We start from the raw sequence: 546271 nt of genomic DNA, 5'->3' as shown, positions 1-546271 counted from the left end.
CCTCCATATTTGATCACGTGGTGACAGCCATTGCTTGCCTCAGCTGCCTCCGTATTTACAATGAATGTGCATGACGCACTGGTGAGACTCAGTAAACCTCGGTTTCAGCCGATATCGTAGAGCGTGATTGGAAGGACGACACGAAGCTTTGGTCACGGTTTAAACAGACATGTAAGAAGTTCCGGTGTTTAATATGGCTTGTCCTAACGGGGCGAGATGCGCATACGATGCTTGTACCATAAGCCGAGCTAGAAATGTATTCCAAACTGTGCAAACTTTCCGCTTGTGAATGAAATCAGGACCGGTGTGTTTTGCTCTTCGTTTTTTATTTGGCTGACACGTTGAAGCAGTGGCTTGCCATGTTTCTGATGAAGCTCCGCCGTGCCGTCACCGTCTGATTGCTGATATATTTTGGGCCTAATCGCTCACGGGTCTGCTCAGTTCCGGTATATTTCTTCTCGCTGCGCAAGGCTTGCAACGTAGATGTTCTGTACTTCGTAATAGTTTGTAGCAAAGACGTGTTATCACTGGTCCCTCGCTCACTCTGTGGACCGTCACGAAACGCTCAGCTTCGAACATTCATGTCTTGTCGGTGTGGTCGCTCTCACCTGTGCTTCGGCCCATTGATTCTTCAGTGCGCCCATTCGCTTATTTTTCGTGCGTTAGCGACATACTTGGCGTAGATTTGAGTTTGGGTAGATACGTGTAAATAAGGTGCGAGAAACTATTCAAGGAAGTGGCGCCATTCCCTTTGTCACTGCGTATCGAGCCGTATCGAGCGGAATATAACCAACCCTTATATATAGCTTTCATTGATTACGAGAAAGCGTTTGATTCTGTCGAAACCTCAGCAGTCATGGAGGCATTACGGAATCAGGGTGTAGACGATCCGTATGTAAAAATACTGAAGGATATCTATAGCGGCTCCACAGCCACCGTAGTCCTCCATAAAGCAAGCAATAAAATCCCAATAAGGAAAGGCGTCAGGCAGGGAGATACGATATCTCCAATGCTATTCACAGCGTGTTTACAGGAGGTATTCAGAGACCTGGAATGGGAAGAATTGGGGATAAAAGTTAATGGAGAATACCTTAGTAACTTGCGATTCGCTGATGATATTGCCTTGCTTAGTAACTCAGGGGACCAATTGCAATGCATGCTCACTGACCTGGAGAGGCAAAGCAGAAGAGTGGGTCTAAAAATTAATCTGCAGAAAACTAAAGTAATGTTTAACAGTCTCGGAAGACAGCAGCAATTTACAATAGGCAGCGAGGCACTGGAAATCGTAAGGGAATACATCTACTTAGGGCAGGTAGTGACGGCGGATCCGGATCATGAGACGGAAATAATCAGAAGAATAAGAATGGGCTGGGGTGCGTTTGGCAGGCATTCTCAGATCATGAACAGCAGGTTGCCATTATCCCTCAAGAGAAAAGTATATAATAGCTGTGTCTTACCAGTACTCACCTACGGGGCAGAAACCTGGAGGCTTACGAAAAGGGTTCTACTCAAATTGAGGACGACGCAACGAGCTATGGAAAGAAGAATGATAGGTGTAACGTTAAGGGATAAGAAAAGAGCAGATTCGGTGAGGGAACAAACGCGAGTTAATGACATCTTAGTTGAAATCAAGAAAAAGAAATGGGCATGGGCAGGACATGTAATGAGGAGGGAAGATAACCGATGGTCATTAAGGGTTACGGAATGGATTCCAAGGGAAGGGAGGCGTAGCAGAGGGCGGCAGAAAGTTAGGTGGGCGGATGAGATTAAGAAGTTTGCAGGGACGACATGGCCACAATTAGTACATGACCGGGGTTGTTGGAGAAGTATGGGAGAGGCCTTTGCCCTGCAGTGGGCGTAACCAGGCTGATGATGATCGAGCCGTACTCTCTCTTGGCGACGTTTCGGAGTCAAGTGATTTCTTTCGAGATTAGCGATAGAACACTGTCGGAGGAGTGAACGTCTTTTGCGAATGCAATTATATGGACACTACAGGCGGATTTTTGCCTTCGGCGTCACCATGAGGTTCCGTATAAAGTTCAAGGGCGATAAAATTGCCGACGCGTGCCGTATGATGTACATGGCAGTGAAAGCATGCGAGGGGGAGCGGGCGATCGCGGCTGTATCTTCCGTACGGAACGGAGGAAAGCAGCGAGGAAGCGCGCCACTTTTCGTCGCGCGCAAGGCTTCGGGGGGAGGGGAGGGAGGAGGGGGCCGTGTTTTACTCCGGGCGGCCCGGGCAGCTGCGCGCGCCCAGGCGGGCTGCTGTATCTTGAAAGCCATCTGCGACGGTCCGCGCAGCGCTGCATTTTCGCGCCTTAGTTCGCGTTGATGCGAGCGGCACAGCACGTAGGTAAGTTTGCTCGCTACTGCTGCCGCGTTTCCTCACTGCAACGTTTTGACAGCAGCTTTCTGAGGACATCGCGTAATATATTTGTTCATGTTTTCTTGCATGCTCATGACAACGTGCTTGTTATTCCAGTTGGTATGCCTATGTTTACAAGTTTATACAGCCGATCAAACTGATATCTTTAATTCCTATAGCTGTCCACTAATTTACTAACGCAATCGATGCTTCGCCTTTCGCGTGAAATTGCGACTTTTTTTATCCTCTGGAAAAACCGTGCATCGCGCAGGGCCGGCAACACAGGCCCGTGACAACGGTCAGTGGAATCAGTCACACTGATTGATGCCATTCCTTAGCGTCCCAGTCGCTTTTTTTCGCGGCCAACTACTGCGTACATATTTCCTATACTGTTTCACATGTTTCAGCATGAATGCAGCACACTGCTCAGGCTAAAAAGAGCACAGGGAACTCTTGTTTCAGCGCAAAAAGAGGACGATGAAGTGTTAGTGCCCACTATATGCTTTCTGAACGTCACCCTATTGGAAATGACAAACAAAACTTCAGCGCACTGAAAGTTACCCCAAGAGATATTGTGAACAAGCATTAGGAAGAACTCGGAAAATGTCTTTTGTAAATTGTTTAGAAAGTAAGAAGACTATGTAACGCAGTCTTGACTGGTAGACCGAGTGATCTGGTACTTTTCTCGCCACTTGCCCGGATGTTCTCCTTGGAGTTGCCGGAAAACGGCTCTGGCTTTTGGCTTCAGGTCACTTGTAGGTCGCAGACAACGGTAGCTCTAATCATTTCATACGTTAATCTATGTCCTGGTTGCAATCTCATGAAAGTGGCCAGCGGTTATTTCTAGCTCGACGGCCGTGACAAACATCAGTACCAGGAGTTGCCCGAACTTGTTGAAGTTGGAAACACTTCCATCATGGTAATCCCGCATCGCTCTTGGAACAGCACACGAGGAGTAATGTCTGAACAAGACTTCCTAGATTTGACCGAAACTGAGTTCCTTGAGGGCTGGATGGAAAAACACATTACCAATGTCCAACGAATTAAAATCCGGCAAGACGACAAGCAAATCCCTACTAAAGATCTCATCAAGAGTTCCTGCACAAAAATGCTCTCTCGGATACGCCAATACAGGCTGTGCAAAAATCGATTTTGACTCTTCCTACCAAAATCACGTCGCTGCTTCAAGTGCCAACGTTCCGGCTACGGTTCTCAGAAGTGCTGAGGCCCCCTCGACTCTGGAAAATGCGCTTGATAATACCTCAGTATGTTACGTTTATCACAAAACGCAATCGTCCTGTCGGAAATTAACTTTCCTATGCCCTTTAGAAACACAGGGAAGCACACATTTGGTTTGTAGTTCGACATTTTCTTGTTATCGCCACCGTTCAAGATCACACTCAATATTGCTAACCGCATTGCATTAGGAGATTTGCCTTGTGAAAAGCGGATATTATAGATGTGCTCAAAGATAGGAGCTATAGTATTTATAACGTATTTCACTGGTCCAATTTCTATATAATCGCAATCTCGGCATCTGCGTTTACGGAACATTAGAAAGGTGTCTTCGATTTCATTGGCACTAGTTGGTTTCAGGAATACGCTACGAAAGTTAGTATCTATCAGATAATGTAGGATACGTGAATCATGAGGATTATGAGCTGAAGTCGGGAAAAATGAATGTAAAAGGTTACCTATAAATGTTCCCGAGCCTAATACACCCCCCACAATTATGGTTTTGGTTTGTGTTTGTCCTGCCGAGTACCATGTTAAGTCTCTTCCAGAGAATGTTCCACGTTTTCAAGCTTCGGTGCGGATAGGATTGTTAAAGTAATGCTTGTTGGATTGTCTAAGAGCTGCGGTCACTTTGATTTTAAATCCCTTGAACGTCAGGAAATCATCCGGTTCTCGTGTTTGCAAGAAATGCCTGTGATGTATATCTTTCCATTTGATTATTTTCAACTTGTTTTTACTAATACAGGGTTCCCTTGATTTTTTAGCAATGAGCCTTATTGTTTTTTTAAGTATTAAGTATAACAAGAGTCGACAAGCATTAGAATAGCGGAATAGGCATCATAAGGATCCCATTGTTCGTAATCCCCGTTCTATCGGCAGCAATTTCATCTGGAACTAAAACGATGATGGCTTTATATTTTGTATTATTGCAGACTGCCGGTCTTTGAAATGTTTGTTTTCAACACTTGATTCAGTAAAAAGGAAAATTGGTAAGTGGTCACTTATCTGTACACCGACAGTTCCTGAGACAGAATAGTGAGTGTCTAGATTAATGATAAAATGTCTTACAATGTAGCAGAGCAATTTGTATGCGCATCGATGCAGCAAATATAACAGCCATTTGACTCCAGCTGTGTTACGAACTGGCACTACGTTACTGATTCTTGTAATATGGTAATGTTCATGTCGTCACTATGTGTATGTATTTTCATTTGCCCTGCTCAAGAACACATCTAGGAATTCCGAAAAGCTCGATGCTCAGCCAGTTGGCGGATGGTGAAAAACGATGAAAACGTTATCGTTAGAGTCTACGGTTAAGATTTCGATATCAGTGTTACTTCGAGTGTATGGTATATATACGTCACCATGAAATGAGTTTATCATAAACAGCAATACACCACTAAATTTCTTTTCAGAGTGGCTCAAATAATCGATGCAATAGCCGGAAAGACTAAGTATGTCACATTTGTCCTGATACCAGCTTTCAGTAAACATGATGACGTTATATAAAAAAAACCAAAGCAAGAAAATAATGCATGCCGTTCATCCTGCTGGTTTCTGGCGAACTGTGTGTTCACGTGTAGCAATGATAAGAGTTTGCCCTTAGCGAATTAAAGATCTGTCAAAGCGTACAGTCCCAGAGCAATGTCACACACATCTATGTTTGTTTATAGGGGTCACAGCTAGAATACAGAATGTTGATTATTCTATTTTATGCGGCGGTCAGATCTATAACGCAACAGAGGGTGCTAAGGATCTCTGAGTCCGGACAGGCCGCCAATGGACCCTGTCAACCCCTAACAGCTGAACTCTGTCGATTGAGGCTAGCTTAGCAGGACTTTCTGGAACTATCAGACGCTGTTTGGGATATTATCGGCCTTAGTTAGATTAGAAGAACTGGTGAGGCTTATAAATTGCTAAATAACGGCCATGTCCTCTGCTATAGAGGTCTCCCTAATAAGAAGAATACGGGGTAGGATTCCTAATTCATGAGAACATAGCGGACAACATTGACGAATTCTACAGGATTATTGAGACGGTAGCAGCAGTCGTGATAAAATTTAACAAGAGGTATAGATTAAAAATAGTCCAAGCCTACCCTCCAACATCCAGTCACGACGATGGGAAAGTAGATCATTTTTATGAAGATGTTGAGTTAGCGATGAGAAAAGTGCAAACTCAGTATACAGTAGTAACAGGTGACTTCAGTGCAAAAGTGGGGAAAAAGCAGGCGGGTGAACAAGCAATTGGCAACTACGGCGTCGATTCTAGAAACGCTAGAGAAGACATGCTGGTAGAATTCGCAAGAAAGGAATAAGCTGAGAATAATGAACACCTTTTTCAGGAAACGTTGCAACAGAAAGTGGACCCGGAAAAGCTCTAATGGTGAAACAAGAAATCAAATTGATTTCATACTTTCTGCCGATCCCAGCACAGTGCAGGTTGTAGAAGTCAGAGGTAGGTTGAAGTGCAGTGATCATAGGTTAGTGAGGGTTAGAATTCACTTCAATTTGAACAGAGAAAGATTAAAATTGGTCAAGAAGAAACAGGTCAACTTAGAGGCAGTAAGGGTAAAACCAGGCAAATTTTGGCTGGTACTTGCAAACAAATATGCAGCCTTAGAACAGAGAGGTGATGATCATGACACAGATAATGAATGAAACCGTAACGAGGCTGACTTCAGAGGCAGCAATTGAAGTGGGAGGCAAAGCACCAAGGCAACCAATAGGCAAGACTTTAGTCAACCAATGGAACAGGCTGGCTTCAGGAAGGGATAATGTACAATGGATTGCATCCATGTCATTATTCAGGTTACCGAGAAATCCACAGAGTACAATAAGCCATGGTATATGGCTTTCATAGATTACAAAAAAGCACTTGATTCAGCAGAGGTACCAGCAGTCATAGAGGCATTGCGTAATCATGGAGTACAGACCGCTTACGTAACTACCCTGGAAAATATCTACAGGGATTCCACAGCCACCTTAATTCCAAACAAGAGAAGTAGGAAGATACCTACAAAGAAAAAAGCAGACAAGGCGACACAATCTCTCTAATGATATTCACTGCGTGCTTGGAAGAAGCATTCAAGCGATATATCACAACGGGGAAGGTTATGGAGTAAGGATCGACGGCGAATACCTCAGCAACCTTCGGTCTGTCGATTACATTATTTTATTCAGCAACACTGCAGACGAGTCACAACAAATGATTGAGGATGTTAACAGGGAGAGTGTAAGAGTGGGGTCGAAGATTAATATAGAAATCACAAAGATAATGATGAACAACGGGCCAATGGAACAAGAGTTCATGATCACAAGTCAGCCTGTAGAGTCTGTGGAGGAGTAGGGATACCTAGGTCAACTATTCACAGAGAACCATGACCATGAGAAGAAAATTCACAGAGGAATAAGAATGGGTTAAGTCGCATACGGCATACATCGTGAGCTCTTGACTGGAAGCTTACCGTTATCATTGTAAAGGAAGGTATACAATCAGAGCATTTCACCTGTTCTGGCATATGGGGCAGAGACTTGGAGACTGACAAAGAAGCTCGAGAACAAGTTAAGGATGGCGCAAATAGCGATGGAACGAAGAATGCTAGGCATAACTTTAAGAGACAGAAGGAGAGTGGTTTGGATCAGAGAGCAAACGGGTGCAGATGATATTATCATCTTCATCATCATCAGCCTGGTTGCGCCCACTGCAGGGCAATGGCCTCTCTTTAACGCAATAAGTTTGTTTGTGGCCTAGGTTGTCTGCACGCTCACTTCGCGGCTTTAACATCCAAAAATCACCAAGTCACTGGCTCCAACCATATCTCCGCCGTCGTGAAGATTTTTATGCAGCTGCAGAATAAATGGGTTATGAACGACGCTTTGATGTAGGGCTGAGGTCAAAAGAGACATGCACCTGCTGGCGAAAGCCGACCGTAAATTGACTGTTCATTCCAAGTTATCTTTAAAAAAGCACGTTGGAAATTTTTTATCATGGATACTAATAGTGTCACGATAAGCTCATAACATTCGTGAGTAATCTATTTTTGTATATTGTTGAGCGGCTCTTTATTCCAGCTGCTTATAACCTGACCGTTGGAAGTCCACAGGTGCATTTGTAAGCTAGAAAGGTAAAGCTCGAAGTGCACTCGTAAAGTGTAAGCTAGAAAGGTAAAACGAGGTTGTCCTCGTTTCCGCCTATGCAGCCTGGTTACAGTGCAATATATTATTTCAAACCATAATGAGTTCCGAGCAACTTTCGAGCTTGATAGTTCACCCCAACTATTTACCGATGTCAGACATTTTTCTCGTGTTTTAAATCGTGTTGGACTGCTACATCCATTACGCTAAGCCATTTCTGCGGCGAGATTCTGTGGACGCTTGGATTCGACAAGAAAATCACGTGGCCCGCGTAGTGGCAGCGGGAGATCAAGTTTCTGTTAACCTCGCGATATGTGAAGCCACGACCATAGGTGGGAACATGCACAAGCATGCGGCTGCATCAAAGCAATGAACGTGAGTAAACATGTAAACAGAGATACAACCTACTCGCCGGACATGGGGAGAGGTTACGCTGAATATTTCGAGTCACCATGAATATTAATAAGAATATGTCGAATGCGTGTTGGGTAGGGCAGCACCGAGGTAATAAACCTGAAATTGTAATTCTAAGAATTCACAAAAAGAGCACGAGATGAACCCCAGAAAACTAGTTGAAACTGACGATAACAAAAATGTTTGCAAGCCTAATGATTGTTGGAAAGCAGTGGGGAGGTTATGATCATGAAGCTGAAATAATCAGAATACGAATGGTCTCGGGCGTATTCGGCAGGCATTCATAGATCATGAATAGCAGGTTGTCATTATCACTCAAGCGGAAAGGTATGACAGCAGTGTCTTACCAAGACTCACGTACGGTGCAGAAACCTGGAGGCTTACGAAAAGGGTTCTACTTAAATTAAGGACGACGCAACGAGCTATGGAAGGAAGAATATTGGGTGTAACGTTAAGCAATAAGAAAAGAGTAGATTGGGTGAGGGAAAAAATGCGAGTTAATGACATCTTAGTTGAAATCAAGAAAAACAAATGGGCATGAGCCGGACATGTAATGAGGAGGGAAGATAACCGATGGTCCTTAAGGGTTACGCACTGGATTCCAAGGGAAGGGAAGCGTAGGCGGGGGCGCAAGAAAGTTAGGTGGGCAGATGAGATTAGTAAGTTTGCAGGGACAACATGGCCACAAATAGTACATGACCAGGGTAGCTGGAGAAGTATGGGAGAGGCCTTTGCCCTGCAGAGGGCGCAACCAGGCTGATGATGATGATCGCCATCTGAACAAGATCACCAAAAAGGAGGTGTATTCATTGCCTCGTATCGATGATGCACTTGACTGTCTACATGGGGCGAAATATTTTCCATCGATTTACCTCCGCTTGGGCTACTGGCAGATCGCTGTTGATGAGAAGGATCACGAGAAGACAGCCTTTATTACGCCTGATCGACTTTTGCAATTCAAAGTGATGCCCTGCAGGTTTTGCAATGCCCCAGAGAAGTTCTAAAAAATGAGGGACGTCCTTCTCCGAGGCCTGAAGGGGATCATCTGTCTGTGTTATCTCGTGTTGCTATAACATTTGAAACCCCTAATAAGCGTCTCACGATTGTCGTTGATATGTTTCGCGCTGTGAAACTGCAGCTCAACTCCTCGAATTGTCACTTCACTTGTCGTAAATTAACCGTTCTCGGGCAGATTGTAAAAGCCAATGGAATTCAACTTGAACCGGCCAACGTTCGAGCCGTGCAAGACTTTCCTGTGCCATGCTCAGTTGAGGACGCTCGCAGTTTCATATGATTATGCTCGCACTTTTTGTTCAAAATTTTGCTCACATTACTCGCCCTCTCACCGAGCTCTTAAACAACGACGTCGCTTTCGCATTGGGACAGCGGCAGGCCAAAGCCTTCACAGCACTCATCCGACTCTTGACGAGCTCCCGAAGTTTCCCTTCAGCAGCTACTGAAATCCATGCAGATTCTAGTGTTCACGGCATTGGCGCTGTTCTTGCCCAGATTCAGCGCGGTCAAGAGTGCCTTATCGCAGTGCCTTATCGCTTACGCAAGCCGTCTTCTGTCCACTGCCCAGCGCAACTATTCTGTCACGGAGCGCGAGTGCCTAGGACTGGTTCGGGTGATAGCCAAGTTTCGCCCATATCTATTTGGTCATCATTTCCACGTAATTACCGACCACCACGCGCTCTGCTGGCTGTCTTCTTGGAAAGACCCTACCGGGCATCTCGGGCATTAGGCATTGAGCCTGCAAGAGTACACTTTCTCTGTAGTGTACAAATCTGGCCGTGCACACCAGGACTCCAACTGCTTGTCTCGCCACCCTGTTGACCCACCGGAAGCCACGTAACTCGAATACGACACCAGTGTTATCTCCATCTCAGGCTTACGCAACATTGGCGATGAACAGCGCCGTGATCCCGTTCTGCAAATCATCATGGATCGGTTAAGCTCACCAACTCCTGATACTTCCCTGCGTCTCTTCTTTATTTCCGAGGGAATGCTGTACAAACGCAGCTTGCACCCTGATTGTGCTGGCCTACTCCTGGCCGTACCTGGGCGCCTTGAACGCACCATTCTTCAAAAAAATTGGAGGACGCTTAAGCTTCGCCTTTAAGAGTGTAACGCGACACCGTTCCCGTCGACCCGCCAAGGGGTGTAAGACAATGGGCTACGGCGCAGCGACTAGGCGCCCCGCATCGGACGCGGTGAGCGTCGAGCAACGCAGCGTTCGGGGCGGCAACGAAATGTGCGTCTGAGCAAGCGACGCACGCCTGAGCCTTAGAAACAGCTGGTTTCTAAGGCAACACCGCATTCACTAGAGGCGCTTTTGTACCGCTTTGAAGCATCGAACTCGTGGCTGAGTGGTAGGGTACTCTTCCGGGAGCCGAGGCGAACGGACATGCTATCATGTGCTCCGAAGGAGCGGTATCAGCGGCCCATCTTGGCCGCGGAAACAGGAATGTTGATGAAGACAGCCAGGATTACCAAGTGATGCTGCCCCAACTGCCGAAAGGTCGGATTGTTTTTAATACTGTTTTTTTGCATGGCGATATCCGTGCTCGGCCATACAGAGTTGAGGACTACCGTGATGACCTGGCCAGCTTGAAAGTGCTCCCCGAGGTTGTCGCCTTGGGAGCTTTCCAAATGAACCACATGTGGGCCGTAACAATGAAGAGCTCGGACGCCGTCAACAAACTGCTAACAGCTGCAGCAATTACTGTCAAGGGCCTGCGATGCCTGGTGGTTGATCCCAACAACCAAGACCTACGTCTTAAAATGCACTGGGTCCTCCATAACGTCAGCGATGAAAATGTACCCGAGGCCTTAGCGCCGTACGGCGAAGTTACGGAAGTTTCACGAGAGCGCTGGCGCGCACAGGGCGTGACAGACAAGAGCTCCACTGCGCGTCTGGTGAACCTCAAGTTGAAGCCTGGTGTTAAAAGTGATGTTATCCCGCACCAGGTGCGTGTCGCCGGAGCGCCTGCTTTATTAGTGGTGCCTGGAAGGCCACCGCGTTGTTTGCGCTGCCAGGGAAAAGGTCACGTTAGCAGAGAGTGCCGGGTGCCACGATGCTCGTGCTGCAAACGTTTCGGTCATGACGAAAGTCAGTGTGCGCCTACATACGCGAACGTCACAGGGCTCATAAGGAGTACTGACTCTTCTGAGTTCGTCATGGACGAGGCAGAAGCTGAGGAAACGGCGGCAGTAGAAAACGCGAAGTTGGAACCACAACCAACGCCCCCGGCCACGGTCCCCGCCTCCTTGCAGCGAGCCGTTACTTCGGTGCCTAGCGAATAGCAGACACTGCAAGAAAGGCAGCCTGACCGGTCAAAGGACGCGCTGCACCGGTCGAAAGAAGCCAAGAAAGGCTCAGCAACAACGACGGATCCCAACGCGCCGAGCGCACTGGAGACCGACGTGACTACATCGTCGAATAAGCGGGCGCACATCGAGACGGTGAAAGTCGACGACCCGGGTGGTGGCCTGAATGCCGAGGAGCCGCCTGCGAAAGCGGCTCCGGTACGACGCTCACCATTCAGGCCGAAGCCCATTGTTCCCCCAGATAAACGCGAGGCGGACGCGGCGCCGAAGTACGCACTGGGGTCTGCACTTCACGGGTGCCTGTACAACATGTCGCGCAAGATTTTGAAGTGCACGGACGGCAAAGGATTGTCGCGCCGGCAACCGTCCGTCGACGAAGGTTCAGATGTGCCAGACATGACACTGCAAGGAATGGCCGTCTGCAATGATACGAATGCTGTGCGGTCATGTACATACAGAGGTGAGCGCTGTGCGACCCATTTGCTCCTCACATAATATGCACGGTGAATCTGAAAAGCCAGTGCGAGTAGCCACACTGAATGTCAGGGACTTAGCGGCCCGGAGAAGGCAGCACCAAGTGAGCCACCTGTTTTTGGAAAATGACTTAGACCTAGTCACAGTGCAAGACACTAAAATGGAGAGTGAGGATCAGACGGCTCGCATGGTGGAAACCTTTCGAACGCGCTACAATGTTTGTATTTGTCATGCTGTGGGCACATCTGGTGGTTGCGCGATATTCTTTCGTAATAGCATAGGCATCTCTGATGTGAGCATTGTTATCTCGGAAGCAGGACGCTTGCTTATTATAGACTTTTTATTTTCTGGTCAGCCCTGGCGAGTGATCTGTGTTTATGCACCGAATAGCGCGACTGAGCGCGTGGCCTTCTTCGAAAGAATCGAGTGTTATCTGCAGTGTTCGAAACGTATTGTTATGCTTGGTGATTTCAATTGTCTGCCGATGGCAGAGGACAGAGCTAAAGTTGTACTTTGCCGCGACAAAAGTGCAAAGGTACTAGATGAACTAATCCAAGAGAATGATTTGGAGGACCTGGGCTGGCTGCTTTCAAGTGGAAATCGACCCGTGTTCACGCACTTCCAGCGTGGCAGCAGTGCGCGGCTCGATAGAGTGTACGCCACGGTTGACTTTGTGAGCATGTGCACTAAGTATGAAGTAAAGCATGTCTCTTTTAGTGATCACAGACTTGTAATGGTGACAGTTGGGGGCAAGAAAAAGAAAACGCAATTCAATTGGCAGTTATGGAAGTTTAATGTTAAATTACTGGGTGACGAGATATTTAACGAAAAAGTAAAGCAAAAAATGGAAAGCATGGCCGGCATTGCAGCAAAGTCGCGTGCGGCTGAATGGGATCAATTCAAGAACGAAGTCAAATTGATAGCTATCGAAAGGGGAACACTCCTCCGTCATAAAGAAAGGAAAAAAACCGAGGAATTGCAATGCCAGCTTGATTTTATGATCAGCATGGAAGCCTCAAATCCCGGGATATACGGTAAAGACATCCGTGAAGTTAAGGGTGAGCCCGAGGCTATGGACGTCGAAAAGTATCGATCAGCTGTAATAAGGGCGCGAGCTGAGAAGATCTGGTTGGGGTAAACTCCTAATAAGCGCGCATTGTGTGACGAAAGGAGATACGCAACACAAAATGAAATCAGAGAAATTACGTATCAGAACACTATTACCAGCGACATTGAAGAAATTGGACGTGCATTTGTCGAGCACTATGAGAACTTAATAGGTGTAAAAAGAAGTGGGAGCATTCCGTTGACACAGGATACTCTTGATTTAATGCCACGGTTAGATGGTGATACTCGAGCCCTTTGGGAGAAACCCATTAGCGTAGACGAAATAAAACAGGCGATAACTGAACTAACGCTGGGGAAGACACCTGGGCCAGTCGGCCTCGGTGCCGAATTCTACAAAGCTTATGCCGATGAACTGGCGCCCATTTTACACGCAGTCATCACGGAGGCGTACGAAACGCGAGAAATGCCGCTCTCTTTCCGTGCTGCTCACGTGGTGCTGATTCCTAAAACCGATAACCATGCTACGCTGCTATCTGTGGGCGCGTACCGTCCGATAACGCTCACGAACACCGACTACAAAGTTTATACGAAAGTGCTGGCAAAACGACTGCAGAGCGTCATCAAATTTCTAGTCGGACCAGACCAGACATGTGGCATAAAAGGTCGCTCTATCTCTACAAATGTGCATGTAGCCCGTAGTATTCTTGAGTGCTGTGACATTTTTGGCGGACGGGTCGCTATGTTGCAGCTGGACTTAGCAAAGGCATTTGACCGTGTGTCGCATGAAGCTCTTTTTTGTATCCTTGAACGCGTTAACATAGGCACAGTTATACTCGATGGTCTAAGAATGGTATACAATGACTGCATAGTAAACATCGTGCTGAATGAGACACTAACTGAGAACATTAAACTCAGATCATCAGTGAGGCAAGGTTGTCCATTGTCACCGCTGCTCTTTGCAATTTATTTACAGCCTTTCTATTTATCTCTAATAAGTAACGAAAAAATCAATAGTTATAAGCTTGAATCGTCCCATGTTAAAGTGCTTGCATATGCTGATGACGTCGTAATCTTTTGTACAGGTCGCCAAAGTTTACTAGAGGCGATAAGCGATGCTAAAAGATATTGCAGGTAAACCGGATGCGAGATCAATTGGGATAAGAGCATCGGATTTTGGCACGGAAGCTGGTACAACACACCATCTGTCTTTGCAAATTTACAATGAACCGTGTCTCCTTCGAAATATTTGGGGGTGCCGCTTGAGCACTACGAGAGTGCCGCGCAGTACTGGGAGGATGAGACGTCGCGCGTAAAAGAGAAAACCGGAGGATGGAAAGGTCGTGATTTGTCAATGTTTGCAAAGGCAACTGTTTGTAATTTGTTTTTAATTGCCAAAGTGTGGTATGTCCTCCAGTTTTTGTCGATGACCCGTGTGAATGTACAGAAAATACACAGAGTATTTGCTGTTTTTATCTGGGGCTCCACTTGGGAAAGGGTCAGCCGTACCAACTTGTTTCGTCCTGTTCGAGATGGTGGTCTTGAATTGTCGCATTTTTTCTTACGACAGATTGTTTCTCGTTTTGTCTTCTTACGAGACCAAAGTGATTCATTCTTGCGTGCGATAATCCAGATCCGTTTGAAAAGCGTTTTGCCTGAATTTATTGTGTCTAGTGCACAGCCTGTAAACTATCGGCTTAAAGGCTACTTGCGAGAGGTAGTCGACTCCCTTCGAATACTAAAAGCTCGGTTTTCCCTTCAGTACCTGATCACAGTAACAAGAAAGAAACTTCACAAGGACTTAGTTGCAGTTATGATGCCAGTGCCATTGTACCGAATGCAATACTATGAAGGCCCAGGACAAGATGTTTTAAAAAGAGTTAAAAGGATGCCAGTGAGAGCAAGCGTAAAGTCGTTCTTCTTTAAATTGCATACATCTACCCTTCCGGTCAAAACATGGATAGCCGACAAAGGAATATTTGTACCATGGACGACAAACTGTGCGCTATGTAACAAGCCGGAGACCATTGAGCACGCCTTCATTGAGTGCTGGGATGCAATTTTTCATTGGGACGTCTTGCAAAGAACTCTTAAAAAGGAACTGCCGATAACAGCACAGGGTATACGTTTCCTGCCGGTAGACAGCCATCAGGGCTTTCCGTACGACATGATAATGCTCCTGGGCCTCCATAGTCTTTGGAAGACACGGATGGCGGTAACGCAAGCCGATTTGAATGCGCGCTCAGCACGAGAAAATTTTGTTGAAAGCATTATTTTCATACCTGAGATATATCGTGTACAGGCAGATCCGCCTGACTGGTTCGGTATTCTTGATGAATCAGTGAATTTCAAGAAATTTTAGCTTGTCACGCTGGTCCAAGTAGGCCAACGTGTTTTTATATATGTATGTCATTTTGTGAATAAAGAAAAAAAACTCGTGGCTGAGTGGTAGCGTCTCCGTCTCACACTCCGGAGGCCCTGGTTCGATTCCCACCCAGCCCATCTTGCAAGTTGTTTTTTATTCATGAAGTGCCTGCTGGGATTTATCGCTCACGGCCAACGCCGCCGACGCCGACGACACCGGCTTTTCTGCGACACGAGCTCCTTAACGCTGTCGTGTTAAAACTCCACGACGCGCCCACCGCTGGGCGTCTCGGTGTTACTCGCACCTTTGACCGAGTCCGGCGCTGTTTCATCTGGCCGGCCTCTACCGCTCTTTGCGCCGGTATGTGACCTGTGCCAATGCCGGGAGCCACTTCCACTCAGCCTTTCTTTCGCTTGCGACTCGAGCTACTTGGCCCTCTCCCTTTCTCAACTAAGGACAATAAATGGATTGCGGTTGCAACCGTCTAAGCCACGCGCGTCTCCATTACGGGAGCGCTGCCCACAAGTTGTGTCAGTGGCGCCGAGGATTTCCTCCTAGACAACGTCATCCTGCCCCACGTTGCTCCACGTCAGCTCCACACGGATCGCGGACGTTTCTTCTTGTCAAAAGTCATTGATGGTATCCCCCGCTTCTATTCTACTGATCATCAAATAACCACTGTTTGCCATCCACAGGCTAACCGTCTCATAGAGCGACTGAGCAGAACGCTTACCGACATGATAGCTATGTACATTTCTCCAGAGCACCACGACTGGGACGTTGCTCTGCCATATGTCACCTTTGCTTACAATTCGTCTCAGCGTGACACTGCAGGTTACTCACCGTTTTATCTACTGTTTCGCCATGATCCCGCTTTGGCCCTGGACACTGTACTTCCAAAGTGACAGTCACACACTACTCATGCCGGCGATCCGAGTTCTATGCCAACACAGGTCCGCCTAATTGCCCGCGCTCTTCTCACTGATTCCCAGGCTTCCCAGAAGTCCGAATAGGGACGTGCGGTACTTACCTGGCTCCCTCGTGCTCATGCGATCACCATCTCGTCGTGTGGGCCTATCGGAAAAACTTCTGTCGCGATATTGGAGTCCCTAACGAATCCTGCGACAGCTTTCGGATGGGACTTACGAGATTGCTCCAGAAGAGCTAGGCCTGTCGTCCCTACATCCAAGAACTGCTGTTGTTCATGTCTACCGTTAAAAGCCCTACGTGCGTGCCTTTCCCGGGCCATAATCACTTGCGCTCGTTCGGCGCTCCGACACCGGCAGCATAGTGTGGCGATGCAGAACAGGACATGCAGATAAGAGATGATGGCGAAGAAGTGCTGTTGTTGCTGCGGCGCTTCGGCGGCCATGTTCTAGTGTCAGCTGATGCCTTTAACCTTAGCCTTGCATAAACAACGTTTGTGCTTGCCTCCGCCTTGTAATAATATGTTTGGTTTGCTTGTTACTTAGGCAATTAGTTCGGTTAGCTTTGTTATTTACCCTATTTACTTAGTTGAGTGTTCTGACAAGTATTTTTATGCAATTAGCGCATTGATTCAGTCCTCCATAATGATTAAAAACATCACTATTCGACACAGGACATAGAACAGAGGATGGCAGCCACACGGCGCCGTGTGTGGTTCATCCTCTTTTCTGTTGTCCTGTGTCGAATAGCACTGTTTTTATGCGAAGCATATTACGAGAGCTCAACCCAGCTCCTCAGGCGCGGCGGTGTCGCCTTCAATACCACGTGACACCGTGACGTCACGACAGAGGAGAAACGGGGCTCCAACTCGCGCCGTCGCTCGCGGCATCGCCCCCCGCATCGGACGCGGTGAGCGTCGAGCAACGCAGCGTTCGGCGCGACAACGAAATGTGCGCCTGAGGAAGCGCCGCACGCCTGAGCCGACGCCGACGACACCGGCTTTTCTGCGACACGAGCTCCTTAACGCTATCACGTTAAAATAAAGGCTAGTATGCTTCGCATCCTGGGCTTAACCTTTACTAAGCCACAGCCATTTTTTTAAAGATTATAGAAAACCGCCAAATCGCTCAATCTGCCGTTCTTTAATTCAGTTAGTTTTGTTACTCTCGCACAAACGCAATACGTGAAGGTACATCGATTGATACTGAAGTTCGCCGGAAACTTTCTCTCTGGAAGATGGGATAGCCTGCTTTCATTCCCCATGTGCACGGGCGCATACATCCATGTTTCCGGCTCGCGTAGGCTCGAGGCAATGACCACGAGCATGAGCTCACGGCACCTGCTCTGCACGCTCTTTCTTTTTCCAACTGTCTGATTTCTTGAAGGATGCGCGCGTGTTTCATGAGCTGGTTTTGCAGGGTGGTTAGCATTGCAGTAAGTGTCGTCCAAAAAATGACGACCATTCCAATCCGTGAAGATGGAATGGCAGCGAAACCTGACGACAGTCAAAGCTCTCAAACGAAAAGCTTCGCTGTCATTCCATCTTCACAGAGTGGAATGGTCGTCATTTTTTTGGACGACGTTTACTGCAATTTTTTTCGTTGCGTGCCTGGCGTCGTTGCTCGTTCGGAGGCGCCCGGGCTCGCGATTGTCGTTTCGTTCAGCACCGCAGGAAAGTTATTCGTCGGTGGTCGCTCGCGCCGGCGCTGTTTACATTCTCGTTGCTGGTCCCTCCGGCGCTCCTAATACGCATGTTGTTCTTCGGGTGTACGAACCATACATGGCCGCTCCATCGATAACGCAGCTGGTTCTAGCGCCGCTCCCACTGTACAAGAGCTCCACTGTAAAAAAAAAAAAGGTGTCACTGTGGCACAGATCCGGTATGCGAAAAGCCATCGTGATGCTTGGCAATATGAGCAAGCGATACGGGTGACTGCCTACACCAGCTTGATTGCGCGATGCCAACTTTCGTTTTTTGGAGGACGCTGTGTTTCTTGCAGCGTCTGGGCTTCAACGCCCGCGACGCCGACAGCAACTAGGGCAACACGAGTCTGCCCGTGTGACTACGGCGGACTGCGTTTGGCGCTGACCGGGGCTAAAGCGAGTAACCTCCGTTAAATGTTGAACCGTGCTTACGACCGCCCGTGTAAGAAGAGTAACAGGCTACCAATATAAATAGCATCGTTCTTCATCTTCATTATCATCGCGTACTATAGCGTTAAAAAAGACCCCTTGCCGGGTGCTACATGAGAATTTTGGTGGCATTTACCACCATCCTATAACAGAATTTGACATTCGAAAAAATTAAATTACGCAGTTTTACGTGCCAAAACCACTTTCTGATTATGAGGCACGCCGTAGTGGAGGACTCCAGAAATTTCGACCACCTGGGGATCTTTAACGTGCACCTAAATGTAAGTACACGAGTGTTTTCGCATTTCGCCTCCATCGATATGCGGCCGCCATGGCCGGGATTCGATCCCGCGAAATGGTGAATTTGACATTCGAATCTTCGATAATTCCTTGAGTACAAACACCAAATGTATCGTACAATTACTCGAGATTTGGCGACACAAACGACCGCTGCGTGGCAGGAATAAGAGCCTGCCGTTCCCGGTTAACTCAGTTAACAGGACAGAGCTCAGGCTGTTGCTTGAGCGCTGTTCCTAAAGGCCAATCCACACGATGGACCAAATTGCTCTTTTGGACCGCGGTCCGCGCATCACGTGACAGGATGTCACCAGTTCGTGCGTACCGCCGTTGGCCCGTGCAAGACCGCGGCCCTCGCGGTCCAACAAATCGCCGAGGCTTTTCCCGCTTCAGTTTTGGCGGCGGCGGACCGCATGCAAACCGCAGCGATTTTGGCGTAGGCAACAGAGTGTCTTCAGCCAAATTCAATCTAGTTTTCCGCTTAGCAAAAGCCAGTCAAGCCAGCCGTTTCATGTCCGCCGTTGCGCATACACGTGTGTTCAGCAGATATATTTTTTAAACACCCTGTCCTCTTGGAGTGACGAGAAGGTTTTGTATTTTGTATCCCTCGTTGAGCAGTTCCCGGCTGTGTGGAACTCGAGCCGCAATGATAACAATGATAACACTCTGGCCAAGAGTGAAGCTGGTTGGTCTGCTCTGCCGTCTGCTATGGCGGCCCGCCGTGTGGATGCGCTCTGAGCCGGACCGGACTGCGGCGGGCCGTGGCGTCGCATCACGTGACTGATAAGGCCCGCAGATTGGTGCATCGTGTGGATCGGCCTTAACCAGGTGCAATTTCTGCTGCAGAAGGGAGCTCAGTCAAACAATTTGTGGTTAGCTACTAGAACACTATATTTTAGACTGCTAGAAGCATCTAGAGAGGAAATTGAGAGTCTCACGGTGGTGCCTGCGCACAATGTTTTCAGCTTTAATGTAGCGCGTAGTGTTGGGCATGTAGTTACAGTTTCGACGAACTGTACCATTTGTGGTTACACAGAATGTGGACACAACTTTGAGTGAATCGAATGGTTCGTACACACCAAGTTCTATCGTTCGCGTTTTGCTGATTACAGAAACCACAGTTCTTTTTTTACGTACTGAGAATTGTCATAGTAAGCTGATGCGCAATTCTTCATTCACCTCTGGCGTACGCACTTGTTTTTTCGTGCGCGATAACAAGCTATATATCGTTAATTTAAGCGCTACGAGCTTTACAAATAAATATATGAAACAGAAACTTATTTGGCATCTTTAGAACATAAATTTGAAGTTCGTGCTTTTACTGGGACATGATTGTCAATCGCATATGATAATATTCATTTTGCTGGTTTTGGATGTGGAGGTTTTATCGTAAACACCGTGGGGGAGGTAATTCTCTGTATTTCAAGAATGGTCTGTCTTACGAGCTACTGCCTTAATTCTTGTGTAGTACTGACATCTGTGAATGTGTTGCTGTAATATGTTGTAAATATCTAATTGGATCAGCAAACTGTTGTCCTTCAGGTCATGTTGATGAATTGATTCAATAGATTAGCAAAATATTGGAATATGCATCTGATCTGAGTCTGCCTGTTGGCTTGATTGGCGACATGAACATTAAGTTATTATTACCTTCTGCTCAAACGCAATAATTTATTGATCTCTTACATTCATATAATTGCACTAATACAATCTTTTCGCCAACCAGAGTAAGGGCACATTCTGAATCATTAGTTCATGCATGCGTATCGGACCAAGATCCAAATGATGTTTTTTTTTTCGGGAATTCTATCAGCTGATTTAGGCGATCATCTACTAGTATTTTCCTTCCCAGAATATGAAAACAAAAAAAGGCGTTTTCGATGTCAGCCTTATTTCTGTCGCTAATTGAACGCAGAGATAGGAGGGCTTTTCGCTCACTGATAGAGAAGACAGAATGGTCTAAAGTGTATAGTGAAAAAGGTCCCAATATTTCGTATGATACGTTTATTGAGATAATAAAATCATGTTGTGAAGCAGCTTTCCCATTAGAACAAATGGGGACGTACAAGAAAGCTAGGATGCTGTGGGTAACTCGAAACATGTATAAAACTATGCAGAAACGTGACATATTATTTGATTCATTTTTTTCCCTACAGGGATCTTGCTATATTAAGTGAATACAGGAAAACAAGAAACAAGTTGCCTTCAGTCCTCAAGAAAGTTAGAAACAGGTATTATGAACATATTTTTTTCTACGGTATCAAATGACCCCAAATATGAAACGCAGTTCACAGGCTTAAAGCAAACTAGCAAAACACAAACCCGAAACTTCTAACGTTCGATGGTACTGCATACAGTGGAATGCTTTCACCAACACTTTCAATATAATTTTTTTACTTGCTGGTGGGGCATCCCGCTCTAGTGATCCATTATTGGAAATTCGAAAAATATGTAAACTGCGAGAACTCCAATTCCATTTTCGTATCACCCTGCACTGAAATGGAAGTATTTTCCGTTCTTAAGAGGAAGCTTTAGCTCCGGCCTAACTCCGACGCGGCCTATTCAAATACATGTAAAAACGCAAAAACGTTTTTCTGAGATAACCCCTGGACCGATTTTAATGAAATTTGTTGCATTTGAGAGGAAACGTTAAATTCTAGTGACTGTTGGAAGTGGAATTTTGATTTAGGGCTTGAATTTTGTTAAAAGGATTTTCAAAAATTGAGACGTTTGAAAAAAATAGAAGCACGAAGTTTACAAACTAATAGCTCTGCATCAAGAACAGATATCGCGATTCTGTAAACGGCATCCATTAGACCATTCAAAGCGGACAAATTTGTTATGTAAGTTTACATCTTACGTGAATGTGTTACGTTGTTTACGAGGGTTCTGCAAAAGTTGTAATTACACATTTCCCCATTTTTTGAGGTTCCTGTGTAACATATCAGTTTTGTCCGCTTTAGATATGCTATCAGGTACAATTCACAGAATTGCGATATCATTTTTTGTTGCCGAGTTACGGAGTTGTAAACTTGATAGTTTCGTTTTCTGAAAATTTGCGATTTTTGCCAAATTTTTATAAAAAATTGACGACCTAAATCGAAAATTCGAAACCAACAGTCACTAGATTTTAAGTTTTTTCTTTTAAATGCAGCAAACCCCGTCAAATTTGGTGCAGTGGTTGCCTAGAAAAACGAATTCTCCTTTCACATGTATTTAGATAGGAGCACCCGAGCTAAAGCTTCCTCTTAAGGCCTTGAAAAAGCATACTGCAACAGGGACACATGACATAAAGGCAGAACCAATCATAGATATTGCTGATATTGCCGCGGCTTCATTATGCCATATCTGTAACAGCGCTTTAGGGAATGACTTTTCCGATTTTATGAAAATCGACAAAGTGATTGTATTGAATAAAGGAGGCTGTATCGCTGACCTAAATAAAAACAGGCCTTTACCTATACTTCATAATTTCTCGAAAATGCTAGAACTACTCCCCCCCCCCCCCCCCCACTTAATGTGCTAACTAACGAAATTCCTAGATGAAAAGCGCGCCCTTGAAGACCAAGTGCTTGGCTTGCGTGAACGTAGACCTAGTGAAATGGTACTTCTTAAGATACAACGAAAAATCATCAGTAATATTGAGAATGAATTATATACGGTCCGTCTTTCAACTCTTTCGACAGAAAAGAAGAAGGTCTTTCGAAAGAAAAACTTTCGACTCCATTGAACATACCATCCTATTTAATAAGCTGTTACACTACGGAATTGGGGGAATGACCCTAAAATTGATTCAAAATTACTTCACTGCCAGACTACAAGACACGTGTTATAATGGGTTTTGTTCACAAAAGAAAAATAGCACTCGGCGTCCCTCAAGGGTCAATTTTAGGTCCGCCTCATGTAACGAAGACTAGTTCTGGTATTTGTAGGTCAATGAGCCTATCGTTTAGGATTGCGTACATTCTTCCTATTTGATTGTAACGCTGTCTGCATTATGCGGTAAATGAGTGCCATCGTAGCTATTGCCTGTTGGTAGGGGTGACTACACGCCAATCTAATTTGTATCGACTGATATGTCTCCAAAAAGAAGCATTTCATTGTATTGAAAAGCTTGGACCTCGCGATCACTCAGCATTTTTATTAAAACATGGCTTTTTAAAAATTATTATACGATATGAGTTTAAACTCCCGATATAGGTACGACGTGAACTCGAGAACGATACACTGGTTTTTTTAAATCAAACATACATCTCAAGTAACACCGAATACAATTCCAGGCATGGCCATGTTAGAGTTCCATTTAGCAAGGCCCACTATGGTACAAAACGACTAGAGTACTTTGTCCCATCCTTCATAAATGCACATCCTAACACCTTCACTATTGTGCAAAACTTCAACATCACTGAACTGCTTTAAAAAATGCTACGAAAATATATTTTCTTTGTTTTTCCGATTGAGACTGTTCCAATTAGTTTCTGGTGTGCTTCACGTATAACTATTTTTGTTAAGTCAGTTTCATAGTGTGTTTGTACATTTTTATCAATTTTTCTCATACAAATATCAAAGAAAAGCGCTGCTGGACCTAAACTGTTCCTACACTGAAAGTTGCAGAACGATACATGTTTTCAACGGGTGTATGTTTATAATGTATGCTATGCATGTGTAACCGACGCTATTGATATATATGTTTTCTATATTCTATGCTACGCTAGCCCACCGTTGTGAAATTTTTCGATGTATTGCGCACGCCCTTAGGCGGCGCTTAGGGACCGGACAGCGCGTGCCCGTATGAGCATAAAATAAAGACGGCGCCTGGCCGTTGCACGTGTTGGAACGGCTCGCAAAGGTTGAGGACTTGGCGTGTTGGTATAGCATATTAGAGGCTTGATTGCGCAACATTTGGACGACACATACCGAAAAGAAACACACACCACAGAGCGCTACTTGCAACTATCGTTTTATTCCCTTGTCAATGGAATAAATACTGGAAGATACTCGGGGGGGTCACAACAAAAACAAAAAGATTTTTACAAACATTGCCATCCGCCAATGCCAAGCCAGCTTTGTCATGTGATCATTTTTGACATCGCAAAAAAGGTACCAAGATACAAAATTCCAGAATTCCTGAAATAAACCAAGAGGAACCAAGATACAAAAAAGGAAACAAGATGGAAAATTACAGAATTCCAGAAAAATCGTGCCATCACAGCGTTGCTGACAGCTTTCGGCAGCGAACGCGCAAGCTCAAGGGGGCAGGTTATCTGTTCCACGTATTAGTATCTGTGGCACAATATTTGCTCAAGGAAATCGGAACCAGGGCACCATCATCTGGGAAGGAGCCTTGGGGCCCAAGCACACGAGAAAAAATAGTGGTGATGCCGTACAATCATTCGATTCAGCACCGAGTTAAGTTGTTTACCGAGTTGTTTTCCGACCCGGAAAAATTGCTGAGCATGTGTGCAAAGATAAACCCAGGTGCCACAGAGAAACGAGACTGTGAAACACAACAAAGGAAAATGTTCGTCGACTGCACTAAGGGAGTGGTATATTCTATTCCACTTCAGTGCGGCAGAAACTATATCAGACATACTGGACGATGTTTGAATGAAAGATTAAAGGCGCATGACTATAACGTTTCAAAAACAGTCGCCGGACATTTTGGGATACATTCCTAATGCAAAATAGAAGTGAGGCGTGCAGACAGGACACAAGAGTAGAGAAGTGGACAACACGAACGCCGACTATCAACTGAAGGGAGCACTGAGGCGAAAAAAATGAAAGAAGACACAAAACTCATCTGCGCATGCTCAGGAATGGTAACACCACGTGTCAATCGGGTACACGTGCTGGTCTACGTGAGAGATAACTGTTAAGGCACTTAATCTCTTCCTTATGTAAGGTAATCGAAGGCTGACTCACGCACGCACTTCCACCATTATAGATATGCCATGCCTCTACCATAAGACGCGTATCTTCATTCTTATGCCTGTACAGTATCGCGCATTCATCTAACTCTGGCTTGCAGTTACAATCTCGGCAATGTAACGAAAGATTAGAAGGCGATCCACCGGTTAACGACCTTTTATGCTCCATTAGCCTCTGAATGATACACCGTCCCGTTTGCCCTACGTAGAACTGGCCACAGCTAAGGGGAATTTGATAAACCACACCCATACGACATTCGGTAAAACTGTTGTTCTTATTGTGCTTCACTGGACAAATATCTGTTCGTTTTTTGCCTTTAACCCGCTCCTTTTTATTCTGTACGGCAGCGCATATCTTACCTAGCTTATTGGGAGCAGTGAAAGCAACATTAACATCATATCTACTAGCAACTTTTTTAAGCCTGTACGACACTGAATGAATATACGGAATAGCCACTACTCTTTTTTTGCGATTACTGCTCTCTGTAATTACGTCCGTCCCTCTCGAAACCGACTTCTTTAGGCGCTCACCTACAGTGGCCACCGCTACACTAGGATAACCTGCTTCTAATAGGCGCCGGACCTGCGCATTAAAACTGGCGCTCATTTTGTGCAAGCAAGATCTTGTGAGGGAAGACTTAAGGCACGACATGGCGATTCCGTTTTTTACTAATTTAGAATGCTTGGATTGAAAGTTTAGCAACGGCTTCGAAGATCTTGGGGAGTACTGCCAACAAACATGATTTTGTTCGAAGATCAAGGAAATGTCAAGAAACTGAATTACGCGTCGCTGAGGTAATTTCTTGGTAAACTTTAATCCTCCCCCATAAAGTTTAAATTGCTCACTTACCGAGGTAGCAGCAGAGTCTAATTCTTCCCTATTGCAGAAAATCAGGCAATCATCAACGTAACGAAATATCTTGATAACGCTATCACCTAAGGCTTTCTGTAAGCAGTTGTCAACCTTACTCAGGTAAATGTTGCTAAGAATAGGGGCAACCTTTGAGCCAATGCAAATGCCTGATTTCTGCAGAAAAACGCCATCTCTCCACCCAATCAGCGTCGACTTCAAGTACATTGAAAGAATTTCTAGAAAAGCTCCCGTGGAAACACCGCATCTGTCAATAAAAGCCGACTCTTGCACTTGTTCTTTAATGCACTCATTTACGGAATTTAGCAACCCGTCATGCGGCAAGGAATAATACAGGTCTTCGATGTCCATATGAAAAGCTGTACAATCACCCGGATTCTCCTCTCTTAAATAGTTGACTAGCGCCTGAGAATTACGTAGGCAAAAGGGATCGGAAAAAATTAATGAAGCCATGCAGTTCTGTAGGTAACTAGCGACACACACCTGCCACGTCCCTTTCTCTGACACTATAGCACGAAAAGGAATTTCTTGTTTATGGGTCATGGCCGAGAAAAACAGTTCTAAGGTGAGGGATTTAGCTTTCTTGACAGTACAAACAAGCCTATCAAGATTATGTCTTGACAAGAGGTCAACCGCACGTTGCTTAACTACCGAAGGCTTGAGTTTGACTGGTTGCAAATTCTTTTCTATGGCTGAAATCGCTTTTTCTGAAAACACGTCATCTGGCATAATTACGAAATAACCTTCCTTGTCAGATATTACAGGTCTAAGTTTATGCTCCACAAGGTAATCAACTAACGGTCGGACCGGGTCAGGCGTCTTAAAATGGGAATTAGATTGTTTAAGGCTAGCAATGCAATCCGAAATACAGCGTGAGCGTTCTTCTTCCGGAACGAACCTGGTTATGCAGCGCGGTAAGTTTAAAACTTCAACGGGTTTTATGTTAGGCTTAAAACAGTGCTTAGGGCCTAAAGCAAGGGTTCTTCTATGGTTATCACTTACTATGGCGTCTCCAAGAACCAGTAGATTATTTGACGGTGAATTATTAGAAAGGTGTTTCCTCTTACTTTGTTGAAGCTCCGGAAGTTTCATCCTCCATAGGAAGTCCGCATGTTGCATGGCTAACTTATTCCAATCGTTGTAAGGGCGGTTCCAAAGGTGACCGTCTCCCAGGGCCGCGCAACGGACCCTTAGACACTCCTGGTAGAACCTAACTTGGCGCCATGATTCAGCGGTAAGAATAGCTCCAATCCTCCTGGCATGCCCAGTTGATGGTTGAAGAAAGCCGCACATCATTTGAACTTCCAATGGGACGACACGATTACGACTAAACCACGACATGCTTCTAGCGCGGAACATACATATCGCAATTAAGGAAGGTAACGAAGCAGGATTGTGCAGATAAGTAGGGGAACAAGGAAAAGGGCTCAGAGTACTAGAAATGAAGCTTAGAACTACAGAAAGCTGAGCTAGTTCCTTGTTCCCCTACTTATCTGCACAATCGTGCTTCGTTAGCTTCCTTAATTGCGATATGTATGTTCCGCGCTAGAAGCATGTCGTGGTTTAGTCGTAATCGTGTCGTCCCATTGGAAGTTCAAATGATGTGCGGCTTTCTTCAACCATCAACTGGGCATGCCAGGAGGATTGGAGCTATTCTTACCGCTGAATCATGGCGCCAAGTTAGGTTCTACCAGGAGTGTCTAAGGGTCCGTTGCGCGGCCCTGGGAGACGGTCACCTTTGGAACCGCCCTTACAACGATTGGAATAAGTTAGCCATGCAACATGCGGACTTCCTATGGAGGATGAAACTTCCGGAGCTTCAACAAAGTAAGAGGAAACACCTTTCTAATAATTCACCGTCAAATAATCTACTGGTTCTTGGAGACGCCATAGTAAGTGATAACCATAGAAGAACCCTTGCTTTAGGCCCTAAGCACTGTTTTAAGCCTAACATAAAACCCGTTGAAGTTTTAAACTTACCGCGCTGCATAACCAGGTTCGTTCCGGAAGAAGAACGCTCACGCTGTATTTCGGATTGCATTGCTAGCCTTAAACAATCTAATTCCCATTTTAAGACGCCTGACCCGGTCCGACCGTTAGTTGATTACCTTGTGGAGCATAAACTTAGACCTGTAATATCTGACAAGGAAGGTTATTTCGTAATTATGCCAGATGACGTGTTTTCAGAAAAAGCGATTTCAGCCATAGAAAAGAATTTGCAACCAGTCAAACTCAAGCCTTCGGTAGTTAAGCAACGTGCGGTTGACCTCTTGTCAAGACATAATCTTGATAGGCTTGTTTGTACTGTCAAGAAAGCTAAATCCCTCACCTTAGAACTGTTTTTCTCGGCCAAGACCCATAAACAAGAAATTCCTTTTCGTGCTATAGTGTCAGAGAAAGGGACGTGGCAGGTCTGTGTCGCTAGTTACCTACAGAACTGCATGGCTTCACTAATTTTTTCCGATCCCTTTTGCCTACGTAATTCTCAGGCGCTAGTTCACTATTTAAGAGAGGAGAATCCGGGTGATTGTACAGCTTTTAGTATGGACATCGAAGACCTGTATTATTCCTTGCCGCATGACGGGTTCTTAAATTCAGTAAATGAGTGCATTAAAGAACAAGTGCAAGAGTCGGCTTTTATTGACAGATGTGGTGTTTCCACGGGAGCTTTTCTAGAAATTCTTTCAATGTACTTGAAGTCAACGCTGATTGGGTGGAGAGATGGCGTTTTTCTGCAGAAATCAGGCATTTGCATTGGCTCAAAGGTTGCCCCTATTCTTAGCAACATTTACCTGAGTAAGGTTGACAACTGCTTACAGAAAGCCTTAGGTGATAGCGTTATCAAGATATTTCGTTACGTTGATGATTACCTGATTTTCTGCAATAGGGAAGAATTAGACTCTGCTGCTACCTCGGTAAGTGAGCAATTTAAACTTTATGGGGGAGGATTAAAGTTTACCAAGAAATTACCTCAGCGACGCGTAATTCAGTTCCTTGACATTTCCTTGATCTTCGAACAAAATCATGTTTGTTGGCAGTACTCCCCAAGATCTTCGAAGCCGTTGCTAAACTTTCAATCCAAGCATTCTAAATTAGTAAAAAACGGAATCGCCATGTCGTGCCTTAAGTCTTCCCTCACAAGATCTTGCTTGCACAAAATGAGCGCCAGTTTTAATGCGCAGGTCCGGCGCCTATTAGAAGCAGGTTATCCTAGTGTAGCGGTGGCTACTGTAGGTGAGCGCCTAAAGAAGTCGGTTTCGAGAGGGACGGACGTAATTACAGAGAGCAGTAATCGCAAAAAAAGAGTAGTGGCTATTCCGTATATTCATTCAGTGTCGCACAGGCTTAAAAAAGTTGCTAGTAGATATGATGTTAATGTTGCTTTCACTGCTCCCAATAAGCTAGGTAAGATATGCGCTGCCGTACAGAATAAAAAGGAGCGGGTTAAAGGCAAAAAACGAACAGATATTTGTCCAGTGAAGCACAATAAGAACAACAGTTTTACTGAATGTCGTATGGGTGTGGTTTATCAAATTCCCCTTAGCTGTGGCCAGTTCTACGTAGGGCAAACGGGACGGTGTATCAATCAGAGGCTAATGGAGCATAAAAGGTCGTTAACCGGTGGATCGCCTTCTAATCTTTCGTTACATTGCCGAGATTGTAACTGCAAGCCAGAGTTAGATGAATGCGCGATACTGTACAGGCATAAGAATGAAGATACGCGTCTTATGGTAGAGGCATGGCATATCTATAATGGTGGAAGTGCGTGCGTGAGTCAGCCTTCGGTTACCTTACATAAGGAAGAGATTACGTGCCTTAACAGTTATCTCTCACGTAGACCAACACGTGTACCCGATTGACACGTGGTGTTACCATTCCTGAGCATGCGCAGATGAGTTTTGTCTCTTCTTTCATTTTTTTCGCCTCAGTGCTCCCTTCAGTTGATAGTCGGAGTTCGTGTTGTCCACTTCTCTACTCTTGTGTCCTGTCTGCACGCCTCACTTCTATTTTGCATTATGAATCCTTACCAACTAGCTCAGCTTTCTGTCGTTCTTTGGGATACATTGTAGAGATTGCGGATGTCGGCCATTATTTAGGAAACGCAAAATTGTGAGCAAAGATGGCTGCCAAATGACGCGAGAAATAATCGAAGTCTCTGAGATCGCACGTTTGGGAAGTATGTGCGTGAGCATGCCATCAGCCCCCTTAGTGCAAAGGAAATAGATTTCCTTACGCGCTAATCTGGAATTTTGTATCTTGGTTCTTTTTTTCCGATGTCTAAAATGATTACATGACAAAGCTGGCTTGGCATTGGTGGATGGCCATGTCTGTAAAAATCTTTTTGTTTTTGTTGTTGCCCTCTTCCCCCCCCGAGTATCTTCCAGTATTTATTCCTTTGACAAGGGAATAAAACGATAGTTGCATGTAGCAATCTGTGGTGTGTGTTTCTCTTCTGTGTGTGTCGTCCAAATGTTGCGCAATCAAGCTTCTAACACGGCTCGCAGTTCTACTCGCTCCTGAGGCATAAGCCCGCAAGTGGTGGCCTAAGACGAACACAATGACTCATCCATCTGAACACTCTACGGAACAGGACTCACGTCCACAGGACGTATCGACGCTGCATCTTCGCCTCCCGCCCTTCTGTCCCCAGAACCCGCAAGTTTGGTTTCGCGAGATCGAGGCGCAATTCTGTCTCTACCATGTCGCTTCTAAAACGACGCCCTACTGCCACATGGTCTCAGTACTTCCTCCTGATGTTGTCAGCGAGATCTCGAACAACATCTCCACCCCGGTTGGCGCTACACCATATCAGCACCTGAAGACCAAGGTGCTGGAGAGATTCATGCCGTCGGAACGCATCCGCCTCCAGAAGCTCCTCACCGATGAGGACATTGGCGACACCCAAGTGCTGCGCCGGACGCGACAGCTTCTCGGCGACAGCCAAGTCCTCACCCTCTCAGCGTTGCTTAGAGAGCTGTTCCTCCAACGACTTTCCCAGCCCATCCGCCTCGTCCACGCGGCGGCTGGTGACGTCACCCTCGACCGCCTGGCGGAGCTCATTGATGAGGTTTACGAGTCGACCTCCCCGTACGTAACTGCTGGCTCTTGGTCACTGCAGTCGAGGTTCATCCGATCATCGGCTCGGCCTTCCATCAGCGTGTGGCATCATCGCCTCACAGATGGTCTGATTCGTATCTCCATCTCTGGAGTCCTATCCAACCTTCTTCCCATAGGCATCCGCACGCTGATACCTTCCTGTCCGTTCGAAAAAATCTTGGCGCATTTTCCGGAGATAGCAAAGACATGCTCCTCACTCAGCCGCCTAAACACACGGTGACAAAGCACATCGTTGCCCGTGGTCTGCAAGCAGCTGCTAGACCACGCCACTTGTTTGGAGTGCGTCGAGCTTTTGCCATGCAAGAGTATGACCACATGCTGCAGCTCGGCATCAAACGCCTAGGGCGGTAATTCGAGAGTTTATTTATGTCAGCGCCTTTATATATTGGAATCACTCGGGCCAATTTTAATTTGTCCAGAAAAACACCTGTTGACAACGTAAGGTTTATAATGTGTGACGAGACATCGCATATAACGGTGCATACATACTTCAGGGGAATTACTTTTATATCGTCATATCCAGCGGATACATCATTCTTTAAAGAAAATATTAATGTAGCTACTTCTTGAGCGGTTGTTGGTGCTAGTGCAATAGAATTCAGTTATGGAGTGGTGAGGCCAATAAATCTATAAACCGGAGTATGCGTAAAAAGATTTGGTGAACCGACATTAATGCAGTATTCAATTAGGGCGTTTGATAGTTCACGGCCAGTTAATTTACCATTAGCTGTAATCATTTCACTAAGTTGTGTGCACTTTGTTTTATTCTTCAAGTTGTTAACCTCTTGCCAAACTTTACGACTATCATTTTGGATACGAGAAAAGTGGCTTATGTAATAATTAGATTTAGCATATTTTAAGTCTTTGTTAAGTGTATTTTTAAATTGTCTCAATTGAGAAGGCAGAGCTAGATCTCTGCTATGAAGAAACTCATTATACATTTTATTTGTCTTTCTTATCCTTGGGTAAAGTGATTCGTTCATCCAAGGCTTCTTAAACTTCTTAACATTAATTTTTCTCCCTATTTGTGGGAAAGCTACGTTATATTGGGTTAAGAAAATACCAATAAACTCAGAATATGCTGTATTAACTTCAGATATCTCGTATATAGATACCCAGTTAATATCTTCGATTAGTTTACGAAACTCTTTCAGAGCAAAATCATTAATATCTCTGTTCATATGCGTAACAGCATTTGTTACCCGGTTCAATCTGAGAGGTATAAAACAAAACATGGGCAAATGTTCACTAATATCTAAAGATAATAGACCAGATTCATTGTGTGGAGGCTGATCATTTGAGATGCAGATATCTAATAAAGTAGACGTGTTGCAAGTTATTCTAGTAGGCAAAGCGATATAGTTTATACATGCGCAACAAGAAATGAGGCTCTGCAATATTCTCTTGTATGAGAATCATCTGATAATCGCTCAACGTTTAAATCGCCCATTAAAATGAAAGGTAGTTTAGTAGAGTCGAGAAAAATGAAAAGGCTTTCCAAGAACTTAAAAAATTTTTATTTGTTACCCTGAGAGGGACTATACATAGCAACAACGATTATATTCTGTAACGATATAGCTAAGCACTCAACGTTGGGCTTTGTGACTGTAACATCGCTAACCACAGAGTGCGAATGACTTTTTTTAACATCTACAGCAAGGCCATCACCTCTTCCATGGGGCCTTGATAAACCATTGTAACTATAGTCATCGAAACAATCGCTTATCCTGATTTTGCACCAAATATGTCCTGGCAAAATCGCAATATGGCTTCCAAAAACATAACACTACAGAACTCGACCTACTGGATCAAAAAGAATATATCCTAGAACAGTTTGAACAAAAAATAATGTGGTCGGAATTTTTGTGGATTTCACACGAGCATTTGACTACACTCACCTCGGCATATTATTTGAAAAATAAAACCATTGCGGCATTCGTGGGCTCTCACTCGTGTTACTTTAAAGCTACCTAATTTGTTTCTATAAATGATTTAGTATCAGATAAGAAGATAATTTCAGGTGCACCACAGGGGAGCATCCTTGGTTCTTTGATAGTTCATTTCATATAATAATGACATAGTCCATATCTTTCCAGAAATAATTTTATGATCTATGCAGATGACACGAGTATCTTTCTCACCTCAGTATCAGATGTTATTCGTTCTGGTAAAGCTAATGACGTCTTACAGAAGTTAGACAACTGGATAAGTAACAACAAGTTAAAAAAAATGCAACTAAAACAAAAGCCGTAGTTTTTCATTCGAAAGGTCAACAAGTGACTTTCCAGAATGACCTTGTATTTAGAGGCTCAGATATAGAAATAGTGAAGTCAGTGAAAGTATTTGGGGTAGATTTCTCCAGTTCTTTGCAATGGGATGACCATATCAATAATATTCAAAGAACATTAAGCCGGATAACTGAAAGATGAAGCCGTATCAGGTACATTATCCCCAACTCGGTGAGGTTACTTATATACAATTGGCTGTTTAGTTCTTAACTACTGCCATTTGGTTTGGGGAACAACTACAGAAACAAACTTAAGGAAATTATTGAGAATACAGAAGAAAATACTGAGGCTGATAGACAATGCTATAGTTCTAGCACCTAGCGACCCATTATTTAAAAAAGATAGGATAATCAATGTGAATGACCTATGCCAATACAGACAACTACGAGAGTACTGTCTTAGCTGCAAACGCTCAAACCTTTTCTTAAGGAGATGGCGAATGCGTAAATGAAAGGTCCTATGAAACAAGAAATAGAGAAATGTGGAAGGTAATCAGTAGTTTCATACTGATTATTGCTTTCAGATGCTTCGATGTACTCTTCCACGAATTCTACATCATTACACTAGCAAAGGTACAGATGTAGAAGAAGAAGTTTATTTACTGCATAAGTACACTGATGTATACAAAGCAGCGGGGTTGGCAGGATAAAAGCTGCATAACGGCAGCTTGACTAGTCCAACCTCCCCGTCTGTGTATGTGTCTCATTGAGGTGTAGCATAATTAGCGGCTCTTTTGGATGTATAAACTATGTAGCAATTTATTTAAGGGCAGAAGATGGCAGCAGTTTTCTTTGTTGTATAAACTATGTTTTTAGTTTTCCTTTATGGCTTGGTCTTTGCGTAAAACAACGTGTCACATCAAAAAAGTGCTGTGATATTAGTGATGTCCTTCAGCTGCTCCCATTGTTCACAAACGGGGCGGAGGATCCCTGAAGCTGTAGTTTGAACGACTTTACCCTCCGCCTCCTGTTACACTGTACTTCGATGAAGCAAATAAATCAATAAATCAACGGTAGGCCCAGCATTATGACGACTAACATTCGCGCTTAGATTACAGTTATAACAAAGCACGTCAGAGCGGAGCCTGAGCGCGCTGGCAAAGGCGGTCGAGGTGAGCGGCGTCATCTTGTATATCAGTGAATGCCCCGAATATTGTGAGTTCGTGCGAGAGAATGCGGCTTATGTGAGTTCAATATAGGCATATTTCCATATACTTATAACCGTGCTGTCTCTTCGCGGCACTAAGTAACGCCCGGTGATGTCAGGTGTGCACCACACTTATGCTGCAATTTCTTTAAAAAACATAGAACATTTCTGCTAAGTAGATCGGTACAAGCGAATCTTTCTTAACATCAAAGTAACTCACTCATTTCTATTACAGTAGATCATATTGAGACGTGTACTTGCTTATCACCTTTTCCGGGGACTACCTTTCACCCGCTAAAGGTTCATTCATACTAGGCCAACGCGACACCGATTTCGGTCTGCCGACTGTCGTCGACAGCGTTTCTGCCTTCGTGTCGGCGCCTCCGTCACATTGTACCGACGCTGACGAGATGCCGACCATCGGTGGAGGGCTCGGCGTCGGTACAGAGTGACAGAGGCGCTCACACGAAGGAAAAAACGCTGTCGCCGACAGTTGCCAGACCGATATCGGTGTCGTGTTGGCGTAGTGTGAATGAACCTGAACAGGTTAAATTTATCGTTCAGCGCAAGACGTGCATGCATGGTTTTCAGGTTACTCGAACGCTATCGTTGTTTCTGTCTGTTTGTGTTCTCGCGAAACCTTGTGTGATCAGAGCTGAATTTTTGCAAGCTGTACGCAGGAACCTTCGACGAGTCATATACGAGAGCCGACGCGCTTGACCCACATATCACATTTTCGACGATTGCCGACTGCGCTCGCCGCTGTCGTTGTGCGTTAGTTTCGCAATTCACCGTTCCTCGCTCTCACCGCAACGTGACATTATACAGTGTAACTCATTCTTACAAGAGAGCACACCTTTCTCGCTCAGCAATGCGACGATACGGATGACAGGGCAAAGCAGTTGGAAATCCGCAAATCTGAAAGCTTATTGACTGCGTGCACGAGAAGCGTTTGAGTTTTTTTTTTTTGCTGGTGAGTTTTCCCGAACAGAAGTCAGAGAATTTAGTCAGGGCAAGCTTCCAGGAGTGTTTCGTCGATTTTTAAAAATTTTTTGCTGTTGTTGCAAATTGTAGTGCTCATGTTGAGTAATTGTTGAAATACTTCGTCAGCACGGGCGCCCACAACGACGGCAGGGTCAAAACTATCGCTGTGAAAAACAAGTTGGAGCTTCATGAAACAGCTGCATATTGGATCGCAGTGCGCACATTCTCTTCTGCCTTCCGTTAAAAAAAGGAAATATCTCGCATATCCGCACACTAAAAATGTAGCCCAACATGTGCCTAAAAAGCTTTAGTTTGTATTTAGTACATTTTTTTGTTTGAAACTTGAAGTTTCAGCTCAATGAGGCCATATGGATGTTTATGATGCAAGGAGTCGCATGTTCAAGCGGCCTAGGAGCGGAAATATTCCGCGGTGAATGTTGCTCTCGGATGCACCCCTGCTGCTTTTAAATGCGAAAGTAGTTTTTTTATCAGGCAAGTACCTTTCCCAATTTGGCACGTGAAGCCTGGGATAATAATGTGTGCACGCCGAGTATATACACCATGATAATGTTTCTGAATGCTCATCAAAGGTAGAGTCATCGTTGAATGCGCACGCCGTGGATCACTTTCTCACCTTCGTCTACCCAGATCAGTAACTCGCCGGACTGAGCTAGAGCGCTGCATCGTTGTGATATTGTGAATGGTTAGCGATCGTCCAAGTGCAGGGAAACAACCCATTACCAAACTTTTAATACTTGAGCAGCAATTGCGAGCGGTCGTAGTTGGAGACTTGCTTTTTGGACTCAACGGTCGTTTAACGGTGAGATGCAAAGATATAGTTATATAAAAAACTAGACGCATATGAGAGTGGAAATGTTCTTACCCGAGGGGAAACATCAAACAGCAGGTGGTATTGCAGCCAACGCAATACAGCCTGAAGTCACTGCAACAGCTGCTGATCTTATGATGAAGGGGGGTGATAGAAAATGGAATAGTTGGTTCTATAAGCTCGTCAAATCTACAGATTACACTGTAGATAGAAAATTAATGTGAGATAGAAAATTCGGTGAGTTGCTGACCGTGCCTATTGTGACAGAACAACGCGCTTCTCACGCGATGTTTTTTGTCTTCATCTTCCGTTCGGGATTAACTACATGCACTCTCAACAATGCCCCGGACCTAGGAATCTGTATTCAACTGCGAAGCTTTCTCTGGATCTGCTACAATTCAGGGGGATGACAATTTCCTCTTGAACAGTCTCAGCAGAGTACTTATAGATTGCGATGTGAAAATTTCTTGTGCCCATTGCAGCGCTAACTGAAAAGCGTTTTCGGGCCCTCTGGGGGGCGTTCGATCGTGAAAGTGGAGTTAAAATCACATCAAGAACCAGTAAATTACATCTACAAACACGTTATCCAAAGAAGCCCCTAAATTCATAGTTTTTTTACAGGCTGCGTGCCCAGATACACATCAGGCCAAATCGTAGAAAGCGCCCAAAGCATGACGCCGGCCAAGAGTTTGGACGCTGCTGACTGTGCCGTTTTTGGCGTGCTAACGGCTCTGGGATACCTGGTCGGCCTCTACTTTTCGTTTGCTCGCCGTCGACGGCAGGTGAGTGCCAGAAATTTGCGTGTTTCGCTGGCTCGGACAGAACACTTTCTGTAGATTCTGGCTTAGTTATGTTTTATTAGTATATCGCCGCCCCTCCGAGAAAACCAGTTCAATGTGCCGTAACAAGCAAGGGAAGCTTACTTTTCCAAATGTGTTTATGACTAAAGTTCGGTAACATTGGACGATGTCATCAATGCGGCGTGATGCAGACAACTGGAATACAAACTAGAAGCTTGCAGTCGCTCAGGAATCCAGTACATGCATCAGGCAGTTTATCTTGCCGAAACAGCGCTGTGGTGATAAGGTATACCGTAGTGGAGGATTCCAGATTACTTTTGACAACATGGGTTTAACCTACAGGAATTAAAGTACAGTGGAAATATTGCATTTAGTGAGACGGAAATTGAAGCTGCGATTTGGTGCTCAGCAGTAGAGTGCCATAAGCACTATGTTGCCACGGTGGGTGTAAGCCAAGATTATATCGGTGCAAAGAAGTTACGCAGTAGGTATAAGCAACACTGGACCGATGTATGGATAGTGACGTTCATGAGACGAGCACAAGCAAAAAAAACGTGTCGTACCTTTTTTTTTGTAGAGAAGTGGTCATGCAGATTTTACGTTGTGGCCTAGGTGTGATTTGTCACCGATTGAGCAGGGCAGAGTGCAGCCACATTTGTAATACCAAATTCCATGTGAAATTATAGGGAAGTTTGTATCAAGATGCGAGTCAAGAATATGTATTGGTGGCATAGGCATTGACTGTCTATGTCAAAGTTGCAAAAATGAAAAGAGCTGCAGAGACCAAAGGACCACAGAAAGGGTAAAACGCTGGTCTCTCCACTTGCGGATACACGAGCTAATGGTTCTGGGCGAACGTGTATTTTATTTATTATTTGTACATACTGCAGTCTACACAGACCAAGCTCTGTGCTTTACAGTTAGACAGATGGATTTCATTACCTAAATCACCTGGAGAAAAAGGAAGCGAGAAAGGGCGCAACGTACTAGAAAGTCCAGCATTTAGGGCAGAGAGTTGGGCTACTTGTAATTTAGATGAATTGCAGAACGTTCCACCATTTTCTGTCGACCTGTCTCTTCAGCTCCTTTCAATATTATTACGCGCTGGAACATTTCTTTTTGTAAATTCCAATCAGCGCAACTCTCTCCCTTAAATGCTGCACATCCTGGTACAGTGGGCCCTTCGTGGCATTTTTTTATTCCAGTCTACTTAGTTAGCCAAGTTGCCTTGCCTAACTGCAGGCGCGTCTGCATACCTCCTTCCTGAACCATCAGATCGTGCCTCCGGAAAGGGAGAGACCAGTGTTCTATCTTCTCTCTCGCACTTTTGTGTGTGCACTCTTTTTTTTTTCATTTTTCTTACGCTGTGGGACAGGTTAGGACGCTTTCGCAAAATCAGCTACAAAACGCTTTAGGAAAGCGCTCAGACAGCGCTTTAGGAAAATCAGCACCAGATGATTAAACCGGTCAACAAATTGAACATCTTAAGAACGCCTTAATAACACGTGTACATGCTCGAAGAAATTTGATTTCACGTATAGACGAAGTAATGTCTCCAATTAACCAAACACTTACGACCGAGGTACGCAAGTAAATACATGGCAGAAGTACGTCACAGTAAAAGAGGACCTCTCGGATGTTGTGTTCTGTTAGCAGCTGTACCAACTGTGAGATATCTTCTATAACTTTTTTTCATTTCTTTAAAGGCGTATTGTTGGGGCAGGCAGGTTATCACTATAGTATACTCTCATTCAAGGCAGTGAACATAACAGAAAGTTCTGATTACCATTAGGCCTCACGATTCCTCTCCGCATCTGAAGGGTGCTCTGTTGAACCATCTAATAGGGGGCAATCATTCGATGGGAGTTATAGAAAATGATTGTAGCGCAACCAGGTGTATTATCCGTGCCTTGTGAAATCCACGCATCTTACAATTTGTTCACGAAGTAGTAGCACGTCTTGAACGATACCTATGGTCTGAACATGTATCCGTGTTCGCCTCATGTGCTGTAACGCGTCGCCACCCTCCGCATCTTTTTACAGCGAAGCTGTTTACGCGGACACTGCCGTCGTTGTCGGACTTCGCTATAAAGGGGCCACGTGGCCTAGTGGGAGAGAAAAAGAAGAGCTGAACAGGGGGAAAGCGGTTGGAGTGACCCTTCTCTCTGTGAGGATTCTCTCTTATACGAGAATCTCATACAGTTGTCACACGGTGCATTTTCAGCCATCGAGCCAGATCGCCATCGAATTTATCGGCCATTGATTCCACCCTGCCGCAAAAAAAAAAAAACGTTATGCTGGCACTTTGCTGCCAACGAACAGTGCCCAGCGATTGAAACGCAATACTAGGAGCTCTTGCAGTCACGTCAATTGTCAAACCAATCCAACCAATCGTCAAAACGATTGCAGCACCCGCATTTCTCGTGGTGGGCCTTGCGCTCAATATACGGCGCTCTGGATTAGTGGTTCCGCGCATTCCATCCTAGCTACAACTATGGGAAGACCCCGAGTAGCGCATACTCCTGCAGAGGAAGGACCTGTCTACATCGAGCGTCGGCGAGAGTTGGCGGTGAAACACTGGGAGGACCGAAAAAAAGCACTTCTAAAGAAATGAGGTGAAACAAAGGTGAGGCAAAATATCTACCATATAGACTGCTTGCGAACTTTGACTTGCTTGGTGTAACACTCGGTGTAATTAACACAACTTCTCTGTTCGACCAGCTTCACGGGCTGGAAGGGGTGGTGACTTTTTTTTATTATGGCAAGAGCAAGGCAACGCAACTCGCACCAGATGTCAGTAGGAGACGAAGCACTCTAAAGCATTCTTGCTGATGCAGTTCACGCCAGCTGACCATGGCAGCAACAGCGCTGCGATGGAGACGTTCCTCGGTGGGCGCAGCCTCCCCGAAGCCGCCCTGACGGTCTCAGTTCTGGCCTCCGTGGTCAGCGGAGTGGCGGTGGTTGGCTTCATCGGACACTTCTACGCCTACGGATTCCACAGCTTCTTGCCACTGTCCGCCACTCCGCTGGCGGTGCTCGTGACGTCGACGGCACTGGTGCCTCTGTTGTACAACATGCGCGCTGCTTCTGTCTTCCAGGTAGTTTGTGGTTACGAATGTATTGTCTTCCTTGAAAAAAAAAAGATGTGGCACTTGAAGTTTCCATATCTAGTTGTTTAGTCGACATGGATAACACTTGTTGCGGGAAGAGATGCATAGCAAGTCAAATGGTATTACGTTAACAATTTAGGACAAAAATTACTTGATATACTTTATAAACCTTGCACACTGAGAAGGTTTGTTTATGGCAAAAAGTCGGCCTCTGCTGTTTGTTCAATGCCTAGGCGTAAGCTGTTCTTAAAGCGAAGCTTTCTTTGCCTCTTTCAACTTTTCCATTGCTGCTGCTGCTGTTTTGGCTGTATTGCACGACGCGCCATGGGGTGTTTCTGAGTTGATGCCAACCACGGCAGCCGCATTTAAACCGGAGCGACTTGAAACAACGCTCGTGCACTTAAGTTTAGGTGCACATCGAAACACCACGGTGTCGATGTTATTTCGGCGCTCGCCACTACGGCGTGCCTCATAACCATATTGTTGTTTAGGCATCCACAGCACCATACTTCAAATAAAGTTTAACGCTTCGACCACCACGCGATGCGTCATGCGAGGCAATGAGAATGCTAAGACCTTCTCGGAGGTTACAACAATTGCGCGCAACAACGCCTCAAGCAAACACGTCTCGCTGTGTGTTCTGTGTACTGCGCAGCCAAACAGTAGTGGTGCAAGCGAGGTAAGCTTTAACATCAACTCACCACTCCCACATTGGACTGATTGTAGAAGAAATTAAACTGTCGCCGTCGACGTTACCACAATATATCGTCAATCAAAGCAAACAGCGAAGAAATGTTCACTTACATCAAATTGCAAAGTGCGTGGGTTCCGCCTAATTTCATGCGAGTGGTTTTTTAGCTTGAAGGACAAATACATTTCCGTTATTCAGTCACTAGCATTCAATCAGCCTCCGTGATGACGCAAAGCGCTTAGATATAGATTTTTTTCCACATAAAATCAAGAAAATGCCGCTACTCATGCACATCACACACGTGGTACGCTGCAGGCGCTGTCTAGTGGCATGCAGTCGTTACGATCCAATTGTTCGTTGTGCGGAGATTGCGGAATCGCAAACGAGGTGCCAAAGTCCATTTCCGGCCGCCGCGGCAGAATTTCGACGTGGTCGGAATACGAAAACGCTCGTGCGATCGGACTCATTGCAGTCAGATTCAGGTGTAACGAATGTCAGGTGCCTTCCATGGACTCGGAATGCGCCGCCTGCTACTACAGGTGGTTTGCTTTGCTGCGCGGACGGCTAACTTATTTTAAATAATGAGCCACAAAGAAAAATTTGATATCTGGACAGTACAGCGCGTTTTGTTTTGTTAGCTCACAATGCGTAGTTATTCTCTAGTAAAGTGTAGGAACTTATTCAATACACAGTCCGTGTTGGCGTTCCTTTTCTCTTTCATGAACGTCAGTATCTGCGCCTACGTTTCGACAACAAAGTTGGAATCACTGCTTGCGTCGTCTACTTCATCCTCAGTGTAAGTAGAAGCTCAGAGATTTCGGTGACCAACTGTGAATGTCCGAATTTATTGTTGCTTTGAAGTAGTGAATTACTAATAACCACCATAATCAAGATTTATTGTCAACTCGAAAGTTAGGTGTGGTCGATTAATGTGATTGCTCGTTATGCTAGTTACCGTTTACAGCGCCGCAGCATGGGTACTGCCATCTTTGAACACGTGACCACGTCGCCAATTAGCGCCTTCTGACTTCCCTTTTCGCATGGCGAGCGATGTACGGAGTGAAAATCGCCGTTTTCGAATTCTGCTTGAGTTATTCGCCGGAGATGCGGCGCTTTCAGCCTAAAGCGCAAACCGAACATTACTGCTGATTATAATTTGCACGCGGCCCTATATTACCCTGGTGGCCGTGTGAGGAATGCCCCAAGTTAGCGCGTTTGCGTCCTTTGATGAACGCATAGCCGATTGCGGATACCTTTTACCGCTAAGCTGTATATGGCTGCCCGATTCGTCCGCCCGTCTGTCCCTCGTCTGTACGGCAAAACTTCATCCGGTGGAACCCAATGTGCATGCGCGAAAGAGAGAGGCGCGCGATTGGCTGCGTCAGTAGTGACGTCGTTGCTCTCAGTCGCAGCCGGGCGCGTGCGCAGCAGTTTCTCTCCGGCTCCGAAGTGTGTATGCCACGCGTCATACATGCTCCTGAGGAGCAGGCAGCTTACGATCAGCGATGCCGTGAGTAGAACCGGGAACGAGCTCGTCTACGCAGTGCCGATGCTTCAGCCCGGGCACAAAAACAGGCTCGTGCAGCCGAGCAGAAGCAGCAACTGCGTACGCAGGATCCGGCAGCCGTCGTTGAATGAACCGTCGGGATTGACCCAGTGATAAACACCGGAACCGCGCATTTGTTTCGCTGGTTAACCAACTGTACGGATTGCTTAGGCGGTGATTTTTTCTTATAGTTTCCCGTGGCAGACGATAACCGCTACTGCCCCAGGACTGTGTAATCTGTCGTCACGGTGCCTATGTATAAGCAGTTACAAAGTAATTTTTTTCAAATATTTTTCCAATGCCATTATGGTTGTCTTTCTCTTGCATTAACTGCCTGTGGCAACCATCTGTAGTTTTCAACATGCAAGACTCCCCCCCCCTCCCCCCAGATGAATGATCCGTGAGAATTGTAAGAATCATATATATCTGCTTTAGTTACGCTAATAATATATTAGCTTATCGATCACCGAAGCAGTCACTCAGGTAAAAGTAGTAAAGCAGTAACTAAAGTTTTATGCCCGATGTGCTTTCGCGTTTTGAGCTTCACTAGAACTGCAATCTATTTCGTTATGCGTTACGTTGCCCAGGAGAAAAGGTGTTGTGAAGAATACCTTTACATTTCTTTTACCTGCGTCAACAAAGGAAAAAGAAACGTTTACGCGGGAGACATTCTCGGTTTATCATCATGAGTGCATGCGTAATGCACTGCAATTACGCGTGCGTACGCGCCTTAATTGTCTCCTGCAGGTAACAAAATACGAATTGCCGAACAAGAGACCTTTGTTGAAAAACACATACGTGCGCCGTCCTCAAAAGTGTACGAATGGACAGTCATATGTACCTTGCTCACTTGCGCTCGCAGCTGTTCATATTGCATTGATGTGTGAGCTAAACATCCCGTTTTGAACGCCTAATAGCCTAGTCTGTAAAATAGTTACCGATTCATGGCAGTCACTAATTTATTTGCTAAAGCTCACGGTGACTGCGCAGTTAACTAATTTGCTTACGCGGGAGCCCGCTCTGCAAGACCGCAGATTTTGCTCTTCAGGGCGATGTGGCAACGTAGAAAATTAAGAGTGAGTTTCAAATTCAAACACAAATACAATAAGACTTTATTAGAAAACGCATGCAGAACTGACAGGGACCAATGAAGCGATTGCTGGAATAGGTGTTTCTACACCTCGCACGCGGGCTGATTCGTATGTTAAAGAATTAAATTCCTTGCCAGGATACATAACCTCAATATAGTGGTAAGGTTCCTTTCTTTTTAAGTGCAGTCATGACTTTTCTTTTATGCCCTTTTGCTGAGAATCCGAAACGGCCCTCTGCTTCACATATACGTACTCCGTTGCAGCAAACCGCGGGAGCAGTGGGAATCTACAGTGCTGCTGTTGGAGTTTCCACAAGTATGTAGCAAGCAAGTTCACTTCCTCCTTACTTAAAGAAGAACGTCGCAAAGGAGTGTTGGAGAAAGGCGTCATTTTATCTCTTCAGGGCAAAATAGACTTAACGTTCCACCTTACTCTTTCGATATCTTTTCGTGTGTAGCGTTTCGTGCAAAATCGTTATTTGCAATCAAGAAAGTATGTTTCACACACCACAAATGACGTACGGATACTAAATAAGTTCCTAGCTTTATTTTTTGACAAAAGGTAAATGACGATTTAGCGGTAAATGAGGGATAAGGGCATGAAAATCACGGAGCCCGCACCTCTTTCAGGTGGTATATATATATATATATATATATATATATATATATACACACGCTGTTCTAAGCTCTACCACTACCAAGTGACAAGTGACCGACTTCCCACAGTTCACACACATACAATTTTTTTTCTGCTTTAACACTCCTAGTGCTAACGAATTAAAACACCAAAGTGAGCGTTGTCGTACAGTTTCATAATCATTGCACGTAAGTTGGCTCGCTTACGTTGCCCCTGAAATGACGTATGCTGCTAAACTTATTTTTGTATGCAAGGCGGCACCTATAAGCCTACGCAATTTTCTATGGTTGGTTCGCTATTCAATATAAACAAATTCACATCAGTAAACATTACATTGCAATATGTACAGCTCACACGGTATACCATAATGATAATATCACGAAACATAAATTTTATTTTGCAGTACAGAGCGTCACTAGCTCCACGTGTAATTTATTTGCACCATCTTAGCGTCGAAACGAAAGGCTTATATTACAGGCCCTCTGCGATGCAGCGTTAAACAGATCGCGTATCGCCATCTACGGCGCCGGGGGATATACAATCAATCCTTTCGAACCAAGCTCGCACTCAGCGGAAAGCATAACAGTACGTTTTGACTACGTTGAATCGCGAACAGAAACATCTGAGGTCGCGTTGTTTTAGCGTTGATGATTCGAAAAACAGTTACCACAGGCCAGGGCAGCGTCTAAATTCCGTAGAAGTCCCTGGAAAAGCCTCCAAGGGAGTGCCTGACTTGAGCGGCTTGACTTGCGTGACGATAAACTATCGTGCTGTTACGATGTTTCTTTTGCATGGACTAAATTGATTAAAATGAATGAGTCGGAGCTTGCTACTTTTCTATAGACATTTTAGGGGGCGGTACTATTGACACGAAAAACATCCGGCCGTAGCAGTGGCGCAGCCAGAAATTTCGCTTGGGCGGGCTCATGACAGCTCGGCCTCCTCCTTACAGAATTTGTCGAGGGATCAAATACATGAATAACGCACTGCCATTACTAAAGATGCTGCAAATGAATTCTTGACAGCTACGCACTGTGAAGACGACGAAAATCTGTATTTTCTCATAAAAGAATAATATGAATAATAAAGAATATCCCAAAAATTATGCCTGAAATAACTGATATGATTGGTTCCATGCTTTATGTGTATTTGATGTGTAAAGAAAATATCACAGGAACTTTACAACCATATCAGTTCGAAACCAACTAAGCAGTGCATGCCGCTGATATGAAAAATGTACTGGCCGTGGTTAACTTAGTGGTTTAGTGTTGCACTGCTAAGCACGAAGTTGCGGGGTCGGATCCCGGCTACGGCGGCCGCATTTCGATGGGGGTGAATTACGAACACACCCGTGTACTTAGATTTATGTGCATGTTAAAGAACCCCAGATGGTCCAAATTTCCGGAGACTCCTACTACGGCGTGCCTCATAATCAGAAAGTGGTTTTCGCACGTTAAAGGAAAAAAATAAAAATATAAAGGCCATGGAATGAACAAGTTGACGACGCATATTTTAATGAAACGTTCTCATTGACGCGCCTACTTTACATTTTTATACATATACAACGGCCAGGGAAAATCTCAATGACGTTGTCCTTTGTTCCAATGTATTTTGCAGAAGCAGCTGTCACTGGTCGTCTATTGTGAGCAATCGCACTGAAATTATATTTGCAAGGGAGAGGCCATATAGAAAGCAGTTCTGCAAAATATACGAGGGCGAGTCAAATGAAAGTGGGCCAATGCGAATATATGACAAACGACGTGCTTTATTTAAAAGCAGTCTCCAGAGCATTTAGACATTTGTTCCACTGACTAACGAGTAGCGCGACTCCCGTCTTATAATGTTTCTTTGGTTGCTTCTTCGAAGAATCGGTAACTGACTATTTCCCGTCATCCTCCGACAGGAATCTGGTTCCCTTGAGCTGGTTATTTAATTGCCGCAAAATGTGGAAGTCGCAAGGCGACAGGTCTTGGCTGTATGGCGAATGTTGCAGCGTTTCCCTCTCGAACTTTGCCAGTTTAGTGGTAACCACATTAGCGACTCGGAGACAGGGATATTGTCGTGGAGCAAATGACCCCATTCCTCAATTTTCCATGTCGTTTCTTCTTGATCGTGACTCGTAGCCGATCCGTCGTTTGACAATATTGGAAACGATTGATAGCCTCTCCAGTTTTAGCAAATTCGATCTGTAATGGCCCCTGACGATGTAAAAAAAAGTCTACAACACCATTCCAGCAGAAATGACGGTCTTTGCTTACTTTGGGGGTGGTGGATCGAATGTTTCCACTGTAAGCATTGCCGTCGTGTTTCAGGCTCATAATAGTGGCACCGTGATTCTTCCCGGTGACAAGTGCAGACAAGAAGTTTTCACCCTCATTATTTATTTATTTATTTATTTATTTAATTATTCATTCATTCATTCGTTTATTTATTTATTTATTTATTTATTTATTTATTTATTTATTTATTTATTTATTTATTTATTTATTATACCTCAAAGGCCCAATTTAACAAAGCTGATTCGAGAGCAGCCTTGAAGTGATGAGCGTCGGAGTGGTGCGTGACGTCGGCAGACAGACCGTTCCAGTCCCTTGCAGTTTTCACCAAAAAATGTTCGTAGTTGGGAACCTCCAAACTCTGTCTGCGCCGGGGGAGGATACATGGCTTTTCTGCAGTTAATGCGGCTGAACTGACGATGAGCTGGTAATATAGCTGAAATCTGGAGTGGTGAATGATAGAATTTGTGGAAAAGACACAGTCTAGAAATATGACGTCCTGATTCTAGATTAGCAAGACCGGCAGGGGTTTTCAGTTCAGACATGCTTGCATGATAAAAAATATTCAGAGTAAATAAACTGGGCTGCACGGTTTTGAAATGATTCCTATGTATTAGATAGGTTATGTTGATGAGGATCCCAGACATATCATGCATATTCTAACTTAAGGCGGACTTATGTAACATAAGCTAATAATTTTATTGATAGGGGAGCAAGTCTTAGGTTCCAGCGGAGAAAACGGAGGGTTCGATTTGTGGCATTGGCTAAGTTAATTACATGATATGACCAAGTTAGGGCAGTTGAAAAGGTTATGCCTAGGTATTTATATGAGTCAAAGAATGAGATTTCGGAGCCGTATATGGTGTATTTCCCTGATTGGTGATGCTGTCTGCGATCGAAAGAAACTAGTGAGGTTTTCTAGTATTTAAAGACATAAACCATTCCTTACACCATAATTCAATGCGTTTTCAATCCAATTCAATCAATGTATGAATTGTTAGCTATGCCTCGATACACTACACAATCGTCTGCGAACAATCGAATATTAGAAGAGATCTCAGTAGGAAGGTCATTAATCTAAATTGGAAAGAGTAGTGGTCCGAGAACTGTGCCTTGTGGTACGCCCGAAAGTGCAGAAGAACGTTTAGATGACTTCGTGTTAGCAAAGACAAACGGCTCCCTATTAGTGAGAAAGCTAGGTATCCAGTCTAGTAAAAATGGATTAATCACGAGACGGGAAAGTTTTAGGATTAGCCGTTGGTGTGGAACTTTGTCAAATGCCTTTTCTAAGTCTAAGAAAATCGCATTTATACAGGTACGTTGAAGTCGAGGTTAGAACTTAGATCATGTATAAATAAAGCTATTGGGGTGTCACATGAATAACCTTTACGGAAGCCATGTTGAGCAGCATGAATTAGGTTATTTCATGATAAAAAGTTTACGATCTGATAGTAAATAACATGCTGCATTAGTTTGCAACAAACACTGGTGAGTGAAATGGAACGATAACTAGAGCATAACGATGGAGGACCTTTATTGGGGGCTGAAACAATCTTGCCTACTCTCCAGTTTTCCGGAACCGCTCTTGATGACAAATACTGCTGAAAAATAGCACATAAATTGTGCTCGCACTTCTTTTCGTGTTTTTCAGCATTTTAGCATTTATTTCATCGACACCAGACGATGATGTAAGTTTTGATGAATCAATTGGTTTCTTAATGCCGTAAGGACAAAAGGTAATGACTAAATGACGACTAAATGATCCAAAAGAGGGAAGCGAGGTAATATGTTAACAAGTTCAATTGAGAAGACGGAAGAAAAAGTACGGTTCAGATGAGTCAAGGCGGCGCCAAACCTCTTCGTCTTCTGGCAGTGATTTCTATAATTTTGGCATCCATTGTGCACACAAGAGCCGATAACGAAGGTGTTCATGAATTATGGTGTGAACTAAACTACACACGCTCTGCCAATTCATCGATGCTTATCCTCCGTTCTAATCTAATATGCTCATCAACATTCGGAATTGTCTTGGGGGTGATTCTACGGTAACTTTGGCCCAGTCTTGGATCGTCTTCGCAACTTTAACGTCCCTCTTTGAACCGTTTGCTCCACAGTGGCCAATGAAATGCAATGTTCAACGTACATGACAGCGGTACGGCGAATAATTTCTTTTTGGGGAAACACCTTCAGCTGTCAAAAACCTCACGCCACCACGCTGTTCAACTTTTGGAGTGTCACTCCAATGTCACTCCATCATGTTCAACCCAGTCTATGAGCGCATTAAAGAACCTTTACGCTCACAGCTGCGTGTCACTTTTGTAAATAAGAGATACCTGTGTGCTACGCGCATGCCTCGCACGCAATGAACCGAACCATTATTGCGCGATATGGGTAGGCTCACTTTCATTTTACGCGCCCTCGTACATTACAAATGCGAAGATACACTGGAATATACAAATGCAACTATACTGCTTTATAAAGGGCAAAAGAGTGTCACTGGAAACAAAGCTAGTTCACTGCTCGTATACACGAAACCTCGCAACAATATATTTAAATATACTGTACTGAAGGCACTTGGCAGTGGGCATGGTGCTAGTGGATGAGAAGAAGACGACGTGAAGTGCTTGCTTCCCCGTTACGATATAGCGCCGATCTGTTTAAGCCTAGCGCCACAACCTATAACTAGGGACCTTTCTGCTAGGCGAACACCCCCGTTGCATTTGGTGGAGCTGCTGGGTTTACCTTCGACATCCTGGAACTCCACAGCCGAACGCTACCGCCAGCTGTTGCAATGGATGAACCGGGACCATCCCAGGCTGCTGCTCCCGTGCCCCCCGCCATCGTCTGTTCTGGCGTCATCCGGCAGCGCGATCCGGCTATATTTAGCGGCACAGACGACCACGACGTGGAAGACTGGCTCGCCGAATATGACCGTGTAAGCGCCTATAATAGGTGGGACGACCGCGCCAAGCTGACAAACGTCATCTTTTATTTGACTGACGTGGCCAACCTACGGTTCCGCAATCATGAAGCCGATCTTACCACCTGGTCGGCTTTCACGGCAACTTTGGCAGAGGTCTTCGGCCGTCCCGCCGTTCGCCGGCTTCGCGCTGAGCAGCGCTTGCGTGGTCGAGCTCAACGCCAGGAGGAGACCTTCACTAGTTATATTGAAGACGTGCTCTCGCTATGCAAGCGCGTCAACTCGTCTATGGACGAAGCTGACAAGATCAAGCACGTCATGAAAGGCATCGATGACCAAGCCTTCCAGATGCTTGTCGCGAAGAGTCCGCGGACGATTTCCGAGGTCGTACAGCTCTGTCAGCAGTACGACGAGCTGCGCAAGCAGCGTGCATCAACTCGCGCTGCTCAGCAGGACACCACGGATCTATCTCCGTTGGATTTCGGCCACGATGCTACCGACATCTCTGCTTTAATGCCGGAGATAAAGCAGTTCATCCGTCAGGAAGTGGCACGCCAACTTTCTCTGGCGAACAGCACACCCGAGCCGTCGACAACCTTGGCTCCCTCGCTTCGCCACGTCATTCAGACCCAAGTTGCCGCGGCGCTGCCATCTGCCCCTCCTCCGCAGCCTGCAGCTGGACCACTCACTTACGCTGACGTTGTCGCCCGGCCTTACGCCCCTCCGGCTCCTGATGCCTACCGGGCCACTGCCACCTTCCATGTGCCGCCGCCACCTTCACGCCCGATGGTCGTCCCTAACTCGGCCGCTGGAGCCCCTGTCGTCAACCCGTGGCGAACACCTGATAACCGGCCAATATGTTATTCATGCCATTTTCCGGGCCACGTAGCACGATTCTGCCGCCGTCGCAGCCCCCGTTTACCTGACAGTGGGGGTGCCTCAAGCTACAGGCCTGCTCGACTTCCGCGTCAGGACCACTCTAACCTTCCTCCGGACACCTCTTACAGTCGCCTCCCCTTCGATTCACGCCGGTCGCCTTCCCCACGTCGCCGATCCATTTCCCCGATGGTTCGCCGACCCAGCCCATCCCGAGAGGAAAACTAGCAGTCGCAGTTCCAGAGGCAAGAACTGCGTTTCCGTCGAACATTTTAAGGCCTCATTCTGCGCCGGCGAACGAAATTGAACTGTCCGTAGACGGCGTCACCGTACACGCACTTATCGACACCGGAGCCGCCGTTTCTATTATTAGTGAGAAGCTCTGCCGCAATTTGAACAAAGTGACCATTCCCCTTACCTCTCTTTCTCTGCGTACGGCAACCTCGCATCGCGTTCAGCCTTCAGCGTCGTGCACAGCCCGGGTTGTCATTCAAAGCGTTCTGCATGTTATCGAATTTGTCGTCCTGCCTCGTTCCTCGCACGACGTTATTCTTGGTTGGAATTTCCTATCTCTGAATCAAGCTCTTATCGACTGCGCTCGTTGCGAACTTACGTTATCAGTGCCGTGTTTTGACCCTGACGACTATTATTCTCCTAAAGCTGTTGCCGCCTCTGACATCGATATTGCACCTTTCTCCGCCGCTCTGGTTCCTGTCTTATGTAGCTCTGCTGCGAACTCATCTGTCCTGTTTACGCCGTCGACCACTTGCGCGCGCCGCCGGAACTTTCTGCTTCCGTTTGCTGTCGTCACTTTTTGCGAAGGTTCTGCTGCCCTTTACGTGTGCAATCCGTCCGCCTGCCCATCATCCCTACTCCGCGGCGAGTGCCTGGGTACAGCTGAAGCTTTCGATAGCATTCTCCCGGCCACCATGTTTGGCGATACGGCATCACTTCCGATTTGTGCCGTAACTCCTGCCGCCGCGACCGATGCCCCTGTAGACGTCTTCGCTCGTTCCGTCGACGCAGAACTCACACCTGCGCAGCACACCGAAATCATCAAGCTCCTCCAGCGTTTTCGTGCCTCATTTGACATTGGCCAACCATCCTTGGGCCGGGCGTCCGCAGTCGTTCACCGTATCGACACCGGCCAACAAACACCATTGCGCCAGCGTCCGTATCGTGTGTCGGCCGCTGAACGCCGTGTCATCGACGAGCACGTTGACGACATGCTGGAGCGTGGCATCATCCAGCCCTCTAACAGTCCCTGGGCATCTCCGGTTGTCCTTGTTAAAAAGAAAGACGGCTCCATTCGGTTCTGCGTCGACTATCGCCGCCTTAACCGAATAACGCGCAAAGATGTATATCCTCTGCCGCGCATCGACGATGCCTTGGACAGTCTGCAGGGAGCGGAATTCTTTTCCTCGCTGGATCTGCGCTCCGGGTATTGGCAAGTGCCCATGGCAGAGGCCGATCGCCAAAAGACAGCCTTTGTAACTCCTGATGGGCTATATGAATTCACCGTCATGCCGTTCGGCCTCTGCAACGCGCCTGCCACTTTCGAGCGAATGATGGATAGCATTCTTCGAGGGCTGAAGTGGAAAACGTGCCTCTGTTATTTGGATGACATTGTGGTTTTTTCCACCGACTTTGCGACGCACCTCAGCCGCCTCGAGCAAGTCCTTGCGTGCCTCTCCACTGCAGGACTGCAACTAAATTTGAAGAAATGCCACTTCGGCGCTCGCACGCTTACTATTCTCGGTCATGTAGTTTCCAAAGACGGTATCCTCCCGGACCCCACGAAACTTAGCGCCGTAACTGAGTTCCCCAAACCAACCACCATGAAAGAGCTTCGCAGTTTCATCGGCTTGTGCTCATATTTCCGGCGCTTCATCCGTAACTTTGCCTCTATCATCGCCCCCTTGACGCAGCTTCTCACCGGCAGTTCTGACCTATCAGCCTGGTCCCCGGCATGCGACGACGCATTCCAAGAACTGCGACGCGTTCTCACCTCTCCTCCGGTACTGCGACACTTCGACCCATCTGCACCAACTGAGATCCATACGGACGCTAGCGGTGTCGGGCTCGGCGCTGTTCTTGCGCAACGCAAGGATGGCTTCGAAGAGTACGTCGTCGCGTATGCCAGCCGCACCCTTACCAAAGCCGAGGCGAACTACTCGGTTACTGAAAAGGAATGTCTGGCCATCGTTTGGGCAATCGGAAAATTTCGTCCTTATGTGTACGGGCGTCCATTTGACATCGTGACCGACCATCATGCCCTATGCTGGTTATCTTCCTTAAAAGATCCAACTGGTCGGCTCGCCCGCTGGGCATTGCGCCTACAAGAGTACGACATCCGCGTTGTTTATCGCTCCGGCCGAAAACATTCAGACGCAGACGCTCTATCCCGGTCACCCCTGCCCTCCGGTCCTGTCCACTCGTCTATTTCCACACATGGAGCCTTCGCCCTCAACATTACCGACATGCCATCAGAGCAGCGCAAGGACCCATGGATCTCTTCGCTTCTTGACTTCCTGTCTAGCCAGTCGCCAGCGCCAATTTCTCGGACGCTCCGTCGTCAAGCAGCGCACTTCATCATTCGGGATAACCTGCTGTACCGCCGCAACTACAATTCGAGCGGTCGCAAGTGGTTGCTTGTTATACCCCGACACCTGCGCCCTGACATCTGCGCCACGTTCCACGACGATCCCCAACGCGGCCACGCTGGTGTCTTAAAGACATACTCTCGCATCCAGCTTCGGTACTACTGGCGCGGTATGTACCGCTTCGTTCGCCAGTACGTCCGGTCCTGCCTCATATGCCAACGACGCAAGACGCCACCTCAACATGCCACCGGCCCCTTGCAACCTTTACAATGCCCCGCGCGCGCGTTCGACCGCGTCGGCATTGACCTATACGGTCCGCTTCCCAACACTCCAAGCGGCAACCGCTGGGTTATTGTCGCTATCGACCACCTCACGCGGTACGCCGAAACTTCAGCCCTAGCATCTGCCACAGCAAAAGACGTCGCCAGTTTTCTCCTTCGAAACCTGATTTTACGCCATGGAGCACCTAGAGAATTACTGAGCGACCGCGGTCGCGTTTTTCTCTCCGACGTCGTTGCAGCATTGCTAAAGGAGTGTCGCATCATTCACCGCACCACCACGGCATATCATCCTCAAACTAATGGGATGACAGAGCGTTTCAACTGCACCCTTGGCGACATGTTGGCCATGTATGCTTCATCTGACCACTCGAATTGGGATCGCATTCTGCCTTTCGTCACCTACGCTTACAACACCGCCAAGCAAAGCACCACTGGGTTCTCCCCTTTCTTTCTCCTTTACGGACACGAACCTTCGTGCACTATGGACACGATTCTGCCTTACCGACCAGATGCTTCGGAGTGCACGACTGTTTCTAGAGCGGCTGCTTACGCCGAAGAATGTCGCCAGCTCGCTCGTTCGTTGACATCCCAGGACCAGTGGCGCCAAAAGCATCGCCATGATTCATCTACTGCGGCTACGTGCTTTGCTCCTGGCTCGCTGGTATGGTTGTGGGTACCCTCTACTCCTCCAGGCCTTTCCTCTAAGCTGCTCTCCAAGTACCACGGTCCTTATAGGGTACTGAAAAAAACATCCGCGGTCAACTACCTCATCGAGCCAACGGAAGCGCCTTCCGACCAGCGTCGTCGCGGCCAGGAAATTGTGCACGTCTCCCGGCTCAAGCAGTGCCATGACCCCCCTGTGTTTTCCTGCCCTTAGGTCGCCAGGATGGCTACTCTTTCGGTGGGGAGTGATTGTACTGAAGGCACTTGGCAGTGGGCATGGTGCTAGTGGATGAGAAGAAGACGACGTGAAGTGCTTGCTTCCCCGTTACGATATAGCGCCGATCTGTTTAAGCCTAGCGCCACAACCTATAACTAGGGACCTTTCTGCTAGGCGAACACCCCCGTTGCAATACGTATAAATCTCCAATAAATCTACGTGTCTCAGAAAAAGTCACTGTGTATGATGCGTCAAACAAGGCAAATAAGCATGTTACGCAATCAAAGATTCACAGATTACAGAATCCTGAACCCCTCCCCCTCTATCCACTCCCCCTAATCTATCGCGCGCGACGGAAGGCGGCGCGCTTTCTCCTCACTTTTTCCCTTGCGCACACAGGACAGCCACCATCGTCGATTCACCCATGCGACCCGCCTCCACCCAGCGGTTTCACTCACACATACAGGAGCAGCGTGTGGTCCCGATTTTATCGCCCTTGGACTCTATACGGAACATGAGGGCGACGGCAGCAAAGCGCCTGCATGGAGTGTTCATATAAATGCTACCGCAATAATATAATAAGAGTATCCGGTAACTGAAGCGTCCCGTGGACCATTACTTTCCGCGAAAAAAGTAACAAAATCGAACTTTCGCCATGCTACAATTCGCTGCGCGACGCAACACTGTCTATATTTTTTTTTTGGGGGGGGGGGCACCGATATAATAAAAGAACTCAAAGGAAAGCATGTTGGCCACAGTTGGATGCCTACCTTGGGCACTTAATTTAGCTACCGGAGGAATATCGAAGAAAATGTGAGCCGCTTGGTCCACAGACACAGATAACCATACGCGTACTGCTCGGTACCCTACAGCGGCGAGACAAGACTTTCCTAAGAAGTTGCACTCGCGAACAAATTGCAATCCGTCGTGACCCCACAGTGATGGCAGCGAGCGACCGTTGTTTCTTTCTCTTGCCTGCGAGCTAGAAAACGTCCAATATTCTGCCAGGCGAAAATCCTCTTGGCCAGAGAAAAACCAACGCGCACCAAGTGCGCCGCACGATGGTCGGGGTAACACGAGAAAAACACAAGCTGGCTCTGGTAGACCACGGGTAGGGAGAACAAGAAAATTGAAAGGTCCAATGTGTCCTAACGGATAAAATTCAAAGCACGAAAATAAATCAGAACCTTTGCTGACTTCAGTGTCATGACATGGATGCTTTGGCGCAGGGGAAAAAAATGTTGATATTCTTTTCTTTGAGATGACGGAAATGGACCACCACAAGGCTTCGCTTCATCGGACCTCGCTGCGTGCTTTGTGAACTTGTCTGATATTGTGCTTATTTGGCTTGTCTCGTTGTGTGGTGCCATGTACGACTTTAGAAAATTCAGTGCACCTTTGGCGCCAAGTGTTCACAAGAACATTAAACCCACAAAATTCTGGAATTCAAAATCTAAAGCATCGAAATGTCAATGCACCTTTGGCGTCTAAAGTTTATGACTTCATGCCCGTCACGTTTCGGAATTGAAATACATGTGCTCCGTAGATTTCGCGGCCTCCGTGAAATGCCGCGACGAGCTCGCTCGCCATCAAAACGCTCTTGAAACTTGGCGCTCTGATGAGGCTCCTTGCGTTATGTGACTCCCGGTGTATGGGCGCCGCCACGATATCCAACTCGAGTTCGCAAAGTTCGTGCCGAAATGTCTGTTCGGGCGCAAAAAAAAAGGCAAAAATCAGACGGCGGGGGTTTGGTCAGTACGGCGCTTGAGGCACACAAAGGTCTCAGGAAGGATTGGCAAGCACCGCCAAAGCCACGGCGTGTGAACGCGCGTTGTCTTGGTAGATAGCAATTCGTTTCTGCATTTCTTTCGCCTAGAAGGCATTCCACAGGTGATGAGTCGGTAGTCGGGACTGCATCGTGTTCTACAGTGACGATGCCTCGCTTCTCAAGAAAATCCACCAGGCTCTCTGAATCCCTGAATCTCTGAAGACTAGCCATCGCCTTGCTTGGTGACGGAAGATACCAGTCTTTTTGGCACTGGAAAGGAAGAATAGTTCTAGTAATACACCTATAAGTTATTATCAAGACGGAAATGGTGCATTAATATTTCATGAATGGTCTCGTACCTTCGGAATAAGTTGCCACCATCTCTCTGAACGAATGGGTGCTGTCTCTGGACCTTCTGCACTTCATGCGCTTTTTGGCTCATGTGTTAGCTCTGTGCGGGCCCGTCTTGCAGACACCTTATGCCTATCAAACTGTATGGTAAGAATGTGCTGTGCTCTGGTTTTCGACATTTCCGTCAGCTCCGTGATTCTCCAGGTGTCGAGTTGGCGATTCACGATCACATTCCGCACATGTGTCATGTTTTGTTGCGCGGGGACTTCAACTGGCCTGAGTGCAACTTAGGTCGTCTTTTATGTTCGCTTGTTTTGAACAAGCGAAACCAATTTACTGCGCTATGGGAGGTGGTGTCCTCTTCTAAGTTTTCCCCGATAACTTGATGGATTAAGGCGTGAATAAGGCATTTTGGTACGAAAATGAAACCTCTTTTGTAATATCCCCTAAACAGGGGCCGTTAAGGTAACAAAGTGATGTGAAGTGATGTGATATGACTGCATGTACTTCCAACCATTTTTCCGCTTGGCTGCACGCATCGACATCTATCCGTAAGGGCCTCAATCAACGTGCGCAGTGCGCATACGCGCGCATTTTTTTTTTTGTGGCGTAACATCGGAAAGGCCCGCCCATTATAGAAAAAGTTGTGAAATCTTTGCACTAAGGTTATAGGTATTACGTTGAGTGCTTATCTGACAACCTCTATTATAACAATAAAAAATACCGTAAGTCAAGCATTCGAGCATGCAAAAACTGGACGGTTATTAATGACGTTTCAGGTTACAGTATGGACAGCTAGCTGCAGCTTTTTTTTTTTGGCATGCACAGTGTTAAGGCAGGGTGTCTGGCTGGTTTTCCGTCGATTTGGAAAAAGTATGCGAAATGTGCTATCAAAGGGTTAACCTAGCAGCCAGAGGTTGACTTGATTTCTCAGCTGCAAGGGCGCACAAAAAATAATGAATGAGAGAAAGCCCTAACAGAAAACCTTTAAGAGGAGATGCTCCTCGAAAAAAAAAACATTCCTTTAATATTTGTACTATCCACCTACTTATAGGGCATTTCAAGCAAATTTCAAATATGTCATTAGTTTCTGTGTACCTCCTATAGTTCTTGAGTTAAGTCCTGCACAATGGCAAATTTGTGAGTTCGCGGGCACTTTATTCTCTAATAATATTGCGCAAAACGCTTTGTGCTGTAGCTTATTTACCTCTTTTTAGACAGCGAAATGCCAATATCTATTCAAACAGCTTGTACAGTTACTGGAACTATAAAAATAAAATTAGGGCACTTCAACTAATTGTTTTTCACAATCACATGAAAATAAGCTTGTACACTTACAAGTCATATACTAACGTAATTCGGCATACATACTCTTGAAGATATATACAGTGCTAATATCTACGTGAAATTACAATATCTCCAACAAGTAAGTTGCGAAAGTACATGGTTATGTTTCAGAGAATTAAGAAAAAGGTTAGTTGAAATGTTCACATTTTTTTGCATAGTTTCAGTAATTGTACGTACTGTTTGGCTAGATATCGGCACTTTGGGATCTATAGGAAACTCAACAAGCTATAGCACGATGCTTTTTGAGAAGACTTATTACATAAAAAAGTGCGAATAAAGATGACTATATTTTGCCATTGTGCATCGCTTAACTCTAAAACTATAACAGCTACACAAAACGTAGTGCTATATTTGAAATCTGCATAGAAAACACTATGCCTTGCTGAATTTTTAAACCTCTAATACAAGTAATAAAAAATAGTTGTTTCCAGGATCGTCTTCCCTTAATATCGTTCAGAAATTCCATGACGCAAAGAACTCGGTGACGCAATTTGCAACCAAGAATCTCATATCAGTGCAACGATAATACAAGAAATTAATTGCAGTACTCGTACTTCCATGTTGGAGAAGCAGAAAGAATTCCTCGTAATGTTTTAAGTTTTTCCAAGATGAACTTTAGCGGATGTGGTTGCGCATATCTGCCTTATAGTTATTTTTTTTTTCACGTTTGGCGAGTCGTCTGTGAGCGAGGGGGCAATTCACGTCAATGACTAGATGAGAAAAGTGTGAGGCACAATTTTCTTGTTAGGCACGTCATTATTTTTGTCAGACTATTTTGGAAGCCTAAGTACCCTGCCAGTCGCGCTAAACTTATGTACATCGTAATGCCCCCCCCCCCCCCCCCCCCCGTGCTGGTTGAATGAAACAGCTCTTTTAGGTCACATAGCCCATACCTTCATTATATCTTGTGTATGCCGCATATGCAACGCATGCATTATAAGACTAAAGGTGCCTTTCTTTGTAGAGTGTAATTATATTTTTCGGAGTGTATTGGAATGACACGCGGTAGCTTTTCTGATCTGGACCTTTTATATTTGTTCACACCTAATACTTCCTTTACACTTTCAGTGCTTTCGCTGCCACTGCTGTACTGCAATATTGCCATCGGTCTGGCTGGAACTATTTATACAGCTCTGGTAACGACATTTTCATTGATCGTTGTAGCCAGCACGCATGATATTTGCTATACCACTTGAATTTATTTAGTTTGAGCAGATATTTTTTGAATTGTTTGCGCCGTCGTTTCCCCGCCCTTCCAGAAGCACTTATGGAAGAGGCGGACGTCACTTGCAAAGCAAGTTGCAATATTGATAGATTTATACAGCACATTCACTAAATATTTTTTTTCAGTTATTCACTATAGGGTACATGTTATATTGCCACATTGAAGTAGTGCAGTAGTGAAGTTTTCTTTGCTGAAAAGAAGTAATAAAATGGTCAGATATCAAAGAAGTTTCGCAAAGGCTTCTATCAACGACTTCAGGGTGGTCTTAGTTGTACCGTTGTTGTTTTTTTACAGTAAAGCTGTTAAGGGCTACTTTTGCCCGGTTTCGTGTCCGCGAGTAGAAAAAATCGCGAAGATAGTGCAATGTCGGGCCGAGCCGCGGCAGAGGTGACGCAGGCGTGAAACGCTCCCCACACGTGGGCCGATCACAAAGATGGCGCAATGCCGGGACGAGCCGCGGCGGAGGGGACGCAAGCGTGAAACGCTCCCCACACGTGGGCCGATCCCAAAGATGGCGCAATGCCGGGACGACCCGCGGTGGAGGTGACGTAAGCGTTAAACGCTCCCCACACGTGGGCCGATCCCAAAGATGGCGCAATGCCGGGACGACCCGCGGCGGAGGTGACGTAAGCGTTAAACGCTCCCCACACGTGGGCCGATCCCAAAGATGGCGCAATATCGGGACGACCCGCGGCGGAGGAGACGCAGGCGTTAAACGCTCCTCACACGTGGGCCGGTCCCAAAGATGGCGCAATACCGGGACGACCCGCGGTGGAGGCGACGCAAGCGTTAAACGCTCCCCACACGTGGGCCGATCCCAAAGATGGCGCCATAGCGGGACGACCCGCGGCGGAGGGGACGCAGGCGTTAAACGCTCCCCACACGTGGGCCCATCCCAAAGATGGCGCAATACCGGGACGACCCGCGGTGGAGGTGACGTAAGCGTTAAACGCTCCCCACACGTGGGCCGATCCCAAAGATGGCGCAATACCGGGACGACTCGTAAAGTCCCTTGATAATTTGAAAGTACCGCCACTCTTTGGACTCTGCCGCCGCCGCGCGACCTCCTCGCCTCCTCCTCACCCCTTACATGTCCCCCCGCGGCAACCAGTTTTGCCCCCGTTTTTCTGCACGACGATTGGTCTCCCTGCCGTTGCCCTTGGAAACGCGCGGATCTTGAGTTTTGCTTGTGTTTTTTCTTTTTCGTTCGCGCCATTTTCCTCCTGAGCACGGCTGGCTCGGTGCTTTAGCTCGGCGTAGCGAACGTTGTGCGCAGTGTTTCTGGTCTATGTGCTAGCGCTATGCCGGGCTGTTGCGCATATAACTGCAGCAAGAATCCTGAAGATAGTTGTGCCGTTTTTATGATACCACAACGAAAGCGTAACGGCTTGCGTAGGAAGCAGTGGCTGCATGACATTGGCCGAAGCAACTTTGTTCTGACAAAGAACAGCGTTGTTTGCGAGCTGAGGAGTCTTTCTTATAGCTCGTAGCAAAGCATCCCGTAATGCTGCATTTTTTTATCATTCTTCCGGCCTCCTCACCAGCGTTTTTGTTGCGGTTGTCCTCAGTATGCTTAATATTCTGAGGTGGCTCCATCACTTCGCACGTCGCTAACTGTTGTTATTCAGTCGGAAGCGCAGTATTATTTATTCTGCTTTGCGCCCTGAAAAAATTAGTGGCAAGCATCCCCGTAGTATTGTAGGTGATGAGCGTTCACTAGTCAAAACTGAGCTTTTCTTTAAGTTTTAAGGCGAAAGCCTTTAGATCTTTATGTTTCAAGGTCGCATTATAAACTGGAAGTATCACGTGACCCAAGGAAGGCCAGAGGGGACCCACAGCATGTCCACCCCTGTATGAGAGAATGATTACCCAAGTTAATTAATGAATCATTAGTGGTTGAGATAAGGTGGATTAGGGAGTATTAAGGTTGATTAGAGTGTAATAAAGAAGATTAAGGTGCATTAGAGTGCATTACGAATGATTAAGATGCATGAATAAAGATTTAGGTGCGTGGAGGAGAATTAAGGCGGATTATGGTGGATTAAGGTGAAGTGTTGATGAAAGGGTATTAAGACCGATTGGGGTGGATTAGGGAGCATGAACAACAATCCAATCACTAATCAATCATTACTTTGGTAATCATTAATCATCTCTTATACGCGGCTGCACATGCTTTGGTTCGCTTCCCGCCTTCCTTCGGTCACGTGATATTTTCTGTAGCTCATAACACGACCTTGAAACAGAGGTCTAAGGCTTTCGCTTAGTAAGCCACACACAAAGGGATGTGTCACAAGCAATACTAGACCAGACGCACGAAGTAAAGCATCTGATCATGTGGCAGAAAAATTGTCTGGAGTATAGAACTCGCCTCAAAGGTCCCTTTAAATCAGTATACCCCGTTAATACGGCTTTAAGAAAAAACCAACCTCCTCATAAACGTCGCCTCCAGCATTATCGATGCTGTTATTAGCATTTCTCAAAATTTTCAACCCCACTGGGGCGCGCAACTGGCCCAATATAGCACGCCTCCATAGAATCCTGCCACCCGTCCGCGGGAGCCCAGGAGGAATAGCGTGCCGTGCGCAGCCGGCGGGCGAGGAGAATTGAGGAGGAAAGCGCCGTGAGAAGGAGAGCGTCGCTACTTTCAAATTATCAAGGGGCTTTAACGACCCGCAGCGGAGGGGACGCAGGCGTTAAAGGCTCCCCACACGTCGGCTGATCACAAATATGGCGCAATGCCCGGACGACCCGCGGCGGAGGGGACGCAGGCGTTAAACGCTCCCCACACGTCGGCCGATCCGAAAGATGGCGCCATACCGGCACGACCCGCGGCGGAGGGGACGCAGGCGTTAATAATAATAATAATAATAATAATAATAATAATAATAATAATAATAATAATAATAATAATAATAATGCCTTTATTTTCCATCTCAAGGATGTGGGAGGGGGAGAGAAAAAGCTACATATCCAGCTTGACGGGCTCTCGCCTCCCCGATACAATACATGATGTTTAGAAAAAAAAGGCATACAGTACAAGCATATCAGTACAGACAAAAAGGAATATTACAAATGACAATTTTTACAAAAATGTACAATTCCAAAAAACAAAGTGATGTGCATAATATGTCCTACATTTCAGACAGAAAGTGCCGCCCTTTCACTTATAAGTGAAACAAAATGACGCAAATCTTTTGACCGGGTGCGTTGGAGATTTAAATTGTAATGTTGGCACAGGTTTAAGAGATGTGGAAGAGTGTTTCTGAGCATATGTTGTCCGTAACCTGTTCTGAATGAATGTATGTGCCAAATATCGGTGCTTCTGGTTGCGTAGGCGAAATTTCTTTTCTGCAGTGATGCCAGTTGTGCAATGAACGAGACGTTATTTTTGACCTCGGTAATGTATTTAGTTATTAGGCGGTATGCGTACAGATCATGAATCGGCATTATGTTGTCTTTCATAAAGAGCGGTTTAGATGGGTGGTCATATGCTACATTGTATATTATTCTGAGAATTCTTTTCTGCTGAATGTGTAATTTTCGTAGATTCGCCAAGGATGTTCCCCCCCAGACCAAATGACAATAATTTAGATGCGAACAGAACAATGAATTGTGAAGGAGCAATTTTACTTTTATAGGGAGGATGTTCTTATGAGTGTAAATCGATCCGATGACACGTGACAGTTTAGATGCTACGTAGTTTGTGTGGTCAACCCACGTCATTTTCTCATTGAAAAGTACACCTAGTACTTTAAAGGAATTTACTATCTCTATTTTAAAATTATTAAGAGTGATATCATCGTTAATAGGAACATCCTTGTCTTTTGGACGGTAAATAATGGCCTTTGTTTTGGAAGTGTTAATTTTTAGAGCGTTATATTTTGTCCACTTCTCAAGCTGCCTAAGTGCTGTATTTGCTTTCATGATCACGTTCGAGGCAGACGAGGCTGAAAAGAATAAGCTGGTGTCATCAGCATATATGACCATTTTCATTTCTCTGTCTATCTGTGTTATGTCATTCACGTATATATTAAAAAGAAACGGGCCCATAATGCTGCCTTGCGGTACGCCGGAAGAGATAGTTTTAACATTGGATCGCTGACCGTTTATTTCAACATACTGTTGTCGACTTCCGAGATAGCTGCTCAAAAGCATCAATGACGTTCCTCTAAAGCCATATACTTGAAGCTTTTTAAAAAGTAACTTGTGGTTCAGGTGGTCAAAAGCCTTCGAAAAATCTACATATACTCCTGATGCTAAATTCCTGTCATCAAGTGATTTTAGAATGTATTCTTTTTGTTCTAATAGAGCGAGTTCGGTGGACCGGTGTTTCCGAAAACCAAATTGTGAAGGTGTCAGTATATTATGCTTACTACAAAAGTTCTTCATCCGGGTCAAAATTACTTTCTCAAGCCCTTTCGAGAAAACGGGTAGTAATGACAAAGGCCTATAGTTTGCAAAGTCATTCTTGTCACCTTTCTTATAAACAACTGTTACCCTTGCAATCTGCATTTGCTGAGGAAAGACACCATTTGCCAGACAAAGGTTAAATATATGGGTGAGACTCGGTGCTATTACATCCATAACATATTTCACAGGTTTCACCTTAATACCGTCTTTGTCACAACTCCCGGAATTATTTAATGAAAAAAATACGGTCTTTACTTCGGACTGAGTGACAGGACTTAGGAAACATGTCTGATTCATGGTACAATTTATGTAGTCCAGAGCCATCACATCATAATCATTTCTCTGGAGATCAATAAAAAAATCATTAAACGCATCAGCCAACTTCCTGCCTGACAATTCTTCATTTTCCCGACTAATTTTTATAACTTGGTTTGATAGAGAGGGAGGATTAAGCGCACTTTTTAACTTTTTCCACGTCACGTCAGTCCTAGAGGTTGAGTTAAAAAAGAAATTGCAATAATACTCGTCTCTAGCGGTTGTGATATCTTTCGTTAGTTTATTACGAAGGCATTTGTATGTTTTAAAGAGATAAGAATCGCGAGTTTTCAGGAACTTCTTATACATCCTATCCTTCGCTTGAATTCTAGTAAGTAGATTTGGCGTTATCCAGGGTTTACGTATTTTTTTTGACTGCGTAAGGTACTTGTAAGGAAATTATGCATTATATAATTTCACAAGGCTACTCAAGAATAAGTTATATGCATGATCTGCCTCTGTTTCGCACAGCACATTGCTCCAATCAAAATTATTGGCTCTTTGTCTGAAAAGTTCTAAGTTTTTAGGTGTTATTTCTTGGAACTGAATACGCTGTGTGCTCTTTGGGCGTGCGTGGTTGTTTTCAAGGTACATGTATATGGCATTGTGATCGCTAACATCACTGCATATTACTCCGGCTTTGCAAGAAGGTGTGTAGTGATTTTTTATAAATACCCGCCGTGGTTGCTCAGTGGCTATGGTGTTGGGCTGCTGAGCACGAGGTCGCGGGATCGAATCCCGGCCACGGCGGCCGCATTTCGATGGGGGCGAAATGCGAAAACACCCGTGTGCTTAGATTTAGGTGCACGTTAAAGAACCCCAGGTGGTCGAAATTTCCGGAGTCCTCCACTACGGCGTGCCTCATAATCAGGAAGTGGTTTTGGCACGTAAAACCCCATAATTTAATTTTAATTAATTTGTTATAAATAGGTGAAGTAGTGTTACAGATGTAGCGGTAATTCGGGTGGGGGAACTGATAACATTTGAGCATCCAAAGGACAGAATGAGCTGCTCCATTTCTCTTTTAGCGGGAGTATCAGTAAGCATGTTGATATTGAAATCTCCGCCCATTATAATAGTGTACTTATTATCACCGACAAAAGCCAGTAAAGACTCTAGAAAAATAAACCAGTTGCGTGCGTCTCCGCTCGGGGGCCTGTAAACAACAGCAATAATATTTCTGTCTATTTTTAATGACAGGATTTCATAGTCTGTGTGAATGCATGAGTAGGCCGGCAAGATTTCACATGAAAACTGTTTTTTAACAAGCACTGCTACACCGCGCCTACGGCCGGTAGTTCTGTTGAGATAAAAATTACTGTATTCCTTCAAGCGAAAGGCGTTTGAATCGTCAACGTACCACGTTGCCGTTAACATTACAAAGTCAAAATGCGACTGAATTTCAGAGAACAACGTTTCGAGTTGAGCGACCTTGTTTCTGGCAGACTGTACATTCAAGTGGAAAAACTTAAAAAAATTATAGTGTAGATTGCAAGATTGTTTGGCAAGATCGGAAGGTAAGACATAATCGGACTCAGCCATGGTAAACTGTGGGACCAAGGTTAGAACAAGAGATCAAACGAACTAAACGAGCTTATCTAGGTCCTCCTCGTGGCGGACGTTGATAGCGTTGTCACCGTCTTTCTGGCGAACATATATGTTTCCATTTCGATGCCACGCATATTTGAAGCCATGCGTTCGTGCCCAGTTTTTCACGTTTGCAAGAAGTGACCTGTTTCTTTTCGTCAGATTTTCAAGGATGTGAAATCGCTCATTCAACGCATTTAGTTCCTTTCTTCGTTTCATAAACGCCTCCTTTGTCGACTGCCTTCCAAAACGGACGATAATTCTTGGCACCTTATCTTTAGCGGCTGGCAGCCTGTGAATAGCGACAACATCATGATCAGTCAACTCCGGGATTTTAATCTTCCTTGATGCTTCATTTACCTTTGACAACAGGTTTCCTTTTCAGTTACCGGAATGCCGTGAAACTCGAGATTCATTTTCCTGCTTTGCCATTCTAGCTGGTCAACCTCTTTCATGATCTGGGAGGTATCAAAGATTTTTTCTTGCCTTTCAATTGTTTCAACACGTTTCTTCAGTTCGCCTATTTCGTTATCCTGGCGACGCATGTGGATCAGGCTTTCGTCATACTGACTTGACATCAGCTGAAATGATTTTTCGCTCCCCACGTGGGCCCATCCCAAAGATGGTGCAATACCGGGAGGACCCGCGGCGGAGGTGACGCAGGCGTTAAACGCTCCCCAAACGTCGGCTGATTACAAAGATGGCGCAATACCGGGCCGACCAGCGGCGCAGGGTACGCAGGCGTCAAACGCTCCCCATACGTGCGCCGATCCCAAAGATGGCGCAATGGCTGGACGACCCGCGGCGGAGGTAACGCAGGCATTGAACGTATGGGAAATACGTTGGCCGATCCCAAAGATGGCGCAATGCCGGGACGACCCGCGGCAGAAGTGACGCAGGCGTTAAACGCTCCCCATACGTGGGCCGATCCCGAAGAATGGGCGTGTTTTTTAGCCGGTCAATGCAAAAACAACCTAAATAAACGTGAGGGAAACCCGAATTACCAAGGCATCGCAGGTTTAAGCCAATTAAAAGAAAATTGATAGGGGTAGCAAACCTCAAGGGGAATTTAATAAAATGCCAATTACAAAAAAGAAAGAGAATCCGAGTCATAGCCGATATGGAGAATTATATGTGTCAAGTGGAACTTCTTAGTTATGAACTCGTGACTGAAGGTCTGAATTGGGACGGCATGTTGCGTCTGAGTATTCCGTCCAGTTGTTCATTAGTGCAGAAAGAAGAAAAGACAAAGAGGAAAAAAGAGAGAAAAGGAAAATAGAAATTCCAGTGCTTAGGCAATTTTCGGAACAAATAGGTTCCAGGCAGGTCCGTCAGGGTGGCAGGTCAAGTGTAATAGGTACATGGACGGGCATCACTTCACCCTCCGGTGATAAGGCTGGGAAACTGCAACTAAGCAGTTCATGATAAATTGCCAGTATTGATGGCAGACAAAATATTAGCATGAGAGCGAAGTGTTGGGGTAAAATTGAGCTGGCACATAGGGGTGGTGACAAGATAGTAAAGATAAACAAAGATGACAAATATGAGTAATGAGTTCAGACATTCCGTCCATAGTGTCCCCGAACACGAGCTCCACCTTAGTCGGCATAATCAAGGACACTATAGAGTGAAACCTGTAAAGAGGGAAAATGGGGAAAATGAAGAGGAAAAAAAATTGAAGAGAAAAGAAAATATTGGAGAGGGGAGAAAGAAAAAAAAAAGAACTTGAGGACTAGAAAACTCGTGCTTGAAATGTTGACCTAGGAGCTTGCAGGGAAAGTGAACGAAAGCATGCGACGATGAAGTCTAATTAGCAGGGCTCTTTTCCGCTTATGATTAAGTATTGCTTTTTATTGAGCAGGCGTTAGTGTAGTCTGACAATTTTCCTTGAATAAAACAGCAAGATTATCAGTTAGATGACATTCATTAAAATAATATTGCAGGTTCAAGCATGTTGTGCCGCACGCACAGTCACCATGTGGTGAAAGATAGGAACGAAAATAATAGACAGGCAATCGGCCGTGAGCTGTGATGAGGTGAGCGATGAGGAAAGAAGAGAGGTATACTATTAATGTTCAGAATCCACCACAAGAGCTCTGTATCACTGTTATACCGTGTCCAAGCCACATTCCGCTAAGTGCAGGATGTGGCACGCATTTTTGTCTTTATTGATGTTGGAGTGGCGAGAATAAACCGGGATATACCGTGTGACGCAGCGGATTTGGCAATGTGGTCAGCCAATTCATTGCCATCAACTCCCAGATACAATACCGCGCCGACCCGCAACGGAGGTGAAGCAGGCCTTAAGCACTCCCTATACGTGGACAGATGCCGAGGATAGGGCAATACCGGGCCGACCCACGGCGGAGATGAAGCAGGCGTTAAGTACTCGCCATACGTGGGCCAACCCCGAAGATAGTGAAATGCCGAGCCGACCCGTGGCGGAGGTGAAGTTCGCCATTAATGAGACCACATACACAGCTCCGCTAGTCATCCTTCTTCACAGAGTAGAATGGGACTGATTTTTTGTTTTCGTCACAGATTTTGAAGGCGGATATCTCGAGAATGGTCCGAATAGTTTGAACATTTCTCAGAAGCAACCTGTCGTGGTTGCTCCGTGGCTATGGTGTTGGGCCGCTGAGCACGAGGTCGCGGGATGGAATCCCGGCCACGGCGGCCGAATTTCGATGGGAGCGAAATGCGAAAACACCCGTGTACTTAGATTTAGATGCACGTTACGGAACACCAGGGGGTCTAAATTTCCGGAATCCTCCACTACGGCATGCCTCATAACCAGAAAGTGGTTTTGGCACGTAAAACCCTTTATTATTAAATTTTATTTCTCAGAAGCAGACATGATTTCGCTGCTGCTTGGCTTGAATTTCGCAATAGGAACATATGTCGTGAACTGAATAAGTGAAACGTTAATTGGTCTATTCTCACTCGAATAGCTTTCTTTCACTCTTTCGGCCGTTTTCGTTTTTGGTTGGTGGTACGACGTTGGCCGGCATGGAGGAGGGAAAGAAAGGAAAGGTGCCGATGAAAAGCGCAGGTGCTCTTCGGTAAGTAGTTGTGAAGAGTTGGGAGACCATCGTGCGGTAGCTCTCACGTAACCGGGTTTCGTATTTACAATTGCTAGTAGGCACAGCGGGGCGTGGCACTTGCGGATACGCCGGATGTACGCACGCATGCGTGAGTAAGAGCGGGTGCGAGAAAGGAAATAAGGGTACTTTTGCTCATGGAATATATATCTCTGGCTAGGCGCTACGGAAGAGTTTCTTAGGGCGTGGTGTATACATTTGTCTCTAGGCGTGCCGGCAGAAGTCGCTGGGCGCGGTAATACTGAACTTGGCTTCGAAATTTGGCGGCTCGACGTAATTATATTTATTCAATCGTGTTTTTTACTAATTGACACGTGTCACCATTTCGCATCATGGGCGGCGCCTCCAGGACAACAAAGCGCCAACGGGGACACCAAAGCTTGAACCCCTACTGGGCCGTGGGTTGACGCTCGCCGAGGTCTGCGCGTGCCAGGGTTGCATAAGATCGGCTGTCCGCAATAACGGACAGTCAATTGTATATGCGAACCCCCCGTGGCACGCGTCGACCTCCGCGGCCCCAACCTACGGCCCGCCCTGCTTTCAGATTTGATCCCTCCGCTATCCCTTGTGTGTCCTGGAGATCTTGCGCCGCCTCCTTTACTATAACCTCAGCTGCTCTCCTGAGGCCTCTATTTTCTAGTTATATGTGCCCTCCTGGAGCACTGCTTGTAAAAAATGCTATCGTCGGGACGAAAAAAGGGACGCCGACTTATACAACACCAGTAAGAACCTTGCCCCTCCAGACACAGCGATAAAAAAAATTAGGCGTCCGTGCCCACTCCCTCACCGCGCGGGCAGCCAGCGGCGGAGCGTAAACAAACTCGACCGCACTCAGTAATACCGGTATGTCCAGGGAATAAACGCATACAACGCGCGCTAGACAGAGTAAAACATCTTTCTTAATAATACTTGAACGGAGAGAGGAGTGTGGGAGGAACCCTCAGTCGAAGGTCCCTAAGATGATTACGGCGAGATTTTGAGTCCGTTGTATCATAGCTCAGAGGGCCTAGGGAGGCCCGTCGCGGAGGGCAACGTCCCACAGCACTTTGTTGCCTAGGGGGTAAATGAGCTTTGGCAAGGGAGGAAAGAGGTTTATAGTGCACTCAATTGTGACGTGGAAGTTTGTGGGCGAACTGCCACAGCCAGGGCGAAGATCTGCATAACGGTGTGGGTAGAATTTATTGACAAAGACAAGATTTGGAAAAGTTACGGTTTGTAACTGGCGTAATGCCACTGCTTCCTCTCGCGAGAAGGACGGCGGTGCTGCGCTAATAAACTCCTCCGTAGTGCCTAGTAAGAGTCACATATTCAAGGAGCAAAGACTCCGAGATTTTCTTTCTCGCACCCGCTCCTACTCGCGCCTGCGCAGAGATGTCGAGCGCGTCGAGAAACGCCACGCCCCGCTATACCTACTAGCAATTGTAAAGCCTCAACCGGCTGGCGGGTAGGAGTCCCTTACAAAAATTTTTAATGTGTTTTTTTTAGAAAGTCTTTTGAACTTTCTCTATAGAACTTTATTGTGTTTATTTTGATTGCCTATAGAATTTTCCTATAGAGTTTCAAAAGTTATTTGGCCACCGCATTCTTATAGGAACTCTTAAAGACATTTCTATAGAACATTTCTATCGAGTTGCTTTAGAGATGCTAAAGACAAATTTCTATAGAATATTTCTATCGAGTTCCTTTAGAGATGCTAAAGACAAATTTCTATAGAACATTTCTATCGAGTTGCTTTAGAGATGCTAAAGACAAATTTCTATAGAATATTTCTATCGAGTTGCTTTAGAGATGCTAAAGACAAATTTCTATAGAATATTTCTATCGAGTTCCTTTAGATGTGCTAAAGACAAATTTCTATAGAATATTTCTATCGAGTTTCTTTAGAGATGCTAAAGGCAAATTTCTATAGAATATTTCTATCGAGTTCCTTTAGATGTGCTAAAGACAAATTTCTATAGAATATTTCTATCGAGTTTCTTTAGAGATGCTAAAGGCAAATTTCTATAGAATATTTCTATCGAGTTGCTTTCGAGTCCCTACAAGCAAATGCCTATAAAAGCTAGGCCGATGTGTGTAAAGTACTTGCAATTTACCAAAGTTCTACTGTAGGCAATAAGGACTACAGTAAATGCAGTGGCAAAATAATTGGTGCTACAACCACAAAGTATTCAGTTTGAAATGTTTATTGCACTTCAGACTAGATACATGCTTCATATATGTGACATACACACTTCAGACTAGAACTTGCAACACACAAACTGTAGCTGCCAACATGCTTCTCAGGTCAAGCTGGTGGTGCAAACACACGAAACATGAGGTAAAAGAATCAGTGGCAGACTTGATTACAGTTGACACCTCGCAATAACAGGCTTGACTAGGACAAGAAACCATACCATTAAAACTGCAAAAGGAGTGCCTGTTCCAGCAGTGCACATTAAATGTTTGGATACTAAAGCCTGAAAATAGACTGATATGGATGTGCACTGCAATGTTGTGTCAGCCTGACGAAACGACACAGCATTTTAGTCTGAGCAAAAATAACACTGGCAGTCGCTGCAAAAATGTGGCAAATAATGGCTTTCACAGATAAGTACACCATATACCGAAACCACACAGCATTTTAGTCTACGTTTATGTGTAAAATTAGCACTGGTAGGCCCTGCAAAAATGTGGCAAACAGGGGTTATCATAGAGCAGTACAGCATATATCGTAAAAAGTTTAAAAGCTTGTATTTCGTTGTAAGGGAAACAATTTTGAGATCAGAGCCAATATTCTAATTAGGGTGAGAAATACAAACCAGACCGACACACGCAATGACTAAAAAAGAGATCTAGCTCAGGAGCTCCTATGTAATGCACATGAACAGTAAAATCGTTTTTCTCGGCAACTATGCAACCAAATTTGATGAGGTTTGATACATTTAAAAATGTTTAAATTATAGTTTTTACATTAACACCATCAATTTTTATTAAAATTTGCTGAAAATAGCAAAACTTGAAGGAAAAGGACTTAGTTTGCAACTGTAAATAAAAAAAAGAGCTAGCACAAGTTCGTTAATTCTGTAAATTTTCCTACTCAAATACATCCAAGATACAGAAATACTTTTGAGACAACCACAGCACCAATTTGAATTAAGTTTGCGGCATTTGAGAATTCTACCTGTTGCAGGAAGGACTATTTGGCAGGTTTAAGAAAAATAACACCACGAAGCTTACTAATGCCCGTTTCTGTGCCAGAAAGAGATATCATAGTTCTGCAGACTCCATCGGCTATGTCTGAAGTCAACAAACTGTATATATGAATTTACAGCTAGCATGAAATTGTTGCAACGTTTGAGAGTTTCGCGCATCTACTCATAAATTAGTGATTGTATATTAGAGCAGCATATGGTATCTCTAATTTGACAGATTAAATTATGGTATTAGGTCCAACAGAAATGTGATCTCATTTTTTGTTATATAAGATTTGTTAACCTTACTGCTCTGTTTCTTCAAAATTTACAGTTTCCATGAATTCGTGCTACGTGAATTATGCTTTTTCAAATAACGTTTACTTTGATGCAACAATATTTCTTTATTTTACCTGACTCCTTGCTAAAAAAATTGCACAGTATTCATGAGATATGAATAAATAAATATTAAGTGAATAAGTAAACAAATAAATATTGCGGTTTGTCTTATCATTCCACCACCAGCATGAACTGTAGGGAGCTTTGGCTACTGCCCACATGGTTGCAAGTTCATTCTTACATGACCACCTGCTATTTCACTTCCCAGGAATGGAGCGAGGAAAGGCTATTTCTTGGCCTCATTTGGTCCGTCTAGTAACGGCGACGGTGGAGCCTGGAAAATAAAATTGAAATTAATTTTCAAAAGGTGTAATGAACATTCAGTCATAATGTATTAGCAGGCACAAACATGCCACAAATATCTATATAGTTGTAGCATTATGCTAAGTTTCATTTCAGTATTTCAGAAAAAAATTATAACAGAAAGGTGGCAGAACGCCCCACCTCCCCACCACTCTGCCAAACAGTGGCAGTTCTTTTGAGAATCACTTTTGAGAATATTTTTACTTTCCCAAGATTCGGTGACATCAGCACTGGGCCAATGTGCCTGGCAGTAGAATATCATTGCTGATGACAAAAAGCATCTCCGAACGACAACAGCCTAGTCACACATTAATCTCATCTTGCAATGACAACACATTCCCATTTATAACATAAGCAAGCAGGAACACTCATGAGCTAAGAGTCCTATACAGATGTCACACTATGCATAGAAAATTTTTTTTTGAAAAGGGAATGACCTACTGGCTTCTATTGCTGAGCGGTAGACAAAATTAATATTCCATCCTCTATTAGCCATAGTTGGTATGTACTATGCTTAATATGCGAATAATAAATTTCTCACATGGAGCTTGGGCATCTAAGTATGCATTGTATGGGGAACAATAATGTTTTAAGTTGTTTTCGCAAACTATGATGGATAACTGCCAATTTGTGGTATTTCGAACACAGTCGCGGTGTCACTGTCAGATACAATGGACACACTATATTCGTGCTTTTTGAGTTATTGAAACAATTAGTTTCTAATCTAGTACGGGTATGTACACTGATATGTATCCTAAACGCAATGATAAGACTGCCCAATTGCAATTGAAATGTTAATTCAGTTTTAATTAAAAAGGGTCCTTCTTGCAACCTGGCATGTGAAAAACAGAAAACAAAAATTATACTAATCAAGTAACTTTGAAAACTGATTGCATGACTGCTCTATAGGTCAAGCAGAAAATTTAACAAGAAATAACGTGCCTAAAACTAGTTGCAACAAACAAATTTGTTACTATGAAGGTTGCGGACAATTTAGTAAACAGATTGTGACCCAGTCTTTTTATGCGGCATTCCTCAGCGATGTTGTTGGTCAATTGGTTGCCGCAGCTGAACAAAACAGATGAACAGTCTAAATCTGGCGCGCAGCCCCAGTCCCATCGGTGCATGGTCAAGTGGGACGAACATACTGATCCGGGGAGTGAATTATGGTGCTGTCTTAGGTACGTGTTGAGGCACCGGCCAATCTGTTGCATGTACATTTGACCAAATATACACATGATCACAAGAATAGACTACACTACCCCTGACAGACAAGACAAATTTAGTGGTATCTAAGCAAGCCTTTCTTGTCAGGGTGCCATATGCACAGCAGTGTGCAAGAGAATTGAGAAAGGCAAGCAGGCAAGGGAGGCTTGCTCGGTGAAAGATACCACCAAATTTGTCGTGTGTCACAGGCAGTGAGTGCACTGTATCCCTTTCACATGTGGTCAAGCGTACATACGGCAAACTGGCCGGTATCTTCTCATGTGTATAAGAGATCCAGTATGGTCATCCAACTTGGCCGTACATTTCCACAACGGGGCTTCATGTTGGATTACAATCGTTCATCTGTTTTCATCCACCGTAAAAACTGACAAGTGAAATCGATGAGGCATACCACATATATAGTAAGAGATGTGGGTGAGCCCCCATATTTAATGCAACAAACAAAAAAGGCATCCTGTGTAGGTCAACAAGGTATCCATATCAGTCTGTGCCTATGTACTACAGAAGTAAATGCAGCTTAGTAAATACTGACCTTCATATTAATTTTCAAGAAATTAAAGCTCACCAAATGTGTATTTTGCAGTGGCTGTTACTATGGGAACAGAGAAGTAACTGTAAAGATATCAATGATAAACAAAGATGTGCACACTACGTGCTTAGACCTGTGACATATTTAGTCCACTACCCTTCGAATTCCTACATGCACAGAAAACTGCAAGAGATTCTAGCACAAACAGAAAAAAATATATGCAAATAGGGGTACAGCATAGGAAATAGTTTTCAAAGAATAAAACCCCAATAAAAAGTCATAAATACACTATGTACAAAGCAAAAAATATATGTAACTTGCAGGTAAGCAACTTACGCAAAAGAAATACTAAACATCAGGAATGGTTGGGTATAGTTTTATACAGAACACAATCATGTGGGCATAATGGCTATGCACACTAATAGGTAGCAAGTTCAATAAGGTTGCATAAATATTTAGTCTCTTTAGTATGCTGCATTAAGTAATGTGTCGACAAACTTCACCATGAATGACACCAAGCCCCCTTTTTGGAACACGTACATTTCATACACACCTGTCATGACGATCCAGATCACACACCATGCTGCTGCAGCCATATATCCACAGGGTCGGCATTTCTTGGGGCTCCTCGATCTTGTAGTTAATGTTGTGGGTCACGGCCTCGCCACTACAAAATCAATTCTATGTTAGCTTAAAGCAGTGGCACAATAAAGCTGTGATATCGTGAAAACATGCAATCAGCACCTAAAAGAGTCACGAAAACAATGTCTGCACTAATGTGGAAAGAGAGCAAATGCTCGAAATCATCGAATGTCATGACAATGCGGACCTCTACATCAAATAAAGTTTTGGACGCACCGCAGCAGCAGATTACAATCTAAACTTAAAGGTTTTTTTTCCATTACTTAGTATAGGCAACGTTCCCCTGTCACGCTTAGTTAAGTCAGTTATGTCAACACATCTTGCCTTGGAAATAAAGCTGTACTAGTAGCAAGCTGTGACTGGCTTACATTTTTTTCTTAGAACTGTTCGTTAGCCAAAAACCTCGTAAGCAGAGATTGTGCACAACGTCGAAGCATTTGTAAGTGAGGAAACGTCATTGAAGAAAGAATCGATGAAGAGGTAGACGGGTCGTTACTATGCAACTTTAGCAGACAGGCGGGAGCTCACGCACAACTGCACAAGGCGAACACGATTTCCGAAACTTTTCTCAGGGGAAGCAAACGCTTATCAGGATTATCAATTCCGCACTGTGGCAATAGAGTTGCGTACACAATTCTTACAACCAGCGCGTAGCAAGTATCAGCACAGGGTTCACTGTTGTCGTGGGTGTTCCACTTACTACGTTCGCAAGGCACTCTATACACACACGGGAAGCACACACAACACGGATGAACGCACGTGTAGTTGGCGAGCACGATTGCTTACCGTTTCAACAGTACGACGTGGTCGAAAGGCACTCTCCAAGTTTCCAGTGATGCGTCTGCGATGTTACTTGCAGCAAACAAGCCACTGGGTAGTGGACGAGCTGAGGCGCGCTAATAATACGCATTACTTCTCTGCGCCGTCCACCAAACTTTCCACGAACACAAGCGGAGACAAAGGGAACGCACTCCATGGCATGAAAATCGTTGGTCCACATTTAGCTGGCGCGCCACGCATACGGCGTGCTTACAGCGAGACTCAAGCCATCTTCTGGCACTTTCGTGCTCGCGAACTACGTCTCATTTCATTACAGCAAACCTAATAACACACGGTCAAACAAACACATCGACGCAGCTCGCACGACAACCGTTGAAGACGGAGCAATAACAACACGCCGTAGCTTCGTATTCTACCTGTCGCGTTGAATACGAAAATACCGGCGCCGCCAGCGCCGTCTGTATAATAGTGCGGCTGCTGTGGCCTCCGTGATTCCTACAATAATACCCACTACAGCAGATTTTGTGCCGTTTTGAGCCGGCCTTTGAGCCGAACTACATACATATGTTGCTAGACAAGAAGAAATATTGACATGCTCATATTGTGTGCTATAGTTTAGGGCAGAAATAAATTACATGCAGTATTCTTGCTTTTGAATCGCTTATGCCACATGTAGTCAGCAAAAAGCATGGCCTTCAAGATCTCGACAATTTACCCTGTGTAAGCTATCGCTGCGGTGTGATTTTAACGATTTCAACCTCGGTCACTGGCCTTAAAACCCTAACTGACTTTATGCGCAGCCGTTACCTGCAGTGCCTGTGCCCTCACTTCGTTTCTCATTGAAGTAACTTCCTGCTGTCGTTTAAATGTAGCCCAGAAATTGTCGACACAACCTCGGAGGTACACGTGTGCAGTGTGTGATGTTTCCGTGCGCTTGTGTCCGTCGCACAGCAACGTATATACGATGATGTTTAATTTTACCCGTGAGGTACAGGTTACGCTTATGTGTTCCCTATCTTGCTTTCGTGGCGATGCGCTTATCATGCGCGGATCGCGCTCATGTGGTCTGTGACTGTTCAAGATTCCTTGAAAAAAAAAAAATCGTTTCTGCAGCGTGCATTTGAGTGGTATGTGCCAGAAATTTGCGGCGGCGTTCGATCTGTTTCCGCCCCAAGTGCTGCAGTCACTGCATGCCAGCAAATAGATATGACGCGATTGCTAAGGCGCAGTTTTGCTTAGTGTTTCTTGGTATACATCTTTGTGATTTACCTGCATATGCGATATAAACCACAATGCGCGCTTCCGTTATATTTCTTTGGTTTTCCTAATTTCGATTAGTGTGATGTTTGCCTTGGTCAATGAGTGTCTTTTTAACGATGCTCTTACTTGATAGTAAAAAACCTCTGAAATGCCGATTGCAAGAACCATCGTCTTCCAGTGCCTTCCAGTGTGAAACCAGCGCGTTTTTCTTTTTTCTTTTTCTTTCTTTTTTTTTAAGCACTGAATCGCACTGGGTACGCTGGCGCTCGCTGGGACTCACTCGAGACCAGTGAGAACGCTGGATAAGAGCTGGGTCACACTGGAAGAGACGCTCGCATTGGAAACGGCGCTGGTTGTGTTTGTGCCGCGCTGGCTCCAGCACGCAAGGACGAGCGCTGCTGAATATTAAATGCTTTATACAATTTCATGGCTTGATACTAGTCTCTTGTCCTAAATAACGCTATATCTTGGGGTCATAGAACTATTTCGTGTCGCAGCATGGAATAAAGGTGCGTGAGCTGCCTTGTTTATTCCTGCACATGTGACACTGAAAATCACTTTCGTTTTTTGCATTTTGCCTTGTGACAGGGCGGACAGCTAAATTCTTTAACGAAACCACGCATAGACGGAGGACGCCGCTTTTTTAGTAGTTCGCACGTAACGTATGACTGGGAGTTATCGCCATTGTCGCAGTGTTGTGGAGTGGACATGAAATCCAGAAGTCGTTCAGACGCGCTCGAACGGACCCCGAGTTCGATGTATACCGCTGCTTGATATTATCGCACCGATAACAAGGCTGAGGCGATTCGTGCGCTTCCACTTTCCCTATTGTACTAAAAAGAGTTCTAAGGCTCAAATACACACATTTTAGCTTTCGCCAGCTACCCGCGCCGAGATCAGTCCCCATCGAAGCTTAGGCATAGCGTATCCGCCGAGTCCGCCTGCACGCTATCGGCGCATCTAACCTCAAGAATCAAGAAGTCTAAAAAGGATAAATTACTTTATATTTCAGATTTCGCATCGGTGCTTTTAAATAAACAATTTTTTCATGTCTACAGTGCCAGCACAAGAAGTGAGGAGCGCCGATGTGACGCATCATAAACGCAGGTATATGTGCTGTCGCCGAAGGCTCCCAGCACTAGCCTGCGTTTCTCTGACGAATATATATGGCTAGACCGACGTGTAGACTGAAAGTCATCACTGAACTAAGAAAACATTGCATACCCCTCGCGTGAAGAACAAGAAACGGCTATCGAAATCGGCAGTAACAGCCCATTCATGCAGCGTCCCGCGTCGGTGGTTCATTTAGGACTTTTTTTCGAAGCTAAAATACCAATCGCAGTCGATGTTATGGCACTTCCGAGCACACTATTGAATATGGAGAGCAAATTTTTCTTTGAGGCACAGGCGTGAGTTTTAGTTGCTGGCCGATAGCGCATCTACCACGTCTGTGCAAGACTTCTCTCTGTGAAACTAAAACTGCTTCTCGATTTTGATAAGCTAAATTATCCGCCCATGACCCTATGCTGACGCGGCGTAGCTGTAATGAGCCGGGCTGGGGATCTGCAGGTACGACGATCGAATCCTGGTCAGAGCACTTCTGTTTTTACATGTTCATTTTTTCGATTTATATTGTACTAAAACGCTATCTGTTGCTTTCTGTATTAAAAAAAATACATACGGTGTCCAGGCACCACGTATTTAACGCGCTAGAGCTGTTTTTCGCACCAGTAACCAGCGCCTCCCAGTACGCCGCGCTTGCCCAGCGCCCCATGCATCCAGCGCGCGGCACTGGACCCATAATCCGGCGATGCACTGGATACTGGGTACTGTTTATAGAGTGAAAATATAGAGCCGTTCTTAGACAGGCCGCACTTTAGCTTGTTTAATTTCCTATAAACTAAACGTTCCTTTACAGAACTCAGTACGTATGCCATATGATGGCACACTTTTAGAACGGGAATGGAGAGCCAGTCTAGAGACAGGCCGCATTAGAAGTTCTGAAAACGTTCTATAAATTTTTCTATAGAATTTGGTACCTAAGATGTCAACACGACCTCTACAGAACTTTTATGGAGGATGTAGAGCCATTCTATAGACAGGCCGCATTAGAAGTTCTGAAAAGGTTCTATTAACATTTTTCTGTAGGATTTGGCACATAAGATGTTAATACGACCTCTATAGAACGTTTCCGAAAACGTTCTATAAATTTTTTTCTATAGAATTTGGTACATAAAATGTCAATACGACCTCTATAGAACATTTATGGAGGGTGAATGGAGAGTCAGTCTATAGACAAGTCGCATTAGAAGTGTTAAAAACTTTCTATAGACATTATTTTATAGAATATTGTACATATGATGACAATCAACCCTCTATAGACTGCTTATAGAGCGTGAATGGAGAGTCAGTCTATAGACAAGCCGCATTAGAAGTGTTAAAAACTTTCTATAGACATTATTTTATAGAATTTAGTACATATGATATCAATACAATCTCTATAGAACATTTATAGAGAACGAATGGAGAGCCATTCTATAGACAGGTCGCGTTAGAAGTTTTAAAGACATTCTATAAAAATTACTTTATAGAATTCAGTACATAGGACGTCAATACATCCTCTATAGAACATCTATTGTGTGTGAAATGACTTGTTTCTATAGAAAGGTTTCTATAGACTTCTTATAGAGATTCTATGCAGACGACTCTATAGATCGCGAGTTCCTATAGAGTCCCTTTTGACTCCATAGGAACTCATTAGGAGTTCTAAAGGAACTCTAAATCCATTTTCATAAGGGGTGGGAGGAGGGGGATGCGCACTGTTGCCATGAGAAGGCAAGGGAAAGTGTACGTGCTCTCGGACAAGCGAGTCGGGGTGGGGACGGGGAGCTCAGGTTGTTTCTAGCTCGTTCGTCGCACGTCTCGCTGGCTGCCCGGCAGTAGCCAGCCGATTGTGAACGACGCGGTGGACGAAAATCATAGCGAACTCTCGACCACGATAAGTACACAGCAGGCGCAAGCTAGCGTTGAGTCCAACGAGAGCGACGTTGGTGGCAACATATCAAGGAGTGCAAGTGGATGCGCTAGCTATCTACGGCTACCACGAAGGAAATCCAGGAAGGCGCAGCGGCAAAGGACGTATGGTCTCTCACAACCACGGGGTATTGATGGGCGGCAAGGCAGTGTGTGTGTGTGGGGGGGGGGGGCGGTACTGCCCTTCGCTCGTTCCTTCGTCGGGGGCTATTCGTTTACATTGACAATGAATCATCGTCGATGGCTTCGGCATAGTTTTTGTCTTCTGCTACTTGAACTCCAAAGAATATGCGCTGCTTCGCATCGAATAGCTATGTGGCACTCAGAGTTAGGCGCTGCCGAGTCTGCACTAGTGGCGCGTCAGGTTGCGATCAGAATATGCGTGACGCTCTGCAGGTGGTGCTGGTTGTTGGGGAGCAGTAAAACTACCATACAAGCTCACGAGGCGTCTACGCAACGCGCACTGTCTCTGGGAGTGGCACACTTTGCTGTTACACTAGCTCGCCAGGGTCAGCGATAGCGATCACAGCATGACAGTGACAGTAGGACTAAGACGCAGGGACGAAGAAGGAATCACTTCAATGAAACAATGGAAGCACTATGACGATAATGGGATGATGATAATAGACTTCCATGCTAGAACGACTGTAACGGCAACTGAATGCAGGCACAGAGAGCGCAGTTTATATTTTACTAGTTCAAATAAGCTCAAGGCAATGACGTTAACGAAATGGTGTTATGATCCTATTGTTTTCCCACTGAAGGGCGGATTTCGTAGCGTTGTATGGGCAGACTGTGTTCAAGCAGCGGTGATGGCTACGACTCCTGTAATCATTATTGCAAAAGTCATCTATGACTCAGACAGTGCCAGCCCACCTCTGAGGCCTATGACTGACTTCAACGCTGCACAACACATATTCAGGTGAGTTTTCCATCGATCGTTCTTCTCACAGCGATTTGTACGCATCTGATCATGAGAAAACCTCTCTAGATTTGTGCACCTTGAAATAGGCCTAAAGCGTTTTCATGGCAAAGAGAAATTTTTTGATCCTGCCGAACATTGCAGCAGCTCCCCCTCCCAGGGGCGCGCGCAAAGCCGATGCACGACTTTTGCACCGGCGACGTAGAATGCCCAGCCGCTTAAAATTATCGCTGTCCAATTAATCCTAAAGAAACGCGTTCAGTGATTCATTCTTAGCGTGTAGGGACTTCTGTGTAAGCGGACAAAGTTTTAAAGCTCAAGCACGAAGCCGTGTATTTGGAATGAAAATTTGCGAAGCTTAATTATGGTTAGACAATTTCAGATGCAAGAAATATTATTTTTCAGTAACCGACGGGGCCGGCAAATCTTGCGTCCAATACGCATGTGTACATTTGATCTTTCATCTCGGAACGTCTCATATAGATTGCAAATCGTTCTCGTTTTATCCTCTCTGCAAGAATGGGAAAGAGACATTGTTAGCGCGAACGAGGCACTTTTTTCCAGGTCCCCTCCATGGAAATTGAACAGAACAGACTGCAGTGTTTGCAACTCTGGTTATTTCGATTTTTCTATTAGTTCAATATTGACCGAATGGCCCGGCCGGTGTTCAATAAATCTGGTGGGCCAATACTTTCGTTATTTCAATACTAAAATTGGAACGACCGACAATTCGAACCTGAACGGTAGGCACGCGCGTGACCGACCCCCATAGTTACGCCTTTATTGGTTTAGTGGACGCGTCTGTCTGAGCGAAGCTTAGATGACAGTGAATGCGTTGGACCCACATCATCTCACCTCGAAAACAGCTATTTTACGACTGCACTTGGAAGATTTTCTAAGAATAATGGTAGCTCACAATGTCTCACTATGGTATTTACCAGATTCGAATGCGCGCCTTTTAGAGCGCATCTCTTAAGGGCTAAATATGCACCGACGTAGCGTGAACGCACGCACACGTTACATCACGTTGGCGAGAACAACAGCTTCTATAGTTCGACCGACGGTTCGAGGCACCGGCGCAGCCAATGTAACCGGACGAGGCCAACGCGCTCCAAAACGCCCGGCGTCGCGCGACGCTCGCCCGCGCGCCGGGAACGTCGGAATACAGTCGCGTATTTAGGAGCTCGTTACTGCCGCGAGCATCGGCGGCGTAACCTAAAGCCCCCACATCCACGCGCCACCGCCGACCAGGTTAAGTACCGCCAACCTACCCTCCTCCTCCACGCACCTCTCCCACTCACCCCCTCAGCTTCCGGCGTCAAGCGGAACTTACGTAGCTTCAGCTTCCTGTTCCGAGTGGAAGTGACGCTATGTTTTTAGCGTTGTTTACTTTCGCGTCTACGGAGAGGCTTTAATTGCACCAGTTGCGGTTGAAACTGTTAATGTGATTCCATCCAAGAACCACCGCCTATTGTAATCGGCGATCTGGTCGTGTTCGCTGCTTCGCGTCAACCTGCGACGGGTTGTGCCTCGAGAGACAACGTACAGTGGAATGCAGTGCCTGGGTGCTTGGAGACCACTCCCGTTTTTCGTGCATTTGGAAAACAGCGACCGCAAACTACTACTTCAGCGGAATACAGCAGCTTGTCCCCTTTGAATTCTTCTTGTTTTGAAGCATACATCCCCTTCAGCCAGCACGTATGGAGGGACTTTAGTGAAGGAGTTCGCGACGCCAATTTGTACGGCTGACGCATAGAGTTTATGCTGTTGATTCTGAGGTTGAACTTGTCTCGTACGGCAGATCGAAGGTAACGAACGTCCCAAGTGCGTGCACTGTGTGAAGAACTGCAATGACGTGAAGCTATGAAATATAACAAGTTCAAATTTGCGTCGAAGGCATTCAGTGACATGGTGAAAGCAAGTGTGCTTTTCTTGTGCGATATGCGCGGAGGTGTGCAGTGAATTGGTGCGTGCGCGCGTGTTGTAACGCGTGCAAAGGTGTACGGCGAATTGTGTTAGTGTTGTGACGCGAGCAGATCTGTACGGCGAATTATGTTCATCTGTTGTGCCCCAGCCCATGGCTCTCCGCACTTTGTCAGAGAAAGGGGACGACAGGCAAAGCGCGCGGGCGCAGCGTACGCAAACAAGCACGTAGATGCACACGAATGACGCTTGGTGGAATGGCTAGAGCGAGCTACTCAAATTAGCACCGGTTCCTAAGCACCGGCGTTTCACCATCGTCTGCAATCACAGTGGAAATTCTCGCAGCGCAACTCCGGGAAGCGTAAACGCCGGAACCGGAAATCTTAAAACCGGACATGCCGGAACCGGAAACGCCGGAAGCGGAAATGCCGGAACCGGATTTGGTGTGAGGGGAAAAGGCGGTTGGCGGTAGTTAAGAGAGCGGCGGTGGCGCGCGGATGGAGGGGCTTTAGCGTAACCGAGAGAAGGAATACAGCGAAACATGAAAGAGTGAACGCGGAGCGGGAGATGAAAGATGCGAGCTGCGCACGACGAAGACCAATAAGAACGGCCCCTTCACTGACGGGCGCCCGGAAAACTGGTGTCGTACGGACCCTCCCGAGCGATGCGCATGCGCATCTGGTTGTAGCCCTACCGCCCGTTTCGCACTATGTCTGCTCGCATAAGCTGTCGCTCGCGCTTGTTTGGTTTGCTTTGTTTGGTCTCGTTCGCGCCTGTTTTGGTTGGCATTGTTTGCTATTGTTTTGTTATCTGATTGTACGTGCGACGCGAATCGTGTAGCACTTTCAGGAAGCCACATAACGTGAGCAATTACACTGGAACCTTCGATGAGTCATATATAAAAGCCGACGCGCTTGACCCGCAACTGAAATTTTCGACGATTGCCGATTCTGCTGCATGTCTCTGTCAAAATATTTGTCTCAATATACCGTAAAATCAAAATTAGTATAGGGCTACGCTCAACGTTTGCATTAGGAAGGAGTGTGATCGCCGGTGAATTTTTTTTTGGCGCGTTAGTTGGGCCGAAAATTGCCAGCGCGCTGCAGCCGGATACGAAACCGAAACCGGTTTACGGTGTTCAAATGTATTGCGGCTAACCTGGTCGCGATTAAATCCGCGACCTCGAGCAATGCCACAGCCATCAAGCTAGCGAGGCAGCAATAGAAATGTAGATTTGACGTGCGACTTGTCCCGTAGTGTCGAATATATCCTACGGTGTTTTAATGCGGCTTTGTGTCTGCACGCCCTGCGTTAGTGGTCCGCTTGACAAATTGGCATGGTGTTTATTTTTTCAGAAACAGCAGAAGCGTACCCTTCAGTTTGCCCGCAACCACTGTTTTTCCTTGCCTTCTCACGTAAACTTTACCCTTCCTACCCTTTCCCCCTGTATGGGAACTGCGGGAGTGGCAAGTCTGTTATTCTGTCGTTTCGTTAGTGCATCGGTTTTATCCATTTTCAGCCTCGTTTTTACACTTCTGTCTGCGCCCAATGGATATACACACTATAGTCGAAAGTTCGCACTTACTCTAAGTAAAGGTAAGCAGTTAAGGGTTTTCAATGCTTTCGATGGCGGTAAGGGGTAATTAAAGGTGTCGAGAGGCTAATCGGGCGACACCAGAGAGGAGAGCGCATTGTGCACATGCAACGCGATGTAAAGGTCCAAACGAGTTTCTCGCGTCCACTTTCTACCACGCTCCTGCCATGTATACTACGCACGCTCTGAACCAGCTGCGACGCGGCGTGCCAGAGAGCAGCAGCTGCGCAAAAGTTGAAGGATGAGGCAAAGAAAGCTTCGCTTTAAAACGCCAAAACATAAAGCCGATTGATTTCGCAGTATTTGACAGAATCTAACATGCCCCCCCAATGACACGCACGCCCACTTTCTATGTTTACAAAGTTTAAAACTAACGTTTAAAACTCACGTATTTATTTCATTTCGCCAACGCACCGCACCTGGATTTTCAAGGTCAAGAATGGTGAGCGGGTCATCAGAGTGACATAGCACACTGTAAAGGGAGCAAGCTCATAGTTTCCCAGGAGGGAAACCCGATTATATGCACTCTTCATAAAGTTCCCACCCTTTGGGGCTTATCTTGTCCCACAACCATATTTGTTATCTACCTCGCCCGCAGTTCATCTCCATAATGGTGCGCCCCCGGTACTTCCGGGTCACCAACGGCATGCGCGTCATTAGGGTGACATAGCACACTAGAAAGGGAGCAAGCACATAGTTTCCCAGGAAGAAAACCCAATTATATGCGCACTTGATAAAGTTCCCACCCTTTGGGGCTTATCTTGTTCCACAACCATATTTGGCATCTACCTCGCCCGCAGTTCATTTCCTTAATGGCGCGCGCCCGGTACTACCAGGTCACCAACGGCATGCGCGTCATCAGGGGCACATAGCACACTAGAAATGGAGCAAGCACATAGTTTCCCAGGAAGAAAACCCAATTATATGCGCACTTTATAAAGTTCGCACCCTTTGGGGCTTATTTTGTCCAACAACCATATTTAGCATCTACCTCGCCCGCAGTTCGTTTCCTTAATGGTGCGCGCCCGGTACTTCCAGGTCACCAACGGCATGCGCGTCATCAGGGTGACATAGCACACTAGAAAGGGAGCAAGCACATAGTTTCCCAGGAAGGAAACCCAATTATATGCACTCTTCATAAAGTTCGCACCCTTTGGGGCTTATCTTGTCCAAGAACCATAATTGGCATGTACCTCGCCCGCAGTTCGTTTCCTTAATGGCGCGCGCCCGGTACTACCAGGTCACCAACGGCATGCGCGTCATCAGGGGCACATAGCACACTAGAAATGGAGCAAGCACATAGTTTCCCAGGAAGAAAACCCAATTATATGCGCACTTTATAAAGTTCGCACCCTTTGGGGCTTATCTTGTCCAACAACCATATTTGGCATCTACCTCGCCCGCAGTTCATTTCCTTAATGGCGCGCGCCCGGTACTACCAGGTCACCAACGGCATGCGCGTCATCAGGGGCACATAGCACACTAGAAATGGAGCAAGCACATAGTTTCCCAGGAAGAAAACCCAATTATATGCGCACTTTATAAAGTTCGCACCCTTTGGGGCTTATTTTGTCCAACAACCATATTTAGCATCTACCTCGCCCGCAGTTCGTTTCCTTAATGGTGCGCGCCCGGTACTTCCAGGTCACCAACGGCATGCGCGTCATCAGGGTGACATAGCACACTAGAAAGGGAGCAAGCACATAGTTTCCCAGGAAGGAAACCCAATTATATGCACTCTTCATAAAGTTCGCACCCTTTGGGGCTTATCTTGTCCAAGAACCATAATTGGCATGTACCTCGCCCGCAGTTCGTTTCCTTAATGGCGCGCGCCCGGTACTACCAGGTCACCAACGGCATGCGCGTCATCAGGGGGACATAGCACACTAGAAATGGAGCAAGCACATAGTTTCCCAGGAAGAAAACCCAATTATATGCGCACTTTATAAAGTTCGCACCCTTTGGGGCTTATCTTGTCCAACAACCATATTTGGCATCTACCTCGCCCGCAGTTCGTTTCCTTAATGGTGCGCGCCCGGTACTTCCAGGTCACCAACGGCATGCGCGTCATCAGGGTGACATAGCACACTAGAAAGGGAGCAAGCAAATAGTTTCCCAGGAAGAAAACCCAATTATATGCGCACTTTATAAAGTTCGCGCCCTTTGGGGTTTATCTTGTCCAACAACCATGTTTGGCATCTACCTCGCCCGCAGTTCGTTTCCTTAATGGTGCGCGCCCGGTACTTCCAGGTCACCAACGGCATGCGCGTCATCAGGGTGACACAGCACACTAGAAAGGGAGCAAGCACATAGTTTCCCAGGAAGAAAACCCAATTATATGCGCACTTTATAAAGTTCGCACCCTTTGGGGTTTATCTTGTCCAACAACCATGTTTGGCATCTACCTCGCCCGCAGTTCGTTTCCTTAATGGTGCGCGCCCGGTACTTCCAGGTCACCAACGGCATGCGCGTCATCAGGGTGACACAGCACACTAGAAAGGGAGCAAGCACATAGTTTCCCAGGAAGAAAACCCAATTATATGCGCACTTTATAAAGTTCGCACCCTTTGGGGCTTATCTTGTCCAACAACCATATTTGGCATCTACCTCGCCCGCAGTTCGTTTCCTTAATGGTGCGCGCCCGGTACTTCCAGGTCACCAACGGCATGCGCGTCATCAGGGTGACATAGCACACTAGAAAGGGAGCAAGCACATAGTTTCCCAGGAAGGAAACCCAATTATATGCACTCTTCATAAAGTTCACACCGTTTGGGGCTTACCTTGTCCTGCAACCATATTTGGCATCTACCTCACCTCCATTTCATTTCCTTAACGGTGCGCGCCCTTTACCTCCAGATCACCAAAGGCATGCGCATCATCAGCTTGACGTAGAATTCTCCACAGGAAAGTAATGAGTGCAGAGCTTTCAGTAAAAGAAAAGCAGGCAAGGTAGATGGCGATTATTTTTACAGAGCAAGATAAGCCCCAAAGAAGGCAATCTTCGTTTAGAGTGTAGTGTTAGGACCAGAGATACCCCTAAGCGTGTGAACGTTTGTTGGAGGACATATAACCGGGGGAGACGCATCCTATGTTGTTCGCTTATTTTTTTCTTTGTACTTGCCGGATGAACGTAGCTCAATATTAGCAGTAAGCTCTGTTATTCTTCTCGCGCCTGTCATCCATAAACATAACAATAGGCACACGCAAAATATAGGAAATGTGCTGCTTTCTAATCCGCAGAACAAACTTTGACCCGACAACCGATGAGAACTTTTGGAGTGGTTTGGCAGCAACGCTGCCTTTCAGCTTCGTGCGCCTTGGGTTCGACCAGATGTCAGTGCAACGGTTCATGGCAGCGAGGACCCTGCGACAAGCCAAAAGGTAGGCTTCTTTAGCGTGCTTTCGTAGGCAAGCCAAAGGCGCGTTCATTTTCTTGTCGTTCCAATGGAGGCTTGCACCAGCGACATTACCAGAGAAGATAAAGTGGGCAGTTGTCATCCAACGGAGTTTGTGCACTGAACTTCGAAGGAAAGCCATGCTCTGCAGTGCTCTCGTCACTGCAAAATGAAAGCTACGTAGCAGCTAGCTACGCTTCCTTAGTATCTTCGTACTACGCGAAGGTGCATGAGAATTTCTCCTTTTTTAAACTTCATACGATTCGTGAATATCTACAAATTGCAGTACTGTAAACACTGCGCTCTTAATGCGATTAGCATTCTTGGTCTACTAATCCCCATCTGGTGTGCTGCTAGCTGACCACTATCGCATGACTCCCTTGAACTTGCACTGACAAAAAAGGTTGAAGGCGAAACAACTTGCAAGATCGATTTCTGCGGACGGACACACACTACAAGATAACAATACCGAGCTTTAAACAGTGCAGTGTACTTGAGAAGTGGGCCGAACGGCGCTCTCCTGCTGAGGCCCCGCGTGTGGAAAAATGTTTCGAGGGCGCTGCGAGCGAACTGGATTGGGGCGGTGACACGCTTCGCGGCATATTCAGCGTGATCTCGCTGCGGGCGCTGAGACCCATTAAAAGCGTACGCTCTTAAACTATATGGTTTTTGCGTGCCGAAACCACTTTCTGATTATCAGGCACGCAGTAGTGGAGGGCTCCGGCAATTTCGATCATCTGAGGTTCTTTATGGTGCTCCTAAATCAAAGTACACGGGTGTTTTTCGCATTTCGTCCCCATCGAAATGCGGCCGCCGTGGCCTGGTTTCGATACCGCCACCCCGTGCTCAGCGGCCCAACACCATAGCCACTGAGCAACCACGGCGGGTACGCGTACGCTCTTTTAATGGTGCTTTACTGCAAACCTATATTGCCACCTTGTCGCTACACACTTGAGGCATGGGTAATCGAACGTCTTGTCTTCAAAGCTGCTGTCATTGTCAAGAGCGTCATCTGCTAGTGGGCGTACGTTCGTTCTGCGGACCTTGGTGGACGCCCAGTTCTTGCAGAAAGTCTGTGCAGTGAATTTTTTTATGGCTTTAATTGCTTTGGTCCGCCCGCGACTCTTGTCGGCCGGTACCCATTGTATTAATCTTTACTGGCCACGAACTTGTGAGTTCGCCGTGGCGGTGCTCCTAGGAGGCACATGACGTTCCAACACGCGCCTCGCCGCGGATATTTCTCCTTCTCTCGCTCCCTAGTCAATACAGCGCATGCGCCGCTAGTAGCACCTAATCACAGGTGTTCCGCCGCTGCGCAGCGCCGCGCCTTTCCTCCGCCGCCGTTTGGTATGACGTCACACCTCGCTCCTCGTCGTTGCGCTCGCCTCCGTTCGCTTCGCCGGCTGTGTCGCATGCCTGATAACATGTCGGAGGATTCAAAAGGACAGCTCGCGTGCGCCACAACCACAGTTGAGGGGGCAGTATGGACGGCGACAATTCTGATAAGCAGGAGGAGGCTGGAATCGACATCGGAACCAGATGAAGAGGAAACCAATCGCCCAAGAAACAGACGAACAGCGCACCGAACGACTGTCTAAACGCCGCAACATAGCTAGACAACCAGACCAACCTGGACTTTCAATCAAGATTAACCAAGGCTAACCATGGTATGGCTCAACTTTCGCTACGTATATCCTGGCATGGCCGACCTAGGCTACTGCCAATTTTTTTAGCCACGTGAACTCCTATCTTTAACACTGCTTTCGAAAAGTAACACGTAATCTTTGCCACAGAAGCCGCTGCCTATAACACGAAGCTACGAAAGAAAATTTTATTGATATCTTTTCATTTTACGTGCTCTTCTTGTTGGTGGACTATCGATCAGGGACAACGATCAAATAAAATAATATAGTGCAATAGACCAGGTTTATTCACTGCGTGGCGTGAAGAGATGCAGATGGCCAATGCACTTCTAGGTTAGTCTACGGGTACATAGACATATCTATCAAAGACTATACATGTAAGATAACGAAATATCAAATATCCGAAATGCTATGATTGAAAAAGTGAGAACTCCCGACCGAAAGAAGCGTGTTTCTTTTAAAAGCTGTACCAGCCCCAAGTGAACCAATTGAGTTTCCGAGAAAAGGAATTAAGGCAATTATTCGACGTTAATCTGAACCACACTGTTAGGGAAAAGTATTGAATATATAGTCAGACTGAATCGGGGAGACCGGGAGGTCTTTACCAATTTAAGCTGCGTGGCTTCTCTGGCGATCTCCTTCATCGTGTCAGCAGGGGAAATGAAGTAGAAACGTGCATAGGCTAATCGAATGGTGTTTGCTATTCACATCCTTTTCGGTTTCAGAATTCAATATTAAAAATTATCGAATTGCCGTCTCCGTTCGAATGTAACGTATAAGAGCATTTTTCGTGTCTAGAAGGTGAGGGGTCGATGCAAGTAAGGAGTCTTATTCCGAATGATTGTGTTGCTTCAGAGACGTGGCTGTTGCGCAGAGGCGCGCTAGTTCCTGAGAATTAACGCACGGGTGCCCATTCGGTTCTGCTGAGCGATTTCCTAGCTGTCATTCAGTAAAAACGCTCCGTTTTCGGACAGTCTGTAAATCTGCTAACTTGATTCAGGGAAGGAAAACATTTTTTTCGACAGTCTCACTGTGTCTGCAACCCATTAAAACTGGGTGCCCAATGTGGTGCCGCACTTCTTCAATGAACACCGCAGACTTACAGATACCTTTACGTGCATGTGAGGCCTGTCGTTCTTTGAATTGCTTCATTATTGTCCTTATGATAGTGCACCGGATAACTCAAAGCAGCCGTTTATAACGCAGAAGCTGCTTAGTTGAACGGACGTACAGTTGGGGACGGCATTACATTAGGTATGAAATATAAGTTAAGCGTAGCATGTTTTTCTCATAAATCAGACTCGAGAATAACTTCTTTCGTTCACACCCCTGAAGAGACGAAGGACGCAGCTAGCTCCTTTCTTGGGTGTTTTATTTTAAAAAATTCTGACGGTTTACGTCTGGTGATATGATCATGAAGCACCCGGCCTGTTCAGTTCTCATCACCTGGGGTATTTTAACGTGCACCTAAACAGAAGTACACGAGTATTTTTCCGTTTATTTTCCGTCGAATTCCCCGACGTGGGGAGCTACAACGTAAAGCTATTCCAAACTTTTCTATTCCAAATCTGCAATCATCCCTCCGAGAATGGTCAAAAACTTTTTCTACCACCCGCACTTTGCCTGTCTTTCACGCGATCTCACGAAAACCGTGATAGTTCCCTATCTGATATGATGTGCACACAATAACTATGCATGATTTGACCAAACAAAAAGGCTATTTCGGATTCGACGCCTTTTCGCCATTATAGCCCTCGGCTATTGGTCAAAATTTTCGGGCTGCACCCACTTTACCTGCCTGTCACGCGACGTCACCAAACCGCAAAAACTCACCGCCTCAAAGTGATGTGTATGCGTAAAAGATGCATTAATATGCCGAACAAAACTGAATTTTCTTCTGAATAGCCACAGGCTGACCCGTCCTGAAAGGAATAAAAAATGGCTGCCGCCGATCGCTCAGGCACTGGTTACTCGCACCTGTGAGAGAGGATGGGTTTATTTGCGTGTAATAAAACTTTTTGCGTTGCCGTGTAACGTTTTCGAGCAATTTCGGCACCTTTACAACCTCGTTCTTCCAACTCTGCTGATGATCCGTTTCACCGTCATTCTTAAGCTGCCGTTGCGTGCGGCCGTGATTTTGGACCAGCCACCGCAAGCGAAGTCAGGGAAAGTTGACCGATCGCAGGCGCCGGCGCCACCCCCTTCATCCGATTATCGATTTTCAGTGCACTGGCTCGGCCCCATCGAATCCCTCTCCACTTGAGTGTGTTACTCGCCTTTTGTCAGCCAATTAAATAGCACAAGCCGCACAGTGTAGGAAACGTTATACGTTTATCAAGCAAACAAAAGTGACCTCCTACGAACGAGCAGGGCGTTTGATTGGTCTGTTCAGACAACCCTGCGGGTCACCGCCAGACGCTTACGTCGGCGGTTACGCAAATTTGACGTCAGGAGATTAGAATAAAGGCATCTTTGAATATTTTTACGTTATGGGGCCCCTTATTTCGTATGACTGTGTGCTAATTTGCTATTGCGATCGATGTTTCGCCTTTCTGGCGAAACTGCAATTTCTTTTTCTTGATCATTGCAGGATAGTCATCACCGGTGCAGTTTTCGTGATCACCTTTTTTCTCACGTCAGCATTCGGAGCCTTGGCCATAATCTACTGGTACAGAGATTGTGATTTAGCCCTATCCGGTGCCATCAACAGCTACGACCAGGTAACGTACATGTATTATCTTGTATAGCAGCATTCCTGGTCTCGCAATCAGCGCCGGTAATTAGAAGCGTTCTTTCCAGAATAGGGTTGTAGTGCCGAAAAAAAAAACAACACATAGCAAGCGAGACCAGACAGACGGAATACGCGCCTGTCCCGTCTCGCTTGCTATGTGTTGTCTTATTTTGGCGCTACAACCCTCTTCTGGAAACATGCACCAACTAGCCCCCCAACGAGTATTACTCAGAAGCGCTCTTCTTGAAAAACGCTCGCAATTTCACGCGAATACGCAGCCTAGTATACTAGGCTTGATGAATATTTATTGCGAAGACGGTGTGGATGTGGCATACAAGTACAACAAACATTTATAGGTAGACTTTGCATAGTATCCTTATTATATTCTCAGGATCATATTATAGTCATCAGGTCGGTGCGAGTTCTATTCGAACTGCATGTTCAAACTACTTCTTTATTTTTTATTAGCGAATATCAGAGAGGATCCCACAAACATCGAAGAACAAAGACGACATCTTGTGTCCCTTGGCGACCCCAGGCTGAATTGCCCGAAAGGAATAGCTCGGTGAATCCGGGCGCACATTAAATAGAAAGCACAATAGAAAAGCTGTTGACAGCAGACCTTAATAATTTATTAGCTCTCTCATGGAGCAGGTGCGTATGATCGGAACGCTTAGCCCCCCTTCTGACGTAGATTACTGTATTGGGAACATGGTGCTGCAAGCTCGGTCAAGTTGATCACAGCTTGCACTCGGCTGGCGAAGCAGCCACGACTGATTTATTTCACTATCTCTAATGAGCACTGCAGTGTAATCCTCAGCTTGACATTATGTCGAGATCGACATCCCTCTATGGTAAATGAGCTTACTGAATGTCAGAATTGACCATGAATATCTAATAAAAGAAGCGCTCTAGGAAAAACAAGGTGATGTGTTCTCGAAATACGATTGTCATTCACTGATCATGTTTGTGTTACCTATTCGGATTCAGACAGAGGCAAGTTACTTGTGCCTTGAAATACATTATCTGCAATGTTCTGCTTTCAAAAGCGTTACTGATGGCACTACAAGCGATATTTTTGGTACACATTCTCCAAAAAATGTTTTTTTACATGTCTCAGGTTGTTCCATACTTCTTAAGAGAGCGGCTCTCTAACGTCACGATGGTGCGGGGCTTATTCTTGGCTGGTCTGCTAAGTGCTTCCACAAGGTGAGACTTATGATCTTCGCGATCGTAACCTCGAACTGTTGTTCATAACTAAAGGCGTCCGAATAAACGGAGAAATGTTGTTCTACGAACCGATGTATGTTGCACAGCAAGTTTTACTTTTTTTACCACTGTTTTTCCTAATCACGTGGGCTGCGCGATAGGTGACAACGTTTATGTACTAAGCATATGACCGACCGCGCGAAACAAATAATCGGTGTATACATAGGTATTTGGGGAGAAACAGGTGAACCTTCGCATTGGCATGCATTTTAAACAGCGATAGTGGAAGCCAGTACGATCTACCACCTAGTAATTCAATATACGTCTGGATACGTATACTTTAATAATATACAACTATGTCTGCAAAGGGCACTATAGATAATGTTCAAAAACACACACGTAAAACAATACTAAGCAGAATGCGTGCACAAAACAACTAGTGCAAAAATTTGTAAATGAGTCTTCAAAACAATTTCATCTTAAAACTGTTTGTGCGCAAACAAACAGGCACGACGAATAGGGGCAACACAAGGACGAGGGCTCGTCCTTGTGTTGCCCCTATTCTACGTCCCTGTTTGTTTGCGCACACAAAGTTTTAAGATGAATCTGTTCCAACTAGGCCGACTCACAGTTATGCTTCAAAACAATATTCTGCAGGTAGCCGATTCATCTTCCGTGTCCATAGATATTGTAATTTATTTGTTATCTTTGTATAATTTGTGGCCGTCAAAGGAGAGTGTATGTGGAAGGCAATGTTTTCTTTGGTTCTCCTGTGCAACACTAGTGTTTGTTTAGAAATGTTTCAACACTTCCCTGACTTCTTCAGCTTTTAACATTATCACTTTAAAAAGAAAGTTAGGAGTCTCGGTTGCGCAAAGTAGTGCCAGTACACTACGCATTGCCGTAAACTCTGCATTCTTGCTTCTTTGTCACCGCTGAACCGCACTCACCTGTAGCTTGGCTGATGTACACTACGTGCAAAACTCGGAGCTTATGAGGTGGCCGACCTACAAACAATTAAACGGCTACTATATTCCATGGAGTACAACGCAACACAATACAATAGGTTTATTAACACCAGAAAGGTGCTGGGTGCGCCGGTAAAAAGCAAGTAAGAAGGCTGGACGACGGCGACGCATCCAACGAGGCTTGGCGGTGGTACACGACGACATACAAAGAAAAACAGCATGAAAGCATCTTCAGAGAAAAAAACTTTGAGATTACAAATACAAGTAAAGTCAAGTTTATTTACAACATGCACAAAGTTCAGTGTTACAGTGATAACAAAGAAAAGACATTGTTTAGCTATACGTGCATTGATTGAGGTTCGCTGTTTAGTAAATGCGAAGGATTGTAGCACGACACTTGACAACCATAATTTGTACGGGTCTTACGTACAAACCATTTCAAGCTTCCTAGCGTTGAGCACTTAGGCTATTTGCATTGTGATGCGGACAGGCATAACACAGAACAGAACATAACGCTTTATTCATACCATCTGAAGAGTAGTTTCGTGCGACTGGCGAAAGGGTACCGGTATACCAAGTGCCTTTAAGCATGGCTCAGTGTGTTCTGGTCGTGGAGCATTCACAATATTTCGAACTTTCTTTTGAATGATATGCAGAAGGTTGATGGTGGTAAAAGATTTGGTACCCCAAATTAGAAAGGAATAATTACCAAAAGAAGAAAACAGTGCATTTTACAACATTTGCTTATTACGTTTCGGCATGAAACAATTCAGTCGACACAATACACCGACAACCCTGTAAAGTTTGTTCACCACCACTTGGAAGTGATCATTCCATAATATATGTTCATTAAAGATGACACCTATGCTTTTGACTGCTGAAACTCACTCGTCACTGGTAGGCATGAGCCGTATACAAAGATAGATGTCCGTGTAAGTGCCTGTATACACGTAATCATATAGGTAATATACGAAAAATTCGCCGACGGCCGGATTCGGGCCGAGTACTCCTAGTACGGAATCGGAATACTGTAACCATTACGCCACAGGCGCATTCGTTCCGACGCGTAATAGAACACCTTTAAGAATTTCCCACATGTGACGCGCCACCCTGCGGTTCTCGCATTAAGTAAGTGTCGACGATAGCTGAGTCTGCAAAATTACATTAGCTGTAACAGAAAATGATGAACACTAGTAATCGAACACTTGCAAAAGGCCACTGAAATCGAGCGCTCTGCAGCCAGAATGAAACTAGTGAGGTGATGCTAAACCGAAAGTTGTGCCTCTCCACTCCGCTCGTAGAGCCAACACGCTGGTCATATGGGTCACATGGAATTGCAGTGTGGAATATTTCGGGACACATGTAATGACTGAGGTGAAATGTCGGCTATTCAGTGCCAAACGCTGAACTGGTTCAAAACAGCTTCGTAAAGCCCATAACTCCTTCGACTTTCACATTCCACAGCACGGTGTCGTCAATCGTCAACTCTCACGCAGCCACGTTCTACATCGACATCGTTTCGCCGTACGTCGACATGAGCGAGAAAACAGCCGTGAACGTGATGCGCCTTCTAGGTGAGAAAAATAAGTCTTGACGTGTATCGTCTACACACTCGCAGGGTTTTGTTAATATTCACGAGCCATAACCCAGCCAGCGCCAACATTTAGTAGTATGACAAAAGTAAGTACTGATTCCACCTAGCAACGTTTAGGTCTTTTGCCACAAATGTTGCACATAGATATTGTGCAATAGCTTTATGAAATTGTACTATAGTGGGTAGACTGTACTTAAGAGCATGAGTGAAAGCGCTTTTTTGTAGTACATTTGTGTTTTCAGCAATGTATATTACTTAGTTGTGGGTTCGATTCTATTCTATTCGAAGTTTAGAACACGAATCGAATATTACGCACTAACTATTCGTATACGAAATGGAACTATTCGGTAATTTTTAATAATTTAAACAAAGCATATAATTACGAACAACTACCTAATAAGATCTGTTTGCGGCTCTCCCATCTGCAAAATAAAAAAAAGAAAAAGGAAATGAGCACAAATTATTCGAACTGAGACAACGGCAAACTATTTCGAAGCAGTAGAGAAGCAAATGAGAGTATACAAGCTTTGTTTTCGCTTTCTCGACTGAAACCTGCATGAAAGCCGGTGTCTGTTCGATGTAGTCTCTCATGTAGTGTTGAAATTGCGGGATTTTACGTGTCGAAACCACCCTATGATTGTGAAGCACGCATTAGTTGGGAACTGCGGCTTAATTGTGACCACGTAGGATTTCTTAAAGTGCGCCTGAATCTACGGTCACGAGCATTTTTGCATTTCGCCCTCATAGAAGATGCGGTTGCCGCAGCCGACCTCGAATTCGTTTCCTCGAGCTTAGCAGCCACTGCGCTACCACGTCGAGTTGTCGTTTCCTGTTTTTAGCAGTGTACTCGTGTAGGAGCTTCGTGTTTTACGTTACAAGCATTAATGTTCTCCTTCCAGTGTGACTTTTTACAGATCTCTAGGGCTCTTTTACACGCCAACTTTTTGACACCGAGCGTCCACAGTATAATACAGTAAGATGTGTTCGTGTTTTTCTGAGCACGCCTCACATCCTACTTGTTAATTTAGTTAGTTAGCGAATGTTTGTGTACTTACATGACCGCTAAAACTACACTCGTTATTTCCGTTACATGACCGCTAAAACTACACTCGTTAAGGTGGGTGTCTGGGCTAGTCCCCATTTTTTTTCGTGATGTTGACTGTCCATATTATGCTTTGCCTTTAGGGCGTAACCGTGCATCTTTTTTTTCAGCAGCCACTTATGTAGCGCCCTTGGAAAGGTAGTCGTACAGCAACCTAACCCAACCTTCGCAACAATGCTGTATAAATGCTAAGAGGCTATTCGCGCATCTTTTCTTTTTTATATATTTAGTGGTCTTGTGCCTGAGTCATCATTTGTTTATGAAGACTGTTTTCTTGCACTAGTCACTACAGGCGTAATAACTAATAAAATACGAAAATATTATTCCTGCTTTACCTACAAGAATCAGAGCAATTCATGTGGCTGGAAAAATGTTTGAAGTAAGTGCATACGAGGCCGCCCCCCACACCACGTGCAAAGGGGTAATCAGACACATCGACCTCAACGACAGTCCGTCGGACCTGGAACGTAACATCGTCAACGAGAGAAACCCACTGGCCTTGGCGGTCAAGGGAATTAAGAACACAGGCACAATCATCATTGCTTTCGACGGACTCAAGGTTCCGAACTTCGTACGCTATGGCCCAGTCCTTGTGAAATGCTTTCTTTATCGCAAACAAGTTGATATTTGCTACGCGTGCGGCAAACTCGGCCATCGTGCCGACGTTTGTCCGACTCCCGAAGAGTCCACCTGCAGAGGATGTGGGGAAGTCAACCCGGACGATCAACACCAGTGCACGCCAAAGTGTGGGTTGTGCGGGGGCCCACACCCTACGGCGGACAAAACGTGCAAGGAGAGATTCCAGATCCCGTACGTCGTCAGAAGGAGACGATGGGAGAGTGCGACGATGGAAGCTTCGACCAATGGGGCTTCGTCAACACCACATAGCAGCGAAAGCAAGAAACACTTCGAGCAACCTCCACCGCAAGAGCCTAGGGGGCGCTCCCGATCCAGGGGACGCTCTCGCTCCAGAGAGAGCCCCCAGAGTCGCTCTCGATCCAGAGGCCGCTCTTGTTCCAGAACCAGGACCAGATCACGCTCCAGGGGTCGCTCCGGATCCCGGCGCCGAGTCAGCCAAGTCCGGTTCAAGTCCTGCTCGAGGTCCTGTTCCAGGGATCGCCGACCCGAGTGCTACCCGACCTGGGCCGACCGAGTTCGAGGAACGCCGGAAAAGGTAACGCGGGGCTCACCGCCAGAGCATGATAGAGGTAACAACAGACTAGCACAACTTGAGCGCGAAAACGAGATGATGAAGAACACAATAGCTCGACTGATGACAGAAATTGCTGAGATTAAGAGGGGCGGTCAACCCGTCATGGCTGACAAGCAGCCAGCCACTCCCCAGCTAATGGAAATCCCCATGGTTGAGAAGAGCGATACGGATAAGCAACCGGCCGCTCCCCAGCCAATGGAAGTCCCCATGGTTGAGAAGATCGATACAGAGAGACCCGCTAAAAAGAGGGCAATCGCTAACGAGCAAGAAAGAGCACCAGGCAGGGCCAAATCGGAGATTCGCGAGTTGCTCTCCGCTCTCAGTGACAGCATTAAGCAGATAAATGAAAAGTTCTCGCTCTTCCAAAGCAACATGGCTTCCATGGAGGAGCGCACTAATCAGCGGATCAGCAAAATTGAATCCTTCTTAGAAAACGTTGTAGCACCTGTGCTGGCACCTACAGCTCCTACACCCCCAACAACAGCATCGACTAGTAACAGCTCGGGGGCGATCGGCTCTCCGATGGTTAGCACAGCAACTCAAGAGCAACACGATGGCCACTCAAACTAGCTCATTCAAGATGTGGCAATGGAATTGCAGGGGTTACCTTCCCAAGAGGGCTCCCCTGCAACAATATATTCGCTCGCATGCAGAGAAGCCAAATGTTATCATTTTACAAGAAACATTAACATCTAACGTCACGCTGTCTGGCTACAGGCCCGTAGCAAAGCACGAAGGACGCGGGATCGCCGTACTGGTTAGCAACAAGCTGACCCACATCACTCACGACCTTAAGATGACCGCAACTAAAGTTGAATACATGATGATAGAGATCATCCCTAGCCCAACGAACCGCCAAAGTATATTCATCCTGAATGTCTACAGTAGTCCCAAAGCTCAACGACAGCGCTTCAAAGCCCTAATCACCAAGGCCACGCAACTAGCGGGCGACTGCCCTTTGATCATAGCTGGTGACTTCAACGCGCCGTACCACACCTGGGGCTACCCATATAACACTAAAAAGGGGGAGGACCTCTGGCGTGAGGCTCTAAACCTTAACTTGATGCTAGTCACGGACCCAGCGTTCCCCACCAGATGCGGAACATCGTCGAGCCGTGACACGACACCGGATCTCACCTTTGTCAGGAGCATTGCAGCGGTCAAGTGGACAAACCTCGGGGTAGACTTTGGTAGCGACCATTATATCTTGGCCACGCACCTCCAAGTCGACCAGAAGAGACAGCGCATGTTCCAGTACACAGACTGGGACAAATTTCGCAAAATAAGGGAAGAGCGAATGGAGAGTGAGGACAAGCCTAGCCTCGAACAATGGGTTGCACAGGTTAGACACGACATCAAAGCTACCACCAAAGAGGTTTGTACCGACCTCCCGGTGGAAAAGATGGACAGCCGTCTCGCTCACCTATTGGAGGCCAAGCAATCCTTCCTCGCCAGGTGGAAAGGACAACGGCTCAACCGCAGGCTCAGAAAAAGGATATCGGAAATCAACCGAACTATAGAGGAACACTGCAGGACCCTCTGTAAACAGCAATGGGATGAGGTGTGCAACTCGATCGACGGGCAGATGCGCAACGGTGGCACCTGCAACCTCCTAAAGCATCTCCTCGACGAGACGAACACTAGAACCAACCAACGCAACACACTGGCGCGCACCCTACACACAGCCAAGCGAGAATATTCGAGCAAGGAAATTTTATCGAAACTCGTACAGAAGTACCTATCAGTCGCATCGAGCCCTACACCACCTTCCCCTGACTACGAAGGCTCCGAGAACCCTGAGCTCGACGCAGAATTCGGGATTGAGGAGATCAGGCAGGCGCTCCACGCCCTCAACGGCAGATCGGCTCCGGGTCCGGACAAAATCACAAACAAAGCTCTACGGAATCTGGACGAGAAGTCCATCGAATACCTAACGGACATCATTAACCAAGCGTGGAGCAATGGTAAAGTCCCGGGAATGTGGAAATCTGCCAACACCATTCTCATCCCAAAGCCAGGCAAGCCGCCCAGCCTCGATAACCTCCGCCCAATTTCGCTCACATCGTGCGTGGGGAAAGTTGCTGAGCACGCAATCCTAAACAGGCTTTCACGCTACCTGGAGGACCACGACATTTACCCACACAACATGATCGGCTTCAGGGTCGGACTCTCGACGCAGGACGCGATGAAGCTCATCAAACATCACATTATTGACTGTAATACGCGGGACACGAGAGCCATACTAGGTCTAGATCTCGAAAAGGCATTTGATAACATTCTTCACTCGTGCGTTTTAAACACAATCTCGAGCCTAAACCTGGGGAAGCACTTTCATTCCTACACGAGATCTTTCCTGTCAGACAGAGAAGCCACCCTTAAGATCGGGGACCTGACTTCAGACATGATTAAGCTGGGGTCTAAAGGGACGCCACAAGGGTCAGTCATATCCCCAACCCTCTTTAACCTAGTCATGATCCGTCTATCCCGGACACTCTCTGCTACACTCTTAGCACGGTACCTTTTATGGTAACCTGTAATCACGAGTAACTTATAAAATAAAGGTTACATGGAAAATATGTTGATGTTTTAATTAAATGTTGTTACGTATAGCTATTTCTATAGGTTACAAGAGTCAAAATTGACGGATTTAGAGTTTAATTCAGCGCAAGGCGCCTTGTAACCTTTAGATTTTAACCTCTAAAGAACACTGCAGCGCATCGGTGAGGAGACCTACACCATGGATTGGACGTTTACTGATAAATGTATTCTAATGTGTTCGTGTTCTACATAAGTGATCTGGTTATTACGAACGTAGGACATCGGCAGTTCGGGCTGCATTCGGTCCTAATTTCTGTCAGCGAAGCAGTTACATTTTCCACGATATAAAAATAAAAAATAAATCTTGCACGATCGCACTTGCAAGTTCATCTGCGCGCTGTTCTTTGACGACCCTCCATACTTGGCGCACAGCTTTATTTAAAATGTCAGCAACGAAGACTGTGTCATCGAATGATGTGGCGTGCGCTGCCTGCCGAAACCGAGCGGTCGAACGTGACGGAAGCCCCCTTCTCTCAAACGCATTCTAGCCACCATGAGACAGGCATGGAACATCGGTATTTCAACACGAGAAACAAAAGTGGGCGAGTTTCTTTAGAAAAATGAATATTTTTAACAAATTTCATGTACGAGGCGGGAAAGAGCAGTAGAAGAAAAGCACACGAACGCGATGGGTCTTTCAGCAAAAGGTTGTTGAAAACATTGGACGGTTCTATCACATATATCAATATAATTCAACTTGTCTACTAAAATCTCCCTGTGCAGAACATTTCAGTTGTCTGCATAGATTTTCTGCCTTTAACCGGGTTCGTTTCATGCCCTGCACTGCTTTGATGCTGTCAACCAAAAATTTCCCATGCTTAAACCATAAGCGCTCAAGTTGAGTTTAATAGTTAGCATGCAAGAAGCGCGTGCCTAAGAAAACCATGCCGACACACGGTACCAGCTCGGCAGCGTGCGTACATAAGTATAAACGCTCGGCGAGTCAGCTGGGGATGCGGTACGCGCTAGGCAACCGGCGCGGAAATAGACAACCTACATGTTGGCGAACTATTCTGCATTGCACGTAGGATGCTTTCTAATAAAACTTGTAGCAACTGATTCCACTGCCAGCTTTCTTTGGGCGTTTTAAGCTGTTCCGAATATTGGCACTACCACGACATCAAATTCAAGTTACAGCAGACACGAAACGCGCCAAACGTTTAGTGAAACCAACAGGATGCCGCTAAACTCACATAAAAGCGAGCGCCGTCCGCTCCGTTGTCCTTTTAGGAGACATAGACAGATGAAAAGAGCGTTAAATGTGTGAAGCCGCCAACTGAGAAATGAAATCTTTATCACTGTCCAAACACGAAATGCTTCCACCATCACACCAATAACATCACTGGTACCTTTGACATTTCTTTCTGTAATTCATTGCTTGTTATCATTTTTTTTTTTCATTTTTCCTTTGCCTCTAAGCGCCTCTTTCTAACATGGCGGAAGCGAGCAGGCATCAACCACACTGGCGCGCGGACATCCACCGTGCTATCATCTCTCCTCATCGGTCCCATCGAGATAACTCGAGTTGCACGCTGGGAAGTTTTTAAGCGGGAGCGGGAGGCTCGGAGCCGGCGGGAGTGGTTAGCGCGCTGTCGTCCTGTCGTTGTTGCAGTTGTGCTGATGTCACCAGACGGCCATTATGTTTGACTTGTTTGGATACCATCCGATCACCATTGTCTGCTGCCACCACCTGTAGCCTACAGTAGTTATTACCGGTTCTACTGGGAACTTGCGCCATCCGCTGCACCGTCATGCCTTTGTGCAGCAGAGACCTTTTCGGTGTGTTGCGCGGTCGCTGCAACGAGCCAGGTTGTGACTGCAAGCGATACACCATTCTGCGCCTGTCGGAAAGTGACAACCGGGTGAGGTGCGACTATTGTGACCACGTCCCAAATGCGCACGGAAAAATATGTGACCTCGGTAAGCAGAACTTTTGCTTTTAATTATTTTTAGGTGGATAGTACGTGAATTAAATATAGTTCGCAATTCAACATTTGACACAGTACATGCTCTCGCTCCGCGTATGTGTTTCTGAAAGAAGTGATTGTTGATATATTTGCTTCTTTATGCTCTTCGATTAACTTTGAGCTAAATTTCATGTTGTCATGTTGTGCAAATATTGGATTAGATTTCTCAAATATTGAGCTTTTCGGCGGGATGAGTCGTGTCAGTGAAACTAAATGACCTCAACAATACGTTTCTTGTACTGGCACCATGCTTTAGGCTGATGTAGTTGACAGAAATCGTTCAGTCTTGTACAACTCGCCGCGCGCACCCTCCTTTAGCCATGCTGTGGTGGTGCCTGACTGCCCGCGCCCTGGCCTGGAGGTAATCTCCGGTGTGTGCAGAGGTCGGGCAAGCCGAGGTGGCTCGTGGTTGCATTTCCGCTTTCTTTCGGTGCGCGTAGTGCTGGAGGTCGCGTAATCTCAAAAGTGCGGAGACGCGTTGAAGGGAGCAACAAAACAAACGTTCGCTCCCTTCTGCGTTCTTCGAGCCAACTTTATAGCGATTGTTCGCGGCCGTCGAGTGAGATATGTTCATTTATGCCTGTGTTCGCATGACACCATGGTTATTAGTAAGTTAATGTTTACTGTTACGGCAGGTAAAACTACGAACCTTAGTTTGAATAGTGGTCTAATGCTTTGCTATCGCTATTAGTGCTTCGCTTCCTGGGTGAAAATGCGTGGTTTTTCTATTTTCTTTTACTCAAACGGGCCAATAATTTAACATGGGAATCGGTGGTTAGCATTGAGTGACTGCGAAGAATACACAATTCTATTTTTACCGCAACGTCAGCCCTTCTCTTACATCTTGCTTTCAAATTTCGCACAATGTTACATGATTATATGCAGCGTTGTTCCGGAGAATACATGTTGTATAGCTTTCGCACGAATTTTGCTTATGCACGCGTCTTTTTTTTTTTTTTTGCCAAGAGCTCTGCGATGCGCTCTGCATTACTTTGTGAACACTAATGGTGTTCTTTCGTTGCGTTTATAATTCCAGAAACGAACAATCCAGCCGAGGCAAAGGCGCAATACAATGTGCCAGGCACCGTGTTCGAGGCCTCAGTGTCAGAAGAAACCATGCAAGCTTGCACATCTAGTCTCTCCTCAGTGCAATATGGTTAGTATTTATGTGGTATGTTAGCCAAAGCTTTTTTGATTGCTTAGTGTATCAAATATATAAAGCGAAGCTTTCTTTGCCACTTCTCTCGACTTTTCCACTGCTGCTGCTGTCGCTGACCTGCACGCCGCGTCGGGGAGTGGTTGAATACGTAATGTATATAATGTACGCAATGTACGACAAATTACATTGGACGCGTACATAGTAGGGACGCGGGAGCGGCGTCTGTGAGCCCTTTCCAGCAAGAACTGCGCGGGTAACGCCGCAATGCCCTCTGGAGCTCTTTAGTCGTTGTCACAATGCCCTCTGGAACTCCTCCGCCATCGACACAATGTCCTCGGGAGGGCTGTAATTACGCGTTAGCCTGCGCTATAAGCATTGTAGAAGCTGCAGCGCTTTTGCACCCACGTGCAAATTTCCAGAGGGGAGATAGTCGATGGAAAGGGAATACAGAGAATGCGTAAAGTCAACGCCCTGACCAAACGGATGAATAATAGCTGCTATTCGCTCGTGGCGCCTTGCATACATAGTATGATCGCGGGAGAAGGGAAAGACGCCACAAGGAAGCACGCTTCATTTGGGGGCGCTTAAATAAAAGAAACGTCTCTACTAGACATGGCAACAGTTGCGGAGAAACTGTAAAAATGTTAGTTTAAGAATGAAACGGCACGTTTCTGCTATTTCTGAAAAATAAATGACCTGCAATTTGTACGTGATGACAACTGATGCAGGCGTGCAGATGCAAAGCTGCACTCAGTACCGAAGCGTCAAGACAACACGCAAGCGGCTGTCGAGCAAATAAACATTTCAGCCACGATGCCATGAGCCGGTGTGAGGAATGGCAGTGCTAAATTCCTTGCAGCATACGAACAATGGCGCACAACAATGCCTCGAGCAAACACGCCTCGCTGTTTGATGTACTACGTAGGCAAACGCAAGTGGTGCACGTAAGGTAACATTTAACATCGCATCTCGACTGTCGTAGGCCGTCAACATCACCCACTAATATTGCCACTGAACGCAAACAGCACAGAAAGCTTTGCTTACATCGATTCCCACAGTGCGTAGGATCTATAAATTTTCTTTTTCTTTTTGCTTTAGAGAAGACTGTCCAAGTTGGTGCCTCCATAGAAGATGAATCGGCCTGCGTGCCTGTGCAAGAATCACAGCCTGGCTCCTCTAAAGGTAAATGGATAGCGCATACAGGAAAGGATTGGTTTCATTAGGTGCTTTGTTATCACTTGTTTGTTTTAGACTCCGCACCGTGGCCCCATGTGGAAGAGCCGCCCCCAATTGACAGGCCAGTGGTTGCCATGGGCACAGAAATCCGCAATACTGAATGCGGCCAAGGTATGTAATGTGAAAGATAATTTACTAGTTCATAAGGAAAACAGCTAAAATGTAACGATGCTAGATATTACATTCATTTGTAAGCTTTTCACATATTGTACAGAAAGGTCTCTGCATTCACCTTGTGATTACTTAATTGTACTCACATCTGTGTTACTGTTCGGAACTTATATTGTAGCATTATCAGTTGTACTGGTCAGTAGTGCGAGTCGAGCGGAGCATCACTATACGATTTAATGCTGTCGCCTTAGATTTTCTTCGCCTGAAATAACACTAAGGATGGAGGGATGTTCATATTTTATATGCGCTTAAATTGAGCTATGGTAGTCTTTTGGTGCGATTTTTTATTCACTCCTTCCGTTTAACTAGACTGCACGATAATTAGCACATGAAGGCACAGAATGTAGAAAAGGAACAAATTGATGAAATTAGATGAAATTGCTACATTATATTTCACAATTTATTTTAAATGTGTTTTACTGCATTTGAAAGTTAATAAAGGTGAGGTAAGCAAAAACCGTGAAAGACATCCTGCCGGATGGAACGTACACACAGCCAACTCATGAAGTGTGCGATGCTGCACCAATTTACCTGGTGAAATCTCGTTAATGCGTGTCTTGTGGGTATGTGGCATAATTGCGCGCTAAACGGTAGTACGGACTAAACGCCGTGTAAAATATGCCTCTCTTTACGTGCGTCACTGTTACCAACAAAGAAATAAATGGGATGCCACGACAAATGTTACCTAAATTCCATCCTACAGGGTTTTTCGTTTGCTCCTTTGTCTAGCGCCGAAAAATTCCTGCGCTTTCTCGTACGACCGTGCGTTATCGCAAAGGTGACACCAATGAGAATTAAGCAACTTTGGCAGGGAACGCAGATGTAAACATGAAGGTGGAGTAAATGACTCTTACCGATTTGCGCAATGCCTGTGTGCGCGTTTGATGATCAATTTGTTATTAGGGAAAACCGGCGCCGATTCATTTACGAGCGGTTCTTGATGCCGCCTCCTGCCGATCGTGCCGTGCATTTTTTTGTGCGGCGCCTCGACCATTACGCGCACACCGTCACTGTGCCGGGAACGTTGCTGTACCGTACACGTGCGTGTTTGCCGGCAAACCTGCACCCACGTATCGTGGGAGCATAAGTCCAAAGTAGTTACTTTGTGTCCGCGCCGCTCCTGGCCGTGCACGGAGAAGGCGCGTATCTTCTTGAGCCAGCGGTGGCGAAGGCTTCCTTGTTTCAACTGCGGCGCAGTTAAAAGGGTTTTGCTAAGAGATGCGGCAGAGAACGGTGGCGCGTTTGAGCTATGGCCTATCAAAAGCATGCAGTACACTTACAACAGCGCTAGGCACTACACCGCGCGCGTTGCCGAGCAGATAGTTGAAGATGCTTTACGCGATAGTGTCGGAGGCGATAACCCATACAGGCGCACTCGTCGGTGGTTATGTTTATTCTAGGCTGAGGCCTCCACCATGTTTCGGTGCATTTTCTTTATATTTATCTATATAGGAATCGTATGACTCGCGCTTATGTCAGAATCGTTGGTCAACCGGTCTGTACATTTTTCTAAAAGGCGTGACGTCTTTTGCGGCACATCATGGCGTCAGCCACACCGCAAAATGAGGCGGCGCCTTTATGCGCGAAAAAAGTACTCTTGGTAGGCTCTAATCGGGAAACATAGGACCAGCTACTACGGCTTAAGCGGTCAGCCGATTTTGGCTCTATGAAGACTGGATCGAGAATACGTCGCAACTTCATTTTGACCGTTAGTGCGCTTTAAGCAGATACGGATTAGCGAGGTTTTATTTATGTCGGCAGCTGTCCTTCAGTATACATTTTTGGATATTTCAATACATGTACTGTATAAAGCCCTGAAAATTAGCACAAATAATTTATGCTGTTGGTGGCACTAACTCTGAGGCCTATGCTTTGTACTCATGCACAAACATAAACAATAAAGCGGTATGGGGAAGGCGGAAGCAAGGGAAGAGCCACAAGATTACGAAAATGATAGAGCATCGCTGATGTCATGAGCAAGTTGTGTGCATGTCTCCCACTGGTGGCACATTCTCCCGCTTGTATTGCTCTCCTGTGAATTTTACTCATACAGAGGAAAAAATGGTTGCCTCCAATCCTTTATTTCACATCACTGCCTGTCACTTTCGTTTAGTTGTTTCTATAAAGAATCATAGTTCCTCTGAATAATTTCATTCAGTGTACTGTGGCAATAATTTACCAATCGGTAGAATTTATCCCTGTAGGCTTGTGCAGTAGCATGAGTTTGTTTATTCACATGCTCTCTAGGGCAAACATTGAAGGGCAGTAGTACTGCCGATGAAATGTGCTTCACAATTTTCCCTTTGTCTAAAATAATCTACTGTGAAAATAAGGGGGTACTTATTACATGAGTGTAGCTGTTACTTGAGCCCGCAGAATGGGAGGTGTATCCATGACTACAGTTTGTATCTCGCATATTTTCAGATTTTTCACAAGCACTGCCCGTCGTCAGTTCAGAAGGAAAGAAAAGCAAGGTTCCCCCAGGACTCACTGCATCTAAGGTCAGGAAACACACTTGTGTAGTATGCAGATTTACTACCAGACACTTCTATGCCTTTCTGTTGCATGTGAGACATGTACATAAAAACAAGGTCCCATTGGTCTGTACCAGATGCAAAAGGCGGCTTCCCAATATGGCGCTTTACAAGTCTCATGTTGAGAGCACTTGCCCTTTAATTAAGAGCAATAAGGGTGCAGAAATTGCCAACAGTAGTGAAGCTGACTCTTGTAATCCACAGCCAGTGACTGACAGTGATATGGGAGGCACTTCTGTCTCTACACTACATTGCGATATGTATGAAGGTATGGAGACCTCTGAAGTTCCAGCAAGTACGTCCATTCTTTCGAAACTTTCGTGTTTGGCAAGACAGCTTGAAGCGCAACATCGCTGTACAAAAGCAGCAGTAAACGTGGTTGTTGCTGGGGTTGGTGACATTTTGGCTACAGCTGGGACTCCCATTGATGTGTCTGTCGTACACAGTGACAGGGCAAGAAAAGCATTATATGCTTTTCAAGGCATATATGTTCCAGCTGAGGAGATTAGACTGCCTTCTAGCCAAAAGGCTTACTTTGTACCGCTGAAGTCTATGCTGGAGAATTTGTTGCAGCATCCAGGTTTCCTCCAATTTTTCAAGTCCTCCCTCAGCACTTCGACCAGTGATCTGCTAAGAGATTTTACTGATGGGACGCGTTTTCAGACACACCAACTTGCAAGGTCACATCAGGAAAACACTATTGTTATGACTTTGTACTGTGACGACATTGAATTAGCCAATCCTATTGGAATGAAAAGGAGCCTGAGAGGAAAGCTTACCGTTTTTTATATCTCCTTTGTGAATGTGCCACTATCATTGAGGTCACAAGTCAGCAACATATTCTTGCTTGCAGTAGGAAATTCAAGTGACCTGAAGTCACTAAACACAAAGGCTGTGGTGCTACAGGATTTCATTTCTACACTAAAGGCACTGGAAACTGGGTGCAGTTTGAAAACTGCTCATGGCCAGGAGCTCTTCTTTGGTTTTTTGCTGGCATATATTGGTGATTCTTTGGCTTGTCACAATATTGCAGGTTTTAAAGAAAGCTTCAGTAAAAACGTGCGATTTGCCTGCCGTACGTGCATGCTTCCTACTCTGGACTTTCATAAATTTCATCATGAAATACAGTGCCCTCTCCGAACAGAATCGCAGTACAGGGGACACTTGTTGGAACTGCAAGAGGCAACTTTGAAAAAAGTGCGCATTGAATTGTCAGCAAAATATGGCATAAAGACTAGGTCTGTCCTGGCAGACATCCCTCATTTTTCACTGCTATCAGACCTCCTGTATGATCCCATGCACATCTTGTTGGAAGGAGTTGTTCCCCTAGAATTGTCATTGTTTAGCAAATTTATTGTGAAAGGGGCAGCATGGATGAGCTTAAGTCAGTTGAACAAAGCCTTGTCTGAATTCAACTTTCGCAGACTTGTAAGCAAGAGTGATTATCCAAGATTCTTTGAAGCTGACTTTAGCTTTCCATCCTCAGCAAGCTCGAGTTTGGTCCTTTTGCTGCACTTTCTTTTAATAGTTAAGGACTTTTTGCCAGAAGGTTATACGCAGGAGTCGCATTGTGAGTGCTTTGTACTGCTTTGTGTTATTACGCAGTTGCTTGTTTCACCAGTCATGTCCCCAGATACACTCGGTGAACTCGACTACCTAGTAGCTCGCCACAATGAGCTGTTTGTAAGTCTGTATGGCCCTGATGCATTCAGACCTAAGCATCATATGCTTGTTCATATTATCACACAAATTAAGGGCTTTGGTCCTTCCCACCATCACTGGACCATGAGATTTGAAGGCAAAAATGCACTCCCGAAGTCCAAAAAATTTTTTAATTTTAAGAATATTCCCAAGTCTGTAGCTGAGTTTTTCCAAATGAAAATGTCCAGTGATCTGTGGATGGGCCCAGGGCTGCCAAACTTGGATTATAGACACAGCAATACTGTATCTGAAATTGGTGTACCTGTGTGCTTGACATCTGCTTTTGTGCAATGTGGGCTTGAGCCCCATGATGTTGGCCGAACTGCAATGTCTGTATCGTCTGCCTGTGTCTCAAATGTGAAGATCTCTCTGTCAGATGTAGTAGTGTTTGCAGAAAATGATGAATCAATGTTCGGTCAGGTAGACACTATTGTACATTGGAGAGACATGGTCTTCCTAACTCTGCACTTGCTTGCCAAGGTTAGGTATTCGAAAGAAGTGAATGCATTCATTCTGATGAAAACCCCCCATACATCAGTAATTCGGCCTGAATCCCTATTTTATCCTTGGCCACTGTTCACCTACACAAAAGATGACCTTCTGTATGGTATCTCAAAATGTGTTTGTGAATCACCCTTTCCATAATGTCCACTGTTTAAAGATAACATAAGCTTAAATAATTTTGTTTAAATTCTTGTTGTATGCTTTGCTGCCCACCTTTTTTCTCTTTTCATGAAATGTTTTAATTTCTAGATTAGGAATGCAATATAATTTTATATTAGAAGACGTGCCTCTTTGTAACTTGTTCTAATATTTTTCATAATAAATGCTTGCTTCTCAGGAATTATATGGTTGGCTTCTTGACAACTTGCCACAGTTTTCCGAGGCCGTACAGCCAATACTGCTCGGAAAACTTGTTCCAGAAAAGGTCCACAAAAAGCTCTGTTGCATGCTGCGCACAGAAATTACTATTTTCTTGGAGTAAGTGAACATTCTCTTAACCTTTATGCTAAACATTCAGATCGTTCTTTATATGCACCTTAGAGGCCACTTGGACGTATGACTTAGAAAAGCAGTAGCATTTTAATGCCTGATAGTATACACTAAGAACAGTTTACACTCTTTGGAGTGCCCCTTCTGCCACACAACAATAATCGTCATCTGCCTTGATGCGTTTCCTTTTTTAACGCTGCGAGCCCGGTACTTTCCAGTAACGAACGGCATGCGCGTTATCAGCATGATAGCATTCCCGACAGGAAAGTAGCGGGCGCGGTATTTTCAGGAAAGGAAACGCATCAAGGCAGATGACGATTATCGTTGTGCGGCAGAAGGGGCACTCCAAAGGGTGTAAACTTTTCTTGGAGTGTAGACATACAGTAGAACCTTGTTGATACGATCTTGTTATGTGCGATTTTCCGGAAGCAACGTTTAGCACATCGCGAAACTGCGAGTGTATGATACGTTTTCCGGCCGCTAGATCTCATGCAATCAAGAAAATGTGGAAGGAGCATGAACGACAACAGTAGCCGCCCGCCGCGGCACCTGCAATTGAACACTCGCCCGCCCGTCTCACGTCAAACCGCCGGCGCGCACTCAGTTTCTTATTCCGAGATCAAATCACCTCCCGGGTCGTTGCATGCCGCATTCACAGCTATTGCCGCAAATCCTATTGCGATATGATCTTCACCTATCTGTTTACAGCGTGTGGTGTCGTTGAAGCGTACTTCACGCTTTTATTAGACGGTAACCCAAACGCGCCGCCGTTTCCTGCTGCAAACTGCGATCGTATCACACGGTTTCCGGCCGCTAGATGTCACGTAAAGAAGATAATGCGTTAGGTGAGCGCGATAGAGAACAGTAGTAGCTTCCCGCCGCATCAGCTTCCCCGCAACATTCACCCGCCCCGTCTCACGTGAATCCCCGGCGCGCACTCAGTTTCTTATTCCGAGATCAGCAAATCTCTCGAGTCGTCGAACGCCGCATTGACAACTATCGCCGCCAATCCTATTGCGATAAGCGTCTTCACTTATCCGTTTTACTGCGCCTATGGCGTAGTGACGGACTCGCACTGCACGGTTTTGGTAGGCGATATTCACCTAAATGTGCCGGCGCTTCCCGCTACAGGCGGCGCGATGTGAGCATACCGTTTCGTTCCGGCGGCGTCCGGCGTCGCCCACCAGCTCGATTTCGTTTCAGTTTCCTGTCACCGTCTTAAAACATTTCGCAGTACGAAAACAACAAAACGCCCCACCATCTCGACGCGTCGGCGTCACGTGATTCGTACCGCAGCGAACCTAACGTCAACACGATGCTTGTAAATTTAGGAAGCGAATGTTTGCACGTTTATACGGCCGACAAAACTACTATCCTTACTTCATATTGCCGTGTATAGTGTATTGCAGTATATAGTATATATACTGTATATACTAGTATATATAGTGATATTGCAATCGATGCTTCGCTTTCTTGCGAAACCGATTTTTGTTTCATTACTTATAATCGGACGTTTGCCTGGTAGCACGTTTTTCTCGCGTTTTTTCCTCAAAACGAATATGAACGATGTTTTACTTTATAAGAAAAGGCAAAAGCAATTGCAAATTATTTATGAACGTTCACATTTCTCCCATTCTTGATGTAATGGCACCCGGTGACCTACTCCAAAGTGAGATAAAACAGTATAACATCACATTTCAGAGTCATTTAAATGTAAAATAAGTGCATGTTGTGATATATGCATCATAACAGGTGCATTGGTTCTTTTACAACACTGTTGACGGAGGATCTGTATAAGCATGCCTTTGCTCTTCTAGTGAATAGGATCTAATCACCAGTGGGAACAAAGCGCAGCGCCGCTGGCAATACAAGGCGCTAGGAGATGCGCTTGCGGCAAAATATCCGCTACTTCTATGGGATGGGCCAAAGCCTGGTAGCTGCCAATCTAACAGAACCGGCCATGTCTACGTAAGTGAAATGCTTTACAATGTACCTCACGGAACATCAACAGCAGCTAACCTTCTATTGCAGGATTGACGAATCCCTGAAAAATTTTTCAACCATAAGGGCTTTGCAATAGTTAACAATGCTAGAAGAAGAAATGTGTCTGGTGCCTGCGTTTTGTTAAGTGGGCTTTGTCAAGGTGGCAACTGCTTCTCTTGGCATAATTTTATGGCTCCATCTCATTCATGCACATGGAGAGCACAAGGTGTTAATGGAATAATGAAGGAATAAGAAATGCTCGAAAGAGTGGATGTTAGAGGTAACTAGAAAAGTGGTGTGGTTGTGCTGCCAATGTTTTCAAGGAAAGTTACGAGATTAGAAACTTATCTTCTTCATGCAGGAATGTGACATCGCTTGCTTGCAGTATAAGGTACTTTGCTGTTTTTCTTACCTGTACATTGAAGAACTGGCAACGCAACCCCTTGTGTTCTCTCCCAAACTATTAACACATCGATCCTATAACATTTCTGCCCACCTCGCAATATGCCATGCGTCTGCTTTTTCTCTTTATTTTCTGTAGATATGGGAGCTATAAAAAAGTTGCAAAAAAGTGGTTGCCACTCTCGTGAAGATCAGTGCACTTGCCAAAATGTTGACTCGAGCGACATCTCCTGTTTTTCCACAGTTGATCACATAAAGTCCCAATTTTTGCATGAACCTCGGCTTTATTAGAACATTGAAAATGTTTCACTATATGGTACTTCATCATGATGCAGTATTAAAGCTGTGAAGGACGAAAAACTTTTCATTAGTTCTGTAAACCATATAAATACTACACTCAGGTTCAAACATGGCAATAAATATTTTGAAGCCGGGCCAGTTGTGAATATTCACTGTATGAAAATGTCACTAGTGTGTCACTAGTGTATTTCCTGCAGTTCTGTTTGTAGAATAAAAGCTTAACAACATTATAGTGATTGTTCACAAAGCTCCATGCATGTGCTAATTAATGCAAAATGGTACTGTGATTTTAACATTTTTCCAGCACTCATTCCTTGTGTTCTTAAATAACGTCAGCATAAAATCTAAAATGTCTCATTTACTACTTCTTATGCTGCAGCATGCATGGTACAAGCAGGCAAATATTGTGAATTATTACCAACTTGCCCAACTTTCTGTATATTGCAGTTTTTACCGCAGTAATCTATGTACCCTTCATGATTATCAAGGAGTTCGTGCATTGTCAGTGAATAAATTTTATGCAGGTGTTCTACTGTTGTCTCTGCATTCCATACCAGCAGGCTGCTGGAGTGGTATGCCGTCCCTTTCACTGATCACAGTATCAGCAAAAGCAGAAATTAAGCTTGCTTCTTCTCCAGCGTTGTTATTCGATAGACAGTTTCTGGCGACAAATTTTGTTAGTAAGATTACTGAATGGTGGAAAAAATATTGCATATCATATATGTAAACAGTATCAGTATTATTTATTAATTATACAGTTTTATATCATGACTCGCACAATAAAGAATCCATCCTTACAACTTGTGTAACGCTGATTGATTGCTGCTCTTACTGTGCAGAGTCAATTTATCAGAAGACTGTCAGTGGCGAGAAAAGTACGGAGACACAGGGAGAGAAGAGTCGCTCCTATTGCATCAGTGCCACCTGTAGCGGTTACAAAGGAGACAGCCTTTGCCGAGCTTCAGGTTTGCTTGACCACTTTATTGTTACTTCATCTAGTTCTCATGAATGTGTGGCATTGGTGAATGTGCATGTCTTGTCTTATATGGGGCTTTGGCTGATGCAGAAGTACAGACATTGTGTTGATACAAATCGACTGGCTTTCAGGTATTAAGGTCAGCCAACATCAACAGCACAATGCTGGATCTGGGAAGGATGAGAAGCCTCCTGGAAGTGACTTATGAAGACCGCAGCAAGAACCATGAAGACACCCTGCCTTAGTATTTCCTAATTGAAGAAATCGTGAGTTCATGTTGTTTGTCACTCATTCCTAAACTTTACTCAGTCATGCTATTTCAACTAGGACTTGCTGAATATAATTTTTTTACTCGAGTCTTAGTGTGTATTATCAGCTGCTGAATCTAGGTGTCGTCACCAACATGATGTAATTCAGTACAGTATGCACCTTATAAAGCTTTCAAGAGGCAAGGAAAGTCTGTTTAGGAATGGGAAAGCTGTGCTTAAAATTTTTAATAGACCCTGTGTCAAGTACACACAAATAACTTGTTCCATAATCAATGTAAGGCATCAAGAAAAAATATAGCCAAAAGGAACGAAGCTTTAATAAGTTCAAAACTTCGAAGGCTTTCTTATATGCTTGCATTGAGTTAGGTGCATGCAACAATTACGATTAGGCAGCATAAGCTTTCCAACATACCTCTTCATAGTGCCTGAACTCCTTTCCCTGTATACAAGCAGCATATGTTGCAGCTGACAGGAGGTATTGCACAAAGGTTATGTTGATTTGGCTACCAAAGGCGTGTTAGGCATATCTGTGTATCTTACTCAATTTTTTTTTGCACCATAGTGCTGATTTCATTTCTGTCATAAAAGTCAAAGTATCTACCTGGTAGCTGCACTTTTCAATTGGATACATGGTGCAAACAGGTGAATATGACTGCTTTTACACTTTGATATTTCCTGCAGCAAGTAATGCAAACCTGTAGGTATGAGTGAGCAATTTTAGTGAGATGCCTATTACATATCCTCTTTGGTGCTCCAGCAAGCACCAGTACACTTGCCCATGATTTAGAACATTTACTTTGCTTAATGTGACCTCGCGGTAATTATTGCAAGTGGTTTTGCGATTCGGTTTATCTTATGGCTATTCCTTTCCAGCTCTGCATTGAAGTGGAGCTTCGTTTTGCATGCAAGGTTGGGGAGCTGGAAAATAAGGTGAAAGCAGCTGTTGAAGTGTTTTCTCAGAAGGAGCAGCGAACATGTTCGTTGCTGGACATCAGCAAGCACTTGCAAGGCTGCTCTGGCTACACATTGATCATTGAGGTATGTGAACAAACTGTTTGTTGCATGCTCCTGTTCCCATTTTTCACTTTCTTTTTAAAGCTGATGTGTGGAGTTAAAGGTCACAAATATGCAAGAATGAATAAGATGTATTATTTTTTTATTTCAAGGCATAAAATGTGCCTTCGTGTGGCAGCCCTCTAAGAAAATTTGTCCCATAAGGTTCCTTGCACAGAGCTATGCCCTCATGTATGACTATTACTCTCATTGTATGACTGTTAGGCTTTAAACAATGTAACTGTAAATTGCACTCTAACTTGTGTACGCTTAAAATGAAAGTGTAAATTAGCTACAAAGGCTGAAACATATCTCTATTGCGCTTCGCTGGATGCGCGAAAATTCAGGTTTAATGGTGGTCAACTTATGAAAAGCCTCCAAGAGCGTTCCTATTATCCTGCAGTGAGATTTCAGTTGTATATAGTACAGCAAACAAACGAAAATTAGTATTATATTGACTACTTTTAGTAAAATAACATTTCATCGCTTTTTCCTGCATGCTTACTGTAATGAGAGCTAAAGGTAAGCCAGTTCTAATTTTCCTTGATGTAGAATGGTTGGGCTCTTTGTGGTTGAGTTGTGCTCTGCAGTACTGCATGTTTTGGATAAATTTTACTTCGTCGGTTCACATTATACTGTGCATATTTAATGTTTGATAGGGGAATATTTATAGGCTCTAACTGTCTTTGTAGGCTCCACTGCCCACTGGTGATATCCAGATTGCAGCTCCCCACGTCTACACATGCAGCGAGAATACGTGTGTTTATGCTGGCAGCAGGCAAGAACTAATCTGGGTCTCGAACGGCAGCCTGGAGCTAGCCGTAATTTATTGTATTTTAACATATTATATAAAGAACCTTGATTATCCATATGCATTTGCACCATTCCTGGCGCTGATGCAGAAACTGGTGCTTCCCAGCAATGTTGTACCTAGAGGACTCATAAATAACAGATTGAAGTGTTTCTTTGCCCTTCTGAAGAAAAAGAATGTGATTTGACTCAGCTAGTTAACAATTTTCACCTTGGATTAATGTTCACTTGTAGCCAGGAGGTCGTGAACAGATGCATCATATTGTGCATTACATTTGCATGCCTTTTTATAACTGTTTTATAGAAAATTACTGAGTTAATACATCCATACATGCTAGTGGCATTTAGTATTGTGCACTAGTATTTTTTTTAGCTGCTCAAAATTCTTAAATTCGTGCAATGTGAATTATGGTGGCCTTACTTTGTCACTGAGTTATTCTAACTTCTAGCCTGTAGATGATGGAGTAATTGTGCAGTACAATGCATAGTAGTGTCCAAGTGACCTTTTTAATTATTTATTTTAAATAGGTAGTGCATTCAAGAAGTTTGAATCCCATCCTTTACATAGTTAGCTAGAGAGTAAAATGTGTCTTGTAGCAATGTTAATAAAAACTTTTTTCATGTTTGTATTGTCACAAGGATGTAAACTGAAAATTCACTATGTTGTAAGCATCACTACTTCCAGCCTTTTGTCATTTGGCCCTACAAGCCAGCACTTTGCACATCTGCTGGTTAAGCTTTGTCTAATGTTTGTAAGAGCAACACGTTGTGTTTTGATGCCAGTGGTGGCCAATGCTAACACTAAGGAAACGTTGCTTAGGTCTAGATGGGCTGCATGCATACATGGCCTTATGGTCCAGCCTTCTTTTTTAGGTTTCACACACTTTGTATATTTTTTGCATTGGCTACATTGCATTGGCAGCGTCTTTATTGACTCGCTCTAATGCTGCACAGGATGTGTAAAGCTTTTTTTATGTAATGTCCAATGTGGATCTTAACACAAGTCTCCAGTTTTTGTTCCTGGAATCTCATACTTAACTTTTGAATTGTTTTCTTGCTTCCTGACAGCAGTACAAATTCTTACATGTACAGTTACCACGGATTTATTGACGACATGCATGGCTGAAACACGGTGATTAAAAAATTTTCATGTGATATAATGCAAGTGATAGTATTCTCTTGAATTTTCAGATCTAGTCATGTGCCAGCAAAGCCTGCTGTATTTTGTGTTGTATTTTCAAATAAAGATATTGCATTCTGAAGTTAACCTTATACTACCTGTGGAACTGTCATTTTATACTCAGATTATTTATATAAGCTAACTGTGCCTCCTCCTCAGGCGTTCAAATTGTGTTTTGAACGGTATTTTTGGGAACATTACCGTTACATATTTGCTCAAAATGTGTCGCACGGGGAATTTCATTTCGTCAGAAATCCCAAGGGATACTAGTATGCTAGTATCATAGTAGCGCTTTGGTGGCTGAAATACAAATATTTAAGTGATTTTAATGGAAGTAAACTTTTTATACCGCATTCAGCTGAGAGGTTTTTTTCTTTTTTTCAGGGAATTTCGTATGGGCCCCGCTCATTACATGGTCCGCCGAGCCGGGCGCGGCCTAGCAACGGGGAGGCGCCACCTCTTGGGTTTTGTACCAGAAAGGCCAAATCTCCGCATGGTACACCGAGCCGGCTGCCGCCAAACAACAGAGGTGCGTCATTTCCTTCTTTTGCGGTTCTCTCTGCTTGCGCCTCTTCTTTCTTGCGCGCTTCTTTCCGCGGTCGGATTAAGCAGCCGACAGCCATGCCCGGAGAAACGTGAGTCCTCGCGGAGGATGCCACTGGGCCAGTCCTTTTTGGACACTGTCTTTACACGCGGTTCCGCTTCGAAATAGTTCACCTGTACACCTCACACGGTTTCCACAGGAAAGGGTGTCCCTGTGTCTCTCTCAGCCTAAGCAAAAAAAAAAAACTGCGTTTTGCTGGCAACTTACACAAGCTGTAACCTCTCTTCGACTACAATAATATCTAGTCAAAAAATGCCCTCTAGCTATCAAAAAGCACAAGGAGGAGCGCGGGAGTACAGATCTCTATTTACGAATGGCATAGCAAGTGAAAAACGCATACCGTTTTTGGGTATAATTGTGTAGCTGTTAAGCAATAAATGAAGGAAATTATTGCTTTGCTTATGAACAACGGCAAGTTTTCAGAACCTTTACCCCTGCTGTTGTTGTTATTCTCCTGCGCATGCATTTACGTTTACTGTGTGGATTGTTCCAAGGGTATCATTCAGCATGCGAAAACTAAAAAAGAAAATCAGTCAGCTGAAATTCACATATTTTTTTTCATTTTCGCATGCTAAATGATACCTTAGGAACAATCCACCGATTAAACACAAACGCATGTGCAGGAGGATAAAAACTGCAACAGTGTGAGCCAAAGGTCTGAACACTTGTCGTTGGCAAATCGAAAATTTGCCTCATTGATAGATTAGCAGCTACAGAACTGTAACCCAAAATAATATGAGTGTCACTTACAATATACTATTCGAAAGTAAAGAAATTTCTCTGGCTTCTTTATATTTTTTAGGTCGAACAAGAGATGTTGCGGTATGCGTAAGGTCTAGGTTGCCTGCAAAACGCAATGTTTCTTTTTTTTTACTTAGGTTGAGAGAGACACAGGGACACCCTTTGTCCCGAAAACTACACGAGGTGGACACGTGAACTATTTCGAAGCGCAAGCGCATGTAAAGGCAGCGTCCGAAAAGGACTGGCCGAGGGGCGTCCTCCGCGAAGGCTCACATTTCTCCGCGCGCGGTTGTAGCCTGCTTAATCCGGCCGCGGAAAGAAGCGCGCAAGAAAGAAGAGGCGCAAGCAGAAAGAAGCGCGAAAGAAGGAAGAGACGCGCCTCTGTTGCTAGGCGACAACTGCCTGGGCGGAGCATGCGCAGAGCAACGGGCTTTTATATGAAACATCGCAGAAAGAATCCCGAAAGAAAGAAGAGCCGCGTCCCCGTTGCTAGGCGACACCAGTACTATATACGGAGCATGCGCAGCATGGTGTCCATCTGGGACCTCCTGCAAGCCGCTTTGTGTACACATTTAATCGTTCAACCGGTATATTGTAAAAGTAACCTTTATATTTAGGCAAAGGCGCTCAACACTGTATGCCTATACTAGAGGTTAAAGTGTTGTAACCTCTAGTTGAGGTGCATGCCTACTTACCTTTAATAGAAGTTAAATTTGTAAAGGTTAATGTTTAACTTATAGATTAAAGGTGCACAAATCTGTGAGAATGTGCCCCTTTAGTAAAGGTTACCGTGCTAAGAGTGTATTGACGGTATCCGTCATACCATATACGCAGACGACGTTACCATCTGGTGTACTGGAGGTAGTGACGGACAGGTAGAGACGGCCCTGCAAGAGGCGGTTGATGCTACCGAGAGATACCTTGAATCCACGGGCCTTCGGTGCTCACCGCACAAGTCGGAACTGCTACTTTATCGACCCAAGCGCAGAGGCCCGAAACCAAAGGGATGGAAGCCACTCGCCGAATGCGACATAAAACTGCGCACAAAAGACGGAGGCTATATTCCGAGGGTGGATGCTATCCGGATTCTCGGCATGATGGTAGAGTCGAGTGGTTCAAACAACCAGACAGTGCTGCGACTCACTAAGAAGACGGACAATGCCATCAGACTAATCAGAAGAGTGGCCAACCGGCAGCAAGGCCTCGGAGAATATAACCTCGTGAGATTGGTACATGCGTTCGTAATGTGTCATTTCACTTACGTCGCGGCCACGCACAACTGGCAAAGATCGGAAAGGGATAAACTCAATGCATTAATCAGGAAGGCAATCAAGAGAGCTCTCGGCCTCCCCGTATACACTCCCACGGAACGCTTACTTCAACTTGGCATGCATAACACGCTAGAGGAAATAGCGGAAGCACAGGAGAGGGCCCAGTTCATCAGGCTATCTACCACTAAAGCTGGAAGGCACATCTTACAGGAGCTGGGCGTTCCTTCCAGAGTAATCAAAACAAAGTTCTGCAGCATCCCTCGAGAGCAGCGGGACCGCATCACTGTAGCGCCTATCCCACGAAACGTCCATCCAGAACACAACGTGGGAAGACGTCGGGCGCGCGCGAAGGCTCTCCTGGAAAAGGCTCGTGAACGGGCTTCGCAGAACAGTTTCGTAGACGCAGCGCGCTACGCCGACGGACAGGCCTTCGCTGTAGTTAGCGTAAATCATGAAAGCCAAATAACGAACGCTATCTCGATTCGGACGACGTCCTCTGAAATCGCAGAGCAGGCTGCAATAGCGATGGCCTTATTGGACAACAAGAGGACATCAATCTACAGTGACTCCATATCAGCTGTTAGGGCCTTTGCCAAAGGAACCATATCCGAGCTGGCCCTAGGGATATTAGGAAGCACAGAAATCAAGCCACACACATTGATCTGGTTTCCAGCTCACATGGGACAGATCGAGGGTGCCCCGCCCAACCTCAACGAGTCGGCACACGGAGCTGCGCGAGGGATCATCAACCGCGTAGCTATCGGGCAGCGTGACGCCGGGGGTACTGACAATCGGGACTCTCCTTCCTCGTACACCGAAATTACCAAGCACTTTTACTTGGCTCGGAGGATCTACCCCCTCCCACAATGCAAACTCAATAGACCTCAGGCTTTGACACTAAGGCTTCTACAGACGGGGGCATACCCAAACCCCCTACTTCTTCACAAGATGTACCCCGAAATTCAGACGACAAATGCATGTGCACTATGCAATGACTTGGCGAACTTACCTCACATGCTCTGGCGATGCCCCGCGTTACGCAGTGATGAAAGTAACACTTCTTCACGCTGGGATGCTGTCCTACACAGCCCCAACCTCGAAGACCAGTTATGGGCTGTCCAACGGGCCCGCGACGCAGCGGAGAGGCTCGGCCTCTCTGTCCCGACGTGGGAGCGGCCCGCTGCGCGCTAGGGCGCGCCCTAAAGGACCCTAATAAAGTTTTTCATCCATCCATCCACCCATCCATTTACCTACATTCTGTTCTGTTGCAATAGTCAGCGCAGGCTTAATAACTAAATACGAAAACAAATATTCATGCTCTACATATATGTTTGTTCGTGTGGTTATTCGATGTTTGATATTTACGATTCAGATACGATTCGCATTCGCCAAACTTGATATTGGCCCACTTCTACTATTGTTTAGCCATATGGTACGTTGTGCTTTCCTGAGTACTGTGTAGTCGTATGTAGCATACTGCGCTTCTTAATTCGATGTAGGAGTGTGAATTATTATTTTTTTAGTATTTACCTTATCCTTTCAAAAATCTTTTTTTTTAATTATACGTGGTGTTTCAGCAAACACTACCAATATTTTTTGAAGCTTGCCTGTGGTACATAGCACAATTATAGTCCATGAGCTTGTCTACTCGAACAGGCGAACATTACTTGGACAAAAAATGATAATGGACTAATTACCAAAGCTCCACTAATAATGTTTCTAAATACCTTATGGTACATATTGCAATTTACAAGTTCTCACCGTTCGCAAGGTGGATCCACTTGGGGTCTAAATCTCAGGAAGACACCAGTTTGGAGATTCCCGAACTTTGCGGTGAAATGATTTGACGTTCGAGTTACTTTTGTGCTTGAATGTATAAAACGACGTATCCTTAATAAAGTAACTGGAACACCGATGCATTTCTCCGCAAAGTTCGAGAGTTAGTATCTTGAAAGTGGTGTCATCTTGAGAATTGGTCCCAAGTAGATTCGCCTTCCGAGTTCCGTGGCTAGAATTTCTAAATTGCAATATGGACCATGAGGTAATAAGCTATAGGCTTAATTAGTGAATTCGTGTTAATTAGTCGAATATGCATCTTAATTTCTGGTGCAAGTAATATCCACCTCTTCGTGTAGACCTGTTTACGGGCTTGAAATTGGATATCTGCCACCGGCAATTGAACAAAAATTGAAAGTTCGTTAAAACACCCTGTATATTCTCTTTCTAGTATGTGCCCACCTGGTATGGTTTCGACAAAGCAAGAGACAATATTCAAGATAAAAAGATCTGTATGTACGGCGTGACATGAGAAAATGAGGGCTGATAACTTCCGTGAGCAAATGGAATTTTTAGGTACCGTAGGCTTTGGCGCTGCATTTAAATTCTATGAGCACTCATTCGCACTGCTGCTGGCTCTAGAATGTTTAGCTTGCAATTGAAATGACAGTTGTTATTCACACAGGCGAACAGCACACCGCTACTGAACTGCGCGGTTAACATTTTTTCATTGTCTCTAACCACAACACACTGCGGAGGCGAATACTAAATCACGTTATTCGGAATGAAACGCGTGCATTCATACATTCCTGTGGTGGATTAATGCGCTGAAGAGCGTAGCATAGTGTATAAGCATAGTGTATAAATATGAACAAGCACAATGATAGTCTTTGGTTGCTATCGCAACACATGTAATCAAATGGAGAACTCGCTGATGGAACCTTTCGATTTTGGCGAAGGAGTGCCCTTTGCCAAGTTCGAAGTTGACAAGTTTGACAGCCACTTCACTGCAGTGGTAACTTATGTGAGGCCCACCCTGTGTTTAAATTATCAATAAACGCTACGCGTTTTGCAACCTATATTTCGGTAGTGCCTACCACTTCCTGTAAAGAAAGTTCTGAGCTTGGACCACCCTCTCTGAAATCGAATAAGACTTGACTAGCCAACGGCCACTTGATCGTGCGATTCTGAAAATAAGGGCAAATAAAAACAAAGTAATTATTCGTAGTGAAGGCATAGAAAATCAGGGGCTAAATGCACAAATATTTTCGCTTCCCACTTATACCAAGACCAGCATTACGATTTTCTAGAAATCGCTGTTACGAACCATTCTAATGCAGGAGCTTCTTGGTAATACTAGTCTAGGAGCTTGCCACAAGTCGGGCTCACTCTATTGTGCGAAAACATCAGCGCACCAGACAGTATAGCAATGTAACGGCATGCACCTTTAGATCTATATGTTGGATGGCGTATTAAAATGTGACTTCTCTTTTTCAGCTATGGCTAGTGGAACCATAATGACGCTCTTCGCAATCGCAGTGCCGTATGTCGGCTCGGCTACAAGGGTACGCACAGTGTTCTTGGCCCATTTTTCGACCGTGTGTTATTTGTTTTAATGCCTTACCGCAGGGTCGACTACGTTCTCACTATTCTAGTATACGCCATGCACAGAAATGGTCGCATTTGACAACTGCTGAACCAATTTGACAGAAATGTGTTGCATTTAGGTGAGAAAAGTAATTGCTACAGACTGTAGGTAGTGACTTAGCGCCTGCATTTTTTAAGTTGATGAGTTCAAAACTATTAAACATTAAGGTTGCAGATCTCGAACTCTGCACCAAAAAAGAACATCGCATTTGCGCGACATGCATCTGTTTAAGCAACTCAAGCGGACAAAATTTATATATTAGTTCACAACAGACATAAAATTGTTCCAATCTTTATCAGTGTCTCGCAAAATCCCTACTCACAAATGAGAGATAAACTTCATCTTAATTTACTTTATCTTTATTTGTTTCAACCTGTCATTACGTAGGTACAGACTTGTAATTGTGATCTCCCATTTTTCTTGATTCATATTGAGTAGTTCTTGTAACACAATCTATGTCTCACATAAAAAATAAACCCCTTGCAATAGTCGGTGGATTTCAACTTCGTCTTGTAAATGCAGCAAGCCTCAATAAATTCTGGGAAGTGGGTGCCGAGCACTAAACCAGGTGTGTCGCGAAAAATCACTGTACAATGCCGTGTTTTAAATTCTAGTGGCTTCAAGAACGCAGTCGGTAAACCATTTCATTCTTTTTATGCATTGTTAAACTTCCCAGCGCAGAGACTGAACACATCTTCAGTCATTTTTCTTACGGCACTAAAGGTGTATAAAACCCACGGCGCTAAAAAATGCATTGCTTCCGCCTTTTATTACCGAATCCAGTAATTATAATGATGATGATGATGATTTACTGGCATCCCCTTTGAAAGGGGGCTGTGGCAAGTAGTCATCTAGCCTGCTTGAGCTAATTTAATTTGACCCACGTGCTTTTTATTGTGACACTTTTTTACGCATCCCTTCCATCCCCTCCCTCTTCCTCAAAACTTCTTTGTCTACCTTGTATCGCTACCTATGCCTCTAACGGATCCGGTCGCATCAATCTCCTGCCCGCTTTTTTTCCAGCAATACTCTAAACGTCTCTGGTATTTTGCCACTACTGACCGTTTCATACTTCCAGTCTACTATAAATCGAAGTGATTCTTACGTTACATACGGGTCTCACTGGGTCAATCCCCTCGCATTCCATTAGGATGTTCCGAATGGTCTTGGGATTTTTGCTTCAGCATACATAAGAGTATGTATGCTCTTAAGGTGATGATCATGATGATTTATTGGCATCCCCTTTAAAACGGCGTGGGGACAACTCATCACCTAGCCTACTTGAGTTACTCAAGTACGCTACAATGCTTTACCTTCTAACATTTGTTTCTAGATCTATTTAATCTTCTCTGCTTAACTTGTACCGCCGCCTATGCTTGTAATGGGTCCTTTCGTATGAGTCTGTTGCCTGATTTTTTCCACCAATACTTTCAACGCATCTTGCTCATCTCCACTGCTGAGCGGTTGCTGCTTCCGTCTACTTTAAATACAAGCATTTCTGGAAGTTGTACGTTACGTCGTGGTCTCGATGTGTGAATCCCTTGGCATTTCATTTGGATGTGCTGAATGGTCTCCGGATTGTTGCTATACCACGCACATGCCTCGTCTAATTTCAAATATTTGCTCCGGTATGTTTTTGAGCGCAGATCTCAGGCGCTCGTTCCGGCGTTGAACGTCGGCGCAACCGAGAGAGCGAGCACAGCGAAGGGTGTGAGTGCCAACATGGAGAGCAGCGGGGATGAAAGACGGCAAGAGGAAAAGAGAGAGCGAGGAGGAAAGCGGAGGAGGAGGTTGTAACGAATAGAGAAGAAAAGCGTACGGCCGCTGAGGACGTGTTCTGCGGCGACGATCGCTACGAGATGGCGCCACAATAGCGCGCATCGTCGATTCACCAATGACGTCATTGATAAGGCAGTGACGAGCGCGTCCACCGATACCATATATGTAGACAAAGCGTTGCACGAACGGAGGTCTGTCTGCTGCGGCTGCTGTGAATCGCGCCCGCGCGTCACACACCCACTGCCTCTCGCGACGTCCCGATTATCGAGGCAGCCGCGCCACATTTCGCTCCGTTTCCAATGAGCCGCACGAGACGTATGGTCTGCGGCAGCCAATATATCGCGAAATGAATACACGTGTAGAACTGCGCTCACATTTCGCATTAAGCAGTATCGCAATTGTCAGTGATTTTTTTGGTCCTTAGGCAAGTAGCTCGATTCTCAAATAGCAAGGCGTTTCCCTTCGTATTATCGTGCAGATTTTCGTTTCCATTTTCCTTTTTCTCATTCTCCTACATCGTCTTTTTGGCTTCCGTTCTTTCCATCCAATTCTCCGTCTATGTTTCCCACTTTCTTTTTCATTACTCCTGGTTGTCTATCTACATCTTCAGTTGCTCTGTACTTGGTTGCCAATTTTCTTTGCCTTTTCCTTCAATCTATGTTCACGCTCTTTAGGTACAGATATATGCGCACTATAACTGGCCATTTATTTTCGTCCTTGTTCCTGAGGGTTTCTTCAAAACTACTTTTGCCCTGCCCTTCTTTGACTTCAAACGAGGCCCAACCCATGTTCCACTGCACTGCTTCATTTATAGTTTTACCGCGGGCTCCCAAATCCCAGTGGTCCGCCTATGTTTGGTTACAGTCCAACCCTGACAATATATCCGATTTTAGGCACAGAATGGCATTTGCGATCGTCAACGATGCCACCTTTACGCCTGTCAAGATTTCACGCACCACCTCATATTTATTGTGGCAAGTGCCGTATGTTTCATTATTGCTGCATTCCGCTTCTATTTTATTTTCATATTCTCTTGGTGGGTACTTGAGTTAGTGTTTCCTTCGTTCGTGTATTTGCCGAGGTATCTCTATATTGCTTGACTGTGGGTATGACTTGCTGTTGAATCGACACCATGTAGTTCACACGTCTGTTCATTAAAGATCATAATTCCGGATTTCTCCGTGTATAAGTTAAGGCCTAGATTTGTCGTTCCGTTGCCACACATTTTGGCCCGTCTCAGTAAATATCTTGCATTGTCCGCTAGTAGCATTATGTTGTCCACATACGTCATTGCAGGGGCTTTCTGTTGCACCATTTGTCCATTAAGCGTGTATGATAAATCAAATCCTCATAGGCTGTTTTCCAGTTGTCTTCCTATGCACTTTACATAAAGCGTTAACGACGATGGATACAGAAGGCATCCGGCAGCCCTTGGTGAATTTCAACCACCTCATTGCAATTTCGGCTTTCCCATACCATTTTTACTCAGTTGTCTCTACATATCTACTTCAGGAGCTCCACAACATCGTCATCTATGCCTTCGTTCTTGAGAATATCCCATAGTCACCGGTAGTCAACGTTGTCGCAGGCTTCCTTAATATCAAGAAATGCTTCCCATAAAGGTCTATTCTGGGCTGCTGAAATCTATGTGCACTTAATTAGAACAAAAAAAAATGTCCTTCTAGGCCTATCTCCAAACAGCATCTCTAGCGGATGCCGCTGCAAACATGTGCGTTTTCTATAGGAAGGTGTCGTTTTTAGGGAATAACTAATGATAGAGGCCATCTTTCGAAAATTTCCTGAGGACGCAGGTTCTACGCGCCTGCTAATTGCCTGCGAAGTTTAGCGTACCGAAGTCTACGAAAACAGAAAATTTGGAGGACGTTTTTAGCCAGTAAAAAGCGATTTGTCGCATCAATTGGCATATTCCCTCGGATCTATTGACTTCAATGACTCAGCTTTCACCTAGCTGCAGCAGCAGTAGCTCTTGAAATAGCAAAAGGGTGTTCGAAAATCGCGGGTCGCGACATACAGCGTGGTGGATAGATGAACCTGGATGCGCGGGTAGCACCGCATCGAGGTTCTTCTCTATCGAGGTTCTTCTGTACCATCACAGATGAAAGTCGCTGATACCGCTAGCGCAAGTTGGCAGGTTCGAGGCGAGCTGCACCTTTCATTTTTTCAAGCGAGGCTTATATTGGCTTACAATTAGTGCTGTCGTGGTTACACCGAAAAACCCAGTTGCTCCCGGAGCTGCGGGAAATGGCGGTTTGATCAGCTGACAGCTGCGCCGGCACCGGAGCGTGGGTCATTAGCAAGGATTGTAGCTGCATAGGCGCGGTTAGAGTTAGAGCCGTTTCGCTTCAGCCGGGAGGGGAAGGGCAGGAAAGGGTTTCGCGCGCACTGAGCCAGCTTCGTTTCCATGAAGTCTCGAAAAAGGGCTGGGACGGCCACGCGTTCTGCGTTCCCCGAGGAACCGGCAGCGTTCGATGAGCGGCAACGAGAACTCGTCCGTGAAAAGGTTCACCGTCGGTGCGCCAATCCAGCCGTTGAAGCTGTCCGAGCCTAGGCACTCCGGCAGCAACGAGAAGATACCGAGCTGAGGGAGTGGGAGGTCGAAGTAATTGGTCGCTGTTACTTGTGGGTTAGATAACCATGAGGGAGGTCAGGTGCCCGCAGGAGAAGCTTTGCTTAACCCCCATTTCCTGATAGGAGAATGGTTTCTTTTCTTGCTTTGTCGCTACATAGTTAGCTAGTTTTCTGGCAAATTGCATGTTACAAAATGCAGGTAATTTAGTTACGGTTCTTGTTTTGCTGGTTTCTTGTGCACCAAGCTTTTCTTGAAAAACAAATAGCTTGCTGGTTTGATGAACCGCGAACGTGCTCCCAAGCTTCCTTTGCCTCTTCGATATGAAGTGTTTGAGACAATAAACGTAGATGACGTATCTTTAAAAGTTGGTTTATTTATTAAGACGAAGATTACGAAGATTTTACAAGGAAATTTTTTTTTTCCTCTGGAGCCATGTCACGGGAAAGGCGTGTTTTCCGCTCATATGTTGCTTTCAACGCACCAGAAACAAAATGCGAAGCTTGCAATGTGGGCGATTGTAGTACACCAAAGTGGTATAACCGCCAGCAGCCGCAAACGTAGTATTCGCACAGATAACTTTAGAAGAAGCTATTTGATCCAGTTTATTTGCGTTATATCAAACTCGGATTTTCGAGTACGTGGTGGTGATGCGAATGATAAAGAAACAGTGTGATTTGGAAACACTGTGATCTAGATACAATTTGTTGTTGCTTGTCTATATTTGCTGTGCCAAGCTTGTGCTGCTTCTAAAGTTAAATCCTCGTTGCTAAACTGCGAATTTATCCCTGGAAAGGCGTGTGTCGGATGAATCCCTCAAATGACAAGCTCTTGAAGAAATACCTGCTATGTTGCCCTTTCCTTCCTGACACCCGATTCCCGCGGGATATTACGAATCGTAAGCTTCGCAGGTCGGCAGGTATGCATATGGGACTTTTGGGATTAGTTGAACCGTCATTTTCTTTCCGCCAGAGAAGGTCACTGTATCTTAGCACACGCCTCCTCTGGGCTCTATCTTCCGTCTCTCGATGAGCTTCCCACGTGTTGTGTCGTTGGGTGGCGCCGCTACGTTCACTTCGCTCTCGTTAACCTGTGTAGTAAACAAATACATTCCAAAATCCGTTGGTAATGCGCATAATCCTCACTCCGGCTTGTACAGCTTTTGAACTATTCCAGTGTAACGTTATAGCATACAATGTTTATTGGCCTTTGTTACCGTCAGCGTATTAATAACACTTTCCCTGTTTTTAATGCTTTGTAGTGGAGCGCACAGTAAACTATAATTCAAATCCCACTCCAACCTTGCACTTATCGGTACAAACACTTCAAGTCTTGCCACAAGGTCTGTCAAGTGTCCGCTATTCGGCTCCGGGAATGCAAAGTTTTGTTTCGACCTGGCGTTTTTTATTGTACGGCTATATTATTCTGCCCGAAGTCTGCACTGGGCATTCCACTATGGTGATTCTGATCATTTAATTTCACTGCCGAAGTTCCTAACATCTCAATGCCCTGTTCAGTATGTTTAGAAAAACGAAAAAGCACAACCACTTCATTTCAGGATAATTTTATACCGGTATGGATTTTTCGCGTATAGCACTTGTTTCATTCGTCGCCGTCGGTAATATTCGCATCCAGCAAACATTTAATAATTTCTTGTGAATCACGCACCTATTACAAATAATTGTGCTTAATTAACGCAGATATATTTTTTAATAATTTTGCGCATGCATTTATTCGGCATTCGATCTTTCTTTCCTGTCACAAAAAGTTGTCCCAGTAGCAATGATAGCTATGGTGCGAAGCCAAAAGAAGAACAAGAGCAGCAAGAAGGACCAACAGAAAGACAAACACTATCCCATTGGTTCACAATGCGACGTACAGCAAATATTACGCACCGAATCGATGCAATTGTAGCATTGCCATTTGTTGGGCGTGTTGGTAAATTGAAAGCATATTTAGCGCCAGCAAACAAGGACGTAAGGGAGCGCATTGTGTTGTCATCTCCCTTATAGCGCATTGTGTTGTCGTCTCCCTTACGTCCTTGTTTGCTGGCGCTAAATATGCTTTCGATGCAATTATACTTAAACAGAAAACGAATTTAGTACATGTTCGAATTTCAACTACGCACAATGCCCCCGGTACATACTGTGCTCAAACTATTTTTCTCTCTATGTTTGTTACCTATGTATCCTAACTCCACCAACTGCCTGGTTATCTAAACAAAAAAAGCTGTTTCAACAGTTCAGCGAGACAGAGAGAAGATGATAAATGAAAGGTAGGGAGGTTAACCAGGACTGAGCCCGGTTGGCTAGCCTACACTCGGGAAAGGGGGACGGAAAGATTAAAAGAAGAGAAAGTCCACTGGGCATATCAGTCGGTCACTCAGTCCGGATCACAGACGCTGACTCAATCCGGTAGCTTTCAGATATCGCAGCAGTGTGTACACTGTGTCTACGAATATAAATTAATAAAATTATATTGTGTAAGGATTCGCTCTGGTTCAGATGTTCAGTTATCGACGTAGGTCAGACGGGCTTGCGTCGGTGGGGAGTCATAGAAGGAAGGCGCGGCTTGAGCAATTTCCTCGTGTATTACCCGCCGATGGTTGCAGGCAATGATGAAGGCGGCTGCACGGTAGTGAATAGGAAAGAAATGTGGAGAGATACCTCACATCGAGCAAACTTCTTTACCTGGGAAAACAAGGTATCAAGATGAGGAGCGCTGGCGATACTCGAGAGACCTTCGTCACGTACAGATAGTTGCCGAGTGAGAAGACGCTGCCTGGGGATCTCTTGGGAGCTTTAGCAAATAGGTGGCATCAGCCGTGTCAGGCCTTTTGTACAGGAGTATATGAAACGCGCCATCTGGAGCGAGTTTCATCATTTGGGATACCTGATCGGCCTGCGCCGTTAAGGTATTGACACGTCTGCATAATTCAACTATATCCTCTATGTAGTTGAAGAAAGTCTCGCAAGGTTGTGTTGACCGACTTGGCCGGCTTTGCTGCGCACGAAGCTTGCGCGTGGCTGGTCGGCCGAATGCTTATGTGAAGCTTAGCTCAAACTCCACCCACTTGCTCAGGTCGCCTTCTTGGTTTCTGACTACAAATTGGCGATTCCGGTTAAATGAAGATGGTACTGCTGAGCTTCATGCTGTCTTCCCATTTGTTGTGGGCACTCACCAGTGATCAAAATGACAGCCGATCTCCTTCGTAGTTGTCTTCGGTGCCGCCTACAGCTTGCCGGATCCCGCTAACGCAAAGTGCCACCGCAAACCAGGGCTGGCGATGCTGGCGGCGCAGTCTGGCTGGCATCGTCAGGCATGATGGATGGCAGTGTCTGGTGGCTAGATTCCCAGCTACACGAAAGCCACGTCGCCCTCACCAAATGTAAGGCAATCAAACAACTAGGCACAGCAGCATTTATTAAGCACCTGTCGAGTCTTAAACACCGCATTTGTTTTCGCTTATACTGTAGTAGTCAGGTCACAACAAAATACTTAACGCGACGCCAACCTACATTGTGTGCATGGTGCGTACTTTCTTTCTCGCCCTGGCGGGGGGGGGGGGTGGAGTGGAAGGGTGCGGTGTAGTTCTTCGTGGTCTTCGTGATGTACCTCGTGACCGTACATATTTTTGTTCGTTTACTTTTTCGCAGGTCTTTGTTTCCTTGTACTCCTCCGCTGCGGGTCCATTTGCTGGCCTCATTCTTCTGGCGATCTCATCGCCGTGGGTCAACGCAAAGGTATGACACGCGTCGCGTTCTTATGCTCCGTACTCCTACGAATATTCCTATTGACCACACGGTGACACAAAATATTAACACACGACATTTGCATGTTTATTTGACAAAAAACGACGCTTGCACTTAGATTTCTCGAGACAATATGTGCGGTTGTCTTGCACGCTCCAAAACTTTATACAAAGTAAGATGACGTACTCTCTACCACAAAAGGACAATGTAAAATGCCGCTCCTTCTTTCGTTATCATTATAACAGCAATCGTCATCTTTCGCGGCTGCCCATCTTTCGCGGCTGCCTCGTCTCTCGTGCTGTGAAGTTAGAATCTGCTCCTGCCATCGGTCCGAACGTTTCTCATGTCATTCTGTCGCTGAATAACACATTATTGTAGTGGACCTAACCTCAGTCCCTATAACGCAGTGACCCGGACGTGATTGTACAGCAAGCGCGACGTCATGTACGATGCCACGAACGAAATCTCCGACGATCAGCGCAGAGGATGTCGTGTCACGGTGGAGATTGGCTTGCCGTCCTTTTGACCACAAGATCCTGCACCCTATCTTATTCAGGTGGAGGCCATTCTCGACCATCTGCAATTAGCTCGTAGCACGCGAGGTGCATCCACGCTGTCTCGGCATTCTGTACAGAGGTGGTTGAGGATTTCGAAGATGTTGAAGACGCGCCCCTCGACACAGCATCAAAATGACCGTGCTGCAAAGTGTCTGTGCGCAGGCGCCTACAGCAGCTTCTCAACGAAAAGGAGCTGGGGGACCATCGACCGTCGGAACTTCTACGTCGTATGCGGCGGCTCCTGGATTACTCTAGGATGGACGCAAACAGCCTGCTGGTGCGTGAACTGTTCCTTCAGCGCCTACCAAAGAATATGGTGGTCGTCTTGGCTATCTCACCAGAACATATGTCCCTCGACAATATTAGAGAGCTGGCCGACCACATCGCTGGCTGTTGAACAAGAGATACTGTGGCAACGACAACGTTCCACCGTCGCACTTCGTAGATGGGCCATCTCACCTGGAGCATATGATTGTGGAACTTCTGAGACCATTACTGCACTGCAGTCATAGCCCCAGAGTCGTCAGCGCGACCGCGATTATCGTCGGTCCAGCACCCGTTCTAGACCTCGTCGCGGCGCATACGGCTGGTATCATCACAAAGTCGGTGCCAGCCTACGTCATTACCGTTCTCCTTGCAGCTGTAAGAAAAACATACTGCAGTCGCTGGTGGCGGCCACTGACTCGTGCCTTAGAACAAGCAGCCTGTTCTACGCCGCTGACAGGATATCAGGACAATGATTTCTCACGAACACAGGCGCAGAGGTCAGCGTCGTTCCTGCTGCGTGATTAAACCGGTAGTGTGTCTAACAAACTGCGCCTCTTCAAGCAGCCAGCAGCTCTTCTGTCAATACATATGGAAAGCGGTCCTTCACCATAGACTTGGGTCTCCGTCACACATACCGATGGGTGGTCATTGTTGCAGACGTACGCACGGCTATATTAGGCGCGGAATTTCTGACAAACTTTGCTCTTAGTGTTGACCTCCGCGCTCACCGCCTTGTGGACACGACGACTAGACTGTATCTACAAGGCATCTTCGCGCCTATGCCATCAACTACTAGAAGCGTGCCCCGGATATCTTCATCTGCGTCGCCTCAATTCGGTCAAACTTCCCTGTCATTATGAAACTTCCCAATCTTGAGCTATTGGTACGTCACAACGTCAGGCATCATGTTGTCACCACATGACCCCCAGTGTTCTGCCGACCTAGACGCCTCACTTGGGACCGCCTTGGCATATCAACCACATGCTGCGGCTGGGTATTATACATCTTTCGTCGACCGTTTGGTTTTCAGCCCTCCACATGGTACCAAAGGGTAATCCAGGCGATACGCACACATGCGACGTCTACCGTGCTATCAACGCGCGCATCGTCCCTGATCGCTGTGCACTCCCTCACATTCATGACGTCGCAGCAAACCTAGCTGGAGTGGTAATATTTAGCAAGAAAGATTTAGTGAATACTATCAAATCTTTGTCGAGCCAGCGGACATGCAGAACACTGCAACTGCGACACCATTCGGGCTTTTCGAGTATGTCCGCATGCGATACGGGCTGAGAAACGCTGCTCAGATGTTCCCGAGGTTCGTCAACGAGGTAACCGGGGACTCTCCTTCGTCTTTGCTTATTTTGATGGCCTCCTGGTTTCTAGTACTTCCCCCAAGCAACATAGGGACCATTCGCGCCTCTTAGTTTCTCGGCTCCAGAAATACGGCCTTCTCATCAACTCCGCAAAGTGTGTTTTTGGTGTCCGTGACATGGAGTTCCTCGGACACCGCATTACTCCCCGAAGGAATCAGATGGTTAGAAAAGCAAGTTCAAGCCTTGCGCGAGTTCCCTCGTCCAGCGTCCCTGGTAAGCTGCGTGAGTTGCTTGAGCTGTTCAACTTCCACCGCCGTTGTTTTCCCACCATCGCCCGAATTATTATACCACTGGCCTAGCTTCTCAAGTCCTCTAAACCTGCATCCGCTTCACTGTACTGGACGTCCGACGCCCAAGAGATTTTCCAATCGGCTAAAACCCATTGGCAAATGCCACACTGCGCATCCTCAATACGTTGCACCAGTGCGTTTTATCACCGATGCATCTAGTGCGGCTGTAGGTGCCGTCTTACAACAGTTACAGCGCAAGTCGTGGTGCCCACTCGGGTTTTCTCCCAGAAGCTGAATCCTGTAGAGCCACTCTAGAGCACGTTCAGCTGCCAGCTGCTGGCGGTATACTTGGGCGTTCGGAATTTCCGATACCTGCTGAAAGGAACCAGCTTTCAGATCCTCAGGAATCACAAGCCCTTGACGTTCGCTTTTCGCGTTAATCACAGCAATTATACTGCAAGAGAGATACGGCTCCTCAATCTCATCTCCGAGTGTACCGCCGACATGCTATACATTGAAGGCTCAGATCTTCCGTATCGACGCAATATCCACGGCTACAGTTCACTTCGAAGAAATTGCCACAGTGCAGCGTTCCTACGTCGAGCTTCGGGACTTCCGGTCGTCTACTACGTCATTAGCGCTGTCCGACGTGCCTATTCGATTTTCTTGAAGCACTATCACTTCCGACGTTTCAGGGCGTGGAACATGAACACGACTATCCGTTCTATTCAGACTCCGCCGTCAAGTATGTGGCAAGTTACACGGCACGAGTCATGCCGGAGTTCGTACCACCCAGCGTCTTATTACTTCCCACTTTGTGTGGTCGAGTGCGAACGCTGACATGGGCGCTGGGCTCGCGAATGCCTTCACTGTCAACGCTCCAAGACGACACGACAATCAAGTCGTAAAAACACTCATTTCGTCCAGCTGACGCCAGGTTCCATCACAGTCACGTGGACATCATTGCTCCACTGCCACGATCATGAGGTGCTTGATACATACTCACTTGTGTAGGCCGTTATGCCCGCTGGCCTGAAACATTTTCTCTCACTGACGCAAGGGCACTTAGAGTGGCTTCTGCGTTACACAGTGGCTGGATCTCGCGCTTCAGATGTCTTAGCGTTCTTGTGACCGATCGCGGCCGCCAGTTCGAATGTGATCTCTTCACCGAAGCTCACGTGTCTGATTGGCGTCCGCGATATCGATACTGCCGCTTATCACCCATCGGCAAATGGAATGGTTGAACGCTTTCTCCATCAAGTTAAAGCCTCCTTGATGGCCCGCGAGGCTGAGTCTTCTATGCATTAAATATATTCCTCTCGCCCTGCTAGGCGTGCGCTCCTCTTTCGAGGAAGACCTCGACTGAACATCTGTGGAGCTGGTCTATGGTACGTTGCGGTTCCCCGGTCAAGTTTTCTCACTAGCTTCTGTTGCCACGCCGGATCCAGATCGATATGTTCAGCAGCTCCACGTCTTTGCACGCTTGTGTCCTTCCCCTACTTGAGTTGCATCATGTAGTAATGCTTATGTCAGCAAAGACATGCCCACAACGAACCACGCTTTCGTATGGCGTGAAGGCATCCGCCCATCTCCTACGCCTCCCTATGACGGCCCTTTCAAAGTACTCCAGCGGGCCAAAACAAAACTGTCACCATCGACCTCAACGGACGTCAACAAGTCGTAGCGATGGACAGGGTCAAAGCAGCCTACCTAGCGACGTCATCATCATTACCCGCTTTCAACGATTTTAGAACCACTGAAACGACGGACATACAAGATCGCCCAGCATCAAAGGCTGTTTCTTGGGCATCGCTGCACCGCTGTTGTCCTATAAGCGGAGGAGGGAGGGGAGGAGGGAAGCCCCCTAGCAGGCATCGTAATCTTGCTCGGCCGCCTTGTTATATGTGACGCGTACCGGCGCGTGTCTTGTGCCTGGTGCTGCATGCTCTTAGATTAGACAAAAAAGAATGAAAAAGGCACTTATTTTTCTCCGGCCATCGGTCCGAACGTTTCTCTGGTCTTTCGCTCGCTGGCTTACACAATGTTGCAGTGGACTTAACCTGTCCCTGTATCAACACAACACAATCATTCATTTATGAAAAGAAATCATAGTGCCAACATCAGTACAATTTAAATAGGTCTGGCCTTGCTCTGATGGTTTCGTGGGAAGCGACGCTCTGAAAACAATTTAAACCTTTTCGGGCATGTCTTTGTCACACAACAATATTCATCTCTGCTTTTTTTTGTTAGCTTTATTGAGAACTATGCGCACGCTACCTTAGGTGAAGAATACAATGGCATATTCATGATGGGCATGCCATTTCTGACCTGAAAGTACCGCGCACGGAGCGTTCAGTAAATGCGTTGCCCTACTATTTTATGGGATCATATATACGCCCCAAAATGTGTGCGCATTATTTAGAGTGCGAGTGAAATCGATCATTCGGTACATATAGCGTGTACCTTTCTGTGTTAACATCTATTCTTTGCCCTCGTAACGGTTTCAAATAAAATTTGCTCTTCACCAAATTGCTACCACGTAGGGCCACCATGAAATACCCCCCATCCAGATTTTTGGACTGATTTATTGCCTTCATAGTTTTGGAACTGCCTCTGAAAACACCACGAGCCAAGCATTCTCCTCCACTGTTTCCTGTTTCGCAAACATCTTGAGACTTGATATCAAATAAAGCGTACCGTAGTACTTGAATGAAAGATACTCATCTATTCAGGGTGCAGCGTGGGCGTGCCTGCTGGTCTGCGCACTGCAGTTGTGGCACGCCGTGGGCAGAGGACTATCGGCCATGCCTGCTCCACCTGTGATTTCCCGCACGATGGACCGGTGCCCACTTGTGACCAATGACACCAATCCTACGGAAGGGGTGGAAGAATCCATGGCTGAAAGGTAACTAGCTTAGCATCGTCGGCCGTACAAGTGTGTTCGCAAAAAAAAAGTAAATGAAGCTCTTGCTGCTAGGGAAGTGCAGGCGCAGGCATTAGCCAGAAGGTGCTTAAACATCTCCGTGGCCGATGCGTGTATACAACAGCGCTGGCACTCCTTTATACAGCGCTGTCTGTAAAGGGTACCTTCGGTTTTCGCATCAATAACGTTATAAAATATATCGTCAGGTCGTTTTCCCGGAAGTAGTTGAAAATCAAAATCAGATTCTCGCCCCCAAGGATTAGATCCACGGTCCGCAGCATACGAGCTTCCTCCGTGTTCTTGTCGTCGTTTTCGCCATAAAGTTGACCATAAGCTGTCAAAAAACCGACGCGACATGACGATGGAAAATGCAGGATTCAGCATGTGCCTATTGTTCTTAAATGGAGCATATCTTTAGTTTCTTGTTTGCTCCTAACTTTCGGTCTTACGTGTACATAGTCCAGACTGGTCGTTGTGATGATACTCGTTTCTTAGAACACAAGCAGCCGCTACGAAATACTATGCATTGAAATTTGAGAGACCATTGCACCATGCGCTGTTTCTTGTCATCATCCCATGACACTACAAAACAGTCACCGCACTTGGATCAGCTGACGACGTAAATTATCAAGGCATTTCACATTGCCTTAGCGTAAAAAGTCATCAATCCGTCAGCCATCGGTAATGTTGCACAATGATATTTATAGTTTTCGGAAGGCAGTCTTAAACGTTGAGGCGCAATCTACTAAAAGAGAAGTATGTTTATCTAATAACTTGTTCCGTTACAAAACGATTTTCTTGTCACATGGGGTGCCATGGTTTTCCACATTAAGGCTACCTTCTTTATGAATAAAAACTAGTTGCGAGTGCAGCGTTTGTGTCCTCTGATTTACTTTGTTTCTGTTATATATTCACTGATGGCGCACCCCTCCCTCCCCCACACCAACTAGCCCAATTATCCACTATAGTGATTGCCGGTAGCGTCGACGACTTTAGATGGGCTAAACCACGTGGTGTCACCGTCGTGGTGGAACTAGCGATTGCTGATTTGGGTGGCTATTTGCCTTTAGCGCTTCTTATATAGCCATGTCCCTTTTTGTTTTGCTGGATTCGCGTATCAACATCGCTGCAAAGGTTAACGCAGCCGGATGAAAAAAATAGTATCAATGGAAACGAATGGCCCGAACGAACGAAAGAACAAACAAATAAACGTACGCGTTTTTTGCCAAGTCTGACCATCCACCACCAACAAAAATGGGCGAAAGGGCCAAAGGAGGCTATTCGCTTTAAAACAACATTGTCCCGCATGAATAACTAATTGTTTATGCGTTGTAAAGTGTGCTGGAAGTAGGCAGTGTGTTCAGGGACGGCGTGCGCTATTCATTGCCGTGGGACAGTAATGCTATCTTCGGCAGGCCGTTTCTGAGCGCTCTGGAGCGCTCTCGCGAGCGGCGCTGTCTTCGGCTGGTTGAAAGAGGGTGCGCGCCCTGCGTTCGGCTGGTTCTTCTCGATTGCTCTCCTCCATCTTGGAGCGCTCTGAGGTGCTCCGAGCCCAGTCGTCGGAGCAGTCATCGAGATTGAAACGTCATCACAGCGCCGCGTCGGTGCTGTTGGCGACGGCCCACCGTAACCTTGGCAACCTAGGCCACTGCATGCTGGCGTCTCGACGAACGCTCGTCCCGCCGGCACGTCCGCCGGTTTTCCGGCAGCGCCGGGAGCTTTGGATAGGCGAAACATCGGATGTTGGCAGTAGTCACGTGGTTTCACATCGGCAATTTTCTCCTCCGAGAGCGAGTCACACGTTCGGCTTGCGCGCTTGTCCTTTACCTTTGAGCTCGGGAAACCCCGATCTACCCGAATCTGCTTCGGGGCATGCAGGCGACCAGTCGAAGATACCATAAGTGTGAAAATGTCCGGCGCTTGGATTCGAGCCCACGCCACAGCAGTGCCGCCGCAATCATCCGTCAATTCGTCGCTAGTTTCTACTGTTGTCAGTTGTGCTGGTTGTACACCGCTAGCGCGTATGTCGAAGTTTGTGTTGTTTGTAATATTTTATGACGAGTTGTTTAAAAAAGTTCGGCAGCATGGTATAGTGCTGTAAAATGTGAAACAATAGCCTGCTGCACACTTGGTAATGCATTAGGTTTTACCATCGGATGGGTGAGACTTCTTGCAAGACATAACGAGCCACAGTGTGAAGTACACCTGTGGCGCTTTAGGCAGACGTCCTGAACGACACATGCGAGCACTTAATGCGCTACCTAAATGTGCAGCATGGTTGTCGCCAGTAAGTGTTAGAAATGTGTAACACAAGCCGAACACAATTATGGTGCATCCTCTCAGAAGGGGAAAGCAGAGGAAGAACGGCGCCGGCCCTGTCATTTGTGTTCTCTTTCTGTCCTGGTCTATTGTGCCTTGCGCTTTACACATTCAAGCATGAACCAACTAGCCCAAGCAAGCGTTTTACTTGAGCATAATTTCTCTACATTGGGCCCTTTCTTTCAACGAAGCTTTCGCACCGATACCACCATTTTGTGCGTCAACGTGATCGCCGTCTCAGCTTGCCAGTCTCGAGTGGCGCTGGTCCTTTCTTTCGTGTTCTTCTGTCCTGGTCTATTGCACCTTGCTCTTTACACATTCAAATCTGGTCGTATTCGGCTCACCACGACAGCGAGGACAATGACAGAGGTACAGCAGCGCACCACCAGACGCAAGGGGTAGAGTGGTGGTCGAAGGATTATTACATTACTAGAAATTGCTATTATATAATGAAAGTGGGAAATAATTTGCTGTGCGTAAATCAAGAAGCCACATCGTGCGCTGCGTGAGGTTAGGCGTGCTTACGCAGCAACAGGAAACTGTCGTTGCTGCTTCGTCTGTAGGATCTGCTTCATCTTGGTAACTGCTGTGGTTAACATGCAGTAGTTGCCAGCAAGGAGATGAAGACGAGGATCGAAGAAGCTCTCGTGTGCCTGTTGTTCCGCCATCTCGGCTTCTCTGTGTATATATATTACCTAAATATGCTTTCCCTTTTGTTTTACCTATTCTTATCCAAATCACAAAATTATTCAGAAGAACGCGCACTTCCATCCGACGTTTCGCATGCAGACTGGAAGAACTACTGCTGTCCTTTATATTATTTCACAGGAAGAAGTACTCAATAACATTGAATGGAAATAAATAGGAGACAAAGAGCACGCGCTATCGATTTGTATTCTAAAATTTCAGTACTGGCGCGCCCTTTGTTATTCGCGCGTCCTCGATTAACTGGAAAAAGCGGGACGCCCGAGGACGAAGTGTTGCATTAAGAGTTGATTTGAATTTGGCCTCTGAAGCCGAATTAAGATGTGCTTATTCGTATAAAAGAACTACGTTATGTTACCTGGTTGCCAACGACCCCGCGGAATTCGTTCCAATTGTGTAGTGCCAGATTTCATACCTTGCCCTAGCCTTATAGGACGATTCAGGTATGGTCCCAGGACCGGAAAACACAAAGCCCTTCGTTCGTAATAACTGTTTGTCAATGGACGGGTCCTCAAGCTAACGTGTTCATTTTCACCATTGAGTGGCGTCTCGTGTTTGTAGGCGTTGTAGGCTACGTACTTCTTGGTTAAGGCAGGACGGTCATCTAGCTTGGGTCACGTCTGGAGTAGCCTATACTAATGTCATCGGGGTAATACCCATATAAATGTACGTGTTAACCGAGTTATCTTGGCCGACACATTATCCCAGCTGGGCGCCGCTGAAAACGAGCAACGTGACGCTGACCGTTACTTATTGCGAGCTGTTCAGGGTGCGAACACTTCAGTGGTCTTCAGTCACACTTATGCACGTTTATGCTCCTAGAGCACTATCTAGTAGTTACCCTGCGGGGTGTTTACTGTCATAATGTACATGGTGAAGCAGCGTAAAGTTTACATGTTATTGCGCTATCCCAATATCTCGTGCAGCCTCCCTTACGTCTTCCCGCTATACCGATTGTCTTTCTACTGGATGGCCCTGTCTGGTGAGCTACTCACGATTATTCTGGGCACAATCTTCAGCCTTGTCACAGGTAAATGCTCTTTTGAGTTTTCAGCTAGTTAACGTCGTAGATGGTGCGTAAAGACCTGATTGAATGCTCAGTAATGTGAAGATGTGATTATCATGATGCTTCATTAAATGCTCCTTTTTTGTGAGTTTTCATACGCTGACGCCGGGCTATAGAGACTGCCTTTTACCGTAGGATCTCTACAGCTGACAGTAGTGCAGAAATGCGATGCTGCTGCCTGTTGATTAGGGGGCTGCCTCTTCTGCTAGAACTTTTCTGTCAAAGCGCCACTTAATTTCCTGAGGACTTACTCTTTCAAGCGCAGTGTACTTGAACCGCCATTTTATTTGTCGCAGGTGGAGGTAAGGAAACGAAGAACAACTTACATCTAACCAGTGTGCCTTTTTTGAATGTCTTGAGACGCTTCAAGTTTTCTCGAGGTATCGTTCAGGTGAGGCGACATTCCTATGGAATTGTTCGTATCTGTCGTATGAAGGCAGTGAAAGCCGAAAAAAATAATAGCCTGAGCACGGGCTCACTAGGGCACAAGCGGCTGGCAGAACTATTCTAAATGCTAACAATAGCCACACGTATTACTTAAAATGTAAATTAAAAACACATATAGGCTTTGTCTAAATATAAGCTGGATTGCAGAATTTCGAGATCTAAACCACAATTTTGCATTAAATTGCGCGAAAACCCTGCCGAAGATGCGTCAAATTGGAGCCAGTGACGCATTTCAATGCGTCTTGTCCTTGCCGGTACATATGTTTCTGCTATTGCCAGATAATGGGGTAGTTTCATTTTGTGTAGGCAAACTGTTTTAGGTGATGGAGGGAACTTCTAACAAATGATGCAGCATTGTGTCTGGGAACAGCGCGTGAGCAACCTAATTCTTGAATGCGGCATTACTACGGAATCCCTACGACAAGGACGTTATCATGTCAACAATTGACGAGTCAACCGTCGTCCTGAGGCAAAGAAATAACCTTGTTAAAATATTTTATTGCAGCGGAGGTTCCCTAAGTTTGCCCGCGGTCGAGAACTCACAGGGTTCGCTTTTCAGTGGTCCCTTCCTACCGTTTACTCCCCTAGGCTTTAGTACTCCGAGCCCTTCTTTGCAATCATGAACGAAAGTCGCGGCTACACAGCCAATATCTACAGTAATATTCAAGTGGTCAAAAAGTGGCCATAAATTGGAGCTGTGACGGTGCTCTTTTCGGCATGATGCATCACCCGTAGCTCATTTGTCATAGTTTGCAATAGTAACGTGGGTCGTTCTCCAGAAAACAAAAAGGAAGAACCTGTGCCCCCTATGATCATAGCCCTGAATCTTATGTTATAGGTGATCGCGCACGAACCCATCTATTCCCGTTAAAACCATTATATGGTGCAGGATTATATACAGCACTGTGTGTTTCAAATTGGATAATTGAACTTGCTTGATTATCAAGATTTCATATGATTGACTTATTGCATTCTGGCTTGTGATAACTTCTTCAGCTGCGCAGCTTGCCAACGATTCTGCCTAAGAATCATGTCAGACTCCGGCTGTGCGCGGACTCCAAGGAAGTCTGCAACAAGCAGACGGAGTTTTCTTCCTTTTCTCGTGTGACGAATATACTCTGTCATCATTGAGACGGCTTGTAGGAGTGTTTTAATCTATTCACTTATGTAAAGCATTTTAGCAAGTTCCTTGTTCTGAAGACTACGAGAAATATTCTCCATCATAAGTGTGACGCGTTTCTACGCGTTCGCATGTAACGGTGGGCGGAGCACTTCGGAGGCAAAGCGCCAAAGGGGACTCCCGCAACAGTACACGCTTCATAGATAACTCCTTTCGACAATGGCAATACGCTGTGTTGCTATATCGATTCAATCCTAAACGCATTACCGTCGAGAGTTAAAGTGCGCTGACCTCCATAGAAATTTTGTGAATTAATTATGATGACTGTTATGAAGTACCCTAGCGTCGATAACAATTTTTTTTCCTCAATCATTTTTAGGCACGGTCTGGTCGCTTTGGCACATACGGTATAGGCTCGCGTAAGGGCAGAATTATTCTTTTTTTCACAATCTGGACGACGTGCGGCCCTTACAGGGCGCCCAACCTTGGCCAAAATGCTGCCGGCTCAGCAGGTTACTCGCGCAACTCCGGGATCTTGTGCACACCTCGGCTCTCGCCATCTAGTAGCGGCATGCGGATGTACGCAGCGCGTGAAAATTCGCCGATGCCCGCGCGCGGCATCGGGGCACTGAACGTAATTGCTTATACTTTGAAAATTCTTTCTCCAAATTTTGGGCTGCCAAGTGGTGGATGCGGCGCTAACACGAGCCCATACGCTACCAATTACGCGACAGACCAAAGTTTCACTCTGCACATTTTATGGTCTTCTCATCTGCGCAGTTTCCTCCTGACCTCCGCAAAGATATCACCAACCGGGCGTTTACAGTACTATTCTCACTGCCTTCTTGCGTCTGATTGTTATGCTTATATTGACACGGCCTTAGCAGAAGCTCACACCACCTAAGCAAAAGTTCTGGTCAATGTACACGTTGACTAGAAGCGGGTGAACTGTTTTGAAAGATTTCTTAACTGCACTGTCTCCTCTTCTTTGTCTTGTGCAGTTTCACGAAGCAAGGACACAGGATGGGGAAAAGCCTTCAGCCGGCCATTGCGATGACGAAGAATGCACGGATCTCACCAGTTTGTTTTCGAGGAATGCAGCAAAGAAAATGCCCAAGACCGATGCCGTTGAGCATTCTGAATGCATAACACAAGTCGTCTAAGTCAGGCACAGATACATAGCTTCATATATAGATAACTGTAATTTAGTGCAAGATGTTTCTGTGGATGCGAAGGCCATCGCAGGAAAATTACAATAAAACAGCGTAAAACCTGCACACTTACTTGGGTGTTTTAACTTGCGGCTAAAAACATGTCTTTTAGCAAGCACCAACTAGGCCAACAAGCAGTTCTGTTGCAGCATGAATGTGGTAGATCATTCGGGGAAAGCAAAATTGGCTGGCAATTACGCTTCTTGGTAATGCGATCTTTGAATGCAGCTGCTGCCTTATTTCAACAACAGGCAACCGCATACAGGACACGCAGTGCTGGGCAGCACACACCACGATCCGCCGCTTTCGAGCCGGCGCTCTGTCGACGCGCCATCGCGCCATATTATAGTGGGTCACTGCCGCGGTGGGTGCGAGGGGGGGGGGGGAGATTAGCAATTATTATTTAATTTTTCTTGTGAGGTGGGATGAGGAAGCGGGTGCAAAACAGGGTTATTGACTAGAAGTCAAACACTCATTTACTCACGGACAGTCCTCAATATGGCCGAATAAGGTTGGGGTGCGAAGTAGAAGTTAGGGTACAAAATGCAATAACTCTTTCGAGTCAGCGCAGCGGCACTGCTCCAAGTAAGGGGAGGTATAAGGAAAGAGTTTACCCGCGACGTGAGCATGACCATAGGTGTCCACAACAAAGGGGGGGGGGGGGGCGATGTCTCCGGGACCCGAGCCCTCTCCGGAGTTTTCCAGAGGGGGCACAGCCCTCCCCCCACCTAAAGTGTCATTGCCAGAGTCTTGTCAACCACATCATCTGAAGTTTCTTTTCAGTTGCCTCAACCTATTAACTAAAAAGTTATTGTGGCTAATAGCCTACTGCTACAAGTGCACCAGAAGCATCAGCGACGACTGCCTCATCTGTATTTCCTCACTTCAACATTGTTGTACATTTCCACTGTAAACACCATGCTCTACATAATATATTCAAATATCGGCACAGGATAAAGTTTGTTATTTATTTGAAACAGAAGGAGGTAGCCAATTATATTTAAAGGCATGGATAAACTATACCTAGAGAATAAATATGCTGCTGTATGTTCACCTTGCTTCAACTGACTTTGAGCGCCTTTTGAGCATGACAAAAAAAAAAAATCTCCAGACTTCAGTGACCCTTTCGGCAGAGTATTTTTTCTACGGCGTGTCAAATGCACGTGAATGATATGTCTTAGTATTGCTTCTCTTTTCAGTAAGAAAAGCCAGCGATTAATTAAAAGAACGTTTCTAATAATTAACAATATTTATTAGGGATGGAAACATTGTCACTTGCATGCAGAGGTCATAAATATATACTGGATGTCCCAAGTGGCTATCATGCACAAAGGTTTAATGAATGCAGTTGGGCTACTCGAAAAAAACCTAGTGCATATTGTTTCCAGTGCGGTGGACGGTAGTTGCGAGTAATTTTGTTATTACTGAGACCTAATTTTGGTAATTGTATATCCCACTTCTATACAAAATAGGCTAAAGCGATGTGCTCAAAATGTAAGTAAACCACTTCTAAGTGTGCCCAATTGGCAATCGGGACGTCTGCGCAAAAAAGAAAGAGCATAAGATTTCAGTGTGTCCTTATTATCTGGGAATTAGAAAGCGCCGTCGAACACCTACAGCTGTCTAGAGCACGTGTTCGAATAGATCTCCTTCTGCAGCTACACAGTAGTACGGCCGGTTTGTGATTTATTTATTTATTTATTTATTTTGTAACGGGTGCACTGAACAGTTCCAAGGGTAACGTCTCTTCGTAACCGAGGAGGCAGGTGACGCAGGGCAGGAACAGCTGTTTGCCCGAATGGCTCACACTCCTGCCAAGCACTGGCGATCCGGCTGGCCCACTGGTTGCACAGCAGGCATAGAAGAGATGATCTGGCTGGCCTTGCTCCTGTGCTTTTCTTCTTCATTACAATTACCCCCGGTACAAAAGCGGAGCCATCCTGGCGACTTACGACGTGGAGACGAGCGGGTCATAGAATCGTTTCAGGCGGCGCACGTGAACAACATCCCGTCCACGGCGGCGCTTGTCGGATGTCGATGTAAGCGGCTCTATGACATAGCTGACCGGAGAGGTCCGTTCGACGATGCGGTACGGTCCATCATACTGCGAAAGAAGTTTTGTCGAAAGTCCAGGAGTGGTAGAAGGCACGGACAACAAGACAAGGGTGCCGGGAGCGAAGTTCGGATTTGTAGCGTCGCCATCGCGATTGGTTTTTTGTCGTTGTTGGTCAGTGGAGGTGAGCCTTCGGGCTAATTGACGGCATTCCTCGGCGTATCGGGCGACGGCTGAAACGGGAGCACATTCTGGCGCGTCTGGTGTATAAGGCAAAACCGTATCGATGGTATGGGAAGGATCGCGACCGTAGAGAAGAAAGTATAGAGAAAATCCTGTGGTACTTTGTGTTGCTGTATTATATGCGTACGTGACAAATGGGAGGATGATGTCCCAGTTTGTATGCTCCGATGAAACGTACATGGTGAGCATATCACCAAGGGTGCGATTGAAACGCTCTGTAAGTCCGTTAGTTTGAGGATGGTACGCCGTAATGGTCTGGCGAACTATGCGGCATTGAGCAAGCAGAGCTTCAACCACCTGCGACAGAAACACACGACCTCTATCACTCAGCAGCTCCCGAGGTGGGCCATGACGAAGAATGAAACGATGGAGCAGAAAGGTTGCAACGTCACTGGCGGTCGCTGAAGGTGGAGCAGTGGTTTCGGCATAGCGTGTAAGGTGATCAACTGCGACAATAATCCATCGTTTTCCAGCGGGTGTTAGTGGTAGCGGCCCGTACAGGTCAATTCCCACACGGTCGAAGGCACGAGCCGGGCACGGGAGAGGCTGTAATAATCCGTGGGCCGGATGAGGCGGAGATTTGCGGCGTTGGCATTGCGGGCACAAGCGGACAAACTTTTGGACAAAAGTAAACATTCCTCGCCACTAGTAACGTTGCCGCAGGCGCTCATACGTCTTCAAAACGCCTGCGTGTGCACATTGTGGGTCAGTATGGAAAGCCGCACACATGTCGGAACGCAATGTCCTAGGGATAACCAGGAGCCACTTGCGACCATCGGGCTGGTAGTTCCGTCGACACAAGAGTTTATCCCGTACAGCAAAGTGGACAGCCTGGCGACGCAGGGAGCGGGAGATGGGAGATACAGGCGAGCCAGAAAGGAGATCCAAAAGAGAGGCCACCCAAGGATCCTTGCGCTGCTCTGATGCGAAGGTGTCGATGTCCACCGAGGATACCGCCTTAATGGTGGAGAGGGAGGCCGTGTCGGCTGGCAGCGGAGAGCGGGACACAGAGTCAGCGTCATTGTGCTTGCGACCTGAGCGGTATATGACGTGTATGTCGTATTCTTGAATGTGCAGAGCCCAGGGGGCAAGGCGTCCAGGCGGGTCTTTTAAAGAGGATAACCAACAATGGCCGTGATGGTCAGTAACCACCTTGAAAGGCCTGCCGTATAAATAGGGGCGAAACTTCCCGAGTACCCAAACGATGGCCAGGCGTTCTTTTTCTGTGACGCTGTAATTGCGTTCCGCTTTGGTCAGCGCACAACTGGCGTAAGCAACGACGTACTCGGAGTAGCCAGATTTGCGCTACGCAAGGACAGCGCCAAGGCCAATACCACTGGCATCGGTATGCACTTCAGTTGAGGCGGTGGGGTCGTAGTGTCGCAGTATAGGCGGATACGTCAGGAGACGGCGTAAAGTCACGAACGCGGTGTCGCATGCAGGAGACCAGGACGATAGGTCGTTGGCGCCACTTAGGAGTTGTGTCAGAGGTGATATTATCGAGGCAAAATTGCGAACAAAGCGTTGGAAGTAAGAACAGGAGGCCGATGAAGGCGCGGAGTTCTTTGGGTGTCTTAGGTTCCGGAAATTCTGCCACGGTGCGAAGTTTTGATGGGTCGGGCAAATGGCGTCTTGTGATACGACATGACCTAGAATCATGAGCTTGAGCGCGGCGAACTGGCACTTTTTCAGGTTCAGTTGCAGGCCTGCGTTGGTCAAGGACGTCAACACTTGCCCAAGGCGAAGAAGATGCGTGCTGAAATCAGGGGCGAACACAACGATGTCGTCGAGATAGCACAAACACGTGCTCCATTTTAGGCCGCGCAAGATATTGTCCATCATTCGTTCAAAGGTAGCAGATGCATTGCATAGACCAAATGGCATCACATTAAATTCGTATAAACCATCTGGCGTAATGAATGCAGTTTTAGGGCGATCAATTGCTGACATCAGGACCTGCCAGTAGCCCGAGCGTAAATCCAACGTAGAGAAGAATTTAGCGCCTTGCAAGCTGTCCAGAGCGTCGTCAATGCGCGGTACAGGGTAGACGTCTTTGCGCGTTATCTTATTGAGACGGTGATAATCGACGCAGAACCGAATGGAACCATCTTTTTTGTGACAAGAACCACCGGTGATGCCCACGGGCTATTGTTGGAAGGTCGAATGATGCCGCGCTGAAGCATGTCGTCCACGTGCTCACTAATCACCTGACGCTCCTTGGCGGATACGCGGTACGGGCGCTGCCGCAATGGCGCGTAGGAGCCGGTGACGATGTGGTGGCTGGGCAAGCAGGTGCAGAAGCTGGGAGCGCTGCTCGGAAGTAAGGTCATCGGCAATGAAAGGTGTGAATAAGTCAGGTGATGGCGGAGCAGAAGTGGAATGTGCACAGAAGTCGGTGAGCTCTGCATACGAAGCATCCGGCACGTCGATTATAAAAATGTCATCAGTAGGCTGAACATGGCCAAGTGCTTCGCCGCGAAGAGCCATCAGGGCTGTAGGAAGCGGATTGTAGACAACGATGGCGCTGAAACCGGCTGAAATGTCAAGCGCGGCGAAAGGCAGGGGAACGTCATTGCGGGTCATGAAGAGTTCCGAAGGAGTGAAGAGGACAGCGCCTTCCGAGAAAGCGCCACAGAAGACGGTAACAACGGCAGACGAGTACGGCGGTATGGCGATGTCTTCTCGAGGAACTATCTTGGCGGGAAAAGAAGTGGCGCCGATAAGGGGCACGTCACACAGAGGCGATAATTCGACTTCAGCGCGTGCACAATTGATGACGGCGTTATTTCGCGAAAGAAAGTCCCACCCAAGTATCACGTCGTGAGAACAGGACTGGAGAACTACAAACTCCACAATATAGAGAACGCCCTGAATAACAACTCTAGCTGTGCATGCTGCTGAAGGCTGAACTGGCTAGGCGCTTGCTGTGCGAAGAGAAAACCGAGAAAGTGGCGTCGTAACCTTTCGTAAAGCGCGAGAGAGGCGTTCGTTGTTCGTTTAGGACAGACACGGCTGCTCCAGTATTAATTAGCGGAACGGTAGGGACGCCGTCAACAGTAAGATAGACAACGTTCGCAGGCGACAATGGAGGACTTGTGCAGATCGATGGAGACACAGTTCTTGCCTCCTGAACTGCGGCGCTTAGCTTTCCTCTTGCGTGGGTGAAGGGCGCCGACACATGGGGGACAACGAGTGGCGATGCGGGGAAGGTGAACGACGTGTAAGGAACGGGCGCTCGGCTGGTGGCCTATCTGAGCGCCGACTAAAATAATTGTCGTGGAAAGGCTGCACGTTGGCGTAGGGAGGCGACTGCACAAACTCATTAGAGTGCAGCATGCGGCGGCGGCAGAGTCGTGCAGCGTGGCCGGGAATACCGCAGGCATAACATATGGGCCTGTTGTCTTGCGTGCGCCAAGGATTAGTAAAGGCAGGAGCAGGTCGATGAACGGGACTATGAACGGGTGGTGGCGGCCGAGGATGTAGCGCAACGAGTGGTTGACGAGGGGGCTGCGCGGCGACGGATGCGTATGTAAGTGGCACGGCGGCAGGGTACTGCTGATGCTGCATTGGTAGAGCCTCAGCAACTTGGTCTTCAATAACCCGCCGGAGAGTAGGAGCGAGCTGTGTAGGAGGCTGTTGCAGCAGCGGCTGCTGTAGCTCAGCGAAAGGTAGCAGAGAAAGCTGACGTGCAACTTCCTCCCGCACGAAAGCTTGGATTTGTGTGAGCAAGGAGGAACAATCAGAGAAGGCCGTCATGGAAGAGAAGGCCTCGTCAGCCACTGAGGGGCGCCTAGTGAACTCGCTCTGCCTCCTTAACTCGTCGTAGCTTTGGCACATGTTTATGAGCTCTGGTACGGTGCGCGGGCTCTTGGCCATCAACATTTGGAGAATGTCATCAGCGATGCCCTTCAAAATGTGCTTCAATTTGTCATTTTCCGGCATAGACGGATCCACACGTTTGCATATGTCGAGAACCTCTTCAATATAACAGGTGAATGTTTCACCGGGTTGTTGCGCTCGCTCTCGCAACCGCTGTTCGGCGCGCAACTTGTGGACGGCAGGGTGACCGAAAACTGAAGCGAAACTGGTCTTGAACGCGGACCAGGACTGAAAGTCGGCTTCATGATTTTTAAACCACAGGTGAGCCACTCCCGCATGGTAGAATATGATGGCATTTAACTCGGCGGTATCATCCCATCGATTGTGCAAGCTCACCCGTTCGATGTAGCCAACCAGTCATTGGCGTCCTGTTCATCCATACCGCTGAAAACCGCTGGATGGCGTTGCGGAACAGCGCCAGCGCAGACAACGGAGGGTGGCGGCGGCGTCGGCTGGGGAGAGTCAGGCATGACGGGAGGCACAGTCCGAGACCGGAGTTCCAGGGTGTAGATATTCTTGAGTACCCAGCACCTCCACCAATTGTAATGGGTGCACTGAACAGTTCCAAGGGTAACGTCTCTTCGTAACCGAGGAGGCAGGTGACGTAGGGCAGGAACAGCTGTTTGCCCGAATGGCTCACGCTCGTGCCAAGCACTGGCGATCCGGCTGGCCCACTAGTTGCACAGCAGGCATGGAAGAGACGATCTGGCTGGCCTTGTTCCTGTGCTCTTCTTCATTACAATTTATTTATTTATTTATTTATTTATTTATTTATTATACCTTCAAGGTACGGTCGTACATTGCAGAGGGGAGGGGCAAGGTAAGTACGGAGGCAAGTCACACAATAGCTGCTTATGTAAAAAAATATAAGTACAAAGAAGTAAAAACTTTCAAAGAAAGCGTATCTTTAGTGGCTTTCTTGATGACCAACGCTGGAATTCAATGGCAGATATCCATTATCTTTGCCCTAAGCATCTCTGACACCCGTCTCGATCATGTAAGCATGGCATTTCCAATAACCTAAAAGAAAAAAATCTAGTGGAGAGGTCAGGTGACCTAGCCCGCAAATTTACAGGTCCCTGCCTTCCAATCTGTTGCACGTGAAAACTCGCATCGAGCAAGTTTCGTGCTCGGCTGCTGTTGTGTGCTGGTGCCCCACTTTGCTAATAGCACAGAAGGGGAAGACGTGAGAGCGGGACTTTGCTGAGAAACTCATTCATCACTCCTTCAAGGATTTCCTCCACGTAACTAATTTCTGTCAGTGTATGATCGAAAAAGATGGGACTGATTATAGCACCGGAGTAAATTCCGCACCAAACATTGAACACCCACTGGTACTGGTGCCGAGTACGCTTTACCGAGTGAGGATTGGAGTCACTCCGAATGTGTGCATTATGCATATTAACCTGGGCGCTTCTGCAAAGATTGCCTTCATCTGTGCACATGATGTTGCTCATAAAGTCCGGTGGCTCATCGGCTTTCATGAGGACCCAGTTCAAGAAACCTAGACAGTTCAGCAGGTACCTATCTTCCAAACATTGGTAATGATTAAGGTGGTGCGAGTGAAAGGCCGAGTTATTCAGAATTTTCCAAACTAGTAACTTGGAAATTGTTACCTTCGCGGCAACATCCCGTACGCTAGCATGAAGCTTTGAGGCCATAAATGGTAGAAAATTCTTGCGCAGGCTAGGATTCAAAGATGGAGCCCTCCGCGGCTGTCTTATAATGTGGGTGGGGGTGCAGCCACGTGGTATTTTTGATATTTCGCGGGGTTTATTCATCAGTCGAAATAAATTAGTACGCAATTAGTACGTCGCTCGAACTACCGCAGTTAGATGTCCCTCGGCTGCGTCTAAAAATGCCCATTGCGTCAAAAATGACACGCTGGCTGCTGCATGTTGTTACTAGTGTCATTACTACTCCCGAAATCCCCGTCACATGTTGGTGCGAGGTGCGGCTACAACGGCTGGAAACGGAGCTCTGCAGTGGACGTCGCATCGCCGTCCTCACCATGAAAGACGGTGAGCACTCGAGATAAACGTCGTCGCCGCCTCCAACGTCACCTTCGCCCGCTACGTCGCTGCCCCCTTCGGTTGTGGTTGTACAACCCAAGGATCCCGGAACTTCTGCAGGAGTGATCGTGCCGACGTTGAAGAGTCGGCGGCCATGTACGAACGTGTGAGTGGAATCAACAGATGGGACCCTACGCTTATGCTAGCTAACCTGTTGTTCTACCTAAGAGGCACGGTAAAGGTGTGGTTCGAAAACGATGAAGAGGAGGTGAGCAGCTGGGACCAATGCAAAGAGAAGGTAACAGTTGTTTGACAAACCAGCCGGCCTTAAAATTGCCGCAAAGCAGGAATTGGCCTCTCGTGCCGAATCTCCCACAGAGTCCTATGTTTCGTATATCCAGGACGTTCTGACGCTTTGTCGTAAACCCTATGACGACATGACAGAAACTGAGAAGGTAGGGCATGTGCTCAAGGGAATTGCTGACGACACCTTTAATCTGCTCATGCGCAAAAGCTGCTCTATAGTTGATGCTATCATCAAAGAGTGCCGATAGTTCGAGCAGGCCAAAAGCCGACGGGTCCTGGTCCCATTCACCAGACTTCCCAATACTGCCGCAACGTCGACGTGTGAAGATCAGCCCACACAGCAGCATGAGTTGCCATCAGAGGACGTGGTGCGAATCGTTTGACGTGAACTGGACGCGATGGCGCCCGCAGCTTTCTGTTCGCGTAGCCGTGATGCTACCGCTTTTCGAGTTCCCCTCGCGCAAGCCATCGTTCAGCAGGAACTTGAAAACCATGGCCTACATTCTGTCTCTGCTGTCACTAACCCCAGAACCAACGAACGACATTCGACTATTTTCGCTCCACCCCCATGCTCCTCTCCACGTTATCGCAACCCGACTAAGTGGAGAACCGCGGACGATCAGCCGATATGTTTCACCTGTCGCCGCATTGGTTATGTCTATGGATACTGTCGCAACTCGTGTCCCTCAACACCTCGCACGCCGACTCATCCTAGCCGTTTTAATAGAAATGCCCGCAATGTTTCGCCCACCGCCAAATCTAACAGCGCCGACAACTCTGCTAGGAACACGTGGTACAGTCGCTCGCCATCACCGCGCGGACACCAGTTTCGCTCACCGCAAACACGTCACCCAACTTCCCGTTTGCTGCAGCCACGTTGCCTTTCGTCCCCTGTGGCTTTTCGCCGCACCCTTTCGAAAAACTTTCGAAAAGAAATGCAGCCCACAGAGGTGGTGCTGCATTGCCTACTACTGCAGCAAATCCTTTGTCTGTGCCCACAAAGAGGAGTGTAATTGACGTTAAAATAGACGGCGTACCTGTCCAAGAATTCGTCGACATTGGAGCCCACGTATCTGTGATGAGTGCTAGCCTGCGTTGACGTTTAAAGAAGGTCCTCGCCCCAGCAGCTGCCCGAGTTCGTGTGGCAGACGGCGGCGCGCTGGTTGTTCTTGGAATGTGTACTGCGCGTTTATTATAGCCGGCTGCCCAACTTCTGTTCTCTTCGCTGTGATCGACAACTGCCCTCACGACATATCCTTGGATTGGATGTTTTTCCCATCATTCCGCTCTCATCGACTGCGCAACCGGCGTTCTTGAGTTGTAACTGCCTCAAGTCGCCGATGCTCTAAGCACCGCTCCACTGCACTTGTGTTCGCTTCACGATGTGCGTCTGTCACCTGAGGGAGTCACTTACATCGCTTTGACCGCGCAGCCACGAATTCCTGACGGTTAATATGTTCTTCGCCCCATCATCGACGTGTTTTTGAACCGGAACATTGCTCTTCCGCATACGTTGGTGGCGACTACTAATGACGGTGTTGTTCTCCCGCTTCTGAATTTCAGCCTGTGCCCGCAAGCGCTTCCGGCCGGCATGTTCTTGGCCAGCGTTTGTAATACTTCGGAATTTGACAATGAAATCTGGATGCCGAGCGTGGTTTCTTAGTGCCAATTGCAGCTCACAGCTCTGGTTCCCTAACGAATGACTTCGCGATGTTTGCACCTGACCTAGCCTCCGCTCAAGCCACGGACATACGTCTCCTCCTCGAATCATACTGTGACATCTTTGCTTTCGGCGCCAGGTCTTTAGAACAAACATCTGTTGTCCACCACCGTATCAACACTCAAGACACGAATCCTATTTGTCGGCGTCCCTATCGTGTATCACATGCTGAACGTCGAGTCATCCAATCAGAAGTGAACAAAATGCTCCGCAAAGGGGTCACCGAACCACCAGGCAGCCCTTGGGCTTCGTCTGTCGTCCTTGTGAAGAAAAAAAAAGATGGTACCTGGTGTTTTTGCGTCGATTATCACAATTTAAACAAGGTCACCCGAACAGACGTCTACCCACTACCACGCCTTGATAAAGCCTAGAACTGCTTGCACAAAGCTAAATACTTCTCGTCCATCGATCTTCGATCCGGCTACGGCCAGATTTCAGTTTATGAAATGGACCGCGAGAAGACGGCCTTCATCACTTCGGATGGCCTATGTCAGTTCAAAGTCATGCCTTCTGGCCTTTGCAATGCTCCTGCGACATTTGAACTTATGATGGACTTTCTTCTGCGAGTCTACAAATGGACCATCTGTCTCTGTTACACTGACGACGCTATTGTTTTTTCCTCCCACGTCTGGCAGCCGCCTTACCCGAATCGCTGCCTTTCTTGCGGCCTTTCTAAAAGCCGGCCTCCAACTGAAATCCGCGAATTGTGAGTTCGCGCGCCATCAGATTACCGTGTTCGGGCACCTCGTTCGCGCATCCAGGGTCCAACCAGATCCGGAAAAAGTTCGCGCCGTACGCAGTTTCCCCGTGCCACAATCTGCTTCTGACGTGCGCTGCTTCGTCGGCCTGTGTTCTTACTTTCGCCGTTTCGTCAAAAACTCCGCCGACGTTACTCGGCCGTTGACAGAGCTTCTAAAGAAGAACACGCCGTTCTCATGGGGCCTTAGCAAGCTGACGCATTCACCGCTCTCAACGGATTTCCGACCACCCCTCCCATACTTGCCCACTTTGATCCATCTGCACCAACCGTAGTCCACAATGACAAAAGCGGTCATGGCATCAGCACTGTTCTCGCCCAACAGCAGAATGGTACGAAGTGCGTGATAGCTTACGCCAGCCGTCTGCTGTCACCTGCCGAGAGAAATTACTCCAACGCCGAGCGGCAGTGCTTACCTTTAGTTTGGGCTGTCACCAAGTTCCTACCATCTATGTGCGGCTGCACGTTTTCGGTCGTTAGTCTATCGAACCATCCGACACTCCCAGATCACACGGCTCACTTTCCAGAGTTACACCTAACAAAGCGCAGACCTGCAGGACCTCTGCGGCTGGCTTGAGCATCGGTGCGAGTCCCTCAGCATCAATTTCCTGAAACGTAGAATCACCTCGACATACCCTGTATGTGACCTCAACTGCCGCAGCTGACTCCCTTGGTCTGCTTTTAGAGCACCAGGGTAGTCAATACGGCAGTTGGTAAGACCGCCGCCCACTAAAAGCTAGGCAGGACAAGGCTACCTTAAAGGGCGCCTCACTAGGCCACATAGTAAATTTCGGTTATAACGCTGGACGTTGTTACCTATCATCTATAGAGCGGTCTATTGCAAAAAAACGTTCACATCGGTTAATTAATTGCCGAGATATAAATAGCTAAGTGCCACGAACCCATGATTTCAGTAGGCGAGTGCCACTGCCAAGCGAGACACTCACTCTACTTGCCCCGTCTATCCTCCGCAAGCGAAATTCCTTCCCTGAATTCTCTCGTACCGGAGGTCGAGAAATGCGTGTGGCATACCGTCACGGGCCCCGCCTTGATTTTTTTTCTGGGCTTTTTCTTGTGGCGTAGTGCAGTGAGGCTGACGGCGTCGCGTGCGAGCGGTTTCGATTGTCTGGTTCCGCACAGCGCACGACTTTGAGCGCTCTGCACGAGGACCCCTGACTAGCGGTAAAGTCAGTGTTGCACGAATACTGAGGCAGGACAAGCGGATCACAGAGCGTGATCGCGCGCTGGAACACGGTAGAGAATGACATAGTCTGCCCGCGCGACTGGAGGATGTCGGTACAAGCAGACGAGATGGAAGTACATACGTTATGCTGCGGTACGTATTCAAGCAACAGAATACACGAATAACAGATGTCGCTTTGAATAATTCTCGAGGTCACGTATAACTATGAGCGATGTCACAACACAAGCATGTGTACGTAGGCGCACTAGCACGTGTACGTCACCTTCCGACTTGGAGCACAGCGGCCGCGAGGCGAAGACAAAACGGCGTTCGGTTTAAGATTCCAGATCTCTCCCGCGGCGCGTAGCGAAGTAATATTTAGCAGACACGATCGTTAGCGCGTATTGCATGTTCTACGCTTGTCAGCTCAAAATGGCCAGACCTAGTGAGGGGCTTTTTAAGAGCTGGGAATCTACTTACGGGTCGTTACAATTGTACAGACTGGTAAACTGTATTGTGCCAGTTGCGTAACCGCTAGTGATAGTTTCATCTCTATTTTCCTTTCCCATATTCATCTCGAGGGAGATTCGCACATAGCTTTTTCTTAAAGATGGCTTCCAGGACTGCAAAAAGAAAAAGAAATATCGCTGCAACGCTTGAATTGCCATGGAAATTCAACGCTTTATAGCTTCAATGGCGTTCAAAGCGAAAAGCGCCGGACATGTAGCATCGGTACCCACCGACTCAAATCTCTGCCAATAAAAGGAAGGCGCTGAGCTCTGTCGGCATTGTTGTCATCTGTTCGTTTTTTCGGTATGTCAATATATTGCACTCTACGGTCATGACGATGAGGAAAGCAACCTGAGGCAACTTTTATTGCTGCGTGAACATGGTGTACCAGTGTTATCCACATGGCTAAGCACGACAGGCCATAAGTGGATTTCGCCAGACAACCACAGTGAAATGCTGGAGCTGTTTGCGCATACCGTGCTTCGCTCCTTAAGGAACGAAGTGCAGAATTTTGGGTTAAATGCCATGATAATTGAATAGACTTCCGACATAACCGCGCATGAACAGGTGTCTTTCTGTCTTAGATACGACAAAGAAAAGCTGGAAGCGGAGGAGGTGTTTGTTGGCTTTTACGTGACCGCGCACACCAAAGCGCGTACTCTCTTCTGCACTTTGAGAGATGTGCTGTGTATATTCAACATGCGAATCGAGAACCTTTGTGGGCAGCGCTACGATGCAGCCGCGAATGTTTCTGATAAATGTAGTGGGCTTCAAGCTCGAGTGCAGCATGCTGAACCTTGAGCGTATTACGTGCATTGCCTCGCACACACACTGAACCTGGAATTGCAAGACTTGTGGATTAAAATTGCTCTCTGCCGGGACTTCATCAGGTTGATTAGCCTTGCAAATCTTGTGAGTTGCTCTCGAAAACGTCTCAGCTGGTTCGAGCAGTTTCGGAAGGAGTAGAATCCTGCACACAGGCAATTCTGGAAAACCAGATGGATTACTACAGCTCCAATTTCTAACTAATCGAATTTCTACACAAGGACTCGTCGGGCGGAAAGAACGAGACAGGAGCGAAAGGGAGAAGGCTATTATAAAGTGCTCGGAAAATTAAATGTCTACTTTATGCTTAGACCGACGGTACTTGTTTTTTTTAACTGGAAACTATTAACACGGCTTTGCGAAAAAACGGACCTGCATTTTAGCCATGCAGAACTTTTAATGAAAACCATTCAGGAGAGTTAAAACTAATTGATGTGGTTCTAAGTTCCAAAACCACTTTCTGAATATGAGGCACGCCGTAGTAGAGGACTCCGCAAATTTCAACCACACCTCGGATTCTTTAACTTGCGTCTAAATCTAAGCGCACGGGTGTTTTCGCATTTCCCCCCATCGAAATGCGGCCGCCGTGGCCGGGATTCGATTCCGCGACCTCGTGGTCAGTAGCCTAACACCATAGCCACTGAGCAACCACGGCTGGTCATCCAAGAGAGTGCTGCCTAACTCCGCGATAACATTTATAGTTTTTGGAGCGACGTGTCAAGCAAAGCGCTTGACATTAAGCTTTAAAATGCAAGCGTTCCCAAGAACAAAAGGCATGGACCCCGTCTTTACGATGAAAGATCGCACGCACACGAGTTCCGTTCTCCGGAAGATTTGTACGGGCAACGGTTCTTCCTAGTTGCCGACGCTGTGCATGCATCTTTGCACAAGCCTTTTTCGCCAGAACTGTGGCATCACGTGACACACGCGGGAAAGATTCTGATGGGAGAAGCCGACACACTATTTGTGCGCGTGCTACAAGGGGGCCCTTGAGCCTGGCCGCCTGGAACTGCATCAAGCAATCTTGGTGGACATTATGAAGTAATGTGACAGTTGCAACATTTCAAGACGTGAAAGACATTCTCTTGGGGATTGATGGTGAACCACTGAGGACGCTATTTCCCGAAGTCGCTAAGCTTCTCCGAGTTGCGCCGACAATTCAAGTCACTTCTCGCACTTCAGAGATATCTTTCTCGTGCCTCCGAAGAGTGAATAATTACATGCCTTTCACAATGGACAAGCAAGACTCAACCATACCGCTTTGCTGCACTGGGAGAAAGAGCTTGCTCGCCATGTAGACGTAGATCTTGTGGCGGACAATTCTTTCTCAAACGAGCATCTGTCAACGAAAACACATTCCATGTTGCGAGATAACCAGTGTGGTTGCTGCATCTTAAGCACTCCATGACTGTACATGCTCGACCAATGTGTTTGGTTGAGCCTCTGTCGATTCCAACACTGTTTTGTGCGTTGTCTTGTTCATGAGCGTTTGACCTGATAGTCTTCAGTTCCAGGCTTTATTTACATGTATTAAAGATTTCGCCAACGATTACGATACCCCCAGGGGCGAATTTTGGGCCGACATGTTTAGGTGTTTAGAATTCGCGATATATCCTAAAAGACAAGGTGTTATAGGCGGAGATGCTGCGCCTCTTTTCGGGCAGCTCGTTTAGCAGCAGCGGCAGACGAAGCATTTGCACCAGTTGCGTCGCTCATTGTTCAAAAACAAACTGTGAACACGACGACGCGTGGCTGGCGCGGAGGATATTCTCTAGCGGTGGCGGCGCCGCAGGCGAAGTAGCGCATGCGCAGTAGGTTTGAAGCCCACGCAAGCGCTTTGTTTACGCGCTGGCCACATGCCTAGTCGTGCCGCTACTCCGCCATCCTCACCATTTTCGGCATATCCTCCTCCACTTTCCGCCTCCTGGCTGTGCTGCATGCTCCTCTCCGCTTTCCTCCTCGCATCTTTCATTCCCCCACTGTGCTCTCCGTTCGTCTTCGTGTCGCTGTGCTCGTTCTCTCGGTCACGCTGAGGCTGACGCTTGCCGTAAGAACGGGTGCCTGCTCTACAAGAATACTCGTGGCCGAGTGTATTACTGTTTCATAAGTAGAAGGACCTGAATTCTACCCGCACAACTTCCTAGCTGGCACAAGCATTGTGTTTTTCATGTGTGTGCTCGGTGGCGCATGCACCGGCATACCGGCGATGAACACATAGTGATGGACACATGGCGATGGACATACGCCGTGAAAAGTACCCGCCAAATTACACTAGTGAGAATTATCGTCGTAAAAAGAAATGCGTTAAAAAACGCCCGGCCCCCTAGCCGGAAAACTTCTCAGCCAGACGCTCCCCGCCCCAGGGAGAATGGAAAACCTACGCCGCTGGTCAGGCGGTGCGAGTGCCACGCGGAATACAGTCCCAGAACTGACTTTTTGTGCGGGAAAGATATCGCCAAATAAAAGAAAGGCTGAAAGCTCTTTCGGGGAAGTGAGCCTTTGACTTTCTCATTTATACTACCTTTTATTCCCTTTACCCCATTCCCTGCCTAGCGCAGCCAGCAGCTACCGAAAGTGGCTAACCTACCTGTATTTCTTTCCCTTTTTCCTCTTCCTGTTTCTCTGGCTTTTGATTTTCTTCATGTACACTGCCTATTGAAACTGCTATGTATGATCGTCATACCAGGCGTATAAAATTCAGTACATTCATCGAATCAAACTCAGTGTCTCTGTCTTCGCATGTGTCGTCTGGCCTTTCATACAATACCTCTACATTAGATCTCCACAAGCACTTTGACGAAAGATTCGGTTTAAATGGTGGAGATGGCGGATCTCATAGCAGCCGTCGTTGAGCTTACTAAGTTTTCCAAGGATCTCCATGCAAACTGCTAAGGTCGTAGGTAATCTGTATCAAAACTTCAGCACCAACTTAATATTTGTTTTTCATACTATTGCCTTTTAGGGGTTAGCTTTCAGCTGCCACTATCATTGATTGTAACTATCACATTACGGAGATCTACCAAAGAAAATTCTGGAATCATGTCGAACTCACTTGAAATAAACACTGACACATAAAACTTACGTGCTTTTTCTTTCATTATAGTTGCAAGCGTTATCCTTGTTCTTATAAAATACATTCGCTGGGGTGCTATCAAAATAAAACAGTTGCTGTGATGTTTCAACTGCTGGGTGGCGGACCACGGCACAACATCTTCACCCGAGCAGTGCACTGCGGAGGAATGTGCTGAGCTAACTAAACTGGCTTGCGAAACAGAGTGCATGCACGTTTCAAGGATACAACTGGAAGGTTGCTTGAAGCCACGGTTTAGCCACCGTTGTTGCCTTGTTTGGTCCCACTGACTCCTCATATCAAATGTCAGCTGCAATAAAATGCTTAGCAGCAATATCTTGGGTAATGCCTGACGATACGCCATCAAGGAATCAATTGTCACTTGACAAGAGATAACCACTATCAGCGCCTTGCAATCAGGTATGTTGACTCATTGAATGGGAATACCGAACAACGTAGACAGCTGTAAGGCCTGAGCAAAGCCCACAGTGGTGATTTGACACGTGCAGCCCCAAGGCCTCCATTGCCGTCACCAACCAACAATTATGACAACACATCTGCGCGGAGCCTGAAGCAGCTGCTGTCCCAGTTCACCTGCGTATCCTCTAAATCAAATAATTCCAGAATAATCTCAGGTTGTGTGAGAACGCTGCTTATTCGCGTTCATTTAGGGCTATTGCTACTCGTATAAGTCGGCATCCATGCTGACTTTCCATGCAAATTTTACCACGGGTGAAGTGAGGCATAGAAAACTGTAACGCTGCAATTTGTTGAAAAAACAGTTCTATTTCCGCCTGGTAAGTAGAAACAAGCGAATATTCAGTAACATTTAACTAGTGGTCCATTCCTATTAGAGCAGGAGATCATATTGAATGCAGTACATCTCTACAGAACAATCTGACTTTCTAATTCAGCAACACTGCGAGAGCAACGACAGGGCAAAGGTTCTGACGTGCGTGGATGTAAAAGCTAAGCCTCCGCGTTGATGTGAATACTGTTCACGTTTTTGTGGAGGGGTTTCCGCGAAGAGCAGTTAGAGTGAGATCTCTCATGACTTCACTTTTATGACAGAAAAAGTTGCATGTGTGTGGGATCGATGTTTTCTGCTGAAATGAATAGCGCTCACCTCGTGCAGCTGCCGCACGCTTCGTTCATCTATGACGCCTACGATGTCGCTAGGGCCTAAAGTTTCGCTGGGAAAAGCAAGTTTTACGTCTACAAAACAGTTGCGTGTTTGCTCGCGCTGCACACATTTTTTCTTCATATTATAAGGAAGAGAATCCAGCATTTCTAATTACTGAAGCTATCGCGTAACATTGCAGAAACACGGGCTGCTTAATTTTCCTTGTTTTAATAGTCCCACGGATCTACATCCTGCCAGAACGCATGTGTTTGTGCGAACTAGAGAGAAAAGTGTGCCGCTGTGAACATTGCTCTTTGATTCTCCCCTGCTGCTTCATACTGCGAAAGTGCCCGTTTTTATCCGGCAAGTACCGGTCGAAATTTGGTGCGCCAAGCCAGCTACGATAATGTGTTCAAGCTGAAGCATGCATATTTTGCTGGTTCTCGAAGGACGGTGTCTCCAGATTCCGGCTTAGCTGTACTTTGTTTGTATATTAGTACGCGTGTGAGAAAACCCTGCAACGCATCATGGCATACCAAGAATATTCGTGCAAGGAAGTTTGTGACTAAACCCGGGTAAAATTCTGCGATCGCGTGACTAGACAGCGACGCCAGACGGGTGGAATACAAACCAAAAACTTGCGATGGCTTAACAAGCCACTGCATGAATGAAAGACGAAACCGTATAGTGGGCTTATGTGTACCTTAGTGCAGGGCTCGGAATATATTGTTCAGCTGAGGTTCCATAAAGCGCGCCGAATAAAAAGCACACGTGCGTTTTCTTTATGCGTTTTGCCTCCATCGAAAAGGCGGCCGTCGCGGCCAGATATCCCACCCCTGAACTTGTGCCCAGCAGCGGAACGCCAGAGCCAGTGAGCCAATGTGGCGGGTATAATGAGCAAAAATAACGTTGTTGCAGAGACGTTCACAGACGTTTGTCAGTAGGTATAAGTTGTAGTGGGTCGTGATGACAAAGAACAAATCTGGTGAGAACGGGGGGAAGAAGAAGAAGCAGAAGAAGAAGAAGGAAGATATCGTGCTTTGGTTCTGTGCACGCTTATCGGGGAATGTTACATTTGCGCAGTATGACAGGATAGAAGCCCCTATTATGTGAATAACTCTGAGTATAGCCAGAGACGCGCAACATCAGTCGTATTTTTCATCGTGTGAAGTGGATTAAAACGTCAAGTATGATTTCTCCGAAAACATCACGACTCCCAAGCTTCGCGAGTTCGTCGCCCAATAGGCTGGGAAGACGCTGCAGGAGATTGATGTTCGAGCAGCTTCAGTGAAGATAAGAATGAAGCACTCCGAACTTCAAGAACACATCATGACGCCGCTGGTGCAGCTGACAACAAGAACTGCACCGAGCAAGACCGATTCTTACATGGACTCATGCCTGCTAGAAATGCTTCGTCTGCAGCAGCAACACGTCGAGCGGCAGCAGCACCTCATGGAAAATCTTCTGACTTATTCAAGCCGAACAACGACAAAACGAGCAGATAGTAAAGCCCGATTTCTATGATGTAGACAGTTCAAAATGAAGGAATGAAGGAACCCACCTCTCTGCTCCCTGTCTCTTGCTTTTGACCCCTTCGGTGTCTCGGGGTCACTTCATTTTCGGCCAATCGTCGAGCTCACTCAGTTGTCGTCAGTTTCCTCCAATGGCAGGCGCCCATGGAAGTGCAGTCACATTCGACAGATGGGGTCACTCCAAGGGCTCCACTGTCGGACGAGTGAATTGACCACTTGCAGAAGTCGGAGCGCCTCCTAGCGCGAAAAACGGGAAGCGTGCGCCTCGCCGCTTGGTTGGAAAACATCAGGACTCCAGCCATGCTTTGGTAACGTGGCATCGAGTCCCGACGTTGTGTTCACGGAGCTTCTGTCACGTTTTGTGAAAGCGTCGATGCTCTTTGGTAGTTGCGCATGACCTGCTTTAAATATGATTGAAGAAGACTGCATTCCCTTACCTTTTTTGCAAACTGGATGGACGACTGACTCTCGGAGGGCCGCATAACGAGCGGCAATGCGTGGCGTTATCTGCACGCCAACACTTCGTCCGTTCGTCAGGCACACCGCGGATGGGCCTTAAACGAAGAAGGTTACGTTAACGACATAAAACTTAACGTGAACACCGCGGACTCTGCACTTGGCCTCATACGAGCTACGTGCACGCCATCCATGAAGTCGGGCGTCTACGTGGTTACGGCGTGGTTCGCAAAAGCCGCTGGCGACATTGCCGGAGCGCACTGCGAATGTGTGGCCGGGTGAGTACTTTCTGCCTCTAGCATTCCCCGAACTCTTAGTTATTGCATGGAACAGCAAATGTACCCGTACAAATATTCGTCTCGTGCTGTTTCGCCAAACTGTGGTGTTGGATGCTTGTGGTGTACGAAACCGTATCCCAAATTCCGCATGCGCTATATGTACGCGGCAGGTTATTCAGGGTGTTTTGCGAGCGCTCATGTCTCAAAGCATGCGCCAACCTCTTTTATACGTTATATTAGCTTAAATATGGGCAGCGCGTGCGTCCGCGAGCTAGTGCACTCCGGCTCACTCGCGCGTGGTAATATCAAGGCAGATAGTTGGGCGAGTTGGTTCGAAGTCATGGTGGAAGAGAGCGCAACCTAACTGACACGTACAGAAGAAAAAAAGGCGAGCGCAGACTGGCAAATGGAAATTTATTGGAAACGAATGATCAAATGTACATGAAAGTACATAGACTGGCCAGCCTTCTGTTTGCGTCGTTTTTCACATGGCACTCAATCGTACTCGCACATTCTTAGATTGGCACAGTGCCTAAATCTTGTTTCAGAAATGTGGGTGCATTGACGAGCGCGAAGAAAAACTGCATTCTTTTATATTTTGCAGCCTCAGCGAGACCTGTCAGCATGTCGCTGGCCTTCTGCTCATCGTTGCTGAACTGGGGGATAAGGGAATGCCTGCACGGACCAACCATGCAAGTGGATTGTTCCCGCAGAAGGTGTGGCACAGGTGCACCAATATTGGCACCTATTTAACATCGCTCCTTTACGTTAGTATTTGGCATCTCAAACATGCAGTTTTTTACTGGATATTTACAAAAGAGTCCATGTGTAGGAAGAAAACAAGAAGTGAAAGGCAGAGTAGGTCCACCAGGTTATGTGCCTGGTTGGCTACCCTGCACTTCATGTGTAAGCTGTGTTTAAGCAAACTCATGAACAAGACATACTTTCACTGCACACACAATACCTTTATTCGAGTGCTCAGTGTACATACAGTTTTATAGGTTCACCCCACCAAAAATAATTCCAATCCGCCACCAATAACTGCCATGCGAAATAAGCATGGGATGTGTGCTCTAAAAGCTCTAAACAAGCAGCATCAAGACATGGTGGTGACTACAGTTCTGATAGAGCGGCAACAAAAAATGTTATTACACACACACTAATGGACTTGGTGCAAAATGCAAGTGTAGTCATCCTTTTTTTTTTCGGCCTTCTCTGTATGCAGAATCGCGAGGCACACAATCACTTTATATCATCAGTAATGCTGCAATATTTCAGTTGTTCCTTTATATTTTCATAGGGTTAAAGTGTCAGCGCTGAATACCATTAATGACCTGTTTTCTTTCAGTTTATGCAGTGCAGGCTACAGATTACATCCGACCTTATCTTGTATCCATTTTTCAGATGCTAAGCAACCTTATCAGATTTAGCATTGTTTCCTATAATGGATGTCTCAATGGTGATTACATATTTCATGATTAGGATGGTGGAGGTAGTAAGAATGTTGGTCAGTAAGATTGAGGGGGTAACAGCCACTACTTCCTGCCTAGAGAGAGGTCAGAGGAAAGTAGTTGAAGTATCCCAAGAATGCCAACTGTATCATTATTTGACTGCTCAGCTAGGTTCGGTGTAACTGCAACAGGATGTCATGTGGATGTGGGCCTTCCCATGTTCTGTGTATTAGGCTAGAAAAAGTTCAAATATGTGGCACTACTGAGCCACAAATTTTTTTACTGTATTGCAGCCAAGATGCCTGCGTCAAGGATGCCTTTGGTGGAAATCTTCTTCCGGAATTACAGAGTCAACAGACCACTGCATCAAAAAAGAAAGCGGCGATACAATTCATGTGGCCACCTGTCGCCCCCTACCGAAAATCAAGTGCAGCGTTTAGAGGAAAGCCTCTCGGAATGCTGCCCTAGCCTCCAAGCGGTACGCTACATGGGGCAACCGGCACAACAGCATGTACCTGAGCCATCTGCAGAGTTAATTGGTGATGAAGAAGACTTGTGGAGCGACAGAGTGCAAGAGCTAGTCAACGCACACATGTAATCTTTAAAGCCCATGGAAAAGGATGAGCGTGAAGGAATACGTGCAAATACGATAGGGCAAGCATATAACAAAAACTGGCATGTTGCCCGACTTGGGCGGCTCACAGCGTCCCTATTTAAGCGGGTGTGCCGTTGTGTAAAACCAGAAAGTTTGCGGAAGACCCTGCTCTATCCAAGCGAAAGGGCAGCGTCTACTGAAGCAATGGTATATGGAAGAGTGCATGAGAAGGATGTCGTTAGGGCATATGCGCTCCTCCTCAGGAGCCTAGACAGGCAGGTCACACTGCAGGAAACAGGCCTGCATATATACAGTGATCATCCAATGCTGGCTGCATCACCAGACAGAGTTGTGACAGTGGATGGAGAGGAAGGCGTTCTGCAAGTGAAGTGCCCGTTCTCTAAACAGGGGCAGAGTATGAAGGAAGCCTGCAAAGACAAAAAATTCTGCTGTAGGCTAGAAGGCGGTGAGGCTGTATTAAAAACGGACCATGAATATTCAAATCCAAGGACAGCTGGCCATCACAGGTCACAATTGGTGCAACTTTGTTGTCTGGTTTGGGCCCAATAAGATCCACCTCCAGCGAATACACTACAGCAAAGTGTTCTGGGAGACCGAAATGCTCCCCAGCCTGCTTCACTTTATGAGGGATGCCCTCATACCAGAGATCCTCACAAGGCGCGTGAAGCGGCTGAACAAGCTTTATACAAAGGGACAGTATGTATATCACAAAAAGCTGCTGAACGGGTTTCTTGTGTGTGACCACCACGGTAGCCTGGTGATCACTATCAGGAGGATAGTGGATAAAAAAGGCATGCTGGATGCACGTACAATGTTGTGACGCCTCCACAGCCGAATCTGCATATTGTATGTTGTGTTCATGGCAGTGACAATGAGGCAATAAAGAAAAATTTGGAGAAATCAAACAAAAGATTTGTTATTACACAGGAAAACTTGCAAGAGAACAAATGGACAAGGAATTATTTGCAGACAAATATAGCTTGGTTAATTTGAACAATCAGTGCTGTGCTGTATTTGTATCAATAGAAATTCACTATCACAGCATACGCCTTGTGTCGCATCTCAAGACAGCAATGCACATTCTACGAGTGTTTCTCCCAAGGCCCCCCTTCATCGACGCCCGCCTACCTGACTATGCTGCCCGACACCCAGCCACAACGTGATGACAAAGAAGATGACTTAGAAGCGACCACAACTGTCACCCTTCATGGAAGTGAGGACCAGCGCGAAGGCCACTCTCCCGACACTGGCAAGATGACTGTTGCGGAGAGCAAAAGACGAAATCAACCACTTTCGTGGAAGGAGTATGAACCCAGCTTCCAGACTGCCTTGTCGTTTCTTAGAAGGTTGGATATCAGAGGCAGAGTTCTGTGAACAATACGACCCCTCGGATAGGCTGTACCAAGATCGTCAGATTCCCTACTCTGGTCACCTAGAGAAGACTACTGCTTTATAAGTGGGCACATTTGGGGCAATCCGTGTGTCTCAATTTATGCAGAGACATGTCGTGAGTCAGACAGTGCTCCTGCATGGAGTGGGCTTTGTTAGGGTTGGCGTCTGGCACCACGTGGCGAGAGGAATTTCATCCGACCAGGCTACGTCGAAATGAGGCGCGACTTCTCCTGCGATGGTTAAGGTCCCGCACCTCGCGCACAAAGAACTTTCTCTTACCGGACCTTTTACCAGGCCTCGTAGAAATGAAGCGTGACCTACTAATTCTTCATGACCGTTTCGAGTGTGCCCGTCTGAAGCCCCGCAGTGTACAGCCTCTTTTGTGTGTGTGTGTGTATGTGTGTGTGTGTGTGTGTGTGTGTGTGTGTGTGTGTGTGTGTGTGTACGAGTTCAGAGAGGCCCTTTCCTCGAATTAGACCTAGAAGAGAACTTCCACGAACCCGCAAAGCGCAGAAGAGGCGGACAGGCGTCTACGATTCCGGGAGGCGGGACGACTTCTTCCTTCAGCAAGCTCGGTATAGCCAGAGGAGGAGGGGCCCTCTTCCTGTGCCTGTCACTTGACGTCGACAGAAGCAAGATCCCGCCCACGATTGTAGAAAGCCTATTTCAGAGGCTCCGAAATGTACTTTTGATCACTTCATGCTCTTCTCATTTTCTTTCATCTACCTTTGAATAAACCGTGGAAGTTTCGCACTAGAAAATCTTCTCACCCTTGCATGGTCGCCATGGTCTACCGGATGCCTGCAGCCCGTCGACAACGCCACGCTAACCAATAAGTAACGTCGGTCGAGCTTCGATAGGCAGGCGCCGCTACTACTCGGCGGCAGCACGATACGCTACCCTGGAGTACGCAACAGCTTCCATAGCCATCGCAAATATTGTAGAATAAACTGTTTTTCTCTCTCCTACTCCTGGCCTTACTCATCCCTGTGACTGGAAGGATCCTAGGTTTCAATGCTATCTTGAGCCGCCACAACTGACACCACCAATTAGAGTGAAGGAAGGTGCACATGACAATTTATTTTACCCTAAAGGATCCCGGCTGGGGTATTACATAAGCTGGGAACATGATCTAAGAAGAGCACTTTCTCACTAATTTATAAAATCACAACAATGCATAAAAGGAATTCCGAAGTAGAACTACAAAGGGTTAAAATCTGTATCAAGATATATTTCATTAATGAAGCAAACAGGAATGCGATAACAATATCTTCAATTATGAAAACCAATAGAAGTACAGCAGTTCATGCGAACAACAAGCAAAGAAAAATCATACTTGTAAACAAAAAAATCCATATGGGAATGCTCCATTCTCAGAATGTGTGGTGAAACTCTTGAACTATTAAAGGATTACTTTCAGTGACAATTGATTCTGGTGGTACATTCTATTATGCTATAGTTTTGGACAAAAATTATGTAGTCAAGACATTCCACTAGCCTGGAGACCATGCTACATACTATTAATGCAAGGTGTGCTAACAAACCACTAATAACGAGCACAGAGAGCTACCTAAAGTAAAATGCAGAAATTTTGCTATTAAAACTACGAACACAGGCAGTAGCACAAACAATATGACCACTCGTCAGAGTGAGCAAGTAACACTTTTTTTTACATGCTCAAGAAATATTGCTTTTCTTAAAGCCTCCAATAATCAGCACTCCGAGGAAGCAATGTTCACCATCAACAACCTTGTATGTGCACGCTTGTGGAAAACACAGAACAGCCTTCTCAACTGCTGGCGTCAATAGAACCATAACCGCAGCCATCACTACAGCTACCGCGAAATATGGCAACCATCTTGCCTACCAGAACTGCAGACATGCATGCATGGCCCTCAAGGTACATTTTACGGGGCCTCCTACATTCTACACAACTACTCTAGCACCAACTAGCAGTTCCTACAGTAACCCTTCATCATACCAAAACTCATGCATACTATCAAGAAGCTTGCAAGCAAGCCCACAGCAGTTTGGAACTGCACCACCATCGAAATACGAGAGCAAATGAGAACGTCTTCATGGCTTTTTCAGAATTCACGACACCACAACCTCACACTGACTCAAAGCGAGACAGATTTCCCCATACGTGGGCTGCATTTCCCGGTGGATTTCGAGGGGCATTCGTTTCTTTCTCTATAGAAAATGAACTGCATTTCGTTGCTTGTACGCCTTGCACATAAGAACAATCACAATATTCAACAAATGACAGCAGGTCCGTACCAGTCCAAGGAAGGTTCACAGCTGAGAATGGCGACAGTACAGTACAGTACCGCAAAATTCCGCCCTTACCTATATGGCAGGCCATTCAAAGTCGTCAGCGACCATCACGCGTTGTGTTGGCTAGCTAACTTAAAGGACCCTTCAGGACGGCTGGCGAGGTGGAGCCTCAGACTGCAAGAATATGACGTCACGGTAATCTACAAGTCTGGACGAGAACACTCAGACGTCCACTGCCTATCACGCGCCCCTATCGATCCCCCGCCGGAAGACGATGAGGATGACGACGCCTTCCTCGGAATAATAAGCGCAGAAGACTTCACTAAACAGCAACGACCGGACCCGGAGCTAAAAGGCCTCGTCGAGTATTTGGAGGGGAACACTGACGTAGTACCTAGGGCATTTAAGCGCGGATTGTCTTCGTTCATATTACAAAACAACCTGTTCATAAAGAAGAACTCACCAGTCCGCGCCAGCTACCTTCTTGTTGTTGCGTCAGCGCTGCGTTCAGAAGTACTGTACGCCCTACATGACGATCTAACCGCTGGGCACCTCGGATTCCCCGAACGCTGTCGAGGATACAGGAAAGGTATTACTGGCCGCGTCTGACCGCCGACGTCGCCCCTTACGTCAAGACATGCCGAGACTGTCAGCGACGCAAGACACCACCGACAAGGCTAGCAGGATTACTACAGCAGATCAAACCTCCTTGCCGACTATTTCAGCAGATCGGGATGGATTTGTTAGGACCGCTTCCGGCGTCAACATCCGGAAATAAAAAGATCGTCGTGGCGACGGACTATCTCACCTGCTTCGCTGAAACTAAAGCTCTACCGAAAGGCAGCGCAGCCGAAGTGGCGCAATTTTTCGTCCACAACATCCTGCTGCAACATGGTGCCCCAGAAGTCCTCATCACCGACAGAGCAACAGCGTTTAGAGCAGAGCTCACCCAAGCAATTCTGCAGTACAGCCATGCAAGCCACAGGAGGACAACTGCCTACCACCCGCAGATGAATGGTCTCACGGAGCGCCTGAACAAGACGCTCGCCGACATGCTAGCAATGTACGTCGACGTTGAGCACAAGACGTGGGATGCAGTCCTGCCGTACGTAACCTTTGCTTACAACACGGCGGTGCAGGAAACAACACAGATCACGCCGTTTAAGCTAGCTTACGGCAGGAACCCGACGACGACGCTCAACGCCATGCTGCCGCACGTCACCGACGAAAAAAATCTTGACGTCGCGACCTATCTCCAGCGCGCCGAAGAAGCCCGACAACTCGCCCGCCTACGGATCAAGAACCAACAGCGTACCGACAGCCTACACTACAACCTCCGACGCTTCGTCGAGTACCAGCCCGGTGACCGTGGTTTGGTTTGGACCCCTATACGGCGACGAGGACTGAGCGAGAAGCTTTTGCGTCGCTGTTTCGGACCGTACAAGATCATCCGACGTATTGGCGCACTGGACTATGAGGTCGTGCCACACGGCATTGCGCTATCATAGCGGCGCCGCTCACAACTTGAAATAGTCCACGTGCGACTCAAGCCGTACTACCAGCGTTAATGAACTTTGGGACTTCGCGTAACTGACCTTTGGACTTTGTTTCTTTTCGTTGTTTTGTTACTTTTGTTTAATAAGTGTCCTTCTGTGTTTCGCTCTCTTATATTTGTAGCATCGGGACGATGCTTTTAAGAGGGGGGTAATGACACGTGTACTTCTTTATCTTTATCGGGCGACCACTTCTCACCGCCTAACAAATGTTATTCCACAGCGCAGGACGCGCCTGCATGTAAAAGAAGTTTCTGGAATGTTATCGATGGTTCCATCCGCTGTCTTTCTCCGCAACTTGCGCAATCTTATTGCATGTATGCGCGACGCGAATAGTGTAGAACTTTGTGGAAGACACGCTGGTCCCAGCGGTTACTCTGGAAGATTCGACGACAGATCTATAAAAGCCGACGCGCTTGACCTGCTGATCAGATTTTCGACGATCACCGAGTGTGTTCGCCACTACCGTTGTTCTTTGACTATATCCTGCTTTTGAGGGCCCAAGTTCGCCCAATAGAACGCCAGTTTCTATAATCACAGTTTGACTGCCTTCTTCACCGTCACTACTACGTGACAATATATTGACTTCGCATTTACAGCCGTAATTTGGGTAAAAAAATAGGGGCAACAATTTTCTGATTTGTACTTCGAAATCATTACGACTTCCTCTAGATAATAATGGACCTCTACAAGCTCTTACAAGCTATCACTCACAATCTTTTATCAGTGGTGGTTTGAAATTGGAAAGGAAGCAACACACCGTATACACTTGCTCTGCAATGTCAATCATGCTAATCGGAAACGGTTTGCTTAATATTTGGAATGTTTTTATGCGTCCTATCGCGCGTTCAACATGAACTCTTGCACATGCGATGCGACGTGTACGCTCAACAGCTTCAGGCCTCATCTGGGACTCATGTTGCTCGCGGAATGGAGGTCGGAAAACCGTGATTCCTGGTGGCAAATAAGGAAATGTAAACCCCTTATCTACCATTATTGCGTCTCCCGCATCCATACGATCCAAAAGCCCACTACACTGAAGCATAGTCTTATCAGACACCGATCCTCACCAAAGACGTGACACATATGCAATATACCCATCCGGTGTACAGCCCAAAAGCACCTTATAAGTATTGTAATGTTTATAAGTCGCAAATGTTTGCCGCTGTGCACTGAGTGATGAGGGCCGCTGTATACGAACTTCCGTTGCATCTAGCACCAACCTAGTATTTTCGAAACCTCGAAAACATCCTGGTAGGTGTGGCGCTATCATTTCTCTCGTCGGCATTTGCATTCTTGCTTCCAACTCGAGCTCAAGGAAATTAACCCAGGTAGCGAAAATGCGGCTGACATAGCTTGCGCACATTAAAAAGTTGCGAGCAACCTATTCTCCAGGCATGCCAGTTTTTAACCGCACAACCACCATGAAGAACTCTACTTCGAGTTCACGTTCCCTTGGCCGGCCAGGGACTTTACTTTTAATCTTCCTTTCTGTCCCCCAGTAGGACCTCTTGCTGGCTCGGGGCTCAAAGTATTCGAAGAGGCTTCGAAAAACACCATAATTAGGCAGCTCCGTATAGAAGGCACACTTCTTAGCTGAAAGCCTAATGGTATTTAAAGTGAGTATTCTTGAATTGGCTTCATCAAGCTTCATCTCAAGCCACATATTTCTTTTTTCTAAAGAAGCAATTTTTTGGTGCAGCAATGCTGTTTCTCTCTGTGTGTCAGTGCTCATCAAGGTACTTCAGTAGCTGGTGCTCGCCTGGGAACCTACGATAATGGCATAGAAAGAGATAAAACTACTTAAGTGATGTAAGCTATCAATTGACAAAAGCAAGCTTTGCTAGTAAATTTGCACAGGGTGACACCAGCCACGTTACAATAACTTTTAATCAGTTGTGCAGCCCAATGAATGATACTGAAGTAAGGTTTGGGTACAAGCTAGTTGGTATTCCATTGCTAACATCACTTAGAGAGACCGAAAGAATGACGAAGGCAAGCGCTGTTTCCAATGGAATACCAACTAGCCGGTACCCAAACCTCGCTTCAGTATCGTTCGTCGGGCATCAACAACACTTGTTTTAGTCATTCTTTCGGTCCCTCTGTCTATGTACGTGCTGGAAGTGATGTTTGCAATGAACAAGTTGACAAATCCCAAGGCTAAAACTATTGTTTACCATGAACACAACACTTGACATGCAATTTTCTGATAGTTTTATTAGATTTCCTGACACAAGCTTCAAGGCAGATGTAAGCTACAGAGAAGGATGTGAAGCACCTAGAAAGTTGATCAAATCAATGCACTGAACGTTAAAATGAGTAAAACTTCACAGCTGCGAAGTTTTACTTCACAGAAAGCCACGATGATATTGAAGGCATAGCCCTACGATTAAATTACTGCAGTCACTTACAAATCACTGATGTTTGTAATGTCACAGGAGCTGTGTCTTCTCCAGCGAGATACATTTGCATGTCACCTAAGAAGAAATAGCCCAGTTTAGGTCATTCATATTGTTGTGCTGATGATAATAAATTTTTCTTATAAAATACTAACAACCAGAAATGTCAGCCTTGTCCTGGAAATTGCATTATTACATACTCTGACTGCTGCCCGTGTACCATGCATTGGGTGCGCGTTAAAGAACACCAGGTGGTCAAAATTAATTCAGAGTCCCATACTACGGCGTGCCTCATAGTCATATTGTGATTTTAACGTAAAATCCCCAGAATTTTTTAAACATGACTGCTGAACAAAGGACTTCCATTGGTTGCGGTGGATTTTAGTTGTATTATAAAATAAAACTGTGCTTCACCACATTGTATTTCTGTTTCCTTCATATTTCCAAAAATTTGCCTGTATATTTTTACTAGAACTGCTAGCTGAGTGGTGCAAAGGTAAATGACTTTTACAGCACCATTATATTTTCCTATTAGCTGCAAGTTGGAACAAAGACAATCACACTCGACTCAACCATCAATAAAACAACCTTCAATACCAATCAGATGAGAAGAAATTCAGCTGTGCATTCAGCTGACAGCCTTATTTCTAAAAGACACCCCATTAGTCTAACCATATGTGCTTTGGAATGATTTCCCTGATATACGAGTAGAATAGTCGGGCTTAATACTTGCAGCCTCTCACTTTTCCACAAATGACAAAATAATTTGTTTGACAGATTTGCAAGCGAGTAAGCATCCTATAAATACCATGGCAAGCATGGCGAGCTACAAGCCGGCAGCCTTGCCTTCACCACTTCCTAGTGGTTTCGGTTCAGGCGTATTCTCCGTGGGCCCAGCTGCACTACCAGAGAGTTGAATGGGCACCTCAGCTTCTGCAAATAAATAAAGAAGTATCACTAAAATGAAGGAACAGAAACTGCTGCATGCATGCACAGCCATCCATGCCAGTGACCACTTTTTTATTAACTATTTCTATCAGGTTGGAGCAACTTCACCCAAGTTAACATTCTGTACCATTAAGTTAGCCATGGCACGGTACATATTGTACCTTAATGATATACAGCACTACACCTTTATCCCTCAAAAAGTGCCACATTACATACATAAGCGACGTCTCTACGTACCTACATACAGTGAATAATACACTTAATAGGACACTCAACGTTGTTGTTCCATAGAAACTTCCCATTTGTATGTATTAAAAATAGTCAATGAGGCATGCTCACCATGAATGACTGCAAGAGGCTGGGCGTTCCCTGATACAGTCCCGGGGTCCACTTCGCTGCTTTCCGAAGCTATAGCAGCAGCCCCTACAGATGTCAAGCACAGACCTATCAATGCAAAGGTTAACATATTGTAAGAGCAAGATGAAATAAAATTTGTAATGTCAGATGAATCAATAAATGTCCAAAAAAGCTGAGCAATAAAGCGACTACTTCAGAGGAAAGATAATGTAAATGCCTGGTGTGCGTATAAATCTGCGTGTGCACCGAGATTTAGTTCAGGGACTGCACGCCCAAAACTCGCTTGCAATACGGCGTTGCAGAAGCAGATCACGGCAAAATAAAACCTCCAGGGCACCAACCTGCGGCCAGCTCGACCAGTCGTTGAAAAACGCAGCTCTGCGTAGCGCAGCTTTACTCTAGCGGCGATGAATAACCTGCTCAAATGCCCTATTTGCTAAGTGGCGTTCGGCATCACTTTCTCCTGTTAGTACGGCGCCGCCGGCCCAAGCCTACAGCCGAATCGCGCCAATGTGACGACATAATCCTCTATACGCAAGACGGCTCCTGCATTCCCCGAGTCCCGAAGATACGCATCCTAGGCATGCATATAAGAGCCAACGGGTCAAACGTAGACGCTATTCGCAAAATCGAAGGCAAGGTTACAGCGGCTACCCGCCTGATCAAACGCATTACAAACAGGCACATGGGCAGGAAGGAGGACAGTGTCATGCGCCTCATACACTCTTTCGCAATCAGCCACATCACTTATGTGGCTGCCCTCCACAACTGGAATGTCACTGAAAGGGAGAAAATCAACGCTCTTATACGCAAGACTTACAAGATCGCCCTTGGCCTACCGGAGTCCACAAGCACTGCTCGTCTGCTACAGCTGGGGGTATACAACACGCTTGAGGAAATCGTGGATGCGCAAAAAACCTCTCAACTCGAGCGCATGTCTCTGACAGCCACGGGCCGGTACATCCTGCAGAAACTAGGCTTCAACTACCACGTCCAACACGGTCAGAAACAGGTCATTCCACCTGACCTCAGCGACACGCTGATTGTCGCCCCTATACCTCGAAACATGCACCCCAAATTTAATCGGGGCCGACGCCAGGCCCGTGCCAAGGCAATGCTGCGCTCCTTGGGTGGAAAAAGGACTACGCGCTTTGTAGACGCCGCAGAATATACACGAGAACACCGGTTCACGGCGGTAGTCGTAGACGGAATACAACGAAACAGCGGAAGAGGTAGCGATTGCGCTTGCTCTTACCGACCCCCTCTGCGAGGTAGTTTTTAGCGACTCACAATCCGCAGTTCGCAACTACGCGCGGGGGCGCATTTCCTCCGAAGCTCTCCAGATTCTAAGGAAAGCTGGTCGACAGCACTTCGATAACACCGCGATCATATGGTTTCCAGCGCACGTTGCCACCCCCACCGATGAGGGCCTCATTAACTTGAACGAGGTAGCACACCGCTCTGCGCGAGAACTGACCCGCCGCGCAGAATCGGCGACCGATTCTTCGAGTCCGGAACTCCTGCCTCAAAACTCGCGAGAACGCCTGGTCAGGTACAATGACACCACCAAGCACTACCAGCTAGGCAGGCGGTTGCTGCCCCCACCTCACCCCATGCTTTAACGTCGCCAGGCAGTCATCTGGCGACAATTGCAAACACGAACATTCCCCAGTCCGGTGCGATTGCAGCACATTTTCCCCGTGCAATACCCGACTGCTTTTGGAAATTGTGTCAGGAAACTAGAGCGACGCTGTCACACATGTTGTGGGAGTGTCGGGTCACATCAGCTACAATGGCTGTAGCTCCGGAGGCTCTTGCGTCGAAGTGGGCCGCCGCTCTGCGCAGCTCCAACCTCAAGACACAAGAGTGGGCTGTCCAGCAAGCCCTAGAGGCGGCGATGAGGCAAGTCCTCGAAGTCCTCTCATGGGAGACCTGAGCCCAGGTCGTCAAATTTTCCGGATTCAAAATAAGGTTGTTTCCATTCATCCATTACTTTCGAACCACACATACGCATGCACACACACGACAGCGATGCGAGGTGTGGCAAAAGCAAACGAGGAAACTTACCTTTGCTCTCCCGCCTTTGCGCGGCACGGTTGTGCCGCCGAACATCAGCGTCGCTGCCAGCTCTCCTGTATGTAAACAGGCTAGGCACGTAGTCGGGGTGAGTAGCGGATTTCGACGGCCGGCCTGCATTTATAGACGCAATAAGTACGTAATAGTCAAACAATAAAGGCTTTATCACACTTACCTGTGATGAAATGCGCGCCACTGGTCCTCGAATGCGCCGTTGGTTGCCACGGCGTGCCGTTCGGGTTCAACCGCTTTACCGCTGCCGTCCACAAACTTCTCCTATCTGCACTAACTTTCGCGGATGGAAATCTAAAGAAATTACTGTTTCCCTTTCCATAGTAGTAGCTCCTGCAGCCGAAAGCGACGCAGTTAGCCAGCATGTCGCGCTCGCAGCCTCGTGGCGCACGTAACACTGACTTCAGACACTACGACCACTACGACCACTACGACGCTACCGAGGGCTGCCCGAGCTGCGCCGTTTGTTTTCCAACCCAGAAGATGGCGCTCATGACGCACCGCCGCATCCGGTTTTGGCGCATGCGCAGTCGTACTTCTGCAAGTGGTCAATTGTCAGCGGCGTTCCTTTGGTGTTGCATGCCTTTGGTGTTGCATGCCAGCTGGAGGAGACTGGTTGTTTTCGAACGAGCTTTCAGAGCTGCAAAACAGCTTTGCTCGGGACCAAGATTACCTGGAACCATGCCAGGATCCCATTGCACTTCCGGGACGAGAGAAGCAGGGGTGGAGACAATAGCTCAACGTGCGGCGCACGACGTGGAGTCGCCAACTCGCCAGACAGGTCCGGGAACGTGTTAGACGCGCTCCTGCGCACCCTAATTGGAATGCGACGGTGAGTGCATGTGGTCGGAGAACTCCAGTGATGCCAGGAAAAGTGTCCGTGTCCCTCGTATTCTGAAATACGAGGGACACGGTTCCATTTGGACTTCACGGTTCCATTTGAACTTACAACAGATATATCGAACTACGGAGCAGGTGGTGCACTGTAACAACGAACAAGCAAAAGTAGTAGTAGGTGACGGGCTGCATCGACGGCGCACATGTACGCATAAAAAGTCCCGCAGGCGATGACGCAGAAGTTTACCGCAACCGCAAAGGAGTGTTTTCTATTAACGTTCACGTAAGCCCTTTTTCACCATGTGTAGGGATCGTACGTAAGCGATTATAGTCGGATAAACTTTAGAAAAAAGGGGGCGTTTACTCCTTCGAGGCGGGGGCACACGAGCATCCACCAATGGGCGCACACTCTGGACCGACGTCATGCGCCGGACGGCCGGTGACTTCGCCGCTTCGGTCATCTGGGCGGGGCCTCCCCTTTTTTCTAAAGTTGTATCCGACTATAGTTTTGCAGAAACGTAGAAGCAGCGGTAAAAGTCATATTACAATTCCCGCATGCTGTTTTAAGTAACTATGTTACGCGCGTCATATTCATTCACGCGCTATATTTGACGGAGGGACGGTACGAGTGCCGCTTTTTAGTCGAATGTGTGGTCTCAACTGCAGTGCTGCGGCAAGGACGAGCTTCGCTTGCTGATCGCGAAACAACTGATATGATGTGCGCGCGCACATATTTTTATTTCACAACGTAAGAAATGGGCTATCACACTTCTGTCCATCGTGACACTACAAGCTGTGCAACGAATTCCGTATTTACATGTGCCGTGGCAAAAACAGGGCGGTGAATTATGGACCACATGAAATTTTTAGTTAGCTGAAAATTTCTGCGGATAGACTTCAGTTGTTTTCAGATTTTTATCTTCTGTCTTGCTGGGAGGTAAAATGTACTTACAGTTGTTGCAACGACAACATGCCGTTCCTGCACTCATACTCTCGTTTTTTTTTGCAGGCGGTTGCCGGACCAATGCTGCAATTGTTCAACGTTGTAGCGAGCTGGCCGGGTTTGCCCATGACAGTGGCATATTTGACAATTCTAGATTACGAGTTATGTAAAAACAGCACCGTGTGCCTGGTCTGCTGCTTGGGGACATGGGCTATGCCTGCTCTCCTTTCTTGATGACCCTTCTTGCTGAGCCAGTTCCAGCCAACTCACCAGAAGGCAGGCAAGTAATGCCCAATCCTTTCAGGGGTGTATATGATAGGTAACACCTCTCTCTATCATAACATACTATGTTTTTGTAAAGCTATGCAATACACCTGAGGTGTGTTACAGTGAGTAGCTGTAGTGCATAAGCAACACGTTCCTCTGTCATTTGCTGCTGCACTAAGAGCACACAGATGGTGTCGCCTATATAGCGCGAGATTGTTACAGCTCCGTTCAATATAATGGTCGGTAATGAAATATGGCTGGGCAGAACGAATGCAAATCTAGGAAGGTGCTACAGCGTTTGCAGGAAATGGAATGTATTTGTAACCATTCACGGTAGATCTGTGCTAACTACACAGAATAAAAGCTTTGGAACAATGTAATGTGCAGTGTGTATCCAAAAACTAATTGCATTGTATTGTCATTCTATCAGGTACAACAAGGCACACATCGAGACCCGCAACTCCATAGAAAGGGCATTTGGAGTGTGGAAAAGGCGCTTTCCATGTTTGGACATGAAGCTGCAGCACAAGCCTCGTAATGCAGCTCGCATAATAACAGCTTGCGCTGCCCTGCACAATGTGGCCCTCCTGCGAAGAGAACCCGAGCCACTCGGTCTCCATGTTCCCACCAGCCGATGCAGACGTACCGGAAGAAACACTTGCCAAGAGCACCTGCCAACGGTTAATGGTGCGGTGGACTATCCACCTGGCATGCGTGCACGGCAACTTCTTATCCAGAGAAGTTTCTCTTAAACATTGTTTGAAATCCACCTCAGTGTTTCTGATTAATAGGGGTGTGTGAACAGTGAATTTTGAGAGCGAATCGAATGAAAATCTTGCAGAATCAAATCGAATGGTTTTGGAATAATGAAGAGGCATTAGCAGCATTAATATAAAACAATGCTCACATGCTAGTATAGTCAGAGAGGTTCTGTCATTACATAGCACATTATGAAGTGTTTATCAAAAGCGCAAACAGAGCATCAGGAGCAGACCAGTAGTTTCTTTGTATGCGCAGAACTCTTTAGAGTGTGCGAATGGTCACTGTATAGCCTGTAATGTATGGCTACCGAAGCGACGTAGCCTGTTCCACTACGCGAGTTCTCATGTTTCATGTCTATACTATGCCCGAGGGGTAAAACCTTTCCGTGCTTTCGCTCCAATTTTGTTTAACTGCGCGCAGTTGACGTTTTTTAAATGTTCAAAAAGTTTCGAATATTCACACACCCCTACTGAATAGTTGGGTAATGGGTTTAGGGTTCTATGTGTCGTGTGGCGTCTGTATGGCATTACAGACAGACGAAATGTAAAAAGACCGTGTGTGTTGGAAACTCAGTTACTGATTGGACACGCAGCCTCAGGGTGTCATGCAGCTTTCATTTATCGCATTCAATTTTGCGAGCTCAACTTACTTTTGAACATTCAATGTTTCTGTTTTGAGCTTATGCTCTTCATTCCTTTTTTTTGAGTTGTCTGCGTGTTCTTCTTGCCTGAGACGCATTCGCAACTTGTGCTCCTCCCTGAGCTAAGCAATCCTCACTTCATTTTCTGAAGCCAACATTTTCTCGAGGAGTGCCATCCTGCTTCTGGGTGGCCTCTGGCTTGTAGCTTCTCTGGCTAGTTCTGGTTCATTCTCCTTGTTTGAGTCAAGAAGCTCTGGCGCAGCTGCAGTGTCATCCACAATGGGTGAACCTGTAGCGTTGATGTCATTACACATTGATTGGTCGTTTTGTATATGGCCAGGGCTGCTGTGCTCCTGTGAAATGATCATTAGTTCAAAATTATACTCATGCAGCACACTTTGCATCACTGAATGTAAATGCTACAACAAATTGCGTTCGACATATTCAGCTGAGGGTTTTGAAAAAGCCTAAATGCCTTCTAAAGACATATGTAACTTCTCCGCACTGTACAACAAACAGGCTGAAGGTACCAATTGCACAGCATCAAAGCCTCAGAAAACACGATAAACTGGGAAGTGGTTGCTCCTACTTTGATCACAGCAGATTGCCTTCAAGTTTCATGCCACAAAAACTTTGCGATGTGTTTCATGAACTAGTACTATATCATAATAGTCATATGTTGGTTCCACTTGTCCTGTTACCATGGGCTGCAGGAGCCGGACAATAGGCTCACTGTCAACTGGGCGGAGGTAGATTGCGCCTTCCGAGTCCTCTTCATTTGGTATTCTGGTGGCCATGTGGCCTGCCACAGCCCCAACGAAAGCCGACAGCGGTGTCATGCCTGCTGCAGCAGGTCCTCCTCCTAAAGAAATGCACAAGCAGAAGGACTTGAATTCTACCCGCACAGCTTCGTAGCTGTCACAACCATCTTGTTTTTCACATTTGTGCTCGGTGGCGCATGCGCCGTGTTACCGGCGACGAACACATGGCGACGGACACATGGCGAAGGACATACGCCGTGACAAGTACCCGCCAAATTAGAGTACTGAGAATTGTCGGCGTAAAAAGAAATGCGCAAAAAAACCTGCCGCCCCCCTACACGGAAAACTTCTCAGCCTGACGCTCCCACCCTTTCCCCGCGAGAAAGGAAAACCCTACGCCGCTGGTCAGGCGGTTCGAGTGTCACGCGGAATACAGTCCCACAATTCTGGGTTTTTGTGTAAGAGAGAAAGAGATCGCTTGATAAGAAAAAAGGCTGAGAGCTCGGCCGGAGAAGTGCGCCTTTGACGTTCTAACTCACACTTCCTTTTATTCCCTTTACTCCTTTCCTAGACCAGGGTAGCCAGCCGCGACTTGAATTGCCTAACCTAGCTATATTTCTTTCCCTTTTCTCTCCTTCTATTTTTGTTGCTTTTGATTTTCTTCGTGTATATTGCCTCTTGAAACTGCTATGTATGACCGTCACACCAGGCGTATAAACTACAATGGATTCATCGAATCAAACTCAGTTCAGAATTTGAGCTTGTGTCTCTATCTTCACATGTGCCGTATTGCCTTTCATAAAATACCTCTATGTTAGATCGCCACAAGTTTCACCAAACACACGGCTTAAATGGTGGAGGTGGCGGACGCCATAAAAGCCGTTGTAGAGCCTACAAAGTTTCTTCATGCAGGGTGCTGGTAATCTCTATGAAAACTTCAGCGCCAGATGAATATTTGTTTTTGGTACCAGTGTTTTTCAGGGGTTCGCTTTCAGATGACACTCTCATTGATTGTAACTATCAAATTACGGAGATCTACCAAAGAAAATTCTTCACTCATGTCGGAGTCACTTGAAATAAACAGGTGGAACGTACAACTTACGTGCCCTCTCTTTCGTTATACTTGCAACCGTTATCTTTGTTCTGATTAGATATATTCGCTGTTATACTATCAAAATAAAACAGTTGCTGTGATGTTTCAACAGCTCGGCTGCTTTTTAAAAAGTTTGCTTTTGCACAGATTGACGAAGAGGCGGACCACGGCACAACATCCTCACCCGAGCAGTGCACTGAGGAGGAATGTGCTGAGCTAACTAAACTGGCTTTGCGAAAGGGATTCAAGGATACATTTGGAAGATTCCTTGAGTCCACAGTTTAGCCAGCGCTGTAACCTTGTTTGGTCGCACTCACTGATCATCTCAAAAGTCTCCTGCAATAAAATACTTAGCAGCAATATATTGGGTAATGTCTAACGATACGCAATCAAGGAATCAATAGTCACTTGACAAAAGATAACCACTATCAGCGCCTTGAGAACATGTTTTTTGGCTTATCGAATAGAAATACCGAGCAATGTAAACACAACTGCCACGCCTGAAACAAGCCCCCAGTGGCGTTTCGACACGCTGAGCCGCAAGGTCACCATTGCCGTCACCAGCCTACAATTATGTCAACACATCTGTGCGGAGCCTGAAGCAGCTACCGGCCCAGTTCAACTGCGCATCCTCTAAATAATATAATTCCACAATAGTCTCAGGTTTTGCGAGAACGCTGCTCATTCGCGTTCATTTAGGGCATTTGCAACTTGTATAACTCGGCATCCACGTTGACCTTCCATTGAAGTTTTACCAAGGGTGATGTAGGGCGTAGAAAACCCTTACGCTGCAATTTGTTGGGATACCATGCTATTTCCGTCTGGTAAGTCGAAACAAGCGAATCTTCAGTAACATTTAATTAGTGGTTCATTCCTCTTAGAGCATTAGATCACATTGAATACAGTACATTTCTACAGAACAATCCGACTTTCTAATTCAGCAACACTGCGATAGCAATGACATGGCAAAGCATCTGACATACGCGGACTAGGTGCACGTTAAAGAACCCCAGGTGGTCAAAATTTCCGGAGTCCCCCACTACGGCGTGCCTCATAATCAAAGTGGTTTTGGCACGTAAAACCCCATATATTATTATTATTACATACGCGGATGTCAAGGCTTAGCCTGAGTGTGGACGTGGATTCTTTTCACGTTATCGGTGCGGGGTTTCTGCGAAGAGCAGTTAGAGTGAGATCTCTCATGACTTCACTTTTCTGCCAGGTAAAGTTGCATGTGTGTGAGTTCGATGTTTTCTGCAGAAATGAGTGGTGCTCACCTTGCGTAGCTGCTGAACTTTTCGTTCATCAATGGCGCCTACGATGTCGCTAGGCCCTAATGTTTCACTGGGAAAAGCAAGTTTGACGTCTACAAACAGTTGTGTGCTCGCTCGCGCTGCATACGTTTTTTCTTCTTTTTATAGGAAAAAAATCCAGCATTTCTGTTTGACGACACTCTCGCCTAATGTTGCACAAACAAGGACTGCTCAATTTTCTTCTTTTTTATTGCTGTCACAGATCTACATCCTGCCAGAACGCATGTGTTCGTGCGATCTAGACGGAAAAGTGTGCCGCTGTGAACATTGCTCTCCGATTCACCCCTGCTGCTTCATACTGCGAAGCTGCCCGTTTTTATCAGGCAAGTAGCGGTCGAAATTTGGTGCGCCATGCCAGCTGCGATAATGTGTTCAAGCCGAAGCATGCATATTTTGCTGGTTCTCGAATGACCGTTTCTCCACCTACCGGCTTAGCTATGTTTTGTTTGTATATCAGTTCAGCGTGTGAAAAAACCCTGCAATTTATCACGGCATGCTAAGAATAATCGTGCAAACATTTTTTTGACTAAACTCGTGTAAGATTCTGTGATGGTGTGACTAGACAGCGACGCCAGACGGGTGGGTAACAAACCAAAAACTTGCAAAGGCTTAAGAAGCCACTAAATGAGTGAAAGTGTTTGACGTACCGAAACCGCACAATGGGCTGATCCGTACCTTAGTGGAGGGCTCAGATTATTTGGTTCAGCTCGGGTTCCATAATGCGCACCGAAGAGAAAGCACACGTGCATTTTTATTTCTTTTTCCTCTATTGAAAAGGTGGCCGTGCTCAGAAGCGGAACGCCAAAGGCAGTGAGCCAATGTGGCGGGTATAGTAAGCAAAAATAACGTTGCAGATTCGTTCAGAGATGTTTGTCAGTAGGTATAAGTAACTCTGCACGAAGGTATGGACATAAGCTGACGTTCACCAGATGAGTACAAACAAAACACACGTAGTCCCTTTGCTCTAGAGAAGCGTTGACGTTGAATTTTAAGTTCCGAAGTCAGTGCAAATTGTCAGCACTCGAGCAGGGCTGAACGCATCCGCATCTTTTGTGCCCAATTTGACACATTATACAGATGACTGTGGTTAGAAGTAAGGTAAGAATAGGCACTGGTGGCAGAGCCGACGAAGGCGTGTATGTCCAAGTTGAACTAAAAGTATAATCACGGCTTCAGTGGCTATGTGATACATAACTTACGGTGTAACATACGTGCTTACGACAAAACGCCAAATAGGTGTCTTAGATAAGCTATGCAAGAAGTATACAAGAATCTAGTGCAACATACACCGAGATGCACGTACACACTGGTTGCTGGGAGAATGCAAAAAGAAAATAATAAAACGCAATATGAACGCTAGTGATGCTGCAAACGCCACGGCTCAAAATGTGCACAATATAGACGATGAATAATGTGCGAAGAATGTCGTTGTGACGCCTAAAGTCACGTAGATGTGGCACACACATAGATGCGATGTTTACCGTTAAATATCTTCCGGGTGCCATTTAAGCAGAGTGTAATACTGCAAGTAGTTCGTACTGAGTAAGAGAGACTTTCCGCGAATAAAGAGCATGGTGATTACGGTTCAGAAGAAGCAGCTTCAGTTCTGTTATCCAGCATTTTCCGTGTTTTTATCTCTGACACGCATGAAGATAAACATCAGAAATAGTTCTTGCCACCTGCCGACCGTTGGTTGAAAGATTGTGTTCAGTATTGTGCTTGTGTATTTATATCTTTGATGAACACTTTGATGACATCGAGCGGTCAAGAACGTTTTCGAGGACTAGGTAGCAATTAAAAAAAATCTAGCTATTACCCTAATCCCTTAGGAAAACGAAGGCTGTATTTTATATACTGACCCAGCACTATCTTACGTTAGGCCTTCGTCGACAAATCATGTTACCTTTCTTTTATCGCGCTATCAGGTATATGGCCACCACGAATTTTTCGCCGTTGGCGTCATGATGTGTGTAGCCATTTGGCATGCTAAATAGGCGCGATATTATTGAATCGCCAATGCTGCTTTGACGACATTCTGTAGTCTTGACTGAAGAATTCCTGAGATTGTTTGAGAACTGCAACACGCAAGAAGCGGAGGCAAAAAAAAAATTGCTCACGACATCTGCTATTTATCTTAACTTTTCTAACTGTAAAAAAATTGTTAAACAATATTCGGGTTCACAATTTGTAATATAACGTAATTTTCCTGGTGCCGTCGCCAGTGCTCTTAACAGACAGCGCAGCGGCGCCGGCACTACGCCATTACAGGCCCTACGCGGCGTCCTAAAGCATTCAAGGGTGCCGGAAATTTTGCCGCTTCAACTATCGATGCTGACAGAAATCGGCATATTAAACTTCCCTCAGTAGGCCTGTCGAGGTTGTCTGAGTGTATGGTTTTAGTGTGACAGCAATTATTTGGATGCTTGAGGCGAATTCGCGCCGTAGTCGTTTCCGTCCTCGTGCTGTCCCACTAATCAAGCATGCGCAGATCACACGCGGACGACTGGAGGGTCTTCAGGACGCGGAGTACGTGTCACTGCAAAAAATGATGAACCGAGGCGAACTCACCACCAACGCTACGTTCTGCCTTCCGCTACTGGCATAGAGGGCCTACGGCATAGAGGGCTGCTGGGATAGAGGGCCGAATATAGGGCCTACGCATTGACCAAGCCTTGATATGACTATTAGCACCGCTACGCGTGGCGTTCCATACGCCACTCACCATCCTCTGAGTGGCCAACTGCGCCGGATGGTGTTGGTCGCCCCAGAACGATTACAAGAAAGATTTGCTTACGAGCTACGGCAGCGCACGCTCAATCGCCTCTCCAGCAACAAGTTTGCTCTTCCAGTGGGCGCAAACGTAGTGGTGCGTCGGCGGTGCGTTGCCGGACGCACTACTTCTCGCATCATTCTTCTCGCTGTCCAGTCACCTGGTTCGGCTTCGTCCTCAAGCATCGCTGCTCCTGCGCCCTCAATCCAGATCACCGCCTTTTCACGGCGTCGTTCTCTATATGTCACTGCTCTGGGCCCTTCAGGTCGCATGATGCTGACCATAGAAAACGGTTTATCCGCGACGGTGCCGTAGTGGCTGGGGCGTTGCCGTGTTAAGCGCGAAGGGGCAACATCAAATCCAGGTCGCAGCGGCCGGATTTTGATGGCGCGAAATGAAAAAGAGAATGACGCCCGTGCACCGTGCACTAGGTGCACGTAAAAGATCCCCAGGTGATCTAAACTTATTCCGGAGTCCCCCACTTACGGTGGGTCTCAATGTCAGATCGTGGTTTTGGCACGTAAAACCCAAGGTTATATGTTCTCTCATTTCGAACGCGTTGACGCGGCCTGCGTGTAACCGTTTCCTTCCGGTGCGCACTGAGGCTCCTGGCTCCGTTCTCCACCAGTGCCTGGTCAGCTACCTTTGCTCGTGCCCGAACCACCCACCGTTGACACCGTACGACCCGCAGCCTCCTCTCAGCCCCGACAACCGGAAATATATGTACGTAACCCCGCGGACGTGTTTTATCCTCCAACCTGCATTGCTATGAGTATATAAGCTTCTATATAAGCTATACCTGAAATGGCCTATGATGCCAACGGTGCCCGTCGGCTTTCTGCCAACGCGATCAGCGAGCTCACGCGTAACAGCTCCCGCGCAGTTTTGCGTCACGCAACGTGCTGTAGCGGAGAGCAACCTGTAGAGGCGCCACGTGCAACTGGGTGCCTCTGAAGGACCGCGAAGAAATAGCGAAGAAGAAAACACGCTTTTTCGTTCTCGGCTGGGGTCTGCGTCGCAGTCACAGCGCCACTCGCCACTCCTTGTCTGCAATTGTGACAGGGAACAAATCATGGTGTCATTACTACGAGCCCGAAACAGTGTACAAGGAAACATTCGAATTCACCACCCACAAAGAAAGCAAAGGCCGCAATTTCCGCCGGAAAGGTGCTGTTCACTTTTTTTTCGATCGTCAGGGGCCATTACTGATCGGACTTGATAAACCTGGATATGTTGTCAATCGTTTCCGGTATTGTAAAACGGCGGAGCGGCTGCATGCCACAATCAAGAACAAATGGCGTGGTAAATAGACGAAAGGGGTCATTTTGCTCCACGATAAGGCCCGCCCCCACGTCGCTGATGTGGCTAACACTAGAACTGGCAAACTTAAAGTGGGAAACGCTGAAACATCCGCCGCATAGCCCACTCTTGTCGCCTTGGAACTTCTACATTTTGGGGCAATTGAAAAAACATCTCAAGGGAACCTGAATTCGTGTCGGACAATGACGTCAAAGAGTCAGTTACAGACATTTTGAAGCAGCGACCCAAGGAGTTTTGTAAGACGGGAATCACGCGACTTGTTATTCAGTGGCACAAATGTCTAAGTGCTCATGGAGGCTATTTTTAAATAAAGTACCCCGCTAGTCATATATTCGCATTGTCTCACTTTCATTGGCTTCGCCTCGTGTATATTGCAGAACTTCTGCTTTACATATATTCTCTCTGTTGAGACTATAACTTTGGTGCAATTATTCAGAATATGCAACCTGTGACAGACCTCCTGCGCAATACATTAGAAGAAAGGAAAGCGCCATCGAGATTTTTCCCTGGCCATTGCATATGTACGAAAATGTAAGCAAAGTTCTTGAATGACAAAGTTTCATCAAAATATTTGGCCTCAACTTGTTCATATCAGCAACATGCATGGCTTTGCTGGTTTCCAACAGTTGTTCGTGCGATATTTCTTTACTTAGTAAATAGACAAAGAAACAATGAAGCATTGATATCAGTTATTTCTGGCGCACATTTTGGGACATACGAGTATATTCTTTTATAAAAAATACATATTTTATTTGTCATGACAGTGCGCAGCGTTCAAGAATTCGTTTCCAGCATCTTTGGCAATGTCAATGCAGTTATTCATGTATTTGATCCCTCGACAAATTCAATAAGGAGAAGGCCGAGCTGCAACGTGAGCCCCCACCCCCCGAACGAAATTTCTGGCTGCGCCACTGCCGACCACAGCACGGCGTACTTCGGTGGGCGTTCGTTTTTGTGTGGCCTAGTGGATTTTCGCAAGGCAGAGTTTTGGACGCTTTCTGGATAGCCGACAAGAAAAGGAAACAATGGTCGCTCGCCGCCATCACTGTGCGGACTTGACGGATTGCACCGCGTTCACTTGAGCGCAACCTCTCCGGCAAGTCTTGTCTCGCCGGTGTAGGATACCGAGTAGTATGTGTATGGTTCTCGGTGGACCAAGCGTCTGACGTTTTTTTTTTTCGATATTCCTTCGGTAGCGGCATTAGGTGCCCAAAGTAGGCATTCGATTGTGGCCGACATGATTTCCGTCGGGTTTTTCATTTCGGTGTTCCCGCCTCACACACACAAAAAAGACACTGTTGCGGCGCAGTGAATTGTCGCATGGTGAAAGTTTGATTTTGTTACTTCTTTTCCAGAAAGTAATGGGCCATGGGACGCTTCAGTTGCTGTACACTCTTATAGTATTGCGATACTGTGCCCGGTATTGAAATATTGTGCCCCGCATAGGCTACTGAGGGCGTCACCGATACGAGGTAATGGGTAGACGCCCTTCTTAATGATGTGGTTGCGGTGGCGGTAATCAACGCAGATTCTCCATGAGCCGTCCTTTTTTTGACCAGCATGACAGGGGACGCCCAGGGACTTGACGATGGCTCAGTGATGTCTTTCGCTAGCATCTTGTCTACTTCCGTTTGGATGACGTGACGCTCCGAAGCTAAAACTTGGTAGGGTCGCCGATGGGTGGGCGGATTATCGCCTGTATGTATACGATGTTTGACAAGTGAAGTCTGGCCCAAGGCTCCGTTGTTCAGGTTGAATATATCCTTGTAGAAAAGTAATAGACTGTACGCCTGTTCAGTTTCCGCAGGAGTGAGATTTGGAGCTATCAATTTCCTAATGTCATTGTCAGTACATTCGGCAGACTGGAAAGGCTCACAGGAAGCGTCGACGGCAAAAGTCTCAACGCAACTTACTTCTAAGGCAGTGATTGTAGCCAGGGTGATATCTTTAGGCAGAATTTGCTTGGCGAGCCCGAAATTCACAAGGAGTACGTACGATTGTCTGTGGCCCTCAGTATTGTATGCGGAACAGTAACGCTGCGAGCAAGAACGATGGCAGTTATGGGAGCGGAGATGTAATCATCATCTGGACGTGGCGTAGAAGGCGACATTTCGATGTATGTCAAGACCTGTGGTAGAATGTGAACAAATTCAGTAGGTCTCAGGCGACTTTCCTGTGGTGTTGGAGGAACGTTCAGTAGGGGCAGGTCAAGACGGACAGTACTTGAGGAACAATCGATGAGTGCTGAATGGGCGGAGAGGAAGTCTAGGCCTGGGATGAGGTCATGGGAGCATGGGGGCGGTGAAAAGGACGACAATATGGCGGCCGGGAATGCTCACACGTGCAGTACGCATTCCGACCACGGTCACCGTGCTACAGTCGGCGATTCGTGCGAACCGTAAGAACCGTAAGAATAAAATCGTACGAACCGTACGAACCGCAAGAACCGCAGGCGTAAGAATTTGCTTCAACTGGCGGCTGGTCATAATCAATATGTGTGCTCCGGTATCTATGAGGGCTGTGACGGGTGTGACATCAACTTGAACGTCAAGAAGGTTACGTCTTGTAAATAGCGTCAAAGGAGGATTTTGCAGCGAATCCGACATTGCAGCACCACCTGGAGGTGCCGCATTGCCTAGTTTTCCTGCTGGGACGGTCCTGGGTAGGTCGGCGACGGCGAGCGGGGAAGTTGGGGCGACGGCGAGCGAGCGTAGCGGCGAGCCGAGGTAGTGGCGTCGGAAGCGTAGTAGAAGCGACGGGGTGAGGAACTTCGGGGCGAACTTGATTTCCTGAAGGTGTTTCGAGGAGGGGATGGCCAACGGCTCCGGCAGTGAGGGGAAAGGTGAGCGATTCAGCCGCAGCAGAAACAGATCGGCCGGTCATCAGGCGTACGCCAGTCCGAGGGATTCCTCTTAGTGTAGGGATAACGGACACTGTGAGGTGGACTACGATAGGACTGAGCCATAGGAGCAGGGTGGGTGTCAGGCCGACTCAAGGAGCAGGCGCTGGGAACACCCTTATTAGCGATTTCCTGGCGAACGACTGACTGGATAAGCGATATCGTCTCAGCAGTGTTGTTCCAAGACATCTGTTGAGGCGAGGCAGGAAACGCTGCTTCATGTTCGCGGCGTACAATTCGGGTCACGTTTTCGCTTGATGGTGGCGAGAAAGATTGGTCGGTGGGGTCGGTACAGGAAGAAGTCGCTGCAGTATTTGGAAGCCGTGTAAAATGATTGAATATACGGCGACTCTCCACCTGGTCGAAACTGCGGCATTCCTTCATGATGGCGTCGACAGTCGATTAGTTTATGAAGACCAGAAGGTTGAATGCGTCGTCCGCAATGCCTTCGATAAGGTGTCCAACCTTGTCCGCCTCTGACATGGACTTGTTGATTTTATGACAGTGGGCTACGACGGCCTGAATGTAGGAGACATACGACTCGGTAACAGTTTGAGCACGCGTGACGAGTTCTTGCTTGGCAGCTAGTTGTCGACCGGTCGGATTACCAAAACGTCGGACAGCTTTTCCTAGAACAAGTCCGAGCTGGTTAGATCTTCCTCGTGTCTGTAAAACCACGTTCGCGATGCTCCATCGAGGTAGCACACGACGTTGGCCAGCATTATAGTCGGATTCCACCTGCTCACCTTGCTGACGCGACGTCCACACCATCGAGGCCGTTGAGCTTGCCGGGGTCTTGCGGCTGAGGTAGAGCAACGTACTGGGTATGTGTAGTTGACATTGCTGCTGCAGATGGGGCGCCTTCCACAGGAAGCATGCTCGCAGGCTGGGTGAGACCCTCGCTGCGGAGCTCCGTGGCGAAGGCGCGTACCCCGCACCTCCACCAAAATGTCACAGGTATAAAACAATTTACACGGTGTATTTACAGGGTGTATATAGACAGCAGCCGAGGATCCCGAGAGGCTGTAGCCACTTCGTCGTCTTCAACGTCGACGACCTTGTTCTTTGTTGCCACCGTAATATGCACACTCAAGGCCCGTTCCTGGCATCACCGTTGCCTTCATATTCCGCATAAAGTCCAAGGGCGGTAACATCGTGACCGCACGCCGCATGCTGTATGTGCGAGTGCAAATGTAAGGGGGCGAGGGTGGCATGGGTGAGCCGACTATGGGAGCTCAGTCTTGTGCGCGCAAAGGAGAAAAGCGGGGGGGGGGGGGGGGAAGCGCGCCGCCTTCAGTCGCGCGCGATACATCAGTGGGAGTGGATGGAATGGGGGCGGGATCAAGGACTATGTGAACTCGTGATTGCGCAACATGTTTATTGGCTGTGTTTGACGTATTATATAGAGTGACGTTTTCATAGATACGTAGATTTATGGGAGACCTATACGTATACCTTGTTGGGAGGTTTTGTACATACGTGCAGTGAGCTTTGTTTCCAGTGTCACTTTTTTGCCCTTTATCGAGCTGTATCTTCGCGTTTGTATATTCCATTGTATCTTCGCATTTCTAATGTACGAGGGCGAGTCAAATGAAAGTGAGCCCAACCGCCCCGCACAATAATGGTTCGCTTCATTATCTGCGCGGTACGCGGGTAGCCCACAGGCATCTTTAATTTGCAAAAGTGACACGGAGTTGTGAGGATAAATGTTCTTGAATGCTGTCATACACTGGGTTGAAGATGGCTACGTGACATTATGGACACTCCAAAAGTTGAACAGCGTGATGTCATGAGGTTTTTGACAGCTGAATGTGGTTCCTAAAAAGAAATTAGTCGCCGTATGGCTGCTGTGTACGTTGAACATTACATTTCATTGGCCACTGTGAAGTGTTGGAGGAAACGGTTCAAAGAAGGACGTGAAAGTGGCAAATACGATCATAGACCGGGCCAAGGCCACCGTGAACTCATCCCCAACAAAATTGCAAAGATTGATGAGCTGAATAGACTAGAACGGAGGATAAGCACCGATGAACTGACAGAGCAAGTGAACATCAGTCACGGTTTGGTTCGCACCGTAATTCATTAACTCGGTTATCAGCTCTTGTGTGCCCAATGGATGCCCAAGATTTTGAACCAACGCCAGAAGACGGAGAAGTGCGGCGCTGCCTTGACTCACCTGATCCGGTAGCACAATGGGGGTGACGATTTGTCTGCAATTGTGACCGGCGACGTATCATGGTGCCACTACTACGAGCCTGTAACACGATGGCAAAGCTTACAAGGGAAACATTCCTATTTATCTCCCATAAAGAAAGCAAATGCCATTATTTTTTCCGGAAAGGTGTTGACTTTTTTCTTTATCTTGAGAGGCCATTACTGATCGAATTTGCTAAACCTGGAGAGGTTATCATTAATTCCCCATATTGTAAAACGACGTTTCGGCTAAGTGTCGCAATCAAGAACAAATCACGTGCAAAATTGAGGAATGGGGTGATCTTCCACGACAATGCCCGTCCCTACGCCGCTGATGTGGTGAACTTTAAACTGGCATATTTCAAGTGGGAAATGCTGCAACAACCGCCATTACAGCGCAGACCTGTCGCCTTGCGAATTCCACATTTTGAGGCAATTGAAAAAAACAGCTCAAGGGAACCAGATTCGTGTCGGACGATGACTGACAGAGTCAGAGATTTTTTGAAGCAGTGAGACAAATGTCTAAGTGGTCATGGAGACTATTGTTAAATAAATTACCCCATTTGTCATGTATATTCGCATTGGCTCACTTTCATTTGAGTCTCTGTCGCTTATCTTACAGAACTCCTGCTTTTTATATGTGCCCTATATTGCGACTATAATTTCGGTGCAATTGCTCACAATACACGACCGCTGGCTGCTGCTCCTGCGCAACACATTGGAACAAAGAACAGCGTCATTCAGATCTTTCCCTGGCCATTGCGTATGCTCAAAAATGTAAAAAAAAGTTATTGAATGACGAAGATTCATTGAAATATTTGTCCTCAACTTATTCATTTCCTGGCCTTTGCATTTTTCATATCACCGGTTGCTCTGCTTTGCTGGTTCGTAAATTATACACTCTAAAACACGTGTGATATATACTTCGAAAAAGTTCGTGTAATATTTTCTTTACTTATTAAATGGACGAAAATCATGGAAGTATTGATATCAGTTATCTAGGGCACAATTTTTGGCACGTACATCTACATTCATTTATGAAAAACACATAGTTTACTTGTTATGACAGTGCATAGCGTTCAAGAATTAGTTTGTAGTATGTTTGGCAATGGCAATGTAGTTATAGTTCATGTATTAGATCTCTCGACAATTTGTTTAAGAGGAAGCTTTAGCTCGGGTCCAACTCCGACGCGGCGTATTCAAATACATGTAAAACGCAGAAACGCTTTTTTGACATAACCCCTGGATCGCTTTTAATGAAATTTCTTGCTTTTGAGAGAGAAAGTTTGTTTCTAGTGTCTGTTATAAGCGGAATTTCAATTTAGGGCCTGAATGTTGTTAAAATGTTCTGAAAAACAGGAAAGTTCGAAAAAATAGAGAAGCACGACGTTTACAATCTAATAGCTCTGCATCAAGAACAGGTATCGCGGTTCTGTAGACGGAACCTGCTGTAACAGTCAAAGGGGATTAATATTGTGTGTCAATTTGTATATCACGTGAATTGGTTACGTTGTGTACAAAGGTTCTGCAAAAGTCGTATTTCCATAATACTAATTTTTTTTTAGATTCATGTATAACATATCGATTTTGTCCGCTGTAGATGTACTATTAGATGCCATTCACAGAATCGTGATATCATTTTTCATTCTTGAGTTAAAGAGCTTAAACTTGATAGTTTCGTTTCTGAAAATTTGCGATTTCTGGCAAGTTTTTCTAAAGAATTGACAACCTGAATGATAGATTCTAAACAAGCAGTCACTAGAATTTATGTTTGTGTTTTAAATGCAACAAACCTCGTCAAATTCGGTATGGCGGTTTCCGAGAACAACGAATGCTCCTTGTAAATGTATTTGGATACGAACACCCGAGCTAAACCTTCTTCTTAAGGAGGTGGCCGAGCTGCAACGTGAGCATCCCCTCCCCTCCCCCGAACCAAATTTCTGGCTATGCCACTGGTTACTCTGGTAACGTAGGTTCGCCTCTGCCATTTCCTCCTCCGAGAGCGAGTCACACCTTCGTCTCGCGTGCCTGCGCTCCCCCTCTAGGTTTAACGAACGCCGAGTACATTTGACTGTGATTTGGAGGACATAGAGTCGACCAGTCCAGTGGGCGTGTGCGTGGTAGCTAGTGTAACTATTTGGGCTCTTTCAATTATCTAAGGCCACTCGAAGATACCTTATTGTGATACTTTCTTCTGCATCATTTCTTCGGCACTCCTTCAAACGCCTGTCCTCCCTCGCCTCAGTGCGATGTAGCTAACCAGAAACTCGCATCTAAATAACCTCCCTGCCTTTCCTCTGTCTCTTTCTCTATATATCTGCCGCTCTATAGATGAATAATGCACACAGTCATTGGCGCCTTGATTGTCTATGTGGTGCTTAAAATCTTGGTTATTTCGCTGCGGAGGAAATCAATCGTGAATGACCTGAAAAACGGATGTAGCCCAAAGCGACCCTGTAGCCGAGGTTCGTACTTTTTCATCATTATGAATACTGCGTAATAAAAACAAACATATGAACATGTTTTTTCTTCAATTGTTCCTGATAATGGTCGCAAGCCATGAAAGTGTCACTAGGGAGGAAGCACTTTCAGCGAACATGGGCAGCTTTTTGCACCGGCTGCAACTGGCATCGCGGCTGCCAGGCCCCAAATGAGCACGTACGCAAGAAAGACAAAAGCTGCGCCTGGCGCGTTGCCCCCAAAAGCGCCGAACCAACGCGCTACAGAGGAGTGTATCATTTGAGAGCGGAGTTGTACGCTAGCCGAAGGCCATTCGATGCTGGAAGTCTGGCGTAACGACTCCTCACTTGCAGTGCTGTGCCTGGGAAATTGCTGCGAGGCTGTACATTTTCTTGCAGCCAGCCTTTGTGTTGGGTGATTCTATGGACGCTTCGATTTGACAAGACAAAGCGCCTGACCCGCGGAGTAGAAACGAGAGTTCAAGCCTCCCGTACATGACTGCAGGCGGGACACTGCCCAACCAAACCAACTCAGCGAACGTGAAAAAGACAGCACTACAGATACAGGTAACATTCTGGAGAAGGTGAGATGTAAAGTTGGATTACTTGGGTAATTAAAGAAATCGCACTCGAACGCCGAGTATGGCAGGACCTCGCCGAGCTTATCAACTTAAAGTGAAGTGTCATTATCCACATTATCCACAATCACAAATGATGGCGTAAAACCTTCTCAACCAGCCAGAGGCTGCAGATGACAAACGTTTACACTCTTGAAGAATATTCTGTGAATCGCTGCAGAGTTTAGACTCAAATTATAGATAATTCATATAATCATCGCCATCATAAATATATCGCCATCCACTTACAGTTGCAGTTTTCCCAACATTCAAGTACAAATGGTTTTATGCCGGTCTGGGCAGCCGTTCCTTAGTTGTTTGACACATAAGGACGGATAATCGTGTTCGGCGTATGTGCGAAGAACTGTGCAGGATAATATTGTCACTTTAATTGTATTGTATGCTATACGTTAGTGTGAGCCAAAGATAAATCACATGCTACTGTAGATAGCCAAATATTATACGAACGCATGTCAACTTTATTTCATGAAGGTAATGCCCAGCAGCAGTTTTGAAGACACCACCGCAATGTAGTAAGCTGAGCAATATAAAATACATGTAACTATGTGCTCATGAACACACAGCGTAACTGGAGGTTCTTCCTGGAACGAGCAAAATAGAGCAATAGAGAAGAGGAGACACTATAACATATATGTTAAGTTTGCGTGGATAACCAGCCCAGCAGCTGGTTAGAAGGAAATAGTACAACTCTGCTGCACAGAAATTAAACATAATGAAAACGTATTTAGATTTGTAATTCGAGAGCATTGCTTGGCTAAAAAGCGCGGCAGAAAGCCTTGGCAGAATAACCGAGGCAGAATGCCGGCACGCAAATTACGTCACCTCCATCTAACTAAAAAAAATGGAGGACACTTAAGCTTCGCCTTTAAGACTGGAACGCGATGGCATTCAAAGATCCCTGACTGCTTCTCACACTTCTAGGCAACTGCACCTTACGCATCCGTAATATTTACCGGGGAACGCTAGCGGCAGCTCTACGCACGACGGCGAGCTTTCTGGTAGAAACACGATCCCTGGCGTGGGCCGATCCAGGAGGTTGTGCACAACCGCGCCAAACATCAAACAGCAGCTCGACAAGAGGTTTGCGTTTCAGTTTCCGCGTAAAATAACTAAGTTTTCTAGTATATTTCTGTTACAGTCTGACGCTATCATGTCTGTATGTTGTGCGTAAGTCGTACTTTACAAATTTTCTGACGCATTGAAATTTGAGAAATTCGTTTAGTTCAGAAACAACTATGCGCCACGTGCAGGGCCTGCGTTGTTCGGGATGATTTTTCTCTCACAGACAACGCTGCCGACGCCGACACCAGATTTCCTGCGGCATGGGACCCTTAACGTTATCGCGGTAAACTTGCCTGTGGTGACACTGATACCACTCCTCATCGGAGCGTGAACCACAGCACCGCCGTTGCAACATGCGACAATTGACAATTCGCAAGAACCTTATTTAATAGTCCTCAGGAATTTGGCTCCCCAATCAAGTTGGTGGCTCCCCCCACAACGGGACCGGGAGGAGACGACTCAGCGACGTCGCGGGCCCTCTGGACGGCCAGTGGTTGGCGCGTGAATTCAGAGCTCTTCAGCAAGGCGTCCCACTTGGACTTGCATTGTAGTCGGAGCCCTCGTTATACGGGCACAGCCAGACCATGTGGTCGAAGGAGCAGCATACGTGACTGCATTTCTGGCACGACTGCGGGAAGTTGAGGTTTATCCAACTAAGCGCCCCGAGGGTGAAGTACGACCACGTCTGTATTAGCCCAGGGCCTGAGCCCTGTTCAGTTTCGGGCTGGTGGCAGGGCATTTCACGCTCCTTTGTCTGTAATACGACGTAATTTCGTGATAGGTGGTAAGAGTATCTTTGCAGTGACATTCCTGTGGGAGAGCGGGACCGTTAGCTCATGCGCGGTTTGTGAATTGACGCACGAGGAACTTGGTCCGCTCCTTAGGGTTGCAGCCCACTTGGTTAGTTATATCGTTCACATGGGCCGGGAACCACTCCATGCTATGATCTCCAGTTTCTTCGGTCGTAGTAATACGAAAGGATCTGTTGACAACGCCGGCTGCGTGTTGAGAAACTAGAGCGGTCGAGACCGCCGTGCATGCGCGACTCAGAGAAAATGGTCATCCGGCCTTTTGTGGCTTGAAGAGCCAAGGCTATCATGGTTTCCTCCGCCTCGTTCGCGTGTTTAGTGTAGATTGCGCGGCGCTGATAAGTGCTCCTCGCGCGTCAACGACCGAGATTGCAAACCTGTCTTCGCTGCCGCATTTGGCGGTGTGCACCGTATAAGGACCGTATCTGCCCCGCATAAGGATCGATTCTTTGAAGGATGGTTCTAGCCCGTACTGTTCGGGGACCTTCGTTATATATCGAGTGGATGTTCCTCAGTACGGTTTCTACCTTTATACCCTCCCAGGTTAATTGAGACTGGGGGTACTGTCGAGCAGTGCCTGTATAGGGAGTATACCAGCTTCATCAAGAATCTTAATGCCCGGCTTAGTTGACGAAAGCCTGGTGATCTGCGCAATAAACTGTGATTCGATTAATTCGTCTGTGGTGCCTTCAGCTCAAGGATTTCATTCGCGAGCAAGTGACCCACCAACTGTCGCTGCTCCCTCATAGCAGGAGCCTGCCCCAACACTGACTCCGGCCGTGCAACAAGCCACCCATGCCCAAATATCTGACACATTTACCCCCGTTCGTCCGCCAGCTACTGTGTCGGCACCGCTCTCCTATGTTGACTACCTGTCGCTATTCGCATCTCCGACGCCACCGCTCTCTTATGCCGACTACCCGTCGCAGGTCACACCTCCGCCGCTCAAATACGCTTCCGCTGTCGTACAGCCACCCGCACAGTCATTATCCGTCCCACCACCAACGCACCGGGTTCCCCCTGCACACGTTCCGCGGCAGTCACCCCACTTCATCGTCGAGCCGACACGTGGCGCACGCCAGCCAACAGGCCCATTTGCTTCGCCTGTGGCATTGCTGCTCGCGTTGCACGCTTTTGTCGCCATAACATGTCCTCGCAACGTGACGCCTTCGACTAGTTTTCCTACGCGCCACAATATGCCGCCGAGATACACTGCCAAGATGCCGCTGACTCGCCGCTGAGACCCTGCGATCGCGATTGCCGTTCAGACAATCGCCATTCTCCTTCTCTACGTCGACGGTCGCTATCACCTATGTGTTGTCGGCCACCTACTGCCGAGGGAAACTGAAAAGCGCAGTTCCGGAGGCAAGAGCTGCAAGCTCATCGAACTTTCTAAGGCCTCAATTTTCACTAAAGGATGTCATTGACGTCCATGTCGAGGAAGCATCCACCCAAGCGCTGTCGATACCGTGGCCGCCGTTTCCGTGATCAATGAAAATTTTTTCCGCAAGCTGAAAAATTCACGACCTCTTCATCTCACATGGCACTCTGCACTGCTAGCGCGCAACGCATTCATCCTACAGCTGCATGCACCGCCCGAGTATTCATCCAAGACGTTTTGTATATCATCTAGTTTTTTTCGTTTTACCCTCCTGTTCTCATGATCTCATCCTCGGGTGGGAATTCCTGGCCCGTCATAGTGCCATCATCGATTGTTCTCACGCGCATGTGGCCCTTTCGCCGCCTTGTGACTCGCCATCGGTCGGCGCCGACCGCAGTGTTCGCAAAGTCTTCGTTGATGGTGATACTGATCAACCTCTGGAGACGTCGGCGCTTGTAACCTCGTCGTGTACTGCGTGCCAGACTCAACTGTGGCGTTTACACCATCTGACATGCTTGCTCACCGCAAGGACTTTTCTCCCATTCGCCGTCCTCACTGTTAGGTCTGAATCCGCTTTGCTAGCCATCTGTAATGGGCACTGATATCCAGTCACCATACTGTGCGGTGAGACCTTACGATTTGTGCAAGCTGTCACGTGTATTGGAGACGTTGACGTTCACGATGGCGCCACCCGTTTAGATCTGGACGCCATAGCTTCCGTCTCATGAACAACGCCTCCAGCAGTTTTCCTCAATGCCATTGCCGCAGACCTTTCGCCGTCTCATCGCACTCAACTTACTCTACTGAACGAGTTCGTTTCTTCGTTAGACTGCAACGAACCATCCTTGCGTCGCGCGACAAGTGTCTCTTATACTACTGACACCGGTTCCCATGGGCCATGCCCCCTTGCGACATCGTGCGTATCGCGTTTCAGCAGAAGAGTGCCGAGTTATCACGGAACAAGTGGACGACATGCTGCAGCGCGTCGTCATTCAGGCTTCTCAAAGCCCTATGGTCATCACTTGTCGTTCTAGTGCGCAAACAAGATGGCGCCATTCGGTTTTGTATCGATTAGCGCCGCCTAAACAGGATTACAACAAAAGACGTCTACTCACTGCCTCGGATCGACGATGCTCGTGGCTGACTACAAAGTGGCGAATACTTCTCGTCCTTAGATCTCTGCTCTGGCTATTGCCAAGTTCCCATGGCTGAGGCTGACCGCCCAAAGAAAGCTTTCATCACACCCGATGGCCTGCAACAATTTAACGCTATGCCTTCCTAACTCTGCAATGCTCCCTGTACCTTCGAGGGCATGATTGATACCATCCTTCGCAGACACAAGGGGAAGACTTGTTTATGTTACCTGGTTAACATAGTTATTTTCTCACAGTATTGTCCGACACATCTCTCCCGTCTACATGACATCCTGACCTGTCTCACTTTAGCTGGCCTACAGCTCAACCTGAAGAGGTCCCATTTTGTTACCGGAAAATTAACTGTCTTGGGTCACGTTGTCTCGAACGACGGCATCCTTCCTGATCCCCACAAGCTTCGCGCAATCACCGAGTTTCCGAAGCCCACATTTGTCAAGGTCAAGAAGCCTCATACGCCTGTACTATTACTTTCGACGCTTCGTGTGGAACTTCGCCTTTATCATCGCACTCTTGACGAAGCTGCTTGCCGCAAGCAAAGGCATTTCGGCGTGGTAACCAGCATGCGACGAAGCCTTTGACAAGCTATGCGAGTGGCTGACTTCACCGCTGATTCTTGGCCATAACGACCCAACTGCGCCGACAGAGGTTCACACTGACGCCAGTGGTGTCGGCCTTGGTGCGGTCTTGGCCCAACGGAAAGCCACCAATGAAGAATACATCGTGACTTATGCCAGCCATACCCTTAAACAGGCTGAGATGAATTACGCCGTTGCAGAGAAGGAATGCTTAGCCATCATTTGGGCATTGGGCAAGGTTCGTCCTTATCTCTACGGCCGTCCTCTCAGCATCATCACTGATCATCACCCCCTTTGTTGGCTCTCCTCCTTGAAAGACCCGTCGGGCCGCCTCGGCCGTTTGGTGCTTCGTCTGCAGGCATATGACATTCGTGTACTGCTCTGGTGGAAAGCAATCCAACGCTGACGCGTTTTCCCGCTCGCCGATGACGCCTGATGTTCTTTCTCCAACCTCAGACCCGTCATTACTGACCGCTACTGAAAAGTTCTCCGAGCAACGCAAGGACCCATCACTTGCCCTGCATCTCGATTACCTTGCCGCTCCATTGGTCGTTCTTTCAACGCGGACGCTACGTCGTCAAGCAGCCCACTCTTCCGTGCAAGACAACTCTCTCTTCAGCCGCAACTATATGCCTGACGGTCGGAAATGGCTTCTGGCTATCCCTCGTCACATGCGCTCCGGTATGTGTGCGTACTTCTATGCTGGCTCTAAAGGCGCCCACGCTGGCGTCCTGAAAACTTTCACAAGGCTGCGTTAACGCTATTACTGGCGTGGAATGTATTGGTTTGTGCAGCAGTACGTTCGATCATGCACCGACTACCAACAAAGGAAAACTCCCCCACTGCGCCCTACTGGCCCATTACAGCGGCTACCGTGCCCTGCTCGACCATTCCACCGCGTAGGCATCGACCTCTGTGGCTTGATCCCAAATAGCGGATGCAGAAACCGCTGGATTATTGTTGCCGTCGATCACCTGACGTGCTATGCCGAGACCACGGCTCTTCCCACCGACACCGCAGCTCTTCCCGTCGTGACCGCGCGCGTCGTTGCGATGTTCATTCTTCGCAACTTCGTCCTTTGCCACGGTGCTCCTCGAGAACTGCTGAGCGATAGGGATCGTGTCTTCTTGTCATAAGAGATACAATCGCTCCTACGTGAGTGTCAGATCATTCACGAGAAGTCGACCGCACATCACCCCCAAACGAATGGTCTCACGGAGCGCTTCAACCAAACACTGCGCGACATGTTGAGGATGTACGTGTCGTCGTAGAACACCAATTGGGACGCCGTACTCCCGTTCGTTACTTTCATTTGTGTCACTTTCGCGACACAATAAAAAAAGGCCACCACAAGCAACCACCAGGTTTTCACCTTTTTTCTCTTGTATGGGCGTGAGTCTTTGTGTCCTCTGGATGCTATCGTGCCCTACCGACCTGACGCTTCTGATTGCACAAGTATTTCATAAGTCGCCCGATACGCTGAAAATTGCGCCAGCTGTCTTGTTCATTGATCAGCGAGGAGACAAGACGCGACAGTCATCAGGCCACGACCACCTTCCCTGCAGGCTCCTTTGTTTGGGTATGGATACCGCCTCACATGCCCGGCCTTTTTAACTACTTGCGCGGTAGCACGGTCCGCACCGGATCATCGACGCCTCCTCCCCTGTGAACTATGTCGCTGGGCCCGTCACACCATCGCCGGGCCTTCGTTGTTGAGGTGGCTAGACAGTGCATGCTATCCGGCTGAAGCCTTAATTCGACCTCTTCATCTTCTGTGCTCCCTGAATCGCCAGATTGGCCCCATTTCACACCTGGGGCCCATATAATGAAGGAAACGCGCCTCGTGTTTCCCATAGCAGCTAGGAAAGGACGACGACGACCTGTGTTGTGATTTCGGGCTGTTCGGGCTATTCGGCTTGTTCGCTGCTGCGAGGCTGCTGTTTATATGCGGCTTCTTACCTTTAATTAAACATCATTACACTTGGAAGATCCTTAGTAGGTTGCCCCCCTTGAGTCCTCCCTTTTTGCTTGTGATTCTAGTGATGAGTCTTAGTATATTGTTCGCCTGCGCGCCTAGCTTGTTTGGAGCTTCTGCATTACAGTCTTTGATGTTGACTACAAGTGCTAAAATTGTGATGGAACTCACCCTCCAAATGAGGTGCCCTTCTCGTGTCGTAATTTCGACTGGCAGTGTTTCCAGACGCTCGGGGTTCCTAATGCCCTGTATGCACGGTCTGTAAAGGAGGAGTTCAGATTTGGTCGCTGAATGCTTGAGACCCGCGCATGTAAGAAATTCTTCCGTTACCTCTATGGCCGCCTCGAGAGATTGCTCTATATCGGCCAGAGATCCCCTCGGGGACCAGATCGTGATGTCGTTTGAATAGATTGCATGGCCAATTTTTGGGATTTTGGCCAGCCTTTCGGCGAGTTTATGCATGGCAATATTGAATGCTAGCGGGGATAGGACTGAGCCCTGAGGAGTTCCGCAGTTGCACAGTTAGTAAGGATCGCCCGAGATCGTGCCCTGTCGAAGGAACGCTTTCCCTTCCCATGGGAATGAGAGCGGGAACATAAAGAATTTCCACCCTAGGTTGAGAGAGGAAATTTCGTTGAAGATGTGTTCTTGAGCCACCTTACCGAGCGCCTTAGGGAGGTCAAGTGCAATGATTCCTTCGATATCCCGGGTATTATTCTCGAATATGGATATTTTCAGGAGCAGGATTGCGTCCTGCGTGAGGAGTCCCTTTCTAAAGCCCATTAGATTATGCCTAAATAGTTTGTTGTATAATCTAATGCGACAGTGATATGAATATCTACGAGGCTGCACACGTCGTTGTGCTCAACCTGCTGGGCGATACACTGGAAGGCACATGATGCATGCAGATCTCAGCTTAAGGCTAACCTCTCCACTAAATGCTCTCACCAGTTCAATAGGTACGGGAATCGACTTGGCATTTGAGAACATGCCACGCACATTGTGCGAAGGTACGCATCTACATACAACTCTGGTAACAAGGCCAAGCTGCTGTCGATCAACTTGGACCCACAGACGTCGTCGCGCATAGTCCATGGAAGACGACGACGAATAAAATGCAACCCACTTCAGGTGCTCGTAGGACGAAGTCTACGACAATGCCTCAGGATATGAGGTGGAGTTCGCCTACGAACCCGATGAAGGAATGTAGTGTCAACACCATGGTGCCGCCAGGAAAAGTACTTTCATCACTCGGAATGTAGCTTCATCGTGCTGACAAGCAATGCGCTCACGTTTACACATAATACTACATGGATATACAGCAGGAGTTTGAAACGTCGCGCAGCAGACTAGAGAACCAAACCTTGCAAAAAGAGGTTCATTTCTTTTCCTCAATACATAGCACGGGACAGCAGTTTAGAAAATTGAAGATAAAAATACATCTACACCTTCCTACGCTAATGCACAACAGCGTTGTAGTTTAGCGCACATGACAGCAGTCTAGAAAACAGAATATTATGGAACACGTTACATTTCATGCATGAATACACAGTACCTGCATCGCGACCTAATCATCATCATCAGTCTACTTACGCCCGCTGCAGGGCAAAGGCCTCTCCCATACTTCTCCAAATGCCGCGGTCATGTGCTAATTTTGGCCATTTTGGCCATTTTGGCCCTGCAAACTTCTTACTCTCATCCGCCAACACACCCCCCTGCTATGCTTCCCTTCTCTTGGAATCCAGTCCGTAACCCTTAATGACAATCGGTTTTCTTCTTTCCTCATTACATGTCCTACCCATGCCCAATTCTTTTTCTTGATTTCAACTAAGATGTCATTAACTCGCGTATGTTTCCTCACCCAATCTGCTCTTTTGTTATTCCTTAACGTTACACCCATCATTCTTCTTTCTTTAGCTTGTTGCGTCGTCCTCAGTTTAAGCAGAACCCTTTTCGTAAACCTCCAAGTTTCTGCCCTGTAGGTGATTACTGGTAAGACACAGCTGTTATACACTTTTCTCTTGAGGGATAATGGTAACCTGCTGTTCATGATCTGAGAATACCTGCCAAGCGCACCCCAGCCCATTCTTATTGTTCTGATTATTTCAGTCCCATGATCCGGATCCGCGGTCACTACCTGACCTAAGTAGATGTATTCCTTTACTACTTCCAGTGCCTCGCTACCTATCGTAAGCTGCTGTTCTCTTCCGAGACTGTTAAAGACTACTTTAGTTTTCTGCAGAGCAATGTTTAGACCCACCCTTCTGCTTTGCCTATCAAGCATGCATTGAAATTAGTCCCTGAGTTACTAAGGAAGGCAATATCATCAGCGAATCGCAAGTTACTAAGGTATTCTCCATTAACTTTTATCCCCTTTTCATCGCAATCCAAGTCTCTGAATACCTCCGGTAAACATGCTGTGAATGGCATTGGAGAGATCGCATCTCCCTGCCTGACGCCCTTCTTTATTGGGATTTTGTTGCTTTCTTTATGGAGGACTACGGTGGCTGTGGAGCCGCTATAGATTTCTTTCAGTATTTTTACATACGGCTCGTGTACACCCTGATTCCGTAATGACTCCATGACTGCTAAGGTTTCGGCTGAATCAAACGCTTTCTCGTATTCAATGAAAGCTATATATGAGTGTTGGTTATATTCCGCACGTTTCTCTGTCACCTGATTGATAGTGTGAATAAGGTCTATTGTTAAGTAGGCTTTACGAAATCCTGCCTGGTCCTTTAGTTGAAAGAAGTCTTAGTTGTTAGTGATTCTATTTGCGATTACCTTAGTAAATAGTTTTTAGGCAACGGATAGTTGCTTTCTTTATGGATGACCTAACATGACCCATGGTATTTAACGCTACCCTACTACCCCCCTCTAAAAAAAGAAATTTTGACAAAGGACCTTAGGTCAAAGAAAAGAGTATGCCTAGTCACATAATAATGCTACTGAAAGCACTTCTGCTGGCCGTTTCAGGTATATCTTGCCCACTGCAGCACTAAACACCTGCTGGCGCTTTTCAAGCGCCGTTTCAGGTGCATGTTGATGACTAGGAAGGCTAAGGTTGGGGTACTTGGCTGTGCATGTTGAAATGAAATGTGCCGCTGAGCCATGGAGACACTTGTCCACGACTCGCGGCCAAACACTTGAATACAAGTTTTCCCACGTGTCATGTCCGTCTTTTTCATGCGTTCATTCACCTTGCTCACCAGTGCGCACTTCATTTCAGCACAATGATAAACTCCCGAACAAGGGCAATACACTACGCGCCTAAGTATCATGCACTTGACAAATGAGGCCTGTTGTTTGCAAGATTTTCTCTTACAGTTCTGTGCCATTTTCGATATTTTTTTTCGTTTCTTGGCGTAAACGGATATACGACAAACAAGACATTCAGACAAAATAACATGAAGAAATGAAAGAAAGTATCTGAAAAACTTGCACGTACGTAAATATTTTGCGAGGCTGCACATCTGGCAGGCTGATAGTGACACGTGGACTTGTTTATCTTTTTTGGGTGAGCGTGGAATTGTTTATCTTCTTCATACTACTACGTGACAGCATGATACACAAGAGCAGTAGGATAATAGGTTTCACGAAGCACAGCAAGTGAGTAACATTGCCGTTCTCTAATCGATTTCCCTTATAGGAACGGAAATTCAGACACAAAAGCAAGCATGTCTCCGCCAGAGAGCTTGGGCGCTGCCGACTGTGCCGTGTTTGGAGTACTCACAGCTCTGGGGTACCTGGTGGGGCTCTACTTCTCCATAGCTCATCGCCGACGCCAGGTGGGTAATACAATGACTTGAATATACCATTCCTTTTCCTCAAGCGTGTATACAACATAGCGAAAGAATGCCTTCGAGCAACTTAAAAGGGTATTTAGTCGACTTACAATGACACACGTGTGACGAGGTTTATTGGAGGCGCCAAGCGAAAGCCAGAAACACAGCGGCAGCAACGATTGCTCAGCTAGACGGGTGAACAGACCGCGCGACATGCGATGGCGACCGAAGTTTCTAGTGCAGATCTTCCTTAGAATCGCCTCCCGGCTGAATGATGAGTCATCCTGGCGTACTACGGCGATGACGAAACGATGACCTCATGATAAGGTTCGAGCTTGTGTAAATGAACGATTTCATGTCATTGGCTACATGGGTCACTCGCTGGCGTCAGTGGCTCGGCAATGTAATGAATGGGCGAGGTTTAGAGTGGTCAGGACTCGTCGGTGAGACAGCCACACAAGAGATTCAGGCGAGAAGGTAGGAGCAGGCATACCGTCCTCGCGTCGAAGTTATTGGCGGGATTGGTCTGCAATAATGAGCAAGCGGTCGAGCTGCTGACATTCCTCGGCATTTTTAGCGGCGGTGGAAACCGGCGCGCACTCTGAAGCATCTGAATATAGAAAATTTGTGTCGATGATTCGGGAAGGCTCACGGCCGTAGAGAAGCAAATAGGTCACAGACCTGCGTGGCACACGCAGCACAGTCACAGCGCTATTTGGAGGAGCGGCTCCATAGGAGCTCCATGAGTAAAGGGAAAATCAGACATCCACCCGTTCGTAGCAATTGCTAAAGATTTTCCCTTTATTCATTACTTCTCTCCACCTTGCGGGTTTCCGCAGCACTACTACGTCAAACATAGGAGCTCCAGTCAGGGCACACTGAAGGTTCTTCGCGGCGAAGTCTCTTCGCGTCATTTTCACGAGCACGATTTGAACTGTGCCTCCGGCGTCGACAGCGAGTTTCGGCCTGTGCAGCGGTCTGCTGAGCCTGACTTTGCCTGGTTGCAGCTGTGCGGGTACCTCTACGATTTGCTACTTCAGCAGCGGTTCGTACCTTGAAAGGAGACGCCATGACGTCTACCCTATCGAGACTGCGTGGCGCACATGTCACATCGCCTGTCAAATGACAAGATATGATGCAAATGATGATGATTGCTGTTTAATCACCGTCCCTTTGAAACCGGACGGTGACAAACATCCACCTCGCCTCCTTGAATCGGGTATGCCATATGTGTTTTTTTTTTCAATACATCATTTTTCCATAGACCATCACTCACACTCTGCAGCTTGATCGCTGTTCAGTTTTACACTTTTGAGCGCACTTTCGGGAATTGTCTTTGTCTCAGGGCACGTCCAAAGCAGATGGCGCGCATCCACTGCAGACGCAGAAGCGGAGCACTTCGCTCACTCGACAACACGTTTTATTCGTTGTTTTAGTCATTGTTGCAGGATCTCTCTGGAACGGGCCTGGATGATTATATTTAGCTTCATTATGATGTCACAACCAGGAATTCTGGGCATAGGCTCAGTTTCCTTTTTCGCCACCACGTGGCGTATGGACCTTAAAGATTTGAAATTCGTGCGGTGACGTATGCCATGACCTACAACTGAAAAAAACACAACAGAAAGATCCACGCCCTGCGACTGTTCCTTCGCCTCCTTATTTGGAAACGGGAGCGCTTATGTATCACCCTTATCTTGAAGACGACCTGCTACTTGCTCGACTGGCCATGAATCGCCAATTTTGCTAGGCAGTTTGCCAGATAGCTCTTCCGGCTGAGATGTCTCGCAGAGATAACGGCTCCCGCAAAGCTTCCGTTGGGTTAATTGTTTTTCTTTATTATTATTATTTGCGCACCACCTCGGCCGCGTGCTTACGTATAGTCAGCGTTATGTTTAGTAAGTTTCCTATAGAACCGGTCTGATGCATTAACAGCAAGCTTTAATTCGGGTCCCTCTTCGATTGCGGCTGCTCCATTACATGCAAAATGCATAGATGATTTTATGAGAACACCACTCAACCGATCTGAATGAGAATTATAGCATTTAAGAGAGAATCTGTTGCATTAGAAGAGACCGTTAAATAATAGTGCGGCAATAATAATTTGGATTTACGCCATGGCAGTATTGACAAGAATTGTCAGAAATCGGTATATCTGAAAAAAGAATTGAAGTACGAAGTTTACAAATCCGTTAATTAGCATCAGATAACTAATACCGCATCTCTATAAACGGCATCCCTTGGAGCATCTCATTCGGATAATTTTGACATATGAGTTGACAACTTCTGTGGAATTGGTACAATGCTTGTAAACGTTTTGCGAATGCCATTTTCAAAAGTTATCGGTGAATTTCAGGATGGCATGTGATATACAATTTTTTTCCGCAAAAAATGAATCATTAGGTGCAGTTTACAGAATTTCTATATCGTTTTTAGTTGCTTAGGTACAGAGTTGTACACTTCAAGCATTATTTCTTGAAATTTAGATTTTTTTTCGAATTTATGTAAAAAACATGGAAGCTAAGTAAAAATTCGCTTGAAATTGACGTCAGTCCTCGAAGAGCCGATAACGGCGCACTTCTCCTCTAGGGTTTTTTTTTAGTCTCTCTCTCTCTCTCTCTCTCCTTTCATCTCGGCGCGCTGAGGCACCAGGGGGCACCTCGAAGAGATACCCCCTATTCAAAATGTGAAATGTCAAATTCAAAATGTCAAGAGCATCGTTGGTTGTCAGATACAATGAGTGGGAAAAAAACTTGTCTTGGCGTATCGTATTTGTGGACCGGAAATAATTGCACAGAGAAGAATAAAGAGTTATAGGAATGCATGAGCTCTGATATTAAGGGTTTAGGGAATGGTGCTTAAATGGTCCTATTAGGTGACATGAATGCCCACATACAAGATTTAGGTGGCTATACCTACAACGGGAAGTCAATGCTAGACCTTTGTGAGCAACATAACCTTATTATCGTGAGTACAGGACCTAAGTGTGAAGGGCAGATCACGTGGGAAGTGGGAAACCGGCAATCAACCATTGATTACTGTCTGATGACAGAAGGTATTCATGATAAGTTGAGAGAAATGGTCATTGATAACGAAGGGTATAGCAGCATAGGCAGTGACCATAAACGCATCATTGTGAAAATGAGATATGTAGTTCGGAGAGAGAGCAAGGAGCGCAAAATGGCCAGTCCAAATTGGAACGCTGAACAAATAGCAAATATAGTCACTAGAGTCGAGGAAGAACTTGGCAAATGGCCAAGAGGGGGAATATGGTGAGCTTCTAAGTGCAATAACGACAGAAATAAGGAAAGAGAAACAACATGTTCGCTGGAAAGGAAAAAAAAAGCGAAAAGATGGTGGAACAGGGGGATACGAGAAGCGATCGCCGAACGACAGAAAGCATCCCGAGAGCACAGGCAGGATGAAGTAACCAGTAATGGGAAATATACCTGGAGAAAAAGTGTATGGCTCAAATACTGGTGCAAGCAAAATTAAGAGGTGAAAGTGAACGTTGGTTGTCAGAAATACGTTAGAAAAAAAAGGCCGCACCTAGAAAATTTTGGAACCACATAAAACTATTCGGCAGGAAGTAAACAACAATACAACAACATATCTAGACGAAGATGAAAACAGACTGGAAGGAGAAGGGGCAATAAATTACATCCGAAAAATAACAGCCGAATCTTTCCAAGCCAATGAAGAAGTTGTGTTTGAAGAAAAAAAAAAGCACGAAAGAGACCCAAGTGGAAAAGGAGCTGATGCTGAGAAATTTCAACTGGAAAAAAGCGGAAGAGAAAATTCCAAAGCGCACAGCCACAGGGCTAGACGAGGTTCCCGTTAGGCTGATTAATGAACTAGGACCAAAAAGTAAGGAAGCTCTATTGAAAGCAGTGGAAATAACTTTAAAAGATAGACGAATACCAAACAGTCGGCGACAAAGTAGAATGAATTTAATTTATAAAGGTAAGGGGAAGAAAGATAGAATTCACTCGTATAGACCGTTGACCATTACATCGGCAATATACAGGCTAGCAATGCAGGCAATCAAATTAAAGCTTCAAGCATGGGCAGAGAATAATGGCATTTTGGGAGAAATTCAGAATGGTTTCATAATAGGTGGGCGCTTAATGATAACTTATGTGTTGTTACTCAGTGCATTCAAATATCAAAAGTAGAAGGCAAACCGTTATATGCAGCCTTTTTAGGCATTACAGGAGCCTTTGACGAAGTAGACCGCAACATTTTGTGGGATATTCTGGAAGGGGAAGGCTTATGTGACGATTGTCTACAGCTTTTGAGAGAGATTCACCTAGAAATACCGGTTGCGTTGAATGGGAAGAGATGAGGAGCGAGGAGAAAGTTCATATCAACAAAGGATTGAGGCAGGGGTGCCGTTTATCCCCGCTGCTGCTTATGATGTACATGGTGAGGATGGAGAGGGCGCTAGAAGGAAGTAATATCGGGTTTAATCTCTCATACAAACAGGCGGGTACGGTAGCAGAGGAGCAGCTCCCAGGTTTATTTTATGCGGACGACTTTGTTTTGCTAGCCAACAAGCAAAGTGATTTACAACGTCTGGCTGATATCTGTGGAGAGGAAGGCAACAATTTAGGTTTGAAATTTAGTGTTAGAAAATCGGGTATTATGGTATTCAATGAAAACAGTGAACAGACAGTGGCGATACAGGGCCAGGAAATACCTCGGGCAACAGAATATAAATACCTTGGTATATGGATAAACGAACGCAATAGATATATGGAAACAGAGGAAAAAACAAGTGATAAGGAAGAGAAATGGGCGGGGGGGGGGGGGGCATCCATAATAAAGGACAGAGCGCTATGGGGATGCAATAGGTACGATGTCCTCCGAGGTATGTGGAAAGGTGTAATGTTTGCAGGACTTACTTTTGGAAATACGGTTGTTTGGTTTAAATCAGGGGTACAATCAGGACTCGATGGGTACCAAAGGTCAGTGGGTCGCCTCGCATTGGGCGCTCACGGGAAGACTACAAATGAAGCTGTGCAGGGTGATCTCGGCTGGACTAGTTTTGAAGCGAGGGAAGCTCGCAGTAAGATTGAGTATGAAGATCGGCAGAGGAATATCGAAGAAAGTAAATGTACTGGGAGAGTGTTCAGGTAGCTGTACAGGAAAAACATTCATTCACTGTGGAGTAACTGGGAAGCTTACCAGCAAGTATGCGGCCTGTAGGGTGGGCAACACAGAAACAAAGAATGTCAAGCGGGAAGTCAGAGAGGCTGAAATAATCTCATGGGTGGCGGCAGTAAAAAAGAAACCTGCCATGAGAAACTACTTCAGAGGAAAATACGAACTCAGGAAAGAAACAATTTAGGATAACTCAAGGGGAAGCTCATTGCTTTTTGAAGCGTGATCGGGATGCCTTAGAACACGCACCTATAAAGCGCGATATAAGGAGGAAGAAGAAGCATGTGCTTTCTGCGGTAAAGCTAGGGAAACTATGGAGCATGTTGTATTAGAATGTGAAGACGTCTACCCAGCGGTCCATTTAGGCACCACTGGCCTCCTTGAAGCCCTTTGGTTTAGCGACAGCAGTGGAAAAATCACCATGTCCGCAATAGGCATTAGTAAGAGTCGATTGGAGGATTGGTGGAAGAAACGTAGGGAAACTGCAAAAAATGGAGACGTGCAAAAGTACAGTTCGCAATAGGGGATCAGAACATTTGGATGTGGGAGTTCATAGTGTTCTTTTATATTGTTTAACCTAGGTAGGACATTATAAGAAGTATAATAGCAAGAGCTTGGTGGCGCAACGCACCGCCCCGTAGGGGACGCTCGTAGCATCCATCCATCCATCCATCCATCCATCCCTAAGGTCCCTTCATAAAAGAAGTCTTGGTTGATATAGGGACTTTAATACCTTGTTTTGTACCTAGAACGCTTAAAGCTCCTTGATCGATGCCCACCATCGAGTCGGCGGAATGCCTCAATGGTCGTTTACGCACCTGAAGGCCTGTGACGATCCGTTGAACGCTGCCACGTTAACAACATTCTATCCAGGTTGGAGCAGCTGCTGGAAGTGGCGGAGCTGCAACAGAAGTGTTCCTTGGAGGCCGCAGCCTCCCTGAGGCTGCTCTTACCGTGTCCCTTCTGGCCTCCATTGTGAACGGAGTTACAGTGGTGGGCTTTCTGGGACACTTTTACGCACACGGATTCCACCTGATGTGGGTGTTGACTGGCATACCGCTGGCGATGATCATCACGTCGACTACTTTGGTGCCGCTACTCTACGACATGAAGGCCGCCTCCATTTTCCAGGTGCGTAAAAAAATTTCGGCCTAGGTATCGCTTTTGGCTAGTAATAGCTACCAGCAAATATCTTCGTGATGTTCATACTTGAATAACATAGAAACAGTCGTATTACGCAGTAATTGTCGAGTCTGCTCCTGCAGAGCGGTCGTGCGAGCGAAAGACTGACGCCACCCCTATGTAGTGACGCACCCAAACAGCCCCGTGTTTATTAGACAGCCACTTTTTATGCCATTTTATCAGTGACATCACAGGGCCCGCGCACGCTCGTGCTTGGTCAGAAACGATATAACCGATAACATTACAGTAATTAGTGACTACGGAATACAGTGGGTTTCCAAGTGCCCCCTATATATATATATATATATATATATATATGCATGGACTGTAGTGACGCGTGCATGGACTTTATTCAGTCCATGCACGCTTATATATAAATATATATATATATATATATATATATATATATATATTTATATATAAGCGTGCATGGACTGAATAAAGTCAGAAAACTGCCCACAGCAAACTGTGTTTGAGTAACCGCGGAAATAGTATGAAGCAGCGAAAAGGGACAGAAAGAACAAGAAGGAGCTAGACCCAAAGGTTATAACTCAAAATCTAAATAAGAGGCATGGTTCGAGTAGTGAAGTCGAGTTTAAGACATTATAGGTAATATCAAGCAATTAAAGGAAGCTGAAAGGTTTTCCAGAAAAAATCAGTGAACATGTGTACATAATGGTTTTCAACCCTCCGAATTCGAATATCGTATCGAAATTGAGCGAAAGAAAGCGCAAATATATTTTATTTCGACGAAAAGTGCAGCAGCGGACACGCCCAGGTCGCACGTCTCGTTTCCGCCTGTGATTGGTCGGGCGCCTCGTGACGTCAACTGTAGTGACCGACCGCTGCCGCTACAGATGAAGTGCGGTGCCAGGTAGTTTGGTGCTGTTATGGAAAATTTAGAGAGACTACGTTTTTCTGAGGAGTTCGGCGTTACTCCCTACATGTACGAGCCGATTGCGAAGAGCCGGCCTCTCGAAGAAGCAAACGATGCTGGTGCGAGCAGTGCTTTCGACGCGAACGAAAGCGAAGTCTTGGGATCTCCTCGTGTTGAAATGTTCTTAGATGAGTATGTATTTTGCAAAGCGATCTAGTGATCTTGCCGATCTTTCGCCGATCTAGTGAGCTCGTTTCCGGTCAAACAACTGTAGTGTTGTGTTCCTGCATGCCTCCTCGTGAAACGTAAGCGGTGATGCAATCGTCGGCATTTGTGCGCTGTCCAAAGCTGTCGGCAATCTACAAAGACGGTTTAAACGCGTGAAAAGCCTCCCGGTTCATGCAGTACGTACAGTGACCTTCATCTGCGCGCCATCTGTACACTACTCGTAACCGAAGTCGTAAAGGTGGCGAATTCCGTCGGCTACGTGACGCGGTCAGTTTCTCGCTGTGCGCGAGAGAAGGGGGTAGCGTAGCGTCCTGGCGTGCGCCGGCTTTCCAGCACATGAAAACTCTACATTTGTACTGCGTTATGGTAGCTGCATGCAGGCTGTTTTACAACACACGTGCAAATAGAAAATTCGCAGCGCTTTGCGACGAAACCTGCGTCAAGGGCGGGAGATAAACATGCACCTTCCGTTCAGCGTGCTAACACGAAGGAGCTCGCAGTAAATGCTTCGCAGTAAAGAGCTTTAGTTGATGCTGCGCACGTTGACTACCACTCTACATACACGCAGACGCACCAACAAAGGAATGCAGAGTCGATCGAAGCAGATTACGATGGCACGCAGGCAGAAACAAGCACGGTCAGGTATGGTCGCGCAGGCTTCGAAGGAACAAAACACTAGTGTTGACGTCACAACACCGCGGTTTCCGGTCTCCGCTCGCATCGTCAGCGTCAACAGCAGCGCGCGTCATTCGACGAGGGGCGGAGCTACAGCGAAATTTTAACCGACGATTACGTCGCTCCTAATTGAAAAAACAACCCCAAATTTTACCTTCATGGTTTATAACGTTCCCGCATCCGTATATGAGCGTCTTATTTATTTCGACAAACTCTTCAGCTTCCCTTTAAAGAGTGCTTGGAAAGGGAAAGCGTTACACTGTATCGACAGCCTACGGTTCTACTAATCTACCAGAATGCAAGGGCAGGCAGAATAGATGACATGACGAAGAAAGGAAATATGCCAGTGTAGCATCGGCAAAGCCCAGGAAGGCAACTTGCAGTAAGAGAGAATCAGCCATTTCACGCGCGCACGTATCAATTAGGCTGCCGTTACAAATTTTGCTCGTCGAGAGTCAAAAAGAAAGCTACAGGTCATTGAGGTTAGCAATTGCAAGCGAGATTACTTATCGGTTGTACATGGGCGTCCCTCGTAACTTTAGCCAAACTTTAAAAATGCAAATGCCACGTAGCTGGGCAGAAGAAAGGTATTGTCTTTCGTCACTTGGAGATTCTCAAATTATTTTTTTAATTCCGCCTAATCAGATAAGTCCTAATTAATCAACTTCTAAAGTATTTATTTCAGATAGAAAGTGCAAATGAGAAAATTGTAGAGCGATATGAAAAACTCCCGATACAGCTTTTTGCTGCTCGATACGTTCTTCATAAAATTGTTTTCCGAGCCTGAAAGAAGCCCACAAATGCACGCAAAATTGCCGCGCGACTGACCGCTCGGGGCACTTAAGGGGCCCCTCAGCAGGCCCCAAAGGAAATTATGGTCATACGCTGGAAGTTTGCTACGTGTCTTCTACGGAGCGTTCTGCCGCCAAAACATTTCCAGTCGTCTCATTAACAGCCGAAATAGAAACATTTCAGTGCCGCGGACGCATGATTTCAGCAGGCGGGCTGCACTGCCAAGCAAGACGCTCTCTCCAGTCGCCTCGTCTAGCCTTTGCAAGCGGAATTCCTTCCTTGCGTTCCCCCATGCCGGACCTCGAGGATCGCGTGACGCAAACGTCACGGGCCCCGCCTTGATTTTTTTATGCGAAGCATACTAGCCGCACAACCACGCTCTTCCTTGATACGCCGCGCGCGGCCGCGTAGCTACCATATGACGTCATAACAGCTGCAAAAGCGGAGGCTCAACTCGTGCGCTCGCTTGCGGCCGCGTAGCTACATAGCCGGGTCTCAGCTCGTGCGCTCGCCTGCATGAGTTGTTTCTTCGTCTAGCCGAACCAAGTATAGCCAAGCAACAGCAGTTCACCAGGCTAAACAGTGGTTCAACAACTAAAATAAAGGCTAGTATGCTTCGCATCCTGGGCTTAACCTTAGCTAAGCCACAGCTATTTTTTCTCTTCGCTTTTTCTTTTTTGACGATACGCTTTTACACTGACGGCGTCGCGCGCGAGCTGCTGTGTTGTTCGCACAGCGCACGATTTTGCGCGCTGTGCACAAGGAAACACGACTAGCGGTATACGGTGCGACACGAATACTGAGGCAGAACAAGCGGATCGCAGAGCAGGATCACGCGATGGAACACGGCAGAAAATGGCATAGTTTCGGTACCTGCGCACGTGACCGCACGACCGTGGAAACAAGCAGACGAAGCGGAAGTACATCTGTTTTGCTTCGTCGCGAGGTAAACATTGTCAGTAGAGAAGCCTGGGAGGCCTTGCTCCAGAGCGAGGCTGAAGACGACCAGCGTCGAGCTATCCGCCTGGAGGTTGAGGCCGTGAAGACTCACCGTCCTCAACGCGCGGGGACTGCTTCGTCCTCCTCCCCTACCTACGTGTAGGTTAAGAGGCGGGCACCCAAGCTCGGTGGAACAATAAAGTTTTCAATCAATCAATCAAATCAAGCAAAAAACACGCAGACGTTCCGTTTTGTGTGTTTTATTATTTCTCTAGAATTCAATTCGCCAATTCAAGCAACCGATCGCACAAACATCATATAGTGCCTTGAATAATTTTCGAAGTCACTTGTCACCACGAGCTGCGGCACACTGCGGACTCGAGTACGTGGGCGCAGGGACGCGATTACGTCATCCTCCCGCCTGGAGCGCGGCTGCCGCGAGGAGAAGGAAAAACGGCGTTCGGTTTGAAATTTCAAATTTTCTGCGGCACGTATCGCTGTAATACTTTGCACACACGATCGTTATCACGCAATCTATGCTGTGCGCTTGTCTGCTCAAAATGGCCAGACCTGGTGAGGGGCCCTTTAACGTGCATTCGCAGTAGTACCACAGAACATCTATACAAACTTAGAGCAGGGAAACTGTACCTTCCACAGTGATACGGAAATAAGCGTAGCGGTGGCGTCGTGAACTAAAGTATGCGACCACAGGTGGCGCTGTGCAACAGGAAACGGAAACGGGGTTTTGCACAGTAGTATGGCTGCTTTACCAGGTGTTCTGTGGCTTTACTGGGTTTGTGGCAGCTGCGCCTCGATCGTGCTCCCGCCAGTTTAGTTGCTGTGTGGCAAACGTAGCGCCTACATAATTATGTAGGCGCTTCGTTTGCCTCACAGCAACCAAACTGGCGGGAGCACATCGAGGCGCAGCAGAATACATGTAGCGCTGAGTCATATCGAGTTAAGGCACACTCTGAACTGACTTTTAAGGCCATCCCGAGCGGTTTTTCGTTTATTAGGCCGCCGTTACCCCGAGTTGTGCTGCCGCGCTCCAGCTGTTGCATTTCGTGTAGGGCTGCTGACAGAATGCGGTTTCCAGGTGGCGCGATGGCCTCGACTGGAATAAACGCACACGACACCAAAGATTGAGTAAGCCTGAAAATATTTTATTTGCATTTTGCAAGTACAACAAAAAGCACACGTCTACGCATCCACGCAAACGCGATTACATAGTCATGAACATAGTCAAGAAATGGCTCATTAATAAGGGTAGCACAAACACACAAGAAAGAAGACCTAAGCTACAAAACGTGCGGTCGGCTGCTAAGTATAATAATTTCCCTGTCACCGCGTGTCACTTTTATACAGCATATTTACAGCACTACCAGGCCGTGTAGTTTGGCGGAAAGAATGCAACAGCTTACGGCCGTCAGCTGCCTCTTCCTTACGGGTGTCATAATTATCCTAATCTCCGCATCAACGTCGTGCAAGTCCGCATACAGGTATCTGTATCTGAACCATATGTGCCAGCTTAATACATGTGTAGTGAAATTATGCTAACCACTGCGTCTTATCAAACGTATTGGTTTTGCAAATGCGCATTACAGCTGACGGAACGACATACTGTAAGTGAAGCACAAGAGAAGAAGGACAAAAGGAGGATACAACACTTGAAGAAGAAATGAAGCATTAGTAAGCGTACAGCAAACAAGCGATGACGAAGAACACACAATGATGCATCGGGTGTTCTGTGACATCGGTTTGCGTACTTACGGTGTTAGGGAGATCAACGGCATAAAAGCGCACCTTCAAGCGTACTCCCTCAACCTCCGCCGCATTCATTATGATAATCAACGCCTAAACAAAAAGAGGCACTATTTTTTGCAAAGAGTAGACCTCTTTACAGCAAGTCAATGTAATGACTCGCAGACGGAACCAGCATGCTTTCGAAATTGTTTTAAAACCTTGACGCTGTGACTAGAAAGCAGCTTCAACAATCAAGTTTAAAAAAAAAAACAGATGCCTATTTGCCTGAGGTAAAAAAGACATCCTTAGACACCTCGATTGTTTATGTCAATGGTTTGTGTAAAGTAAAAAATTCAGCATGTTCAGCGCCCCTAGCAGAAAAAGCACAAATTAAAGTATGCGACCAAATTACAGTAGCTCCACTTACCCGCTTACGCTGAAACACGCCTCGATTGATTTTTGGCCCTCTGTGGCGATTTGTTGAACTTGAGAGTGTGCGGGGCCTGGTAGTACCACCGAGAAAGACATTCAACAAGAGTGCTCACTCCCATAGAGCCCAAAGGCTGAATTGACTGCAGCGCACCAAGCAGATGGTATTGACTCCCGCTTGCGCTTCTGGGCGCGCGCGATTCGAACGCCAGGTGGCACGCGCTACGCGGGCTGCGCTTCTCGGCGCGTTTTTTTCTTCTTCTGCTGCTGCTGCTGCTGCTCAATCGCGCGTGGTCTTAGTGCGCAATCATTTAATTAAAATGATTGCGAATTATCTTTGCAAGATGATATCAAATCTGTGTCACGTGCAATTTCATAAAGTAGACGCAGAGCGCCTTGTAAGTGAGGAACTGTTTATTTCGCTCTAGATAAATGTTTGTTGCGGGACAATTGTGCGTTCATCCAAAGTTAATTGTGAAGTTGAGAGTGTTTCGGAAGCCCGTCTAGTCGGGATGTTATAGCGCTATAACGCTATAGCGCTATAACAAAATAAGATTGGAGATACAATTTCTTTTGGAACGTGAAATACGTATTTGATAGACAAAATTTTAGTAGCCTACGTAGGTCATGCACATCGGTGGGGGATCTGTCAGGCAACGTCGGGTCTTCGTCATGGGCGGCGACGCAAACGTCCACGGCCAAGTCTATTGGTAAGCTTGTAAACAGTAAGACCACGTCAAAAGAAACTAAGACATCGTCGGGGTGGACACTTGTCCCTTTAACCTTTTCAATGAAGTCGTACGTGTCGCGTATGTGCTTAGCACGTCTTCCAACGAGTGGCGAAATGTGAAGAAAATTTGACAGCTTGTGGAGCGGCGAACGTGCGAAGTCCATAATTAGGGCGCAGGGGAACATCGGGCTTGTGCACTTTCGTTTGGCCGTATATTGCTGGAGCAGATCCATTGTGGCAAAGAAGTCTCTAGTACAACTGCTTGTGTTGAGGCGGCACCATACGGAAGACGTAGGCGAGAAGTTTCTGCAGGTACCTCTGAAGCTTGAGTGTCGGGTCTCTTGCGACGCTGGCGTACATGTGAGCGTCACTCAATAGCAAGCACATTTTTTCGATGTATTTGCTGCTGTCTAGAGGGACGGTAGCGTTCCCCTTGTCGGCGGGAAGTATGACAATATCCCGATTCTCCTGCAGCCTCTTGATGGCATCACGTTCTTGCTTGCAGAAGGTGTCCACGGTGGGCTAGGCGTACAACTTCGACAATACGTTTACAACGCGTGGGCGAGCCTCGTCACGGCGGGATTGGTCGACCAAGTTCACAGCGCGCTCAGCGACGCATATTACTTTCTTCTTGTCCGTTGCAGGTCCGGTGTTGAAGTTGAGACCAAGATTTAAAACTGCCATATCGTAGTACACAGTTTACACGTACAAGTTGTACACAGTTTTTGAGGGCATTTGGCGGACGTGCTATGCGGCACTGCTTCAGACTTTCGAATTTACTGTCGTGGCGTTGCTCATCTTTCCAAGCGCGAAGATTGGCTTGAAAATTTGCATGCAGCTGTATGCGTGCCACCACTTCTGGACAGTGAGCCTCGAGGCGCCGCCGATAAAAGAACGCGTCATTCCTAAGTCTTCGTACTTGGTCCTTGCAATCCATGATCCTCGCTTGCAACAGATGCCGTTCTGCCTTGGAAGCCACGCTTAGTCCAAATCTCGTCGACACGGGTCTGTGAAGACGTAGCGGGCGCGGGATCAAACCCTGGGACTTGCAGGCAAGGTTGAACGCCAGATGGTCGTTGAATGCCAGAATGCGCGTAGTCACTGAGACACACCGGCGAATTTCAGTGACCACTTGCTGGCCGTACGCCTGTCGCAAATGGATGAAGTTGACAATATGACGGAAGCCCGTCTGGTCGGGATGATGCATACTTAAAAGGAAGAGGTCTGGACACCGACCAAAGATGGCTTAAAATAGTTATTTACGTTTCAGCTCCTCAACGGGAGCCTTGTTCACAATGAAAGAAGTGGCAGAGCTTGCGCCCCTTTTTATGCGTGTCTCAAAACATGACTAAGGCACCTGGCATACATGGGCGGCAGATTGCCTTCGTTGCGATTAAGAGTGTGCGCCGTAGTTTGGATGATTAGGGACTCAAGATAAAGGCGTGAAGAATGATTTCGTTCCTTGGCAATCACGCGAGATTTCTCCCAGTTAATCTTATGTGATGTGGTCGCGCAGTGTCCGGCCAAGCCATTCGATGCAACGTGTCTTTTCTGGACGTCATTCCTGTGCTGCTTAAATCCTGTTCTGAAGTTGCCGGTTTCACCGTCCTAGACATACCGAGAGTCCACACACGGAATGACATACACCACGCCTGGGAACGTGACATTTTCCAAAGGGTATTTCACATGCACGAGCTCGTGCCTTAAGTTTCCGGGAGGCTACGTGCGCAGCCTCCACGTCATATGGCCCCAGGACGGGTGCAAAAGTCTCGCTAATTCCGGGGACGTACGGAATCCAAGGTCGTTTTTTGGGTGGTTCAGGCTGGGTGGGCACTGTGCGAGTGAGCTCGCCCCCTACTGAGTCTATGAAGTGCTCAGGGTATCCACAAGCCGTCAATTCCCGCCGCACGAGTGCATTATCCGCCATGCGGTTTTCCGCTATTGTGCACACGTTTTTCGCCCGACGAAGAAGAGAGCCGACAACAGACCTCTTTTGCGAAGCAGGGTGCATCGATTTGTAGTTTAGGTAGCGGCCCGTGTGAGTGCTTCATAAACACCTTCAATAACAGGTTTGGCCCTTCACGCTGCACAAGAGTTTCCAAGAACGGCAGTTGCCCTTCAGATTCCACTTCAACGGTGAACTTGATTGCTGTTTGTATATTGTTTAGGTCAGCCGTGAAAAGGTCAAGGTTTTTTCCTTGCAAAATACTGAAACAGTCGTCGACACATCTGAGGAAGACTTTTAGTGCCTGTGTAAACGAGGACAACGCTTGAGCTTCGATAGCCTCCATTGTTAGGTTAGCTACTGTGACCGAAATCGACGCACCCATTGCTGCTCCGTGCACTTGCCGATAAAATTTCTTCTGGACCGTGAAATACGTATTTGATAGGCAAAATTTTAGTAGCCAACCTAGGTCATGCACATCGATGGGAAATCTGTCAGGCAACGTCGGGTCTTCGTCAAGGGCGGTGATGCAAACGTCCACGGCCATGTCTATTGGTACGCTTGTAAACAGTGAGACCACGTCAAAAGAAACTAAGACTTCGTCGGGGTGGACGCTTGTCCCTTTAACCTTTTCAATGAAGTCGTACGTCTTGCGTATGTGCTTAGCACGTTTTCCAACGAGTGGCAAAATGATTCTGTGAAGAAAATTTCACAGCCTGTCGAGCGGCGAACGTATGAAGTCCAAAATGGGGCGCAGGCGAACATCGGGCTTGTGTACTTTCGGTAGGCCGTATTTTGCTGGAGCAGATCCATTGTGGCAAAGCAGTCTCTAGTACAACTGCTTGTGTTGAAGCGGCACCATACGGAAGACGTCGGCGAGCAGTTTCTGCAGGTCCCTCTGAAGCTTGGGTGTCCGGTCTGTTGCGACGCTGACGTACCTGTGAACGTCACTCAACAGCAAACACATTTGTTCGATGTATTTGCTCCTGTCTAGAGGGACGGTAGCGTTCCCCTTGTCGGCTGAAAGTAACACAATATCTCTATTCCCCTGCAGCCTCTTGACGGCATCACGTTCTTGCTTGCACAAGGTGTCCACGGTGGGTTGGGCGTAAAACTTCGACAACACGTTTACAACGCGTGTGCGAGCCTCGTCACGGCGGGATTGGTTAATTTATGGTTAACTCGAACGTAAATTGTGGCACCAGTTAAGCAGAATTAGTTCCCGTATGAAGCTCTTCCGGACAGCATCAGCTGAAGAAATGTAGATTACAAGAGTGTGTCATTTTGGAATTTAGCCCTCATAGGCATAGTGCGCGTAGAGGGGAAATGTGCGAAAGTTGTGAATAGGTGACATTACAAAGAAAAGCAATTGCTTTTAGATACATGACATCGGAAATAACCGTCTCATTTCAAGCCGTACTATAAATTATGCAGAAAACATCCGATTTGCAAGCATTCCCCCATTACGGGGCCTCATTTCCTGCACCTTAAGAGCACAAATCCCCGGGTGACTGCGCGCTTCCAAAACAATGTGGCCTCAGCCGACGCGTTAGTACACTACGTAGACAGACAAACAGAGGCTCTCAGCTAGACCATGCTAGACGCTTGCAGAATGCCTTCTACTCCGACTCAAGAGAAATGCGTGGGAGCAAAGCCTGCATTCAGTCGTTCAGAAGACAAAAGTTTTGAGTTTTTTGTTTGTGAGCTCTTCGGCATTGTATTTTGCGCGTTATTTGTATTGCGCGTTATTTTACACGAGCTCCTTAACGCGATAGCGTTAAGGAGCTCGTGTCGCAGAAAAGCCGGTGTCGTCGGTGTCGGCGTTGGCGGCGTTGGCCATGAGTGATAAATCCCAACAGGCACTTTTTGTACATGTGTGCATGCATGGGCGTGTATAAATGTTTATGCGGTCAAACATGTGTCGTATCTCTGTGTGGTGCTGTGTTTGCGCGCGTGCGTGTGTGAATATGTGCGTCAGCGAGCGAGCATTTCCCTGCCTACACCTACCCCCGGGGTGGCATGGAATACAGAGTTTAGTTAAACCCATATTTAAATCTCCGAGACAAGAACGAATGACACTGCATTTATAGCATCATCTCTTTCTAAAAGCGCAATCAGCGCAAGAAAATTATGCGTGGCTCTACTATCGGAAATAGTAGAAACCAGTGGAGCTGGGGGAAGACCAGTAGAGTAGTGCCAAACTGCACACAAGACACACGAACACCGGCAACGCGTCCATACAGCGTACCCAAAGGCTTCTACTACGGCGCCCGCGATTCGCGTGCCCAATGCCGTAGTAGACGGTTGTCTCCACTCTGTACGGAGCGGCCGGCAAGGACGACATCGAGTCACCCTATTCCCCATTTCATACATCAGGTGCAACGCTGTGGAAGCTGCGCAGTAAGTCCGGTCACCAAAATTTATCACTCCGCGCGTTCCCGTCTATGCTTCGCTGTGCTCTAGGAGGCGTTTGCTCGCGCGAGCATGCACAACTTGGTGGCGCAACTCAACACCCCGTTCCAAAGGGGACGCTGATAACATCCATCCATCCCATGCACGTGAGGCTGCCGCGACGGCTAACGAAAAGAAACAACGAAACGCAAATTTATTTAAAAGAACGTGTTACGAGCCGTATGAGTACATGGTTTGTTTATTTCTAAGAGTAAATTCTTTCTTTTCTTCATTAAAACAGCTTATATAAAGAAGATTTTCACGGAAATCGGGTCAAGAAATGGGCTATTTCTAAGTGCGAACTGAGCCACTGCGAAAAGCATCTCTAGCTTCCTCAGCGTTTCAATTGATGTATGAACGGAGTATAGCCGTCGCCGGAGAAGAACGCCTCTCCTCGCTCGCCTGACCCCCTGCCCCGTGCGCCACAGGAGTGGGCACGCTACCGGGTCGCATTCCTCGCTCGCGTGCGCGCCGCTCCTTTATTTATTTATTTATTTATTTACAGATACTGCTGTCTCAATACATGAGACATAGCAGGAGTGGATACACCAGAGATTACATCAACACAACATACAATGAACTTGAAACGTAATTACAAAATATGGTTGGACAATTCTTTCACAAACTCTTCATTAGGTTTTTCCCGCAAGGAACCAGCTAGGCTGTTCCAAATTTCAACAGTGCTTGGAAAAAACGAATACTTAAAACAATTTACAAAAGACTGGAAAGGAACAATATTAAGTGGGTGTGAACGGCGCGTGGCACGCCCAGTGGGATGACTGAAGGAAATCGGGGCATCAATGCAACTTTGACCGTGTACAATCTTGTGTAGCAAAGTGATACGTTCAAGTGTGCGTCGATGAGCCAAGGGTTCTATTGATAATGCGCATGCGTGAGATGAGGGAGAAAAGTTGCGGTCATATCGGCTAAAAATGAACCGTATTGCTTTCTTTTGTATAGCTTCAAGCTTACTAATGTCAAGTGCAGTGTATGGTGCCCAAACCACTGAGGCGTACTCTAGTAATGGTCTGACGAGGCATTTATAAGCTGTTAATTTGCAGTCCTTAGTTGAGCATTTGAGGGTTCGCTTTAAATATCCCAGTTTCTTAAGTGCCCTAGCGCAAATTGTTTCAATATGAAGATGCCATTTTAAGTTTTGAGTGAAGGTAACTCCAAGATATTTGAAGGTATTCACAGAATTTAGGTAGTGCCCATTGCAGCTATAACTGAAATTGAACGGCTGCTTTTTATTAGTGAAAGTCATTTGTACAGTTTTTTGGTAATTAATACTCATTTGCCACGCATTGCTCCAACCACAAAAGGACGAAAATACATTGTTGAGAACCTCTTGATCTTGTCTGTTAGTTACTGTGGTATAGAGCACGCAGTCGTCGGCGTACAATCGCAGTTTCACTGGTGTGTCCCTAATGGCCTGTGTGACATCGTTAATATAAATAATGAACAGCAGAGGCCCAAGGACTGAGCCCTGTGGTACCCCGGAAGTGACTGTGGCCGACGATGACTGCGCGTGATTAAAAGTATCATACTGAGATCGTAAATGTAGCCAATCAGCTATCCAGCCAAGTATTTTATCATCGTTAATAATTTTACTGAGCCTAAGAAGAAGTTGTCTGTGGCACACCATATCAAACGCTTTGCTATAATCTATGAATATGGCATCAACCTGACCTCGATTATTTAGAGCCGAAGCGATGTCATGAGTGAATTCAATGAGTTGAGTAGTTGTAGAAAAACCAGAGCGGAAACCGTGTTGATTCTGCGGCAATATATTATTAGTAGTTAAATACTGAAGGACACGTTTGTGAATTATGTGCTCTAAGAGTTTGCAACAAGTGCTTGTTAACGAGATAGGTCTGTAGTTGGAAATTAGTTGCTTATTACCCGATTTGAACACAGGAATTACGTTGGCGATTTTCCAAATGGCCGGTACAGTACATGTCTCTAATGACTTACAAAAAATTATGGTTAGGTAATGAGCATTCCATTCTGCATAGCGCTTCAAAAACATGTTTGGTATACCATCCGGTCCGGCACCCTTAGTAATGTCGATGTTCAAGAGAAGGTTATAAATACCGGTATAGCTCATTTCACTTACTGGAAACGGAGGCATTTCCTGGATAATACCAATGTCGGGGGTGGTACCATTGTCATCTCCAAACAGAGATTTGAAATAGCCATTAAACGCCTCCGAGATTGTCGAAGGGTCCGAACAGGACACATCATTTATTACGAAGGATGACGGGCAGGAGGTAGCAGGGTTGATGGTTTTCCAAAACTTAAGTGGATTATTTTTCCTAAAAGAGGATAATGTGGTATTGAAATATAACTTTCTAGCCTCACTCATTTTGGATTTTAGTTCAGATTTAAGTAATTTATTTAGGGACTCCCCGTCATTATTTTGTGCATTACGTCGTTTTCGCAGTCGCTTAATTCGACGTTTGAGTTGTATAATTGGTCTGGTATACCACGGGTGTGTAGCATGCCGTTTTATACTCTTTTGAGGAACAAATTGCGCTATACACTCATTAGCTATATTATAAAATTGGTTAGTCAACATATCAACACTGTAGTGTTCACTACAAGACACAAAATCATCAAAACATGATGCAAGTTTAGCAATAATAGAAGTGTCGTCAGCACGCTCAAAATTCAGGACAGTTTTAAATGTTGGTCGTACTGGTACACAAGCAACATTTAGACGAACAATAACAGCCTTATGGTCGGAAATTCCGTCAACAACACGGCACTGATATCCATTCTTTACCAGGTCATCATTGACAAAAACAATATCTAAGACAGCATCTTCGCGCGTTGTATCGACAACCAGCTGCGATAGATCGAAAGCTACTGACATGTCAATTAACGAATCACAAATTATCCTATCACGGCCAGTTGATGATAACGAATGCCAATCTATAGCGGGTGCGTTAAAGTCACCGGTTAGTACCAGTTTAGAACAGTTAAGCTTATGTCGGACAATACAATCACTGATAGCCGAAAAAATGTCAGGGGCGGAATTTGGCGGAGGGTAGATAGCACCGATAACAATAGCGAGACCATCAAGTTTTAATTTACACCATATTGATTCAACATCTGGAAGTTGAGGTAGTAAAGAGAATTCAATACCACTCTTAATAAAAAGTGCTACTCCGCCACCACGGCCAGAAGGCCTGTCTTTTCTCAGAACCGTGTAACTAGGAGGCAAGAACTCATGGTCAAGAATGGATTCGTTTAGCCAAGTCTCAGTCACACATATAATTGATAGAGTATGACATTCTATTAGCCAGTTAATGTTTTCAATTTTTTTAATGAGGCTACGTGCATTTAAATTCAAAAGCGTGAAGCATTGCTCTCGAAACTGTCAATCGTTGTCTATAGCGGTCAAGCGACGGCTTTCTCTAACGATAGCTTTTTTGCTATCATCCCAAGAGTACCGAACGTTGTCCACCAACAGATGATCATAGTGCAACCGGGCTTTTTGCGCATTTTTCCTTATCTCAGCAGAATTCTGCCAGAGCTCCCTGCGCACCTGCCTCACGTGAACAGAGAAGTCTTCATTTATAAATATGTTTCTGCCCTTCAACTTTCTCGCGTTTCTTAATATAGCAACCTTAGTTCTAAAATCAAGCAACTTAATAATTACAGGTCTTGGATTATTGCTCTTTCGCATTCCCACCCTATGACAGCGTTCGATATCGCTGCACTTAATTTCTAGTTTCGATGTAATCAGTTCAGTTACCGCTTCCAGCAACTCCTCTGAAGATTCGCGGAAGCTTTCAGCAAGACCGAATATAAGCAAGTTATTTCTGCGGGACCTGTTTTCTAAATCGTCGTTTTTGCGATTTAATTTATTAACGATCACTCGAAGGTCAGTTACCGCCTTTTCAAGCTCAGATACCCGCGATGCAACTTCAGCAATTGGTGCAATAGACTGCTCTATACCAGTTAACCGCTCTTCGAAGGAGACAACCCTAGAGGAAAGAGCCGCTAGCTCTTGGCTAATTTTTGTTTGTCCCGAGAGTAATTCGAGCAACATTTTTTCAATATCAGGGCCAGGGTTAGTTTCCGCATCACCGCACAGTAGTAACAGCATTTTTAAGGAATTTATGAGCGAAAGAAACCCATTTATGAGGACTGCAGGGGGGTCCGGCAGCAGCAGCAGCGAGGGTGGGTGGAGCCTCGCTAGGCTCCACCCACCCTCGCTGCTATGCTACGCGATGTTATTTTTATGCTCAGCTTTCACTCTCCTCCAGCTCGGCGAATCTGCGCACGTCAAGAGAAACCCAGCGAGCTTCTAACAGCTCCACTGTAAAAGCGCCCGAGCTCTCAATATCCCCACTGTAGTTCCGCCACGATGGCAGCCTCACTATCGGCACGGCTCCATGAGCAGCTAGCTAGCGGTTCACCTACGTTATCTTCCTTGAGTGGGCGGCAGCTCGTTTTAAGGCGGAAACCTTTAATGACTCATTGTCAAGGTTACCTGCCGTTAGCAGAAACTGTCACAGCTTTCCGGCCTCTTCATTGGTCTCCTCTGCGTCGTGACGTCAATGTCCCTAAGCTCAGGTGTGCGCCTCCTGATTAGCTCGGTGTGGCCGCGGCGGTCGTGGCAGTTTACTTTGCGGTATCGTGTGGGAAGGATGCCTCATCTCGCCAAACCAGTGCCTCTCAACACACGACCTGCGGCAGCCGCTGAACGCAAGCGGCGCTCAAGAGAGGCTGAGCGCATACGTCGCATGCATCAGGGTGGCGAGGCGCGTCCGACACCACTTAGACACCGCAGAGTCCAGGGACGCGTCGGGCCAAACGCAAGAGAGGCAGTGTGTTTAAAGCGACTCGCTGCATCTCCGCGTGCCAAGGCAAATGAAGCTTGAAAGCACCGTGACCGCCATCTTGCCGCGGCAACCCGACCAAGTACAAGTCAACCGTACATTCACATAACAGTGTACGAGTTCTGTGCCTCCGTGTTGATTCCGACGCAGCAAATCGCCATTGGCAATGGCGTCAGGCTTCCGCCGTTTCACACTTTAGTCTCGACAAAGTGTCTTCCGTATTTTTTTTTTTTTTCGTGCCAGCGAGGCGCTAAAACTGTGCCATCACTGCGCCATTTATCGCTCCTGCGACCAAGCAAACTTTAGGCGGCACGCGTTGACTGCTTTATTGACAATAAAACTAAACTGCTTGCCTTTGGAAAAAACAACCTGAATAAAAATGGAAAGCGGACTGGCTGCAATGAACACGCTTGCGGAGCCATGATAGCAATATCAGAAAAGGCGAAGTGTGGTCGTGTTGACCTTGTGGCGCGTTCACAACGAGACATTCGGCGGCTAGAGCGGCGTGGGAGCCAGTTCGGCGGCAGCGAGATAGTTGGAATAGCCCCGTCCGCACCGATCGCTCCCGGACCGATTTTTGCGGCAGCTGGCGCCGGATTGCCTCATGGGAGACCGATCGGAGCGCGTCTCAGCAATTCTAAAGATGGCGGCAAAGCCCGACGCGCTCGTCATCAGTAGGTCGTTCGCGTAATATCGCAGTCTTCGAACGCGTCGCGACATCGGAAATGCTCATCAAATAGGCGCGTAATGGCCCCGTCCTTTTCTACAAGTACCACGTGAAGCACAAGGACTACGCTACCTGACAATGTGGCATGACCAAGCTACGCACGCTCTTGCAAAGCAGGACGAACCCACCAACACCGGTGGCGTGGTCTCTTGGGTGAATGCTTCTGCGCGTCATGCATCGCCAAATAGGTGCTTGACAGGAGGCCTAGCAACGCTGCGTCTTCTTGCTCAGGAGGAGGAGTCGATTTTAATGAAGAGAAAGGAGGAGAGGTCGGCCTGGAGAGCGTGTCTCTAGCCTGCTACTCCTCACTGGGGAATGGGGAAGTGGGAAATACAGGGAAAGGTAGGTGGCGGATGATTATGATATAGTACAATGAGATACTATATACACGTTGTCCAATATGCAGATGCGCACTCGAGACGCACTACACTAAGAGTAATCTTGTCCTTACAAAAAGTAATCTTGCCACAAAAACTTTTTGCGCAAACACATTTCGCACTGACTACACATCTCACAGCTTCTAGAGGCGATCGTCTAAACCAGTCTCACTTAAAAAGTTCAAAAGTGCTTTTATGGCACGTTGGGCACAATCAACACTCCTCCATGCGCCCAAAAGCTTTTCTTCTGAAAAGGGGCGGGAGTCCAAGCTGTCAACAGTAGATTTGAGTTTTCTTCGTTCGGTCGCATATTGAGGGCACACGCAAAGTACGTGAGCTATTGTCTCGAGAGTGTGACATACGCTACATTCAGGGTCCCGTGCTTGTCCAATCTTGTGAAGGTATCGGTGAGTGTATGCCACACCCAGCCGTAATCGATGAATGAGTGTTTCCTGGCTTCTCCGCAACCGAAGTGGAAGCCGGAATTGTAATCCAGCGTCAAGTTTATATAGGCGCTCTTGTCGATGTTCGGGGTTGTCCCAATGTCGTGCTGTAGAAGTTTTAATGGTGGTATGGAGCAAGGTGTTAATGTCATACCGGGAAAAATGAACTTTTACAATGGTTCCGTCAGTGTGCGCCTTTTTTGCTTCCGCGTCAGCCTGTTCATTTCCAGCTATTCCACAATGGCCAGGAATCCACTGCAGCACGATGGTGTGCCCGGAATGAGACGCCTCAGCAAGCAGAGACATGATGTCATAAACGAGAGGACTATATGCAGTTCTGTCATTCATATAATTGCTGATGAGTTGCAGTGCTGGTTTTGAATCACAGAACACTGTCCACTTCTCGAGACTCTGTTGCAGTATGCAGCGAACTGCTTCTCGAATTCCGGTCAACTCAGCTGCTGTAGACGACGTCCTGTGCCCTGTCTTGAACCGTTGTGCGATCCCCATTCCTGGCACCGTGTAGGCAGCCGCGGAAGAGGTCTGTGTCACGGAACCATCTGTAAAAACATGTTCATAATGTCCATACATGTAAGCAATGTATGATAGCGCGAAATGCTTGAGACCAGCAAGCGGCATTTTCGACTTCTTCGTTATTCCAGGGATTGAGAGTCTCACCGTTGGCTTTGCCATCGTCCAGGGTGGAACTGTGGGTATAGGCTGTCCAGGCCGGTTGCACTGCGGGTGTTGCCAGGGGCTATCTATTCCTGCCTCTTTTGTCTCAAACATCAGGCCGGTTTATCCCAGTAAGAAAACTCTGAAGAAATGACAGTTGTAACTGTGGCTATTGCTCAATCTGCCATCCCCTGTCCTGAATGAGAAGGGCATACAAGACGCTCAGATTTACTGTTCGCAATAACCATATCCATATAAAGTGAACAGATAAGGAAGGCAAGGAAAGCATAAGAGAACGTACTTATTTGTCATTTTAATTGACATAATGAAGTCAAAGAAGCCCTGTCCTGACCGGCGTACTTGCAGGGAGCTGTAGAGTAGTGGAACTGGGCACGCGATCCGTCTTATTAAAGGGTCCCTCGCCAGGTCCCATAGAAAATTTTGATTATATGATGCAAGTTCTCGAATTTACGTGTTACCACGAGCGACGTCACACTGCCGACACGGCTACGTAGGCGCAGACACACGAGTACGTCATCCTCCGGTTTGGAGTGCGGCGGCCGCGAGGAGAAGGAAAAGCGGCGTTCGGTTTGAAATTTCATATCTTTCCGCAGTGCGTAGCAACGTAATACTTTGTAGACACGATCGTTATTGCTGAATGTATGATCTGCGCTTGTCAGCTGAAAATGGCCAGACTTGGTGAGGGGCCCTTTAAGACGAGCGCGAGTGCTTTTGTGGAAGGCAAGATCGCCTAGCGCAAGATGCCTATAAAGTTTTGTGCCGGAAACCGCGTCTAATAGCGACAGAGAAACCGGAGGATCGTTTCCTGTCTGCAAAACATTCTGGTGATGCTGAGTTCTTGGGTTGTCGCCGATATCGGAAAGAAATGCGCTTTGGACTAGCACGAGTTTGACGGGAATACGCAGACTGCGAAATGCTCCTGCGCCGAAGCAAAATCGCCGCAACCATAGAGCGAAGGAAAAAAAAAAGCTTTTCGCGAAGTTTTCATGAAGCTTTCACGGACTGTTTTTCACCATCTTTGCCGCATACTTCGGGATGCACAGAAAATTACGCCATCGCTTGATATGGCGGCACTTGGCCCGCTTCAGGCCGAAAGCGTCGCCGTCTCTAGCCCGTTCAGGCGGTGATGGGCGTTCTAGACTTTTCGCTACGCTTTATCTCGCCTTGGCAGCAATATTCAAGCGTTATCTCGGCGGTCTTGAGATTGGTTCTCGATATTGAGATAAGGCCTATAGCCTATGGTCTCGCAAGCACCTCGCGATGTCCCTGCAGCGAAACGGTGCCGCCATCTGGTGGCGCGGGGCGCGTTCGCAAGCCGGTGAGTTTGCAAGGCGTCACCTCTTGGAACGAATTTTCGGATGACACCAGTTGGGAGATGTGCGCCATCAAACGCGCCGTAAAAAGGTGCTCTGTTGTTCCACTTGCTTTTTTTACGAGCGCCCTTTCATCTAATGAAGCGCAGAAGTAACTGGAACACCCGTGTATTTAGGCCTTCACTTTGGGAAAAAACATATCGAAAGTGGTGTCATCCTGGAGATTCATTTTAAGCGGATGCGCCTTGCAAGCTGACCAGCTACAATTCTTGCATTGCAATACGTGTCGCAATATGATTAGGACGTTAACAGAGAATGTTTGGTAATTAGATGAATATTCATTTCGATTTCGCGTGCTAGTAAAAGCCCGCCTCTTCAAACAATCCAGATAAGGGACAAGCATTTTGCTGTATGCCACAGGCAACAAGGACAACAGAAAGGCACATTTGGCACACAGACAACGTCACATGCGTCCTTCTGTTGTCCTTGGCGTTCAGCTTGCGCTATAACGGAATAGGAGATGCATCAACAAGCGCATCGACTGCAGTGGCGTAGTAACGGGAGGGGGGACGTCACATACGTCTGAAGACACTCTCTTTCCGCTCGCTTTACTTGCCGTAAATGGTAAAGAACGCTTCGGTAACCAGCAGCTCGAGCTCATGTACCATTGAGCTATTCCTTTCTTCTTTTTTTAAAGTTTTTTGCTATCTCCCCTTGCCCCTCTCCCAGTGCAGGGCAGCAAACTGGATATCCATGTCCCGGTTAACCTCCCGGCCTTTCTCTTTTATCTCACTCATGTACCAGATGTGCCGCTGAATTGTCGGCTGCAGCTTTGTCAACATCCTACGTAATAAGTGCACGAATGTGCGGGCTAAAAAATTTCATTCGCCAAGTGGTCGCTAAACTATTCGCCTTAGCGGAACGTTTAATGTGCTCATGCGGTGCGCTCGTGCAACACCACCTAGATTAGCTGTAGGTGGTGTTTGCTCATGTCCCACCATGGTTTGTGTGTCATCAGCATGTAGGCAGTGTTCTGCCTACAAGTTTTGTATCGTGTAAATGAGTTTTCTATCAGTTTCGCGGCGTTGAGTAAAAACACTGTCTCCTAGTCAGCTAACCGTCTCTTTGTCATTTTGTTGTTGTTGTCACGGTGGCGCCCCACAGGGCGTGGTATTCAGCCCTATTCTCTTTAGCCTAACTCTGGTTAACCCTGATGAAGTATTACCCAAGACAATTCACCTATCAATGTACGCTGACGATATTTTGTCCTTGGTCTTCTGCGGTGACTAGTCTTCGAGCGCGCGCAAGAATTCAGCGGGTAGCCACTCAATCGTGTTTGTACATTCGCAAACAAGGCCTCGGTGTGTCCATAGAAAAATGCGCGTTAATCGCGTTTACGCGCAAACATATGGCACCGCACCCTGTTTCTCTCAATGGCCATGACAGGGTATCGAATACCAGAACTCTCACCGCTTCTTAGATGTGATTATTGGCAGGGACCTTTCATGGAGCCCCAACGGCATCTACCTGAAGCGGATACTAATTTCGATTGTACATATAATAAGGTTCCTGTGCGGAAAAACCTGGGGCACGTAGGTACGGTCCATGCTGCAGCTGTAGAGAGCACTGTTGCTGGGCTTTTTACGGTACAGCTTGCCGGTTTTGGCGAACACATGTAAAACAAACATTCGTACCCTCGAACGTTTGCAAGGCCAGGCTCTACGGACATGTCTTGGACTACCAGGATGCGTTTCCACTCACGCAACAATCGTGATTGCTAGAGACTACTTGGTTCCAACATATATAACGATTGACAACCTTAGAGCACATATTCTACATCTGTGTCGCGTATCCAGTCGCTATATTGCTGCTTTGCCAGCACAAAGACCTCAGCCACATTTTCCAAGCATGTTGCCACACAGCAAGGCTACCTTCCGTCGGGCTCTACGCTAGCAGCAAGACCACTGTTACCCATCTGGTGCCTACGAAAGCCACAAGTACGCCTCAGGATTCCGGGAATTAGGAAGACCTGTAAGTCAACAGTGGTTCTACGTCAGTTCACACTTTCACTACTGAACGAGGCACATGAACAAAGAAGGCACATTTACACCGACGGATCTGTCTCCGCCACCAGCTCCACAGGCGCTGCTTTCATCCCGGCCTTAATAGCTGCAATTACGTTCGAAGTGTCCCATATAACGACTTCTACGGCAACAGAACTTGCCGCTCTACGTGCCGCTGTCAATTACATTACACAAGCCAAACATCGAAAGGGAGTCGTTTTTTTGTGAGTCCAAGGCAGCTCTTCAGAGGCTGCAGTCAGCTTTACGACTTAACCTTAACACCCTTGAACTGGTGTTTGAGATCAGAGAGGTTCTCCATCAAGCCCTCATAAACTGACATGACATCATCTTCCAATGGCTTCCGGGGAACTGCGGCATCGTCGGAAATGACCTTGCTGATGATGCCGTCGGGTCAGTCCATAAAGAAACCCCGACACTTCCTATGCCCTTATCAAGGACATGGCGCTGCGAGGGCTCGTATACTTGCTCAGACCAACACTGAAACTTTGTGGAATGCCCTGATTTTTTCCAACCGCCATCTCCACTGGCTGGATCCTAGATTGAAGCTGCAGATTCCATCGACCTTCTCCTGCCGTGATGCAACTTTACTGCCTCCGGTTAAGGGTGGCTTTTTCGAAAGCCTACTCGTTCCTTATTAGAATGACCGACAGACCGATTTGTGAATCGCGCATATGTGAAGAGACGATCGAGCACGTGTTGCGTTTTTGTAATCTCTACGAGATGTACCGCGACGTTCTTCGGAGGGTGTTAAACCGATTAGGTAGCAGACCATTTTCAGAGACAGATTATCGGACCATGCCCCAAGCGTCACAGGTTTACAAAGCGACGCGGGCACTGCTACGTTTTATGAAATCGACTGGCCTCACTGACCGATTGTAAGCGTTAAGGTATGGACAACCACATGTACTCACACTGATAGTACCTTCTTCCCTCTCTCTCCTTTCTTTTCTTCTCTTAAACTCCTTCCCCTGTGTAGGGTAGCAAACCGGACGTGGGCCGGGTTCACCTTCTTACATTTCCTTCCTTCTTTTCCTCCTCCTAACCTCCTTCCTCCTGTTGTTGTTTGACTTCATGTAACAGATGCAGTGTCCTGTTTCAGCTGCACGGAATTTTACAAAAAGGTGAATTTTGTGAAGATATCTCCCGATATTCTATCAGGTTATGTGTCTTTGGTACCACTAGGAACTAGGTATCGTGCAAAATGTGGCAGATAATAAGGAAATAAATAACTGCCTAATTAGCAATTATAGAGGAAACATTGCAATTCGGGAATTGAGGACCGAGACTCATATTACTAAACAAAAACTTATCGAAACAAAATCGTCTTGGGTGCTAGAGCCCGCAGTACTTCGGCACTGAGGGCGGCCCAGTATGGCAGTACCGAAAGAAATATGAAATGGTGCACCAGTGACGTCGATCTCTCTGATCCTCTCCATTGCGAGTGCAGACCAACAGAAGCGGAAGCTTTCGCTGGCAAGGGCTTCATCGCGGCCTTCTCGTTTTTTTGCATGGCGACGCTAGGAGTCGACGCGGAGCGTGCTCTACTCCATCTTCAATCTTGTGGCGGTACCGCAGCTCGGATGATCACGTTCGCCAAAAGCAGCAAATAAAGAAAGGATTTATGGATCAGAACGAAGAGAACCCGTAATTGTCATAGCATTGGCGCCCGCGCAGCAAGGAAGCAGGTGGCGTTTTCTGATAGGATGATGAGATCAGCGTCACTGACACAATCCCTAATTTTAATGGGGGTTCAGGGCTGGTGACAGCCAAAATACTGCAAGCCGTAGTACCTACGACGATTTTTGTGACGTTGTCGTTGGGGAACATATGAATGACGGGCTTCAATTTTGCAAATGCAATATTGTCTCTAAAGTTGCTAATTAAAACGTTATCTGCATTGACTGCCAAGCCATACGGTCTGACAGCAAACGTGAAAATGCGCTTATCACAAGTTATCAGTGCAGCACCCTGTGTTATTCGGTGCAGAAAATAAAAAAATCATGTATACCTGCTACTATACCTGCATCTATACCTGCTACTATAGGGAGCTCGGCCTGCTCCTTATAGAATTTGTCCAGGGATCAAATACATCAATGATGACTGCATTTTCATTGCCAAAGATGTTGCAAACGATTTTATGAACGTTACGCACTGCCAAGACATGCAAAATATGTATTTTTTCATAAAAGAATATATTCGTATCTCCGCAAAAATTGTGCCAGAAATAACTGATATCAGTGGTTCCACCTTTTGGGTCTACTTAAAAGAAAATATCACAAGAACGTATGAACTATATCACTTCGTAACCGGCAAAGGAGTGCATGCCACTGATATGAAAATGGTGAAGGCCATGAAATGAACAAGTTGACGACAAACACTTTCACGAATCTTTGTAATTCAAGAATGTTCTTTACATTTTAGTACATATGCAACGGCCAGGGAAAATCTCAATCACGCTGTCCTTCGTTCCAATATATCTGTCCAAGCAGCTGTCAACGGTCATGTATCGTGAATAATTGCATCACATTTATAGTCGCATCAGAGAGCACATATGAAAAGCAGTTCTGCAAAGTACAATTATAAATGCGAAGATACAATGGAATATGCAAGTGCTAAGATACAGCTTGATAAAGGGCAAAAAAAGTGTCACCGGGAACAAAGTTCACGGCACGTATACACAAAAGCTCCCAAAAAGGTGTTTAAATATACGTGTAAATCTGGAATTAATCTACGTATCTAAACAAATTTCACTGTATATAATGCATCAAACAAGGCAAATAAACATGTTGCGCAATCGCAGATTCAGGGACATATGGAATGGCAGCTCCCTTCTTCGGAGGCGACGTATAACGCTGTCTTTTTGAGAGTGCCAGTTCTTTCCTTACCGAAGACAAAAAGGACGGAAGGTAGCCAGAGGTTCTTAAATCTTCACAGATCCTCCCAATACCACGCATGCAGTCCTCCTGTCTTGTGCGAACGCTTTTTGCTTGGTGGAACAGCGTAGCAGGAGCAGACCTTTTGTGTGAGAGCGGATGTGCGGAGTTAAAATGCAGGTACCGGCCTGTATGCATGGGCTTCCTGTAGACGTTAAAAAAAAAGGCCAGAGTCACCGTGCTTGACATTAACATCAAGAAACGGTAGAAAGGCGTATGCTTGCTCGGCAGTAAACTGAATCGCCTGTTCCACGCTGTTAAGACGAGCAGTGAAGGCAGCGAGAGCATCCTTGTGAATTATGCAGAAGCAGTCATATACATACGCCACGAAAACCTTTGGAGAAGGTGTAAAGATACAAACGCCGGACATTCGACGTCCTCCATGACCAGATTCGCAACAGAAACTGATATAGATGCACCCATAGCCGTAGCATGCGTTTGCAGGTAAAAATTCTGTTGGAAGATGAAGTATGTATTCGACAAAACATAAGGACACGGGACAGGTCTGAAACGTCAATCGGAGACCTATCGGGCAGCGACCCGTCAGCTTTAAGGGCAGCGGTACAAGCCTTTACAGCCAATTTTACTGGAACGCGTGTGAATAGTGACTTAACATCAAATGAAACCATGACGTCATCATGAGAAGGAACAAGTGCCGTATTTTTTCAATAAATTCACCACAATTGCGTACGTCAGTACCGCTTTTTCGAACGAGTGGCGGAATGATCCGGTGTAAGAAACCGGAAAGCTTGAACAGAGGTGAGCGAGTATAGTCGACAATGTGCCACATAGGAACATCTTGCTTGTGTATATTTCATCATCATCGTCATCATCATCATCATCCTGGTTACGCCCACTGCAGGGCAAAGGCCTATCCCATACTTCTCCAACTGCCCCGGTCATGTACTAATGATGACCATGTTGTCCCTCCAAAGTTCCTAATCTCATCCGCCCACCTAACTTTCTGCCGCCCCTTGCTGTGCTTCCCTTCCCTTGGAATCCATTCCGTAACCCTTAATGACCATTGGTTATCTTCCCTCCTCATCACGTGTCCTGCCCTTGCCCATTTTTTTCTTCATTTCAATTAAGATGTCATTAACTCACGTTTGTTCCCTCAACCAATCTGCTCTTTTCTTATCCCATAACGTTACACCCATCATTCTTCTTTCCATAGCTCCTTGCGTCGTCCTCAATTTGAGTAGAGCCCTTTTCGTAAGCCTCCAGGTTTCTGCCCCGTACGTGAGTACTGGTAAGACACAACTGTCATACGCTTTTCTCTTGAGGGGTAATGACAATCTGTTGCTCATGATCTGAGAATGCCTGCCAAACGCACCCCAGTCCATTCTTATTCTGCTGATTACTTCAGCCTCATGATCCGCATCCGCGGTCACTACCTGCCCTAAGTAGATGTATTCTCTTACCACTTCCAGTGCCTCGCTACCTATCGTAAACTGCTGTTCTCTTCAGAGACTGTTAAACATTACTTTGGTTTTCTGCAGATTAATTTTTAGACCCACCCTTTTGCTTTGCCTCTCCAGGTCAGTGAGAATGCATTGCAATTGGTCCCTGAGTTACTAAGCAAGGCAATATCATCAGCGAATCGCAAGTTACTAAGTCCATTAAGTCTTATCCCCAATTCTTCCCAATCCAGGCCTCTGAATACCTCCTGTAAACACGCTGTGAATAGCATTGGAGAGATCGTATCTCCCTGCCTGACGCCTTTCTTTATTGGGATTTTGTTGCTTTCTTTATGGAAGACTACGGTGGCTGTGGAGCCGCTATAGATATCTTTCAGTATCTTTACATACGGCTCGTCTACATCCTGATTCCGTAATGCCTCCACGACTGCTGAGATTTCGACTGAATTGAACCCTTTCTCGTAATCAATGAAAGCTACATATAAGGGTTGGTTATATTCCGCACATTTCTCTATCACCTGATTGATAGTGTGAATGCGGTCTATTGTTGAGTAGCCTTTACGGAATCCTGCCTGGTCCTTTGGTTGACAGAAGTCTAAGGTGTTCCTGATTCTATTTGCGATTACCTTAGTAAATACTTTGTAGGCAACTGACAGTAAGCTGATCGGTCTATAATTTTTTAAGTCTTTGGCGTCCCTTTTCTTATGGATTATGATTATGTTAGCGTTCTTCCGGAATTCCGGTACGCTCGAAGTCATGAGGCATTGCGTATACAGGGTGGTCAGTTTTTCTAGAAAAATCTGCCCACCATCCTTCAACAAATCTGCTGTTACCTGATCCTCCCCAGCTGCCTTCCCCCTTTGCATAGCTGCTTTCTTTACTTCTTCCGGCGTTACTTGTGGGGTTTCAAATTCTTCTAGTCTATTCTCTCTTCCATTATCGTCGTGGCTGTCACTGCTACTGTATAAATATCTATAGAACTCCTCAGCTATACTTGAACTATCTCATCCTTATTAGTAATGATATTGCCGGCTTTGACTCTTAACGTATACATCTGATTCTTGCCTATTCCTATTTTCTTCACTGCTTTTAGGCTTCCTCCGTTCCTGAGAGCATGTTCAATCCTATCCATATTATACTTCCTTATGTCAGCTGTCTTCCGCTTGTTAATTAACTTGGAAAGTTCTGCCAGTTCTATTCTAGCTGTAGGGTTAGAGGCTTTCATACATTGGCGTTTCTTGATCAGATCTTTCGTCTCCTGCGATAGCTTACTGGTATCCTGTCTAACGGAGTTACCGCCGACTTCTACTGCACAGTCCTTAATGATGCCAATAAGATTATCGTTCATATGTTCAACACTAAGGTACTCTTCCTGAGTTAAAGGCGAATACCTGTTCTGTAGCTTGATCCGGAATTCCTCTATTTTCCCTCTTACCGCTAACTCATTGATCGGCTTCTTATGTACCAGTTTCTTCCGTTCCCTCCTCAAGTCTAGGCTAACTCGAGTTCTTACCATCCTATGGTCACTGCAGCGCACCTTGCCGAGCACGTCCATTTTTTGTATGTTGCCAGGGTTAGCGCAAAGTATGAAGCCTATTTAATTTCTAGCCTCGCCATTCGGTCTCCTCCACGTGCACTTTCGGCTATCCCGCTTGCAGAAGAAGGCATTCATTATCCGCATATTATTCTCTTCTGGAAACTCTACTAATAACTCTCCCCTGCTATTTCTAGAGCCTATGCCATACTCCCCTACTGACTTGTCTCCAGCCTGCTTCTTGCCTACCCTGGCATTGACGTCGCCCATCAGTACAGTGTATTATGTTTTGACTGTACCCATCGCCGATTCCACGTCTTAGAAGCTTTCGACTTCCTGGTGATCATGACTGGATGTAGGGGCGTAGACCTGTAGGACCTTCAATTTGTACCTCTTATTAAGTTTCACAAAAAGACCTGCCACCCTCTCGTTAGTGCTATAGAATGCCTGTATGGTGCCAGCTATATCCTTACTAATCAGGAAGCCGACTTCCAGTTCTCGTCTCTCCGCTAAGCCCCGGTAGCACAGGACGTGCCCGCTTTTTAGCACTGTATATGCTTCTTTTGTCCTCCTAACTTCGCTAAGCGCTGGTATATGCCATTTACTGTCCTCTAAATCCTCCTATAGCACTGCTAAACTCGCCTCATTAGGTAACGTTCTAGCGGTAAACGCTGTCAGGTTCAGATTCCAATGGCGGCCTGTCCGGCCGGAACCAGGGATTCTTAGCACCCTCTACTGCGTCGCAGGTCTGACCGCAGCCGAGGTCGGTTGCTTCGCAGCTGCTGGGGACTGAGGGCCGGGGTTTGATTGTTGTATTCATATAGGAGGTTGTGGCCTAGTACTGCACCAGGGTGGCCAATCCTACTTCGGTGAGGGTGTGCTTTACCGGTTCTGGTCACCGGGATCAGGCCGCACTCCAGGCCTTTTTGTGCAATTTTATCAACACTTTTCCTTGGCATCGTCGCTTTTCTTCTCTCGTCTTAATTTTATCCTCCAGAGCGTTGTTGAGTAGGTAGCACGAATCTTTGGAGTGAAGTAGCTCGAAATCGGGGCTAGAGAGTTGCAAGTCTTTGTGAAGCTTCAGCATCTAGGAAGCTTAATCAAAGCACAGCACAGCTACGTCGGCTAAGGCCTTTCCAACCTTCTGAAGAGCGGTTTGTATCAACATGCCAATTGATACTGCGTTACACTGTTCACTACACTACTCGCGTTACACTACTCGCAAGTCTATCAAAAGGGTCCTACGTCCAGGAAGCTCGTCGTCGTAGACTGTTGCAAGCACCGCCACTGCCGGAGGTCCGCGCAGTTCCGGCGACTCGCCAATGGCGATGGAAATGGGCCGGTATTTTATCGAAGAGCTTATCGTCTCAATGTCTTTCGCACTGACCTCATGTAGGTATTTCATGTAGTTGATGACTACGTGACACTGTGCGTGCCGCCGTACAGCTGCTTCGAAAGAGGCGGCCAAGGGGCCCATCAGCCTTGTGCAGTGGAATCCCAGCATGACAGAGTGCACGGCAAAACTGGTGCGGGATGTCATCCGCATCTGCTCTGTTGGATCGGGCCCGTGTGACGCATTCGTCCAACGAGCTTTGCTGTGACGAGTTGCCTAAGCGATAGGCGCAACAAGACGATGGGAACAAATTGTATTGCGACCATGTGCTTTCAAAGTTGGGGTGCGGCCCTTACACGAGGGCGGCCCTTACACGAGTATATACGGTATGTCATACGGTTCGAAGTCCGACGGCAATAAGTCTTGCTGCGACAACACGGCTTCTGAGTAAGCGGACACAGGCCGTACCCTTGTGATGTTCGCGAGTGGATGATTCCTGTGTCTAGTCAGTAGCCTTAGATGCACTCGCAATGGCTCATGTTGCAGATAAACTCGAGCTGGACACGCACGTGCCTCTGCAATAGTGCCCCAAGTAGACGCACATCGTGGTAGACGTAGGCAAATTCTTAGTGCGCGAGCCTGAGCACTTTCAAGCGTGCGTATAGCAGTTGTACTAAGCCGAGAAAGTACAGGCGCACTGAAGCGGAAGTAGCCAACAAAAAGGGCCTGGTAGAGCTGCAGAAGAGATGACTTGGATGGCCCCCATGAATTTGCAGACATATGTCGAATGATCTGAGTAAAGCTGTCCAGCTTTCTTCTTAATCCAGAGAGGTGCTTCGACCAAGATAAGTCACGGTCGATGGTGACTCCGAGAAACTTGAAGTGGGTTAATGAATGTATAATCTTCCCATTAATCATGACGGGGTAGCAGGCCATTGACTTCCGTGTAAATGCCATGGTTACACTTTTTTCCGGTGAGAGCTGCAGTCCGCGACTGTTTAGGTATGTCGACGTTATTGACACCGCGCGCTGCAGCTTCGTTTGCACTTGCAAGCGCGTTAAGCTCGTGGTCCATATACAGATGTCGTCTGCGTACACAGAGACCGAGACTGTGCGTGCGTGTTCTTTGACCAGTCCAATGAGAACGATATTAAATAAAGTTGGGCTAAATACACCTCCTTGAGGCACTCCACGATAGACGGGGTGGTTCATTGTTTCACCGTCTGGAGTTGTCTTGAATATTGTTCTCCCTTGAAGATAGCTGGCTATCCACTGATGCATACGTCCCCCGACGCCACATTCTTCTAGGGCATTTAAAATTGCATCATGTAGAACGTTGTCAAAAGCACCCTTGATATCTAGAAAGACAGCAGCCGTTAATCGACGGCGACGTTTCTGATGTTGAACAGTTGTTACTAGGTCGACGACGCTGTCGATTGACGACCTACCCTTTCGGAAGCCTGTCATTGCGTCTGGATATATATTACGTTTCTCCAAAAACCACTCCAGGCACGTCAAAACCATGCGTAATGCCACAATTTTGCTTGTCTTCCAATGTGCAGGCACAGTTCCCGAGGACCAAGAGAGATTATATAAAGCCAGGAGCTCTTCAGTCGCTCGAGGGCCTAGATGGCGCAAGGTGGAATAGGTAATACCATCAGGACCAGGCGCACTTGAGTGTCTTGAAGAGGAAATCGCTGCACGTAGCTCTTGCAGCGTGAATGGGAGGTCGAGACGATCGTCCATTGTTGGAGGAGCACACCTGAGCACTGAAGCCACCGATGTTGTAGATCCAGAGAGGTGTATGCAGAAATATTCCGCGATTTCCTTCTCACTGCGCGTCTGGATGATAGCCAAAGCTCGGAAGGGACGTAGCTGTTGTGGAGAAGATGGTAGTGCTCGTACAACATGCCATATTGTGGACAACGGTTTTCTGGGGTCCAGGCTGGTGCAAAAGGACCTCCAACGTTGTCTGTCGAGCTTGTCTAAGTATCTTTGAATTTTCTTTTGCACACGGCGTGACGTCCTCAAGTCGGATATCAATTTAGTTCGCCTGTATTTCCTCTCGGCGCGACGACGAACAGCCCGCAGCTCTTCATATATAACGTCAACGGATGTTCTTGAATTTGATGATTGGATGATGCATGTTGCGTGCATTGCTGCTGTAATTCGCTCTTCAATCTCTTTCGGTGAAATCATAGAGTTGCAGGATTCTTCTAGCTTGTTCTGAAAGGCATCCCAGTCAGTGCGTCGCGTATGAGAACTTGGAAGTCTTGTAAACCACCTCGGTTGTACGTAAGTAGGTAGGTGATCACTGCCATACGTTTCAGCATCTGTGCACCAGGCAGCAGAAGACGAAAGGCATCGTGAAGCGATAGCTAAATCGAGACAGCTGCTGTATGTTGTTCCACGTAGATATGTTGGTGAGCCGTCGTTCAGGATGGTGAGATCATTGCTGCTTGTGAAGTTAAGAAGTTGTCTTCCTCGAATATTTGTGATCCTACTACCCCAAAGATGGTGGTGCGCGTTGAAATCGCCTACAATAATATGAGGTCCTTGGCAAGAGTCAAGAACAAGTTTTAGGTGTACAGAGTCAGATCTTCCCCTAGGGGAAATATAGCCACCAATGATCGAGATTATCCGGCGCTTTAGCTTCAGTGTTATAGAGACGTACTCGTTGCTGCATATGCACAGGAACTTGGTTTAGCGAATACGTCAGGTCACATCGCACTCATAGTAAAACTTTGCTAGTATTTCCACTTGTTACAGACGCGAATTGTTCGTATCCAGAGAGTCTAAATGGCGATGTCATATTCGGCTCGCATATTACGATAACTGGAAACCGATGCTTGAGCACTCTCTGTTTAAAATCTCCCAGGCGACCCCGTAGACCTCGTGCGTTCCACTGGAATATTACGGAACCGCTTATCCTTTCCTGTAGTGACAACCGTGAAGTTGATGATGCCATGGCGTTTGCTAGCTTTTATACAGCAGCAAGCACTGGTTCTAGTGCCTCAAGAATTTGCACCGCAGCCTTGGCAACGGGCGTCTGAACTCCGATGAGCAGCATTCGCAAGGAACGAATCATCTGTGCAAGCATTGCCTTGATTTGCCCATCCGACGGTGAAGGTTCATGGTCACGCTGGCGTACCGGCTGCACTACTGTTCTCCTAGATGGCAGGGAAGGCCATATAGTAGTGTCCTTGGTGTTCAGGAGAGTAGACGTGGTTAAAGGTGGCTCTGACGTTTGAGGACAAGCAGGAGCGCGCGACAACTTTTCCTGGAGTACAGGTTGTCCTGTTGTCGATGCTGATCGTCTCAGGGTTTACTATGTCGTTGCAGGCAGTGATGAAGCGGCCAAAATAAAAACACGCGAACTTTACCCGAGCGGAGATAACTGCGCAGTTTTGATAGCGTGTACTAGAAAGGGGGAGTGGGTCCACGGTGGGCTCTCCGCTGAACATTTTTTTTATTTAAAAATTCGTGGCTTCACCTGAATGAGCGGCTCCGCACGTCGGTCGGACGCAGTCGCGTCGGAGACCCTACCGCAGCTGCATGGAGCCTTGACAGACGTTTCCCTCTGCTGCGTCTGCTTCTGATACTCGGTGGCGGAAACAGTGATTTTCTTCCCAACCGACCTGCAGTCAATAAAAGGGCGAAAGAGCGACGGAAACAATGCTAACGACGCCACAACGATGGTGCGTCGAGCTGACGACAGCCACTCAGCCCGTGAGCTCGCCTCAGCCAGTGGGCGCTGCCGAAATAGGCGAAGCTACAGGAGAACAATGGTATGTTGAGCCACATTGTCGAAAGCGCCTTTGAGATCGAGTGCTAGAAACGCTCCGGTGTTGTGTGGTGAGATGTGTTCAAGGACTTGTTCCTTCAGCTGAAAAAGGATGTGGTGGGTAGAAAGGTGGGGCCGGAGTCCGAATATTGTTTCGGGAAAGAGGTCGCTGGATTCTAGGTAAGGCTGAAGTCGGTTCGGAATGACATGTTCCAGAAGCTTGCCTAGGCATGAAGTCAGTGATAGTAGTCTCATATTTTCTAAGCTGGAAAGTATGCCTGGCTTTCTAATGAGTATGATGTCCGCGTGCTTCCAGTCTGCTGGTAGCGTACTGTTTGAACCGCACCGATGGCACCCGCTGTTGGAATCTCAGCGCTGCCACCAGCTGTTGGAACCTCAGTGCTGACACCCGTTGTTGCAACCGGACCGTTGGCGCCCGTTGTTGCAAATGGGTCGCAAGCCCCAAGGGTAGCGTTGGCCTGGCGGCCTGGGGCACACTGGAAGCATCCGAAGGTCCCAGCAAAGCATGAGGCGACTGCTAAGAGAACAACTTGTTTATTCTAGCATCGCAAAGAGCGGGCGGTCAGGTCGACCGAAGTAGAGAGACGGGAGAGCACGTTACTCAACAGAAGAAATCGGAGCCTCTCTCCTGGCGTCCGGGGGCAGCTGCTCTTATACTCTTGGCGTCGCGGGCAAGAAGGAAGGTTACGGGACGACACCACGTGACAGCGGCGACGGACGGACTGAGAGACACGTTGGGACAAGGAGGTGACGCATCAGCCGGGCCGGCGCCGGTCAGACCTCCTCGCTTCACACTGGGGGAGCTCCTCTCCCCGGCTGCCGCGCTTTGACGAGCGTGGGCACACATACACACACGCACACACAAAGACACGTGGCACTGAACATGCCGGGACGCGCTCGGCGGGGATGCGTCGCGGCCGCTCCGAACGGGCCAAAATGTCCGCCGCTTTGAACGAAGCCCGGACGTCCGTTGCATCCGCGCCGGCCATATCGCGCGTCGTAGGCGAAACGTAACAGACCGCCCCGCCGGGGGAGGGAGATCCCGATGGTCAGGGGACTGCATCCGCTGTCCGGAGGGATGTCGCTCGATGATGCTCACAACCGAAGTCGGTCGTCCCTCGGCGTTTCTTGAGCGCAGCGCACCGAGAAGGCCTCGTTCTCACGTTCAGGTTCACACAGGACACTGCAAAGTGACTTCAGGAGAGTTGCCATTTTTGTTCTCTTTCCCAGCAAGCGTTAGAACTGCGTCGAAACTCAGCCGCTCAGTCAGCAAGCACGGCACAACCCTCACTAAGCCATGCCAGGCTCTTTCCCCTTTTATACTACTGCCTAGCTCCTTACAGTAGTCTATAGCAGCACTCAGAACGCGTCCACAAATCGGAAAATTGCACTAGAAAGCACATCATCACTTTGAAACACTACACAAAAGCAATATGTTAAAAATCCTGCCTCAGGAAGAAAAACATCAATAACAAACAATTTTGAGGCTGATTTCCACGTTAGGGGCTTCGACTTAAGCCATCGGCGTTACCGTTGAGACTCCCCTTTTTGTAACGCACCTCAAAGGAATATTATTGCAAAGCGAGGCTCCAGCGCAGGAGGCGGCCATTTGTGAAAGAGATGGTCTGCAGCCATTGGAGAGGGCAGTGATCCACCTCGAAGCATGCGAAGCGGAGATCGCAGCGAGCGACCGTACACTAGCTCAGCTGGCGAAAACCCCGTAGCCGCATGCGGCGCGCTCCTCAATGCAAACATCACCCCAGGCAGAAACAGCTCCCAGTCAGTTTGTTCTTCAAACCACAATGCTCTCAACACGCGCTTCATGACGGAGTGGAGCTTCTCAATGGAATTCGACTGGGGGTGGTGCACTGAGCTGTGTAACAGCTTTACCCCGCACCTTTCGAGAAAGGCTGTCGTCAAAGCGCTAGTAAACACTGTGTCCTGATCTGATTGGATTTCCGCAGGAAAACCAACTCGCGCAAATATGGACAGTAGTGCATTGACTATCTCAACTGAGCTGAGTTCTTTAAGCGGCACTGCTTCAGAGAACTTTGTCGCTGGGCAGATCACAGTCAAAATGTGTCTGTACCCCGTGGCTGTTACCGGCAGAGGTCCCACTGTATCAATAACGAGCCGTCTAAAAGGCTCCGTAATGATACGTACCAACTTCAACGGCGCCCTCGATTTGTCCCCTGGTTTGCCCACCCGCTGACAGGTGTCGTATGTCTTCACAAAGTGGTCTGCGTCCCGAAAACACCCTGGCCAATAGTACTCTTGCAAGAGACGGTCCTTAGTTTTCTTAACTGCTAGGTGTCCGGACCACGAACCCCCATGCGACAAGCGCAACAGATCCTGACGATAGCACTGAGGCACGATAAGCTGATCGAACTCCACTCTCCTGCGGTCTATATACTTCCGGTACAGGACCCCACCTCTTTCCACAAAGCGAGCATTTTTCTTGGCGACACCTTCCTTGACAATGCAGCGTATGTTTTCTAGGCTGCCATCCTTCTTTTGCTCGGCTACCAAAGCCGACCGGCTGACTTTTAGCAACCTATTAAGTCCGTCTGACGTAGGCGCGACGAGCAAATCTGCAGATAGCTCTTCTAACTTTCCCGCATCGGGAATTTCTTCTCCAGTATCTGGTGCCTTTAACGCTACAGGCTCAATTTTATCCAGTTCGGGCGTGCTCTGAATATCAGCTTGCTGCGCCTCGGACCCTTTCTCATCGTTCGACAACGTCGGCCTCGCAACTACCGCCTTTGCAGCGAGCTCCCGAACCTTCGATCTGGTTAAGGCCTGAACGCTAGCCTCACCAAACAAAAGCCTCTTCTCGCGCAGGAGGTGATCGGACCTGTTCGAAAATAGGTACGGGTACTGGGGGGGCAGCATAGATGACACTGCCGCCTCCGTCTCAAGTGCTCCGAAAGGTCCTTCAATAAGCACTTTTGCTACGGGCAGACACACGCTATGAGCTTCCACGGCTTGCTTGATCCATGCGCACTCGCCCGTGAACATATCGGGTTCTACGTAAGAGGGGTGAACTACATCCATTGTAGCTGCGGAATCGCGAAGCACTCGGCACTCTTTCCCGTTTACGAGGAGGTCTCGCATGTAAGGCTCGAGAAGCTTCATGATCTCGTCAGTGCTGCATAATGACAAAAACACAACTTTTGTTTTTGTTTCTGGACACTGCGCCGAAAAGTGACCCGGCTTCTGACACGTATAACACACGCGCGCTTGCCTCGTCTCGAACCGCTTTCTGCGTTCGGCTTCGGCTGCCGCCGTCTCCTTACGTTCGGTCGGACTGCTTTCACTCGCATCCGCACTACGTGTGTCCCCCTTTGCTCTCATGGGCGTGAACTTCGGCCTCTCAAACTTGGAGCCAAATTCACCCTTTTGACTGTCCTTAGCTCCGCGAGCCCGATGCGTCACAAACTCTTCGGCTAGCTCAGCGGCTCTAGCCACCGTACTAACGTCTGGCCTATCCAAGACCCAGTAGCGCACGTTCTCAGGTAACCGACTATAAAACTGTTCTAGCCCGAAACACTGCAGAACTTTCTCGTGGTCACCAAACGCTTTCTCTTCTTTGAGCCACTCCTGCATGTTAGACATTAGCCTGTAGGCAAACTCTGTATATGACTCACTTTTACCTTTCTCATTTTCCCGAAACTTCCGACGGAACGCCTCCGCTGACAGCCTGTACTTTTTTAGCAGACTCGATTTCACTTTGTCGAAATCCTCTGCCTCCTCTCTCTCCAAGCGAGCGACTACGTCGGCCGCCTCGCCGGGTAACAAAGCGAGCAAGCGCTGTGGCCACGTTTCCCGAGAGAACCCCTGCTTCTCGCACGTTCGCTCAAAGTTAACCAGGAACAAACCAATGTCCTCTCCAAGCTTAAACGGCCGCATCAGGTCAGTCATTTTAAACAAGACTCGTTCTCCTGCACCGTGCGCCTGACTTCCATTACGAGCGCGTTCCATCTCTAACTCGAGACGCTTCATTTCCAAAGCGTGTTGACGGTCACGCTCTTCTTTTTTCTCTTGTTGCTCTCGTTCTATCTGTTCTTTACGTTCACGCTCATCTTTCTCTCTTTGCTCCTTAAGTTCGCGCTCCTGTCTTTTTGTCGTCTCCCTCTCCTCAATGGTCTCAAGGCATTCCGACAGCTCGTCATCCTCAGCTCCTAACTCAAAAATAGCCCTTAGCAGTTCTGGTTTTCTGAGTTTGTCTGAGACATCCAAACCCAACTCTCTTGCAAGCTCCAACAATTTCGGTTTGCGCAACGACTTCAAATCCATGGCTGCTCTGAATGCTGCTTTCTCTACTGCCTACTATTGTCTTGCCGCAACTAACCCGGCAGCAACGACAACCACAATTACCAGCTCTGTTTCTGACACTAACAAAAGCCTGGCAAAACTCAGAAGAAGAAAGTCCCGCACTCACCAAACCTCGCAGCCAAGAATTCAGCGCAGTCGTTCCGCTGCAGGCAACCAGTCATCACACAGGGCTCGTTGCACTGCTCCCGGATGGTCGTTGTGCTGCTCAGCATACAGTCAACCGCATATCTTCGCTGCTGGCCTCCGTTGTCGCGATCTCACCGCTGGCAACCAGATGTTTGAACCGCACCGATGGCACCCGCTGTTGGAATCTCAGCGCTGCCACCAGCTGTTGGAACCTCAGTGCTGACACCCGTTCTTGCAACCGGACCGTTGGCGCCCGTTGTTGCAAATGGGTCGCAAGCCCCAAGGGTAGCGTTGGCCTGGCGGCCTGGGGCACACTGGAAGCATCCGAAGGTCCCAGCAAAGCATGAGGCGACTGCTAACAGAACAACTTGTTTATTCTAGCATCGCAAAGAGCGGGCGGTCAGGTCGACCGAAGTAGAGAGACGGGAGAGCACGTTACTCAACAGAAGAAATCGGAGCCTCTCTCCTGGCGTCCGGGGGCAGCTGCTCTTATACTCTTGGCGTCGCGGGCAAGAAGGAAGGTCACGGGACGACACCACGTGACAGCGGCGACGGACGGACTGAGAGACACGTTGGGACAAGGAGGTGACGCATCAGCCGGGCCGGCGCCGGTCAGACCTCCTCGCTTCACACTGGGGGAGCTCCTCTCCCCGGCTGCCGCGCTTTGACAAGCGTGGGCACACATACACACACGCACACACAAAGACACGTGGCACTGAACATGCCGGGACGCGCTCGGCGGGGATGCGTCGCGGCCGCTCCGAACGGGCCAAAATGTCCGCCGCTTTGAACGAAGCCCGGACGTCCGTTGCATCCGCGCCGGCCATATCGCGCGTCGTAGGCGAAACGTAACAGTACCCGGTTACCGATGATGATTAAAGAGGTCAGTAAGAGACTGAATGGTGCCATAATCCAGATTGTGCAGGAACTTGTTACGTATTTTGTCCTTGATTGAGGTGATGTTTCGTATGAGTGCATGGAGTGCTTGTTGCACCTCAGTGATAGTGATCGGCTTGTCGAGGTCGTAATTGTCGCTCCCGCTGTACATTGGAGGCTGTCCTTTCAACAATGTGGCTCACCATGCTGTCCTTACAAACCTACGTTTCACAAACTGTGGTGTAAATACTTACAATTACATACGCGCCTTTCTAAGCAACCGCACGGCCACAATAGGCATTGGCTCACTCAGAACCCCGACGTTACCTACCCGCAACAAAGGAACCCTACAAGGTGCTGCTCTATCACCCACCCTTTTCAACCTTGCTATCATGAAATTACCTGACAAACTCAACGCAATACCAGGAATCAGGCCTACAATATACGCCGATGACATCACTATGCGGACCACCACTGGTTCCGACGGAGAGAAACAAGACGCCCTTCAACAAGCGACCGACGTCGTCCAGCAATATGCAAAAACAAGTGGTCTCCGGTGCTCCCCTGAAAAGTCACAACTATCAGTCCTTCGACAGAAATCACGAACAAAACTCAATGAAATACCCCCATCACACTCGCCCTCGACGGCAAAGAAATACCCACAGTAAAGGGCGTCCACATTCTAGGCCTCCGCATACAACAGGACGGTGAAGGCGAATACACCATCCAACGACTCAAGCAGACCACCTTCCAAGTCATGGGAATGGTCAGCCCGCATCACCGCCAAACAATACGGATACGGACTGAAATAAAACAACATAACACAGCTCCTCCAGGCCCTGATAATCAGCCGCATTGCCTACGCTACCCCGTACTTACCCCTCATTGTCAAGGAGATATATCAATTAGACGTACTTGTTCGGAAAGCACACAAGCAAGCGCTCGGCCTACCACAGGGAACACCGACACTCCAGCTTGAAGCCCTAGGCGCCCATAATACAATAAGAGAAATTATAGACGCCCACCTCACAAGCCAACGAGAACGCCTAGCCCTCACACCAACAGGAAAAACAGTCCTAGCGCCCCCACACACGGCAGAGGCCACGAACAAGCAATCCATCTGGCCTCGAACTTCCGGGAGCACATCAAGGTAGCCCATATCCCCAGAAACATGCACCCGGAACGTCATGCCGGTCATCGCCAAGCTCATGCAAACACTCTACGGACAAACTATGGCAGTCTCCCCACCACACTATACACAGATGCCGCGCAGTACCCCAAAAAGCAGCCATGACAGCCAGCGTTGTCGACTATAACCTACAAGAGGTGGTCTCGATGACGGTCCGCACTGCCAGCGCCCTCGTAGCGGAGGAGACAGCCATCGCTTTGGCCATCACCTCTAGTCCAACCAACGAGTACGTCACAATTATTACTGACTCCCAGGCAGCTTGCCGTAGCTACGCGAGAGGCAGAATATCTTCAATTGCCCACCGACTCCTCAAACAAGCCTCCCAATTCCCGGACGTTGAAATAGTATGGACTCCAAGACGCGAGTACCTCCGTGGAAATCAGCGTGCGTACGCTGTAGCCCGAGCTCATGCCTCCCGGGCGCCATAAGGGAGGGATACGGCCGCATCAATGGAGCCCGTACCTTTACAATATAACGCCATACTACAACACCACAGATTGAACAGACGACAATACCCACCTCCACACAAGACCCTCTCACGTGAAGACGCCGTAAGATGACGAAAATTGCAAACCAATACATACCCCCATTTAAGCAGACTATACGCAATACACCCTCCACTAGATTCATACAAATGTCCCCTTAGTAACGATTACGCCTTTCTCTATCACACGACATGGGCCTCCTTCAACATGAAGGCAGCCTGCAAATACCCAACCCCGCACCCGAGCAGTGGGAGGCCGTGCTGACTAGTTCGGACCCTTATAACCAGCAGCAACTGGTGCGGTGGGCCCGGGAGACAGCAAGAGCCGCAGGAGCCCTGCACTAAGGGCGCCTCCCGCACAGGCAGAAAAACACCTGCTTGTCCTTTTTCTTTTTCAATAGATGTTTTTCCTCCTCCTCCTTCAGCAGAAGCTGATGGCAGCGCCGTCGCAATTTCAGCGTTTTTTAGAACATCCTCGGCGCTTGCCAAACCGGCCACTGGACCAACCATCCCATTCCAGTACCCTCTAGTTTCGTGTCACGGGAACATCCGGGATACCCCGCGTTTGCATGGAGGTGAGCGTCCTACAGGGCATATCGCTCAGTATAGCGTTCCGGCGGCTCGGTGGGCAAGTAGTGTGCACGACGCGAATTTCGGCGGCAGGAGAATTCCGTTCGCTGCAGACGCCGGATTCGCCAGTGCGTACGTGCCATTACAGACTTGCTTTTTCTGCACCACTTGCGCTTTCAGAGAGGGTTTAATTGCAAAATTTGTTCAGATAGCTCTTACAGACGCATGTTTAATCAAAAGTTCTTCGCTTGGCTAGGTAATCTCGAGGACGGGCTCGAAACTACTCATTTGCTTTAGCCACCTAAGATCAATTATTGAAAGTTAACATAGCTTCGTCAAGTACACACACTTCTCAGCTTACTCCTTATCTAGAGGCTACCAACCTGCATAATCAAATGATAAAATGATGTTACCAATATTTGTACTCCATAAGTAGTTTTATTTGGTGCAGTTAAAAGCAGCCGGCATTTTGATGGTGCAGTAGGCACGTGTGAAAATTGAACAGGTTATCTTAGCGCAAATCAAGTTCATGGATTTAAACGCATGTGCCCAATCGGGCACTTCTGGCTGTACAGTCGGTTCTCCTACATTATGCAAGAAACACCACAGCGCTACGGTATACCACACAAGGGGTGCGAGAACAATATGCACACTCCCGATTAGATTTGTGAGCGTTACTGGCATTAGACTCTGTTTGCTGGCGCGCGTCATTAGGAATAAAAAGCTCAGTGCCCTTCCACTCTCTGAAGAATGGTGACCAGCGAAGCTGTGTATGGTGGGCCGCTTAATGGTGAACTGTACCTCCACCGTGGGTCGGCCCGGCATTGCATTATCTTAGAGATCGGCCCACGTATGGGCAGTGTTTATCGCCTCCTTCCCCTATGCCGCGGGTGTCCCAGCATTGCACTATCTTCGGGATCGGCCCACGTATGGGGAGTGCCTAACGCGAGCTTCATCTCTGCCGAGGGTCGATGCGGCATTGCACTAACTTCGGTATCGACCCCCGTATGGGGCGTGCTAAACGCCTGCTTCATCTCCGCCGCGGGTCGATCTGGCATTGCACTATCTTCTGGATCGGCCCACGTATAGGGAGTGCCTAACGCGAGCTTCATCTCCGCCGAGGGTCGATGCGGCATTGCACTAACTTCGGTATCGACCCCCGTATGGGGCGTGCTAAACGCCTGCTTCATCTCCGCCGCGGGTCGATCCGGCATTGCACTACCTTCTGGATCGGCCCACGTATAGGGAGTGCCTAACGCGAGCTTCATCTCTGCCGAGGGTCGATGCGGCATTGCACTAACTTCGGTATCGACCCCCGTATGGGGCGTGCTAAACGCCTGCTTCATCTCCGCCGCGGGTCGATCTGGCATTGCACTATCTTCTGGATCGGCCCACGTATAGGGAGTGCCTAACGCGAGCTTCATCTCCGCCGAGGGTCGATGCGGCATTGCACTAACTTCGGTATCGACCCCCGTATGGGGCGTGCTAAACGCCTGCTTCATCTCCGCCGCGGGTCGATCCGGCATTGCACTACCTTCTGGATCGGCCCACGTATAGGGAGTGCCTAACGCGAGCTTCATCTCCGCCGAGGGTCGATGCGGCATTGCACTAACTTCGGTATCGACCCCCGTATGGGGCGTGCTAAACGCCTGCTTCATCTCCGCCGCGGGTCGATCCGGCATTGCACTACCTTCTGGATCGGCCCACGTATAGGGAGTGCCTAACGCGAGCTTCATCTCCGCCGAGGGTCGATGCGGCATTGCACTAACTTCGGTATCGACCCCCGTATGGGGCGTGCTAAACGCCTGCTTCATCTCCGCCGCGGGTCGATCCGGCATTGCACTACCTTCTGGATCGGCCCACGTATGGGGAGTGCCTAACGCGAGCTTCATCTCTGCCGAGGGTCGATGCGGCATTGCACTAACTTCGGTATCGACCCCCGTATGGGGCGTGCTAAACGCCTGCTTCATCTCCGCCGCGGGTCGATCTGGCATTGCACTATCTTCTGGATCGGCCCACGTATAGGGAGTGCCTAACGCGAGCTTCATCTCCGCCGAGGGTCGATGCGGCATTGCACTAACTTCGGTATCGACCCCCGTATGGGGCGTGCTAAACGCCTGCTTCATCTCCGCCGCGGGTCGATCCGGCATTGCACTACCTTCTGGATCGGCCCACGTATAGGGAGTGCCTAACGCGAGCTTCATCTCCGCCGAGGGTCGATGCGGCATTGCACTAACTTCGGTATCGACCCCCGTATGGGGCGTGCTAAACGCCTGCTTCATCTCCGCCGCGGGTCGATCCGGCATTGCACTATCTTCTGGATCGGCCCACGTATGGGGACTGCTAGCTGATAAATTGAGCACGATGTGACTGACATGACGACGCTCAGTTGCAGCAGGTGAACCGGTTAGCTGCTGTGTATCTTGAAATTGTACGTGAACACACGTGGCCGTTAAGTTTTGTAAAGCGATGGCAGGCCAGATGGCCACTGAGGTGGAGAGTAAAAAACATGTTGTGATAGCCTGCCGTGGAGTTTTTCTCTCGTTAATGTGACAGATGCTTTTATATACGCAAAATATTTACCTTTGTACATGAACGCTGCTCAAATTAAGAGCACTCAATATCATAGTTTACCTAGTCTCTTGGGTAGAGAGTATACATTCGCTTCGAGGGCGAAACCGAATGAGTTTCTCGAAGTCATTCGATTCTAATGGCACTAAATATTGCAGTGTAGCAACCCAATTATCTTATTTGATGCTAACGCCATTCATTTCGAATGACATTAAAACATCCGGTGGGCAGGTGTATAACGGTAAACAAATTAATTAGACAGGTCATGTATTACGTAACAGTAGTTAGTGCTCTGTAAAGAAGAATAAAGTATGCCTGCCTGCAAATCTTGTATGAATGAAGTCTCGTGTTGCATCTAACACCGCATTTTTAATGTTATTTTGATTTCGTGAATTTTGCACAACAGTAAACGTGCAGCTTGCTCAGGGTCCGGTTTTTTCCTATCGTCACCAATTTTTGTTTCCGTTTTCTTGTTTTCCAGTTCCTACGCCTGCGCTTCGACAACAAAGTCGGCATTACCGCCTGCATCATCTACTTCGTGTTAAGTGTGAGTGGACACGAAGTTGCTTTCATTAACGAGAAGGAGAGGTATGAAAAACAGACTACGCCGACGGTGTTCGTAACTTGCTCCACCTTTTTCTATGGTATGAAAAAGAGGAACAAGGAAATGATCACCAAATAGTGGTCTGTGCAACTACTTCTTATGTATAAAGAGAGACAAGGGCCTGGGCGCGGATGCATGCAGACTAGAGCAAAACGCGCGAGATAAGTAGATAGCATAATGTGAGCTCAGAGACGAGGAACTACGGCATATCTCAATGTGGCTCGAATTGAACACAGACGCCATGCACAATGTTTATTACGCAAACAAGGCAGGAAGGCCTTACGTAAAAAGTAAAAGCAATCAGAAAGTCACTTGATGTTTTGGAAAACTCATTAAACGATGCACATCACTCACATTATTGCTCCTTTACCATTATTATGTGTCTGGTGTGCCACCGTACAAGAAGACAAGTTAGAAATGTGAATTTTATTCCGTATTGTTTCAATTTCTCTGGCCCGACAAGTCCTTTGCTAGAAAAGCCAAGTAATAAACTTTCTGATAGAAAACCAATAATTAGGTAAGGTAAGCTGTTTTACCATGCTTTGATGGTTAAACAAGATGCCGTAGTCAGAGGCGTTCCCTTTCCTTGTTTTAAATTTTCTTCTGGTCTGAGAGCACTCAGTTTTTATTGAGAGAGATGCTCCTTTCGGGCCTGGACTCGGTGGCGCTTTATTTGTTGCACAATATCTTTTGTTAGACATATACTAACGCGCACCAGTGCCAGCCGAGATTTTTCACTGCAGAAATGTGTTCGTCCACAGCAAACATTAGGAGCTGTGGGCATCTACAGCGCCGCCATTGGGATTTCCACCAGTAAGTACTTCAAGGACTTTTGCCGCTAAGGCTGCTTCTATCGTTACTCTCGGAAGAATTTGCTCTGAAGCTGCGGTCCTGTGAGGCTAGGGTGGAGTATTGCTAGCTGCAGGCTGACCTAGCCTCGCAAAAGCTCTAGTCAATGTTGCTGCTTCCTAGTGGCACTTAGCGCTATAGGGTAGAACTTAGCGCTACAGGGTAGATGTCGCTTTAGCGGCCTTCAGTCGCACGTTGTTACTGCGAATTTGTTTAGTGTTAGCTATTCAATTGTACGTCATACTCAAGTCCTTCTTTATGGCTGGGCGGCACATACGCAGAGTATGCCAACGTAACACGTACTCCTCCCGTCACCGACGCCCGTGCCCCTGGCTTAACGCCGAATACGCACTGCGGAGAAGCAAAAGATCTGTTGCGCGCGCCCCAGTGACACGGACCAAAGAGTAAGGACAAAAATCTGACGTTTCGCCATTACACACTCCGTATCGGTTGCCATGCTCCCGTTCGGAGAAAAGTTTAGGTGACCGACGAAGCAAAGCATATCGTCCTCCTTGGTACTTACCCAAAAGACACATTCTTCGGAGCAAGAGGGGCATGAGTCTCCAGCAGAAAGTCCCTACATTTTTATTTAGGGACCTTTTGGGTCGGGAAAGCGCGAGGAGGAAGCTCTCGTCCTACCACTGGGCTGTCATTCTCGACGCCATAAAGCTTAGCTATTTTGTACAATTCGCCGTTTTGGTGTTTCTGAGCCAACCAGAGAAAGATCAGATGCCCTTTGAGCCAATCATAGATGAGAAGACGACGAAATTTACAGCAAGGCAGATTGAACGGTGTTCGGGAATGCGCTGATGCAGAAACGTGCGAATTCGATTCTATCACAGGCACTTCTGATGCCAGCGATGACAGATTTCCAATATTGTACTTTTGGTTGTGTAGTCGGGTGCGGGTGTGAGGCGGGTGCTAACCTTTAGTAAATTTCTCAGGAAGAGAAAATGCACGTTAAAATCGAGCAAATATGGTATTAGGTGCACTAGTGTCTGCATTCGGTCACAACTTGCACATACACGTAACACTAACGGCGAGGACAGGTTTGAGCGAGTGGGAGGCAGGATGCGCTTCATCCATTCCAAACCGCACAGTTATCCTGCTCACACACCTCGCGATTCACACTCTAATTCTGTATAGCTGGAGGTCAAACTACGACGTGGTGGTGCAAAACAGTATAACGTGTCATCCGAGGGGGATGTTCGCGGTGACATCAACCAATTATTTGTTTTAGAATCACTAATTTCGCGCATAATTTAAATCTTTGATACATAGACTGGCGCGCCGAATGACCATGCGCAAAAGCACAATTGACATTTTCCTCCTGCGAGTAGGTTACATAATTAAGGCAGAGGTGTTTCAGCTCCTCCTCAGTGGCAGGAAATCGTAACTGGCAACTTCTCGAATAATTTTTGTATATTTACGATAGCAGCGTAAAATGCGTCACCATGCACGTCAATGTTCGGCAGAAAAGAGATGTAAAAGTGGTACAACCTATTATCTGAGAGGACATGATCGGTTGGATTAAGTCTCAAAACACATCAAAACCTAGCAGCAAGGCTGTTGGCTGTTTGAAAGGCGCCATAACTCGCAGGCTTGCGTGAGCGTTTGACAACTGTCTCTCACAAATGCAGGCACAAGTACGTGGCTCACGACAAGAGGGGATGAACAAGTGTAGCTATAGTACGGGCGAACTGACTTGCATTTGTCCGCAGACTTAAGAGACATGCCATTTTTAAGGAAAACTTGTTTTTCTGGTACATCCGGCAAAGGGAATAAATACATTGTGGTTATGAGATATAGGAAACCAGAGCGTAATCCTCTAGCGCAACTTAAAAAGTAGGCGTGTTAAAATCGAATAATTAATTGAATATGGAATATGTACTATTTGTTAACAACAAAGGATAAAGTGTCGATGAAGTCTGTTTGAGAGCAAACATTCTGATTTGGTAGGTGTAATGCTGTCGCCAAGTGGATGTACGGAAGTTGCAATAAGGAACTTGTAAATGACACACATAGGAAGGCTGTTCGTATCTGATGCACCAATGACAATAATTAAACAAAGGAAGAGCACGTCTTCCGATATATTCCCTTACTAGAGCGTAGTGCTTATTGAAGGATCGAAGTCCGCACAATGTTTTGAAAGAATCCAAACATGACATGATTGGCCAAGTGGAAACATTTCTTGCCTAAATGGACCTATCAAATTTTTGGGCAATCTGAAAGAAGAAACATTATTTAACAACTAAAAGAATTGATCAGAAGGGATGCCTTTCATGCGTTGCCTCATGAACTGGTTCAGCTGCGCAACAACCGTGGTTTCCCTGCAGTAAAGTCACTCCAAAGACTTTTGACCTGTGTCATGTATTTTTCTCTGCAGACTGCAAGAATAGCAGTTGCGTCTTATTGTATTCGAAGTGAAGAAATATTCCACAATTTTGAATAATGAACTGTCGAATCGAATAGGAATCCGTTAGCATATACTCGTATTGGTACTGGGAATTGCAGATATTCGCACGCTCCTAGTAGTATTCAAAATGAGCAGATCACATCATCCAGAAGCAAAAGTTCATCCAAAACTTCATAAGATTAGTTAAACGCATGAGAAGAACAACGACATCCATGTCAAGAAATAAGAAAGCAAAGCCTTCATGTATAGAATCATACCTCCCCTGCGAAATTCGTACAGTTCATTATTTCAAAATACAAAGGAGTACCTAATTCATCACCTGTATCTAGCACAAGAGAATCAGTGGCATGTCTTTCTTCGTTGTTTCGCATGAATCATTACAATGACGATCAGGCTACATATACCATCAAGACTTAGTCAGCCAGGAACACTTTCCCTCATGGCTTGCTAAAGGGAAAGACAATTTTTTTTTACAAACTTGATAGCGGATTGACTGATCGCCACCCAATATCAGCTTTTGAGTTGTCGTGGTTGCAGACGCTACAACTTAGTTTCAGGCCATAGCGCCACACCGTGCCATAGCTCGAAAGATTGGCTCAGAGACGTGAAGCAGGGGCCTCTCGGGTCTGGACACGTGGTTGCATTCGCAGTATAGTTTCTTTAGCGTCATTAATACCACAATAATATCTTTAGTGCGTAATGCATTCCGCAAACATTAGCTAGTAGCGATGACTCATGAAGCTCTACTGCAAGCAGAACAATGCCGAGTACTATATACTCGCGTAGTATCGCATACAATAATTCATCGGCAAATGCTAGTATGTATGTATAAAGAATCCTGCTAGAAATTCACTGTGGTGAGTTCATTGCGGAAATTAATCGTGGAAGGCGCCAATCAACCGGACAAAATACGTCGACGGACAAGAGTGCAGACTATTGTTGAGGAGTCCAGGGTTTGAATCCGGGCTAGCTGTTTCGGGCAACATCTGCGTCGGTCTTTTGCTGCTTCTTCATTGTGATGCTGCTGCCACTGTCTAAGCAAAGGAGTCGATCACGGATATAGTTCTTGCAATATGTGCCAAGAAACAGCCGGAATTTCAATTTTTGGAGCTTCTACAGAGCTCAGTAATTTCTCAAGCGCTCTTTCTGTATATATAAATGCAAAGTACTAATTTTCGAATGAGTGCCCCGTCTACTAAACCTGCAGTGTATTGTCGCGGTCACTTTCATCGTTTGCAAATAATTGCGTACATCTTTTCTTCAGTGTTTTCCTTCCCACTGCTTTACGCCAATATTGCCATCGGCCTCGCCGGGACAATTTACACAGCGCTTGTGAGTACTTCTCTTTTTTTGTTTCGTAGATACTTGTGACAAAAAATATTAGTTTCTAATAGTCGTTTACCTTGCCTTATAAGTATGCGTGCCTTAGCTGTTACACCTCCCAACCTTTTGATTTTGTTCATTACCTGATGTATAATATATATATATATATATATATATATATATATATATATATATATATATATGTCTTTATATAGAGCGTATTTACAGGCGCTGAGGAGACGTTGGCACCAGAGCGCATATTCACACAAAAGTGTGCGTGCTAGTCTGGTTGGTATGGTTTGCAGACTTAAGCAACACTAGGAATGAACTTTTTCAAGCGAGGCTTTCTCGGCCGACCCCTTTCAGATTTTGCCGAGCACAAGACAGCACATACTTTAATGAATCGAATTATTACACATCTGTGGTACAGCTCCAGCTTCTCTGGTGACTGGTTCTTTTCTCTACGAAATTACGCAACAAATCAATGATGTAATACCTAAACACTCTCACAGCAACAAATATGCTTACTGAAACACATCATTCCATATTAAAGCAAATGTATCTCTTGTTTCTTGCTGGGGTTTAGCCTGTCTGATCCATTGGCTTCTCGTCGAGTATAATAGGTGGATCCCGGAGACAGTATGTAGGCCGGTCGCGGATATCATGTAGTAGAAACCAGTCCGTACCCGGAGGCAATGCAACCAGCTTTCGGCTATGTCATGTAGCTCGCATGGTGGGGGTGTTGCCGTCCTGCCTGCAAGGCACGTGTTATGCTGCAAACGCTATAAACAACACGAAAGTTCGGCGATACGACAACGTGAACAGTTCTGTTGACGATACTTGGAAGTGAAGTGCAATTTGACTCATCATGCGTGTCCTGCCATATCACTAACGAAGATCGTCAATCAACGTTTGAAGAAACACCTAAGGTTTCGCTCCATGCGCATGAAACCTGCTGTCTATCTATCTATCTATCTATCTATCTATCTATCTATCTATCTATCTATCTATCTATCTATCTATCTATCTATCTATCTATCTATCTATCTATCTATCTATCTATCTATCTATCTATCTCTTTTGTCTCTCTCTCACTACATATATATATATATATATATATATATATATATATATATATATATATATATATATATATATATATATATTGTTACATGTAGTTGTAGCCCAATGCTATATGCATTTATTCAGAGGAAGCTAACGGAAGGCCACAATGGCGACGCTATATCAAGCTGGTCCACGTTATCTTCCTCCTCTTCAGTGCAGCCACACTGGGGTGGCTGTTTCGTAGTTATATATATATATATATATAATATAAATATAATATATATATATAATATATATATATATATATATTTTACTGTAAACTAAGGAGCAGTGGGGCTGTGGCTTCGAGAGAGAGAACGACGACGAGAGAGTGAGTGAGTGAAGTAACTTTATTGTGGTCCAGAGAAGAAGCAGGGGAGACCCCGCGCCACCCGGCTAGTCCCACGTAGGGACCGCCAAGCCGAGCTTGACGGCCCAATCGCGGGCACTCTGGATGGCCAGGGTTTGGTCGCTGAGTTCGGGGCTGCCCAAGAGCGCAGCCCACCTATCCTCGCTGAAGGAGGAGCCGATGGCTTCACACCCCCACAACACATGGTCCAATGTTGCCCTTAGTCCACAGGCAGGGCTGTCCGCACTGGGGTATCTTTCGGGGTATATGGCATGAAAAACCGCGAGGTTAGGGTACGCACGGGCTTGTAAAAGTCGAAGGGTAACCGCCCGCGCCCTACATAAGGCGGGGTGCGGGAGGGGGAAGACCGTTCTTGACAGATAGTAGTGCGTGGTGATCTCATTAAATGTAAGCAAGGGTTCACCGCGGGGCTGAGGGACTGCTGAGGCGGCGCGGTCAGTGAGTCCTCGCGCGGCCTCGTGTGCGCCCTCGTTAGGGTTAGAGGGAGAACCCTCAATCGACGCCAAGTGAGCGGGAAACCAAAATAGAGAATGCGGAGAGATACTTTTGGCGCTTTGGAGAATGCGGAGGGCCTGGGGGGAGACCATACCGGTTTGGTAGGCCTTAATGGCTGCCTCGGAATCACTATATATTGCATCTCTGCGACCATCGAGCACAGCCAGCGCGATTGCAACCTGTTCGGCTACCACGGGCCTTGAAGTGCGTACCGTAGCGCAGCAAGTGAGCCTTAAATTGGAGTCTACGATGGAGACGGCGAATGCCTCTTGTTGGACATATGCCGCGGCATCCACGAAGCTTGCCTCAATGTGGTTATTGCGGACATGCTCGAGTAGAGCTCTACCCCTGGCCCGACGTCTGCCAACGTTGTTTGCGGGGTGCATATTGCGGGGCAGGGGCGCGATGTGCAGTTGAGACCTGATGTCGCTGGGAATCCGCATGGCGTCAGGGCACTGGTCGACAGGATTGAGGCCCATCTCGTCGATTGAGGCCCGTCGGGGTGCCCGATAGCCTGAGCAGCTGTGAGTGCTCTTGTGCCTCGATAATCTCTTCGAGCGTGTTGTGGACTCCGAGCTTCAACAGGTTTTCGGTTTGGGTGCTTGCAGGCAAGCCGAGGGCAAGCTTAAAAACCTTTCTGATGAGTGAATTGAGCTTGTTCCTCTCAGCCACATGCCAATTCTGCATGGCCGCCGAGTAAGAAAGGTGGCAGAGAACAAAAGCATGTATAATGCGGATGCGATTTTCTTCCTTGATTCCCCGGTGCCTGTTGGCGATCCTCCGAATGAGGCCGAGAGCACTCTCCGTCTTGGCGGTGATCTTTCTGAGTGCGGTTCCACTGGAACCGTTAGACTCGATATACATCCCCAACATTCGGAGTGAGTCCACTCTAGGCACCGGAGAACCGTCACCAGTGAAAAGCCGTATTTCGCTTTCGGACGCCGGTTTCCAATCACGATGGCCGCCACCTCTGGGTCTTTTCTTGTAGAGAAGTAGCTCAGATTTTGATGGAGAACATCTCAGCCCAGTGGGGCGGAGGAAGCGCTCGGTCGCATCGATGGCGCTCTGCATGGCGGCTTCAACTTGACCGTCGCTCCCGCCGACGCACCAGATGGTGATGTCATCTGCGTAGATAGTGTGGTTGATTCCTTGAATCTTCGCGAGCTCCTTAGAAAGCCCGATCATTGCGATGTTAAATAATGTTGGCGAGATGACTGAGCCCTGAGGCGTGACGCGTGAACCGAGGGTGATCTCTTGCGAAAGGTATCCTTCGATCTTGAGCTTGGCAGTTCTCTGGCTAAGGAAGGATCGCACGAAGTCGTAGACCCTTTTCCCGAGCCCGAGGCCGGCAATAGACTGGAGAATGAACTCGTGTGAAATATTGTCGAATGCCTTCTGCAGGTCTAGTCCAAGGATGGCTCTGGTATCTCCCGTGCTCCGGTCGATGATCTGATGCTTTATCAGCTTCATGGCGTCCTGTGTCGAGAGGCCGGCTCTGAAACCAATCATATTGTGGGTGTACATGTCATGGGCCTCGATGTGCACCTTGAGCCGGTTGAGCAGCCGGTTCTACAACCGGTTCTGCAACCTTACCAACGCAGGACGTCAGGGAAATTGGTCGTAGATTCTCAATTCCTGGTGCTTTACCGGGTTTGGGGATGAGTACCGTGCAGGCCGCCTTCCACTGTGTGGGGACCTGTCCACTGCGCCAGACTTCATTAATCCTTTCAGTGAGGAAGTCGATCGACTCATCATCGAGATTCCTCGGCATCCTGTTAGTGATGCCATCTGGACCAGGGGCAGATTTGACGTTGAGTGAGAAGAGGACATCTCGGATCTCGGCCGCGGTGAAGTCCTGGTCCAACTCCGGCACCGCACACCCCGCGTAGTCCGGGAACTGGGTAGGGGCAGAGCTATCCGCGACCGGCAGGTACTTCTCTATGAGCCTGTCGACAATAGACACGTCCGGGGTAGAGTCCGTAGCGAGGTGGATGGCTCGCGCGAGGGATCGTCTCTGGCTGGATCTGGTGCTGCCCTCATGGAGAAGGTGGTTGAGCAGACCCCAGCTCTTGCCTGATCTGAGCTGACCCTCGACGGATTCGCAGAGCTCATCCCGTTGTTGCTTACACAGGTTCTTGCAGTGATGTTCGATCTCCCTGTTAACTTCCGAAACCTTCTTGCGGAGCCGCCTGTTATGCTTCTGCCCCTTCCATCTCGTGAGGAGGGCTTGCTTAGCTTCCAGCAGGTGCGCCAATCTGCTATCCATCTTGTCAACGTCGAGCTCAGTGACGACCTCCTTGGTTGCCACCGCGGCGTCATCCCTTATCCCTGTGCACCAACCTTCAAAATCTGTCTCCGCCATCGGTGCGCGCTCGGCTCTGATCTTGCGGAAAATGTCCCAGTCGATCAGCTTGAATTTCCTCGTCTTATAGCGGGCTATCGGGAGGGAGACTTCGATGACGTCTTCGACGACTTCCGAGGTCTAGAGCCGTGTTGACCCACTTGACCTCCCCTACGTTCTTGACAAAAGAGAGGTCTGGGGTAGTGTCCCGGCATGCGGAGTTGCCTCTCCTAGTGGGGAAGTCCTTATCGGTGATAAGGGTCAAGTCCAGTTCCATCGCAGTCTGCCACAGTTCGCGTCCCTTGGGCATGTCATGGGTGTAGCCCCACACTCTATGTGGAGCGTTGAAATCCCCGACGATGACAAGGGGGTGCCCACCGGCCAGGCTGACGGCCCTCTTGAGGAGAGAGTTCGCCCTCACCCTGCGGTAGCTGAGGCTGCAGTATACGTTGAGGATATAAAGGCTGTTTCTTCTGAGGCCCTATCTGGGTGGGTTCATGAGGATTTCAGTCATGACGTACTCGATGCCATCACCAACTGGGCCGAGGTCGCGAGAGAGGCAATTGTACCTTTTGCTGACAAGGGTAGCAACTCCCCTGCCTCCTGAATGTGAGGATACTACCAGATAACCTGCGAGTTTGATAGGAGTACTAGTTGCAACTTCCTGAATAGCGATGATTTGGGGCTTAACCATGAGAGTTCTTAAATATTGCTGCAGAAGCGGCTTCTTGTTGGGAAACCCTCCGCAGTTCCATTGCCAAATACTAAAGTTCTCGTCCGCACTATCCATGGCTAAGCTGAGAGGAGGCTTGAACGGCCCTGAGAATCGCGCCCTCCGTCGGTGGTGCTAGTACATGACGTCGTGCTGCGACTTCCGAAGGAGCGGGGCTGGGTTCTCTCCTGGCATCGACCTCCTCTAATTTGCTTATCCGTTCACTGAGTGCACCTAAGCCCATTTTTGGGTGCGATATAGCTTCCTGGACCTTTGCTAAGCTAGCCTGCATGCTGGCGAAAGCATGCGTGAGTTCTGAGAGCAATTTTATAGTCTCGTCTTCCTCTCTGTTCTCTACCGCTCGACGCTGGGCGCGCGCGCCACGTGGGATGTCTCGGATGTATCCATGACGACCGGGGCCAAAGGGGGTTGCGGCGAGGAGGGGGAAAGCGCGAGTTTCCTAATCTCCGCCATCTCCGCAGCTAGCCTGCACATTTCTTGTCTAACCTGCGCGTTTTCTTTCCTCAACTGCTCGTTAACTCTTCGCAACTCCTCGAGCTCGTGTGCGTGGTGCGAATCGCGAGGCGGGTCGTCACCTCTTGGACCCTCACGTCCCCCTCGAACCTTGTCGGCCCAGGAGAGCGTGGACTTGCTTCTAGGGGCGGTGGGCGTGCGGGAGCGGGACCTGGTCCGCCTCGACGTGTCGCGCCCCGGCCTGGAGCTGGAGCGAGGCCGAGAACCGGAGCGTCCCCGGGAACAGGCCCGTCCTCTGGACCCACGGCGGGAGCCGGAACGTGCATTGGAGGCGGAGTGGCCCCTGGATACGGAACGGACTCTCGAGCGGCCCCTGGAACGGGAGCGTCCTCTGCGCTGAGCACCCGGAGTGGACGAAGCCTGGACGAGTTCCGCAGTGTCCGAGCGCTGATGAGGGGACGGTGACACGGCACCGGCCACCTTGGCGCGCTCACTGCGACGACGACGCACGATGTATGACCCCATACTATAATTCTAGGTGTTTGCTACAGGCCTCCGAATAATATTCCAGATTTCTCATTTAAACTTAACAACAGTTTGAGTGACCTTAGTAATCAACACCCGCAAGCAGAAATCCTCCTTTTTGGTGATTTTAACTTTCCTCAAATAGACTGGAGCAATGACGTCCCCATAAGTATGGGCAGTGAGCCTGCCAGAGATTTTGTGGATTTCTGCCTTAATTTTAACCCAACTTGTATCAGAACCTACACGCGTTGCACTGAGCACTTCTAGCATCTTAGATCTCATCCTAACCACTAATCCGGAAAGCTTATCATCAATAGCATATCTACCTGAAGTCAGCGACCATAAAGTAATTCACGCCACATTTTCGTTTCAGCCCGTGAAACGTCATTTAGTCAGCAAAACAATCCGCCTGTACAATAAAGGTAATTATGATGCAATTGATAGTGATCTGAGCACATTTCTTCCTACGTTCGCGAGGTTATGTTCTACGCGCTCTATTAATGAAAACTGGTCAATATTTAAAAACAAACTAGGTGATCTCGTTGATAAATTCATACCAAGAATAACATTCCGCGGTAATCGTAACAAACCATGGTTCACTAAAACGCTTAAGCGACTTGAAAACAAAAAGAAACGTCTCTTCCGCTCAGCCAAACTAAACGGACACCCCTCTGTTTGGGAGAAATATTTTGTAGCCGAGGACGATTATCTGAGGGCTATACGGAAAGCTAAATTCTCCTTTTTCCACGATGAACTGCCTAAAATGCTTACGAACAGCCCTCGTCAATTTTGGCAAATAATAAACCCTCAGGAGGCGCGCATCATCAGCTTGTTAAATGCACGTGGCGAAGTGGTCAGCGACAGCGAGTGTGCTGACATTTTCAACGCAGCCTTTTTCTCTGTATTTACTAACGAGACTTCAACTCCAGATCTTCCCACATCTACTCACATAACTGCGCGTATGTCGCCAATTATATTCTCGGCAGATGGAATCACTTCGATTATTGATAACATCAAGCTTTCATCGTCAGCAGGTGTAGATGATATTAATTCCAAGCTCCTAAAGAATACTAACCATGTATCTGCTGCGTACCTAACTTTGTTGTTTTCACAGTCACTCTCTACAGGCATCTTACCATCCGACTGGAAAGTGGGCAAGGTCGTTCCAGTCTTCAAATCAGGCAACAGAGACACCCCATTAAATTATCGCCCTATATCATTAAATAGTGTCCCCTGCAAAATCATGGAACACGTCATATACTCGCATATCATGACCTTTTAAAACTCAATCTCTTTTTTTCACCCTTGTCAGCATGGATTTCGAAAAGGCTACTCTTGCGAAACACAGCTGGCAATTTTCCTTCACGACCTGCATGTTAACCTTGACAGTAACCTTCAGACTGACGCCATATTCCTGGATTTTGCAAAAGCATTTGACACAGTGCCCCATAAACGTTTGCTGCTAAAATTGTCTCAGTTAAATTTACACCCCGACGTACTAAAATAGATAGAAGCATTCTTGACTAACCGCTCTCAGTTTGTTTGTGTTAATAACCATTATTCTAGCAGACTCCCCGTAACATCAGGCGTCCCCCAGGGATCCGTCTTGGGACCACTTCTTTTTTTAATTTACATTAACGATCTACCAACGCATGTATCATGTAACATTCGCATGTTTGCAGATGATTGCGTAATCTACCGCAAAGTTACTAACACATCTGACCACACACTCATCCAGAACGATCTCAATAATGTACAAGAATGGTGTAATCGCTGGCTGATGAACCTAAATCCTAACAAATGTAAACTCGTGTCCTTCACTCGCAGCCGTAACCCCCACACATTTACCTATTCAATTGCTGATGTTCCAATAGAATCAGTCCAATCATTCAAATACCTCGGTGTCATCCTATCTTGTGATCTGTCCTGGCGCTTGCACGCTACTAACATCATCTCAGCTGCTAATAGATCACTGGGATTTCTTAGACGACATCTGCGTCATACCCCACAACAAGTCAAAGCATTGGCCTATAAATCATTTGTAAGATCGAAACTTGAATATGCATCTCCCATCTGGAATCCGCATCAGATTTATATCATAAATGCACTTGAGGCTGTGCAAAATCGCGCTACTAGGTTCATTCAATCTTCATATTCATACGATATCAGCATTTCATCGATGAAAGCGCAATCTGGCTTGGAAACGCTTTCTGTCCGTCGACAGGTTGCCACCCTCTCTCTCTTCCGCTCATTTTTTTTCAGCTCCCTAAATCACCCACCGTACATCACGCCCCCTTCATACATATCTCATCGCACCGGTCATCCGCTTCAAGTTGCACGCGCACGTGCCCGGACCACCACTTTTCAAGCATCATTTTTTATTCGAGCATCAAGGGACTGGAACGGCCTTCCACACGCCATCGCAGCCATTACAAGCCCATCTGCCTTTACTGAAGCTGTTGTCACCCATATCTCAAGATGAACGGCTGTTTCTAATGTTTATTTTATTAACCACCCCTTATGTAATACCCCTCTAATGGGGTTTTTAAGGTAATAAAGTGAAGTGAAGTGAAGTATGGGATCTTGAATCTTTGAGCACAGTCCTTATTAGCCGTGAGATGCTGGCCACCACAGAGCTTACACTTGGGGGTGCACTGATGCTGCTCATCGGGACTAGGGGCACCACAGCCACGACAAATAGCGTCAGCTGGATTGGGACACACCTCGGCGCGATGACCGAGGCGGCCGCACGTATAGCACACGTCGAGTTGCTTGCGGTAGAGTGAGCACTGCATGAGTAACGGTCCATACCTGACAAAGTTCGGTACACGATGCCCGTCGAACGCGACGATGACCGTGCCGGTTTGAGCTATTCTCTTCGCTGCTAAGGCGAGTGGATTATTGGTGTTGACAATCTTGGCATCGATGATGTCAGGGCCGTCTTGAAGAGGGATGTTGCGGATCACTCCCTTGCACGTGGAGTGCGGGGCCGTCTCGTAGGCACTGAGCTCATATACCTTGCCCGAGATGAGCATCTGCTTCATCCGGACGTAGCGGTTCGCATTCTCGCGCTTGGGAGTACTAGCAACCATAATATTTTGCTGTAGATTCGGGCATAGAGTATCTTGGCATAGATCTTCCTGACTGATGCCAGCGGCGGCGAGTATTGCGTCAGCCACCGTAACAACGCCAATCTTGGAGATATTGAGTCCACCTCGCGGCCTGATCACAATCTTGATATCATCTCGAGGAAGTGAGGGCATTCGTCCCGCTCGTATCACTCTGGATTTTAGCGCAGCACCGCCTGATTTGCCACGTCGCGCTCCCGGCTGGGGCGATAGCGCATTAGTGTCAGCCGTGCGTGTTTTGGCGCCAACTCTTCTGGCCCCCGCAGACTGCCAGCCTTGATCTTGGGTAACCTCGTCCGGGGAGATATCCTCCCCCGCCACTTGATACTCCATCTTGAGTATGAAGCGTACCCCGCCTTCAAAGGGACAGTACGCGGCGGGCAGATGGTTCACGAAGCGAAAAGCTCGGTCTCAAAGCTCGGGCACGGGCAGGAGGCTCGTGGCCGAGGCGCGTGGCCTCGGGGAGCAAAGCTTGGCAATCGTCCGTAGGCTTAGCTTGGCGGCCGCCGCCTTGCTGCTGTCAAAGCGTGTAAATATGTGAAAAAGAAACTCACAGCGCTGCGGATGGTCTCTCTGAATGCCGCTTTTCGAGCTGCGTCGAATAATGCAGACGTTCTGGCGCTTCCGGGTTGCAGTCCGCAGGAAGTACGCGTTGAATCGGGAGCTCATGTGGAACAAGTTCGCTGAGTTGGCCCCCTTGCGGAGCAACCACGACGAGAGAGATTTACCCTGTTTCGGTGCTCGATCGGCTGTATACCACTTGCTCATCAAGCGCCTCCCACGCCTGTTCCACTTACGTAGGCTGCCATTGTCGCGAATCCAAGGACTCCGTCTGCAGCTATTCAACCCAGAATTACCAGCGCCTTTCCCTCACCTCCGCAAGCAACATTTGCACCTCCAAGCAGCTACTGGCCGCCACAGCAGCCCGTGCGCCCACCTCGCCAATATTTCCATCAGTCTCCGCGCGCTGTTCTAAAACCATGGTGCACCCATGACAACCGGCCTATCTGTTATTCGTGCGGCCTACCTGGGTATGTAGCACGGCTTTGCCGCCGGCGCGGATGGTATCCTTCGGATTCTCCGACGGCACAAGGTAACGGTTTCGACTCTCCGACCCGTTCCACTTCTGCCACTCAGCCCTTCGAAACCTCGCCTCCCGCTTCCCGAACCTTCAATACCCGTCGGTTTCCGTCTCCCCGTCGGCGTCCTCTGTCGCCGCTTATCCGTCGCCCTGAAGCTATCCGAGAGGAAAACTAAGGAGCGCAGTTCCGGAGGCAAGAACTACGGTCTCAACGAACTCCTCAAGACCTCATTTATTTCCTGCGAACGTCCTTGATGTTTATGCAGAAGACATTGCCGTTCATTCGCTTGTAGACACGGGAGCAGCAATATCAGTGATTTGGGACCAGCGTCGTCTTAACCTTAGAAAAGTCGCGACGCCATATTTTGCCATTTCATTACGTACAGCAAGCGCTGCGCCGATTGAACCCTTGGGGAAGTGCACCGTGCGTGTTGTTATAAGCGGCACTTTATACCATGTTGAGTTTGTTGTTCTGCCTCGCAGCTCCCATGCCATGATTTTAGGATGGGACTTTCTGTCCTCTCATCATGCCGTTATAGATAGTGCCCGTGCTGAACTCGCGCTGTCGCCATTCGGCCACACCGTTCTTGAAGATAATGATCCCGCTTCCGGTCGTGTGTTCGTCACATCCGACACCGAGATTCCCCCATACTCGGCCGCCCTTGTACCCGTTTCCTGCGTTGGGTTTTTTGATTCCACAGTTCTTTTCACGCCGTCTAAGCTTGTTGTTCGCCGTCATCCCTTCTTGCTTCCGTTTGCCCTTCTTGCGATTCATCAAGGTTCCAGCGCACTTTATGTATCGAACCTGCTTCCTTGCCTTGCTAGCCTGCTCCACGATGAGTGTCTTGGTTATGCGGGCGAAATCGAACCAAGCTTTCTTTACGATGTGCCTGACGACTGGGCTTCGCCTCCGGTTGACGCTCTGGCCCTTCAAGTTTCTCCTCCCACGCCGCCGTGTGACCCAACATTTTCACGCTGTACTGAACCAAACCTCACTCCAAATCAGCACGCCCAGATCGTCGACCTCCTTGACTGCTTTCGCACGTCATTCGGCCTACAACAATCTCGCTTAGGCCGTACTTCCACTGTTGTCCACACATCGACACCGGTAACCATGCGCCTTTACGCCACAGGCCGTATCGTGTGTCCGCCACGGAGTGTAGCGTCATCGCTGAGCAAGTTGGAGACATGCTACAACGCGGCGTCATACAACCTTCGCACAGTCCCTGGGCTTCTCCTGTAGTGGTGGTCAAAAAGAAAGATGGCACAATTCGCTTTTGCGTGCACTACCGACGACTCAATAAGATCACCCACAAGGACGTTTATCCATTACCCCGTATTGACGACGCGCTAGACTGCTTCCAAGGCGCCGAATTCTTCTCATCTTTAGACTTACGATCAAGGTACTGGCAAGTGCCAGTGGCCATGTCAGACCGTCCAAAAACGGCCTTCATCACACCTGACGGTTTATTTGAATTCACCGTGATGCCATTTGGCCTGTTTAATGAGCCTGCCACATTTGAAAGAATGATGAACAACATATTGCGCGGCCTCAATAGGCAGATATGCCTTTGTTATCTAGATGACATCGTCATCTTTTCACCGGACTTTCTTTCCCACTTACGTCGACTCGAACGCGTCCTCAAGTGCATCGCCGATGCTGGCCTCCAGCTTAACTTGAAGAAGTGTTGCTTCGCTACGCGGCAGCTAGCCATCCTCGGCCATGTCGTGTCGAAAGAAGGTGTACTGCCTGATCCGGCGAAACTACAAGCTGTTGGCCAGTTCCGCGACGAACGACCTTGAAAGAACTGCGCAGCCTTATTGGGCTAGCGTCATACTTCCGTCGTTCCATCCGCAATTTCGCCACCATAATAGCACCAGCTTCTTCGTGGTGGCCACAACCTTTCGACTTGGTCACTGGATTGCGATGCCGCATTCACAAAGCTGCGTCGTCTCTTGACGTCACCACCAATACTGCGCCATTTCGACCCAAGCTCTCCAACTGAAATACACACGGATGCCAGTGGCGTCGGCCTTGGTGCCGTTCTCACTCAGAGAAAGGCTGGCTTCGATCAGTACGTCGTCGCCTTCGCCAGTCGTGCACTCACTAAACCCGAATCAAACTATTCGCTAACAGAAAAAGAATGCCTAGTTATAATTTGGGCCATAGCCTAATTCCGTCCGTATCTCTACTGTAGCATTTGGAGGCGATCCCATTACTGGTAACCAGTCGTAAGAGTTGAGGAGGACTTTGGGATGAAAACTGGAGGTTTATTTACATTATTTACAGTGAGTGCAAAGAAATTAACAGTCATACAGTCATTACGGGCCGGCAGCAACTCGGACGCTGTGGCCCGTGGCAAGAAGCTCGAAAGAGATGAATGAAGGAATGCTCTAGGAATGCTCCCGGTCTCTGGCTTTTAAGCCCTTCGGTGTCTCGAAGTCACGTCACGTTCGGGCAATCATGCAAGCCCACTCAGGTGACGCCGTTTTCGGCCAATCGGCGAGCCCGCTCAGGTGTCATTTTCGGCCAATGGTAGGCGCCCGTGCGATTGTGTCACACCCGGCGGAGAGGGTCGCTCCTTGGTCCCCAGTTGTCCGAGTGCTTACTTCTCTCTGCGCTCTTGCCTTCCAGGTCTGCAACTACCGCGACAAAAGCGGACAGGGGGGATTGCTGCCAGGGCTTCACCGTGCATTACACCCATCTTGCCTCTTGGACCCACGTTACCTGGAACAGTGCCAGGCTCTCGCTGCACTTTCCGGAAGAGTCAAGCAGTGAATAGCTCCAGATGCGGCCTACGAGGTGGGGGCCGCCAACTTTCTTACACGTGCCACGCCTCGGGAATGTGGTATACGTGCTTCTGCGCTCCTTGATTAGCTGTGGCGCGATTCGATGTAGTGTGGTGAACTTGAGGGAGGCTCAGGAAAAGGTCCCGTATCTAACACTATGGACGCCCATTTGACGTTATAACTGATCACCACTCACTGTGCTGGCTGTCGTCCTTAAAAGAACCATCAGGTCGTCTTGCTCGATGGGCCCTTCGACTGCACGAGTACGACATGCGAGTGCTGTACCGTTCTGGCCGAAAACACTCAGATGCGGATGCCTTGTCTCGTTCACCACTAACAGACGAGGTTAGCTCCCCGAAGGGCTCATTGTCCGAGTCTTCCCTTGCTGACACGGACATTTTTGTGGAGCAGAAGAAAGACCCCTGGATCGTGTCCATGCTGAGTTTCTTGTCCACCCCATTGACACCCACTACCAATCGCGCATTACGTCGCCAAGCACATCACTTTTCCATTCGTGACGGGCTCTTGTACCGTCGTATTCACCTCCAGGATGGCCGCAAGTGGTTGCTTGTCATCCCTCGGCATCTGCGTTCGGATATTGTGCAGCATTCCACGACGACCACGAGTGCGCGCATGCGGGTGTACTAAAGACATACGCGCATCTACGCCTTCGTTACTACTGGCGGGGCATGTATCGATTCATCCGTCATTATGTTCGCTCCCGCCTCGTTTGCCAACGCCGCAAGGATCCCCCTCGCCGTGCAACCGCCCCATTGCATCCGTTGCCTTGCCCAGTACGTGCTTTTGATCGAGTAGGCATCGACATTTATGGACCTCTGCCAACCACATCAGACGGGAATCGCTGGGTAATCGTGGCCATCGGCCACCTTACGCGCTATGCGGAAACTTCCCCTCTGTCCAGCGCTTCTGCACGTGACATCGCCTGATTTCTCCTGCGCCTGGCATCGCCTAGTTTCTCCTGCGCCACATCATCCTTGGCCACGGAGATCCCAGGGAATTACTTAGTGACAGAGGCCGTGTTTTCCTCTCCGACGTCATCGAGGCTCTCCTCAAAGAATGCCGCATCATTCACCGCACCACTACTGCGTATCATCCGCAGACTAATGGTATGACCGAGCGCTTTAATCGCACTCTTGTTGACATGCTGACCATGTACGTTGCATCCGACCAAAGCAAATGGTACCATGTTCTACCATTTCTGACCGACGGTTAAGACACCGCCACGCAGACTACCACGGGAGTTTCGCATTTCTTTCTCCTGTACGGACGCGAACCTTTTTCCACAATGGATACTATCCTTCCGTACCGCCCTGACACCACGGAAACCACTACCTTATCCGAAGTTGTTGCACACGCAGAAGAGTGTCGCAAGCTATCCCGTATATTTACGGCAGAAGACCAGCAACGCCAGAAGCACCATCGAGAAACTTTCCATGCCCCTGTATCCTATGCTCCTGGCCCGCTAGTATGGCTTTGGGTTCCAGCCCCTACCCCTGGACTCTCACCGAAACTCGCGTCGAAGTACCAGGGCCCATACCGCGTGATCAACCAAACGTCTGCAGTCAACTAATCGTGGAGCCCCTCGAGCTACCTTTGGATCATCGCCGCCGAGGACGTGAAATTGTGCATGTCCCGCGTCTAAAGCCGTACTATGATCCGCCTATGCTGTGCTACCCGTAGGTCGCCGGAACGGCTTCCTTTTCCGCGATGTTGATAACTGTACTGTAAACTAAGGAGCAGTGGGGCCATGGCTTGGAGAGACAGAACGACGACGAAACTTACCTTGTTTGGGTGCTCGATCGGCTGTATTAACTCTCGCTGCTCTATCATTCTAGTCGCCAACGCTTAGTGCCCAACGTACTCCACGACAATATATATATATATATATATATATATATATATATATATTGAGCAAGAGAGAGGGAGACGAGGGGTAACGCAGGTGTTCACTTTATTGTAGGTATATAGAAATATATACATATATATATATATATATATATATATATATATATATATATATATATATATATATATATATATATATATATTGAGCAAGAGAGAGGGAGGCGAGGGGTAACGCAGGGGTTCACTTTATTGTAGGTATATAGAAAAAGGTAACACTTTGTTCTCGCGGAACCAGACAATGTATTTTTAATTTTGAAGATATAGGTAACTTGCTGTGCGTCTCTTGCGCGTATGTATGATATGCAGCCGAACCAATCTTTATTGAGTTACGAGTTATTCATGTTGTTATCTCATTGCTGATACCCCCCGTCACTCCTCAGTGTCGAAAAGTAACAGACGACAGACTACATAGGCTGTCTACAAACTCTGAACTTCTTCAGACTTTATGGAATTAGTGTAGGAACTACTGACGTTCAAATCTATATTTTAGGCTTCATCTGTGGGTGTTCTTTATTCCTCATCTTGAGGACTGTAAATTACTGCTTTAGTATCAGAATATACCATCTGAGCAATGCCGTTTGCTGGTGTGTTATCCAGCATTACTGACACTCAGCCTTCCCCTATGGAGCGTACTCCACAATATTGCAAATACAGAGTAGATGAAGTGGTTAGCATACTTGTCTCACATTATAAGACGAGGAAAAACGAACGGATCCAAAGGTTTGTTCTAATCTACGCTAGTGTGCTATCCGAGTGCGTTAGCTTCTTGATCACGCAGGGATCACGCGTCTGCATCCGAAGTTCTCGAAAATGATAGCGAATTGGCTTCTTCGTTAGCTCGGGATTCTAAGGAACATTCACTGTTGAGGGGCTTGATAGAGAAGCACGTGCTATATTTTTTTAATTTCTGGAAAGACCAAAATGGGCAGGTATCCATAGAAATTTGACCATTTGTATTTGTGTAGCTAGGCTATTGGTAAATATGTTTTCTGTAGCTCAATTTAGAAATATTGGTTTATATCAGCACCATAGGTTTTGCGCATTGTATTTATTTTCCTTACCGGTCGTAATACCATTGCATTGTCTCATAAGGCCACTGACATTTTCTTTTCTTTTTCATCTCAGGGAGGACTACGCAGTGTCGTGTGGGCGGACTGTGTTCAAGCACTAGTGATGCTTGCGTCTCCTGCAATCATCATTGGTAAAGTGATATACGACTCTGGCAGTGCAAGCCCACCGCTGAGGCCGATGAGTGATCTCAACGTAACAGAATACATACTTCGGTGAGATATCGCCCTAGGTACAATTGTAGAACGAGACTGAAAAGTGCGGGTGTGGGGGTGACACACACATAGAAATGATAGGTAAAACCTGCAGCTGTGTTCATATATATATATATATATATATATATATATATATATATATATATATATATATATATATATATATATATATATATATATATATATATGCATGTGTCAGTCGCCTGTACACCTCGAACTCCTCCGGCGCAACCCCATGCGAATGCGCGAAAAAAGAAAATCTAAACAGGCGCGCGATAAGCCAACACCACCTAGCAGCACAAGGCCTGTTTACTCCAATCTATGACGTCGCGCTTCCAGGCCTGAAATTTCCATTGACAAGACTGGCGTGATGAAAGCAGTGACGTAAAAATTATTGCTGCCTAGTTGGGACCATCCCCATTAGATTCTATGGCAGTCGGGCTAGGTAACATGACGTCATGGACCGGAGTGAAAAGGCCTTGTGCAACTAGGTGGTCTTTGATTAGCTGCTCTAGTGATGTCGTAGGCTAAGGCCATACGTACTCCTGAGGAGTAGGCAGCTTTCGATCAGGAACGCTGCGAGAAGAAGCGGGAGAGAGCTCGTCTACCCCGTACCGCTGCTGTAGCCTGGGCACAATAACAGGCTTGTGCAGCCGAGCGCAAGCAGCAACTGTGCTCCCAGGATCCGGCAGCATACCAAGCCGTCGTTTAATGAACTGTCGGGATTAACCCAGTGATAAACAGTATTGCCGCACGTTTCAGCTTCGCTAGTTAATCATCTGCACGGAGTGCTTCGGCAGTGAGGTTTCTGTTCCACTTCTGATTATTGCTGTTCATTTCTGTAACAGGCAGAAATTATTAAACGACTATACATTCTATATAAGGCGCTACCCAGCGAGCCTAATTGCGTCTGTCACCACAGCACAATCGGCAGTGTCAATGCGTTACTGCGTGACTGATAATTCAAAATGTCCACAATAAACACATATTTTTCCGCAGGAAAGATACTGGAACTTGTCCGTGACGCCTGCCAGTATGCTAAAATTTCCGCCAACCCGCCGTGGTAGCGCAGTGCCTGTGACGTTGCGCTGCTGAGCTCGAAGTCGCGGGTTCAATTCCCACAATGGCAGCCGCATTTCTGTGGGGTAGCATTGCAAAATGGCTCGTGTAATATGATCACGGTACACGGTAAATAACGTATTACGGTCAAAAAGTATTCTCTAGTCCCCCACTACGACGTGCCTCATAATCATATTACGGTTCTGGCACTCAGATGGCCCGAATTTGTTTCTTTATTTGCCGCCATCAGCAAAAAACCTCAGGTGGGAACGCCTTCCATCTCCAATCGGACATTGAAAATGGACGTTTATCCAAATTTCAGCACAAACGTGGACTTGACGAGCGATGAGAACGTGTGGACTGCCTTGGCAGGTGCACTGCCTTACAGTCTTGCGCGAACGGGATTTGACCAGATGGCAGTTCAACGATTCATGGCGGCGAGGACTTTACGAGAAGCGAAAAGGTTTGTGAGAGCGTTGCGATTCTTTCGGGGGAAAAAAGCTAATTTTCGATATGATTTCTTTCAGGATTGTCATCACCGGTGCTCTCTTCGTATTATCATTCTTCGCACTCGCAGCATTCGGCGCCCTTGCGATAGTTTACTGGTACAGAGACTGCGATCCAGTCCTCGCTGGTGTCATCAGAAGCTTTGACCAGGTATTACATTCACGCGGCATTTTGCTGGGCCATTCAGTTCATAACGACTGCTTTAGCTGCCCTGACGTTGCACAGGGACAAGTAATCTGAGACACATTGCCTTAGCTGTTGTCGTGACGTGGTTTTTAACACTTGCGCGCGAAAAGCAAGAAGAGGGGCAGACTCATGTCGCATCCTAGGGGTCATTGCTATGCACAAGAAGGTCTGCCCTTTTTGTGCATTTTTGTGCATCCTCCTACTTGAGGATGCCGTGTCAATCGGATTATCCGAGAAGGAAGCAATATTTTTCTCCCGTTTGCGTAAGTCCCGGATAGCAACATTATTTAGACGCGCACATGCAATTGTTTTTATTTTATACATTATGTGATTTTACATTAATGTGTAAGTGCTTGAATTTTTCCAATAAAATTAAGGTTTTAGTGACCTGTGTTCTTATTTATTTAGCTCGTACTTGCGTAACCTTATGCTGGCCAACAAATCACGGCTCAATTAGTTCAGCTGCTTTCTACCTGGAAGCGCTTTTTTTTCAGCCCGAGAGCGTCAGGAGTGATTCCTGCGAGGCGTTGTTGACGTTACCAATCTGCTCAGGGGCATGGTTAAAGTCGCAATAAAGATTTAAAGGAAAAATCTTTTATTTTATTGGTTGATAGTGGTGATGCAGAACTAATCCTGAATTTCTCATTGGGCGCTTATTTTCTGAGTTAGGTCGACATTGGAGCGATGATTCTGTATAACCTACTCGTGCGCATTGCACTTGGTGCAATTTAAAAGACTTGCTCGTGCTTCGTAAGATACTTTCACTTAAGTGTGAAAGACTTCTTGTTGCCACGTTATGTAATATCACTGTCCAGCTTCTTTGGGTCCTGATGGTGTTTTCTTTTGTGTATATTCTTGCAAAAACTGTGGCCTTTACCTTGGAAATCCCATCCTCCAATTTCTTCTCAAAACGCAACAAAAAGAACTACAAGAAATTTCATGACCGTCACAGGCCATTCATAATCTTGCGCCTTCGAAAACGTGTAGTTGACCATTAGAAGCGCTACCCACTGTATTTGACAAAGTTTACGCGCTTCAAAGCTGTGGTGATGCTTTCTGCATTACGGGCCGTGCATTACATTATATGTGTAGCGCCTATCGCATGTGCTCACTTGTAACGCCTTTCTCGTGCATTTTACTGATACGTACGTGAATGTGCTCAACAATTGCGTTTTAGATTAATTGGCGTTACAGCCGCACTTCGTACAAAAAAAAGCGGGAGAACACATTTCACGATGTCGACGTTATTACGAGTAGCATTCGGTCAATGTAACGACACTCCGTAGTTCTGAAGGCACGTTTATTTAGCATCTTAGTGATCATAATGCTATATGCTGCATACTGTGTTTTGCACTCCAGCCGAGTCTCGTTGTTTTGTTGCAATGTACGATTTCTTTGTTCCTGTTACTTATGTACCCCACTCCTGCCTAAGGCTTGTAATACAGGCCGGCAGTATTTGCTAAATAAATAAATAAATACTCCAGTACCGTACTATTTTGCTGTGAGTCTCGCTTGCCATCAGGTTTGCCAAGGTTGCCCATGAATACTGACAGCCTGAGGACGACCGCATGACACCAACGCAATGACGACTAAGGATTGGCGAAGAAGGGATGACGTCACTTAAAAGAAAAATGTGGTCTGAGGACGATGATACGATGACATTGAGATGTGATTCGTAAATTACGGTGCTGGTATATGGACGGCAACGTGACATGACGACGTCAGGAGAATGGGTTAAAGACGAGTGGATCAGGCGATGGCATGGCGGTGAGTGTACGACAAGAACCGTATGACGAATCTGTAGTGACGACGATGGCACAACCACGATGGCGTGGCAACGACGGTTTGACAAGAGATGTATGATAGCGATGTTCTGGTGACGATGCAATGAAAAGGATGACATTACAATGGCGGCATGTCACGAATGACAGAATGACGAAGAGGAAATAATGTGTATGGATCGACGTAGGCAGTGTGACTGTGACGATATGATGATAATCGGATGACGTTACCCAAGTAATGGAGATAGTAAAACGGCAACGTGAGATCACGAACTTATAATGACGACGATGGAACAACTGTTGCGGCATCACAACGATGATATGACAACCAGTGCACGACGACTACTGTATAGCGAGGACGCATTGACAACAACGCCACAGCAACGGTATGATGACAATGAAACTACGACCAGTGTATAACGACAACTGCAAGACGACCACTGCGTCACGAAGCCTGTATGACGAGCGCGGCATGGCGAGAGTGGGTGGATAAAGTTAGAAGACGATGACTGATGGTACAGCAGCACCTCGATGACATAACAGCGATAGTATGACGAAAAATACAGAACGACAAGTGTATGACGACGACGCTATGACCACGGTGGCATGGCAGCGCTATAAGGATAACTAGTATGACGACAAGTGTATGACCACGACTGTATCAAGAGGCCTGTCTGAAGACGATAGCGCAAAGCTGGAATAACAACGGTGAAATGACCACGACGGCATCACAACTGTGAGCCCGTACCGAGTGGCTCAGGCAACTTGGGCCACTTGGTCGGCGTGAGAGGCCACATCAACAGAAATAGATAGATAGATAGATAGATAGATAGATAGATAGATAGATAGATAGATAGATAGATAGATAGATAGATAGATAGATAGATAGATAGATAGATAGATAGATAGATAGATAGATAGATAGATAGATAGATAGATAACAAAGCTAATTGCCTTAAAATTCCTGCATTCTTCGTAGTTCCTGGCCCTTCATCATTGCCTTACTCGAAGCCCCCCGCAAGCATTCCTTGGGGTTGGACTATTGGCGAGACGCATCATCAAATATACAAATTACAGATGGGCCATTACTTAACATGGAGTGTGTTAGCTTTTGTGCCTCAGTGAGGTGGTTTTCTACATCTTGCGGGATTTCTCTTAACCAAAAACGAAACAGGAAAGCACAAAGGCGCAGAAAGTATTGTTTCTGTTATATTTAAATACCTCGGGCCGATAAAAGCATAAACCCAAGAGTAACCAACAGCAATGTATGTTTGTAGCATTCGGACTAAATGGCATGAACCATAGTCATATACGGGATCACTCCGAAACATTAGGCACCTATGTTGTATGCAATATATTTAAAAATTCGTCTACTAAAACCATCGACACCTATTTATTGTATGCATTCCATGTGAATTCTTTTGCTTCACGACTCTTACCAAGCGCGGTGCGGTACGGCATAAGTAATTTTCGTTTCAAGGCACTGAATTAAATTATAAGCTACTCTACGCACGCTCCAAAGTCGCAATGAAACACTATAGGGATGCAGGTAGACACCATAGATATCACAAAAGCACTCATTCGGGTTTCTGCTCACGCAGACTGCACTTCAGATATTCGTGAACCGCTGCAGCCTAGCTCTTTTCTACTTACAATTGGAGTTTGTTAATATCTTTTTCTGTTCCTGTGTATTTTTTGTTTAAGATTGTTCCATATTACATGCGAGAGAGGCTTACTGATGTCGCAGTGCTCCGGGGGTTATTCCTGGCAGGACTGCTCGGGGCTTCGACAAGGTGAGTGAGGCAAATTAAAGCCACGTTTACAGACGCGGACAGGAAACTAAGCTAAATTTTTTTGCTGTACTTAAAGCAGCGCTTTTCTATCTCGCAATTCTCGCTCGTTATCCTTACACTGAATGAAGAACGCGTAGACCACGCGTGTGGTTTGTTTCAAAAATTAAGGGTTGGAAAACATTGATTATTGCAGAAGCGCAGTATGACCTTAGTCTATGCCAGTGAGCTTGATATCAATGTTCCACGTGGTAAATCTTCTGTAAAACTGACCCCAGCCACGTGCAGAACGCAGTAAACTTCCAAATACTTGCCCTAATACTTCAGGCACTCAGCATCAGATTGACTTAGTATGACAGTGAGTAAGTGAGCGATACCACAGATATAATTATATGCGAGTTATTTCGCGTGGTATAAAGCGTTTACTTTCTTACGCATTTCTAAATTTCACAATATTTGGGTGCACCCGCCGTGCTTTCTCAGTGGCTATGATATTGGGCTGCTGAGCACAAGATCGCGGGATCGAATCCCGGCCACGGTGGCCGCATTTTGATGGGGGCAAAATGTGAAACCACCTGTTTCCCTAGATTTAGATGCACGTTAAAGAACCCCAGGAAGTCAAAATTTCTGGAGCCCTCCGAATACAGCGTGCATCATAATCAGAAAGTGATCAAAACGAGAACAAGGTGAAAGCAGGGGCCAACGTTTCGACAAGTGGACTTGCCTTCTTGAAGGCGAAGCATATGTCGCTTTGAACGAAGACAAGTCCACTTGCCTTCTTCAAGGGTCTTGCTTCGTTGGCCGCTGCTTTCACCTTGTGCTCGTTTTGCTCATCGTCTTGAATTACCATCTCCCGCCTTCCCCGTGTTTTCCCCCATAATCAGAAAGTAGTTTTGGCAGATAAAACTCCACAATTTAAACTTTTGTCGCCTCATGACTGTACAATATTGGAGTTCTCGAATGAGCTATGTTTTGAATGTCATTCTCCAACCATAGAAGGTATGGGGCGACATTAAAGAACTTAGCAGACATGCGGCCGTATGACGCAAACCTATTTCATTCTGAGTCTATTCCAATCTCTGGACTCAAACTTACGCAAACATGAGGTGGTGAACCGCAGCCTTGTTTGAACAGCCCGGTAAAGCTATCGCCTTATTTATAGGAAGAAAGCTTTGCTTGCTTTCAAAACAAATAGCATTACCAACCTTGACTTGTTTTTCTTATGTAATTGGCTGGCCAGACGCGTGGAGCGTGCAGAGGTGGAGAGGTTTGCGGTGGGTGTGTGCTAGCGCAGTGAAATTATATAAGCGGATAAGAGGGTGGTGCTGGCGCCTGCGATTGGTCCGCTTCCACTTGCCGAGCTTGCGGTGGCTGGTCCAAAATCGCGGCATCGGCCAACGGTACTCTAAAAATGCAGTTAAAACGGATTCTCAGCAACAAGAGTTAGCAGATCGATGTCGGATACCTGCAGGAAGTGCTCTACGATATTATAGCGCCCTGTAAAAATTGTTAGTATATGCAGAGAAATCCATTCTGTCCGGCAGCTTCGAGTAGCCAGTGCCAGATCAATCAGTGTGTATTCAAAATTTATTCCTTTCAGAAAGGCGCAGTGGCCGGCTATTCCTAAAAGAAAAATCAGTTTAGTTGGCTACATTGCATATTTAGTGCGCACCCGCCACTTGGACGGGCTGAGTTTTCGTGGTTTTGTGACGTTGCTTGATAGACAGCTGAAGTAGGCGCAGCCTGGACAGACATTTCACCGATAACTGAGGACCAATGGCGAAAAAAGAGTGAAATCAGAAATATGTTTGTTTTGTTAAGTATAATAAGGTATAATCAGTGTCAACACGTCATATCAAATCAGGAGTTTTCGCGGTTTGCTTTACCTGGGGCGCTATATGGTAAAACTATTCCAAACTTTTCTACTCCAATTCTGCAATCAGACCTCCGCGATAGGTCAAAATTTTTTTGGACCACCCCCACTTCACCTGTCTGTCACGCGACGTCACTAACACCACGATAGCTCCCCGTCTGACATGACGTGAACACACTGATTATGGATGAATTGACCTAACAAAATAAAAAGGGTTATTTTTGATTCGACGCCTTTTCACAATTAGCGCTCGGCTATTGGTCAAAAGTTTTCGGCCTGCACCGACTTGACCTGCCTGTCACTCGACGTCACAAAACCGCAAAAACTCACCGCGTCAATGTGACGTATACGCGTTAAAGATGCATTAATATGCCGAACAAAACTGAATTACCTTCTGAATAGCCACAGGCTGCCCCGTTCCGAAAAGAACAAAGATGGCTGCCGCCGATCGCTCAGGCACTGGCTACTCGCACCTGCTGGAGAGCCTGGGTTTATATGTTTATAATAAACGTTTTTGCGTGCCTCTGTGACGTTTTCCAGCACTTTCGGCACGTTTATGGCCTCGTTCTGCCAGGTCTTCTTTGCTGAGGATCCGTTTTAGCATCATTCTTAAGCTTCCATTACATGCCGCCGTGATTTTAGGCCAGCCAGCGCAAGCTAAGTAAGGGAACGCGGACCAATCGCAGAAGTCGGCACCACTCTCTTCATCCGGTTGCCAATTTCAGTGCAGTGGCTCTGCCCCGTCTGATTTCTCTGCACTTTAGCGTGCTCCACGCATCTTGTCAGCCAATTAGATAAGACAAGTCGCTCAGTGTAGGAAGTGTTATTGGTTTTTCAAGCAAACAAAAGTGACCTCCTATGAACGAGAAGATAGTTTGATTGTTCTGTTCAGACAACCCTGCAGATGACCGCCCGATGCTTGCGTTGGTGGTTACGCAAATTTGACGTCAGGAGATTGGAATGAACACATATTGGAATAGTATTCCGTTGTAGGGCCCCCGGCCTGAAACAAACGCTCAGTTGCCTCTTCCCTGATCGAAAGAGCACATAGGATTTGCTCCAGCGAAGTTGACCATGCATCTGACCTGTTCAAGATGCGTTCCAAACTTTCCAGTTGCGGGTATCCCGCTAGTTTTATTTATTCCCTAGAACGGCGCACACGCAATGGCGCTTCGTCGCGCACGGCGTGACCCCGGGCCCACGCAGCCGACGTCACAGCGTGCCGGGGGTCAGTGAGGCCTTGGTACGGGTTCTGCGGTGATTTCACGTACTCGTGGCACATGTTCCCGCAAGCTGAAGCACGAGCTGGTGCACGTGAAGGACCGTCTCAATAAAGAAAACTTTGCAGGCGTTGTTTACGGAATTCCCTGCGCAGACTGTGAGTATGTTTATATCGGCGAGAGAGGAAACTTTTAAAGACGGCTGAAAGACCATAGGAATGACGTAAGAAAGAAGAATGCCGTCTCCAGTGCACTTGCGGTACACGTGGCAACTTTTAATCATGAGGTTGACTGGGACAAGGTGAGCGTAATCGCGAGAGAAACTGGTGTTTCCGTCAGTATCTGGAAGAGCTTGTTATCCAGACTACGAAAAAAAGAAACGCTGAGCAGGAATGATGGCAATCAGCCACCTGCGTACGCTAGGTGTCTCGGTTACTTACGAAAACGTACATAAGCTCGTCTCGTCGAGCAACCTTTTTGTGAGCAAGGCTTCCGTACGGAAGTCGAAACATCTTTAAGTTTTTAAACCTTATCATTCTTGGTCGGCATTTCTCTCTTGTACCTTTTCATTATGCCTCCTTCCGGCCAGACGAATTATCGTCGACCCATCCATTTCTAAGGCCACACGGACAAAACGGTGGCGCGCATCTGTGGATGTGGTAGGAATACGTTCAGTCTCACGCCATAAAAAAAAACGGAGGTTTGCAAGAATATAGAAGTTGATAGTTCGAGCTTCGCTTAGCATGTGTCGTGGCTGTTACATGTATCCCCGCCTCTCAGTGCCTTAAGCCAAGCTCTTTACCAGGGGATGTGAACTCTTCATCGGATATTCTCCCTAAATGGAAAACGACGCGACCGAATGAAAAGCATTCACGCAGAAACTCCGCTGGGAGTTCCTAACTATGCGTAAGCACTGTGCCACTAGCTCATCTCCGTGCAGTCCATTGTCATTATCAATCTTATGAAACCTGATCCCACCAGTATAAAGCGTATCAACCCTTATCAGTCGTTATCAACCTTATAAGACTAGATCCAACCATTATCAACCTTGTGAAACACAACTCGACTCTTGTTAACCCTTATTGGTCGGTATCAAACTTAACGCAATTGATCCGAACCTTACTAACCATTACCGGTCCCTATAAACCTCATTGGACATGATACGACCCTTATCAACCTTTATTGGTCCTTCTCAACCTTATCCTACTTATTCGGACCCTTATCAACCGTCATCAGTGCTAATTAACGATCTCAGAATTGATCCGACCAATATAAGCCCTTCTTCTGGTCACCATTTTTCCTTTTTTTGTGGTGAAGAATAACTTAACTGAACTGAATCGCTCTTTAGCTACTTATCCATCCGCGTCGATCCTTTATCAACCGTGATGAGACCCATATGTCCCTCATCATTCCTTATCTGCCTTATGAAGTCATTGACTGGTTATCTGTCTGTGTTGCGTGACGTCAGTGCATGAGCCCTCACAGATCGGTGGCATTTCGGTCGTTGAAGGAACGCCCCAGCAGAAGGCGCCTCACGCGACCACCGAAACGCAACGGCGATGTGGCGCGTTTGGCAGTAAATTTTCGCCAAATGGGAATATTCGTGATGTCTACAATGCACCAAGTCGCCTCTACATGTGGCTCTAGAGATGGCATTTATTCGATCATCACCAATATTTCAAGAAAGCCTTCATAGAGAATGTCTTATACATTAGTTTCTTTATAGTGATTCGCTTTAGGAGACGGACAGGTTTCCTCGTTATGTAGGCGAAGTGGAATCTCACTTACTAACAGCACTGCAACACTAATGCTCTTACATCCACCGGAATGATCATGTCGACAGCTATAGGATCATGTCGATTTTACGTGAATCTGCCGTAAGCAAGATCCTTGTATTGAGGTATGAATATTTATTTACTGTGCGTTGCCTCCTGCCATCCCATAGGGCAAAGATTTTGCGGACTTCAATAGAGCGTTGATAAGTAAGTGACATGGTGTTACGCCCTGCAGTAACGCGTGAGTTATAAAAGATCGTGATACTTTGCGCTAAACAAAAAGGCACAAGGAGAGATACACAAGGACGAGCGCTTTCTTTTCGTAGCTTTCTTTGTCCTCGCTTCCGTAGCGCAATATTCCACGATGAATCGATTCCAACTAGGTCGGCTCGCCGTGATCCTTGAGTTGTAAGAAAAACTAAGCAGAAACTGGTTGTGGAATAAGCACGGATTGATTTTGTACTTTTCGCGAGAATACAGGCTTGTTTTGCACTTCCGTAAGAATACGGTCGACACTGCCGTCAATAAGCACCATAGCCTTGCGCTCAGCCCAGGAATCCCATAACTACTGAGCCACCTCGGCATGGCACTGTCAGAGTGGAGGAAGCTGCCGGGATCATTAAAATAATTGTTATTGGTCGCCTAGTGCAAGTGCAATAATTGTATTGATCGCCTAGTGCAAGTTCTGTCACTGCGGAACCCACGCCTGCCACCCTTAAAGGGACGCCCAAGGAAAATATTACGCCAGGTTAGAACAATATATTATTCGTAGAGAAGTATATAGCGTAATTTTCTGTGTACCAATATAACAGTTGCTGCGTGGAAAATTGCCACCAAATGTCGCGCTGCTGCTGGTCAAGTTGAACCATGCGCACCAAACGGACGAGTTCACGTAATCTCCACGGGACCTCCCTCTATGTCGATCTCCGTGAATCGGCGAGTGCTGGCGTCACGTGACAGGTACCATAGTGTACAACAGATGGCGACACTCCGACTTTTCACTTTCGTCGTATTCTAGCTAACAAAAGCCGAGTTCTCGCTGCGAATGACAAATTGGTCATTAAACAAGCTTAATGTTTGGATCTATCTCAACGTAATCTTTTTCTTTAGGGTCCCCTTAAAATATGTACATCGTGATGCGCAGATCATTCATCATGTTTTTGTTGTCGTGCAGCACGGTGTCGTCAATCGTCAACTCCCATGCGGCCACATTCTACATCGACGTCGTCTCACCGTATGTCAACATGAGCGACAGGACAGCCGCGAACGTGATGCGTCTTCTAGGTAATCCGAAATATTTTCCGAACCATCGTTTACATGTTGCAAATCTCGGGAGTGCAGTTCGATTAGACGGATAGATTGCAGTTGTTACCAAGTGAGTGCGAAGTTAATCGTTATTGAAGTTAATGATTCGTTTCAGCGCCACTTCGCATGTACTGGTATCCAGTGCATCTCGCTGATGAAGGAATTCGAAACCGCTATAAGAATTTTCGTCGGCCTTCTTTTACAAAAACACACAGTATCTGAGGCAATTTACAGATATTCTAGGCGTCTTTAACAGTACAGAACAAGGACTCAAACACTAAAGTAAGAAACCATAGACACTGCACGACAGCTGCTATAACTACAATTGATGCTATCATTTTTTCAGAGTGTGCCTAATCCGTTGTGGAAGGACAATGTAACAGTGCAAGTGTGCTCTTTGTCGACAAATGCCAGGACATTTTATTTTTTTTTAGTATTCAAACTCAAGAAATTGCAGTTATTGAGCCACTTGGCATGCGGTCAGAGTGGACATGACCTCAGAAGGGTCTGCAGTTGAACTCACTAGGCGGCGAAGCTCTACTTACCAACTCACAGTAACGCTTGCGGGATCGTTTGCTCGGACGTCACGCGAGTGAAAGAACGGAAAAACCTTCCTGTCATAGCCAGTAAATGATGACGAAGAACAATGGAGAAGCGGTGTCTTTGAATGACACCACAAGTTTTGGGTGTCATTCCAACTTTGCTACCTCTTAAGGAGACGCAATTTTGTACTGCCAGCATGACCCTAAAGCGGAGCGAGAAATCACCGATTGACGAGCTAATAGACCTCATAGCACCTCTGTCGCAGAAAGGGAAGTGTCCTAAACAAAGACAACGTTGATAGCACTTTTTTAATGATTGAGGCTTCGCGCACCATGAAACCAACCTGAGGACAAATAAAATAAACCAAGACTTCTACACTGACAGGTAAAACGCTTGCGCAAAGCAACTGCGGCGGCGCCATCCGGGCAGTCGTTCTTGCACCACAACGCAAGTCCTCACGCAGCTCCATCAATTCAGGAATACTGAGCCAGACACCGTACTGCTGGTCCAACACATCTCCCATAACTACCCGACCTCTCACCGTGTTATTTATGCTTGCTTGCAATGTAAAATTGTCGTAAATAGAGAAGCGTCACGAAGATATGGCAGCTGTCGGAAATGCGGTATCTGACGTGCGGAACAGAATCCCGCATGAAACATTTTCTGCTTGCATTCGTGACCTCCAGAAATGGCGGCAGTTTTGCGTAGATAGCCGAGGGATCCACTCTGTCAAGGCCTAGAGTAAGTTTATGAGCGGCGCGCTTGTGGCATAAATGTTTGCGACCTCAGTCATCAATTTTTTCTGACGAATTCTCTATTATCTTTTAGCCTGAACAAAGCTAGTACGGCGTGGAAATGAACATTAAACCAACGTCATCTTTAGAGCGCTCGTATAGCTAGCTTATGTGGACTATCTTTCCGCCAGAAAAGTTCGCTTGCGTGCAGTGGTTCAGCGTTTCGCACACCGAAGGCTATTGGAGCCCGTGATCAAAATGAGGCTGTATTGCTGTTTTTTGCCTCGAGATCAATCGAGGAACCAAATATGGGTTGGCTTAATGGTGAAACCCTCGAGTGGCTTTTTTGTACCTGATTTTTTTTTAACTTGCTTCATTGCAGACGTTATTGCATGTGTTTTGTTATAGTCCAAGGTCGGAGTGAAAGTGGGAGAAGGTTTATTCGATCATAGGTTTATGACCATGAATATGTGTTTCTATTTTCCATGCCTTATGCCATTCCGTTCTGGAAAGAAAGCGTGATGAACAAAAATCATACGATCGGTCCATTTTCTAGGCCGGAACTGCAGTTCGCCATAACGTTTGTAACAGTGTATGTTTATTTTAAAAAGACAGACTGTTATTTCGTGAGACCAGGCAAGGGAACACTTTGTACCCACGGGTCAGTAAGGTCAAAACCTGTCAATATATTGTGCGGGTGTACGCGCCTTAGAACGATTATGTTGAGTCAGACGGACGCTTTCGTGCACAGCTTACAATCATGCGCTATCTTACTAGCCTCTGCAGCTCAGAAAAGGATTAGTATCCGCTTCTTTGCCCCAATGGCAATGGCTTCGTGTGAAGAGAGAGATGATCGGTTCGAATTGCATTAAATGTGACGTGTAAACTCTATGAAAGGCGATAAGCTTTTCAGTATGGCTTTTATTGCGTTCTTGTGGGCCATACAGTCGTTATCAAAATTAAAGCGAATGCCTAATTGTTTTTCAAACGCCCACAGGAGATTAACACACATGCCCGACATACGAAACGTTCAATGAGACTCAACGTTCGGCAGGAAAATCTATTCTTATGTATCAACTTCAAGATTTGAACCTATCAATCACGAATTATTGCCGTTTAAAACATATTTGCTATTCCCTTTCATATTGGTGACGACTGCGGCTCAAAAGTCATATAATTTAGATTAGCATCAATCCTGAACACATTCAAGCTGGGTTCTTCAGCAAGTCGATACGGTATTGAAAAAAATTTTAAACTCGTGCAAGTTCAAAAATAACGTACGGCGCGAAGGACAAAGACTGCGGTAGAGGACATACACATGTCGTCTATCGCAGTCCTTGTCCTTCGCGCTGTACATTTTTTTTATCATGAATTACCAACTAGCTCAAGCAACTGCCCTAATTCGTGCAAGTTTATTGCAGCAGTTTGGTACTTTATACGCGCACGTTCTGGTCATTTAGGAGGTAGTTAGAGGACAGAACATGAGCTAATACGGAAAGTCTGCACTCGTCATTTAGTTTATGATCTTTGTTACAACAAAATACCCTGAACATCATTAAAAAGGGCAATTCTAAGTATGAGTGGCTTCGCTGATATTTATGCACTTGCATAACTCGAAACAGAAGCCATGCCGGTGTCGAGTTTTCCAACATTTATTATCGAAATAACGCCACAATCAATCGTATAGTGGTCTAGGGTATGAGGAACTAAGTCATCCGTAGTCATTGCTAGCGTAATTTTTGGTTTGCGTGTCTCTTGTGCTCGTGTATAATAATGACGCTGAGCATGCAGGGAAGTCTCGATAGCCTCGTTAACGTAACTAAATCCCATTCCCCCCCCTCCTTTTCCCGCCGAATTATTTGAACTTGGCGAATTCATTGCGTATGAAGATAACTATCTTTAACCGCAATGAATTTGCCAAGTTCAAATAATTCGCTGCGTAACACCCATTATCGCTGCCTTTCGCTCAATTTTACTTGCTTGCAAGATGATGCTAAATGTGGGCTGTCTGCTGCAGAATATTTTGTTGCTAGCCTTAGATAAGGAAATAACAGCTTGTTTGCAGCAACACCCGCATTCATGGCAGAGAAACTATTGAAATGCCTGCAAGAAAACTGTAGATGTTTTCGTAATGCAGGCGTGAAGTCCATAGTTGTGAACAGCGTGCAACTGTAATGTTGCATGCCATTCTCAGTCAATTTTAGGGATAACCCGAGTCATGCCCAAGGTGCAAGTTCATGTAGCAAATGTCAATATTCAGTTGGCCTAAACACTAGGTGTCTGAAAAATTATTCTATGTTTATTTAGGTAACTCCTGCTGTTTTAATTTTAGGATGGTTTCGGTTTCTTTCTCTGCGCGTTATCTCTATTTATGAGCATCGTAGAAAAGCACCGAAGATCACCCAGTCACGTAGCATAGTTATTAATTCGCAATAAAATTTTCTTTTTAGCATTGGCAAGCGGCACCATAATGACCCTATTTGCCATCGCAGTACCATTTCTTGGCACAGCTACAAGGGTACGTGCAAGCTATTACAGCTGACAGGTGACCGCATTGCCAGCGGCTTCCTTTTCGTTCCATCTTTGCACATTACATATTGGAAGCCTGAGAATATTCCCAGTCCAACACACACTCTGCAACAACTGGCCTGTTGAAGTTGTTCTAATCAGATCGGCAGGACAGTGCTAGCGCAAATTATCCTGCTTAAGTTTGCGTTAGCCAACGGCCATCTTATGAGGGAGTTCGGTAAAGTGGAAAGTTGGGCTAGTTGGTGAGTGATCATCATATCTTGCTGGTGAAGCAAGATATGATGATCTTTCCTGTTTTTCTTCACTGTGTCCGTGTCAGTGCGCTGCTTCATCAGCAAGATACGATTATGAGGGAGTAATGCAACCTTACCCAAAGAAGGCACGACAATTAAGCCGCCGCGGTAGTTTAGTGGGTATGGCGTCGTGCTTCTGAGCTAGACGCCTTGGGTTCAATAGAGGCCGTTACCGGCGCATTTCTATGGCCGCGACAACGAGAAAACGCTTGTCTACTCATATTTAGGTGCCCGGTAAACAAAGGCAGGTGGTCAAAATTAATGCGAGTTCTCTGCTACGGCGTCACAAACAAACAGGTGCTGGTTTTTCAGCACGAAACCCTACAATTTAATTTTTTATGTAGCCCGACAATTTTTCTAAACTCTGATGTTTGAGGTCCAGAGAGAGAGAGAGAGAAACGGGCTGGTAGAGGCAGGGGGGTTAAGCGGAAGAGATCCTGATTTGCTACCCTGCACTGGGGAAGGTCAAGAGTAACGTTCGCAAACTGCTGAATTGGTTATGAAGGAAGCCATAGGCCAGACCTCCGGAGTAATTTTGACGACTTGGTATTTTTTAGCGTGCAGCTGAATCTAATGACTTGAGCGTTCTTACATTCCGTTTGCATGGAAATCTAACGCGGCGTAACCCGCGGCCTTGTTCTAGGGAGCAAAACTTGATAGCGACGGAGCTACAGTTACGGGTTGCGGCAGATATTCAGTTCAGCCCGTGTCATGGATGTCAGAAGCCTCAAACATCTAAGCTTTAGCAAACAGCTGCGCGCTGTCTGGGTTGCACTAAGAGTATTTCAGAGTGCTCTCCAAAAGCGGCATGCGCACTGGCGATGAATATGCGCGATCCGCCCATTAATTAGACCGGTTTCCTGAAATTTATAAATTCTCCAAATTTGAACGATGCTTTTGCAGTGCTCACTTGACGTTTTCTTTGAATTTTGGTTCTCAACAAGTATTAGCTTGTCAGTACCAAATTTGAAGAGTAAGTCATACTTAGGTGTCTATTTCGTGTTCATCTTACGCATCAGCCACAAAGAATGGCTGTGGGCGAGCCTTTCGCCTAATTATTGTTGCCAGAATAGAGGCACGATATATGCTTTGCTATCTCTATAACGCAGTTGTACTCACTTATAACGAACGCACAGTTAGTTATAATGATGATGCCGTAATCATGAAAATTAGCGCGCGCATAATGGTGCCTTACGTACGTGACGTGTTTGCGTACAAGCGTAGGGAGCGGGATACCCACGTCGTTTACAAAGGTAGTGAAGGTGAATGGCGTAGCTGCGTGCTTAGCAGTCTGCAAATTTTCGTTGCCTTTTCTGTTTATCAAACGCTCAGATAATTTCGTCGACCCCGGCGATGGAACACCTTAGGGTTGAAAACGCCTCTTCCTGAAAACTCTCCGCATACACTCACCGTTCCACCAATAGGGGTCGTACGAGATATGGCGTCCACGACGTCTTTCCGCCTTCTAAATCGCTTCCCGCGTGCGCAGCCAGCAAACGCATCACCTTCGAGATCTGGTTTTCCTATCTAAAGAAATCCGCCGATGGGGCGTAGATTCGGACGCCACCTCAATGAGCCCAGTTATACGCGGCTCTCCAGCCTAAACTACTCGCTGATTTCCGCGCAAACTTCGCACATCGGTAGCATTTCTCACTGGGTTCAGTTTGCTGCAAGGTTTGCTAAAATTTTAGTTTTAGTTTAGAAGTTTAGTTCAGCACAAAGCCGAACTGTGCCTTGTCTGTTGCGGACTGCACTTAATAAATTTTGCTGCTGAGGAAGCGGTGGCGCCATCTGTCTGCAATAAAGGAAAATCGCGTTTCACGGTGTTCTGCACGAACCCATTTTATTATCGTCGCTACTGCAAACGAAGCTGACTTCCGTTGTGGTGCAAAAGAAACAAACTAAAAACTAAATTTTGAGGTTTCACGTCCCACAGCTACGATCCGATTATGAGATGTGCCATACTAAGGGGCTCTGGACTAAATTTGAAGCACGTTAAGTAACGATCGCAAGACGGTACTAAACTGGACTCACTACAAGATGCTATCTTTGTGCGATATTTTATCGGAAGTGAGACTGCGGTTCAGCTTTAAAAGTTATGTATACTTGCTGAAACATTTAGTACACAGATTACTCGTGAGGTGGTATTGGCGTAACACGCGAAAAATGCAGAAAATTTCGCAGCATTTATTCTGATAAGATAAAGAACCTTTGTGAGTGTGCTTAGAATGTTAGTGAATTTGCCTCAAAACACAATAGCGTATGTGTAAACTAACCTGCCGTGGCTGCTTAGTGGCTGTGGCGTTGGGCTGCTGATCAGAGGTTGTGGAATCGAATCCTGGCCATGGCGGCCGCATTTCTATGGGCGCGAAATACGAGAACACCTCTGTACTTAGATTTGGGTGCACGTTAAAGAAGCTCAGGTGGTCCAAATTTGTGGAGTCCCCCCTACGGCGTGCCCCATAATCAGATCGTGGTTTTGGCAAGTGAAACCCCATGATTTAGTTTTTTATGTATAAACGGCAGATGATGCCGTTCGAATAACTGAGTGATGCATTCACGAACAGTGCACATGGCTGGCAGTTTAAGTAGGCATCACAGTGTACGTTAGACAGTTCATCTCGGTTACATATTTTCAGCAGTCCATTCATTGTAAGAGCATCTAAAGCTTAGCATTTTATGCATTGATCGAATTTTCTTGTTTGTTTCGTACTTTTTTGTAGCTGTTTGTTTCCTTGTACTCCTCGGCTTCGGGCCCATTCTCCGGTCTGATACTTCTCGCCATCTCATCTCCTTGGGTGAACGCGAAGGTAAGCTTTATTTACACATCATTGTAAGTGTTAAACCATAGCAATTATTTGTGTGCGTTCAATGACCGAACGGTATTACCTGTGAATCTGGTGATTATTCTTTCGTTATCCGGCGCAAAACTTGTATTGGGTACTTAAAGCCGTAATTGAAGATTTTACTGATGTGATTTCAAAGGCACTAGCACGCTCTAACTGAGCAGAAAAGTGTTCGCATACATTATTATGCTTTGCGCAACGTAAGGAACGTTAAAAAACAAAAAAAGGAGCAGAGTAGTTCCATTTCTCTCACGTTATCAACGTCAAGCCAAGCCAAACTATGCCAAATATCAAGTTGTTCTGGAGTTCACGTGCACTATTCACCAGGTACAATTTATCATTTAGTAGACATTCACGTAACTAAAACTAATGCCCCTTCTAAGTTGTGCTGACAAATACAAATATGTAAATTTTGCCTATCGCGGCAGCGCTGCCACTGACATAGCTGCCGTTTGCATTGCGAATAAATATTTACCCACACGCCATCATAACCACTGTTCTTTTACGAGCGTCGATATCACTCATTCTTTGTCGTTAATTGATATAGATACAGACCCGGATAGTAGTGCACACAGTGATGGTGTTTTAATCGATTTAATCAACATATAGTTACTTAACACAGTGTATGAAACAAAATGTGAAAGGAGGGTGTATTTTTGGGGCAAACAACGGTCCCTGTGGACAGATAGCTTCGAATCTGCCTTCTGCTACAGCTGAATCTGCCTTCGGCGTATAGTTGCCGCGTTGAAAAAACCGAAATCGAACTTTATTTATTTATTTCAGTGAAGCAAAAGGAACTCGTATATCCGGCATTACATGGAAATCTTGCGCTCCTTTTCATATTTGCGCGAAGTGCAGCTCACTTGATCTTTAGCAAGAGTGGTAGAAAGATATTCAATAGCATGATAGAAGCACATGCTGCAATTCTGCATAGCCTACAAGGACTTCGCACAAATACTCATTGTACCTTGGAGAACAGATACAAAGGGTATTAAAGCATAAGTATAACCTGCTATGTGGAAAGCGTGGCAGCGAGCACGAGCGTGAATATGGGCTAAAACAGCGCTAAACGTTTCCAATGGGCTGTGAAAAATGCAATGAGCGAATGTTACCGAGGTTACAACTATCTAACTGTTCGTGGCACAAGCTACATTTAAATATGTCAGCACACTCGTATTGTTGATATCAACAATTGCCGCACGTACAAAAATTGGTAATGCATAATGTCGCGAGAAATGCAGTAGCTGAATGCACCTTCTCATTCGTTTCACAAAATACAAGACGCTAGTGCAGTCGCTGAAGATGTCCGCGTGATCGTCTCGTGACATAAACTCGTACGATTGTTCAAGATAAGGATTGCGTATATATACTGCAACGTTCTGTCTTACGCGTTCAGCAAGATTGTTCGACATTCTCAGTGAGCGAAAAGAAAAGTGCCAGTACCAGGTCAATTACTTGGCGATGTCTAAACTACCACCTGTCGCTTGCTGTTTAGTCTACGTCTCGTATCGCCTTACTCGTCTTAATAAACCACGCATTCGTTGCGAGGCCGTGGGCAGGACTACACGAGGAAAAATACACGCAAAAATAGGTCACTAGATTAGCAATTTCGGAATGATGAGAATTTCATTATCGAAGGGAAAAAGGCAGATCAAGAAAGTTTTCTTTTTTCCTTTCATAGTTTGAGCGACGTGTGTTTACCCTACGAACCTTTAAAGAACGTACGCTGGCGTGCTATATATTTGGGCCACCAAGGAATCCGCAAAAATATAGGTTAGGTTTAGCATAGTTCCGCAACGTATAATTGCATTAATAACATTGTATAGATCGAACACGCGCACGTAAGCTGGCCGCTTCACTTCAGCCGTCGTGCCCTGGTTCCGAAGGAAAGTATTCTTCTTTTTCTTTATAGAAACACGGAGTGAACATCCTAGGATAAATGTCTTTTTATGTGGTCGCGCAGGGCGCTGCGTGGGCAAGTATTCTGGTCTGCGTACTACAGCTGTGGCATGCGGTGGGAAGGATGCTGTCGGCAGTCCCTCCACCTCCCGTGATTACCGGAACGCTGGAGAGATGCCCGTCGCTCTCCAACGACACCGGGGTGCTCGCTGGCTCTCGCATCCTTGCTGATGAACCACTGCAGTACGGGTAGCTTGCCTTATGTTGGCTCATGTTACTTTTTGCAGTCTTGTGTTGTTTTCGGGCAGCGGTATAACATACCCTTAGAACTTTTGAAGGGGGTGAGGACTTAGTTTCACAATGAAGCGGGTGAAGACTCACTTCGATGTTCTTGTTGCATGAGATGCTCAGATTGGCAGGCTGTGTGTGACGTCTTATTAGTTTTGCTGCGATACCGCAATTATATTGACAGTCCAAGCGCATTTCTTCATGCGGCGGCGCCGCAAGGTTCTCTATAAAGTCGGGTGGCGTATTTCCAATTGCTAGTAGGTACAGCGGGGCGTGGCACTTGCGCACACGACGTACGTTTGCGCGCATGCGCGACTAAGAGCGGGTGCGAGAGAGGAAATATGGGAACTTTTTCTCCTTGAATATACGACTCTGCCTAGGCACTACAGAGGAGTTTCTTAGCGGGTGTTGTACGCGCTTGTCCCATGGCGTGTGCCGGCAGAAGTCGCGGGGCGCGGTAGTGCTGATCTTAGCATTGCAATTTGGTGACTCGACGCAATTATATTTATTCAATCGTGTTTGCTAATTGTCTTATTTCGTCTTTACTAACGTGTCATTATTTCGAAATATTGGCGGCGCCTCGAGGACACCAAAGCGACACCGGGAACATCAAAGCTAGAACTCGGACTTGTCCGTGAGTTGGGACTCGCCGAGGCCTGCATGTGCCATAGTAGTATAAGATCGGCTGTCCGCGGTCGTGGACAGGCAATGTTTTATGCGAACACCCCCTGGCACGCTTCGGCCTACGCGGCCCCAATCCACGGGCCGCCCTGCTTCCAGCTTTGATCCCCGCGCTACCCCTTGGGTGCCCTGGAGATCCTGCGCCGCCTGCTTTAGTATAACCTCACGTGCTCTCCGTTTGCTGGTTACATGTGCCCTCCTGGAGCAGTGCTTGTAAAAAATCCGATCTATCGTCGCGACGAAAAAAGTGACCCGCGGACTATACAACACCAGTCAGAACATTGTCCCTTCAGACACAGCGATCACCAAGCGGCGTCCGCGCCCTCTGCCTCACCGCGCGGGCAGCCAGCGGCGGAGCGTATAAACCAGCTCGACCGCACTCCGCAATGCCAGCATGTCTAGAGAACAAACGAATACAATGAGCTCTAAGAAACCTCCTCCGTAGTGCCTAGGCTTAGTCATATATTCAAGGAGCAAAAGCCCCGAGATTTTCTCTCTCGCACCCGCTCTTGCTAGCGCCTGCGCAGAAATGTCGGGCGCCGTGAAAAGTGTCACGCCCCGCTGTACCCACTGGCAAATGTAAAAACGCGCACGGGTCGCTGTATCCTGAAAATCTTGAAAGCCATCCGCGACGGGACATACTCATCTGTGGGTAGGGAAGGTGGGGGGACGCGTTCTATTCACGGGCGGCGCGGTCGGCCGCGCACACGCATCTGGGCCGCTGTGTCTTGATAGTCATCTGCGGAGTGTGCAGAGTTCACCGCGCGCTGTGTTTTCGCTTCGTTCTCGTTGATGGGAGCGGCAGCACAAAGGTCGATTCGCTCGCTCCTGCTGCTGCCGCCCTTACTCGCTCCAGCGTTCTGACAGCAAGTTTCCGCGGTCATCAAGTTAGATGGGTTCGTGCTTGCTAGTGCCCGCGTGACACCATGCTTGTTAATTTAGTTAGTACGCCTACGTTTATAACTTTAAAAAGCTGGTAAAACTACTATCCTTACGTAGTATAGCTGTCGACTAATTTGCTGTCATAATAGATGCTTCGCTTTCTGGGCAAAATATCGGCTTTTTCTCATTTTTTGTTTCAAGTAAGCATAGCCAAATGCGTCTGCCTGAGTTCTGAAGCGTTCGTCTAAGATATTAAATATATTGTGAGCATTGTATTACCCCTTCATCTTCTTCATCTGTATATATTCATCATCATCGCCCGCGTCATCGTCTTTAGCGCGCAACCTGCGAAAAAAACCGTTGAGGCTTAACAGCTGTCTCGCAATATATTGCGGGAAATCGCATTAGGCTGTTATTTATTCTGGTACAAAAGCGCGATGCGTTTGTATTTACGTTCGTTGATTTTACAACAATGCTGCGTTATTCAAAGCTTTATCTATAGCGACTAACCCTTCAGCTCGTTGCAAACATAAACTAACTATGCACTGCTTTTAATAAATTTTGCTTTAACTACACAGGCTGAGTTCATGTTCTACTGCGGCAAATATATTTAAAACCGTTTTGTGTGCTCAGGGCGTTATAAACTGTCCATATGAACTGTTCCTGGCATGTTTTTGTTGATTGCGCATGTGTGTATTTCGGACGTCAGATCCGTGCCATAGACCAGGCCTCTGAAAGGCACCAGTATCAGGTGAACAAAATTTAATTGTGCGTATTAAAGTGGAAGTGAAGGAACAGCAAAACTTGTGCTCGAGCCTAAAACAACGACAGCAGGAAGTATCTCAAAGGGTATTTCTGCAGGCCTAATCGCAAATTGGAGCTATACTCTATGAATTTATGTACTGCAAACAAAAATTCTTACGAGTTCCAGAAAACATCCCAAAATATGTTCATAACCGTGTTTTTTTTATAAAATACAATATAACGCCAATTGCCAGTATGTACGATTAGTGGCTATATACAGCATACAAACAAGAAATTGAAAATGGAGTGAGCTTTCTAAGAACACTAGTGGATCTAAAAACAACGTTACAACATATACGACAAGGAACAAAGAGTTTTGGAAAGCAGAAGCCGTTAGAACGACATAGGGACAACGAATTCTTCGTAACAACCTGCAAAGGCTACTGAATAGATTATACAATGACACCAATGGATTGGAAAATACCTCTTTTAAAGATCTCTATAGTTATTTCTGCCTGCACTAGATTGTTTCCCTGGCTTTCGAAAAATTTTCCTTATTGAAACTAACGAGTACCATAGTATAGATTATATTCTTGATATATTTTGTTTAGTTTTTATGAGAGATGTTATTTTACGGCTTGTGTTTTGATTATATCTTTTTCGCCCTCGTCTTTCTAACAGTTCCGATACCCTTATGCCTATCATTGCTTTTTTGTCCTCATTGGTTGGAGATGTCTTTTACTAAGCCCTGTTGTTTGAGCACATTTTTTTCTTCATTTGCTTCGCATGCTTCGCGATGCTCAATTTTGCATAAATGTCATTTCTAAACAATGATCTACTGCCTTTGTGTTTGCTATTGCCGCGCGAACGCTAATGCGGGGGCCTGCGGCTTTTTCAAGCTGTCTCTGTGGCAGCTTTTTCTTCATGCTCCTCGCGTCATGTACTGATATACTGATGCAAATAAACTTCGTTGTCATTGTCATTGTAGGGTGCCGTTTGGAGAGCATCTGACCTCATCAATATGTTTATTTGTTCCATTATTGGAAGAGATGACACAAGTGAAAATGCCACGTGCCCACGATGTTTGAACACGAGCCCCTTTCTCTGTCAATGCAGATACTCTCTTTTTCTGTGTCGATTAGCGTCAGAAAGCCCCTCCCCTCCAGCCTTCTCTCATACCGCAGCTGAGAGACCGCGTTAAGCTTGCGTTGCGAGCCCCGCCACCTTTGCTTTTTTTTTTTTAATCTCTTCCGCCTATTGCTGCGCGGCGCACTCCCAGTGACGGTTTTGCGCTTTCTGCATTTGACGATTTACCGAGGTCACGTGGTACAATCGTTGACGCTACAGGCAGTGCGTTTTGTGTAGAGGCATTCGGCACCAACTTTTACTCGTGCTGGAAGCGGTACTCGCTAAAGGGGAAGAGCGTATGGACCCCTGTTTAAACATTCAGCTGCTTTCGTGTCACGCAGCCGCTCGGCACTTTGCAGACACGATTACCGCCGCGTGATCTACGCGCCACGCTTTCCTGTTTGCAATCCCGAAACCTGGTGAGGGGCACTTGAAATCAATCAGATTGGGAGAAAACCTCCTGAAGCTCAGCGAAGGACATCAAAACCCGGAAAGTTCGATGTTTGAATCTTGGTGCTCAAATTTCCCGACGACTATACGGTACCTCGAAATCGTCGCCTCTCCTATAGATCGGGGGTTCGTAGATAGGCCCCACCAAGTGCATAATTCATAACCGGCAAGCAGTTTAGACACGACTCTCCTGTGCAGACTCTACGTGTTCCCGCTGTACCGGCTGTCGTTCTTCTGGATCACCTTCATCGGAGCCCTCCTCACGATCCTTTTAGGAACAGCGCTGAGTCTCGTTACAGGCGAGTAGCCGCGGTGGTTTAACATCCATAGTATTGCGTACGAGGGTGTCATATTCGGGCAGTTGCAAATACTGCAGAGCAGAGTGAATTGGCAATGCTGTACACCAAAGCGCCTACAAGTGACTTGCTGCACGCTGCGGTTCATCTGTGGTTCTGTTCGGTCCTTTCGGCATCGACGTTTGCTGGTGTCTAGTTGGCGTCAAAAATTTAAGTGGAGCTACTTCCGCGATACGGTTCAATTCCAGCTCAGTTCATTTCAGGCCGCCCATTTTCCTACCAACTTTTGTCGTGCCATCGAGCTAGTGCCTGTAGTGTTCGACATCCGCTATACTAAATGAATCATTTGGACAATCTTTCACGTTTCTGGATCCTAGTTGCGGTTGCATGATCGCCCGCCTTTCATTTTATAAGTTCACGGCGAAATAATGTGAGTTCTTTATTATGCGAAAAGTGCGAACCACCCAGTTAGTTCGAATTTAAGCGTACTTATACAAAACTTGTTCTAACGAAACCCGATCTTACGAATTGCCCGATCTGACGAAGAAATTCCTGTTCCCCGGCGGATACCCATAAGGCTTAATATTGTAGTCAACTCGAGTTAGCGAAACGAACTTGGCCAACAAACTCGATTTAACAAAGTATTTCCTGAAAGAATTATTTTTTTCTCAATTTGACACAAGGCGGGTGTTTCTTCGAGCGTCCGCTCTAACGCAATCACGATCAAACATCTACGCGCCCCAGTCACGGCCCTAGCTTTACATCGACGAGGCTTCACGCCGCCCCCATGCATGGAACAACGGACTCGGCATTCGTCGATCTCTTGAGGCGGTTTGCCGGGTGCCCACGAGGGAACCGAGGACGCATTGCAAGCGCTTGTGGGCTATGAGAAGTGTGTGCACCCACGGCTGATGAAGCGCACGCAGGCGAACATCGCAAGTTCTTTTCACTGCAACATGCTGAATAGGCAGTTCTCTCCCGAACAGCGAGGCGTTTTTTTTTTTTCTTTCGGTTTCACGCACAAGCAATTTGGGCCGGCATCGCGGACTTGGCCCAAATTGGCCCCTATTTAAAAAACTTCGGGTAATTAAAGTCAGTGATATGTTTAACTACCGCCTTGCTCTTGGATACCTAAAAGGAACCAAACAGAACTTAAGCCTTGTTTCATCTTTGGCTAGATTAAAACACAACATCCCATGTTATAACACCAGGTCCCCGGAATACTAGCATGTACCGCATGTGCGTTCAACTTATGGTAACCAAATGACTTGTTACACTCTCCCCACTCTGCTGAATAATCCCAGATTTGCGTCCATCGATGTACCTAATTGTTCTGGCAGAGACCTGTATAATTTCTATTGCCCCAAGAATTGGGTTTAGTCATGTACCTAATGTTTTTCTTTTTAGGGTTCTGTGTATCTATATATCTATATTGTTTGTTTTCCCGAGCTCTTTGATGTGTGAAGCAAATTGTTGAAGTGAGATCTATGTACTACATGCCATTACTCTTTCCTTTCTCTATTTCCATTGTTCCTCTTTCATTTCTTTTTCTTCTTCTTTTTTTTCTCGCTCCTTCCTGTCTACTGCCTTTTAGACCTTCTGGTTATTAGGACCAGTCAAGTTGCTTATGTAGCAACTCTTTTCCTAATGCCTTGGCACTTTGTACCACTTGTCTTTATAAATAAAAGTATATTATTATTATTATTATTATTATTATTATTATTATTATTATTATTTCAAATACGCAGGCATGAGTTAGCGGCAAATGCAATGCCGCGGTAGGTTTTGGGTGTGGCTACGTTAAAGTTTTAGATTTCGGAGGACCACACGATCCCTTTCTCCATTTTACGAACTTCCCAGTTTAACGAAATATTTCGAGCGTGCTGATCGCGTAGTTACACCGAGTTTCCAGTGCAATGCCAATCTACGCCAAACGGCAACCAGGATAGCGGCCCTTTTTATTATGTAGGTAAAGTGACACCACTCATTTACGGTCTTAAATAGTTGCATTATTACGCCAATTGGGCTCTGAAAACGAAAAGCGCATACAAATTCCTGCTTTAAATTTCAGCCGCAGCTATTATTTGGAAAAGCTCACTAGAACCCACCGCGCTAGCATACCGCATATGCCTCGTGCTGCCGAGCACGAGGTCGCGGCTTCGATACCCGAACGTGCCTGCCGCATTTCAATGGAAGTGGGACGCAGTAAGTTTTATGTACCGACCTTTGTGTGTGCGTCAAGGCAACCCGGGCAATCAAATTAATGCAGAGCTTTCCACCACAGCCCCCCTCATAATGTGCTGTTAAGTATAGGTAGGTTAAACGGCACAAACAAGTTTTCAAAAATCGTATAACGTTATCGTCTTCTCAGCTTTATCCTAAATGGTGACATGAGAGCGACTGCTGACACTGTTACCGTCTACCTTGCAGGTGGTGCAAAAGAGTCGAGAACGAATTTGCGCCTCACTAGTCCCGTCTTTCTCAACTTTTGGAGGCGTTGCGAGTTTTTTCGGCAAGCGCTGCAGGTGAGTGCACTTCGTGGCGAAAAGAAAACAAAAGGATCACACGAACAATCTCTACTACAAAAGTTAGCTTATTATGTGCTTTTATGATTGTGTGGGTGAATACCGCGTGGCAAACAAGCGTGCCTACAAGACTTCTCTATTAATTGCTTAGCTTGAAAAAGTTTGGATATTGTGCAGGCTCGGCGAGTTTTGAATTGTGAAAGTGACCCGTATTTGTATAGTTATCAGGTCGATGAACAGTGTTGTAGTGCGTTATGAATTTTGTTGACAGTTTGCGCCTGAACGAACGTTGTGAAGACGAAAAGATACCCTGCATCAAAAGCACGTATCTCTCGTGTTACTAACGAAGCATGAAACCAGGGAAAAGGTATTGTGCTTAAATCACGTGCACACTTCATGCGGGAATAAATTAAGCAGGAGGCTGGAATAGTACGAGGACTACGTTTCAAGCACTAGAAATTTTTTCTGCTACCTTTTGCGACCTCACAAACCTTGCTGCCGCCGAGGTTTGTGGATGGTGGTGCTGGCTAACTCTCCCAGGGTGACTTCTAGTAGTAACTCATAAATACCCAGGAAAGCGGATGGGAGAACCGCGCAGTGGTAGCTCAATGGTAGAGCATCGTCCGCGTAATGCGAATGCGTGGAATCGTTGCCCACCAGCGGTGTGTTGCCTTTTCATCCACTTTCATTTCCAATAATTCATCATTTCTTTAATTCAGTTAGTAAGTACAAGTAGCTTCCCCTATGTTTTCCTTGGTGTCAGTGTTTGCCGGCCATATGTGATATCACGTAAACGAGGCACGCGTTATAGGATCGCAATTTCTATGTCTTCAAGAGAACTAGAACTACGATGTTCCGGAGGAGGCCCTCCGTGTGCGTAAAGACCGGACAGACTCGGCCAATAGTGTGACGTTTGCATTTGCGGTGATATTGTATAAGTTAATTTTAAAGTTACATAAAACGATTCAGAGAGGAGAAAGAAAGAAAGCCAGCTAGTCGCAGCCTAAAGACGGACCCAAAAGCCTGTCTATGGAGTCTCTGGCCGTTATTTCAACTGAATTCGCCTACATGGCAAACGCGACACTGGCCACTTAAGGGAGGGTTAACGAAATAAATTTGATTTTGAAGTGAAGGGTGGTTCGGTCCTTAACACTGGGAGACGGGCTGGTACAATAGGGGCCAAAAAACATGATGCAGAAACCCGATAATCTGACTATCGAAGCAAGCGAATAGCTTTCTGACCCCAATGAATTAACCGTGCAGTTCTTTTATTTACCACTGAAATACATCACCAGCAAGTCTACAAAGATGAAATTCCTACGACATTAAGCCAATTTTGAAATTGAAGCATGATGTACGAATGAAGGGAATGATTGACCGCTGGTCAATTAAAGAGATCCGTTTGTGTCTAGGACCCGTTCTTTATTTGTGCTTTCGATTTCATACACACGCACAAACTTACAGTGCACTCCAAGTGTTTTTTTTTTTTGCTACTGCGGAAACAACACAACGCCTCCCGCTGTGTCGGAATCGACGCGAAGACTGATAGCGTTGCAGACTACGCACGACTGAACGCTGTTGTCCTCGTTAATCGACAACTAAGCACACGACGCGCGTTCGCTAATCGCAGAAACCGGAACATTTCATTCATGTTTTTATGCGAAGCATATTACGAGAGCTCAACCCAGCTCCTCAGGCGCGGCGGTGTCGCCTTGAATACCACGTGACACCGTGACGTCACGACAGAGGAGAAGTGGCTTTGGCTCAACTCTTGCAAGACGGGCTGGGTGGGAATCGAACCAGACTCTCCGGAGTGTGGGACGGAGACGCTACCACTGAGCCACGAGTACGATGCTTCAAAGCGGTACAAAAGCGCCTCTAGTGAATGCGGTGTTGCCTTAGAAACGAGCTGTTTCTAAGGCGTGCGTCTCTTGCTCAGGCGCACATTTCGTTGCCGCACCGAACGCTGCTTTGCTCGACGCTCACCGCGTCCAATGCGGGGCGCGTAGTCGCTGCCCTGTAGCCCATTGTCTTACACCCCTTGGCGGGTCGACGGGAACGCTGTCGCGTTCCACTCTTGAAGGCGAAGCAGTAATGCATGAGTTGTTTCTTCGTCTAGCCGAACCAAATATAGCCAAGCAACAGCAGTTCACCAGGCTAAACAGTGGTTCAACAACTAAAATAAAGGCTAGTAAGTATGCTTCGCATCCTGGGCTTAACCTTGCCTAAGCCACAGCCATTTTTATGCGAAGCATATTACGAGGGCTCAACCCAGCTCCTCAGGCGCGGCGGTGTCGCCTTGAATACCACGTGACACGGTGACGTCACGACAGAGGAGAAGTGGCTTTGGCTCAACTCTTGCAAGATGGGCTGGGTGGGAATCGAACCAGGGTCTCCGGAGTGTGAGACGGAGACGCTACCACTGAGCCACGAGTACGATGCTTCAAAGCGGTACAAAAGCGCCTCTAGTGAATGCGGTGTTGCCTTAGAAACGAGCAGTTTCTAAGGCTCAGGCGTGCGTCGCTTGCTCAGGCGCACATTTCGTTGCCGCGCCGAACGCTGCGTTGCTCGACGCTCACCGCGTCCAATGCGGGGTGTCCAAGGCGAAGCAGAGTAACGCATGAGTTGTTTCTTCGTCTAGCCGAACCAAATATAGCCAAGCAACAGCAGTTCACCAAGCTAAACAGTGGTTCAACAACTAAAATAAAGGCTATTATGCTTCGCATCCTGGGCTTAACCTTACCTAAGCCACAGCCATTTTTTGTACTAACAATTGCATCGCTGTCTTGTATTACCGTAACACTATTACTGCACTGTATGCACCGTATTTCATTTTATTAACCAGCACTACAAGAACACTTAGATAACATTTTGTAACCGAGAGCCATATATTTCTGTACTACTAATCATTTTGCTGCACAGTACTTCTTTTTTGTATTTGATGCAACCATTCTCCTCTTTAATGCCCCTGGGCCTGACGGTATACGAAATAAATAAATAAATAAATAAATAAATAAATAAATAAATAAATAAATAAATAAATGGTGGACGCGACGCGGTGGCATGCTGCCACACAAATGTGCATTTCTGATGGCGCGAACTTTGAGCCAGATGTTAAAAAGGTGTACAGTTGTAGAAGAAATCCATTCGCGTTTGAAGTTTTGACTAATCCCACCTGACTGTCAGTGCTTCAAATTTTGGCTTTGTGATGGCGCTTGCTAAGCCCAGGTGATGTAATTGTCCTTCCATTCAGTGGTTTCCGTTTGTAGTCCTACTGCATGAATAATTCCACTACAAAAAGCGAACTCAAAGCGAACTAATCATGCGGATCTCAGAACTTGTAGTCGGAACTTGTCATTTTCGGTCCTCTGTTTTCTGCATTCGCCGCTTCCACATGCTAGGAGTGTAACGTGCTCATGAGGGACATTTGGAACTGTAAAAAGTGATTGGAAAAGCCGCGGACACTGCAATCTTACGCGAGAGAGGATAATCATTGGTGCAAGGCTTATGACTACTGGAAGTACTATAAACGCCAGACGAAGGAGCTGGAACGAGGGACGAAAAGCACAAACTTAGAGGTTTGTTCAACGGCAGGCATGATTGACGCCGCTATTTTGTGTCTTTCAGAAAGCGCTGCCGTATGCCTACACATGATTTCTGGAGGTTTCTCGAGTTGCTATATATATATATTATTTCTGAGTTCCGCCCTCTACCTCTTAAGAGGTTAAGAGGTAGCTTTAGCTCGGCTGCTCCTATCTAAATACCTGTAAAAGGAGAATTCGTTTTTCTCGGCTAACACGTCACCAAATTTGACGATGTTTGTTGCATTTTAAAGAAAAACTTATAGTCTAGTGACTGTTGCTTCAATTTATTTTATTAAGAAAGTTAATTCTTTAATAAAGATTTGTAAAAATCGTAAATATTCACAAAACGAAACTATCAAGTTCACAACTCTCTTACCCAGCAAGGAAATATGATATCACAATTCTGTGAATCGCATCTAGTAGTACATCTAAAGCGGATAATAGTTATGTATTACACATTGAAGCTACAAAAATTGAGCACTATGAAAATACAGCTTTTGCAGAACCCTTGTGCACAACGTAACAAATTCACGTAAAATACAAATTGACATTTTGAATTTGTCCGCTTTCAATTTCCTAACGGATGCCGTTTACAGAACGGGGATAAGTGTTCTTGATGCAGAGCCGTTAATTTATAAACAACGTGCGTCTATTTTTTTTTTCGCACTTTCAAAAATTCTTTTTACAAAATCCACGCCCTAAATCGAAATTCCGCTTTCAACAATCACCAGAATTTAAATTTCTCTCTGAAATGCAACAAAGTTCATTAAAATGGGTCCGGGGGTTATCTCAAGAAAACGTTTTTGCGTATTACGTGTATTTGAATAGGCCACGTCGGAGTTGGGCCCGAGATAATTAAAGCTTCCTATTAAGCCTTTCCCGTATGTAGATCACGGCTGCACTAAAAATCTTATGTATCAACCGAATTAACGAATAAAACTTAGTTGACCATACATGCTTATCTGTATCTCTCTACGTTTTTTGTCTGGCCTTGCACCCAGTATGTCGTCATGATAGATTAACACGACGAATTCGCCCAAACATTCGCCATACATGATGGAAAGAGCAGAGGCGACGGCGCCTTGCATAAAGTGCTCCAGCTGTCTTTATTCACACCTCTGTATAGCTGTGGAAACCTTGAGAACCATTTTAGCGATATACTTTAGCAACCATTGCCTTTAGGGCTTGCAGTAAGTTGAAGTTCCTCTGGGCGTGTTAATGTCAGCACTTAGCGTAGAATTCTAATAAAATTATTTTTATTCAAGCTAAACTCACGCAACGCAATCACATTACAAATGTAACATATTTGCTCTTTTTTATGGTATATTTGTACTCATAATCTTAATTCTTGAATTACATGTTTCGTAACACAATGCGCGATTGGATGATATGTATACAGATGCTGTGATTTTTTAAGTTGTTTTCTAAAACGCTTGCTCTATTTTGCACAGCTCGACGAAGCCGAAGCGAACCACAGTAAGGAATCGACGCTTCAGAGCTACAACAACGACGAATGCGCCGTCCTCAACGAACAGGCTTCGCCAAATGGAAAGAAAGACCTTTTCAAGGATGCTTCCAGACGATTGCTTGAGTCCACCGCCTAGTCTAATCACTGCGCCGGGTGAATGTTGTAATACTTGCTTCCATATGAACTCATCCTCCGGAAATCGTGCATCAATAAAGAAATAGAATGGAAATAAGCAATAAAAGAATGGACGTTATTAAGTGTGCTGTAAACACAGGAAATAAATTACGCATCTCGTCTCTTCCAACCACCAGAGCGATATGCACTGATTCTAGGATCGGACTAGAGCCCTGTGTAGAAGAGCCCTGTGAACACCCTCTTACATAAAACAATCACTTGTTTCGAGATCTGAGTCAATAATAAATATGTCAAACAGATAAACAGCGCACTAGGAGCCAGCGTAGATAGCCGCGTCTGCTTAGAGGACGGTAAAAGAACAACTGGCCCGTATAACCGGCACTTTGCACGTACTGCGTAAATGGTGAGGTGGCGGCTCAAAACTTAGGTGAGCAGCACCGCTGCGATCGGTAGCGATGCAGATTTTTAAAGCCTTATAATAGACTAACGCTCCCTGCGGAGCGTTTAAATTCAGTTCATTTGTAGAAAATTGTCAAAATTGTTTCAGGGTCTCTTTGAGCGTTTCAGCGTCTCACTTACGTTGCCAATATATTCTGAACGTTTTCCACAAGTAAGGCCTCATGTCTATAACAGGGGCAGTATTTGTATCCATGTACGTGGCAATTTCGCCTGCCAGCACATTGCCATCGATGCCCGTATGCCCATGCACCCAGCATAATATGATATGCTGGTTCGACGTACACGTTGTACAAATAACAGAATAAAACTAATTGAGTGCAGGTTTTTCCTGCTTACGCACTAACATTATAGTTTTACGGCACGTAAGGAATTTGCAATTATAATTTCTGGAAGCTTTAATTTCTTGAATTGTATCACTACCACCGATATTGCATAAGGCTCGGCCGTGAAGACACATGTTTCGGGTTCGGCACATTGGATTCTGAGGATTGTCTGACGGCTGTATACGACCCGCCGGCATGTGACCTAGAAAGGTCAGTGTGAAATTTCTCACACGAGTACTGCGACTGAAGTTCCAGGAAATGCATCTGGTTATTTACCCCTGGAACGTGTTTTGTTCCTTCTACAAAGGATGTCACATTCTGTGAGCTGCCACTGCCACGGCGGAAATGGCTTTGGTGATGCCTTTAAGCAATGTTGAAGGAAGTGGCGCTCCAATTTCTTCACCGTTACTCCTCACACGCACTTAAAAGGTCTCTGTCACTGTGGCACGGTTATGAAAGCGTGTGGTACACGTCGCATCCTTTACAGTTGAGCTACAACTACGTTCATCGTTCGAGTGTACTCTTAGAAAATATGTAAAACTACAGGATAACCTTTCTAAATTAGGTGACTACTCCATCGATCTGATTAGATCGGTGGCCCCATCGATCTAATTAATCGGCACAGCGATGTCTTTTTGTTGTGGAATCCGCGACAATTCCACTGCCACACACTAAAACTGTGGGCGATATCCACGATTATTGAATGGGTTATTTTGCTGTTACCCGCGATCGATCTCATTGGAGCGCCCCCTGACGTTCCAGAGAGCGATTTTACACTTTCTGATTCTGACGGCAAGAATTCGTCATCATCGCATCTCGTTTCCAGTTTCTTGAATCGCTGTTCGGCCGTTAGCCTCCATTTCCATAGTTTATCCACTTTAAAATTAGTCCTTTCCGTCGTCTCTCTAATTTCTTTTATTACCTCTTTCAGCTCGCTGAGGACTGAGAAAACCGAGTCAGTTTCGGGGCTTACTGCTCTTTCTTTCGGGGCGGGGTAGTTAACTCCCTCGCTTGGTTCGTTGCTTTGACTTACTGGTCTGGCTACTGCTGCGCTGGCAGGGCTCGGCTGTGCCTTCTTTTTCAGTTCTGCTACCTGTTTGGTCAGCTCTTCATTAGCTTTACGCAAAGAGTTAACCTCCCTAATCAACTGTACTCTTCTGGCATCATTGCTTTCAGTCAACGCCTGCGTAGTGGCGCCACTGACGATTCTCACCGTACCTTTGACTTTATCCGCCCAGGCGGTCCCAACTGTCGGCTTGGCACCAGGTGTTCCATCTTCTAAGCGCGCCTGCGCTCCTCCCGCTATGGCGTGCCTCATAATCAGATCGTGGTTTTGGCACGTAAAACCTCATAATTTCTTTCAGCTGCACAAGAGTACGCAGACTCTACATACAATCAGTGTGGCGTAGTGTTCCGATATGTAGTTTTCGAACTCACAACTGTTATCATTTATTAGTAAAAGAAAATGTTAAAAATATTTCTAAATGTGCATGCCGCTCACTTACACATACAATCCCTCTGATGCACCGTTGTTGTCGTAAACCTGTCTCTATATCCAAATTTTTTTGGAATGCAGCACGCTAAAGGCGTTTTCGCAAGAACAAATATGTCCGTCTCGCGAAGGGTAGTGGTGCTAGCATGACTACTCCCAATAACATTTCATATGCCCACTAGCCCACGTCTAGTGTTAAGTTCATAAGACCGCACGAACTCTTCAATTACAAACTCGTCGTGCTGCTTTCTTGGTACGAGTTCTCGCCCGCATCGCCAAATAAAAATGTATTTATTTGCGCTTCTTTCGTTTCTTTTTAGTGAGCTATATCTACTGATTTGTACCAGCTGTCACCAGCCAATGATTTTGTTGAAAGAGAGTGGTGACGTGCTGGGCAAATTATGACTCTATTATTTCATCGGCGGATGCAACGCACGCATATTGCACAATTTCGGTGTGAGTCGGCGTACAACAACAATTCTGCTGACTATGAAATTTGTCCATTGGGCTCACAAGAGAAAACCCACTTTCAGCACAAAATGTAAACAGATATAAACCGGAAACTCTGCACGTCCATTCTAAATCATCATAAAACGTTTTAAGCGCACACACCGCGGACACCACCAGCATAATGAACCAGCGAAATATGCAGTGAGTCGGCCGTTGAGTCGAGATGTCGATGTCGTTGGATGGTCAGTCCCAAAGCTGATGGTAATAGCTCTTGCTGGGACAACCACAGCACGGGACCAACACTGAATGTTTATGGAACCATCAGTATAAATATGTACACTGTCCGCGTACCTCTCGTGTAGAAGCAGAGATGGCTGTTTCAGCACAAACGACGGCAGCTAACTTTTTTCCGATTCCTGTTGCCACTGAGATGTACTGTGGAGCTGATAAGACACCAAGGGGGTATCGGTGGTTTAGATGCAGCGGTGAAGCCCGAGGGAAGTTTGTCGTTGTACTTGAGGATAGCTTTAGAGAATGATGCTTGGTGCCTGTCTGAAGGTAGTGTTGCAAGGTGGTAATAGGGGGCACGTGCAAAATGTCTAATGTCCGTTCTCAGGGCTTCCACCGTAATGGGAGTTTGCAGTGGATGGTCGCGAGTAATCGCAATAGTTGCTTCTGTAGACGTGCATCCGGGCAAACCAAGGCAAACTCTGAGTGCTTGAGCTTGTGCTGCCTGCAGAACACGAATATTTGTCTTGCAGGTGTTGTTCAGTACAGGTAGACTATATCATAGAAAACCGAGAAAGAGAGCTATGTCGAGTTTCAGCATTGCGTCTACTGACATTCCCCATGTCTTTCCTGTCAAGTATCTAATAAATTGGAAAGTTGCTGTCAGGTGCCGTTTCATGTAGGCCACGTGCGGGCTCCAACAGAGGTCTCGGTCAATAATTACGCCAATAAACCTGTGGGTTCTGACTTAGGAAATGGTCCGCCCATTGATTGAGATGACATAAGGCGTCATTGGTTTGCGAGTAAATGCCACTAGTGCGCATTTTTCCGCTGATATGCTGAGACCTTGTTTTCACAAGAAGCTCGTTGTCAAAGTTGCCGCTCTTTGAAGACACAGATGTCATCTGCGTATATTGAAATTTTGGTGGTAGTTAGCAAGTATTCAGCAAGCCCAACAAGAGCGAGGTTGAATAGCGTCGAGCTGAGAGCACCGCCTTGAGGAACGTGCCCGCTGGTATAGCGTCGCGTAGTTGGGCCACCGTCAGTGAACGCAAAGAACGATCTTGCAGATAGGTAACTCGCAATCCGAAAAAACCTCGACCACCTATGAATATGAATTAAAACCTGTGCAGTCCGTGCCAACAATGAAGCAGTAGGCTATTAGCCACAATAATGTTTTAGTTAATAGGTTGAGGCAACTGAACAGAAACTTGAGGTGATGTGGGTGAGAAAACTCTGGCTATGACACTTTAGGTGGGAGGGGGGGGGTAGGCTTCGGCATCGCCGGGGCCGGGGGGGGCCTGTGGCCCCTCTGGAAATCTCCAGAGGCCTCGGGCACCGGAGCGGTCCCCCCCTCCCCCCATTGTCAGTGCCTGTGGTTGTGCTCATGGTGCGGGTCCACTCTTGCCTATACCTCCCCTTACCTGGCAAAGTGCCATTGCGGTGAATCGAAAGACAGTTATAGCGTTTCGTCCCCTTACTACTCCTACCCCCCAACCTTGTGCGGCCACATTGAGGCCTGTCTGCGAGTGAATGAGTGCGTGACCTTTACTCAATACCCCTGTTCTCCACACGTTTCCTCATGCCACCTCATAAGAAAGATTAAAAAATAATTACTAATCTCCCCCCATTCCCACCACGGCAGTGACCCACTATAAGCTGGCGCGATGGCGCGTCGCTAGAGGGCCGGCTCGATAGTGGCGGATCGTGGTGTGTGCTGCCCAATCCGAAACGCAGAACTCCCTCCCTTCGGCACTGCGAGTTCTGTATGCGGTTACCTTTTGTTGAAATAAGGCAGCACCTGCATTCATAGATCGCATTACCAAGAAGCGTAATCGTGGGCCATTTTTTTTTATTTCTGAATGATCTACCTCACTTATGCTGCAACAGAACTGCTTGTTGGCACAGTTAGTGCTTGCTGAAAGACATGTTTTTAGCCGCAAGTTAAAACACACACACACAAGGAAGTCTGCAGGTTTTACGCTGTTGTATTGCAATTTTTCTGCGATGGGGGGCCTTCACATCTACAAAAACATCTTGTACTAAATTACAGCTATCTATATTTGAAATTGTGTGTTTATGCCTGACTTAGACGACTTGTGTGATGCATTCAGAATGCTCAGCAGCGTTGGTCTTGGGCATTTCCTTTGCTCCATTCCTCGAAAACAAAGTGGTGAGTGCCGTGCATTCTTGGTCATCGCAATGGTCGGCTGAAGGTTTTTCCCCATCCTGTGTCCTTGCTTCGTGAAGCTGCACAAGACAAAAAAGAGAAGATAGCGCATTTAAGAAATCTTACAAAACCCAGTTCACCAGCTTCTAGTCAAGGTGTACATTAGCCAGAGCTTCTGCTAAGGCCGTGTTAATGTAAGGATAACAATCAGCCGCAAGAAGGCAGTGAGAATAGGACTGCAAACGCCGGTTTGGTGATATGTTTGCGGAGGTCAGGAGAAAACTGCGCCAATGGGAAGACCATAATATGTGTAGAGTGAAAACATTGGTCTGTCGCGTGATATAGTACCGTATGGACTCGTGTAAAGGCCGCATCCACAGCTTGGCAGCCCAAAATTTGCAGAAAAAGTTTTTAAGGGAGATGGAATCAGGTTCTGTGCCCTGATGCCGCCGTCGAAACATGGGCGAATTTTCACGCACTGCATACTTCCGCATGCCATTAGTAGATGGCGAGAGCCAGGGTGTGCACAAGATCCCGTAGTTGCGCGAGGAACCTGCTGAGCCCGCATTATTTTGGCCAAGGTTCGGTCCCGTGTAAAGGGCGCACGTCGTCAAAATTCTGGAAAGAAATCGTCATGAGTCATTCAGAAAAATTCGGTAGAACTCACCTTACGGTAATTGTCGGCGGTAATGCGCTTCGGATTGAATCGATATAGCAACACAACGTATTGCCATTGTCGAAACGAGTTATCTATGGAGCGTGTACTGTACCGAGAGCCCTCTATGGCGCTTTCCTAAGAAAATCCGGTGCAGTATTGCGCTTGGCCTCCGAAGTGCCCCGCCGGCCGGCACACGCGATTGCTTAGAACGCGTCACACGGAAACTGGGCTCCGCTCTCGCGCTTCATTCTTAGGACGCCTCCATACCAAGCGGTAGGCCTGCTATTGAGGAACGCTGCTCGTCGTGGACACGCCGCGTCGCCCTTGGCCAAGACGTGCGCGCGTGGCCGCCGAGACGTGAAGCGTGGCGCACCGGTGACTGGGAACGCTGAGAATGGCTCCTTCGCTTGCCGCACAACCAGCAGCACATACACAAATGCCCAAGCTGGCCAGATGTACAATGAATAGCGACACATACACAGTGCATCTGTGGCGCAACCTGCTAAATGTTCGGGTTGCTGTTCTTGAATGTCCCTTGTGACATGGGCGTGATTCCGCTCAGCATCGGATAAGCTTAAGATATATTTTTCGTCTTTCTAGAGCGGCGCATACCTAGTTAGCCAAGTTGTCGTCAAATCCGTTTCTTGAAGAGCAGTAAACACCCACTGGTGCATGGCTAGTCAGCCAAGCTGGGATCAAAGAGGTTCATTCAAGACCACACAGACCGAGCGGCACATGGCCAGCGCTTCAAGTCGGGATCGAATAATTTCATTGAACAGCGGTACCTACCGAGTACCGCATCTAAAGTTGAGCAATGGCGGCGTGAAAGTGGCAACGTGGAGTCACTGCCAAATACGCAGCCACTTAAATTGGTCCGATGGTTGGCTTCGAACGCTGTTCCCACAGCAGCCTCGTGCACTACCCTTTGGACCACGGACTTCCCGATGACCCAGCCCGGCGGAAAGACGTTTACCTTCAAACCTACATCTATACAAACATGAATGCAAACACAGATAGCCCCCCAAAGTAAAAAGAATGCTGATGTCATGACTATTCATGGGTTATTATTGGTACACATAAGAGATAAACTTACTTCTCGCGAGAGTTGAACACTAGTTGGTCGAAAGAGGATCCTTGCAACTGAAGAGCACAGCAGGCTTCTCCCGTCGAAAATAATCAGAGTACAAAGCCTTTATTGAGCGAACTCACGAGATATCGCAGAAAATTCATGTAGCAGTAATACTCCTCATGTGAAAGGAACCGCGAGAATATTATCGAGTAATGTTGTTACGAAATCGTACAGCGTCACACTTTGAAGGCTTCTGATTTGCGAACGCTTGCTTCGAAGGACTAGCTGATGGCCTAGCTGACACTCTTACCACACTCACTGCGCTCTAAATATTGCAAGGCTTCCTTTAGAACCTGGCAATATCCCTCAAGTAGCCTAACTCAGAGTTGCCGTTATCTGCTCGTAAGAACAGTAGAGGAATCCCTTTCATATCGTGATAGTAAGGGACGCCACAAGCCTGGTTAATTTTAAACTTATACTGCCTATTGTGTTCTGTATATTGCGGTCAGAACTATGGAGGGAAAAGTGGTTCTAATGAGCAAGCATAGAATGTTTTAAAATTAAAGCACATTACCAATTAACGTTAAAAGAGTCTAACTAGAGCAGCATACTTCGCAGGAGAAGCAAAATGCTTTTAGGACATGTTGGTGTTAACTTTCACAGTGATTGTTCCTGCACAATTGCTTATACAAGGTGTCTAGCGAAACGTTTTTGTAATACTTTAACGAAAGGCAAGATGGGGTAATTAGTCAATTTTCACGGGACTGCTTTCATCGCAGAGACATACATTATACGAATAATCGTGATAGTAATTGTACTCATATCTTTAGAAAATTAGGCAAATTAACTTTCTGTTCAAAAGACCCATGCTAGTGACAGCAATGGAAGACATTGAAGTCCGTCCTCTGAGGAGCTCATAAGTTCCCAGAAACGCGAAATGTTGGTATTGATAACTTCTAGAGCATAAAAGGTTCCAGACATATTTACACAAAAATGCGAAACTGAAGTTCAACAGAGCTACTCTGTTACGGCAGGAGAAACTAACGAGCCGCCAAGAAACCAGAGAGAGAGAGAGCTACTCGTCGTTCCAACGTCTCTCGCAGTGCCCGCCTGCGCACGTTTAATCCTCGTTTTCTACGACGCCCTTAGCAAGGGCCCATGAAAGACGAGACCACTACCATGGCCCTCAAGAACGGCACCGAGAAAACTGACATAGGGTTGTCTTCCCGCGAAGCCAGGCTAGCTCTGACCGCTTGGCCTTCCGGCAGTGTTAGCCACGGGCTTGTGGCATGTGTTCCAGCAGCTGGCAAGATGCTGCCCATCCGCCTTACTGTTACTGACCGTCTGGCGAGCCTGAAGACGCGAGATGGCCGCTTGATAAGGATGCTTGCTTGATGCTCACTGACGCTGACCTCCAAGCAGTCAGGGTCATGTCACTCGCACGCGCGTTTAATAAAGGTACGTATCCCTTTGGTGCAGCACTGCACCCGTAGAGTAAGAGGAGGCGTCTTATATTAGCTCGAAAGGAAACCTGATTTCTGGAAGCGTCAGAATCGAATCTGATGAAATGGTGCTGACAAGGCTCAAAAAATTTGATTATGGGGTTTTACTTGCCAAAACCACTTTCTGATTATGAAGAACGCCGTAGTCGAGGACTCCAGAAACTTCGACCACCTGGGGTTCTGTAATACGCACCTAAATCTAAGTACACGGGAGTTTTCGCATTTCGCCCCTATCGAAATGCGGCCCCCGGGACCGGGATTCAATCCCGCGACCTCGTGCTCAGCAGCCCAACACTATAGTTGACATAAAACTGTTTACAGCGCAAACACATGCAACCACAAAGTAAGGGACAGGACACAAGCGCTTGTGTCCTGTCCCTTACTTTGTGGTTGCATGTGTTTGCGCTGTAAACAGTTTTATGTCAAGTATGCACCAACTCGCCCAGAAAGAAGTTTTAATGAAAAATTTAACCAACACTATAGCCACTGAGCAACCACGGCGGGTTGACAAGGCTTTAATGACCGTGTCACACTCTTGTATCCACCAAATGTCACATCTTTATCGGTCATTTTTATTGGGCACTTTGTCTTTATCGCATATTCCCCGATAAATGACAGAAAAGGCTCAGCTAAGCCCATAAACACCCGGAAAGAGTGCAGGTCACGTGGCGTCTGCATTTTGGAACTTCGTTCGACCAACCCCTGCTTAGTTGTCTTGTACTGGCTATCAAACACTCTTCCTAGGAACACGTTTTAAAGCGAAAGCTTTACTGGCCGCGAACTAGCGATTTCGCCGTGGCGGTGCTCCGAGGAGGTACGTGACGTCACAACGCGCTCCTCACCGCGGATAGTTCTCTCACTCTCGCTCCCTTGTCACTACTGCGCATGCGCCACTAGCAGCACCGAGCCACAGGTGTTCCGACGCTGCGCAGAGCCGCGCTTTTCTACCGCTGCCGTTTGGTATGACGTCACACCGCGTGCATCGTCGCTGCGCTCGCCTCCGCTTGCTTCGCCGGCTGCGTCGCATGCCTGATAACATGTCGCAGGATTGAAAAGGAGAGCCCGCTTGCGCTGCAACCACAGTTGAGGCGGCTATATGGACGGCGAATATTCTGATATGCAGGAGGAGGCCCGGAATCGACATCGAAACGAGATGAAGAGCAAATGAATCGCCCAGGAGAGAGAGAGTGAAACAACTTTATTGAGCCGAGCTCGACCTCTTCTTAGATGCCGTCGATGTAAATGGTTCCCTCTTCACGGCACCCATATGCTTCCCTAGCCGCCAGCGCCGGAGATCAGGACGAGCTTGCCTTCCAGGGCGCGGCTGGTTAGCAAGGTCTCCCAATGCTCGGTAAGAGTGGATGAGGGATAGGGTCGGGTAGTGGGACAGGTAAGAGGCGGGAGGATTGCCTTGACGAAATCGCATGCTCCAATGACGTGTTGGGGCGTGCGTAACTGAGTCTTGCAAAAATTACATTCCTTCGTGTAGCTTTCCGGGTACATCTTGTTTTGAAGATAAGAGTGCGGTAAGGATCTTCCCTGTATGTGCCTGTAGATCGCTTGCTGTTCTCTGGATTAACGGAGTAACGGATCGGAGTAACAGCGCCTCTCCGTCTTGTAATGGTTTGCAATGTCCCTATACCTAAGTATGGACTGTGGCTCACCTTCCTCTACCCCGTGTTCCATCTCACGGTTGAACTGGTGGGAAAGTTCGTTGCCCTCCCGCCCAGAGTGAGCCAGTGTCCATATCAACTCAACTTTCCTTTCAGGTAGGTCGCGTTTGATATTGGGAATATCTAGTGCCGGAAGAGACACCCACCCGTTTCTGCAGCTGTTATGTACTTTTTGCGAGTCAGGGACACTTCCTCCCACCTTGGGCTGCGCGAGTGCTAGCGCTATCGCGGCCTCTTCTGCCACCTCCAGAAAAGACGTCTTGATGGAGGCGCAGGTTACGAGCACATCCCGCGTCGTAACTGCCAGCGTGGATTTCGATGAAAAGATGGGTAACGAACCGTCTGTGAAGACAGTGACCCCATCTTCCTCTTCCACTAGTTCATCTAATGTCTCCGTCATGGCCGCTATACGAGACGTCTTGCGTGCTCAGGTGCCTCCGGAATCCGTACATGGTCGGTGGCATCTGATCACCGGCGTCCAAATGTCTCTGTAGTCTCTTCAAAACCATAAGCTCACTTACGTTCCCTACACAAGACGTGAGGGAGACGGGGCGCGGATTGTCGGCGTGGGGTGGTTTCCCCGGCTTGGGAATAAAATGCACCTCCGCTTCTTTCCATTCTTTTGGTAACGAACCCTTCTCCCAGGACGCGTTGGCGAGGTTTAGCAGTTCGGCTTGGCTCTTGTCACTCATATTTTTCAGCTTGTTGTATGTAATGCCGTCAATTCCCGGTGCGCTGCCTTGATTATTTCCATCGACGGCCGCAACCAGCTCCGACTCGGTGAAGGCTTCGCCCATGTCGACGTTGATATCCCCCTCATACTCGTGAGGTGGGTTACCGCTCTTCTCCTTCTTGAGGTTAGAGTTATAGTCATGACGTTGGATGCAAAAAATAAGCATCTCACCATTGCCAAGATGAAGTCATCACGACTTAATCTACGGGTCAGGCCGCGAAAAGTTGGTTCCATGCGCAAATCTACCGCTCAAAAAGTAGAAAATGACTAAGACGAATGGAAAGCAGAAAGAGACTGCGACGTTATTTCAGTGGAACTGTAGGGGTATTAGAAACAAGATGGAGGAGTTGCAACTATACGTTGATAAATTGAACCAGAAACCGGATATCATAGCGTTACAAGAGACCAACGGCCGGGCCAAGCTCGCGGGATACATTACGTATACGGTTCCCTAGCAAAAAGGATACTGCGATCTTGATCCGCAGTAATGTGGTGGCCACAAAGCACGTGACCGCTCAGCGAGGCTGCGAACATACGCTCAATGAAATTCACAGCAGAAGAGTGGTGGGTGACAAGAACATTTTCGTCCTGAATTCTCATTGCCGACCGTCCAGCAGGGTCATTGACATTGAAGGCACCATATTGGACTGGTGAAAGAAGCAAGAACAAGGCCGATTTCAGTGCTAGGAGATTTCAACTCGGCCCACACGATGTGAGGTCACGAATATTTGTCCAAAAGAGGAGACCAAATAGTAAAAACAATAGAGGATCACGACGTGCAAGTGGTTAACGAACCGGGCGTGCCAATCAGCACGGGCACTACCACGGTCACAGACACCACTCCTGATCTGACGCTAGCTCAGGGGAACCTCGACGTTACTTGGCGTAACACGGGGGAAAATCTTGGCTCAGATCACGAATTTGTGTGACCCTCGGAGGCACCAACATCAAGGCAAAACTGGGTCAAGCCAACATTACAGACTGGGGCCGGTTACGTAGAAGCGCAGACAGTGAAGGCGAGGACGAGGACCAAGACTCCAAGATGTATGAGGCGTGGGCCAAAAAGCAACGCGAATTTGTGAAGAAATTTACGCAGAAGATTACTACGACTACGCAAGTTCCCTTCGTAGACAGCAGGCTAAGCCACATGTGGGCGGCCAGGCACGGTCTTACTCTAAAGTGGAAAAGGCAAAGACATATCAAGAAGCTTCACAGACGCATACATGCGCTCAACAAGAAGGTGACTAAGTATGCGGAACAACTATGCAGGTAAAATTGGATGAAGATGTGTGACGACCTGCAAGGCACCTCATAGATCCGTTAAAAAGCAAGAGCGCATGCGCTCGAGACCTCACAAGTACGATCAACAGTTACGACGGGGACAGGGAGAAGGTCATTCGTGAACTCGCCTAGGAAACAGACGAATAGCGCGCCGAACAACTGGCTAAATGCCGCGACATAGCTAGACAACCAGACTAATCTGGACTTGCAATCAAGATTAACCAAGGCTGACTATGCTATGCCTTAGCTTTCGCTACGTATATGTTGGCACAGCCGAGCTAAGCCACTGTTATTTCTCGAAATCGCATGTTACGCTACGCACTTGCGCAGCTTCTCTGTGAAACAACTAGGAATAATATTTTGTCGACAAAATCTGAGCAGCTTTTTCAATACCCGCCAGTTGGGCCTGTATTTTTTTTTTTCGTGAAAATTTCACTTTTATTGCCAGTGATCTTGAGCTCTGCCCCACTCAGTGACTGAAGTACACAAGCACAAGTATAACGTCGATGCACACGTCACAAAACTTACGCAGAAACGGTATTAAATCATCGCTCATTAATTTTTGGTACCAAGCGGGTAAACTTGGCAAACAGGGGCACTCCACAAAGGGCTGTGCTCGGAACAATGCTATTGAATTCAGCAATGTCCAAGGTTGCAAGAAAGTTGGAGAAAATTGAGGGTATACATTATGTGGTATATGCCACGGCATAACCATATGCAGTGCCAAGGGTAATGTAGGACAGACAGAGACCACATTAAAGGAATGTTTATATGTTGTGGAGAACACACTGAAAGACATAGGGTTGAAATGCTCGACAGCCAAATCAGAACACTTGATCATCAGGCATAGCAGAAAAGGTCGTAAATCAAGAGGCTACATTCCGGAAGATGAGCCAAGACTGTGCTTATACACTCGTGAAGCATCCGCAATCAGGCTAGTTGAAAGAAATCAGGGTTCTTGGGTATCGCGTAGAAGGAATCAACGGTAACTATAGAACAACACAACACTTCTCCAATAAAACTAAAGTCACGAGGTTACTAAGCAGAGAGAGAAAGGCAAAGGAAAGACAGGGAGGTTAACGAGAGATTATGTCCGGTTGGCTACACTGTACTGGGGGAGAGGCAAGGGGATGCGATAGGTGAGAGAGAGAACGATTAAAAAAGAAATAAAGAATACTACACACACACGCACGTAGACACAGACTGTTTCTGTGGGCACTGTCACGCAGCCCGCGAAGGCGTTCCTAGTGTTATGCAGTGTCACCGCACAATCCTGCGTCACACAGTGAAGTCACAATCTGTCAGAAAGTCCACTGTCTTTTAAACACTGCAGCAGCGCCTTCATAGCCGATCACGCTGACTTTCGCGTAGGCCAGTTTCCAAGGATCTTGTTTTCTGTCATTGGGCGCTTGTCCAGCTTGTCTAGGGTGGCTGAGAGGAATGCTCTGTGCGGGTCGAAACGAGAGCACGGACAGAGAAGGTGCACGATTGTTTCATAGCACCCGCAGAAGTCCCAAAGTGGGCTGTTGGACATTCCAAAAATATAGGAGTACGCATTTTAAAAGTCTACTCCAAGCCTTAGACGAACTAGAAGGGCGCAGTCGCGTCGTGGAAGCTCGGGCGGAATACGGAGTTGTAAATTAGGGTCCAGGGCATGAACGTGTTCACTTGTGAAATCGGATTAATTCCACTGAGCTAATGTCGGGTCGTGTGCAAGTACGGCAAGTTTTTTTCGCTTCGTCTTCTCGAAAGAGGAATGGCAACGCAGTTGACGCCGTCATAGACAGATCAGGCCGCTGCGTCTGCTCGATCACTGCCATGTATGCCACAGTGACTAGGCAACCACTGATATATGATATCGTGTCCTTCGTCAACTATGCGATGGTGTACTTCTCTGATGTCTGCGACGAGCTGTTCATGTGATCCATGGCACAGTGCTGAGAGTACACTCTGTAGCGCTGCCTTGGAATCACAGTAGACTGACCATGCATGGTGTGGTTCCTCCTGAATGAAATGAAGAGACGCACGCAAGGCTACCAGTTCAGCAACTGTCGTTGATGATACATGTGATGTTTTTAGCTGTATTTTGACGGATCTTTTTGGTATCACCACAGCAGCAGCTGAACTTGCAGATGTGACTGACCCATCGATGTAAACGTGTACGCGGCCACTGTGCACCTCATGTAAAAGTTCTAATGTGGCCTGCTTCAGGGCAAACTACGGCATGTTAGCCTTCTTCATGATTCCTGAGATGATGAGACGTATTTAAGGTTTGTGTAGGCACCATAAAGACAATGATGGTCTTGCTGCATGCATGTAGTTCGATGGCAATAAGTTACGATTGGCAACAATTATACGACTGATAGTTGCGTTTGGCCTTTCTGCGGGTAGAGCGGCAAGATGGTGAGAAGGTAGTCGGGCAACGTGGCGAATATGTGCTCTGAGAGCATCGGTTACCAAGTACGTTGATATTGGGTGATCTCGAGCTATGACAATCGCTGCCGCTGTAGACGTACACCTCGGAAGACCGAGACACATCCTCAGGGCTTGAGCTTGTAGTCCGTTGAGTACACGCAGGTTTGTTTTGCAGGTGTTACCAAACACCGGGAGGCTGTATCTTGTGAAACCGAGGAACAAGGCGTTATAAAGCTGCAGCATTGACGGCCCCAATGCGCCCCATGACTTTCCGGCGAGAAATTTGAGATGTATTATTGTCATCAACCCCTTCTTTAGGTATGAAACGTGCGGGCTCCATGATAGGTCGCGGTTAATAATTACCCCTAAAAACGGTGTTTTTTGCATTTGCAACTGTTTGTCCGTTGACACTTACAGAGTAACGCTTTATTGCCTTCCGAGTGAAAGTAACACGGCAGCATTTCTCTGAAGACCGCTCGAACTTCTGTTTTCGTAAGTACAGTGATGTTAACCTAGCTGCCTTTTGTAGCCGTGCTCGTACCTGGAGTCGTGTTACAGCAGACGCCCAAATAATAATAATAATAATAATGCCTTTATTTTCCATCTCAAGGATGTGGGAGGGGGAGAGAAAAAGCTACATATCCAGCTTGACGGGCTCTCGCCTCCCCGATACAATACATGATGTTTAGAAAAAAAAGGCAAACAGTACAAGCATATCAGTACAGTCAAAAAGGAATATTACAAATGACAATTTTTACAAAAATGTACAATTCCAAAAAACAAAGTGATGTGCATAATATGTCGTACATTTCAGACAGAAAGTGCCGCCCTTTCACTTATAAGTGAAACAAAATGACGCAAATCTTTTGACCGGGTGCGTTGGAGATTTAAATTGTAATGTTGGCACAGGTTTAAGAGATGTGGAAGAGTGTTTCTGAGCATATGTTGTCCGTAACCTGTTCTGAATGAATGTATGTGCCAAATATCGGTGTTTCTGGTTGCGTAGGCGAAATTTATTTTCTGCAGTGATGCCAGTTGTGCAATGAACGAGACGTTATTTTTGACCTCTGTAATGTATTTAGTTATTAGGCGGTATGCGTACAGATCATGAATTGGTATTATGTTGTCTTTCATAAAGAGCGGTTTAGATGGGTGGTCATATGCTACATTGTATATTATCCTGAGCATTCTTTTCTGCTGAATGTGTAATTTTCGTAGATTCGCCAAGGATGTTCCCCCCCAGACCAAATGACAATAATTTAGATGCGAACAGAACAATGAATTGTGAAGGAGCAATTTTACTTTTATAGGGAGGATGTTCTTATGAGTGTAAATCGATCCGATGACACGTGACAGTTTAGATGCTACGTAGTTTGTGTGGTCATCCCACGTCATTTTCTCATTGAAAAGTACACCTAGCACTTTAAAGGAATTTACTATCTCTATTTTAAAATTATTAAGAATGATATCATCGTTAATAGGAACATCCTTGTTTTTTTGGACGGTAAATAATGGCCTTTGTTTTGGAAGTGTTAATTTTTAGAGCGTACAGCTCTAAAAAAAAACAGATGTATTTTCCATTTCCAGCTATCTGTATTTCCCAAATACAGATGGCTGCATTTCCATTCACGCGGAACCAAACCGTAACGCCAAGGCTCGTTGTAAAGGTTTAGCAGCATGAGTTGTGCTTCTTGCCCAAGATTGGCGAGTTCCGCATAGGTAACGCCGTCCGGCCCAGGTGACGAAGAGCGCCTGCAAGTTGCCAGTGCCGCATCAAGCTCCTCCACCGAAAACATTACATCCATGCGGGAATGCCGTGGCACAGGAGCGGCGCATGGTGTAAGTGCGCGCTGGAGCTGCGAGCTGGCAAGTCTTGAGCAAAATTCTTCAGCAATGTCTACTTCGCTGCGACCTTGGTGCAAAGCGAGGGATTTCAAAGCAACACGCTGTTGCGGTGATATGCGAAGTCTACGCACAGTTCTCCATATCTGATATAATCGCTGACGTGGATCCAACGACTCACAGAATCGTTTCCATCTTTGATATTGTAGTGGACCAATGCGGCATGGAATCTTCTTTTGCACTCGCCTTGCCTCTCTGAGATCATGGATCTATATGGTTCTCCTGTGTCTTCTTTGAGCTCGCCGGCGAATTGCTCGTAGTCGCTGCAGTTCGGCTTCAAATTCTTCGTATTTTGGGAAAGGCTGAAAAGCACGCGTGGCATCTTGCATGGCTTTTTGAATTTCGTGTTCGAGACTTGAATGGTTCCCTTGCTGACACATTTCCTCCATGTGCAACCGAAACGCCGACCAGTCAATTCTCCGGAGCGTCGTGGAGGGGCATTTAGATAGTCCTTTGATCTTCAGGTACGTCGGAATGTGGTCGCTTTCATGGGTTTCGGTGTCTGGAAACCATTGCACGTTTCATTCAAGACGCCGAGAAACCAGGGTCAAGTCTAGGCAGCTGCTGTATGTAAGCCCGCGTAATTATGTTGGACTACCATCGTTGAGGCAGTAAAGGTCGTGCTGTGCGGCAAAGGATGCTAGTCTCCTCCCCTGGAGTCCATCTTCAAACTCCCCCAAAGCGGAAGGTGGGCATTAAAATCTCCGGTGAGGGTCATAGGGCCGGGTGTCGCTGATAGCACGTCGTGCAGTCGTTTAGAGTCGAAGCCACTTGAAGCAGCAAAGTAAACAGCGACGAGTGTGAACGTAAGCTCATTCGTTTTCGCAATTAAACAAATGTACTGGTTGTCGTCGTGAGGCGGGACTTGGTGCAACACGTACGTCAGATCACATCTAATATGTACAATTACCTTGCTCACATCACCACAGGTAGAAGACATAAATTTTCATAGCCAGAAATGCGTATAACATTCTGCACGTTTGGTTCGCAAATAGGAGGATGGGAAATTGGTTTTCCAAGACATAGTGTTTAAAATGTGAAACTTTTGTTTGAGCCCATGGGCATTTTACTGTAATAAAGATGCTTTCTTGACTTCCATGTGGAATGGCAACGAGGGACGGGCCAAGGTGCTCTGCGATGCTTCAAGTAATGGAGTCAGCGCGTGCAGCACTTGCAGTGCGCTACGAGCAGCCGGAGTGTCCATGTTTGTCAGTAGTAGACGCATAACATTTGTGAGCGATTTGACCATAGCAATCACTTGTGAATCCTTGTCTCTCATTTGGTAAACTGAAGTGACATTTGACGTTACGTGGCGAGTCATCTGCTCTGGCTCTGGCGCGTGACATGTCTTCGGCAGTGCTTGCCACACCTCACTTGATGAAGCAGGAATAGCAGGGCCGCTTTTATCGTTGATATTCGTGCTCTTACTGGAGACAGATGAAACAGGAGGCGGCGTTGCCGGACGAGACATTTCCCTTAAACCGGAAGAGCATTTCGTTGACTTTAGTTTCCGGGAGAGATGTCGCCTTATCGCTGTAGAAGCATTTCTGTGTGATGATCCGTCTCTAGCCATTTTTAGTAAGATTTTCTGCTCTTTCTTTAGGCGTGGATAGTCTTTTGAGGATGCGGTGTGCGAGCCTTGACAATTTGGGCACTTGAGCTCTGTTGCACGGCAAGTGTCAGTGTCGTGTTGTTCGGAACATCGTGGGCATATCACTGTATTTCGGCAGACAGCACTCAAATGTCCAATTATTTGACACCTTCTGCACTGAAGCGGCTTGGCTACGAAAGGTAGTTCCACATGCCGAAAGTACCCGACCTTCACATGTGATGGCAGGCAGTCACCTTTAAACACGAGCCTTACACAGGTCGACTTGCCAAGGCGCCGAGCTTGAAGTAAGGCAACACCATCAGTGGCAGGTTTAATTAAAATTAGCAGGTCGCTGTCGCTAATCGATGTGTCAAATCTGTCATTCCTGCGGAATAAGGTAGTGGACATTGATGTTGCCCAGGAGCTTTAATGCCATCAAAGCATTGATTGCGCTTTGGTTGTGGACATCAATGGCCCGGACTTTCTTTCGAGTATTAATTCTGACATCCTTCATTTCTCCTGGGAGAAGAACCTCCAGAGAAACGGAAATCGCTTGTCTATTAAGGCAATTGAGGCTGTCGGTAGGTATGTCCGGCACAAAACGAATTGTGTGCGCCGATGGCCTTCGCTGTGGCATGACAGTAGACTTGCTTGACGAACACCGTCCGCTGATGTTTCTTCTCTTGGCCTTGCGATGTACCACTCTTTCGAAGCCTTCGTCATCTTAGGCGTCATCGCTTGAGCAGGAGTACAGCACAGTGTCCTCGCTCTCAATTTGACTAGGAGGGCGATTTTTCTACCCCGGGCCGGTACCTGCCGAAGCAGTCACGTCGCGGCGGCATTCTGCCGACTCCAGTTTCATTGCCGTGGCAATGTGAGCGGCGTTTCCCAGCAAGACACGGGAAAAAGCTAAAAATACTGCAGCGCGAAGGAACAGTGGTCTCTACGAGAATCACTTCGTCTTACCAATACCACTAGACACAATACCAATCGACACAGAGACTTAGGAGAAGACAGCGCTTCGAGGCTAATACACACCTTTGCTCTATGTCACTGTGGCTGGATTATTCAAATAGAAGGAGGCAGAACTTAACAAAGTTGCTCTGGTGCTCAGAAAGCTTGTTAAAGTACACCTAGGGATACCGAGTAACGCTGCAGCCGACAAACGCATGAGGCTGGGGTGCACAATACACTAGAAAAAATTCCGGAGGCCCAACCGCTAGCGCAACACGAAAGATTGTAAAGAACACGAGCTGGAAGGAACATATTGCAAATAGGCGTAGAACTGAATAGTTGAAGGAGTTCAATAGAGGTTAAAGTAGGATTATGGACTCAAGTTAGTAATAAGATCAGAACCAACCCTCTCCCCAGAAACATGCATCCAGAATATATCAAAAGGAGATAGGCAAGAGCTAAAGCGCTCTTGCATGAAATAGAGCAGTGGAACCAACTGTCTGTTATAGCTGACGCTGCCTGGGTGATGGAAAGGAAGCATATACAGCCATTGTATAAAATTCTCGAGGGAAAGTGCAACACGCTACCACTGTTTTTACCAACACCATCGTGGCTGAACAAGCGACAGTTGCTCTAGCCTTTAGGCGTAATAAGTGGGCCTGCATTTACAGCGATTCAAAATCCGCTACAAGGTGTTCTAATAAAGGCTATGGCTGGAGTTGCAGCTAAACTTTTCGAAAACAATGCGGGTTATAAAAACTGAAATCCGATGGCTTCCTGTGCAGATGCGAAAGTGGAAGAGACTCCGGTAAACCTCAATGAGGTTGCGCATGACTTGGCACGAGGACTTGCTAATCGTGACAGTCACAATGGAGCCGTTCACCATCACGCCAAGGAATGCAGAGATCATCTATTAACTTACAATGACACTACCAAACATTACTATTTAGTACGGAGGCAATTCCCATAGCCACATTCAAAACTGAACAGGGCTTAGGCAGTCTCACTGCGCTTATTGCAAAGAGGTATATATCCCACGCCGTACCACATTAAAATATATCCAGAGAGGGAGATCTAGACGGACTGTAACGATTGTAATGGCATCATTGGAATCAGACCTATGCTGGCGGGGTGTCCCGCGACTCTCCCCAACCTCGTTTAAGAATGGACACAGTGGGAAAAAGGATTCAAAGCCCATTGTTTAAAGATCAACTAAGGGCCGTCCAGAGGGCCCGAGATGTCACTGAAGGGCCTAGCCTGACAACGCCAACGTGGCAGCAACCCGCCTTGGCTAAAAATTCGAGCCTTCGGACCTCATTTCAATAAGTTTCCACAGACACAATTATATCCGCGCACACAGCTATATCCGCCCCGAGTCAATTATATCCGCGGACGCCGAAATGACTTATGACGCAGGATATTTCTTGCAGCCTTTACATAAGTTACATAATAAATAAGTTACATAATCCTTTACATAAGTGAATACACCAAAACACTACTACCCGCAGTCTCAAGGATGACGGAGTCTATTAGCGGCACGCGAGAAGGAAACAGCTCCGTCTGCTTGTTGCAGACTTCTTTACAGTCCGCGCACAGCCGGAGGCTGACATAATTCTTAGGGAGAATGATTTGCAAGCTTCGCAGCTGAAGAAGTTATCGTAATACAGAATTCTATCAGAAGTCAATCATATGGAAGCTTGATAATCAAGCAACTTCAATTATCCAATTTAAAGAACACACATTGCCGCACATAATCCTGCACCATCTAATGAGTTTAACGGGAATAGCTGGGTTCATACGCGATCATCTATGACATGAGATTCAGGGCAGTAGTCATAGGGGGCACATGTTCTTCTTTTTTTTTGGCGTGTGAAGAAGGACCAAGGCTTCTATGGCGAACTATGAGAAATGAGTTATCGGTAATGCATGATGCCGAAAGAAGCACCGTCAGAGCTTCAATTTTTGGCCGCTTTTTGACCACGTAAATATTACTGTAGATGTTGGCTGTCTAGCCACAGCTTTCGTTCATGATTGTAGAGAAGGACTGGGAGCACTAATGTCGATGGGAGCAAACGGTAGGAAGGGGCCACTGAAAAGCGAACCCTGCAAGTTCTAGACCGCGCGCTAGCTTAAGAAAACCTCCGCTACAATAAAAGATATTAACAATGGGTTTTCTTATTCCCCGGGTCAACGGTGGACTCGTCAATTGTTGAGATGATGAGGACCTTGTGGTATGGATTCCGTAGCAATGCCGCATTGAAGAAATAGGTTGCTCGGGCGCTGTTGCCCGACACATTGCTGCATCTTTAGTTAGAAGTTCCCTCTGTAACCTAAAACTGTTTATCTACACAAAATGAAACTACCCCATAATTTAACCATACCAGACACAGACCTTAGCGGCAAGCACAAGAGGCATTGAAATGTGTCACTGGCGCCAAGCTGACGCATCTTCGGAAGGCTTTTGGCACACTTTAATGCAAAATAGTGATTTCGATCTCGAAATTCATCAATCCAGCTTGCATTTAGACAAAACCTATATGTGTTTAGAATTTACATTTTAAGTTATGCGTGTGGCTAATGTTAGTATTTGGGGTAGTTCCGCCAGCCGCCTGTGCCCTAGTGAGCCCATGCTCAGGCTGCTATTTATTTTTTCCGGCTTTCACTACCTTCATACGAATGATACGAAGAATTGCATAGGAAAGTCCGCTCACCTGAACGATACGTCGAGAAAGCTTGAAGCGTCTCAAGAGGTTCAAAAATGGGATACCGGTTAGATGCAAGTTGTTCTTCGTTTCCTTAGCCCCTCCTGCGACAAATAAAATGACGGTTCAAGTACACTGCGCTGTAAAGAGTAAGTCGTCAGGAAATTCAGCGGCGCTTTGGCACAAAATTTCTGGCAGAAAAGGTAGCCCCTCATTAGCAGACCACAACAATGCATTTCTGAACTGCTGTCAGCTGCAGAGATCCTACGGTAAGACGCGGTTTCTATAGCCCACCGGCAGCGTATGAAAACTCACAAAAAAGGAGTATTCATTGAGGTCATGATAACCACATTTTCAAATAACTAAGCAATCAATCAGACCTTTCCGCACAATATACGACCTTAACTAGCTCAAAACTCAAGAGAGCACTTACCTGTGGCTAGGCTGAAGATTGTGCCCAGAATAATTGTGAGTAGCTCACCAGACAGTGCCATCCAGTAGAAAGACAATCGGTATAGTGGGAAGACGTAAGGGAGGCTGCACAAGGAGATGGGATAGCGCAATAACATGTAAATTTTACGGTGCTTCACCATGTACATTATGGCAGTAAACGTCCCGCAGGTTAACTATTAGATGGTACTCCGGGAGCATAAACGTACCTAAATGTGACTGAAGGCCACTGAAGTGTTCACACCCTGAACAACTCCGACTAAGTAACGGTCAGCGTCAAGTTGCTCGTTTTCAGCGGCGCCAAGCTGGGATAATGCATCGGCCAACATAACTCTGTTAAGACGCACACTTTCACGGGTATTACTGCGATGACCTTAGTGTAGGCTACTCCAAACCTGACCCAAGCTAGATGACCGTCCCACCTTAATCAAGTTGTACGTATCATACAACGCCTCCAAAAAAGAGGCGCCACTCAATGGTGAAAGTGAACGCGTTTTGCTCGAGCACCCGCCCATTGACGAACAGTTATTACGAACGAAGGGCTTTGTGTTTTCCGGTCCTGGGACCATACTCCCAAATCATTCTGTTAGGCTAGTAGAGCAAGGTATTAAATCTGGCACTACACAATTGGAACAGATTGCACGGGGTCATTAATGAGGGCCAGGTAACCTAACGTAGTTCTTTTATACGAATAAGCACATCTCAATTCGTCTTCAGAGGCCAAATTTAAATCAAATCCTAATGCAACACTTCGTCCTCGGGCATCACGCATTTTCCATTTAATCGAGGACACACGAATAATAAAGGGCGCGCGAATAATGAAATTTTAGAACACAAATCGAATAGCGCGTGCTTTTTGTCACCTATTTATTTCCAGTCAATGTTATCGAGTACTTCTTCCGGTGAAATAATATAAAGGACAGCAGTAGTTCGTCCACTCTGCATACGAAAGCACGGATTGAAGTGCGCATTCTTCTGCATAATTTTGTGACTTGGATAAGAGTAGGCAAAACAAAAGGAAACATATGTTTAGGTAATATCGCGGAACAACAAGCACACGAGCGCTTCTTCGATCTTAGTCTTCATCTCTTTGCTGGCAACTACTGCACGTTAACCGCAGGAGTTACCCAGATGAAGCAGATCCTACAGACGCAGCAGCAACGACAGTTTCCTGTCGTTAAGTAAGCACGCCTAGCCTCAGGGAGCGCAAGACGTGGCTTCTTGATTTACGGACAGCAACTTATTTTTCCGCTCTCCCCGTGTGTGCATTTTATAAAAGAAATTTCTAGTGGTGCAGAATAATATCAGCTTTGCTTTCTTTGTGACATAAAATCCTCTGCGGTGACCTGAAATTCGGCTGTTGAAGGCATCAACTCTGCCACTTAAGGCGAAGAAGCGTTTTCGTGCCTAAGTGACCCCCGAGGAACCTTTTACTTGCATTTGTTTAGAAATTCAAAATATTCCATTTCAGGTTCCATTCTCAAAGTTTATCTCAAATATTGGTTCTCGATTTGGTTAGAAGTACTCGCTGTACAAACACATTTACTAATGATAAATAGAATGTGGTACATGATCAACGCCTGGTATGAGAACTGTTTCCTTTATGAATGTCAGCCGAAAACACCCTTTGTAAAGAGAAAGATTGCGAAATTCTGGCGCTTTAGCTATACTTTCCTGCTCATTAAACTTCATATAATTAGTTGTTGCTGCCAGCCAGCGCGAAAAGTTTCTGGTACCTTGCCTATGATTTGGTTTCATGAACAAGGTTGTTTCGCCGGTTATGCAAAACGCAAAGCCTGCGACGTCTGGCGGTTGCAGGCACAGGTCCACTTCTCGTGAGCGTGGCCTCCGAGATCGCAACGGCGCCACATTCTCGAGAATAATTACCACCTCAAAATTTATCCGTGTCCCGCGTTCATAAATGTGCAGATAGACGCCAGGGCAGCTCGTGCACTGCGACAGTGGAAGGCGCTCGTTTTTGGATATCTCTATATACGTATTTTGCCAGAATTCAAGGCCATGAGGTAGCCGCATTACCGATGTAATGTACTTGAATATTGGGTGGTGTGTTCAAAGAGGACTCATGGCTGCCGCGCCCAACGTCCAAAGTCACGAGATGGCGCCACAAGAGATAGGACTGTCACATCACGCACCACTTCCGATGGATGCGCTACGGCACTTTGCCTAAGTCGCGTTTAAGAATCTGCTTTTTAACTGCTAACACGTCAATGCTAACACCTCCCTGCTTCGACGGCCTTGTCCAAATCATTTACTATGGTTTCCCAGCTGGAGCCATCACAAGGTTCAACAAGAGAGCTAATTTCTTCTTCAAGCTCTACATTGTCTGAATGACTGCCTTTGCACGGTTATTAAATCACAATCAGTTCAGAACAATCAGGAACTGCGTTGGTATGGGATCCTGGCTGAGATAGCATCATATTACCTAATTATTCAATTAGGTAATATGAGTAATGCAAACAAACAGTGCAATGATTTTATTTATTTATTATTCAGAAGCTTTAATTATTTGCGTTATATCAAAGATAGGTAAATAAAATTATTTCAGTAACTAAGTAATTATTTATACGCACTCAGCTCTTTAGATTCGCTGACAACCGCTTTGTGTAATTCCAACTGGAATACTTCAGGGAAAATCAAGCTTTTTCCAGGCGAAAGCCTTAAGTGGCTCGCTGCACGATGGCCTTGAAGAAAGAAACACGGCGTCTATAGTACGATACAATTTAAAAGAAACAGCAGCTCGCAACCAAGGCACACGGACTGCGCGACGTAGTGTTACTCCGCTAGCGAATCACACATGCAAACATAGTAGTCGCCATGCGAGGTTTTTCAAAATGGCGTCGTTCTTTATAACTACGGAGCGTCTGCTGTTCTTGAACAGTCTTTTCATTGGCGGAAGCGATGCGGTGCGCAACAGACATGAAGAAAGTGTATAGAGTCTGCGCATTTCACTGTTCAAAATTGCGCGGTACAATTCATACAACTGCTGAGCCATGTTGCTCATAAAACTTTAATGCCAACTGAAGTGAAACTTGACAGTAAATGATTGCAGCGAAGAAAGCATTTCATTTCAGTTAAATAAAGAATTAAGCTTTCACCGTTCCACTTTATCAGACGACTTAAAACGTATAAAATTACGCGCTTACCAATTTATTTTTGTGGTTACCACCTTATATACGCAACAGGGAGAGTTTGAATTACGAACTATTTGCAGCCTCGCTGAGGAACAGGCGCTGGCGGCTATGGGGTCAAGAGCGGGGCTTCAATTCAGACTTGAGTTGTATCCGACTATTGGGGGCAAGCTCCACCTGTGGAAAAGCTGGCGCCACCGTCAGTGCGACGTGGCATGAGGGATCACGTGGACACAGCAACCGCATCGGCTGCTTCGGGAGCGCTGAAGCGAGCTAAAGACGAAAGTTTTAAGTCCTACCAGCGCCACGGTTCTGATTGAGTGGTGAGGCTTTACCGCCTTGGTTGTGAATTTGACAACCTGTGAAACTAGTATAATAGTCAGTGGCTGCCTTTGGAGGCGTGCAGCATGGTAGGCTACTGCTCGGTGCCGCAGTGCCGGACGTACGGAACGGAGCCCGGTGTCAGCCTTATTCACACGTAGCCGCGGGGCAAGGAGCTACGTGAAGCTTGGCTGGCGAAACTTAGAACCGGCAAACAGCGATCGGCAACAACTCGGGTATGCAGCAAGCACACACGCGAGGAAGGTTTTTACTGCGGCGCCGGGACTGCGCGATGTTCGGTGAGTAGCAGAAAACGCCCTCTGACACACTCGCCCGCACCCGCTGCCCGGCAAATGTCAGGACGGTTTGCCTATGAGCTTGTTGATGCTAGATACTGGCAAGTTCACTGGAACAGAAAGGGAGCGGTAAGACGCACGTTAAAGAAAGGCATGGCATATGGTCATGTTTGTGTTATGAATTAATGCACTAGATTACAAAAAAGAAGCAGAGGGAAATCGCACGTTGAGAAGACCGATAAACATACAGTGCGACGTAACTTGAGAAATAATGTTGAAATGTCTAAGAATTTAGAAGACAAAACAAGATTGAGTCGTTGGACGGCACATCACAGTCGCCGTAGGCGTCGAAGTCTCCATAACGAAATTATTTTTGAACAGGTGTGATAGCGTCCACGCAACAATGGTTGCTAGTGTACTGTCACATGCTCATATGCCGCGGCCTAAAGCTCACGTAAAGGCACGAAAACGCGCTCACAGCGAAAGCAAAACATTGTGCGCGGATATGCATGCAGACGCGCAGTCGGTCGCTGCGAACCCGTACGATCGCTGCACTGAGGCTTCATTCTGCTATGCCTCATTTGGTTATATAGACAGCCCACAATAAGAACATATTTCACATAGTTTACTTGCTGCGTTTGCCTACCTTTCACGCAAGAAGCCGGTTTGGAAGACTCCATCACGGCGACCGCGCGTAGTGGCGTTCACTGTAGGTATTCGGTAAAGAGATAGCGTCTGTAAAGGATTATTTGCTTTCACTCTGCCCAAGATTATTATATACACAGTCAAAAACTTCCCTCGTTTTGAGGGTACCTACATAAATGTCCAGGAGGGTTGCCAAGTGGCATTTTTATTGAGCGCCGTAAGCGCGCCGCGTGATCCCTCATACTAAGCAAGGGAGGCGCTTTCGACGTACACTGTAAAAAATTTCCGTAATTTTACGGGGGATTTCTGTCATTATACGGAGAACTGCAGATAAAAATACGGAAAGTATGTCATATTTCAAAAATACGGCAAAATCTGCCGTTAATATACGGAAAGTGCTCTCCGTATTCAGCTTTACGGACATTTTCACTGTAATCATATAACGGCTATACACTGTTTTGGACGAAACAGAGAGAATTCCGTATTTTTGTTATGTGAACATCCGTATATTGTGAGAAAATTTAAGCTGTCTGAATGAGCGCTCGTACTCATAAAGTTTCAGCTAACAATACTTTAGTGAACACGCAAACTCTACGCATTATGAAGTTGCGTACAAAATGTGAGAGCTAGCCTTCTACCAAAAGCTGCAATAACAGATCGTATAAATATACATACGCATCTTCTATTCCGGTCGCAGTTTGCCGCGCATATGGGCTTAGTAACGCTGATCATATGCGCAAATATATGCGTGTTCTCGCAATGTTCTCAAATTAAGCGCTTTGTAGTTAATAACGCAGCATATATGTTTGGGTGAATGAAGAGCCGGGGACATACGTGCATACGTAAACAAGCTTGCGGCACTCAGGTGCTGGTGCACTGGGAATGACATTGGTGCTCTATACGCCAAAAATTGTGCGCACTCTAAATCAGTACCGAAACGCAGGGAGTGGTATAATGACCGTAACTGCGCTTACATTTGGCAATAAATGGTCTCGAAGGGGACTGGCGGCCTATAGATCCAAGTACAACGGTCGGAGGAAATTTTCGAATGCGGCAAGCAATTAACCCAAGTGTCAAAGGGCACTGCTGAACTGCAATGTAGTTGGTTGAACTCATTCCCATGATATTTACAAAATATCTCGTCTCTGACAATAACTACCCATTCATTGAGACAAATCGATTACGCATAATCTTCACTGTTCATGTGTTAATTCTTGCGGTAAGATGTAATCGCAAACATTTGGCGCTTCATCTTGAAACAAGACCGGTAAGCGCGCTCGTTCTTGTACGGTAGAATAAAGAACGCGAACATGCACCGACATGTATGTAAACTACTGGAAGGTGACTGAAGATGAAGGACCTATTACCGTGCTAGTACTGTGTATACTGTCAAAAAGAAGAAAAAAATATTTCGGAAAGAAAGAATGCCCAGTGTCGAGATGTAACGATTCAAGCTTTATTTCTTTTTGACCTAGAATGCAACACCATTAGTTCCACGTGCTTTATGCATGGGTAATGTTATGACACAACTCATTATTTACCCGTTCATTACATGCACCAACCCGCCCAAATTATCGCTGTACTCGAGCTTATGGACGCATCGCAGTGCACTGCTTTGCACTTCATTGTAGCACAGGGGTTTGCTATCGCCAGTAGCGAATGCTTTGGTTGACCTCCCTGCTTTTCTGCCTTTTGAATTCTCTCTCCCTTTGTATAAAACGCACTAACTTGTGGGAGAGAAAGCGTTCTCCTCCTTTAGAATTCATTTAATTGTCAAGCAATTATATTGCAGTTCCAGTAACAAGAGCACAAATGCGAAAACGAAACCGATTCTGTTCGGTTCTCCGCGCTCAGAGTGCGGCACCAGGGGGCAGCGCGCGCTGCGCGTCCGTTAGGAGTGGCAGACGGAGATGCACGTGTGTAGTCAGCCGGCATTTTTCGAGTCGTGTTGTAAATGTTGTTAATTCGCCGTAAATATCTCTTGATTTGTACTCAAGGGTGGAGCAAGACCCCAAGGAAGAGAGATTGACGCATCGGGAGCGAAGAACAGAAACGATGGATGGTTACGCTGCTTGGGTCTCGGCACATTCGAATTGGCAAAGTTCCGAATTTGTTGCTGTGTTGTGTACGCTTGTGCGCTCGTTATTTGCCGTCATCGCGCGGAGATATTTGCGCTGGATGTCATTCACTTCGTGTACAAAACTCTGCTCGCTGCGGCATCGAAGAAGTTGTCCTGTGTTTGGGTGCACGTATGCGCTTGGACACGGATAGCCTGCTTGCTCTCAACGGGTGTTCAACAGTCTACGCGCGCTCGTAACTTGCTCATGAGGTAAGCCCATTTTAATCTTATTTGGTTTGCATAACGTAGGTGTTAAAATGATGTGTGGTAAGCCGGTGTCGCGAACAGAAATATTGTTTCAAAAGACCACTATGCAACGTCTTAGGGCAAAAATCACGCATGAATGGGGAAAGGGATCAACCTATCTTTTCAGATCGATTCCAGTCGTAGCGCGATAGGCTCGATCGCAATTTCCGTGAGGTACTTCTAACCTTTTGTTCACTCGCGTTAAAAGCGTAGAATAAAACTGCGTTCAGTTGAGCTCTTGTATTGACGCTTGTATTGGCTTGAGAGCATACTGTATCCGATACAAGAACTTCTGTTAAAATACGGAAATACACGTTCGAGGCAATAGCAGTCGCTCACTACCTGTGATCGTTACTTTCTTGCTTGGGTGCACGTTTTAATTGTGACCAGAAAAAAACGTCTTGCTGCACCGTTTGCGGTGCAGCAAGACGTGTTCCTTCGAATGATGTCTGGGCAGTCAAAGCATTCGTGCCACTAAGCAAGCAGTAAACGGGGTATCAGTGCGAAAAAATTTGGACATACAAGAGAAGCGAATGGTATCATCATAGGCTCTTTTATTTGACGAATAATTCAGTTGTATTACTAAATCGGAGAGTGGATATGCATGAAAGTCAGATTGTATTGATACTCAGCAAAAACAAGGTAACTTATCATTACTAATCAATCCTTTTCTTTTACTGAAAGGCAAGTTGCTGTTGTGCTGGAGCTAAGAAGAGGTCTGCTGCCTGCAATGGGTCCATCTCTCTCAAGTTATTGCAGTATTATAGCTCTCAAGGTGAGTGGATTTTTTTTTCTCATAGCTATTTGCCACCTTAATCATGACCGTTTACTTAGCTGTGTAGGTGATCACTGTTAGTGACATTGGAGTGCTGGTGGACCAGCACTCCTTTATGATTGCAACGCATATGACAGAGTGCAGCTGTGGCAGTATGCAAAGGTGTTAATCTATAAGCCAAATTAGGTTCTTTGAGGTAATATGTTAATATATTGATGACATTGGATTGTGGTCTAGCAGGCAAAAATGCTAAACAAAAAGAAATTTTAATTTACACTTGGTAAGATGTGCAAGCAATTCAGGCTGTTATACATGAAATGGGACATTTGTAGATGTCTTCTACAGTGCTGCAGTCCTGAATTGCTTCAGAGTTGAGTGATACCACTATAATTTCTCTGTAGAGCATGCAGCACAGTTTAGCATTGGGGGAGGCTGGCATCAACAGGCGTCTACTTACTGTGAAGTTCAAATGAGGTGTTACTGTTAGGGTGACTATATATAATTTATGGTTTAATTCTAGTTTTGTGTCAGGCAGACATAGTTTACCCACTTGGTTAAACAATAGAGATGTAATATCTATGTATACAAGTATTACCCATTCATTTATGCCATTTAGAGAATGGCAGAAATGCGTGGGTAATACTTGTGTACATAGACAATACATCACTATTGTTTAACCAAGCGGTGCCCCTGCATGCTAAATTTTACAGGGCTATTATTAAGTAATGTCAGCTTTTGTTGTAACATTAAGGCACCTTTTATATTATTACAGATTACCACCATTGTGCACCATCATAGTGTCATATTTACACTAAATGTATTTGACTTTGCTATAAAACCTTGCACAGCGGTGCATCATGAAATTTTTTTTTATAGTTTCTGGCCTCAGAATGCACTTCACGTTATATTCTTGTTTGCAACAAGACTATAATGCAGGTTTCTCTCCTTATGTTTTGTGGCACTTCAAACTGCGGCGAGCTAAACCACTGGGCAGCAATACTGGATACGCTACTGCGTGTGGAGCTGTCTTCAAACACACACAAGGAATACATCATTGCTTTTTTAGCACAAAACAACGGACACAAGAAAGACGACAGAACAAGGCGCTACTCTCAACTGACATCACTTTATTGCGTCCCTCCTTTGTAGACAGCAGAATCTAGAAGAACATTTGCTGTGAACACCATGTGCAGGAACCACCAACATCTGATCAAAAAAGCACACTCATGCGACAGAATAAAAAAAAACCATATTGAGCACTTTACAAGGTTAAAGAAAGCACATAATGCACTGTGACCCCAATGACTGTATGAAGAAACTTCCGATAACTCTCTGGCGGTGGTATCACGGCTCTTTTTTCAAAATCGTAGCATCACGAAACATTGCGAACCTAAGCGATCCATACCAACAGGCACAGGTTCCCATTTGGCTCAACATTGTAAAATATGGAAGTGCAAAGCCATGTTTCGTGATATTACGATTTTGAAAAAGTGCTGTGATACCACTGCCTGAGAGTTATCGGAAGCTTTCTTCATACAGTCATTGGGGTCACAGTGCATTAGTGTGCCTTCTTTAACCTTGTGCAGTGCTCAATATGGTTTTTTGGATCCCGTCGCATGAGTACGCTCTTGTGATTGGTTGTTGGTGGTCTCTGCACATGGTGCTCACTGCGGATGTTCTTCTAGATTCTACTATTTATAAAGGAGCGACGCAATAAAGTGATGTCAGTTAAGTGTAGCGCCTTGTGCTGGTCGTCTTTCTTGTGTCCATTGTTTTGCGCTTAACAAAGTATTTATGGATTCACACCAACTAGCCCGCCAACACATTGTGTTGCGGGCACTTCTGAAGTACTGTCTGTCCAATAACCTTGGTGGCATGGAAGCGCCGTCCACTTCTATGCGTTGCTTTCTGTTTCATTGTGGCATCACATCGCATTATAATCATAATGTGTATGTACTTTTTCCAAGAGACCCATATTCCTATCCTTGTGTTATATTTGCTGTCGCATTATTTATGTGCAAATGACCAGTGCTCCAAGCTCCATTTTATCGCAAAGTAAACTACTGGTACCTAAACAGTTCTGTATATCAGAAAACCAAAGCTGAACTGCCGAACAGTAGCAAGCGGCAGCCTTAGTGCAGTGTCAAGTAGTCAGATTTTATTGGTCATGCAGAGGTACACAGGATAGCTCTTTATTACTTGCTGAATAATTAAGCTGTGTGAAAACTGAGTATTTATGTAGCTTGCTCCTGCCCTCATCAAATGTAGAAGATTATCACGGCATTTCCTATTCTCTTTTTCCTTAATACAGTGGGATTACTGCATGCGTAAGTAGGAAACGGATCACATAGGCAATCAAAAGCCAACATTGTGTAAACTTGGAACATTGATTGTACAGTTTGATGACCCAGAATCAGTAGAAATACACCATAAATGATTGACAATTAACTTTTACTTGACACAGGGCTAAAGCATACAGTAAGCATACTGTATGCTCATACGGTGTCACATCAATTTAAATTTTAGTGTAGCTTTACAGTGTGCGCTTCTATTGTTGCATTCTGTCAGAGGAATGGTAATGTTTCGCGTGTATAGCAACTAGACTGTCTATATACAGAAGTAAAAATGTGTGAACTGTATTTTTTAATGATTTGATAGAATGTGTAGCACAATAAAGCCATACAATCAACGCACAGTGATGTGACTTTCTCTGCACATGTTGCAGGTTCAAAAAAAGTATGGTGGAAGCTGTTGCCAAGGTTCCGACCAGAAAAGACAGCCAGTATAAAAGGGTCCGCACCACTGATCTCTACTACAGGGAATGAACAGCACATTGAGCGCCCTCGACTGAAGCCGGCCTTGTCCCGGAAGTTGGTGCTTGACAACTTTGCGGCAGCACTTTGTTGCACGGGTGTGTAGCATTTCTTCCCCTAACATGCCTGCCTGATGTGCCATAAACTACCCAAGCAGTGTTTCGAGGTGTCCAGAATTTTTCCATTGTAGTGTCTACAGTGTCGCTAACATAAGTGGCGTGCAATGGAAACACTGGTAAATCAGAAAAAACTTGATGTAAGAGAGCACTATCGTATACGGGTTCAGATTGTCATAAAAGTGCTTACCAGACATGTAGGGACCTCCTAAAATGTGAAAAACCACAAAGAAAAGTTTTTCGGCAGCAATATTATCTGATCGCACGCACTAGTTAGTCCACCATATGCCCTGCTTCCAGGACAAGCGACTGCATGACATCGCATTTCCACTGGCTACACCTGCATCCGGTGCGGTGTGCTGCATCCAGCGAAACATGTTAGAAATCAGTGGTGCACAGTGCTTTCTGTCCCCTTTCTCGACGCCTACTGAACACATGTTAAACTGTTTCCAAAGCAGAAAAAGAGAGGGAAAGGGCTCTGAACACATTGCATTTTAAAGTGGCTGGTACTGGGTAACGCAAGTACTGTGGCATAATAGATTTGCACCAGGCAACCTGGGCGCCCAAAAAGGCTGCTGTTTACTTGCAAATGGCCAATGTATTGCGAGCATGTTGAAGTTCTTTTTTTATTCTCATCGCTTATTTAGCTAACGGAGACAGCTTTCACAACTGAAGAAGCCTTGGAAGTAGAAACACTTCACAAAACCAGCTTCAATATATCGTGTCTGCATCACAATTTCATGGCTGCATGAGTGAACCCTCTGGTTAACATGTAAGAGAGTTCATGATGTTTGCCATGCATTATCCACTTTATTTACAGGTCAACCCTGTCTTGAGATTTAAGCTGATGTTGCGTTTAGAGAAATTATGGCCGAGAGCCAGCTTTTGAGAATACAGATTGAGCTTGACAGATTAAACGCCAGAACAAGTCATTGAGGATTTCAGATCAAGAATCTTCAAAGGCCAGTTCATTTAGTGGTGTTAATATTCTGCTCGAAGTTGTTGATTGTTACGTTCATATGGTGCCCAAGCATTGCGGTAACAACTTCACTTGGAGTACATAGCAAGGGTGTATTCGATGTAAGCTGCTGGCTTTTTTTCTGTGTTTTCAAAAACTGGTTTCTTGTTCAGTTTAAATTTTCAAATTTTGCATTGTTTATTAGGTGTTGTGTCTTGTTTCCTTTTCCTGCAGCTTCTTAGTTAAACATCTGAATAGTGAACACAACTTGACCTTTTGCTTGATTGCCTAGATTACATGCCCTCGATGCAAAACAATTTCACTTCAAAACTGCTTGTACCATACTGAAAGAATAACTTGAAGCAGCCATAGCCACCAATAACACGCAAGAGATGATTATGAAAATTTTAATATTGTTTTTTGATCTACAGGGTGGCTTAACTATCGTGCACCAAGATTTAGAAATATGTAAATGCGATGTAACTAGACAAAATGAAGGCAATGTTTGCCATCGCCTGGAGATACTCTGATTATATTGTGCATTCTACCTAATTACATAATTCTTAATTAGTTATTAAATATCTCAAATAATTAAATGAAATGTGTCAATGAAAAGGTGTAGAGCAATATGAAAGCCTCCTGATACACTTTTTTGTTACTGTTACTCATTGTGTGCTACATAAAAGTGTTTTTCCAAGGAATAAGCCTGCGAATACACATAAAGTGTCTTGAGTGGCCAGTCATGTGTCAGTTTTGTGGTGCAAAGCCACGAATACAACTTAAATGGGTTCTTTTAAGAAAAAGACTTAGCTCAGCAAATTATCTTTCTTTGTGCAGCCTGTGGAGACAAGGTTTCTTAGACATGGCCGTGGCCCTCAAGGAAGATGCCGAGGCCACAGGCAGTTCCTCCAGTGACCGTGAAAAGGTCCCCTGGGGCACAAGTCTGGTTTGGCACCCCCACCTTTCTCCTGCAGCTTTTCTGTCTACTTAGCTAACCAGGTGGGTCAATGATGGCAAAGGGAAAAAAGAATCAACAGCATCAAATGCAGAACTTGCTCAAGCTCAATGCATTTTTGGTGTGAAGTTTTTCCCTTATCATTTATCAAAAAACGGGTAATAAGTATATGATATGGTCTTCATACGGACACCTCTTTCCCACAGAGAATTAGCAGTAAAAAAAGCAACTTATGAAGGCTTGAATATTAGCTAGGATGATGTGGCATAGATAGGATAATGATTATGAATGTTGCTAATGAAGGCAGTGGTAGTAGAGTGAATAATCAGAGTTTATATATAGATTGAAAGACATTTCGTTCCAATGCCAGAATTTTAAATCATCCCAAATAATTCTTGCATTTTATAGTCTTCATTTTATAGTTCTTGATGCTTGCTTCTTGCTGACATCATTGTTATGCTGCATAATTCACCTGTTATAAATTCCCTATTTCCCCCATTCAAGCAACTTTACAGTCATCATATGAAACCTCGTAGATTAGTTCCAGAAACTTGCTGATGAGATTAGGGGGCGGCGTGTACCCCAGGCTGAGATATGCATTCAAGAGCCTCATATCTTGCAAATGTTAGAAATACTCCTGCTAAGCAAGTTCTTGGTGTCATACAAGGTTATTTGCGAATACGAATTTGCCTAAATTTAGAAAACAGTCAATATAAAACATGTCAAGCGATATCGCTGACGATACACACTCATTCCAACTGAAATAAATACAAATAAATATAGCACCAAATGCAGAATCATTGGCATGATGCCATTCTTTCAGTGTAATAAAATCTGTCCTGCATTGTAAATCTGGAATCCTTTATAATCCAGACTACTAAATACTTATGAGGGTTGTAGCGTAAAATATGCATGTATTTATTCCTCGTTTCTTTACTATAGGACCCGATAATGCTTAAACAGCAGTGAAAGAACTGAGATCACAGTACCTAATACTTTATATTGCTCCAGAAATCCGTTTCTCTGCCGATCGCAGCATTCGACACTAACAAGAAGGCACATAACACTTAGGGTGGTGCTATTCACTTTGATTGTTTGGGAACGAACCCCATAATGTACATGTTATGGCCCTACGTGTCATTACGTTTGAACAACAAAAAGGTAGGGGGTTTGCATTTTGCAAAACTGCATGGAGGTTTTCACTGTGTGCAATTAAAATTAGGAACCTTCCCAGCTCATACTAAATGCATTCTCCAAAGCTTTAGGTTATACAGGTTCACTACTTTACACAGAACACACTCTTTTCCCTCGTCACGGCTCACACTCTTAGGCAGAGTTACACCCTTTGGAGTGCCCCTTCTTCCACACAACGATAATTGTCATCTGCCTTTATGCATTTTCTTTCTTTAACGCTGCGAGCCCTGTGCTTTCCAGTAACGAACGGCATGCGCATTATCAGCATGATAGCATTCCTGACAACAAAGTAGCGGGCGTGGCGTCTTCAAGAAAGGAAACGCATCAAGGCAAATAACGATTATTGTTGTGTGGCAGAAGGGGCACTCCAAAGGGTGTAACTTTGCCTAAGAGTGCAGGTGGTGATTCAGATTCTTCAAAGGTGTTTCATTGTATGGGATGGCACATCGCGCTTCACTTATTTGCAGAATATTGCATTCCAATTGTGTCATATGAGATAAATCCATTAGAGAGCTTTAGCTTGCCCTAAATTTATTACAGCTGTGTACTGGTAAACTGGCCGCAGCTTGCAGTGCTTGTGGAAAAACAATTGTAACTGCCATATTATATGTAACTGCTAGTGCACAGGCATCGGCAGCAGCAATGGTTAGGGTACACTTGTTTCTTCTATTCTAGGGTATGCATCCTCCACCAGAAAGTAGTTTTTTTCGTCTTCCTCTTCTACCATATTGGAATGTGAAATGGGGTGTAATTTGTAGGATATACTCTTGCATAAACTTCATGAGCATTTATTCTTGTCTGTGCCACAGATCATTGTTGCTACCACTGTAAAAGCAGGGTGCCTGTTTACAGCACCCATAGGGAACAATCTGTGAATCTTTAACGAACAGTAAGGATAATGAATAATCGAATAATTTTTAGTAATTTTCAACGAACTTAGCACTCTTTGCTTTCCACTACGGTGTTTTTCAAACTCTAATTTTGGCACAAGGTTTGAATGCAGGATGTCATTTTGTGTGAAAGAGTACACTTGTGCGCATAACACCTCATCGTCGAACATTCTGCTGCACAGAATGTCATTAGATTTCGCATGCATTGGTCACTATCTCACAAACCGGTTTCTCCTTTGTTAGTTGGAATGTAGCATTTATGTAAAGCACATTTGATGTTCTAACAAAAGCATTGTGCCCTCTTATCCCCTAATTCTCCTCACTTGATGCCTAGTGTTGTAATAGCATGGTTGACACCATGAGAGTCAATGTGGTGAATAATTGTGTCTGGTGGAGTAGGGGGTGTACGTTAACTGAAGCAACTTTTCCAGACGACTTGAATCAGTATTGTGGAATGCTGGTTTTTTTTTTCAATCACTGTTACCAAGTTTCACTTTGGTTGTGGCAACAAGTATAATGTAGTTCGCTAGCACTCCTGCCAACACATATAATGTGCAGGCATCTGTGTTGAAAAAAAGACCAGCTAATGGTTTGCCAGGAGCTAAGGTCCATTTAGACCATTAAATTTTGAACTTACACCGGTGGAAATAACTGGTGAATGAAAGCACACCCAGGAGAACTGAAGCAAGACTGCGAGTCGGCCTAGTTGGAACAAATTCATCTTGAAACTTATTGTGCGCAACAAACAAGGACGAAGAATAGAAGAAACACAAGGACGAGCGCTTAACATTGTGTTTCTTCTATTCTTCGTCCCTGTTTGTTGCGCACAATAAGTTTCAAGATGAGCAGGAGAACTGACCATAATATTTTCTTTCATTATAACACCGCTGAAGCTTTGAACTGCATTTGAACTGGCTTGTTTAAAAAATGACCCATTTCCTTGTTCAAGTAAGACAAAGGTTCCACAGGAAGACAGAAACTTGAAGCCGTCAACAGCAGCATGAATATAAACAGCACTCGACGTTTTGCAATCTTGCACCTGGTTATATTATCCATCCCATTTTTTCCCACAGGCTGTTCTTTACTGTTTTATGGTCATATCCAGTTTAATTTTGATGTCCCTATTTTTTAATATTTGGTTAATATATATTTTCTTCATCGGCTTTCAACAAAATATATTCATAATGTGCCTTCATTTACCATTTGCAGTGATCTTAACCAGATGCATCTTGATACAAAATTTATTTTCCTTAATTCTTCGTTTTCCTTTTCCAAAAGTGCAAACTGTTTATCTTGATACCTATTTTGTCTTCTGGGAAGATTGGTTCTACTGGATTAATGACTGCATACATGTGTACATCGTTTTCTGTTTTGGTCACCCCTACTCTTGGCAAGTACTGACAGCATTGCTCATACCCGCTCCATCACAATCACCACTGCTAAGCACACCCTTCCTTCCTTTATTTTAACACTTTGGCTTCTCTTGACCTATTATATGCACCAGTTACTTCTCCCCCAATGAGGCTAGGGGCCAGTGAGATATGCACAATCCCACAACACACCCAAGGAAAACATTTGCTACCCTAATGACAAGCACCTATGTCGAAATGTTGGCTACAGCAACATCCCTTGTGCCAACAATGTTGATCTACTTACATGTTTTTCTAACACAGAAGTTACTGCTTTGTCGTGTTCTGTGATTAAACTTTTTTGCCGCTTTCTTTAGGATGGATATTCACGAATACTATTTGTTTTTCCTAACAGCAGCAAGTTTATCCTTGCAAGTGTTTGGAGTCAAGAACAACTTTCACCAGGAAGAAGTGCAAGACGAGTGATTGAAGAAAATAAAGTTGCTTCTGTGATCTAAGAACTTGAGGGCTGAAATGTTGCACCTTTTTGTATATATGCTATGCAGTGCATTCATATCACAAAGTGCAAAGTGTTTTATCTCTGCAGCCATGTCAGTGTGTTAGCAAGACAATTTTCTCAATGGTGGCCTGCTCCTTTGACTATGAGCTGCCTTCATGACATTTGCATTAAAGGAGATGTACTATCGTGGACAAAAGTACCCTGGAAGTGCGAGCGTTGACCAAATTGCATTTCTGCTCAAGACCGCTGAAAACAGTGGGTCACGTATGCACATTCCGAACGCAGATGGTGGCACGGCTGATCCCAGCAAATAGCACACCAATGAAATTCGGTCGACTCTCGCACGTCCTGGGCAATTTTGTGCCCGATGGCACATTCTTCGAATGGATATGCTCTGCAAGATGAAATACGGGAAGCACCTGTACTTTAACGGATATAGTACAGATTTAGTATACAGAGTCTTTCGTTTTCTGAATACGGCAAGCACCTGTTTTTTAACGGTTATAGCACAGATTCAGCATACGGTGTGTTCCGTTTTCTGAATACGAGAAGCACCGTACTTTAACGGTTATAGTACAGATTCAGAATACAGAGTCTTCCGTTTTCTAGATACAGAAGCACTCGTATCTTGTATTAAGGTCTCTTTTTTTACAGTTGTCCGTTCTACGGAAATGACCGTTCTTAATTTACGGAAGAGTGTTCGGTCACAAATTACCAGCAAATTTTCTGTAAAGTAAGGCAAATTTTTTTTACAGTGTATGGCGACTCCGTAACCCCTCGCCCCCAATATTGCAGTGGTACAAGCAAAACCAAGTGACCTTCTCCGAGAATGTTGCGGGTGGAAAGGGCAACGAGCGGTGCGCACAGACAGCAAAACAGGTGTTGCGTCGCTGACGTCACGTAATGGCGGCCGGTTGTGGCGACAATCAACTGCGATGTGAGAAACGCGACGATGGGGGAGCTCGCCCGGGGCATAGCGGTTTGCTTGGTGGGCCTCGGAAGTTCGCTACGGCTTCGGATGCTCGCCAACCGAGAAACGAAGTGCGAAGTGGCGGAAGAAAGGCGTTCGACCATGAGTGCAGCTTTCCCCTGCTGAGCGGATGCAACTTAATTGTGTTTGGCTTGTGTTACACATTTGTAACGCTTACTGGCGACAACCATGCTGAACATTTCGATAGTGCATTAAGCGCTCGTATGTGTCGTTCAGGAGGTCTACCTAAAGCGCCACATGTGTACTTCACACTGGGGCTCGTTATGTCTGCAAGAAGTCTGACCCATCCGATGGTATAACTTAATGCATTACCAAGTGTGCAGCAGGCTATAGTTTTCACGTTTTACAGTAGTATACCATGCTGCCGAACTTTTTTAAACAGCGCGTCGTTTGAAGTACATCAGCCACAAAAAATATCACAAACAAAACAAACTTCGACATATGCGCTTGCCGTGTACAAACAGCACAACTGTCAACAGCAGGAACCGATCGACGGATGTTGGCGGTGGCGCTGCTGTCGCGTGGGTTGGCATCCAAGCCACGGGCTTTTCCACGCTTGCTGCCACACGGCTATGGATTGCGCATGCTGCCCCTGAACACACTACCCGCATCCAGTGCATTTTACTACGCATAAATAAAAAGTTATTCATGCGGGACAATGTTGTTTAAAAGTGAGTAGCTTCCTTTGGCTCTTTCGCCTATTTTTGTTGGTGGTGGGTGGTAAGACCTGGCGATAAACGCGTACATTTATTTGTTTGTTCTTTCGTTCATTGGGGCCATTCGGTTCCATTTATATATTTTATTTCATCCGGCTGCGCTTTCCTTTGCAGCCATGTTGACATGCGAATCCAGCAAGAAATAAGAGTGACATGGCTATAGAGGGAGCGCTAAAGGCAGAGAGCCACCGAAATTAGCAATTGCAAGTTCCCCCATGGCGGTGACACCACGTGGTTTACGTCATCTAAAGTCTACAACGCTACCAGCGATCACTAAATTGGATAATTGGGCTAGTTGGCATGGCGTAGGGACGGGTGCACGATCAGCGAATATATAAAAGGTAAAGAGAAGAAATGGGAGGACACAAACGCTGCACTCACAACTAGTTTTTAATAAGAAAGAAGGTAGCCTTAATCTGGCAAACCATGGAACCCCATGTGACAGGAAAGCCGTTTTGTAACGGAACGTTATTAGATAAACATAAACATACTCCTCTTTTTAGTAAATTGGGCCTCAACGTTTAAGACTGCCTTCCGAAAACGGTAAATATTCTTTGTTCAACATAACCGATGACTGACGGACAGTTGACTCGTTATGCTAAGGCTATGTGAAAAGCCTGGATTATTTACCGCATCAGCTGATCCACGTGATGTGACTGTATTGTAGTGTCATGGGTAATGGCAAGTAACCGCAGGTGGTGCAATGATGTCTCAAATTTCAATGCATAGTATTTCGTAGCGGATCCTTTTGTTCCAAGAAACGAGTATCATCACAACGGTCAGTCTGGCCTATGTACACGTAAGACCGGAAGTTAGGAGCAAACAAGAAACCAAGGTATGCTCCATTTAAGAAAAATAGGCACATGCTGAATCCTGCATTTTCCATCGTCATGTCGCGTCGGTTTTCTAACAACTTATGGTCAACTTCATGGCGAGAACGGCGACAAGAACACGGAGGAAGCTCGTATGCTGCGGACCGTGGATGTAATCCTTGGGGGCGAGAATATGATTTTGATTTTCAACTACTTTCGGGAAAACGACCTGACGATATATTTTATAACGTTATTGATGCGAAAGCGGAAGGTATTCTTTGGCGACAGCGCTGTAAAAAGGAGTGCCAGCGCTGTTGTATACACGCACTTCCCTAGCAGCAAGAGCTTCATTTACTTTTTTTTTGCGAACACACTTGTACGTCCAACGATGCTAAGCTAATTACCTTTCAGCCATGAATTCTTCGACCCCTTCCGTGGGATTGGTGTCATTGGTTACAAGCGGGCATCGGTCCATCGTGCGGGCAATCACAGGTGGAGCAGGCAAGGCTGACAGTCCTCTGCCCACGGCGTGCCACAACTGCAGTGCGCAGACTAGCAGGCACGCCCACGCTGCACCCTGAACGGATGAGTATCTGTCATTCAAGTACTACGGTACGCTTTATTTGGTATCAAGTCTCAATATGTTTGCGAAACAGGAAACAGTGGGGGAGAGTGTTTGGCTTGAGGTGTTTTTAGAGACAGTTACAAAACTATGGAGGCCATAAATCACTGCAAAAACCTGGAGGGGGGGGGGGAGTATTTCATGGCCGCCTTACGTGGTCGCAGATTGCTGAATGAATGGATGGATGAAAAACTTTATTAGGGTCCTTTAGGGCGCGCACTAGCGCGCAGCGGGCCGCTCGCCCAAATGTTATTTGAAACCTTTATGAGGGCAAAGGATAGATATTAACACAGTAATGTTCACGCAATATGTGGTGAATGATTGATTTCACTCGCACTCTAAATAGTGTGCACACATTTTGGGGCGTATATATGATCCAATACAATAGTAAGGCAACGCATTTCCTGAAGGCTGCGCGCCCGGTACTTTCAGGTCAGAAATGGAATGCGCGTCATAACCATGCCATTGAATTCTTGACATAAGCTAGCTAGCGCATAGTTCTCAATATAGGCAACAAAAAGAAAAATAGAGATGAACATTGCTGTGTGACAAAGACAGGCCCCAAAAGGTGTAAATTATTTTTCCAGCGCCGCTTCCCGCGAAACCACCAGAGCAATGCTAGACATATTTTAAATGCACGGATGAACGGATGATATAGGGAAAGTTAGGCTCCACTGCAACAATGTGTAAGTCGGCGAGCGAAGGACCTGCGAAACGTTGGAACCGGTGGCAGTAACAGAAGAAGCTCCTTTAAAGCGAAAGCTTTACTGACTGCGAACTTGCGATTTCACCGTGGCCGTGCTCCGAGGAGGCACGCGACATCACACCGCGTTCCTCGTCGTTGCGTTCGCCTCTGCTCCCTTCGCCAGCTGCGTCGCATGCGTGATAACATGCCGGAGGATTAAAAAGCAGAGCTCGTGTGCGCCGCAACCACATTTGAGGCGGCAGTATGGACGGCGACAATTCTGATAAGCAGGAGGAGGCCTGGAATCGACATCGGAACGAGATGAAGAGGAAACGAATCGCCCAGGAAATAGACGAACAGCGCGCCGAACGACTGGCTGAACACCGCAACATAGCTAGACAACCAGACTAACTTCGACTTGCGATCAAGATTTACCAAGGCTAATCAAGCTTCAGCTTTCGCTACGTATATCCTGGCATAGCCGAGCTAAGCCACTGCCAATTTTTTTATTCTTTTTCGTATAACCTGACAGCTCGCAGTAAAGGGCACGAGACACGCGCCAGAGGGCACCATATATAGAAAGGCGGCCGAGGGAGATTACGATGGCGGCTAGAGGCCTCGAGGGCTCACAACCCCTCCCCCCCTCCCCGCTTATAAGTAAACAGCGATGCAGCGGTGCCCAAGAGACAGCCTTTGATGCTGGGCGATCTTGTAAATCTGTCGTTTCAGTGGTTTTAAAATCGTTGAAAGCGGGTAGTGATGACAACACCGCTTGGCAGGCTGCTTTGACCCTGTGCATCCCCACGACTTCTTCACGGCCAGTGAGGTCAATGGTAACAATTTTGTTTAGGCCCTCTGGAGTACCTCTAAAGGGTCGTCATAGGTAGGCGTAAGAGATGGGCGGAGGCCTTCAAGCCGTGCGAAAACTTGGCTAGTTGTAGGCATGTGTTTCCGGACATAGGCTTTACTAGATGACGCAACTAAAGTAGGGGAAAGACGCAAGCGTGCAAACCAGAATCGGAGCTGCTCAACATAGCAGTCTGGATCGGGCGTGGCAACAGCAGCTGGCGATAAAAATTGACCGGGTACCGCAACGTGCCATAGACCAGCTCCGCAGATGTGCAGCCGAGGTCTTCCTTTAAAGAGTAGCACACGCCAAGCAGGGCGAGAGGAATGCCTTCAATGCCAGAACACTCAGCCCGGCGGGCCATGAACGCGAATTTAACTTAATGTAGAAAGCGTTCAACCATTCCATTTGCCGATCGGTGATAAATGGCAGTGTCGATATCAGACACGTGAGTTCGTGGAAGAGATCACATTAAAACTGGCGGCCACGATTGGCCGTAACAACTCTGGGGCATCTGAAGCGCGATATCCAGCCACTAGCAAACGCGGAAGCCACTGTGAGTGCCCTTGCGTCAGTGGGAGGAAATGTTTTAGGCCAGCAGGCATAACGGTCTGCACAAGTGAGTATGTAGCGAGCACCTCGGCCTGGTGGCAGCGGGCCAATGATGTCGACTTGACTGTGATCGAACTTGGCGTCAGCTGGACGAAATGAGTGATCTGAGGACTTCGTGTGTCGTGTCGTCTTGAAGCGTTGACAGTGAAGGCATTCGCGAGCCCAGGGCCCATGTCAGCGTTCGCACTCGGCCACACAAAGCGGGAAGAAATAAGACGCTGGGTGGTACGAATTCCGCGATAACTCGCGCCGTGTGACTTGCCACGTACTTGACGGCGGACTCTGAATGGAACGAATAGTCGTGTTCCACACCTTGAAACGTCGCCAGTGATAGTGCTTCAAGAAAATCGAAGAGGCACATCGGACAGAGCTAATGACGTAGTAGACGACCGGAAGTCCCGAAGCTCGACGTCGGATCACTGCACTGCGGCAATTTCTTCGAAGTCAACTGTAGCCGTGGATATGGCGTCGATAGGAAAGGTCTGGGTCTTCAATGTATAGTATGTCCACGGTAAACTCGGAGAAGAGATTGAGAAACCTTATCTCTCTTGCAGTATAATTGTTGATTAACGCGAAAAACGAACATCAAAAGCTTGTGATTCCAGAGGATGTGAGAGCTTATTCCTTGCAGCAGCTATCGGAAATTCCGAACGCCCAAGTATACCACCTGCAGCTGGCAGCCGAAAGTGCTTTAGCGCGTCTACGCAAGATTTAACCCGAGTGGGCACCAGGGGTTGTGCTGGAAATGTTGTAACACGGCACCGACAACCGCACTAGATGCATCGGTGATAAGACGCATTCGTGCGACGCGTAGAGGATGCACCAGCAATGGGGCATCTGCCAATACGTTTTGGCAGATTGCAAGGACTCTTCAGCGTCGGACGTCCAGTACGCAGGACGCAGCTTTAATGGACTAGAGAAGTTGGATCACTGGTGTAATAATTCGGGCGATGCTGAAAAAAAACTGCGGTGGAAGTTGAGCAGCTCAAGCAACTCACGCACCTTGCACAGTGACGTTGCACGAGTGAACTCGCGCAAGGCGTGACTTTTCTTTTCCAACGGTCTGATTCCTTCACGAGTCATGCGGTGCTCGAGGACCTCAATGTCATGGACACCAAAGACGCACTTTGCGGGGCTGATGAGAAGGCCGTATTGCTGGAGCCGAGAAAATAGCAGGCGCAAATGGTTCCTATGTTGCTCGTGGGAAATAGTAGGGGCCAGGAAATCATCAAAATATGCAAAGACGAAGGGGAGTCCCCGGGTGACTACGTTGATAAACCTATGGAACGCCTGGGCAGCGTTTCTCAGCCCCAACGACATGCGGACATACACGAAAAGCCCGAATGGTGTCGCAATTACAGTGTTCGGAATGTCCGCTGGCTCGACAGAGATTTGACGGTAAGCCTTCAATAAATCTTTCTTGCTGAATATTACCGTTCCAGCTTGGTTAGCTGCGAAGTCATGAATGTGAGGGAGTGGATAGCGATCAGGGACGGTGCACGCGTTGAGCGCACGGTAGACGTCGCACGGGCGCAAATCGCCTGGATTACCCTTTGGTGCCATGTGGAGAGCTGAAAGGCAACTGGTCGACGAAAGACGTATAATACCCAGTTGCAGCATGTGGTCAAATTCCATCCTCGATATGCCAAGGCGGTCACAAGCGAGCCGTCTACGGCAGAACACTGGGTGTCATGTGGTGACAACATGATGCGTGACGTTGTGACATACTGGCAGCTCAAGATTGGAAAGTTTCGTGATTGCTGGGAACGAGGGTTGCAATGTGGGCTTGTTGGTAATGCATCTTCAAGGGGTGTACGGTAGCGCGATTAAAATATGGGAGAAAAGAAGACACGCAGAGAATCACATAGCGCTGTGTGTGTCCCTTTGTGCCTTCTTTTCTCCCGTATTTTAATCGCGCTACCGTACACCCCTTGAAGATGGCTGGGAAGCCTGACAGAATTGAGGCGAACGCAGATGAAGGTATTTGGGACACCCTTATAGTAATTGATGCCATTGGGGCGAGAATACCTCGTAGAGACGGTCTAGTCATGTCCACAAGGCGGTGAGCGCGGAGATTAACATTAAGATAAAAGTATATAAGAAAATCCGCGCCCAATATAGCCTTGCGTACGTCTGCAACAATGAATACACATCGGAATGTGCGACAGATACCCAAGTCGATGATAAAGGACCGATTTCCATATCTGTTGATAGAAGAGATGCTGGTTGCTTGAAGAGGCGCGGTTTGTCAGACAGGCTGCCGGTTTAATGACGCAGCAAGAACAGCGCTGACTTCTGCATTTGTGTTCATGAGAAATCGTTGTCCGGATATCCTGACAGTCTGCTTGCTTTAAGGCAAGAGTCACTGGCCGCCACCAGTGATTTCAGTATGTTTTCCTGCCAGCTGCGAAGCGAACGGCAATGACGGACGCTTTCACGGAATTTGTTGTGATACCAGCAGTATGCGCCGCGAGGAGGCCTAGAACGGGTGCTGGACCGAGAAGGGAATCTGAAACGATAATCGCGGTCACGCTGATCACGGTGTGCGATGACCGCAGTGCAGTAATGGTCTCAGAAGTTCCACAATCATGTGCTCCAGGCGAGACGGCCGATCCTCGAAGTGCGACAGCGGAACGGTCGTCGTTGCCACAGTGTCTATTGCTGAACAGCCAGCGATGTGGCCGACCAGCTCTGCAACATTGTCCAGGGACATGTGTTCTGGTGTGATAGCCAAGGCGACCACCAGATTCTGTGGCAAGCGCTGAAGGAACGGTTCACGCAGCAGCAGGCTGTTTGCGTCCGGCCTACAGTAACTCAGAAGCCGCCGCATACGACGTAGAGGTTCCGACGGTCAACGGTCCCCGAGCTCTTTTTCGTTGAGAAGCTGCCGGAGGCGCCTTAGCACAGACACGGACTTGCGTTAATTGCAACACCACCATTCTGAATTTAATTAATTAATTTAATTATGGGGTTTTACGTGCCAAAACCACTTTCTGATTATGAGGCACGCCGTAGTGGAGGACTCCGGAAATTTCGACCACCTGGGGTTCTTTAACGTGCACCTAAATCTAAGTATACACGGGTGTTTTCGCATTTCGCCACCACCATTTTGAAGTGGTGTCAAGGGGTGCGTCCGCCACATCTTGGAACACCTCTGTAGGGAATGCCAAGGCAGCGTGGAGGAACCTCGCGCGCTTTGAGCTAATTGCCGAAGGTCGAAGATGGCCTCCACCTGAGTAAGCCAGGCTGCCGGATTTTGTGGTCAAAAGGACGGCAGGTCAATCTCCACCGTGACGAGAGTTTCTGCGGCGATCTTCGGGGATTTCGTTCTTGGCCTCGTCCATGACGTCGTGCTGGCTCTACAATTACGTCCGAGTCACTACGTTATAGGGACCGAGGTTAGGTCCACTACAACAATAAATAATTCAGCGAGCGAAAGACACGAGAAACGTTCAGATGGATGGCAGGAGCCGAAAAAGCTCTTTTTCTATTCTAACTTCACAGCGCGAGGCCCGAAGCACACGCGCTCGAGCGCGCGAGTTACAAAAACGCAGCCCCGGAAGATGACGATTGCTGCTAGATTGGTAATGAAACAAGAAGCGGCATTTGATATTGCTGTTTTGTGGTAGAGCTTACGTCACGTTGCTTTGGTTAAAGCTTTGGAGCGTGCTAGACAACCGGACGCAGTGTCTCGAGAAATCTGAGCGCAAGCGTCGTTCTTTGTCCTATAAACATGCACATGTCGTCTCACGAATTTTTTTCACCGTGTGGTCATTCGGAATATTCGGACAAGTGCCGAGCATAAGAACGGAAGACGTGTCACACCTTTGCGTTGACCCAGGGCGACGAGATTGCCAGAAGAATGAGGCCAGCAAACGGACCCGCAGCGGAGGTGTACAAGGAAATGAAGACCTGCAAAAAAGGTAAATGAAAAGAAAATATTATGTACGATCGCGAGGTACATCACGAAGACCACGAAGAACTACACCTCCCCCAGGGCGCGAAATAAAGTACAAATCATGCACACAATGTAGGTTGGCGTCGCTTCCTTATTTTCTTGTGACCTGAGTACTACAATATAAGTGAAGACGAATGCGGTGCGTAAGCATCGATATTTGCGGGGAAAACGCCACTGTGCCCAATTGGTTGGTTGCCTTACATTTGGTGTGGGTCCGGTGGCTTTCGTCTACTTCGCAATCAAGCCACCAAACACTGCCGCGCATCGTACGTGACCATGCAAGCCAGACTCCGCGACCGGCATCGCCAGCGTTTGTTTGCGCTGGCGCTTTGCGTTAGCGGGATACGGCAAGCTTTACGCTTGCCGTAGTAAGCGCCTCGAGCGTACCTAACTTTCTTCCAGTAAAAAATAGTGTGCAATCATGCGCAAAAATTATAAATTTGCAGTCTTCGTCGATGTTGATCATGTTATTGATGTAATATGAAAATAATACAGGTCCTAGAATGCTGCCTTGTGGCACCCCGGTTTCAATTGGTTGTGTGCGTGATTTAAAGCCATTTATTTCAACGTACTGAGACCGCGCACTCAAATACGACTGAATACGTTTGAGCGAGATTCCTACCTAAGTCACTACCTACAGTCGGTATCAATTACCTTTCTCTCCTAATAGCAACACATTTATGTCAAATTGATTCAGCAGTTGTCAAATGCGACCATTTCTGTGGATGGCGTATACTTGAATAGTGAAAACGAAGTCGTCCCTGCGGTAAGGCTTTAAAACAAATAACACACGGTTGAAAAATGGGCCAAGAACACTGTGCGTACCCTTGTAGCCGAGCCGACATATGGCACTGCGATTGCGAAGAGCGTCATTATGGTTCCACTAGCCATGGCTGAAAAAGAGAAGCCACATTTTAATACGCCATCCAACATCTCGATCTAAAGGTCCATTCCGTTACATTGCTATATTGTCAGATGAGCTGATATTTTCGCACATAAGAGTGAGCCCGACTTGTGGCAAGCTCCTAGACCAGTATTACCAAGAAGCTCCTGCATTAGAATGGTTCGTAACACCGATTTCTAGCAAATCGTAATGCTAGTCTTGGTATAAGTGGGAAACGAATATATTTGTGCATTTGGCCCCTGATTTTCTATGCGTACACTACGAGTCATTACTTTGTTTTTTTTTTGGCCTTATTTTCAGAGTCGGACGATCAAGTGGCCATTGGCTAGTCATGTCTTATTCAATTTCAGAGAGGGTGGTCCAAGCTCAGAACTTTCTTTTCAGGAAGTTGAAGGCACTGCCGAAATATAGGTTGCAAAACACGTAGCGTTTATTTATAATTTAAACACAGGGTAGGCCTCACAACAGTTACCACTGCACTGAAGTCGCTGTCAAACTTGTCAACTTCGAACTTGATTTTGGCACTCCTTTGCTAAAATGGAAAGGTTCCATCAGCGAGTTCTCCATTTGATTACATGTGTTGCGATAGGAACCACAGACTATTATTGTACTCGTTCACATCCATACAATGTGCTTTTACCGCTCTTCGGCGCATTATTCCTCCGCAGGAATGTGTAGATAAAGGAAATACCAGCGTTTCATACCGAATAATGTCATTTAGTATTCATCTGCGCAGTATGTTGTGGTTATAGAGAATGAAAAAAATGTGAACCGCGCAGCTCAGCAGCTGTGCTGTCCGCCTCTTTCAATCACAACTGCCAATGCGATTATAAGCGAAACATTCTAGAGCCAGCGGCAGTGCGAATGAGTGCTCATAGAATTCAAATACAGCAACAAAGCCTACGGTACGTTAAAATTTCATTTGCCCACGGAAGTTATCAGCTCTTAGCTTTTCACTTCACGCCATACGTATTGATCTATTTATCTTGAATGTTGTCTCCTTTTTTTGTCAAGACCATAGCACGTGGGCGCATGCTAGAAAGTGAATATACAGGGTGTTTCAAGGAACTCGCAATTTTTTTTAGTTGCCCGTGGGAGATATCCCAATTCTAGCCCATAGACTGGTCTACACGAAGAGGTGGACATTGCTTGCACAAAAAATTGGCATGCTCAGTCGACTAATTGACACAAATTCGCTAATTAAGTTGTCAGCTTATTACCTTATGACCCACATTGCAATTTACAAATCGTACATATGGAATCCGGAAGGCAGATCCACTTGGGACCAATTCTCAGGATTACACCAGTTTCAAGGTATTAGCTCCCGAACTTTGCGGAGAAATGCGTGGGCGTTCCAGTTACTTTCTTGACAAGACGTCGTTTTATGCAATCAAGCACAAAAGTAACTGGAACGGCAAATCATTTCTCCACAAAGTTCGGGAATCTCTAAAGTGGTGTCATCCTGAGAATTAGTCCCAATGGATCCACTTTGCGAACTCTCCGGTGAGAATTTGTCAATTGCAATATGTGCCATAAGGTAATTAGTTAGAAACTTTCTTAGTGGAGTTTTGGTAATTAGTTATTTACGCTTTCCAATTCATTGTGCAAGTAATGTCCGCCTGTTGGAGTAGACCAGCTCATGGACTATATTTGTGCTATATCTACCACAGGCAAGTTAAAAAAATATTGGAAGTATTCGCTGAAACACCCTGTATAACTTTAGCAAGAGATATTGAAAAGGATAACGTAAATCCGAAAAAAAATTATTCGCACTCCTACATCGAACGAAAAGCGTAGTATGCTACATACGGCTACACAGTACTCACGGAAGCACAACGTAGCATATGGCTAAATAATAATAGAAGTGGGCCAATATAAAGTTTGACGAATGCGAATCGTATCCGAATAGTCAATATCAAACATTGAATAGCCATACTCGGACCAATGTAGCCAGGAATAGAGCAGGAATATTTCTTTCCGTATTTAATTAGTCATTATACCTGTACTGACTAGCGCAAGAAAGCAGCCATCATCGACAAATGATAAGGTTTAAACATAACATTACTAACTAACCAAAAAAAAGATGCGCGAATAGCCTCCTAGCATTTATACAGCATTGTTGCGAAAGTTAGGTTAGGTTGCTGCACGACTCCCCTTCCATGGGCGCTACATAAGTGGCTGCTGAAAAATAAAGAATGTCCGGTTGCGCCCTAAAGGCGAAGCATCATATCGGCAGTCAACATCAGGAAAAAAGAAAACAGGGACTAGCCCAGGCAACCGCCTTGCAAAACGCCTATTGCGATAGCGCATTATTAGACAGCTATAGCAAGTAACGATCATAGTTTTATCGGCTGTATAAATCAGCAAACATTAGCTTGCTAACTAACTTAACAAGCATGGTGTCAGGCGCGCGCAGACAAACATGAACGCATCTTACTAGGTTACGCCACGACAGTTCGCTGTCAGAAAGCTGGCGTGTAAAAGAGCCTTAAAAGCCTGTAGGAAGGCACGTTGCAGGAACATTAATGCTTGCAGCGTTAAACAAGAAGCTCCTACACGAGTACACAGCCAAAAACAGGAATTGACATGTCGACTCCGTAGCATAGTGGCTGCTAAGCTCGAGGCAACGGAATCGAGGTCGGCTGCGGCACCCGCATCTTCTATGAGGGCGAAATGAAAAAATGCTCGTGTACGTAGATTCAGGCGCACATTAACAAATGGTGGTCACAAATAATCCGGTGTTCCCAAGTAATGCGTGCTTCATAATCATAGGGTGGTTTTGACATGACAAATGCCGCACTTTCAACACTAAATGAGAGACTACATTGAACAGACACCGGCTTTCATGCAGGTTTTAGCTGAAAAAGCGAAACAAAGCTTGTATAACCTCACTTGCATCTCTATTGTTTCGAAAAAGTTTGGCGATGTCTCACTTCTAATAATATGTGCTAATTTATTCATTCTTTTGCCCTTGGAAGAGCCGCAAACAGGCTTTATTAGGTAGTTGTTGGCTATTAAATGGTTAGTTTCAATTATTCAGAATTAGCTAATAGTTCGTTTTCGTATGGGAATAGTTAGTGCGAAATATTGAAGTCGCATTCGAGACTTCCAATGGAATTGGATAAAACTCACACCTAAATAATGTACATTGTTGAAAAAAAATCAAATCTGCTATGAAAAGGCGGTTTCACAAACGTTCTTGCAGTGCAGTTTACCAAATATAATACAACTTGATAAAACTATTGCACACTATCTACGTAAAACATATGGCGCAAAAGAGGCAAGCGTTGCTAGGTGGAATCAGTACTTATATTTATCATACTACTAAATGTTAGCGCTCGCTTGTTTACGGCTGTTGAATAATAACAAAACCCCGCAAGTGTGTAGGAGATGCACGTCAAGACTTATTTTTCTTACCCAGAAAGCGCATCACGTTCACCGCTGTTTTCTCGCTCATGTCGACGTACGGCGAAACGATGTCGATGTAGAACGTGGCTGCATGAGAGTTGACGATTGACGACACCGTGCTGTGGAACGTGAAAATCGAAGGGGTTATGGGCTTTGCGAAGCTTCTTCGAACCGGTTCAGCTTTTGGAGCTGAACAGCCGGCATTTGCGCTCAGTCATGCCCCGAAATACCGCACACTGCTATTCCATATGACCCATCTCACGAGCATGTTGACTCTATGAATGAAGCGAAGAGGCACAGCTTTAGGCTTAGCATCACCTCACTTGTTGCATTCTGGGTGCAGAGCGCTCGATTTCAATGGCGTTTTGCAAGTGTTCGATTACTAGTGTTCATTATTTTCTGTTGCAGCTAAATATAACTTTGCAGACTCAGCTGTAGTCGACATTTACTTAATGCGAAGAGTTACAAGAAGTTCAGGGCCGCGCGTTCATTGCGGGAAATTCTTAGGCCTAATTACGCCTGTCAACGAATGCGTCTCCGGTGTAATGGTTACCGTATTCGGATTCCGTACTAGCGGTACTCGGTTCGAATCCGGCCGTCGGACAAGTTTACGAATATTACGTATATAATTGCGCATATACAGACATTTACACGTATATCTCATGTGTGTATACAGCTCACGGCCACCAGTGACGTAAGTTTTCAGACTTCAATATCTCCAGGATTGGCCAAAAAACTGCCTTTAGTCCCTCAATGATCGTTCGCATCAAAATGCCCGTACACTGTCGTAGTCTTCAGGTAATCAGCCTCTAACCGCATGGCCCGATAATTATATCGCAAAGGTGTAGAAACATATTGGCATTACATAGAAAACCTGCCTTTTTTATAGTAACCCACGGTAAAAGAGCAGTGAAAGAAGAGCATTTTAATTACTTTCGTTAGTTATGTTGGACCTAGTGATAAGAAAATATACGTAACAAAGTGCGGTCGCACCTTTGCGATTGAATCACGCACATTACTGTAGTTACAAGAATACAGAAAGCCCACAACGAAGGTACTGGCTTGAATATCTGGTCCGCTTCCAGCTGCTTTGCACGACTTCACGTCGCTAATCTCAAACTAACGCGCTTGCATTGTGCTGTGAAATTTGCTTTAAAGTGAACTTTGCATATTCGCGTGCACCTATGCTGAGTAGCAGACTTGATCCTTCTGCATGAAAAGAAGAAAAATTACCGGAGCCCCTTGGGGCGATCTGGGGCGCCATAGCGTAAACCTATTCCAATCCTGCACTCAACCCTCCTCGATTCGTCAAAAAGCTTTTTTGATCACCCCCACTTCGCCTTTCTGTCACGCGATGTCACGCAAACCGCAATAGCTCTTCATATGATATCGCATGTACGCACTGATTATGCATGACTGGACTGAAGAAAGGAGAAATATTTATTTCTGATTCAACGCCTTTTCGCCATTAGCCCTCTGCCATTGGTCCAAAATTTTCGGGCTGCACCCACTTCACCTGCCTGTCACACGATGTCAGATAACCGCGAAAACTCACCGCGTAAAAGATGTATTAATGTGCCTAACAAAACTGATTTTTCTTTAGAATAACCGTAACGTTACGACAGAAATAACGTTCCGACAGGAATAAAAGATGGCTGCCGCCGATCGCTCAGGCACTGGCTACTCACATCTGCCGACGAGCATGCGTTTATTTGCGTGTTATAAAATTGTTGACGTTGCCGTGTAACGCTATCGAGCACTTTTGGCACGTTCACGGCAGCGCTCTGCCAAATCTTTGCCGAGGATACGCTTTAGTGGCCTTCCTAACCTGGCATTGCACGCGACTGTGATTTTCGACCAGCCATGGCAAGCCAAGGGAAAGTGGACCAATCACAAACGGCGACACCACCCTCTTAGTCCGGTTATCTATTTTGAGTGCGCTGGCTTGGCGCCATCGGTACTTTCTCCATTTGAGCGTGTTCCTCACCTCATGGCAGCCAATTGGTAAATAAATACCGCTAAATGTAGGCAATGTTTTTCGTTTTGAAAGCAAACAAACGTGGCGTCCTATGAACAATGAGAGTGTTGCTTGGGCTGTTAAGGCCAAGCTGTTGGGCTGTTCAGGACACGCAGGACGCTGCGTGACGCTTCCCGATGCTTCCATCGGCAGCTACGTTAATTTGGGGTCAGGAGATTGCAATAAAAACATATTGGAACAGTTTCACGATACAGGTCCGTTGTTTAAGCTAAGCTCTCAAGAATGCTCTCTGGAAACATTACACATTACCCATCTTATACGACATCTCTCATCAGCAACCTTTTATTATGGCACTGTCTCTTCCCTTTTTCTCTTTCCCAAAAGACACGGCGCCTTCATGTCCGCGACCTTCAAGGTGTGCCCTATGTGTCTAGCTTATCGCGTGTAATATGGACAGTTGCTCAATCTAAACCGCGCGATGGGAACGCGCTGAAAAGGCAGAGGCGCTTACACCGCTGAATAGAAATGCGTGGACTGCGTCGTCGTGCTTCTGAGGAGCGAGCCCATACTGCGACGAAGTTACGTTTTGCACTTCACGCCGATCGCCTGATCGTTTCTGCCTCATTTAAGCTTGGCGCCGTGAGTTTCGGTAACGCTTTCGGCGCCTGGCTAGCCTCGCCAGTTGCCGCGTGGTGATGTAGGCGTGCCGCCTGTGCTACGCGACGCAAGACGCTCAATTTTGCCCACATGACCACAGCCGGCGACGCCGCCTCCTACGCTTGACAGCTGGGTCTCTTATCTCAGCACATTTTGCAGCGCCACCATGTTACACCTTGGATGTCGACTTGGATATATCATCACCAGTCCAAAAGTTACTGGTACTCTGCGCACCTTTTCATTGGCTGTAAAGGTGAAGGTGGCACTGTGATCCATAAAGCGTGGGTCACCTGCTGGGTCCGATGCTTGCCAGCTCAGTTTTAAATCGAAGTTTTTTTTTTCTGCTCTACTCCCGACTTTCCGGGCACGGCTGCTGTAGGCTTGCTCGCGCGCGCCGCTTGGTTTCTTGCAACACCACCAGGTGGTGCTCGCCTTCACGCATACTGGTTGCAGTGACGAGATTGTATTTGAAGAGAAAAGAGCATGGAAGAGAACCAGATGGAAAAGGAACTGGTGCGACCAATTTCAACTGGAAGAAAACCGAAGAGAAAATTCTTAAGCGCACAGCCACAGGCCAGATGAGGTTCCTTAGGCTGATTAATGAACTAGGACCCAAAAGTAAGGAAGCTCTGGTGAAACTAGTGGAAGTACTGTATAAGATGGAGGAATATCAGGCAGTTGGGGCCAAATCAGAATGAATGTATTTTTTAAAGCTAAGGGGGAGAAAGATAGAATTCAGTCGTATAGGCCTTTGACCATTACATCGGCAAGATACAGCTAGGTTAACAATGCAGGCAATCAAATTAAAGCTGCAAGAATAGGCAGAGAATAATGGCATCTAGCGAGAACTTCAGAATGGCTTTAGAATAGGTAGCCGTTTGGATGATAACTTCTTTGTTCTTACTCAGTGTCTTGAAATATCAAGAGTAGGAAGGGTACCATTATATGTGGCCTTTTTAGACATAACAGGAGCGTACGACAAAGCAGACCGGGACATTGTGTGGGATATTCTGGAAGGGGAAGGCTTAGGCGACGAGTGTCTACAGCTTTTGATCGAAATTCACCTGGAAAATGCCGTTTGTGCTGAATGGGAAGGGTTGAGCAGCGAGGAGAAGAAAGCTGATATCAACAATTGACTGAGGCAGGGGAGCCCTTTATCCCCTCTGCTGTTTAAGATGTACATGGTGAGGATGGAGAGGACTCTAGAAGGAAGCAATATCGGGTGTAATTTCTCATACAAACACGCGTGTACAGAACTAGAGCAGAAGCTCCGAGCTACGACATTGTGTTGCTAGTTAAGAAGCAAAGTGATTTGCAACCTCTGGCTAATATATGTGGTGAGGAAAGCGGGAATTCAGGTTTGAAATATAGCGTTGGAAAATCAGGTGTTATGGTATTCAATGAAAACAGTCAACACACAGTGGCAATGTAGGGCTGGGAAACACCTTGGGAAAAGAATATAAATAACTTGGTTTATGAATAAACGAAGGCAATTGATATATGGGACCACATGAAAAAAGAATAACAACAAAGGGGAAGAGAAATGCAGACATCATGAACGACAGAGTGCTATGGGGACACAATAGGTACGAGATGCTCCGAGATAGGTGGAAAGGTATAATGGTTCCAGGACTTACTTCTGCAAATGCCGTTGCTTGCTTGAAAACAGGCGTACAATCAGGACTCGATGGCAACCAAAGACCAGTGGGACGCCTCGCATTGGATGCTCACGGGAAGATTAGAAATGAAGCTGTGCAGTGTGATATGGGCTGGGCTAGCTTTAAAGTGAGGGGAGCTCACAGTAAAATTCAGTATAAAGAACTACTGAGGAATATGGAAGAAAGTAAACGGGCTGGTAGAGTGTTCAGGTATCTGTATAGGAAAAACATTGATTAACAGTAGGGGAAAATAACCAGCAAGTATGCGGCCTGTAAGGTGTGCAACAAAGCAACAAAGACGGTCAAACGGGAAGTCAGAGTGGCTGAAATAATCTCATGGGTGGCGGCAATGGAAAGGAAACCTGCCAAGAGTAACTACTTAAGAGGAAAAAGCGAAATCATATAAGAAACAATTTGTGATAACTCAAAGGGCAGCTCCTTACTTTTGGAAGCGAGATCAGGATGTCTTGGAATACGCACCTATACAGTAAGATATAAGAAAGAAGAAGAAGCATGTGTTTGCTGCGGTAAAGCTAGGGAAAGGACCGATCATGTTTTATTAGAATGTGAAGATATATCTGCCCAGCGGTCTATTTAAGCACCACTAGCCTCGACGCCCTTGGGTTCAGTGAGGGCAGGGTGAAAGTGAGCATGTCCGCAATAAAGATTACTAAGAGGAGATAGGAAGATTGGTGGGAGAAACGTAGGGAAACGGGAAAAAAACGGAGACGTACAAAACAAAGCTCACAGTAGGGGGTCAGAAAATTTGGTTATGGGAATTCATTGTGTTTTTTAGTGCGAAAGCAAAAGTGCTCGCACTTTCGGCCCATCGGTGGTCGTGGCGCCTCCTTACACAGCTGCGCGTCACGTGACCGTGTGACGTCACGCCAGACAGAGAGACGGGGCCCCAGCTCGCGGCACCGATGGTGGAGGCGAAACCTTGCGCGGCGCTACTGCAGCGCTACCGAGAGAGGGCGCTCGCTGGTGTGACGTCACGCTAGGAGGATAAATGGGGCTACAGCTCGGCTCCTCGCAGTGGTCGGCGCGCTGCCTTGCGCTATGTCGAATGATGTATAGCCATAAGTTTAACAAAGGGCAACCATGTCTACACCATCAGCCGAACCAAGGCGCAGCCAAGGGTATTGCTTTCGCAATCTTCCAGGCTTAACCAAGCTAAGCCTTCAGCCATTTTTTTTCGCTTATAACGTAGGTAGGATATTCGGCAGTATAATAGCAAGAGCTTGGTGGCGCAGCCCACTGCCAAGTTTCAAAGGGACGTTCATAACGTCCACCCATCCATTCAGTGGTCGGCGCCGCCGCGGCAGCTGTTCTGCAGCTCAGCTTTCTGTCGTTCTAAGCTTCTTTTCTAGTGCAGCTGTTCACAGTTTGTGTATGGCACGCGCTGTGCTTGCTTCCTATGCGACAAAACTGCAGCTAATGGGCTGTGGAGATTGCGTGCTGAGATGTGATCGTGTAAACATTCCAATCGTCCATCGCCTGAAGAAAGCACTTGGAGCTGGCATCTCAACAGCGTGGTGGCCACGTATGCAGGACCTCGCAAACGTGCACAAGCAAATGGCTCCAAAGCGTGCATTCGGCATTGAGGACACCCAGGCCCGAAAGAAGCGTCCCGCATAACAGGAGCGTCCTCACTACGCAGCAAAACGTGGCACAGACCGTGTATGTATACAATTATAGTAATTCATTGAATTAGGTACAGCCACATAATTCAAATAAAGTTTAACGCTTCTACCACGATCGTGGCGATGTGCCATGTGAGGGAATGATAATACTCGACCCTCTCATAGATTATAACCAGTGACGAACAGCGCCTCAAGCAAACACGTCTTCGTGCCTGTTCTGTGGATTACGCAGACAAACAGCAGTGGCACACCCACGGTAACTTTTATCATCAACTCACAACTCTCGTATTGGACTAGAGTAGAAAAAATTTGATTCGCTACCAACATCACCACTAATTCTCTTCAACAAAGCCAGCAGCATACAAAGCTTCCCTTACATCGATTTTTAAACTGCGTAGGATGCACATATTTTTAGGTGGCCAATGAGTTTAAATGCATTTTGGAATGAAATCGATTTCGCCGATCCGAGGCATTTTCTTGTGTTGGGGTATCGTGCACATTCTCAAGCGCAACGGTTCCCCTGTTTGTCCTGAATGGATGCTTATCACCCTCCTTAATTTCGATTGCAACGTACTCACAATCACTATTCTTCGGCGCTGAGGGCACCTGATGAGCTTTCTAGATTGTAATCAGCAGGAGTCGTCAGTACCTGCCAGAAAGATACACCATCTGTCTTTCCCAACTCGAGACATCACAGTATATATGGTGTCGCGGTTTGCACGTGGTCATCCTGTTTCTTTGGACGAAGAGAAGGCACTTCACCGTCTGGATAACCTGCATATATTTAGTGTCCCCACAGCATTTGGCTATCCACAGTCATTTGCGGCATTACCTTCAGCCTCATTCTTTAAAGCATGGAAAAAAATGCTAAACAGAGATTCACGTGTTCAGGGTGTTGCGCTCCCTGGTAGCGACATAGTGAATGTGCCGCATTCGCCGACAACATTACATTGTCGCTTGCCTATGAGTATAGCCTGCCAAAAGAGGTGAGGCGTGCAGACAGGACACAGAAGTAGAGAAGTGGACAACACGAAAGCCGACTACCAACTGATGGGAGCACTGATGCGAAAAACAGAAAGAAGACACAAAACTCATCTGCGCAAGCTCAGGAATGGTAACACCACGTGTCAGTCGTGTACACGTGCCGGTCTAGATGAGAGATAACTGTTAAGGCACTTAACCTCTTCCTTATGTAAAGTAATCGAAGGCGGACTCACGCACGCACTTCCACTATTATAGATATACCATGCCTCTACCATAAGACGCATATCTTCATTCTTATGCCTGTACAATATCGCGCATTCCTCTAACTCTCGCGTGCAGTTACAATCTTGGCAATGTAGAGAAAGATTAGTAGGCGATCCACCGGCTAACGACCTTTTATGTTCCATTAGCCTCTGATTGATACACCGTCCCGTTTGCCATACGTAGAACTGGCCACAGCTAAGGGGAATTTTATAAACCACACCCATACTGCAGTCAGTAAACCTGTTGTTCTTATTGTGCTTCACTGGACAAAGATCTGTTCGTTTTTTGCCTTTTACTTGCTCCTTTTTCCTTTCTACGGCAGCTCATAAGCTTATTGGGAGCAGTGAAAGCAACATTAACATCATATCTACTTGCAACTTTTTAAAGCCTGTGCGACACTGCATCAATATAAGGAATAGCCGCTACTATTTTTTTGCTATTACTGCTTTCTGTAATCACGTCCGTCCCCCTCGATACCGACTTCTTTAGGCGCTCAGCCACAGTGGCCACTGCTACACTAGGATAACCTGTTTCTAACAGGCGCCGGACCTGCGCATTAAAACTGGCGCTATTTTTGCGCATGCAGGATCTGGTGAGAGAAGACTTAAGGAACGTAATGGTAATTGCGTTTTTTACTGCTTTGGAATGCTTGGATTGAAAGTTAAGCAATGGCTTCGAAGATCCTGGGGAGTACTGCCAACAAACATGATTTTGTTCAAAGACCAAGGAAATCAAGAAACTGAATTACGCGTCGCTGAGGAAATTCCTTGGTAAATTTTAATCTTCCTCCATAAAGTTTCAATCGCTCACCTACTGAGGTAGCAGCGGAATCGAATTTTCCGCTATTGCAAACAATCAGGTAATCATCAACGTAACGAAATATCTTGATAACGCTATCACGTAAGGCTTTCTCTAAGCAGTTGTCAACCTTACTCAGGTAAATATTGCTAAGAATAGGGGCAACCTTTGAGCCAATACAAATGCCTGATCTCTGCAGAAAAAACGCCATCTCTCCACCCAATCAGCGTCGACTTCAAGTACATTGAAATAATTTCGAGAAAAGCTCCCGTGGAAACACCACATTTGTCAATGAAAGCCGACTCTTGCACTTGTTCTTTAATGCACTCATTTACTGAATTTAGCAACCCGCCATGAGGAAAGGAATAATACAGGTCTTCGATATCCATACTAAAAGCTGTAAAATCACCAGGATTTTCGTCTCTCAAATACTGAACCAGTGCCTGACAATTACGCAAGCAAAAGGGGTCTGAAAAAACTAGTTTAGCTGAGCAGTTCCGTAGGTAACTAGCGACACAGAGCTGCCACGTCCCTTTCTCTGACACTGTAGCACGAAAAGTAATTTCTTGCTTATGGGCCTTCGCCGACAAAAACAGTTCTAAGGTGGGGGATTTTGCTTTCTGGACATTCCAGACAACCTTGTCAAGATTATGTCTTGACAAGACATAATCTTGGTAGACTTGTCAGACATAACTTGTCAAGACATAATCTTGAAAAAGGTTGTCTGTAATGCCAAGAAAGCAAAATCCCTCATCTTAGAACTGTTTTTCTCGGCGAAGACCAATAAGCAAGAATTTTGTTTTCGTGCTATAGTGTCAGAGAAAGGTACGTGGCCGATCTGGGTCGCTAGTTACCTACAGAACTGCTTAGCTACACTAGTTTTTAACACTAGGTCCGGCGCCTATTAGAAGCAGGTTAGCCTAGTGTAGCAGTGGCCACTGTGGCTGAGCGCCTAAAGAAGTCGGTCTCGAGGGGGACGGACCTGATTACAGAAAGCAGTGATAGCAAAAAAAGAGTAGTGGCTATTCCGCATATTCATTCAGTGTCGCACAGGCTTATAAAAGTTGCAAGAAGATATGATGTTAATGTTGCTTTCACTGCTCCCAATAAGCTAGGTAAGATATGCGCCGCCGTAGAGAGGAAAAGGGAGCAGGTAAAAGGCAATAAACGAAGAGATATTTGTCCAGTGAAGCACGTTAAGAGCAACAGGTTTACTGACTGTCGTATGGGAGTGGTTTATAATATTCCCTTTAGCTGTGGCCAGTTCTACGTAGGGTAAATGGGACGGTGTATCAATCAGAGGCTAATGGAACATAAAAGGTCGTTAACCGGTGGATCGCCTGCTAATCTTTCCCTACGTTGCCAAGATTGTAACTGCACGCCAGAGTTAGATGAATGCGCGATATTGTACAGGCATGAGAATGAAGATACGCGTCGTATGGTAGAGGCATGCCATATCTATAATAGTGGAAGTGCGTGCGTGTGTCAGCCTCCGATTACTTTACATAAGGAAGAGATTAAGTGCCTTAACAGTAATCTCTCACGTAGACCGGCACATGTACCGGACTGACACTTGGTGTTACCATTCCTGAGCTTGCGCAGATGAGTTTTGTGTCTTATTTCTTTTTTTTAGCCTCAGTGCTCCCTTCAGTTGATAGTCGACATTCGTGTTGTCCACTTCTCTAGTGTTTTGTCCTGTCTGCACGCCTCACCTCATTTTTGCATAATGGTACTGGCTTCTACTATCACCCTTAGGTTCACGCTTAGGTTCGCCAGTTGGTCCCCAAATACCCAGACATGCACCAATCATTTCTTTCGTGCGGTCGGTCATATGCTTCCACATAAATGTTGTCACCTATGGCACAGGTCACGTGATTAGGAAAAAGAACGTTAACGAGAAGTAAAACTTGCTATGGAACATAAATCCGTTCCAGCACGAGCTTTACTGCGTTCATTCGGGCGTCTTTCGTTATTAACAACATTTAGAGGTTACGATCGTCAACGTCATAAGTCTCACCTTGTGGAAGCGCTTAGCAAACCAGCCAAGAATAGTCCCCGCACCATTGTGACGTCAGACAGCCGCTCTCTTATGAAATATGGAACAACCTGAGGCATAGAAAAAACATGACTATTCGGACAAAGTAGCAAATTAGTAGGTAGAAAATGAGGAAACAGTTATACGAAGTAAGGATTGTACTTTTATGGCCGTATACACTTTTAAACATTCATTTACTAACTAAATTAACAAGCACGGTGTCACAAGTGCTATTGTAAACTTGAACACTCCCCTCTCAATAATCGCGTAAACTCGCTGTCAAAACGCTGCATTGAGGAATCGCGGCAGCAGCAGCGAGCGAATTCACCTCCGTGCATTTCTCGCTTCAACGCGAACAAAACTTTTAACGCACAAGCCATGCGAAGCTACCGACACTAAGCGCACACTGCAAACATCCCAGATCGCCTTGAAAATGAGGCGGTTCGCACTTTTGCCAGGCCACACATCGCTTTCAGGATATGGCGCACACACGGCCGTGCGTAAGCAGCAGCCGTCGGAAAACCCCCTCCCTCGGCTCGTCCCCGGGCATCGTGCGCTTCCGCTCCGCCTCCCCCTCTCGCGCACGCGCGATTGAGCCGCGTGCGCTGGCTCACCAACGCACGCTTTCACTCGCACATACAGCCAACGGCGCGCGGCGACGATTTCATCGCCCCTGTACTTTATACGGGGCCTGACGACGACGGCGACGCCGACGGCAGAAATGCGCCTGGAGTGGGGATATAATTTCTGTCGCAGCAACAGTTCAACCTGCCCTTTTTTGCCAAATAAGCGACACATCATACCCCACTGAACAGGACGTTTTGAAGACGTCTTAGGCTAGCGCAAATGAACTAAAACGGCTACAGCTATTCAGGACGGCTACAAGACGTATTTTCACGTACGTCGGTCTGGAAAGCGTTCTTCGAAAGACGGCTGGGGGTTATCGTGTTAAGATGTCGTCTGCGCAAATATTGGAAACACGTCTTTGAAACGTCGTGAGAAGACGGCTTGATAACGTTTTGCGTAAGCGTATGGAAGATAGCTGCGTGTGTTTTTGAATATATCTGAAATAAGACATGTCGATGCTTTTCTCGGCTTACACGGCTGTCACATATCTTCCCAAAATGACTATACCTAGTATAAATACGTCCACTTCTTCGTACCTTCTCATAGCGTTCATATATGTACGTCACAGAAAAAAAGCATGGATCGAGCGTAAATTTAATAGCGCTAACAAGATTGACAACGTGCACATACATAAGCCAACATTATTCAAGACTTTAGTCAATACGCAATTTGGTTCAGAATAAATACAAGGACGTGCGTAAGTGCACGTGAAAGAAAGACATACCGGCGCAAATAACGCACTGTACACTGCTCGATACATATATACCGCAGTGCTTCAATGTTTTTTTAAATAGATATACCTAAGTTCTTGAGTGCGTTATATACCGTGAGTTCTTTTTTTTTTCCGTGTGGGCGGCTCTGTTTGCAGTGTTTTACCCATCCAGCCTCTGCTGACAAAAATATCTCTCATGAAAGAAGTTTTCAATACGCTCAATGAGTACATATGACTGTAAGACTTTGACAATCAGCGCCTTTGCTATACTGTTCTGAGCACCTGTGTAAGACACAGGTTTTCAGAATCCGCATGCCAGTGTAATTTAAGCCTTGCGATTCTGATGAATAATGCCAGAAACATCATGTATTTAGTTCTGACATTAGCAGAGTCAGTGATTCGCATAAAGCATGGTACGGAATTGTGTTGCACTTAAAACGAAGCATTAACCGACAGATGTTGTTAAGGTCATATGTTACTTAAAAAAAGCTTGTACTATGACGCCAGAAAGAAACATGCTGTACGGTTTAGCCGTCGTCAGATAGGAATTGCAATACATCCCCCGTCATCTTACGGTAGGGTATTTCTTTGGTCTTTCAGTTTTGCAAAGGTGCACACATACGCACGTAGAGCTCTCCCCTTTTGTACGGCCCTTCCTTGTATCCATGTCGGTTTCGGCGGTTAAATAAATCCCGCCAGGCCAGCTAGGCGTTTCCACGCTGCTGTTCATTGCTGCTTCATTTCTTATTACCTTTTATTTCATCAGCACTTCATGGGTGACCTGTGAAGTGTTACTCTCCTATAGCAATTTCCCCTAAAGCTCCTATCGGAATGTGAACAGAAATTGCAATTTTAAGGTTGTTACAAACGTTTAGCATAGCGCTATGCATCGCTATACACCGTTGCCGCGACGGTCTCCGGCACAAGTCCGATCGGTGCATGCTCGCTAAGCTGCGCCATTAGCACGCGTAGCGAGGTTTAGGCAATACACATAAACCAGCTGGTAGCTGGCAGAGGCGATAGCGCAATGGTCGAGCGGCATATGATCAATGCTTCTTCAATCAATGTTGCGGTGGGTACCTGCGAGTTATGTGTGCCCACTCGCACGTAGCGCCAAGCGTTGAGCAAGACTTGGCAGCAGCAGCCGTGGCAAGAAGGACACACCACTAAGCAGTACTTTTTTGGCTACGCAGATCGGAGCACAGTAATCGGCAAGCGCTGATTTCAACCGCCGTTGTGCTGACAAGCATACGGCTATCTTGGCACGTGGACTTCACGCCTACCATCCCCGCCAGTCGATATCACCGTGGCCACCTGGTGACACCTCGCAACGCTACCACAGAACTGGACCGCTCCGTGGCGCCGCCAGCACTATAAAAAAGGGATCCGTTTCGTCCTGCGCTTCACTTGGCAGCAGCAGCCGTGGCAAGAAGGACACACCACTAAGCAGTACTTTTTTGGCTACGCAGATCGGAGCACAGTAATCGGCAAGCGCTGATTTCAACCGCCGTTGTGCTGACAAGCATACGGCTATCTTGGCACGTGGACTTCACGCCTACCATCCCCGCCAGTCGATATCACCGTGGCCACCTGGTGACACCTCGCAACGCTACCACAGAACTGGACCGCTCCGTGGCGCCGCCAGCACTATAAAAAAGGGATCCGTTTCGTCCTGCGCTTCACTTGGCAGCAGCAGCCGTGGCAAGAAGGACACACCACTAAGCAGTACTTTTTTGGCTACGCAGATCGGAGCACAGTAATCGGCAAGCGCTGATTTCAACCGCCGTTGTGCTGACAAGCATACGGCTATCTTGGCACGTGGACTTCACGCCTACCATCCCCGCCAGTCGATATCACCGTGGCCACCTGGTGACACCTCGCAACGCTACCACAGAACTGGACCGCTCCGTGGCGCCGCCAGCACTATAAAAAAGGGATCCGTTTCGTCCTGCGCTTCACTTGGCAGCAGCAGCCGTGGCAAGAAGGACACACCACTAAGCAGTACTTTTTTGGCTACGCAGGTTAGTCTTCGCTTTTATACGGCATTAACCATTCTGTTCTTAACTTTTGTCACGCCTGCTGCTGCCAAAGTTACTCCCGTGGTTTTTTTTTAGCAATGCCTAGTAATGCAGAACTTGCTCGCGATGTTGACGCCCTTCGGAAAGAAATCGCAGAAATGCGTGAAAGTTTGCGCATGATGAACCACCTGTACGAAGAATCAAGGGGAAAATGTGACGCTGTGAATGCAGAGAACAAAACGCTCGCAAAGGAAAATGAAAAGCTGGCTAGAAGGGTAGCGGACCTCGAGCAGTATTCTCGTACAAACAATGTCGAGATCCGGGGTGTGCCGTCCACACAGGGCGAGAATTGTGTCGCTATTCTCCAAAAAATCGGCGACAAGATTGGCTGCCCTGTGGCACCATCTGACATTGACATTGTTCACCGCGTCCCTGCGAAGAAGGATAAACACATCATTGCACGCTTCTGTTCCCGCACTAAGAAGACTGATTTCATAAATAAGGCCAGAAAAGCACGACTAAACACTACTACTCTCGGCTTCCCTCCATCTGCAGAGGCGAAGGTCTTCATTAACGACCACTTAACACAAGACAACAAACGTCTGTTTGCTCAAGCCCTCGAACTAAAAAAGCAGCACAACTGGAAATTCCTATGGACGGACAACTGCCGCATCAAAGCACGAAAGACAGAAGGAGGCCGCGTGTACGTTATTTCTAGCACACGCGACCTTTCGCTAATCGCCTCGTAGCTGTCCAAGCCTTCCGTTTCTACATCTAATCAAATAAATATTCCAAACAATGTATTTTTCTTCAGAAGAACTAAAACGTTCACTAAATAACAGCAGGCTCACCCATAAATCCCTGATACACTTCAACATACGTAGCCTCTCAAAGAACTATGATAACATGATAGATTTCTTTTCTAATCTAAATAACCCTTTCACTATCATTTGCCTGTCAGAAGTATGGCTGACAAACGCTGATAGCAAGCTATTTGGTATACGCGGTTACACAATGGAAGTATGTGTCCGTAAAGATGCTCGGTATGGTGGTTCAGCAATTCTTGTCCAAGATAACCATCCATATCACCGTCGCCATGATCTATCTTTCTCTTGCCCTAACGTTGAATCTGTATTTTTGGAATTCGATAAAACTTTTCTTTCAGCTAACAGTCGAAACACAATAATTGGATCAGTATACCGTTCTCCATCATCTTGCTCTGCAAACTTTTGTTCTCAACTAGATGCTATCTTGAACATCATTGCAAACGAAAACAAAAATGTTGTCATCCTCGGTGACATAAACATAGATATTACTAACCCCAATGATAGTCATTGCTCTAATTATACCAACTGCTATGCGGGATATGGCCTAGATTCATTAATAACCGTACCCACAAGATGTCCTCCGTCCGGATCTCACACTTTAATAGATCATGTATTATCTAACTTACACATAGAGCATTGTGCTGGCGTAGTCACTGTTCCCATAACAGACCACTATCCCATATTCGTTCTATTAAAGTCTATTAACACACCGTACCAACGAAACATAAAAACGGCAAACTTTCACACCACTAAGTTCATTAGTCAAATTGCTGAAATCGACTGGAACCCGATTCTTTCTATAACAGACCCAATCCTAGCATTCGAACAATTTAACAACAAAGTTAAAAGCGTGTACTCGGAGTGTACTAACATAACACAACATACTCACTGGTTCTCCGCCCCTAGAAACCTATGGATAAGAGGATCCCTCTTAAAAAGTATTAAAAAACGTGACAACCTCCACAAAAAATTAAAACGCCAACCTTTTAATGTAACTTTAAAGTCGCGGTACATAACTTATTCTAACACACTTACCAGACTCTTGAAAGAAGCCAAGCGTTCCTACTTCGAGACAATGGTTGTTAAACACACAAATAACACCCGCAAAACCTGGGATACCATTAGGTCATTTCTTCATCTGTCTTCACCAAACCACGCACTGAACCAACTTAATACAGGAACAAGGGTAGTAACGGAAGCCACTGACATCGCAAATGAATTCAATACTTTTTTCTGTCCTACACATGATCATTCACTAGACAGTATACCACAGCCAGTACTCAGGCAAACCCCTTATTCATTTTACTTGTTCCCTACATCACCCAAAGAAGTATCTGATTCAATCGCTAGTTTACGAACTACAGGTCCCGGCCTTGATAATTTACACCCTTCTAAAATCAAATTAGTATCGTTCCATATCGCCGATGTACTAGCGCACATTGTTAACTGCATGTTCATAACAGGCGTTTTCCCCGATGAATTAAAACACGGTAAAATAACTCCCATATTAAAAAAATGTAACAAAGAATTAATTTCAAACTACCGTCCTATCTGTATGCTATCTTTTTTTAGCAAAGTCATTGAGAAACTACTTGTAACCCGCTTAACAAACTATTTTCACAAATTTAATCTTCTCTCGCCTGAACAACACGGGTTTCGTAAAGGTTATTCGACCGAAACAGCTATAACATTGAAGCGGTATAAGCCTTGGAATAGAAGATGAAGAAGCGCAGGAGTCTGGGTTCAGGAGAAGAGAAGAAGGAAGTGAGAATAAAATGTAGACAAGATGGACGCCAGTTCCACAGCAATGCTTTACGTTTACTGTGTCCTTTAAGTAGGAACGCTACATTATTTTGGCGCAGCCGACAGCGAACTCCAACATGTGGGTGAGATTTTTCCTTGAGGAGACCTCCGCGGACAAGATCATCTTTTCGAGATACCAAGCTGAAGATGAACCAGCGGTGGAACTACCTCGCGAACTCAACTCGGCAGAACTCATGAACCTGGTTTTAGAGAAGGCTTCCATGGACCCTGATGAACTACGTCGGAAGGGTGCTGTGAACGTGAACTTGCCTCTGGTGATCTTCGACGAATTAGTTCTTCAACCGATGCGTCGGAAGGACTCTGGATCACAGTCGTCGACGGAAGAGGTGAGCCTCGTTTTGAAAGCACTTCGGCTACAACAAGAACAGATTTCGCAACAAAACCAGCTGGTGACATCGCTTATAAGCTCTTTAAACGCTGAGAAGCCAGTGACTAAATTTGTAGAACCTGATGCATTCGACGGCATGTCATCAAGTCCAGAAGGTTGGCTTGAATTCTATGAATATGCCGCTGGAAAGAACAACTGGCACTCTAATGAGGACAAGATTACTAACATGCATAGTTACTTAAGCGGTGTTGCACGGAAGTGGTATGATTTGCACATTATTGAAGAGGCTGGCAACTCTTGGAATCAGTGGAAAGAAAAATTCTTGACGACATTCCGAAGCAACCCAGTGCAAAGGTGGGACGCCGCGCTTAATTTCAAATTCAAGCAAGGCTCCCTCGTAGAGTATTTCTTTGACAAATGCCGCCTTTTAAAGCTGGCCGAGCCTATGCTTCCTCCGTCTGCCGTAGTAGCACTAATAATGCACGGACTGCACGCGCAAGTCCTGAAGCAAGTGCAACTACGGTCACCTAAAACTATGGAAGGGCTCCTGGAGTGCCTTCACGACATATCATTTACTTCAGAAGAAAATATAAACGCTAGCTCAAGCGGTCACTTCACACGGTCCGGCACGGATTGGTCAAGCCGTAATCAGCGAGAACCGCGCCGCCTTGCAGGCGGCACAGAGAGCTTGGGTTGGCGCGCTCCCAGAGGTCGGGTGCATAACATCGACAGCGACCCTGTTCCCCTACTTTCGGACGCTGAAGAGGCTCCGACGACAAAAAACTGATAAACAAGGGTGATCAGTCCGACCCGATGACCACAACTGAGACTGTTTATTTAACTTGCTCTAGCCTACTTCACATCCCTGTGAAAGTGGGAAACAGACACATGATGGCTTTGGTTGACAGCGGTGCTTCTGTGTCTATAATAAATGCCAAGCTGGTAGATGCAAGTCACCTGCATAGTGGAAGAGTACTACGGGTGCAAGGCTACGATGGAAAAGTGACAATGCATAATCAGTGGGCCTCCGTAAACATCGAGTTCCAAGGTCATGAAATAGCGAGTGAAGTACTGGTGATTGAGGGGGTGACGTATGACTTTCTGCTATCCAGACCAGATATAAAGAAACTAAAAATCAACGTATACTGGGACGATGCGGTTTTAGTGGAAGGACTATCAAGGCAAGAGACACAGCCGGATAGAAAGGATAACCTGCGAGTTGTCAATTGCGCGGAGGATATTGCAACGACCTATCCTGAACTAGTATGCATAGGAAGCTATCCACCGGCGATGACGTCACACAAGGTGCCTTTCGAACTCACCGACAAGACCGTCATCCGAAAATCACCTTACAACATGTCAAGAGAGCGCAAGATATGGTTGAAGAAGGAATTGCAGGAGATGCTAGACGCCAATATAATCCGGCCTTCGGTGCAGTGGCGTAGCAACAGGGGGGGCCGGGGGGCCGTGGGCCCCGGGTGCACGGGGCCAGTAGGGGGGGGGGGGGTGTCATATACGTCTGAAGACACCCGAAAATTGTCGATATCCTTGCCTTCCTCGACTACACCCGGGGGGGGGGGGTGACAGAAGAGCTAAGGGCCCCGGGCGCCAGACGACCTAGCTACGCCACTGCTTCGGTGTCACCCTTCGCCTCTCCCATAACTATTGCGCCGAAAGAAGATGGAACTTTCAGACTGTGCACAGATTACAGGGTTCTCAACCGACAGACAGAACTTATACCATTTCCCATGCCGAAGATAGACACGATTATAGATGAGACAGGTGGTTGCCGATGTTTTTCACGTATTGACTTGTGCAAAGGTTTCTGGCAGATCCCGCTAACCGAAGAAACAAAAATGTACACTGCTTTTATCACGCCCTTCGACCTGTACGAGTATAACCGGCTTCCTTTCGGCTGGAAAAACTCACCAGCATGGTTCCAGAAGATTGTGAACGAAGTCCTGAAGCCTTTCCTAGGTGTCTTTTGTAACGTGTACATAGACGATATTATCGTCTTCTCCAAAACAGAGACGGAGCATCAGGCACACCTGTCCCAGGTATTAAATGCCTTGAGCTTGGCACACCTCAAGGTTAATTTTAAGAAAAGTGCGTTCTTTCAAAGAAAAGTGGTGTTTCTTGGAAGAGTCTTTGATGGGACTACCAAAAGCACGAAACAAGAGTCCGTCGAGAGGATATCCCAACTGGTAAAACCATATGACGTACACTCATTGCGTGTATTTTTGGGATTAGCAGGACATTTCAGGCCCTTCATAAAAGACTTTGCCATCAAAACAAGATGCCTCACGCGCCTAACACAGAAAGAAGTTCCATTTGAGTGGAATGAGGAATGTGAGAGAGTCTACCGTGATCTGGTGCACAGAATATCTGCTGACCCTATTCTACGCATACCAGATTTCACTTTACCCTTTGAACTGAATACCGACGCCTCACACTATGGGACAGGTGCAGTCTTGTACCAGAAATGTCCAGAAGCATCCGGCCGAGAAAAGCGACACGTAGTAGGTTACTACAGCTACACCCTCAAGCCACCTGAAGTCAACTACACCACTACTGAAAAGGAAGCTCTTGCAGTCCTCAAAGCAATTCAGTACTTCCGTACGTACCTAGAAGGTGCGAAGTTTACTTTGTTCACCGATCACCAAGCCCTCACTCATCTCTTGAATATGACCCAACCTAAGGGACGTATCGCCAGATGGGTGAACTATTTGCAGCAGTTCGATTTCACCATCTCCCACAGACCTGGACCCCTGTTGACTGATGCAGATGCATTGTCTAGACTGATGATACAGGCCAACAACGAACAATCGGCAGAAATCAATGAAATTAAATTGTGGGAAGGCACTGAACAATTGATTTTTAGGGAAGGTCGCTATCAAGTCCCGCCAACGCTGATTTCAAAGGTTCTTTATTTGTACCACGATAGCCCAGAATCTGGAGGTCACGACGGATTTTGGCGCACCTACAACAAGCTAGTCAAGAGATTTACGTGGCCTCACATGAAAGACGACGTCAATCGATACGTTCGTTCATGCCACATTTGTCAAATCAACAAAGTGAAATATAAGCAGCCTACGGACGCCATGATAATACCTTGCCACTCAAACGTGCCTTTTGAAGTTATACACCTGGATTTCGCCGAGCTAAATAAGAAACGAGAAGGAGTCCGAAAAACGCAAGCTTTTCTTCTGGCCATAGATGAATGCACCAGGATGGTCGCGGCACGGGCAGGAAAAGAAGATGCGAATAGTGTCATCGCCCTTCTCGAACGGGATATGTTTAGGACAACCAAGACAATTGTATGTGACAACGGTCCAGCGTTCAAGAGCGAAAAGCTAGCAAGATGGGCTCGAGACCATAATATATCAATCCAGTTCTGTGCGCCATACCATCCCGCAGCGAATGGGCTTGCAGAGCGTGCTATACGAGATGTTAAACAATACATCAGGATGTACGATAGTTTCCCTGGTGGTTGGAAATGCTCTTTAGAAGCAGCTGTAAGACATCACAATCGCTCCTACACCAGCGGCTTGGGATGCAGCCCGCAATTCGCTTCTTCAGGAGAAACCCCTATTCTTCAGGCGGACCGTGAACTTGGGCTGTTAGAAAATCTCCAGATCGTCGAGGAAAGGAAACAGAAATCGCAGGAGGAGAGGTACCGTAAACGAATGAAAAAAAATTTTGACAAGAGACATTGCTCAGATATTCCAGACATTCAAGTCACCGACCTCATTCTAGTTAGGAAAGGAGTAAGAGAATCCAATGCCAAATTTTATGGTCCTTACTCTGTGACAAAGACGGCCACTCAGAAAGGAATATTGAAGACTGTGTGGTACATTGGCGAACGTGGCTCAGTTGAATGTGCTTCGATTGGAAATATATATCAAAACGTTTATTTAAAAGAGAAAAAAAAATGCAGAAAGCGAGTGGGTGGAGCCCCTAGTCCAGGGCCCCACTGGCTTGAGCGGTCCGCCGTGCTTGGTCGAGAAGCGCTAGTTGCATCTCCCGATCCTCGCTGGCGAGCCAAGTCTCCCACTGCTCCCTTCCGGAAAGTTTGCCGGCTATTTTTGGTGTATTAATTTTGGGTGGCCTGTTCTGGCAGTCCCACGTAATGTGGGCGAGAGTTGGCCGGCCTCCGCACCAAGGACAGCGAGCGCTGTACAGCGTTGGGTGAATGGCGTTTTTCAAATAAAGGTTTGGAAATGTGTGCGTCTGTATTCGGCGCCAGTCATAAGAGTCCTGCCTGGATAGGTCAGGGTGTGGTGGACTGTACTTTCTTCGCTCGCGCCGCTGGTGCTCAAGGATGTCTCGTGGTAAAAAGGGGTTTTCGTCAGAGTGGTCGGCCGCTCGGTTGACAAAAGCACGAGCTGCGCCGTCCGCTCTTTCATTGCCCTCGAGTCCTGCGTGACCCGGGCACCAGATGATCATGTGTTTCTGCGTTAGGTTGGATCCTAATAGGTGAGTGGTGCTGTGTGGTAGCCTCCCGGTGAGGAATAGTCTACATGCGACTTGGGAATCTGTAAGAGTTATCGACGATTGTCCCAGAGCGTCCTTAGTTTTAATAGCTAGCGCGATGGCTGAAGCTTCTGCGGTATTCGCAGATGCAACTCTAGCCGTGGCACAAGTCACAAGCCCTTGATTTGCGGCCGCTCCTACCACTGCGAGGGCGTATTTGTCAGCACCACATCGAGCGACATCTGTGTAGCCTGTATCCGGGTTTCCATCGAATTGCTGCATTAACTTTCGAGCTCGAGCATTTTTACGTCCCTGGTGGTATTTTGGACTCATGTTCTTAGGGATTGGGGCTACTATGATCCTTTCACGAAGGACTCTGGCCAGAGATTCGAGTTCTTCTCCCGCATACTGTGGATGGGTAGGGTAACCCACGCGGCAAAGTAATTTTCTGCCAGAGGTGGTTAAGCTAAGCCGCTCCCGTTGAGATATGAGCGTCGCTGCCCGTAGCTCCTCGTAGTTATTGTGAATCCCGAGGGCCAGCAGACGTTCAGTAGAGGTTCCCTGTGGTAGGCCGAGAGCCGCTTTGTACGACGTTCTAATCAACGCATCTAGGGCCTTTAGTTCTGTTTTCTTGGGGTCCTGGAAAGGGAGGCTATATGTGAGACGACTTAGCACAAAAGCCTGAACGAGCCGGATCGTCTCTGTTTCCTTGAAACCTTTTCGGTGATAAGTTACTCTACGGATCATACGAGAGATCTGTTTCACCGTAGTCCTAAGGGTTTTAATGGTGTGGTCTACTCGTTTGTTGCTTTGCAGCCACAGTCCGAGGATTCGCATTTTTTGGACTTCCTTTATCTGGCTGTCTCCTAGAAAGAGGTTCACCGGCTCGTGAGTTTGACGGCCTCGCCCTCGTATCCTGATAAATTCTGATTTATCGGGAGCGCAGCTCATTCCACTGCTGCGAGCGAAAGTTTCAACAACGGTCGCTGCTTCTTGAAGGATTTCTTCTTTTTGTCCTAACGAGCCGCTGGTTGCCCATAGGGTTATATCATCTGCATATATTGCGTACCCTAGCCCAGGTATGACGTCGAGTGATTTGGCTAAGCGTCTCATACCGATATTGAAAAGAAGGGGGGAGAGTATCGCCCCTTGCGGTGTACCTCTATTGGGCATGGGAAAAGGGTCTGAGCGCGTAGTGCCAATGCCTATTGTCGCGATGCGAGAGGTCAGGAAAGAGCGGGCGTAATCATAGATTCTTTGTCCACAACCGATGTCACTTAGCTCAGATAAGATAAGTTCATGTGAAATAGTGTCAAATGCGCTTTTTAAATCAAGAGCCAGGACGAGATGTTCCGCACCAACCGTGGTGTTGCATAGAACGTCTTCGCGAAATAGCAGGAAAACATCTTGTGTCGACAGATGCTGGCGAAAGCCGAATATGTTAGTAGGAAATAGGTTGCGGTCTTCAATGTAAGACGTGAGACGTGTGTGGATCACCTTCTCAAATAATTTGCCAAGACAGGAGGTTAGTGATATCGGCCTGAGATTTTGTAGATCATGAGGTTTTCCTGCTTTCGGAATAAGCACGATTTTGGCCTCCTTCCACTGTTGTGGAACTGCGCCCCTCTCCCATATTTGTTCATTAAAATACCGGGTAAGCTGTTCTAGGTGGTCGTCGCTCAGGTTCCGGATCATAGCATTTGTGAGCTGATCTGGTCCTGGAGCAGTATTTCTCTTCGCAGCTTGCGCTGCCGCGAAGAGTTCTGCCTTAGTTATCGGAGCGTCTAGCACCGCGTTTTCTTGCCCTTGGTATGGCAAGGTGCATGGGGGAGTGATTACTGCTCCTACGTACTTCTCTTTAAGCTTAGTGAGGAGGGCCTGATCTGTTCCTGAAAATTCTCCGGCAAGTTTTTGAAGAGTGCGGTTATTGGCCGTTTTTGTTTTTCCTGGTTCCATTATGCTGCGAAGTATCGCCTATGTCTTGGAGGTGTGTAACGTTTCGCGAAGTGAGTCGCAAAAGCTCGCCCAACTCGCTGTCTCTAACTGCTGTGCGTAAGCGTTTGCCCGCTCTGATATTTCAGCAATTCTGTGGCGCAGTTTGCGATTAAGTCGCTGTTTTTTCCATCGTTTAGTTAGCCCCCTTCTGGCTTCCCACATATGTAGCAGATGGTTGTCAACTACCGGCGTTTCCGCTGTGAGCGCTAGCCGCTTAGATGTTGCTTTATGAGCGTCTCGAATGTGTTTTGCCCACTCTTCAGCGTTCTCAGGTGATATCTCCGGCATGGGGATTTTGCGATAATTTACCCAGTTCGTGATTACCACCTGGCCACAGGGTCGCCGAATTTTCGGGGAGCCTACCGACACACTGATAATGAAATGGTCACTGCCTAGATTCTCTCCTAGATTGGTCCAGAATACCTCGTTGACATTATTTGTGAATGTGAGATCTGGAAAGGTGTCTGCACTGACGCTGTTACCTATTCTTGTCGGGTTTTGAGGGAGAATTACGAGTTGGAGATCATATGCTTCGGTCGCTCGCTCGAGCTCTCGGCCTTTGGGGGTGTCTGTTCGGTAACCCCAGCTGGTGTGAGGAGCATTGAAGTCCCCAAGAAGCAGTAGTCTATCCTGGGTGCCGGAGTGACACATGACGTACCGAATGATGGCCTCGAAATCGGCCCTCCTTTCTTTAGGGGGGCTATACACGTTCGTGATTATTGTTTTTGCCTTGCTACGCTTCTGCGGTAGTATTGTTACAATTTGATGATTGATGCTGCTACTCGCCAGATAATCTATACTGACTGCTATGTCCTTGAGCACCATCGTCGCGACCTTAGGGTAGTCTGGGTGGGTTATCGTGTAGTAGCCAGTCAATCTGACTGGCTTGTTACCGATCTCTTGCAAACAAATAACATCAGGTTTGACTGGCACCGTGTTAATGTATTGTTGTAGAGCTGCCGCCCGTTTGTGGAAGGTGCGGCAGTTCCATTGCCAAATTTCGAGATATTCGTGATGTACTCGCGTTCTACTCGCCATGAATAGTGCTTTCGCTGTCCGAGGTCGATATGGGTCGCGGACGGCGGTTAGATTGAGCGCTGGGGCTAATGCTGGCTCGCTTACGAGCCGCGCTCTTTGCACTGGCCACAGATTCGTCGACGTAAGTTTTTAGGCTTTGAAATTCTGCGTACATCTGCTGCTGAAAATTTTGCATAGTTTGTAATTGATGCACAACCTGTTGGAGTGTAACTTCCACAGAATTCGGCGTCGTTATAACCTCGAGAGGCATGCCTGCTGCTTTAGTATGTGTTGTTTTGTTCGTTTCGGTACAGCGACTAGCTTTGAGGGAGGCCAACTCTCGCTTAATTTCTGCCAAGCTCTCGCGGAGGAGCTTGTTCTCGTTAACGATCTTCCGATATTCGGGATTTTCTGTTATAGGAGCAGTAGGAGAAACGACTCGTGCCCAGCTTACCGTGTTATCTTGTGGCACTTGCTTGGTCACAGTGCCGAAAGCCCCCGATTTAGGTGGTTTTGGTGATTGGTAATGAGGTGGGTTTTTGGGATTGGAGTTCTTTCGGGTCCGCGATCTTGACCTGGATCGACGGCGAGTCTCTGATACCTCCGGCGAGGAATCGGATGCGGATTCTCCATCATCGGAACTGAACCAACGTAGGCGTTGAGGTGGCTTCGTTGAGCTGTCCTTCCGGGTAGTCCGTTGAACGCCAGTCCTCGGCATTCTTTTGCTTTGGGGTTTGAGACGCTTTTTACAACTTCGGTCTCCTGTCATGTGACCCTCCCCACAGGCTGCACACTTGGGAGCACACTCATGTCCGGCTACAGGGTCCCGTTGTCCACATATACGGCACACTGGAATGTCCGGCTGGGGACAGACATCCGATCGGTGACCAATTTGGTGACACACTTTGCACACCTGAGTGGTAATCTTGTAGGGATAGCAAACAAGTTCTCCGCCGTTGTAGTAGACGTACCGCGGCGTAATACCTCCAAAAAAGGTGATAACGGCCGTTTTAGTGTTACGGAACATGCGCGCTTGGAGAATTTCAACCCCTTGCGTGCGTATGCGTAGATTCGCTTTTAGCATTTCAGGTGTCGTGTGCGGGTCCAAGCCGTGAATGACACCCTTGGTTGTCCCGTCACTTGTCGCTACGTAGGCGTTGACCGAGTGAGGCCGACCGTTGATGTTGAGCATTTCAATACGTCTAACGTAGTCCGCCACTGTCTGGTGTGGCGTGGACACGATAAAAATGTTGGAGCCCGGCTTGATTCTGAGCAGAAATTGCTCACCTGATATTTTCCCGTTGCACGCAGCAATCACGGCATCCGCCAGTAGTGGACTAGTCAGGTTCTTGACCGGTAGCCCTTGATGCGGTCGCACCACTATCTTAAAATCATCCTTTGGCAGGGGGGGTAAGCGCCTGTATGCTGGTTTGTGTTTAGATTTACCAGTTGCTTGACCAGTGGAAACTTGCTGATTCTTCAAGGTCCCCGAATATTCCAGTGCTCTGATCTTCTTCTCTTTCGCATCCTTCTTTTTCTGCCGAAGCGTGAGGACCGTCTGCCAATCCCCATCTGTTTGACTTTGGCTCTCTGTCCCGGCGTTCTGGTCGCTGGGTCCTTTTAGTGTCGTGAGGTTGTGAGCAGCGGAGTCTTGAAAATCCATGCTGTCAAGGTCCTGGCGGCGCGTGTCCGTCACCCGCGAGGGTCCGGGACGCGCAGGTGCGTCAGGCGGTTGATTTGCAAGAGCCATCGAGCGGTCGGTGGGAAACGGCAAGAAAGCCGCTTCCCATATGGCTTCCGGCGAAAGCGGCCCGGCCGAGGGCAGTCGGTGAAGATGGCGTCGTCTTCTTGGTTGGGGAGCGCGCCGACGACACGTCCGTTCCCTTCCAAGGCGAAACTCTCTGGGGTCAGCTGGGATCGGTCGATGCCGCTGGCCTTCACGGACACATTGGTGCAAGCAAAACTTACGTTCGAGGTAAATAGCACTGCGTAATTAGCTAGAAATCATGGAGCCGATCTCTGGCTAGGAACGAGCGCTTCTTCTTCGTCGTCTTCCTTCGATTGGAAACGTTTTCAAGTATTACCCCAGGAGGGGTTAGCAAAAGAAACCTGGAAGGGTGAAGCGGTATGAGCCTTGGAATAGAAGATGAAGAAGCGCAGGAGTCTGAGTTCAGGAGAAGAGAAGAAGGAAGTGAGAATAAAATGTAGACAAGATGGACGCCAGTTCCACAGCAATGCTTTATGTTTACTGTGTCCTTTAAGTAGGAACGCTACAAACATCATTCACTGACAAAATAAAACATGCCCTTGACAACTCCCATATTGTTGGTTCAGTTTTCATTGACTTCAGTAAAGCATTCGACACCATCTGTCATAACATCCTTTCTTACAAGTTAGAAGCTCTGGGCATTCGTGGCCCAGCTCTTACGCTCATCCGCAGTTATTTGACTAACAGAACTCAAGTTGTAAATTTCGGAGGTTCACTTTCACGTACTAAACCAGTCACTAAGGGGGTCCCACAAGGCTCACTTTTAGGCCCTTTACTTTTCCTGGTGTACATTAATGATCTTCCTCACTGTTTAACCAGTACTTCATCTATTCTATATGCTGACGACACGACTATATTCACTCATAGCAAATGCATAAATACTGTAATAAAACGACTAAATTCTGACCTAAGCAACTTATCTGCGTGGTGCACAAGTAACAAACTTCACATCAACCCTTCGAAAACTCAGTTTATGCTTTTTCATACACATAAACGCATCATCGCACCCGCGCCACCACTCGTCTTACAAACCCATGTTCTCTCACCTGCACATGAAGTTGTCTTCCTTGGCGTCAAACTTGATCCCCAACTTAAATTTAACTTGCATGCTGACATGGTCTCAAAAAAAATTGCCTTTTGAATAAGAGTACTAATCCTAACGCGCTCGTATTTTCCAGAAAACGTTAGAACTTCACTTTATTACGCATTTATTCACTGTCACTTGCAATACTGCATCTCAGTTTGGGGAAACACATATTGCTCGCACATAATACATCTACAGCATTTACAAAATCAAGCCTTAAGGATCATTACTTTCTCCAGTTACATGTCACATGCAGTACCAATTTTCAGTTCCTTAAAAATACTACCATTACGTTACATGCTCCAGCTCAAATTGGTTTTACTAATGTACCGCACACTAAATCATGAAATAATTTCAGATGCATTTAATAACTCTGCTCTTACCAACACTAACAATACGAGATTTTCCTCTAACAACAATTTTTTACTCCCTCGAATAAACACTAATTATGGAATGTTTACTTCGCTTTTTACGGCCATTAAATACTGGAACAAACTACCACCCCATATTAAAGCCTGCCGCACAACATTAACATTCAGGAGAGAGACGAAGAAATATTTACTAACGACACTACTGGCTACTGATTCATTACTATAAGTATATATTGTGTACAAATATATTTCGCAGTTTTCAATGACTCTGTACTTACCTATTGTATCGACAGCCTTTATTTATTCGTTATTCTATATCTTCCTTTGTCTTCTTTTTTAATCCTTTCTTAGACATTTCAAATTTTTTGTCGCATAGCCTATATAACATTTGTACTTTGCGTATTGTAAGCATATATTTATTTTTAATTATCTGTTGCAATAACCCCGTGTTCTTTGACATGTGTCATTTCCTGTGTTTCATTAACGTGTCAATTACCACATATTTATTTATGCATACGCTGTATCTGTTTTATTTGCTGTATTTTGAACTTCAATTATTATAAGCAACTTTTTGTATTTGTTTATTTTTTTCATTAACTTCGTGTTTTCTGATGTCTGTCGTTGCTATGTTGCCAAAATGTATTAATTCATGCAATGTTAAATTACTAATAGGAGGTCCCCCTGACAGTTCTTGTAACTCCGGGACCTCCTTCTGTACTAATGATGAATGATGAAAAAAAAAATCACCACAGGCTTGTGGCGTTGCATTAGTAACCTTAAGCGCTGGTAGACAGAGCGATGCGTGAGGGAGCTGTTCTCTGTGGTGCTCCCTTAACGATAGACCCTTTTTATCGGAAAACTAATTACTTGCTAGGCAGAAGAGGCCATTTATTATTGGACTCGTGTGCCATAGACGTGCGGAAAGGTAATTTACAAGTGTCTGCATTTCATCAGGCAACGTATTTATGTTGACCCGATGTCACCTCTTGCTGCAAAACGGATGATGTGTTCCGATGTATGTAATTTATTTTTAGCTGCACCAAATTTATCATAACTCCCTGTGGCAGACATCACAATTCTAAATCTTTCGAGACAATTGGAGATAAATTTTAAAGTGTCCAACGAAATGCATTGGCGTTCCAAGTAGACAGTGATTCAGTGCATGAAACAGTGTTTTCTTAAAAATTAAGTTAAACAGTGAATTGTTACCACAAGTTTCACAACGCATATCTTAAAACCACTGTCATCCTCGGAATTCGTTCCAATTTATATGCCTTGCATACTCACTATCTATTCACTATCTACAACCAGCCGTTTTTAAAATGGCTATAAGATGTTTCGCATGACATCTGATAACCGTTTCTAAAACGGCTAAAAAACGTATCGCAATACGTATTACAGCCGCTTTTAAAATGGCTACAACGTATCGCAAAACGTTTATATCCCATATTGGGTGGTCCATTACTCGGTCTTCACGACGGCTGCAAGACGTTTCAAGACATCCGACAAAGCTTCAGTAACGCGTCTTTAAAATATTGAGTATCTTGCCAAGACGTCTAGAAGCTGTCATGTACAGCTTTATAATAATTTTCAAGATGTCTTCGTGATCTTACAAAGACATATTGTAAGCGGCTAACCAATGCGTGTCCAGTGGGTACAGTGCATCAGACTGCACTGTCTATGCAAAATTCCAAGGAGGCGATGTCATAGTGTAATTTCATAAAGGATTTTTCAAGCCTTGGTGTATGACAAAAGTTATCCGACAAGGAATATTGGAGGCGCACAAAGTCAGGAGAAGCCGTCAGTAGTGAGTCCATTGCACTTTCCTGACTGCGAGCCTCCGGAATCGACCTGCTTTGACATTTGCTTTCCTTGCCTATTTTCACTGCGCGCTTTTTTTGTGATATATACCGTAGTAAAATGCACGGAAACTACTTAATATGAAAGCCTGCTATAATCACTATAACATGCGAGCGCAGTTAATTCTAATATAAGAGAGGAAAGAAGAATATCGGTTTTCACGTACTAAAGCAAGATAAATCACATGAAACCCGAAGATAAAGAGTGAACGAATGAATGAGCGATACAAATTGATGAATTTACCGCGGTGTTCCCAGTAAGAGTACACATGTAAGGACAGCAAGATGCGCGGAAACGTGTTCTTTTCTGCATTTCTAAAGGGATATACTCACTATCCCAAGTTAGAGGGTTCAAAGGGCCCCTAGTGCAGTTGTTATGATTGAAGGACATTTCAAGTAAACGCACGCTTTGCACAGAATGACGTGGCTATCGTCTTTCCCCCAACATAATTAGCTGTGCTTTGCAGGAAGCGGAAAACAAAAGAATAAACAAGAATCCTGCTTTTCTTACTGGGGCCCGTTCCATTACTTTTCTCCGTACTACTGCCAAGCGCTAATGTTGTGCGGTCGGTAGCTCAGTGATTAGCGGACCTGGCTACCAACTGTACATCTTCCACGGCGTCGTGATTTCGATAATACCAAGAGATATTGTATTCGATGCCGATACGCCACAAAGTTCCGAGCTCCAAGTGGTTTAGGCCCTCTTTGAAGAAGAGCTAAGCTCACCCTCTCTGTTTTACATGCAGTCTACTAAATCGACAATGGAAACACCTCTATTGTAGGTCGATCGTTACTAGCATTATGATTATTATTATTATTATTATTATTATTATTATTAGTATTTTATACCATCATCATCTCACAGCCGTATCTACTTTCATGGTAAGGCTAAATGTGCCAGAGCCCTGCTTTACATTCCCTTTCAAGTCACGCAAATTTTAATTAAAACGCGGAGCTAACTATGCCACATGTGTTTGCACACGCAGTTCAAACGCTTCGGCAGACACAATTTTCGCGAATGAGTCATGACATCACTAAAAAAACTTCACAATAAACCTTTTTCCTATCACAATTCTAGTGCGCCTAGAATTGTAATTGTATTCATATTTCAATTTTGAATGACAATCGTATTTCAAGAAAACTTCACTGTTTTTTCTGGAGCGCTTCTGTTCGATATTCATCATCAAATCTGCCATTCAGTAAGCTGATTTACCATGCAGGGGCGTGAGCCTCTACACCGCGTTAAGCTAATGACTACGCTGCAGTGCCCTGTAGAGACGGTCAAAATCAGTCGTGGCTGTTCCCGCCAGCCTAGAGAAAGCTTTGATCAGCTTTGCCGAGCTTGTACGATGATTTGTACCATACAGTAATCTACGTCACAATGGGGACCAAGCGTTCCGATCATGTGCACCTCCTGCAGGAGAGAGTTCCATGTACGTCATATTGAAACTGCCGATCATAAACGGCGTGTTTCCACAAAATTAGTTATTGAGATCCGCTTTGAACAGCATTTTTAATGTGGTTCTAAATGTTCGCCCGAATTTCCCGATTAAGTTCAGGCAACTCGCCTGAGGTCGCGAAGGAACACACGATGTCGTCTTTGCCCCTCGATATGTTTAGATCCTCACTAAAATTCGCTAATAAAAATAATCTAGTAGTCCGAACAGGCATTTGGGTTTGAAGAACTCGCACCGACCTGATGACTATGCCGGGATGCTGAGAATATAATGAGGATACTATGCAAGGTCTACCTATAAGTGATTGTTGTGCTTGTATGCCACCGCCACAGTGGCTTCGCAATAAATATTCATCAAGCCCAGAATAATAGCCTATGTATTCGTGTGAAATTGCGCGTGCTCTTCAAGAAGAGCTTTTCTGATTCGCGGGGATGATTGGAAGACCTGGAATGCCGCTATACAACATATGTACGTTACCTGGTCATAGCTGTTGATGGCACCGGACAGGGCTAAATCACAATCTCTGTACCAGTAGATTATTGACAAGGCTCCGACTGCTGATATTAGAAAAAATGTGATTACGATAACGGCACCGGTGATGACTATCCTGCAATGATGAAGAAAAAGAAGTTGCAGTTTCGTCAGGAAAGGCGAGGCATCGATTGCAATAGCAATTTAGCAGAAAGCCACACAAAATAAGAATAGCACTTTTATCGGTCATACAAACATGCAAATATTCGCTGGCTAATAAAATTAGCATGCATGGTGAAGCCGCGCACAACAACCATGAAGACATCACACTCGATGACCGCGGACACTCGCTGTCGAAACGCTGACGTGACCCATCGCTGCAGCAGCAGCAAGCGCAGTGGCCATGCTGTCTATCGCTCCAGCGCAAACTTAGCGCCGAGAACCCACAGCGCGCACAAATCTACAAGCCGTCGACGCACTTAGACTCTGCCCCCCAGTGCAGATCGCTCTGAAGAAACGGCCACGCGACCGATCGCACCCGCCACATACGCAGTTGCAGCCGGTGTAGAACGCCACCTCCTCGCTCCCCTGGTGCCTCGCCACATTGGGTGTCTCACGCGCGACGGAAGACGGCGCGCTTCCTCCGCGTTCTCCTCCCTTTCGCGCGGACGAGCTTAAGCCGCGATCGTCGACTCTCGCACGTTTTCATTCGCACACACAGCGTAGGGTGCGGGGCGATGGTGTTATCCCCCTTGCAATTTATACAGAACATCACAGCGACGGCGACCGCAGCAAAGGGTCTGGAGTGTACAAGCCAATGCTACTGCAATAAATGATTGTTCGTTTTGCTTCGTTGTAACTGCTCATGCACGTATATCCTGTGATGCTACAGATGCGTAGATCATGTGCGCTCGTACACAATTATTGCTATCACGCAGCATAGGTTTCGACCAAGCGTGAAATCGGGGAGACAACATGCTGGTATAGAAATGCACCATCATGCTATTATAAAAATATACCAGAGCAGAGAGGCATAGAACAACGGGAGCAATCCATTGAAGTGCGTTAAAAACACGGCTGCAGAAAGGTTCCAAAGCAACCACGTCACCACATAGTAATGGTAAGAAATTATGCTCATTAGAGGTGTGGTGTAAAGCGTTTATAAGACCACTGTGAACGAAAACTTAGCCGTAGCTGGCTTCCGCCGCCCTGATTAATGCAGCCATGTCTGCATTGCGGCCAGCGAACGTATCCACCCTCCCGGGTTACATGCCGAAACTAGGGAATTCCGCAGCCGGGTGCACTCCCCAGGCGGAACACCCCAAAGACTGCCCGGTGCCGGGATTCTGGAGCCCCTGTACCCCTTTTTTGTCGGTGGGCTCCGGCGGTGGGCATCGAACTGTCGACCTACCGCAGCCGCGGTGGACGCCCTGTACGCTGGAACGCGACTGCGGTATCCGCCGCTGTCAAAGGAACACTGAAGGCAAATACTCATTCGACGTGGACTGTTTAAATAGATTTCGAGAAACCTCGCAACGCTTCTTTTGTGCAAAGAAGATACTTCGTTTACGAGAAAATTGCATCTGAAGGGTCCGAATACCTTTTTCGAAATTGAAATCTCCCGCCACACAACCGGGGAAATGGCGACGTTGCATAGGCTATCCCCGCCCTTTGCTGCCATCGGTGAGTAAAACGGCGCCTGAGAGACGGCGGCACCGAGCCAGGACACAGCGCCGGATTCGCCGCTGCAGCTGCTTTTTGGTCAAGTGGCCTGGACCATTGGGGCATCCCACGACACCACATGAAAGTTGAATTCTCTGCTACTTGCAGTTTTCGCGAGCCAACAAAAAGAGAGCAGCATCACGCGATCAGGAAAGTACTGGAACGCGAAAGCGTGGGCGGCGCAGTGTCGACCGAAAACGAAACCTTTGGCCGCCCGCGTCGTTGTTAACGGTAATTTCAATGAGTTCTTTTTTAAAACATGATGTTGAACGGGACAACCAGCATTTTATTTATTCTTGTGATACAATACGAGGGCGTTTTTGCAACAAGTAGTTCAGTACTAGTGACAGAATTCAACTGAGGAGTGCTTTCGTCCTCCGGCAAGTGCTGGAATGTCCCGGGGGAGTCTCCAGTCATGTCCTGCATTTGCCTTAATTTCTCGATTAATAAGGCTCCTTTCGCGACAATATTGACGCCTGAGAGATGATCGAGCACTAATCTATCACTTTAGCTTAACTTAGTATTTGCCTTCAGTGTCCCTTTAACATTGCGAACAACCAGCAGCATTCAGTCCGCACAAATTTCTGTTCTGTATGAAGCTGCAGATTTGCCCAAGAGAAGGCTGCAATGTTTTCTTGGGTTTGAACAATTATTGCATTCGGGGCCTGTGGTATAATTTTGACCAGGGGTGGTTTTTGTTGTATTGAAATCTCGCATATAACCATTCTTGCATACACACTGACGGCAAGCGACAGTCACTGAGAGCGAAGAGATAAAGAGATATAAAGAAAGCGAAGATAGGGAAGGTAGGGAGGGCAACCATTCGAGCGCCCAGTCTGCTGCCCTACATTAAGGGTAAGGGAAAGGGGGATAAAAAGACTGAAAAATGGAAAGAAAAAACAATGAAGACTGCGCGCACGTACCAAGGGCTATAGCAGTACTGCAATCAGTCACTGAGGCCAGTGGTCTTTAAAAACTGCCGTAGCGCATGAATATGTTTCTGTGACATCGACAGATGTGGCCAGGGCAGATGAATTTTTGTTGCAGAGAATGCTCGGCTTGTGTCCAGCGTGCTTAGTGCTGTCTGTAAAGTCTGTGTAGGGCGAGGTAGTCAGGAAAAGTACAAACAGGCGTTGGATGATTTCTTCAGAATCACAAGTGTCGGAGATTTGTGATTCCATGATTTGCCATTCTGATTCAGAAAGAATACACGTTGTTAAATGCCGCACAAAAGCCTAAGCGGTAGAGCGGTGTTGCATACCTACGGGAGAGTGTAGTTGGCACTTCGAGCCGTAACAAAGAGCCCAGGGTACGTGGGCAGCAATTTAATACGCTCAAAGAGCTCCAGAAAGCTTCTGTCGTTGTGGGAGCAAATTTCTCTGGCATTTCCACTGGAATCGAGGCAATCTGAGGGCCTCCATCGGCAGCACGGCCAGCCTTCTCGGCAAGATCGTTAAGGCACTCACACCAGGCTGACCCGATGCCGATTTCGGCCTGCCGACTGTCGGCGACAGCGTTTTTTCCTTCGTGTCGGTGCATCTGTCATACAGTACCACGGCGACAATGTACCGACGGCCGGCCGAGAACTCGGCGTCGGTACAGTGTGACAGAGGCACCAACACGAAGGTAAAAAATGCTTATTTTCGCCGACAGCCGGTAGACCAAAATCGGTGTCGGGTGGCCTAGTGTGAGTGAGCCTTTACCGACAGTGCCACAATGACCGGGAAGGCCCTGAAAGATGAAACCGTACCATTTTGCTTGAGCGTAATGGTTAAGCTTTCCTACTTCAGATATCATCTCTTCATATGCACTTTGATTTTACCCTCTCAAAAGATGCCTTGAGGTCACTAAATTAGAACGAACCAATCCTTCGCTTGTTGGTGAACGACATCGTTTGCAGCGGCACGCAGAGCCACAATTTTTACCGCTCTATATGTCGTTATCCGAGACACCTTGAGTTTCGTCATGACCCGTTTACCTAGTATAGAAACGGCGTCTGCTGAGCTGGTAGGCGAGGTCCAATCGTCAGCATAAATATGCACGCTGTCTACCTATGTTTCATGCAATAGGAGCTGCGTCATCCGTTTCGAATGCACTTGCGAATGATAGGGCTTCTTCTTAATTCCTGGAATAGAGAGGAACTCTTGAAGATGTCAAAGACAATCCAAGGGGGAGAAAAATATCTTCATGGCGATGCATAGGCTGACGGTACATTCTTGTCAGCGTTGATCAGTCGTAATAAAGTAAGTCGGGGTCGCTGCACCGGCAGGAAATCTAAGTCGTTAAATTATTTAAAATATAGGGTTTCACGTGGTAAAACCACGATCTCACTATGAGACACGCCGTAGTGGGCGACTCCGGATTAATTTTCATCACCTGAGGGTCTTTAACGTGAACCTATATTTAAGTAAACAGATGTTTCTGCACTTCGCACCCAACGAAATGCGGCCGCCGCAGCCGGGATTCGATCCCGCGACTTCGTACTTATGAACGCCACACCAAAGCCACTAAGCAACCACGGTGGGTCAATCTAAGTGATGGTTGGGGATCCGACGAAAGATGGCGAATGTGAACTCTGAGCGAGTTGACTGCGAAGTGAGTTGGAAGCAGATTATCTCTGGTGATGGTGATCGTTGCTGATGTCGAGGTACATCGAGGTAAACCGAAACACGTGCGTAACGCTCGACCGCATGTGCTCTCGAGGCCACGAATGTTGTTCTTGCATGGGTTTGATAAAACAGTACAGAGACCCAAGCACACTGTACAGGTGGAACATTAAATGCGCAGGTGCACTGCAGGTTTTCGTTCAGAGGAATATAAACCACCCGAGCAACGCCAGAAAGCTTCTTCCTCAAATAGACGCAGTGGCGGCTCATGAGATGTTTCAGTCAAAGAGACGTTTCAAGAGATGAGATCTTTCATCTAAAAGGGTGCGTTCTAACGCAAGACAGTTTGGCCGCTCATATAAACCGGATAGAAGGACATAGGATGCCAACTCGCGTTTTTCATTCGACACTGACATCTTGTGATCGCGGATAGGACACTGTCATAGCTGCTACGCGCTGAGCCCACCCAGCCCGCCATTGAGGTCAAGTCTTCGCATATGCCCAGATACATGCGTCATCGGCGTATTTGCACACGTGAACTGTCCGCGGTAAACATTCAGAAAGTCCTGAGACGGCGAAATTAAACAATGTGGGGCTCAACAGTCCCCTCTTCGGGATTCTTCGGGGGATATAGTGTACGAAGTAGGGCGTTCCTCAGTGTCCACGAAAAAAATGCATGTGAGTTAGCGAGTCATGTATCCAACGATACACGTGGCCGTCAACTCCCACGGCATCTTGTGCGCTTGCACTGGCATGATGGGCACATATTACCGTATGCACATTTGTCATCCAGAGACAGCTCTACTGATATGCCTCTTCTGGATTGTTTATTCTTGAACGTAGGTAACAGAACCAACGGTACAGTCAGTCAAAACGATTTCTCGACGAAAGCTCGGCATGGCGTCAGGATAGATGTCGAAACGTTCAAGGTTACCATTCCAGGCGAGCAAGAATTATTCATCACTTTTCCTGCGCCGTTGGAAAGCGTATAGCGCGCTACTAATGCCACAGTGATCCAACCAAAGAAAAAAGACGACGACGAAACACACCACGCTGACGGTGTGCGAGCAAGGAATCGGCGGTTGCAAAATCGAAGGCCAGCGGCGCTTTGTCCAGCTCCCGCCTAAGTGAGCGGGCCCTGTTAAAGTATTACTTGGGGACACCAGGCAACGACGTCATGTCTGGTTTTTTGCACGCCCACAAATTGGTGACTCCGGACGTTGCGTCATCGCTCTCAGCTCCTAGCCTACACTGTTACCCTTCGCTAGGCCTACCGCCGCCAGAAACTCCAGCCCTGCTGTCTTTGCAGCCCGCCTTCTATCTAGTAAGACAAGGGATCGGATTCCTACGAACAAGTACCGTCATCAGCGCCACCATACCGAGAGTCCGAGGTCTCCGCTCTCAAGCTCCATGAATTCCGGTCGTCCGGCTTGGAAGTTCGGCTCATGATCATCGAATCCTTGTTCCACCATTACCACATCAGTTCGCTGTCGACCATGTTAGACCACGTTATTTGAACCGCACCGATGGCACCGGCTGTTGGAATCTCAGCGCTGCCACCAGCTGTCGGAACCTCAGTGCTGACACCCGTTGTTGCAAATGGGTCGCAAGCCCCAAGGGTAGCGTTGGCCTGGCGGCCTGGGGCACACTGGAAGCATCCGAAGGTCCCAGCAAAGCATGAGGCGACTGCTAACAGAACAACTTGTTTATTCTAGCATCGCAAAGAGCGGGCGGTCAGGTCGACCGAAGTAGAGAGACGGGAGAGCACGTTACTCAACAGAAGAAATCGGAGCCTCTCCCCTGGCGTCCGGGGGCAGCTGCTCTTATACTCTTGGCGTCGCGGGCAAGAAGGAAGGTCACGATATGACACCACGTGACAGCAAGGCACGGACGGACTGAGATACATGTAGAGACAAGGAGGTGACGCATCAGCCGGGCCGGCGCCGGTCAGACCTCCTCGCTTCACACTGGGGGAGCTCCTCTCCCCGGCTGCCGCGCTTTGACAAGCGTGGGCACACACACACACACGCACACACACAGACACGTGGCACTGAACATGCCGGGACGCGCTCGGTGGGGATGCGTCGCGGCCGCTCCGAACGGGCCAAAATGTCCGCCGCTTTAAACGAAGCTCCGGCGTACGTTGCATCCGCGCTGGCTTTACCGCGCGTCGTAGGCGAAACGTAACAGACCGCCCCGCCGGGGGAGGGAGATCCCGATGGTCAGGGGACTGCATCCGCTGTCCGGAGGGATGTCGCTCGATGATGCTCATAACCGAAGTCGGTCGTCCCTCGGCGTTTCTTGAGCGCAGCGCACCGAGAAGGCCTCGTTCTCACGTTCAGGTTCACACAGGACACTGCAAAGTGACTTCGGGAGAGTTCTCATTTTTCTCTCGTTCCCAGCAAGCGTTAGAACTACGCCGAAACTCAGCCGCTCAGTCAGCAAGCACGGCAGAACCCTCACTAAGCCATGCCAGGCTCTTTCCCCTTTTATACTACTGCCTAGTTCCTTACAGTAGTCTATAGCAGCACTCAGAACGCGTCCACAAATCGGAAAATTGCACTAGAAAGCACATCATCACTTTGAAACACTACACAAAAGCAATATGTTAAAAATCCTGCCTCAGGAAGAAAAACATCAATAACAAACAATTTTGAGGCTGATTCCCACGTTAGGGGCTTCGACTTAAGCCATCGGCGTTACCTTTGAGACTCCCCTTTTTGTAACGCACCTCAAAGGAATGTTGTTGCAAAGCGAGGCTCCAGTGCAGGAGGCGGCCATTTGTGAAAGAGATAGTCTGCAGCCATTGGAGAGGGCAGTGATCCGTTTCGAAGCATGCGAAGCGGAGATCGCAGCGAGCGACCGTACACGAGCTCAGCTGGCGAACACCCCGTAGCGGCATGCGGCGCGGTCCTCAATGCAAACATCACCCCAGGCAGAAACAGCTCCCAGTGAGTTTGTTGTTCAAACCACAATGCTTTCCACACGCGCTTCATGACGGAGTGGAGCTTCTCAACGGAACTCGACTGGGGGTGGTGCACTGAGCTGTGTAACAGCTTTACTCCACACCTTTCGAGAAAAGTTGTCGTCAAAGCGCTAGTGAACACTGTGCCCTGATGTGATTGGATTTCCGCAGGAAAACCAACTCGCGCAAATATGGACAGTAGTGCATTGACTATCTCAACTGAGCTGAGTTCTTTAAGCGGCATTGCTTCAGGGAACTTTGTCGCAGGGCAGATCACAGTCAAAATGTGTCTGTACCCCGTGGCTGTTACCGGCAGAGGTCCCACTGTATCAATAACGAGCCGTCTAAAAGGCTCCGTAATGATAGGTACCAACTTCAACGGCGCCCTCGATTTGTCCCCTGGTTTGCCCACCCGCTGACAGGTGTCGCATGTCTTCACAAAGTGGTCTGCGTCCCGAAAACACCCTGGCCAATAGTACTCTTGCAAGAGACGGTCCTTAGTTTTCTTAACTCCTAGGTGTCCGGACCACGAACCCCCATGAGACAAGCGCAACAGATCCTGACGGTAGCACTGAGGCACGATCAGCTGATCGAACTCCACTCCCCTGCGGTCTACATACTTCCGGTACAGGACCCCACCTCTTTCCACAAAGCGAGCATTTTTCTTGGCGATACCTTCCTTGACAATGCAGCGTATGTTTTCCAGGCTGCCATCCTTCTTTTGCTCGGCTATCAAAGCCGACCGGCTGACTTTTAGCAACCTATTAAGTTCGTCTGACGTAGGCGCGATGAGCAAATCTTCAGATAGCTCTTCTAACTTTCCCGTGTCGGGCATTTCCTCTCCAGTATCTGGTGCCTTTAACGCTACAGACTCAGTTTTATTCAGTTCGGGCGTGCTCTGAATATCAGCTTGCTGCGCCTCTGACCCTTTCTCATCGTTGGACAACGTCGGCCCCGCAACTACCGCCTTTGCAGCGAGCTCCCGAACCTTCGATCTGGTTAAGGCCTGAACGCTAGCCTCACCAAACAAAAGCCCCTTCTCGCGCAGGAGGTGATCGGACCTGTTCGAAAATAGGTACGGGTACTGGGGGGGCAGCATAGATGACACTGCCGCCTCCGTCTCAAGTGCTCCGAAAGGACCTTCAATAAGCACTTTTGCTACGGGCAGACACACGCTATGAGCTTCCACGGCTTGTTTGATCCATGCGCACTCGCCCGTGAACATATCGGGTTCTACGTAAGAGGGGTGAACTACATCCATCGTAGCTGCGGAATCGCGAAGCACTCGGCACTCTTTCCCGTTCACGAGGAGGTCTCGCATGTAAGGCTCGAGAAGCTTCATGTTCTCGTCAGTGCTGCATAACGACAAAAACACGACTTTTGTTTTTGTTTCTGGACACTGCGCCGAAAAGTGACCCGGCTTCTGGCACGTATAACACACGCGCGCTTGCCTCGCCTCGAACCGCTTTCTGCGTTCGGCTTCGGCTGCCGCCGTCTCCTTACGTTCAGTCGGAGTGCTTTCACTCGCGTCCGCACTACGTGTGTCCCCCTTTGCTCTTGTGGCGACGAGCGACCACGTAGACCGTCAAAGTATCGGGCTCTCGCAGGAGAGGAAAAACCAACACTCCGTCGCCTAGCGTAGCATTCTTTTTAATGATCTTCGGAACGCTAGCCCGCGCCGGAACGCGCCAGCCGCTCGAGCCTCGTGTAGACGCTAGCGTCCGCGTCAACTCTCGTGCGACGCCGATGCTGCTGCCGCTACAGAGGGCTCCCCCCCTAGAGAGGAGGAAAGTTCGACGAACGATGGAAAGTCCACGTGACGCGGCGTGTCTTCGCGTTGGTCTTGGGTGTCACGTGCGCAGGCGGCGACGAAGGATGCAGCAGGGTCGCGTCGCATACAGGTGGAGCTGATGGCGCGAGTGCTTCGATGTAGGCGGGTTTGAGACGTTCCAGGGCAATTGTGTCTGATCGGCCGTTGACATTCACAACAAACGTCGTCGGACGACGCTCTAGAACACAATATGGCCCGGAGTAGTGTGGTTGTAGAGGCTTCCGCACGGCACAGTTACGCACGAAAACGTGGGTAGCAGAGCTGAGTGCGGGAGAAACGTACGTGGACCTTGCTTCTTGTGAACGTGTAGGCACGGGGCGCATCTGGCTGAAGAAAGCTTGCAGTTCGGCTACGTAGTCGGCGGGTGATGGCATAGGCGTTTGGGGGGTGGCGACAAAGAAATCGCACGGAAGGCGTAGGTGGGTGCCGTAGACTAGCTCAGCACAGGAGCAACCTAGGTCGCTCTTGAGTGCGGTTCTGATGCCAAGTAAGACGAGAGGCAAATGCAGGACCCACTTCTCCGGCGATTCATGTGCCATAAGGGAGGCCTTGAGATGCCGGTGAAAACGTTCAACTAGTCCGTTGGAGTGCGGGTGGTAAGCAGTTGTGCGAAAGCGTGTCGTGCCGAGTAGTTTGAGTAGCTCGTTGAAGAGCGCTGAGTCAAACTGTCGACCGCGATCTGTGATTATTGTGGATGGGCAGCCGAACCTTGCTATCCACGTAGACACGAAAGCTGCTGCAACAGTGGGTGCTGAGATGTCAGATATAGGTGTAGCTTCTGGCCATCGTGTATAACGGTCGATACATGTCAGTATGTAGCAGTATCCTTTCGAAGGTGGAAGAGGGCCGACGAGGTCCAGGTGTACAGTGTCAAAACGAGCATCCGGTGGAAGAAAAGACTTGGCAGGCGGAATGGGGTGACGCTGGATCTTCGAACGTTGACACGACAAACAGCAGCGAACCCAATCGCGAACTTGCGCGTTTAGCCGAGGCCAAACGAAACGACTGGAAAGAAACTTCTGTGTCGCGCGTATGCCAGGGTGCGACAGGTTGTGCATGGTTTCGAATAGGCGTCTGCGAAGGGATGCCGGAATGTATGGTCTAGGTGTGTCGTTAGAAGTGTCGCAGACGATGGACGTACCATCTGGGGTCACAACGACGTCTTCCAATTTCAGGGACGTTGACGAATTCCGGAGTGTGTGAAGTTCAGTGTCGTCACGCTGTTGACTGGCGAGTAAGTCGGCCTCGATGATGAAAGGTGCCGATGTCAACGTGGAAACGACATTGACACGACTCAGAACGTCACCTGGAATGTTGTCGGCGCCCTTGATGTGGCGGAACGTTGTTGTAAACTCGGAGATGTAGGAAAGCTGTCGAATCTCGCGGGGCGAGTAACAGGACGCCGAACGATTCGTAGCGTGCACAAGGGGCTTGTGGTCAGTCAAGACAGTGAATGCACGGCCTTCGAGGAAATGGCGAAAATGCTTGATAGCCAGGTAAACAGCGAGTAATTCACGGCCGAAAACGCTGTAGCGGGACTGCGCAGGCTTCAGTTTCTTGGAGAAAAAAGCGAGTGGATGCCACTCATTGTCGATGAATTGCTGCAGAACGGCACCAACGGCGGTATTTGAAGCGTCGGTCATGATGGCAGTGGGTGTGTCTGGCTTTGGGTGTCTAAGCAGCGTGGCGTCGGCGAGGGCAGACTTGACTTTTGCGAAAGCGTCTGCGGCCTCTTCAGTCCACTGAAGCACTTGTTTGCGCTTGTTTACCTGGAGAGCGTCTAGCGGAGCCATAAGTCGTGCGCACTCGGGAATGAATCGGCGGTAGAAATTGACGAATCCGAGAAATTGGCGAAGCTTGGTGAGTGTGGTCGGTCGGGGAAAGTTTTCGATGACGCGAATCTTGGACGGCAGAGGTCGAATGCCGTTAGCGTCGACGATATAACCGAGGAACTCGAGTTCGGTTTGACCGAATTCACTCTTGGCGGCGTTGATGACAATTCCTTTACTGGCAAGGCGTGAAAACAACAACCGCAAGTGGTGAAGATGTTCTTCGGCCGAAGAGCTTGCCACGAGGAGGTCGTCAATGTATGCAAAAACGAAAGGCAGACCTCGGGTGACGGAATCGATGAAACGCTGAAAGGATTGGCCCGCGTTCCGTAAACCGAAAGGCATGCGGAGAAATTCGAAAAGACCGAAGGGCGTGGTGATGGCGGTCTTGGGAATGTCTTCCTCAGCGACCGGTAGTTGATGGTAGGCGCGAACGAGATCGATCTTAGAAAAGATCGTCGCACCGTGCAACGCTACCGTGAAGTCCTGAATGTTCGGTAGAGGGTAGCGATCAGGAACTGTGACGTTGTTTAGTGCCCGGTAATCGCCGCAGGGGCGCCAGTCGCCCGTCTTCTTAGGCACCATGTGAAGTGGTGATGCCCAGTTACTGGAAGAAGGGCGGATGATGCCAAGGTGTAGCATGTGTTCGAACTCCGCGCGAGCGATCTTGAGTTTCTCCGGGGACAAACGCCGGGGTCGGAAGTAGACCGGTGGGCCGGAGGTGACGATGTGATGGCACACGTCATGTTGCACCGGTTGCGTCCAGTCCGGTAGGCGCGTCAAAGTGGGAAACTCGCGTAGGAGTGCGGCGAAAGGTTCGTCCAACATGGCAGAAATAGGCGCTATGGGCGATGTGCCTGATGATGGGACGCCGGGAACGGATAGCTGGGTCACGGAGTCGACGAGACGGCGTCGTTGGATGTCGACAAGGAGTCCGTAGTTATGCAAGAAGTCTGCTCCAATGACTGCATGACGGACGTCTGCAACCAGGAAAATCCAGCGGAACGCTCGTCGAAGGCCAAGGTTTAGCATGACGGAGCGTGACGAGAAAACTGGAATCCTGGTGCCGTTGACGGCTTGCAAAAACGACACAGGAGTCGCTTTTCGGTCGGAGCGCTGGGCGGGTAGAATGCTGACGTCAGCACCTGTGTCGACCAAGAATCGTTGTCCCGTAACTCTGTCCGTCACGTAGAAAAGGCGACTTGTGTGCTGGGCCGGACCACTCGTCGCCGTTAGAGGTCGGCCGGCCTGTTTCCCTGCCAAGCGCAGGGACGCCGACAGTGACGAGCGTCGTTTCCAAAACGGCGGTGGTAGTAGCAAACGCCAGGCGTTGTAGTTGAGGCTTCATTGCGAGTGCCCGTGCGTCTTGATCTGCTGGAACTACGGCTGCGTGGGCGACGAGACGTGCGGCGATGCTCCGCTCCACTGATGATGCGTTCCAGGCGCTCACACAAGGAGTCGAGCGGAGAGTGCACTGCGGAAGAGCAGGGAAGAGTTTGCAGAGCGGTTGTATTGTCACCCGGAGACGGTGACGTGGCTGCGATGGTTGGGGTGGCTACTTCCATGACTTTGTCGGCCAAAGCGGCAAGTCCGGTAAGGTCAATGGTAGAGGCTGTCGCCAGGACCATCTGCACGTTAGCCGGGAGTCGTTGCAAAAACAGTTCGCGCAACAGCGTGTCGTCGATGGATCTCGCGTTGTTTCCGAGCAGCTGGCTCATTCGGCGAAGAAGTTGACTAGGGCGTCGGTCGCCGAGTTCTTCAGCGGACAGAAGCTGCTGGATGCGAGAACGCTGTGAAGCTGCTGTGCGCTGTAGCAGTGCTGCCTTGAGATCGTCATAGGCGGCGGCAGACAATGGGGAGTTCAACAAATCTGCTACCTCGTCAATGGCGGCGGGCGAGAGCGCTGCGACGGCGTAATGGAACTTCGAGGCTTGAGAGCGGATACCAGCGACTTGAAATTGCGCTTCGGCCTGAAGAAACCACGCCGAAGGATGCTGGTCCCAGTACTGTGGGAGGCGGACAGCGATGGCGGAACAGGAGGGCTCACCGCGTTCCTCGGAAGGGTTCTGGCCTTGAGCTCTCGTAGCGTCGGTCTGGTCCATGGTCGTCTCTACCACAGGAGCGTATGGCAATATCACGTCCGGGTTCACCAAACTGTGGCGACGAGCGACCACGTAGACCGTCAAAGTATCGGGCTCTCGCAGGAGAGGAAAAACCAACACTCCGTCGCCTAGCGTAGCATTCTTTTTAATGATCTTCGGAACGCTAGCCCGCGCCGGAACGCGCCAGCCGCTCGAGCCTCGTGTAGACGCTAGCGTCCGCGTCAACTCTCGTGCGACGCCGATGCTGCTGCCGCTACACTCTCATGGGCGTGAACTTCGGCCTCTCAAACTTGGAGCCAAATTCACCCTTTTGACCGTCCTTAGCTCCGCGAGCCCGACGCGTCACAAATTCTTCGGCTAGCTCAGCGGCTCTAGCCACCGTACTAACGTCTGGCCTATCCAAGACCCAGTAGCGCACGTTCTCAGGTAACCGACTATAAAACTGTTCTAGCCCGAAACACTGCAGAACTTTCTCGTGGTCACCAAACGCTTTCTCTTCTTTGAGCCACTCCTGCATGTTTGACATAAGCATGTAGGCAAACTCTGTATACGACTCACTTTTGCCTTTCTCATTTTCTCGAAACTTCCGACGGAACGCCTCCGCGGACAGCCTGTACTTTTTTAGCAGACTCGATTTCACTTTGTCGAAATCCTCTGGCTCCTCTCTCTCCAAGCGAGCGACTACGTCGGCCGCCTCGCCGGGTAACAAAGTGAGCAAGCGCTGTGGCCACGTTTCCCGAGAGAACCCCTGCTTCTCGCACGTTCGCTCAAAGTTATCCAGGAACAAACCAATGTCCTCTCCAAGCTTAAACGGCCGCATCAGGTCAGTCATTTTAAACAATACTCGTTCTCCTGCACCGTGTGCCTGATTTCCATTACGAGCGCGTTCCATCTCTACCTCGAGACGCTTCATTTCTAAAGCGTGTTGACGGTCACGCTCTTCTTTTTTTTCTTGTTGCTCTCGCTCTCGTTCTATCTGTTTCTCTTGTTGCTCTCGTTCTATCTGTTCTTTACGTTCACGCTCATCTTTCTCTTGTTTCTCTCGCTGTTGCTGTTGCTGTTCTTTAAGTTCGCGTTCCTGTCTTTTTGCCGTCTCCCTCTCCTCAATGGTCTCAAGGCATTCTGACAGCTCGTCATCCTCAGCTCCTAACTCAAGAATAGCCCTTAGCAGTTCTGGTTTTCTGAGTTTGTCTGAGACATCCAGACCCAACTCTCTTGCAAGCTCCAACAATTTCGGTTTGCGCAACGACTTCAAATCCATGGCTGCTCTGAATGCTGCTTTCTCTACTGCCTACTATTGTCTTGCCGCAAACTAACCCGGCAGCAACGACAACCACAATTACCAGCTCTGTTTCTGACACTAACAAAAGCCTGGCAAAACTCAGAAGAAGAAAGTCCCGCACTCACCAAACCTCGCAGCCAAGAATTCAGCGCAGTCGTTCCGCTGCAGGCAACCAGTCATCACACAGGGCTCGTTGCACTGCTCCCGGATGGTCGTTGTGCTGCTCAGCAAACAGTCAACCGCATATCTTCGCTGCTGGCCTCCGTTGTCGCGATCTCACCGCTGGCAACCAGATATTTGAACCGCACCGATGGCACCGGCTGTTGGAATCTCAGCGCTGCCACCAGCTGTCGGAACCTCAGTGCTGACACCCGTTGTTGCAAATGGGTCGCAAGCCCCAAGGGTAGCGTTGGCCTGGCGGCCTGGGGCACACTGGAAGCATCCGAAGGTCCCAGCAAAGCATGAGGCGACTGCTAACAGAACAACGTGTTTATTCTAGCATCGCAAAGAGCGGGCGGTCAGGTCGACCGAAGTAGAGAGACGGGAGAGCACGTTACTCAACAGAAGAAATCGGAGCCTCTCTCCTGGCGTCCGGGGGCAGCTGCTCTTATACTCTTGGCGTCGCGGGCAAGAAGGAAGGTCACGAGATGACACCACGTGACAGCAAGGCACGGACGGACTGAGATACATGTAGAGACAAGGAGGTGACGCATCAGCCGGGCCGGCGCCGGTCAGACCTCCTCGCTTCACACTGGGGGAGCTCCTCTCCCCGGCTGCCGCGCTTTGACAAGCGTGGGCACACACACACACACGCACACACACAGACACGTGGCACTGAACATGCCGGGACGCGCTCGGTGGGGATGCGTCGCGGCCGCTCCGAACGGGCCAAAATGTCCGCCGCTTTAAACGAAGCTCCGGCGTACGTTGCATCCGCGCTGGCTTTACCGCGCGTCGTAGGCGAAACGTAACAACGTCATTGGAGCGCTTCCGTGTATACCATTGCGGTTCTTCGCAATGTTCTACGCTCCTTTCATATCCTTACTGAACTTAAGCCACTGACGCCCGCCCAGCATCTAGCAGCAGTTGCTACGCTCCCCGCGAAATGGAACAGCTCGCCTAGATTTCTGAATGCACCAGCTACATCCGTCACGTAAGCGGCAAATCCAACGCCGTTGCGGACGCACTTTCTCGCTTCCGTCATTCATGCAGCGGACCACGGCCGGCCGGTCATCGACTTCATAGACCATGGGTGCCGTCCAGGGTATCGACGCCGAGCTCAATCTGCTTCGCAGGAGCGGCACCTCTCTGGTGTTTGAAAACTTCTTGCTCCCTGACTGCGACGTGCCCCTCGTTTGTGATACGTCGACCGGACGTCCTCGCCCTTATGCGCCTCGCCTATACCGCCGGACCATCCTTGACAATTCGCTTGTCAGGTTTGAGTAAACGTAGAGTTGAAGCAAGCCAATAAACAAGCGCGCGTCTATCCTTTTTCAGAAAATCGTCTACTTTCCAACTTAGCCGAAGTGAGTGGCGTCGGCAGACCTTGTAGGAAGCAAAAACAGCCGCAACACCACCTGGCCATCGCCCGGCGCCCATGGTTCTCGCACTGGTCAATGACATCATAGGCGGGACATAATAAAGCAGGCGTTGAAAGTCGCAGGGAGAGCAAGCGACCTTTGATGAGAGAATGTGAGCAGCGGAATCATACTTGGCTCGTACGTTCGTGGCAGCATCGTGTATAGATCCTTCACAGTTTCTTAGTGTTGGCAAAGTGTTGCTCAATACTGTAATATTTTAAACGTTCGCTGCTTAGAATATTGCAATTTTCAGATATTCACAAATCGTATAAAGCTGAAACAAAGGATAAATTCTCATCCGCCTTAGCGCAGCTCGAAGACACCAAAGAAGGCTGTAGCTCGGTGCTGGCTTGCTTTTTTCAGCAACGACCTTGCTCTTGGGCATAAGATCCTTTGTAGGTCAGAGCAACTTGGATGGATGTCAATTGCCCACTTCATTATCCCTGTTAATCTCACTAGTGCAAGTCTCAATTGTGAAGACGGGAAATCGAACGCCACTTTTTGTTGCCTCCGAAAACTTGACGAAACCTACCTTTTCGCTTGTCGCAGGGTCCTCGCTGCCATGAACCTTTGCACTGCCATCTGGTCGAACCCCAGGCGCACGAAGCTGTAAGGGAGCGCTGCTGCCAAACCACTCCAAATGTTCTCCTCGGTTGTCAGGTCAAAGTTTGTTCTGCGAATTAGAAGGCAGCACATTTCCTTTTCGTTTTTTGCTAGTGCCTATTGTTGCGTTTATGGACGGCAGGCGCAAGAATAAGAGCAGACCTTAAGGATCTTTTAAGCCACGCTCATTTGGCAAGCGCGAAAAGATACAGGTAAAAACATAGGACGCGACTCCCCCCGAATATATACACTCCAACAAACGTCCACACATTTAGAGGCGTATCTTGTCCCAACACTACACTCTTGAAAAATATCGCACCCTTTGTGGCTCATCTTGTCACACAACAATTATGTTAACTAGCCTTGCTTGCATTTCCCTATTTGAAAGCTCTGCGCTCGCTACTCTCCTACGGAGAATGCTATGTCACGCTGATGACACGCATGCCGTTCCACACCTGGAACTACCGAGTGCGCAGCGCTATAGGCAGGAAATGCGGGTTAGATAGATGACGGTTATTGTTGACACCCGTTCGGCGTGATTTTGTTGCATAAGGCCAGTAACCTAATTGTGGCTTTATTACGCGCAGCTTAATGTTTCCACGTCACACAAGCGTTGCCAGTAGTTTCGCAGTTTCCTTCGTAACAAGGGCTTCAAATCTGAGACAGGGACTGCAGCGGTAGCATGCGATGCAAGTGCGATGCAGCATGCGATGCAAATGATGTGGCCGTCTGGTCCGCTAGGACGTTCCCGTGGATGCCCCTATGGCCAGGCACCCAGCATATAATCACATGCTGCTTAGATGTATACGCTTTGCACTGGACGTGATTGAGTTAATTAATAAATGTATTTTTGTACCTGGAGAATGACATCAAGGCCTTCGGAACACTTAGGGGGTCCGTACACATATATATATATATATATATATATATACAGAATGAATAATATATATATAGAATGACATCAAGGCCTTCGGAACACTTAGGGGGTCCGTACATATATATATATATATATATATATATATATATATATATATATATAACTAATTTTGCAGTTTTGATTTCCTTATGCGCTTCACGGCCGACAATAGTGCGCAGGCCTCATCCGTGAAGACAATTGTTTCCAGATTCCGTACTTCGGATTCCGAGAAGGATGGACCAACGGCTGCACAGGACGCCCCCTCATGTGACTTCGATGCGTCTGTGTAGAAATCCGTGCAGGAGTGCTTGTACTGGAATTCCAGGAAATGCATTTCGATTTCAATCTCTGGCGCATGCTTTGTAACTTGCAGGAAAGATCCATCACATTATATCAGCTGCCACTCCCATGGAAGTAGCATACCTGGAGGCATTCAGCGATGTTTCAGGAGTAGGACGTCCATTTCAACCCTCACACACAGAGAAAAGGGCTGTCCTACAGTGGGACGATTACGAAAGAGTGTAGCATATGTCGTATTGTTAACAGTATTAAAACACGCATGTTGATGATTAGATTGATCTTTCAGAAAGTGTGTTTGGCTGACGTATGTTTTCTGCACATGGAGTGACCAATCATTTGATTCTACATATAATCTTTCTATGCGACTTGTTGTCAAAGCCCCAGGGGCCAGCAGGATCCCTAAACGGTGTACCGGATCTAGCATTTTTGGCGTGCTCGGGGCGGCAGAATGGTAGATCACAGCACCATAGTCCAATCGTGATCGAATCAGGCTCTTGTAAATATTCATTAAGCACTTACTATTGCTGCCCCATGTTGTGTAGGATAAAAGTTTCAGTAAGTTTATTGTTTTTAACCATTTCACCTTGAGATACCTTATGTGTGGAATAAAAGTTAGTTTAGAGTCAACTATGATACGTAGGACTATGTGCTCTTTGTTCACAGGGATTTGCTTACCATACCTTTCGATATTGGGATCTGCATTGAGCCCTTTGTTTCTTGTGAAAAGCACACGATAATTTTTGTTGGGGTTCAGTATAAATGCGATTTCATCTGCCCATTCGCACACTTTGTACTTGCCTCTCACACTGCAAGGTTGCAGGATTTGAAACCTATTTGTATGTCATCTACATAAACAGGATCAAATGTGGCTGGCGGTAATGAAGCCCGAAGCGTGCTAATCTTCCCGATACAGAGCGTGCAGCAAAACAGGCATCCTTGAGGCACACCAGGCTCTTGTATAAAAGGTCGCGACAATACATTGCTGATTTGCACGCGGAAGGTACGTTTTGGCAAATAGCTTTCAATTATGTTCAGCATATTTCCCCGGATGCCCATGTCTGACAGGTCTCGCAAGATCCCGTAACGCCATGCCGTGTCATACGCTTTTTCGATGTCAAGGAATATCAATAGGAAATACTATTCATGTATAAATGCATCGCGGATGCTTCCTTCAATGCGCATCAGATGATCGGTTGTCGACCGCCCTTCTCTGAAGCCACACAGATAAGGATCGAGCATATTGTTCAGCTCAAGGAAATGTATTAGTCTACGATTCATCATTTTTTCGAATAGCTTACAAAGACAACTTCTAAGAGCTATCGGGCGATAACTTGACGCCAAGGAAGGGTCTTTACCCAGCTTCAAGACGGGAATAACAATAGCTTCCTTCCATGAGGGTGGAGTGTACCCGGCAGCCCAGATGGAGTTGAAAAGTGCCAGAAGTGTAATTTTTGTGTCTTCGTGTAAGTTCTTAATCATGTCATAGATGATTCTATCAGCTCCCGGTGCAGAGCTTCTGCATGCGCTCAATGCCGCTTTAAGCTCGCCAATATTAAAAGGACGGTTATATGGTTCATCTGGACGGCATTTACGATCAAGTGTCTTAAGTTCAGCTATTTGTTTATACTTCAGGATTGATCTTGTGTAGTGTGTGGAACTTGATACATACTCGAAGTGTTCGCCCGAAGCGTTGGCCTGGTCTTCCAAGGTAGTTCCTTGGGAGTCAACTAAGGGCAATGGGTGGATGTGCTGCCCCTTTAGCTTTCGTGCACCATTCCAAACTTTAAACTCCCGAGTGTAGGATGTGATGCTCGAGAGAAACCTCTCCCAGCTAGCCCTCCTTGCCTGTCTCCGGGTGCGCCTTCCTTGCGATTTGGCCAGTTTAAATTCAATGAGGTTTTCTGCAGTCGGGGACAGACGCAGCAAACCCCACGCTTTGTTTTGTATCTTTCTTGCGAGTCTGCAGTGCAGTCGTGCGCTGCACTGCACCGAGTCTGCAGTGCAGTGCAGACTCTGTGTTTGTGGAATGAACTTTTGAGCTACGTCGAGTGTAAAACAAGTAAAATATTCTACTGCTTCATCTATGTTAAAATTACTGATAAAATCCCGTGATAAGTATGTGAATGCGTTAAAATGATTCCATTCGGCGGAGCCTAGTTTCCACCGGGGGGCGTGTGGAGCGCATTCATGTTGATGTAATAAATTTAACGTTATAGGGAAGTGCTCACTTCCAGAGGGATTTTCGGTTACATGCCATTGTAAATCAGGGAAAATTGAGGTAGAGCCAATTGAAGGTCTATTGAGGAATATGGATTATGATAACTGTTAAAATACGTTAGTTCCTTCTTGTTGAAGAGGCATGCACCGCAATTCAGAAGGAAATTTTCAATAAAACGGCCTCTCGCGTCACATCGCGGGTCTCCCCACATGATATTGTGGGCGTTAAAATCGCCTACGATGAGGTAGGGGTCCGGGAGCTGATCAATCAGGCTATCAAAATCGCTTTTTCGGAGATCATAATTTATGGGAATGTATATGCAACATACAGTGATTAGTTTATTAAGAAGAATTGCCCGAACTGACACTGCCTCAAGGGGTGTCTGAAGGGCGACATGATGACAAGCTACTGACTAGTCACCAACTATTGCTACAACGCCAGCCGAGGCGTTCGCCTCACTGCGGTCTTTACGATAGGCTGTGTAATGACGGAGAAAATTTGTGTTCGTACGTTTCAGATGTGTCTCTTGAACACACAGCAACTTGGGATTGTGTTTGTGCAGAAGTTCGCTAATATCGTCTAGGAGATGGAGTTGTCCTCTAACATTCCATTGTAGTATTTGTGTATCCATTATGCTATATGTGTTGGGTGCTGTGTGTTTAAGAGGCAGAGGTTAGCTTACGCGCCTTTTATCTGGCGCCGTGACCGGAGTTTTGTCTCTTTTGGAGCGTTCGAGAGTGCCCTGCCTCTCCTTAGGCGCTGGTGGCGCCGTCTTGCTGGTGGTTGTGTCCATTGCCTCTTGCGAGGCGCTGGACACGCGCTCTTCCGAGCGCTTCGTTTGGCGTGAAGGCCTCGGCACGTTGGACGAGGCCTCTGGGGTCACCTGCCCGGGGGTAGATGGCCCCTTCTGTTGGGTTGGCGTGGCAGCGCTTGCTGCAGCCACCGGGGGGGGGGGCGGGGGCGGATGGCGTCACTGCCGCCTCACTGGATGTGAGTCGGACAACCGCCGGAGACCGTTGTGGCGCTGCCCCTGATGCGCCACTTCGGCAAATGTGTTCTTGGGCAGGTAGGGTACCCGCCTGCGTGCCTCCTTGAAAGGGATATTTTCCTTTACTTTTATGGTCACAATTTCTTTTTCTTTTTTCCAAGACGGGCAGGACCGCGAGTACGCGGCATGCTCGCCATCGCAGTTGACAGAGTGTGGGGTATTCTGGCAGGTTTCAGAGGAGTGTTCATTTTCACTAAACTTCGCACAAGTCATCCGGCCTCGACAGTTCTGAGCTTTGGCCGAACCTTTGACTCTTGAAGCATCTCAGGGGATTTGGTGCATATGGCCTAACACGAATCTTGAGGTACCCGGCCTCGATAGCGTCAGGCAGAACACTAGAGCCGAAAGTAAGAATTAGGTGTTTCGTCTGAATTTCTTTTCCTTCCCGCCTCATCTTAATTCGTTTGACCCTGATGACGTTCTGATCACTGCAGCCCTCCAGGAGTTCAGTTTCAGATAGCTCTAGCAAATCAGCATCAGAGACGGCGCCGCGGGTGGTATTCGTGATACGGTGTTGGGTAACTGTAACGGGAACATCACCAAAGGACACTAGTTTAGGTAGCTTTTCATGCTGTTTCTCGTCACGAAGCTCCAGTAGGAGATCGCCGCTTGCCATTTTCGACTCTTTGTAACCAGGTCCAAAGACTGCAGACAGAGATTTCGATACCAGAAAAGGTGAGATCATTCTCACCATTTTTCCAGACTGATCGGAGTGGACGACGTGAAAGCGGGGAAAGTTGCATGTTCCGTTGCCCGAAAATTGAAAGACTTCGGTACGCCCTCATTTAGGAGGGTGGTCAGGAAGTGGGGGAGAAGAATTTTCCGTGAATAGGCATAACAAATTCAGCAACAGCGCTGACCACCCACCACGAAGCCCAAAGAGGGGACGCGGCAGAAATTGAATACAAGTCTGCACGACGCCAGCCGTACGCCGTCACTGTAACCAAATATAGTGTGCCCCTAGGTAGGATAGCCACACAAAGTTAACCCTTGCCGCCGTGGGGAAAGGAAGTAAATAGAAGAGAGAAGAATACAGGAACGGTCAAAAAGTCAGAGATAAAGACGAAGATTTGAGGAGAGAGAGATAGGAAAGGACGATTGCCGATTTCCCCCGGGTGGGTCAGTCCGGGGGTACCGTCTACGTGTAGCCGAGGCCAAAGGGACGTGTTGCCTCCGCCGACGGGCCTTAAAGGTCCTGACACTCAGCATGGGCTCAATCCCCAGGATCCGCTTTTTCCCGGACACGGCTAAGCCGCGCACGGTTACACGCGGGAGAGTCCAACCCTCGTGTGCTCGGGTACGTGGTTTCGCAACACACCAAACGCCTGCTTGCGCAGACGCCCCTGCGGGGCCAGGCGCTCCATACACTGTCTCGCTCGGGATTGTGTCCTTCGACTCTTGGGAGCCGCTGGACTTCTGCTTACACGAGCGGGGTGTTTTCACCGTAAGCCTCGCCTCGAAAAGCAGGGCCTTGGAGGCCACCAACACAGAGGTCGATGGGCCCTCCTTCAGGGGTGGCTGTTGACGCCAAGGGGGCTGGTGGCACGGCCGCAACCACACTCTTTGTCGGCCGCGCCGGCACCTGAGTTCCTGCGACCTTAACCCCTTGCGCGCTGCATCAGCATACCCTGAGGTATGGAAAAAGGAAACATGTTCCCGTGCTTCTTGAAATGAGATGTTCTCTTGGAGTTTCATTGTGATTATGTATTTTTATTTTTTCCGTGTGGAGCAAGTTGGAGAGTATGCTGCGTGTCCACCATCACAGTCGGGAGAGCGGAGTGTGCCACTACAGCTGACCTTTTCGTGTTCGCTACATTTTGCACAGGTCAGTAGGCCATGGTAGCTTTGCGAACCATGGCCATATCCCTGACACTTGAAGCATCTTCGGGGATTTGAGATGTAAAGACTGACTCCAATTTCGTATATCCCGTTTCTAGGATTTCTGGTAACACGCTCGATGCAAAGGTGAGGATAAGATGCTTAGTTTGAATATTTTGGTTGTCTCGCTTGATCTATTCTTTGCACTTCAATCACGTTGTGTTCTCAGCCCTGCAGGAGCTCTTCCTCGCTCAAGCTCAAGAGATCTTCATCAGAGATGACTTCTTTACAGGTGTTCAATGATCGATGGGGGTAACAGTAATTACCACATTGCGGAATGCTAAGAGATTGGAGAGCTTGCATTGCTGTTGAGTGTCGCGGACCTCAAGAAGAACGTCGCCACTGCTCATTTTCATCACTTTGTAGCCAGCACCTAGTGTGTCTGTAAGACATTTAGCTGCGATGAAAAGTGAGATAGTTCTTACTGTCTTTTCGGGATCTTAATTCTGTATCACATGGAAGCGGGAGAAATTTTCTTTGTGCTGGCTGAATAGCTGGAAAGTTTCTCCGGTGCGCCCTCTTTTTGAAAGAGGACGATCGGATAGAGCGGGAATGATGCCTTAGCCATGCAGAATTCATTTAACTTCGGTAGCTACGCCAGCCACATACCACCGCGCCTAAGAAGGGGACGACACGAGTCTGGGAGGAAACGCAGACACCAACTGTACGTAGATACTATAACCTAATATAAAATACCCAAGGTTGGATACATACACCAGGTTAACCCTTGCAGCCTAGAAATACGGAAGTGAGAAGAAGTGATAAGAAGACAGGAAAGAAGAGACAGCGAGAGGGAAAGCAAAATATTGAATAGAAGGACAGGGAAAGGTGCCTGCCGATTTCCTCCACATGTGTCAGTCTGGAGATGCCGCCTATGTTTGGCAGAGGCCGAAGAGGTGTGTTGCCTCCGCCGGAGGGCCTTGAAGGTCCAAACACCCAGAATCCGCTCAACCCCCAAGATCACCCTTTCCCCAGACACGGCTACGCCACGCGCGGCTACACGCGGGAGGATCCAACCCTCGTATACTCGGGTACTTGGTGTCGCAACACACCAAACGCCTGCTTACGCAGACGACCCTGCGGATCCTACCACTTGAAATTAAACGGCTGTCTGACGCGGGATACCTGGAAACTCGCGTGGTGTATGTGGCCGACGGCCTGTTCCAAAAAATGAAAATAGTGCGGCAATCTGAGAAGCAGGGTGTAGCAGGGAGGGGGGGTTCGGTTGTGCGCAAGACAATAGCCATTATATCGTATATCGACCAGGCTGCGCACACCCTGAAAAAGACTGAGAAACGCGTAGGCATTGATGTTATCTTTCCGGCTCCGTTAAAACTTTCAATCCTTTGCAGAAAATAAAATCGTGGAATAGCGTAAAGAAAGAAGTCATGCAAGATTCAATACCAAAACGTTTTGTCTCTTAAGACGAGGGTGTCGTTTATTGCGTGCCGTTGTCTTGCGGACGCGAATACATTAGACAGACTGGAGGGTGACTAAACACCCGACTAAAATAGCACAAGTATATCATCATCATCAGCAGCAACAGCAGCCTGGCTACGCCCACTGCTGGGTAAAGGCCCCTCCAATACATCTCCAACTACCCCGGTAATGCGCTAATTGTGGGCAAGCTGTCCCTGCACACTTTTTAATCTTATCCGCCCACCTAACTTTCAGCCGCCCCCTGGTACTCTTCCCTTCTCTTGGAATCCAGCCCGTAACCCTTAATGACAATCGGTTGCCTTCCCTCCTCATTACATGCCCTGGCCATGCCCATTCTTTTTCTTTATTTCAAGTAAGATGTCACTAACTCGCGTTTGTTCTGTCACCCAATATGCTCTCTTCTTATCTCCCATTAACGATACACCCATCATTCTTCTTTGCATAGCTTGTTGTGCCGTCCTCAATTTAAGTAGAACCCTTTTCGTAAGCCTCCAGCTTTCTGCCCCTTAGGTGAGTACTGGTAAGACACAGTTATACAGTTTTCTCTTTAGGGATAATGGCAACCTGCTGTTCATGGTCTAAGAATGCCTGCCAAACGCACCCCAGCCCATTCTTATTCTTCTGATTATTCAGTCGCATGATCCGGATGCGCGGTCACTACGTGCCATAAATAGATGTATCCCCTAACCACTTCCACTGCCTCACTAACTATCGTAAACCGCTGTTCTCTTCCGAGACTGTTAAACGTTACTTTAGTTTTCTGGAGATTAGTTTTTAGACCCACTCTTCTGCTTTGGCAGTCCAGGTCAGTGAGCACGCTTTGCAATTGCTCCCATGAGTTACTAAGCAAGGCGTAATCATCAGCGAATCGCAAGTTACTAAGGTATTGTCCATTAACTCGTATCCCCGATTCTTCCCAATCCAGGTCTCTGAATAGCTTCTGTAAACACACTATGAATAGCATTGGATAGATCGTATCTCTCTGCCTGACACCCTTTCTATTGGGATTTTCTTGCTTTTTTTAAAGAGGACTACGGTGGCTCTGGAGCCACTATAGAAATTTTTGAGTATTTTTACATACGGCTCGTATACGCTCTGACACCGTAATGCCAGCATGACTGCTGAGGTTTTGACTGAATCAATGCAAGCTATATATATAAGGGTTGGTTACATTAAGGGCTGCTTGATAGTGTGAATAGTGTTGACAGAACTCTGTTGACAATAGTGATTGATAATGTGATAGTGTTGACAGAACTCTAAGGTGTTTTTATTTCTATTTGCAATTACCTTAGCAAATGCTTTGTAGGCAACAGACAGTAAGCTGATTGGTGCGTAATTGTTGAACTCTATGGTGTCCCCTTTCTTATGGATTAAGACTATGTTGGCGTTCATCCGAGATTCCTGTACACTCGAGCTCATGAGGCATTGCAAATTAATCTGCATGGCCAGTTCTTTTAGAACAATCTGCCCACCATCCTTCAACAAATCTGCTGTTACCTGAAGCTCCCCAGCTGTCTTCCCCCTATGCGTAACTCCCAAGGCTTTCTTTACTTCGTGGAGCGTTACTTGCGAGATATCAAATTCCTGTAGACTATTTCCTCTGTCATTATCGTCGTGGGTGCCAAGGGTGCTGTATAAATCTCTATAGAACCCCTCAGCCACTTGAACTATTTTATCCATATTAGTAACCATATTGCCAGATTTGTCTCTTAAGGCATACATCTGATTGTTGCCTTTTCCTAGCTTCTTCTTCACTATATTTAGGCTTCCTCCATTCCTGAGTGCATGCTCAATTCTATCCATATATACTTCCTTGCGTCAGCTGTCTTACGCTTGTTGATAAACTTCGAGAGTTCCGCCAGTTCTATTCTAGCTGTAGGGTTAGACGCTTTCATACATTAGCATTTCTTGACCAGATCTTTCGTCTCGTGTCATAGCTTAGTGGCATCCTGTCTAATGGAGTTAGCACCGACTTCTATTGCACATTCCCTAATGATGCCCATAAGATTGTCGTTCATATCTTCAACACTAAGGTCCTCTGCCTGAGTTAAGGCCGCATACCTGTTCTGTAGCTTGATCCGGAATTCCTTTATTTTCCCTCTTACCGCTAACTCATTGATCGGCTTCTTATCTACCAGTTTATTCCGTTCCCTCCTCAAGTCTAGGCTAATTCGAGTTCTTACCATCCTATGGTTACTGCAGCGCACCATGCCGATCAAGTCCACATTTTCTATGAAGCCAGGGTGAGCGCAGAGTATAAAGTCTATTTCATTCCTAGTCTCGCCATTCCGGCTCCTCCACATCCACTTTCGGTTATCCCGCTTGCGGAAGAAATTATTCATGATCTGCAAATTATTCCGTTCTGCAAACTCTACTAATAACTCTCCCGCGCTATTCCTATAACCTGTGCCATATTTCCCCTTTGACTTGTATCCAGCCTGCTTCTTGCCTGCCCTGGCATTGAGGTCGCCCATCAGTATAGTGTGTATTTTGTTTTGACTTTACCAGTCGCCAATTCCATGCCTTCATAGAAGCTTTCGGCTTGCTGGTCATCATGACTGGATGTAGGCGCGTAGGCCTGTACGACCTTCAATTTGTACCTCTTATTAGTTTCCACAACAACACCTGCCACCCTCTCGTTAATGCTATAGAATTCCTGTATGTTACCAGCTCTATCCTTATTGATCAGGAATCCGACTCTTAGTTCTCGTCTCTACGCTAGGCCCCGGTAGCACAGGACGTGCCCGCTTTTTAGCACTGTATATGCTTCATTTGTCCTCCTAACGTCACTCAGCCCTATTATATCCCATTTAATGCCGGCTAATTGCTCCAATAGCACTGCTTCACTCGCTCACTAGATAACGTCTAGCGTTAAGCATTGCCAGGTAAAATTCCAATTGCGGCCTGTCCGGATCCAGATATTCCTAGCACCCTCTGCTGCGTCACAGATCTGACCACCACCGTGGTCAGTTGCTTCGAAGCTGCTGGGGACTGAGGGCTGGGATTTGATTGCTGTATTCATATAGGAGGTTGTGGCCAAGTACTGCACCAGGGTGGCCAATGCTCCTGTGGTAAGGGAGTGCGTTACCAGTTGTGGTCACCGGGATCAGGCCTCACGCCAGACCCCTTTATGCAATTTTATCAACACGCGGATTTTTTTTAAACCGGTGGGAAATGGCGCGACACCAGGATTCCAACCACGGTCCTCTTGCGCCCGAGGCGGATGCTCTAACTCTACGCCATCGATGAATATAAGTGACGGTAATGAGGGCCAGCTCAGCTTACACTGCCGTAAATGTGATAGGTCTACGCGTCATCGTACCAAGCTATGCGTACGGCAATTAAAAAGAAAGCGGTATTGTTTCTCGACACAAGCACCAGTGCTTCAGAGAACTTATCGAGGTGGTCAAGATTGCTCGTGCAGGAGATGGGTGTGTAACTATCCCATCACTGACACTGACCAAAAAGAACTAAGGTTCTTAGATGGTTTGTGATTAGGAGCTTGGTGATATCACCTCGTGCCACTCATACTGATTGTTGTTCTTTTCTTTTCTCCCTAATGTTCCTTTCCTGCCGGTCTTTTGCATGTAGGCATATGCATAGCATCTACAGTAGAATAACCAGCCGGAAGCCAGCGCTCTTTTCACTCGGTCTCTATCGTCGTCCCTTCCTTATGTTTCGCGCTGTTACATAATTTGCACTGAACCAACTGGCCCAGCAACCAAGCATTAAGCGGTGAAGTTTCCTCTACGCTTTTGAGGGCGTCACGGATAGTTACAGCTGTCAAGAGTGCCATACCCAGGGAGCTCCTGAGGGCACTGTGCACATGCCACGAGATGTAAAGGTCCGAACGAGTTTCTCGCATCGACTTTCCTCTCTGCCCCGCTCCTGCAATGTATATACACGCTCTGAACGATCCCCCGACGCGGCGTGCCGGACAAAAAACAGCAGCAGTAGCGCAAAAGTCATAGGAAGACACAAAGAAAGCTTCGCTTTAAAACGCCTGAACTTACCGCTGATTTATTAGGCAGTATTCGCCCGATTATAACACGCCCCCGAATGATACACGCGCCCACTTTCTATATTTCCAAAGTATAAAACTAACGTTCAAGTGACATTACCATTAATCAACAAAGCAGAAATCTAATACGCCTCTGATTTTTAGCAAATACAAAAATGGGCGAAGGTCGAATATGTCTTCCACAATGGCGGCCGGATTCCTAAAGTGAGCTTCACCGCAGTACATTTTACATATCTGCGGAAAAGCATTCGAATGTTGCGATGGCAGTTTTGGTTTCGTATCCGACTGCACCGCGCAGGCAATCTTAGGCCCAACTTGTTTGAAAAAAAATCACCGATGAGTATGATACTACCTAATGCGAAATTTGAGCTCAGTTAGATGCATATTTTCATTTCGCGATATACTGAGGCAAAACAAATTGAGAGATACATGCAGTAGGGTCGGCAATAGTCGTGAATCTGATCTGGTCTAGCGCGTCGGCTTTTACACATGACTCGTCGAAGATTCCAGTGTAATCGCTGGACTGTCAAACAATTGTCAAACAATTATCAAACTTAACAGTATCTTATTCTAACTAAACGGCTCCATGCTTTGGATTTAGAACTTTGTCCGCTTACGTAAAAGCTCCTATAAACTAAGAATAAATCATTGAACGTGGCTCTTTCGGAATAAATCGACACCGATAATTTAAGCAGCTGACCATTCTACGATACCGGTGCCACGCCAAGAGTTCTGGATCGCATTGCACGCACCCTGTGGGAGCGAGAGCTGCTCGAATGTTCGACAGGATCAGAAAACTTCCCTTTCCTATGAAAAAGATTTAGGCCTATTAAAGGTGCACAAATCTGACAATACTTTCTTCAGGTCAGGAGCGTACAAACCGAAATCAGGAGAATGACCGATGAAAAACTCTCACCTGAATATGTATTGCGTAACGTTGAAGTCATTCACAGGCCTCAGCGGTGGGCTGGCACTGGGTGAATCATAGACGACTTTTGTAATGATGATTATAGGTGTCAATGCCATTACCGCTGCTTGAACGCAGTCTGCCCAGACAACGCTGCGAAGTCCGCCCTTCAATGAGAAAACAACAACAGGCGCATAATACCTTTTTGTTAATGACATTACTTTCATCATCATCATCAGCTTGGTTACGCCCACTGCAGGGCAAAAGCCTCTCCCATACTTCTCCAACTACCCCGGTCATGTGCTAATTGTGGCCATGTTGTCCCTGCAAACTTCTTAATCTCATCAGCCTACCTAACTTTCTGCCGCCCCCTGCTACGCTTCCCTTCTCTTGGAATCCAGTTCGTAACCCTTAATGACCATCGGTTATCTTCCCTCCTCATTACATGTCCTACCCATGCCCATTTCGTTTTCTTGATTTCAACTAACATGTCATTAACTCGCATTTGTTCCCTCACCCAATCTACACCCTTCTGATCCCCCCACCTTAGCGTTACACCCATCATTCTTCTTCCCATAGTTCGTTGCGTCGTCCTCAGTTTAACTAGAACCCCTTTTGTAAGCCTCCAGGTTTTTGCCCCGCTTTTGCCCGTAAGTGAGTACTGGTAAGATATAGCTGTCAAACACTTTTCTTTTGAGGGATAATGGGAACATGCTGTTCATGATCTGAGAATCCCTGCCAAACGCACCCCAGCCCATTCTTCTGATTATTCCAGCCAGATTATCCGCGGTCTCTACCTACCCTAAGTAGATGTAGTCCCTTACCACTTCCAGTGCCTCACTACCTATAGTAAACTGATGTTCATTTCCGAGACCGTTAAAACATTATTTTAGGTTTCTGCAGATTAATTTTTAGACCCACCCTTCTGCTTTGCATCTCCAAGTCAGTGAGCATGCATTGCAATTGTTCCCCTGAATTACTAAGCAGGGCAATATCATCAGCGAATCGCAAGTTACTAAGGTATTCTCCATTAACACTTATCCCCAATTCTTCGCAATTCAGGTCTCTGAATACCTCATGTAAACACACTGTGAATAGCATTGGAGAGATCGTGTCTCTCTGCCTGACGCCTTTCTTTATGGGGATTTTGCTGCTTTCTTTATGTAGGACTACGGTGGCTGTGGAGCCACTATAGATATCTTTCGCTATGTTTGTATACGGCTCGTCTACACCCGATTCCGTAATGCCTTCATGACTGCTGACGTTTCGACTGAATTAAACGCTTTCGCGTAATCCATGAAAGCTATATATAAGGGTTGGTTATATTCCGCACATTTCTCTATCACCTGCTTGATAGTATTATTATGGTCTATTGTTGAGAAGCCTTTAAGAAATCCTGCCTGGTCCTTTCGTTGACAGAAGTCTAAGGTGTTCCCGATTCTATTTGCGACTGCGTTAGTAAATACTTTGTAGGCAACAGACAGTAAGCTGATCGGTCTAAAATTTTTCATGTCCTTGGCGTTCCCTTTTTTATAGATAAGGATTATTTTGGCATTTTCCACGATTCCGGTATGCTCGAGGTCATGAGGCATTGCGTATACAGGGTGGCCAGTTTATCGAGAACAATCTGCCCACAACTTTTCAACAAATCTGCTGTTACCTGATCCTCCCTTTGCATAGCTCCCAAGGCTTTCTTTACTCCTTCCGGCGTTACTTGTGGAATGTCAAATTCCTTTAGACTATTCTCTCTTTCATTATCGTCGTAGCTGCCACTGGTACTGTATAAATATCTATAGAACTCCTCAGCCACTTGAACTATCGCATCCATATTAGTAATGATATTGCCGGCTTGTTTCTTAACGCATACATGTGATTCTTGCTTATTCCTGGTTTCTTCTTCCCTGCTTTTAGGCTTCTTCCATTCTTGAGGGCGTGTTCATTTCTATCCATATTATACTTCCTTATGTCAGCTGTCTTACGCTTGTCGATTAACTTGGAATTTTCTGCCAGTTTTATTCTAGCTGTAGGGTTAGAGGCTGTCATACATAATCAGATCTTTCGTCTCCAGCGATAGCTTACTGGTACCCTGTCTAACGAAGTTACCGCCGACTTCTATTGCACACTCCTTAATGATGGCACACTCCTTAATGATGGCCATAATATTGTTACGTAGGAAGACGCACACGAAAAGCTATGTACAAGTATATTTACAAGAAATTACGCTGCGCTTGGCCAAGAGGCAACAGCCCGCGCTGGCTTCTAATCGTCGTCGTCGTCTTCACACTGCTCGCCTTTTCGTGATCGCACATATTGTTCCGTAGCACTACCCCCGGCTGCAAAAGCGCCGTCCCGGAGCGTCTAAAGATCGGACTCGGAAGCAGTGTAGTAGGCCTTGAGCCTACTGACATGCACGACATCACTTGATGCCAAAGGAGAGGACGAGGTTGAACCCACAGGAGCAATTTCGTAAGTCACAGGCGTCACCTGGCGCAGCACGCGGTAGGGCCCTGTGTATCGCGAAAGGAGCTTCTCTGAAAGTTCGACGTGACGTGAGGGTGACCACAGGAGCACGAGCGCACCAGGCGAAAACTGTACGTCACGATGGCGGGCGTTGTAATGACACTGCTGAGTGGCTTGTGAGGCCGTCAGTCGAGCACGGGCAAGCTGGCGTGCATGGTTGGCGAGGGCGATGGCGTCGCGCGCATACTCGCTTGTTGAGATCGCAGCAGGGGGAAGTGCCGTGTCTAGGGGCAAGGTAGTTTCGCGACCGTACAGAAGATAAAATGGAGAAAATCCGGCGGTGTCATGCCGGGAAGAATTGTACGCAAATGTTACGTAAGGAAGGGCAATGTCCCAGTCGTGGTGGTCTTTCGAAACGTACTTGTACAGCATATCGGTAAGAGTACGGTTTAATCGCTCTGTCAGGCCATTGGTTTGCGGATTGTATGAGGTAGTCAGTTTGCGTTGAATGGAGCAGGATCGCACAATGTCAGCAATAACTTTCGGGAGGAAGTTTCGACCACGGTCAGTAAGCAGCCGTCGCGGGGCGCCATGAAGCAAGATAATGTCACGCAAGAGAAAGTCCGCGACGTCAGTGGCGCAACTGGTAGGGAGAGCACGAGTGATAGCGTATCGGGTGGCGTAATCAGTCGCGACGGCTACCCATTATGTTCCCAGAGGATGACGTGGGAAAGGGACCGAGCATGTCTAATCCAACACGAAAGAACGGTTCTACAGGGACGGTGATCGGCTGGAGATGACCGGCAGGTAGCACCTGAGGTGTTTTCTGTCGCTGGCAGGGATCACAGGCAGCAACATAGCATCGAACGGAGCGGGCGAGACCAGGCCAATAGAAGCGCCGGCGGACGCGGTCGTACGTGCGGGTTACCCGAAGATGTCCTGCAGTGGGTGCGTCATGCATGTCAAAGAACACAGTCTGTCGTAGCTGTTTTGGCACGACAAGAAGAAGATCAGAGCCGTCAGCGAGGAAGTTCCTTCGATAAAGAATGCCGCCTTGGAGGACATATCGGCGAACGGATGCGTCGGTAGGTGTTGAGCGCAGACGCTCGATAAGTGCTCGCAGCGATAGGTCTCGGTACTGCTGAGCGGCGATGTTAGCGAAGGCAGACACAGAGAAAATGCCGTTGGCGCTACTACTGTCGGCGTTGTCAGGCTCGTCGACCGGGTAGCGAGACAGGCAGTCAGCGTCCTCGTGTAGTTGGCCAGATTTATAGGTGACAGTATACGAATATTCTTGGAGGCGTAAGGCCCAGCGACCAAGTCTTCCTGTAGGATCTTTCAGTGAGCATAACCAGCAAAGCGCGTGATGGTCTGTGACAACGGAAAAGGGTCGGTCCTATAAGTATGGGCGGAACTTCGCAACCACCCAAACTAGGGCCAGACACTCACGCTCAGTGATGGAATAGTTGCGCTCCGCGGGTGAGAGGAGCCTGCTGGCGTAAGCGATAGCACGGTCGTGGCCACGCTGGCCTTGTGCCAGTACTGCGCCACTTCCGTGACCGCTGGCATCAGTATGGACTTCGGTAGGCGCAGAAGGATCGAAATGGGCCAGAACGGGAGGCGTTGTGAGAATGTCGATTAGATGTGAGAATGCAGAGGCCTCGTTATCGCCCCACTGGAAAGGGGCGCCTTTTTTTCAAAAGCTCGGTTAGTGGTTGTGCTATGGCGGCGAAATTTCTCACGAAACGGTGGAAGTACGAACAAAGGCCGATGAAGCTGCGCACATCCTTGACACACTTTGGAACAGGGAAGTGCGCAACAGCATGGATCTTGCCTGGGTCCGGTTGCACCCCGTTCGCGTCAACGAGATGTCCAAGGACGGTAATCTGGCGACGGCCGAATTGACACTTCGATGCGTTGAGTTGCAAACCGGCTCGACGAAAAACGTCCAGGACTGCTGAGAGGCGCTCGAGGTGCGTAGCAAACGTTGGGGAGAATATGATAACGTCATCGAAGTAGCACAGGCACGTGGACCATTTGAAACCGTGAAGAAGGGAGTCCATCATGCGTTCAAAAGTGGCAGGGGCGTTACATAGACCGAACGGCATCACTTTGAATTGCTAAAGACCGTCGGGTGTTACAAAAGCAGTCTTCTCGCGGTCGAGATCGTCCACGGCAATCTGCCAGTAGCCGGAACGAAGGTCAATAGAGGAGAAATAACGAGCACCGGGAAGGCAGTCAAGGGCGTCATCAATCCGAGGTAGGGGATACACGTCCTTTTTGGTAACCCTGTTAAGGTGCCGATAGTCCACGCAAAAGCGCCATGAGCCATCCGTCTTTTTGACCAGTACAACAGGTGACGCCCATGGACTATATGATGGTTCAGTAATCTTCTTGGCAAGCATTTTGCGAACTTCTGCGTGAATAACTTGACGCTCAGCTGGTGACACTCGATACGGGCGGCGATGAATAGGAGGGGCATCGACGGTATTAATGCGATGTTTGACAGCTGTAGTTTGGGCCAAAAGACGATCGTTAAAGTCAAAAATATCGTGGTAGGAAAACAGAACGCGGTAGAGTTCACGAGCGTGCTCGGACGGCAAGTCGGGCGCAATCATTTTCTGTAAGTCAGCGATGGTACAATTTGCCGACTGCGATGGTAGAGGAGTATCGGATGAAGTATCGTCTACTGCAATAGATGCTACTGAGTGATCCTCGAATGCGCAGAGCTGGGCCAGAGACATCCCGTGTGGCAGCACTTGTGTCGTCAAGCCAAAGTTGACCACTGGCAGGCAGACGCAATTCGCCGTAATGGATAAAACTGTATGAGGTACTGTGATGCCGTGTGTAAGAAGGACGTCTTGCATAGGAGCCGCGATGTAGTGACCGTCGGGGACTGGTGGGGAAGACTCTAGGTCAACGTAGGTCAGTGCCGAAGGTGGCAAGCGAACGAAGTCGACGGAACTGAGGCGACTGGGGTGTGGTTCAGCGGGATCCAGAACAGGCAGGTCAAGGCGGAGAGTACTGGCGGAACAATCGATGAGCGCAGAATGTGCGGAGAGGAAGTCTAAGCCGAGGATGATGTCATGGGGACAGTGGGCGATGACTGTGAATAGCACGATTGCTGAGCGATCGGCGAAGGAGGCGCGGGCGGTACACATACCAGTTACGGGGGCTGTTCCGCCATTGGCGACACGGACAACAGGCGTCGTGGCGGGCGTGATAATTTTCTTAAGCCGGTTACGAAGGTCAGCGCTCATTACGGACAAATGCGCCCCAGTGTCTATGAATGCAGACACAGAAGCACCGTCGACTTGCAAGTCAAGAAGGTTCAGATGAGTGGGCAACGTCAGTAGAGGATTTGGCGGCATAGGGAGCAATGCAGCGTCACCTCGAGGCGCTGCATCGTCTAGTTTTCCGGCTGGGAGCGGCGTGCGAAGGGAGTCGGCGAATAGGAGCGACGGGGCTGGGGAGAGCGAGATTGTCGTTGTTGGGGCGAAGGCGAACGAGAATAGGAGCGGTTCGGTGCAGGAGAATTAGCGGCGGCGTTAACGGAGCGTGCGGCATAGGGACGAGAAGGGCCACCTGGAGGGCGAGAGTAGGCAGTAAAAGTAGACCGGGTCGGGGAATTCCAGCGACTGCGACAGTACCGAGAAACGTGCCCGATTCAATGGCAGTGGAAACAAATGGGCTTGTCGTCAGCAGTGCGCCATTGAGATGGGTTGTGGAAAGGTGGAAGGTAAGAAGATGCGGGACGGAGCGGAATCGAAGAAGCCGGGCGAGTATCAGGACGATTGGCCGAGCAGATGGTGTGGAGACCCATGTTTTCGAACTCTTGGCGGACAACTGGCTGGAGCAGTGAGACCGTGACTGCAGATGTGTTGGCGGGACTGGAGTCGAAGGCAGCCAGATAGGCGGCATCGATCTCACGCCGGACGATCCTGGTAACATCGGCAGTGTTGTTGGGACGAGGAGTGTCGGCACAGGAAGATATCGCTGGGGTGTTGGGCAGACGGACAGACTACTCGTCAATACGTCGGCTTTTAGCGAGTTCCAGGCGGCGGCACTCTTTTATAACAGGATCCGCCGTAGCTACGTTGTTGCAAACGAGCAAGTTGAAGGCGTCATCGGCAATGCCTTTGAGGATGTGGGCAACCTTGTCTGACTCAGCCATGTGGGTGTCAACCTTGCGGCACAGAGCCAAGACGTCCTGAATGTACGTGACATAGGGCTCTGTTGGCGTCTGCACACGGCCGGAAAGCGCCTTCTGCGCGGCAAGTTGGTGACCGTAGGGGTTGCTGAACAAGTCTCGAAGCTGTGTTTTAAGTGAATCCCAACTGGTGAGCTCATCTTCGTGCGTACGATACCAAACTTTAGGTGTGCCACCGAGGTAAAAGACTACGTTGGCGAGCATAATGGTAGGGTCCCACCGGTTATTGCGGCTGACGTGTTCATACAGGCTGATCCAGTCATCGACGTCTTCCCCATCTTTGCCCGAGAATAGGCCAGGACCACGGGGAGCGGGGAGAGTGATGTAGGTCGTCGAAGTGGCAGCGGGTGTCGGAGCCGGGGGAGTCCGGTTGTCGTCGCCGGGAGCCATGAAGGAAGGCTCGACGTACCGTCCACTGCGAAGCTCCGTGACGAGGTACAGGGATCGTCCACCTCCACCAGATATGTTACGCAGGAAGACGCAGACGAAAAGCTATGTACAAGTATATTTAGAAGAAATTACGCTGCGCTTCGCCAAGAGGCAACAGCCCGAGCTAGCTTGTAATCGTCGTCGTCGTCTTCACACTGCTCGCCTTTTCGTGATCGCACATATTGTTCCGTAGCAATATTGCCATTTAATTCTTCAACACTAAGGTGCTCTTCCTGAGTTAAAGCCGAATATCTGTTCTGTAGCTTGATCAGGAATTCTTCTCTTTTTCCTCTTAATGCTAACTCATTGATCGGCTTCTGATGTACCAGTTTTCTCCTTTCCCTCCTCAAGTCTTGGGTAATTCGAGCTTTTACCATCCTATGGTCACTGCAGCGCACCTTGCCGAGCACGTCCACATCTTTTATGATGCCAGGGCTAGCGCAAAGTAGGAAGTCTATTTCGTTTCTAGCGTCGCCCCATTCGGGCTCCTCCACGTCTACTTTCGGGTATCCCGCTTGCGGAAAAAGGTACTCATTATCCGCATATTATTCCGTTCTGCAAACTCTACTAATAACTCTCCCCTGCTATTCCTAGAACATATACCATATTCCCCCACTGACTTGTCTCCTGCCTGCTTCTTAAAAAAAATTATGGGGTTTTATGTGCCAAAACCACTTTCTGATTATGAGGCACGCCGTAGTGGAGGACTCCGGAAATTTCGACCACCTGGGGTTCTTTAACGTGCACCTAAATCTAAGTACACGGGTGTTTTCGCATTTCGCCCCCATCGAAATGCGGCCGCCTTGGCCGGGATTCGATCCCGCGACCTCGTGCTCAGCAGCCTAACACCATAGCCACTGAGAAACCACGGCGGGTTGCCTGCTTCTTGCCTACCCTGGCATTGAAGTCGCACATCAGTATGGTGTAGTTATGACTTTACCGATCACGGATACCACGTCTTCATAGAAGCTTTCGACTTCCTGGTCATCATTACTGGATGTAGGGGCGTAGGCCTGTAAGACCTTGCATTTTTACCTCTTATTCACGTAGAGCATCCGCCTCGCATGCAAGAGGACTATGTTTCGAATCCCGGTGCCGCGCAATTTTCCATCGGAATAAAAAATCGGCGTGTTGACAAAATTGCATAAGAAGGCCTGAGTGCAGACTGATCCCGGTTACTAGAACCGATAATGCACTCCCTCACCAGAGCAGGATTGGCCACAACACCCTATATGAATACAACAATCAAACCCCGGCCCTCAGTCCTCAGCAACTGCGAAGCAGCCGACCACCGCGGCGGTCAGACCTGTGATGTAGGAGAGGGTGCTAAGAAGCTCTGGGTCCGGACAGGCCGCCATTGGAATCTGAACGTCATTGCCTTGACTGAGCATCTTTAAATTACCAAAATATGTGCTGCGCTCTCCGTGCCTCCGTCAAAATACCACTGAAGTCATTCTGGCACAGAATTCCATTATCATCACCCCATTATCGTCACGCTGTCATCGTCATCGCGCTTTCGCTGTTTCATTGAAGGCATTCCTTCTTCGTCACTGCGTCATAATCTTACCGTCGCCTTCATGCTGTCATGGGTATGGCTCACCCTGGTGAGCTATTGTAACAGAGAAGTATGCCGATCTCAAAGACAGTGCGTGTTTTGTATGCGCCTCGTTAGCTCGTATGGTGGCCCTGCTGCTCCCCAACACCCAGCATGACCTTCAGAGGACTGCTCCAGAGTATATTCCAGTCGAAACCTGACGCACCGCTAGTGAAGACTCGTAAACGCCTAACTCCGGGCGCCACATACTCATACGATGTAAAGCAGCGCATGTTGTTTGGGTGGGAAGTAGTAGAAGGCAGAAACTATGCAAAGATCATAGACGATATTGTCAGCGCAGGCGAATAGCCCCAAACGAACGAACCAGCAAGGAACAGTATCCCCCTCACCCCCCCCCCCGCCTTGCCGGCCATCACCACAACTTGGCTGCGAGAGACCGCGCGCCCTTTCCCTCAATGCCTTCCCGGAGTTCCTTCGTGGTAGCCGTAGACAGTGAACGCGTCCACTTGCACTGATTGATATATCGCCACCGACATCACCAGCGTTGAAGAGAAAGCTCGCCTGCTCTGTATATATCGTGGTCAAGAGCCCGCTATGGATTCTTGTCTGTGGCGTCGTACATGGTGGGCTCGCTACCGCCGGCCCGCCAGCAAGAAGTGTGACGAACGAACTAGAGACCACCTCCACTCTTCCGCACTCCGACTTGCTTGCCCGAGAGCACGCACATCGGAGCGGGGGGGGGGGGGGGTGACTAAAGAAGTTTAATAATCCTGCATAACTTCTGGTATATATCATTGATAAGCAATTTGCATAACTACACAAGGCACCACGTATAGCATAACGATAAGCTAACCAAAGCATATCCGTAAGTGAAACAGCAAGCATAAACACAGGCTAAATCATAAAGCATAACCATAAGGTAAACCGTAAGCATATCCGCACCTTTAACCATAACCATATCCATAAGTTAAACCGTAAGCTTATCCATAGGCTAAATCATAAAGCATAACCATAAGCTAAGCCGTAAGCATAACCATAGTCTAAATCATAAAGCATAACCATAAGCTAAATTATAAACTTCACCGAACCCTGTCGCTTCGAGTTATCCAGGCTTAACCTTAGCTAAGCCCCGGCCAATTTTTCGATTTAAAAGGCTCGAAATACAAAATACCTATTCAGTTTGCGACGTATGTTTCGAGCGCGAAATTGAAACGAAGCAGTAGCGAGCAGAAGCGAAGTCATGTCTGCTTCTCAGAAATCTTCAATCTTGCTCCATCCTCGAGATATCCGCATTCAAAGTCTGCTAAAAACGCAAACGTTAACGTCACAACTAAGATCATCCCGAAATGGTAGAGAGGAACGTTTGCGAAACTGTGAGCTGGAAGTGGTGACCATTTTAGTATTTCTTTTAAGCGAACAAAATTTCACTACTGCACAGCTTTAATGTGGCAATGAAACATGTGCCTTAGAATAAATATTTGCAAAAAAATATTTAGCACATCTGTTGACACGGCTGCTGGTGTTCATTAAGACTCTCCATATTACAACTTGCTTTGCAAGTAACATCCGCCTCTACCATAAGGGCTTCTGAAAAGGCGGTGGAACGATGGCACAGACAATAGTTTGTTATATATCTGCTCGAACTAAATCAATTCATGTGGTATAGCAAATATCATGCGTGCTAATTACAAAGATCAATAAAAATGTCATTACCAGAGCTGTATAAATAGTTCCAGCCAGACCAATGGCAATATTGCAGTACAGCACTGGCACGGAAAACACTGAAAGGGTAAGGGAAATATTAGCTGTGAATAAGGATGACAGGTCCAGAACAGAAAAAGTTGGCACGTCTCATTCCAACACACCCGCAAAATGTTATAATACTCTATAAAGAAAGGGACCTTCAGACTTACAAGGTATGCCTTGCGCATGCGGCATACACAAGATATAAGGAAGGTGTAGGCTTTATGACATAGACCAGCTCGAGGTCATTGAGATGTTCATAATTTCAATTGCAGTTTCATTGACATTGTAATAAGGCTTCCAAAACAGTGTGTCAAAAATAATGACATGCCTAACAAGCAAATTGTACGTCACACTTTTATCATCTAGTCATCAATGAGGATTGCCCCCCTTGTTCAAAAACGAGTCGCAAAAAGTGATAAAAGAACTCTAAAGGGGAGGTACGAAACCACATCTGCTAAAGCCCATCTTGGAGAAACTTTAAACATTCTGAGGAATCCTTCCTGCTTCTTCAACATAGAAGTACTGTATTTCATGTCTTCGATTACTCTTGCAAAGATGTGACATTTTTGTTTTCAAATTGCGTCATCGAGTTCTTTGCGTTGTAGAATTTCTGACCGATACTCAGATTTTCTTTCAGGTCGTTCTCTCATTCGTTAGTGTAGAATGAAAGGCGATTTTTTAAATGAAAATAAAAGAGACGTAGTCAACTAATAATGGTGACGGCTACACGTTTTCACATGTCCGAAACAACAATATAAAAAAACATATGTAAAAATATGAAAGGAAACCTCGTCGCAGGGTCAGAAATCCACAGCACACAGTCCTATACACCCATGAATATGTCTATGTTATAAGCAGATCAACCTATGCGTGCATGTCTTTACGCTTTGATGGTAGATTTTCCGGACTTTTTCCAAATCAACTGACAACCAGCCGGACACACTGCGTCAACATTGTGCTTGCGAAAAAGGAGCTGCAGCTTTCGATACTGTAACCACAAAAGTCATTCATAACCAGCCCGGTTTCGCATGCTTGAATGCTTCGCGTATGGTATATTTTACTGTGACAATGGAGGTTATCGCTAAGATTCGTACTGTGACAATAGAGGTTATACACGGTAACCTTTGTGCAAAGAGTGCACAACCTTTATTATAATAGACGCGCCTCTCTGAAGTTAAGCCACAGAAACGTGCGCATGCGCGTTGCGCACACTGATTGTAGCCGTCATTGATAGATGTTGAATTGGTGCCGCCAAATGAAAAAAAGAAGTATTTGCAAGCACATGCCGTCGTTTCATTTTTCTTTACCAGAAAGGCCTGAATCTATCAGACTATCCTATAAATGTTAGAAGACGCCAGCTCACATGGCAGAGAAAGTCGGTTTCTAGGTTGTTCAAACAAGGACGCTTGGACACAAAGGACGACCCACGTTGCAGCCAACCCCAGTGGAATTCAGCGCGCCACAAAACTTGACAGATGTGCGAAATCATGTGGTCGTCGATCGCCAGCTCACCATCTGGAGAATCACGCAGCTGACGGGAATATCCAAAAGCACAGCACAGCGCAAACGTACCAAAGAATTTGATGGGCGTATAAGATTTCTGCGAGACGTACCCTCAGATAGCCAACTCATGAGCCAAAAAGCGCATGAGGTGCGCAATGTCCAGAGACAACATTCAGTCGTCAAGGGAGATTTTGGCAACGTCATCGCGCGTTGCGAGACCATACATGAAATATGAGTCACCGCTTCTGATGAAGTGTGGGGTTTTATGGCGCAAGGGCCAGATATGACCAAAGAGTGCCATACACATAGTGATCGATTTGCAATGAATTGTTCGTGAAGTGAAGAAATGTACTTCGAATGGTGGATGGGGCATGGCTGTAAATAGGCCTAAAATCAGTCGCTCTGGATTGCGTAAAATAAATAAGTATTAAAACAATGACGATGACCAGAGATGTGAACTATGGAACTGTCATGTTACACGCGGATGATGAAACAAAACATGTAGTGAACGCAGCACAGATGTCTCACCAGGGCCCTTGAATGCAAGGGCCTGGAGACACGTGCTATGCTAATGTAACAAACGCAGCAGCAGCCTCTGCTGAGAAGCCGTACTACGTAACACTTGGTCGGATATTGTGCAATGTTTGAATGTTATTTAAATAATTTAAAACTGATGTGGTGTTGAATAACGGGCTCGAGCCGAGAAATTGTGCTGGATGTAATGGGATATGGTGTTGATACGCCAAGGGAAAGTGCTTTTTTCTCTCGCGTTCTGTTTCCCTACATTCCACGAGGACGTGGATGACCGTCAGTCTTTTACCACATCTACCACATGTAGGAGGTTCCTCACCAGTCAGCAAGAAGTTGTGTGTACTGTATGTGTGCCCTATTCTTAGTCGACAGACCGCGACATCAGTCTCTGGTAATTTTGCTATAGATGGGGAGGTGCCTAAATGTGGCTTGATTAAGTGAAGTTTATTCGAGGTTTGCGAGTCCCACAAGTGTTACCAATAATCTCTTAATTTTTTGCAAATAAAAGGTCTTAAATATATGGCGGGGACACCTATGGAACAGTTCAAATCTTTTCTTGCTGTGGATGTGGCAATTTCGTCAGCGAGCACATTACCGTAACTCAATGCCCCTGTGCCCTGGCACCCAGCATGTAATGAGACGTTGATTACATACATAGACAGCGCACAACAGCGTATAAAGGCCATTTATTACAGGGTTCTTGTGCTTTTTAAGCGATACTAACGCCTTAACAACGCTCAGAGAATCGGTATATATAATTGACCTTCCTAGTTTTTATTGTTTTATGTGTTTCACAGCTGATAATAATGTATAGGCCTCAGCCGTAAAGATACTTGTCTGCGCATGCAAGATGCCAGAGTCGGAGAAGGACGGACCAACTGCTGCATAAGAGAAGAGACGCCGGCTTGGTACTTATATGCATCGCTGTAATACTCCGGGCAGCAATACTTCGACCGAAGTTCAAGGAAGTGCATTCGAATGTGCATCTCAGAAGCATGCTTACTGACTTCAATAAACGACATGTCACATTCCGGGAGCTGCCACTGCCACGGCGGAGACAGCTTCGCTGGAAGCATATGATGGTGTTCTACAAGTGGGACAGGCATTTCTTCACTAAGATTCCTTATACGGAGCGAGAAGGGCTGCCTGACTGTAGGCCGATTATTAAAAAGTGTGGCACAGGAAACATCATTTACAATTGTGTAAGAACGGTGTTCAGGATTCGAGTTTACTTTGAGGTAATATGTAAAGCTGGAATATGACCTCTGTAGATGGAGTGACCGCTCGTTTGATTCTACATAGAGACTTTCTACAGGGCTTGTCCTGAAAGCACCGGTCGCTAGGCGGATACCTAGGTGGTGCACAGGGTCTAGGATTTTTAGCGCGCTTGGTGTTGCAGAATGATAGATTATAGCACCATAGTCAGGACGAGAACGGACAAGGCTCCTGTACAAGTTCAGGAGACATTTTCGATCACTTCACCATGTTGTGCGAGACAGAATGTTTAGAATATTCATCGTTTTCAAACATGTTGCCTTCAAATATTTGAGATGGGGGATGAAAGTAAGCTTGGAATCTAGAATTATTCCCAGGAATTTGTGTTCACTGCTCACAGATAGTTGCTCTCGATTGATGGTGCGTTTCGGCACTAGTGTTATGCCTCTTCTGCTTGAAAAGAGTATACACGTACTTTTGCGGCAATTTATTTTAAAGCCATTTGCATCCGCCCATTTAGATAATTTGTTTAATGTGATCTGTATCTGTCGCTCGCAGATCGCAATGTTACACGATTTAAAACCTCTCTGTATGTCGTCGACATATACAGAAGAAAACATTGTGCGTGGTTTGACTGTATACAGGGAGTTCATCATTACAATAAACAGTGTGCAACTAAGCATACCCCCTTGCGGCACCCCAGTCTCCTGAGTGAATGTTCTAGATAAAGCGTTGCCCACTCTCACACGAAACCTACGGTTGGATAAGTAGCTTTTGATTGTGTTTAACATATTTCCTCGGACCCCCATCGCGGAAAGATCTCGCAAAATCCCGAAGCGCCATGTCGTATCGTATGCTTTCTCTAAATCCAAGAATACCGAGAGTAAGAACTGCTTATGTATAAACGCATATCTGATGTTCGCCTCGATGCGGACGAGGTGGTCTATTGTCGACATACCTTCTCGGAACCCACACTGGAATGGGTCTAGTGTTTTTCTATTTTCTAGAAAAGAGAATAAGCGCCGGTTAATCATTTTTTCATACAGCTTGTACATACAGCTTGTTAGCGCTATTGGCCTGTAGCTGCTGGCTAAGGATGGGTCTTTGCCTTGTTTAAGTATCGGGATGACTATGGCTTCTTTCCACGAGGATAGAATATACCCAGCCGCCCACATGGCATTGAAAATAGATAGGAGCGTTTTCAGTGCTTCAGGGTGTAGGTATCTAATCATTTCATACATAATGCAGTCGCCGCCTGGCGCCGAGGTTTTGCAACAAGCCAGAGACGCCTTTAGTTCAGCTAAGTTAAATGGACGGTTGTAAGCTTCATTCGAGGAGTCTTTGTCATTAAGAGGCTGTCTCTCTGCACGTTTATTTAACCTCAGGAAAGATTCTGTATAGTGCGATGTACTTGAAACATATTCAAAATGTTCACCTAGACAATCCGCCTGAGCCTCCAGGCTATCACCGTGGGTGCTTACCAAGGGTAGAGGATGCGCCTGCCGGCCTATTAGTTTATTCACTCTTGTCCAGACTTTCGTCTCGTCCGTGTAGGAATTTATGCCAGAGATGTATTTCTCCCAGCTCTCCCTTTTAGCACGTCGACGTGTTCTTGTACCCTGAGCCTTTATTTGTTTAAAATTAATCAAGTTTTCGGCGGTTGGAAAGTCGCGAAGTCGTCCCCAGGCTTTGTTTTGGTTTTTCCGTTCTTTTTTTACATTCTTCGTTCCACCATGGGATACGGCGCTTATTCGACATTCCATCAGTTTCACGAATGCATTTTCTCGCAGCCTCAATTATAAGGCATGTAATATACGCCACAGCATCGTCTATATTGAAAGAATCGATTTCATCCCGGATTGTATATGTTAGTTCGCGGAAAAGTTCTCTGTTAGCCGACTCGATCTTCCACCGGGGAGCATGTGGCAAGGATTCATCTCGTTTGGTCAAGTTTATATAACTGGGAAGTGGTCACTTCCAAAGGGATTCTTCAAAACGGACCACTCAAGGTACGGCATTAGTGTACTCGACAGTATGCTTAAATCTATCGAGGAGTACGTATTATGTGCCACACTATGGTACGTCGGCTCCTTTTTAATAAGTATACATGCTCCTGAGGGAAAAACAAAGTTTTCAATTAGACGGCCTCTCGCATCGCAACGAGAGTCTCCCCACAAAGTGTTGTGTGCGTTTAAATCTTTGACAACTATGTATGGCGCGGGAAGTTCATCTATGTAGTTTTGAAATTCGCTTTTATTAGGTTGATAATTTGGAGGAATGTACACAGAGCTGATAGTGACCAGCTTATCAAACACCCCTCGGATAGCGACTGCCTCTAGGGGCGTACGAAGTTCTACTTCCCGGCAAGCAACACCTCTGTCTACAATGATTGCAACACCGCCGGATGAGACGAGAGTGTCATCACGGTCTTTACCAAATATAGCATATTGTCGAAGGAAATTTCTTTGCGTATGTTTGAGGTGTGTTTCCTGAACACACATCACTTTTGGAGTATACCTGTATAGGAGTTCTTTGATATCATCAAGATTGTGCAGCAGACCTCTGATATTCCAGTGTATTATTTGCGTATCGATGTTGAATGTGGTTTGTGTGCTGTGTGTTTAAGAAAGACGAGTTACCTCCGGAGCCCTTTGTGGGCGCCAAGATGCGCTGCTTTTCTTTTTGGGAGCCATTGAGAGAATCTCGCCACTCCTTAGGCGCTAGCGGCACCGTCTGGCTGGCTGTGTCCATCACCTCGGAGGAGGTGCTGGACAAGCGCGCCTGCGAGCGCTGCGTTCGAGAAGAGGGCCTCGTCCCTGTGGAAGAGACCTTTGAGGCCACCTGCTCGAAGGTAGATGGCCCCTTCTGCCGGGTTGGCGTAGCAGCGCTAGCTGCAGCCGCCGGAGGGGCGGGAGAGGCGTCACTGCCGCCTCACCGGGTGTGGGTCGGACAGTTGCCGGAGGCCGTTGTGGCGCTGCCCCCTGACGCCCCACATCGGCAAAGCTGCTCTTGGGCAGGTAGGAAACCCGCTTGCGCGCTTCTTTAAATGAAATATTCTCTTTAACTTTTATCGTCACGATTTTTTTTCCCTGACGGGCAGGAGCGTGAGTATGCGGCGTGCTCGCCGTCACAGTTGACACAGTGTAGAGCGCTTTCGCGATTTTCAGACGTATGATCTCCGCCACTGCATTTAGCACATGTCTGCCGGCCTCGGCAGTTCTGGGAACTGAGTCCGAAACGCTGGCATTTAAAGCATCGAAGAGGATTTGGGACATAGGATCTGACACGTAGCTTTACATAGCCTGCCTCGATTGTCTCAGGCAGGATGCTTGAGCCAAAAGTGAGTATAAGATGCTTTGTCTTGATTTTCTTACCGTCACGCCTTAGCATAATTCGCTTGACATTGATAACATTTTGTTCGGTCTAGCCTTCCATCAGTTCGGCTTTTGTCAGCTCCATGAGATCATCATCAGAGACAACACCGCGGCTGGTGTTCATAGTTCGGTGCGGTGATATAGCGACTGGAATTTTTCCAAATTTAACTAGGTTAGGAAGGCTTTCATGTTGCTATGCATCGCGGAGTTCCCGAAGGAGATCTCCACTAGCCATCTTTGATGCCTTGTAACCTGCGCCAAGTGCTTCGGTAGGAGATTTTGACACTAGGAAAGGTGAAATAATTCTCATCGTCTTTTCAGGTTTGTCGAAATGGATGACGTGGAATCGGGGAAAGCTTTGTAATCTGTTGCCAAAAAACTTGAAGACATCTTCGGTGCGCACTCGTTTCTGAGGGCTTTCGGGAAGTTTAGGCAAAGGAGTTTCCATGAGAATATATAAAAATTCGGCAACAGCGCTGACCGCCCACCACGGAGCCCAACGAGGGGACGCGGCAGAGCTTGCATACAAGTCTGCATGACGCCAGTCGTACGCCGCCACTATAACCGAATATGGTGTACTTAAGGTTGGATAGCCACACAGGGTTAACCCTTGCCGCCAAGAAGAAGGAAGTGAATAGAAGGGAGAAGGAGACAGGAAAGGTGGAAAGTAAGCGAAAGACGAAAGTTGTAGGAAGAGAGAGACAGGAAAAGGCGACTGCCGATTTCCTCCAAATGGGTCAGTCTGGAGGTGCCGTCTAGAGGTGTGTTGCCTCCGCCGGGGGGCCTTAAAGGTCCCAACACCCAGCATCGGCTCAACCACCAGGACCCATTTTTCCCCAGACACGGCTAAGCCGCGCACGGCTACACGCGGGAGGGTCCAACCCTCGTGTGCTCGGGTCCGTGGTGTCGCAACACACCAAAAGCCTGCTGACGCAGACGCCCCTGCGGGGGAGTCACCGCTTCCATCCTGATAATAAATCATAGGTAAATTACTGGAAGTAGCCGTCTTTTCCAGCGTCAAAAAAAAGACTGGCATCTTCCGTCCCCAAGAAAGCTGATGGCTACCGTATTCTGGGATTCTGAGGGCCTCGTTCATTTTCTTGAGAGGCGACGCACCGCCACGGGAGAATACAATGCAGTCCCGACTACCAACTCATCACCTGCGTAACGCCATCTAGGCTAAAAGGGTCATTATCTAACAAGACAACGCGCGTTCACTCTGCGCTGCTGTGGAAGTGCCTGCCACTCCTTCATGCGACCTTTCTGTGCTTCAACCGCCGTACTGACCAAATCCGCGCCGTCAGATTTTCACTTCTTCCGCGAGACAAATATTGTACTAGCTGAGCTTTGGCTTTCTAGCAAACATGACGTCATTCAAGCCGCGACCCTTCTTTAGGGAGCCAGCCTTTCCCATTTTCCGTTTACTTGCGGGTATACAAGCGCTGTAATGTGGTAGTTCCCTCAATCGAGTACGTTGAAAAGTAAGATGTTGCTATGCATGACAGGCTTTTTTTGTCAGGTTGCAGCCGACAAATGCGGAGCCTACCCTAGTATATTTATATCAAAGGTGCAATATCTCTTTTCAACAAATATGCCAAAAAGAACAACGCAACATAAAACCGGCTCTACAGCCGCAGCACTTCATAAAACCCGAAGTTGTTGTAGTCAGGTATTATTGTCCTGAAAACTGCATTACATTCTCCAGCTTCTCTCCTACATACATAACCTCTTTCGGAGACTCACTGCTCATCAGGTCGATTCTTCAACATAATCTCGCGGTGACTAATTTAGGTTGCGCAGTGAAACTGCGCATTGGCGAGTTTACGCGTGCACACAAAGCGTGGTGATCTGCGACTGCTATCATTAAAGCTGCTGTAGAAGATGCACTCAAGACCTGCTGCAATACCTTTGCATTGTGTTAACATTTATATTGTGTATACGCGATCATCGAAAGTGACATCCCTGTGATTTTTTACGATTATCTGCGGCATGCATTTCCTGAGCACATATCTTATGTGAGTGGACTCGCCGGTACCACATATCATCCCAAACGTTTTCCTAAACACAGTCATTAAAATACGCCTCGCTTCCCGGCACGTTCCGGCCATTGTGACCTGTTATGGTGATGCTGCTTTTCCCTCTTTTCTGCAGCACTCGGCGCCGACTCCCGGTAGCCGCGCATATTCCCGTCGTAAGTTGACGCGCCCGCAAGCACGCCTATTACGATCGGCCTCTCAAATGTGGGAAGCATTCCAGCTCGCCTTCCCATGACAGAGGAATTGCCCTCATTCCGGAGAGGCAGGTATGATCGGCCTGGAATTCGACCCCTAAAGTGTCGGAAACATTCCAGCGTGCTTAACCGTGTCGGGGTAATTGCCTTCATCCCCGAAAACGCGTCACCTCTCTACACCCTGCGCTGACGCAAGGGGGCGGACCCATAGGAGAAGACACAAAGGATGTGGGGTCAATGACTTGACAAACTGACAAACGCACTGACACTTCCACAAGGTGTCCAAGGAGACGCCGACCAGCACAAGACCGCGATGGGTTATTTGACGCCGTCCTGGCCCCCGCGTGATGGAGAACCACTCGAGATTCTCGTCGTGAAGACCCACCTCACTCGGTCAACATTGTATCAGCTTGTTGGCAACAATGGGATTCTCCACCGTTCGTCCTGGATTCAGCAGAATGGTAAGCGCTTCACTTTCTTTGACAGTTTGCCACATTTTAGCTCATGTTATTTCTAAAACAGCAAATTTATTTCCTCCACGTGAATGCTCCTGTTGAAAGCTTCCTCACATAACAGCAGGGTAAGAAAGTCCTCGTTCGTGATGGACCATGGATTAGAGCAAGCGGGGCAAGCCAGAGTTGTTATTAGCTTCTGAAAATCTTGAAATTGAGGCCGGGGACAGTCAGAGAAATTCCCAGCTTCTTGCGGCCATTGAGAAGAGCGGGCTCTTTAAGAGGAAATTTCAGAAGCATGGGAACAGATAGAGAAACGAAATGAGAAAGCTAACGGAACGCTGCAGAAAAATAAGCTAAAGGATAAAAGGAACGATAGGAACAGAGAGCTCACGAACTAAAGTTAAAAGAGCTAGAGGATCAGTGCGATCCGGCCAGGCAATCAGCAAATAACCTCTTAATAAATGAAAGACGTTCAGCTGTTGCGTGAGTGGATATAAGGCATCCCGTGTCGTCGTACAAGGTGAACGACGACATGATACTCTTAAAAGTGCGAAGCACGTTTTGCGTCAGTGGTGGCTCATGGTAGCGCAAATTTTTGTATATAAGCATTGACATTGCAGGCTTGTAGAAACAAACCATTGTGGGTTGTTCAGTGCTCTACAGGTAGATGCGTTTATCAGTTAGCACTGTTGAATGCACACCACCGCAACAGTCAAGATCATGAGACTGCCACTGTTTACGCAGATTACCGCTTTGATAGCCATCGCGGCTGGCTCGTTTCTCGCCATCACCGTCATCGGACCTTGGCTGGCCTGAGCACGGGCTTCTTGCGATACCGTGCCTACACGCAAAGTTCAGTACTTCGGCCCCTGCTTCATTGCGGGACCCGAATGAAACGCTTACCGCTGAGCTTGGCCACCAACTGCGACTACGACTAGCAACAGCGTACCACCAGACGCGCGGTTGATACGCCACGACGACAAAAGCAGCTTTCGCTGTGGACTGGCTTGGGGCACGCTACCGTAACAGTCACGGTCATGAGACTGCCACTCTTTACCCAGGTTCGTTACTTGCCGAGCGCTATTAGCGTTCACTTCAATGACCGATGCTTATGTGCGAAGCCGTGCCCTCCTCTCGGCTTCTTGCATTACCAACGTGGAATATTTAAGTCATTCATTGTACTCATTATGAATCAATGTTCACATTTCCAGTCTCTTACTTCTGCTCTACGGAGACGTGGAATTGAACCCCGGTCCTGACGATAATAGCCCTTTCCCATCCTTTGAAGCTACAGCTAATGCCATTTCTCGCCCTGGACTTGGGCAAAATATAATGCCGGCTAACCTGACCCTCATTCGCTCGGAAAACGCCAACTGAAAAAAAAAAATACAGTTGGTATTCTCACCTTTCGAAGTGACGTTCTTCAGTGAGTGGTTCAGTCCGGTGAACCGATGCTAGGCCATAAATCTAACTGTGCTATTGCCAAACACACGTGTCCAGAGAAGGAATTAGCCGCAAAATGTGACCACTCCGAAAACCGTCAACGCCGTTGCAACCTAATATTCCTTGGAATTCTAGATGTGGAAGAACAGACATGGGCTGAACCATAGTCACGCGTCATACCTTTCTGTTCCGAAAAACTTAACGGAACACTTGATAATGGGGCTGTTCAGTGGGCTGACAGTCTGGGCCGCTTTGAAAACGCAAAAAAGCGCCCGATAATGGTAAAACTTGGTAGTTTTAAAGATAAATAATAACTACTTGCCGCTGGATTCAACCTTACCGGCTCCCCTTTCCAAATACGAGATTATTCTTCTGGGGCTCGACTAGCCCGGAAGAAGCTTTACCTGTTTGTTCGGGGGAAAAAATGTTCAGACTTCACACTCTATACGGACCACCAGCCACTACTAGGAATCCTGGGACAGGATAGACCAACGCTTACCCTAGCCGCAGCACGTATGCAGCGTTGGGTCATGCTTCTTGCTGCATACAGTTACCGGCTCAAGTATCGCAAGGGCGAAAATCTAGAACTAGCAGATGCGCTATCTAGATTACCACGTGTTGAGCCTGCTTCAGACGAAGCTGACGAGTTTTTGTCATTGTTAGACAGACCACCACTGAATGCCGCCGATATTGCCAAGGCCACAAAACGAAACTTCACCTTGAGTCGTGTGGACGAATTCACTATAAATGGCTGGCCAAATCAATACTCCGAAGAACGTAAAGTCTATCACGTGCGCCGCAATGAACTGTCACTCGAACAGTGCTGTATGACATGGGGAACGCGAGTGATATTGCCAGAGCAGCTGCAAGAATGCGTGTTAAGCTTGATTCATGATGAACATCCAGGCACCACGCGCATGAAGATGCTAGCCAGGAGCTTCGTATGGTGACCTAGGATGGATCAAGCTATTGAAAACTTTCTTCGAAAATGCAAAATCTGTGAAGCAGTTGAGCCTGCAGCTCAAACTTTACCGCTTCATTCGTGGAGGCACCCTTCGAAATGCTGGTCACGAGGGCACATTTATATGCTGCCAAATGTACTAGCATGTTCCTTGTTTTAGTAGATTCTTTTTCAAAATGGGTAGAACCCTGGCCGATGTCATCAACATTGACCGCGAAGACGATCGAGAAACTGCGGAGTGTCTTTGCGACTCACGGACTGCCTGAAACGTCAGTGAGCGATAATGGCCCACTGTTCACATCAGCAGAGTTATCGAACTTCTTCACGAACAATGGTGTGAATGAAGTACATCCTCACACCAACCACCGTAACGTGAAACGAGTGTTGCTAAAACAGGCACTTGAACAGAATAAGTACGCACGTGCCATGTTCATTGCAAGTGCATGTAGCGGCGTGCCCAGTCACGCAGCTAGGCATATTGCGGTAGGCAGAAAGAAAACTATCGTCATACTGCACGCTGCACGCGCGTGCTATCCCGTTCAAGCACCTGTTTTTCAAAATGAACACTATGTCGAACAGTGAGGGGGAAAGAAAATGTTGTAGTGCGCCGCTGTATACGACGCTTGGCAAGGCGCTGTGTTCTGCCGTCATACCTCGCTCACTACATATGCATGTATCGTTTCATCGTTGTATCGTTGCTTCGTTGTATCGAAAATAAAGGGTATTTTCGCCGTACGCTCGAGACGCAAGTCCTAACAAGTGGAAAACGCGTAATGTAGTGTAAAGCAACCTACGTTCGACCGACGACGAAAATGCAGCAGATGCAAGTCTACCGTGGGCTCTGTTTGGGGTAATCTTTTTATTCGCTTCTACGCACCGAAATATCTCGACATATGTTCTAGCGGTTCTGTCTCGCTAGCAACCATATACAACAGTGCGGTAACCCATGAAACTGCACCATGGCATTTTATCAATGAACGTGGTAACCTCAGAACGACAGAAAGCTGAGCTAGTTGGTAAGGATTCATTATGCAAACTAGAAGTGAGGCGAGACAGGACACACGAGTAGAGAAGTGGACAACATGAACGCCGACTATCAACTGAAGGGAGCACTGAGGCGAAAAATGAAAGAAGACACAAAACTCATCTGCGCATGCTCAAGAATGGTAACACCACGTGTCAATCGGGTACACGTGCTGGTCTACGTGAGAGATAACTGTTAAGACACTTAATCTCTTCCTTATGTAAAGTAATCGAAGGCTTACTCACGCACGCACTTCCACTATTATAGATATGCCATGCCTCTACCATAAGACGCGTATCTTCATTCTTATGCCTGTGCAGTATCGCGCATTCATCTAACGTTGGCTTGCAGTTACAATCTCGGCAATGTAGCGAACGATTAGAAGGCGATCCACCGGTTAACGACCTTTTATGCTCCATTAGCCTCTGATTGATACACCGTCCCGTTTGCCCTACGTAGAACTGGCCACAGCTAACGGGAATTTGATATACCACACCCATACGACATTCTGTAAAACTGTTGTTCTTATTGTGCTTCACTGGACAAATATCTGTTCGTTTTTTGCCTTTAACCCGCTCCTTTTTATTCTGTACGGCAGCGCATATCTTACCTAGCTTATTGGGAGCAGTGAAAGCAACATTAACATCATATCTACTAGCAACTTTTTTAAGCCTGTGCGACACTGAATGAATATACGGAATAGCCACTACTCTTTTTTTGCGATTACTGCTTTCTGTGATTACGTCCGTCCCCCTGGAAACCGACTTCTTTAGGCGCTCAGCTACAGTGGCCACCGCTACATTAGGATAACCTGCTTCTAATAGGCGCCGGAGCTTTTCTAGAAATTCTTTCAATGTACTTGAAGTCGACGCTGATTGGGTGGAGAGATGGCGTTTTTCTGCAGAAATCAGGCATTTGCATTGGCTCAAAGGTTGCCCCCTATTCTTAGCAACATTTACCTGAGTAACGTTGACAACTGCTTAGAGAAAGCCTTAGGTGATAGCGTTATCAAGATATTTCGTTACGTTGATGATTACCTGATTTTCTGCAATAGGGAAGAATTAGACTCGGCTGCTACCTCAGTAAGTGAGCAATTTAAACTTTATGGGGAAGGATTAAAGTTTACCAAGGAGTTACCTCAGCGACGCGTAATTCAGTTTCTAGACATTTCCTTGATCTTCGAACAAAATCATGTTTGTTGGCAGTACTCCCCAAGTTCTTCGAAGCCGTTGCTAAACTTTCAATCCAAGCATTCTAAATTAGTAAAAAACGGAATCGCCATGTCGTGCCTTAAGTCTTCCCTCACAAGATCCTGCATGCACAAAATGAGCGCCAGTTTTAATGCGCAGGTCCGGCGCCTATTAGAAGCAGGTTATCCTAATGTAGCGGTGGCCACTGTAGCTGAGCGCCTAAAGAAGTCGGTTTCCAGGGGGACGGACGTAATCACAGAAAGCAGTAATCGCAAAAAAAAGAGTAGTGGCTATTCCGTATATTCATTCAGTGTCGCACAGGCTTAAAAAAGTTGCTAGTAGATATGATGTTAATGTTGCTTTCACTGCTCCCAATAAGCTAGGTAAGATATGCGCTGCCGTACAGAATAAAAAGGAGCGGGTTAAAGGCAAAAAACGAACAGATATTTGTCCAGTGAAGCACAATAAGAACAACAGTTTTACAGAATGTCGTATGGGGGTGGTATATCAAATTCCCCTTAGCTGTGGCCAGTTCTACGTAGGGCAAACGGGACGGTGTATCAATCAGAGGCTAATGGAGCATAAAAGGTCGTTAATCGGTGGATCGCCTTCTAATCATTCGCTACATTGCCGAGATTGTAACTGCAAGCCAAAGTTAGATGAATGCGCGATACTATACAGGCATAAGAATGAAGATACGCGTCTTATGGTAGAGGCATGGCATATCTATAATGGTGGAAGTGCGTGCGTGAGTCAGCCTTCGATTACTTTACATAAGGAAGAGATTAAGTGTCTTAACAGTTATCTCTCACGTAGACCAGCACGTGTACCCGATTGACACGTGGTGTTACCATTCCTGAGCATGCGCAGATGAGTTTTGTGTCTTCTTTCATTTTTCGCCTCAGTGCTCCCTTCAGTTGATAGTCGGCGTTCGTGTTGTCCACTTCTCTACTCTTGTGTCCTGTCTGCACGCCTCACTTCTAGTTTGCATAGTGGTAACCTCACCGCTAGATGCTTTTGGAGTCGATAGTAACGCCTCATAAAATCTCTATAGGAAAGTAACAACCACGGGCTGATTCATTTTAGTCAATTTATTCCTTGAAAAAAAAATAGCAACGTCACGATAATCGTTTCTCGTCACGCGCGTCGCGCCGCTGAAGTCAGGCACTCTATCTCTCTCTCTCTTCAAGGTCTTTCGAGGGTCTTCAAGGGAATTTGGACGCTTGCCGCGCCTCTGGGACGTCTTTACAACGGTTTTTTTTTTTTCGAATAACTAACGCCAAAACAACAGTAGGTCACATATTTCTGTTTGCTTTCCAAGTGTCATGCTTTCCGCTGTTTGCGAACTTGCTTCGAAAGGACTGATTAGTATCGCTCGGCGCTGTCGGTGGCGCTAGCACGCGTGGCTGTAGCGCTGCGTTTCGGTGCTAATATGGCGCGAGCAAATAACCCATACAGCTTACTTGGTGACGTTCTATACTGCAGAATAAAATTTGTTTTGCGATATTGTCGTTATAGGACACAATGTGAGCTGTACATATTGCAATGTGATGTTTACTGTTGAGAATTATTTTTTTTCTGAATGGCGAACCAACCGTGCAAAATTGTGTAGGCCTATAGGTGCCGCCATGCATACAAAAATAAGTTTAGCAGAATCCCTCATTTCAGCGGCAACTTAAGCGAGCCAACATACTTGCAATGATTCTGACAGTCTACGACAATACTTACTTTGGTATTTTAATGCGTTAGAACTAGGAGTGTCAAAGTAGGAAAAAAAGTGTATGTGTGTGAAATGTGGGAAGCCGGTCACGCGGTAGTGTACCTCAAAGAGCTGCGAGGTCGATGATTCTCATGAACTTCTCTCGCATTTACCGCTCAGTCGTCATTGACCGCTTGTCTAGAAGTAAACCTAGTAACTTCATTAGTATTCATACATATGTGGTGTGTGAAATATATATTCATGATTGTAAATTAAGATTTTGAACTAAACCCTAAAAATAAAAATAAATCGATAGAGTAAGGCAGGAGCTTAGGTCTCCTTTGCCCCTAAAATATGAAATGACGCCTTTCTCCAGCACTCCTTTGCGACGTTCTTCTTTAAGTCGGGAGGAAGTGAACTTGCTACATACTTGTGGAAACTCCAACAGCGGCACTGTAGATTCCCACTGCTCCCAGGGTTTGCTGCAATGGAGAATGTATACGTGAAGCAGTGCGCCGTTTCGGTTTTTCAGCAAAAGGGCATAAACGAAAAACCATGACTGCACTTAAAAAAGAAAACCTACCACTAACTAAACTGAGCTTACGCATCCTCGCAAGGAGTTTAATTTTTTAACATGCAAATTAGCCCACGTGCAAGGCGTGGAAACACCTAGTCCATCAATCGCTGCATTGGCCCCTGCAACTTCTGCATGCATTTACTAATGAAGTCTTATTGTATTTGTGTTCGAATATGAAATTCACTCACTCAAAATTTTCTGCTTTGCCACATCACCCCGTAGAGCAACATCTGCGGTCAGGCAGTGCGCGCGTCCGCGCCAAAAAAATACGTAAACTGTGCAGTCACAGTGAGCTTTGGCAAATAAATTAGCCCCTGTCATATATCGGTAGCTATTTTCACAGATTAGGCTATGCAGCCTTCACAATGGGATGAGATGTGAAATTATTGCAATATGGACAGTTACGACAGCAAGTGAGCTAGGAACAATTGACTGTTCCTTCGCACACTTTGTGATGACGGCGCACTCATGTGCTTCTTAACAAAGGTTTCCTGTTCGGCGATTCGTATTTGATTGCCAGCAGAAGACAATTAGTCAGGGCTCGTACGCACACGTAATTGCAGTGCACTACGCATGCAGTCATGATGATAAACCGAGAACGTCTCCCGCGTGAACGTTTTTTTTCCTTCGTTGAGGCATGTGCTCGAAATGAAAAGGTGTTCTTTCACAGCAAATTTTCTTCTGAGCACGTAAAGCATAATGAAATAGATTGCAGTACCATTGAAGCGCAAAACGCGAATGCACATCAGACGGAAAACGTTATTTCTATGCTGCTTTTATCCGAATGACTTCTTCGTTCTTCAGTGATCGATCAGCGAATATATTATTAGCCCAACTAAAGCAGTCCTTCATGGATATATTAGTTTTACAATTCTGGCAGCGCATGCATATTGAGGAAGGGAGGGGGGCTTGCATGTGCAAGACTACCGATGGTTGCCAGGGGCAGTTAAAACAAGAGAAAGACAATCATACTGGCACTGCAAAATTATTTGAAAAGAAATTACTGTACAATTGCTTACACATAGCCACCGCGACGACCGATTACAGAGTCTTACGGTAGCAGTTAGCATCTGTAACGGGAAACTATAAGAAAGAAACATCACCGCTTCACAGATCACAGAAAGATCACATATGCTTAACCAGCTAAACTGAAACGTGCGGCTCCGGTGTTTATCGCTGGGTTAATCCCGACGGTTCATTAAACGATGGCATGGTAGGCTGCCGGATCCTCGGTAAGCAGTTGCTGCTTGCGCCTGTTCTTGTGCCCGAGCTGCAGCATCGGCACGGCGTGGACCAGCTCGTTGCCGGTTCTGCTGGCGGCGTTGCTGATCGAAAGCTGTCTGCTCCTCAGGATTACGTGTGACGCGTGGCCTACACATTACGGAGCCGGAGAGAAACTGCTGCGAGCACGCTCGGCTGCAACTGAGAGCAACGACGTCACTAATGACGCATCCAATCGCGCGCCTCTCTTTCTCTTTCGCGCGTGCACATGGGGTTGCGCCGGGGGAGTTTTTGGCGTACAAGCGACAGACGGAAGGGCGAATCGACTAGCGATACACAGCTTCGCTGTAAAAGGTGTGCGCAAGCGGGTATCCGTACATCAAAGGACGCAAGCGCTCTAACTTGAAGTATTCCTCTCGCCTCCAACACGGTAATATAGGGCCGTCTGTAAATTATCATCAGCAGTAACGTTCTGTTTGTGCTTTCGGCAGAGGCAGAAAGCACTGCATCTCCGGTGAATAAGTCAAGCAGAAACTGAAAACGGTAATTTTTACTCAGTACATCATTCGCCGTGCGAAAGGGGGAGTCGGAAGGCGCTAATTGTCGACGTGTTCACTTGTTTCAAGATGGCAGTGCTCATGCTGCGGCGCTGTAAACGGTCTATAGCCTAATGAGGAATCACATTAATCGACTTCGCCCAAGTCTCGTGTTGACAATAAGTCTTGATTATGGTCGTTATTAGTTATTCACTATTTCAAAGCAACAATAAATTCGGACATTCGTAGTTGGTCACCGAAATGTCCCAGGTTCTACTTACACTGAAGATGAAGTAGACGACGCAAGCAGTGATTCCGACTTTGTTGTCGAAACGTAGGCGCAGATACTGACGTACATGAAAGAGAAATGGGACGCCAACCCGGACCCTGTGTTTAATCAGTGCTTACACCTTATAAGAGAAAACCTACGCAAAGTGACGTTACAAAACAAAACGCGCTATACTGTCGAGAAAATTATTTTTTTCTTTGGCGCTCATTAATTAAAATAAGTTCGCTGTTTACGCGGCAAAGCAGAACACCTGTAGTAAAAGTCGGCGTATTCTCACTCAATGGAAAGCACCTGAGGTTCTTTACACGTTAATCTGAACATAATGAGTCAGATTGCACGAGCCTTTTCGTATTCCAACCGCGTCGAAGCGTTGTCGCGGCGGCCCCAAATGTAACCCGGGACCTCGTGCGCAGTTCTGCAATCGGCACAACGAGCAATTGGATCGTAGCGACTGCATGCCTCTGGACGGCCCCTCCTGCACATTACGTGTGTGATGTGCATTAGTATAGCGGCATCTTCTTGCTTTTGTGTGAAAAAAAATTATGTAACTAAATCCCTTTGCGTCATCACGGAGGTTCATTGAATGCTAGTGACTGAATGACGGAAATGTCTTTCTCCTTCGAATTAAAAAGCATTCACATGAAATTACGCGGATCCCACGCACTGTGGAAATCGATGTAAGCGAAGCTTTCTGTGCCCTTTGCTTTGATTGACGATAAGCAGCGGTGATGTCGACGGCGAAGGTTTAACGTCTTCTACATTTAGTCCAATGTGAGAGTGGTGAGTTGATGTTAAAAGTTACCTTGCGCGACCACTGCTGTTTGGCGACGCAGTACACAGAATACCCAGCGAAACGTGTTTGCTTGAGGCGTTGTGGTGCGCCATTGTACTAACCTCCGAGAAAGTGTCAGCATTCTCACTGCCCCACATGATGCATCGAGTGGTGGCAGAAGTGTTAAGCTTTAATTTAATTATGGGACTGTAGATGCCTAAATCACAATCGGATTTTGAGGCACGCCGTAGTGGCAGACTCCAGAATAAGTTTGACACCCTGGTATTTTTTGATGTGCACTTAAACTTAAGCGCTCGAGCATTTTAGGATTTCGCTTCGCTGGAAACGCCGCTGCCGCTGTCGGCACCGAACCCACAACCTCGAGCAATTCCACAGCCGCAGAGCTACCACGGCGGACACTGTGTGTTCATTTTACGGGCGACTGCTTCCGCAGTAACACCTGTACCCTATGGTGCGCGTTATGCGGCTTTGCGTCTGCGCGCTTCCTTCAGTTGTCCGCTTGAAAAATTTGCATGGTTTATGTTTTATAAGAAACAGGAACGGCCCGTACTATACGTTCAGTGTGCCTGCCACCGCTGTCGTATCTATAGGAGCAGCGTTTCCTTGCCTTCTCACGTCCCCGGTTTCCCATTCTGGCTTGTAGTTTCTGCAGTGATTTTGCGGAATGTCACGGATAGTTACATCTGTCAAGAGGCTAATGTGGTGACGCCCCGGGAATAGCAGAGGACATTGTGCGTATGCGACGCGATTGCATGGTCCAAACGAGTTTCTCGCGCCGCCGTTCCTCTCTGCCGCGCTCCTTCTTCTATACACACGCTCCGAAACACCCGTTGGCGCGTCGTGCAATACAGCCACAACAGCATCAGCAGTAGAAATGTCGAAATAAAAGACGCAAAGAAAGCTTCGCTTTAAAGTCAACTTACGCCTAGGCATTGAACAAACACCAGAGGCCGAACGTTTGCCATAAACAGACCTCAGTGAAGGTATTTTATATGTGCCAAGTAATTTTTGGTCTAAATTGTTAACGACGTGCTATGCATCTCTTCCCACAACAGTTGGTAGTCATGTCTACTAAACACATCGGCATAGAAACTTCAAATGCCACAGGACATTTTTTTTCAATGAAAACAACACATTGGTAACAATAAACTACCTGGAAGACAGAAGCAGCGCGCATGTTGTACAACAGAGGCACCAGTGCCGTCGACGTCACGAGCACCGCCAGTGCAGTGGCGGACAGTGGCAAGATAGCGTGGAATCCGTAGCCGTAAAAGTGTCCGAGGAAGCCAACCACCGACACTCCGTTGACCACGGAGGCCAGAACTGAGACTGTCAGGGCGGCTTCGGGGAGCCTGCGACCGCCGAGGAACGTCTCCATCGCTGCGCTGTTGCTGCCATGGCCAGCCGGCGTGAACTGCATGAGCAAGAGTGCTTCGTCTCCTACTGCCATCTGGTGCGAGTTGTGTTCCCTTGCTCGATGCCATAAAAAAAAAATCACAGCCCCTTCCAGTCCGTGATGATGGTCGAACAGTAAAGTTGGGTTACTTACACCGCGTGTTACAAAATGCAAGTCAAAATTTGCAAGCACTCTACATTGCAGATCTTTTGTTTCACCATTCTTTCACCCCATTCTCGCTTTTGCATGCTTCGCGTTGTGGCAGGCACGTACCCAGGGGGGGGCCCGGGGGGGCCCGGGCCCCCCCCCCCCCGAAATCAAGTGACATACCCCCTCCCCCCTCCCCACCTACGCCACCACACCGCCCACATTCCTAAAGCGCCACCAGATCAATGTTGAGACTTGACAGCTGTTCATCGGTCAGCATTATGCTGCCTTTTTCACTCCTTTTAGACGGCGGTAGTTATCGGCACCTCTTGTAATGTGAAGGACAAGTTTCTCATAGATTCCGCACCCGCGCGATTAACTCGAGATGCGTTCAATTGTCACCATCTATTCAACCGTCACGCGCATAGCTGTTGCTTTTGTTAGTTCAACCCTCTTTGTTTAGGCTGATCCTGGGACCAGGAGAGGGATGCGGCTGTTACTCAGCTGGTCTGTACTCTCATGGAACGAGTTGCGGCCGGAGAAAACGCCAATTGCTTTTAACTTTTCCCTTTGCTTCATTATTTTCTTGAGTTACGGCTCGCCGCGACGCTGGCAGATGCCCGGAACCATACACGTGATATGGGTTAGATAAGGTGGGAAATAAAATAATGTGAAAGAGCGTCCATCATGAAACCCTGCAATAACCCTTAAACGCATAAGCAAGATGACTGTCGCCCGTTACCTCGTCTGTTTTTCCCTAACTGTATAGCACTTTTCGTGCAAAATTGGCAACTGGAAACAAAAAACGCAAGGAGTTGAGAAATTAAGCGATATACTAAGGGACAGAGCCAAAGCAAAAACCAAACTGCAAGCAAAAGCGAATAATAGAAAAAGTTAAGAGTTGTTTATGAGACTATTTATGGATCAACATCTTTTTATTGAAAAAGGAAGTAGAGAAAACGCCGCCGGAAGTGGAGAACAATTACTTGTTTTGAATGACACTTCTACAGTTATCGGTCGAACCGCCTCACGTAGCCACTTCTCTGCTGTGCTTATGTGGGTGTTTTTCTAACCTTTCGCGGTGAGCGCATTACGCCTAGAATCGCAGAGTCCTGCGCTCTAAGCGGTTGTATGGGACTGGCGGCCGCACAGCGTTACGCAATTCGCGGAACAGTCAAAACTGATCAACAAGGCGAAAATAACTGATATTCGAAACTATAACATGAGAAACACTGAAGAAGCCGTAAAAAATGAACGCAGCCTGAAATCAGTAAAAAAGAAACCTGGCATAGGACAAACCATGATGTATGCACTAAAAGATAAAAAGGGGAATATCATCAGCAATCTCGAAGATATAGTAAAAGCAGCAGAAAAATTCTAAGCTGACCTGTATACAGTACCAAGAGGAGTCACGATACTTCACTTAGAAACAGTAATGAACAGGATACAGAAACTCCTATTTGACAGAAACCAGATTTGAAACCCACAGAAACCCAGAAACCCACATTTGACAGCTTCTCCAGAGTATAAACACCTGGCATTTCCCTGGCATAGCGAATCTTATTACACAAAGATGCTTGAGGTCTGCCTCACCAAATTACGCTGCCGCATTCCCTCCCTAAATTTTTATTTATACAGGTCGGGTTTGGTTCCCTCTACCCTTTGTTCTTTTTGTGAAGAGGAGGAGACGATACAGCACTTTCTTCTATCTTGCCGCCGTTTGCTGTGTTAAGAAAAAGATTGTTGGAGATACCTTTTCGAAGAATTCACCTGGACTTGACAGAACCTGCAATTCTTTCGTTCGGGGCGTCCACTTTGGAATTCAGCCACAGGGATGCATGCTTCGCTGTCAACATTCCTTACAGAATCTAAACGAATGCCCTGCTAAATTCTATTTTTTTATTACTTTTAAATTAATTATTCCTCATTCAACAGCACCTTCCTGATTTTATTTTAGTCGGTAATTCAACCCTATTCAATGCTATATTATATTCTATATTATTTTGAAATAATCCACCCATTTCTTGGCCAATCCCCCATCATGGGTAGGAGCCACACGTGCCACAGGCTACAACAACAACAAAGGAACAAGAGATCAGGATCGCCAGTCGGCCACTAGAGACTGTGAAGGGGCACGTTTACCTAGGTCAATTAATCACAGGCAACCCTGATCATGAGACAGAAGTTCACAGAAGAATAAAAATAGGTTGGATCGCATACGGCAGACATTGCTAGCTCCTGACTGGAAGCTTACCATTATTATTGAAAAGTAAGGTGTGCAATCAGTGCATTTTACCAGTGCTGACATATGGGGCAGAGACTTGAGAGCAAGTTAAGGACCGCGCAAAGAGCGATCGAACGAAGATTGCTAGGCATAACGTTAAGAGAGAGAAAGAGCGGTTTGGATTAGAGAGCGAACTGGTATAGACGATATTCTAATTGACATCAAGAGGAAAAAATGTAGCTGGGAAGGTCATGTAATGCGCCGGTTAGATAACCGTTGGACCATTAGGGTTACACAATGGTTACCAAGAGAAGGAAAAGTCAATCGAGGACGACAAATAAACTAGACGGAGCGATGAAATTAGGAAATTCGCGGGCGCTAGTTGGAATCGGTTGGCGCAGGACAGGGGTAATTGGAGATCGCATTGCAGGGAGAGGCCTTCGTCCTGCAGTGGACATTAAACAGGCTGCTGCTGCTGATGATGATGGTGGTGGTGGTGGTGGTGATGATGATGATGGAGGTGGTGGGCCCCCCCCCCCGAAAAAAAATCCTGGGTACGTGCCTGCGTGGTGGGCATGCTTTAGGAGTGTTTTTTTTTTTTTTTTGTGTGTGTGTGTGTGTGTGTGTGTGTGTGTGTGTGTGTGTAAGTTTCCCCGCCAACTATCGCTGACGCTCGCGCTAAGCAGCTTTTTCCTCACACCGTAAACGGAAATAACTCCCACGTGGGTGTATCATGCTTGTCCTCTAGCGAGCCCCTGGTTGGGAGTTTATTATACTCCGTATGATCGGAGTAGAATTTTTTGCTCCGCGCTAGCGGAATTTACGCGTGGAAGCACGGGAGCTTTTTTTGCCTTCTTTTGTTTTTTAACTATGCACTGGACGGAGTTTCTTCGAAGTGCAGCGGCAGTATGAGAGGTATCGAGTCAGTTTGCGTGAACATTTTTATATGCAGAGGCTAGTGGTCAAATTTCGAAATGTACTCACAAGACTGTGTCAAAAGACTACCTACATTACCGTACTCAAAAAGTAATCAACGACACACAATCACACTCCGTAACGGTAACATCTGGCCTGCCACAGGGATCCGTCCTCGGCCCACTTTTGTTTTTAATCTTTATAAACGATATTAGCTGAGGCGTGAGATCAAAAATTCGTCTATATTCAGATGATTGCGTTCTGTGTCGAGATATAAAAAACGATGACGATACAGCTGCATTACAAATGGACCTCAGTCGGATTATTGCATGATGCAGCAAATGCAATATGACTCTAAATCCTGAAAAATGCTGCCACATTAGCTTTAGTAGAAAAAAAGGTGAAAATACTCAGTACGTACTTTTTATATAATCATCCAATAGCCTCATATAAGGATGGTAAGTACTTAGGTGTGCATTTCTCCTATAATCTAACGTGGGACAAGCATGTCGAATATATAGCTTTGAAGGCTGGTCGCGTTTTAAACTTTATTAAAAAAATTTTCGGAATGTGCCTAGTGACGTGAAACAAATTCTGTATATCTCCAACGCACGCTCAATATTACAGTGCGCAGCAACAGTGGGCTCCACCCACTAAAATGCTACTAAAGACACTTGAAGCGATACAAAACCATGCGGTGCGTTTTATTTTAAAGGCATATGACCGTCACAGCAGCGTCAGCGCGTTAAAAAAGCAGCTAGGCTGGGACTCCCTGCAGCTTTCCGAATAAATCTCTTAAACGACATTATGAACGAAAAAATTGGCATTGACCACGGAGCTTATCTAGAACCTTCCACGTATACTTCCCGAAGAAAAGACCATAGCCGTAAAATACGCAAAATTTCCCGTCTGACATCTGCATTTAAATCAGCTTTTTTTTTCCCACGCGCGATACCCGAATGGAACAGCCTACCAAACGCAATAGTTACATTAAATGACAATAGCTTCTTGGCCGCGCTCAAATCGCATTTACGAGGACAAAGTGACGCGTAATTGTGCACTGTACCATCTCATCATAAACCATTGTCTACTGTACTGATTTGAGGGGTGTCTGTGATTTACCTGTAATCTGCACATTAAGCTTTCCTTTTTTTCATACATAATTTAGGTATTTTGTTCATGTTTTTAGCTGCAGTGATGTTGGGTCCTGTAGACCTTATTTGTGATCCCAGTGCTTTCGCTTATTCCTTTGTGCGCCTCCCGTAATCCAATACCCGTATGGGTGGTCTGTACATACAAAAATAAATAAATAAATAAATAAATAAATAAATAAATAAATAAATAAATAAATGAATAAATACGCTCAATGAAACAAGTAAATGAAGGCGCATAAATCATGACATACGTAAACATTTGAGAAACGGCAATGGAGAACTCTGAAAGTCATCCAACATACACGCGACACACAAGAAGCAATGCTGTCATTATATGTAGTCACGATACTGTGTGCCTCGAAACCGCCCAGTGAGAAGCTGTGCGGTTTTCAGAATTACAATGAATCACACGCTCGCTCATACGAGATCTGCCTCTCAGAAATTAAAATAAGACTGTAATCAACGCAAAACTGTTAATTCAAAATGGCAAGAAAAAGGTAATGGCATAATATTTCAAAATTAGCATGCCATTCTGTGAGTGTTATAACGACTTCGCACACTGATGGTGTTCGCCGCCAACAAAGTAGTGCGTTAGTTACAGTAAGCAAGAAAAATGTAAGTGCGTGTGCTCCAAGGCGATAGTAAGCTTGTGCAAATAGGGGTAGCATAGCAAGAATTTATTGCGTGTAAGCATGACCCGCAGCAGCCGACGTAACATCGAAAAGTGCGTATTCATACATTGCTAGACCGCACTACTTGCTCAGTGTACAAGCAATGAGAGAGAGACAACAAATAATAAATCAAAGGAAGGGAGGTTAACCAGGACTGAACCTAGTTGGCTACCCTACACTAGGGAAAGGGAAAATAGGACGGAAAGAATGAAACAAGAGCAATCCCACTGGGAATATCGTTCAGTCACTCAGTTCATTCATTTCTCTCGGTTGTGGTAAGCGGTATGAGCCTTGGAATAGAAGATGAAGAAGCGCAGGAGTCTGGGTTCAGGAGAAGAGAAGAAGGAAGTGAGAATAAAAGGTAGACAAGATGGACGCCAGTTCCACAGCAATGCTTTACGTTTACTGTGTCCTTTAAGTAGGAACGCTACATTATTTTGGCGCAGCCGACAGCGAACTCCAACATGTGGGTGAGATTTTTCCTTGAGGAGACCTCCGCGGACAAGATCATCTTTTCGAGATACCAAGCTGAAGATGAACCAGCGGTGGAACTACCTCGCGAACTCAACTCGGCAGAACTCATGAACCTGGTTTTAGAGAAGGCTTCCATGGACCCTGATGAACTACGTCGGAAGGGTGCTGTGAACGTGAACTTGCCTCTGGTGATCTTCGACGAATTAGTTCTTCAACCGATGCGTCGGAAGGACTCTGGATCACAGTCGTCGACGGAAGAGGTGAGCCTCGTTTTGAAAGCACTTCGGCTACAACAAGAACAGATTTCGCAACAAAACCAGCTAGTGACATCGCTTATAAGCTCTTTAAACGCTGAGAAGCCAGTGACTAAATTTGTAGAACCTGATGCATTCGACGGCATGTCATCACGTCCAGAAGGTTGGCTTGAATTCTATGAATATGCCGCTGGAAAGAACAACTGGCACTCTAATGAGGACAAGATTACTAACATGCGTAGTTACTTAAGCGGTGTTGCACGGAAGTGGTATGATTTGCACATTATTGAAGAGGCTGGCAACTCTTGGAATCAGTGGAAAGAAAAATTCTTGACGACATTCCGAAGCAACCCAGTGCAAAGGTGGGACGCCGCGCTTAATTTCAAATTCAAGCAAGGCTCCCTCGTAGAGTATTTCTTTGACAAATGCCGCCTTTTAAAGCTGGCCGAGCCTATGCTTCCTCCGTCTGCCGTAGTAGCACTAATAATGCACGGACTGCACGCGCAAGTCCTGAAGCAAGTGCAACTACGGTCACCTAAAACTATGGACGGGCTCCTGGAGTGCCTTCACGACATATCATTTACTTCAGAAGAAAATATAAACGCTACCTCAAGCGGTCACTTCACACGGTCCGGCACGGATTGGTCAAGCCGTAATCAGCGAGAACCGCGCCGCCTTGCAGGCGGCACAGAGAGCTTGGGTTGGCGCGCTCCCAGAGGTCGGGTGCATAACATCGACAGCGACCCTGTTCCCCTACTTTCGGACGCTGAAGAGGCTCCGACGACAAAAAACTGATAAACAAGGGTGATCAGTCCGACCCGATGACCACAACTGAGACTGTTTATTTAACTTGCTCTAGCCTACTTCACATCCCTGTGAAAGTGGGAAACAGACACATGATGGCTTTGGTTGACAGCGGTGCTTCTGTGTCTATAATAAATGCCAAGCTGGTAGATGCAAGTCACCTGCATAGTGGAAGAGTACTACGGGTGCAAGGCTACGATGGAAAAGTGACAATGCATAATCAGTGGGCCTCAGTAAACATCGAGTTCCAAGGTCATGAAATAGCGAGTGAAGTACTGGTGATTGAGGGGGTGACGTATGACTTTCTGCTATCCAGACCAGATATAAAGAAACTAAAAATCAACGTATACTGGGACGATGCGGTTTTAGTGGAAGGACTATCAAGGCAAGAGACACAGCCGGATAGAAAGGATAACCTGCGAGTTGTCAATTGCGCGGAGGATATTGCAACGACCTATCCTGAACTAGTATGCATAGGAAGCTATCCACCGGCGATGACGTCACACAAGGTGCCTTTCGAACTCACCGACAAGACCGTCATCCGAAAATCACCTTACAACATGTCAAGAGAGCGCAAGATATGGTTGAAGAAGGAATTGCAGGAGATGCTAGACGCCAATATAATCCGGCCTTCGGTGTCACCCTTCGCCTCTCCCATAACTATTGCGCCAAAAGAAGATGGAACTTTCAGACTGTGCACAGATTACAGGGTTCTCAACCGACAGACAGAACTTATACCATTTCCCATGCCGAAGATAGACACGATTATAGATGAGACAGGTGGTTGCCGATGTTTTTCACGTATTGACTTGTGCAAAGGTTTCTGGCAGATCCCGCTAACCGAAGAAACAAAAATGTACACTGCTTTTATCACGCCCTTCGACCTGTACGAGTATAACCGGCTTCCTTTCGGCTGGAAAAACTCACCAGCATGGTTCCAGAAGATTATGAACGAAGTCCTGAAGCCTTTCCTAGGTGTCTTTTGTAACGTGTACATAGACGATATTATCGTCTTCTCCAAAACAGAGACGGAGCATCAGGCACACCTGTCCCAGGTATTAAATGCCTTGAGCTTGGCACACCTCAAGGTTAATTTTAAGAAAAGTGCGTTCTTTCAAAGAAAAGTGGTGTTTCTTGGAAGAGTCTTTGATGGGACTACCAAAAGCACGAAACAAGAGTCCGTCGAGAGGATATCCCAACTGGTAAAACCATATGACGTACACTCATTGCGTGTATTTTTGGGATTAGCAGGACATTTCAGGCCCTTCATAAAAGACTTTGCCATCAAAACAAGATGCCTCACGCGCCTAACACAGAAAGAAGTTCCATTTGAGTGGAATGAGGAATGTGAGAGAGTCTACCGTGATCTGGTGCACAGAATATCTGCTGACCCTATTCTACGCATACCAGATTTCACTTTACCCTTTGAACTGAATACCGACGCCTCACACTATGGGACAGGTGCAGTCTAGTACCAGAAATGTCCAGAAGCTCCCGGCCGAGAAAAGCGACACGTAGTAGGTTACTACAGCTACACCCTCAAGCCACCTGAAGTCAACTACACCACTACTGAAAAGGAAGCTCTTGCAGTCCTCAAAGCAATTCAGTACTTCCGTACGTACCTAGAAGGTGCGAAGTTTACTTTGTTCACCGATCACCAAGCCCTCACTCATCTCTTGAATATGACCCAACCTAAGGGACGTATCGCCAGATGGGTGAACTATTTGCAGCAGTTCGATTTCACCATCTCCCACAGACCTGGACCCCTTTTGACTGATGCAGATGCATTGTCTAGACTGATGATACAGGCCAACAACGAACAATCGGCAGAAATCAATGAAATTAAATTGTGGGAAGGCACTGAACAATTGATTTTTAGGGAAGGTCGCTATCAAGTCCCGCCAACGCTGGTTTCCAGGGTGCTTTATTTGTACCACGATAGCCCAGAATCTGGAGGACACGACGGATTTTGGCGCACCTACAACAAGCTAGTCAAGAGATTTACGTGGCCTCACATGAAAGACGACGTCAATCGATACGTTCGTTCATGCCACATTTGTCAAATCAACAAAGTGAAATATAAGCAGCCTACGGACGCCATGATAATACCTTGCCACTCAAACGTTCCTTTTGAAGTTATACACCTGGATTTCGCCGAGCTAAATAAGAAACGAGAAGGAGTCCGAAAAACGCAAGCTTTTCTTCTGGCCATAGATGAATGCACCAGGATGGTCGCGGCACGGGCAGGAAAAGAAGATGCGAATAGTGTCATCGCCCTTCTCGAACGGGATATGTTTAGGACAACCAAGACAATTGTATGTGACAACGGTCCAGCGTTCAAGAGCGAAAAGCTAGCAAGATGGGCTCGAGACCATAATATATCAATCCAGTTCTGTGCGCCATACCATCCCGCAGCGAATGGGCTTGCAGAGCGTGCTATACGAGATGTTAAACAATACATCAGGATGTACGATAGTTTCCCTGGTGGTTGGAAATGCTCTTTAGAAGCAGCTGTAAGACATCACAATCGCTCCTACACCAGCGGCTTGGGATGCAGCCCGCAATTCGCTTCTTCAGGAGAAACCCCTATTCTTCAGGCGGACCGTGAACTTGGGCTGTTAGAAAATCTCCAGATCGTCGAGGAAAGGAAACAGAAATCGCAGGAGGAGAGGTACCGTAAACGAATGAAAAAAAATTTTGACAAGAGACATTGCTCAGATATTCCAGACATTCAAGTCGCTGACCTCATTCTAGTTAGGAAAGGAGTAAGAGAATCCAATGCCAAATTTTATGGTCCTTACTCTGTGACAAAGACGGCCACTCAGAAAGGAATATTGAAGACTGTGTGGTACATTGGCGAACGTGGCTCAGTTGAATGTGCTTCGATTGGAAACGTTTTCAAGTATTACCCCAGGAGGGGTTAGCAAAAGAAACCTGGAAGGGTGAAGCGGTATGAGCCTTGGAATAGAAGATGAAGAAGCGCAGGAGTCTGGGTTCAGGAGAAGAGAAGAAGGAAGTGAGAATAAAAGGTAGACAAGATGGACGCCAGTTCCACAGCAATGCTTTACGTTTACTGTGTCCTTTAAGTAGGAACGCTACAAGCATGCCATTCTGTGAGTGTTATAACGACTTCGCACACTGATGGTGTTCGCCGCCAACAAAGTAGTGCGTTAGTTACAGTAAGCAAGAAAAATGTAAGTGCGTGTGCTCCAAGGCGATAGTAAGCTTGTGCAAATAGGGGTAGCATAGCAAGAATTTATTGCGTGTAAGCATGACCCGCAGCAGCCGACGTAACATCGAAAAGTGCGTATTCATACATTGCTAGACCGCACTACTTGCTCAGTGTACAAGCAATGAGAGAGAGACAACAAATAATAAATCAAAGGAAGGGAGGTTAACCAGGACTGAACCTAGTTGGCTACCCTACACTAGGGAAAGGGAAAATTGGACGGAAAGAATGAAACAAGAGCAATCCCACTGGGAATATCGTTCAGTCACTCAGTTCATTCATTTCTCTCGGTTGTGAAAAGGAGCGACATCGCTGATCTGTCGAAAGAATCCTCACACTCAGAGCCAGTAGGCCTGCTTACAAATCAGTGTCTGGGATAGAGCATAATGTTAATGCAATATCGGAAACAACGACGTGATCAAAACAGATGTCCGCGATAACAATTCTATTCACATCGATCAGTAAGAAGCTACCGTCCTACCGTTTTTCTTGGGTGAGGATATCCGTTCACAGATACATAAAAATAGTTGCTTGCACTCCGGTATTTCTCGCTGGCATCACAGCACAGTAACGAACTTGGAGTACGCCATTCATATGCGACTAGCACGGACGTCGTCGCTCGAACAGTGGCTGCTGTTGCCATTGCTACGCGGTCCTTTCAAACATTACACCGGAAGGTGACATTGCACGTACTGAAGAACACAAGCTACGGTAACGCAGCAGGAAAATGCAGTCGGAAACCTGAGCTCACATCACGAGTCAGTGAGCAGCTTCGAGGTGTTGGGGGCGAGGAGTTGCGGAGTCGCCATCTGTCGCAAGCGCCTCCCTTGCGTAGTATGAGGGATCGCGCGGCGAGCTCCTCATAGGTTTCGCTTACGGCGCTCAACAAAAACACCACGTGGCAGCCCTCCTGGACATTTCTGTACATACTTTCAGAACTAGGGAAGTATTTTTACTGTCGAAATAATAATCTTGGGCACACTGGAAGCACAGAATTGTTTACAGACGCTATCTCTTTACCGAATACGTAGTGAACGCCACTGCGCGCGGTCGCCGCGATGGAGTCTCCCGAACCGGCTTGTTGCGTGAAACGTAGACAAACGCTGAGAGCAAACAATGCGGCATACGTTCTTATAGTGGGATGTCTGTATAACTAAATGGAGCACAACAGAATGAAGCCTCAATACAGCGATCGCAAGGTTTCGCAGAGGCCGATTGCGCGTCCGCATGCATGTCCGCGCACAAAGTTTCGCTTTCAACGTGAGCACGTTCTTGCACCATGCTGTGAGGTTTAGGCAGCAGAATATGAGCATGTGACAGTACACAAGCATTGCGTGGACGCTATCAGAGCTATTCAATAATAATTTGGCTACAAATACTTCGACGCTTATGACGACTATGATGCGCCGTCACGACGACCCAATATTATCTTTTTTTAATTCTTCGACGTTTCAATATTATTTCTCAGGTTGCGTCGCACTGCATGTTTATCGGCATTCTCAGCGTGCGATTTCCCACTGCTTCTTTTTCGTAATCCAGTGCACTAATTCATAGCACAAACATGACCATATGCCATGCCTTTTTTATGTGTTTCTTACCACTCCCTTTCCATTCCAGTGAACTTGCCAGTATCTAGCAGCAACAAGTTCATAGACCAAACCATTGCGACTTTAGCAGGGCTGCGGGCACTGGCGAGCGTCTCATGGCGCGCTTTCTGCTAATTACTGAACATCACAGTCCCAGCGCCGTAGCAGAACTCTTCCTCGCGTCTGCGCTTGCTAACCCTAGTTGTAGCTGATGGCTGTTTGCCGGTTCTCAGTTTCGCGAGCCAGACTTCACGCAGCTTCTTGTCCTGCGGCTACGTGCGAATAAGGCTGACACCGGGGTCCGTTGCGTACGTCCGGCTGTGCGGCACCGAGCATTCATACCATGATGCACGCCTCCAAAGGCAACCGCTACCTATTACAGTGCTTTCAAATATTGTCGAGCAGTCACCCAAGGAGGGAAAGTCGCACCAATTATTCAGAGCCGCAGCGCAGGTGGGAGTTAAAAAACTCGATCTCAGCTCGCTTCGGCGTTTCCGAAGCAGCCGCCGCGGCCGCTGTGTGCACGTGTTCCTCATGCCACGTGACACCGACGGTGGCGCCAGCTTTTCCAGTGGTGGAGCTCGCTCCGAATACCTAAGCATCTTTACGCACATGAAAATGTTGCTCTTGCAATCATCGTTGTCAGCGAAGTGATCACAGCTAACGTACTTGAAGCTGAGATACAGTGAGTTCGGGCACGCCTATAAGACTGTCTGAAAGGAAATATTGGAAACAAATCGAGGAAACGCTGTCACGGAAGGCCACTTAACATATGTAAACAAACTGTCACTCATGACCACTGCCCATTCCGCCGAACGCGCGCAGTCTCTGGCGCGGCGCACAGCTTCATGGGCAACACCACGTTTCGGCGGGGGTAGTTTTTTTAAACTCCATGTGGAGAGTTTACACTGGAGAACATGATTTTGAAGCGGAGTAAAATCGCGTCATGTCAGCTTAATTCTCCCACAGCTAGCCAGCGGAGTAAAACGACGGAATGCCGCTGTATTGCTGCCATACTTCGGAGTAAATATTCAAGTAGGGGGATGGTTTAGGGAACATCACTTGTTAAACTCCCAGGTGGGTATGTTTTCGTTTACAGTGCAGAAGTACGCACTACTTTTTGTCTACACAGTTGCAGCTGGGATGGAATGTGTGGAACCACTAATCCAATGTCCGTATATTAGGCGCAAGGCCCAGCACTTGAAATGCAGATGCTATAATTGTTTCTACGATTGCTTCGATGGGTTTGATTATTGACGTGGCTGCCGGCAGTTCTTGCTGGCGCAAGAAGTGCCGATAGCCACGAGGTCCTAGTATCGCGTTTCAATCGCTGGGAACTGTTCGTTGGCAACAAAGTACCAGCATAACATTTGTTTCTTTCGCGGCAGGGTGGAATCAATCGTCGATAAATTCGATAACGATCTCGCTCGATCGCTGAAAATGCACCGTGTGACAACCGTACGAGATTCGCGTATCAGATAGAATTCTCACAGTGGGTAGAACCCCTTTCCCCATCAACCCCTTTCCTCCTGTTCAGTTCTTCTTTTCCTCTTCCGCTAGGTCACGTGGCCCCTTTTTATCGAAGTCCGACCACGACGACACAGGGTCGGCATAAACAGCTTCGCTATAGTAAACATGCCGAGGGTGGCGACGCGTTACAGCACGCGAGGCGAGCACAGATTGATGTCCAGGCTTTCGGTAACGTTCACGACGTGCGATTACTTCATCAACAAATAGTAAGATGGATGGATTTTCCTAGGCAAGGATAATACGCCTGCTTGCGTCGCAGTAATTTTCTATAGCTCCCACCGAATGATTGTCGCTATTAGATGGTTCCACAGAACGCCCCTTCAGATGAAGAGAGGAATCGTGAGGCATAATGGCAATTAGAATTTTCTGTTATGTTGACTGCCTCGAATAAGAGTATACTATAGTCATTACCTGCATGCCCCAACAATACGCCTTTAAAGAAGAAATGGAAAAAGTTATAGAAGGTATCTCAGATATGGTAGAGCGGGTAATAGAATACAGCATCCGAGAGGTGCTGTTTTACTGTAATATAATTCTGCCATGTCTTTACCTGCTGACCTCGGTCGTGTTTCGTTCATTGGAGACACTAATTAGTCTATCTGTGAAATCACATTTTTCGAGCACGTCCACGAGTTATTAAGGCGTTTAAAAGATGTCCAATTAGTTAAACAGTTTTATCCTTCGGTGTTGATTTTCCTAAAGCGCTGTAAGAAGGCTTTCCTAAAGCGTTTTGTAGCTGATTTTGCGAAAGCGTCCCAACCTGTCCCACCGCGTGAGAAAAATGAAAAAAATAGGTGGAGACAGAAACATAGAATGCTGGTTTCTCCCCTTTTGTAGGCACGTTCTGATGGTTCAGCATGGAGGTGTACTGACGTGTCTCGTACCTAGCTAAGGCAATTTGCTTATTTATGTAAACTGGATCAAAGAATGCCAGAAAGGGCCCAATTTATCAGAATGCGCAGCATTTAAGGCAGAAAGCTGCGCTAAGTGGAATTACAAAATTACATTTTCCAGCGCGTAATAGTATTGAAACAAGCTGAAGAGACAGGTCGACAGAAAAAGGTAGAAGGCTCTGCAATTCGTCTGAACTACAGTAACCCAACGCTCTGCCTCAAACGCTGGACTTTCCAGTGCATTGGGCCTTTTCTCGCTTCCTCTTTCCACAGCTGCTTTAGTTTATCAAATCAATCTGACCAACTGTAAAGCACAGATGTACACGTTCGCCCAGAACCACAGCTCGTGTCTCCGCAAGTGGAGAGACCAGCATTCTACCCTTTCTGTGGTCGTTTTGCATCTGCACCTCTTTACATTTTCTTCAACTTGGACATAGAGTGTTAATGCCTATGCCACTAATACACATTCTCGACTCGCACGTAGACACAAACTTCGATATAATTTCACATCGAATTTGGCATTCGAAATGAGGCTGCACTCGGCCCTGCTCAACTGCTGACCATTCACACGTATGGCCAAACATAAATTCTACATGACAGCTTCCGTAGAAGAAAAAAAAAAGCTACGACATGCTTTTTTTTTTGCTCGCGCTCGTGCCATTCACAACTCTATCCGCACCATGGTCCAGTGTTGCTTATACCTACTGTGAAATTTCTTTGCATTGATATGATCTTGGCTTACACGCCTACCGTTACGACACAGTGGTTATGGCAGTCTACTGCTGGGCAACAAATCACGACTTCGATTCCAGTCCGCCGCGGCCGCGTTTCGATTGGGACTAAATGCGATAATTCTGGTGCACTTTAAAGAACCCCATGTCGTCCAAATTATTCTGCAGTTCCCCACTACGGTATGCCTTATAACCCACAGCGCACTTTCGGCACGACAAACTGCCTGATTCATGTACTGGATTCCTAAACCACTGATACCTTCCGGTTTGTATTTGCCTCGCCTGCATCACTGCGTATTGATGACATCATCCAACTTTACCCAACTTTAGTCTTAAACCCATTCGGACAAATAAGCTTTCCTCTCTTGTTGTGGCACAATGAACTGGTTTTCTCGGAGGGGCGCAGATAGACTAATAAAACGTAACTAATCCAGAATCCAGAGGGAAACAGAGTTAGGATGTGCAGTGGTGGCGTAGAGTTGGAGCATCCGCCTCGCGTGCAAGAGGACCGTGGTTAGAATCCCGGTGCCGTGCAATTTTCCGCTGGATTAAAAAAAATCCGCGTGTTGATAAAATTGCATCAACAGGCCTGGAGTGCGGCCTGATCCCGATGACCAGAACTGATAACGCACTGCCTCACCAGAGCAGGATTGGCCACCCTGGTGCAGTACTTTGACACAACCTCCTATATGAATGTAACAATCAAACCCCGGCACTCAGTCCCCAGCAGCTGCGAAGCAACTGACCACGGCGGTGGTCAGACCGGTGACGCAGCAGAGGGTGCTAAGAATCCCTGGAACCGGACAGGCCGCCATTGGAATCGGAACTTGGCAACGTTTAACCCTAGAACGTTATCTGGTGAGGCGAGTCAAGCAGTGCTGTTGGAGGAATTAGAGGGCATTAAATGGGAGATAATAGGGCTCAGTGAAGTTAGGAGGACAAATGAACAAATATACAGTGCTAAAAAGTGGGCACGTACTGTGCTACCGGGGCTTAGCGGAGAGACGAGAACTAGGAGTCAGATTCCTGATTAATAAGAACATACCTGGTAACATACAGGAATTCTATAGCATTAACGAGAGGGTGGCAGGTCTTGTTGTGAAACTACGCCGCTACATCCGGTCATAATGACCAGGAAGTTGAAAGCGCCTATGAAGACGTGACTCGGCAATGGGTAAAGTCAAAACAAAATACACTATGCTGATTGGCGACTTCAATGCCAAGGTAGGCAAGAGGCAGCCTGGAGTCAAGCCAGTGGGGGAGTAGGGAATAGGCACTAGGAATAGCAGGGGAGAGTTATTAGTAGACCTTGCAGAACAGAATAATATGCGGCTAATAATGCCTTCTTCCGTAAGCGAGACAACCGAAAGTGGACGTGGAGGAGCCCGAATGAGACTAGAAATGAAATAGAATTTTTACTCTGCGCTAACCCTGGCATCATACAATATGTGGACGTGCTCGGCAAGGTGCGCTGCAGTGACCATAGGATGGTAGGAATTCGAATTAGCGTTGACTTGAGGAGGGAACGGAAGAAACTGATACATAAGGAGCCGATCAATCAGGTAGCGGTAAGAGGGAAAATAGAGGAATTCCGGATCAAGCTACATAACAGGTATTCGGCCTTAGCTCAGGAAGAGGACCTTAGTGTTGAAGATATGAAGGACAATCTTATGGGCAGCAATAACGAATGTGCAATAGAAGTCGGTGGTAACTCCGTTACACAGGATACCAGTAAGCTATCGCAGGAGACGAAAGATCTGATCAAGAAACACCAATGTATGAAAGCCTGTAAACCTACAGCTAGAAAAGAACTGGCAGAACTTTCCCAGTTAATCGACAAACGTAAGACAGTTTACATAAGGAAGTGTAATATGGATACAATTGAACGTGCTCTCAGAAACGGAGGAAGCCTAAAAGCAGTCAAGAATAAACTAGGAATTGGCAAGAATCGTATGTATGCGTTAAGAGACAACGCCGGCACTATCATTACTAATATGGATGAGATAGTTCAAGTGGCTGAGGAGCTCTATAGATATTTCTACAGTGCCAGTGGCACCCACGACGACAATGGAAGAGAGATTAGTCTAGAGGAATTGGAAATCCCACAAGTAACGCCGCAAGAAGTAAAGAAAGCCTTGGGAGCTATGCAAAGGGGGAAGGCAGCTTGGGACGATCACCTAACAGCAATTTGTTGAAAGATGGTGGGCAGATTGTTCTAGAAAAGCTGGCCACCCTGTATACGCAATGCCTCATGACATCGAGCGTACCGGAATCTTGGAAGAACGCTAACATAATCCTCGTCCATCAGAAAGGGGACGCCAAAGACTTGAAAAATTATACACCGATCAGCTTACTGTCCGTTGCCTACGAAGTACTTACTAAGGTAATCACAAATAGAATCACGGACACTTTAGACTTCTGTCAACCAAAGGACCAGGCAGGATTCCGCAAAGGCTACTCAACAATATACCATATTCACACTATCAATCAGGTGATAGAGAAATGAGCGGGATATAACCAAACCTTATATATAGCTTTCATTCATTACGAGAAAGCGTTTGATTGAGTCGAAACCTCAGCAGTCATAGAGGCATCACGGAATCAGGGTGTAGACGAGCCGTATGTAAAAATATTGAAAGATACCTATAGCGGCTCCACAGCCACCACAGTCCTCCATAAAAAAAGCTACAAAATCCCTATAAAGGAAGGCGTCAGGCAGGGAGATACGATCTCTCCAATGCTATTCACAGCGTGTTTACAAGAGGTATTCAGAGACCTGGATTGGGAAGAATAGGGGATTAGAGTTAATGTAGACTACCTTAGTAACTTGCGATTTGCTGATGATATTGCCTTGCTTAGTAACTCTGGGGACCAATTGCGTTGCATGCTCTTTGACCTGAAGAGGCAAACCAGAAGGGTGGGCTAAAAATTAATCTGCAGAAAACTAGTGTTTAACAGTCTTGGAAGAGAACAGCAGTTTACGATATGTAGTGAGGCACTGGAAGTGGTAAGGGAATACATCTATTTAGGGCAGGTAGTGACAGCGGATACGGATCATGAGGCTGAAATAATCAGAAGAGGAAGGATGGTCTGGGGTGCGTTTTGCAGGCATTCTCAGATCATGAACAGCAGGTTGCCATTATCCATCAAAAGAAAAGCGTATAACAGCTGTGCGTTACCAGTACTCACGTACGGGGCAGAAACCTGGAGGCTTACGAAAAGGGTTCTACTTAAATTGAGTACAACGCAACGAGCTATGGAAAGAAGAATAAAGGGTGTAACGTTAAGGGATAAGAAAAGTGCAGATTGGGTGAGGGAACAAGCGCGAGTTAATGACATGTTAGTTGAAATCAAGAAAAACAAATGGGCATGGGCAGGACATGTAATAAGGAGGGAAGATAACCGATGGTCATTAAGGGCTACGGCTGGATTCCAAGGCAAGGAAAGCCTAGCAGGGGGCGGCAGAAAGTTAGGTGTGCGGATGAGATTAGGAAGTTTGCAGGGACAACATGGCCACAATTAGTACATGACCGGGGTAGTTGGAGAAGTATGGAAGAGGCCTTTGCCCTGCAGGGGGCGTAGCCAGACTGATGATGATGATGAATCCAGAATCTACAGAAAATGTTCTGTTGGAGCCAGCGAAACACACAAATTTCTTGCACTCACCGGTCGTCGACGGCGAGCAAACGAGAAGTAGAGGCCGACCAGGTACCCGAGAGCCGTCAGCACGCCAAAAACGGCACAATCAGCGGCGTCCAAACTCTTGGGCGGCGTCATGCTTTTTCCGCTGTCTTAGAGCTGGCGCGATGTGGATCTGGGCATGTAGCCTGTACAAAAAACTGTGAATTTAGGAGCTTCTTTGGATGAAGTGCTTGCAGATGTATTTTACTTGTCCTTTATGTTATTTTAACACCACTTTCACAACCAAACTCCCTCCAATGGACCAGAAAAGACTTTGCGGTGAGGGCTCCAGTGTTCACAAGAAATTTCCACATCGCAATTGGTAAGTATACTCTGTTGAGACTCTCGAAGGGGAAATTGTCATCAACCCGAACTGTAGCACATCCAAAGAAACCTTCGCAATTCCAAGGTCCGGGATGTTGTTGAAACTGCATGTAGTTAACGGCGAGCGGACGATAAAGAGCAAGAAGACTGCGGGAGAAGCGTGTTTGTCTTGTTACAATATGCACTGTCATCAACTTACCGATTTTTCTAGCTAATTACTTTAATTTTCTATTTAAAGTACACTCTGTATAGTTGATGGGTTTACAGAACAAATAATTTTCGTTCCTCTGAGCACCCTTCACTCGGATCAGCAGCTGTTGCTATGACTTCAGGCTGGATGGCGTTGGCTGCAATACCACCTGCTGTTTGATGTTTACGCCCCCCCCCCTCGGCTAACAACATTTCCACTCATATGCGTCTAGTTTTTGATATCACCATATATTTGCATCTCACCGTTAAGCGACCACGAGTCCAAAAAGCAAGTTTCCAACTATGACCGCTCGCGATCTTTGCTCAAGCATTGAAAACTTGGCAATGCGTTAATTCCTTGCACTTCGACGATCGCTAGCCATTCACAATATTACACCATCGCAGCGTTTCAGCTCAGGCCGGCCAATTACTGATCTAGGTAGATGACGGTCATAAAGTGATCCACGCCGCGCTCATTCAACAATGACCCTACCTTCGATGAGCATTAAGAAACATACATTATCACGGTGAAAACACTCGGTTTGAACGTAATATTATCCGAGGTTTCACTTACCAAATCGGGAACCGTACTTGCCAGATTAAAGAAATGCAACTTGCGCAGTGGAAAACATCGGGGCTGCATCCAAGAGCAACATTCACAGCGGAATATTGCCGGTCCGTGGCCGTTTAAACATGTGGTTCCTCGCTGCATGACGATGATCCATGGCTTCACTGAGCAGACGCGTGAAGTTTTAAAGAAAACAAAATTTACTGAAAACAGACTAAACCTTTTTTCGGTACGTGTTGGCCTACATACTGAGTGCGCGGATATTCGAGATATTTCTTTTTAACCGTACACAGAAAAAAAAAATGACGTGCACTGCGCTATGCAGCTGTTCCATGCAGCTCCAACTTGTTTTTCAGAGCGATGGTTCTGACCCTGGCGTCGTTGTAGGCGCCCGTGCCGACGGATTCTTTCAGCAACTGCGACTTCCATCAACAACAAAAAATTGACGAAACGCCCTTGGAAGCTTGCCCTGTCTACACTCTCTAACTGCTTGCTCTTCATGGAAACTCACCGGCAAAAATATACAAACCGTTTACCGTGCACGCCGAGAATAAGCTTTCAGATTTGCGTATTTCCATCCGATTTCCTTTGTCATCCGCATCGCCGCATTGCAGGGCGAGGAAGATGGGTTCTCTTGCAAGAATCAGCTACGTTGTATGATGTCACGTCGTAGTTACCGCGAAGAGCTGTGAATCACGAAACTTACTCTTTATTGGGCGATCTTGTGCCCAGAAATGCAAGTGGCCTTCAAAGCACAGCGGCAGCCATGAGAACAGTCGGCAATCGTCGAAAATCTGGTCTGCGGGTCCAGCACGTCGGCTGTCGTACATGACTAGTCGAAGGTTCTAGCGTAATCGCTGGTGCTCGTACAGCTTCCGAAAAGGCAAATATGATTACACAAAGACAATCCGATCACGCAAGGCTTCGCGAGAACACAGACAACAGATAGAAACAACATTCGAGTCAATTCAAAATCATGCTTGCGCGTTATGTGCAGAACGATAAATTTAACCTGTTGAGACTCACTCACACTAAGCCATCACGACACCGAATTCGGTCTGCCGACTGTCGGTGACGGGCGTTTTTCCTTCGTGTCAGCACCTCTGTTGAACACCGCGTTTTCTGCTCTTGGTGCTAGCGCTATGCCTTGTGTTGCGCATACAACTGCAGCAAGAAGCTTGAAGATGGTTATACAGTTTTTATGATACCACAAGCAAAGCGTGGCGGCTTGCGCAAGGAGCAGTGGCTGCCGTACATTAGTGGAAGGAACTCTATTGCGACAAAAAAAAACACATTCCTGGCGATGTAAGGCGTCTTTCTTATCGCTCGTATCAAAGCTTCCTTAAAGGGAAGCTGAAGAGTCTGTCGAATTCAATAAGACGCTCATATACGGATGCGGGAACCTTATAAAACATGTAGGTAAAATTTGGGGGGGGGGGGGGTTCAATTAGGAACGACGTAATCGTCGGTTGAAATTGCGCTGTAGCTGCGCCCCCCGTCGAGTGAGCGAGCGGAGCGCAGACCGGAAACCGCGGTGTTGTGACGTCAACTCTAGCGTTTCGTTCCTTCGCAGCGTCCGCGACCGTGCCTGACCGCGCTTGTTTCTGCGTGCGTGCCATCGTAATCTGCTTCGATCGACCCTGCATTCCTTTGTTGGTGCGTCTGCGAGTATGTAGAGTGGTAGTCAACGTGCGTGGTAGTCAACGTGAGTGGTAATCAACGTGAGTGGTAGTCAACGTGAGTGGTAGTCAAGAGATGAAAGTCACTACACGTACTGCATGAACTGGGAAGCTTTTCACGCGTTCAAAACGTCTTTGTAGATTGCCGACAGCTTTGGACAGCGCACAAATGCCGACGATCGCATCGCCGCTTACGTTCCACGACCCCGCAGGGGCGTCTGCGTCAGCAGGCGTTTGGTGTGTTGCGACACCACGGACCCGAGCACACGAGGGTTGGACCCTCCCGCGTGTAGCCGTGCGCCGCTTAGCCGTGTCCGGGGAAAGGGGGATCCTGGAGGTTGAGCCGATGCTGGGTGATCGGACCTTTAAGGCCCCCCGGCGGAGGCAACACACCTCTTTGGCCTCTGCTTCACGTACACGGCACCCCCGGACTGACCCACCCGGGGGAAATCGGTAGTCGCCTCTTCCTATCTCTCTCTCCTCAAACCTTCGTCTTTATCTCTCACTTTTTTACCTTTCCTGTCTGCTTCTCTCTTCCAGTTACTTCCTTTCTCTACGGCGGCAAGGGTTAACCTTGTGTGGATATCCTACCTTGGGTACACCATATTTGGTTATAGTGACGGCGTACGGCTGGCGTCGTGCAGGCTTGGACACAAGCCCTGCCGCGTCCCCTCGTTGGGCTCCGTGGTGGGCGGTCGGCGCTGTTGCCGAACACACACACTTTCCTATGGCAGCTCAAATCTCTGTTGTCCATGATCGGCGTCTCAAAAGATGCCGCACCGAAGTACCGTTTCAATTCTCCTTTCGAAGCAACGCTCCATCCTTCCCCAAATACTATGTAGTCCACAGTGAAAGTAACACGCCTATTAGAAAGATTTCTCCATTCCTGGTCGCCAAATGCCTGAAAGATAAAATCGGACAGATATACAAAGCCTCCAAAATGTCTAGCGGGGACCTCCTCCTAGAATTGAATAGTAAAGATCAAGCAGATAAGCTGTCTGAACTTACCAGTATTGGCGAGGCGACAGTGACTGTTTCAGCCCACAGAACACTCAATACAAGTAGGGGAGTAATATCTGAAGAAGATTTTATTGGATTAAGCGACGAGGAACTGCTGGAAGGTTTCCAGGAACAAAATGTTACCAAGGTACAGAGAATAGTAATCCGCAGAAACGATCAAGAAATCCCCACCAAACACGTTATACTCACCTTCGGAACAAGCGTAATGCCTACCTCGCTCGATGCAGGTTATGTTAAAGTCAATGTAAGGCCATATATTCCAAACCCCAGACGATGTTTCAAGTGCCAAAGGTTTGGACACGCTTCACATGTATGTCGAGGACAAACAACTTGTGCTAAATGCAGCTCCAACGAACACCAATCTGAGAATTGCACTTCTTCCCCACATTGTGTTAACTGCAAGGGAGATCACCCAGCTTATTCACGGTCCTGCCCTTGCTGGAAAAAAGAAAAAGAAGTCATTGCTCTAACTGTAAAAGAAAAAATTTCGTTCTTTGAAGCCCGAAACGGCTTTCGTATCTTCCGCGAAGAAAGCGATAACCTGAAGGTTATCGCTCATTTGTATTAGCCTTTTTATCCATGTCACCTATAATCCCACCTCTTAGGTTTTCGTAGGGCCAGTTTTACCTTTCAATTTCAAGATGGCTTTTATTATTCATTGGAATTGTAGAGGGCTTTTACACAACTTAGGTGACATCAAAGACTTGTTAAGTAACTTCTCGCCTGTGGCCTTGTGCTTACAGGAAACAAACTTAGGCGAAAAGCATAAAAACATTTTAAAAGGATTCACCGTTGTACGGCGCGATCGTACTCAGGCGAACCGGCTTTCGGGTGGCGTAGCTATAGTTCTACGGAACGGCATTGCAGCTAGAGAAGTTACCATTAATACTCACTTAGAAGCCATTGCTGTCACGATTTTAGCACATAAAACCATTACCATTTGTTCAATGTACATTCCACCACATTCCCATTTTACTGTAGGAGATATGGAGTTAGTTTTAAACCAGCTACCCAAACCTTTTTTAATAGCAGGTGATTTTAACGCTCATAACATCTTATGGGGTAGCAAAACAACTGACACCAGGGGACAAACACTTGAAGATTTTATCCTGACTAACGAAATATGCCTTTTAAACACTGGTGCGCCAACCTACTGCTCCCCAAGCACAGGAGCTATGAGCTGCCTTGATCTGGTGCTGTGCACTCCATCTCTGTTGATCGATTTTAAATGGAGTGTTATTAACAATCCTTATGGTAGTGATCATATGCCCGGCATTATTAAAAACACATCTCCTTTCCCTACAGTCCCACTAAGACCACCCCGTTGGAAACTCCATCTAGCAGACTGGCCTCTCTTCAGCGAGAAGGCCAGTCTTGACAACATATCAGATGAACAAACAATAGACGAAATGAATGAAAATATTATTGCCTCCATACTTGCTGCAGCAGAACAGACGATCCCACGTCCTCCGGCCTCTTAAGGAAAAAACTAAAACCCTGGTGGACCAATGAATGCACTCAAACTAAAAAAGCACAAAACAAAGCATGGGGTATCTTTCGGCGATATCCAACATATGATAACCTCCTGAATTTCAAAAAAGCAAAGGCGAAAGCCAGGTACACGCGTAGGCGAGCCGAACGACAGTCATGGCAAGCATATGTATCCTCCATCAACAGCTCAATAACATCCAAAAGAATGTGGGATCAGCTTCGTAAATTTAGAAGCCAGTACGCTCCTTATACAATCCCCATACTCTCACCTCCAGGTACACAGACGAATTTAAAAGAACAAGCAGACATATTAGGGCAGCATTTCCATAACATATCAAGCTCACTAAACTACTCCACTGAATTTCAAAAGTACAAACAATCAGCAGAAAAACAAAAGCTTCCGACAGCAGGAAGTTCCGAGAAACCCTATAATGCCCCCCTAACACTTTCCGAAATTAACAGAGTACTCACTACTGGGAAAAAAACAGCGCCAGGTCCAGACAGAATACATTACACAATGCTCGCACATCTATCTTCAAAAGCAGTTAATACATTGCTCCGCTTTTTTAACATAATCTGGGAAACAGGAAAAATGCCGAATGCGTGGAAAAAAGCCATTATAATCCCTTTCTTGAAAGCTGGAAAGCATCCTACAACAGCTACCAGCTACCGACCTATAGCACTCACAAGCTGTCTCGCCAAGTCATATGAATCCATTATAAACATCAGATTGACGTACGTCCTCGAAACTGAGAACCTGCTCGATAATCATCAGTGTGGGTACAAGAAAGGCTGCTCCACAACAGATCATCTAGTTCGGTTAGAACACGAGATACGTGCAGCCTTTCTACAAAAGCAATATTGTCTTACAGTGTTCTTCGATCTCGAAAAAGCGTATGACACAACATGGAGGTTCGGTATTTTAAGGGATTTAGCGGATTTAGGGATCCGCGGCAGAATGCTTAAATGTCTAGCTGATTTCATGTCCGATCGAACATTCCAGGTGCGTTTAGGAACGGTGCTGTCCAGCGTATTTATTCAGGAAAACGGAGTACCTCAGGGATGCGTATTGAGCACAACACTGTTCGTGGTAAAAATGAACTCGCTCAATAATGCAATTCCATCTTCTATAATGCATTCACTATATGTGGATGATCTTCAAATTGCATGTCGTGCATCGAACATGGCAACCTGCGAACGACAAATTCAAATTACACTAAACAAACTAACGCAGTGGGCATCTGAAAACGGCTTTCGCTTCTCAAGTGAAAAAACGATTAGTGTTGTCTTCACACAAAAAAGAGGCCTACAACCAGATCCCATCCTTAAACTACAGGATGCCACACTACCCGTGAAACAAGAACACAAGTTTCTGGGTGTTCTGTTTGATAAAAAGTTGAACTTTCTCGCACACATCAATAGTATTAAAATCAAAGCGAACAATGCACTTAACATTCTAAAGATCCTCTCCCGGAAACGGTGGGGCTCTGACCGTAAATGCCTGCTACACATCTACCGCACTTTGGTGCGTAGCATATTAGACTATGGTAGCATTACATATGGTTCAGCCAGACTATCTTACGTCCGACGACTTGATCCTGTCCACAACTTAGGACTACGACTAGCATGCGGTGCCTACAGAACATCACCTATACAGAGCTTACATGTTGAATGTAATGAACCTCCTTTACAGCATCGCAGAGCGCTACTAACGTTTTCCTACATACTCAGAATCCGATCCTCACCACAACACATATGCTACAACATCGTCACAAAGTGCAGCTCACGCTTACATTACACAAATAAACCAAACATGATTAGGCCGCTTATCTTGCGATACGAGGAATACTGTCGGGAATATGACATCCCTCGGGAAGTCTTCCAGGTTGCCAGAAAGCCAGAACGTTTACCCCCGTGGTGTGATTTCACAGCGTTATGTGATTGGACACTAACACATCTAAAGAAAAGAGACACACCACATCAACACATTATACAAGAATTCCGCTCTCTTCAAGACAAGTACATAAACTACATAGAATTTTATACTGATGGCTCTAAAACGGAAAAACACGTGGGTGTAGGGGCTGTAACAGAAAATTGGGAAACATGTATTCGATTACCTCAGCATGCCTCTGTCTACACAGCCGAAGTGTACGCGATATGGACGGTAGTTCAAAAGATCATTGCTGACAAACTTGAAAACACTGTCATATACACAGATTCATTAAGCGTACTGAAGGCTCTACACATGAAATCCCAAAGTGAACCCTTGCTAGGCGATATTTTGAATGCATTAACGTCAAACAAATATGGCAGATCAATTAAGTTATGCTGGGTACCAAGCCATGTTGGAATATTGGGTAACGAAGCGGCGGACAGATGCGCATCAATGGCAGCGTACAAAAACATTCAAAATACAGCACTTCCATATAAAGACAGTGTCAATGCGATTCGGAAGGCCTTGACGTCAAAATGGCAACGCGATTGGGACACTTGTTTAAGCAACAAGCTTCATCTAATTAAACCTGTCATTGGAGAGTGGAAATCATGCAGTCACCAGCAACGATTCTACGAGGTGATCTTGTGTCGACTTCGAATTGGACACACACATCTGACGCACAATTTCCTTCTCCGAAAAGAAAACCCGCCAACTTGCGAAAAATGTAATGAAGCTCTTACAGTCATGCACATCTTAATAACATGTCCACACATCGATACACTGAGACGCAGGTTTTTACACAGCCTGTATAAATTGCACATCCCATTACACCCTACCCTATTACTAGCAGATGACCCCCTAGTGCCATTTCCTAACCTCTTCGACTTTTTAGAAAAAACTGGCTATTTACACCAGCTATAATGTAATGCAGGGTTACCTGCCCTAACGGTCCTTTTATTTTGTCTTGTGACTGGCGCAGCATGGCCTTAGTTGCCTTTGTGCCACTAAACCCAAACAAACTAACTTACGTTCCACGAGGAGGCATGCAGGAACACAACACTACAGTTGTTTGACCGGAAACGAGCTCACTAGATCGGCGAAAGATCGGCGACATCACTAGATCGCTTTGCAAAAAACATACTCACCAAAGAGCATTTCCAACACGAGGAGATCCCAAAACTTTGCTTTCGTTCGCGTCGAAAGCACTGCTCGCACCAGCATCGTTTGCTTCGTCGAGAGGCCGGCTCTTCGCAATCGTCTCGTACATGTAGGGAGTAACGCCGAACTCCTCAGAAAAACGCAGCCTCTCTAAATTTTCCATTACTGTCTCAGAAAAACTACACCGAACTACCTGGCACCGCGTTTCATCTGTAGCGGCAGCGGTCGGTTACTAGAGTTGACATCACGAGGCGCCCGACCAATCACAGGCGGAAACGAGACGCGCGAGCTGGGCGTGTCCGCTGCTGCACTTTTCGTCGAAATAAAATATACTTGCGCTTTCTTTCGCTCAATTTCGATACGATATTCGAATTCGGAGGGTTGAAAACCATATGTACAGATGTTCACTCATTTTTTATGGAAAACCTTTCAGCTTCCCTTTAATGCTTCATTTCTTTTTAATTCTTACGGCCGGCTCACCAACATTCCAGCTGCGACAATTTGTACATTGCATAAAAATGGGGGTGTCTTCAGTATCCAGAATATTCCGCTCGGGCCCATCATCTCGCAAGTCAACTGTTATTCAGTCGGAAATGGAGCAGTATAGGTTCTGCTTTCCGTTGTGAACAATTATGTGCGACGATACACCTTCTCGATTGCACTCTTCGTGATTGTTGAGATCCGTCGCCTGTTTAACCGGAAATCGAAATAGCGGCTCGTAGAGGAGCTTCCTTTCCAGCTTACATCGATGTGTGCGTTAGTCACTTAGATAAAATGAATGCAGACCCTGAAAAAATTAATGGCAAGTGTACCGGTGGTATTGCGGGTGATGAGCGCTAGCTAGTGTACGTTACCTTTTTAAATCGCTGTGGTTGCTTACTGGCTATGGTATTGGGCAGCTAAGCATGAGGTCGCGGGATCGAATCCCGGCGTTCCAGCTTACATCGATGTGTGCGTTAGTCACTTAGATAAAATGAATGCAGATCCTGAAAAAATTGATGGCAAGTATACCGGTAGTATTGCGGGTGATGAGCGCTAGCTAGTGTACGTTACCTTTTTAAATCGCTGTGGTTGCTTACTGGCTATGGTATTGGGCAGCTAAGCATGAGGTCGCGGGATCGAATCCCGGCCACGGCGGCCGCATATCGGTGGGAACGAAATGCGAAAACACCCGTCTACTTAGATTTAGGTGCACCTTAAGGAACCCCAGGCGGTCCTAATTTCCGGATGCCCTCACCACGACGTGCCTCATAAATGCGTTTTTAATGCATATTGATTTATTGGTGAGCCCCAACCCCGTCACGCAAAAATTGTAATTTGTGTAATTTGCTAAATTCACGTTTAGTCATTATAATGTGTGCAGATAAGTATCTAAGTAGTATCTAAGGATAAGTAGCTATATAATCGATAAGAAAGAATTTTATCCCCCATAATTAACTAAATACACAATACCCACAAAGATACATAGGGTTCTTTAGAAAATGCATGGGGAATCTTATAGTAGTTGTGGGCCGACATATAATTTGGAGTTGAGTCAACTTGAAATTTGGAGGTCGGCCAACAGTGGGCCAACTTGAAATTCGGGGTTGAGTCAACTTGGAATATGAAGCTCGGTCAACTGAAATTTGGGGGCGGGTCAACTTGGGGATAAGCCAAGTTGAAATGTGGGGGTGAGTTAACTTGAAATTTGGGGGTGGGCCAATTTGAAATTAGAGGGCGGGCCAAACTGAAACTTGGGGGTGGGCCAACTTAAATTTCGCCGTAGGTCAACATCAATTTGGTGGTTGGCCACCGTGAAATTTCGGGGTGGGCCTGCTTAAATTTGGGGATAGGCCAAGTTGAAATCTGGGGGTGAGCCTACTTGAAATTTGGATGTGATCCAACCTAAACTTCAGCGCAGGACAACTGAAATTAGGGGATGGGCCAACAAAGTTTGGTGGTGGGCCAACTCGAAATTTGGGGGCATGCTTACGCACACCTAGACAACTCCAGTGGAGTGGAGTTTCTTCGTTATTTTTTACTTCTTGAATTTGCTTTGAATCGAGCTGCTACGAACGCATGAGTGGATGATGATTAATATTTGGCTTCTCATGGATACAGCCGATGTGCAGGGGGAGTTCGCATGATCGCGCAAACTTGCTCGCACACAAATTACACAACCGTCCTATTCAGTTTCACATTGAGCAACATAGCTACTTTCACATAGCTGCAGTCACATTCAGAAGACAAACTCATGGGCGGATGGTGCACTCGCGTCTAATTCATTACACGAAGCCACACTGAATATAATACCTGCGAGTCACATGTGCACACAGGTAGAAAAAAACTGCCAGACAAAGAGGGGTGTGCCGCCAAGCAATACTAGATCAGATGCACAAAGTAAATGATCTTTTCATGTGGCACAAAAAAAAATGTCTCGAGTATCGAACCCGCCTCAAAGCTCCTGATGGGGCATAGTGATGTAAACAGTACAGCTTTAAGAAGAAACCGACCTACTCATAAACGTTACCTTCAGCATTATCGATGCTGTTAACATCATATTTCGAAATATTCTAGACCACTGGGACGCGCAACTTGTCCTCTATCGCCTCTATCGAATACAGCGGCCCGTCCGAAGGAACCAAGGAGAAAGAGCCCACCGCGTGCAGCGCGCGCAGCTGAGGCGCGAGATGAATCGAGGAGGAAAGCACCACGTAAAGCAGAAAGTCGCTACATTTAAATTATCAAGGGGCTTTAAGGAGCGGGGGTCCCGCCGGGATGGAAGCGGACCAATGAGGGCACGCGTGAGGGGTTGGGGGATGGGTTAATAGCGGACCAATGAGAGCGCGCGCCGGGAGTAGAGGTATAGGAGAAGGTGTTTCGCCGGCGCACGCCCTTTCGGCTCATCGATACCGCTCGGCGCGAGCTGCGGCCGCAGCTCGCACGAGAGCTGCAGTGCCAACGTCACGCACATCCCGAGCTTCAAGAGCGAGAAGCGCAAGCAAAGCCTCAGCGGAGGGAAGCCGCTACCGCCGAGAATCCAGAACGGGAAGTGGAAGTGAAGCGCCGGTGGAGCCAAGCCAACCCCCAAATTCAAGGGAAGGCCACCTAAGCGAAGCGCCAGCAGAGGCAAGCTATCCCCCAACTTAGAGAGCAGGAGACCAAGCAGGGACCACACAGAGAGATTCCTCCCAAGGAGTGTGCCCATGGACGGTTCGAGAGAGAATTGCTCGATCGTGAGTGCGCCCACAGCTGCAAGGTGCGTGATAGACTGTGCTTTGTTCACAACCTCCCGAAACTGAAGAAGGCCAGCAATCCGGAACTGAAGCTCGAATCTCGCTAAACGACGAGAACGCGACAAACGGCTCGTAAAGATGGTGATAAACACTAGTTCAAACTTGAAAAAACGACCACCTGTTTCGCCATTTGGACACCTTTTACTGCGTAGTACTGGCTTTTTTTTTTTATTTGATGTCACTGATGGGTTGCCTGCCTGTATTTCACGCGAATAATGAGTGGTCGCTGTACCCGATCTAAATAAACGCGCCGGTCAGTGCTTTAGACACATAGCGGCGTTCTTCAGGGAAACTACTCGCTCTATAAATCGATACACAAATGCGGAAAGCAGCCCTCCACAACATCATATATAAAGTATCCGAAACGCATCCATAAATACTTGTCACACACCTCAAATAGCAAGCAGCAAGTATTAAATCGGTGATTAGGGCTACCGTTCGTCTTCATGTTGCAGCGCGATGTGCTGCGCTGTGCGCTGGCTCTCGTAGTGGTTTGTAGAATGCTAACGGCGAATCATGGCTATTGAATTTGCCGGAATCGTTGATGTCAGTCTTTGGCATCTCCAAAGACCTGATGCCGCTGACATTGTTCCGTCGCGGTCGCTAAAAAACTTAGCGTCTGCTCTTCACCCCCTTCATTCTCCGCGCTGGCAGTACCGGTATGCCCAGCGCACCTTCCCTCTGGTGTGCCTTTCGTCACATGTCACACCGAGATCTTGGCTCGTCTGCTCGGTCTGGTTTCGGTTTATTTTTCGCGCTTCTTTCCCTCATTTAAACTTGTGTTCCACTTTACGCAACAATTACACTATCGATGCATCCGTTTTCTATATATGTATCTTTTGCATACTTGCATTAAACATCAGTTGTGAGTGAGCACGTGGGACCGGTGTTCCTTTTTGACGTCCTTTGTGTTTATAGCGCTCAAAGTTTTCCTAATTATGTATTACCAACTACACCACCTAGCCATGCTTTTGCAAATATCTTATAATTCGCGCTACAGGGGGCTCTTGGGAACGTAAAAAAGCCATTACATTGACTTCGTAAAAATGGCCGCAGTTGCCTTAATGCGTCAGTGTTTTTCTTTCTCTACTGCGCCAGTAGTGTTGGTTGGAAAATCCGTTGAACTGAGTGCCACGTACCGAGCAGCAGTCGCAAGCGTGCAGAGCATTCGCTCTCCTGAACGAGGGCGCTCTGAAGGCTATCGGCCTCGAGCTCCACCACTGGAAAAGCCGGCGCCACCGTCGGCATGACGTGCTAGGAGGGATCATGTGGACATAGCGGCCGCGTCGGCTGCTTCGGGCGCGCCGAAGCGAGCTGAAAACGAGTTCAAATTCCCTCGTACGCTGCGGTCCTCATTTAGTGGCGAAATTTTCCCGCTTCGAGTGTCTCCTTTACAACGCTTGAAAGCACTACAATAGGTAGTGGCTGCCTTTGAAGGCGCGCAACATGGTAGGCTACTGCTCGGTGCCGCAGGGCCGGAGGCACGTAACGGAGGCTGGTGTCAGCCTTATTCACACGTAACCGCAGGACAAGAAGCTGTGTGAAGCTTGGCTCGCGAAACATAAAACCGGCAAACAGTCATCGGCTACAACTCGGGTATGCAGCAAGCACAGACGCGAGGAAGATTTCTGCTACGGCACCCGCTCTGCGATGTTCTGAAAACGCGCACTGAGACGCTCGCCCGAGTCCGCTGCCCGACTAATGTCATGACGGTTTGGTCTATGAACTTGTCGATGCTATAGATACTGGCAAGTTCAGTGGAGTGGAAAGGTAGCGGTAAGAAGCGCATTTTAAAAAAGCATGGCATATGGTCATGTTTGTGTTATGAATTAATGCACTGGATTACAAAAAAGGAGCAGCGGGAAATTTCACGCTGAGGACACCGATAAACATACAGTGCGACGCAATTCGAGAAATAGTATTGAAAGGTCAAAGAATTTAGAACAAAAGAAAGATTGAATCGTCGCGACGGCACATCACATGCGTCGAAGTCTCTACAATGAAATTATTTTTGAACAGCTCTGATAGCGCCCACGCAACAATGCTTGCTTGTATACTGTCAAATGCTCATATTCTGCGGCCAAAGCGCATGGCACGGTGCGAAAACGCGCGCGCGGAGAAAGCGAAACAGTGCGCGCACAAGCATGCAGACGCGCAGTCGGTCGCTGCGAATCTGCGCGATCGCTGCATTGAGGCTTCGTTCTATTACGCTCCATTTAGTTATACAAACGCTATAAGAACATATTTCACATAGTTTGCTCTCAGGGTTTACCTACCTTGCACGCTAGAAGCCGGTTCGGGAGACTCCATCGCGGCGACCGCGCGCAGTGACGTTCACTGTACGTATTCGGTAAAGAGATAGCGTCTGTAAACGATTGTGTGCTTTCAGTTTGCCCAAGATTATTATTTAGACAGTAAGAAATTTCTCTTGTTTCGAAAGTACTTACACAAATGTCCGGGAGAGCTCGCGCGTGGTGTTTTCAGTGAGCGCTGACAGCAAAACCTATGAGGAGCGCTCCACGTGATGCCTGATACCACGCCAGCGAGGCGCTTCCTATAGATGGCGACTCCGTAACTCCTCGCCGCCAATAGGGACTGTTCATGTGACGTAAGCAGCCATCCCTGAGCCAGCGCGCGCGCCATCTTGTTATAGGGAGCTGGCTGAAGGCAGCATGCAGTTGCGGCGGCGGCGGCACTAGACTAGAAGAGGCGAATTCCCTCCGTTATCCTTTTCCTCCCTCGCACTCACGCAGGCCTTAGTCTCCATTCAGTGGAGGAAAGGGAGCCCTCATAAGGCGGCGACCAGTCTAGCGCGTGCGCGCTCACACACGCTATGTACACCCATATAATGTATCAGTGAAGCGTTCAGTAAAGCGTTGAAAGCCGGCAATATCATCACTAATATGGATGAGATAGTTCAAGTGGCTGAGGAGTTCTATAGAGATTTATACAGCACCAGTGGCACCCGCGACGATAATGCAAGCGATAATACTCTAGAGGAATTCGAAATCCCACAGTTAACGCCGGAAGAAGTAAAGAAAGCCTTGGGAGATATGCAAAGGCGGAAGGCAGCTGGGGAGGATCAGGTAACAGCAGATTTGTTGAAGGATGGTGGGCAGATTGTTCTAGGGAAACTGGCCACCCTGTATATGTAATGCCTCTTGGCCTCGAGCGTACCGGAATTTGGGAAGAAGGCTAACATAATCCTGATCCATAAGAAAGGGGACGACAAAAACTTGAAAAATTATAGACCGATCAGCCTACTGTCCTCTGCCTACAAAGTACTTACTAAGGTAATCGCAAATAGAATCACGGACACCTTAGACTTCTGCCAACAAAAGGACCAGGCAGGATTCCGTAAAGGCTACTCAACAATAGACCATATTCACACTATCAATCAGGTGATAGAGAAATGTGCGGAATATAACCAACCTTTATGTATAGCTTTCACTGATTACTAGAAAGCGTTTCATTCTGTCAAAACCTTGGCAGTCATGGAGGTATTAAGGAAACAGGGTGCTGACGAGCCGTATGTAAAAATACTGAAAGATATCTATAGCGGCTCCGCAGCCACCGTAGTCCTCCATAAAGAAAGCAACAAAATCCCAATAAAGAAAGGCGTCAGGCAGGGACATACGATCTCTCCAATGCTATTCACAGCGTGTTTACAGGAGGTATTCCGAGACCTGGATTGGGAAGAATTGGGGATAAAAGTTAAAGGAGAATACCTTAGTAAATTGCCATTCGCTGATGATATTGCTTTGCTTAGTAACTCAGGGAACCAATTGCAATGTATGCACAGTGACCTGGAGAGGCAAAGCAGAAGAGTGGGTCTAAAAATTAATCTGCAGAAAACTAAAGTAATGTTTAACAGTCTCGAAAGAGAACAGCAATTTACAATAGGTAGCGAGGCACTGGAAGTGGTAAGGGAATACAACTTCTTAGGACATGTAGTAACTGCGGATCCGGATCATAAGACTGAAATAATCAGAAGAATAAGAATGGGCTGGGCTGCGTTTGGCAGGCATTCTCAGATCATGAACAGCAGGTTGCCATTATCCCTCAAGAGAAAAGTGTATAATAGCTGTGCCTTACCAGTACTCACCTACGGGGCAGAAACCTGGAGGCTTACGAAAAGGATTCTACTCAAATTGAGGACGACGCAACGAGCTTTGGAAAGAAGAATGATGGGTGTAACGTTAAGGGATAAGAAAAGTGCAGATTGGGTGAGGGAACAAGCGCGAGTTAATGACATGTTAGTTGAAATCAAGAAAAACAAATGGGCATGGGCAGGACATGTAATAAGGAGGGAAGATAACCGATGGTCATTAAGGGTTACGGACTGGATTCCAATGGAAGGGAAGCGTAGCAGGGGGCGGCAGAAAGTTAGGTGGGCGGATGACATTAGGAAGTTTGCAGGGACGACATGGCCACAATTAGTACATGACCGGGGTTGTTGGAGAAGTATGGGAGAGGCCTTTGCCCTGCAGTGGGCGTAACCAGGCTGATGATGATGATGATGAAGATGATGATGAAGCGTTGAATCATACGATCCGGTAGTGAAACAGGTCAGAGATGCACGCAGAAGAAATAACATAATTTTATTGAAGTTTCGAGTGGGCACCGGCCTTCACTACGACCGTGGTCGGTCCCCGGCCGACATATCAGTAACAACCTAACGTCAGTAGCATGCCGCGAAGCGCAGGTGGGGGTGCTGCGCGGTGAGGTTGCGCAAAACGGCCGCATCAGAACTCGTCACCAGGTGCGTGAAGTGGAAGCGCCTAGCGTGCGCCTCATTGACAAGAGAGTCAGCGTCCTCGTTTCCCGGTGATCCACTATATGCCGGCACCCACTAGAGAACCATGTCAAAGCCTTGGATGACGAGGTATCGCACCTTGGAGCTCAGGCGAAGAACAGGTGGCGCTCCAGACGTAGTCTTTGGCTAGCGCGCAGAGCGCCGCGCGAGAGTAACTGAGGATAGCTGCCGCTACCACACCCCGATGCTGGAGAATGAGGTCGGCAGCCAGCACGAGCGTTAAACTGTTGGGTAATAAGTTTACCAACTCTTTGTCGTTGGAGTAAAGCAGTCGCGCTCTAGGGAGGTTACGAGTGTTGTAGATATTGAACATCTCAAAATTTTTTTAAGGCGATCGTGAATAGACGCAATATAATTTTTTTCGCAGATCCAATAAGCGACTGTCCTCACTAACTACGTAAATTTAATGTTAATTGCCTTTATCACCAGATTCCTTGTAGGACGCTTCTTTCCCCGTTGTCCGTCGTCACACGATAACGTGACCCGCTAACGCCGAAAATGTGGCTTTGGCACGTCGATCACCACCACCGTAAATATGCACGATTATTCTACAAGGCGTGAGAAAGGGGGGTGTGTCAAGCTGTCGCGCGCATGACGCTCTAGTGCGATGTGCAGCACGAGAAAAAAAGGCAGTAACACTATAGGAACACGATGCTACAAACGAGAAGTACGGTTGCGGTCATTGCGTGTTGGTTTTAACGCTGCCGTTTGCTATTCAAATGCTGGCTTTACATGCGAATACACAGTATTATGTACAAATAGCAAGCTGTTTGCTTTCCATTTGCCGTGCTCTGTGAGCACTTCCCTACTCCCACAGCATAGCTCAGGTGAAAGAGCACATATAGAATAAAAATACATTTGGCGTACACACAAAAGAGAAATTTTATTTCGCACCGAAGCAAGACAATCAAGTATTTAGTACTGAACACGTCACTTAGAAAAAATAATAAAGAATGCTGATAAATTACTCGTACATCGGCTGCACAAAGAACATGATACATCTCGTAATTCAATGATAATTAAAATATTTGCAATTTTGATACGGCAGACATACCTAACACAGCCAAAACATGGCGCACTGTGTATACTAATAACAGACATCAATGAATTCACTTTTCTTCGCAGTGCTACAGCTGCGTACAAAGCAATAAATTGTTTCAAAAAGAACATTCATGTGCGCGCTCTAATTAAATCCGGCTGTGGTACATCGCTATGCAAAAAAGATGTCACAGTGATTACGCGCAGCGTTTCCTTGTGGGTACAGGAGTGATGTATGCCTTGAATGTCTGCAGGTGCTGTGGCGAAATTACGATGAGACGCCTACCCTGCTGGAAACCATCAGAGATGTCATTGGGCCTCAAAGACCCATGCCTGTAGGCCTATCAGGCAGCAGAGACGTGAGCAGGTGACTAATGTCCATCAATAGACATGGCGCTTCATTTATAACCGAGCAAGCGCTGTTGCGCATGAAATTGCAGCAATCACGATAGCAGTCTTGATAATCATCTTGCAAAGACACTACTTGACGTCTTCCATGTGACATCTTACGAAGCTCTAGGAAACACACACCCGCCGTGGTTGCTCAGTGGCTATGGTGTTAGGCTGTGAGCACAAGGTCGCTGGATCGAACCCTGACCACGGCGGCCGCATTTCGACGGGGGCGAAATGCGAAAACACCCGTGGTGGTCGAAGCACCTGGAAAGAATCCCAGGTGGTCTAAATTTCCGGAGTCCTCCACTACGGCGTGCCTCATAATCAGAAAGTGGTTCTGGTACGTAAAATCTCATAATTTATTTTTTTAGGAGACCCACCCACAAGCACAATTTGTGGAAAGTATGCAGGCCACTGCTTTTTTTGCGGTCACAAACAAGTTGCAATCCCGGCAGGAATATCGCCATCCCCAGTAAAGATGGTGCCTTCCTGATGGCAGTTATGCTAGCAGAGGTACAATCTCTAGCTTCATTTATACAGACATGGAGCAACACAAGCATTGGGAGGATGGCCTGTGCAGTTCAGCAGCAGCTGCAGTGCCTTAGATACTTGTAATGAATGGTGTACATCGCACTACACACAAGTTAATGCTTCAAACTTCAATATTGAACTTAAGTAACATGTTTTGTTTATCATTTTACCCGCACTCTTTGGTCCTTCCTTGCCTTGTGCAATGTTTGACTATTAGAACAAAACGTAATAGCTTTTGCCTTTTGCAAATAGAAGCAAAAGGTAAGAACACAGCCTTTTTATTGACGAAGTTGCATATCTCATTACCCCAGTACTCTTTGATTGCAATGTATTGTATTTAGCACATAATTTAGCTGTCACTTTTCTATACCCTACAGAGCAGTACACTGAAAAGCGTTCTAATGTAATAGTAGATATCAGAGATTCTTGAAAAGTGTAACAGCAGTCAGTAGAGAACAGACAAAGCGAGGATATTTCTCTGTCCTTGCTCTCTTCTGTTAATCTCTCCTGCTTGCTTATGCATTGTTCCGCATTCTCTGCTCTGTAAACAGACAGGCCGCTTTCTCTAAGAACAAAAATACACTGATAGCTTGGTCAGCTGGCTTTTAGCACGATCTGTCAGATACAGAAACAAAAGCCAGATGTACAATGCCTGAGGGGGTCCAAGCACACGATGCACTGCTCAGAGCATGTCGCGACGGAAACATATCGTACACTTTTGTTACAAACAGAATTCACGGTTATGGAAAGTGCAAAAAACGTTGTCGGACATCACCACTAAAAAAAGCATGAACTGTGTGCACAGGGGCATCCCCGGCGATGAACAGCAGCCACTGTCTTGCGATGCAGCTGAACAAGGGCCATCTGGACAGCAAAAAAGAACAGCGACTGAACAGAGTACTACACAGATTACATGGAATGTGTTTCTGATGCAGTTCGTGATGCTGTGAACCAGCGCACATATTATGCTGAAGTACCAGATGGCAAACATAGGCCCTCTTCCCACAGCTGTTGATAGGTCATCATCATCATCATCATCATCAGCCTGGTTACGCCCACTACAGGGCAAAGGCGTCTCCCATACTTCTCCAACTACCCCAGTGATGTACTAATTGTGGACATGTTGTCCTTACTTCTTCTTAATCTCGTATGCCCACCTAACTATCTGCCGCCACTGCTACGCTTCTCTTCCTTTGATATCCAATCCGTAGCCCTTAATGACCATGGGTTATCTTCCCTCCTCATTACATGTCCTGCCCGTGCCCATTTCTTTTTCTTGATTTCAACTAAAATGTCAATAACTCGTGTTTGTTCCATAACCCAATCTGCTCTTTTCTCATCCCTTAACGTTACACTTATCATTCTTCTTTCCATAGCTCGTTGCGTCGTCCTCAATTTAAGTAGAACCCTTTTTGTAAGCCTCCAGGTTTCTTCCCCGTACATGAGTGCTGGTAAGACACAGCTGTTATGCACTTTTCTCTTGAGGGATTATAGCGACCTGCTGTTCAGGATCTGAGAATGTCTGCCAAACGCACCCCAGCCCATTCTTATTCTTCTGATTATTACAGTCTTATGATCTGGATCCGCAGTTACTACCTGTCCTAAGTAGTTGTATTCCCTTACGACTTCCAGTGCCTCGCTATCTATCGTAAACAGCTGTTCTCTTCGGAGACTGTTAAATATTACTTTAGTTTTCTGCACATTAATTTTTAGACCCACCCTTCTGCTTTGCCTCTCCAGGTCAGTGAGCACGCCTTGCATTTGGTCCCCTGAGTTACTAAGCAAGGCAATATCATGAGCGAATCGCAAGTTACTAAGATATTCCTCATTAACGTTTATCCCCAATTCTTCCCAATCCAAGTCTCTGAATATCTCCTGTAAACACGCTGTAAATAGAATTGGAGAAATCGTATCTCCCTGCCTGGCGCCTTTCTTTATTGGGATTGTGTTGCTTTCTTTATGGAGGTCTACTGTGGCTGTGGAGCCGCTACAGATATCTTTCAATATTTTTGCTTACGGCTCGTCTACACCCTGATTGCGTAATGCCTCCATGACTGCTGAGGTTTCGACTGAATCAAAAGCTTTCTCGTAATCAATGAAGGCTATATATGGGTTGGTTATATTCGGTACATTTCTATATCACATTTTTGATAGTGTGAATATGGTCTATAGATGAGTAGCCTTTACGGAATCCTGCCTGGTCCTTTGGTTGACGGAAGCTGAGGTGTTCCTGATTCTATTTAGGTCTGCAGCCGAGTATCATGACCACTGAGCCACCGTGGCAGCTCCTCAACATTTATGTTGATTGCGCAGATGTCATGTGTGTGCGCAGGTAGCTACTACTTTCATATAACCTTGCATTGACAATCCCGCTCAGCACAAGTGCTTATTATTATCATCTCATAAAATCTTTCACTTATTACTGATTTTGCTGTTAACAAGTTGGTATAATCTTGCCTTTATTTTTGTGCGAAGCCAGGCTAAAAAAGAAAGCTTAACGAACAATTTGCTAAGCACAATTGAACAGACAGTTTATCGTGGAAAGGACTGCTAAACCTCACGAGAATATCTGCCTGTGCTGAACTTATATTGCAATGCAAGCTTAATAAAACGAAGAAGGCACGTGCATACACGGAGAGCTGCAGGCAGCTTCATCAAATATATTCATCCCTATTTATAACAGACTGTAATCCTGTAGTTCTGTAATTTTATTAGGTAGGTCTCGACTGTGCATTTCGAGCACACTGTGTGAGATGCATTTGACTGTGAGTTCTGTTCTGTTCTGTTCAAGGAAATGAATGAGTCGCCGATTAATCATTTTTTTCAAATAACTTACAGAGGCAACTTGTGCGGGCTATCGGGCGGTAACTTCAAACTGAGGAAGGGTCTTTGCCTTGTTTCAAAACCGGGACCACAATGGCTTCCTTCCACGCACTTGGAAGGTACCCTGCATCCCAGATGGTGTTGAAAAGTGTGAGTAGTGCAACTTGCGTATCATTGTGTACGTTTTTGAGCATTTCATAAATGATTTTATCAGACCCTGGTGCGGAGCTCTTGCATGCGCTCAAGGCAGCTCTCAATTCGGCAATACTAAAAGGACGATTGTAAGGCTCATTCTCTCCACTTTTTCTTCTGAATGGCTTACGTTCTTCTATTTGTTTATATTAAAGAAAAGATTGTGAATAATTGGTTGAACTTGACACGCTCTCAAAGTGCTCCCCAAGTGAGTCTGCCTGATCTTGCAGTGTATCGCCCTGTGTGTTTACCAAAGGAAGTGAATATGCTTGTCGCCCTCTTATCCTATTAACTCTGTTCCAGGCTTTGGCATCATCCGTAAACGAGTTGATACTCGATAGATACTTCTACCGACTTTCTCTTCTGGCCTGTCGGCGGGTTCGCCTGCCTTGGGATATTACTTTTTTGAAGATGATAAGATATTCCGCAGTGGGAGACGCGCGTAGCAACCCCTACGCTTTGTTCTGTTTCTTACGGGCGATCCTGCACTCGTCATTCCACCACGGGACGCGCCGTTTGCGTGTCAAGCCACTTACTTCAGATATGCATTTAGATGCGGCATCTATAATGAATGCTGTAAAGTACTCCACAGCAGCATCGATTTCTAAAGAAGGCATATCAGCCAAAGAGATATTAGTAAGACTTCGGAATTTCTCCCAGTCCGCCGTATGTATCTTCCACCTAGGAGTTTCAGGAGGAAAGTCATTTTCTTTAGATGTTCTTATCAGTACGGGAAAGTGATTGCTCCCGTAAGGATTGCTTGTAACTTCCCAATCGAGTTCGGGTAGTATAGACGCGGAAACTATACTAAGATCTATTGACGAAAAGGTTCTGTTTGCAAGAGAGTAATATGTGGGTTCTTTCTTGTTGAGAAGGTACGCTCCAGAAGAAAAAAAGCTGCCTGGGGCTTAGCTAAGGTTAAGCCCAGGATGCGAAGCATACTAGCCTTTATTTTAACGCGACAGCGTTAAGGAGCTCGTGTCGCAGAAAAGCCGGTGTCGTCGGCGTCGGCTCAGGCGTGCCAAAGCCACCTAGAAAAAAATGTAAGGCCTCCGCACGCCGGTGTGACGTCACGCTAGTCGGATGGGCCGGACAGTCGACGCCGTCGGCGTCTCCGCGCCTAGGTTCGTTGCGCTTGCAGTGTGTCTCTTTGCGCGTCGCGGATACTATGGCATGAGAAAATTAGTGCTATCCTTAAAGTGATAGCAACCTATAAATGCATATGCTTCGTTTCCAAAGCAAGACACGTATAGCTGACGCGAAAAATAAGGGGGAGCCGCTGGTTCACCGCAGTCAACACCACCATAGAAAGCAGCATTCTTTCATACCTTCCTTAGATTACTTGATTGGCAACATTTTTTTTTGCGTGTATCGCAACACGACGTGCCTTATTGTGCTTGTGATGTTTGGTCGGGACTAAGACAAGCAAACTGCATGCTGCTTAGTCACTCAACTTTAGACGGAACGAAAGAAAGAGGAAAACTGCATATTGAAGACACAGAATATACTTTATTCACAAGTGATAAGAACTGCATTCAGAAAGAAACATTTTAAATCTTCCATATACAATTATCATTCTCACTCTTCCATTGCGTAAAACAGTCCTCGCTAGACACACGAATATCGAGGTTAATTTTATTGTGAAAATTTTATCATTATAGGGTCACGCACAACTAATTCTCAAATAGAATAAGCTTCCGTCTTTGTACCATTTCTTGTGGTTATTTTATTTCCACCCGCCTCGTTTGCAGGCCTTATTGGTCTTCATAAAATACTGAGATAATGGTGAAAAGTAAGTAAAAATGGCTGTGGCTTAGGTAAGGTTAAGCCCAGGATGCGAAGCATACTAGCCTTTATTTTAGTTATTGAACCACTGTTTAGCTTGGTGAACTGCCGTTGCTTGGCTATATTTGGTTCGGCTAGACGAAGAAACAACTCATGCGTTACTCTGCTTCGCCTTGGACGCCCCGCATTGGACGCGGTGAGCGTCGAGCAACGCAGCGTTCGGCGCGGCAACGAAATGTGCGCCTGAGCAAGCGACGCACGCCTGAGTCTTAGAAACAGCTCGCTTCTAAGGCAACACCGCATTCACTAGAGGCGCTTTTGTACCGCTTTGAAGCATCGTACTCGTGGCTCAGTGGTAGCGTCTCCGTCTCACACTCCGGAGACCCTGGTTCGATTCCCACCCAGCCCATCTTGCAAGAGTTGAGCCAAAGCTACTTCTCCTCTGTCGTGACATCACGGTGTCACGTGGTATTCAAGGCGACACCGCCGCGCCTGAGGAGCTAGGTTGAACCCTCGTAATATGCTTCGCATAAAAACGAGAGGCCTACTCTCAGTCCTAAAGGAAAGCATGCTGGTAAACAATGCTGACACTTGCCGGCTTAGCGAAGTAGGACATGGCTTTTCTGTTTATGGAGTTATTGTCCGAGATCACTGCGATTATTCTAAAACCAGATGCCTCTAGATCAAGAACAATCTTCCGAAGGCAGTCGTGCAGCGCCTTAGCATCGATCTGTGCCACAGGAAGGATGTGTACAACATCCTGGTTTGAAGAAAGCAGGCTCTGTATCATAAATACGTGGGCAGTTTTTGCTGCAGTCGATGAATTTACCGCAGCACCAGTAACCAACCCAGCCTTGTAATCAAAAAAATGATTGAAGGCGAATCTCATCAATCATTAACGTTAGTTTTTTCATGCTCTTTATATGTGCTTACAATACGCTTTGCATAGGAAAGAAAGCTACATTCTTGCTGCTCCGTTTCAGGGCGTACATCGTGCGATGAACACAGTCTTCTGATCGTATCAGGATGCGGCATCTTAAGCTTCATCGAACTTCTCAGGAATCTATATGCATGAGGTGAAATTGTGAACAAAAGGCTAGCAAAAACCAATAAATCGGGGGTATATCGGCCAGCATCATACAAAACAAGATCAGCTTGACTCTTCAAGAATTTAAGCACTTCCAAATGCCATTCTTGCAACTCGCATGCGAAATGTTTTCCACTTACTTCCTCTAGCAATGTCGAAACCAATGTCAGTAGATGACGGGGCTTTTCAGAACGCTCAGTGCTGATATCCTTACGTGTCTGTTCGATCATGTGTAACACACTTTTCAAATATCTCAAGTCGCACAGCTTTTCAGGAACTAAAACATCACCACACTTCCTCACACCCGCTTCACCAAACAATACTTCGACGCGCAGGTCTGTGGACACGATCACCGAAGTACGGACTGCAGCAGCAGATTGAAGTGACAAGTCCAAAAAGAAAACCTTGGAGCCCTTGTTCAAAACTGTCCAGAAGTCCGAACACTGAAAGCTTGGCAAGGCCTTCAGCAAGTCCGCAAAGCTACAAACCAGATTTTTGGCATCCTCTTCTGCTTGGGTTTGCTGAGAAAGCATTATTGCTTTTTGCAAATATGTGGCTTCCAAGCGCGCTGTTTTGGCAGCCGGCGCTTCTCGAACGCACACTTGCGGACGCCATAAATAGGCAGGGCAATTGGGAAACAAGCTCGGAACTGCAGTTTTCTTCAGACGGATGTTTTTCATGGCAACTTCGACCACTTTTCCTGTCTTGACGCCCGTGTAAGATGTCTTCAAGTAATCCGATGGCAAGAAATGCTTTTCACAGAGCTGAAATAAAAAAAACAAGCCGTTACAGGTATGAAGCTCGACGAAAATGTTGAATTTACAAGCGCGTCGACAGGTGCAGAGACCCATCTATTGTGCACGCGTGCACGAATGCATTGCGCACTATGCTGACGAAACCTATTCGTCTGGAAACCCAGAATAACAATAGAGAGAAGAAATACTTACCACTGTGTACTTCGTTGGCGAGAAGTCCTTCCGAGGAGCTGCTCTCGGACACTTTGTCCTCCGTCATAATTAGACTTGCAGTTTGGTGCGCAACAACAGCCAGGCATCGTTGCGCTTCCGTGTACGACGAACCACGCACAATCGAAGAAAAGCAATCGCGTTTACGGTGCAGCATGCCCCTCCAAAGCCACCAAGCAAATGCTCCTCGCGTTGCCGCTCTGGCGTTGCAGCCACGGAGAAAATTTGTTTTCAGAACGCGCGCCGCGTTCTAGAAACGCAGCGCTCACCCATCCACCGCTACCATCCGACTCTCGTGACGTATTGACAGGGGAGAGGAGGTGATTCGGAGGCCTTGCATTTTTTTCTAGGTGGCTTTGGGCGTGCGGCGCTTGCTCAGGCGCACATTTGGTTGTCGCGCCGAACGCTGCGTTGCTCGACGCTCACCGCGTCCGATGCGGGGCGCGTAGGCGCTGCGCCGTAGCAAAGCCACCTAGAGACAGTCTTTGTAGCACGCCGCAACCTTCGCTTCTCATTCCAACGAGCAGCTCTGTCTCCAGGAGGCATCTCACCTCGTGAGTGTCTAGCAGAGGCATCTATCGGAAGCGCCCCGCTGGCGTAGTATGAGGGATCGCGTGGCGCGCTCCTCATAGGTTTTGCAGTCAGCGCTCACTGAAAACACCACGCACGAGCTCCCCCGGACATTTCTGTAAGTACTTTCGAAACGAGAGAAGTTTTTTACTGTCTAAATAGTAATCATGGGCAAACTGAAAGCACAGAATCGTTTACAGACGCTATATCTCTTTACCGAATTAGTACAGTGAACGCCACTGCGCGCGGTCGCCGCGGTGGAGTCTCCCGAACCGGCTTCTTGCGTGAAAGGTAGGTAAACGCTGAGAGCAAACTATGTGAAATATGCTCTTATAGTGTTTGTATGACTGAATAGGATGAAGCCTCAATGCAGCGATCGCACATATTCGCAGCGACCGACTGCGCGTCTGTATCCTTGTCCGCGCACTGTTTCGCTTTCACCGCGTGCGCTTTTTCGCACCGTGCCATGAGCTTTAGGCCGCAGAATATGAGCATTTGACAGTACACAAGCAACCATTGTTGCGTGGGCGCTATCAGAGTTCTTCAAAAATTATTTCATTGTAGAGACTTCGACGGGGACTGTGATATGTGCCGTCGCGACCATTCAATCTTTTTTTTTCCTCTTCTAAACTCTTGGACGTTTCAATATTATTTCTCGAGTTGCGTCGCACTGTATGTTTATCGGTGTTCTCAGCGTGCGATTTCCCGCTGCTTCTTTTTTGTAATCCAGTGCATTATTTCATAACACAAACATGACCATATGCCATTATTTTTTTTAATGTGCTTCTTACCGCTTCCTTTCCACTCCAGTGAGCTTGCCAGTATCTATAGCATCGACAAGTTCATAGACCAAACCGTCATGACATTAGTCGGGCAGCGGACTCGGGCGAGCTTCTCAGTGCGCGTTTTCCGAACATCACGGAGCCGGCGCCATAGCAGAAATCTTCCTCGCGTCTGTGCTTGCTGCATACCCGAGTTGTAGCCGATGGCTGTTTGCCGGTTTTATGTTACGCGAGCCGAGCTTCACGCAGCTTCTTGTCCTGCGGCTACGTGTGAATATATATAAGGCTGACACCGGGCTCCGTTGCGTACGTCCGGCACTGCGGCACCGAGCAGTAGCCTACCATGTTGCGCGCCTTCAAAGGCAGCCACTACCTATTGTGGTACCTTCAAGCGTTGTAAAGGAGACACTCGATGCGGGAGAATCTCGCCACTAAATGAGGACCGCAGCGTACGAGGGAATTTAAACTCTCGTTTTCAGCTCGCTTCGGCGCTCCCGAAGCAGCCGACGAGGGCGCTATGTCCACGTGATCCCTAAAGGGCAAGATATAGTCCGGCGTAACGCGCGCGCGCGGCCACGCGCGTCGCGGTTAAGCGACGTCGGTGAAAAGCGCGCACTCTACAGTGCGGCGTCACGGCGTAGCCGGCGTGCCCAGGCGCGCTTGGCGAGCACAACGGCGCCGGCGCGGACATAGAGCGTGTTCTATTTCACGCGGCTGCCGCTAGACCAGAATGCACTGCGCGCTGCAGCGGCAGCGAGCAGAAGGCAGAATGGCGGCCTGCGGTGCGCGTACTGACAGTGCGGCTGTGGTTTTTTCAACATCCGTGCGGGATGACAGCGCGAGTGAGGACGCCTGCTTGAAGCGATTTGCAACCTTCCATGTGTGTACGATGTGAAACGCATGGACTACCGCGACACAGAGCGCAAGAACAACGCGTGGGAAGCTATACGAAAGCAGTGTGGTCTCGCCACAGGTAAGCTGCATTTCGCAGCTCCTGTACTAGCTGGTGGTAGTCGCCGAGTTGAGGGCGCTTGTCGAATAGCTTTCGCATGTACATGCATGGTCCGCTTCCGTTTTTGACGTAGCCGAAATACTAGCAATATGAGTGCGATGTTCTGGCTGTCAGGCACGGCGGCCGCATTTCGATGGGGGCGAAATGCGAAAAACACCCGTGTGCTTAGATTTAGGTACACGTTAAAGAACCCCAGGTCAGAAAGAAAGTGGTTTTCGCACGTAAAACCGTATGTTTTTTTTTTTCTTTTCTGGCTGTCAGGACAAGTTAACGCCATCCCGCAAAAGTTTTCATTTTAGCGCACAAACAGCGCGCGGAGCAGAAGCGCGCGCGCTACCCGAACGACGCGCATGCGCCATGTAAACAGCTGTTCGCTGCGGCGAAGTTGCGCTCCCGGACGCACAGATGGCGCCAGCCTCGAGCTGCGCGCGCACGCCGAACTCTAGAGGAAGCAAATTTCTTGCACCCCTGGCGTCGCTAGCGCAGCGTATCCGACTTCGCCTGCCGCGGCCTGGCGCGCCGAGAACGCCGGACTATATCTTGGCCTTAATAGCACGTCGCGCCGACGGTGGCGCTAGCTTTTCCAGTGGTGGAGCTCTAGGCCAATACCGCCGCGACGCCGCGAGCGACGGCGCGAGTTGGAGCCCCGTTTCTCCTCTGTCGTGACATCACGGTGTCACGTGGTATTGAAGGCGACACCGCCGCGCCTGAGGAGCTGGGTTGAGCTCTAGTAATATGCTTCGCATAAAAAGGAAGTGTTCAACGAGATGACCTCGCGCATCGATACGAGAGTCTCCCCACAAGCTGCTGTGTGCATTGAAATCGCCAAGAACAAGATAAGGTTCTGGCAATTCATCTGTGAAGGACTGAAATTCATGCTTAGTTAATTTGTAATGTGGGGTATATAAAGCGAGCAAATAGTGATGAGTTTGTTTAGCAGAACAACTCGCACCGCCACTGCTTCAAGGGGCGTTCGTAGCTGTAATGGTTGACAGGCTATACCTTTATGAGTGACAATCGCAACACCACCCGATGATGCGACGGCATCATGGCGATCTTTGCGAAACGTAACAAACGTTCGCAGAAAGTTTGTGTGTTTGGATTTTAAGTGTGTTTCCTGTAAACACAGCACTTTTGGATTATGTTTGTGGATGAGTTCTTGCAAATCATCAAGGTTTCTAAGGAGACCTCTGATGTTCCGTTGAATAATTTGTGTATCCATATTTAAAGTAAATCAGTGCTGTGTGTACGGAAACAGGAAGTGATGCCTTAGATTCCAGAGCTCTTTCGAGGCCCTGTAACCGGGGTTTTGCTTTTTTTGGAGCGTTCGAGGGAACATCGCCACTCCTTAGGCGCTTGGTGCGCCGTCGGGATAGGTGTTGTGTCCATTGCCTCTTGTGAGGCGCCGGACACGCGCTCTTGCGAGCGAGAAGTTTTTCGTGAGAGTGTCACCTCGGAAGGTAAGACCCCTGCGCCCACCAGCCCGGAGGTCGATGGGGCTCCCTGTGGGATTTGGCTGCGCCGGCTGTTGCCAGCGCTGGAAGGGGCCGGGGAGGTTGAGGCAGCCTCAGCTGCGCCTACCTTCGTGGCCGCTATCGGTCCTGCGGGATCGCTGCGCGTAGCGCAGGTTGCCGCAGATAACTCTTGTGGGGCCGGCAACCCAAGGGTAGCCTGGCCTGTTTGCTGGTTGGATGGAGTACGCTTACCTACTTCCACGCTGGGGGCAGAAGCCAAAGGTGCCTGCTCGCTGCACGCGGGCATGGCACTTGGAATTGGTCGCTGCGACGCTGCCCCCCGACGCGCCGCATCAGCATAAGGTGTGCTGTAGAAAGGTGAGCAATGTTTACGGGCTTCCTTAAACGAAATATTTTCTTCGACTTTAAGGGTGATTATATCTTTTTCTTTCTTCCAGTTCGGACAGGAGCGTGAGTAAGCTGGATGGTCACCACTGCAGTTCACACAGTGAGGTGTGCCACTGCAGTTGTCGGAGCGGTGGCCCTGCACTCCACACTTTGCACAAGTTATTTGACCACGGCAGCTCTGCGAGCCGTGGCCGAACCTTTGGCATTGGAAACAACGTCTAGGGTTTCGAATATATGGTCGGACGGTTAGCCTAATTTATACCGTTTCAATGGTTTCCGGCAGAGCGCTAGTTGCAAGTGTTAGGATGAGGTGTTTGGTCGGAATTTTTTTTCGTCTCTTCTAAGGATAATACGTTTTACACCAGTCACATGTTGATCTTTCCAGCCTTCCAGGAGTTCAGCTTCTGTCAAATCCTGAAGGTCTGCCTCTGATACGACTCCGCGTGACCTGTTGATTGATCGGTGAGGTGTAACAGAAACTGGTATATTACCAAATGTCACCAGACTGCCTAGCCTCTCGTACTGATTTTTCTGAGGGATCTCAAGAAGTAGGTCTCCGTTTGCCATTTTCGTCAACTTATAACCTGACCCTAAGGCTTCGGTCAAGGATTTTGAAACTATAAATGGTAAAATAAACCTGGCCTGTTTTGCAGCTGTACAACATGGTATTCGGTTATGTCTCTTTTGTGCGGGTCAGACATGTACTTAAGTCATCGGTGCGCCCCTCTTCTGAGGGTGACGATCAAGTAGGCGGGGAAATGCGGGTGTTCCCATAGTATGTTACTTCGTTTTCGGCAGCAATGGCGGCCACCCACCACGGAGCCAAACTAGGGGACGCTGCAGCACTTAACTGGTAAGGCTGCAGGCGCCAGCCGTACATTGCCACTATAACTTAATATATTATACCCAAGGGAGGGCACATACACAAGGTTAACCCTTGCCGCCATGGAGAAAGGAAGTAAATGGAAAAGAGAAGAAGACAGGAAAGATCAAAAAGTGAGAGATAAAGGCGAAGGCTTGAGGAGAGAGAGACAGGAAGAGGCGACTGCCGATTTCCCCCAGGTAGGTCAGTCCGGGGGTGCCGTCTACGTGAAGCAGAGGCCAAAGAGGTGTGTTGCCTCCGCCGGGGGCCTTAAAGGTCCGAACACCCGGCATCGGCTCAACCCCCAGGATCCCATTTTCCCCGGACATGGTTAAGCCGCGCACGGCTACACGAGGGAAAGTCCAACCCTGGTGTGCTCGGGTACGTGGTGTCGCAACACACCAAAAGCTTGCTGACGCAGACGCCCCTGCGAGGCAAAAGCATGGGATTCAGTATAGCGCATGGGGCAGCCAAATACTTTTCGCAAATGCGTATTTCCTGAGATACTGCTTGTCCAGGATGTTTTCATTCACTGATTATTCGCATAGTTACTGCCTGGTTAGCCACGCCTGTGTTCTTCGGTTACTAACTGTAATACCAATAATGTTGATTTTGGCACCGTGAATGTAATGTTTTTGAAACTCATATAGAAATTGCAATCATTTGTTCACTTTTACACTGACTCACCTCTCAACAAGTGCCATTATAGTGTCATGTGCCTAATAGAGTAAACTGCGATGAAAATAAATTAAATGTGTGGACTGTTACGCAACAGTTGGCATTTCATTTCGTACAACAAAGGGAAGTAACAAGGCGTGCTCCTTAGGTGGCGAGATGGGAAAGTGGCATTCATCGAGGGCTTCGACACCTTGACGCAAACCACAGACAGCTTCGGATTCCTGGATCTGCCTTGCCATTTCGTCTGCAGTCATATTTTCACCCACTCGCTTTCTAGCACAGAGGCCACTGCCTCGCAAAACTGCCTGTGCACTAAGATGACCGTTGAACACCCAACACCGAAGAGGTTTGCCACAGCTCGATCTTCCGTCGACGACCACAGCTTGTACAGGCCAATTGCGACTCGCTTCTTCGGATGGATTGGGTCACGCATGTTGGTGCTTTGCCGTCCGAGGACAAGGCGCAAGCTCTCCGCAATGAATAGGAAGGTCGAAGGGTTCACTCGGAAGGACTTCTTAAAATTGTGCTCACAGAGATGACGCACAGTTTCCTCGAACCATCCTTCATGACGGTTGAAAGCCCAGATCGCTCGTTGCAGATTCTGGCAGACACTGCTGTTCAAGAGCAGCTGTTGCTTTATGCCATCTTTGACTGCCCCTCCCTTCTCGTCAAGCTCCAGACCGTTTGGCACACGCTAACTCAACCGTGATGCGTGAAATTTTAACACGCTGCATATTTTTGTAAAAACAGAAACTTTATAGAATTTGCCTTCATTGTAGTCCCATTTGTGGATTAGTAAGCCTTTGCTCATGGTAAGACTGACGGTTCTGACATCCCTGAAGTTAAAGTTACCAGTCGGGACGGGCATTTCTCGTTTATGTCCATTTAACATATTGAGATGTAGACAGAGGTAAATAGGATATGACGTGGGCAACGATGCCATGCCGTGCCTTTTACGTTCTTTCTTGGCGCATGTGAGCTTCAGGTAGAAGCTTTGAGTGAATGACAAATTCCATGTTTGGGTCTTGAACTTTTTTCGTTTGTGCAGTTTATTGGTGCATGACACACTTGTGAAAGAGTGTTGTCGATTTCGCAAATCGTCCGCGCTGTTTGTCTATATTACTGTTTAGCGGAATTCGTCTCTGGTTTCGATTTTATATATTTTTTGGTCATCGTAACGCGCGAGTTTTCTGAGCAGTTTTCATTCCGTTACTGCGGCGCGAATGATGATGACTGTAATCTGCAACCCGCCGTGGTTGCTCAGTGGCTATGGTGTTGGGCTGCTGAGCACGAGGTCGCGGGATCGAATCCCGGCCACGGCGGCCGCATTTCGATGGGGGCGAAATGCGAAAACACCCGTGTGCTTAGATTTAGGTGCACGTTAAAGAACCCCAGGTGGTCAAAATTTCCGTAGTCATCCACTACGGCGTGCCTCATAATCAGAAAGTGGTTTTGGCACGTAAAACCCCAAATATTATTATTATTAATCTGCATTTCATACTCACTCCTGTGAGAGCCCGATTGGGCTAACAGTATATTTCATGAATAAACATTTCAATATAAACGCACTAGAACCTGTCTATTTACCTAGGAACTGTAAGCCTAACACAACTTTCCAAATCTTCGCTCACTGATGTGACGTCAAGCAGTTACTGTTTTGTGGACTATTGCCCCAGAAATATTTTCCGATTCATCGCACAAAAGACATTGCATTGAATGTCAGTGTTTTCTTCGGCGAATATGGGCCACACATCTTCTCTGATTAGGGCGAGTCTCAGGATACAAATTGCATCAATTGTCGTCAAACACTTACAGCCAAGTTTAGACGACTAATAATATCAATTGTTCAGGATGTAATTATCGTATTCGCAATAGTGTGTTATGACCTAATCGCAGGTTGTCTAGCTTCGTCGAATTATTACTGCCCGCCTGCTCAATTATAGGAGTTACCGTGATGGGGTAAAGCGTTTACTGATGATTCTGCCCTACGCATTACAGGGCCTGTCCATGTCCATTGTTTCCCCTTAATAATAACTAGAACATCAGCTAGCCTCGTGTGCTCTCTTATCAACTGCGCTCTTTCTGTCTCTTAGCGTTATGCCCAACAAGTTTCGTTCCACCGCTCGCTGAGCGGTTCCCAACTTGTTACCAATCTTCTTTGTTAACCTCCAATTATCCGACATGTTTACTCATATCCATTGTCTTCGAGGCCTCGGCTTAGCTGGCCACAACAGCACCATCACCGTTTTGCATGTTTCGTAATCTACTTACTGGGATTGCACATCGCTATACTGCTGACAAAATTCCTGATCACCTCAGCGTGCTCGCGCCCCAAATAAAGTGCGCAGGAAATACCAGCTGCTGCTGGGTCGGCCGCCTCATTTTCTATTTCCTGCCTTAACAGTCCTACGCGCACATCCCAACTTTGTGCCATACCGGCAATCGCTTTTAGAAAAGCAGGGCAGCTGCACGAGTGAAGGACTAGTCAGTACGCATAAAAAATATATTTTGTAAGTGCGGAAATGCTCAGGTGGAAAACAGCTGGCGCGTTAGCCAAACGAGGGCGAAGCATTAAACCGATATAAAGGTTTTATTTATTTATTGATTAATCATACCCTCAGGGCCATTACGGCATTATAGAGGAGAGTGGTTACAAGCAAAAATGGGTAAATTCAACAAACAGGCGTTATTAGTGCAGAACATTATGTATATAAATATGTATAAACAAAACTATTTAACAAATGGCACCTAGATATACAATGTTAGCTAAGGCATTTGTGAGTACAGGTTGAACAATATGAAAAAAATGGTTCCTAGTTATACAGTGTTAGCTATGACATTCTTGAATAATTGGTGATCTGCGATGGTGATCTGCAAAGGTGATCAACATGATGATGATGATGTGTGTTGTTTTGTGGCGCAAGGACCAGGTTTGGCCAAAGAGCGCCATGACTGGTGGTAGTGTTATGGATGTATTATGGAAGATGTGACTTGGCTGTAAAGTGGCCTAAAAATAGTCGCTGTAAAGTGCGTAAAATCTACGTGCTATAAAATTATGGCGATGACTGATGACGAATACTATGAACTTTAAAATCCATCGTAAAAGATTGATGCAATGTTTAATATATGCGAGATGTTAAATTGCTTACAGCACTACTGCCTCGCCAGAGCCCTTGAACCACAAGGGCCTAGAGGCATGTGCTATTAAAAATAATTACCGCAGCGGCATCCTCTGGAGAGAGGAAGCGCTACGAACGTGTGGGGCTAATAACATGCAACACGACATCTTTCAAAAAACCTAGGACGGCGTTGGTGTCAAACAGTGGTTCTGGACCAAGTAACATAACAGGATGAAGGGGGATGTGGTGGCGGTATGCTAAGAGAAAATGTTTTTTTTCTTTCGGATTCGGCTTCCCGACACTCTAGTAGGACGTGGAGGACGGTCAGCCTCTCCCCGCATCTACCACAGGTTGGAGGCTCGTTTCCCGTGAGTAAAAAGTTATGTGTGCCAAAAGTGTGTCCTATTCTTAGACGGCAGAATAGGACATCTGTCCGACGGGATTTGGTTACAGGAGGCCAGAAACCTAATTGTGGCTTTATTACATGGAGTTTATTATTTATTTCTTCGTCCCACATGCGTTGCCAGTGGCTTCGTAGTTTCCTTCTTAACAAAGGCTTCAGGTCTGTGACAGGGACCGAAGCAGTAGGATTAACTGCATGCGATGCAACTGACGTGGCCATCTGGTCCGCAAGAACGTTACCTTCGATGCCCCTATGACCTGGCACCCAGCATATGATGACATGCTGATTACCTATATACGCTTTACACAGAGCAGAATAAAGTTCGTTAATTACCGGATTTTTGTGGTTAGAGAATGCCATCAAGGCCTTCACTACACTAAGGGAGTCCGTATATATAACTGATTTCTGGAATTGTGATTTATTTATATGCTTTACGGCCGACAGCAGTGCGTAGGCCTCAGCCGTAAAGATACTAGTTTCCGAGTGCAGTACGTCGGATTCCGAGAAGGATGGACCGACGGCTGCATAAGACACCCCGTCGTGTGACTTCGATGCGTCTGTGTAGAACTCCGTGCAGGAGTATTTGTACTGGAGTTCCCGGAAATGCATCGTGATTTCAATCTCTGGAGCGTTTTTTGTAACTTCCATGAAAGATGTGTCGCATTGTATCAGCTGCCACTCCCAAGGAGGTAGCAGCTTGGCTGGATGCATTAGGCGAAGTTCGAGGAGTGGAACATGCATTTCATGACTAAGCTCCCTCACACGCAGCGAGAAAGGCTGTCTTACGGAAGGACGATTACGAAATAGTGTAGCATATGTCATATCATTAATGGTGTTAAAACAGAGATGTTCGGGATTAGAGTGGACTTTCAAAAAATATGTTTGGCTGATGTATGTTCTCTGGATATGAAGTGACCACTCATTCGATTCTGCATATAAACTTTGTACGGGACTCGTTCTGAAAGCTCCTGATGCTAAACGGATACCCAGATGGTGAACAGGGTCTAGCATCTTTAGTGCGCTCGGGGCGGCAGAGTGATAAATGACGGCACCATAGTCTAGTCGCGATCGAATGAGGCTTTTATATAGATTCATTAAACACTTCCTGTCACTACCCCACGTAGTCTGGGATAAAAGTTTCATTATGCTCATTGTTTTCAGACATTTCTCTTTAAGATATTTAATGTGGGGGATGAAAGTGAGTCTGTAGTCAAGTATGACACCTAGAAATTTGTGTTCTTTGTTTACAGGTATCTGTTGTCCACACACTTCTAAGCAGGGATCCGGAACTGGGCCTCTCTTCCTTGTAAACAAAACACAAGAACTCTTATGGGGATTGATTTTGAATCCATTTTTCTCTGCCCACCCTGACACCTTGTTCAAACCGTGCTGTACCTGTCTTTCGCACACTGCGAGGTTACAGGATTTGAAACCTATTTGAATGTCGTCCACGTAGACAGAGTAAAAGATGGCGGGTGGTAAGGAAGCACGAAGTGTTGTCATCTTAACAATAAAGAGTGTGCAACTGAGCACGCCACCCTGGGGTACACCGGTTTCTTGTGCAAAAGGACGTGACAGCACATTGCCTACTTTCACCCGGAAGGTACGATTGGACAGGTAGCTTTTTATTACGTTTAGCATATTATCATGAATGCCCATTTCTGACAAATCTCTCAAGATTCCATAGCGCCAGGTCGTATCGTACGCCTTCTCCATATCGAGGAATATCGATAAGAAGAACTGTTTGTGTACAAACGCGTCACGAATATGTGCTTCAATACGTACAAGATGGCCGGTTGTGCAGCGCCCTTCTCGGAAGCCACACTGAAAGGGATCAAGCATTCTGTTTTGTTCAAGGAAATGGATGAGTCGCCGATTTATCATTTTTTCAAATACCTTACACATGCAGCTTGTGAGGGCTATCGGGCGGTAACTTGCCACTGAAGAAGGGTCTTTCCCTTGTTTCAAAACAGGGACCACAATGGCTTCTTTCCATGCCGTTGGAAGGTACCCTGCGTCCCAGATAGTGTTGAAGAGTGTAAGTAGTGTTACTTGTGTGTCACTGTGTAAGTTTTTGAGCATTGCGTACATGATTCTATCGGATCCCGGTGCAGAGGTCTTGCATGCGCTCAAGGCAGCTTTCAACTCGGCAGCACTAAAAGGGCAATTGTACGGTTCATTCTGTCGACATTTATTGATGAGTGGCTTGCATTCTTCTATTTGTTTATATTTTAGGAAGGATTGTGAATAATGATTTGAGCTTGATACACTCTCAAAGTGTTCCCCCAGTGAGTCGGCTTGATCTTTCAGTGTATCGCCCTGTGTATTTACTAGTGGGAGTGAATATGTTTGCCGCCCTCTAATTCTATTTACGCGGTTCCAGACTTTCGCCTCACCTGTAAACGAGTTAATACTTGATAAAAAGTTCTGCCAACTTTCTCTTCTGGCCTGCCTGCGGGTTCTCCTGCCTTGAGATTTTACTTTCTTAAAGTTGATAAGATTCTCTGCAGTGGGGGAAGCGCGTAGCAACCCCCACGCTTTGTTCTGTTTCTTACGAGCAATCCTACATTCCTCGTTCCACCACGGGACACGCCGTCTGCATGCCAAACCGCTTCCTTCAGATATGCATTTAGATGCGGCATCTATTATGAACGCTGTAAAATACTCCACAGCGGCATCGATTTCTAGAGAAGACATATCAGCCCATGAGAGTCTAGATAGATTTCGAAATTTCTCCCAGTCGGCTGTATCTATCTTCCACCTAGGAACTTGTGGGGCAAATTCATTTTCTTTAGATGTTCTTGGCAGTACGGGGAAGTGATCGCTCCCGTAAGGATTGCTCGTAACTTCCCATTTGAGCTCAGGCAGTATAGACGCGGAGACTATACTAAGGTCTATTGACGAAAAGGATCTGTTTGCAAGAGAGTAATATGTGGGTTCTTTTGTATTTAGAAGGCACGCTCCAGAAGAAAAAAGGAACTGTTCAACGAGACAACCTCGCGCATCGATGCGAGAGTCTCCCCACAAGGTGCTATGCGCATTGAAATCGCCAAGAACAACATAAGGTTCTGGCAATTCATCTACATAGGATTGAAATTCATGTTTCGTTAATTTGTAATGTGGGGGTATGTAAAGAGAGCTAATGGTGATGAGTTTGTTTAGGAGAACAGCTCGGACCGCCACTGCTTCGAGAGGCGTTTGTAGCTGTAAACGTTGACACGCAATGCTCTTATGGATAACAATGGCGACACCGCCCGATGATGCGACAGCATCATCGCGATCTTTGCGATAAGTTATGTACTGTCGGAGAAACTTTGTATGTTTGGATTTTAGGTGTGTTTCCTGTAAACACAGCACTTTTGGATTGTGTTTTTGAATGAGTTCCTGCATATCATCTAGGTTTCTAAGAAGACCTCTGATGTTCCATTGAATTATTTGTGTATCCGTATTGGAAGTGAATAGGTGCTGTGTGTCAGGAAACGGATGTTATGCCTTAGATTACAGAGCTCTTTCGAGGCCCTGTAATCGGGGTTTTGCCCTTTCTGGAGCGTTCGAGGGAGCCTCGCCGCTCCTTGGGCGCTTGGTGCGCCTTGAGGCTAGGTGTAGTGTCCATTGCCTCTTGTGAGGCGCCGGACACATGCTCTTGCGAGCGAGTTTTCTGTGAGGGTCCTGCCTCGGAAGGCAAGATCCCTGCGCCCACCAGCCCGGAGGTCTATGAGGCTCCCTGATGGATCTGCCTGCGCCGGCTGTTGCCAGCGCTGGATGGGGCCGGGGAGGTGGGGGTAGCCTCGGCTGCGCCCACCTTCGGGGTCGTTGGCCCCGCCTGTTGTGTTGACATAGCAGCGGTAGCTGCAGTCGCCGAGGGGGCGGATGGCGTCACTGCCGCCTCACTGGGTGTGGGTCGGACAGCCGCCGGAGGCCGTTGTGGCGCTGCCCCCTGACGCGCCACTTCGGCAAAGGTGTGCTTTGGCAGGAAAGATACCCGCCTGCGTGCTTCTTTGAAACTTATGTTTTCTTTTACTTTAATCGTAACTATTTCCTTTTCTTTCTTCCAAGATGGGCACGACCGCGAGTATGCAGCGTGCTCGCCTTCACAGTTTACGCAGTGGAGAGAGTTTTCACAAGATTCAGAAGTGTGCTCATTAGCACTGCATTTAGCGCAGGTTTGGCGGCCTCGGCAGCTCTGTGAGCTGTGACGAAAACGCTGGCATTTGAAGCAACGCAGGGGATTCGGGATGTATGGCCGAACACGGAGCTTGATATACCCGGCCTCGATGGAGTCGGGCAGGACACTTGTGTTAAAAGTAAGTATCAGATGTTTGGTCTGTATTTCCTTGTTGTCACGCCTCATCTTAATTCGCTTAACGTTGATGACGTTCTGCTCACTGAAGCCCTCCAAGAGCTCAGCCTCAGTCAGCTCCAAGAGATCATCATCGGAGACCACGCCACGGGTGGTATTCATAGTTCGATGCGGAGTTACTGTCACTTTGGCGTCGCCAAATGATACTAGCTTGGGTAGGTTTTCATATTGCTTCAGGTTTCGGAGCTCCAAGAGGAGATCACCACTTGCCATTCTGGATACCTGGTAACCTGTACCAAGAACTTGGGTCAGAGACTTGGATACAAGAAATGGTGAGATTGCTCTTACGGGTTTGTTTGGCGTTTCGGAGTGGACTACGTGGAAGCGTGGAAAAGTTTCTTTTTGACGGGCGAAAAATTCTAAAACAGGGAGCGATCCTCTTCAGGGAGCGATCAGGTAGTAGGGGAAAGGAGGTAGCCATATGAGATTGTAATTTCGGCAGTAACGCCAGCCACCCACCGTGGAGTCCTACAAGGGGACGCTGCAGGCCTGTGAAACACAGCCTGCAAACGCCAGCTGTACATTACCACTATAACCAAATATGGAATAACCTAGGTTGGTTATTCACACAAGGTTAACCCTTGCTGCCTGGAAAAGTTGGAAGTAAGCGGAAGCTAGGAGAAGACAGGAAAGATGAAAAGTAAGAGAAAGACGAAGGCTGGAGGGAGAGAGAGACAGGAAAAGGCAACTACCGATTTCCCCCGGGTGGGTCAGTCCGGGGGTGCCGTCTACGTGAAGCCGAGGCCAAAGGGGTGTGTTGCCTCCGCCTAGGGGCCTTAAAGGTCCGAACACCCAGCATCGGCTCAACCCCCAGGATCCCCTTTTCCCCGGACGCGGCTAAGCCACGCACGGTTAAACGCGGGAGGGTCCAACCCTCGTGTGCTCGGGTACGTGGTGTCGCAACACACCAAACGCCTGCTGACGCAGGCGCCCCTGCGGGGAAGGTGATCAACAATAGGCTGGACAACATTGTGACTGAATGGTGCCCCCATAGAGTTTCCTACAGTAATTAGAAGAGGGAACTCTGGTGCACAGCAATAGTTTCAGCGACCACGAGAATGATAGCGTTGCAGTCGTCGCACCGCGAGGAATAACGAAATGAGACCGACGTAAAGCCTTCCGCATTTCGTTGCTGCAAGTGCAGTGACCGCTTTGCTCACACCACCGAATGCACCGCGATGTTGCGTGGACCTGACGGCTCACCGGTAACGGCAATGTTTTGGCGCAGAACGCGCATGCTGGCAGCAAGAGGAACAACGCAAGAATGCAGCCACCCCCCCCCCCCCACACACACACACCCCACCCTTTGTTTCGCTTCCTGCACTGCTGGTTGTGCGGAGTGCGACGGGACGTCCTCTGGGTTTCGTCGTGTTCGCGGCCAAACGCGCTGCGCGTGACAGGAGATATCTTAACCACCCGGAAACGAGCCGCGCATGCGCCGAATGCCTGACAAAACGACACCGCGAATGCACTTTGAGAGTTCGTATAACTGCGATGAGCAATAGTAAAGGGCTATCATCCGCGTAGCATGACTGCGCCCCACAGGTACGCTTATAAAGGCGGGCTAAGATAAGAATAATGTATATGTTGCGTTAGTAATGTGCCCTTCTACGATACTAGAAAAAAAAAACACTCTAAGCTTAAATAAATTAAATAATGGTGTATTACGGGCCATAACTGCGATCTCATGAGAAATGCGGTAGTGGGCAACTCTACTTTATTATTAGCCACTGAGGTTCTTTCACCTGCACCTAAGTACGCGACCAATTTTTTTAGTTTCGCTGCCATTAAAACGCGACCGCCGCGCTCGGAATGGAACCCGCGATATCAGCAGGCCAGCGCCACAACCACCAAGCAACCGCGACCAGTAAACCACGCGAACTTTTGGAATAGCCTTGGTAAGCTAAAGAAGAGGCTACGCCTAAGTAGAGGTGACCACGGACCTTTAAGTTTCCTGTAAGATCAAGCCGTTGATATGGTGAGACATGGACGTATTTTGACGGCGTCTGCTCAGTCCTAGTAATTTTTGCTATGCGTTAAGATAGACTAGACTGTGCTTTAGAGGTGCCAAAGCCTGGCTTTTGCAAGATTTCATAATTTTACCAGACGTATAACAGCTCATATGCGAGAATATGCTTCGATATCTAGACATCGCACTGATGCACTAGCACTTTAGTTTTGGCCTGAAATTCGGAAAAATAAGTTGAACTTTCGTATTCCGCCGTCGTAATAAAACTATTACCCCAGATGTACCGGAAAGAGAATTATAAAAAGAATGCTCCTTGAAATCATTTTTGACGAACACTTAACCTCGAATAAACGTTTCGACAACTTTGTAGGTTTACAATGGCTATTGTCGAGCCGGGAGTAAAGAAATGCCTGGTGGGGGAACCTCGCCAAGCGCCGCGCGCTCTCCCCCTTCGACCCTCTCCCTTTCCTGTCTCTATATTCGCTGTCCTCACCATGAAGGAACACTCGCTACCAACTCTTTGGATTCGCATTGTCGACAGTGCACGTCCGACGACAACGTGTTTTCGTACACTGCACCTACTCGCAGAAGTCCAGTCTTGCTGCGAGCTTACGACGAAGCAGCGACGCCGTTGGAGACTATTGCCCACTTATTCACGGGTTAGTTTCACCTTACTCACTACCGCTTCGTGAGACAATGAATCCCCTGAGAAGATGCAAATGTTCGATAGTCAAGTGGTACGAAGCTATAGCACGCAAGTAATTTAATTTGTTCAAGCATGCCTTTTATTTCACACTTACCTTTCTATTTTGATAGACAACTGATTATCGCATTCTGAAATTTAGTGCCGAGAGTTCAGAACATTTCTACCCAGCTCTTAGCGGTCTTAATAGTGACGGTAATCGGCAACATACGGGGAAGTTCTTTTTTCGAAATGGCCAGTTTAATGCAAGCATCAGCACTAGTGCAGAGCTTAATGCTTTTTTTACTGCTTTGTTCTAGAGCAGTGATTAATGCTTTCTTCTTTACGAGTGAGTCACAACAGTAAATTATGTTATCCTTTGCCTGCAGGACACCAACTTCTGCGCTCCGCGATGTCGTGCTGCAAATGGGAGAGTCGTCCCAAACTCTCCCAACTTCGAAGACAGCCACGATGACGTCACCAGTCATCAACCAGTGGTCGTACACGACTTTCCCAAAGTCGGCCTCATCGACACATACCGCCATTTGGACTTTCTTTTTGGCAAAACGGGACGCCGTGGTTCCTACGCCCTGTTGCGGACGAGGAATTGGGAAACATTCCCCAACAGCTAAGAAGGATGCGTCGCCATCATCTGCGACCCCACTACATTCAAGAAGGTACTTTTTTCGACAACCTAATGTATTCAGACGTCTTTGGAATGTGTGGATAACTGAGAGGCAAATTAGGCTTTTACATAGTGATAACAGGTAATCAATAATTCAGCTGTTGTTGTACGGAAACACAAATAGCTTTCGTACATGTGTGTGCTTCGCATCGGCCACGCAGACGTTTGCTATATTGCAGTTGCCCTGTGAGAACTGCTTTTTCTGGCGTTTCGGTTCGAGATTCTGAAAGACGGTAACAGCCATTTGAACTACAGGTATATGTCACCATCACGAGGGTGCGCATTTGAAGTAGCTCACTGGAGAATATATGCGTAATGTCGCTAACGTTTTCTAGTACAGATTATAAAGAAATGTAATGGTAGATTCGCAGCGCTCTCTATAGAGATAAGCGCAATCTTCCTGAACGGAAACTATCCGAGATACGCGCAGCATTCTGTAGTGTCGGTGTTGTGCGCAATGTGTTATTCGCGGCAATGATGCACGTGGGGGTCATGTCGATGTGGTATATGTTGTGCATTTATTATGCGTTAGCAGTACGAGCTGGCACATGCACGTATATACATTCCTGAAAATACATTTTTCGCACCCCGTCAACCGTTATAGAGTGACGCGCGTAGTTCGGCAGTTCACGTTCAGAGAGATTGCACTTAATTGTTTCACAGCATTGCAAGGGTACTATCATTTTGTACTGTACCGTACATTGGAAACAGTGAGCAACGTTTGAATTCAAAACGTGTTTCGAGCGCTGTTCGATCGAAATCGTTCGACGGGGTAGAGGCTCGCCTGTTTCATTTTGGCCGGCATGACCGCAATGCGATTCGCTGCGGAATGGAAAGTTCAAAGTTAAATTCATGGGTTCGACGATTCAAAACCACAGGAATGTAAAAACGTTGTAATACTAGATCTGTCTCCTTGTCTGTGAACCTTGCATGATTAAAATTATAGCATAACCTTGTTTAACGCCATTTCTTAATTCTTGCGTTCTTCGAATTGGTTTTTAGTAAATTAAGTTAGACAATGAACTTTTCAAATGAAGAGTACCGTGTCTTTTCATTCAGGGCATGCGTTAACGGCGAGAACTAATTGCATAGCGAGTCGCTTACCTGTGTGTTTGCACGTTGCAGGAACAAATGCGACCGCGTAATACAGCAACGCGTGTTTTGGCGGCAGCTGCAGCTCGGAAGGAATGGGCGGTTGGCCCTTGTTATTCATTCAAGGCACTCCTCAATGGATACCCTGAGAATCCTCAAGGAGGTAAAGCGGCTTCTCTGCAGCACTGCTAGCTTAAATACGCCTTATTAGAGAGATTGTCTATAGACGGGTACATTGTTCCTACCCGAGCAGTGTTGTGACTCGTTCTACGGTGGAAGAGGTGGTTTCTTACAGCTGATCCCGAAATTTCAATGTCTTCAGCACTGCCTCGGTTATGACGTCACGGACCTCATTGCGCCTTGGAGTATTGTCCTGTTATGATATATCTCCCAATAGTATCTAAATATTCGAATCAGTCATTTGTTCGGGGGAGAATGACTCCCTCATTTTTACAAGAGCCCGGGCTAAGATGCTAATGCCGTATTGCGTGAAGTAAATAGATGGCTCGAGCACCGGTTTCTCACTTTGTTGTTTTACTTCGTAGAGCTCAGGTGAGCAGGCAGTAACGAAGGTTATATCTATATAAAATATTCAACTTTTTAAGGCACTCTGTTAAGGCACTTGGTGTCCATTTTCATAAAAACATGTCCTCGGATCTGCACATCAATCACGTTATTACGCGTATTGCAAAGTCTGTTGGTATTTTAGCAAAGTTTCGAATCTTTTTACCACAAGAGGTTAAACTAAAAATTTACAATGCTCTGTTACTTTCTCATCTTAATTACTGCATCCTTGTCTCGGGCAAAACCACAACAACGAACTTAAATCGCATATTCATACTCCAAAAGAAAGCTCTCCGACATATATCCAATGCAGATTACCACGCTTATACTATACCACTTTTTCATCGTTTTAATTTAGTTTCTACTCACAATCTTTACTCGTATCAGCTGGCGATAAGATATAAACAAAGCATCAACAATCCTGGAAATTTATTAGCTTCCCTTGCAGACCTGACAATTCGAACGCCGATAGATGACACTCGTAGCACGGAACCCTGGCTAATACCATTTTCGAGAACATGCTATGGGGAGCAAATGCTTCGCTGTTCTCTTCCTATGCTAATAAATTATCTACACAAACAGACATTAACGATAAAAAATAGTAATAGAGCAAGGCTCCGCAACATTTTTGTACATGTCGAATAACAACTTTACAAGAAAATGCAAAATTCACTTATATGTTGATAAGATTGTTTTCTTCTCATTTGTACGCCTGTGCTATTGTAAACTAGTTATTATCTTGTTATGCATAATTGATTCTATTGTTTATTTGTCGACTTGTCACCTTCGCTGTGCCTTGTAAAAGGGGGCCCAAACCCCCGTCAAGTGGACTAGCTTCCACTTTTTGTTCGGGCCTCCTTCCAAAGTCCTTTGGAAAAACAAACATGATTTTGATTTTGATTTTGATTTTTGATATTTCAGCAGCGTTTCCATCGTCAATTTCTTCAAGTAGTAGCACGTGGTGCAGTCACAATAAATGCAGCACTTAACATACTACTGCGTTGGTAGCGCGTTTTTTGTATTCGCTCTAACTGTAATGTGTTTGGCGTTGCTCCTATCTGCTGGTCAGTTTTCAGCAGCGAGAAGCACCTCAGAGATTCAGCGTCACAACTGTTCTCAATATAGTCTTAAAAAGTCATGTGACGCCCACACAATCTGACCATCGTCCGTGGTAGTGCTAACCACATGCTCCTATCTTCTCTCCCAATCAGATGCTACCATGCTACCAACTGACTGGCCAATACTCCGGCACTGCTTCACCGGGGACTGGTCCGAGGCGCAGCTGTGGATGGACACATTTCCCAAACTGTGCCTCGGGCTGACTCCACTGGTGGGATTTCCCAACGCGGTTCCCGTTGCTGAGGTCCACCGCAGGATTCCATTGGAGCGGCTGCTGCTGGAGACGGACGCACCGTACTTCTTCCTGAAATGCGTACGTGTCAATCCCTTGATCAGCTACTATTGCTGTTGGCCAAGTTAGGAAATATGGTTCCATGTACACGATGTTCGTCCATTGTGCTCGCGTCAGAGACCCCCTTTTTCATTTGCGTCCAACTCCATTGAAATTTGTTTTAGTGTTAATAATGTATTGGCCGCTGTAAGCTGCATATATTTACAGATCTTGTTATGTAAAGCTACCACACTACTGGAGCGGGAACGATAAGTTCTGCGGCATGACGTTTATTGCGGCTCATTGTTATAACTTGGTGCGCATTTGAGCTCAGAATAAATGTACCATGTTTATGCGAATAAAACGCGCACATTTTTCTGGATGGTTAGCCTTTTGTACCACATACTTCTTTGATACTAGTACGAAACAAAAGGTGGTGTTTCGATTCCAGCCAATTTAGTAACCGGGTCTTCTTTTAACTACGGGCGCGGGAGTGGCAACAGCATCATGGCTCACCTCCCGCCTTTTGGCACTTCGCAGGCATTCCTGGCATCCTTTCTTCTGTGGTAGGTGCTTGCCTCTGATGACTTAGCTGACCGTTCCAAATATGCTGCACCACCAGACGAACCCGCCGGCCATCACTTCCCAGACTACTCCCTACTGAACCCATCCGGACTGCCCTGCCCAATCTACTGCGCATCTACGTCATCAACGGTGACGTCAACCCCTGGTGCCTACTTAAACTCCCGGCCGTTCGACACCGTCTTCAGTGGGCGCGGGAGTGGCAACAGCATCATGGCTCACCTCCCGCCTTTTGGCACTTCGCAGGCATTCCTGGCATCCTTTCTTCTGTGGTCGGCGCTTGCCTCTGATGACTTAGCTGACCGTTCCAAATATGCTGCACCACCAGACGAACCCGCCGGCCATCACTTCCCAGACTACTCCCTACTGAACCCATCCGGACTGCCCTGCCCAATCTACTGCGCATCTACGTCATCAACGGTGACGTCAACCCCTGGTGCCTACTTAAACTCCCGGCCGTTCGACACCGTCTTCAGTGGGCGCGGGAGTGGCAACAGCATCATGGCTCACCTCCCGCCTTTTGGCACTTCGCAGGCATTCCTGGCATCCTTTCTTCTGTGGTCGGCGCTTGCCTCTGATGACTTAGCTGACCGTTCCAAATATGCTGCACCACCAGACGAACCCGCCGGCCATCACTTCCCAGACTACTCCCTACTGAACCCATCCGGACTGCCCTGGTCAATCTACTGGGCATCTACGTCATCAACGGTGACGTCAACCCCTGGTGCCTACTTAAACTACCGGCCGTTCGACACCGTCTTCAGTGGGCGCGGGAGTGGCAACAGAATCATGGCTCACCTCCCGCCTTTTGGCACTTCGCAGGCATTCCTGGCATCCTTTCTTCTATGGTCGGCGCTTGCCTCTGATGACTTAGCTGACCGTTCCAAATATGCTGCACCACCAGACGAACCCGCCGGCCATCACTTCCCAGACTACTCCCTACTGAACCCATCCGGACTGCCCTGGCCAATCTACTGCGCATCTACGTCATCAACGGTGACGTCAACCCCTCGTGCCTACTTAAACTCCCGGCCGTTCGACACCGCCTTCAGTGGGCGCGGGAGTGGCAACAGCATCATGGCTCACCTCCCGCCTTTTGGCACTTCGCAGGTGTGTAAGCGTTTTTCCCTGTACGCTAGAAAAAGCGATGATCTCTGCTTGCTGCTACTTCCACGCCCACACGTGCTTTGTGATACTATTTGCGAATGTTTCCATATGTCTGTGTTATTACTTTGCTGTGGCGACATTGAAACTAATCCTGGGCCTACCACGCGTTCAGAGTATCTTCTTGATACACAGAAGCTACCTGATGAACCCCTCGGAACGAATGGCCGTCCTTTTCCAGCTTCTGAAAGACGTTCAATTGCGATCGGTACAGTCCTCAAAGCATCAGACAGAATTGGTTGCTGATGTTAAGGCAATCAAAGCCAGCCAAAAAAATATTGAAAGCAAGATTGGCTGCATCCAAGAAAGACTGGATGCTCTTGAAGATAAAGCTAATTCACTAGATCAGCTTAAAGAACACGTCACAGGTCTCCAGAAATCTGTAGCGACGTGCAACACTCAGCTTGTTTCCTTGCAATCTGGGTTCAACGACCTAGAGGACAGATCGCGAAGAAACAATTTAATTTTTTATGGCGTCCCTGATTCTCGTGAATCATAGGAAGATTCTGAGGCCCACATCATTAACGCGCTAGCAACTATCATCGGCAGTCTACCCGACATGGCAATTGAACGCGCTCATCGTCTCGGTTCCTATTCACCTGATAAATGGCGCCCCATTATAGCGAAATTCAGCAACTACAAAGTAAAGGAAAAGGTGCTTTCCGCGCGTAAGCTCCTAAAAGATAAAGACATCACGATCTGTGATGACTACTCACCTGCCACCCGCCATATCCGAAGTAAACTGATTTCCTTTGCAAAACAGTTACCGGGAAAACCCCTGTTTCATCTTCGATACAACAAGTTAATTGTAAACAAGAAGCAGTACACGTACGATCCCGTTACAGACAGCGTGACGGAGTGCACGTCACAACACACGCGTGCTAACACCGAACCGCGTACTGCGCCACCTAATCTTCCATAGGGAAGCGCGAGGGGCAGTGGAAGTCACTTATATCCCGTATCTGTCCTTTTCACTAACATTCGAAGCATCAAGAACAAACGCGACTCATTCACTTCCACAGTCGACACGTTTAACCCAGATATTATTGCACTTACCGAAACTTGGCTGCACCCACATATTAGAGACCACGAAATCTTCTCTACTGCCCATGGCTTCTCAGTTTATCGCTGCGACCGTACGTTGCGTCAAGGTGGTGGTGTTCTTCTGGCAATTAATAAAACACCTACACTCTCAACCCATTACTATTGCTACTAACTTGGAGATAGTCTGGGCAATTATCGAAATAAACTACGTAAAAATTATAATGGGCGTATGTTATCGCGCTCCTACTGACGTTGCCTCCTTTGCTAACGAATTACAAGACACAATTAATATCGTCGTAACTCGCTATCCTTCCTTACCCTTGTTTCTACTAGGTGACTGCAACATTCCAAACATAGTCTGGCATAGTGAACCTATCGTGATACAACCGTTCTCCGCGTTACCAAAAGATTTTCTTGACTTGTGCGCACTGTTCTCTTTCAATCAACTGATAACCCAGTCCACCAGAATCACACCACAAGTCGCTAACACCCTTGACCTTCTGTTACAACACGACCCGATTTTATTTCGAATATTACTTACCATCCTTAAGCGATCACTCCCTTATCCATTTCAACATCAACATTTCACGACCGAAATCAGAAAAAAAAGGTCAAGACAATTCACGACTATAAGAAAGCTCACTTTGAATCAATTAACAACGAGCTCTGTATATTCCTTGATACTTTCCTGACTGATTTCGATAACCGCAGTGTTAAATTGAACTGGAATATGTTTGTTACTAAAATTCGTGAACTAACAAGAAAATTTATCCCTACCTAAACTCTTTCCTGTAATGATAACGCTCCCTGGTACAACACCCACATTAAGCGCCTTTCAAACAAAAAGAAACGTTCGTACAGACTAGCCAAAACATCTGGAAACGCTCAAAGATGGGCAGCTTACAAACGCGCTACATATAACTACATAACAGCGCTTAAACAAGCTAAAGATTACTTTTTAAATAACACATTGCCTTCCATGCTAACTACTGATACGAAAACGTTCTGGCGCACTATTAACCCAAAACATGACGACGCCATAACCCTTGTTGATAGCACCGATACCGAAATTGCCCCTGCCGATTGCGCATCTGTATTAAATGACGTTTTTACGCGTAACTTTTCTAAACACGCTCATGTAACACGCCCAACTGCACTATCTTACGACCATGCCGCAATGCACCCTTTAATAATCGAACCCGTTAGCATAGAAAAAATAATCGCCTCATTGAAACTCTCATCCGCTCCTGGCTGTGACTTAATTAACGCTAAGTTTCTAAAAAAACACTACCACATATTGTTCCATTATTCTTGCAAAGATTTTCTAGCAATCACTTGACAATGGTTCACTGCCTGCTGATTGGAAGGTGGGGAAGGTGATTCCACTCTACAAAACAGGTATTAAACATTCCCCACTGAACTATCGGCCTATTTCCTTAACGAGTATACCATGCAAAATTATCGAGCATGTTCTATGTTCTCATATCGCCAACTTCGTAGAAGAAAACTCCTTTTTTTCTGAGTTTCAACACGGCTTCCCCAAAACATAGTCATGTGACACCCAACTAGTATCATTCACGCATAAACTAAACCTATTGCTTGACCACTCTTGAGTTGCAGATCTAATTTTTGGGGACTTCGCAAAAGCGTTCGATAAAGTGTGCCATAGCTTATTAATGTACAAACTGCAACAACTAAACCTTGAGCCTAAAATTCTGTACTGGCTTGAAGTTTTCCTCACTAACCGTTCACAGTTCGTTTCAGCTAACGAAGTAACATCTAATCTGAGTCCTGTTCATTCAGGCGTACCACAAGGCTCCGTGCTTGGACCCCTCCTATTTCTCATATATATTAACGACTTACCTTCCTGTGTTTCATCTCAAATTCATCTATTTGCTGACGACTGCGTAATTTACACCGAAATAACTCGCGACGAGGATGTTACCAGGCTTCAAGCTGACCTTAACGCCATTTCTGCATGGTGCAATTCATGGTTAATGGAACTAAACGTTAACAAGTGTAAATTCATGCGTGTATCTCGAACTACCAGTAAACCACCTGTGTACTCCCTTAATAAAACTCCATTAGAATTGGTAACAACTTACAAGTACCTTGGCCTTCACATCACCTCTGATCTTACTTGGAATACCCACATCACCCACATAATAAGTAACGCTAACAGAATGCTAGGTTACTTACGACGCAACTTTTCCAAAGCACCTTCTTCCTTAAAATTAATCCTCTATAAAACTCTAATACGACCTAAACTTGAGTACGCTGCTTCAATCTGGGATCCAGGTCAAGTAAACCTAATACACTCACTGGAAATGGTTCAGAATAATTCTACTCGTTTCATTCTTTCTAACTATAATAGAACCGCGAGTATCAGTGCCATGAAATCTAGCCTCAACCTACCGTCCTTGTTATCACGTCGAAAATTGTTCCGTTTGTGCCTTTTTCATAAATTATTTCATCACCCGCTGCTACGCAACAAACTTATTTCTCCACCTCCGTATGTATCACCCAGACTAGACCACATTCATAAGGTGGACATTTCATTTTGCAGATCGAACGCTTTTTTGCAGTCATTTGTACCACGCACTTCCAATGAGTGGAATCACCTCCCCGCCTCGATAGCCACTATCGCAGATCACCAATTATTCAAGAATGTCATAGCTAACACTGTATAACTAGGAACCTTTTTTTTCATATTGTTCAACCTGTACTCACAAATGCCTTAGCTAACATTGTATATCTAGGTGCCAACTCCTGTTTGTAGAATTTACCCATTTTTCTTGTAACAACTCCCCTCTATAATGCCGTAATGGCCCTGAGGGTATGATTAATAAATAAATAAAAATATGCCAGCTCAATTGATAGTGAGACTTTGCGCACGTCTTGCTGGTAGTTGATAATGATAAGCATGCCTCGAACAGCCAGGGCAAGTGATCTGCTCTCCAGAGTAACTCGGATACGGCGAACGTTTTTCCCAAGTCAGAACAAAGTCACTAGTTGTCTGTCTCAACACGATAAGTTAATGAGGTAACAAATCGGTGCATAGCAGGCTGCGTCTATATCTTCAAGTATTAGTATGACTATACTATTGATAATCGACAGCAAATAAGTGTCGACCTGTAAGTGTCCACCTAGTGGACATGTGCATGTTATCTGCTGCTGAAGTTCTGATTGGTTGGGCTGGGGTACAGCATCAGAAGGACGTTCGTTAATCAGCATTTCAGCAACAGACAAAATGGACATATCCACTCGGTATATAGTCACAGAATACTCCCTCCCCCCTACTAACCGCTTCGCCCTCCATTGCACTACTCGTTCCCAGCTCCTCCTACACCAGTGTCACAGTAACCACAACCCCAAGACATTTGGCGAACGCCTATAAAGCGGCGATTTTTTTTCCATTGTGGTGTTACCGCGCACATGGCACGTCACTTCACTCCGTGCACCAGCTTCTTCTAACACACTGTGCGCACCTGCGTGCTGTGGGTGCCGCTTCCTACAAAGTCACAATTCACAGGACCGCTATAACTCTTCTCCCATCGACCAGCCAACGTTCTCCACTCGCCGTTCACATTTTCCTTGTCGCTGCTCCCTTTCACACGTGCAACGTCGGCAGAGTCCTCATCGCCGAGGAAACTAGAGTGCGCAGCTCAAAACAAGAACTTTGTCAGCAGCAAAATGCATTCCTATGTTCCCCCAGTGAGCAACACTGCGAGCCACGTTAGGGTGCGTGCATGGCTCGTGTCATCAGTCAGGAACTACGTCACGTCATACAATTCAGCGTGTTAACCTCTGATTGCCAAGATATTATGCTACGGTGGCATTTTCTCTCGATGTCGAAGTTGAGCTGCGTCTTTTTTAACCAGACGGCCTTTGCCGCGCAATCGCCGTTTTGTAAGACACCGTTATTCATGTTTGGTCTTCTGGTCTTGTCGCTGTCTCATGCGACTCAGTAAATGACGTCACAGTGCTCTCCTCGCCGTACGATCTCTTCATTCGCCAAGGATCTTCAGCGCTGACGTGCCACCTCGGAAGTATTCCACAACTGCCTTAATGCGCTACATTAATGCGTTAGTTGGAGAAGTATGGGAGAGGGCTTTGCCCTGCAGTGGGCGTAGCCAGGCTGATGATGATTATGATGCTAATTGTGATGGCGGCAGTACATTGCATTAGAGTTTAGGCTGAATGAGCGCAGCGGCATGCTAGTAGAATGAAAGTAGTGACCTCGCTATGTCGGCTGCATTTGCGCAAGTTTTAACGACAGCGTGTGTAAACGTGATTGCTCGGTTTAATAGGTGGGTGTCCCTCACAGAGCCCTCACTCAAAAACAACCGCCACGCTCATTCGAAGCGCCACAACTCTGAGAAATAAACAAACGCTTTGTGCAAGGTGAAAACATACGCACAGACATAAACAATTACATACGGGATAGTTTCTTGGACAACAGGCCAAGCAGGCAACAAATCAATAAGAAAACCCTGGATCCAGGTACATTTAGTCATAGAAAACATGGACGTCAAGTGTATGCTCAAACCGAACATAGAGTAAAGAAACAGCAAAGTCGCTGTGCCCGAGAAACTCTAGATGGTATACCAGAAACGAAGGTTGAAAACATTGATCAGTTCCTAGACAGCTGGCAGGACACGATGGAGAGAAACGCTGCAACAGATGTCCGGTAAGTTGTCTCTCAAGACACTGATTCAGGTATAAATTCATTGGGTGTCCACCGCGCAAGACATTAAGGCCGCCATGCCGCCGATAAACCCTGATTCTGGCCCTGATGGTCTTTCCGCTAAAAAGGCTCCGACAGATGCCATCCACTGCACTACGTGCAGTTCCCAGTCTACTTAAAAGGTTCGAGAACCATTTTTTTACCAAAGAAAGCGGAAGCTTCCCAACCGGGTGACTTTCGCCCGATAACTATCTCTCCAATCCTGCTTAGAATTTTACACAAAATATAAGCTAACCGTATATTACAAACCGTAAAATTTCATTACCGCTAGCGTGCATTTATCCCGGTATATGGCTGTGCAGAAAATATAGTTCTATCAACTGCAATAGACGAATCCATACATAGACAGCGGCCTCTATATGTGGCTTCAACAGATGTAGCTAAGGATTTTGACTGTTTCATTCGAGGCCGTTATACATGGCCTTGAATTAAAGGGCTTTTGTACGGAATTCATCAATTATAATCAAGAGTTCTATGAGACGGCGACGACCGTTCTCAGCTACGAAAATCATTCCCGACTGGTTCATCCTTCTAGTAGAGTTCGCGAAGGCGACCCACTTTCACCCCTGTTCTTTAACATGGTCATCGACGAATGGTTACCGGTGCCCATTTGTGGAACCGCCTTCCAAAGTGATGGGCTTGCGCTGGACTGCATGGCATTCGCCAACGACCTCATAATAATTACATCAACCCCCTAGGGCCTCCAACTCCACCTTGACATGTTTCAAGCCTTCCTTTCCAGTAAATGATTGACAATTAACACAAGGAAAAGCTTCTCCCTTAGTTTGCAGCCATCCGGCCGGGATAACAAAACAAAAATTATTAAGCATCAAACCTATCATATTGGCACTGAACAAGACCCAGCATCTACAACCACTTCAACATCGAAATATTTAGGGGCGTCCTTCGAGGCCACAGGTGGGACTGCTTTACCGGTTCACAAAGTAGTTCTTGAGATACTACATCGCATATCAAAAGCATCTTTGAAGCCGAAGAAAAGATTTGGTAGTATTAAGACCGTACCTACTCCCACGGCTCCACCACCGCCTGGTGTTCGGCCCAGTCACTACAAAACTTCTCCTTATATAGATGCTTCCGTTCAGGCAGCCACACGCCGATGGTTAGCCCTACTACATGACGCGCCCCTGGGCCTCTCCTATACAACAATTTCCCATGGCGGACTGGGCATCCCATGTCTTAGAACTCTGATCCGTCGCTTAAGACTCCGTTGATATTCTGCACTAGCAGATTCTTCCTCTAACCCATGTAGGGTCACCTCCACGATAAGGCTTACAAGGACATCCTTAACGCAGGCTATAAAACTCTGTCAATACAAAAACACTTCCATAACTACATCCAAATAAAATAAATTCTGGTACATGAACTATTGCAGCAACGCAGATGGGCATGCTCCGGAGGGTGTGGCCAACGCTCCAGGATCATGCGACATGTTTCGAGAGGGAACTACCCTTTTGAGGGGAAAAGAATTCATCGACCTACTGAACGTTCGTTCAAAATCACTTGCCAACTTAACCTGAACAAAAAGAGGCTGTGATGTTGACAAACTGTGCCGGGCAGGATGCAACTCATGGGAGAGCTTAGGCCGCATTCTTCAGGGATGCCATAGAAGACATCACACACGAATAGCTAGACACGACAACATAGTGGCGTTTGCAGGCAGAAGTTTGGGGGCGGCCTGCTGGAAAGTCAAAGTCGAGTTTCGGTGCAAAATGGGCCAGTGCACAAGGATCCCGGATGTGGTTCTCACAACGAAGAACCGGTCTGTCGTTCTGGACGGCCAAGTTGTTGGAACACGGATCGTCCTTTCTGAGGCACAAGCTGCTAGGTGTACCAAATACAGTGATCCGTCTCTACTCAAACAAATATCTGCAGTGGCTGGGCAGCCTCCCTTAGTAACATCCGTTACACTAAATTTCAAGGGGGTTTGCGCTAAAGAAAGTTTAAACTCTTTAATTGACCTAGGTCTTAATAGAAACGATATCAAGATGATGACCGTCCGTTGTCTGCAGGGGGCCTTCGATGTTTTCGGGCGCACCACCGGATGACCACTGTCGTATGAAGGGTGAAGCAAGCGCTGGTGCACCGTCGCCTCCTCCTTTAAGCTGTTAACAACACTGGGTAGCACTGCCCTCAATCAGTACTCGGTTCTTCAGGGGCTGCCTGTCGGCTGGACTGTGCCTTACGTTTTAGCTGACAAGCCACCACAAGATAGGAAAACTGTACGAAAGCGGGCAAGTTTGGATGAAAGTATCGGTGCAAGTTGCATTAAATGGTGAAGCGTTTTGCATTCTAATGTGACTACGTTAGCAGCCAAACTCATCTTCCACAGTAACATGTATAAAAGCATTGCTGACGGAAGATTTTTATTGCAGCAAACTGCTCAACTGCAGTAATTCCACGACCAGGTCACCAGACTTGCTGATGCTTGGAACGTCAAGCCGACGCGTTGGAACGGCAGCTGAGGCCCGTTTCAGAGCTTGCCACAGTCCTGGCCTCCTTTACAGTAATAATGCGGCGCTAGTTTAGTGTCACTTTATAAAAACTGCATTGTCTTTGTATGTGTCATTAAAACTTCTTTAAAATACCACCATGCATTTCAAGGTTTATAAATAATGTAGTGTGGCTATGTCACGGGCGCGACTACCCAAAATCATTTTGCAGCAATTTTTGGAGCAAGTAACATTGCGTGCTGGAGCAGTTTGCAGCAGACGAAATTGCATTTTGAAGCACTTTGGAACACACTACATATATTTTTGGAGCAATATGGGGTAGACAGAACTTCATTTTGAAGCAGTCTGGAACAGGTCAATCTCAATTTTCGTGGAATATCATAATACACCAACACGAAAAGAACATTAAAGTCTGTCGAGAGGCAGCACGGTGCATGTTTTGCTCTAGGAGTGGGCGCGGCCGCAGTGCCGAGATGCATCGTTCAAATCCATTCTTGTTTGCCATCCTGGTTACGCGTGGTTTGCCGTTCACTGTAACCGGACCTTCACCAGAGAATTCGTCGACGCAACTGTTCCGCCTACCTGATATCCCGTGACGTGACTGGCCTTATCGTCGGACACCAGATGGTGCCAGAGGCTACTTGCACCCGACCAGTTCAACTTTATCAGAGGACAAGACCATGACGTCAAGGCAATGCTATTTAAGGACCTGCTTCAGCGAGGGATCCTTCAGTGGGCGCGCCAACAGTGCCGAGATGCATCGGTCAAATCCATTCTTGTTTGCCATCCAGGTGAGGAAGCGGTTCGGCAAATCCTTTCGTAGCAGTAATGTTTGTCTTGTTTTGCTGCCGTGCCCACACGCTTTGCTTGAGTGGTTCTGTGATCTGTCGAATTCCTTGCGGTTCCTGTTGTTGCTGGCAGGGGACGTCGAGACTAATCCTGGGCCCGGTGACATTACGATTGAAGAGCAGCTCAAAACGATTGCAAAATACATCCAGGAGATAAAGAATGAAAAACTGGTGACGAATCAAAAACTTGGAGCGATAGATAAAAAGCTGGAAAAAAATAGGCAAAATGGAAAAGCAGATCTGGAAAGGTATCAATAAGTGACTCGTCAAAGCAGTTCACACCACTAAAGTAATCTTTGAAGGCTACGCTTTTACTAATATGAAGAATAAAAGTTGAGGGGGGCGTTTCCAGCGCTCGTTCCGCTCGGACGTGTTGTTCCGTAGCTCCGGATTTTCGCCCCGTTTGCTGGTTTCTTTTCCCCGCTACTGGAACTCTGTTGTTTATGGACCGCTTTGGCGGTTCGTAATTACTACTGGCGCCTATCTACAAGGTACGTCGGCATCTACATCCTCTTGCTGCGCCGTCGAGCTCGAGTTCTTGTGCGGCTTCGCGAGTGCGAGTGCCCCCGCGGCACTCGCCGCGCCGGCGCGGAGCATCCAAGCTGCTGTCCGCTGCGTCGAGGGAGCGGAACATTACCGATGCAACTGCCATCCAAGCCAGGAACGTCTCCTCCGTGAGGACAAGTGCAGCGGGTGAAGGCGGTACCCTGAGCATGGATACCACCAACATGGAGCAGAACAGCCCTGCTGTCGTGGCGCACACCACAGCCAAGAGGACGAAGGAAGCTACTGGCCTTCCATCGGATGAAAATGTAGCTCCAGCAGCCCCGAAAAGACCTCGCTCATCACAAGGCCTGCCTGCACGACCGACACGCACGTCCCCGGAGTCGCCAACGACATCGTGGTACAAAGTGGTTATCAAGCCTCGTGCTAGATATGACATGTCCACTCTGCACAACCGTATCATTCAAGCGGCCCTGGACGCCTGCCTCGAGACTTCCCGATTTCAAGGTTTTGCTCTACACAAACCCACTAATACGGTCTCAGTATGGGTGTCTGCTATGGCACTAGTTTATAAACTCGAAGAACTGCAACAAATGCAAGTATCGGAAGAGTGTGTCCTTCCAGTCCAGGCATACCTCGCCAGTGGTACAGATTTAAGACGCTACGTGGTTAATGGCGTTGACCTTGACGAAGAACCCGAGAAGCTCCTGCAGGAACTATCGTGTCCCACACACAAGGTCGTGGCTGCTCGCTACCTAGGCAGCGGTCGTGCGTGCCTAATCACGCTTCAAGGTCCTAATTCCCCACCTGAACGTATCCTGTATTACGGCTGCGTACTGCGCCCGCGTCCGTTCAAGCCTTCCGTTGTGTACGGCTACTCTTGCTTTAGACGGACACACGAAATCGTCCTGCCCCTACCCACTTAAAGACGACACCATGGAGCCTGAACCGTCGGCATCGTTTAGATGCGGCCTATGCCAAATAAACGATCATGACATCACTTCCACGACGTGTCCTACGAAGTTGAAGGCCACTAAGAAGGCTCGACAACGCCATTCTCGACAGCCAGCGCGGACCCCTCGAGAATCATCAACGAAACAAGTCCCTGTGTACAACCGTTACGCCGTTCTGGCCTCGCTGGAAGAGGACGCTAGCCAGGTGACAAAAGCAAGTACAGAGACAAGTGATGCTGCCACTCGTACCTATAACGCAGCTGTTAGGTCGTCCACTTCACGACCGCAACGGGCATCACAATCGCTAGAAGACACGCCGCTTCCTTTGGCAGACAAAGAGTTCGAGATCGACGCTCGCCTCGCCAACCTTGAAAGGAAGATCCAACGTCTCAAAGAACGCCGTACAGTGCTCCGGCGTCGTCATGACGGAGCGCGGCCGTCGCATTCGCCGTCGTCGTCTAGTCCTGCTCATATGGCTAACCCGGCATCTGTGTCGAAGCCTCTTTCACCCCAAGAACTCCTGCGCTTCGTTGCGCAACAGCTCCAGCATCTCACCTCGGTTCTACTGGCCAATCTTAATCTATGATGGCTGCTACGTCTTCAAGTGTGCCAGAAGGCATCTTACAGTGGAACTGTCGCGGCATCGCGGGGAAGGTCGGAGAGCTGCGTCAGCGTCTCAGATATGGGAAGCTGCGGGCTTGGGCTCTACTGCTTCAAGAATCCAACGGCCTTTCCAGGATTTGTGGCATACTCATCGCCTTCACTGTTGGATCGTAGGAGTGCTACGCCCGATATCCCTCCAGGAAAGGTTGCAGCGTATGTAAGATGCACTCTTCATCAGACTCATGTTGATCTTTCACGGTGGTGTACTCTAAGGCAAGAAGTCGTGGCCGTATTGGTTCGTCTCCAACGCACGGACGTTATCACCGTTTCATACTATGCCCGCCCTTACAGCGGTCGTGCGGCTCGGTTGTGTCTCGGCTGGCTGGCGCACCTACGACAGAAACATCCTGGTTACCCCATTATGGTCGCAGGAGATTTTAACGCGCCCCACACCACATGGGGATACGCTATTTCCAGTGCGCGTGCTACATGTGTGCTGGACACATTTATGGACGCCCAATTCACTCTGCTTAATAATGTGTCAATGCCTACTCGTCGGCGAGACCACCCTTGCGCGCCGCCACACTCACCGGACTTATCTTGGTGGCTAGGAAGGACGACCGTCTCGTGGTCATGTGAACCCGACTGCTGGGGTAGCGACCATCATGCGATTCACCTTGGCTTATCTTCGGGCGGAACAGGCCGCCTCCGCCGACTATGTCGAGTGGTGGACTGGGATCGATACAGGGCGGTATCAGAAAGCAATGTATCAAACTTCATGGTGGACCCGTCTCATTGTCTTAAGGCAGCCTTAGTTGAGGCGACACGTACGTCGTGGGTTGATGAATCGCGAACCGCTCCTGATTTGCAACTTCTGCGTCTCTGGGCGTCGCGCCGCCAAGCAGAACTTTCATCAGAACGTGACCCTGCATCAAATACCCTTCGCTTAGAGGCCCAACGCCTTACTGCAGTAGCTCGGCGCCATGAACACCGCTTAGAACGTGGCCGCTGGGTGGACTGGTGCTCTTCTCTCGGGCCTTCGTCGTCCAATGCCTCCATTTGGTGCACTTTCCGAATAATGGAACGTGGTCGGTGCCCTCCAGAGCCCGCAGCCTGCGCCCTGTTAGCATCGGGCCCGACACCAGCAGTCTTCGCAGAAACTGTCGCCCACACCTTTTTTCCGGCTTTGGACACAGCACCGCCTCCCTTCGTTGTTCAAAACTGCCTTCCCGCGGACGCAGGCACGCCACCTACGCTCTCTGACATCGAGGGTATACAAGCTGCCTTCACTATAGCGGAATTTTTAGCGGCAATCGACCTGTCGAAGCCATGCAAGGCACCAGGACCGGATGGCATACCGTATGAACTTTATAAAAATATGGAAGGCAAGGTTCTCGAAGTGCTGTTGGGGGCCATAAACGAAGCTTGGGCTACAGGAGTCATTCCCGATTCCTGGCGGCATGCAGAAATGGTCCCTATTCCCAAACCCGGAAAACCCCAAGATAATATCGCTCATATGCGCCCAATAGCACTAACCTCAACGTTAGGCAAGCTGATGGAGCGTATGCTCGCGACACGTATTACATGGTGGTTCGAGCGGTACTCATGGTATCATCCTGGCCAAATCCGGTTCCGTGCTCATCTAGGCGCAGAGGATGGCCTTGCGTACCTATCTTCTATGGTTCTCATCGGAGGCCGCTCCCGAAGAATTCGCACGATTCTGGCAATGGATATTCGTAAAGCATACGACCATGTGAGTCACGAAGCAATTGTCAGAATTCTCCATTGGCTTCGATTCCCTAGCCGTGTCTGCACATTTGTCGAAGCCTTCCTGTGCGCTCGCACCTTCTCCATTCGCCTGGCTGGCCAAGCAGTAGGTCAGTTCGTCGCACATCGGGGTGCCCCACAAGGATCTGTGCTCGCACCAGTCCTTTTCAATATTGCTCTCCTTCCCCTAGCCTGGAAGCTAGCCACGATACATAACGCACAGTACATAATGTACGCAGACGACATCACTGTCTGGTCAGTTGATCCTGAAATCTGCCACCAAGAACAAGCGCTCCAAGGGGCCCTAAACATGACGCACAACTGGTGTGCTCAGATAGGCCTTGACGTTTCTAAGGACAAGACGACGTACATGTCAGTAGCGAACAAGTATGGGCGCCGTCTACTGGCACTCCGGCCTCTTCAGTTAACTCTGGATCAGCAACCATTACACGAGGCTTCAACTCTCCGTGTACTCGGCCTTGAAATGGATTCCTCCGGATCTGCGGGACCATGGGTCAAGAATGCAAAGCAACAGGCCGCAGAAACGATACAGTTGATACGTCGGATTGCGATGAAATCTGGCGGAGCGAGCACCAACATGGCTCGCCTTCTGGTCCGTTCTGTATTGCAACCACGACTCGTCTACAGAGCCCAGTTTCATCATCTCACGAAGGCACAATGGGGTCGCCTTGAGGCCATTAATAATGAGGCTATGCGGGCCATAACGGGACTACCACGTCTCACTCCGTTGCCAACCCTACAGCCTGAGTCCCAACTCAACACTATTGACGAACTCGTACACCAACGTCGATGCGCGCGCGCCCTAAAGCCATCATATTTCGGCTCGGCTGCTTCACTGGCCCGGTACATGGGACACGAAAATAGACAATCCAGCATCTACGAGACCCGATGTAGCTCCATGGAAAAGGGTACAATTAAGTGACAATAAGCCTCTTGGTCGTCTGTATAGCCCGGTTCCTCGTCAGGCGAATGCCCATGTTTCCCGCCTACATCGCGCCGATGACAATCAAGACGATATGACTCTTGTAGCATACACTGATGCCAGTGTTAATGGCACCATGATTCACACAACTCTCGTGTGTCCATTGATACCAGAGGCAGGCGAAACGTGCTCGTATGTTGCCGATCCTGCAGCACCGGCCTACCTTGCCGAGCTTGCTGCCATACGAGACGGCTTGGCCGCGTTGCTACCTACAGTTCAAGATGCTTGATACTCTCAACTCATCATTCGCACAGACTCGACTCAAGCCATCCACGACATACGTAGGGTATCTCGGTCCACCCTATTGTCAGATAGCATTCACCGTCTTGCTGCCACTACGAATATCCTCATACGCGTCCAGTGGGTGCCTCGAGCAGCCCTGCCGGGTCTCCTTGAAGCAGATATGGCAACCCACCCACAGATTACAACATACCCACTTCCACATTTTCCTGAAGACGCCTGTGGACGACTGATCCGGGAAAAGGAAAACCTCCGACGTACCACACCAGCTCTCATACCTCCGTGTGGGTCAGACCTCCCTGGCGGGTTAACCCGCCGAGATGAGGTTACGTTACGGAGGCTACGTGTCGGGGTCGCACTCACCCCGTCTGTGACCGCTCTCTGGCCACAACAATACCATGGTCCTTACAGCTCATCGTGCCCATTTTGCAACACAGGAATCCAAAATGTGACAGTGACGCACCTATTATGGACGTGCCCAGGGCTTCATCTAAGCCGTCTCCGCCATCTCGGGGCAACAGGCCTTCGGCCTGGCCGCCCACCCGACCTAGAACGTTGGATTCATGGACCCCATCATCGTTCACTCCTAGATTTTTTGCACGAGTCGAATCTGTTCGTGTATTTCTAACATCTTTTGTATTATGCCTAAGGGCATGCTTTCGAATTAAAAAAAAAGCAGATCTTGGAATCCGTGGAAAGCGTTGACAAACTCGATCACCTGGTACTGTTCTTGACTAAGAAAGTCGACGAATTAGATAACAGAGGCCGCAGGCCTACTCTTGTCGTATACGCTGTTAAGGAAATCGAAAATGAGAGCCACCACGATCTGCTCGATGCTGTTGAGAAAATGATCTTTGAAGATACGATAGGAATAAAAACGGCTGGCATTGAAAGAAGCACATACCTGCCATTATGAAGTTATTTGACTACCGGGATAAAGCTTACATAATTAGCAATTGCAGAAAGCTAAAAGGAACTCAATATTCCATTAGTGAGGATTATTCGCCTGTAGTAAGACAAATTATAAAGAAGCTATGGGAAATAACGAAAGTACATCGGAGACCAGAAAGAGAAAGTTTTTTTGCCGTACGATAAAGTCAACAGAAATAATCGCCTGTACACCTGGGATGATCAAGGGAAAGACATAGTGGAAGCTACAAAAAACGAAAACACGCACAACGGACCAGCTATGCGAACTCGAAACCGCCGTCGACCCTAGTTGTTCTCGGTGTTAATGCGCGCAGCCTTTTGAACAAAATCGAACAGCTAGGGGCGATTCTGATCGCTCTTGAACCTGACATTATCTGTGTGACTGAGACATGGCTGCACGCTGACATCGCAAACCATGAAGTAGCCCCTCCGGGCTACTCCATTGTCCGAAAAGACAGAACAACTAGAGGTGGTGGTGTTGCTTTGAACATAGGCCACGGCATAAATTACTCAGTGATGCCAGATGACCCTGGTGTGGAGGCGGTCTGGCGTAGAATTCAGCTGGGCCAGACCCACGTCTATGCTGGCGCCGTCTACAGACCGCCATAATAATGGGAGGAACGCCATAATAATGGGAGGTGATTTTAATCTTCCAGAGATTAACTGGGACTCTTTGAGCCCATCCAATGTAACAAACAATACCTTGCTGAGCTTTCTCTTTACCTTCAACCTGACCCTAATAGTATCCAAGCCTACCCGTGTCCAGGGCACTTCAAGCTCCATTTTAGACCTTATTTTCATCAGCGATTTCTTTTCCAAAGAAGATAACAAAGTCGATATTCTTGAAGGACTATCGGACCACACATGGTTTTTTGTACGTTCACCATTCCAAACCGAATCCACCAACGTAACACTAGAAAGCGCGTGTACGCATTTAACAAAGCAGACGATGACGCCATTATGACCTACCTTGCCCACGAGTACTACGACTTTAACGAGCTAATCTCAAAGGGCTCGGCCAATATCGACGAAATTTGGTTGCTGTTCAAAGCAAATGTCATGCACTGCTTAAGGCAATTTGTCCCACAAATACAAAAGAACAGCAATAAGCACAAACCATGGATTACACGTGACGTAATTCATTTAAAACGTAGAGTAAGAAGGTTGCGGAAATCTAACAAATTATGCCGAGTTCCAGACTTCTGTCAAAAAATAAATTCATTAAACAGACTACTAAAGGAAGCAACAAAGGTAGGAAAACAGCGCTTCTGCAGTACAACGCTTAGCAATTTTGTCAAAGACTCACCCCAGAAATTCTGGCGTTATGTCAGGTACAACGATAAGCGTACAAAACCGTTATCGCCGACAGAAGAAAAGAAACAAGCGGAAGCGTTTAACACATTATTCCATTCCGTATTTGCCCCCGACAATGGCATTACGCATGCTTACAGGCGAGAAAATATAAAGCACAACGAAACACTGAGCGCTCCAGCCGTAACTGAAGCAGGCGTGTTCGCACTATTAATAAATTTAGACGATAAAAAGTGCAACGGTCCTGACGGAATCCCGAAGTGTTTCCTGAAACGTTATGTCGAGCCTGTAAGCAAATACTTATGCCTTATTTACAGTAACTCTATCTCTGAACATTGTATCCCAGCAGAATGGAAAATTGCGAAAACAGTGCCCATCTACAAATCGGGCAATGTTTCTTCTCAGTAAAACTATAGGCCTATTTCTCTCACATGTACATGCTGCAAAATCTTGGAACATATCTTAAAATCCGTTACAGAGGTCATTGAGGCAAACAATGTCCTCCATCCATGCCAAAATGGCTTCAGGACTGGTCTGTCTACCGTTACCTAATTCGTTAAGATACTACACGATTTCGCCAAAGCAATTAACGACCAGAAACAAATAGATGTAATTTACCTAGACTTCTCAAAGGCCTTTGGTCGTGTCTGCCATGCTAAACTACTTCTAAAGCTTAAACATATGCTAGGAGATGGGCCAATTTTTCGTTGGATTAGCAATTACTTATCTGACCGCCGACAGTTTGTTCAGTTATGCTCCCACGCTTCTGAAACTGTACCAGTACTTTCTGGTCTACCCCAGGGTTCCGTTTTGGCCCATATCCTGTTTCTTTTGTTCATAAATGACATAACTAATCAGATTGAATCCAAAATTAGGTTATTTGCAGACGATTGCGTCCTATACAGAGAAGTACTAAACCGGCAAGACCAAATTAGTCTTAACAAGGATTTTTTTTTGATAGTCCAATGGTGCGAAAACTGGCAAATGGCCATCAACTTCGATAAAACAATTTCAATGTAACAAAAACGAAATCCAAGCTTACTTTTTCATATGGCTGTGATAATAATATACTTAACACTGTCACTCAGTACAAGTACTTGGGCGTTATCATATCATCAGACTTAGGATGGTCGGCTCATGTAGAGCACGTAGCAAACAAAGCGATGCGAAAGCTTATGTTCTTAAAACGGGCCCTGAGATACTCTACGAAGGAAGGCAAGCTCTTGGCCTAAGTTACAATCATACGTCCTGTCTTAGAATATGCGAACGTGGAGTGGTTTCCCTTTGCCCAAAATCAAATCGCTACTCTTGAGGCTGTCCAGCGAAAAGCCGCACGGTTTACCTGTAACCGATTTCGGCGCACCGACTCGCCTAGTCAGATACTATCCGATATCGGCCTTCACACACTAAACAGTCGTGCGATGCTGTACCGACTCAAATTTTTGTATCTCATCCTGCATAATAAGGTTCATGTGGGTTCGAACACCTATATTTCCTGTAACACATCCAGAGAAACCCGTCACAAGCATCACCTTACACTCCAAGAATATTCTTGCACTAACAATACATTCAGCTTTTCGTTCTTCCCGCAAGCTGTTCGAGATTGGAATTATTTAGCCCAGACGGTAGTCGCACAGCCCACTATTGTCAAATTTGTTGAATTTGTTGGCCCAACAGTACTCTCAATCACAACTAAATGATGTTATCAACGTTGTCTTTATCATTGTATTAATTACCAAATGTTTTTGGAAATGTGTAATGTGAAATGATCGATGATGCTATCAATTGTATAAGCATATGCTTATCCTTCTTTTCTTCGTTTTTGTCTCTTTCCAAAAAAACATCATATGTAATTGAAATAAGCTCTTCGTGCGTTATGTTTTTGCCATACTTATTGCTGTTAACATAGGTCCATGAAACTCTACACTTACTAAGTACTCTTTTGTATTCTTATGTAAATGCCTGTACTACATGTCTACAGACCCTGTTAACCCATTCCTGTAAAAATCCCCGATGGGATTGACAGTATCACAAAATAAATAAATAAATAAGTAAATAAAATATAGGCGAGAACATCGGTGGCACAATGATCAAACTATATATTCCCGTGTGGACGCTCATCATGAAACCCTAAATGTTATCAAATTATACGGTCCAATCAATGCGGTAATTTCTGGTTCACCGTACGTCACTGCAGACCGAGAGAGCCGTGATCAATCCCGGGCTAGCAAAATTTAAATCTATTGCAATATGTTTTTATCACAATAGCAACTATATGGACACTTAAGGCACATTTCTGCCATTGTTGTTGCCGTGATGTTCCGCATAAAGTCCAGGGGCAATAACATCGTCACCGTGCGCTGTATGATGTATAGTATGCGCGAGGGTAAGCCGACGATGGTGGCTCAATTCCGCGCTAGCAACGGAGCATAGCGGGAAGGGTGCGCGCCGTCTTCCGTCGCGCGCAAGGCACCAAGGGGAGGCTGGCTTCTACACCGGCAGCTGCTGGGTATGGCACAGTCACGCAGGCCCTATCTCGAAAGTGATCTGCAATAGGGACAGAGTGCCGGTGCGGATAGCTTCGTGTGCGCTGTGTTTTTTTTTTTGCTCAGTTTGCGTGGAAGCGAGAAGCAGCACGAACGTCAATTTGCTCGCTGCTGCGGCCATGCATACGTCACTGCAGGGTTTTGACAGCGAGTTTCCTATATGGGCACAATAACAGATTGGAATGGGTTTACGTTATACCGACCCTGGTGACAGAGACGCCCACTCACTAAATGCGCTGCAGCGCGCGCTTCCCTAATATATCTAGTTCGCTTGCAGCTCCCTCGGCCTACTTTTTGTTGTTTTGTGCCTCAGCCACAGGTAGCGCGATGCCATTCAACCCACTGAGCATGTATTGAAGTACACTCAAAATACAGCCGCCCAAGTGGCCGCGCATGCGCCGGACACTTGCTGGAAGCGCTGTTTAGTGCAGTTGTAAGAGCGCGAGAATTCATGCGGGAGGCGCGTTTGCTCGGTGTGCAGCATGAGAACGGCTGTACTCTTTTTTTTTTTAGAAACAATTCGCTCGCTGTTCGCAGCCACTGCCGGAGCACAGATATCGCGAAATCATAGTGGTACATCATGGCGCAATTTCCAATTATTTGTGTTTGGCGCAGTTGGGTGCAGGAATTTGTGTTTGTGTCAAGATTTTGGCGTAATAGTTCTGCGGAAACCCGCAAGGTGGAGAGAAGTAATTAATAAAGTAAGAATGAGACATCCGCCCGAACGTAGCTAAGTGCTACAAAGGAAACCCATACGGGTTCCTCGAAAGAAAAGCTCCGCAGCTGAAAAATTCGTCCTGTCTGGGACTCGAACCCAGGACCACCGCCTGGTGGTTGGTGCAGTCGGCCAAGATGGTGCAATCGGCAAAGGAGTCCCACCCTTGCAATAGCCTTGTGCACTACCGTGCACTGCCAGTGGTTTTCAAGTGTGGCGAGGTGCTGGGCAACTTTTTTGTGCCATTGGTGTAAAGAAAAAAAAACCGCGATGTTTAAACTCGTAATTCTTGCACCGTCACTGCGAACAGAATATGACGTATATTTGATGTAGAGTAAACGAAGATATACCAAAGTTATAAACTGCATGGACCACAAGTTTATGTCCGAGCAGCTAAACACTGTCATCATTGCTTTCCATGCTGATGTTAATAAGGAAATACCAATGAGGCGTTGCGCACTCATGCGTGTTTGCAGTTCACGCTAGAGCATAACATGACGAAAAAGTATACGACAGCTCGATGAAATGAAATAAATGTGTGGTTGCCTCAGAAAGAGGCGAAATCTCATGTCATATGAACAACTTCCAACCCAATAATTCAGGATGTGTGTCACAATGTAACGCATGAAGGAAACACTATGGATGTAATCGACAACAAACTAAAAGAAACATGAGGAATATGCGTAATCCTGCAAAGAGGACGAAGTCTAATAAAGCAACTGTCACATGCAACCGAGTGAGCGAACACAGTAACAGCACACACCACCGAACGTGTCTTCCCGTGCACACAGGAGAACTCTTGCCACAAACGTCGGAGTACGTTCCTTTATAACTTATGCTATTGAAAACAAAACTGTGAGTACGAAATAATTCACATGAACATAAATGAGGTGGAAGCTATGTATTGGCATATGAAGTGCACGCATTTCTGCTTTTGGTCATGAATGAACATGATCTTGTAGCATTACATGTAAATGCATGGTAATGGGGAAAGAAGGTATTATTTGTCAGCCATTCCTTAAAATATAACTTTCACAGTCACAGCGTGCAAATGATACTTTGAGGTGCACTTCATTTTGAAACATTGCTCGTAACATGACATTTAAGCCTATGTGGATACCGCCGAATAGCATAACAACGTACCTAAAAATAAAAAGCTTCGTATAATCAGCCCCACATTGCTTTTTTTACGAAAAGCTTAGTTTGCATTGTAAACTTGTTTTCAAAGTTGGGCGATAGAAAAAAGGAAATAAAATTTGAAAAGTGTTTTCAGCCACTCAAACAAGGACAAATTTTGTAAGATGTACTTTTTCACACATAAGCCGAGTAGTTTAATTCTACAAATGTGTTGGAAATATGCTACCAATATAGTATTACATATAAAGTTTAGTGAATGTGCAGCAGTGGTAGGTAAACTGTATAACCCTGATATAACTTTTTGCAGTGAAGCTTTCAGAAATTACTTGTTAGCCGATTTGTAGTAAAATTTGTCCTTATGTTAAACATAATTTCTATTTTCCTTGCAAAGCTGCAATTTCAATTCCTCTGGTAAATGCAAGACATTTCAAAGCGATTGGTTTCACGTTTATCTCATGGAGGTATTTGTGCAGTTCGCATATACTTTAGATGGAACCTCTGGTCTTTACGTACATTAAGATTATAACATATTTCAATGCCGTTGACAGTACTGTTACCAAAAGGGTGATGCAGGTGACTTACAAACTCATCGCAGATTTTTAAACTCCTAAACCGAAACGGGTAGCTGCTTTATGTGACGTTGCGATGACTCGGTGACGTAAGATCCTACACTTCCTCAACATAAACACCTACAACGCTTGGCAAACACGCCGCATACATAGAGCAACGCCAAAGAATCCAAACTTATCATGTGTCCTGATGACATGGGGAACTTTTTCAGGCCTTTGAAATTCGCCATCAATTTTTGCGACAGTGTTAGCATTGAAGGATTATCGTTTTTTTCGCCACTGTGTAAGGCAGCTGAAGTGCCCAAGCTCAACGTAGTGTGCTGCAGGTAGAGAAAGAGAAACAGCGGTTGTGACATCTCCCAAATGATGATTGTTGGCCATCGACTCGTGCAAGACGGACCCAGCTTCGTCGTTTGTGGCCAAAGTGGTGGTATAGTCTATGACGTCACAAACACTACGTGGCCTGTACCAAGTCATACATTCGTAGGCATGACTCGGGAGCATGCTACCAACCTTTGAAATTCATATTCAGTAAAGCTGATTGGCTTTTACTCATACCGTTTGGCATGAACAAACAGAGTACAAAAGAGAGCATATACTCGAAATTTCAAATTCAAGGTAAATGGACATCGAAAAATTGCCTTAGTTGCCCTTTCAGTGACAATTTTCAGTTGGCCGTGAGGCAAAGCTTCCACTTAAATATGTGCTGGGGGCTACAAAACGCTCAAGTATTTAAATAAAAGTAAGTACGTGACACCCTTACATGCTCTCAGAGTTATGCAGTATTGAAGATTGGAAAAGTGTAAAAATTTTGTCTTACCTGCGTAGCATTGTTCCTGATTATTTTATTTTGCCGAAGAAGTTGTTGTTACATTATTAATTGCTTGTATTGTTAATACAAAGTTGCATTAGTTAAAGGAAAAGTTTCATTTGGCCCAGTTGGTTCAAAGCTATTCAAAAAGCGCAGTGCGAATGAGACTGAGACAAAGAAACGCAATCATAGATGTGGTTTGTGTTTGTCCGTCTCAGTCGCACTGCGCCTTCCGAATTGCATTAGTTACACTGCCATGACAGTAGTGCATATACAGCTTGAAGTAACACTTGGTGTATTAGAAAGAAACAATAATGTGAGATTAAATGCACAAAACAATAACGCTTCGACAAAGGCGGTGAATTTATCAGCCCCACTCTCGTGTAGGAAAAATGGTTCTTTCGGTCTCATGCATTGTTAAAATTGCTTAACACAGAGCTTTCGTCTGTTTCCGAAGAAAGCTGTTGCTCCTCAAAAATTAGCAATTACACACTAAATGACTCATATGAACGCTTGAAATGACAACCACCTCGCTCTACAGTGGTGCAACAACGATGATTCGAAGTTGAGAAGACGCTGTCAGCGGAAATGCGACACGCAAATCACTACCACAACATCACCTCTATGACATGATCGGAATATCACAATGCCGACGGCATGGCAACCATTGAATGACAGTTCTGGATGAAGCCTGAATGACAACAAAGAAACAATGGCATGTACACAATGGTCAGGTTATGGTGGCAGCATTATCACTGCATGATGACGAAGCTATCTAGGGAATAATGTGATCACAATGGCGTAACACACAGCAAGGTCACATGATGATGATATAATCATGAACGAGGTATGCTGACAAAATCATGATACCAATGGTGTCATCGTGGCATAAAATCCAATGATGGAGATGGAATTGTGCAATTGTGACTTTGAGATGCTGGCACAATGAGTGTAACGGCATGACTGATAAAATAATGAAGGCGGATTTTACGGTACCACGACTACGGCACGAAGACAGCAGCATGACATGCAATGGCAAGGCAGTGAGTGTGATACTCAATATGACACAAAAAAGTATGAAATGACATGAAATAAATCACAATGGCATTAGGGGGATGAACTAATGACATCATCACGACATGCTACGCCATCATGCTATGATGCTATGCAAGAGGCACGGGCGTTGCATTCATTTACTCTGACGAAGGCAGAGTGCGAAACAGTTTTTGTACGCGCCCTACTCGAATGGTATAATATCGGTATCACAGACGAACTTTCAGTTCGTAAGCCCACCCGATACTGATTGAACTCTATAGAATAGACTGTTGCTACACGGACACTTTAAATCGCGAGCTCGATCTGCATCCAGTCAATCCCAATCCACGCGTCGAGATCGTTCAAAATGTCTCATTTGTGCACTACTATTTTAGCTGTAGATTAACCAAACTTGTTAGGACCTGCTCGTCGACACATTGCACGGTAGAGTTCAGCCAGCTCGATGCGGTCTGTTGGGCCATGTATCTAGCAGCAAACCTTGATGATCCCGATAAAGGAATTCGTTCTCGATGCGGCTCTGCCTGTCTTACATCGGCTTAGATAATAAGTCGGTAGCTTTTTGTTGCTCCGAATCATCATTGTAATGATAGTGATGCGCCCAGGGGGCCTGGGAGGCCATGGCCCTCCTGGTCTGCTTGGAGTACAAAGTACAGTTCACAGTGGTTAGTTCTTTCCCTCTTCTACGTTTTTGACGGCTGCTTTTGTCACTTGTTGAGCGGGACATTGCGCTCTGTACCAGTTGTGCTTCGATCATTCAACTACTGCTATTCAAATGATTAGGTACACGATGCGCAAGCGTGAGAACCTTTACTCGAGTGAGTTATGCCTACTAGCATGAAACGCGCAGTGCCAGATATTTTAGTTTTTTTTTTTTGCTTCTAGGACCATGGTACGTCTGTGCGATGTCTTCGATTGTGCTTTAACGCGCATTGAAAGGAAACCAACATATTTATGACTGCACGACAATCAATACCTTGTGGACATTCTTGCACAAAAAAGAGAGCCAATAATATTGTTTCCTTGCAACAGTTCGCATCTTAGCGGCTGATGTATGACAGGCCGTTTAATTTAAGCTGTGGAAATAACTTTATACAACAGCAAGAGCGCATTACAAGGTAAGTGTGCGGTAAACGATTACTGAATAAATATAAATATTTTATGCTATTGTCACGTTGAAGTACCGGTTTTTGCTCGTAGGCACAGGGACGAAGCGACTCGGGAAATAAATAAACTTTATTTGGGCGAACTTGTGCCCATAAGAGAACATCTAACAAAGACTGTTCGGCGGCGGCGAAAACAACATGCGAGGTCGAGCCTAGGCGGGCAATAATGCCAGCACTATGGCCAGTCCGGTATAGTATATAACCGCGATGCCGAGCGTACTGGCGCATGAACGCACCGCACGCGTTTATCAAACGCTTTTCCAACGCACTATCGACGCGGCGCGTTCAAGCGAGTTGGAAGCAGTGCTGTGCAAAGAAACGGACACCAACAGAAATAAGCGCATGTGGCAATGCTCCCCTACGAAATAGCATCGTCCCGATCCTATAAAGAAAACAAAACATGAAACTTGCAAGCAAGTAACAAAAAAACAACAGATACAAAAGATTGTCCGCGAGTCCCCTAACGCTGAAAATGTTTCATGCGCACGACGTGGATGACTTCGGCGCGCACTCGGCCATTGACTCGGCTTCGCCGACACTGCGTGACTCCACCGGAACAACTTCGAATGCGAGCGGCCCAAGCCGCCTAGCGAACTAGTAGGGACCAAAGTAGCGACGGCGGAGATTCTCGCTGAGACCGCGACAGCGAATCTGTGCCCACACCATGACACGATCACCAGGCGCTAAGGCTAATTCCCGCCGCCGCAAATTGTATGTCGGACACCGGTGTGTTGCCGCCGCTTGATGAGCGTTCGGACATGCTGGCCGGCTTCCTCGGCACGTTGTAGAAAGCCGGCGAAATCTTTGTCGATGTTCTCGTCGTCGACGTGGGTGTCCGGCGTAGTAGTGGCTTCTCTGCCATAAGCAATTTTGAAAGGAGTCACATGCGTTGTCTCTTGCTGCGCCGTATAATATGTGAACGTGGCGTAGGGGAGAACTTCGTCCCAAGTCTTGCGCTCGACGTCCACGTACATGGCGAGCACATCGGCAAGTGTTTTGTTTAGGCGTTCCGTCAGGCCGTTCGTCTGGGGATGGTAGGCGTTAGTTCAGCGATGACACCTGTGGCTGAAACGCAGAATCTGCTGCGTGAGCTCAGCAGTGAACGCCGTTCCCCTTTCGGTAAGGAGAACCTCGGGTTCACGATGTTCCTCACAAAGAATCTTCCAACCTCGAGTGCACTTCCTGATGCTAATGCCTTTGTTTCGGCGTAGCGTGTCAGGTAGTCCAGCGCCACTGATATCCACTTGTTCGCGCGAGTCGACGTCGAGAACGGACCCAACAAGTCCATGTCGATTTGTTTAAACAACATCCTTGGTGGGTCGATAGGCTGCAGCAGTCATGCGAGTACATGCGAATGTTCATAACTTCACGCCTACAGTCGGTCACTGAGGCCAGTCGCTTTCACGAAATCCGCGCATACTCTGGCACGACTAGGAGGTATGCCGACTTATTTGGGGCGAAGTTCTTCCAAATGACGTCATGCGGAGGCATAGCGACGAGATGGCACGCCTGTATGCCCTGGGAGGTGAATCGGTGTTGCCCTCTAAAAAGTTAATGACGCGGTGTAGGTCAGAACCGGTGCGTTGGTTGTGTGCGAAGTTACTAGCACTTATCAGCCCCAGCGTCGCCGTCGTCTTCGTTTTAGCGGGGCTGCGTCGACTGGTGCTTTTGAAAGGGAGTCGGCGTCGGAATGTTTTCTCCCTGACTTGAAGACTACTGTCGCGTCAAACTCATGTAGCCGTACGCTCCAGCAAGCCAGGCGACCTGATGGGTCTTTTCAGGTTGCCGTGCTAGCACAAAGGATTGTGGTCGCTGACAACCTCAATTGGACGCCTTGCCATACAAATCGAAGAAAAAGAATATGTGAGAAAAAAATCGTACGGTAACGCGATGCTACACATTACAACATTCAAAGACAGTCGCACAATTCACATGCCCTCTAAAATCTTGAGTGCCGAACTGCGTCTGGATCGGTGCCCTAGGGCAGTTTACAATATTTATACGTTCACATCACCTAATACGTTCTTGGTTCCAAGTGCTCTGTATAAGGCAGACGCACTACCAAAGTAAATGGCAACTTGTGGAACGTGCGGCGGCGAGCAAGGTGAGCCGAGTAAAAAGAAACCAATTTACTTTATCATTCAACCAGACATATACAGCTGTGAGCAAAATGCTCAGAAGCACAACCTCGTCACTGTATAACAATTATAGGGATTTTTTTCGCAATGTAGGGATTTTTCTGTAATCAATTTCGAGATAATACGGCACACTGCTTGGCAGTTTCTACACGTTTTGTTTGCGATATAGACGTAGCGGGTTCGTCTCGCGATATCACCGTCCTCGCCTGCTTTAGGCTGTGCGTACGAGCGAAAGCGTGCGATCGTGAACTGACGATGCCAGCTCCGTCTTGCGTGCGCAAGGGGGGAAGCGCGCCGTATTCCGTCGCAAGCATGGTACCGGGGGAGGGGTGGGAAGAATCATTGTAGTTCGGCCGCGCGCGGTCACGCGTCCTTTATCTGGAAGCTATCTGCTTTGTGGGTACAGTCTAAGCGGGCCGGCGGCTGGTAGCTTTGCGTGCGCTGTGTACTCACCGCTCACTTTGCGTTGAAGTGATACACAGCAAGAAAGTCACTTCGCTCGCTGCTGCTGCCGCGATTCTTCACGCCAGTGTTTTGAGAGCGAGTGTCCGCGTTCATCGAGTTTAAAGTGTTCATGTTGGCCTGTGCGCGCTGAAAACATGGTAGTTATTTAGTCGGTAAGCGAACATTTACAACAGGGCGCCCTACAGCAACGGGTGGTACGTATGGCGGAGCCACGTGAGCCCTGTTTCTATTGCTACGGGGTCGTATTCCCAATGACGAAGAGCCGCGCAGGAAGAAGACGAAGACGACGATTGGAAGCTAGCGCGGGCTGTTGCCTCTTGGTCAACTGCGGCGTATTGCCTTGTAAATATACTTGTAAATAGCTTTTCGTCGGTGTCTTCCTACGTAACATATTTGGTGGAGGTGGACGTTCCCTGTACCTCGTCACGGAGCTTCGCAGTGGACGGTCCGTCGAGCGTACCTTCATGGCTCCCGGCGACGCCAACCCGACTCCACCGGCTCCGACGCCTGCTGCCACTTCGACGACCTACATCACCCTCTCCGCTCCCCGTGATCCTGGCGTATTCTCGGCAAAAGATGGGGAAGACGTCGAGGACTGGATCAGCCTTTACGAACACGTCAGCCGCAATAACCGGTGGGACCCAGCTATCATGCTCGCCAACGTCGTCTTTTACCTCGGTGGCACACCTCGAGTTTGGTATCGGACGCACGAAGATGAGCTGACCAGTTGGGATTCGCTTAAGCAAAAGCTTCGAGACTTGTTCGGCAACCCCTTCGGTCACCAACTTGCCGCGCAGAAGGCGCTTTCCGGTCGTGTGCAGACGTCAACGGAGCCCTACGTCACGTACATTCAGGACGTCTTGGCTCTATGCCGCAAAGTTGACGCCCACATGACTGAGTCCGACAAGGTCTCCCACATCCTCAAAGGCATTGCCGATGACGCCTTCAACTTGCTCGTGTTTAACAACGTCGCGACGGTGGATTCAGTTATAAAAGAGTGCCGCCGCCTGGAATTCGCTAAAAGCCGACGTATCGACCCACAGTTTGCCCGTCTGCCCAACACCCCAGCGACATCTTCCTGTGCCGACGCTGCTCGTCCCAACACCACTGGCGATGTTACCAGGATTGTCCGGCGTGAGATAGAGGCCGCCTATCCGGCTGCGTTCGACTCCAGCCCCTCCAATGCACCTGCAGTCACTGTTTCCCTGATCCAGGCAGTTGTCCGCCAGGAGTTCGCCAACATGGGTATTCACACCATCTGCTCGGCCCATCGCCCTGATCCCCACCCGGCATCTTCGATTCCACCCCGTCCCGCACCTTCTTACCCTCCACGTTTCCGCAACCCCTCTGAATGGCGCACTGCAGACGACAAGCCAATTTGTTTTCACTGCCATCGAATTGGGCACATTTCTGGGCACTGCCGCAGTCGCTGGACTTCCCTGAACCAGTCAACATATACTGCCTACTCTCGCCCCCCAGGTGGCCTTTCTCGTCCCTATGCTGCCCGCTCAGATAATGCCGCCACCGATTCTCCTGCGCCGAACCGACCCTATTCTCGTTCGCCTTCGCCCCAACGACGACAATCTCGCTCACCCCAGCCCCGTCGGTCCTTTTCGCCGACTCCCTTCGGACGCCGCTCCCAGCCGGAAACCTAGACGATGCAGCGCCTCGAGGTGACGCTGCATTGCTCCCTACGCCGCCAAATCCTCTCCTGACGTTGCCCACCCATCTGAACCTTCTTGACGTGCAAGGCGACGGTGTTCCTGTATCAGCTCTCATAGACACTGGGGCGCATTTGTCGGTAATGAGCGCGGATCTTCGTAACCGGCTGAGGAAAATAATCACGCCCGCCACGACGCCTGTTGTCCGTGTCGCCGATGGCGGAACAGCCCCCGTAATTGGTATGTGTGCCGCCCGCGTCTCCTTCGCCGATCGCTCCACTACCGTGCTATTCACAGTCATCGCTCACTGTCCCCACGACATCATCCTCGGCCTCGACTTCCTCTCCGCACATTCTGCTCTCATCGATTGCTCCGCCAGTACTCTCCGCCTCGACCTGCCTGTTCTGGATCCCGCTGAAGAACACCTTCCTCGCCTCAGTTCCGTCGACTTCGTTCGCTTGCCACCTTCGGCACTGACTTACGTTGACTTCGTGTCATCCCCGCCAGTGCCCGACGGTCACTACATCGCGGCTCCTATGCAAGACGTCCTCCTTACACACGGGATCACACTACCTTATACTATTTTATCTATTACGGCGAATTGCGTCTACCTGCCAGTGGTCCATTTTGCCTTGACGACACAAGTGCTGCCACGCGGGATGTCTCTGGCCCAACTTTGCTCATTCGAGGATCACTCTGTAGCATCGATTTCAATAGACAATTCAACCGATCCTCCTCTACCATCGCAGTCGGCGCCTTACCATCGCCAACTTACAGAAAATGATTGCACCCGACATGCCGTCCGAGCACGCTCGTGCGCTCTACCGCGTTATCATTTCCTACCAAGATATTTTTGACTTTAACGATCGT

General features: G+C 46.9%; 5 protein-coding genes, 1 long non-coding RNA gene and 2 pseudogenes across 11 annotated transcripts; 6 read left to right on the top strand and 2 right to left on the bottom strand.

Moving 5' to 3' along the window:
- Nucleotides 1-7974: 7974 nt before the first annotated feature.
- LOC135921737 (sodium-coupled monocarboxylate transporter 1-like) lies at nucleotides 7975-143086 on the top strand. 3 transcript variants are annotated; one of them, XM_070522825.1, is made up of 17 exons: nucleotides 7975-8112; nucleotides 36527-36687; nucleotides 39543-39803; nucleotides 41237-41302; nucleotides 43407-43458; nucleotides 58150-58217; nucleotides 79827-79984; nucleotides 86742-86882; nucleotides 91130-91259; nucleotides 92391-92479; nucleotides 94912-95021; nucleotides 122578-122645; nucleotides 130751-130837; nucleotides 136009-136181; nucleotides 140150-140205; nucleotides 140586-140680; nucleotides 142858-143086. In XM_070522825.1, exons 1-17 carry the CDS (start codon nucleotides 8088-8090, stop codon nucleotides 143017-143019), a joined length of 1902 nt encoding a protein of 633 aa, XP_070378926.1. In that variant the 5' UTR covers nucleotides 7975-8087; the 3' UTR covers nucleotides 143020-143086. The 3 variants fall into 3 exon arrangements, with proteins under 3 accessions (XP_070378926.1, XP_065312107.1, XP_070378927.1); XM_065456035.2 differs by having other exon boundaries at nucleotides 140150-140253; XM_070522826.1 differs by lacking the exon at nucleotides 7975-8112 and adding an exon at nucleotides 20902-20973 and having other exon boundaries at nucleotides 140150-140253.
- On the top strand, nucleotides 96132-109367 carry LOC139048683 (uncharacterized). Its single transcript, XM_070523174.1, has 6 exons — nucleotides 96132-96158; nucleotides 97116-97317; nucleotides 104179-104262; nucleotides 104332-104427; nucleotides 106912-106988; nucleotides 107685-109367. Exons 1-6 carry the CDS (start codon nucleotides 96132-96134, stop codon nucleotides 109365-109367), a joined length of 2169 nt encoding a protein of 722 aa, XP_070379275.1.
- A 27923-nt stretch (nucleotides 143087-171009) lies between the features above and the next one.
- On the bottom strand, nucleotides 171010-171732 carry LOC139049260 (uncharacterized; annotated as a pseudogene).
- A 4726-nt stretch (nucleotides 171733-176458) lies between these two features.
- Nucleotides 176459-178894, top strand: LOC135921718 (putative nuclease HARBI1; annotated as a pseudogene).
- Nucleotides 178895-205612: 26718 nt separating this feature from the next.
- On the top strand, nucleotides 205613-300785 carry LOC135921739 (sodium/iodide cotransporter-like). Of its 4 annotated transcripts, XM_070523443.1 has the most exons (13): nucleotides 205613-205734; nucleotides 211768-212025; nucleotides 255031-255096; nucleotides 255915-255966; nucleotides 259683-259750; nucleotides 275813-275970; nucleotides 277352-277492; nucleotides 277557-277686; nucleotides 287336-287445; nucleotides 291194-291261; nucleotides 294289-294375; nucleotides 296375-296559; nucleotides 300682-300785. In XM_070523443.1, the coding sequence occupies exons 1-12, from the start codon at nucleotides 205624-205626 to the stop codon at nucleotides 296539-296541; spliced, it is 1416 nt and encodes a 471-aa protein (XP_070379544.1). In that variant the 5' UTR covers nucleotides 205613-205623; the 3' UTR covers nucleotides 296542-296559; nucleotides 300682-300785. The 4 variants fall into 4 exon arrangements, 3 of the variants coding, with proteins under 3 accessions (XP_070379544.1, XP_070379545.1, XP_070379546.1); XR_011507936.1 differs by lacking the exons at nucleotides 296375-296559; nucleotides 300682-300785 and adding an exon at nucleotides 281251-281296 and having other exon boundaries at nucleotides 294289-294347; XM_070523444.1 differs by lacking the exons at nucleotides 291194-291261; nucleotides 300682-300785 and having other exon boundaries at nucleotides 296375-296493.
- Nucleotides 300786-313435: 12650 nt separating this feature from the next.
- On the bottom strand, nucleotides 313436-470867 carry LOC135921730 (sodium-coupled monocarboxylate transporter 1-like). Its single transcript, XM_065456027.2, has 17 exons — nucleotides 470779-470867; nucleotides 469656-469816; nucleotides 451135-451395; nucleotides 449181-449246; nucleotides 446996-447047; nucleotides 430908-430975; nucleotides 420550-420707; nucleotides 407742-407882; nucleotides 391299-391428; nucleotides 370444-370532; nucleotides 360454-360563; nucleotides 356958-357025; nucleotides 356000-356086; nucleotides 349813-349985; nucleotides 330527-330630; nucleotides 330103-330197; nucleotides 313436-313693 (listed from the first exon to the last, which is right to left on the bottom strand). Exons 2-17 carry the CDS (start codon nucleotides 469764-469766, stop codon nucleotides 313532-313534), a joined length of 1875 nt encoding a protein of 624 aa, XP_065312099.1. The 5' UTR covers nucleotides 469767-469816; nucleotides 470779-470867; the 3' UTR covers nucleotides 313436-313531.
- On the top strand, nucleotides 340932-346890 carry LOC135921726 (uncharacterized). The gene is made up of 3 exons (XR_010570591.2): nucleotides 340932-341005; nucleotides 342819-342980; nucleotides 346785-346890. It is a non-coding gene; the product is annotated as an uncharacterized lncRNA (long non-coding RNA).
- A 42132-nt stretch (nucleotides 470868-512999) lies between the features above and the next one.
- LOC139048436 (uncharacterized) lies at nucleotides 513000-524790 on the top strand. Its single transcript, XM_070522824.1, has 4 exons — nucleotides 513000-513182; nucleotides 514795-515015; nucleotides 516378-516665; nucleotides 524541-524790. The coding sequence occupies exons 1-4, from the start codon at nucleotides 513059-513061 to the stop codon at nucleotides 524574-524576; spliced, it is 669 nt and encodes a 222-aa protein (XP_070378925.1). The 5' UTR covers nucleotides 513000-513058; the 3' UTR covers nucleotides 524577-524790.
- Nucleotides 524791-546271: the final 21481 nt, after the last annotated feature.

The sequence above is a fragment of the Dermacentor albipictus genome, chromosome 8 (assembly GCF_038994185.2).
Source record: "Dermacentor albipictus isolate Rhodes 1998 colony chromosome 8, USDA_Dalb.pri_finalv2, whole genome shotgun sequence".
Classification (NCBI taxonomy): Eukaryota; Metazoa; Arthropoda; class Arachnida; order Ixodida; family Ixodidae; genus Dermacentor; species Dermacentor albipictus.
This window is presented reverse-complemented; position numbering and strand designations above follow the sequence as displayed.

Bases quoted from the DNA above. Each gene is read 5' to 3' on its own strand.
- LOC135921737 (XM_065456035.2), top strand. From the start codon at position 8,088: ATGCGGCTGCATCAAAGCAATGAAC. The intron at 58,218-79,826 runs GTAACGACATTT...TTCCCACTGAAG, and splicing joins GAACTATTTATACAGCTCTG to GGCGGATTTCGTAGCGTTGT. The intron at 136,182-140,149 runs GTAACTAGCTTA...TATCTCGTGCAG, and splicing joins GAAGAATCCATGGCTGAAAG to CCTCCCTTACGTCTTCCCGC.
- LOC139048683 (XM_070523174.1), top strand. From the start codon at position 96,132: ATGACCGCTAAAACTACACTCGTTAAG. The intron at 104,263-104,331 runs GTAAATGGATAG...TGTTTGTTTTAG, and splicing joins ACAGCCTGGCTCCTCTAAAG to ACTCCGCACCGTGGCCCCAT. The intron at 104,428-106,911 runs GTATGTAATGTG...GCATATTTTCAG, and splicing joins CAATACTGAATGCGGCCAAG to ATTTTTCACAAGCACTGCCC.
- LOC135921739 (XM_070523443.1), top strand. From the start codon at position 205,624: ATGTCTCCGCCAGAGAGCTTGGGCGCTGCCGACTGTGCCGTGTTTGGA. The intron at 212,026-255,030 runs GTGCGTAAAAAA...CTTGTTTTCCAG, and splicing joins AGGCCGCCTCCATTTTCCAG to TTCCTACGCCTGCGCTTCGA. The intron at 287,446-291,193 runs GTAATCCGAAAT...TTTTCTTTTTAG, and splicing joins GAACGTGATGCGTCTTCTAG to CATTGGCAAGCGGCACCATA.
- LOC135921730 (XM_065456027.2), bottom strand. From the start codon at position 469,766: ATGACGCCGCCCAAGAGTTTGGACGCCGCTGATTGTGCCGTTTTTGGC. The intron at 391,429-407,741 runs GTAGGTTTCGTC...TCATCATTGCAG, and splicing joins ACCCTGCGACAAGCGAAAAG to GATAGTCATCACCGGTGCCG. The intron at 356,087-356,957 runs GTACGCACAGTG...CCTTTTTTGCAG, and splicing joins ATGTCGGCTCGGCTACAAGG to GTCTTCATTTCCTTGTACAC.
- LOC139048436 (XM_070522824.1), top strand. From the start codon at position 513,059: ATGCGACCGCGTAATACAGCAACGCGTGTTTTGGCGGCAGCTGCAGCT. The intron at 515,016-516,377 runs GTACGTGTCAAT...GGCACTTCGCAG, and splicing joins CGTACTTCTTCCTGAAATGC to GCATTCCTGGCATCCTTTCT. The intron at 516,666-524,540 runs GTGTGTAAGCGT...CGTTGTCTGCAG, and splicing joins CGCCTTTTGGCACTTCGCAG to GGGGCCTTCGATGTTTTCGG.